Source organism: Schistocerca gregaria, chromosome 5, assembly GCF_023897955.1.
Source record: "Schistocerca gregaria isolate iqSchGreg1 chromosome 5, iqSchGreg1.2, whole genome shotgun sequence".
In the NCBI taxonomy this organism is placed as follows: domain Eukaryota; kingdom Metazoa; phylum Arthropoda; class Insecta; order Orthoptera; family Acrididae; genus Schistocerca; species Schistocerca gregaria.
Window position 1 is genome coordinate 572,043,495 of NC_064924.1, and position 576,716 is coordinate 572,620,210.

General features: G+C 42.1%; 2 protein-coding genes across 6 annotated transcripts in view; both read left to right on the forward strand.

Moving 5' to 3' along the window:
• The first annotated feature begins 49,522 nt into the window (after positions 1 to 49,522).
• LOC126272171 (GPI ethanolamine phosphate transferase 1) lies at positions 49,523 to 341,908 on the forward strand. The gene is made up of 15 exons (XM_049974812.1): positions 49,523 to 50,126; positions 85,854 to 85,974; positions 124,678 to 124,777; positions 181,864 to 182,098; positions 200,427 to 200,557; positions 202,376 to 202,566; positions 212,843 to 213,070; positions 239,836 to 240,142; positions 267,599 to 267,774; positions 267,858 to 268,045; positions 293,017 to 293,228; positions 309,429 to 309,619; positions 325,868 to 325,957; positions 341,179 to 341,370; positions 341,464 to 341,908. The coding sequence occupies exons 1-15, from the start codon at positions 49,915 to 49,917 to the stop codon at positions 341,794 to 341,796; spliced, it is 2,907 nt and encodes a 968-aa protein (XP_049830769.1). The 5' UTR covers positions 49,523 to 49,914; the 3' UTR covers positions 341,797 to 341,908.
• A 76,710-nt stretch (positions 341,909 to 418,618) lies between these two features.
• Positions 418,619 to 576,716, forward strand: part of LOC126272373 (G1/S-specific cyclin-E) — a 172,265-nt gene continuing 14,167 nt past the window's right edge. The window contains exons 1-8 of one of the 5 annotated variants that reach the window (XM_049975186.1): positions 418,619 to 418,714; positions 554,192 to 554,263; positions 559,102 to 559,162; positions 559,244 to 559,294; positions 560,569 to 560,690; positions 563,012 to 563,213; positions 563,347 to 563,458; positions 575,749 to 575,879. In XM_049975186.1, coding sequence (XP_049831143.1) covers positions 554,259 to 554,263; positions 559,102 to 559,162; positions 559,244 to 559,294; positions 560,569 to 560,690; positions 563,012 to 563,213; positions 563,347 to 563,458; positions 575,749 to 575,879 — 684 coding nt within the window. In that variant the 5' untranslated portion in view covers positions 418,619 to 418,714; positions 554,192 to 554,258. Of the gene's footprint in view, positions 418,715 to 455,053; positions 455,231 to 548,705; positions 549,180 to 549,408; positions 549,907 to 554,191; positions 554,264 to 559,101; positions 559,163 to 559,243; positions 559,295 to 560,568; positions 560,691 to 563,011; positions 563,214 to 563,346; positions 563,459 to 575,748; positions 575,880 to 576,716 lie in introns of those variants that run through there. The other 4 variants (XM_049975184.1, XM_049975185.1, XM_049975183.1 and 1 more) reach the window with 4 other exon arrangements.

A 576,716-nucleotide genomic window follows, 5' to 3' on the forward strand; every position in this document is an offset into this window, starting at 1 on the left:
GATGACCCCACCACAACAGACTGGCTACCATGCCGTATGTTGGGCTTGGAGGAATCCAATACTGTCATGGAGGCAAAAGAGGACAGGATACAACGGAAGAAGATGACATACCCCAGAAAGTGTCTTCGCCCAAATAGTTGAATTGCAGGTGGAGATGCAAAGCCATGACAAGAGGTTCAGGAGATAGAATCTAAGGGCACTATGGATAACTCTTGCACCACGTAAGGCGTCCTTCCCCATATGGTCTGCACTTCTGTAGAATTTGGAAAGAGGTGGGTCAAACCATAAAATGGGACCTGAACTTACAGGGCCGAAGAGTAAGAGACTTCTTTTAGTAGCCTCTTACGACAGGCAGGGGTATCTTGGGCCTATTCCAACCCCGGTCCTGCTGGGGGGGGGGGGGGGGGGGAGGGGGGGGTGCAAGACAGAGTGCACATAACGTATTGAAAAGCACTAAACCACAGTCCTAGAAGCAGTCACGACTAGGTGAAGCAGTCACGACTAGGTGGGCTGTAGGTACATTAAGTTAGGGTGCCGTGGGATCTGTGGTGGTAATTGAAAGCATCGAGACAACAGCGAACTTCACGAAACCTACTGCGGCCCACCTACATCTCTTCATGCTTGAAGACATCACACACGGCCGAGACATTTTCCAGCAGGATAACTGTCCGCATTGCAAGGTCAGAGTCGAGCTGCAGTGCTCTAAGGGGCAGCCCATTCACCTCCCAGGTGTCTACACGCAGTGCACCAGGCCAGAGGTCGCGTATCGCTAGTTGATTCTTTCTGATCACACGCATACACACACACACACACACACACACACACACACACACACACACACGTGATCTTGAAGCTTGCATCATCCAACGACTTCTGGACAGTTGCACCCACGCACGCTGGGAGAGACCTGCACCCATGGCGGCCATGCCGACAGGTGTACTCCCATCCCCCTCCATCCACATGCCTGAATTCTCAGAGGTCGGTGAGACTGTCGCCAAGCAGTCAAGCAATCAATTTACATGGAGAGAGTAGTCGTAAAGGGAAAACACCCATCATATTGAATCTTCTCATGCAACACCCACATCTGCTTCTATCGCCGCTCTGGCAGCATATTGGCTAGTTCACTATTCAGCTATCGAGAGGTCGCCGCAAGGGCTGCTGCCAGGACGTGTTCCCACGGCTGTGGGCAACAGTCAACAACTACCTGGCCAGCAGGAACTTTTCTTTGTACCTGCCACTCATGACAGTCTTAAGCCAGAAATGCCCATTCATTCCAGTCACCAGCTACCTCTGCCATGCACCCGGATGGCAGGCACAGTCGTCCTAAAAAACCAACCACATATTAGCATTGTAATTACATTTAAATATTATGATTGCAGCCCAAATATGATGACATTCGACAATGAGCGAAGTATTGGAAATACCTCCTTCTGACGGCTGTAGCTCTGGAAATTTCATTGCCCATGTAAATCTGTTTCCTTCTCATGACTTCATATAATTTTTCATCTAAAATCTTTCATCGTCCTTATCGCTATCGATGCACTGAAATCGCAATTTTACACTCAATTCCATACATCCCTTATGACCAGACGTAGTCATTTTCTTTTCATGTGTCGTAACACGGACCACAGTTAGTTTTCAGCCCAACACATACTTTATAATCCTGCTGATCACAGCGAATCTATCACACATCCCCTAGTAAGTATAATGCTTCTCCAATAACTGAATGTCGGAAGCACCAAACAATACTGAGCGAAAATCCTGGGATGTGTGAACATGCTCCATGTGTTTCTCTTGCGAGTGGTAGCAGAGTTTTTGTTAGGAAGAGATACGTAATCGTCTTATAAGCGACCAGATATTAAAAACACGATCGCAACGACTATTTTACTGTCACCCTGCATAGAAATCTGTTTTAGTTCTACAGGTACACACAAGTATCACTAACGATATCCATGTTAAAAACTATACATGCTTTATAAATTGAGGCATTGCTTCTGAATGAAGTGGTTCAAAAATGGTTCAAATGGCTCTGAACACTATGGGACTTAACTTCTTAGGTCATCAGTCCCCTAGAACCTAGAATTACTTAAAACTAACTAACCTAAGGACATCACACACATCCATGTCCGAGGCAGGATTCGAACCTGCGACAATAGCGGTCGCGCAGTTCCAGACTGAAACGCCTAGAACCGCTCGGCCGCAACGGCTGGCTGAATGAAATGGTCTTCCACATAAATACAGCGACACTGAATATAGACAGTGATCGCTGGGGTGTGTACTAACAGACCGAAAGTGCGGATGTTCGTCGCCAGCGGTGTAAGCTCGTACAGATTGTATACGCGGACAAGGAAAAACAAATCTCCGGGTTTCTCAGAAAAGATGCTTTTTCCCAGGTGAAATTACACTTTTTCCCTGTTATGTAGCAGTATACTTTCCCCCGAAACTGTCAAACTTATCAATCCTTCGAATAGTTACGATTTTATACACCGGCGTGTAGAACTTCTCATGTCAGCACTTTAGTAAACCCAGAAAAAAAGTTTTGGAAAGATCTTCGATCTGCAGCAACATGTAGGCTGCATATTTTCATATTACCAAAGTATATATTCGAATGCCACCACACACAGCGCGTTAGTTTCCCAATATTTGAAATCGAGATTGCGATGAAGTGACATCGCCAGCTGATGACAGCAGATATTCTAAGCATAGGACACGTGGTATAGTCCGTCAATAGTAGCATCACTTCCAAGTAGCGCGAAAACACAGAGGAAAAGTTTATGGTTTACGTTAATATACATAGTATAACTACAAAATATACATACCTTACCTACAAGAGAGGCTAAGCTTTCACATACAATATTGATCTCAAAGAGATGCTACCAGAGAAGCTAAGGTTTCAAATGTAATAGTGATATTTTTTGCATGTGTTACACTTTAAGATACATCCCACAAATTTGCGAATAAAATTTAAAATAATGATATAAATGTCTGGTCTTCTGGGCTTGAAATTCATCTGAGTAGCTGATCCTCAAAGTGTTAAGTTTTAATCAAGAGTCAAACGCTCTGTGATTTAAGAAATTCATTGCACATTGATGCACGTAACATAATTCACCTTATGCAAAAGGAAACATACTTTGAAAGTAACGCTTTTCAAACCACCATTCACAATACTTTCCTAAGACCTATCAAAAATAGGTTGTTTTTAGCAGTTGCTAGATAGCGCCAGGGAACAGACGTAACTGCACGAGCACATCTTCGATGATGTAGGAAGTCCGTATATTCGTATTTATAGAGCATTACGAGATCTTATGTTACATCAGGAAAGAAACAGGACACCAGATGATACTCCAGGAGCATCAGAATTTCGTAAACCATACGAAAAGGCATAACTCGGCTTGAAGTGAAGATTCGTATGTCCAGATTCACAATGAAGTAGACTCCAACCTGATATTATGCTTTTCACTATGGTTTTTGGCATGTAAATTTTCTAGGCGTACCATTACCATATTATTGAATGTTTGGTTCACTGTTATGGCATTACACCAGACATGGCAGAAAGTGAAAACATGCACTTGAATCTCAGCGAACAGTTGCAACAAGTAACGCACTGTCTCATCTTTGGTTCTTTATTGTGGCATAATGCCCTACATGCCAGAAGATGAAAAAGTGCACTTGAAATTCAGCGAACAATCGGAACTAGCCAGTACTGTGGAATTAAAGACTTCATTGCCAATAAATTGATTGCCTCAGGGGAAAAGATTAATAAAAGCCAATTTCTCTAGCAAACCAACAAAAATAGCTTCAATGTTCAGCAAGGCAATTAATGCTTGGCTATAACAGCCACACTTCAAGTAGCCAGAAGTGGGAGAAGGTACTGCTCATACACACTCAACTGCGCGTGCACTTGTGCATGAAATAGCTGGCAATTGCTCAAACGAGCCTAATGTTATTGTTGTTGTCGGGTAAGTAGGGCTTCCCGTGGGGTAGACCGCTCGCCGGGTGCAAGTCTTTCAATTTGATGCCACTTCGGCGACTTGAGCGTCGATGGGGATGAGATGATGATAACAAGGGCAACACAACACCCAGTCCGTGAGCGGAGAAAATCTCCGACCCAGTCGGGAATCGAACCCGGGCCCTTAGGATTGACATTCTGTCGCACTGAACACTCAGCTACAACGAGCCTAATGTAAACAGTTGTCATGCACATCAAAAGCAGTTTGTTGTTACGATGTGTTGCATAGTCTTCATCCTAAAGCGTCTGACACATTTTGTTGTTGGCAGATGCTTGTGTGTGCATGGTGTTTAGTTGTTGTAAATGGCGGATTTCCTTTGCAACTGAAGTTTTATTTTTTTTTTTCTCATTTGTTTTATTGTTGCAGTATTATTCTACAGTAGTGGGATACGGTAATATTCTTTGTTAGAGTACCATTTCTTATCAGCCAAACTTACGAAAATGTAGCTGAAAACTAAAACAGTGAAAAATTTACGGAATTTCGAACAATTTCCGGGTTCTTCCCGATTTTCTCCCGAATGAAAAAATACCCGGGTTTTTCCCGGATTGCCCAGTTGTCGCGAGGTGTATGCATCCTGTCGTAATAAAATCACCCTTCTCACCGAATTTAGAAAGTGGTTCCGCTAGGGAACGTACTATTAAGTTGATATTTGCTGCTCCCTCTTGCAGCTGCTAGATATTTCTCAAGCCACAGAAAGTATTTGTAATGCATTATTTCTCAGTGGCATGTGGACTGTGTCACAGGGGTTCTGTGATACATCCACAGGGTTATACGCGAGGGAGGATGATGGGTGATTGAGAATGATATCGTACAGCAGATGGTATGCTGCGTGATGAATACAATGCTAGATTGAAGTCATAAAAAAATGTACAAAATCCTATGACTGATACACTGATTTTTCAGATCTACAGTGTTACGCTTTATGTTTTTGGTAGAAATGCTGTCTGTGATTTGGTATCAAGTCTGTCCATTCAACCACACATTCGTATTGGTTTCTATGGAGATATCTTTTAATAATTACAGCCACTGGTGAATAATATTTATCGCATTCTCATATCTCAAAACGAGTCACCTTTCTCCAAACCTATCTGCTACTAAGAGCCCCATATGGCATGGTTTTAGAAAGTCTCTATGCATCTTGTAACTGTTTCTCAGTCTCTGACCTACCATTCCTGTAGCTTTGCCCATGTGATCGTTCCAATTTAAGTCAGAACTGAGTTGAATGTTATATCTGCCACTGTCTGCATCCCGTGGAGAAACAGGATGAGCTGAGTTTAATGCGACAGGACTGTGTTTTAACCATTCAGTGGAAATGTGAAAATATTGTTTTATCTCCACCAGACATGTGCAGTGTGTAAAGCCAGCACCATTGTAAAGTGGCCAGGCTTCAGCACATACTGCGACGAAGAGCTGACACGCTCCGTCAAAGAGACGTTACGTTGGAACTGCACATCAGTATGCCATGGCTATGTGTTTTTGTGCAGGTGGAAGTACAGAGATAGTCGGGCATTGCTCGGTCAGGGGTCTGCAGAAACGCACCACTCCTGGCCGGTGTGGGGACAACAGCTTGCAGATCATTCACGATTGACACCTTGTGGGAGAAGGGCTGGCAGCACAACAGTCTTCTCCTCATCCGTGATGTCCAGGTATTCAGCAATGGCAGCCCACGACTGTGGCTTGGAGCAAGTTGGCTGTGTCACGGCTTTTGGAGAAGGTGGATGATGCCACGGCGTTTGAAGTCAGCAAGCGTGTAGTTAGCAGTTCCTCACTGATCAGCTTGTTGCGGATTCACTGAAAATCAACAGACCAGCATTCTCTCAGGTTCTGGCGATGCGGATAGAGTGGCGGATGGCTGAATGTGTCTTTGAGCAGCAAAAGCCCCATTATTTGAATAGCCGAGCCTATGCCTATGACACGGTAGCTCAGAGAGCATGAACGAATTTGTCCTCGTTCACTGGTCTCGTCAGCATTCCTTGCCTTCTGTGGTGGTTCAGTATTCGATTCCCGGCGGGGTCAGGGATTTTCTCTGCCTCGTGATGACTGGGTGTTGTGTGATGTCCTTAGGTTAGTCAGGTTTAAGTAGTTCTAAGTTCTAGGGGACTGATGACCATAGATGTTAAGTCCCATAGTGCTCAGAGCCATTGGTTCAGTACTTCTCCTGGATCGCCGAGGTCGGATCTTTCGGCAACGTTTGACTATTGCAGTTGCACTCTGGCATTTGAAGTTACGAAATGTTACTTTATACTGTCCTGTTACGTTGTATTGTAGTTGCTGTTTTTGCTTCATTGCTCTTTTTGCTTCACTCATTCAGAGGTTGTGCGCCTGATACTCTGTCTTTCGCTACATGGGAGGTACGCTATATTGATGTGCTAATTGGCACACAGGTCCCGGACTGGTGTCCTTAGCCCTGAGCTCGCGGGGTAAAACTTGGAAAAATTGTGGTACACCCGAATTATTCTGTGGCGCAACAACATGTTAACATCCAACATAAGTGTGTCAGGAAGTTTTCTTGACAAAATTTGTATGGAGCGTATTGTTATCTATAAGTGAAACGTGGATGGTTAACAGTATAGACAAATAGAGAACAGAGCCTTTTTAAATGTGTTGCTACGGATGAATACTGAATATAAGATGGATTAATTGTGCAAATAATGGAGAAGTACTGAATCGAATGGGGGGCCGGGCGACACATTGTAATGTAATTCCATTCAACTCGCCATGCTTTTCATAAATCCAAGAACGATTGCGACCATTCAGCCTATTACAAATCTACTGCTTCAATGAAAACTCCTTTGTTCGTCATCACCCAAATTCTAAGCAATAAAAACTGTCTCTGATGTAAATTACAGACACTTCCGCCAAGTAGACGACATTGCTAGAATTTATCTGTCCCTTTTCATTTTGATCCTTTTGCTTACTTTTGCTTCATCAGCTTTCTTCATGTGGTTAAAATTTTCATATTTGGCTTCTCTTTTACATATTATCCCTAGTTTTACTAATATGTATTGACAGTCAGAACCATTTCTTACTCGCAGTGATATAATATTTTTTGTGGGGGATCGCTTCCATCAACTAACCCTGCAAAGCCTTATATGAGAACACTGTCCATCTACATCTTAACGCCTTTTTAGAAAGAGTTTTGAAACAATGACTATATTTCAATCGAAGTAGGTCAAAATACCCCGGTTCTGGCGACTAATTTCACTTCAAAGACGATTATTTAATTAATATTTATTAATTAAAACATCGATAAACACATATCAATAACTTTCATATATTTTGTCCAAACGAAATGCAAATACAGTTTTGTAACTGTCTGATCAAATGGAATCATTTTGTTTACATCATGACAACACGCCGTTAAATTTTTATTTTGTCATTTTTTAGTTATTTTCGTTTTTATATGGTCTCGCCCTTTCCATCAAGTTGGAAATGGTTCAATAAAAATATTATAACACAATTTGCATGTGACCAGAACAGGCAATTCACTACTTCATCTCTCAAATCTAGTCATTCCTCTTCTAATGTATTCCTTTCCCCTGCTCTAGTAAATCGCTGTCTAATGGTCCCTCTGAAACCTTCAATACTTCTCGTTCTTTCAACTTTCCCAGATCCTCTCTCCTTAATTTCCTTTCTTTTTGTACTTTCTTTAGTTTTAATCTACAATTATAACCAATAAATTGTAACCAGAATCCACATCTGTCCCTGGAAGGGCTTTATGCCTGTCTTGGCTACGATGTTGTGTTCACTGTGCTGTCCCCAGTAGGTAACCTCCATTCTTATTTTCTTATTGTTTATTAAGCGTACACCTGCATTACCTCTATTTGATTCTGTTTTTATAATCCTGTATTTACCTTCTAATAATTTCCGGGTATGCAGCCGGATCCCGTCGACATTCTGCCACGATATTTCGGCCCAGAGACGTCCGGCCATCATCAGGTGAGTACACAACTACTGAAGAGCCCAGGTGCAGTGGCGGTATTTATGCCGAATCTCGAGCATGCGAAATGTACTGGCATCCTACAGCGCATGCGTCACGTGTTGACACGCGCGGCGTTGCCGAGTTGTACGTGCTACCCTCGGTGGTGAAAGTAAAAGATCATCTAGTCATTGAGTATCGAATGACGCTGTCTATTCCGCTGTGAATGTATAATTTTAATAACAGGATTCCAATTTTTATCCAGTTGAAAGCCGTTGTCACGATTTATAAGATTATCGGCAAGACGCATTTCCACTGATTCCTTGATTACGGAATCCCAAAATCAGGAAACCGGAGCTAAAATTTTTGTTCCATTGTATTCCATTGAATGTCCCAATGAAATACAGTGCTCTGCTACTGCCGATTTTGACGGTTGCCGCAGACGGGTGTATCTTTCATGTTCTGTACATCGTTCATGGACAGTTCTTGTCGTCTGGCCAATATGTGCAGAGCCACATTCACAGGGAATTTTGTAGACGCCTGCTTTCTTCAGTTGTAAATCGTCTTTAACGGATCCAACCAGGGCCCGGTTCTTTGCTGCTGGACGGAAGATAACCTTGATTTTATTCCTGTTATTAAAATTATACATTCACAGCGGAATAGACAGCGTCATTCGATACTCAATGACTAGATGATCTTTTACTTTCACCACCGAGGGCAGCACGTACAACTCGGCTATGGCGCGCATGTCAACACGTGACGCATGCGCTGTAGGATGCCAGTACATTTCGCATGCGCGAGATTCGGCATAAATACCGAGACTGCACCTGGGCTCTTCCATACATTCTCCGGCGGTATTCCATAAGGTTAACGCCCTTCGATTGTGCAGTCCCCGCACTAATCGCAACGCTACGGTTTCAGGTGCCAGCCAGCCAGCCAGCCAGCCAGCCCGACCTCCAGCAGCAGCAGCAGACCCGGCCCTGTCCGCGGCAGCAGCGCCAGCTGCGGCATTCCTGCCAGTCGGCGCCAGCTTCAGCTTCCGCGCCAGCAGCGTGGGACTCTGGTCGTCGTCCGTCTTCATCCGTCTTCGTCTTCGTCCTTCTTCGTCTTCGTCCGTCCCCAGTTTTCTTCTTCTTCTTCCCCTTTCTATTTTGTCCTGTGTACTTTTCTATATCCTTGTCATCATGTCAGCTCCCACCACCACTACGACCACTACCACCACATCCATAGTCTACACGTCCCCCTCTGCCACCACCACCACCATTACATGGTGTGCCCAGTCACACCCCCCTCTTTCCATCCCTCCTCTTCTCACTCTCCCTTCGCCTTCGCTCTTTGTCGCCCCCTCTCCAGCTTCTTCCTCCCACTCCTCTCCCTCTGATCCTTTCCCCCCACTCCCCCAGCCTGTTACTGCAGCTCCATCCCCCATCCACCAACCCGCAACCCCAACCCCCGCGTCGCCCGCCGACCTTCACCGCTGTGATCACTCGGTTCAGTCCGACGATCACAGAGGAGGAGGTGTTGGCGGAGCTCAAGGCGTATCCCACACTGGAGGTGCGGGTGGTCCGCCGCATTTTCAACTCGTCCGGCCCCACCCGCCTTATGCGGGTTGTCTCCTAGGATGCCCCCTCCTCTTCCACCAGCGCTATAAGGTCGACCCCTCCTGTTCTCCTCCTCAATCCCTGCGCTGCCAGAGGTGTCTGCATTGTAACGCACACCCAACAGCTGAGTGCCGCGAGGCCTCCACCTGCCCACATTGTAAACAAACCTACTTCCTCCGGCAGTGCCCTAACCTACAATCCCCTCCCTCCTGCAATACCTGCAATCTCCCCCATACCACCTACTCCCAAAAGTGTAAAGCCCAGCCCCCTCCGACCACTCCTGAACTCACTGTACCTGTCCGTCCTCTGGACGCTCCCACCCCTCCTGGCAATTCCCTTCGTCCCCCCCCCCCCCACCACAGAGGACATCATCAGGTTCCTAACCATTGTCTTACAAAACGTCCACCCTTTCCAGCGCCCTCACACCCTTCAACATGTCTTCCTCGCCGCCCGTTCCATTTTCCACTTGAAAATGTATGCCACCTACTCCAACAACCAGGCCCATTTCATCTTCTCCCGTCTTGACACCCTTGTCTAAATCCCTGTAATGGCGCGACAGCACCGTATCCTTTTCAACAACATCTGCTCCCTTCCCGCCAACAAGAACCTCTTCCTGCACACCCTTGCCACCCACCGCGTGGATGTCTTCCTCCTCAATGAAACTTTCCTCCAACCCCACCACACCGTCCAAACGTCGCCCTACCTCCTTCACCGCTCCGATAATCCCCTCCCGATTTTGCGTGGCGGAGTTGCCATTGGTCACCACCGCCAGATCCCAGTACGGCTCCAACCTCTCCTTCCCGACCCCACCGAACACCTGATCCTTAGTCTCTTCTTCCCTGGCCTTACCGTCACCTGCGCCACCATCTATGTCCGTCCTAACATCCCTATTCCCTTTGACTTCCTCTCCCACATTTACCGTACCTTCTCCTCCTACGTGATCACCGCCAACCTCAACATCCATAGTCGTTCCGCCGCCCAGTTACGGCGGTGGCAACGGTTCCTCTCCTCCCTTCAAGGGGACCTCATCCCCATCCCACAGCACACCCGTCCCGAATCCAACTCCACACCTGATGTTATCCATTCCTCCCCTAACCTCCTTGGTCACATAACGGTGGATGTCCTGGAACCTATTGGTAGCGACCATCTCCCTGTCCTCCTGACCGTTTCCGATGGTCGTCACCCCCGCCCCAACCCTCATAATGACCCTCCCCCAAAGTATATCCATGACTATTCCCATGCCAAGTGGAATACCTACAGGGATACCCTCTCCACCCAGGTCGATAGCCACCCCTTCACCTACCGCCACCCTGACGATGTAACCCATGCCAGCTCCTTTCTCCAGCACACCTTGTCTGAGGCCGTGGAGGCCCACGTCCCTACTGTCGCCATCCACCCTAACCTTCCCCCCACAGGCCGACCTCCTCCTCCGTGAATCCTGTCGTCTGTACCGTGCCTTCCTCCACACGCGTGACCCGGACACACTCCGACGCCACCGGCGACTCCAGCAACACATTCGTAATTTTCTCGCGGCCAAGAAGCGCCGGGACTGGCGACAGACATGCACCCGTTTGAATGCTACCCTACCTATCAACTCGTCCAAGTTCTGGTCAGCCTTCCGTCGCCTTACCGGAACTAAACACTCCCCCTACTATCCTCTCCTCCATGATGATCACCCATTCCCTGACACCCTTAGTAAGGCCAATCACTTTGCCGCCTACCTCTCTGATGTCTTTTCCATCCCCGACGATCCCCACTTCGATTACTCCCTCTTCCTGGATGTCCGCGATCGAACTGACACCTCTGTCCCTCCCCTAGCGCCTGGTTTCCAGTACTTGGACAACATTGCACACACAGAACTCAATGCCACTATCACTACACGGGATCTCATTGCTACACTCCGCACCAAACGCAACACCGCTCCTGGTCACGAACGTGTCACCTACCGTCGCATTCGTGAAGCACCTGTCTCTTTCCTCTCCACCCTGGCCAGGCTCTACAATGTAGTCTTGTCCACCGGTTACTACCCCGACCTGTGGAAAACCTCACGTATCCTGATGTTCCTTAAATCTGGTAAACCGCCATTCGCCGTCTCCTCCTACCGTCCCATCAGCCTTACCTCAGTCTTCAGCAAGGTCCTGGAATCTATCCTCACCCGCCGCATCCACCAGCATCTCCGCCAGCACCGCCTCCTTCCCATCACCCAGTGTGGCTTTCGGCCATCCTTCTCTTCCGATGACCTTCCCCTTCACCTCACTCATCTCCTTTCTGAACAGCTTAATTACCGTCGCTCTGCAATCTTCCTCTCCTTGGACCTCGAACGTGCTTATGACCGCGTATGGCATTCCGGTCTCCTCTTCAAGCTCCAAACCTTCGCCCTTCCCATTAATTACGTCCTTCTGATCGGCTCCTTTCTCTCCCGCCGTCCTTCCTACGTCACCATCCATGACACAGATTCCTACACCTTTTTTCCCTCCGCCGGTGTGCCCCAAGGCTCCGTCCTCTCCCCCCTTCTATACCTTTTGTATGCGGCTGACATGCCGCCGCCGTCACCCCCGTCCACCTTCTCCAGTTTGCCGATGACACCGCCTTCCTTGCCCTTGCCCCCACCCTGCAGCACTCCCAACACCTTCTCCAATCCCATCTTGACCGGTTCACCACTTGGTGCAACCAGTGGTTGCTCAAGGTCAATCCCTCCAAAACCCAGGCGATCATTGTAGGCAAAACCACCCCTTCCTTCGGCCTCCTTGATTTCTATCTCACCATTTATGGCCGTCCTATCGCCCTCACTCCCACCCTCAAGTACCTTGGCGTCACCCTCGACCGTCGCCTCTCCTGGACCCCCCATCTCCGGACAATCCAAGCCAAGGCACACTCCCGACTCCACCTCCTCAATCTCCTTTCAGGCTGTACGTGGGGTCTGGACCCCTCCACCCTCCTCGACACCTATAAATCCCTCATCCGCCCTATCCTCTGCTACGTCCATCAGGCCTGGATCTTCGCTCCCCTTTCCTTTTATAAATCCCTTCAAATCCTTGAACGCCATGCTCTCTGCCTCGCCTATCGCATCCGTCTCCCCTCCCCCACGCGGATCCTGTACGATCTCATTCCTTTTCCCCACCTTCTCCTTTTCCTTGAAAGGATACGGATCCTGTACACCTCCCGCAAACTCGACCCTCCTCACCCGCTTGTCTCGCCCATCCTCTCCCAACCCCGCCCGCTGCCGCGCCTGTATTCCCATGTCCCACCCGGTCTCCATCTCTCCACCCTCCTTACCCTCTCCCAAGGTGGCTTCCGGCAGCTCCCCCTCCCTGATAATGTCGTCCTCCCCTCCATCTACCCCTCCTATCAACTTTGATCCTCTCTCCCTCTTCCTCTCTCTGTTCCTTTGGGCACCCTCCCTCCCTCCTCCGCCGGTCGCGGTGGTCTCGCGGTTCTAGGCGCGCAGTCCGGAACCGTGCGACTGCTACGGTCGCAGGTTCGAATCCTGCCTCGGGCATGGATGTGTGTGATGTCCTTAGGTTAGTTAGGTTTAAGTAGTTCTAAGTTCTAGGGGACTAATGACCACAGCAGTTGAGTCCCATAGTGCTCAGAGCCATTTGAACCATTTGAACCTCCCTCCTCCCTTTCTCCCCACCCCTCCCCCGGGCTTCCCCTCCCCTGTCCCTCTCCCCCTCCTCCCATCTCCTCAGCCATTGGCATCTTTGTTCTCCCCTCTCCACCCCCCTCCCCACCCTCTCCCCCCCTCACCTTTGTTCCCCTCTTGGCAGGTCTCCGGACTCGCACACACTACGTGGACTTTCGCGCGCCGGAGATCATCACCATCTGTGTCTCGTGTGTGTGTGACGTCGTTTTGTGTTTTTAGTGTCCGCCGTCATGCTTCTACGTTCACTTGTGCCATCGGATTCATCAGTGTTCCGTGTGCCGTGTCAACGTGTTTTCGGTGTCGTTATCGTCGAGTGTGAACGGCTCCATGTTTTTTTGTGTATCTGTGACCACTATTTTTTAGCCTGTCACTATGTTTATTCTGTTTCTCCAACCTGTGTTCTGTCATTGTCAACACTATGGCTGAAGAGCAGCGTAGCATGCCGCTGACAGCGTACCTGTTTGTATAGGTATTAAAATAACAATAAAGGAAAAAAAAACTGGGCTCTTCAGTAGTTGTGTACTCACCTGATGATGGCCGGACGTCTCTGGGACGAAATATCGTGGCAGAATGTCGACGGGATGGCTGCATACCCGGAAATTATTAGAAGAATAAATACGCCGAGAAAATTTCAGAAGTCACTGTATTTACCTGCCCAGAAGTTCTGTTCCTCCTGTCACCAAATATCACTACCTTCCACTATCTCTAACTTAAACCCTTCCATTTCCCTTTTCAAATTTTCTAAACTACCTGCCCGATGAAGGAATCTAACATTCCACACTCCGACCAGTAGAATGTCAGTTTTGTTTCTCCTGATAATGACGTCCTCCTGTGTTGTCCCTACCTGGAGATCCCAATGGGGGACTATTTCACCTTCGGAATATTTTATCCAAAAAGATGCCATCTACAATTAACCGTAGAGTAGAGCTGCAGGCCCCCAGGGAAAATTATGGATTTAGTTTCCCCTTGCTTTCAGCCTTTTTCAGTACCAGCACAGCAGGGCCATTTTGATTGATGTTACAAGGCCAGATCAGTTAAGTATCCAGCTCCTACAACTACTGAATAGTTTCTGTCCTCTCAACGCATACCCCTCCATTGTGGTTGCGCCTGTGGTATGGCTATCCTTATCGCTGAGGCATGCAAATCACTCCACCTGGGAGAAGAACCCAGGTTCATTGGAGGGTCCCTTCATCTAGAAACAATAAAAGACAGAATCCTAAAACTAGTAGAAAATGTAAAAAATAACAAAAAAATTATATCAAATCATCTCCTTATATTTAGCTGTGTCTTGGCGAAAGTAAGATGTAACTAAATCTGGCCGTTTAGCTGTCTTTGCTCGATATTGTGCTGTAAATGACATCAAAGAATAATTAATTGCGATAATATGGTTGCCAGCAACTCCAAGCGCACAGACACTTATGTGGCTCTTAAAAATTCGCTTACTGAAAAAAGAGATTTAAGCAAAGTTGTTTCGATAACGACTGGTGATACGTCAATACGGTGGAAAAAAAAGTGTTATTGGTTTATTCCAAGCGCACATTGGACATTCAGTTCTTGAATTCCTCTGCATCATACAGCAAGTCTTGTGTGCAAAGGGTCGTTTCGCTTCCCTTGACAATATAGTGACCATTGTCGTAAAAATGGTGAACCTTACATCGTCGAAAGCTTCTAATAAAAGAAAGTTCGAATTGTTGCTAGATGAAGTCACCTCGGATACAATAGATTTCTGATGTGTGGAAGTGCTCGCCCGTTGAGTCACGGCAACGTACTTCAAAGATTTTTAGATCGTTTGAAAGGAATCAAGCTGTTTCTAGCAAAATTAGGGGAAAACTGTGCAACATTCACAGTTAATGAATGTTATGTAGCTTCCAAAATTGATGTTTTTTACCGAAATGTGACAGAATTCGAGTCATTTGAATGTGAAGCTTCAAGTCACAAACAAAACAGTTATTGTTACGATAAATCTTACTCTCGCTTTTGATGCTAAACTGCTTGTATTTAATAACGTTATAGTTTCGAGAAAGCCGCGCGGGGTAGCCATGCGGTCAGGGACGTCTTGCAAAAGTTCACGCGGCTCCTCCCGTCAGAGGTACGAGTCCTCTCTCGGGCAGGGGTGTGTGTGTTGTCCTTAGCATAAGTTTATTAAAGTTAGATTAAGTAGTGCATAAGCCTAGGGACTGATGACCTCAGTAGTTTGGCCCCACAGTCCTTACCATAAACTTCCAAATTTTGTTTGGAGAAACTGCAAGTATTTCCCAAATTTGAAAAAATTACCAAAGAGTTGTCGGAAACACTAAATTTTATTATGTATCACAGGATACAATAAATTTCTCTAAATCTGATTGCTTGGAAATTAAAGAAATTGAAATGCAGTTGGTGGCTTTCAGTTTAGTTCAACATGGTTCGAAAAAACAAAAGAACTGGAAGTAAACTAATTAGAAAGACTATAAGCCAATATAAGCAAAAATACAGACATTAAAATTGTGGCTGCCAACAGGCTTGTCAAGAGGCCAGAGGAATGGACAGAGGTTCAGGGCACTCTCTTGCTCTTGGCGTGGGAAACTGCCCTAAAAGGCGGAAGAATCAAGGATAATCATCCGCATGAGAACGTAGAAGTCAGTGAAAAGCACTGCATTAAAGACACATAATATGTCCGAGTGGGAAGACCCGCCAGTCCACGACAAGATTCCGCCCAAGGGATTAGTGTTGCTGCCCGGTGTGCTGGCTAGCCTGTGGATGGTTTTTAAGGCGGTTTTCCATCTGCCTCGGCGAATGCGGGCTGGTTCACCTTATTGAGCCTCACACTATGTCGGCGATTGCTGTGCGGACACTGTCTCCACGTACGCGTATCCCTTAATTACTCTACCACGCAAACATTGGGGTTACACTCGTCTGGAATGAGACGTTCCCAGAGGGGTCCAGTGAGGACTGAACCACACAATAACCCTGGATTCGGCGTGGGGCGGCGGTAAGCTGACTGGACTGCTGTAGCCTGTTGTGGGGTTGTCAACCACTGAGGACTATGGCGGTGACGAAGCCTCTCCATCGTTTCTAGGTCCCCAGTTCAATACATAAATACATAGGGTAACACCAACTGCAGCAGAAAATGGTATAACAAGAGCAGGATCCGTTATCAATATCAAGGTAGGGCAGAGAGTGTATTACATCAAACAGTTCAATGAGAGAGTTGTTCTCCTCAGAATCGACAGCAAACTGACAACTATAGTTCAGGGAAGCACACCGACATTACAAGCAGAAGATGAAGAGACAGGGAAAGTATATGAGAACATCGAGCAGGTAATTTAGTACATACAGAAAGACGAAAATCTTATAGCCATGGAGAGTATTGGGGCAGATGCCAGTGCGGCCTCTAATTACCGTTATCCACGATTGCGGCGATGACGTCACTCAACCCCAAGGCGGGTGCAGCCCCAAAGTACTGTTCTACAAGATGGCGGCGATGATGTATGGCGTCCGTGACGTTAGTTGAAGACGTCATCCAAGATAGCGACTGTGACGTTATCCAAGATGACGGGAAAGTGCCAGCCCGCCAGCCACGCCCCTCTTGGCGGGAAGTTCGAATTGCATCAAGACCATGCAACCTCTACCAACCTAAGAAAATGGCGGGAAAGAAAGGTTACTTGAGCTACCTTCACTAACCTATGTCATCTGATAGTCACCTCATCCTATGAACTGGCGCCAAGTTTCAATTTGGCGGGACGATAGGTCAATTGCGCTATCTCCACTAACCTAAGAAAATGCGTGAAAGAAAGGTCACTTGGGCCACATCCACTAACCTAGGTCAGCCAACCACCACCTCTTCCTAGTAAGGATTCGCAGAAAAAGGACTCGATCTGTGTTGGACATAAGTTTTTATTATTTTGCATGCACTATTTATTTTAAAAATATGATGCAGTACTCCCATCCAGTGTGTTCACCACGAGGTCCAGTTCACCACGAGGTCCAGACTCCAATTGACTTAGTACACAGTACCATCACCAGAGAGCGCTATCATCCCTCTCATCTGTTCGTCCGCTTTCTCTCTCCTGCGATTCTAACGGTACTCGTGTCACGTCTGTAGCCCGCGCGCACAGCATATAGCCCGCATGGGTATACAGATATCACAGATCGTACAATAGAAATCTGCTCGCGATTCTGACAGAACACATCCAACGTGTAGTTGACGCATCGAGCATCTAACAAAGTTCGCAATCGCTAGCGCAACACAGTTCCTAAGATATAGACTGGAAATTAGTTCTCTACAAACCCGAAACTTTAGCTAGGTGGGGCGTATTGTAAACTACTAACTAGACTCTTGTCACGTCCGCGAAGACATTTACTCGACAACTCGAAACAAATAGAGGAAACTGATATTTCCACTCTCGAATACCGATGTCAGTGATGTAGTAGATTCCAAATCATTCCCATAATTTACAAGGTCAACTAAAGTGTTTCTCATGTCTAGAGAACTGGCAAACGTGTGTTTCATACGCTAGACGCACACACCACAATCGATCTTCTCGCAACTAAATAAAGGCGCTAAATGTGCAGAAGCAGTCAACCGAAGAAATTACGTGGGCAAGGAATAACGATCCCGCGCAAACACACCTCCATATTGAATCTTCTCAAATTTCCACGTAATCACAAAAGATATCCAACACATACTACGTATTAGCTCGCTATTTGGTCGTCTAGAGGACAACACAGTTAATTCATCTACATTCCTACACTCCAACAGGCATCTCCTGTCTGACAGCTCCTACCGTTAACGGGAAAAGTGAATCACCCCTCACAGGTCACCGGCGCTCCAGGCCGAGCACGTACAGGTAGAATTTTTATGCTAAGAAATCGGTCACATATATATTTTATCCCTGTACTTACAACTAACTGTTACGATCGCGGTCTCAGTTGAACGACATTCGGCAATGAGCGAAGTATCGGAAATACACTCTGTTGATGGCTGTGGCTAGCCGGCCAGAGTGGCCGTGCGGTTCTAGGCGCTACAGTCTGGAACAGAGCGACCGCTACGGTCGCAGGTTCGAATCCTGCCTCGGGCATGGATATGTGTGATGTCCTTAGGTTAGTTAGATTTAATTAGTTCTAAGTTCTAGGCGGCTGATGACCTCAGAAGTTAAGTCGCATAGTGCTCAGCTCCATTTTGGCTGTGGCTCTGGGAATAGAAATATCAGTACCATTAAAAAACTCGAACCCAACTACTACTGTATGTTACTGGCACAAGCGGTCAATGTTCTACAGGTCCACACAAGTATCCATGTTAAAGCTATGATGGCTTTATAAATCGAGGTACGACATTACCTCTGAATGAGGTGGTTTTTCTATCCAGACAAATACCGAGACGGTGATAGCTGGAGTGTATATTATCAGACCAGCACTCCAGTTACACTAGCCCACGATGCTACCTCGTTATAAAATCGCTGAATTTTGAAAGTGATTCGGCTAAGGGATGAGGTATGTAAGCGGTATTTTCGACTCCCTCGCCGCCCCCCCCCCCCCCACCCCACCCCCTCCCCCAGCTAGATATTTCTATAGTGCTTGTAACGTATTCTGATTCGATACCATGTCAGAGGTTCTGCGAGATATCCACTGAGTTATAGGCGATGACTGATTGAGAAGGAACACGCAGCTTAGCGCATGTGATCGTTCCAATTTAAGTGGAACTGAGCAGAAGTCAGGGAAAGACATATCCACCACCTTCTGCAACCCATGTAGAAACAAAACGGCCTGAGTTAGTGCAACAGGAGAGGCGATCAATTTTTTTCCGTCGAGGTAGCATTATACTGAATGTCTATTGAGGCACCAGTGATACAAGCGAGTTGACTACTGTAGTTGATGTTGTTCAGTAAGACATAGAACGATTCACCTCTAAACTAGTGGTTGTATGTGATGGAGACACTTAATATTTATAATGTTATCACTCTTGAACGCCTGTGTGCTACTTAAGACAATTTTGTAAGGCATGCGTGTTATAGACAACCATTAATATTACCGTTGTTTGCCTTGATGTTGTAACCTGTATGTGTCCTAAGATCCGATGATGGCAGCTTTAGTTTCGCCGAAACCAATAATCATGGAATGAAAAGAATTCCTGCGATCTTGGTTACCAGTTTATTGTTTTACAAGCATCTAGATCACTCCCACATGAGCACAATGTGCTCCCTGCATAAAAAAAGGAATATTTGGGATTCAGTTACAGGCATACATAGCTGTCTAAAGAAGCTGTCTTTTGCTATGGTGATAATATTTTCATCTACCTATTGAAATGCACCAAGCCTTTTGCGCTCCGATTCCATCAATTGTTTGATTATATTTATTATTCTGAGGCTGACTCTATTTATTGGACTCGAGACAGAGTGACAGCAAACGCTTAGGCAAACAGGTCGGTGGGCGTGGGATTGCAGGAAGTGAGGACGGGCAAAACCCTCAGGGACGCAATGATGATTGCTGGCAGCTAAGGTCCGAACACGGGCAGCATGGCACCGCATGTAGGAGTCGGGGGCGCTTCTCTATGTATCCTGACTTCTTTTGAAGTCTCTCGTAGAAAGAGCAGACCAACGGAAACAAACTAGCCTCGCAGCGGCCTCTTTGAATTTCCAGTGCTTTTTTGTGTTAGGGGAGAGTTTTCATGTTGTCAAAGGAGGCTGGAAACGACGCGCTGTTTTTCGCGGGATTCTCTGTTGGAGGGAATCCTCGTGGTCGGGCAGCATAGTTCGTAATTTTGCTACTGGCGACTGATACCCTTTTGGCGGCATGGAACACACAGGACATAAGTGAGCGCCGCATGAGACGTACTTGCCTGTAGGACGCGAAGATGTCCGCATCTGAGGACCTCTTGCGGGTAAGATGCGAAACTCGGCCGTCGGGAGGTGGGGTTTTGGTTTCGCTAAATTGGTCAGGAGTCCATTACAAACAGTACGCGGCTGCACGAGTAGCGGGGGCTTTGTTTCGTGGACTGGGCGGATTTTTAGATAAGAGGCTCTCTGGAAAACACAAAAAGAGCTTCAGTCTCAAAGTATATAGACTGAACACAAGAAGAACGCAGATCTAGCAGACATCGGTATAACACTGGCAAACTGCCGTAGCTGTGTTGGGAGAGTACCAGAGCGCCATGCGCTAATAGAAAACAGTGATGCTCAGACCGTTAAAGTCACTGAAAGCTGGCTATACCCGGAGATATGTTCAGCCGAAATTTTTGAGAAGGACTTTTCAGAAAGGATAGGCTAAACGCAGTTGGCGGTGGCGTATTCGTTGCTTTTGGATGAAGTTTATCTTGTAGCGAAATTGGAGTAGTTTCTGTAAGATAGTATGGGTAGTGGTCATTCTAGGCAACCGGAATAAAATAATAACTGGAGTCTTTTACCGACCTCTCAACTCAGAGGATACAATTACTGAAAGCTTCAAAGAAAACTCGAATCTAATTTCAAAGACGTATCCGACTCATACAGTTATAGTTGGTGGTGTCTGATTGTTGGCGAAAACACATGTGTAAATCCGTACGTACGCATAAAACATCGTCCGAAATTGTGCTATTTGCATTCACTGAAAATTATTTCGAGCAGCCCACTCGTATAGTAGGCGACTGTGAAATCACACTTGACCTCTTAGCAACAAATAATCGTGAGCTAATAACGAACATCAAAACGGTTACAGGGGTTGGTGAACACAGAGTAGTCGTGGCGGGAGTAAATACCGTAGCTCCCAAATCCACTAAAAATAAATGAAAAATATATCTATTGAAAAAAAGCAGATAAAATTCGCACGAGGCTCTCCTGATAGACACTCTCCGCTCCTTCTGAATTAACAATGTAAGTAGAGACCAAAATGTGGCTTGAATTCAGAGGAATATTATCCACGGCAATTGAAAGATTTATACCAAAATAAATTAACAAACGACGGAGCAGATCTCCCTTGGTACACAAAACAGGTCTGAATACTGTTGCAGAAACAACGAAAAAAGCACGCCAAATTTAAACGAACGCAAAATCTCCAAGATTGGCGATCATTTACATAAACACGAAATTTCGTGCGGACTTCAATGCGGGATGTTTATAATAGTTTCCACAATGGAATTTTGTCTCGAAACCTTGCACAAAATCCAGAGAGATTCTAGCCGTATGCTAGCGGCAAGACACAATCAATGCCTTCTCTGCGCGGTACTATTGCGGCGGTGCTCTGCTAAAGCACAGTTACAAAACACAGCCTTCTGAAACTCCTTCACCGAAGAAGACGAAGTAAATATTCCAGAATTCGAATAAAAAAAACGGATGCCAACATGAGTAACTTACAAGCAGATATCCTCGGAGTAGTGAAGCAACTTAAATCACGTAATGAAAGCAAGCAAGTTTTTCGGTCCAGACTATATCAACTAGATTCTTTTCAGAGTATTCCGATGCAATGGATCCGAAAGATCCGTATCCAAAGAGCGGAAAGTTGCACAAGTCACACCAAAATTCAAGAAAGGCAATAAGAGAAAGGCACTAAGTCAGAGACCCATATCGTTAACGTCGATGTGCAGTAAGATTTTGGAACATGGATTGTGCTCGAACATAATGTATTATCTCGAAGAGAACGGTCTAATGACACGTAGTCAACACGGATTTAGAAAACATCGTTCTCAACTAGCTCTTTACTCACACGAAGTGCTGAGTGCTGTCAACAAGAGGTTTCAAATTGATACCGTATTTCTAGATTTCCAGAAGGCTTTTGACGCATTACCTCAGAAACGGCTTGTAATCAAATTGCGTGCTTATGGAATATCGTCCAGTTATGCGACTAGATTCTTTATTTCCTGTCAGAGAGGTCACAGTTCGTAGTTACTGATGGAAAGTCATCGAGTAAAACAGAGGCGATATCTGGCGTTCCCGAAGATAATGTTATAGGCCTTCTGCAGTTCCTTATCTGTATAAACGATTTAGGAGACAATCTGAGCAGCATTCTTAGGTTGTTTGCAAGTGACGCTGTCGTTTACCGCGTAGTAAGGTAATCAGACAATAAAAAAATTGCAAAACAATTTAGAAATGATATCTTTATGGTGCGGAAATTGGCAATTGTCCCTAAATAAGGAAAAGCGTGAGGCCATCAACATAAGTGCTGCCAGGAATCCGTTGAACTTCGGTTACTCGATTAATCAGTCAATCTAAAGGCCGTAAAGTCTACTAAATACCTAGGAATTAAAATTACGAACAACTTAAATTCGAAAAAAACTCACCCGAAAATGTTGTGGGAAAGGCGAACCAAAGACTGCGTTTTATTGGCAGAACACTTGGAAGATGCAATGATAGCCTGTCTCATCTCCTTTACACTGATAATAAATGAGTGGTCATCTGAATTTTAGTCACCAATTTCCAGTCACTGTTCCAATCAAGCATTGTGGGATTTAATAGTCGTCGTGAACACTGAACAACGGGAGACAGTAAATTCTTAGGAGGGCAAGAAGTATTCACTGATAGGGAAGCAACACTGCTTTCCGTATAATCGTTATATAAATTTCGATAGAGCTTATTACCACAGGTTTTGATTGTGCATTAATATACTTACTTCACAAATTTGTTAATGAATAAACGTAAATATTGAGTGTAGTCATTGTTTATATTCGACACTTTCACATCCATTAAGTTATAGGCCTCTAATTTACTGTCTGGAAGATATTAGCAATCAGCTTAAAGTCACCACCAACATATTACTCCAGAATGAGATACTGCAAATTCCATACTTTAAGAGCTACGTCTAGGGTCATAATTTTCTTGTTTTCGATTTAACTTTGTGCACAAATATTTAGAGCTTAGTTCTTAATGAGGTGGCCTGCCTGTCAGTAATTGTGGAGGGTTAAGGAAAAATTCATCATCACGAGGTTTTGCACAAATATGGCGTATCAGTGCTAGGATCGAGTTTATGTTCCACTAGAAAACAGTCAGTGACATTAATTATAAAGTTCACGTAATTGGGTGAGGCGGTACGTAATATTGAACCTCAATTCTCAGGAAAATGTTCAGCTTCATGAATCTGAGTGGTACCATAATTTGCAGGCACTCAGAATTTTAGTTATATACATTTTATACATATGTTGGCGACTAAACGAAGAGACAACAGATCGTAGTGTGTTTATTGTAGTCCAAGCTGGCGCCATTTACTAATTCGTATTTCCTTTCCTTTAGGTTCTAATAAGAGTTTTGTGGGTTCTGTTCCACATCTGACAGGCATTGCAAACCAACTTTGAAATTTTAGAGGGGAATTGTGATGCTGAGGACAGTTGAGCAGATGTGAGGGGCAGATTTTATTTGTCTTCTTTTCTTACTTGATAAGGAGTGTTAACAAATGTATCGGGAGTTTAGGCTTATTAAATGTAAATGTTAACAAGCAGCAAGGAACAATAGAGGAAAAATACCCCCTCCCCCCCCCCTCAAAAATGAAAACAACTGAAAGGCGTTTACTGAACGCAGGCGGAAACGACAGAAGCGACAGTATTCCCCTCATTTACACGCTCGCACGGCCATAGTCTGCAGAGCTTTCATAGTCGTAGTACTATGTGAAATACCGATAAACGTGAATACACAATACGATTTTATATTGCGTAAATTATGACATTATCAAAGTTGTGAGAATTTGTTGCTGCCACTGTTCATAAAATTACTCCATGGCACATATATTTCTCAAATTTTCAGACGAGTGTTTCTTACAATGTATCGGAGAGCATATATGCAACTAGACCTGCAGCAAACTAATTTGGACTCAGCCCTTTCGTTTATAACACAAAATCTGATAGCTTCGAGGCGAACTACAAGTACAATTACTGGGCAACAACGGAAATAACCAGTAAACATAAAAGAGGTAATAAAATCAGCATAAATGGAACAAAATAATCTTACAAATTAGATTTTATTCTTAAGATACTAAGTGTGCACTTTTTGGTAGCCAGTTTTAGAGGGGATGTGAGGGTGTTACAGGTAGAGGAGGAAGGAAGTTTCGCTATGACACTCATTTTAAAACAATGACAATCAGCAGCGATGAGTAGCCACTACAGGGTCATTCCCTGTGAAAGGGCCCTTCATAATAAACAATAAAGTTTAAAAGATCTTAAAATGTGGCATATCCTTCTGTAGCCAAAAGGTCAAGGAAGCAGAAACTAATCCCAGTTTTCATTATATCTTGGCCTGAAAGGTGTAAAACAGTTACAAACTTACTCTTGGTGTCAGGAAAAAAATTGTAGAATTTAATGTGAAATGTTGGCAGCCCTACAGACTAGTGTCTTCGAAGTTGAATGCCCATGTGTTGTGCATATACTCTCTGGATAATTGTGAAGCTGTAACTGTGATTTTAGATTTATAATACAGTAAATAAGCTCTGAATAGTAATAAAAAAAAGGAATTTCTGCCACACCCGCAACACAGAAATAGACGTTATTTGTCTATCAGTTTAGTTTCATGTTATGTAAAGTTGAAAGTTTGTAAAAGTGAGGTTAGTTACGTGGGCTACAACTTTGAATTATAATATTTTTTTTTTTTTTTTGTAGGAACACACTATCATGTCAAGAAAAGCGTTACGGGTGTGACATGCCAAAGTGTTAGAGCTGTTACCATGATACCAGAACTTCGTAACAAGGAAATTTTACTGTAACAACAGACACAGTTATTGTTGATATTATTCTTGTGATTGTTATTATTATCAACCAGCTGAAAGTACTATTCTTGTAATTTATTATAGGACAAGCATGTCATCCACTGAAAGGTGCCGCAAGTTTAGGGAAAAACTGAAGCAATCTACAATTCAGTATCAGACAATGTTAGAAAAGGAACGCAAAAGAGATACGTTACGGAGAGAAAAGAATAAAGCTGCCTTGCAAGATGATCAAAAGAAACTTAAACGTATGCAAGGTAGGAAAAGACAAAGGAGGCATCGAGAAAAGAATAAAATTTCTGTTCCAACTCCCACTTCATCTTGCATTTTGTCGCTCTTAAATCATATAGTTCCAAAAGATCACTAGGGAAGGCGGTAAACAAGGTGAAGAAAAGCTTACCATGCAGCCCAAGGAAACGAAATGATGTAGTGGCTGAGCTGCCTGAAGTTGCAAATAAACTTAAAAAATATATGTAGAAGAAAGGGAGTAAGCTTCTCAGTGCAGATACAGAAAATAAAATTAATAACTTCTACCTTCGTGACGAGATAAGCCGAAAAGAACCAGCAAGAAATGATGTGGTTAGTGTCAAGAACCCTGAAACTGGAGAACGAGAACAGAAAAAGAAGTGCTATATGATAATAACAATATCTGAAGCATATGGAAAATTTATTCTTGAATATCCAGAGCGTCAGATAAAAAAAATCAAAATTCTTCTCTCTTCATCCATCTTTTGTATACCATGTATCATTTATGCCACATAATGTGTGTATTTGTCGATACCACGCAAACATACAGTATTTGGTTGAAAGCATTTCAAGAGAAACCAATACATTTCCAAGTAGAGGGCAAGATTTAGTTACCATTCTTGTTTGTGACACAGAAAATAAGTGTATGTCCAGTGCCCGCGAAAAGTGTAACACTTTAAATGCGAAGAGCCTTGTTGATGAAGAAATACTGAACAATGAGCTTGAATGGACTCAATGGGAAGATGTTGAAGGTCGCCCCCAGTGTATAGAAACAGTTGGGACAGTTTTGAATGCCATTAAAGAAACAGAAAAACAGCTTCTGGGGTCCAAACAGCACTGTTATGTTAAGAAGGAGCAAACAAAGTACTTTAAGGACGCAAAACTGAATTTCAGTAATCACGATTTGGTTTTGCAGGTTGACTATGCTGAAAATTATACTTTTGTTCGTCAGGATGAGGTCCAGAGTGCTCACTGGCACCAACAGCACACAACTGTATTTACAGCTGTTGCCTGGATTAAAGATGGCACCGGACGTAGCTATGCCATTGTTAGCGATGACTTGTCCCACAATAAATATTCAGTTTGGACAATGCTTAAGCTGCTTTTTCAGGACCTGAAGAGAGAATTTCCTTATCTTCAAAGTCAAGATTTTCTCCGATGGTTGCGAAGCGCAATTCAAGAATCGCTTCACATTATTAAATGTTACATATTTACAAGCTGACTTTGGCATTACTGGTGACTGGAATCTTTTTGCCAGTTCTCACGGTAAAGGTGCAGTTGATGGCATTGGTGGTACCGTGAAAAGAACAGCGTCGAGAACTGTAAAATCACGGAGGGTTACTATTAACACTCATGATTTTTAAAGTGTGCCAAGGAGAAACTGAAAGGTATTACAACCCTCTACTTATCATCTGAAGAAACTAATTCAGCAATGGCTATGTTGGATAATCGTTGGAAAGGCGTGCTGCCTATTCCAGGATTGCACAAACTCATTGCATTATAGCAGTTACAGAGGGAGTTAAGGGTTTTTGCTACATCTGCCCAAGAGATTACAACAGTGATATCACTTCATAACCATGTAAATGCAAACAATTCGATGTGTAGTGTTGATAGTGAAGAATCCTTGAAACGTTCTATAGGAGACTTTGTACTGTCAGAGTTGACTGTCACTGGAAAGTCCTGTTTGAAGAGGAAATACTTTGTAAAAGTTCTTCAAGTTGATGAACAAGCTGAGCAGATCTTGCTGAAGTATATGCAACCCAGTGGGAAATGCTGGATTTGGCCCACAGAAGAAGACATATTTTGGGAAAATATTTCAGTAATCTCCCAGAAAGTAAATCCACCCAAGCTGTTGAATAACAGGGAACAATTTCCAGAGTGAGATTTTCACTCTGTAGCGGAGTGTGCGCTGATATGAAACTTCCTGGCAGATTAAAACTGTGTGCCCGACCGAGACTCGAACTCGGGACCTTTGCCTTTCGCGGGCAAGTGCTCTACCAACTGAGCTACCGAAGCACGACTCACGCCCGGTACTCACAGCTTTACTTCTGCCAGTATCCGTCTCCTACCTTCCAAACTTTACAGAAGCTCTTCTGCGAAACATGCAGAACTAGCACTCCTGAAAGAAAGGATACTGTGGAGACATGGCTTAGCCACAGCCTGGGGGATGTTTCCAGAATGAGATTTTCACTCTGCAGCGGAGTGTGCGCTGATATGAAACTTCCTGGCAGATTAAAACTGTGTGCCCGACCGAGACTCGAACTCGGGACCTTTGCCTTTCGCGGGCAAGTGCTCTACCAACTGAGCTACCGAAGCACGACTCACGCCCGGTACTCACAGCTTTACTTCTGCCAGTATCCAGAAGAGCTTCTGTAAAGTTTGGAAGGTAGGAGACGGATACTGGCAGAAGTAAAGCTGTGAGTACCGGGCGTGAGACGTGCTTAGGTAGCTCAGTTGGTAGAGCACTTGCCCGCGAAAGGCAAAGGTCCCGAGTTCGAGTCTCGGTCGGGCACACAGTTTTAATCTGCCAGGAAGTTTCATATCAGCGCACACTCCGCTGCAGAGTGAAAATCTCATTCTGGAAACATCCCCCAGGCTGTGGCTAAGCCATGTCTCCACAGTATCCTTTCTTTCAGGAGTGCTAGTTCTGCATGTTTCGCAGAAGAGCTTCTGTAAAGTTTGGAAGGTAGGAGACGGATACTGGCAGAAGTAAAGCTGTGAGTACCGGCCGTGAGTCGTGCTTCGGTAGCTCAGTTGGTAGAGCACTTGCCTGCGAAAGGCAAATGTCCCGAGTTCGAGTCTCGGTCGGGCACACAGTTTTAATCTGCCAGGAAGTTTCAGGGAACAATTTGTTTTTCAGTAGTATTGAAATAGTCCTAGTTCTCTCTTGTTTACGTTTTTATCATTTTAACATAGTAATTATTTTCTTGATGTTAAGTTTTAAATTTCACTCAATAATATTGATGTATCTGGGTGTCACACCCGCAACATGAAGGAAAAAAATATGTTGTCTTTTGGACAGTGAAGCGGGAGGCGTGTTTATAGCGATAAGAAGTGCAATAGTATCGAAGGAAATTGACGGAGATTCGAATTGTGAAATGATTTGGGTGAAGGTCACGGTTAAAGCAGGCTCAGACATGGTAATTGGATGTATCTATAGGCCCCCGGGCTCAGCAGCTGTTGTGGCTCAGCACCTGAAGAATAATTTGGAAAATATTTCGAGTAGATTTCCCCACCATGTTATAGTTCTGGGTGGAGATTTTAATTTGCCGGATATAGACTGGGAGACTCAAACGTTCATAACGGGTGGCAGGGACAAAGAATCCAGTGAAATATTTTTAAGTGCTTTATCTGAAAACTACCTTGAGCAGTTAAACAGAGAACAGACTCGTGGCGATAACATATTAGACCTTCTGGTGACAAACAGACCCGAACTATTTGAATCAGTTAATGCAGAACAGGGAATCAGCGATCATAAAGCGGTTACTGCATCGATGATTTCAGCCGTAAATAGAAATATTAAAAAAGGTAGGAGGATTTTTCTGTTTAGCAAAAGTGACAAAAAGCAGATTACAGAGTACCTGACGACTCAACATAAAAGTTTTGTCTCAAGCACAGATAGTGTTGAGGATCAGTGGACAAAGTTCAAAACCATCGTACAATATGCGTTAGATGAGTATGTGCCAAGCAAGATCGTAAGAGATGGGAAAGAGCCACCGTGGTACAACAACCGAGTTAGAAAACTGCTGCGGAAGCAAAGGGAACTTCACATCAAACATAAACATAGCCAAAGCCTTGCAGATAAACAAAAAATACGCGAAGCGAAATGTAGTGTGAGGAGGGCTATGCGAGAGGCTTTCAATGAATTCGAAAGTAAAGTTCTATGTACTGACTTGGCAGAAAATCCTAAGAAATTTTGGTCCTATGTCAAAGCGGTATGTGGATCAAAACAAAATGTCCAGACACTCTGTGACCAAAATGCTACTGAAACAGAGGATGACAGACTAAAGGCCGATATACTAAATGTCTTCTTCCAAAGCTGTTTCACAGAGGAAGACTGCAGTGTGCTTCCTTCTCCAGATTGTCGCACAGTTGACAAAATGGTAGATATCGAAATAGACGACAGAGGGATAGAGAAACAATTAAAATCGCTCAAAAGAGGAAAGGCCGCTGGACCTGATGGGATACCAGTTCGATTTTACACAGAGTACGCGAAGGAACTTGCCCCCCTTCTTGCAGCGGTGTACCGTAGGTCTCTAGAAGAGCGAAGCGTTCCAAAGGATTGGAAAAGGGCACAGGTCATCCCCGTTCTCAAGAAGGGACGTCCAACAGATGTGCAGAACTATAGAACTATATCACTAACGTCGATCAGTTGTAGAATTTTGGAACACGTATTATGTTCGAGTATAATGTCTTTTCTGGAGACTAGAAATCTACTCTGTATGAATCAGCATGGGTTTCGAAAAAGACGATCGTGCGAAACCCAGCTCGCGCTATTCGTCCACGAGACTCAGAGGGCCTTAGACACGGGTTCACAGGTAGATGCCGTGTTTCTTGACTTCCGCAAGGCGTTTGACACAGTTCCCCACAGTCGTTTAATGAACGAAGTAAGAGCATACGGACTATCAGATCAATTGTGTGATTGGATTGAAGAGTTCCTAGATAACAGAACGCAGCATGTCATTCTCAATGGAGAGAAGTCTTCCGAGGTAAGAGTGATTTCAGGTGTGCCGCAGGGGAGTGTCATAGGACCGTTGCTATTCACAATATACATAAATGACCTGGTGGATGACATCGGAAGTTCACTGAGGCTTTTTGCAGATGATGCTGTGGTGTATCGTGAGGTTGCAACAATGGAAAATTGTACTGAAATGCAGGTGGATCTGCAGCGAATTGACGCATGGTGCACGAAATGGCAATTGAATCTCAATGTAGACAAGTGTAATGTGATGCGAATACACAGAAAGATAGGTCCCTTATCATTTAGCTACAAAATAGCAGGTCAGCAGCTGGAAGCAGTTAATTCCATAAATTATCTGGGAGTACGCATTAGGAGTGATTTAAAATGGAATGAACATAAAAAGTTGATCGTCGGTAAAGCAGATGCCAGACTGAGATTCATTGGAAGAATCTCTAAGAAAATGCAATCCGACAACAAAGGAAGTAGGTTACACTACGCTTGTGCGCCCACTGCTTGAATACTGCTCAGCAGTGTGGGATCCGCACCAGATAGGGTTGATAGAAGAGATAGAGAAGATCCAACGGAGAGCAGCGCGCTTCGTTACAGGATCATTTAGTAATCGCGAAAGCGTTACGGAGATGACAGATAAACTCCAGTGGAAGACTCTGCAGGAGAGACGCTCAGTAGCTCGGTACGGGCTTTTGTTAATGTTTCGAGAACATATCTTCACCGAAGAATCAAGCAGTATATTGCTCCCTCCTACGTATATCTCGCGAAGAGACCATGAGGATAAAATCAGAGAGATTAGAGCCCACACAGAAGCATACCGACAATCCTTCTTTCCACGTACAATACGAGACTGGAATACAAGGGAGAACCGATAGAGGTACTCAGGGTACCCTCCGCCACACACTGTCAGGTGGCTTGCGGAGTATGGGTGTGGATGTAGATGTAGATGTAGAACTGTCTGTGAATAAAAGTTATCATATCTTGTATTTTATTACTCTTTTCTTTCACTATGTAAAAAATTATCAACCATCCTGATTCAGAAGTAGAAGACGAAGTAACTAAAGAACACGGCTATGTGCAAATGAAGGGTAAAGTTTTGTCACACCCGCAACACTTCTTCGCGATTCTTTTTAGCGGGTTGAGTGTAAAATTAAGAGCTAAAATTTTTACAGGAACTTAATTACATGTTTTTCTGTTAGCCTTACTCTGACACCTGAAGTACAAATAAATATAACTTCACGCGTGAAAAATGTGACAAAATGTCACACCTGAAACCGTGGAATGACCCTCTATGAGTCCATGTGATTTGTATAACCCGAACAAAGGACAGCGAAAGGAAACTATGAATAACACGATGAACAAAACTCCTTATGAGCCAGAAATATTTTAGTTTCACTGCTGTAAAGACTTGGGCTCTTTTCTCGCATGTAATTGATCTATCTGGTTACTTACGCGTAATTTCCTGTAGGGCCTAGGCTATGTGAACTGACGCATTGCCAGAGTACAAACAATAGGGACATTGCGTTCTCACCAGAACTTACCATAGTGCAGCAATCACCAAAAGCTGTTAAACAAAGTAATGTTTGTTCGCTGGGAATGAAAAAGATCTGACATAAGGCATTAACAGCCCCTACTCCGACCTCTACTGATACAAAACTGGTGAGCAGACTCGACGTAAATTATTTGTAGAGACACCAAGAACAGTGTAGCTATGCATTTCAACTTAGTCAACTTCTCCCACGGGTACATTTTAGGGTGATGTTAGACACGCCATGTTTACACATTCCCATACCGAATGGTAATCGGAGACATGAAAACACCGTCTGCTGCACGACCAGCCTCACAAACCGTGCACTTCATACAAAAAAGTACGGTATCAAAATATGTTACGTAAGTAGATACACTCCTGGAAATGGAAAAAAGAACACATTGACACCGGTGTGTCAGACCCACCATACTTGCTCCGGACACTGCGAGAGGGCTGTACAAGCAATGATCACACGCACGGCACAGCGGACACACCAGGAACCGCGGTGTTGGCCGTCGAATGGCGCTAGCTGCGCTGCCGTCAGTATCAGCCAGTTTGACGTGGCATACGGAGCTCCATCGCAATCTTTAACACTGGTAGCATGCCGCGACAGCGTGGACGTGAACCGTATGTGCAGTTGACGGACTTTGAGCGAGGACGTATAGTGGGCATGCGGGAGGCCGGGTGGACGTACCGCCGAATTGCTCAACACGTGGGGCGTGGAGGTCTCCACAGTACATCGATGTTGTCGCCAGTGGTCGGCGGAAGGTGCACGTGCCCGTCGACCTGGGACCGGACTGCAGCGACGCACGGATGCACGCCAAGACCGTAGGATCCTACGCAGTGCCGTAGGGGACCGCACCGCCACTTCCCAGCAAATTAGGGACACTGTTGCTCCTGGGGTATCGGCGAGGACCATTCGCAACCGTCTCCATGAAGCTGGGCTACGGTCCCGCACACCGTTAGGCCGTCTTCCGCTCACGCCCCAACATCGTGCAGCCCGCCTCCAGTGGTGTCGCGACAGGCGTGAATGGAGGGACAAATGGAGACGTGTCGTCTTCAGCGATGAGAGTCGCTTCTGCCTTGGTGCCAATGATGGTCGTATGCGTGTTTGGCGCCGTGCAGGTGAGCGCCACAATCAGGACTGCATACGACCGAGGCACACAGGGCCAACACCCGGCATCATGGTGTGGGGAGCGATCTCCTACACTGGCCGTACACCTCTGGTGATCGTCGAGGGGACACTGAATAGTGCACGGTACATCCAAACCGTCATCGAACCCATCGTTCTACCATTCCTAGACCGGCAAGGGGACTTGCTGTTCCAACAGGACAATGCACGTCCGCATGTATCCCGTGCCACCCAACGTGCTCTGGAAGGTGTAAGTCAACTACCCTGGCCAGCAAGATCTCCGGATCTGTCCCCCATTGAGCATGTTTGGGACTGGATGAAGCGTCGTCTCACGCGGTCTGCACGTCCAGCACGAACGCTGGTCCAACTGAGGCGCCAGGTGGAAATGGCATGGCAAGCCGTTCCACAGGACTACATCCAGCATCTCTACGATCGTCTCCATGGGAGAATAGCAGCGTGCATTGCTGCGAAAGGTGGATATACACTGTACTAGTGCCGACATTGTGCATGCTCTGTTGCCTGTGTCTATGTGCCTGTGGTTCTGTCAGTGTGATCATGTGATGTATCTGACCCCAGGAATGTGTCAATAAAGTTTCCCCTTCCTGGGACAATGAATTCACGGTGTTCTTATTTCAATTTCCAGGAGTGTAGACGTGATATTCCAAATAAATGATTTACTTCCGATTCGGAACAACAACATCGCGCCGATGACATCATATCCACACCCTAACAGCAAAAAAACAGAATGGCTAGTAATACTCCTCTTACAAGGAGGCAGTCGTATTAATTAAGGAAAATAAGCCCCGTTCCTCTTTACATCTGTTCACAGCACTTAACTTTCTTGTGCTTTTATTGGAACTTGAAAATTGAAATCTTCGCGTTATTTTCAGGTGGACAAAACACAGTTTTTTGTGTCTGATGAAATAGGGTCTGCCTGAAACCAATTAAAGATAAATGAAAGTACATGTATAAAAAAGGACAGTTTTCTCGATCTGCACCTCAAAGTTCAGGGTTGGATCTATTTTGTCGCAGAGCCGAGCCGTCGGTTTACTGCTTCAACACTGAAGTGATTTATCCCACGGGGAAGCCGTTTTGCAAAATTTGGATGCAGGCCGCGACATTTCCTTTTGTGTCTACCCAGATTTTTTTCTGAGTAGCGTTACGACTGCTAAATTATGTGGGAATATTAAAGATCTCAACAGTTATATTGATGTTTTTCTCATTGCAACAAATGAAAACGTTAGAGCAGAATATGCCGTTGGACAGTACGGACGTTATCATGGATGCTCTTTACAAAGGATCATAGTTTGTAAACACAATAAAATAAAATAAAATCGAAATTTCCAAAATTATACACTTATGAATAAGTGTCTTATATCACCGGAGAGTCTTTCGTCGTTTGTGCAAGGCAACTCGGAAACGTACACGCGTTTGGTGCAATTCATACCACTAACTAGAGTTCTATTGACAAAATTAAAATGGTGACTTACCGCATAGTAGAGATGACCAAACTGAAACACGTAACTGTTTCGAAACAAATGAAACAGTACAATTTAATGTTTCGATACGCTGTTTCGAAACAGTGAAACAGTTGGTGTTTTGTAATCTAATAAACCTACACATTTTATCATCTTGAATGTCTACTGTAAAGTATGTCCATATAAACACAAATGAGGTGCGAGAGCGCTAATCGTATTGCAGAAAGTATGAAACTATCACTTAGGCGTATTGGCAGATTCGTATTTCCTGCACCAAATGCACTGCTTTCGTGTCGTGTGACTTCAATTGGCTGAGGACAGCCATAGCTGAAGACAGAAAAACCACCACGAATGGAACTGGAGGTGGGAGCAAACTGCAGAAACTACGGATATGCTACTGGGATTCCCACATTCCGTTAGTATGGATAATACACCCATCCTGCTAATATCTATGCACACAAAGGGAATCATCGTGGATAGTAGACTATAGATTCACAAATAACGCCAAATAAATCGAATAAATAACAAAATATAACAGAAAAACATGTTGTCTTTCAAGGTGTTTCGAACCGTTACTATAAATTCATAATGCTCCCCAGCCCTTCCCGTTCACCATTACACTATGAGTCATATGTCAAACAGATTGCTTACAATTATACCTACATCAAATTTATGTATATGTCTAATAACTGTCACTCTACGCCTTTTTTTTATTCAAAATGTTGTAGGCTTACTTGCGTTTCTTAATATGATTACTGAAATCAACAGAGAAGCGTATGTTATAAAAAAAGTGTAATTTAACTGAATGATTTTCACATATTTATTATTTTGAATGTGAATAGTATGCGTTGTTTTATTGTTTGTTTAGCTTTTATAAAGCACATGTTACGCCATTTCGGAATAGGACAGTCAGCTAGTAACGAAGCTTTATTTTCGGATATCTTAAGCTTCATGCTATTGCCTGTCAAAAAGATTTCGACACTCTTGAAAGTGTTTCATGAAGTGGTATGTTGTGTTTCAGACAGAGCGGAATGAAACGTCACTGTTTCAATACAATTAGTCCGTTCCAAGCATAGGTGGACTGAAACAGCTTTATTTTGAAACAACGATACAGTTTCTGTGTCTGGCTCGAGATCGAATCTGGTTCGGTTATCTGAGACAGGGCCGGAATGAAACACCACTGTTTCGAAACAGTGAACCACAGCCGTTCCGAAACACTGAAACAGTTCCACGTATCGATACACTTATCGAAACATAGAAACAGTGGCCAAGTCTACAGTGTAGTAGTTGATGTTTTGTCAGACAAACTGCAATAGTTTTTTCTCATAACAGTGGTATTATTGCTGCAGTACTGTGAAACGCAATGCCGAAACGTGCCTGCAAGTTCAGTGGCTGTTATTCCAAGGAATGGAATTTCATTAAGAAAGGTCGTTTTGATTACGAAGCAGAGTGTTCCGTATGTAACTGTTTTATTAGTATAATTCATGGTGGACGTTCCGACATAGTTGATACATCAGGTCAAAGAAACACATTAACAGATACAGTGCACCGAGCTGCAGTAAAACTCTACAAAATTATTTTCTGAAACATCAGTCAAGTGAAGAGACGAAAGTTTGAGCAGCCGAGCTTACACTAGCCTACCACACGGTAAAACATCACCATACTTATAGATCTAGTGATTGTACTAATAAGCTTAACAGCATTATGTTTGCTGATTCTTCCATTGCAAAAAAGTTTAGTTTAGCAAGAACTAAAGTGTCAGCCAAAAAGACAAGGCAAATGCAACGTATTTACCAAATTAAAGGCAACATTGCATGAAAACATTGAAGGCATAGGGTACCCTACACATGTTTTACACAATAGCGTGCAGACGTCTGCTGACAGTTTAAGCTGTGATATTGAAACTATCGTCATGAAGGTATACTCACACTCTTACATATATACTTGTAGAACAGAGAGCCTTAAGGAGTTCTGTGATTATGTGGGAACTGAATATATGAATGTAATGTGTCACTCGACAACTCGCTGGTTATCACTGTTTCCAGCAGTTGAAAGAGTAATCCGCCTGTTTGAACCGTTGAAAGATTTTTTCCTAAATGAAGAGAAAGCCCCGAAAACATTGGTTCAGTTTTTCAGTAACCCTTTAAGTGAATCCTACTTATGGTTCATTCACAGTCAGTTTAACACTTTGCAGCATGGGATAAAGGAAATTGAGGGAAGCACGAAAAGTGTAATAGAGGTAAATGATGTTTTGAAAAATACTCTGGAAACTGTTACTAAGAGGAGAGAACAGCAGTTCATTTCTCTTAATGCTAAATCTGTCCTTAAAAGAGCAGAAGTATCAGAAGCAGCGGAAAAGAGTTTTAGAGAAGAAGTTAACAAGTATTATGAAACTTGTGTAGAAGATCTCAGCAAGTGGAGCGCTTCGTATTTACCCTCATCGCCGGTGTTTGATTGGATGTTACTGAAGAGAGTGCCAAAATGGGAAAGTGTTGAAGAGACAGTTTCTTATTTGAAGAGTAAAGAGATTGAAATCGATGATTCCCTTCTCTTTGATCAGTTCGGCGTACTGACAAATTTTGTCGAAGAAAGTTTTCACAAGTGGAATGATGAAAAAAACACCATTGGAATGTCATAAGTGGGTGAGTTTTCTTAAAAGCTGTGACTGTCTTCATCTTTACTCTGAGTTGGTATTAATTGCAAGGTATTTATTTGCAATCCCAGCCCATAATGCCAATGTGGAAAGAATATTTTCGTTCATGAATATCCAGTGGACTGATGAAAGAAACAGAATGGAGATGGACTGTCTTGAAGCAATCCTGCAGATCCTGAACAACTACAAAATAGATTGTGCCTTGTTTTATCGCTGTGTCTCAAAGAACAGAGACATGATCAAGAAGGCTGGAGGCAGTGAAAAATACCCTTTTCTCCAAGGGCAATCAATTCCATCTACAATTGCTCAGTAATATTAAAGCTCATGTTTATATTAATTGATTAAAAGTTGAATGGCTGTAAAATTTTGTAAAATCGTAATACATTTCTTTATTACTGTATACGTTTATTAAATGTCATTAATTATACAAATAATCCAGATTATATCAATCTTTTGTACCCTCTTATTAGTTATAATAATCGGTTTAACAAAATGTATCAACAAAACATTAATATTTAAAATTAAGAAACCTGGGTACATGTGGAATGAGGTGTCCATTGGCACTCGGGTGAATGTGTCCCGGTTTTCACCGAAAATAATTTGGTCACCCTAAACTAGGGCCAAGAATTGTTAAGGTTTGCAGCGAAAAATAAGGGCCGCAAAGAATTTCCGTTTCGTGCATGTTAGATTATATGTTGATTCGTATGATATGTAGAAAACATACTGAATTATTCTTTAAACATGAGGTGATGTGTCTGTAGTCTCGAGGAAATGGAATGTATGAAAACCACTCCGCTATGAAAGCACGCGCCAGCGAAAGAACCGGGAAGAAATAGTTATAAATCGCACGTAACTAATAAACTGCTGACGCTGTCGGAACAAGATTCTTGACGAATGATAACACACAAAAAAGCAGAGTATTTTGCCATGATTATTGTGTGGAACTTTTAAATCCACTGCGATAATCAAGCAACTACAGATTTTTTTCAGTGCAATAATGTAATTGTTAAGGACCTTCCATATCGGGTGAAAAGAGAATTACTTGGGTTTTGTGACAATGTAAGTCAAGAAGTTGGGCGTTTATTTTATTCGGAGAATGGATTGTTTCATAAACTGTTGACCTGACTTGCCCTCAGTTACTAGTTTTAATAACACACTGTTTCATGATTGTGTTGCAATTTCAACGGCATTAGAATGTTAGTGAGATGAACAATTTTAAACGATCCTGTGTGTTGACAAAAGAAGCAGATTTTGACATGGCAACAAGAGATGTTACGTATTACTCAAAACAAGTCATAGGCCTTTGTGGATCCAACTACCTACTTGGTATGGCTGACAACTCGAGACGTGTCGTGTGGTGTAACATTTTCAATGGCTTCTTCTTTCAGCATTTTAGCCTCATTGAGCATATTCTCAGTCGCATTTAAAGTAGCGTGATACGGATGAAGGATGATTAAACTATGTCCTTTGCCGTCAGCTAGATTGTCAACCTGGTACCGTGGGGCGTTTTGCTCGTACAGCATTTCAAGCTCCATTAACTTCACCTTATACATGCTACATTCAACTTTATCCAGTCGAACATTTCTTTGTACCTGGAACCAAATATCCAGTTTCATCCAATGCGTAGTTGTAGCTTTATCCTTGAGAAAAGAGTGGTATGGTGCAATGTCCATTATTATTGTTGAATTTCGAGACATATTTGACAGCAGAACAGTATCTTCACAGCCAGTGAATGTGTTCCTGATATCCATTTTTATTGTGAATATAGTGTTCTCAGACGTACTGCACTGTTATCATAAACATAGCACCAACCCAAAACACTCATTCACAATACCTGACGACTACAGAACACGTCAACGCCAGAAGATATCACTTTACAACGAGAGCTAATGAAAACTGGTGCCTCTGATGCGCGACACCGCTTCGTACTGTTTACCCTCGGTGTGGCAACAGGGGCGCTTTACCAACCGAATTGCTGGAGGCGTGGTAGGGAAAGACGGCTCGCCTTAGCTGCTACCTGGGCGACGGCGTCTCGTCCCCACCGCTGAGCCAAACGTCAGAAGTCGCAGCTAATTTTAAACGCACTATAGTCTAACCTCTTCTGATGATTACATGCATCTTCCATTAACGTGTGCAGTAAAACGTTACGCTCACGTGGACGGCGCAGCTGCCCTATCAATTATTAAAGTAATCTCCACCCATCCAAACAACGCCCGAGCAAAGCCCAGTACTGCACCATAATCTATAAAACCGTAGAAGTCAACAAACATCGCTGCAATGGACGCATCAATCGTTTAAAGAAACTCCACACCTCCAAACTAAAGAGCAACGGCTAGAGTTGCACGATCGTTCATAAAACTATCGATGCTAGCAAACGTGGTTGATTTTAAGAGGCCTACATCCACTTTTGAAATATCAGAAAAAGCAGATCCAAATGTTTTTTTTAAAGTATCTCAGTAGAAAAATATATGTTTTGTGTGGTCAGAGATAATTTAAAATACGAACAAGCGGAAACAGTTACCTATCTCTTCACAAATCTACCCAACTTTGTAACGTTAAGCTACTCTTGGCGCAATGATACCTACCGATGTGATGATCAAGTAAATCAGGTATCGAAACTAAATAAAATGAATCTGGCAAAGAAAATTAATTTTTTGTCATCAAAGCTATTTCTTTGTATTGAACTATTTTAGTACAGAATTTAGGAAAAGAAGCTTGGATTATCTACTCCCTAGAAATCTGAGTCTTCCCTAACCTCCGACAACAAACAGAACATCTGTAAAGGAGACAACATATAAGGCGCTGCTCTGACCTATTCTTGAGTAAGGCTCGAGTGTGGGGGTAACGCAACAGATCAGATTAACGGAAGACATCGAAAGAAGTCACATCCGGGCTATTAGGTTTGTTACAGGTAGATTCGAAAAACACGTAAGGTTACGGAGATGCTTCAGGAAGTCAAATTGGAATACGTGGAAGGAAGGTGACGTTCTTTTCGAGAAAAATTATTGGAAAAATTTAGAGAACTGGGATTTGAAGCTGGCTGCCGAATCGTTTTACTGCCGCCAACATACATCGCAGTGGGAGGGGGGAGAGGGGAAGGAAGGAGGCGGGGAGGCACGAAGATGAGACAGGAGAAATTAGGGCTTATACGGGGGTACGTATGTAGACAGTTGTTTTCCCCCTCTCTGTTTGCGAGTGAAGCAGGAAACGAAATGACTAGCAGTGGTATAGGGTGCCCTTCCAAATCGCCCTAAGTGGCTTGCGGAGGATCTATATCTGCGTGATTGCTACTCACATTAAAGTGCTTGGCAGAGGGTTCAATGAACCACCTTCAAGTTGCCTCTCTACCATTCCACTCTCCAACGACATGCAGCCAAAACTAGCTCTTAAATTTTCTCTGCGAGCTTGATTTATTTTATCGTGATGATCATTTCTCCTTACGTAGATGGGTGCCAACAGAATGTTTTCGCGATCGGAGTAGAAATCAAATGGTTCTAATGGCTCTGAGCACTATGGGACTTAACATGTAACGTCATCAGTTCCCTAGAACTGAGAACTACTTAAACCTAACTAATCTAAGGACATCACACACATCCATGCCCGAAGCAGGATCCGTAGCGGTTGAGCGGTTCCAGACTGAAGGACCTAGAACCGCTCGGCCACACCTGTCGGCTCGGAGTAGAAAGCTAATGACTTGAAATTTCACAAGAAGATCCTGTCGCAACGAAAAACGCTTTTGTTTTAATGATTCTCACTCCACTTCACGTATAATGTCTGTCGCACTATCTCCTCTACTTCGCGATAATACAATACGAGCTGCCCTTGTATGAGCTCTTCGATGTCGTCTGTCAGTCCCACCTGATGCGGATCCCACAGCACACAGCAATACTCAAGAATATGGCGGACAAGCGTGGTGTAAGCAATCTATTTAGCAGACCTGTTGCTGCTCCTAAGTGATCTGTCAATGAATCTCAGTCTTCTGTTTGCTCGACACACAACATTATCTATGAAATCGTTCCAGTTTAGGTTGTTTGTAATTGTAATCCCTAAGTACTTAGTCGAATTTACAGCGTTCAGATTTGCGTGACTTATCGTGTAGTCGAAATTTAGTGGATTTCTTTTAGTTCTCGTGTGAATAACTCCATACTTTTATAGAATGAAATTTTCACTCTAGAGCGGAGTGTGCGCTCATATGAAACTTCCTGGCAGATTAAAACTATGTGCCGGACTGAAACTCTAACTCGGGATCTTTGCCTTTCGCGGGCAAGTGCTCTACGGACTGAGCTACCTAAGCACGACTCACGTCCCGTCCTCACAGCCATAATTCCGCCAGTACCTCGTCTCCTACCTTCCAAACTTCGCAGAAGCTCTCCTGCGAACCTTGCAGAACTAGCACTCCTGGAAGAAATTATATAGCGAATACATGGCTTAGCCACAGCCTGGGGGATGTTTCTAGAATTAAATTTTCACTCTATCGTGGAGTGTGCGCTGATATGGAACTTCCTGGCAGATTAAAACTGTGTGCCAGACCGAGACTCGAACTCGGGACCTTTGCCTTTCAAGGCAAGTGCTCTACCGAGTTCGAGTCTCGGTCCGGCACACAGTTTTAATCTGCTGGGAAGTTTCACACTTTTCTTTATTCAGGGTCAATTTCCATTTTCCGCACCATACAGATATCTTATCCAATTCGTTTTGGTCCTCTGATGACTTTACAAGTCGGTAAATAACAGCACCATTTGCAAACAATCTAATAGGGTTACTCAGATTGTCTTCTATGTCGTTAATATAGATCAGGAACAACAGAGGCCCTATAACATATCTTTCGGGAATGACGGATATTACTTCTGTTTTACTCGATGACTTTCCATCTATTACTACGAACTGTGGCTTTCCTGACAGGAAATCAAGAAACCGGTCGTACAACTGAGGGGATATTCCATAGGCACACAGTTGCATTAGAAGACGCTTGTGAGGAATGGTATCTAAAGCCTTCTGGAAATTAAAAACAAAAAAAAACAATGTGGAATTAATTTGACATCCCCTGTCGATAGCATTGATTACTTCATGAGTATAAGGAGCTACTTGCGTTTCGCAAGAACGACATTTTCTGAATCCGTGCTCACTATGTGTCAATCAATCGTTTTCTTCTAGGTAATTCATAACATTCGAAGGCAGTATATATTCCAAAATCCTACTGCAAATCGACGTTAAAAATCCTACTGCAAATCGACATTAGTGATATGGGCCTGTAATTCAGCGTATTGTTCCTATTCCCCTTTTTGGGTGTTGGTGTGATTTGTGGGAGTTTTCCAGTCTTTAGGTACGCAGCTTTCTGTGAACGAGCGATTGTATCGGCATACTCTGAAAGGAACCTGAGTGGTATACAATCTGGACTGGAGGTCTTGCCTTTATTAAATGATTTGAGGTGCTTTGCTACATCGATCAGGCAACAATAATGGAGTGGATAACGACCACGTAGGCCTCTGTCCAAAAGAGACCACAAGGACACAATAATACTGAGGTGACCTAACTCAGGAAATATCGTGTCAGGCGCTCTTTTGCCTGAGTTAGTGTAGCATCTCGACGAGGCACGGACTCAAAAATTCATTGTAAGACCCATGCAGAAGTACTGAGTCATGCTCCCGCCACAGCCGTCCACAATTGTGAAACTGTTGATGCTGCATTACTTTGTCAACGAACGGACCTTTCAATTATGTCCAATAAATGTTCGATTGTATTCATTTCGGGCGATCTGGGTGGTCAAATCAAGTGTTCGAATGGTCCAGATGTTCTTCGTACCAGACGCTAACAATTGTGTATCAGTGAGATGCCGCATTGTCATCCATACAAATTCCATCGTTGTTTGGGAACAAGAGGTCCACGAATGGCTGCAGATGGTCTCCAACTTGCCGACCATAACCATTTCAGTCAGTGGTGGGTTCAGCTGTAACAGAGGGCCCAGCCCATTCCATGTAAACACAGCCCACACCATTATGGAGGCGCCAACAGTGTGCACAGTGTTTTGTTGACAACCTGGACGTATAGTTTCGTGGTGTCTGAGCCACAATCGAACCCTACCATCAGCTCTTACCAACTGAAATCTTGATTTATTTGAACACGATATTCGAGTCGTGTAGGACCCAGATACGGTCAGGAGCCCCGCAGAGGCGGTGCAGGCGATGTCGTGCTGTTAGCAAAGGCACTCGCGTCTGCTGCCACAGCCCATTAACGCCAAATTTCGCCGCGGTGTCCTAACTGATATGTTTGTCTAAGTCCCACATAAATTTCTGCAGTTATTTCGCGATGTGTTGCTTGTCTGTTAGTTCTGACAACTCTACGCAAACGCTGCTGCTCTCAGTTGTTAAGTGAAGGCTGTCGGCCAGTGCATTGTCCACAGTTAGAGGTAATGCCTGAAATCTGGTAATCTCGGCATACTCTTAACACTGTAGATTTTGTAATATTCTATTCGGTAACCATTTCCGGAATGGAATGGCCCATCACCTGAGTACAAATGAGAACTACACCAGTGCACTGCCCTTTTACACCTCGTGTGCGAGTTGTTACTGCCATCTGTGTATGGGCAGGTCGGTGCCAACAATTTCTGTTGCCTCAGTAGATTGCGGTCTGGTGACTGTTGTGGCCAGGTTAAGTGCGACATTTCATCCCCTTGTTCACAAAACCCGTCCTAGACAACGCGAGGGTAGTGGCAGTGCTTCGCTGGGCATACCTGGAAGAAGCTGGAGAATTTCCTGTCAGTGTAGTTTCCAGCTACAATTTTTTTTCATATTGTTAGGACTTAACGAACACGACAATGCTTGGCAGTTGCTAAATATGTGTAGGAATCTTCCCCCAGTGTCTCCATCCACCTCTCTATGTCCATCCCCACCTCTCACTCTCTCTGTCAATATTTCCTTCCATCTCTCTTTGATCTTGAGCCTTTTTTGACGTTATCGCAAATTCAGGTTCCTTAATAGTATTCTAATCATATGCCGATAATACATAAAAGTAAAACCGACTGCGAGGAAGAACACAATAGAGCAAATTGTCTTGTGACAATTTTTGGTTCAAAATATGCATAATAATAAAGTGTGTGAATCAACGTTGTCTAATGGTTTAACTGCCCTACTGTCGTAGTTACGACAGACCACGCGAAAAAAACCCGCGCTTTTGCAGAGGAAAGGACACCACAACATTTCTTTCTCGGAAGTTTCTGGTAAGTTCTATGGCACCAAACTGCTGAGGTCATCGGTCCCTAAGCTTACTCGCTACTTAATCTAACTTAAACTAACTTATGATAAGGACAAAACACACACACACACACACACACACACACACACACACACACACACATGCCCAAAGGAGGGCTCGAACCTCCGACGGGGGAAGCCGCACGAACCGTGACATGGCGCCCAAGACCTCACGGCTACCCCGCGCGGCTTTCTTTCTCACAGTCGGATCTAGCAGAGAACCCGTATATTATTGTTTAAAGAACTGTTGCAGTCAATGGCGGTTAGAATGTTTGTACGATTAATCTGAAGGAATATCAAAGAATTTGATCATAAACCTTTTTGAGGTAGTTACTGACAACGGTTTTTTACTTATAGTTTGTAGGTTCCATTGTTAGTTAAAGTGTTGTGCAAAGATTTGAAGTAAATCGGCGAAAAGCAATTCGAAAATAATTATTAATAATGATTCCCTTATAATTTGTATTACATAAACTTGTTATTATATTTATTTACTATATATGGCGCTCTTGTAGGCATGTTGTTAAAGTAAACTCTTTTATTAACGTATTCAAAGAAATGTTTTTTGTTAAATTATTAATCAACATCATATATGAGCATTATGATTAGTTTATCTGTTTTTTATTTCGAGTCACAGCACTCGCACTTTTATTCTTAGGTGTTTTTAGAATCTGTTTGGTCATGTGTCTTCCTGTGTAAACAATGCCTCCAGATTCAGAAATAAATGTAAACATTTGAAAACCAAACTCACCGCTTTTTGTCAGCACTGATCATTATTGAGAATAAATAAGTATTTTTTTTTCAACAAAATACAATTGGTTATGGGTCCCAGTTACGTGTGTAAAAAAGTGTGCAAAAAGTGACAGATACAGTTTTCTTCTGATTCTTATCTGAGAGTGTGTTTTTGGTTAACGAAATAGTGTAGGAATGGTTTGCAAGTACGCAGGCAAAAAACTTCCCTTTATCTGGACCCATGTTACGGAGTGAGGCTCAAAGTCGCCAAAGAGCTGAAAAATACGAAGTTTAAGACATCCAGAAGATGGCTGGACAGTTTCAAAGCTAAGCACAACATTGTGTGGAGCGAAGTGTGTGGGTAAGCTAAGCTTGTGCGGGAAATTGTAGCAAGAGAATGGAAGACAACACTGTCCAACTGAATTGTGAATTATGATCCGAAAGACGCGTTCAGTGCCGATGAAACGGAACTGTTTTATCGCGCGCTGCCTTCAAAATAGCTAGCAATTCGAGGTGAAAAGTAAACCGGCGGAAAAATGTCAAAGGAAAGGCTCACTGTACTGCTGTGTGGAAACATGTTAGGTGAAATGGAGAGGTCACTGGTGATTGGAAAGGCGGCAAAACCGCGTTGTCTCGAAAATATAGACATGAGTAAGCTTCCAGTGACATGGCGAAACAATAAAATGGCGTGGATGATGAGTGGTTTTATCGAAGGATGACTGGGCTCTTTCAATGTCAAACTGATAAAAGGAAAACGCCAAATTATGCTTTTCGTACGCAGTGCAACCTGCCACCCGAAAGTAGCGTTACCAAACATGAAATTGGCTTGTTTCCCTCCACGTTCAACCAACCCCACCACAACCCATGGACCAGGGGGTTATTTAACAGTGGGTAGTCATTATAGGCGATTACAAAGGCAATCTCATATTCTTGTTGAAGAAGCTGAAAGTGTGTTTACTCTAGCACGGTCAGTTTCTGTCCTGGATGTAGTAAATTGGATTGGCTTGGCAGTAATGGAAGTCAAACCCGAAACTGTTACCAAGTGCTTCAACGAAGCATGGTTGGGGGGGTCAAGAACAAAAAGCTTCCGTGGGCATCGAAGTTCAAGAAAATGCAGCAGTAATTGCTGAATTAATGACAATTCGAAACGTTTGATGTAGTGGAGATAATTACATCCGCAGTGTTGACTTTCTGTCAGCTCACTCCAGTTTCACTTCAGCAACAGATTTAAGGTGAATCCGCAGCGCAGAGGATGTTCAAGAAGAAACAAAGAAGAGGAGGAGCAAATATTGTGAACAGACACCATCCTGTCGCTGGGTGTGTTTCTTAACTCTTGCAAACAGAAACAAGACTGTCACCATGTTTTTTTTTCTAATTGTGCCTGTCTAATTACTGTGTGTTTTTAATCACCATCACCAAACCCTTGTTTTTATATTTTAACTTCCGCAACTTTTCGCCCTGTTACAGTTTGTTCTCTATTCATTATGTTTTTAAACTCTTCTGTAGGCCGTAGAGTGCCAACCCACCCGCGCACTCTGTTACTCTGTTTGTGTTTGTGTGTGTGTGGGGGGGGGGGGGGGGGGGGGGTGGCGGAAATACAATACAGCAAAAAAAAAAAAAAGAAGCACACACTACCAAAAACCGGCGAAATATTCATTTCCACAATAAGTCTATAATCTTCTCAAAATACCCTTCAAAAAGACTTAGAACTGCTTTGAACACATTTGAGTTCTGTCCACATAGCAGACTAGTTCTCATATCTTACGTGTGAGCCCACATCATCACCCTCTTGAGGTAATCTCTCTCGTGGCTCACTACTCGAATGATATTCGGATACTATTCGAATACTACTAAAATGCTAAAAGTACAAGCTAAGAATCGTTCTCTACGAACAAACAAACCACTCTAATTCTTTCTTTAACAATAAATGTGTTGTCATCCCTGCCACACGCTGCGATCTAGCAATCGGCTGGGCATTGCAAGCTCGCTGACTTGACAGGACGTAGCTTTTCTCGACCATCAAGTGTCACATATCGAACACGTTTTAACACAAAAAGCTATATTAACAACATAATACCTTCATTTTTCTAGCACATACAATTGGATAATAAGTTAAGGCGAAACAAAAAAGTGGTGCAACTTTTTCGGGCTAGAAACGGTTTGGCGCATTACAACCTGTCACTTCCATTAAAAAGCTGAATTACCTACACTGGTGAGAAAAGATATTGAGGGGAGAGGAAACGTTAGGCGTTCTGTGTTCTTTTCCTAATTGTAGTTTGAATTCCGCAGAAAGAGGGCGGCTTAGTAGCGGATAAAAACCGCACTTCAGCCAAAGGTCGCATTTAAAAGATATTTAAAATACATACAAAGGTGACGATAACAGAAGATTTTTGTAAAAACCACATTGGTGAAACTTACGGTTTGGGGGGGGGGGGGGGGCGGGGGAGTGACGGCTGCATGAAGTACTTCATAAATGAGAGTAATTAAAGATGACGGAGATGTTTCTTCGATGCACATGCTTAACGAACGGGAAGCGTGTTTCTTCTCAGATAGTGCGATGTTTGCAGGCAAGGCAGCGTTGGCACTCGCAATGTCAGATCACAGCTCTGTCTGTAAGTAAGAAAGAATTGTGCACCCACCCGCTCTGTCCACAGAACTGCACTCCCGACTCGGCGCTGCGGTCTGACGCCGAAATAACTCCCATTCCCGCCGCTGAGCGGCGTTGCTGGTAGCTCAGTATTATAACTCGGCACATCGGTCTGACGCCGAAATAAATCCATTTTCCGGCGCTGTGCGGCGCCACTTTTAGCTCAGTCTTACAACGCCGTATATAGAATTTAAAAACGGAGAAAGTGCAAATAATTGCTGAATGTAAGACAGGAAATCATAATTGCTATATATATTGCTAACTGCATTTACTATTACGAAAACATATACCGGTGCTGAAGAACCAGAAAAACATCTAAGGCATAGAGCCAACCGTGTTAGTAAAGCAATTTTTGCAAGGCACATGCGCCTCACTAATGATTCAATTACAATTAAGTATCCCCTGATATGCAACATAATGTATGCAAATATACCATCAAGTAATGTTATGAGAGTTAAGAACAACAACAACTTAATATATAAGAGATAAATTAAATGTAGGTCAATTTTTTGGCTTTAAGTTTGGAGTCGTTGTGATATTTCCAACGACGGTAGGGTGACGTCCCTGAAAATCGGGATTGTCCCGGTTTTGTTTCGGTACGCTCAAAAGTCCCGGAATTCAGTTTTTAAATACATTTCGTGAAGCTTTCTCAAATTTATGAGCCTTTGCTATATTAAAGGAAATACAACACAAGAAATTAATACACCTTAGCTTATTTGTCTAAAATCTCCATTGTCCCATACTAGTAATCACAGTATCAGTATTGATACACTCTGGCAATAATTTACTTTGGCCAACAAGTAGTAAGTTGTATTATTGTAACAGAGCTATGAAACCGTTCGATTGTCGCGCCACTTACTCACACACTCATTGTCAGAACAGTGTAGTAGAGATGGGCAAACTGAAACACATAACTGTTCCGAAACAAATGAAACAGTACAATGTAATGTTTCGATACGCTGTTTCGAAACAGTGAAACAGTTGGTGTTTTGTAATCTAATAAACCTACACATTTTATCATCTTGAATGTCTACTGTAAAGTATGTCCATATAAACACAAATGAGGTGCGAGAGCGCTAATCATATCGCAGAAAGTATGAAACTATCACTTAGGCGTATTGGCAGATTCGTATTTCCTGCAGCAAATGCGCTCCTTTCGTATCGTGTGACTTTCATACTTTTCAATTGGCTGAGGACAGCCATAGGTGAAGACAGAAGAACCACCACGAACGGAACTTGAGGTGGGAGCAAACTGCAAAAACTACGGATATGCTACTGGGATTCCCACATTCCGTTAGTATGGATAATATACCCATCCTGCTAATATCTATGCACACAAAGGGAATCATCGTGGATAATAGACACATTGACTATAGATTCACAAATAACGCCAAATAAATCGAATAAATAACATAATATAACAGAAAGAAAACTTGTCTTTCAAGGTGTTTCGAACAGTTGCTATAAATTCACAATGCTCCTCAGCCCTTCCCGTTCACCATTACACTATGAGCGATATGTCAAACAGAATGCTTGCAATTATACCTACATCAAATTTATGTGTATGTCTAATAAGTCACTCTACGCCTTTTTTTTATCCAAAATGTTGTAGGCTTACTTGCGTTTCTTAATATGATTACTGTAAATGAACAGAGAAGCGTACGTTATAAAAAAGTGTAATTTAACTGAATGATTTTCACATATTTATTATTTTGAATGTGAATAGTATGCGTTGTTTTATTGTTTGTTTAGTGTTTATAAAGCAGATGTTACGCCATTTCGGAATAGGACAGTCAACTAGTAACGAAGCTTTATTTTCGGATATCTTAAGCTTCATGCTATTCCTGTCAAAAAGATTTCGACACTCTTGAAAGTGTTTCATGAAGTGGTATGTTGTGTTTCAGACAGAGCGGAATGAAACATCACTGTTTCAATACAATTAGTCCGTTCCAAGTATAGGTGGACTGAAACAGCTTTATTTTGAAACAACGATACAGTTTCTGTGTCTGGCTCGAGATCGAATCTGGTCCGGTTATTCGAGACAGGGCCGGAATGAAACACCACTGTTTCGAAACAGTGAACCACAGCCGTTCCGAAACACTGAAACAGTTCCACGTATCGATACACTGTATCGAAACATAGAAACAGTGGCCAAGTCTACCGCATAGCATCTTCCCCATTTTGCTGCAAAAGAAATATTTCACAGAAAAGAACCACAGAGCTCCCGTGTCGTCTGCTCAACAAATCGCAAATCCTCAGCGATTGATACCTCTATTCAAAAAGCCCTCAAAATCGTTTATTCGTTTGTTTTATACAGAGCAGACAATGCAATGTCATAAAGGCACAAAATATAGTGGTACATCTCGTACATCTAGTGCAATTACACGTCTGGTTAGTACATTTAAATAAGCACCAGTAACATTTATTTCAAATTGTACATTTTTTAAAATATCAATAACTAATATTCAGATCTTCTATAGACAGTATGTTATAATAGAAATGGCTGGCATTATTTTGTTGGCGGCCCTTCACTGTTCACAGCTTCTAACATGCTGGATGCTGTAACATGTAATGTCTATGGATTGTTGTGATAATGTTCAAAGGCGTGTTGCTTTGGTGTGCAGTGTAAATAAATACTGGTTGTGGTGTGGATTGTCATGGTCACCATTTGAGACATGAATGCAGAGTGTCCAGTACTGCGGTTCGATATCTGCTTTGCAATAAATCAAGTAGTGTTACTGAGTGATTACCAAAACGATGAACGTAATACTTCAAGCTTTACTTGTTCACGTTGTGTTTCTTGCATCAATTTTTGACATTTATTTTAAATCGCCTATAGTGAGAGGAATTGAACCAAATGCTACTACACGCTATGCTCCAGCAAAGAGGCTGGTCCTTTTTGTCGCTGATGGTCTTCGATCAGAAGCTTTCTACAAGGCTTGTGAAAATCTTGATTCTCCTTTTCTAAAGTAAGTCTGAAACATTTTATTCGTAAATGTAAACGAGATAGAATTTTATTAATTTCTGTTGCTGAAAACCGGACGACTGGCAAACAGATATTTTTGCTAACTTTTTTGAACGGTCTATTTGAGTAATAATGTCATAACTGATTCTGGATGCTTGGTACCAACGATAAATATTTTTCGAACATTGAATGGTCCTTTTTTTTTATCTTTCATGGATTATGTGCATGGCGTCTTTCTAGGGTATGGAAGTGCAAGCTATTACATTAAAATAAAATATTTTCATAGACTATTACACAATGACTATTCACTTCAGTGATTTTAGTGCTTAATCTATGTTTATAGTGGGTGTCCATTACCTGCTTTAATTTATTGTTGTTTTGGTTGCATACAGATGCATAATTTTGCTCCTGTTTGTGCCATTGCAGGGATCATCATGGTTGTTGAAGATAACCCTTGTTCCTAGTATTATATTCTTGAAAGCTTTCATTGTTGGTTGTTCATCACCATAACATCAAAAGAAACTAAATCATTTTTAGGCTGTCATTAGAATTCTAGAGCAAATGTAAAGAATAAATTGCTGAATTGAAGCAAGAAATACTGTCTGATATAATATATGATTTTAGTCCATGTTGCTGTCAATGTGAATACAAAACAATCTTGAGCACTAGGTTCTGTGTAGTGCATATTGCCTTGTCCCCAAATTTTACTGTTACAGTCAAAATTACATTATATATTCAAGCCTATAACAGTTCATTAGTGTAAAATTCGAAAAGAAAACACTGTGGTTTGAAATTTGCAAAAAAAGACAGGGTTTATGTATCACAGTTTATCAATATTTCCTGCAGTGCTTTCGCAATTCCTTGTTGTACTGCATCAATTTAGTGCAACTTCTATTCATTTTATCATAGAAAGAAAAAGTTCTTTTATTTATTTAGTTGAAATAATTATTTAGTGAACTGTAATTTTTGTTTTTTATCCTATAGCTAGTTTATTAGATTATATACAGAACATGGACAGAAAAATTCTGTTGTCGTTTTTTCCTCTATTGTTCTGTCCCTCTCTGTCTTTCATTGTTAAGTTTAAATACCATTACAGTATTTGTTGTGACAGTCACAGCTTACCAAAGATCTTGGAGGAAGTCATTGTGTGACTGGAATATCATTTGAATATAATTTGACAAGACAACTGAGAGAAATTTTTCCAGTGCTCCATAAATTAACATATAATACCTTGTTGTTGTAATTTTGGCTGTATACTGCGCCCCTCCAAGCACCACCTAAAAAACCATTACTCTGTATTTCTCTTCCCAGCTAGACAGATTGTAGTTCCTAAATTTTTAGCATGTTATGCCTCTGATCAATGTTAAGGTATAGTAATGAATAGTATGGTTAACGTTTCCTTTTGATATTAAATACGAGGGTGTAACATATGTTTCTAAAGTGTAAATTGTTCTTGACGACACACTTAATAAGGGTGTAAATTAGTTGTCAGCCAGATATCAGTATGCCTAGGAAGCTAAAGAATTGTCTGATAATATGTGTAGCGTGCCATCTGTATTCAAAATTTCTGCTTGGTGACATTTCACTTCTTGGGTGAAACATTGCCCTAGAATACTACACATACAGCTGTCAATAAAAGTGTGTTGTGGGGTAACTCCTTATCAAAAATTAATCTGGTTGATCCTCATATGTGTTATTAACTGGGGAAAAGAATGGAAAAAACAGTCCATGTATGCAAGGGTGAGGTGGAAGTTTTGAGGGGGTGACATGTCAAAATAATCAATTGCCAATTCCATATTTTTTGATCTCACTAGCATGGTTGGTGATAGATCTCATTACATTTCATAATCAGGCTTAGGAGTTGGGGTCTGAGTGTGAAAGGGGTGGCTTGTGACAACAATTGGAAACAGGTGCTATTAGTGTTGAATCTACGATTTTTTTGGGTTACGATACTGATGGATGGTAGTCCCAGTGCCATTTAAGTGTTAATTTAATTACATAGAAACTTGTTGATTGCAGTGGAAACTTTTAGATGCATTTAACCTTGTCTTTATGTTCCCAGAAATCATTCATCTTTCAAAACTTAAACAGTCACACTCAAACCCCCATTTGCAATAGAGATTGGAGCCAGTTATAATCAGGTGCCATAGTTAGTTAGTTGCTCCAGAAACTACAGAGTTATGCTAGAACATACACCTATACATATATCAAATTTATTTGCCCAAAAATTTATTCAGGTTATTTCCTTGTGGGAAAGCTAAATGTTGCTAATCATAAAGTTTTGTGTCACGTTAGTATTAAAATATGTAAAAAATACTTTAATGTATATTGTTTTGTACTCTTGAAATCAGTGTCAAGTGGATGGCAGAACGTAACCTCATTATTATTGTATTATGTTTTAAGATTTCTTCACATTCTATTGTTTTGTAAAATGCAGGAAAAATGACCGCGTTAATTTCTTTGTGCAAACTGTAATTAGTGTGAAGTGTCCTTGCAGTCACTACAGAAGCAATACGTTTAGGACAGTAGTATGTGACTTACAAGTATATCTCTTCTCAAAACCATACCCAAAAATCTGAATAACTTCATCCTACTCCTGCCTTAGTATAAAGGAGTTCAGGTCTTACATATTTCAAAATTGAGTTGACTATGTTTGATGCAAGATCATTGACATTATTTTTGAGGGGAAATAATTCATGATTTTCAAGAAAATGTAACACACATTCTATTGTATTGTAAAATATTTTAAGGTCATGAATGTGTGCTAGCTCTGTCAACAAAGACATACATTTTGGATTCTTTGAATAGATGATAAATTTATTTCATCAAGCATTCAACTTCTAAATAAAACTCTGCTCCCGATTTCTCCATGCATTGCTTTCTATAGCTATACACATCTGTGTTGCCCCGACATGTTTCCTAATGAAATGTATCCATCTTCTATTAGTTCTCACCACAATATTTTCTGCTCTGTTGGACTGCAGCAAATAAAATCATTGGACCACCTACTAACCATCAATTTGCCTAACTACACGTCTGGCCTCAGATTAATTTGTTTGTCTCCCTGTCTCTCCTAGCGATTCCCGAAATATATTTCTTCACTCCTCACTGAGGAGCCTTTAGCTTTGTGTTTTGCGTTATGTTTCACTGCCATAAATCAAACCAGGCAATACACACTGATTATAAAATATTCGTTTGGCTCAAGTGAAGCTTAGTTTTGAAAATTATATTTATTTTATTGGACACACTCCTGACCAATTTAACTCCTTGGTTTATTTATTTTGCTGTCCATCTAGTCATTGTGGTAAAAGTTTGGGTACGGTGTCATCGGCTTTTGCGTTGCATGCTGCAGTTGATAGCTTTATGTAGCGATTAATGGGAATGTAAACACGAAGATGATTACACAAGGTAATGGAACCAATGAGGAAACGGAGTTATGTAAACATTCTCGTTGTGTGGCGAGTACAAAATTACATGGTGGTGTAATGCAATATATAGTGCAGAATGTTGCATATAAAATAGAATATTATGTCAAATTTAAACTGTAGTCTAGAAATCCTTCATAAGCACTATGTCTGAAATCAAAACATTTCAAAAATACGAAACGAAATTTTTGGACTAACAGTTGTGCTACACTACAGATCAGTCCATCACCACAGCCTGTTTTCCACCAGTCGCAACTAGACTGCAACATTTCAACCTGACCTATATCTCTGGCTGCACTACATATCAGTCAGTCACCATGATCAGTTATCTTACATTTGCATCTGTTGGCTTTATCAACTCACAACCAAACTATGACGCTTGAATTCAAAACAAGCTCCCAAGAAATCCTGTCATATTCTGAGAAACAGCAATACAATAACCAATAAGTAGTTTCATAATCCATTATAGTCAGGTCAGTAATAGTCAGTCTCACTCTTTCCATGTTGAAAGCAAAAGTGCCAATACTTCTGCTGAAACAAGTCACTAGATTCAGTGATTCTCATTGGCTATTGCATACTATCACCTGATTGGTTGTGACCAATGGAAGTGGATTGCCAACAGCAGTGTGTGGTGGAAGAGCCACCAAGATAGAAGTACACCTTTACAGCCATTGTCATCTTGTTCAAGATACAAAAACTCATCAGTTGGTTCTATGACTTCATTGTAATTTAACCCTATTTTGTTAACAGATTCTTCTGCTACTGCTTGGTAGAACAACTTCATGATAATAAATGAAAAGAGCAAAATTGTGAATGTCCTACACTATCAGTTTATACACCGAAGAGTCAAAAAGACTGGTATACTGCCTAATATCATGTAGGGCCCCAGCGAGGAAGCAAAAGTGCTGCAACAAGACTTGGCATGGACTCTACTAATGTCTGAAGTAGTGCTGGAGGGAACTGGTACCATGAATCCTGCAAAGCTGTCCATAAATCTGTAAGAGTACATGGGAGTGGAGATCTCTTCTGAACAGCATGTTGCAAGGCATCCCAGATATGCTTAGTAATGTTCATGTCTAGGGAGTTTGATGGTCAGCAGAAGTGTTTGAATTCAGAAGAGTGTTCTTGGAGCCACTCTGTAGCAATTCTGGGTGTTGTGTGATGTCACATTGTTCTGTGATGTCACATTATTCTGTTGGAATTGCCCAAGTGTCCAGTCTTCAACAGTCCAATGTCAGTGTTGATGGGCCCAGGCGAGGCATAAAGATTACCGTCGTGCGGTTATCAATGGTACACGAGTGGGCCTTTTGCTCTGAAAGTACATATCGATGATGTTTTGTTGAATGGTTCGCACGCTGACACTTGTTGATGGCCCATAATTGAAATCTGCAGCAATTTAAGGAAGGGTTGCACTTCTGTCACATTGAATGATTCTCGTTAGTCGTTGTTGGTTCCATTCTTGCAGGATCTTTTCCTGGCCTCAGTGAAGTCAAAAGATTTGATGTTTTACCAGATTCCCGATATTTACACTATAGCGCTTTGGGCATACTACGTTGGGGTGCAATGGGATAGCCACTTGTGGTAAATGTGGTCAGCCTGCCCATGACGGAGCCGATTGTTCATCGCCTGTGAAGTGCGTGAATTGCTCTGGGAGTCATCCTGTCTGGAGCCGGATCTGCCCCATCTATCTCGAAGAACGGAAGGTACAGGAGATTAAAACATCTAAGCGCATCCCCTATGGTGAGACCAAGAAGCTCTTTAAGGCCATGCAACCTCCTGTGTTTTCAACATCTTTCGCTTCCGCTCTCAAAAACCGGTACAACTGGCCACTGTTGCTACACAAACAGAGGTTGCTAGTGTTAGCACTAAAACCTGCGCTTGCCAGTGCACTTGTGCTGCTGCGGTTGTTTTGCAATCTGCGGCTCTCCCCGCTACGTCGGACAAGGCCGTGGTTGCTGACATTGAGGTACTTCCAGCCTCCCCCCATATGGCGCCTTCTGCCCAGGCGAGTCAACCTCCAACTGTTGACAAGGCTCTGCATTCCAAGCCCCCCAAGACAAAGCCTCAGAAGATGAAGGTTCTGCCACCTGAGGAGACTAGTCAGCGTCGGTCCGATGACGAGGCCATCGTACTGTCTGACATCTCCCGTGGGTCGTCATCGGAGCTTATGGACATTGATGTCGACCGGGGGCGATCTTCTCGCCCCAGGAATAAATCTCCGGCCAGTACGGTCTCTCCTCCAAAGCACAGAGGCAGGGTGAAAGTTCAGCCACCCTGATCACTGGCTCCCATATTACAGTGGAACCTGAATGGGTTCGGGACGCATGTGGCCGAATTACAACTCCTTATACGAGAGTGCCCCTTGTGCTTATGTCTCCAAGAGACACTTTTTCGGGCCACTGATTCTCCTTCTTTACGCGGCTATACCGTATATCGAAAAGATGATCTGACGGGGCAAAGGGCCAAGGGTGGTGTTGCGGTTTTTGTCCGTGACATGCACCCATCATCTGAGCTCCCTCTCGTCACCGACTTGCAAGCAGTTGCAGTAGACATTCTTGTGGGTCGGAGGCTCACAGTCTGTTCTGTTTATTTACCACCTCCGGATGCGATAGACTCTGAGGCTCTCACGGACCTTATTAGCCAACTCCCCCGCCCATTTCTTCTTCTGGGGGACTTCAACGCTCATAATGTCTTATGGGGCTCTCGGACTACTTGCCCCAGGGGTCGCATTCTGGAAAGCGTCATGATGTCTGAAGAACTGTGCCTCCTCAACTCTGGTGCTCCCACTCATTTCTGTACTGCTTCCGGATCGTCATTGGCTATTGACCTTTCCTTTTGCTCTCCAGCACTCGCGGATTCTGCTCTGTGGGAGGCTGCAGCTGACCTCCATTCTAGTGACCATTTCCCCCTCTGGATTCGCCTCCTGGATGAGGCTGTGGCATTACCAGTGCCGCCCCGGTGGCACCTTTGCAGAGCTGACTGGACACTTTTCAGCCAACTGGCTGTTTTGGAACACCGTGCCAGCGTCCACGAATGGGTAGACCATGTTGCAGCCGTGATCTCACATGCTGCTGCATTGTCAATCCCACGGTCATCCGGTCATCCCAAGAGGCGTCCTGTCCCTTGGTGGACCACTGAGTGCCACTCAGCCATCCGCGCCCGCCGTGCAGCACTGCGCCGCTTCAAGTGCCGTCCCTCAGCTGACAATCTTGCGGCCTTTCGGGTGGCAAGGGCCAGAGCGCGGCGAGTGATTAAAGAGAGCAAACGACGGTCATGGCAATCGTTCTTGAATTCCATCTCTCGCTCCACTAGTTCTACGAAAGTATGGGAAGCCATCAGGAGGATTTCCGGGAAACTCAGCCAGCTACCTGTCACGGCATTGCTGCATAAGGGATGTCTCCTCACGGCGCCGAGAGACATTGCCCAGACACTGGCCATGCATTTTGCGGAATCTACCGCCACTATTAACTGTGATCCAGATTTCTGCCGCTACCGCACTGCCATCGAAAGGGGTCACTTGGACTTCCGGTCTCTAAATTCTGAACCCTATAACTGCCCCTTCACAATGTGGGAACTGGATTCTGCGCTGTCTGTGGCTCATGATACTGCGTCTGGTCATGATCAAATCCAGTACAGCATGCTGCGGCACCTGTTGCTGCCATCCAAGGAAGTTCTCCTGAACTGTTTCAATATGATATGGTTATCTGGCACGTACCCTGACTCGTGGAGGGAGGCAATTTTGATTCCCCTCCTCAAACCAGGGAAGGACCGAACGCATCCCAGTAGTTATCGGAGTATTGCTTTGACGAGCTGTGTTGGGAAGACGTTGGAACGCATGGTCAACCGCCGCCTGGTTTGGCTGCTCGAGACCAGGCAGCTCCTTAGCCCCTCTCAGTGTGGCTTTAGGAGATGTCGTTCCACTATAGACAACTTGACCCTGCTTGAGGCCGCCATCCAGCAGGCCTTTCTACGTAACCAGCATTGTCTAGGGGTCTTCTTTGACATTAATAAGGCGTATGACACTACTTGGCGCCGCCTTATCCTCAATCAACTCCATGAGTGGGGCTTTCGTGGCCGTCTCCCCATCTTCATTCGGTCCTTTCTTCTTCACCGCCTCTTTCGGTATCAGGTTGGTAATGTGCTATCGGATTTGTACGTGCAGGAGAATGGTGTTCCTCAGGGCAGCGTTTTAAGTGTCACCCTCTTTGCCGTTGCTATTAACAGTATCACGTCCACTATCCAGAGTCCTGCCCAATGCTCCTTGTTTGTGGACGATTTTGCTGTTTTCTGTTCTTCCTCCAGTCTTGTCAGTGCTAGTCGGCAGTTACAGCTTACGATAAAGCGCTTAGAGGCATGGACTGCAAAGACTGGTTTTACCTTTTCTGCAGACAAATCTGTGTTTGTTCATTTTAATCGTTCTCGGCGTCTTTTTACCTCCCCTGAATTGCGTCTGAGGGACACCGTTCTTCCTTTTAGAGACATTGTGAGGTTCCTGGGCCTCACTTTTGATTCTAGGTTGTCGTGGTTGCCTCACCTTAAAGACCTCAAGGTGCGGGCCCTGAAGGCACTGAATATTTTGAAGTGTCTGAGCCATCGGTCCTGGGGAGCAGATCGGGCGCGTCTGCTGCAGTTTTATAGGGCTTTCGTCCGATCGCGTCTTGACTATGCTTGCACTGTGTATGGGTCAGCAAGGCCTTCGTATCTGAAGATCCTTGACGCAGTACACCATGAGGGTATCAGGCTGGCCACTGGTGCCTTCCGTACCAGTCCCATCCCCAGCCTGTGTGCTGAGGCAGGGGAACCGCCGCTCGCCATCCGGCGGAAACTCCTCATGGTGCGACGGATGTGTCATTTCCTTGCCTGTCCTACCTCCCCAGCGTACCCTACCGTTGCCCGACCGCCTATGGAACGTCTCTTTTCCAGTCGTCCCAGGGCAACAAAACCATTTGGGATTCGTGCCAAGCATTTGCTTGAGTCCCTTGGTGTGGAGCGTGTGGCCCCCCCAACGACAAGGTTTTACTCGCCTGCCTCCCTGGTTGCTCCAGAGGCCAAGCATCCTTCTAGACTTGTCGGAGTACCGGAGGAACTGCACTCCGGCGTTTGTTTTTACCTCCTTGTTTTACGATATTTTAAACCAGCATCCGGACCATGTACCTGTATTCACAGATGGCTCTAAACAGGGGGACTCTGTTGGTTGTGCTGTTGTTTTCCCTGATCGAGTCATCAAGTTACGGCCTCCTGCGGCGTTTACCATCCTCGATGCCGAATTGTTTGCAATCTTGCGGGCATTGGAGCAGATGAGATGTGTTACCAGTCTTAAGTTCCTCGTCTTTTCTGACTCCCTGAGTGCCCTTCAGACCATGCAACACTTGTACCCAGCGGATACGGTCGTCCAGAACATCCATGATGCCCTACTCCACCTGCAACGGCAGGGGAAGGAGGTTTCTTTCTGCTGGGTGCCGGGGCACGTGGGTATTAGGGGAAACGAACTGGCGGATGTGGCTGCCAAAGATGCATGTTCCCTCCCCCACGTTGTTGAATGTGCCCTCCCCCTCCATGCTGTAACCTCCCTTTTGCGTTTTCGTGTTCTGCATCAATGGGAAGAGGAGTGGTTGGCAGTTTCTGACAATAAGCTGCGTCTGGTAAAGGCCACTACGCGACCATGGCGTACGTCCTACCAGTCATACAGGCGGGATGAGGTTCTCCTCACTCGCCTCCGCATTGGACACAGTCCCTTCACGCATGGTTTTTTACTCCGGCGGGAGGACCCCCCAATCTGCAGTGCTTGTGGCGTCCAGATTACTGTCCGCCACGTTTTACTTGACTGTCTTTTATTCTCTGACCAGAGGGCGGTGGTTTCCTTGCCACCGGATTTGCCCTCTATTTTGCAAGACGACGCAGCGACTGTGGTTAAGGTCTTACGGTTTTGTGTCCTGTCCAATCTGTTGCCTCGGATTTTAGGGAGAAGGTTTTAATGTGCTGCTGGGTGACTGTCTCACCCAGGTTTTAGGTAAGAGGTCCGCCAGTCACGATTACCTCCTTGTTTCCCTTCGGTATCTGTTCTCTTTTCCTTGTGTTTCCTTTCCTTTTTTAGTGCGTTTCTTATCCTCTTGTTTTGCCTCTGTATGTGCGCATTTGGAACTGCGTCAGGCCTGTGTCTTTTAGCCGTTCTCCTTGTTCGGCGTCCGTCTTCGTCCCTTCACCGCTTGTGATCCTGTTTCTATGCGTTTGGGCGCTGATGACCACGCTGTTTAGCGCCCGTAAACCTCAAACACACACACACACACACACACACACACACACACACACACACACACATTTACGCTATACTCATGAAATGGCCGTATGGGAAAATCCCCACTTCATCACTAACTTGAGATGCTGTGTCCGATTGCTTGTGCACCAACTGTACCACGTTCAAACTCACTTAAATGTTGATAACTGGCCACTGTAGCAGCAGTAACTGATCTAGCAACTGCACCAGGTGCTTGTAGTCTTATATAGGCGTTGCCGACCAGAGCACCATATTCTGCCTGTTTGCCTATCCCTCTATTTGTATATGCATGCCTGTACCAGTTTCTTTGGCAATTCAGTGTATTGTAACTGGTTTTATGCTTAAAAAGCCATAATGAGACTAACAGACTGGTTAGTTATATAGTATCAAAAGGAAAGTCAAGCGAGAAAACAAATGAGTTATTAGACAGAGCTGCTGACCATCAGGGGGTGAAAAGTGTAGGACTGTTGATAGACATCTACATATAGATGGTACTATACATTTTGCCTACAAAAGGTAAGTATTGGCTAGCAGTTCTGTCTCATAATTAGTCAGTTAAAATGTAGAAATTGATAGTTTGGTACTTTTCATTTATAATTAATACTATTTCCTTTTAAGCCCAACTTTTAAATTTGCTTTTTAAGGTTCTTTCATTAAAATGTCTGCTTTCTTCGTTTTCCTTTCTTAAGAAACGTGAAAATTTTTCTCTAGTGCCAATGAAAATAGTTTGGACAATGAATATCTTTTCTTGACTCATCTTTCAGTTTGGAATGGTGCATGCCTAACTGAAGCTGTGGCATTGGTGTAGATAATTTCAAAATATGAATATGATTTGAATCAATATCTTTGTTTCTCTAGAGGCCACCATTCCCACTATTAAGTATCTGTGTTGCTAACTCATTTCTTTAAGCATAAACACATTTAAAGACACTTTTCCATTGTCGTATATGTAATCTTGATGTTAGTTACTGTACAATATTCCATCTTAACTGTTAAAATATGGTGTCTTGCCAGAATATGTTTCTGCAATTTCTTCTTTATACTTTCCTGGTTTTGACTGTTTCTCTTGCCAGATTTTCATTTCAGAGATATACATGAATAGATTTTTTTAATTCAGCACATTTTGGTATGTTTTTGTTATCATTTGGTTACCTTGTTCCATTTGAGACTTTCTTTTGTTTTGCTGTTTGCTTGTGTAAAGATAGAGCTATTCTCAACCTGAAAATTAGACTGAATAGCACAATGCTTTACTGTAGTCTGTGTGCCAAAAGAAGAGCCCTGACCTCTCACACCACTGTCGGCAGCTTCAATTGCTAGGTGCAAAAGGCTGCCGTCAGTACTGCCTGAAAGCCATAGTCTCCAGCAGTGTTGTAACTCAGTAAACCCTATCATTCAAGATAAATTTAACAGTGTTAAATGTAATGACTGACATTAGAATTACAACCATGAGGAATATAGAGAAATGAGACAGGGCTACCAGCTGGTGCACAAGATACTATTAATCACTCTTGCTTGATAATTCCCAAGTTGCAACAGATAATATATGTAATGCTTCATTAGCCCAGGGAATTTTTCTGCACCCGTTAACATGTGTCATTTAACCATCTTATAAGGAAAGTGACAGAAAAAATCTAAATTATCATCATCCAATTTCTGCACTGATATGTTTTTTCTAAAATATTTGAGAAATTGATGTGCTTAGGACTCATGTCACACTGAAACACAAACAATACATCGAGGGTATGCAGGTTGGAAAGTAGAAGGTACTGACAGAGTTGAGGCTATGAGGATGGTCCATGAATCAAGTCTCGGTAGCATGATATTGACTACAACATAGCAAAATATTGTCAGATGATCTTTCTAAAAACCCAAAGAAATTTTGGTCACATGTGGAGGCCATTTGTGGCACCAAAGTTAGTGTCCAGTCACTTATGGATGAGACAGGAACTGAAATCAAGGGTAGCAAAGCAAAATCAGAAATGCTTATCTCCAATTCTAAAAGTTAATTTACAAAGGGAAGCCCAGGAGAATTGCCCCAATTTAATACCTCGTATCACTGAAAACATGAGTAAAATAAATATTAATTTCAGCAGTAATGAGAAACAATTGAATTCATTAAAACTGAACAAAGCTCCAGGGCCCAGTGGAGTCCCTATCAGATTCTACACTGAATTTGTGGCTGAGTTAGCCCATCTTTATACTAGAACCTATTATAAATCCGTTGACCGAACAACTGTTCCCGGTAGTTGGAAAAGAACACAGTTTACACCAGTCTACAAGAAGGGTAGCAGAAGTGATCCACAAAAGCATACCTATTTGTTGCAGAATCTTCATATTCTGAGCTTGTCAATCATAATATTGAGTTATCTTGAACAGAATGACCTCCATGCTAACCAGCATGGATGCTGAAAAACATTGATCTTGTGAAACCCAACTCGAACTTTTCTCACACGACATACTGAAAGCTATAGGTCAAAGCAGTCAGGCAGATACAGTATTTATTGATTTCCAAAAAGCATTTGACTCAGTATCAAATCTATTTGTATCAGAAGTGTAATTGTGTGGGGTATCAAGAGAGATGTGTTACTGGATTGTTGATTTTTTTTAGTAGAAAGGACATAGCAAGGTGTAGAAGTAACACCAAGTATGCCCCAGGGAAGTGGAATGGGACCCATGCTGTTGTATATTAATGACCTTGTTGACAATATTAATAGTATCATCAGATTTCTCATAGATGATGCTGTTATCTGTAATGAATCACTGTCCGAAAGAAGCTGCACATATATTCAATCAGATGTCAAAATGGTGCAAAGATTGACAGCTTGTTTTAACTATAATATCAGTGAGTCACAGTTGGAACCAGTCAGTCAGCTCATACAAATACCTGGGTTTAACAGCTTGTGGAAATGCAATCAGTCTACAAAGGAGATTGGTTACAAATCACTTGTGCGACCCATCCTAGAATATTGCTCAGTATTGTGGGGATGTACCAATTAAACTAACGGGTGATACTGAACCTATACAGAGACGAACAGCACAAATGGTCACACATTTGTTTGACTTGTGAGAGAATGTCACACAGATGGTGAAGAAACTGAACTGTCACACCGTTGAAGATAGGCCTAAACTGGGAAAATCTGCTTAAAAACTTTTGAGAATGGCCTTCAAATCATTATTCTAGGAATATACTACAACACCTTCCATATCGCTCATATAGTGATTGTGAGGACAAGTTTAGATTAAATATACTAGCATGGAGGCATCTAAATAATCATTCTTCCTGTGCTCTGTATGTGAATAGAATGTGATAAAGCCATCATAACTGGTACAATGGAATGTACCCCATGCTAAGCACTTCACAGTGGTTTGCAGAGTGTAGCTGTAGATGCAGATACACTACATGATCAAAAGTATTCGGACACCTGACTGAAAATTACTTAAAAGTTTGCGGTGCCCTCCATCGGTAATGCTGGAATTTAATATTTTGTTGGCCTGCCCTTAGGCTTGATGACAGCTTCCACTCTCGCAGACATATGTTCAGTCAGGTGCTGGAAGGTTTCTTGGGAAATGGTAACCCATTCTTCGCGGAGTGCTGCACTGAGGAGAGGTATCGATGATGGTCAGTGAGGCCTTGCACGAAGTTACCATTCTAAAACATCCCAAAGGTGCCCTATAGGTTTCAGGTCAGGACTCCATGCAGGCCAGTCCATTACGGGGACGTTATTGGCATGTAACCACTCTGCAACAGGCCGTGCATTATGAACAGATGCTCAGTCATGTTGAAAAATGCAATCACCATCCCCGAATTGCTCTTCAACAGTGGGAAGCAAGAAGGTGCTTAAAACATCAATGTAAGCCTGTGCTGTGATAGTGCCATGCAAAACAATAAGGGGTGCAACCCCCCTCCATGAAAAAAAATGACCAAGCCTTAACACCACCACCTCCGAATTTCACTGTTGGCCCTACATATATTGGCACATAACGTTCACTGGGCGTTCACCATACTCACACCCTGCCATCAGATTGCCACATTGTGTACCATGATTCGTCACTCGACACGTTTTTCCACTGTTCAATCATCTAATGTTTATGCTCCTTACACCATGCAAAGTGTGGTTTGTCATTTACTGGTGTGATGTGTGGCTTATGAGCAGCCGCTTGACCATGAAATCCAACTTTTCTCATCTCCCGCCTAAATGTCATAGTACTTACTTGCAGTGGATCTTGATACAGTTTGGAATTCCTGTGTGATTGTCGGGATAGATGTCTGCCTATTACACATTATGACCCTTTTCCCCCCTGCAGGTCCAGAGGTTAGAATAGGCCCGAGGTATTCCTGCCTGCCGTACGAGGTGAGTAGGAGTTTCACGCATTTCGGCCTTTAAGTGATGGTCCTCTGTAGGGTTAGACCTCCATTCTTCAAAATTTTCCTTAAGAGCGAGCCAGTTGGGGAAGGGCGCTCTACAAGGTGCATCGTGTCCATTGTGCATTGAGATCTTTAAGCCCACTTTCTCGTCGTCGCATTGCAGTCCTGCCCATTCCCTTATGTGATGGTCCCCACTTGGGTTTGACCTGCCATTTTCAAAATTTCCGTTGTTAGTGCGTGCCGTTTGGGGAAGGATGCCTTACGTGGTGTTTTTCTATTGGTCCATCGTGCGCCTCCATCTTGCATGCTATCTATTGTCGTGTGGAGGGATTTACACCCCATGTCTTCTGGGTTGCCTCCTCGTCTTGTGCGCAATCCCCTTCTTAACGCCCACGACAACTGTGGACCCTTTCAACACCTAAAATCCAGCACGGTAGCCAGTCCGTTGTGGTGGGGTCGTCGTGTACCCTCTTGGTGGTAGCCCCCTGACCACGCAGGGATCGCACTACAGATGCCAGAGCTGTTTCCTCCCCATGCATGCCAAGGAGTATGTGCCCATCTAGTCTGGGGCACGGGGACTCCGGGCAATGGGATATCGGCCAGGTACCCGTTGCTTTGGCTGGGTGGCGCCCTTGGGGAGAGCCCTCGTTCGGAGTAGGTGGCATCTGGGCGGATGTGGCGCAATGAAGCGCAATAAATCTCACCAAGCTGGTGGTCGCACTGCCACCAGCGTCTCTAAGCGAGGCAGAATTGAATTCGATGCTGCACAATATGATCCTCAGTCGTTCCCCCCGTTGGCTGCGCCATGGGAGGGACGCAGATCTAGTGCCAAGCAGGAGCCTTATGTACCACAATACCTTGTCTGCAGCAGGACTGATGGTGACTCCTTTCTTTCGACAAAGCCTATGTTTTTTGTGGAACACCTGGAGGATAAGTTTGGGGAAGGGTTGTCTAAAATGAGGAATGGGTCCATCCTCCTCAAGACGTCCTTCCCAGCCCAGTCACGGGCGTTGCTCTTGTGTGATAAGCTGGGAGACATCCCTGTTACCGTCACTCCCCACAGTAGCTTAAATATGGTCCAGGGGATTATTTACCATCGCGACCTCTTGTTACAGTCCGATGACGAGCTGAGAGCTGACTTGGAACGACGTGGTGTGCATTTTGTCCGTCGTGTGCACAGAGGACCCAAGACCAACAGGGTGGCCACCGGTGCCTTTATCTTGGCCTTCGAGGGTGCTGTATTGCCTGAGAAGGTCAAGGTAATGGTTTACCGTTGTGACGTCAAGCCATACATCCCTCCCCCGATGCGGTGCTTCCAGTGCTGGAAGTTTGGGCATATGTCCTCCCGTTGCCCATCCAGCGCCACATGTCGAGATTGCGGACGCCCCTCTCATCCCAATTCTCCATGTGCGCCCCTGCCTGTCTGTGTCAACTGTGGGGAACACCACTCTCCATGCTCGCCGGACTGCCCCGTTCTTCATAAGGAGCGGAAGATTATGGAATTTAAGACCCTGGACCGGCTTACTTATCGCGAGGCAAAACCGAAATTTGAAAGGTTGCATCCTGTCCCTCTTCAAACTTCTTATGCTGCAGCCACGTTATTGTCGCCCTCACGGGCGGCAGTTGTCGCCTCCTCTGTGCCGCCTTCAGTGGGCCCTCAGGGATGTACATCTCTGTCTGCCCCCCTCGTGTCTGGGAGCAAGCGTTCCTCTGTTGCCCCCTTAGCAGTTGGGGGCAAACCCACTTCTGTCACTCCCCCCGCACATGCTTCGGGAGTGACATCTGCTCCAAAACCAGGGGGGTCGATCCCTCCCCCTCCTTCTCCGACGGCGTCGTCTCTGCCGGCTCCTCTCTCGCGGAAGGGGTCCCTTGGGGCCCTCCCTTCTTCCGTTTCTTCTGCTACCCCACCGGATGTCAGCCAGTGGCTGAAGGTTCCTCCACCTGCTGGTCGTAGGGCTTCTGCGTCGTCGTCAGCCTCCGATGCTCCTTCAGAGAAACTTTCCCAGCCCTCTAAGCCAAAGGACAGACGTGAGAAGAAAGAACGGAACGTGTCCAAGAAGAAGGACACTCCGGTAGTTTCAGAACCGCCTGCTGTCAATAGTTCTGGCTCTGGGGATGCGGTGGAGATCCTCGCCTCTGCCACGGATCTCGCCCTCACGGAACCCTCGGGGGCCTCTCCTATGGACACAGCTGATTCTCGCCCAGTGGCGGCCGTTGACTCTGCGGCACCGTCTGCCTCTTAGTCGCCTTAACGCCCTCCCAGTCCCTTCCTGCTTCCATTCTCCAGTGGAATTGCGGCGGTTATTTCCCGATGCTTCTGCGTGTTTCCCCTGTTCTCTGCATTGCTCTTCAGGAAACTTGGTTTCCAGTGATGCGGACCCCTGCCCTTCGCGGTTATCGGGGATACTATAAGAACCGCGCTGACTGTCAACGAGCTTCAGGTGGAGTTTGCCTCTTCGTTCACCACTCTGTCTGTAGCTCGCCAGTACCCCTTCTGACGCCTTTAGAGGCAGTCGCTGTCAGGATTGAGCTCTCGCCGGCTATTACTGTTTGCTCTGTTTACGTTCCTCTGTATGGGCAGCTCCCCCGACATGTCTTGGCTGCGCTGCTGGCTCAACTCCCGCCGCCATTGCTGCTTCTGGGCGATTTCAGTGCCCACAACCCTCTATGGGGTGGGACTGTCTCCGATGACTGCAGTCGCGCTGTGGAGCATGTGTTGGCTCAGCTCGACCTTAGCCTCTTGAACACCAGTGCTCCCACACATTTCAGTGTGGCCCATGGCTCGTTCTCGGCCATCGATCTCTCTCTTTGCAGCCCCGGACTTGTCCCATCCCTTCACTGGAGAGTGCATCCTGACCTGTGTGGTAGTGACCATTTTCCCATCTATTTGTCACTGCCCCAGTGTCATTCTTCTGGGCGCCTGCCCTGCTGGGCTCTCAACAGGGCTGACTGGCCGGCTTTTACTTCCGCTGCTACCATTGCTTCTCCCCCACAGGGTGACATTGACGAGGTGGTCCGTGTCTTGACCTCGTCAATTATTTCTGCGGCCGAGACTGCCATCCCCCGCTCCTCTGGACTCCCTCAGAGGAAGGCTGTCCCCTGGTGGTCGCCGGAGATTGCTGAGGCTATTCGCGACCGTAGGTGGGCTCTCCAGCGTCATAAGCGGCACCCGTCTCTGGAGACCTTCATCGCCTTTAAGAAGCTCCGTGCCTTGGCCCGTCGTCTTATTGCACGGCGTAAGCAGGAGTGCTGGGAGAGGTACATTTCATCCTTGGGCTCCTGTGTCTCCCCGTCGCTCGTGTGGTCCCGCATCCGGCGGATTTATGGATACCAGACCCCTATGGGTGTCCCTGGAATCTCCCTGGACGGCGCTACCTGCACGGACGCTGCCACCATTGCTGACCACCTTGCCACGCACTTTGCTACGAGTGCTGCGACTGCAACTTACCCTCCTGTCTTTCGCTCTCTAAAGGAGCGCGCCGAGCGGACGCCGTTATCATTCCACACACGTCGTTCTGCAAAATACAATGCTCCTTTCAGCGAGAGGGAATTCCTCGCTGCCCTCGCCGATTGCCCTGATACAGCGCCAGGACCGGACTGCATCCACACGCAGATGCTGAAGCATCTCTCCGGGGACTGCCAGAGACACATCCTCACCATCTTTAACCGCATTTGGAGCGAGGGCGTGTTCCCGTCGCAATGGCGAGAGGGTGTTATCGTCCCCATCTTGAAGCCCGGTGCGGACCCTCTGGCGGTGGACAGCTATCGTCCCATTACCCTCACCAACGTTTAGTGCAAATTGCTCGAACGTATGGTGGGGCGGCGTTTGTGTTGGGTCCTTGAGTCGCGCGGTCTCCTCGCTCCATCCCAGGGTGGCTTCCGTCAGGGCCGGTCTGCTGCGGACAATTTGGTGCGGCTGGAATCTGCTATCCGTACGGCCTTTTCCCGCCGTCAGCATCTCGTTGCTGTATTTTTTGATCTGCGGAAGGCATGTGACACAACATGGAGGCACCACATCCTTGCTACGTTGTGCGAGTGGGGCCTTCGTGGTCAGCTCCCAGCTTTTCTTCAAAACTTTTTATTACGCCGCTCTTTCCGGGTGCAAGTCGGTGCTGCCTCTAGTTCATCTTATATACAGGAAAATGGGGTCCCGTAGGGCTCGGTGTTGAGCGTTTCCTTATTTCTAGTAGCCATTAATGGTCTGGCTGCAGCCGTGGGGTCGTCGGTGTCTCCTTCTTTGTATGTCGACGACTTCTGCATCTCATTCAGCTCATCGACTACAGGAGTCGCCGAACGCAGGCTGCAAGCAGCCATTCGCAAGGCGGCATCATGGGCTCTGACTCATGGATTTCAGTGCTCTGCGGCCAAGACTCGAGTTATGCACTTCTGCAAGCGTCGGACGGTCCACCCTCATCCGGAACTTTACCTCGACGGTCACCTACTTGAAGTGGTGGACACTAGCCGCTTCTTAGGACTCGTCTTTGATGCCCGGCTCACATGAGTTCCTCATATTACTCAGCTGAAGCAAAAGTGCTGGCGGCACCTAGACGCCCTCCGCTGCCTGTGCCATGCGTCTTGGGGTGCAGATCGCAGCACGCTGTTGCGATTGTACAAAGCCCTTGTGCAGTCCAGGCTTGATTACGGGAGCCTGGCCTATGGGTCTGCATCACCCTCAGTGTTGACGTTGTTGGACCCCATACACCACTGTGGGGTTCGGCTTGCAACTGGCGCTTTCCGTACGAGCCCCGTGGATAGTCTGCTGGCGGAGGCCGGGGTTCCCCCGCTGCGGATTCGCCGCCACCGACTGCTCGCCGACTATGCTGTCCACGTGCATTGCTCTCCGGGCCATCCCAATCATCGCCGGCTTTACCCTGCCAGGGTCCTCCCTCTGCCCGACCGGCGACCTAGGTCTGGGCTTTCCATTGCTGTCCGCGTCCAGTCCCTGCTGTCGGAACTGGGGTCGTTCCCTCTTCTGCCGCCCTTCCGGGCCTGTGCATCCACGCCTCCCTGGTGTATGACCCGTCCGTCCGTCCGCCTGGACTTGGCACGGGAACCCAAGGACTCGGTTCCACATGTGGCCCTCCGTCACCGTTTTCTTGCGCTCGTCGCCTCATTTTCAGGCTGTGAACCTGTCTACACTGATGGTTCCCTGGTGGATGGTCGTCCTGCCTACGCTTTTGCTCACGCTGCCCATGTTGAACAGCACTCCTTGCCGGCTGGCTGCAGTATTTTTACTGCAGAGCTGGTGGCCATATTGCGCGCTCTTGAGCATATGCGTTACTGCTCAGGTACGTCCATTGTCATCTGCAGTGACTCCCTGAGCAGCCTCCAGGCTATCGACCGCTGCTATACCTCTTCTCCTCTGGTATCCTTTATTCAGGAGTCTGTTTTTGCCATTACCCGCTCTGGTCGTTCGGTGGTCTTTGTTTGGACGCCAGGTCACGTTGGCATCCCGGGGAATGAACGTGTCGACAGGCTGGCCAAAGGGGCGGTCGACGCCCCCACTTTGGCGATCGGCCTCCCGGCTTGTGATTTGCAGCTGGCGTTGCGCCGTAAGGTGCTTCAGATATGGCATGACGAGTGGCGTAGCCTGACTTCTCCGAATAAACTGCGGGCTGTTAAGGAGACGACTGATGTGTGGCGGTCCTCCCTGCGGGCTTCTCGCAGGGACTCTGTCATCCTGTGTCGGCTCCGCATCGGCCATACCTACCTGCCGCACGGACATCTTTTGCGTCAGGAGGATCCCCCCCTGTGTCAGTGTGGGTCCCGGTTGACAGTCGCCCACATTTTGTTGGAGTGTCCCCGCCTGCGCACCCTCCGCCAGACTTTTAATCTCCCGGGCACGTTGCCTTTTGTTTTATGCGACGATGCCTCCATGGCTGACGACGTTTTATATTTTATCCGTGGTAGTCCTTTTTATGGTTCCATTTAGGGGGGGGACCTGTCCCTTTCCCTTTCTGTGTATCTTGTCCTCGAGTGTCTCATTGGTTGCAGATTTTAATGTTTGTATTTGGATGGTTGACTCTTTCCAAATTTTTGTTCCCATGGTCAGTCAACCAGTCTCCGGCCCTCTTCTTTTCTTCCGTTTCTTTCTGTCCAGTGTTCGTCTGTACTCTTCTTATCTCTAGTGTTCGCTGCCACATTGGTGTTCTTTCAGTGACTGGGGGGAGGGGCGTCTCCTCCCCCCTTGGGGTTTTACTTGTTCTGTAAATTTTGTTTCGCCTGTTTTTGGAATGGGGGACTGATGACCTTAGCTGTTTAGTCCCCCTTAAACATCCCAACAACAACAACAACCTGCCCATTCTCCATCTCTTGGGCGAGGACACCTTCCTGGTTGCGTTTTCCACCGTGCACTATGCAGTGTTGATTTGTGCGTCGACGATGACCATGGACTTCTTTGCACCTGATATACAATACGGTAGCCAGTCCGTTGTGGTGGAGCCGCCATGTACCCTGTTGGTTGTAGCCCCCTGAGCACACAGGGATCACTCTGGTGATGCCTGTGCCATTACCTCCCAAGGGGTAGATGCCCAGCCACGTGCGGCATCGGTACTCCCGGCAATGGCCATCCTGCCAGGTGGCCTTTGCTGAGGCTGGGTGACGCCTGTGGGGAGGGCCCCTGGTCGGAGTGGGTGGCATCAGGGCAGATGACACGCGATGAAGCATAGTCCATCATCACTTGCTGGAGTGTAGTCCGTCATCTCTTGCTGGTGGTGAAACACGAGCAATCTCTAAGCGACCACTAGCTCAATTCAACGCACAGAAGTGTGACCCCAAATCGTTCCCCGTCCCTGGTCACACCATGGGAGGAACGTCAGGCTAAGAATGGCAGTGGATCTTATTCGCCACGGTACCTTGTATGTTCGCGAGCTGATGGGGAATCTTTCATGACGATGAAACCTCAGTTTTTTGTTGATCATTTAGAGGACAAGTTCAGGGAGGTGGAGGGCTTGTCCAAAATGAGATCTGGGTCAGTCTTGATCAAAACAGCATCCTCTGCCCAGTCACGGGAGTTACTCACTTGTGACAAGCTGGGGGATGTTTCTGTAACTCTCAAGCCCCAGAAGAGTTTAAATATGGTCCAGGGTATCATATATCACAGAGATCTTCTTTTGCAGTGTGATGATGAGTGGCACGCCAATTTAGAGTGGGGAGGTGTACATTGTGTCCAACATGAACTCCACCGACCCAGTTCACCTCTCAGAGCTGGAAGACTACATGTGCCCCCTTAGACTGCTGCGGTGGCCCGGTGTAATGTTAAATGTTTTCGTGGACTTACTTGTTGAAGAATGCTGGTTCTGCTTTCTTTCAGCGCCAATATCTTCTACTAGCATCAGATGCTTCTCTGAAGATTTCACTGCTAGGAAGGGGAAATTATCTCTCTCTCTCTCTCTCTCTCTCTCTCTCTCTCTCTCTCTCTCTCTCTCTCTCTCTCTTCTTATTTAAAAAATACGGTACTCTTGGAATATCATCAATGCACCAGAACATATTTATTTCCACTTTGTACAAAAAAAAAAAAAAAAAAAAAAAAAAAAAAAAAAAAAAAAAAAAAAAAAAAAAAACTACTAAACTTTATGATGTCAGCCCACACATTACTGGGCCCCCAGAATCAGATAATTACACATTTTTGAACACAGTTAATACATAACCTTTTATCATGGCTGACTATCCACGTCCAGTCCACGTACTCTCAACAGCAGTTCAACGTCTAAAAAAACTCCATTTGTTTTTCAGCAATACAAAGTTACATTACTCTTTGCAGCTGGCCACGGAGCTTCTGGGCCGTATTTAATTATTCTTGGCAGGTCGCGCTGAACACTTGCCAGCGCTGACGAATTATCTCCTTCCAGTTTAGCCTGCACAGGCAATAAATGGGTGCAGTATCCGATGCTCATCCTTACACCCTGCTTTAAAATAATGTGTGTTCGAAACGGCTGGAACACAAGTGTCTCCAGACTTTCGTAAAAATTCTGGGGGCTCTACATATCCCTCCCCTTAGCTCGAACACTCGTTATTTTGCACACAACATGTATTTTAATAATTTTTTTTTCATTTATCTTGTTACTTTGTACTACATAAAAACATCAGGTACAAAAACACTCCTCCATCTCCGATATTTCATTAAGCTGTTGGTAACATCTTTCATAGACATAGTAGAATGATAAACTAATAGTACAACAAGTATTAACTATTTCCAATAGATTTATTTACTCTTGCTTCCAGGATTGAGCCAATATAAATCCCTCCCCTTAGCCAGTTTCAAAGTTCAGGCGTTATTCTGAGTAGAGTCTTTACTTTTATTTTTTAGAAGCTGTTGCAATGATAACCACTGGTTTTCCGGGTCCAGGAAAAATTAGTTATACTGGGGGTTTTCTCTTTTTTCTATCTCCACGCGCAGGACTCGTCTTTTCTATTTAAAAATATTCAGAATTAAAATTTACCAGGAGAAACTTTCCACTACTATCTCAGGTCCCTATACCACCCTTTCCCTTTGGGTTCCAATCTACGCAAGGGTTGATACTATGAGAACATCTTCTTCCTCATCCTTGGATAGGTACGCCCCTTCCATTAATACTAAACTATGGTACAGATCAATTCCGTTTTCGGTGCCCCTGCCCGCACAGTATAGGTCAGCCTCCTCTGGGTCTGCCTACCTGCCTCTGTTTCTCTCATTTCCTCTACATCGGATGTGCCCTCCCTATCTTCTCCAACAATGATTCATAGTCTTGCCTCTTTCATACTCCTCTGCACACTATTTTATTTAAAATTTCCTGGTAAAATTTCTATCTACCTCTCCTTTTCTCCTCCTGAGTCCTTCATCCTACCTGCATAAATTCTTCACTTGTTCATTGCTTACAGCTCACTTATATAGCCTTAATAACTAAATATGTTTCGTCCATGGTTGTAACTTTATTTCTTTTATCGGGCTATTTGGTCTGCACAATCCTATTATTCATCAGGAGCTTATTTGACTCAATACCTCTGGCTTAATATCTATTTCTTTTTATCTCCATTCATATTACTTTGTACTACTATATCTATGAACACAGGTGGATATACACTTCTTCCTCCCTTGTTTCTTTAGCTTAAGCTTATTATACCATTTCACTTGAGATGTGTAACCTTCATTACTTAGCACATGTGCTCGAGCCCTTCCTGAGCACTACCTCCCCCCTTATCTGTGACAGTTGTTACATCTCCCTGTGTATTACTTGTCTGTGTCTTTGTATTTAATTGTTTGAGTGTGGGAGTGTGATCGTGTGTACTGATTCTTCGGCCCACTAAGGTTCTTAGTTGAAGATTTTTAGAAATCACGGAAAAGAGAAGGACTTCAGCGATAGAAGTATATGAATGTGGACAGAGGGAAAGATAGATTGGTACTCTTAAGAGAAGTAAGAGAGGAAATAAAAGAATTGGTTGCTAAGACCGAAGAAAGAAAGAAGACAGCCCCAAAGACAAGAAACCCTTCCCATCCCCCTTCCCCAGGATCCCCACTTCGCCGGTACTTAAGTGAGAAACTGGAACAGGTATGATGTTCGATGTCTCCTGCAGAATGGACATTCTCACCATCACCTTTGAAGTCCCCAAAGAAAAGATCTTAGCAACTCCTCTGGAATGGCCTGCAAGGTTTGTATGAAGGGCGTGGTGTGTAGGTCGTATCTGTGCCTATGCTACCCACCCCTTTCAAAATTAGATATAAACCCTCCTCAATCACATCACACTTTACAAAAAATATAAAACATTCTATAAAAATAGAAATCATATACACTATAATCAAACAGTTATTCAGTTAGTCACTTCACTTTATATTTCATATACATGTTCAGTGTATGCCATCTAGGTATCATTCTTCCTAAACAGTACCACCATATTATAGCTCCTGTTAGAATGTTACCCTGTTAGTTTTATCTCATGCTTAGAGGTTACTTTTTATTGTGACTCCTTAAATTAGTCATAATCGTGTAGTCATAATTGGTCTCTTTGAATACTAATATGATAGGATAGCTTAAGGGCTCTAAATAGATTACAGGATAGTCGAAGATTTGAAGAGAGTTCGGTGTAAGAAAACTAATGTGTAAGTAATACCGAACCCAACTCGGGAACCGGCGGATGTCACTCCGTCCGTTGACACAGAACGTCAATGTCCCTGGGGTTTTTGTACATATTGTTTTATATCCTAAACATTATTGGCTAGGTTAAACTGTTTTAAGAAATGGGTGGGGTGTACCTCCCCATCTGGTTTGAATTTAGGAAACTGTCTCAACAAGCCTGAATTTGATCCCCATTGCAAATCAGTTATCATGTCCTTATTTACTATAATGTTTTGGGAAACTGTATCTTTCTCTAGTTTCTGCTGCATAAGCTTGAATTCTTTCTTCAACATTTCTAAGTCTTTCTTGGTGTTACCTAAATTGGAAGTTACTATTGGCGAAGAGATATCAACACTTAGTTTCTCTTCAACCTTTCGTTCTATTAATTCCTCTACTTGTTCTTCTAAGCCATTCAAATTTATAAGCTATGCAGTCATTAACCTTTCTTTGAAGTTCTGTTCTGTGGTTTCCATTTGTGATTTGACCCCTGGAATTTGGGCTTGTACTAGGGGGAGCAACTCGTCTTGTTTCTGGACATTGGTTTTTAGCGTAGTTAATTCTTGTTCGACCACATCAAATGTAACATTACATACATTTTGGCATATTTTTCATTAAATTGTGTTTCCAAATTACTACATTTGCAGTCTACATCACACTGTAATTCTTGAACTAACCCTTCAGTTTAGTTTCATTTCTTTGTTCTAAATCCTTAAATAAAATATTTGTCTGTTCACTCAGGGAATCGGACAATTCTTTTTTCCATTCTTGCATTTGATTACTTAGGGTATTAACTTGAGTCTCTAGTTTTGTGTTTTGTGATTCAAACTGCGCTTTGATAAACCTCATTAATTCGCCTAAATCTGGCCCGTGTTTTTCAATCCCCATAGCCCCAATAGACTCTACGGATTGTGGTTCGTCTTCCATTGTGTTTTGTTTTGCCTATAATCTAGTTATCATTAAAAGTACATTCGCTTATTTCCACAACACCCCACACTTCATAAACAATCAAAGGTTAGTAGTAGCTCACCCGGCATCAGTGGAAGGCGATGTTGGCGTAGGTGGACGACGGCGTCGGCTTTTGTGGACGACCGCGTCAGTGTTAGTGTGATGCGATGTCGGCGTTGGTGTATGTCGGCGGCGGCGGCGTTTGTAGACAGCGGTATCGGCAATTTGAGACTAACTGCAGTGTTGTGCGATTTTCTTGATTCCCTTAAATCATTTCACCATTTATCAACACGATATATCTGGATAAGTATCGTGGAATCACTCTTCAGTCTCTCTGTTATCGGTTGCTATGGCAACTCCCAACTTTTTTTTCTTTCTTTTCTTTTTCTTATAACTTCTTAATTTTTACTCTCTCGCTCTCTCTCTTCTTATTTAAAAAATACGATACTCTTGGAATATCATTCAATGCACCAGAACATATTTGTTTCCACTTTGTACAAAAAAACAACAAAACTTTATTACGTAAGCCCATACATTACCAGGCACACAGAATCTGTTAATTACAGATTTTTCTACATCTCTCTAAATCTACACCCATACTCCGCAAGCCACCTGATGGTGTGTGACGGAGGGTACCCTGAGTACTTCTATCGGTTCTCCCTTCTATTCCAGTCTCATATTGTTCGTGGAAAGAAGGATTGTCGGTATGCTTCTGTGTGGGCTCTAATCTCTCAGATTTTATCGTCATGGTCTCTTTGCGAGATATACGTAGGAGGGAGCAATATACTGCTTGACTCTTCGGTGAAGGTATGTTCATGAAACTTTAACAAAAGCCCGTACCGAGCTACTGAGCATCTCTCCTGCAGAGTCTTCCATTGGAGTTTATCTATCATCTCCGTAATGCTTTCGCGATTACTAAATGATCCTGTAACGAAGCGCGCTGCTCTCCGTTGGATCTTCTCTATCTCTTCTATCAATCCTATCTGGTACGGATCCCACACTGCTGAGCAGTATTCAAGCAGTGGGCGAACAAGCGTACTGTAACATACTTCCTTTGTTTTCAGATTGCATTTCCTTAGGATTCTTCCAATGAATCTCAGTCTGGCATCTGCTTTACCGACGACCAACTTTATATGATCATTCCATTTTAAATCACTCCTAATGTGTACTCCGAGAGATCCATTGTTACAACCTCTCGATACACCACAGCATCATCCACAAAAAGCCTCAGTGAACTTCTGATGTCATCCACCAGGTCATTTATGTATATTGTGAATAGCAACGGTCCTGTGACACTCCCCTGCAGCACACCTGAAATCACTCTTACTTCGGAAGACTTCTCTCCATTGATAATGACATGCTGCGTTCTGTTATCTAGGAACTCCTCAATCCAATCACACAACTGGTCTGATAGTCCATATGCTCTTACTTTGTTCATTAAACGACTGTGGGGAACTGTATCGGACGCCTTGCGGAAGTCAAGAAACACGGCATCTACCTGTGAACCCGTGTGTACGGCCCTCTGAGTCTCGTGGAGCTGGGTTTCACACGACCGTCTTTTTCGAAACCCATGCTGATCCCAACAGAGTAGATTTCTAGTCTCAATAAAAGTCATAATACTCGAACATAATACGTGTTCTACAATTACAACTGATCGACGTTAGAGATATAGGTCTATAGTTCTGCACATCTGTTCGACGTCGCTTCTTGAAAATGGGGATGACCTGTGCCCTTTTCCAATCCTTTGGAACGCTACGCTCTTCTAGAGACCTACGGTACACCGCTGCAAGAAGGGGGGCAAGTTCCTTCGCGTACTCTGTGTAAAATCGAAGTGGTATCCCATCAGGTCCAGCGGCCTTTCCTCTTTTGAGCGATTTTAATTGTTTCTCTATACCTCTGTCGTCTATTTCAATATCTACCATTTTGTCATCTGTACAACAGTCTAGAGAAGGAACTACAGTGCAGTCTTCCTCTGTGAAACAGCTTTGGAAAAACACATTTAGTATTTCAGCCTTTAGTCTGTCATCCTCTGTTTCAATACCATTTTGGTCGCAGAGTGTTTGGACATTTTGTTTTCATCCACCTACCGCTTTGACATAAGACCAAAATTTTTTAGGATTTTCTGCCAAGTCAGCACATAGAACTTTACTTTCGAATTCATTGAACGCCTCTCGCATAGCCCTCCTCACACTACATTTCGCTTCGCATAATTTTTGTTTGTCTGCAAGGCTGTGGCTATGTTTATGTTTGCTGTGGAGTTGCCTTTGCTTCCGCAGCAGTTTTCTAACTCGGTTGTTGTACCACGGTGGCTCTTTTCCATCTCTTACGATCTTGCTTGGCACATACTCATCTAACGCATATTGTACGATGGTTTTGAACTTTGTCCACTGATCCTCAACACTATCTGTACTTGAGACAAAACTTTTGTGTTGAGCCATCAGGTACTCTGTAATCTGTTTTTTGTCACTTTTGCTAAACAGAAAAATGCTCCTACCTTTTTTAATATTTCTATTTACGGCTGAAATCATCGATGCAGTAACCGCTTTATGATCGCTGATTCCCTGTTCTGCATTAACTGTTTCAAATAGTTCGGGTCTGTTTGTCACCAGAAGGTCTAGTATGTTATCACCACAAGTCGGTTCTCTGTTTAACTGCTCAAGGTAGTTTTCAGATAATGCACTTGAAAAAATTTCACTGGATTCTTTGTCCCTGCCACCCGGTACGAATGTTTGAGTGTCTCAGTCTATATCCGGCAAATTAAAATCTCCACCCAGAACTATGACGTGGTGGGGAAATCTACTCGAAATATTTTCCAAATTATCCTTCAGGTGCTCAGCCACAACAGCTGCTGAGCCCAAGGGCCTATAGAGACATACAGTTACCATGTCTGAGCCTCCTTTAACCATGACCTTCACCCAAATCATTTCACATTTCGGACCTCCGTCAATTTCCTTCAATACTATTGCACTTTTTATCGCTATAAACACGCCTCCCCCTTTACTGTCCAGCCTGTCTCTGCGGTATACATTCTAATCCGAGTTTAGGATTACATTACTGTTTACGTCTGGTTTCAGCCAACTTTCTGTCTCTAGTACTATATGGGTGTTTTGACCGTTTATTAACGAGAGCAGTTCAGGGACCTTTCTATAGACGCTCCTGCAGTTTACTATTAGCACATTAATATTGTTATTCCCTGTTGCATTTTGCCTACTCCTATCTTGCCGCGTCTCCGGAGGCGTCTTGTCGGTCCTAGGGAGGGAATTCTCTAACCTAAAACACCCCCATGTGCACTCCACACGTACTCCGCTACCCTTTTAGCTGCTTCCGGCGTGTAGTGCACGCCTGACCTATTCAGGGGGACCCTATATCAGCCTTCCGCACACTCAAACAGCGGCTGGAAGGGAATGTCCTCTCATTCACTACACGCTGCAGTGAATCCTGTAACACCCCATTTACAGAGTGAGAGCTCCTCAGTGCCTTTGCACATTGCCCCGACACAGTTCCTGGGCCTGATACCAACCACAGCCAGATGATTAAACACCTCTCATCTGACTACAAGTGACATCTTCTCGTCATCTTCAACTGGATCTGGTGTGATAGCGTCTTTCTGTCGCGATGTTGGGAGAGCACCATCATTCCGGTGCTCAAACCCAGTAAAAACTCGCTTGATGTGGATAGCTATCGGCCCATCAGCCTCACCTATGTTCTTTGTAAGCTGCTGGAACGAATGGTAAGTCGGCGGTTGGGTTGGGTCCTGGAGTCATATGGCTTGCTGGCTCCATGTCAGTGTGGCTTCCGCCAGGGTCACTCTACCACTGATAATTTTGTGTCCGTCAAGTCTGCCATTCGAACAGCCTTTTCTAGATGGCAACCCATGATTGCTGTCTTTTTTGACTTATGTAAAGCATACGACACGACTTGGTGTCATCATATCCTTGCCACATTGGATGAGTGGGGTCTCTGTACTTTCCGTGTCCAAGTTGGTGACTACCATAGTTCTATCCATATCCAAGAGAATTGAATCCCACAGGGCTCCGTATTAAGTGTGTCTCCATTTTTAGTGGCTATTAATGGTCTAGCAGCAGCTGTCGAGCCCTCCGTCTCATGTTCTCTGTATTCAGACACGTTCTGCATTTCGTACTGCTGCTCCAGTACTGTTGTTGCTGAGTGGCACCTCCAGGGAGCTGTCCACAAGGTGCCGTCATGGGCTCTAGCCCACGGCTTCCAGTTTTCGGCCGCAAAGTCGTGTGTCGTGCACTTCTGTCAGCCGTTCATCCATAACCTGCACTTTACCTTAATGGTGATCCACTCACTGTAGTGGAGACATATCAGTTCCTAGGACTGGTTTTTGACACCCGATTGACTTGGCTCCCTCATCTTCGTCAGCTTAAGCAGCTCCTCAATGTCCTCCGTTGCCTGAGCAACACCAATTGGGGTGCAGATTGCTGTACGCTGCTGCAGCTCTACAGAGCCCTTATCCAATCCCGAATTGACTATGGGAGTGTGGTTTATGCTTCAACAGCACCTTCAGCATTGCATTTACTCGACACTGTGCACCACTGTGGGGTTCGATTAGCGACGGGAGCTTGTAGGACAAGTTCAGTGACCAGCGTACCGATGGAGGCTGGTGTCCCTCCACAGCAGATCAGACGTGCGCAACTGCTCGCCACTTATGCAGCACACATTCATAATTCCCCTGAGCATCCAAATTACTGTCTCCTTTTCCTGCTTGTGGCATTCCATCTGCCGTGTCGGCATCCCATCTGCCGCGTCGGCATCCCAGATCGAGGCTAATGATTGCGGTTCGCATGTGGTGCCTTCCCTCTGAACTGAAGTCCTTCCCTTTACCACCTCTACTTGCTGTCTGTTCGCGTATGCCTCCATGGTGTACGCCTCGGCCGCAGCTTTGTCTGGACCTTTTGCATGGCCCCAAGGCTCTTGAGTACATATGCTCATGCCCTGGCGAGCCATTTCTCACTGAGCAGCCTACAAACTATCGACCAGTGCTATCCTCACCACCCTCTGGTAGCGTCCATTCAGGAGTCAACCTATGCCCTGTAACAGTCCTGCCATTCCGTGGTGTTTGTGTGGACCCCAGGACATGTCTGAATCCACGGCAAAGAACTTTCCGACAGGCTGGGCAAACAGGCGACACAGAAACCGCTTCTGGATTTAGGCATCTCCGAAGCTGACCTGCGTTCCATCTTCACCGCAGGGTTTTGCGGCTTTGAGGGACGGAATGGCATAACTGCATGCACAAAAAACTGTTTGTCATTAAGGAGACTATGAATGTGTGGAAGTGTTCCATGCAGGCCTCTCGCAGGGAATCAGTTGTCCTCTGCCGGCTCTTCATTGGCCACACATGGCTAACGCATGGTTACCTACTCCATCGCGAGGACCCACCTCAGTGTCGCTGTGGCTCCCAAATGACAGTTGTCCACCCCTTGCTTGATTGCCCACTTTTGGCCGCTCTACAGTAGACTTTTAACTTTCCCAGCACCCTACCTTCGGTGTTGGGCAACAATGCCTCTACAGCAGCTCTAGTTTTACGTTTCACTCATGAGAGTGGGTTTTATAGTTCTCTGTAGGTTTTAGCACATGTCCTTTGTCCGTCCCCCTGCGTCCTCCACACTAGCGTTTTTAGGGTGGAGGTTTTAATGTGTTGCAGAGTGGCAGGCTTTCCCTTTTTATTCTCGTGGTTGGCCAGCCACTATATTCAGCTTTCATGTTTTACTCTCTTCTGTTTCTAGCATCTCTCTGTTGTTTTCTTGTCCTCTTTTATTCCTTTTAGTGTTCGTTGCCTTCCCTTCATTCTTGTGGCTTTTCCTTTCTTTCTGTTTTGTGTTATATGCTTTGTCCTTTTTATTCTCACACTTGTGGCATTGTTTTATTAGGAACAAGGGACTGATGACCTCGTAGTTTGGGTCCTTTTCCTGCCTTTAAACCAACCAATGACCCTCATCAACTGTCAGCGGTCTCTGTGAGTCAACAGAAGAAGTCGGCCTCTACACTTTTGTGCTGTACATGTCCCTTCACATTTCCACTTCACTATCACATCAGAAACAGTGGACTTAGGGGTGTTTAGGAGGGTGGATATCTTGTATACAAACGTATGACAAGAGTGATACCCAGTCACCTGACCACGTTCGAAGTCCGTGATTTCCGTGGAGCGCCCCATTCTGCTCTCTCACAGTGTCTAATGACTACTGAGGTTATTGCTATCTAGTACTTGGCAGTAGGTGGCAGCACGATGCACCTAATATGAAAAACGTATGTTTCTGGGGTGTCCGGATACTTTTGATCACATACTGTAGCTCAGTCAGTAAGAATAACACCTGTGAAAATGAAGGTCCTTGGCTAAAGTCTGAGTCTGGCACACAGTCTTCAAAACAGCACATATTCTGCTCCAGATTTTGATGTTCACTGCAGCACATGTTGTTCATCATTTAGCCAAACATCGTGTATTAATGTGCAATGTGCAGGTACAGAACACAGAAGCTCGGGACACCCACCAGTCACTAGGACCTCTGACAAAACCTACTCATAGAACACAACCACGCTTGGGCTTGGATGGTGATTCATAAAACTTTCAGTCAATAGTATTGCACTCATTGTCCCACAAAGCTGTTTGCAGAGTGGTTTTGTTAGCAGCCCATTCATATTTATTCCCAACACAACTATCTTTGAAGATGCTTACCTTAAGGACACTAATAGCTACATAGTGTAAACAACTGGGTTGGATATTCAAATGTACCCTGATCAGGTTCCTCATTGTTACTAAGATGTAGTTAGAGGTAATTATATAAAGCAGAAGTTGATCCGTTACTGATCTGTGTGTTATAGTCACAGCATTTATTACTCCACTCTGAAGGCAATGGCTCGGTATATCCCCTCTAGCTTTTTAACCGGGTGTCTTCTAATTTAAAACATAAATAAAAAAAACCTGTTTCTGTTACTCATGTAAAATGTAAACCATCTGCAAGGTACATCACCAATACTGCAATACCTAAGCTTCTCTAAAAGAACAGTGTCAGCTGTAAAGTCATACACATTGTCGCAGGTGCCGATTCCATGGGGCCTGAGTGCATGCGAGGCCCCTCAAAAATTCCTTTTTTTGGGGGGGGGGTGCTAGAGGACCCCCCCCCCCCCCCCCCAATAATTTAAGAAAATTATTAGTTATATTATGCTTTGTAAAATCACAAAATTATTTTGGAATTTTTTATTTTCCTTGTTTGATGATAGTTACCTTTTAAAATACCTTCAGTAATGAGTTAAAACAAATAATTATTATGGTAGTAAGCAGGTTAACTGAAAAAGAGTGATGTGAATCATGATAGTGTTACGGTGCTGCGGGCACACTTAAAATTTGTCCTGGCTTGTGAACCTTCGGGTAAGCCCGGCGCAGGCGACATCAAAAGGACTGGAGCAGAAGTGCCTGGAACCCTCTGTCTTGCATCACCTTTATGCTTCGAGACATTACGATGCCACGCTCTATATAAACCCCACCCAGCTGTCGCAGTCATTTAGTGTGGATAGTTTCGTTCAGTGCATGCTGCAGACATGTTTAGTGTTCGACTTTAGTGCCTAGTGGACTATTTTATATTGACTTTAGTCTCTTAGTATTGTGAATTAAGTTTGCAATGGATAAATTTGTTACCAAAAAGCCGCACTTGGAAGTTGATGATACTGCAAGTCAGCCTCCAACAATTACTGTGTCATCAATTGCTTTGTCATCTTCAGGCGAGAACTGTTCACAGCCGAAACGTGGAAAATCCAGTAAGGGAAAATCGTCTCAGCAGTCTTGGTGGATCAAATATACATGGCTAGAATATGAAGCACCTACCAAAAAAGTTTTCTGCAAAACCTGCAAAGAGGCAGATGCTAAAGATCTATTACAATTTTCTTCAAAAAAAGAAGACTTTATTGGCTTATACGAGGCCCCCAACACTGAATCACAAACTCTGTTTAGTATTTTAAAAGAAATTTTTGCTCGTCTTCGTTTGTCAATGGATAACTTAAGAGAACAGTTCTATGAGGGTACCTCGAATATAAGAGGTAAGTTCAAAGGATTAAAAAAGTTGGTTTGGGATCTACAACCAAAAGCATGTTATGTGCACTGCACTGCTCACTGTTTAGATTTTACGTCTATGAGGGATATTATGGCTTTAGCCAAGAACTTAATAAACACTGTAAGGGAGTCCAACAAAGGGATGGGACTTTTTACTTTTCAGAAGCATACGCTGTGAGAGTGCCAATGATCAAGCTGGTGTACGACCCCTTTGCCCGACTCGATGGAATATGCGAGCTTGTAGTATCTTGAGAATATTAAAAATCTTTGAAGAACTTCTAGAGTTTTTTGTAACATTTTCTGTAGAGGACAAAACAGTGGCAGGTTACAAATGTGCAGGTTACCATGAGTCAGTGTTAGAATTGAAGACTTATTTCTTTTTACGTCTTTGTTGCCATGCGATGAGCCCAGTAGAGGATGTCAGTGAAAAAATTCAATGTCCTTGTCTATATGTTGTTGATCTAGAAAAATATATGAGGGCTTGATTTGTAAATTGAAGGGAAGGCATGATAATTTTGAACACTTTTGGGAATTGTGTTTAAAACAAAAACCTTCATAAGTTGATGATTTTTCACTTCCTCGGAATCAAAGTATTCCAAAGAAGTATGAAAACAACGAAGCCAGCTCATCGCACACTTTCAAAACCCCAAAGGAATGCTACAAAGCTATTTACATTGATGTGTGTGAAATAGTGCAATCTTGCATTACTGAGCGGTTTGCTTCAACTGGACTAACACAGGTCATTGCAGTTGAATAAGAGTGCTTCCTTTTAGTAAACAGAAGTAAAACTAATTTGGAAAAATCAACTGAGTTTTTCAAAAATGACCTAGACATTGAGAAACTGCACCTACACTTGAATATGTTAGCCGATATCGCTAATAAAAAAACAACTAGTCTTAAAAAACATGCATGATTTAGGAAAGTACATTACACAAGAGCCTGCAGTTGGAGAAATGTTATGTGAAGTAGTGAACTGCATTAAGCTTCTGCAAGTAGTTCCAATCACGACAGCAACAGCAGAATAGTCATTTAGCACCTGTAGACGTCTAAAGTTATGTATCCTATCAACAATGGGACAGAAGCGATTGAACAACTTGGCTGTTCTTCATGCCCATTGAGATGTTTTGGAGGAATTGGATATGTGACAAGTCATCAATGACTTCATATTCAGTGATCCAGTCAGATGGTCAACATTTACACCTTTCTAAAGACACTCTAGCCCTAATAATGGCATTTAGAGCAACATTAAAAATCTTAATAAAATAGAGAATTAAATACATACATAATGTTAAATTTTCAGTTTCAAAATATTAGTACTAGTTTAGTACTGTATTACTATAATACTGTATTAGTTATTTTCAAATACTTAAATATTTTTAGGGTGTAAGACCCAATTAAAACCTGCTATTTACATACTTTTTGACTGAAAGTATTAGACATACTGCACTAACTTTATTAACTGTATTAAAGCATTAACTTTGAGATATTGTTTTTATTTAATGAACCGTGAGCCTTATTCAGAGTAAGCTTAAATTAACTGATTAATAAGTGAAATAAAGTGCTATTACTGTGTAGCAGCAATATTTTATGTTTTATTCTTTTAATGATAGTTTAGGATTTGTTTAAATATAATTTCAGTCTCTTCGGAGCTATTTATTCACTGCTCTGTAATAGTCTATGAGCATGATTATTACTGTAAATTAAATTAGCTTTTTACAAAAATAACATGGGTTTTGTTTTGTTTCTTTTTTCAAAGCCAAAAAATGTGTCAGGCTTGTCGAGTTTCCGGGACTGTTGAGTTATTGAGAGTCCAGTTTGGATCTAGCGCTCTCTCTCTCTCTCTCTCTCTCTCTCTCTCTGTCTCTCTCTCTCTCTCTCTCTCTCTCTCTCTCTCTCTCTCTCTCTCTCTCACACACACACACACACACACACACACACACACACACATTGGTCTATGCTTAATTTGGTGTAGTTTCTTTATTGTGTCACGTGTGTAGTCTCTCTCTGTGATGTGGAATGTGCCAATTACTAATATAAATAATCATTTCCCATGCTACTTTTTGATTCTGAATCAGATATTTATTTTGTAAGCCAGATTGCATAATCCACATAAATATAAAAAAAATCTGTAATCACTTCATATTTTGTCTAATCAAAGATTATTCTTCTAAAATGAAACATGAATTTAAAATTGTTCAATATATTATTACTATGATTTGCAACTAAATAACATGCACTTTTCTGCCTGCTGTTCAGTGCCATTGTCATGGCTAAATGTGATGTTATGTGCATATAACAGGTTTTCATGTGGGTTTGGTATTGCACTCCATTTCTGCAGATGAAGGACGAACATTAACTGAAATGGAGACTAGATTTTTGTTTCCTTATTATGTGATGCTCTTTATCTTCTATGTAACATTAATCTCTATTATGTACAAATAAGGGAATCTGAAGTGTATTTTTAAGTAAGATAGAGGATTTTTTGTACTCTGTGGTACAGTTTGTTAATTGTTCTGTTAAAAACATATTGATTATCTCCTTTCTCTCTCCCTCTATCTTTAGGTTTATTGTGGAAGCAAGAGGAACTTGGGGTATTTCACATACTAGAGTACCAACAGAGACTAGACCAGGTCATGTTGCAATTATTGCTGGACTGTATGAAGATCCTTCTGCAGTAGCAAGGGTAAGAAAAATATTTCGTCACTAATGCTTAAGAATAACTCCAAAAACAGTGAGGTGACAAAAGTTTTGGGATAGTGATATGCACATATATAGACGGCAGTAATATCACATACACAAGGTACAAAAGGGGGCTGCATTGACGGAGCTGTCATTTGTACAGGTGATTCATGTGTAAAGGTTTTCAATGTGATTGTGGCCACATGATGGGACCTGAAAGACTTTGTGCAATTAGTGGTAGTTGGAGTTAGATGCATGGGACATTCCATTTAAGAAATCCTTAAGGAATTCAATATTCTGAGGTCTACGTTGTCAAGAGTATACGAAATTTCAGTCATTATCTCTTACCGCAGACAACAAGATATGGCCAACATTCCCATCACCTAATGACTGAGGGCAGCAGCATTTCTGTAGAGTTATCAGTGCTAACACGCAAGCAACACTATGTGAAATAATCACAGAAATCAGTAGGAAATGTGTGATGAACATATCCGTTAGGAAAGTCTGGTGAAATTTGGCGTTAATGGTCTATGGCTTCAGACAACAGATGCATATGTCTCTACTAACAGAACAACATCACTTGCAGTGCCTCTCCTGGGCTCATGATGATATAGGTTGGACCCTAGATGACTGGGGAACAGTGGCCTCGTCAGATGAGTCCCAATTTTAGTTTGTAAGAGCTGAAGGTAGGTTTCAAGTATGGCACAGACCACACAAAGCTATCTAACCAAGTTGTCCACAATGCACTATGGGAGCTGGTTGTGGCTCCATATTGTTATGGACTGGGTCCTCCAGTCCAACTGAATGTATCATTGGCTGGAGATTGTTACATTTGGATGCTTGGAGACTGTTTGCAGCCATTCATGGATTTCATGTTCCCAAACAACGATGGATTTTTATGGATGACAATGCGTCATGTCGCTGGTCCGCAAATATTCGCAGCTGATTTGAATAATATTCTGGACAATATGAGCGAATGATTTGGCCAATCAGATTCCTGACATGAATCCCATCGATTATTTATGGGATGTAATCGAGAGGTCAGTACTTGCACAGGAATCCTGCACTGACAACATGTTGACAACTATGGATAGCTATAGAGGCAGCATTGTGCAGTGTTTCTGCAGGAACTTACATTGACTTGTTGTGTGCATGCCATGTCGAGTTGCTGCACTACGCCAGACAAAAGGAGGCCTGACAAAATTGGGAGGTATCCAATGACTTTTGTCCCCTCGGTGTATAATCATCCTACAAAAGCAAAGAACGGCCATGATTCCAAGAGTTCACAAGATATTCAGCATAACAGTAACTACAGTTCTGTGGTTCTAGACATCGAGCTGAATCTGAAAGGTAAATTCATAACTATGTACTATTGATATCCCACCATGAACCATGGATCTTGCCATGGTGAGATGGCTTGCGTATCTTTATGATGCAGATTGCCAAACTGTTGATGCAGTCACACTGAAAAGGGGGGGAGGGGGGGGCAGTTATCTGTGGAGTCACCTGACTAAACATATGTTCTTTGAAAAGGGGCAGCAGCCTTTTCAAAAGGGGGAAACAGTGTGGATGATTCACTGATCTGACCATGTAACATTAACCAACATGGTTTTGCTATTTTATTACTGTGAACAGTTGAAAGTATGGGGAAATTACGGCTATTATATTTCCTGGGGACACGCAGCTGTATAATGTATGATTTTATGATTATGTCCTTCCCTTGGGTAAAATATTCCTAAAGTAGAACAGTTCCCCACTTACATTGGAAATGCAGCTCTGCTACGTGATATTATGATGATGGCATCCCTTTGGATAAAAGATTCCTAGAGTTGAATAGTTCCGTACTCAAACCTCCAGGTGAGAACTACTTAGTAGGTTGTTGGCGTTAGGAGAAACAAATCAAGCATTGTGGGGATTGGAGTGTATGAAGTTCTCATACAGTTTTAAAAAAATATGAACTGTTAAATATTTGATTGTTTGTCACGATAGGTTGAGTAAAAGCTTGACTTGTACAGAACACATTTATCAAAACACGTCAACCAGTCTCTCACTATACAAACATGTTACCCTCATAGCCGGTAACAACTGAATGTTTGCTTCTTGCTGTCAGATTCCCTTCTTTACCCCTCACCTGATGTCAGACTACAGAGGGTGCATTCACTACACAAATACAATGAAAAACATATCTCTGATAACGTATGTAATTATTTATTGTATTTAAATGGAGGCTGTGACTCGCATTGTAACAGCCATGCAGTGTTAGATCCCTTGATCAGGTAGGTAGGCTGATTAGAGAAATTATGAAGAGAAATGGGTGGATTGAAATTAGATATAGTAGTGAAGGAAGTGCAGTGGGAGGAAGAGCATAACTACTGGTCGGGTGAGTACAAGATTACTGGCAGTAGGTCAAGTACGGGCATTGCAGGAGAAGGGCTAGTAATGAATAAGAAAATAGGAGTGTAGTATAGCTACTGCAAACAGCATGCTGAATGGCTTATGATTATTAAGCTAGACGAAAAGAAAACCTCCACTACATAGGAAAAGTTTTATTTCCATGAGAGCTCTGCAGACAAAGAGATTGGAAGAATGTGTAATGAGTATTGAAATAGTTAAGGGAGGTAGAAATTTAATTTGATAGTAGGAAAAATGATAGGAGGACCAGAGCCGTACCAAGGTGATCCTGTGTTTCTTAAAATGAGCTATAAAGTTCAATCGATACGGGTAGCCATACCATAGATGCAACCACAACAAAGGAGTGTCTGTGAAGAAGCCAGGCCTTTTCAGAAGTTTATTGATTGATCTACCCTTGTTTTTAGTAGTTGGATTGATCTGCCCTTGTAACAGCAACCACCATGGCCTTGCTGTGCTGAGCTATGGCTTTTTTCTTCCAAGGGAATGCTGGTGCACTGAATGGGAAGGATCCCTGGATGGTGACTACTTAGGAGGATTTCATCATCAGGAGAAATAAAATTGTTTTTCTGTGGGTTGGAGCATGGCATGGTAGATATCTGTCAGGTAGGCAGATTAGAGAATTTAAAAAGAGAAATGGATAGGTTGAAGTTAGATATAGTGGGAGTTAGTGAAGTCCAGTAAGAGGAAAAACATAACTTGTGGTCATGTCAGTACAAGGTTATCAACACAAAATCAGACTGAGATAATGCAAGAGTAGGTCTAATAATGAATTAAGACAATAGGAATGTGGGTAAGCTACTATGAACATCATTATGAATACTTCATTGTAGCAAAGATACACACAAAGCTAATGGCCATACAACTTTATATATGCCTACTATTTCCATAGATGATCAAGAGATTGACAGAATGCATGACAAGATAAAGGAAATTGTTCATATATAATTGTGATGGGTAGCTGGAATTCAGTAGTGTGAAAAAAAAGAGAAAAATAATAGCACAACGTGTGCTGGGGGAGAGGAATGAAAAGATGAAGCCACTAGGTAGAATTTTGCACAGAGCATAATTGAATCGTCGTCGGTATTTGATTTAAGAATCGTGTAAAATGGTGGTATATGTAGAAGCTACCTATGGACACTGGAATGTTTCAGAGTGATTATGTAATGGTAAGACAGAGATATCAGAACTAGATTTCAATGGGTAAGACATCTTCAGGGGCAGATGTGAGCTTGGACAATTTATTGATCATCAGCTGCAGGACAGAACTAAAAAAAAAAAAGTAGGAAATTAAGATAATGATGACACTAGGATAAATTGAAAGAACCAGGGGTTTTTGAGAGTTTCGCAAGGAGCATTAACAACATTCAGTTGAAACTGGGGAAAGGAATGCAATAGAAAATGAATCAATAGCTCTGAGAGGTGAAATGGTGAGACAGCAGAGGTTTGCATAGGTAAAAAGACAATACTTAGTAGAAATCCTTGAATATCACAGGAGATATTGAATTTATGTTGATGAAAGGAATAAGTATAGAAATGAAGCCGGTGAAAGGCAATACAGATGTCTAAAAATGAAATTGTCAAAAGATTAAGCAGGAGGGGGTAGGCCAGTGTGGTATAAAGAAGGGAAAGCTGAAAGGTGGAGGGTTATGGTCCCTACAAGGGAAATGAACTTGAAGAAAATAATATAAGAGGATTCTTGTTAAACAGAACTGCGGCAGATGTTGAATATTCCTTGTTTAACAAGAATGCATTCTCACACTCTTGGTTATCCACAATATAAAGTGTGTTGATTATAGCAGGGGAAGAGGAAGTAGGTGAAGTTGAGCTGGAAGACTTGCTGATGCGAGAAGAATTTGACACAGCACTGAAAGATGTAAGTGGAAACGAGTCCCCTGAAATAAGGACGTTCCCTCAGAATCCTTGGGAGAGCTAACCATGAGAAAACTATTCCACTCAGTGTGCAAGACATATGACACAGGTGAAATATACTCAGATTTCAGGAAGCATATAATAATTTCAGTTCCAAAGAACCCAGGTGTAGGCAGGGGAGGAACGGTTTGAGTTGTACAGAAATGTAGAAACGCGTGAGGCAGTACTGACCCTACGACTTGTCCAAGAAGAAAGGTTGAACAAAGACAAACTTATGTTTACAGCATTTGTAAATTTAGAAAAAGCTTTTGACAGTATGGACTGGATTTTAATCATTGAAATTTTAAAGATAGCTGGGATATGATACAATGACTGAAAGGTAATTTACAACTTCTAGAGAAACCACATGGCAATTATAAAACTGGAAGGAATTGAAAGAGAAGCAGTTGTTGAGAGTGGAGTGAGACACGTGCATCCTATCGTTGATGTTATTCAGCAAACTATGAAGGAAACTGAAAGGAAATTTTGAAAGGGAATTAATATTTAGGAAGAAGACACGAGGACTTTGCAATTTGCATAATTCTGTTAGCGATGGCTGAGGTCTTGAAAGAGCAGTGAAATTGATTGGATAGTGTCTTCAAAATAGATTGTGAGATGAGCATCAGTAAAAGTAAAACAATGGTGATGGAATGAAGTCGTCATGGTAATAGATTTAGATTATGAAACCAGCCAGTGAAAGTAGTAGGCTGCTGATGGCCAAAGTACAGAAGAAATAAAATGCATACTGGCAATAGTATGGAAAGCTGTTCTGAAAACATGGAGTTTGTTAACTTTTAATATAATCAGAAGTCATAGGAAATCTCTTCTGAAGGTATTTGTTTGGAATATAACATTGTATGTAAATGAAATGTGGATGAAGGGCAATTCTGACAGAGAATAGAAGCTTTTGCAATGTCGCACTGCAGAATAATGAATGCTGAAGCTTAGATTGGCAAATGGAATAACAAATAAAAATGGGGGGGGGGGGGGGGGGGAGGGAGAAATTTAGGTACAACTAGACTGAAAGAAGGAATCAGTGGGTAGGACATATACTGAAACATCAAGGGATTACCAATTTGGTAATTGGGGGAAGAGGGGGGTTGGGGAACTTAGGGGGAACCCAAGATATGAATACAGTAAGCAGGTTCAAATTGACGCAGGTTGCAGCAGTTATACAGAGGTTGTTAGGCTCGCACAGAATAGGCTAAAGTAAATAGTTGTATCAAAACAGTCTTTGGGCTGAAGGTAACAACAGCAGCAGATTAAAAATACTGCAGAGAACTAATTAAATTCATCGTTGTTGTAAATTAATGACAAATTGTATAAACTTTCTAAACAGTGACGTATCTCTTATATTTTTATATCGGCTACTGCACGCTGATTTTAATATGATGTAGAACAAATAACCAATTTTATTTGTTCCTCGTAAATTATTAATAGTGCATAAATCATTAATTGGAAATAAAAGAGAAAGGGCTATAAACAAGTATTGAGGACATATTCTTTTCGAAAAAATATTTTTCATTTTAGTTTCTATTTCTTTTTGTTGTATTTGACAACAAAATCTACTGCAAGTATTTCAGTATAAAATAAAGAGCATCTCCTTTGAATGGTTGCTAACAGAAAATTAAAGTAAAATGAAGTAGTTTGTTATATTTAAGAACTGTTTGCCATTTTACTTATTATTCTGTTAAAATAATTTTAAGCATCCCAAAGAGTTTCACTTCAGTCCTCAGTTTCACTTCAGTCCTCACTTGGCAGAAATCTGCAAAAATCAGAAGCCTTTAGTCACATAGCGTATCTGCTTCATTGCCCACTTGCCAACCTTTAAAATCCGACAATACCACAGCAGATTTGCAGCAAATACTCCAGTGCTTAACATGAGCTTGCTGTACAGTCAGCAGCTGTATGAAGTAAGTGTACTATTCAGGACCGGTTCGAGAACATTTTTCAACACAAGTAACTTATCATTTGGCACCTCTCCTCTCCTGCTTTTTCCATTGTATTCTTCCCCCCCATGTAATTTTTTGTTGTGGTACACACTGTTTACAAATCTTGCACTTGGCACCTGGCTGTCCTCTCATTGTGGCACCCCGAGTGGCCACTACTAATTGCAATACATCCTGTGTAGAAAATTTACAGTGTGCGTCTCCTGGTACTCCTTTTGCCTTGGTGCCCCAAGTCTGTTTGGTAGTAGTTACTTCTTTATGATGTTACTTGGAAGAACTGACACTGTGACAACAATGTGCGTTTATAGCCCGGGTGAGGGAAAGACACCATTTTGCCGGCAGGGCGATTGAAATCATTTACTGCTCTTTCCCTACCCTCTCTGTGTGTGTGCACCATTCACAGAGGCCAATCTTGCCAAGGCCTCAATACATTTCTGAGGAGGACATGGGCTGGGGTAAAAGACTGGAAGGGGAAGCCATCTGGTATAAATTTTCACAGAGCAGAATTTAATTATTCCAGACACTATATTTAACAACCATTGAGTCCGGACTTGGCTGCAAGAGACAGTGATAATATCTTGTGCAAGCTACGTTTGCGTGAATGTGTTTATGTTGTCTATTTCAGAAGAAGACCTTCTGGCTGAAAGCTAATGTGCCTAGTAATCTTTTTGCTGTGCCCGTCTGTGACGTCTCCCCTGTAGCGTGAGGGGATGTATCCTTATCGTAATGTCTTCATTGAAAAAGGTTGTATATGTGGAAGGGACATATAAACACCACAATATTTTAGATCAGTTGTGTAATGTGGAGACAGATTTTGAAACCAGATTTTAAACTGCTACTGAGTCTCCTTGTCTAATTTTTATGCTGCACTTTTGTGACAAAGCAACATGCGTAAACCGTTTTTCAGTGAGCAGTAATAATCACACATAAGCTTGTCAGAGCACTAGAATCTAGAGAAAATATGACAGTACTATGGATGTATGGAAAAAATCAAATTTTTCTGAAGGAAAATGTGTTGGCCAAGGTGTCCACTTAAGACCATTGCAATGAAGTAGAAGTTTGTTATCTATTTGGGGCTGTCGTTGCAAACGTTGCAGTTGAAATTAAGCCATTTATTTCACAGGTAAATGGATGAAAGTGTAAAGCCAAGAATAAATATTATATTTTTATATTAAAATAGTCTGAATTGTTCTGGTTTCTGGCTGCGTGCAGTGTTTAGCGCAATAATTGCTATTTATTTTTAGTGACATCATTTTAATTGGAAAACAGAAGAGCTTTGAATATAATTACCTGGATCATCTTAAAATCAATTAAACATATTTTTTCCACTTTCACCAGAGATATTTTTATTTTATTTTATTTTATTAATTTAATTTTTTTTAAGGGAACACCAAATATGACAACAATTAGCTGTTAAAGTTGAGAGGGTTATGTCAAAAATAGCTCCGCAAATTAATGCGTTTTCTTTTTTGGGGTCATAAAAATTTGCTTATATTCTGTAAAGTTGCTGAAACAGATCATTTAAGCAAAAGTAAAAATTCTGATTAATTTCAGTAATTTAAGCAAGAGGTAGAAATGATGAGTGACCAAAAGTATTTAGGCTTATAGTTAGTACCAGTGAGAGAAATTCATTGCAACTATGGTCTATGTAAAACACTTACTTTTTCTCTTTGAACATTAGATCAATATTTTCTGTTGTCTTTTAGTTACAAATGACACCAAGATTTTCTTATTCGTTGAAAATGACTAAACACCTGCACCCTGCTTCTAGCTGTGGAAAATAGTGAAAAACAAAACTAAAATAAAGTTTGACTATTTTCCACTGCTCTTAATTAATATTTACTGTTCAAAAAGAAGGAAATAAGTCCTACTTCTGGCATTTACATTAACTAATCTATATTACCACTAATGTTGTTTCATCAATAAACTTTCAGCTCCGTAGAAACTTTCTGTGACTCTGGCAGTAGGAAAACTTTTTCAGCTTTCCCTACTCACAGATTATTAAGACTGTGTTTTATGACCTCTGCCCAATTCAAGTAAAATGTGTTTGCTCCATAGTGACTCTAAATAGGAACTGGGACAAACTAGAAGCATTCTTTACTACCACCAAAATTATAACAAGGCCTTCAACTATGCTGTCACATTGGAGTGTTCTTAGCAATTATTGTTATCTGGAACCAGACACAGATCTTGCTGGCAGTTTCAACTTTGTTGATGCTGGACACTCTCGGTGTACTTGCTTTTTAACGTCTCCAACCCTGGCTAAGGTACAATAATATGTGTATATCTATACAAATAATAAAACTGCAAAACCATATCATCTATACATTGAAAATGGTTGCCAACAACTGATTGTGGGTGATGTAGGGAATGTAACAATATAATAAGACTACTCTTAAAAAGTTGGACTGTCTGTCTCAACATGCTAATCTACAAAACTGCTAGTTGAGCTGTCAAGGGGTTGTCACAGGTAACTTGTGACAGCATACAGACTGTATTTCATGAATGTCACATTATCGGAAAATTTTTTAGCCTAATTTAAAAATTTAGCAGTGTGCTCAGATTAGTAGTTTGGATGCTGACCTACTTCAATGACATGATCATCACGGCATAGTGTACCAAAGACCCATTAGATGTTGGTGTTACTCCCCGCTCCCCCCCCCCCCCCCCCCCCTTAGTGACAGAATTATTTTCAGTGTTTTTTTAAGTTTACATCAGTGACAGAACTAAGTGCCACGATCTTATCTTTATGAATACAGACTAACATGTGGTTCATCCAAACAATGCCAGATGTTCTACTTGTGCTTGTTTTTACAAACAAGGAGCGGACCTACTCCTCCTGCTGATATACAGACAATTATCAGAATATCCCCCTCATCAAGATACTTGCTGAGAACGCCACTTACTTGATGATAACAAGCACTGAGATGACACTCTGGCTGAAGTAGGTGTTAAGGACAATCTGCATTGATTGCATCATTTCTTTGCCATTTCGCTGGTATTTTGTGCCCTTCCTGACACTGCACTGTTTTGGCAAAAACACCAGGCTAAGATGGCTGAAGACTTTTATAGGAATTTTGGACTAAATATTGTAAGGAAACATAACTGTAGATTGTGTGACTGTGCTCTTAATGCTTGGTGGCTATTCAAATTTTGGTTACGTCTGTAGGAAGAAATCGTCTCCCTCAGCTCGGTTGCCAGCACCTTTAGTAGAAGATGAATTCATCGACAGAGAGAATACAGTGGAAATAAGTTACAATCCAGCAGAACATGTGGAAAACTTGCAAAATGGATCCAGAACCTAATGGAAGAACGGCGCACAATATTCAGATGCATTTATCGGTGTGTTGAAAGTAATATGGGAGAAATTTTTTTTCTGGTTGCATCTTGTGGGACAGGGAAAATGTTCCTCACTAAAACCATATTGGCACAATTACGAGCCCAAGGACAATTAGCTGTTGCTTTATTGGGAATCGCAGTCGCTTTGTTACCTGATGGTACAACTGCTCTTACAATGTTTAAACTCCTGATAGATTTGGATATCAGGGAACACAGTTTGTGACACCTCTAGGGACAATGACAAAGTCAGGGTTCTATGTGAGTACTGCTCAATAATATTGGATGAGTACTTCCCTGCTGCTGTTGGATGATGCAGGAATCCACTTGTTCTGACTTCTGAAGCCCTATTCCCGCATGCAGATGCCCGCCCAGAATTGCGGAGACAGCACTGCAGATGGCCCCACAGGTGTTGGTAGCATGGGATGGAGGAGAGTATGGGGCTTATGCCCATTGAGGAGTTCCGCGAGACACTTTTCCCTGTCGGCTTTGACCTGTAGGAAAAAAGTGTTAATGCTTCACTGTAGGAGCAGCTGCCACATATTCCTTCATTTGTGTTTTAAAAATTTGGACAAGTCTTTCAACCTCACCATTTTTGGGGGTGGAAAGACAGAGACAGCAGGTGTTAAATGCTATTTCTGTAGCAGAACTCACCAAAAACCAGGTAACCAAAAAGTGCCATTGTCCAACAGTATGAGAATAAGTCCTACAGTAGTGAAAATTGTGCTGCACCCTCTGACCTTAGCCCAGCATGTATGGACTGACAGTTGACCACTTGTGGAAAGTTGGCGTATGCGTTGAGGACAATCAGCCACGTAGTATCCAGGAAGGGACCCGCCAAGTCAAGATGAACCCTTTCCCAGGGGCGTGAGGGTATTGGCAGGGGGTAGAGAGTGTTTGACAATGTGCTAATTGCTATGGTTCACACTGATGACATTTGTGAACAAGATGTTCGGCTTGCCAGCCAACGCCCAGCCAGTACACATGGCATCAGGTGAGCGGTTTAGTTCCCAAGATTCCCTAACAACTATGGGTGCACGAGCCATAAGAATGTCAGGCGCAGAGGTTCCAGTGGAACTGCCATGAAAGACCCTTGATGTTTGGTTTGTAAGATCACTCTGTCGACCAGTATTAGCAGGTGTCACAAGTGGATGTAATGCCGCAACGGATTGGGGTCCAGACCTGTAATGTTGTCGGGCCAGCCCTGTTGTATGTACTGCCATGTCAGTTGTACGAGTATGTCCCTGGTTGTGGCCGCAACCACAAGGTCCTTCATGCTGTCAAAAGTGCCCACTGCCTGTTGAGCCTCTTTGCCCAGCAGGAAGCACAAGATCTCATCTTAGTCAAACTACAGGTCAGGGGATGGAATGGCATGTCTGCATAGGCATGTTGAGTGGTATTGCAGAAGTGAATTTCGTAATTGTACCTGCTGAGAAAGAATGTCCAGTGCTGGAGGTGGTGGGTACTCCTCTCAGGTATTATATGCACAAACTAAGTTGACACTCAGCTCGATGGCTTATGGGATTGACTGTAAATGGGAAATGTCTTTACGGACACTCCCATTGGCTGGCGCGCTGATTGTCGGCTTAGTCATTGTGCATGTAGAAGTTTCCTACAGGACTTAAAATGGATATCATGGTCTTATAATCCTTAATGAGGTGAAACTTTGTTCTGTATAGGAATCCGTGGAATTCCTTCAGCGCAAAGATGATCATGAAGGACTCTTTCTTGATTGCCTCTGCTGTATGGCATTGAGCATCTTCAAAGCAAATGCAGTCGGATATTCAGAGCCATCCTCATCTCTCTGTGCCAGGACAGCCCGCAAGCCCCGTTCAGAGGCGTCTGCTTCTACCACTACCTGGTTGCCCTTCTGAAATGTGGTGAAACATGGTGCTGGCAGGAGGGCCTGCTTCAGGGTTTTGAATACCTGTTCTCATACCTCCAACAATACAAAAGGCACACCCTTCTCCTGCAGGTTGTTGAGTGGGTGCACGATCAATGGCACACCTGGGATAAATTTTCCATAATTAGATTTTTTCCCAGATAGAATAGACCTCCTTTGAATTTGTGGGGTGAGGAAGGGCAATGGTGGGTTCGACCAGTTTCTGTTTGGGCATAATACCTTCGCAGAACCAGTGTTCGGAAAAAAAAAAAGACAGAGAGAGAGAGAGAGAGAGAGAGAGAGAGAGAGAGAGAGAGAGAGAGAGAGATAGTGTGTGAGATTGCATTTAAGGCCTGTGGACTGGAGTGTGCAGAACAGCTACCACATGTTTCCTAAGTGTTCTTCCGTAGTGATCTCAGTCACCACAGTGTCATCTAGATAATTTATACAGCCTGAACCTTCCTGCAACAGCTGCTCGGAAATCTTTGAAAGGTTGCTGGTGCACTGGCCACCCGAAAACTAAGCATCTGAAATGATGTAATCCATGCGGCCTGTTGACTACCAAGACATCCTGTGATTCCCCATTGAGGGGTAGCTGTAAGCAAGTTTAGGAGAGATCGATCTTTGTAAACTACTGGCTTCTGAAAGTGCAGAGAGAAGCTCATCTGGGATACATATCAATCTCTGACTGGGAATTGACATAACCTTAAAATCTCCACACAGGTACAGTTTTCGTGATGTATTTTTCACAATAACAAAAGATGTTGCCCTCTCGCTTGCAAACATGGATTCAGTGATGTCAAGGTCTGTCAATCTATTGAGCTTATTCTTGATACTGTCCCTCAATGCCACAGGCATGGTTGTTCACAGAAGAAGCAAGGGTGTGCCAACATATTGATATATTGTACACTGTAAAGTTCTCCGCTTCTCATAGACTGTCAGAGAAATTTCAGCGTACTCATTATGGAAGGTTTTCAATCCATGAAATGATATGTTTAAAAGTTTAACAGGGATGCAGAGGCCCTGGTGTCAACATATAGTTGAAATTGTTTATTGCGCAAAGTGAGTATGGTCAACAGTTTCCTGGTGACACAACTGTGATGTGGGACTCTGACAAAATCACATTAGTGTCCATTAGTTCCTGTCAAGGTGAGTGTGTTTTGCCCAAATCATGGCAGACAGACACGAGATGTCCTTACACTGTGCTTACCTTTCGGAGCAGTCCTCTCTGACATGTGTTCAAACACAGTGCGGTCACAAAGGAAACAAGTTCAGGTCAGGGGAGTGAGACTACTTTCCTTGTTTATGAGACAGAGTCAGAGTGTTGTGATGTTTGCGCTCTACTGTAGATGCATTTGTTGTGTTGGAAAAATTGGAACACTTTTCTTGGTTTGACATGACATCCACCACCTTGACCAAGAATTCTAATTGATTGCCTGTAGTCTGTAAAACTTCAAAGGATTGGCCCTGTTTTAAAATATCCTTCAAAGTAGGGTCCTTAGTTTGTAGAGCTTTCTGATGCACCTAAAATTCAGAGCCACTCAAATGATCATGTCCCTAATCACTTCTGCGTACGATTCCTTATTTACTGCAGTCATAAAACAGCATTTCCTGCTGAGTTTCTACAGTTCAGTCACCCATGCATGGTATGACTGATTAGGCTGTTTATGACACTGATAAAATTCCACTTAGGATGCAATGACATGCCAGAGTCAGTGAAATTAGGTAGATAATAGAGCACACATTTTGTCAAAGGTCAAATGTGCCAGTTTGCACAAAATCTGGTTCATATTGGGTACAATCCACAGTAGGAAAACTGACTTTACAATGGCTGGATCCATTAACTGAAATGCGATAAAGTGTTGCTGGGGGCACTTTGCTTAAGCTTCCCACTCTTCCATCATCTTTCTGTAAGATGGGAATCGTGGCGGATTTGTAGCTGACTGCTAGGAGGACAACAAGGCTTCCCGACTTTTTTGTCCCCCTAATTGCTGTACCACAACTTCTATTGACACATCCAGGAAAGTAGCCTGTTGCGCAGGAACTATTGTGGTGTTAACAGACATGGAAAAATGTACCTAGTCAGTACCAGTTATGTTGTAAATCAGAACATAAAAAACACAAGATAACACTTCCAGAACAAATATATCCAATGATCTCAGAGGACAATAGTTCACAACAGATACAATATATGGCATAGCCACTTGGCAGGACAGGTGCAGTACAATTATAGCTAATGTAAATAGCGTGATGAGCATGAGCAGACTGAGGGGATCGCAGGGGCAGCAGTCGCATACATAGACGGCGTGGCACAAGCGGAGCTGGAAAGTCCCCACGCAGCCATCATGCTCAGTCGCTTGGCCACTTTGTGTCTCCCTGATGGCCACACTTCACAGTAGTGGACACAGAGTGACTGTTATGTCATACTTGCCAGTTGTGTGATGACAGCTGGTGTAGCCCATTGGGTATGGTACAAGGCTTAAAGTTACTTCCCTCCAACATAACATCATAGAAGCAGAAATTTTGATGAAAAGTGGTGCAGTCAAGTGAGATTTTATACCCCAATCTGCTTATTCCTAAAGATTTCCCATTTCACTTTAAGTTTTTACAATTCCTAGGGAGCTTACATTATGCCTTGACCATGAACAAAGCTTGAGTCCAGACACTGTGAGTTGCAGGCATGGACCATAGTGTCAGTTGCTTTTTGCACTGCCAGCTCTATGTGGCTCACTCCCACGTTACTGAAGCAAACAAGCTCTCAAGCTCTTTGTCCACACCCCAGTCATACTACTACAAACATTGTGCACAAAGAAGCTTTATAAGACAAAAAAAAAAATATTTCCACACATACAAATTCTCAGGCATAGCTATAAATAAATGCCCAGACAGTGCTGCCTTTCTAAGCAGGTATAAAAATAAATATTTGAACTAATTCATAAGTAAGGGGTAAATATACCATAACCTTTTAGGCTCTAATACTTGTTTTTGATAACTTATACCCAATTGTATCTGTACACTATAAACCATTTCCATTGGCAGATGTGAACCATTATTTATTGTTTATGAACTGAAGAATCTGCAGAATGCTATGACATTCAGTTTTTTCACGTTTCTACTCCAGAAATAATCACTTGTTGAGCATTCCAAAATCAGCATTAGGCAACAACTGACTTGTTGTTGTTGTCGTCTTCAGTCCTGAGACTGGTTTGATGCAGCTCTCCATGCTACTCTATCCTGTACAAGCTTCTTCATCTCCCAGTACTTACTGCAACCTACATCCTTCTGAATCTGCTTAGTGTATTCATCTCTTGGTCTCCCTCTACGATTTTTACCCTCCACGATGACCTTCAATGCTAAATTTGTGATCCCTTGATGCCTCAGAACATGTCCTACCAACCGGTCCCTTCTTCTTGTCAAGTTGTGCCACAAACTCCTCTTCTCCCCTATTCTATTTAATACCTCATCATTAGTTATGTGATCTACCCGTCTAATCTTCAGCATTCTTCTGTAGCACCACATTTCGAAAGCTTTTATTCTCTTCTTGTGTAAACTATTTATTGTCCATGTTTCACTTCCATACATGGCTACACTCCATACAAATACTTTCAGAAACAACTTCCTGACACTTAAACCTATACTCGATTTTAACAAATTTCTCTTCTTCAGAAATGCTTTCCTTGCCATTGCCAGTCTACATTTTATATCCTCCCTACTTCGACCATCATCAGTTATTTTGCTTCCCAAATAGCAAAACTCATCTACTACTTTAAGTGTCTCATTTCCTAATCTAATTCCCTCAGCATCACCCGACTTAATTCGACTACATTCCATTATCCTCGTTTTGCTTTTGTTGATGTTCATCTTATATCCTCCTTTCAAGACACTGCCCACTCCGTTCAACAGCTCTTCCAAGTCTTTGACAGAATTACAATGTCATCGGCGAACCTCAAAGTTTCTATTTCTTCTCCATGGACTTACTCTGAATTTTTCTTTTGTTTCCTTTACTGCTTGCTCAATATACAGATTGAATAACATCGGGGAGAGACTACAACCCTGTCTCACTCCCTTCCCAACCACTGCTTCCCTTTCATGTCCCTCGAGTTTTATAATTGCCATCTGGTTTCTGTACAAATTGTAAATAGCTTTTCGCTCCCTGTATTTTACCCCTGTCACCTTTAGAATTTGAAAGAGAGTATTCCAGTCAACATTGTCAAAAGCTTTCTCTTAAGTCTACAAATGCTAGAAATGTAGGTTTGCCTTTCCTTAATCTATTTTCTAAGATAAGTCGTAGGGTCAGTATTGCCTCACGTGTTCCAACATTTCTGCGGAATCCAAACTGATCTTCGCCGAGGTCGGCTTCTACCAGTTTTTCCATTTGTCTATAAAGAATTCACGTTAGTATTTTGCAACTGTGACTTATTAAACTGATAGTTCGGTACTTTTCACATCTGTCAACACCTATTTTCTTTGGGATTGGAATTATTATATTCTTCTTGAAGTCTGAGGGTATTTCGCCTGTCTCATACATCTTGCTCACCAGATGGTAGAGTTTTGTCAGGACTGGCTCTCCCAAGGCAGTCAGTAGTTCTAATGGAATGTTGTCTACTCCTGGAGCCTTGTTTCGACTCAGGTCTGTCAGTGCTCTGTCAAACTCTTCACGCAGTATCGTATCTCACATTTCATCTTCATCTACATCCTCTTCCATTTCCATAATACTGTCCTCAAGTAAATCGCCCTTGTATAGACCCTCTATATACTCCTTCCATCTTTCTGCTTTCCCTTCTTTGCTTAGAGCTGGGTTTCCATCTGAGCTCTTGATATTCATGCAAGTGGTTCTCTTTTCTCCAAAGGTCTCTTTAATTTTCCTGTAGGCAGTATCTATCTTACCCCTACTGGGATAAGCCTCTACATCCTTACATTTGTCCTCTAGCCATCCCTGCTTAGCCATTTTGCACTTCCTGTCGATCTCATTTTTGAGACGTTTGTTTCCTTTTTGCCTGCTTCATTTACTGCATTTTTATATTTTCTTCTTTCATCAATTAAATTCAATATTTCTTCTGTTACCTAAGCATTTATACTAGCCCTCGTCTTTTTACCTACTTGATCCTCTGCTGCCTTCACTACTTCATCCCTCAGAGCTACCCATTCTTCTTCTAGTGTATTTCTTTCCTTCATTCCTGTCAATTGTTTCCTTATGCTCTCCCTGAATCTCTGTACAACCTCTGAATCTTTCAGTTTATCCAGGTCCCATCTCATTAAATTCCCACCTTTTTTCAGTTTCTTCAGTTTTAATCTACAGTCCATAACCAATAGATTGTGGTCAGAGTCCACATCTGCCCCTGGAAATGTCTTACAATTTAAAACCTGGTTCCTAAATCACTGTATTACCATTATATAATCTATCTGACTTAAACAAGACAAATCAAAACAACGAAGAAATGAATGAAGAGTTTTCAGAGGTGAAATTGTAAAGGCAGCAGGAAACCAAGTGAGGAAAAAAAAAAAAAAAAAAAAAAGGCTCACTTGAAAACTTTGCATAAGAAATGATATATTCACTTTATTTGAGGAAAGGATAAAACACAAAAATGCAGTAAATGAAGTGAACAAAATGAAGTCCTTCAAAAAATGTGATTGACAGGAAGTGTGAAATGGTACAGCAGGCATGAGTAGAGAAGAAATGGAAAGATGGCTATGAGAAAGATTGGTGATGTCTATAGGAAAATTAAAGAAACCTTTAAAGAAAACAGAAGCAGCTGTATGAAAATCAAGAGAGGACTGATAGGTGGAAGGAACATGTAAAAGACCTGTACAAAGGAAAAGAAAGCTCCTCAGTAAGCTTTAATCCTAGAGGACACGTCCACTGGTGGCGGATATGGGAATGCTCATAAGCAGCAATTGCAGCTGAAAGGTGGGGGCAAAATAAAATGCCACCTGTGGACCAACAAGGCTGTAGAGAAATCTTTGATATCAAGCCTACCACCGGAGCTTCTTTGAGACCCAAGGCTGTGATGAGCACTTAGGTCAGAGTGACACTCAGAACCAGTGGTGTAAGAATTGAATTGAATTGACCATAATAGCAAGTCTTCCAGGAAGATACTGACCTTGGTGTCACGTGGCAACCAACCATAAAATATTTAAGCAAAAAACTGATGCAATTATGTGGCACACACAATCGAAAGAGTAGTATAATGTTAAGATGACCCCCTCAAGTGATAAAAATATGAGGGTGTTTCCCACAAGTGATAGAACATCTAAATAATTGTTCATTGTGCAAAGGTCAGAATTGTGCATTTCTGTTTGGAACATCATCACTAGGACAGGACACAATGCTGAATTAAGTGCTGTATAGAAAGACGCTGTATCAAAAAAATTGAAGGGGACAAGATGATGACAGATAGGGAGAGGATATAAACTTCTGTATATAATGGTACAGAGAATACCAGAAATGTAGTTGGGATAATGTTAGATTAGTATGTGGACCAAAATGTAATTGAAATATATAGACGAAGTGATTATAATATCTCAATACTATCTCGACAAAACTAGGTAGGGAGTGCCTATGTGCAGCAAGTGTGATGTTCCAAAATGAAGAAAGAAGAATTATGGGGAAGAAGCGTATCCTTTGCTAACTGCTCATGCTGCATATATATTGATGTAATGTTTGTATCAAGCAGTCTACTTGACAGAAAGCCTGAAGGTGTAATGAAATAGCACTTCTATATTTTTTTTAAATATAATTTACTCTAATCAGATAGCTGTTCAGAAAAGAAGGTTTGTTTATTGGCTACATGAACCCTAAAACAGTTAAGTTTGTTTGTAGATGGTACAATAATTTATGTTAGTGATGATCCTCGAGAAAGAAACATGGCTTACCAGCATTGCTGAAAAACAACACTAATGTTGTTCAGTGCGCTGCTACATTTTTGCCTCGCAGAATTTCTCACAGCAAACGGAATACAAACAGAATAACTCTAAACAGGTGTTGTAATTTGGCATTTCAACATAAACTCACAACTATTCCATCCATTTAATGAGGACCCATGGTGTATGGCTCCAAACAATTTAACTATTTAATAATTTGAAACACTTTTATGAATCCAAAGTATTGTTAAGGCTAGACACATTTTCTGTGTCAAATATGTCTAAAACAGTTCATACTGAAAAAACTTCTCAATGAATACTATCAACAAACTACTTAGCTCAAAACTTCAAACAGCAGACTAATGCTCCCAATGTATATAACACCATCTTTTTGTGACCAAAAACTACCTTCTCATGCCTTTGTAGTGATTTGGATAGGCTATTAAAGATAGATGATCCAGTGGCCTATTACTCAAGCTGACCCAAACTAGCTCTCAGCTACATATGTGGGGAATCTCCACTACAGACTGTTAACAAAGATACACACATTCAGAATAGGTTCCCAGGTATGTGAGTCACTCGAAGACTTAAGTAAGAGAACATGGTACATTGTCCTGAGCACCGAGTGTACATGATAGGGTGGGCTTCAATGTGCAACGGTTTTTTTTATGACACTGTAGTGTACAGGAAAGTCCCTTCGTTTAGTGACTGTAGGACAGTATACGGTGACTTAGAATTTCAATTGGGTTGATGAATAGCAGATCGTTGTAATTGTAGAACAATACAAGTTAATGCAGGTTTTAACGGACCTCTTCCTAGGATTTCCACAGTCTATAAGTTGTCCTACTCCTTTGTCCACCTGGTGACTTCAGGCACTAAAGGAGATTCAAATTTATAGGCCGAGGTCGTTAACAAGTACGAACAGTTTGGTACTTAACTCATATCGATGGCTGCGTTGTTGTCTTCGTGAAGTCTTAGAGGTGAATCCACTGCGATGTTCCCGCAGTTTTCTTTGTGTTTGGATGAGACTAACTGGTTTGTAGGGCGCCTTGGTATTTTGGATTTAGAGAGCAAACGTTACATTATTTTTGCACATCACTATTTAATTCATTTATTCACATTTAACACTTCTACAATAATATGAAATAAGACATTGTTTTACACCACATCTGTATCGCCACCTCCTCCAACCCACACTCCCGATCCAAAGACCTGCAACCACCTCCTTCCAAGCTCGACCTCCTTCCCCCTTGACCAAAGATAACCGTCTCTTAGTTGTTACACTTGCAGTCAAAGGCTATATTTACATAAAACATTACATGTAAAGAAATTACTGACATACATGATTTTACATTCTGTTATAATACCCCCCCCCCCCACACACACACAAGTCCATGCATGGTATTGTGTGTCACTATGGAATACAATAATCTAATACACACATAATGATAAAATTTCCAGTTCCGAAAGTTAGTAATAAAATTGGTTTCCCAAGTGATCTTAGTTATATATATATTTGAAGGTTAACATTGGCCGTATTGAGTAATAAGTGTAATGAGTTTATAACTAACAATAAAATATGGCACCTTAAATTTAATTGATCATGGTAGCTGCAGTGCCGTGTTAAGATGGGTACATAATTAGATAGTATATGTATAAACTCAAGTTTACTTCAATACTGACTTAATGCATCTTAGTTAAACTCACTCTTCTAATAGCAGGAAACATTATCAGTGGTTTCTTTAGAATGTATTAAGTGAACTATGAAATGATGCACCTCTCACAATCTTTTAATATTAGTGCTTCAATAAAATACCTTATGGCATGGCTTGTGCCCAAAACAACCATTAAATCTAAAGAAATCATTATTCTAAAATAAACAGGTTCTTTTAACCAAATACATAAAATAGACATAGTTCATAATATTGTAATACTTATACACAATGTTAAATGGTTAACTCTTAGGGAAAATTCATGTATATGTGATGGATATAATCACATGGTGGATCCAGTGCAAATTCGATTATGTGTGATCAGCACTGTATTTTCAGAGTCATATTGGTTTACATATTTATGATTTAATGTTCCTTTATAATGAGGTAGCTGAGACATCCCATATATGATTGTGACTATCATTGCAGTATCCTCACATTGTACATCTATGTCAGCTTTATAGGTAAAACTATGACAAACTCTACACTTAAATTGTGGAAGATTGTTAGTATTTATACCTTAACTTTACATCATTATTAAACAGTGTTTCATTTTTATTTACTCTCTTGTGCTCAAATAGCATATTGCCATGAATAGAAATTATTTCAAATTGTGTAACAGCTCTTCATTCACCTTAGCATTAAACTATTACAAAATATTCTCCCACAATATAAACTTCAAAATTAGTATCACATAATCTTCAACCCATCACAGGGGTTTCAAAAGTAACACACAAACATCTGTCTCCATAATGCTCTAAACCTCAATATATTCTTAATTTGCATAATTAAATTTCATGACAATCCACTAAATTTTTAACACACTATAATATGCCTGGTCTTTCAATGCACACTCTCATAATATGACAAGTACCTCCAGTTTGCTTTATCCATTAAATAATCTTCCATCTGACATAGCTTACAAATGACAAGGTTTTGTCTTCTTACACACAATCATTATTCATATCTTATTACTTTAAAAGTGTCCACATCATTAACTTTGGTTTCTGTTAAGAGACATTACTATGACACTGTAGACTGGTTCATAGTCTGACACACTGATCTCATACCAAATTTAATGAATGGGTATATTAGAGAACAAAGAGACATTAGTACAGACATAATTCACATACACAAAATCTACTTCATACTTTTAGTTGACATAGTCCCACACTTTGACATGACGTTTTCCTTGAATGATAAAGCAATAAAGTGATATAGTTGGGCCAGTCAACTAGTTCTTTCCGAGCAGCATTTTACTTATTAATGACTATTTTATGGGTCATGTTTGTAGAGTTTTAACTCTGTAACATTGCGCAGTCCAAATAACTTCTTGGATTTTGGGTAGATTAGCCTATAGGTATTAGGGTGTGAGTTTTCCTTGATTTCAAAGGGACCTATATAGATGTAGAAAAATTTCTTTATTTCAGAACTCATCAATTTAGATTTTTCCTGTGTTTTTACTAAAACCAGATCCCCCGTCCTGAACTGTACTCCTTTACTTGCATCATGTCTCCGTTTTCTTACCTCTCCCAGCCTTTTCATAGTATTCCTAACAGCTGTCTCTATTTCCTGGGGTGTCATAGTTTGACAAGGTGGGAAATCAACATTCTCAGAAATCAAATTTGCAGGTTGTCTATTAAACATTACTTTATAAGGTGAAAAACCAGTGGATGAATGCTGTAGGCTGTTCATTATATTCTCGAAGTCAGTAACATTTTCAATCCAATTAACATGACTTTTACTACAGTATGTTCTGCAGAGCCTTCCAATTTCCCTCGTGTACCTTTCTGCTGGGTTACTTGATGGGTGACAAACCGAAATCAAAATATGTTTTATTCCTGTATCTTCAATAAAATTTTTCCATAATTTAGATGTAAACTGTGACCCATTATCAGACATGATGGCCTGGGGTATACCAACATTTGTGAAATAATGATTCTTCAGCTTGATGATAATTTGTTTACTGGTTGCTCTCTTTAATGTATACAATTTTATAAATTTAGAGAAAACATCAACTATAATGAAGATGTAACTGTACCCTCCCCTTGATCTTGGTAGTGGTCCATATAGATCAATAGCTGTCAATTCAAGGTTTTTATTTGGTAAAATGTTTCGCATCAATCCTTTAGAAGTCTGGTTACTCACTTTTACCCTCTGACAACGATCACAGGTTTCAAGTTTTTTCTTCACTTTCCTACTGATATTACAGAAGTATACATTTTCCTGTATCTTCTGTATACATTTTGTTGCTCCGCAGTGTCCGAAGCTTTCATGTATGTACCTGATTAACGTGTCAGTACATTGCTCAGGCCAGCATAGTTTCCAATTGTCTAAGTCAGGTCTAGGTCTCCTAAACAAAATCCCTTTTTGTACTTTTCTCCTCCCTTTTTCCCTATATAACTTTTAACCAACTTCCAATTTTCATCATAGTTTTGGTTTCTATGAATATCATTACAGATTTTCAGTATTTCAGCTTCATCTTTTACACCCTTTAAGTGCATAAGTTTGAACTCTTTCTCCTCTTTTCCATAAGTATTTTCAACATCTGCAATGGCATTATGTTTACCCTGAATAAATTTGATCTCATAGTCAAACTATTGAAGGAATAAAACCCACCTTGTTATACGGTCATGATAGAGTCTGCACTCCTGAATGTAAGATAGAGCTTTATGGCCAGAGAAAACAATTACCTTGTGCCCTAACAGATAACTTTTAAACTTATTAAATGCCCAGTGGATGGCAAGTAGTTCCTTCTCTGTGATTGTATATGATTTTTCATACTTTTGTAAAACCCGGCTAGCAAAAGCAATAGAATGGTGTTATAATTTTCCTTCTACTTCTATGTTTGAAACAAGTGTGCCCCTACAGCTGTCTAACTACTATCTGTCATTATACAGAATTGTAACGACATAACAAGTCTATACAACATCTGACTTTGAGACAGTTGTTGTTTTATTTCCACAAATGCATCCTGACATGCTTGTGTCCAATCCCAAACAGTATTCTTTTTTTAGTAAGTTACATAAGCAGTTTGCATTCAATGCTTGGGTACTAAGAAATTTTCTATAGAATCCAGTGAGACCAAAAAAGGACTTAAGTTGTTTTTTGTTCTTGGGGTTAGGGAAGTTTACAATGGCCTCAAGTTTATCCTTATCAGGTAAGATTCCCTTTTCTGAAATATTATGCCCCAAAAATTTCAGTTCGTTAACTCCAAAACAACATTTTTCCAATTTTACAGTCATTCCCCCTTCCCTCAATTTTGAACAGACTTGTCTCAGAAGATTTAGATGAACTTCCCAGGTTTTTCCAGTTACAAGAATGTCATCTACATATACTATTAATTTTGAGGACAATTCATCACCTAATACAAAATCCAGTGCTCTGATAAATTTAGCCACAGATACATTCAATCCAAAAGGGACAACACAATATTGGTAACTTTTGCCACCATACAAAAAGGCAGTATACTTCCTAGAATCAAGTTCAAGTGGTATTTGGTGAAAATCAGATGTCAAGTCTAGGCTACTCATAAATTTTACATTATCAAATTTGTGCAGAAGTTCATCCATATTGTCAGGATGGTCATTTTCTCTAATCAAGAACTTATTAAGGTGCCTAGAGTCAAGCACAAGTCTAACCCCACCATTTCTCTTAGACACAACTACTAATGGGTTGTTGTAAGCACTTCTACTTCTTTCTATAATTCCCCAAGTTTCCGTTTTTTGGATTTCCCTTTCTACATCTTTTTTCCTGGAGAATGGAATGCCATATGGTTTTAAGAAGAAAGGATGATGATCTCTGAGTTGAAGTCTGCACTGATAGTCTTTTGCCTTCCCTGGTCTCTCACTAAATGTATCCTGAAATTCCCACAACACTTCTCTTAACTGATTTTTCTGACTTTCACTTAGATTTACAGCTTCCTTCAATTTGACTTCGACTAATTCTTCGAAATTTTGTTCATTTATAAGGTCAAAGAGTGTGTTATCACTTATGGGTTGATTATCTACCTCGCTTAAAACAGCTTTGATAAGGTTGCAAGAATTACTACAGTTAAGGATGAACATTTCTGTTTTCGGAATACTATTTTTCTCAGGTTCAGTAATTATAACACTCTTATCTTCCCAAGAGAAGCTTACACCCACTTTTAAGACCCAATCCATGCCAAAAATGATATTTTCTTCTAACCTTGGGACCACAAGGCAACCCTGCTCAAACTCCACATTTTCAATTTCAGACGTTAACAATACTTGACTCTTAACTACCTTACTTTGCCTACCAGTGGCACCTCTGATTTTTACCCCTACAACCGGCACTTCTACAAAGTTCTTACTATCTCTAATTTTATCTCTAAATTTTTCTGATATTGCACATATGGGGCTTCCTATATCAATAAGACAGTGTCCTTCCCATTGATTGTCTCTTATTTTAATGTATGGACAGCCTAATTCCTTTTCATCTGCCGTCGGGACTTCATATAATAAATCTTTTTCAATTTCTTTATAATTTCCATCTACTTCCTCCCTTTCAGTCTTCATCAGGTTTACCTGAGTTTCAGATTCTAAGTTACTAGTGTCAAGTTTACACTTTGGCTGCACACAAAATATCTCCCTACTGTTTATGTACCTTTCACTCAGACTCTTTCTTTTACTCTCCCACCAGCGTGGGCATAAAACTCTACTAATTATACTTAGATGATACCAAAACACTTTGCTACTACAACTCTCATTATACTGGTTCCACAGGATTTCTAAAAATTGGCTTCCTTTACTTTCAATAATATCACGCAAATCTAATTCTTTCACAATATTTTCACTTTTGTTATCACCACTTTGATTAACCATGAAATCATCAGGACAGGCATGTAGCAATTGATTTTCAGTCGTCACTTCATTATTCGTGTCATATTTCTTTGATTCATCACCACAACTATCATCAAGTTTCAACACTTCATTATTTATTTCAATAAAAACATTGTACTCACCTTCTGGTTTGCTTACCATACTTTTCACATCAATAATACTAACATCATCACTACTATGGTATACTTTACTGCCAGTTTCATCTATTTCTCTCTGTTTCTCACTTTCTATGGTTGATTCTTTTTCCCATTGCTTAAGTGTATCGTCAGCTGATTCACTATTACCTTCTTGTGTGAACAACCCCCCCCCCCCCCCCAATTCTGAACTAAAACATTTATTACTCTCTTCATCAGTAGCTTGCTCTCCCCTTTTTAACATCTCCTCATCCAGAATTGACTCAGAACTTTGATCTATCCTATGTTTATTTTGTGGTGGTCTACTGTGCCACATAGCATCCCAAAATTTTTTATCAAAATTTATATAATTCACTTGATATTCCTGGTTTTTAACCTGTTTGTTAATGGTACAGTTATTTACACTATTGGGTTTTGTGTGAACTTTAGTGGTCCTATTATGTTTAAATCTGTTCGCCCCAAAGCTGTGGGCCCTCATTGAGGCGGACCGGAGTTTTCCGGATGTCTACCTCTGTTGTCACTCCTCCAATTTGTATTCATTCTGTTGTTACCTTCCCATCTGTTGTTCTCCCCCTGCGGGTTCGGGAGTTAGAATAGGCCCGCGGTATTCCGGCCTGTCGTAAGAGGCGACTAAAAGGAGTCTCAAACTTTTCAGCTTTATATGATGGTCCCTGTTGGGTTTGACCTCTATCTCTCAAAATTTTCCGAAGAGCGAGGCGATTGGGGAAGGGCGCCTTACTTGGTGCATTGTGTCCATCTTGCGATCAGACCTTTCGCCAGCTTATACACTGTTGAACTGCAGTCCTGTCCACTCTCCATCTCTTGGGCATGACTCTGTTTCTGCGTGCAGATTACACCTTGCACTGTGCAGTGCCTCTTTCTGCACCGACGGCGACCATGGACCACATGTTACCTAACATCCAGCACGGTAGCCAGTCCGTTGTGGTGGGGCCGCCATGTACCCTGTTGGTTGTAGCCCCCTGACAACACAGGGATCACTCTACTGATGCCTGTGCCGTTAACTCCCCACGTATGCCAAGGAGTAGATGCCTATCCTCCTGGGGTATCGGGACTCCCGGCAACGGCCATCCTGCCAGGTGGCTCTTGCCGTGGCTGGGTGGCGCCCGTGGGGAGGGCCCTTGGTCGGAGTAGGTGGCATCAGGGCGGATGACCCGCAATGAAGCGTGGTACATCGTCTCTCGCTGGTGGCCAGCCGCCAGCAGTCTCTAAGCGTTCTCGGGCTCAGTTTAATGCTCAGATGTACGATCCGAAAACGTTCCCCTCCCTGGCCACACCGTGGGAGGAGTGTAAGTCTCAGGATGGCAGTAGCAGTTATTCGCCCCGCTTCTTAGTTTGTACGAGGGCTGATGGGGAGTCTTTTCTCTCCACAAAGTCTCAGTTCTTCGTCGAGCATTTAGAGGACAAGTTTGGGGAGGTGGAGGGCTTGTCAAAAATGCGCTCTGGGTCAGTCCTGATACAAACGGCATCCTCTGCCCAGTCACGACGGTTACTCGCTTGTGACAAGTTGGGGGATGTTGCCGTTACGATCACACCCCATAAGAGTTTAAATATGGTCCAGGGAGTTATTTACCATAGGGATCTTCTTTTGCAGTCTGATGAAGAGCTGCGCGCCAATTTAGAGCGCCAAGGTGTACATTTCGTCCGGCGCGTTCATCGGGGTCCGAAGGAAAATCAGATTGCTACCGGTGCCTTCATCTTGGCCTTTGAAGGGGATACATTACCGGAAAAGGTCAAGGTGATGGTCTACCGATGTGACATTAAGCCCTATATCCCTCCCTCGATGCGGTGCTTTAAGTGCTGGAAGTTCGGCCATATGTCTTCTCGCTGCACTTACAGCCTCACACGTCGAGATTGCGGACCCCCATCACATCCCAATACTCCATGTGCCCCGCCTCCCATCTGTGTCAACTGCAGGGAGCACCATTCATCTTGCTCGCCAGACTGCCGAATTTTCCAGAAAGAGCGTAAAATCATGGAATACAAGACCCTGGACCGACTAACCTATACTGAGGCCAAAAGGAAATACGACCGACTCCATCCTGTGAGAATGATATCTTCCTACGCTGCTGCTACAACACCTGTGCTAGCCCCGTCTGTTTCTCCAGTTGTGGCCGGATCGATGAGTAGTACAACTCCTCTTGCCCCCACCGGGTTGCTCCTGCGCCACCTACCTCAGGAGCAACACCATCCCACCCATCGGGGACGTCCGTCCCCACTTCTAAGCCGGAGAAGAGTCCAACTTCTTCGGCTTCTCACGCTCGCAAGGGGTCCCTTGGGTCCCTCCCTTCCCAGGTTTCTGCCAGCGAGAAGCCTGACGACCGACAATGGCATAAGTGCCCGAAATCAGCTGGTCGTAGGGCTTCACGATCCTCCTCCGTCCCGGAGACTGAATCGGTTAAGCCCTCCCAGTTGGTGCGACCCAAGGAATGGCGTGAGAAACCCAAGAAGAGATCTCAGCCCAAGGAACACGCGGTGGCAGCCATCCCACCGCAACCTTCCAGCTCTGCGTCTGAGGATGCGGTGGAGATTCTGGCGTCCGCTGAGGACCTCGATCTCGCCGGTCCATCAAACGCCATGGAAAGCACTATCACAGGTGCTAAACCGGAGGCAGCAGGTGACCCAGCGGCGTAATCTCCCTTCCCAGTCCCGTCACGCCTTTCTCAGCCATGGACAACACCATCCTCCAGTGGAACTGCAGCGGTTTCTTCCACCATCTAGCTGAGCTCCGCCAACTTATCAGCCTTCACCCTTTCCTCTGCATTGCTTTGCAGGAAACTTGGTTTCTGGCAATGCGAACCCCCGCCCTCCATGGCTATCGGGGTTATAAGAACCGGGCAGCTTATGAAAGGGTGTCTGGTGGCGTCTGCATATATGTCCTGAACTCTCTTCACAGCGAGTCTGTACCTCTCCAAACAACTTTAGAGGCTGTCGCTGTTCGGGTGTGGACGCCACAGGCTGTTACCGTCTGCAGTCTTTACCTTCCACCGGATGGTGATGTCACGCAGCATTTCCTGGCTGCTCTGATAGCCCAATTGCTGCCACCTTTCTTGTTACAGGGCGACTTTAACGCCCATAACCATCTGTGGGGTGGGTCGGTGGCAACAGGTCGAGGCGCCATCGTTGAGCATTTATTGGCGCAGCTCGTCTCTCGATATTAAATGATGGTGCCTTCACGCACTTCAGTGTGGCGCATGGCACATACTCCGCCATTGACCTTTCGATCTGTAGCCCTAGCCTCTTTCCGTCTGTCCAATGGAGAGTGTATGACGACCTTTGTGGTAGTGACCACTTTCTGACCTTTCTGCCACTACCACAGCGTCAGTCTTCTGGGCATCCTAGCAGATGGGCTATGAATAAGGCTGACTGGGACGTGTTCTCCTCCACTGCTGCTATTGAGCCTCTCTCTAACGATGACATTGATGCAGTGGTTCAATCGGTCACCACTGGCATCATTACTGCCACCGAATCTGCCATTCCCCGTTCTTCTGGGTCCCCTCGGCGGCGGACTGTGCCTTGGTGGTCGCCTGAGATCGCTGAAGCGATTAAAGCTCGCCGGCAGGTGCTCCAGCGTTACAAGCGACATCCCTCAATCTAACACCTTATCGCCTTCAAACGGCTGCGTGCGCGAGCCCGCCGCATTATCCGCCAACGCAAGCAGGAGTGCTGGGAGCGGTATGTGTCCACCATTGGCCTCCATGTCACTCCATCGCAGGTCTGGGCCAAGATTCGCCGCCTCTATGGCTATCGGACTCCTGTCAGCATCCCTGCGCTCTCACTGAATGGAGCAGTTTGTATTGACTCCGACGTCATTGCAAACCCCTTGGGAGAGCACTTTGCTCTGAATTCCGCTTCTGCCAACTACCCCTTGGGCTTCCGCTCCATTAAAGAGCGGATAGAACGTCGGAGTCTTTCTTTTCGCACCCACCATCCTGAATTGTACAATGTTCCATTCAGTGAGTGGGAAATCCGCAGTGCCCTCGCCGCTTGTCCTGATACCGCTCCTGGCCCAGATAGCATCCACTCTCAGATACTGAAACACCTTTCAGTGGACTGCCAGCGACGCCTCCTCAACCTTTACAACCGCATTTGGGTCGAGGGTGAGTTTCCGTCGCAATGGCGGTAAAGTCTTGTTGTCCCCATTCTGAAACCGGGGAAGAGCCCTTTGGAGGTGGACAGCTACCTTCCCATTAGCCTCACCAACGTTCCTTGCAAATTGCTTGAATGGATGGTGAGCCGGCGCTTGAATTGGGTACTGGAGTCTCGGGGCCTTCTGGCTCCGTCTCGGGGTGGGTTCCGTAAAGGCCGCTCCGCCGCCGACAATCTGGTGAGCCTGGAGTCGGCCATCTGTACTGCCTTTGCCCGCCGTCAGCATCTGGTCGCTGTCTTTTTCGACACGCGGAAGGCGTATGATATGACATGGCGTCATCACATCCTTTCTACGCTTCATGGATGGGGCCTTCGGGGCCCTCTGCCGATCTATATTCGCAATTTTCTGTCGTATCGTATCTTCCGCGTGCACGTCGCGCCCTCATATAGTTCCTACCAAGTCCAGGAGAACGGTGTGCCACAGGCTTCTGTTCTAAGTTCTGTCTCTGCTTCCCTGTATGCTGACAACTTCTGCCTTTACTACAGCTCTATTGGCATTGCAGCTGCTGAACGTCAGCTACAGGGCGCAATCCGCAAGGCGCAGTCTTGGGCTGTAGCCCATGGTTTTCAGTTTTCGGCAGCCAAGAGCTGCGTTATGCATTTCTGCCGGCGATGCACTGTTCACCCGGAGCCAAGGCTTTATCTTGACGGCGAGCTTCTTACAGTGGTGGAGTTTCATAGGTTTTTGGGGGTGGTTTTTGATGCCCGGTTGACTTGGCTGCCTCATATTCGGCAGCTTAAACAGGCGTGTTGGCGGCATCTAAATGCTCTGCGATGCCTGAGTCACACCACGTGGGCCGCTGACCGAACCACTCTCCTACGGCTTTACCAGGCGTTAATCCAGTCCCGTCTGGACTACGGGAGTCTGGCTTATGGCTCAGCATCTCCATCTGCATTGCGGGTGCTGGACCCAATCCTCCACAGCGGGATACGCCTTGCCACTGGTGCCTTCCGAACCAGCCCTGTGGACAGCATACTTGTGGAGGCAGGTGTCCCTCCACTGCGGTTACAACGCCAACAATTACTGGCTGCTTATTCTGCCCATGTTTTTAGCTTGCCCGGGCATCCAAATTATCATGTCCTGTTCCCGCAGTCAGTCGTCCATCTGCCAGAACGTCGGCCCTGGTCGGGTTGTCCGATCGCCATACGCGTCAAACAGCTTCTCTACGGGCTTGGGTGTTTCTCTGTACCACCTCCTTTCCGGGCCTCTCTGCGTACACCCCCCATGGTGTGTGCCTCGCCCTTGCCTTCGGCTCAACTTGGCACAGGGCCCAAAGGACTCAGTCCCTCCGGTGGCCTTCCGACGCCGCTTTTATTCCATCCTGGCCACGTATCAGGGCTCTGGCGTTGTCTATACCGACGGTTCGATGGTTGCTGGTCTAGTCGGTTATGCACTAACTCTAGGGGACCATTCTGAACAACGTTCGTTGCCGGCTGACTGCAGTGTTTACACTGCTGAGCTTGTCGCCATCTTTCGTGCCTTAGAGTATATCCGCTCCTGCTCAGGTGAGTCTTTCGTTATCTGTTGCGATTCCCTGAGCGGTTTACGAGCTCTCGACCAGTGTTTCCTTCGTTCTCGTCTGGTGATGGCTATCCAGGTGTCCCTGCATACTCTTGCCCGTTGCGGCAGATCTGTGGTCTTTGTTTGGACCCCGGGCCATGTTGGGATACCCGGAAATGAAACTGTTGACCGCCTGGCGAAAGAGGCCACTAGTGCACCATCTCTAGAGATTGGCCTCCCGGCGACTGATTTGCGGGCACTATTACGCCACAAAGTTTTCGATTTGTGGGACACTGTTTGGCGCAACCTGCCCATGCCAAACAAACTCCGCCGTATCAAGGAGACGACTACTATGTGGTGGTCATCCATGCGAGCCAACCGCAGGGAATCAGTCGTCCTTTGTTGGCTCCGCATTGGCCACACCCGACTCACACAGTTATTTACTGTGTCGTGAGGATCCCCCTCTTTGTCGTTGTGGGGCGTCCTTGACGGTGGTCCATATTCTGTTGGAGTGCGCCCTTTTAACTGTGCTCAGGCAGACTTTTGCGCTGCCTGATACGCTCTCTGCACTTTTATCTGACGACTCTTCCATAGCGGACATAGTTCTGCGTTTTATTCGGGCAGGGGGATTTTATCGCTTAATGTAAGTGTGTGAGTTTTTGTGTTGATTCTGGCCTATGGCCTACGATTTGTCTTATTATTATTATTATTATTATTATTATTATTATTTTTTATTCCCCCCCCATGTGTTTCTCGGTGGTTGGCTTTTCCCTTTTTGTTTGTATGGTCGGCCAACCGCCGTCACACTCTGTGTGATTTTAGTTCGTCTTGTCTGGTCTTTGTCTACGTTTCTCTTGTTCTGTGTCGTCTGTCTTATCGTCTGTTGATCGTTTTTATTCTCTGTGGGTGTTTTTAGTATTTGGAAAACGGGACCAATGACCGTAGCAGTCTGGTCCCTTTAACCCCCACAAACCAACCAACCATCTGTTGTTCCTAGTTACACCACTGTTTTCCCAGTTACACCCTCTCCCATTAGCATTGTACTCTCTTGTTCTATCATATTGGTGTTCATTCCGAAAATCTCTAGCGTCCCTTCTAGTGTTCTCCCCACGGTAATCAGAATTCCACCTCCCACTGTAATGGTTTCCATTACTAAACTGTTGCACATTTCTCTCCATTGCCCTGTCTAATTTGTCTATATATTTTAGAAACTGGTCTAAACAGTCATCAGGTCCATGCACTAATTCCCACTGTATTCTTTCAGGTAACCTCCTTTTAAGGGCATCAATTTGCGTCATTTAGTCGAAGGGTTTATCTAGATGCACCAATTTCTTAAGTTGATCCCTGCAAAAGTCTTTCATTGAGTGGTTTCTGCCCCTGAAACTTGGCCCATTTAAAAATTCACTTTTTTCTACCCTGTTCAGTCTCAGACCAAAACTTATTTGAGAAACTCTTCTTAAAATCATCAAACGTTTTCCACTCATCAAAATGTTGGTTTGCCCAAGACAAAGCTTCTCCCTCAAGGAATTTTTTTACAAACTTAATCTTTATATTATCAGACATGCCAGGAACAAGGTTGTCAGAGCAGTGTTGTAAAAAGTCTACAGGGTGTAAATTATTACAAGGATAACTTTTTACAGGTGAATTACTCCACACACTCCCACCATTCATACATAAATTTCTAGACACAAAATTATCTTGCATTTCAGTGAATCTCTTGTCTATTAACTTAAGATACAAGAGTTTGTAACATGTAATTTATTTAATTCAGCATTTAAGGTGTTAATTTTTGATTCTGTATCCAGACTTAATTTGTCTACTCTCTCCTCCACAGTTCTTTGAGCTGCAGTTAACCTTTCAATCTCTTTTCCTTGACTACTGTGGCCAATTTATTTTCTAAGGTCACAAACTTATTTTCTATAGCCTCAATTTTGGAGTTCACGCCCTTCAAACTTTCTCCTAATTGAAGTTTTAAATTTGAGATCTCTTCTTTCAGGACATCACCATTGCTTTTCATTTTTGCTTCCAGTGATTCACTAGTTAAGTTTAATTTCGCTTCTAGCGACTCAATGGATGCATTTATTTTTGATTCTAGGAATTCACTATTTGAATTCATTGCCATTGTTAATTCGGACTGCATTTGTCCCATTCTGGCAAAGAGTAAACTTACCCAGTCCTGAAACTTCCTGGCAGATTAAAACTGTGTGCCCGACCGAGACTCGAACTCGGGACCTTAGGCTTCCGCGGGCAAGTGCTCTACCATCTGAGCTACCGAAGCACGACTCATGCCCGGTACTCACAGCCTTACTTCTGCCAGTACCTCGTCTCCTACCTTCCAAACTTTCCAGAAGCTCTCCTGCGAACCTTGCAGAACTAGCACTCCTGAAAGAAAGGATATTGCGGAGACATGGCTTAGCCACAGCCTGGGGGACGTTTCCAGAATGAGATTTTCTCTCTGCAGCGGAGTGTGCGCTGATATGAAACTTCCTGGCAGATTAAAACTGTGTGCCCGACCGGGACTCGAACTCGGGACCTTTGCCTTTCGCGGGCAAGTGCTTTACCATCTGAGCTACCGAAGCACGACTCACGCCCGGTACTCACAGCCTTACTTCTGCCAGTACCTCGTCTCCTACCTTCCAAACTTTCCAGAAGCTCTCCTGCGAACCTTGCAGAACTAGCACTCCTGAAAGAAAGGATATTGCGGAGACATGGCTTAGCCACAGCCTGGGGGACGTTTCCAGAATGAGATTTTCTCTCTGCAGCGGAGTGTGCGCTGATATGAAACTTCCTGGCAGATTAAAACTGTGTGCCCAACCGGGACTCGAACTCGGGACCTTTGCCTTTCGCGGGCAAGTGCTCTACCATCTGAGCTACCGAAGCACGACTCACGCCCGGTACTCACCGGGCGTGAGTCGTGCTTCAGTACCTCAGATGGTAGAGCATTTGCCCGCGAAAGGCAAAGGTCCCGAGGTCGAGTCCCGGTCGGGCACACAGTTTTAATCTGCCCGGAAGTTTCATATCAGCGCACACTCCGCTGCAGAGTGAAAATCTCGTTCTTACCCAGTCCTGTTGATCCAGTTTTCTTTCGTTTCTTGATTCATCTAAGTCGTCACTTACACCACACACGTTCGAGTCTAACATTTCTCCCACTTCCTTTTTAATTTCTTCTGGTAGCGTCATGATGGCACCATGTGTTTGGACACAGTTTTGACTAAAAGTTTAAAACAAAGCAGAATTGTACTTATCTTTTCGCACCACAACGTGGATCATAGGTCCACCTCTCCGATAAGCCAGCACTTTCTTGGTTCTCACACTACTTTTTCTGGTCCAGGAAACATGTACAATGTTATTCATGTTTTACGAATTATAAAATTTATAATGTTTCGCAAAAGAAGCACAATTAGTCTCATCGCATTTAACTGTAATATCTCGGATGAGCCCCCAAGTTTAACGGACCTCTTCCTAGGATTTCCACAGTCTATAAATTGTCCCACTCCTTTGTCCACATGGTGATTTCAGGCACTAAAGGAAATTCAAATTTATAGGCCGAGGTCGTTAACAAGTACAAACAGTTTGGTACTTAACTCATATCGATGGCTGCGTTGTTGTCTTCGTGAAGTCTAGAGGTGATTCCACTGCGATGCTCCCGCAGTTTTTTTGTGTTTGGATGAGACTAACTGGTTTGTAGGGCGACGTGGTATTTTGGTTTTTAGAGAGCAAATGTTACATTATTTTTGCACATCACTATTTAATTCATTTATTCACATTTAACACTTCTACAATAATATGAAATAAGACATTGTTTTACACCACATCTGTATCGCCACCTCCTCCAACCCACGTTCCCAATCCAAAGACACTCAACCACCTCCTTCCAAGCTCAACCTCCTTCCCCCATGACCAAAGATAACTGTCTCTTAGTTGTTACACGCAGTCAAAGGCTATATTTACATAAAACATTACATGTAAAGAAATTACTGACATACATGATTTTACGTTCTGTTATAAGATGAGTAGGTAAAACAATTGGGTAATGTTCGAATACAGTATTAGTAGTATGCTGCTCAACACAGCCACATTTGTTACATATCTATATGCCTTTGTACAAGCCTTAATTTTTCTTATCTTGTCTTTGTGGTCCATACCCAAAATGTATGTTTGCTGCAGTCAGCTGCAAATGCCGATTCTCCAAATTTTCTCAGTGGTGGCTTGTGAAATGGTCATCATCTTACCTCCAGGGATTGATATCTGATTTCATTATGCATCTTCATAATGTGTTCCTAAACCTACCAGCAATAAATCTAGCAGCACATGTATATTGTTTTGATGTCTTCCTTTAATCCAACTTGGAATTGAATGGCTATTAATCTCACTATTTTCAATATTTAGCTCCCCGTCAGACTGGGAAATACAGTACCCTCAGTTACTTAATCTGATGCAGTAACTCCGCCAACCCTTCTTCCTCCCTGAGGCTTTTAATGTGCATAACACCTTTCGGGCAGTCCCAGGCAATCTGCTAGGAGTCTCCTCACTGAATTGTTGGTTGATGATTTTAATCATGTTTTCCCAATGACAGATTCCCTGCCCCCTTCAGTGCAGCACACAGTTCATCCTTGGCCATCAGTCTTACACTTTCCTTAACTAATGTAGTCACATTATTACAATGGGCCATACATAATTATCTCTGTTACATTTACCCCTTTCCAGTGGTCCTGTTGATAATTCCAGAGGACAAACTGGTTGACCATCTGGACTGCTTGATGATATTCTTAGAGATGTAACAACTACAGTTATTGATGCCACTGAGGTAGCAATCCTATACTCCAAGGACCATTGACACAGATGGAGGGCTGGGGAAATTGGGGAGAGAATGCAAGGCCATCAGCGAGCTCATGAATGACTCAAATGACATTTCGTGATGGTCAATTTCATAATCTTCAAATAGCTGCAAAAACAAAGAATGCTGGGAATAATTTACATCCTCCCTGGAAATGCATACCCCCTCTGCTCAGGTGGGGGTGAAACACTGTGGGTTATTTGACCACCAATGCCCAATGACTATTCCCAGCCTTCACCTTTATGGTATTTCCACTGATCCCTGTGACTTCTTGGAGCATTTTGTGATCAACTTTGCAGGCACATCAATGGTTTACTCGTACCGCCCTTCTTTCCAGGCACGAAACAATGGATGAAGGACATTTTTTCTGTCTTTTACTGTACACTGTTCAGAACCATACAATGAACTATTCACAGAGAGGGAACTACTTGTTGGCCTTGACTCACAACATGACGTAGCACTAGGTCCCGACTTGCTCCATAATGAACTGCTCCAAAACTTTAATGTATATCAGAAAAAATAATTTCTCAGAGTTTTTAATTGTATCTGCCTCAGAGGTGAATATCTCACACAGTGGTGAAATAGTATCATTATCCAAATCCTTAAACCAGGAAAGGACCCATCCTCCATTGACAGCTACTGACCAGGCACCATTACTTGTATGCTGTTTAAATCACTTGACTGGATGGTGATCCTTGGATTGTGCTGGTCCCTCAAGTCATGTGGCCTTTTGCCCACCTACCAGCATAGTTTCTGGAAGAAACAACCAACCACTTGGTCAGATTAGAAACAGCAACATCACTTCACTTACCTTTTACTAAATACCACCATCTTATTGAAGTTTCCTTTGACTTGCATGAAGTGCATCACACTGCCTTATACTATCATATGTTGATCATACTCTATGGCTAGGGTTTTTGTTGCACTTTACCAATATTTATTTACAACCTCTTGTCCTATTGATCATTCAGGGTTAGTTGATAAACACCTCAACTGGCCCCACAGTTGCAGGAGAAAGAGATATTTCAGGCCTCTGTCCTCAGTGTTGCCTTTTCCCTTGTAGCCATCAGTGGAATAATTGACTCTGTGGGACTGACCATTACTCCTACCCTCTATGCAGATGGCTTTTATATTTAGTGTAGCTTTCAGTCCATGGCTCTCACTGAGTGTCAATGCCAAGAAGCCGTATGAAGGACCTCTCTTTGGGCCACAAGCGTGACCTTGCTTTCTATCCCACCAAAATGCAGATCATGGGCTTTTGTCATTGCATCATCATCCGTCGAGATACAGAACTTTTCCAAGTAATCCAACACCTCAAAGAGGTTGTAAAAGCCTACTTCCTAGGGCTGCTCTGATAATAAATGGACGTGGCTTCCCCATATCCATTAAGTTGTGTACAGAAACTGAATGATGCCGATTTGTCTGTCATACCTTTTAGGGCGCTGACTACTTTACTCTGTTGGTGTTCATTAGGACTGTAGTTGTATCACATATAAGCTATGGATTCCAGGTATAAGATTAAACAACACTGCCATTGTTGCAGCAGAGGCCAGGTTTGTCACCAGGGCTTTCCAAAAGAAATCACTAGACAGTTGTTGGCTGAGTCTTGGGATCCTACTGCTGCAATTTTGGCTTCACCGACCATTACTTTACTATGCCTTCTTTGTCTCTCAATTCTTTAACTATCCCAACTATCAGATCCTTTTACTCAGCCAGGAATTCTGATAGTTGACACATGGCAGGACTCCAGATTGGAATTGAATGGGAAAACCTTCATAAAGATCTGTCTCTCCCTCAATTGGCTGTATCCATCAGGTCACCTCATGCAACCTCCTAGTTTATACCTAAACCACACATTCCGCTTGGAGTGTAATGACAATGGTTGGTTGGTTATGGTGTGGCACACTCCATTTATGATCTGTCACCCTGATGCATGTGTGTCAGCTTTACCTCCTAAATAACTTCCAGTTACTATTCTTGAAGTGGTTCCTTTTGTGGTCCTGATATGCTGTTCCATGAGACCGTGACGTATGACTTCTTCACCGTCTGGAGTGAGGTGGATGCTGGAAGAGCTTCAGTCAGTTTCAAGCTACTAAATTACATAAACCAGTTTTTACAACTCTTATTTCTTGTACCAGCAATGGTTTTCATGTACATTTCAAATTACAATGATGGGTAGACTGATCTCTCTTACTTCATAGCTAATGAAAGATTAAAACACCTATACTTGTACCCCAGCACATAGCCGACTGACAGTTGTCATAATGAAACTTTGTTTGTTGCATCGTCTACATACTTGGCAGCACCCCTTTGCTTCTTTATCTCCAGGCCACTGACAAGCCGTGACATCTAAGCATTAGAGGATCTCCACAGCAGGTGGAAATAAACATTTCTCATCATGCGTTGCCAGTGTGCCAAGGTAACTCCTTTTTTTCATCTATCTACACATATGTAAAATAAGTGCAAGCACAGTGGGGTGTTCTACTCTTAACAACTACCTAAACTATGAACATCTTTCATCGGCCTAAGAGGATGAAAGCGGAACTTGTTATTCCATGTAATCCCATGTTTAGAATTATGATGGAAACCATTGCAACTGTATAAATGAAGATTTGTATTCACAGTTGTAATGTATGTATCTGATCGATACTGTTTTCCTGGTGCAGTGGATCTGTTACGCAGTTTGGTGCGGTGGATCTGTTACACAGTTTACTTGCATCAATGTTATTGCTGTGCCTACTAGTAAGTGCTGAGCTTTCCTGAAGCAGTCTACACCATTTGACTTCACTTATGAAAATACAAGCATACAACCACCTCTGTGGATTCACTCATACCTCCCGAAACACAGTGCGTACAAATTCTAAGTGTCCCAGTAGCAACTGCATGTTAACACATACAGTTTAAGCTATCAAGCAGCATAGAAAAAAATGAGCAACTTTGACTTAATCTAGTGTCTTGTCGATGTAGTTGCTGTTGGGTAAACTGTTTTGTGAGAGTCTTTTATATGTTTTCTAGCAGTTGTACTTCAGATGTGGCAAATTTTCTTGGCTAATTGTAAGTCACCCATTTGTGCTACATGTCCATAACATTTCAAATGTGTTTTTGTGCAACGGAACTTCTCAATCAGCTATGCATTTCGTTTTCAGGGATGGAAAGAAAATCCTGTTGAGTTTGATACTGTGTTCAATCAGAGCCGCTTCACATGGTCCTGGGGAAGTCCTGACATTCTACCTATGTTTGCAAAAGGTATGTATACTCATTAATCATTAGATTAGCTACATTGTTAAATAACTACAGACAGTATTTTCATACAGAGTGTACAAAGAGAAAACACCAAAGACATGTTGTATGTTATGATCATTTTTTAAGAAGGAACCCAGTGTGGAAATGCATAGTTTCGGCACTGTGGGCCATCAGAGTTTGATAATGATAGTGTTGAAGCTTCTTTGGATTGTGTTTGGTATCTTCCCTAGTTATGCATCCCCATTAGCTATCAGATTGAAGTGGACACTTATGACACCACAAACAGCTCTCCAATGGATTACACTGAATACAAACCCTGACTGGGGTGACAAATCCTTTCCACCTGTGACCAGATGCAGTATGCTTACTTCTTACAGGGTATTGATAATTATTGGTAATGATCCGTCTAATCATGTTACAAAAATTGAATTTTAAAATCCTTTTGGCTCACGCAGTAAATATAGAAAAACATTACCACAGACTAGTACATAAAGTAATATGCTGTAACTTCCAGTGTTATGCGTGCACCGTTTCATAGTTCGTGCATGAAGTTTGTGCTTGATTTGGCCTCTAGAGGACACCCAGCCTGCTAATAAGACAGCAGATGCATGTGCAACCTGCAAGCTGCATCACCTATTGTAACTAATTTCTTTATAGGTCGGAGCACAAAGCTCCACTGGGCACTTGTGTATCACTCATTGTTTGTTACTCTGCTTTCCATATATGTGAACAGTTTGAGCAATAAAATACAGTGTACTTTGGGTCAGAACACTTTTCGCAGATGAATACGGTATTTGTCTCCACATGTCCCACTTCAGTCATTAGTCCTTTGAGTTTAATTTCCATGGAAGCAGTGTTTAAATCTCTTCTTGATCAGCAGCAGGCACTGGCAGTTGCTATTCCCAGTTTAATGACTACATTGGCACAACGTGCAACGCTGTCAACAACATATCCACCACAATCTGCTGCATATGATGGTGCAGCAGAAGAATGGTATACTAATGAGAAATGCCTTCAGCAACATTCCAGGCATTTGAGGTAACAGAAGTAAACTTGCGGAAGGGCCTGCTTTTATCGTGAATTTTGCCCCAGTTGTTGTGTGAGCTCGCTCCCTTACAGGAACCTCCAACTTGGCCAAAAGTTATCAAAATGGTCATACAAGGCCTGGGCACCAGAACTATGTGAACTTAGCCATCGTTGTAATTTTGTGACAAATGTTCATAAGGAGTCCTACACCAATCTTGCGGTTCGTGATGCAATTGTATGTTTTGCTTCTGATACGGAAGTTAGTGAGCAAACTCTGCAGTGTGAAAATCCTACACTTACAGAAGTTTCAAATGTAGCTCATTTGAAGTTTCATGAGCTGCAGGTAGTCAGACAGAAGCCTGGTTCGGCATTTCAGAAATCAGTTCCTCTCACCCCTCTCAGTCATCGGTTCATTCGCAAGGGAATTTGGGAATTTAGACACTACAGCAGCAGTCCAGCTAGTGTCTCAGTGTATAGGTAACCATTGTTTATGACAACAACAGTCCACATCACAACAGCGACAGCCTCATGCTCCGCCGCCTTCATGCTCATACTGCTTCATTCAAAACAAATGGACTGCATGTATCAAGTGCTGGGCTTTGTGTAATAGGTGCCATAAGAAAGGACACATTGTTTCTGTGTGTAACTCCTTTCCAAACCTGAGTGAGGATTAAATGAACATGGATGTGACTATTGTGTCAGCAGTGACGGTGTCTCAAGGTAAGTTGTATATGAAGTGTGTGTGTTTAACAAACCATTGAGAATGCTGGTGGACAAAGATGCAGCAGAAAAGTTGGTGAATTCTCAGACTAGTGTGGATTTGGATTCTTTCCTTTTGACTCCAGTGTACCAGAGGCTGGTGAGTTATAACAAACAACATATTCCCATTCTTGGACAGTTTTCTGCACCTACTGTGGTCTGTTCATTAACATTCCTAGTAGAAGACAATGCTTACACTGCAAACCTGCTTGGTTTGGACACTTTCAAACCGTTTGAATTCTCCATTGATGCTGAAGTGCGTTTGGTTTCTAATCAAGTTCTCTATCAACAGTGGCAGGCTCTGTGTGCTGGATTTCATATCTATTTTCTCCAGGACTTAGTTGTGCAACTGAATTTCAGGCTCATATTATGATGAAACAGTCTGCCTGCCCCTGTTTTTCTCTGTCCCAACTGTTACTGGTACCCTCTCAGGATGAAGTAAATGTAGAATTTGATCATCTTCAATACCTTCATGTTAGTTCTCTTTCTTCTAGTGAATGGTCAAGTCCACTGGTGATATCCAAAAAAACTACCGGTAAAATACACCTCTTTGGTGATTTTAAAATGCCTATTATGCACAATCAATCATTGATACCTACACTTTGCTGTGCTGTAACAAACTGTTCACAAAATTATCAGGAAGCCATTATTTTTCAAAGACAGACTTGGCAGAGGCATACTTACAGTGGCCGCTCGGCGAGGAACCTATGTCTTCTAGTTATCAGTACCCCATTTGTGCTTTATCAGTACCATCATTTACCTTATGGTGGGGAAACACACCATTATTTTTCAGTGCTTTCTAAAGCCTCTTATTGTATCACTTCCAGGCTGCATCAGCTATTTAGATGACATTGCAGTGTGTGGTGCCTCTATAGAGAAACATTTGCAGAATGTTCACGCACCATGTCCTGTTTTACAGCCTGCAGCATTAAAGTGCAACTTGGATAAGACCCAGTTTTTTCAACCATACAGTATTTATTTCGGTTTTGAAGTGTCGCATGCTGGCATTAAACCATTGAGGCAGCATATTGATGATATTGTTGCGTTCCACACCTCCTGTACATCAATGAATTAAAGGCATTTGTAGGCAAAACTGTGTACTACCACAAATTCATACCAGATGCTTCTACTGTGTCACAACCATTCTATGCATTATTATGTAAAGTTGTTCCCTTGCGCTGGTTCCCGCTTGTGACTGAGCGTTTAAGTTGCTGTAATCTGACCTCCAGGCGATGCTCCTGATCCTTTGAGAAATTATTTTGTATTACAAAATTGTCTTTCTGTTTGGGTTGGCATGCTGCTATTAGCTGCAGATGACACCACTCCACCGTCTGTAAATCCCATCCACCCTTCAGTGTGAGATTATGCGTTTATTACATGTGGACCACTGCATTGTGTCACATACAAAAGCAGACATGTTTTTTGGTGAGGCTTTGATTGGGAAATGTGTGAATTGTTGCAGCCTGCCCACAGTGCGCCACCCATCAGGCAGTTCTCCTTGCTTCTTTGTCACTATGGCCAGATCCATAGCAGCCTTGGAAATGAATTCACATCGATTACTTTTTTGAAATTTCCACTAGCTTGTAATTGATGTTTATTCTAAGTTTCTGTACAGGGGTGCATTGTCTGTCTACTACTGCAGTGGCAACAATTTCAGCTTTGTCCAAAATTTTTGGAATGGAAGTTGTATACTTTAGTTACAGGCAACCGTGTCTAGTTCATATCTCAGGAATTTGAAGATATTTGTAATCTGCCCTCAATCAAATGGAGAAACAGAATGACTAATATGAATAAGACTCTGATGGAAAAAAAAATCTATTTTGGATATATCGCCAGAAGTAACTCTTGACCGATACCTCAGTTCTTGTAAGTTCAGTCCTTTTGACGATAAGAATCCAGTAGAGTTGTTGCATGGTCGTCAGCCACAGACTCTGCTACATCAGCTTCAGCCAACCCCATGCCATCCATCAGCACTGGTGCTACAACCTTCTGGCCTGGCATGGCTGTTTGGGCTCATAGGTATGGCCGCTTGCCAAAATGGGTGTCGGCGGTAATTGAGAGTATCTGTGGCTGACACCTGTGTGTTGTCTACATGACTGAGGGGGGCATCATTACACATTGACCAGCTACACTGAAGCGCCAAAGAAACTGGTATAGGCATACGTATTCAAATACGGAGATATGTAGACAGGCAGAATACAGCCTATACAGACAACTAGTGTCCGGCGCAGTTGTTAGATCGTATTCTGGTGCTACAATGCCAGGTTATCAAGATTTAATTGAGGTCGAACCTGGTGTTATAGTTGGCACATGAGCGATAGGACACAGCATCTCTGAGGTAGCGATGCAGTGGGGATTTTCCTGTACTATCATTTCATCAATGTACCGTGATTATCAGGAATCCAGTAAAACATCAAATCTTCAACATTTCTACAGCCAGAAAAGGATCCTGCATGGACAGGACCAATAATGGCTGAAGAGAATCATTCAGTGTGACAGAACTGCAACCCTTCCACAAATTGTTGCATATTTCAATGCCGGGCCATCAACAAGTGGGCTTTTGGAGCCAGAGGCCCACTTGTGTACCCTTGATGACAGCATGACACAAAGCTTTACACCTCACCTGGAACCGTCAATGCCGATATTGGACTGTTGGTGATTGGAAACGTGTTGCCTGGTCAGAGAAGTCTCATTTCAAATTGTATGAAGCAGATTGATGTGTACAGATATGGAGACAACCTCATGAATCCATGGACCCTGCATGTCAAAAGGGGACTGTTCAAGCTGGTGGAGGCTCTGTAGTGGGGTGGGGTGTGTGCAGTGGGAGTGATATGGGATATGTCTAGATACGACTCTGACAGGTGACATGAACATAAGCATCCTGTCTGATCACCTGCATCCGTTTGTGTCCATTGTGCATTCTGAGAGACGTGGGCAATTCCAGCAGGAAAATGTGACATCCCACACGTCCAGACTTGTTACAGAGTGGCTTCAGGAACACTCTTCTGAGTTCAAACACATCCGCTGTGACCCAGGCTCTCCTTCCTCTGGTGCATCGCCAGAGGGGTTCATTGTGCAATCGCTGGCGGCTTTCAGAGAGAGAGGATGTACTAGCGTATGGGCAGTTTGTGGTAGGTGGCCTGCATGGATGGCTGCGTTTTGTAAGCGGGATTTTATTGTACGGTGAGCTGTTTTGAGGTGGGAAGCCACGCCCAGACTTGTTACAGAGTGGCTTCAGGAACACTCTTCTGAGTTCAAACACATCCGCTGTGACCCAGGCTCTCCTTCCTCTGGTGCATCGCCAGAGGGGTTCATTGTGCAATCGCTGGCGGCTTTCAGAGAGAGAGGATGTACTAGCGTATGGGCAGTTTGTGGTAGGTGGCCTGCATGGATGGCTGCGTTTTGTAAGCGGGATTTTATTGTACGGTGAGCTGTTTTGAGGTGGGAAGCCACGCCCCGTCGCAGTTTGTGTTGCGACTCATCCAGAAAGGAAGTGAGGCGATGTGCCTGGAGGTGTGATGTTGTGCCGTGTGTATTATCAAGTTCCTGGCTTCTTGTGGTAAGATTGCTCTTCCTTATGCATTGTACCCTCCCTTAAAGGGGAGCCTTTCGACAGAGCGACATTGAGTGTTCAATGAGCATACAGTTGAAATTACTGTTATTACCAAATATGGCATTGCTCTGTGATTATTAATAACTTGTCAAGATTACTGCCTTTCGACAGTGTGCCGTCGATATTTCCTGTTGTTATTAACAAGCGCAGTTGAATCACAATTTGTTTAATGGCAAGCCACAAGAAGAGCCTTTCGACAGAGCGCCGTTAAGTGCTCATTCAGCGTACAGTTGAAAATACTGTTATTACCAAATGTTTTACAGCCACTAGCAGTTGTACTCTGGGCTTGTGACTTGGTTGATTACATAGTGTTTTTTTAAAAGCCCCTTTAATGTATGTGTATGTTGGGTCACAGCAGGTCTGGTGACTGATTATTAGCGTTGTCAGTAAGATAACATAGTTCTAGTTTTTTTATATATTGTTGTTTAAACTTTCTTATTTTTAATGTATGTATATGCCGGGTTGCAGCAGGTCTGGCGATTAAGTATTACTGTTGTTAGTAACACCTGCTACTTGTTGCTCGAACAATTATTTTGTTGTAGTCCTTACCTATGTCTGTTAATATTTAAAAGGTAAAATAATTCTGGCCGTTTAATAGTCTTATCCGCAGCAGGTTTACCTGGTAGCTTACGGCCATCAGCTGTAGTATTCTGGGGTTGTTCCTTGGTTGATTACATTTTTCTGACTAATGACCTCAGTAATTCAGTCGCATAGTGCTCAGAACCATTACATTTTTCTAGTTTTATGTACATATGTACTGTTTAAATAGTGTGTGTGTGTGTGTGTGTGTGTGTGTGTGTGGTCACAACAGGTCTGGGAATTAACCTATCATTATTGAGAAATGTGCCCCGGTTGTTGGTTTGATTGCGTAGTGACAATAATTTTGGTATATCATTTTATATACATTCTTCCAACTTGAGGTTTGGGAAGGCAAGAAACGTCTGTATTTACGGTCATTGCAGGATCAACATTGGTTTTTGATGTTCCGCTCCCAACTGTGATCCTGTACCCTGTACCTTGGGCACATATTTGGGTTGAGAGAGTTGCCTATTCTGAGGCATGCCACTTGCTATATCTGTCGGAGCCTGTATTGCTCGATCTCCCAGAACTTGGTCTAGCCCTCCCATTCCCATTCCTATTTAACGATAAATCCAGACTTGAGTAAGACCATATCATGCTGACAACCAAACTCCCCAGACATGAATATTATTGAGCATATCTGGGATGCCTTGCAAAGTGCTGTTCAGAAGAGATCTCCACCCTCTCATACTCTTATAGATTTATGGACAGCCCTGCAGGATTCATGGTGTCAGTTCCCTCCAGCACTACTTCAGACATTAGTCGAGTCCCTGCCACGTCATGTTATGGCACTTCTGTGTGCTCATGGGGGCCCTACACAATATTAGGCAGATGTGCCAGTTTATTTGGCTCCTCAGTGTATGACCCCGCACGGATGGCTGTGCACCGGGTGTGCCTCTGACTCCCCCCCCCTCCCCCTTCCCCCCTCCCCCATCCTCCATCTGCCTGGCTGTCTCCTGCATCGCAGTAGGCACCCTCGCTTTCTCTGCCACTGCTGCTGACATCTTTACCGCTGTGTCCTCTGCAGTAGATCTCCCCTTCAGCTGTCGGGAGCCACAGCAGGACCCAGGTCCCGCACTGTCGCAGCCAGCGCCTCCACTGCTGCCACCTCCATCGCAGCCAGTCCCACCTGTTGTGCTGTCTTCACTGCCGCTTCCTTCCCTAGGGTCTGATTTGGACATGGAAATGGAGGCTGCACCAGTGTTGCCTGCCCTCCTGTAAGACCTTTCATGGGGTGTGGGTGCTGCACCTGTCTGTGCTCAGACCATTTCTCACCTGGTGGCAGCACATCTCATGACTCGACAGCCTCCGTCAACCACAGAAGAAATGGATGTGAGCACAGTGGTCACTACTTTGCAAAGGAAGAAGAGTGCTGTAACTACCGATGTTTTGTCTGCAGCGCTTCATAGTTCACGTTTGAAGTTTGTGCTTGAGTCAGCCACTGGAGGCTACCAAGCGTGCTAATGTGACAGCAGTTGTGTGTCCAGCTTATTTGCTGCACTGCCTGTTGGCTCTAATTACTGTATAGGGTGGAGCCCAAGACTCCATCGAGAACTTATGTATCGTTCATTGTACTGCACTTGCCTTCCATGTGTGTGAACAATTCAAGCAGTGAATTACACTTCTTTGCGTTATATCAGAATAAACATTGCATCCTTGTTAATATAAATACAGCAGTAATTGTGATTATGAGCATTTAAAACTCAGTTCATACTAAAAGACATCTGTACAAATTAAATACATGTTCCCAAAACATCTTTATAAGTTGTGTTTACTAAACTGAACATAATTTCACTGGTTCATGTACTACACAATACGACAAGATTTACCTGGATTTTCAGGGACATCACTTGTGGTATGATGAAATGTGGCCAAATCTCATTGGACAGAAAAATGAGAATAACTTCTCAGCCCCTTTTTAGATTATTTCTTGTTGCAGATAATTCATTTAATGGAATGTGACATAAAAAAAGACTGGGTGTCATCAATATTGGAAAAAGAATGCAATTTCAGGCAATAAACATAAAAGTTCAGTTACATGCAGTGAACAATTTATTATTAAAATGTAATCAGTTCTTTGGTAGAGAAAGCCATTCTCATCTGAACTTTCACATTGGTGCAATTTGATTATTTCTTTATTATTCAGGCCAACACTGTAACCATCTCAGTCTTCATCAAGAAGAGTTCTTTATTCTTTTCCCTTTTTTCCTCTTTTTAAAAGTTTGCAGAGTGGCATAATAATACAAGAGGTAACCTTTGGTTTGTAGTCTTGGTTCAAATGGCTCTGAGCACTATAGTCATCAGTCCCCTAGAACTTAGAACTACTTAAACGTAACCAAGCTAAGGACATCACATAACACCCAGTCATCACGAGGCAGAGAAAATCCCTGACCCCGCCGAGAATCGAACCTGGGAACCTGGGTGCGGGAAGTGAGAACGCTACTGCACGACCACGAGCTGAGGACTTTGTAGTCTTCTTTGTGTACACCATCATTCAGTTTGTCCTATATTCCTGTTTAAACTCCCCATATCATTGGTATATTTTGGGGTCTTGATTTCATTAGTCATATGTATTACCACCATTACTTTCTTTTTTTCATATCAGCAACCACACCACATCTCATCATCCACTTCTCCACAATATATACATTATTTTTATCAATAATTATTTTGGCTTCCACACCAGTATACAAAGGCGAAATTTTTTACAGTATTTTTACAGATCAGAAATAGCTCTTTAAATATTTTAATATCCAAAACATATATGTAAAAATAGTGTATTGTACTAAATAATAATTATAATAATTTATTTAAGTCAATAAGACTCTTCGATACATATTGCTATCAATACAACCCTTACACATCCATGTTTCCCTCACAACCAATCCACTGTGCCTGTGGAATGCTCAGTATGTTGAGTAGCAAGACAAAAGTGTCAAAGTGGAGCCAATGACTGTGCTTTCCGTAGTTTCTCATAGTGCATTACAGACACCCTAGTGTCTTCTGCTAACTTTAGTTTAGCTACACCTAATAAATGCTCATTACTCCAATTTTCCAACATGGGAGCTGTAGCCAAATTTTCAAAAAAACACAAAGACATCTTCCCCCAGTTTCCCGCAAAGTGGAGTGACTGACGAAGTGGTGTTAATATTGAGGATAGATACGCTAGGGTGTGACAATTCCGTCCTTTCCTCCCATTGTTGTCCTAATTCTGTCTGCAACTGAGCTACTTATTCTGTTCGATGCTGAATCGCCTTGTGAACCGAAATTTGTTTATCCATATTGCCTACTTATTACCAAATCAAGTATACAATATACTCAAATGATAAGGCAAAAAAAGGACTAGTGAAACGGCCTACAGGCCCCAAAAAGCTCTAAAATAGGGACTTACTTATACAGATGCATAGGAAATCCGTGCTGCGAAAACACACAATTGGCACTTGTGTTGCACTTGATGCCCGTCTTCATATTTTGTAGTGGCACCAAATATAATGGTGTAGTAGAAGACATACTTCTGATACCAATTATAATGGGATCTCTGGGATGGCTGGGCGTGGCCGCAATTATCTGCTGAAGATGGGTGCAGGTGCAGCAGAATAAGGCAGTGAGTGTGGTTTCAGTTGCCTGAGACTGCAGTCCTGTGTGTGTGTGTGTGTGTGTGTGTGTGTGTGTGTGTGTGTGTGTGTGTGTGTGGTGTTGTTGTTGTTGTTGTTGTTGCCATTGGCCGAAAGCTTTAAGTGTGAAACACTTTTTGTTGTGCCTGTCTGCGACTCAGCGTCTACGCTATATGGTTGAGTAGCAACTTTCCTTCTCATAATATTGTTACATTCCATCCTGGATTTTCCATAGTTTGGGAATAAAGCAGTATGTAGATACAAGACCCTCATTATTGCTGTTGGTTTACATTCATTATACTTCGATTCTGCTGGTGTTTATGGTGAGCAAGTCAAATACTCCTTCATGGCTTCTCCAATGCACAGACTTCCTGCCCATAGTCAACACTAGAATGGACTGAGTGCCACTGTGGCAGCTGTTGTGTCAAGGGAAGTCTCGGATTAGATGACCTGTAGCTGTTGGCTGACATCCCTTGCTGCGGCCGCGAATGCGGCAGACTGCTTCTCACCCCAGCCTCACAGAGTAAAGGAGTTCCCTGTTTGAGCCTCGGCAGATGCAGGGATGGCTGGACACCAGCTTTGTAGTTCTGTGAATGCCCAAACACTCAGGCAGGGGACAGAGGTTCAAGGCTTGATGACAGTAATTGTGGCAGTGGCATCTGCATGCTGCCTACAGGCAGAGCCTGTACATCATATTAGTGCCCAGCTGTTCACTGATGATGTGCTGGTACAGTGGGGTTTAATGCAGCTGCTCCAGGCTAACTTTGTGTAAGAGACCGCATTTGCATATCACACGGAAATGTGTTGAACAGAGTTGGTGACCAAAGTCTGGCTGTTGTCGTGAGACTGTCGATCAAACCACAGAAGCTTGTTTTGGCTATCCCACTCACTGGCCACTGACATGTGAAAGCTGGCCGCGGTGGTCTAGCGGTTCCAGGCGCTCAGTCCGGAAACGTGCGACAGCTACGGTTGCAGGTTCGAATCCTGCCTCGGGCATGGATGCGTGTGATGTCCTTAGGTTAGTTAGGTTTAATTAGTTCTAAGTTCTAGGGGACTGATGACCACAGCAGTTAAGTCCCATAGTGCTCAGAGCCATTTGAACCATTTTTTGACATGTGAAAGTCTGACGACATGGGAAGGGCAGCTTCTGCTGGGGTGCTGACCGTGCAGGTTGACAGCCAGTGGTGACCAGTGTCCAGTCCCTAGTGGTCTGCTCTTCCACTCAAAGCACTACTGTAGTTTATACCAGTACACCTCCTTGCTTCATCTTTGATATTTTATTTTGCTTCCAGGGTAGCAGAATTCCTTAACTTCGTCTACTTGTGGTCACCAATTTTGATGTTAAGTTCATTACTACTCTTATTTCTGTTACTCCTCATCTTTCCTCAGTTTACACTTAATTCATATTCTATGTGCACTAGACTGTTCATTCCATTCAGTATGTCTTGTAATTCTTCTTCGCTTCCACTGAGGATAGGAGCATCATCATTGGTATCCTCTCACCCTGATTATTAATCCCCTTTTGCATTTCCATCATTACTTCTTTGATGTATAGATTGAATAGCAGAGGCAAAAGACTGCTTCTCTGCCCTAAATCCTTTTTAATTTGAGCACTGTACTCTTGGATTTCTGTTCTTATCGCCCTTCTTGGTTCTCATATGTGTGATATATTGCCGTTCTTTCCACTTAGCTTACTTCTACTTTTCTCAGAATTTCAGAAATGTTGCATCAATTATATTGTCAAATGCTTTTTTTTAGCTCAACAAATATAAAGACTTTACTTGTTCGAGAGCCAGACAGATTTAATCTAACACGTCCTCAGTTTTCTTTTACATTCTTCTGTATTTTCATCTAAACCTCCTGGTGTATTTGATAATAAGTCTTCTGAAGCTCTTTTAAAATCTTTTGATTAATACAGGATCCATATGTTTCCCAGGCTGACTAATTTCTTCTTCTATCACATTATCAGACAGTTTATTCCCCTCATAAAGGCCTTTAGTGCTATCTGCTCTGTGTTTAAAAGTGGAAGTTCTCGTTACACTGTCAACAGAGGTTAACACTATTTTAATTTAATCGAAGCTTGTTTACTTCTCTTTATTCTGAATCAGTCTTTCCAGGCACCATTTCTTTTTCAATTTCTTCACACTTTTCCTGTAACAATTTCACCTTGGCTTCCCTCCAATTCATATTTATTTCATTCCAAAGTTACTTTTATTGCTGTATTCCTGTCTTTTCCTGAACATTTTTGTACTCCTCCTTCAGTCAACAAGTTGAATGCATTCACTATTACTGGCTGAAATTAACTGCAGATTCAGTTACTCTGTCTCCTCCTTCTGCCAGCCCATATTCTCCCATAATTCGGTCTTCTATTCCTTTCCCTAATACCGCATTCCAATCTCCAATTATTATTAGATTATCATCTTCATTTGCATCCTGAATTACGCTTTCAGTATCTTCATATACTTTCTGTATTTCTTCTTCTTCTTCTTCTTCTTCTTCTTCTTCTGATGTTGGCATTTATACCTGAACTATTGTTTTTGGTGGCAGTTTGCTTTTGAGTGTGATGAAACCAACTCTATCAATGAACTGTTAACAGTAATTCACTTTCTGTCCTACCTTCCTATTCATGAAGCATCCTACCCCAGTTATACCATTTACTGCTGCTGCTGCTGATGTTTCCTTGTATTCATCTCACCAGGAATCCTTATCTTCTTTCCATTACACTTTACTGACCCCCACTAAACCTAGATTGAATCTTTGAATTTTTCTTTTCAGGTTTTGTTTCTTCTGTGTCACATTCAGACTTCAGACATTGCACACTCTGACCCAAAGGATTTTACCCTTTCATCAGGTATTCACTCTACTTCTTTTAGAACCTCCCCCTTGGCAGTCCCCTCCTGAAGAGCCAAATGGGGAACTAATTTGGAATCTGTGAGGAATGGAGAGATCATTATTACACTTTTTCAGTTACATGCCACATACCCTGAGGATACATATTGTGTGTCTTTAATGCAGTGGTTTCCATTGCCTTCTTCATCCTCACGTCGTTGATCATTTGCTGACTCTTCTACCTTTTAGGAACAGTTTCCCATCTCAAGGGCAAAATGTTGCGCTGGAATTTTGTCCTCTTCTCTGCCCTCGTTGACAAGGCCATTGGCAGAGCAGGTGTGGTCCCTTGTATCAGAAATCTTCAGCCAGCATTACTGATGATTTTGATTTAAAAATTTAATCAGACTGAACACAGGACATTTTTATTAGTAACCAAAGATGCTATTCCTTGACTACCTTCTTAGTCACAAATAGTGTACGGGGAAAATAACCTTTGGTAAGCCCCAGTCTGAGTAAGAGTCCGAAAATGGCCCTGTAAGCCAAAAACTGGTTCACTTAATAAATTAATACTGCAAATCAAGTATTGTATGTGTTTTTTTATTCATAAGTATGAAGTTTTCGTATCAAGCAGCTGTGGAACAATCCTTTATGTTGTTCATGGCTGGACTATGTTTCCAATGGTGTTTCTCCCCCCCCCCCCCCCTCCCCCCTCCTGCCCCTCAAGTAATCCAGATTGTCACCTGACTTTCCTAGAATTAGTTCAATATGGTTATTCCTCTGTAGATCAATCTGTATGCATACTCCTGGGTATGTGCCTGCTTTCAGTCAATGTTTGATAATTGTGTAATAAAAAATATATAAGATCTTTCTGTCAGCCTATGAACAAACACAACACATGTTTATGTCAAGGATCAACTTCCAATCTTTGCATCAAGTGTTGACCCTCTGCAGATTTCCCTACATATTGCTGCAATTTTCTGAAATTGCACATACCATATATATATATATATATATATATATATATATATATATATATATATATATATATAAAACAAAGATTCCAAGACTTACCAAGCGGGAAAGCGCCGGCAGACAGGCACATGAACAAAACACACAAACACACACACAGAATTACGAGCTTTCGCAACTGGCAGTTGCTTCGTCAGGAAGGAAGGAAGGAGAGGGAAAAATGAAAGGGTGTGGGTTTTAAGGGAGAGGGTAAGGAGTCATTCCAATCCCGGGAGCGGAAAGACTTCCCTTAGGGGAAAAAAAGGACAGGTGTACACTCTCACACACACACACACACACACACACACATATCCATCCGCACATACACAGACACAAGCAGACATATTTAAAGGCCAATATATATATATATATATATATATATATATATATATATATATATATATATATATATATATATAAAATAGCATAATCTACTGACAGCCTCATGGAGCCTCTTTTGTTATTCACTCGATCGTTTATGTATGTTGTGGATAGTAATGGTCCAGAAACACACCCTTGTAGTACACCAAAAGATATTTGCTTTATCAGAAGATTTATCTTTGCTATGATGAACATGCTGTGTTCAATTTGATAGTAACTCTTCAATCCAATAATGGAGCTGGTCTGATATTCCATACGCTCTTAAGTTCTGGTCCAGTGAACATTGCATTGATCTGGGTGCATGTATCTACTACTTTCTGGGTCTCATGGATAAACAAAGTGAACTGTGGTTAACAAGATCATTGTCTGCACAATCTATGTTAATAGCTACAGAGAAGATTTGGTCACCAGAGGTGTCATAATATGTGAGCATAAGATGTGTTCCAAAATTTTATGACAGATCATTGTCACTGACATAGACCTAGAGTTGTGATTGTCTTTTCAGTGACACTTCCTGAAAATGAGAATAAACTGCACATTTTTCCAGTCACTAGGGAAGCTTGTTCCTCCAACTATCTATGATAGACACCCGCTAGACGAGGACTAATTTATTTCACATATTTAATGCAAAATTGCATAGGTATCCCACCAGGTTAAGAACTACTATAAGTACAGGAAAGTGCAAAAAGCACAGAAAATACGTTTTGCTGTACATACATACATACAAACTACAATTTTGGAAGAACTGCATATGGAAAGTATAGTACCTCCATGCAACTAATCAATCTCCCATAGCCTTCTCTCAGGTGCTGCAAACGCTGAGTGGTGTAGAATATTTCTTTTACAAAACCCTTCTGCCTACAATTGTGCATCATGTCTGTCATTGTCATCAATTTTCCCATATGCAAGTAGCATGTCGCTCATTTCATTTATTGTGTACAGACACATATTGTAATACTATTAGCCACAGTCCTTGAATCAATGTACACAGATGGCTAGTGCATTGATACCACCATTCTCAAACTTCGCTGTCCATAGTGCTCAAACTATGTATTTTCAGACCAGGATTCCCTTTTGGAAAATAATCTCTTTGGCCATCCCATTCAGTCCACACCCTGATACACCCTATAGACTATTGCAATTGAACTACAAAATTAGTGCTGGTTTAATTAATCTGGTGTTGTTTATAGTAAAATTCTGTCAAGCAGGTAACTTACCTAAAAAGATTCTGTCACATTGATGTGAAACAGGACAGCATCTAATAATGTAAAGATTTTTTTTTAAATATTTGTTTTGAGAAAACAAAATACCAGTTAATGCCACTTCTAACACAGTGGCAAGTAATGTGAGTGATGATCATATTGTTGTACAGATGCTTGATAAATTCTGATAGAGTGACAGCTGCTACAATTGCCATTCCACTTCTCCAGTTTCAGTACATTTTCAGAAGGTATCTCCTCAAATGGTCCCAGTAACATTAGAGGCCTAAAGAATATAAAGCCTCTAGGCCTAAGAAGTGTATAGTTTCAAAGGCAATTGAGAAATACCTGTGGTGTAAAAGAAATAAATTTATATTGTTGGGTTATTGATGTCTATAGTAGTTTTAGAAAGGAAGAACATGGAATTGTAAAATTTTATGTGCATTCTATTCTGCTGCCAATTTTTCAGGGCCGCAAACAGTGGAGATCAGGTGTTGTTAGCAGTATCACTTCACACCATGACACTACCAATTGTAACAGGAGACTATTCCACAGAGAACCTTGTGTGTGCATTCCAGGCCATGTCTTCATATCTCAAGTACCTGTGGACACTAAACATAGGCTAAATTATATGTCAATGTCACATTGTTTAAAACATGACTGCTTACTTATGACATTAAATATATCTAAATCATGGTCAGTGATCAGTTATGTGGCTGTCAAATCATGAGACACATGTTCATTTTGTAGTATTCTCAACTATCAAATTTTTATCTGATTTAATGGCCAAAATCAATAATTTATGCCTGGTTGATGATGCTTGGCTCAGAGGTAGCTGGAGCAAATCATGGAAACATCAGAAAATTTCAGCAGTATTTGGTCAGCAAGGGGAGGAGAGGTCATTGTGTAAGATTTCTGATCACTAGATTTTGCACCACTATCCTGGATTAAATTCCAAACTTCTCTGCAGCACCTCCTGGTGTCAGAGTATGTGGTACAGTCGATGATGAAATTGTTGCTTGTGCTCCACCCCATCAGATGGGAACATGATACTTCGTGCTATTTGAAAGGAATTGGCTATGTGCTGGTATTGGATTTCATCCTCCATCCTCACCTTTCTCTCAACATCATACATCCATTGTAGCCAGCTACACTTCGATGTATGTACGTAAGCACGATTCCCACACAATATGAGGTAAGGGGCTATTGTGTATAGGGGAGAAAGCACTTCCCAATTAGATGGCTCCATAAAATTCCCATTGTGGCAGAACTGTATAAAACAAGCAATTACCATCTTTTAAATGATATCCCTAAGTCTAATGACACAGTGAAAAATGAAGCCACCTGACAAGCAGACGGATGAAACTAATTCATTGAACATTCTAGATGTTTACTTCTCTCATCTGGCAGGGATGTGGATTTCCATGATGGCTCTTCAACACTTGTACATGTAAATACACTGAAGTACAATTTTGCAGTTTGCCTCATTTTTGCCACTCTTTCAGAAAACAAAAATGTTGTTATGGATACCACTCAGGCATATATAAGATCAGGTAATAATTAGCTTTCAAACTTGGCAAACAGATGGGGCTGAGGGTGAATAGGAGTGTTTGGTAAGGGCTAGTGATAATGGGTGATGGAGTGGGTGGAGACTGGCAGATCTCAGTGACAGAGTTGAAAGTGGAATGTTGGATGGTTCTAAGACAGGGGTAGGTCCCCCCCCTCCCCCCCTACCAACACCCAAAGATGTTCATGAGAAGTGGAACCATAGTTTAGGTAGTTGTTAAGTGTCGGCTATCCCAGTGTGCATGCCATCATTTTATGTATGTGGAGATGAAGTGGGAGTCATATCAGCTCCGGACATCAGCGAGACATGATGGTTGATAAGCCTCTCCACCTGCTGTGGCAGAGCATTTGTCTTTTGGACATCATGGCTTGGCAGTGCCTTGGAGGTCAAGGAGCAAAAAGATGCACACAAGAATGTAAATGATAGTAAACAATTGATGAATTGTTATGAAAAGTGTCATCTTCAATTGCTAATGTCAAAGCAATACATATGTACAGGGCTATTACAAATGATTGAAGCGATTTCATAAATTCACTGTAGCTCCATTCATTGACATATGGTCACGACACACTACAGATATGTAGAAAAACTCATAAAGTTTTGTTCGGCTGAAGCCGCACTTCAGGTTTCTGCCGCCAGAGCGCTCGAGAGCACAGTGAGACAAAATGGCGACAGGAATCGAGAAAGCGTATGTCATGCTTGAAATGCACTCACATCAGTCAGTCATAACAGTGCAATGACACTTCAGGACAAAGTTCAACAAAGATCCACCACTCGGCGATGGTATGCGCAGTTGTAAGCTTCTGGATGCCTATGTAAGGGGAAATCATCGGGTTGGCCTGCAGTGAGCGAAGAAATGGTTGAACGCGTGCGGGCAAGTTTCACGCGTAGCGCGCGGAAGTCGACGAATAAAGCAAGCAGGGAGCTAAACGTACCACAGCCGACGGTTTGGAAAATCTAACGGAAAAGGCTAAAGCAGAAGCCTTACAGTTTACAATTGCTAAAAGCCTTGACACCCGATGACAAGTCAAACGCTTTGAATTTTCGGCGCGGTTGCAACAGCTCATGGAAGAGGATGCGTTCAGTGCGAAACTTGTTTTCAGTGATGAAGCAACATTTTTTCTTAATGGTGAAGTGAACAGACACAATGTGCGAATCTTGGCGGTAGAGAATCCTCACACATTCGTGCAGCAAATTCGCAATTCACCAAAAGTTAACGTGTTTTGTGCAATCTCACGGTTTAAAGTGTACGGCCTCTTTTTCTTCTGCGAAAAAAACGTTACAGAACACACGTATCTGGACATGCTGGAAAATTGGCTCATGCCACAACTGGAGACCGACAGCGCCGACTTCATCTTTCAACAGGATGGTGCTCCACCGCACTTCCATCATGATGTTCGGCATTTCTTAAACAGGAGATTGGAAAACCGATCAATCGGTTGTGGTGGTGATCATGATCAGCAATTCATGTCATGGCCTCCACGCTCTCCCGACTTAACCTCATGCGATTTCTTTCTGTGGGGTTATGTGAAAGATTCAGTGTTTAAACCTCCTCTACCAAGAAACGTGCCAGAACTGCGAGCACGCATCAACGATGCTTTCGAACTCATTGATGGGGACATGCTGTGCCGAGTGTGGGAGGAACTTGATTATCGGCTTGATGTTTGCCGAATCACTAAAGGGGCACATATCGAACATTTGTAAAAGCCTAAAAAAACATTTTGAGTTTTTGTATGTGAGTGCAAAGCATTGTGAAAATATCTAAAATAATAAAGTTATTGTATAGTTGTGAAATTGCTCCAATCATTTGTAATAACCCTGTATATTGTAACCTGTCATGAGCTATGAAGTAAGATAGATTTGTTCATGCTTTATTGTAACTGAAGCAGTGTGAGAAAAACATTTTGTGTAAAGTACAGAAGAGTTGATGCAAAACCAGTTTATGTAACATTAGTAGTTCATCACTGTCTCACTTTCTGTCAATGCCCAAACCTAACAGAGGAGATAACACAGCATTTTGGCCCCTAAGTGGAGGACATGAATAAAAGGTGCTGAAGAAGAGAGCTGTTGCAGAAATAAGAATAATGTTCAATAAATACCAGAAGATAATAAAACATTACACAGAACAACAGAAGTAGACACTTTAGAAGACATAAGTTGGCACATGCTTTAATGTCAGCCAAAGTAATAATTTTCATTTGGTTAAAATTGAAGTAATTTGAATTGTCACAAAAAATTGAATAAAGAAGATTAGTTGACCTTAGCAACTAGGTCAACTGCAACTAACCTTTGGCATGTGAGTGAAGAAAAATGTTAACAGCACAGAAGAATTTTGTGTGATGATTTCGAGGCCACAGGTGTAGCAGTGAGTTTTGACTGCATCTCTCGAGCAGCCAACCATCATAATGGAATCGTAGCTTCGATTCGTAGTGCAGCGGCTGGTCAGCTGACTACATGACAACTGCAGAGCGACACATTGCTGCGTTAAAAACATAAAATGCATCTATTTTCCCAACTTGGGATGAAGTTGAAGTGATTAATGTTGCAAACATCATTGATCATTAGTGATGTTATGTCTTTCACACTATTTGGTACAAGACAGTATGAACTTGGTTTGTTTTGTAAGAGTTTATAATTATTATATTATATTAAATTTCAGCTTCCAGTTGCATAAGCAAACAAACTTTATCAAGGTTTTGGCTATAATAATGTAGCCTCCTTAAGAAATGTCACAATATAAAATTAAAACATGCCAGATAGTGGACTTAATCAAACATAAAATGTTAGTCCTACAGTACATACTCATAAGAATGTGTCACTTCTACTAATGTTTTGCCGATGGGCCACACAAACAGGCCAGACAGGTGGGCCATGGGTGCTGAGTCTTAACTGGGCGACGGGGGCAGCAACGCAGCGAGCTCAGCTGGTGGTTGTGCGCATGCACTTGCTGAATAATACTGACTTAAAACCAGAAAATGTTAACTGAGATTATTATGGAACATAGTTTATTACAATAGTTCAGACTATTAGTGGCATTAAAACCATAAGTCACTGAAATTACCATTCCATAAAAGGCAAAAGATATAACAAGTGTACTGTACATAAGTAAGAATAAACATTAATTGATAACATTATTTGTTACAACAGCTAAAAATGTTACTGGCAAATAAACCATAATAACTGATGGTACAAGTCTATGAGAGGCTGTAGGGAAGCAGCCTAGTCGCGCCATATACGATTCATATGCTTTCCATTGTGTGCCAGTCTAGTCCGCTGTAACTAGCTATGACGTCAGGAATGTTGCACAATACCTTAAAAGTAAAGTAAATAATCTGAGTGATGCTAAAATGATAATGTGTTACGTTTCAGTTTAATAACTTTAACATTTTATTGAAATTTGGACTGTTACGTAAAAATCATCGGCGCAACAGGAAGGAGCTAGAAACTTCCAAATCTATATTTGGATACCTTTTTCATTGTAATTTAATGGAAACAGCATGCTAAATCTCACAAAGTCATATTTTGGTTGAAATCCATGATTTTCAGCTTTTGTGTCCTAAAAGTACAGAAGCAAGATAGTTTAAATAAGTGATGAGATAAAGTTAGGATGTTTAGATTTAGGTAGAATGGAGAAACGCTATAATAACAAAGATGTGAGAAGCTTTCAAAAGGTAGCTATAAAACTACAGCTGTAGCGTCTCTCCAAAGGGAAAGTTCAGAACTCATCTATTGCGTGCAGTGCAACTAAAATAATTCCCTCGCCAAAAGTATTTAACCTAGCCACATCAGAATTTTATTATAGATACTTACCTGTGTGCTGATTGCACGATTAAATTGAGAGCTTCATCGGCCTTCAGCAAATGAAGCAATTAATTATTTAGTAACTTGAAGTGGTGCTCTACTAGCCACAGCGACTAATCAGGAAGGCAAATTTTGTCGGCTGCGCTTTCGGCAGTCCGCACCGCAGCTATATAAATAAGAGCGCTGCGAGCTGGATTTAGGCCCCAATTCTCTTCTAGATTCATATCAGCATGCACTCCGTGTCAGAAGCCACGTTGTGTCTGTGCAGTTGCAAGGAACAGCCTTGGATGCAGTATTACGTAATTCGGTATGCATGTAACAATGAGTTCGTATTGGGGTAAAGTGTTAATTGCGGAATGACTTCAGTGACTTGTTCGTAGTTTGCATGTGTCGTATTTTCATGTGTCGCTGCAGGAGAGACCTTCTGTTTGATGAGTATTAACATCAAATTTTGGTGAGCATTCAGTTTGAACATTTACATTGACAATGATTATTGAGCAGTTTTGTTATCTGGGGATAATAGGATGAGCGCAATAGACTCTGAACAGCTCTGATAGTACAAGAGCTGATAGTAGCATTGCTTGAGTAAACTTTTGTCTGGAACTTTATGCTTTATCATTTTCAGAATATAGTGAAAATTGTTATATTAAACTGCATTTTCTATGAATCCCAGACATCATCCTAAATCCTCTGCATAATGAACTTCAGTGATCAATAATTTTATTTCTCCATCAGAGTGGGCACAGTGAACTTTAATTACAAAAACCATGTTTTTGCTAATCACTTCCTGGTTGCCATCATTGTAGTTACAGAGCCTGTGTTGAGAACGGCAACAATAAAAAAAAAATTTTCCTCTTGTCGCCCCATAAGGCAATGACACTATATAACGTAAAGGAACCTTTTTACTAAGAAAATTCCATAAGTTAAGGTTAACAGTGCCTGAAATATGTGGAACTTAGCTAAGAATTAACACCTGTAAATAATAATGACAATTGTCCCATACATCTTAGGGCTTTGATATACAATATGTAATCAGCAATTAATACATAATGAACCAGTAGGCTGTAAGTCATAGCCAGATACTGACGTTGGTAGAAGATCATATAAAGTAATGGATTTATTGGATAATAGGTGCGTGCAACGCCACAAAACATTACGAGGACAGTATATCCAGTGGATTTATACGCAAACTTTATGAATCTCTTAAATACACTCCTGGAAATGGAAAAAAGAACACATGGACTCCAGTGTGTCAAACCCACCATACTTGCTCGGGACACTGCGAGAGGGCTGTACAAGCAATGATCACACGCACGGCACAGCAGACACAACAGGAACTGCGGTGTTGGCCGTCGAATGACGCTAGCTGCGCAGCATTTGTGCACCGCCGACGTCAGTGTCAGCCAGTTTGCCGTGGCATACGGAGCTCCATCGCAGTCTTTAACACTGGTAGCATGCCGCGACAGCGTGGACGTGAACCGTATGTACAGTTGACGGACTTTGAGCGAGGGCGTATAGTGGGCATACGGGAGGCCGGGTGGACGTACCGCCGAGTTGCTCAACACGTGGGGCGTGAGGTCTCCACAGTACATCGATGTTGTCGCCAGTGGTCGGCGGAAGGTGCACGTGCCCGTCGACCTGGGACCGGAGTGCAGCGACGCACGGATGCACACCAAGACCGTAGGATCCTACGCAGTGCCGTAGGGGACCGCACCGCCACTTCCCAGCAAATTAGGGACACTGTTGCTCCTGGGATATCGGCGAGGACCATTCGCAAACGTCTCCATGAAGCTGGGCTACGGTCCCGCACACCGTTAGGCCGTCTTCCGCTCACGCCCCAACATCGTGCAGCCCGCCTCCAGTGGTGTCGCGACAGGCGTGAATGGAGGGACGAATGGAGATGTGTCGTCTTCAGCGATGAGAGTCGCTTCTGCCTTGGTGCCAATGATGGTCGTATGCGTGTTTGGCGCCGTGCAGGTGAGCGCCACAATCAGGACTGCATACGACTGAGGCACACAGGGCCAACACCCGGCATCATGGTGTGGAGAGCGATCTCCTACACTGGCCGTACACCTCTGGTGATCGTCGAGGGGACACTGAATAGTGCACGGTACATCCAAACCGTCATCGAACCCATCGTTCTACCATTCCTAGACCGGCAAGGGAACTTGCTGTTCCAACAGGACAATGCACGTCCGCATGTATCCCGTGCCACCCAACGTGCTCTAGAAGGTGTAAGTCAATTACCCTGGCCAGCAAGATCTCCGGATCTGTCCCCCATTGAGCATGTTTGGGACTGGATGAAGCGTCGTCTCACGCGGTCTGCATGTCCAGCACGAACGCTGGTCCAACTGAGGCGCCAGGTGGAAATGGCATGGAAAGCCGTTCCACAGGACTACATCCAGCATCTCTACGATCGTCTCCATGGGAGAATAGCAGCCTGCATTGCTGCGAAAGGTGGATATACACTGTACTAGTGCCGACATTGTGCATGCTCTGTTGCCTGTGTCTATGTGCCTGTGGTTCTGTCACTGTGATCATGTGATGTATCTGACCCCAGGAATGTGTCAATAAAGTTTCCCCTTCCTGGGACAATGAATTCACGGTGTTCTTATTTCTATTTCCAGGAGTGTATAAATACACAATTTGGTGTGTAACAAATTGTGAATCAGCATGGAACATAGGTTAGTGTATTAAATATGCAGTGTACAATCTTGGAATACCCCAAGCTACTAATAAGGACAAAAAAAGCTCTATGTCGTAGCCAGATATTGGTGTGGGTAATAAGCAGTATACGGTATTAGATTTAACAGGTTAATAAGTAGTATGTAGGGGCATACCACGCCACAAGTTATTATAAAAGCAGTTATAAGAAGTCGTATATGCAAACTTTACGAAGTTCATAATTAGAGATACACCATTTGACGTGTATCAATTATGAAAAAGCTTTAAACTTATAGAAAATAACAAAGATTGCATGAAATGCGTATGTAAACATAAAGATAAGATGGCACCGGCATCTGGTGCTGTAGAAAGTCCCGCATCATCATGGTAGACGAAGCAAGGACTGAAATCCTTTGAAGAAGTTCTTATTTTTCAACTGCAATTGGTCATTAAGCAAGTTGTCTTTATCGTAAAGGAGGTGTTTGAAAATTTGCATTTCTTCGAGTGTATCTAGCCTGGATCCTTTAGCTTCTTGGTTTAAGAGCTCTGTGTTTGTAAGTGGCTTATGGGCATGGGCCATTTGGATTAGATGTTCTGCAGATGTCGAGCCACGGGTGCCATCTCCACTTTTTGTGGGTAAATGCTCTTTTGTATCTAGCCGATAAAGGTCTTCCTGTCTGACCTATGTAATAACTTGGGCAATCGCTACAGGTAATTATGACCGTTTATCATTAGTGTTACTTAGAGAGTCATTAATCCGTCTTCAATAATGGATCATTTTTGTAAAAATGAAAATTGGCTTCTAATATATCCAAGGTGTGGTCTACTGGAAGGTTTGTGTATAAATTTGTGATATTGAAAGACACGAGTTTAGACAAATCAGAACAGGTTAAAATTTTCAATTTAGCTAAGTCCAGGGAGTTTTTAACTGTGTAATTTTCCTTAAACACAAAATTCTGTTTTATTTTATGGTGTAAGAACCTGGGTAATTTGCGATATGCACTGTTGGTACTATCCACAACAGAACGGATGGGGTGATGAATCTTGTGAACCTTAAATTGACTCCTCAAAACAGGCGGTTTATGGTTCATATTTATAAGCCTTTTTTTTTACGAAATTCACCCTTTAGTTTTTTAGTGTTGTGGAGTCCTGATCTAATCTCTTTTTGCAGTGCGGATGTGGGGATTATCTCGATCGGGACGATGCCATTGTCCTCAAAAAATTGCAGTTTTCTCCACATATTCAGTTTTACTAACAATAGTTAGAGTTGCCCTTGTCAGCTTTTGATATAAGGGTGTCACTATTTTTCAATTTATGATAAATGCTCTTTAAAGTTTGACATATATGTGAAATTGTATGTATAGTAGAACATTTTTTTTTCTATAATTTTGCAGGTGTCATAAGCTACTCTAGTTTGAACATTCTTGGCAGTTTTAGTACAATCAAGGTCCACTTTAAGATCAACAACTAACTTCTCTATAACGCTAACCTTAGGTTCTACGTTAAACTTACACCTTTACACAACAGTTCATTTTCAGAAACACCAAAATTAATATCTGTCTTATTCATTACTCTCTTGTAGAATTGAGAAGCGTTCTTAGAATTATTACAAGAGCTCTGCGCAATACAGGTGTTAACACAATTTGAAAATTTGGAACGTTTTTTTATCATGTCTCTTAACAGTTTCGTCTTTTTGGCTAGCTAACCAAAGGGTAACCTGAGCCCAAAATAAATCTATTTGGTAGTTGAAAGCATTCTTCACTGTTCCAGAAATCTCAAGGTGAAGCCTGTGGGCTACTTCATTAAGGCTATCTTTCTTTGCTTATAAATCAGCAGTTCTACTGTTTAAAATCTGACATGCCAACTTTTTCAAATTCGGTGACTTATTACAGAGCTTACCGATATAACCACTTACAAAGTTGGGAATAACATTGAATTGCTTGCACTGATTAATATAAGAGATTGCCATACTTATTTTAAGAATTTTATATGAAGTGTATACATACTTATGAGCTGCTTTAGTCACCTGGCCAGGTACAAATTTGAATATTTTTAGCATGGTGCAGCAGAATCAGCAACTGTAAAATGTAATTATATCAAATTTCAGCCTCCAGTTGAATAAGCAAAGAAACTTTACCTAGGTTTCACCTATAAGAGTGTAGCCTTCTTCAGAAATGTCAATATAAAATTAAAACATGCTAGATATTGGTCTTATCAAACTTAAAATGTTAGTACTACAGTACATAGTCATAAGACAGCGTCACTTTACTAATGTTTTGCCAATAGTCCAAACAAACGGGCCAAACAGTTGGACCGCAGGCACTGAATTGTAACTGGACACCGCGGGCAGCAATGCAGAGAGCTCAGCTGGTGGTCGCATGCATGCATGTGTGGAATAATACTGACTTAAAATCAAAAAAATGTTAACTGAGATTATTATGGAACATAGTTTACAATAGTTTGGACTATCAATGGCATTAAAACCATAAGTAACTGAAATTACCATTCCATAAAACGCAAAAGACATATAACAAGTGTATTGTACATAAGTAAGACTAAACATTAATTGATAGTATTATTTGTTACAACAGCTAAAAATGTTACTGGCAAATAAACCATAATAAGTGAAGGTACAGTTCTATGAGAGGCAATGACATCATATAGCATAGAGGAACCTTTTAATAAGAAAAGGCCATAAGTCATGGTTAACAGTGCCTGAAATATGTGGAACTTAGCTAAGAATTAACGCCTGTAAATGATAATAAGGACAATTGTCTCATACAGCTTAGCAGTTAGATATACAATATGTGATCAGCAATTAATACATAAGAAACCAGTAAGATGTATGTCATAGCCAGCTACTGACATTGATAGATCATATAAAGTAATGGATTTATCAGATAATAGGTGCATGCAACACCACAAAACATTATGAGAACAGTATATCCAGTGGAGTTATATGGAAACTTTATGAATCTTTTAAATATAAATGCACCATTTGATATGAAACAAATTGTGAAACAGCATTGAACATAGGTTACCGGTAGTGTATTAAATATGCAGTGTATAATTGGGGAATACCCAAAGCTACTAATAAGAACAATAAGGCTATATGTCCTAGCCAGGTATTGGCGTGGGTAATAAGTAGTATACAGTAATTGATTTAACAGGTTAATAAGTAGTATGTAGGGGCGTACCGCTTATAAAGATCACTCCATTAATACTATTTCTATCCCATTTATAGGCAAAGCATCTTACACAGTAGGGTGCATCTTAAAGAGTCAGGACTTTAAAGTCACCTATTCCACTAATAATAGCCTTAAAAAGAACCTAATCCACTTTCTAAGTAACACTAATGATAAACTGTCATGATCAGGTGTTTACAAAAATTACCTGTAGCGATTGCCCTAGTTATTACATAGGTCAGACAGGAAGAATTTTATGGGCTAGATATAAAGAGCATTTACCCACAAAAAGTGGAGATGGCACCCGTGGCTCGACATCTGCAGAACATCTAATCCAAATGGCCCATGCCCCTAAGCCACTTATAAAAACAGAGCTCTTAAATCAAGAAGCTAAGGGATGCAGGCTAGATACACTCGAAGAAATGCAAATTTTCAAACGCCTTCTTTATGATGAAGACAGCTTGCTTAATGATCAATTGCAGTTGAAAAATAAGAACTTCTTTGAAGGATTTCAGCCCTTGCTTCATCTACCATGATGATGCGGGACTTTCTATGTTGCACGATGCCAGTGCCCTCTTATGTTTACATACGCATTTCACGCAGTCTTTGTTATTTTCTATAAGAGTAAGCCTTTTTCATAACTGATACACATCAGATGGTATATCTCTAATTTTGATCTTCATAAAGTTTGCATACATGACTTCTTATAACTGCTTTTATAGTAACTTGTGGTGTGGTACGCCCCTACACACTACTTATTAGCTCATTAACTCTAATACTGTATACTGCTTGTTAATGTTCAATACTGTTTCACAATTTGTTGCACATAAAATTGTGTATTTATATTTAAGAGATTCATAAAGTCGGCGTATAACTCCACTGGATATACTGTCCTCATAATGTTTTGTGGCATTGCACTCACCTATTATCCAATAAATCCATTACTGGTTTCTTATGCATTAATTGCTGATCACATATTGTGAGCTGAGAGAGAAGTTCTACTTGGTCGTAAAACTGCGAAGGATGATCGCGGGGACTGACACGTACAAGAATAGAGCAGAATGCATGGAGGACCATGTGAAACTCATGCAGCTCTGGGAAACCCTGAAGTGGAACTGCTTCACACAGAGCACTGAAGCAGCTGAAGTTCGTCTTTCGCCACCTGCCGCTAAAGATGGAAACGGCATTCCTACGGCAACAGCTGGAGGAAATTGGCTTCCAGACCAACCACGTTGGCCTGATGAGGTCACCCAGGACCCACAGGGACATGCCCGTGTTCCTAGTGGTATTGGTTTACAACGTTGACAACTGGAAAATTTTTCAGGTTGAGAACATTGCCGACTTCGACGTAAAAGTCGAACCACTCCGTGCGAAAGGCAGGCGAGCCCAGTGCTTGAACTGCCAGTGCGTGGATGATGTGGCAAAATATTGCAGGATGCCTGACTGCTGCTGCAAGTGCACCGAGGAGCACTAGTCATGGTGCTGCCCGAAGAAGAAAGAAGACCAGCCGAAGTGCTGCAACTGCAATGGGGACCATGTCGCATGTTATCGAGGATGCGACGCATTCAAGTACGGGAAGCGCACCAGCCGTGTAAACCTGAGTCGCAGCTTCATGGATGTCGCTAAGGGGAAGTTGGCCGTCTCCTCTGAGAGGCCAGAGTTGCTCACAGGGGAGTCCACACTGGCACCACAGCCGTGACGGCTGCCTTCGCCAGCGGTACCGCCTGCAGTCGATGGGGCCGGCTTGCCGGCACCCCTGGCTGCGAGGAGGGTTGCCGCCCACGCACGGCGTTCCCAGCACACTGCTCCGCTGCTGACTACGGGAAATGTTGCAGTGGAGTCAAACCTTCCCAAAACAGTGAAGGAAGACACCACCGAGCTGGCTGCACTTCCGCGGTCGCTCAACCAGCTGATGGCTCAGCTCCCGGTGCTCGTGGGAGCAGTGACAACGTCCCTCCAGGCCACTGCTGGGAGAAGCCAGCCTTAAAATGGATAACAACCATATTTATGGGTTAACTATTTGCACGTTCAGCGCTAGGTGCCTCCACCCCCAGCAGGGCGAATTTCGCCAATTCCTATGGGACGAGGTAGTCAACACCTGTCTTGAGCAGGAGACCTTCCTCAAACCCGGAGTTGACGTGTGAGCAGCAAATTTTTGCTGCTACCGAGATGACAGGCGCGGACGGCACTGCCATCTACGTGAAGAAGTCACTGTGCCACCACCAGCTCCAACTGCTGGCGCTTAAGGCGCTGGAGGCCACAGGAGTGAGCGTCAACACCACCGCCGGAAAGATTCTTTTTATGTCGGTGTATTGACAGTCTGACAGACCACTAGACGAAACCAACTTTGATGCCCTGCTGTCGTTCGAGGGCCAGCTTTCATTGCCGGGGATTTCAATGCGAAACGCACCGAATGGAACTCGCAAACTGTCAACCACAGTGGGTGCTGCCTCTCCCGTGCTGTTCACCATAACACCATGATCACCATGGGGCCATTTGACCCCACGATCTTCCTTGTATGGGGACAACCGGACGTGCTTGATATTGCTCTTCTCAAGGGCATCGGGCTATTCGCAACTGCCAGGACGCAAAACGTCCTGTCCTCTGACCACGTACCAGTAATTTTTGGCCTTGGCGTGGTTGGAGTTTCTCTTCCAGAGAGCCGTCCAAGCTATCGCAGGCTGGATGCCGAGCACTTTTGGACGAAAGCACTTGAACTGCTTGAGGATACGCTATACCCCACAGAGGTAGGGGGCAGACGCCACCCTAGCATTCTTCACCCGAAGAATACTCTGAGAAACAGATGAAGCCACGCCGAGACATTGGCTAAGGGCCATGAGACTTCTCGCGACAGCTACTGTGCCCTATACTGGACGTGATCACCGAGAAGCACTGACTGTTTCGTGAATGGCAGCTTACTCGCCAACCGGACACGAAGTGCCGCTTAAACCGCAAGAGACAGGAAATTAAGGCAGCAGTCGAGCAACATCAGAACCAGGAATGGGCAGACCTTGTGTGTACCCGTAATCCTGAGGATGGTAGTGTATGGAGGGTGAATAAATACTATCAAGAGAATAAATACTATCAAGACAACATACAGAAGTGAGTTACTAAAAGTTACCTCATCTAAAAGAAGTGGAGCTGGGGCTGATGATGTTTATATGCCGAAGCTATCTTGGTTCTAAACAGCTGACACGTTTCTAAACCATCATTGTAATTCGAGACTCTCAATCAAATTTGGTAAGTTAACGTATTCTATTCTATGGCTTGAAAATTACTAAATATAGAAATAGCTGAAATTGCCTTTTTAGAATTCTTAATAATGTTTAATCGTATTTTCCAATGTAAGTAAACAATTTAAATGGCAAAATGAAAATTTTTTTTAATAACATGAAAACTAATTTTTATTATTTACAAAAAAAGTATTACAAGCTTCTGAACTGTTTATTAGAGATTGTTAAAATTCTAATTTTGTAAGAGTAGAAAAGCTAAATCGTTGAACAAAAGTAGATACAATCTGAAGTTTGATTTAGTGATCGTCTTGCACCATATTTATATTCCGATGGCATTCATATGCCAAGGAACTTGTCCTTCATTGTTGAAGTAAGCAGCCATATTATTCCTCATTTCTGATGCTTGCTTTTAGTAGGCGTTTACTGTACAAACGCTACTTATGGATGGTAGATCACTTTCAGCTGTGCGCCATAGCCCTGGATGCAGCACTCCTCTTTCTTTGTCTTCATAATCAGCCCATCTACTTTCAAAGTACGTACCTGGCAATACTGTACGTAACCAGTTGTGAATTGTACACACAGCTTGCACTATTACATCAACTGTGGATAAATTAACTTCAGTCTCTTTTCGAAATCTCTAAATCTAGCTGCTAATATGCCGAAAGCATTCTCAGCAACTTTTCATTCTCTTGATTACCATTAGTTGAACATACATTCTTCAAAGGACAAGTTTCTTCTTGAGAATAGTTTCATTAAATTTTTAGTCAGGGGAAATGCGTCATCTGCCACAATAATGTAATCCGAAGCAAATTCAGGATGTTGTTGTCAATGGCTGTTTAGTAGCCAGCCGAAACATACTTCCATGGTTAGCCCTTCCATTTGTACCAACATCTACATAAATGAATTTACAGTCGGCGTCAACCAAAGACAAATGTATTATGCTGTAACCCCCTTTGTAGTTGTAAAATTCTGCACAACTTCCATGTTGCCATTTGATGGAAGTATGCTTACCATCCAATGCATCACAACAGGATGGAAATTCCATTTGATCTCAAAACTATTTTGCATAATTTATTGATTGTTAGTCTATATAAAGACCAAACAATGTACTATTCAAATAGGCAAAGCGCTGCAAAATTTCCATAATGTCCCATTTGTATCTTTCAGAAAAGTCCCACTGAAGAATATGATGATGGACAACAGGAAGCCATTAGTCTCCTTACTGAAGATAATACTCAAGACATGAATGATGACAGCGCAAGAGAACCAATTTGAGACGCCAGTTTCAAAGAAAAGATGCATTTCAAAACTTTCCAAAGTTGAATGTGCAATTAATAAATTACAAAAAATTGCTATGGAGAGACCATCATATACATAAAAAGTTGTGAACGAGTATGACCTGTTTGGCCAACACATTTCTGGCCAATTGTGAACACTTCCTACCAGAAACTCTGCAATCTTGCAAGAAAAGTTCCAAAACCTTATCACCAAATAAAAGCTAAACTACTTGCCGCCATATTCACCAGTTACTTCCGCATCACCATACGGAAGTACATCTCATGTGGCAGAAGAAGAAGAAGAAGAAGAAGAAGACCTTACCAGTTTGAACTCAGACGTATTCACAGTTGGTGAATAATTACTGAGTTAATGTTTGTATAATGTTTATATAAAGTACTGTTTCATTTGTAGAAAACTTTGGGTCAATTATAATACATGAGAAAAAAAGAGATGAACTTTTTATTTGCCTTGTCAAAGTTTCATAATGAAATGATCGTGTGGCATTTTATTGCCTAGTGCAAGTCTCTTTAGTTGAAGCCACTTCGGTGACTTGCAAGTCAATGATGAAGAAATGATGATAGCAAACACACAACACCCAGTCCCCTGCCGGGATTTGATCCTGGGCCCCCTGCCTGGTAGTCAGCAACACTGTCGACTGAGCTACAGAGTTGGACAAAGTTTTGTAATAGTAGGTTATGGATGAAGATTTTTTGTTTCTAAATAACAGTGATAAAATAATCAGTTAAATATTTACATAATTAACAGAAGGTATGTCTAGATGACTGTCTAAACATCTACTTTTATCAAATTACACAATAATCAACTAGTAAAACTCACCATTAAGTAGTGCCGCAGTCCACTTATGATTTCTTGGAAAACTTCAGGAATGAACCTTGAAATTGTGGTGGCTGGTATGCGAAATAATAATTCCAGAGACTGAAAACTATCACCACTTGCTAAATACTGCAGCATAACCTCTAGTTTCTGTTTGGGAGTTATTGCCGTTCTCATAACAGTATCTCTCTTGGCTATCTGTGGCTCAATTATGCTCAAAAGCTCATTAAATTCTTCAACAGTCATTCTCAACTGTCTCTTATATTCTAAAGGATCTTCCACTGACAGTTCACAGAACAAAGTGGACGATACTCCAAGGGTTTCTCTTCTACCTACCAAGTCTTTTACCCCCACTCTATGTTGATTTAAAATGGTTCTCAGCTCCTCACTTAAAGTTACAACAATTTCACCCACCACTTTGTCAAAAGCCGCCTCAAACTCTCTGTCACTGTCACATGCCATATTTTTCACGAAGGAACACGTAACAGTGTATACTTCACCACCTCTAATGACACACTGGCAGCCACAAATGAGAAAATTTTGAAAGCCATTATTGGCTTCGTGTATAGGCTTACTGACTGGTAAAACTGGTGGCGTCCACTTCTGACCGCCACAACTGGCTACTAATGCCCCATGTACAGCGGCATTTACGACTCAGTGCCTGTGGCTCACCTGAGTGGCCTGTTTGTGTGGCCTATCAGCAAAACATTAGTAGAAGTGATGCAGTGTTATGACTTTGTACAGTAGTACCAACATTTTAAGTTTGATAAGACCGATATCTGGCATGTTTTAATTTTAATTTTATATTGTGACATTTCTGAAGAAGGCTACATTATTATAGCCAGAACATAAGTAAAGTTCCTTTGCTTATGCAACTGGAGGCTGAAATTTAATATAATTACATTTTACAGTTGCTGTCTCTGCTGCACCATGCTAAAAATATTCAAGTTTATAATTATGTTTGGTTATGTTTATTATTTTATTATCTTAGTGATTAAATTTACCACTTACCTGAGGCTCTATAGCCTTATTACTTAATTATGTAATGCTTGATCAAAGCGGAATGAGTTTTTTTTAAATGACATGATGAATGAAGTAAGGATCTTCAATTGATAAGTCAGATGTTAACTGAAGCTGCAAGCTTAATGCATGAATACTGTGTAATTTCCAGACTGTATTGATTATATCACATTTTCATAATCTAAATATGAAGAAAGAGATTAGTAAAACTTTGTTTTCTAAAATACTGTGGACCATTTAAAATAGTGTGTATTCCATGTTCAAAAGTAATGTTTTTAGTAGACTATAAAACAATTGCAAAAAATTGAAAGGGGTAGTTTAGAGGAAGAGTGGAACCGATTTAAGACATCAATAGTTAACAGTGCTGTGCAGATATGTGGCAAAACAAAGGGTAAAGTGAAAGACAAAGAAAACAGTTGGTGGAATGATAGAGTAAAAGACAATTAAAAAATGTAATATGACAAAGAAAAACATGGAGTTTGAAAAAAGAAATCAGAACCAGAGACTGGTGCCAAAAGATGAACACAAAGCGACAACACTGGAGAAGGAATACTGACAAAAGAAACTCCAAGTAAAGAGAATTATGAGAGAAGAAAAGGAGAAGAATTGGGAAATATTTACCCAGAAACTAGAGCAGGATAGCAAAGGGAACCAAAAACTGCTTATATGGGTTACTGAAAAGTAAAAGATCTGATAGAGAAGACATAAAAGCAATTGAAACAGAGGATGGGGATATTATCAGGGACATGGAAGGTATCAGAGAAGAGATGAAGAATTATTTTGAAATCTTACTGAATGGGGAAGGTGAACAAGAAAGTGACACCAAAGTCCTTGAATTAGAGGAGGAGCAGGATCCAATCTCTGGGTTAGAAACTGAGAATTCTCTGAAGTGGGAAGGCGGCTGGAGTAGATGAGCTGACAGTGGATATGATTAAAACCACAGGAATTTATGGAATACAGCAGTTAGACTGGGTGCTGGGGGTGATATGGAAAGAAAGCAAAGTGCCATATGAATGGAAAAAAGGAATTATAATACCATTGTTCTAGAAAAGTAGTAGAAAGAAATGCACCGACTACTGAGGAATCTTACTGTTATCACACTGTCTTAAGATAATGGAAAGGTCATAGAAAAAATATTACGGAAAATTCTAGAACCCCAATTAGGGATTCAGAAGTAATAGGGGAACAATAGATCTCATTTTATCTCTTTACCAGGTAATGGAGAAGTATTAAGAAAAAGGTAAGGACTTGAAAGTAGTATTAGTGGATTTGGGGAAAGCATATGACAGTCTACCAAGGGATAAAACATGGGGATGCTTGAGAATACATAATGTTCCCGATTCAGTAATTAAAAATATGCTGTACGATGGTTGTGAGAGCAATGTACAAGTCGGAGGTGGAAGATTGAAATTGTTTAAGACAAAGAGAGGTGTTCAGCAAGGCAGTTTGCTCTCCCCTCTACTCTTCATTATACTTATGGACACAATCATGAAAGAAATCAATTAAGAAGAAAATGAAGATATCAATGCTGTTGTTTTTGCGGATGACATTGCCATTGGGGGAGAGATGGAAATGGAGGTTCAGAGGAGACTAGATTACTGGAACGTAAAATTTAAAAAATTCAAGTTAACTGTGAATACAAATAAGACAGTGGCAATGAAGATGAGCAGGACACCCACACCTTGTAACATCATACTGGAGGGGGAGAAGGTTGAATGTGTGAAAAGCTTTAGTTATCTGGGTAACATCATATCACGTGATGGAAGTTCCCAACTGGAAGTCTTAAAACAGAATAACAAAACGATCTAGCTTCTTCCACCAAGTACAAAATCTAATCAGGAACAAGGAAGTCCCTCTAAGAGCCAAACAGACCATGTATAAAACTTGTCTCCTGCCATTAATGATGTATAGTCTAGAGAGAAGAGAGAAGTTAGTCAAATACAAGCATGTGAAATGAAGTTCCTTAGGTCAGCTCTACGAAAAACTAGGAGAGACAGAGTCAGGAGTGATTATGTAAGGAGAGACCTGCAGGTGACATTGGCTACAGAGGAGAGGAAGAGAGACTGAAGTGGTTCGGTCATGTGAAGCGAATGCAAATGCCAGTATTTGGAGGTGGAGGTACCAGGAAGAAGACCATTGGGCAGCCTAGAAAGAGATGGACAGACCAGGTTAAGGAAGATCTCAAGAGGAGAGGGGGATGTAGCGGAGAGGGGAAAGCTATACCTGGACAGAAATCAATGGAGGCATATCGTTCACCAAGTTTCTACCTGGCTCGCTGGAAGGAAATTCTGATGATGATGATGTAAAACAGGACAAGATAAAGAATTATATAATATTGGTATCTTAAAGAAATTCAAATCCTCAGGAGAATCTGCGGGTTTTGCATAATCGGCAGGTTGACACCCATTGGGTGCTGGAGTTAACTGTTTCAGTATTTCACATTTCGTTTTCTCTGAAGCAGTGACCTTTAATCTTGCTATCATGTTCTTTAACTTGAATGGATCTGTACTGTTCTATCCTAATTTTAATTGTTGAGTGACATGTCACAGAGAGACCTGACATAATTCTCTCATAAGTATAAGAAATAAGAAACAGATATAATAATACAGAAACCATTACAGTTATTGTGTATTACATGGCAGAATCACTGTATACATTATGTGTAATGATGTAAGAAGAATTGTTTACTTTTCTTCTACTATGACATATTATTGTTGGGTCTCTCTCTCTCTCTCTCTCTCTCTCTTTCTCTCTCTCTCTCTCTCTCTAGCGAGGTTATCTACCAAAAGCTAGCAATGTAGGGAGACAGAGACAATAAACAGACTTAATTGTAATAATGGCTGCTTGATTAATTATGAATGTTTGTTGTTAGTGCAAACCATCATGCTTACATTGGGTTGGTGGAGAACTCATCAGGGAGGGGATCCTGGGTGGGCTGGGGGGGGGGGGGGGGGGGGGGGTGGCATGTGGTTCTGACTGTGGGGGTTCTATCTTCTTTATTCCTCTGATACTAACAAATTAATTCTCAATTTCCTTTTCCTTACTTCTCCATCTGGATAGTCTGTTATATCATCGCTCTTTCCACATTCGTATGTTTCCATTGCTGAAACCTGTCTTTTACACAGACCACATTTTGGTAATTACAGCCCACTAAAGTGGGATAGCATGGGGCAGTAACACATGTACAATCATAAGACACACATACAGTTTACTGACATAAACACTATTATTGGTAGTAATGCACATGTTAGCCCTGTCACGAAAATGGGGGAATCATGATAACAGGAACCATTTCCTGTAGGCATGATGGAGTAATGTATAAGCAGTGTGCGATTTGCAGGGTGGGATGGGGGGGATCCCCCCCCCCCCCCTCCTCTTCATCAGACCATCCCCTCCTCTGGTTTTATTTTATGCATCCCAACCTGGGATGTTTATTTCCCACGCACTGGAGTAAAACTTTACATATAATTTAAATTTGTGGAGCCGAACACTGAAAGTTTTTAATAAGTCTTAGTATTAATACTATTAATATGTTTCAGTTTTCTATCATCAGAATAAGTACAACTTTTCACAAATGTGCCTCTACTTTTTGAATTCCCCTCGTATATCTGTACCCGTACGTTGATGAATAGGCTTTACCTATAATGTACTTTTAAAGATATAACAAGGGATGGCTTTTCTGATAGTGCATACGCGCCAATAGTGAGTTTCGGCAATAACATCTATTTATAAATAGCTGTTTAACCATGCGTAACGCCACGGTCCAAGCTAGTAACATATATAATTCTACTAACCCCCTAAGACTTCCCCCCCCCCCCCCCCCCCCCCCCCCACTGGTAAAAGGACAAATCGCACCCTGTGTATAAGTAAAGGTAAAGCAGCACTTCAGAAAGAAAATTGAGGACAAAACAGAAAGAAAATTATCTGATGGACATATTTGACCATGTAACTATCTCTGGAGAAAGAGCATTAATGAATTGAGTAACAGATTAGCAGCGAATAGATATAGGAGACTCAAGTTACCTCAGAAGAGAGAGTGCTAGTATGTAGATGATTTCAATCAATGCAATAAAAAGGGGAATAGTTATTAATATGTTACCTGTTTTAACATGAAATTGATGAATTGACAAGATATTAAGTAGATGTGTCATACTTTATAAATATGGAGAAGAGTAAATACAGTGTAAGAGCAAACTTAAATTTATTTTCAGTAGGACTCGAGAAGACGTTTCAATATATAGTGCCAGTATGCTTCTCAAGAAGTGAAGCATATATTATTTTATCATTAAACTGCCCTCTTGCAGGACCTTGTTTTTTAGTGTGAGCAGAATGTGACTGCTGTGGTAATAGAGAAAGATAAATCATGTAATTTAGTAGTCATGAATAGATCCTGGGAGATCAGTAATTAACAATTGGTATCTATGCATAAGTAATTTATAACACTGCAAGGAGAATAGGTCAGAGTTGTAGAAAAAAAGTTGGGAAGCACACATTTGGAATAACTGGGTAGTGTCAATATATTATGGAGATACTTCATCACTCAGATGTATAAAGAATAGGAGTCAGAGACTGTGTATACTGTTAAATGTTTAAAATGGGATGTGCCTGATTTTGGGTAGGTATTGGAGATTAAAGAGTAGGCAAATCCATGGAAGGGATGGCCTATGCCTTGGCCTGGTAAATCCATAGAAGACCTGTGCAGTTTCTTTTATGTAGAGGGGTGAGGAGAGGAACACTCACATTGAAGAAATTAAAAATATTTGCACATTATCTCTCCATAGAGAGAGTGTGAGTGCAGCTCCTACAGAAGTATGAAGCTATACAGTGTTGCTTAGCCACACAATCAAAGTGTTCTCCAAATCGGCTAAAGTATAATAGATGTACATGGGCACTGATGATTCTGTGTATTCACATTTCCACATGGGTTGACTTATCACAAATCTGAGATCTGAAGATTTAAAGAGGGTGTAGTTTAAAATGTCAACATGTAACTCCTTACGGTATAGGTGAAACTAATCTTTCTCTTTTCTACCTCAATAAATTTGTGAAACCTAACACTCTTAAGGTTAATTATGTAAAACCAAAAAAGGACAGTAACATGTGAGGAATGAAGCTAAGAGGTGAAAACAATTTTCAAATTTTGTGTCGTATTGGCACACATTTTGTGATGTATTTTTGCGTTTTCAGCTGTTTTGGATGTTTAGTTTACTGTTGACAGTTGAAAAGGTTATACATGTTAGTGTGTGATCAGTTTTAGTTTTGAAAAAGAGGCTCAAATAGTTTGCATTAAATTTTGCTTAAAAAATGGAATAAAATGCTCATCACATTTGAAATGTTGACTGTGGCTTGTGGTGAACCTACCATGAGTAAGACAAGAGTTTACGAGTGGTATAAATGATTCAAAAAGGGTTGAGAAGATGTTGAGGGCAATGACAGCTCTGGGCACCTTAGTTGCAGACGGCGATGTAAAATAAAAAAATAAATAAAAATAATATAAATTTTAAAAGGGGGGGGGGCAAGAAATTTTTTTTTCGTGGTTTGGGCATGAAACTTGTAGCAGCAGAGTTTGTACCAAAATTGCTGAATTTTGATGAAAACCAACATTGCATAGACATCACTCAGGAATTGCTGAATGAACTCAACGACAGTCCAGAACTTCTAAAAAAAAAAAGGTTGCAACTCCTGATGAAACATCGATATATGAGTATGCCATCAGAAGCAAGGTCAAAGTGTCCCAATGGAAACTGAAGAGGTAAGACCGAAAAAAATTCAAGAAGATGGACCACAGGTGAAGGTTCTTCTGTTTTCTTTGATTACAATGGGAGAGTGTATCATGTGTCCCTTCCTTATTGTTGTATGGATGATGAGGAGTACTACCTATAAGTTGTGCACCATTTGCGTGAAACAATCCAAAGAAAAGACTAGACTTGTGGCTAAACCACTCATGGAAATTGTGTCAAGATAACGCTCCCACTCACCCCTGCAACTTCTTTCTATTGCCGAGGCTGAATAGAACCGTGAAAGGACACCTTGTTGCCTCCAGTGATGAGATAAAAACAGAATAACTGAAGCAGTTGAACACCATAATGAAAAGCAATTCCAGAAGTGCTTCCAAGTTTGGAAAAGGTGCTGGCACAAGTGTATTGCATCTGATGGGAATTACTTTGAAGGGGTACAAATTTGCTGTTGATGAATAAACAAAGATTCTTCAAGAAAAATGAAATTTCCCATTACTTTCTGATCACACTGCATGTAGTCTGGATAAGCAGACCTACTGTTTCTCCTATTCTTTGCTACAAAATGGGAACAATGTACGTGTAAATCCTGTATGAAGAGAGCAATAAAATACAAATGTTATTTACTGGAATATAGGATGTGATGGAAAAAAGGAATGTTCGATTGAACATGCTTCATAGATATTCCCAATTGAATAAATTAGGCATGACTTGATCCTTTATCTGACCAAATTTGATTAATTGATAGGGATTCGTCAAAAATATAAATGGATTATATTTTAAAAGATAAAGTGCAGAATATCATGATAATAGAAATAAAAATAAACCTGTTATTATTTAAAGAAAATTTTGTCATTATGAGGTGTTGTAATTGAGTATGTTGAGTTACACAACGTCTTTTGTCTGAGTTGGGGAAGCAGGGCGATGGGGGAGGGCTGGATCTGTGGTGTAACATGGGATTCTTAGCAATAACATGTTGCACTTTTTTCCTCTTTGGCTGACAAAACGTGTTCATGAGAAGTGAAAATATAGCTTAGGTAGTTGTTAAGTGTAGAACATCCCACTGTGCGCACTCTCATTATATGTATGTGCAAATACAGCATATGTCATGTCACCTACGAGTATCAGCAAGGTGTGATGAAGAGTAAACTGCTCAGCCAGTTGTGGAGGAGCACTTGTTCTTCGGACCTGATGACTTGGCAGTGCCTTGGAGGTCAGGAAGCAAAAAGATGCACAGAAGAATGCAAGCAATCATAAACAGTTGAAGAATTGTTATAAAAACTGTCACTCTCTTGATTGCTAATGTCAAAGGAGTACACATACATGTTGTAATCTGTCATTAGCTATGAAGTAAGATAGATCTGTTCACCTGTTATTGTAATTGAAGCTGTACAAGAAAAACATTACATGTAAAATACAGAAGAGATGTCACAGAACTGTTTACGTCATTAAGTAGCTTGGTAGGATTGGAGCTCTCTTCCAGCACCTGCACATCGCAAAAAGGCAAAGAAGTCTAATGATATAGCTCCATGGCACGACATAGCATGACTATGAAAGGGATTACATCCAAGAACATTTACTGGAAATTATTTACGAGTTTAAGTTGATGTATACGCATCAGTGTGACAGATTGCACGTGAAGTACAGTTCAAAAACCATGTAACCCCACAGAGTATACATCCTTGCAATTCTAGACTCTTTGTAGGGGAGTTTGACTTGTTTAGTATCCGTGTTTTCCATAAATTTATTTCCTGGGTTACGCATTGTTATTAATATGATGTTGCACAAAATTTTTTGACAATTTGCATATGCTTAGGCATGGTTCTGGTGTTCTATGTGTGAAGTATGCAGGGATGACGAAACATATAGATCACTTGGTTTGAAAGGAATTAATTAAAGTGATGGTTTAAAACTGTGACTAAGTCATTCTGTTACAGAGACATCAGTGAAAATAATTGTGAGTTGCAGAAAGTAATACATTCATAAACACACATGTGGGAGAGACTGATGTACAGGCTATAAAGTGTTCAACATTGTTACTGCCATGAGATTGGCACTAAAACCTGAGTGAAATATCATTTTGACACAAAGGAGTTACATATATTGGCTGTGAATGGACATTGATTGGAGTCAATGGGGAAAGTTGAAAATTAGTGCCAGACCAGGTTCTAAATCTGGGTCTCATGCTTGCTAGACAGATACTCTCACCACTAAGCCATCTGGACACAGCAGTCATCACAACTGCCAACACTCCACTAGCACACAGTGGAAAATTGTAGATGGAATAACAATTTGAAATAAAATAGAATGCTGTTCTTTACCTACAAGAGGTGTTTAAGCAGCAGACAGATACGTTTGAAATTAGAATGTGGGGTAAGCTATCGGACTGAAGGCCTTTGTAAGATGTATATTGCACGCGCTATCGCCCACACACACACACACACACACACACACACACACACACACACACACACACACACTGGTGCCTTTCCTTTCTTCATATTTCTAGTGATTTTGTACGTAGATATTACTTCAGGAATGTCATTGTTTGCATTATTACCTATCTGAGTTTCTTATTCATCTCTTGAAATACACAGAAATTAAAGAAGTCTTTGAATGTCTGTACAATTTCCCCCCAATGGCTAGCTGCAGTTCTGCCTGCCATCTCAAATCATGCAATGGGATGTCTACCCATATAAGTTTCCATTTTGTGTTGTTCATATTTTTATTGTTTCCAGTTGTTTCTTTTATCAACATACAATTGTGCCTGCTCTGCTCTGAGACATGAGATGTCTGTACACCATTGTATGACATTCTGTATTGTTATCTGGGATTTCAAAGTATTATTTTTTCCCCTACTTGTATGTGGAAATGAGGAGTGTTGTGACAGACATGTGCTGTGCTTACCCCGAATGCACATGATCTGTTGCTTTGCAAACCCAATCTGTTATCATGATACAGCTTCCGGCTATATAAGTCTCTTTAGTTTCTATTTTTGAGTCATTTGCATAATAAATATATCAGAGGCATAATACATAGTCTTTGTTAATAAATGTTTGTTGTGCTCATATGTATTCACTGTGTCAATCATTCACTTATAAATTCATTCACTCATTAATTCATTCTTTCATTCATTGTGTTCCATAGATGGCATAAAAGAGCAAAACATCAAAGAAAATGAATCAAACAAGATAAACATTAACAAATGAGTGGCAACTCTTAGGAACTTTACCTGTACTCTGTATTAATAACAAACAGTCACTATAATGCATAGTGCTATCTGTGCTTACACCAGCTAGTTGTAACTTTCTAGAACTTAGAAGCAAGCTGTTGCTATCGAAAGAACTGAAGCTTCCTCAGTTCTATGAAATATCTGCTATTTGACATAAAGAACTGAGAAGTAATACAAATGTAGACTTAATGAACTACGTAAAATGCTGTAAGACTGTATTTAGAAGATTGGTGAAGCCAGCAAAAGAAATAGCACTCAAAAAATTCTTTCTGGAACGAGCTAGTAAAGCAAACGCAGTCTGGTCACTTATAAAATCTGAACTTGGTATTATGGCTGGAAGTTTTTAGAACATGATCAGACAAGGTGTACTTCCATGGCTCATACAGAACAGTGAAAATTAACATGCCTTCCAGCAACTGTGTTCACAGTAACATCCAGAGGGGGAAAAAAATTGACATCTGAAATTTCATGAAAACATCTCCCTCTTTATTTCACAATAACACAAAATGAATTGCCCTTCTTTGATCTTTATCACTGTTCTCCATCAATCCTATCTGGTAAAGATCCTATACTGCAGAGCAGTATTCCAGAAGAAGATGGACAAGTTTATTGTTGCCAGTCTCTTCAGTAGGTTTGCTGCATCTTCTAAATATTCTACTGTGCAAAGTGGCATAGTGGTTAGCACAGTGGACTCACATTTGGGAGGATGAAAGTTCAGGTCCTGTTCCGACAATCCTGGTTTAGGTTTCTGTGACTTCCCAAAATTGCTTCAGGCAAATGCCAGACGGTTCCTTTTAAAGGCCACAGCCAACTTCCTTTCCCATTCTTCCCTAACCTCGTGGAACTGAAGACCTCACTGTTTGTTCCCCTCCTCCCCAAATCAACCAACCAACCAACCAACCAACCAAGCTAAGTGTTCTGCCAAATAAAACATAGTCTTTGGGTCACCTTCCGTACAACATTTTCTATGTGACCATTCCAGTTTCAATTGTTTGTAATTAAGTTACTCTTGTTGGCAGCATTCGTAATTTGAAATCTGGGATATTACTTCATCTTCTTTGGTGAGGGATGTTCAGAAACCATATTTAGTATCTCCACTTCAGTGACATTACAATTGCTGTCATGCAGTCAAAGCATTGATTGTATCTTGCCACTGATGTATTTTACATACAACTAGAATCTCTCGTAGTTTTCTCCATTTCATTAGGTATCAGATTCCAAATTTCCATTGCAAGCAGTTCCCTTTGTAATACTCTCTTCTAACTGACTGAGACGGACCTGTATTCTCTGGCAGAACCAATTCCTGCCAGGTTTGAAACCAGTTGTCTTGACAGGGCATGACACTCATCTTTGTTGGTTAGAAGTTTTTTATGACCATTGTTTGGACACCACATTACATGGCTGCAAGTGATCACCATTTGTTGCAGACATGTTACACAGTCCACATTGATACCCCAACAAATAGGCATGGTGTTTTGCCACAACTTACATCTGTGGTGGAGGGTCATGTGACCACCTGGTACCACTTCTGCACCATCAATAGCACTCCTAAGCAACCAGCATGGTGTTTTAAGAAAATGACTGATGTTTTGACCAATGAAGCTTAGGTTAGATTCATTAACTGTTGCAGCAAACAGAAAGTAAAGTTATTCAAATAAAACCGGGAATGGGGGTGGGAGAGGGGAGAGGAGTTGGAGGGGGATTGTTAGAACCTCAACATATTGAATCACCCGTTGTGTACCAGAGAAAGTATACTGAAACTCTGAAATAGAACAATGTATGTTTGCAAACAGACAAGACATTATCATGTAACCAGAAAGGTCAAATGAAGACACACACTATGTGATCAAAAGTATCCAGACACCTGGCTGAAAAAACTTACTTAAAAACTTACAAACTTACTTACAAACTTAAGGTTTGTGGCGCCCTCCATCGGTAATGCTGGAATTCAATATGGTGTTTGCTCACCCTTAGCCTTGATGACAGCTTCCACTCTCACAGGCATACATTCATTCAGGTGCGGGAAAGTTTCTTCACGAATGGCAACCCATTCCGCACAGAGTGCTGCACTGAGGAGAGGTATCGATGCTGGTTGGTAAGCCCTGACACGAAATCAGTGTTCCAAAACATCCCAAAGATGTTCTATATGATACAAGTGCAGGTGCAGGGCAGTCCATTGCAGGAATGTTATTGCCGTGTAACCACTCTGCCATAGGCCGTGCATTATCAACAAGTGCTCGATTGTGTTGAAAGATGCAATTGCCATCCCTGAATCGCTCTCCAACAGTGGGAAACAAGAAGGTGCTTAAAACATCAATGTAAGCCTGTGCTGTGATAGTTCCAGACAAAATACCTAGAGATGTAAGCCCCCTCCATGAAAAACAGAACCACACCATAACACCATCGCCTCCGAATTTCACTGTTGGCACTACACACACTGGCAGATAACGTTCACTGGGCATTCACCATACCCACACCCTGCCATCGAACCGCCACAATGTGTAGTGTGATTCGTCACACCCCACAACCTTTTTCCACTGTTCAGTAGTCCAATACTTACACTCCTTACACCAAGCGAGTTTCGTTTAGCATTTACTGGTGTGATTTGTGGCTTATGAGCAGCTGCTCGACCATCAAATCCAAGTTTTCTCACCTCCTGCCTAGCTGTCGTAGTATTGCAGTGGATCTTGAAGCAGTTTGGAATTCCTGTGTGATGGTCTGGATAGGTGTCTGCCTATTACACGTTACGACCCTCTTCAACTGACGGCGGTCTCCGTCAGTCAACAGACGAGGTCAGCCTGTACGTTTTTGTGCTGTATGTGTACCTTTACATTTCCACTTCACTATCACATTGGAAACAGTGGACCTAGGGATGTTTAGGAGCATGGAAATCTCACATACAGATGTATGACACAAGTGACACCCAATCACCTGAGCACGTTTGAAGTCTGTGAGTTCCGTGGAGCACCACATTCTGCTCTCTCATGGTGTCTAATGAGTACTGAGGTCGCTAATATGGGATACCTGGCAGTAGGTGGCAGCACAATGCACCTAATATGAAAAACATATGTTTTTGGGGGTGTCCGGATACTTTTGATCACATAGTGTACGGTGCAAACTAACTTTTACTTCAAAACTTTCCTCTCATTAAAGTAAGGATTAGGAGAACTTTAACGAGGGTAGACATTTCTGTAAATACGAAATTCAAAATTTTTGTTTGAATAGCCAATTGGTAAGGTCTTCATGTGTCTGCTAAGACTTTTCACTTCTCGACGCCTTTAGTTCATTATGCCTAGTAAGCAAACACTTGCATCTAATACGAAATAGTCTGAATGAAGGTAACTATCAAAGATATATTGATTATTGTTGGTGCATGCATTGATTAAAATCGTGGGACAGATTTATGAGCATTGTTAATTACACTATGTGATCAAAAGTATCCGGACACCCCCAAAAACATAAGTTTTTCATATTAGGTGCTTTGTGCTGCCACTTACTACTAGGTACTCCATATCAACAACATCAGTTGTGATTAGACATTGTGAGAGAGCAGAATGGGGCACTCCGCAGATCTCATGGACTTCAAATGCGGTCAGGTGATTGGGTGTCACTTGTGTATACGAGATTTCCACACTCCTAAACATCCCTAAGTCCACTGTTTCTGATGTGATAGTGAAGTGGATATGTGAAGGGACACATACAGCACTAAAGCGTACAGGTCGACCTTGTCTGTTGACTGACAGAGACCACTGACAGTTGAAGAGGGTCGTAATATGTATTAGGCAGACATCTATCCTGACAATTACACAAGAATTCCAAACTGCATCAGGATCCACTGCAAGTACTATGACAGTTAGGTGGGAGGTGAGAAAACTTGGTTTTTAGGGTCGAGCGGCTGCTCATAAGCCACAAATCACACCAGTAAATGCCAAACGACACATCGCTTGGTGTAAGGAGTGTAAATATTGGACTATTGAACAGTGGAAAAATGTTGTGGGGTGTGACGAATCACAGTACACATTGTAGTGGTTCGATGGCAGGGTGTGGGTATGGCGAAACCCTGGTGAACGTCATCTGCCAGTGTGTGTAGTGCCTACAGTAAAATTTGGAGGCAGTGGTGTTATGGTGTGGTTGTGTTTTTCATGGAGGGTGCTTACATCTCGAGGTGTTCTGTGTGGAACTATCACAGCACAGGCTTACATTGATGTTTTAAGAACCTTCCTGTTTCCCACTGTCGGAGAGTGATTCGGGAATGGCGATTGCATGTTTCAACACGATCGAGCACCTTTTGATAATGCACAGCCTGTGGCACAGTGGTTACACAACAATAACATTCCTGCAATGGACTGACCTGCACTGAGTCCTGACCTGAATCCTATAGAACATCTTTGGGATGTTTTGGAACACTGATTTCGTGTCAGGCCTTACCGACCAGCATCAATACCTCTCCTCAGTGCAGCACTCTGTGAGGAATGGGTTGCCATTCGTGAAGAATCTTTCCAGCACCTGAATGAATGTATGCCTGCGAGAGTGGGAAGCTGTCATCAAGGCAAAGGGTGGGCAAACACCATATTGAATTCCAGCATTGCCGATGTAGGGCGCCATGAACTTATAAGTCTTTTTCTCCCAGGTGTCCGCATACTTTTGATCACATAGTGTAGCAGTTCAGTATTCCACGGATCATATTTATGATAAATGTTATAATAATATGGAATGTGTCGGTTGAACAAAAGATTGCAAAGACTATTGGCGTGTGCTCGTGCGCCCACGCGCCGTGCTTGCATGCAGGTGTGTGGGAGTAATTTACTGATTTGTAATTGACTAATATTATTTATAAGATTTTCTCAAAGTGATTGATGATTTCATTTTATGCACAATTTGTTTGCAGTCCACGTAACATATACAACACAACTCAGAGCATTGAAGAAGACAACCGAGTGGCTCGTCAAAATATTATGCATAAAATGGAATCAAGAACTGAGCTGAACATGCCAAAAGCACACATTTAATTTCAGTGGGCAGATTATCAGTTTTATAGCTAAGTATTATATTGCTTTCTGTGTGAGAGTTAGATTCGCTGAGGAAGGTGCAGAATCATTTTTCCATCTAGTATTTTATTGGTGAATCTCTCTCTTATTCTCAAACTGAAATGGATCTGTAGATAGGCTTTGTACACCATGTAAAATGGCATACACAGCATTTAACAGTACGGAATTACTGTTTTTTAATCAATGCACAAAGACACATTTGTAAACAACCCAGGATAACTGGAAATAAAGAGTAACTAGAGAGAGAAATTATGCTACAGTTGATTACTGGATGGATTATTTCCAAATAGCCATCCCCGTCCTCTTCTCCATTTATTATTATTATTATTATTATTATTATTATTATTATTATTATTTTCTTTTTTTAAATGAAGAGGTTTAGCCCCTCCATGCCCACATCGGTATGATGGCCAACACAAAAGGTCTGCTGCCATCTCTGCATAATGGTTAGTTTTCACTAAACTAAGGTCTCACAGGATTTGCGTAATGCGATGTTTGCATGCATCTGGTTAAGTTTAACCATTAATATGCACTCATCTGGAGATAGATTGGGTCAAAAGTTGAATGAAGGGTATTGGTTTGAAGGACAGAGGAAAAAAAGTACCCAGGCAAGAGCCAAGGGAAAAAAAACATCAGTGATAGTTGGATCGGGTTGTAAGAACAGTAGCAATTTTCTTGCTGCGACAGATCATGAAAGTGTAAGCTTTGTTAGTGGTGGATATCATGCAGATCAATAACTTTGTCGTTGTTCTGTGGTGTTACTCTGCGGCTGCCGCTGGATGCCGGTGTTGATTTCTAGGTCAGTCTCAGCATACCCATAACAGTTAGGTTCATCATCGTTTTGGGTACGATACGCCATATATCAGATTTACAATGTAGTGTAATGTTGGCGGTTTGTCTATGCATCAGTGTACGAGCTTGTCTGTTTCCCTGCTGTAGCCTGTTGGTTGCCTTTAATAGCAGCTGACATATCCATTTAACATTGCTGTTATGCAGGGGCTTGCAGATGTTGTTGCTTACGGGTGTATCTTAGCATGCCATAGATGGTTATGCCCTAGCTAGTAGAGTGTTTGCTCACTTTTGCTTCCACCTATGGTTGTGATCATAGTTTCCCTGAGTAAGGATAAGAGGATTGTTCGAGTATCTCGAGTTCCTGTATAGTCATATGGCGTGTTTTGTGAATACTTCCTTGAGGGTTTCAACGTGGTATTCACTGTAAAGATCCACGGTGCATGTGTAGTGTGGAGTGTTGCTAATTATGTGTTGCACTTTGATCTGTATGATCTGTAGGCGGTGCTGGCGTGTAGGAGCTGCATATCCCCAGACGGGAGTTTGCATGTCATCAGACGTCTACTCAGTGTCATGTATATGGACCACGATGCCCTCCTATTCTATTTACTTTCCCTGCTGAGCATTTGGTAGAGTTGGTTGAGCCTTGCATGCACTCTGTTGGCAATGTATTCGATGTGGTGCCCCCGTGTAAGTTTCCGGTCCAACCAGACACCGAGATGTCTGACTTTCTCTCTTAAACATATTGGGCATGCATCAAGTGTTACCTATCGACAGTGTTGATGTTTACACAGTAGCTTCAGTCTGTGTGTGAACAGAACTGCTTCACACCTGTTGACATTTACTTTAATACACCATCGTTCCAACCAAGGCTCGGAAGTTCTGAGTGCTGTCTGTATTCGTGAATTTATGTTTGATGGTTTCCAATCTTGCCCAAGGATGGCTGTATCATCTGCATAGATGACTAACGTAATGTTTTGTGTTGCTGGGAAGTCTTTAATGTACAAGTTGAACAAGATGGTCCCCAATATGCTTCCCTGAGATACTCCAGCTTGGCTACCATGTTATGTGTCTCGAACCTTAGGTTAGTTAGGTTTAAGTAGTTCTAAGTTCTAGGGGACTGATGACCACATTAGTCCCATAGTGCTCAGAGCCATCACTACCATGTTGTGTCAATTGTTTGCCCTGCACATAAAACAATTGGTCGTGAGATATGAGTGTTTGAGATGTACGAGTCTGTCGGCGAAACCAGTATCATTTAGTCTGTGTATAAGGCTGTTGTGCCAAAGATGATCAAAAGCTTTTTCAATGTCCAGGAACACGGCCCCTGTGGCATTGTTCATGTTGTAGTCATGTGTTAGATTTTTCGACTACGCAGAGGAGTTGTGTTGTTGAATGGTGATTCCTAAAGTCAAATTGCTCCGGTCTTCAGGTGTCACTCTGGGAGAGCGGTGTGCTGACCACACTCCCCTCCTATCCTCATCCTCAGTGAGGATGACACGGCAGTTGGATGGTCCTGATGGGCCACTTGTGACCTGAAGATGGAGTGCTTAGGGTGTCATTGATGATGCAGTGCTTGGTGATGCGTTTATGTATTACCTTCCCAACAATCTTGCTGAGCGAGCACAGCAGACTAATGGGTCAGTAATTTTGTAGGAGCAAGTGGCCTTTCCCTGGCTTCCTGAACATCAGGCCCTTGGCTGCCTTCCAAAATTCAGGGAAGTGTTGGTGTTTTAAGATGGCATTCATTATGTGTACTAGGTATTCCAGTACTCTGTGCGTGAACTCCTGGAGGACACGATTTTGAATGCCATCAGGTCTAGGGGCTTTCCTAGCATTGGTATGCTTGATAGCCCAAGTAATTTTGTTCATGCTATTATGTCTGATTTCATTGTGCAAGGGCTGGCCTACAAGTCATGTAACTTTCTGGTCCATTTCAAGTGTGAATACTAGATATGAAGGAGCCAGATATGGCATGAAAGACATTGCAAGTGTTGTGAACATAAGCACTGCCTTCTGCTTCGCGGCGTAGGCTGGGCCGTCTGGTCCCTGTAGTGTGGGAATGTAATGTTTCTCTCTGGCTAGCTTCCACATGCCAGGACATGTGATATCTAGCACTGAGAGTTTCTGCCCCCATTGCCCATTTCGAAATGTTTATAGTTTATCCGGTATTATACTTGGGTATCTGTTGACGCGCAGTTTATAGAATGGGCACTTGGTATGCAGCCAGTATCTCCTGTGGCAGTTCCTCATTGAGATAAGGCCAAAGATTTCCTGGGGCGGGGCCATCGAGTATTATTTTGGTGTTGTACATGAAGTGGCGTCAGTCATCGCGTCTTGGACTGCAGTAGTAAGAGCCTCCACTGCCTCATCTATTTGTTGCATGTTGTTAATTTAGTGGATGTCTGGAATACAACTATCAAGCATTTCATTGAACAGAGTCCAATTCGTGCATTAGTAGTTCAATATTCTGTGTCCTGCAGTGTTTGTTTCGTGCTTGGTATTACAGGCATGTGGTCTGAGGCCAAATCGTTTTCAACCGTAAGGTTGAGTGTGCATGTGATGCCCTTGATGAGGGCTATGTCTGACATGTCGGTCCTGTGCAGGCACATATGTGGGAATGCGTAGCCTAAGTATAATGTAGTTTCAGCCTAGTTCATATTCGTATAGTTTCTTCCCATTGGAGCTACATAGTCGTGAATTCCAGTCCGGGTGATTTGCATTTAGACCTCCAGCGGCAATTACCCACCGTGCTATGTTGAGAACTGTGCTGATATCACGTGTTACTATGTTTTTAGGAGGGTTGTACAGCAGCAACAGTGGATTGTTGACTCCATTGAACTTGATCCTGATAGCTGTGGCTTCAAGTCTCTCAAGCACTGGAAGCTTGATGTTCGTGTTTTCTATGTCTTTGTGTCTTATGATCATTGCCCCCCCCCCCCTCCCCTCCCCTTCTGCCGTCCGCTCAGTCTGTACTATAAGTGCAATAACCTGGGATGTTTAGCTGTTTGTGTGGCATAAGTAGTGTTTCATTCACCAGAGTGATTCGGATATCCTTTCACTCCATGAACGCAACCATATTGGCTGTTTTGTTTGCAATCCCATTGGCATTCCAAAACAGGGTCTGTCAGTTTGTGTCAGTGTTTGCATTTTGGGGCTGGTGTGGTGTGTTATCCATGTGTAGGTGTAAACAGTGATGTGATGATAGTTTCTATGCTAGTCCAGTTGAGCGAGTCTGATCTGAACTGTGTAAAGAGTTGTGCGACACACCCCGTAATCTTCATGACTGCATTGGTGGTCAAGAGTCCGCGGAATACTGTCTCCATTATTCTTCAGAGTGTTGAGTTTATGTTGGGAGTGTCAGGCTGTGGATTGTTGGTTGTGTCGGCGGCCTCTTCTCCAGTACACTGCAGAGTACCTGAAATGTAAGGAAGTTTAAAATTTATTATTTGCCGACCAGCTCCTGTGTGGACTGCTTGCCATGGCATTGGTTCAGCTGCGAGCTGTGATGACGATGTAAGTGCTATCAGATGGAGGAGGATGGTAACTGCAGTTAAGGTCTCCTCAGGAGTTTCCAGGAGTGGTAAGGCTTGCAACATTGACCTGGGGTATGCTGAAGATTGTGGTGTGACTTGCTCGGTAGGGACTGCAGTTTTGCAAACTCTCCATGGTGGGGTATTCTCATCACAAATACGGAAGGGGGTCCACTGCACAGTGGTTGGAGCAGCAGTCTAATGAGACCTATGTGGAGCATGATGTAAGTACAATTGTCCAAAGCTTTATGGATGGATGTGAAGTGGCAATTAAGTCTATGAGCTGGTGTCACCTAAGATAGGTTCAGCAGTGTTGGCAACTACAAATGTCCATGTGAAGGGGGTGGTGAGGTGTACATCAATAGTCAGTACTTTGTGGCCATAGGTGGAGACTGCTGATTTGTTTACTGCTTACAGGCACAAATGTTCTTCTGGCTTGTTGTTATGTACCACATGACAGCATTCCACTTATTGATTATTTTGGATCCATGGCTGGCCAAGCTTTTTGTTCTACTTGCAATTGTCATTTGGGTAGACTCATGCTTTTGTGCATTTTAAAGTTTGTCAGCCAAAATACCAGCAGCCATTACTCAAGTTGCCACAAGGTTATGGGTATCTTAGGGTTGTGAAACTGTATTTATTGGAAGCACATTAATATTCCAGATTACTTCATACAGATGTCTGCAATATATGGTGCCAATTCCAAAAATAATACTAAATGATTAATGGAAAATCTCATATAAAGATGTGAAACAAATACTAACAAAGAGATAGAGGAGCTGGCCAGTACTTAGCTCAGTACAGCCGATAGATACACAGAAAACAACCAAAAATATATGTTCCTAGCTTTCGGAATAAATGTTCCTTTCCCTGTTGCTTCATAACCTGGGTTGAGAGTAACTAAATCCACTTTCCCTTGTTCCCTCTCTTTCCCCTCTCTCCTCCCTGATGAAGGAACATTTATCCCGAAAGCTAGGAACGTATATTTTCAGTTGTTTTTTGTGTATCTATCGGCTGTACTGAGCTGAGGTAAGTACTGGCCAGCCCCTCTATCTCTTTGTTAAAAATAATACTAATTAATTTATTTTGTGCAATGAACACTTTTTGCCTAAGTAATGAGTTATCCCAGAATATTGGTTCATAGGACATCAGTGAATAAAAATATGCAAAATATGTCCAGAAAGTTGTCAGTTATTCTCATGGCAAAAAAAGCTGGTTCTAAACATTTTAGCAGGTCTTCTGTATTGTTTTTTCAATTTAAGTTTTCATGAATATGCACACTGAAGAATTTACCCAGTTTATTAAGTTTTCTTGATAAACTACATTCATTATAGGTGGGGTATCTTGACTGTACAAAACTAGAAGAGTTGGGAGTTTTTTGTTTACTTATTTTTTCAAAGTATAAATCTTGTCCATTTGTGCAAAACCAGTTAATAACTTAAATAAAAACAACATTTACTATTTTCTCTGTCAATGCTACTTTGATTGGCTTGGCAATAATGCTTGTATTGTCTAAAAAAAAGGACTAATTCTGCCTTCTGTTCAAATAAATTGGTAGTTCATTTACATAGTGAAAACAATAATGGGCCTGTGATCAAATCTGGCAGAATGTCTGTTGTGATTTCTCCCCACGAAGATGTAAGTCACTGTTTGTATTATTCTAACATTTCAGTATAAATGTCTACATTCTGTTTCTTAAACATGAAATGTGCTGAATGGTTTCCAGACTTCCCAATTATTGACAGTGTGTGCTGCAGGGGGGTAGAGATGTCCATAAAACTGTGCTGAGTGCATTGTTATGAGATTGTCTCAAAAAGCTTATTAAACAGTTGACTCAAAATATCAGCGTGAGGGATGTACTGATTGCTGAGTTACTCAACATCACTGACACAATTTGGGTATGTGTGGGGAATAGTGACCACAGAAACAATGTTACCTAGCTAATTATTTATGTTTAAAATGTAGATGAAGGAAAGTGTGTATGTGTAAATAATCTGGTTAATGGAAAATTACAAATTGCTTGTGTACTTAATTACGAATATTTAATCCTGAGGAAGAAATAGCAGATGATCTCTGCTGTAAGTTAATAACATTATTAGACCCTTGTTGAGTGAGTATTTGCAAGCAAGTTAGAGGAATGTAGTTAAGTTGTACCATGATATGATAATAGCATCAGGGATTTATAAGGAAGTAGAGAGAGCAGCACCACAAATTCAGGAGGACTCAGAATATTGTGGACATACAAAATTGAAATGTAATGAAAAGAGTTGTCAGGAAGACTTTGTGAGGAGCATTTTACAAACTCGAAAAAAAAGTCTTTTCACAGAACTGTCAAGAAATTCCAAGAAGTAGTGCACATATATGAAGTCAGTCAACAGAATGAAATTTGTGTCTGCTTCCTTATTCATGATAACGAAACAAAGGCTGCCTTTTTGGAATCTGTAACTGAATAGGGCTGTTTTACAATTCGATGGACCTGAAAACAACATAAAGGTATAGATACAAGTGAGGCACCAAAATCCAATTAATTTCCTGTCAATTGTAGTACCTGATATGGACCAAAGCTGTCCCCACTTGAAGCAAATGTTTACAGAAGAATGCTCTGTGTGGTTGGAAAATAGCTCTACAGAACAAACAAGTGAGCTATAAATATATCATCACATTTAGAGATCAGCTCTGCAACATCCTGAAATAACTAGTTTTACCATAGACAGATCACTAACATACAAAATCCATTTCCGGAATGTGGCAGCCAAAATTAAGACTTGGAACAACAAAATCCAGAAGCTAATGGAAATCACATGGGTCATGGCAACACTCCTCAGATCATTAGCCTTAACTATTTCATACTCAGTCACTGAATATGCTGTTCAACCTGACTAAGTTCTGCTCACACTAAAATAATCAACACACAGTCGAGGAATGAGCCATGACACAGGGTGCATCACTTCCTCAAACACACACTGGTTACTCATTCTTTGTAATACTCTACCACCATTCACAAGAAAACCACAGTCATCACTGAATATGTGAACAAGAATATAAAAAACAATCCAGAATTACCGATACATTCAGAATTTTCATTATCAGAGTCCCAGTGATTGAGATCAGGAATACCTTGCTGGCACCCAAGAATCATTCCACAGAATAGTCATTTCAACATGTAAGATGCTTGGAGCAGTCAGTGGTAGGAGCAAAATCCCTTGATGTATCACCAAGTAATTAAAACTCCCTCAATGATACTGTTGCATGATGAATCGAATCAGAACTGATGCGGACAGACCTAGAATATTGCTACAGCAAAGGGGATGGAATTCCATTCATCAGTGTGACTGTGGCAAAGAGAAGCGAATTGCATATTATATAACATTTGAATGTTCCCTCAGAGCATTCAAAGGAACAATGGAAGACATTCAGAATTTGTCCACAGAAGCTTCTGACTGGGTTTCAAACCTGGACTTAGGGCTATCAACACATTGTGAACTTGATATTGTGTGTATCTACGTAGAAATATAACAGTATGAAAATGATAGGTTTGCTATTCAATACATAGTGAAGTCATTGACACCCAGGCAGGCACAATGAAAATGACTGCAGTCAGGCTTCATCACCCAGTGACAGTGCTCATGTGCATGAGCTGTGCTTGTGTGAATGTGCTTGTGTTTTCTTCTATTTCAAAAGAAGGATTTTTTCTGTAAGCTTAATATTTAAGGAGTCTTTTTCATTGTGCCCGTGTGCAACTCAATACCTTCCCTCTGTGATGAGTACCAATTTGCTCTTTTCATATCATTATCATCCCATGCACGACTTTCCATGGTTTGTATAGAAATGTATATATTTATTGCAAATATTTGTCTAGTATTTTTTTCTCTTGCCATCATATAATAAATAAAATAACTGCTGTTTTAAAGTTGGGTAGTTAGTCTGATTGAAAGAAATGCATGGTGTGTCATAGAAGGCTGTTTGCGTAGTATTTTGAGAAACACTTATTGGTTGGGTGTAGTGAGTTTCTTGATTTTAATCAGGTCTGTCATCAGTATTTAACTGGATTTTGCAAGCACTCATTTCTGAAATCCTATTAATCTATAATGGAAAGCGTTAAAGTAACTCCTTGCCATATACACTGCTGGAAAAAACACAATACCCTCAAGGATGAGGTCAACTCGTCTGGCAGCAGTACAGACATGAATTCTCTCATGCAAACTGTCGTTAGGTGCTGAATGGCATCCTGCAATGGATTGTCTCAAACCTCTTCTGCATTTTGTTGCATTTCAGCAACGGTTCTTACAGGCTCTGGAGAAGTAGTAAGTTCTGACTTCATCATGTCCCATATGCATTCAGGTGGCAAGACATCTAGTGATCTTGCTAGCTAGGGCAGTTGTTGTATACCATGAAGAGCATGTTGTGTTAAATGTGGATGTGCATTGTCCTGCCTGACAAAGCATATCACCTCCCTGTCAAAAAAATGCAGTAGCACAGGGATAACACATTGTGCTATGTGACCACAAGTTGTGTAACTGATGGGCCCCCATACCGTGAAGTGTGGGATGGGATCTGTGTGTCGTGGGTGAATGCACTGAGTAACAGGCAGCTCACCAGGAGTACACCATACACTTGTATCTTAATCACTTGCATACAGACAGAACCTATTCCCATCACTGAAGGCAACACATGCCACTCCATTCTCCAGTCAACTCTTTCATGCTTTCATGACACCAGAGGAGCTGTGCTTGATGGTGTTGTGCTGTCAGTGGTAGCTTGGCCAGATTACACATAATTTTAATCCTGCTGCAAGTATATGGCTCCCAATGGTCTATGATTACGCAGCTGGTGCAATGTGTTACTGGACTTCATTCCTGGATTATGTCCTGTCGGCTATTGCTGCTCTCACAATGCGTCAGTTTGGATGCGTATCTGTGTTATGTGGATGTCCAGAAACTGATCTACAGGTGCGGGATCATTTCTGAGACCACTGTTGAAAGAAGTCACACGCCACCAATACAGTGGGTCCATTTTTCCAATAAGTTAATCCACCTTCCCACAGGCCCACAATGCAACCCTCTTCAAATAACTGACCCTGTTTGAAGGGAATACATACTCTTCAGTGGGGCATGGTTGTACCCTAGAATGCACTTGCAAACACAGTTCATCTCTAAACTTAATTGAGTTACTGCCAGTAGAGTCCAAACAGAGGGTGCACAGTAACAGTCAGTGAGTGTTATCTAATAGCTGATCACCGTGACAAATTAATCACTAACTGTAAAACCCCTCAGTGTGCATATATTATACCCTGGTGTCACTGTACACAGTCCTTGAGGGTGTTTCATTTTTTATTTCCGACAGTGTAGTTGATGTGTTGAGCAGTGAATAAATACATACACAAGTTTGAAAATACACAAACATATGTACATGCTTTCCTGCATTGTCTTAGCTGACTACATTGTCCTCGTACTGCAGATGCATTCACTGCCATGCGTTAACTAAAAGAGTTCTCTTTGTTGTGACTTATTTGCTGATTTCTCTCCCTTACTGCCATGAAATCGCTGGCTTTTCCACCTCACATTTTTGTGTTCTGTGAAGCAGAAAAACCTGATGGATGAAGTCATAAGTAAGACAAAGTTGACTAGGGTAAAGTTTGATGCTGTGGGAATAAGTGTAGTAAAATAAAAAGATTATTTGTGAACAGACAGCAAAAGAGTAGCAATGAATATTGCTTTGAGAATTCTTGTGCTCACTGAGAAGTAAAGATAATTTCTGTGAATAGCACAATTCACTTAGTTCATTGTCTTCCTGCTGTTGTGTTGCACAGTTACGCGAAATTGCTGTCTTGTGTTACATGTATTACTTCCTTGTGTTCCCAAAGCACATTTCATGAAAACCCACATGATCTGTGAAACACTAAAATGAAAGTCATGAAATAATGATGTCTGCAAAACAAATTAAAATATTAACACTTGATACAATTCTTATTTTTAAAGTATATTAATGTTTGTACTACAGCAATATAAAAAAAATGACTGTAGGTTTACAATTAGTTGTTAAAACAGTTGTATGATGTTAGGCATGTATGATTTTGTCTATTATATACAGCTTACATTGGAGAATTGTTGGCCTAGACTGTAGTTGTCATGAGACTTAACATTGGCTATATTGTAATTGCAGGTGCTAGTGGTGACCATGTTTTCATGGACATGTATGGCTCAGAACTTGAAGACTTCTCAGGAATGGAGAGCACTATTCATTTGGACACATGGGTGTTTAATAAAGTTTCTAATTTTATAAAATCAGCACAAAACAATCCGGAACTATTAAAGAAACTTCACAGTGATAAAATTATTTTCTTTCTGCACTTGTTGGGCCTTGACACTGCAGGGCATACTCATAAACCAGGGTCAAAGTAAGTAGGTTTTAAATACTTTTAATTGCAGTGTGTTCAATCTTAATGCAAATGATGACCTTTGCCATGATTGTTTAGATTCTGCTGAGGTTCTGGATAAATTCTTTTGATTATATTCCTGATGTGTGTGCAATTTTCTGTGTGAATGTACGTAACTAGTCAATTTTAGTTTGTTTCATGTCTTATCTTGAGGTAATATTAAATTTGCCAACCCAGAAACTGCTCATATCTGCTTTGAGTAAGATTTTAATCCTCTTATTTAGGTAGTCCTGTACATCTGTGGTTTCTGTTAACTCGTCATCATATTGTTATGGACATATTTGTAGCAAGTTAATGAACTGGGAAGACACTGGATACACATTGTGGAGGACAGTCATTCAGAACCCTGTCTGAGCACCCAGGTGTAGGTTTTTTTTTTGTATTATCCCTAAATTCCCTAAATCATTTAAGGCAAAGGATGGAATGAAAAGGAATGGCCTGTTTCCTTCCCCAATCTGAGCTCATGCTAAATCTCTCATGACCTCATTGTTAACGGTATATTAATGCCAAATCTTACCTCCTTCCTTCCTACAGTCATTTCTTGTGTACCCTAACTTATTGTAATACAGAGTAGAGTATTCACATTACCTGCACCATCTTAGATGGCATAGCAGTGGTAGAAGTTTGGTGTGTGACTGCTGACATGTGATTTGAGGTATCCCCACAAACAAAAGTGGTCAAGGGCTATGATGTCACAAAAATGTCAAATGGCTACTCCTGGAAAATTGGTAATGAGATCCATTGACAATAATGCACTGCTTGGGGTTGTATCATCCTTTTGTAAAGAAAGATTTTGGAGTAGAGTAGATGTAATCAGGCAGTTGAGAAACTGAGGAAGTCTTGAGCATATGGCTGTAATGTTCAGCAGTATCTGTCACAGTATCATTTTAATCCTAACAAACTATGGGATTATGATGGTAAAACTGCAAATAGCACACCACAGTGTTACGCTTTTTGAATGGAGATGTTTTTTTTTTTTTTTTTATTTTAATAATGATTCTCATTGACGCAATAGGCAAAAGTCTGTTTACTGATTTTTCCACTCAAATGAAAACAAGCTTCCATTATGCTTTCTGTTCATAATCTAATGTCTTAAGATGTTGAACAATATACATCATGTATGTATAAAATTTTTAATCATTTCTCAAAATTATGTGTACTAACTTATGACTTAACCTTAGATCAAACAATGGCAAATCCAAGATGGAATAATGACAGTATTATGAACAGGATAGATTGCTACTCCTCCCCACGAACCATGGACCTTGCCGTTGGTGGGGAGGCTTGCGTGCCTCAGCGATACAGATAGCCGTACCATAGGTGCAACCGCAACGGAGAGGTATCTGCTGAGATGCCAGACAAACATGTGGTTCCTGAAGAGGAGCAGCAGCCTCTTCAGTAGTTGCAGGGGCAACAGTCTGGATGATTGCCTGATCTAGCCTTATAGCACTAACCAAAACGGCCTTGCTGTGCTGGTACTGCGAACGGCTGAAAGCAAGGGGAAACTATGGCCGTAATTTTTCCCGACGGCATGCAGCTTTACTGTATGATTAAATGATGATGGCGTCCTCTTGGGTAAAATATTCCGGAGGTAAAATAGTTCCCCATTCGGATCTCCGGGCGGGGACTACTCAGGAGGACGCCGTTATCAGGAGAAAGAAAACTGCCGTTCTGCGGATCGGAGTGTGGAATGTCAGATCCCTTAATCGGGCAGGTAGGTTAGAAAATTTAAAAAGGGAAATGGATAGGTTAAAGTTAGATATAGTGGGAATTAGTGAAGTTCGGTGGCAGGAGGAACAAAACTCCTGGTCAGGTGAATACAGGGTTATAAACACAAAATCAAATAGAGATAATGCAGGAGTAGGTTTAATAATGAGTAAAAAAATAGGAATGCAGGTAAGCTACTACAAACAGCATATTGAACGCATTATTGTGGCCAAGATAGACACGAAACCCATGCCTACCACAGTAGTACAAGTTTATATGCCAACTAGCTCTGCAGATGACGAAGAAATTGAAGAAATGTATGATGAAATAAAAGAAACTACTCAGGTAGTGAAGGGAGACGAAAATTTAATAGTCATGGGTGACTGGAATTCAAGAGTAGGAAAAGGGAGAGAAGGAAACATAGGTGAATATGGATTGGGGGGAAGAAATGAAAGTGGAAGCCGCCTGGTAGAATTTTGCACAGAGCACAACTTAATCATAGCTAACACTTGGTTCAAGAATCATAAAAGAAGGTTGTATACATGGAAGAATCCTGGAGATACTGACAGGTTTCAGACAGATTATATAATAGTAAGACAGAGATTTAGGAACCAGGTTTTAAATTGTAATACATTTCCAGGGGCAGATGTGGACTCTGACCACAATCTATTGGTTATGAACTGTAGATTAAAACTGAAGAAACTGCTAAAAGGGGGGAATTTAAGGAGATAGGATCCGAATAAACTGAAAGAACCAAAGGTTATACAGAGTTTCAAGGAGAGCATAAGGGAACAATTGACAGGAATGGGGGAAAGAAATACAGTAGAAGAAGAATGGGTAGCTTTGAGGGGTGAAGTAGTGAAGGCAGCAGAGGATAAAGTAGGTAAAAAGACGAGGGCTGCTTGAAATCCTTGGGTAACAGAAGAAATATTGAACTTAATTGATGAAAGGAGAAAATATAAAAATGCAGTAAATGAAGCAGGCAAAAAGGAATACAAATGTCTCAAAAATGAGTTCGACAGGAAGTGCAAAATGGCTAAGCAGAGATGGCTAGAGGACAAATGTAAGGATGTAGAGGCTTGTCTCACCAGGGGTGAGATAGATACTGCCTACAGATAAATTAAAGAGACCTTTGGAGAAAAGAGAACCACTTGTATGAATATCAAGAGCTTAGATGGAAACCCAGCTCTAAGCAAAGAAGGGAAAGCAGAAAGGTGGAAGGAGTATATAGAGGGTCTATACAATGGCATTGTACTTGAGGACAATATTATAGAAATGGAAGAGGATGTAGATGAAGATGAAGTGGGAGATATCATACTGCATGAAGAGCTTGACAGAGCACTGAAAGACCCAAGTCGAAACAAGGCCCCAGGAGTAGATAACATTCCATTAGAACTACTGACAGCCTTGGGAGAGCCAGTCCTGACAAAACTCTACCGTCTGGTGAGCAAGATATATGAGACAGGGGAAATACCCTCAGACTTCAAGAAGAATATAATAATTCCAATCCCAATGAAAGCAGGTGTTGACAGATGCGAAAATTACCGAACTATCAGTTTAATCAGTCACGGCTGCAAAATACTAACGTGAATTCTTTATAGACGAATGGAAAAACTGGTGGAATCCGACCTTGGGGAAGATCAGTTTGGATTCCGTAGCAGTATTGGAACACATGAGGCAATACTGACCCTATGACTTACCTTAGAAGGAAGATTAAGGAAAGGCAAACCTATGTTTCTAGCATTTGTAGACTTAGAGAAAGCTTTTGACAATGTTGACTGGAACACTCTCTTTCAAATTCTGAAGGTGGCAGGGGTAAAATACAGGGAGCGAAAGGCTGTTTACAATTTGTACCGAAACCAGATGGCAGTTATAAGAGTAGCGGGACACAAAAGGGAAGCAGTGGTTGGGAAGGGAGTGAGACAGGGTTGTAACCTCTCCCCAATGTTATTCAATCTGTGTATTGAGCAAACAGTAAAGGAAACAAAAGAAAAATTCGGAGTAGGTATTAAAATCCATGGAGAAGAAATAAAAACTTTGAGGTTTGCCGATGACTTTATAATTCTGTCAGAGACAGCAAAGGACTTGGAAGAGCAGTTGAATGGAATGGACAGTGTCTTGAAAGGAGGGTATAAGATGAACATCAACAAAAGCAAAATGAGGATAATGGAATGTAGTCGCATTAAGTCGGGTGATGCTGAGGGAATTAGATTAGTAAATGAGACACTTAAAGTAGTAAAGGAGTTTTGCTATTTTGGGGAGCAAAATAACTGATGATGGTCGAAGTAGAGAGGATATAAAAAGTAGACTGGCAATGGCAAGGAAAGCGTTTCTGAAGAAGAGAAATTTGTTAAGATTTAGTATAGATTTAAGTGTCAGGAAGTTGTTTCTGAAAGTATTTGTGTGGAGTGTAGCCATGTATGGAATTGAAACATGGACGATAAATAGTTTGGACATGAAGAGAATAGAAGCTTTTGAAATGTGGTGCTACAGAAGAATGCTGAAGATTAGATGGGTAGATCACATAAGTAATGAGGTATTGAATATGATTGGGGAGAAGAGAAATTTGAGACACAACTTGACCAGAAGAAGGGATCGGTTGGTAGGACATGTTCTGAGGCATCAAGGGATCACCAGTTTAGTATTGGAGGACAGCGTGGAGGGTAAAAATCGTAGAGGGAGACCAAGAGATGAATACACTAAGCAGATTCAGAAGGATGTAGGTTGCAGTAGGTACTGGGAGATGAAGAAGCTTGCACAGGATAGAGTAGCATGGAGAGCTGCATCAAACCAGTCTCAGGATTGAAGACCACAACAACAACAACAACAGATTGCTACTGAACATTTAGCAGAAATGCTGTGTCACAGATAGACGCAACAAAAAGACTGTCAAACAAGTAAGCTTTTGGCCAAAAACACCTTCATTGGTTTGGACAAAAAACACACACACGTGACCACAGTCTCTGGCTGATGATGCCAGACTGTGAGCAGCAGTGGATGATGGGAGAAGCAATCTGGGTAGTGGGGGTATGGAGGAGGCTGGGGCAGGGAAGGGGAGGGATTGCAGTGTAAGGTTGAGTGATGGAAAACAGTCACTTCTTTGAGCATACAATGACAAGGCGGAGACTGGGAGCATACAGGGACAATGTGGAGGGAAGGCAGGGCAGCTAGGTGTAGTTGGGAGGTCAGATGGAGGGTGCGTGTGGGGCAGGGATGCAGTGGAAAAGGAGAGAGGTAAAAAGACTATGGCTCCTTCTACCAGTGCCTTTTTGTTGTAACTATCTGTGACTCAACGTCTCCGCTATAGGGTGAATAGCAGTGTATTCTTTTCATAATAATGCCACCTTAATTCACGTACTTGATGCTATGCAGACTGTTCTGGTCTCCAAATTGGCACTTGACTTAACCTCTCAGAGTTTTCCAAAGCCCATACCATCTTGAAGACACATGTCATCCCTTGGCATGATTCTTCACATGAAAATAGAATAACAAATGTGCAAAATATTTGTGTTCCTCTCTACAATAAATTATTTTATGGTTTTCATTCTTAAGTATAATTCGTCGGTAAGATGATGTAATGATACACATCACTCCTCAGTAGTGGTATGGCTGGGCTTCCCATTCTGGCTGATTACGGAGTTCCCAATGAGAAAATCTTCAACAATGCCATTTTCAGTACTTGGCCGCAGTTTGACTTAGTAAATTAAGGCTGCAGACCACTTGTTCTCACTGTAATGAACCACTAATGATGCATCACTTTCTAACCCAATATCAGTTTTTAACCCCTTACATTTCAATTTGTGTTTGTCGTCCAGTCTATCTGCATTTGCATAGTTCATATCACATTACCATCAAACACTCTGCTTATCCCTGTCAGTGCCACCTCACTATGTACCAGTGTCTCGCATGCTCATGACCATACTGCAATGGAATATTACCTGTCTTGTGACATCAAACTTACGATGCTGGACTCAACAGTAAATTATCTTCCAATGATACAAGCATTGATGGGGTGTAATAGAAACATATGATAGATAAACAATACAATTAAGTCTGTCATACGCATTGTGATTGCCCATGTACCACCAGGTAGTGCAACAGATCCAGAAATGCCTTCACTTGCTCACTGTGTCATTCAAAAGAGTTCCTGGATATGTTACATCGTGAGAGAACAAGACTGATGATGCTGCTGCCAATGCTGCAACTTTGCTACCCATACCTTTTATCAGTTCTGTCGCCTCAATCAGTCTCCTCATTGTTACTGTACATAGACGTTTTATCACTCTAGCACGAGCACTGGTCATCTCTCTATGGTAACAAACTATTGGAGATTAAACCCTTCCCTACAGCACAGTCAAATTCCTCTTGTCCATCTCGTTACAAGGAGATAATTTTAGCTAGACTGCACATTGAGCACTGTCTTTTTACCCATTGTCACCTGTTACATGGTAAACCCACACCACTTTGTTCTCACTGTAATGAACCACTAATGATGCATCACTTTCTAACCCAATATCAGTTTTTAACCCCTTACATTTCAATTTGTGTTTGTCGTCTAGTCTATCTGAGGTTTTAGCAGATGCAGCAAATGCTGTCGAACACAATCTACTCTTTATGTACCATAGCAACACGGCAAAGGACATTTAATATTTGACCAAAGTTGTAGGAACTCGTACTGGCTGGCCTCTTAAAAAGAGGTTCATTGTCATTGTTTATTTTACCTTTCCACTTTGTGTGTTACTTGTTAACTGTCATTCCTGGTTCACTGGCAATATTCATTATAATATAGACTCCTATGTGTCATCTAACTCCCAGAAGTATAGAGTGTTTTCTGTTGGAAACTGCCCATATTAAGTCATCATTTGGGCACTTAGTGATCTGAAATTTTGCACGCACTTGTGTGTTTGGGGGGCAGGAGGGGGGAGAGGGCAGACACACCTTTCTAACTTAGGTATAGTTTGTTCCCACTTTTAAATACGTCTATCAGTGTTTCTTGCTATTTCACGTGCTGCAGGTAAGTGCTGACTACTCATTTTGTCTCCCTATAATACAGCAAGTAAGAAGTTTGAGACAGTGAAATTTACATTCTGGCAATGACAAATACACTGCCTACTAAAATGGTACAAATCATTGCCTTCTAGAAATGTGTTGAGCTATGATGCAGAGCTACACATTGTTACTAAAAAAACTCACCAGTGCACAGTATTATGTGTAAGATCGAGGACTTAGCATATCATATTTTACTTTAGTGCATTGTGTTTACAAGATGAATTTGATACAGGTGCTAAATTTTATTTTCTTGTGAAATTCATTTGTGAACTGGCAAATAGGCAAATGTGATTCTTTTTTTCCAAATTTATTTATTTTTTGTATGTGGATGTACTTTTATTAAATTAGTTATGGATGTGTGTAAATTGTAATAATCCTCCAATCACTGCACGTACTGCCCACAGCGGATGGAAGTCAGTGCACTATGCCAAGTGTAGTGTGTGCCAGTATTCAAACAGCACACCTGCAACTACTCAAGATGACTGCCAGGGGCAGCCCAATTACCAGCTGCCTCACCAGGTCTGTCGTGCAATGTGCACACAACAACAGCGACACCTGACATGGGTAGCATCTTTATAAGAGCACGCACAGGCCCCTAAGCACTCCAGTGTTAATTGTGTTCGTGGCACGTAAACTACTTCCCTTGTATTCTTGTGTATGTCAATCTGTGACCCAGTAAATTGTATCTCTTTTACAGCTGTGTGTTTCCTTCTGTTCATAGTTAGAACACAAGCGACAACAACAAAGTTTGAATTTTTGTGTGTTTGGACTCTGTCTTTTCTACCATTTGGCTCTCCATAGAGGCTTTACTCCAGTCACTTCTGCAACAACAGCAGGTGCATACAGCCATGTTGGAAGGGTTGTTTGATATGTTAACCTCTGTTCAACCACCAGATGTTGACCCACCACCATTCCCTGCCTATGATGAATCCGGTGAATGCTGTATGATGAATCCACAGAATGTTGGGATGCTTACGAGAAGTGGCTGTTCAAGCATTTGATGGTGGTCAACATAGAGGCCTGTAAGCCTCTTTTCTTAGCTTGTATACCCTCTTACACGTATCACTTACTGTGCTAGGTAGCTCCTCTATAAGAACCAGCATTACTTCCTTTTGGTGATATGTCTCGTTTGCTGTCCTCCTATTACCAAAAGTGAAACCATATGGTTGCTGTTCAAGTTGAATTGTACTACTGTCACAAACACCCACAGAAGTCATATTGAGCTTGGGCCACTGAGATTCGCAGCCTCAGTCATAAGTGTCAGCTTGTCATGGAGTCTACATCTACATCTACATCTACATGGTTACTCTGCAATTCACACTGAAGTGCGAGGCAGAGAGTTCATCAAACCGTTTTCATACTACTTCTCTACCAATCCACTCTCGAATGGTATGTGGGAAAAAAGAGCACCTAAATCTTTCCGTTGAAGATCTGATTTCTCTTATTTTATTATGATGATCATTCCTCCCTATGTAGGTGAGTGTCAACCAAATATTTTCGCATTTGGAAGAGAAAGTTGGTGATTGAAATTTCGTAAATAGATCTCGCCGCAAAGAAAACTGCCTTTGTTTCAGAAAGTAACACCCCAACTCGCATATCATATCACTGACACTCTCACCCCTATTGCGTGCCCTTCGTTGCACTTTTCCAATGTCCTTCACCAATCCTACCTGGTAAGGATCCCACACCGTGCAGCAATTTTCTCTTTAGTGGGTTTGTCGCATCTACTAAGTGATCTGCCAAAAAAGCACAGTCTTTGTTTTGCCTTCCCCACAATATCATATGTGTGGTCTTTCCAATTTAAGTAGCTCGTAATTGTAATTCCTGGGTATTTAGTTAAATTGACAGCCCTTAGATTTGTGCACTTTATCGTATACCCAAAATTTATCAGATTTCTTTTAGTGCCCATGTGGATGACCTCGCACTTTTCTTTGTTTAGTGCCAACTGCCACTTTTCGAACTATACAGAAATTCTCTCTAGATCATTTTGTAATTGGAATTGATCATCTGATGATTTTACTAGATGGTAAATTACAGCGTCATCTGCAAACAATCTAATGGGACTGCTCAGATTATCACCTAGATCATTAGTGTAAATCAAGAACAGCAGAGGGCCTATGACACTACCTTGTGGAACGGCAGATATCACTTCTGTTCTACTCAATGATTTACTGTCTATCACTACGAACTGTGACCTCTCTGAGAGGCAATCACGAATCCAGTCACATAACTGAGACAATACCCCATATGCACACAATTTGATTAATAGTCGGTTGTGAGGAACGGTATCAAAAGCCTTCTGGAAATCTAGGGATATGGAATCGATCTGAGATCCCTTGTTGACAGTACTTATTACTTCATGGGAATAAAGAGTTAGCTGTGTCGCACAAGAACAATATTTTCTGAATTTGTGTTGGTTATGTATCAATAAGCCATTTTCTTCAAGGTGATTCATAATGTTCGAGTACAGTATATGCTCCAAAATCCTAGTGCAAATTGAGGTCAGTGATATGGGTCTGTAATTCAATGGGTTACTCTTATTTTCCTTCTTGAATATTGGTGTGGCCTGTGCTACTCTCCAGTCTTTAGGAACAGACCTTTCATCTTGGGTTGATGTCCACACAAAATTTTGAGCTTCTGTGAAACTTAGCCAGTCTCGGGGATTTTGTGTTCTTCTGAATTTGGCATGCTTTTTTCGTTGCTTCTGCAATGGCGTTCTGACGTGTTTTGTGTACTATGGTGGATCAGTCCTGTGTCTAATTAACTTATGTGGTATTAATCTATCTATTGCTGTCGATACTTTATATTGGAATTTGAGCCATATTTGGTCTACACTTAAATAATTCACTTGGAAGGAATGGAGACTCTCTCTTAGAAAGGCATCAAGCGAATTTTTATCTGCTGTTTTAAATAGATATAGTTTGTGTTTATTTTTAGTGATTTTGGTTGATATGGTTTTGAGCCTCACTACAATGACCTTGTGTTCACTGAACCCTGTATCCGTCATAACGCTCTCTATTAGATCAGGATTATTTGCGGCTAAGAGGCCAAGTGTGTTTTCACAACTATTTACAATTCATGTGGGTTCATGAACTAATTGTTCAAAGTAATTCTCAGAGAAAGCATTTAGTACAATTTCAGAAGATATTTTCTGTCTACCACTGGCTTTGAACATGTACTTTCGCCAACAAATCGAGGGTAGATTGAAATCTCCACCAATTATAACTGTATGAGTGGGTTACTTATTTGTAATGAGATTCAAGTTTTCTTTGAACCGTTCAGCTATTATATAATTTGAGTTGGGGGGGTCGGTAGAAGGAACCAATTATTATTTTGGTACAGCTTTTGAGTATAACCTCTACCCATAGTAATTTGCAGGAACTATCTATTTCAACTTCACTACAAGATAAACTACTACCAACAGATAGAAACACACCACCACCTACTTTATTTAATCTATCCTTACTGTGTCTTATGCAGAGACTGTGGTCAGAGACACATATGGTAGAGGAGGTTTTGAATATTGCACAGTCATTTCAGGTGTCCCATGCCACTGGCTGCCAATTAGAGGCTGTTGTTGACAGCGTACAGCCCTGGTGCGTGAAGCCTAGCATGCTGTGGGAAGAGGTGGTCACCACAGTCAGAGAGCTATCAAAAAGTGTGCAACCCTATATTTTATTGTTGAAACCAACAACGATATAGGGGTGCACATGCTTTGTGTTTGTATGCATACGTAGTGCGCATGTCAGATTTTTTTTTTTCCATGACTACAGAAACAACTAGTTGCTGGCTACACATGTAAGTGCTAATCATCAGATTTTGTGTTGTGGGCAAAATTAAATAAAAAGTGGAACAACAGTTTTGCATCAAATTTTGTTTGAAGATTGGTGATTCTCAAGTTGAAACATTCCACAAGATTTGACAAGTGTTTGGGGATGAGGCAGTGGGTACCACACAAATAAAGAAGTGGTACAAGTGCTTCAAAGATGGCCAATCTTCAGTCATGTGTGAAGCACCTTCAGATAGGATCTCAGCATGTGCAAGTGAGGTTGTTATTGACCACTTAAGGACCCTGATGTCATTAAATAGATGAATCATGATCAGAGAACTTGCAGATGAAGATAAAATTAGTATTTAATCCATTCATTTCATTTTAATGGAAGATTGGGACCCTGGAAAAGTCTCAGCAAAATTTATGCCAAAGTTGCTAACAACTGAGCAGAAACAACTTCGTTTGCAGAGCATGCAGGATACTGTGAACATTAATCCCAGCTTTCTTAACACAGTTATCTCTGGTGATGGGTCCTGGGGTTACTGGTATGACCCAGAAACAAAGCTCCAATCATTGGAATGGAAGCATTCATCATCCCTGAGACCTAAAAAGGTGAGGCAGGTCCACAGCAGTGTAAAAGTCATGCTGATGGTCTTTTTTGACTCCAGTGATGTGATCCATCACGAGTATGATCCTGAATGTACTAATGTCCATGAGTGTTACCAAAAGTTTCTGCGTTACAATGGTGAAGCAGTGAGATGCATATGGCCAGACTTGTAGGTAATGGGCAGTTGGCATCTTTACCATGATAATGCTCCCATTCATCGTTCTCAATTAGATCTGAGTTTTACGTCAAACACAACACAGCTGTGGTGTGTCAGCCTCCATGTTTCCCTGATGTAGCACTGAGTGACTTCTGGCTTTTTCCTAAAGTGAAAGAGGCTCTGAAAGGGACCAGATTTTAGAAGAGGGAAGACATTATGCAGAAATCAATGGAGCAGCTGCATACCACACCAAGAGAGGCTTCCCAGTGATGCTTCCAGAAGTAGTAGCAGCTTTCAGTAATGCGTGTTGAAGTGTAGGAGGACTGCTTTGAAGGTGACTAGTGTTAAGTTATTGTATCAGAATAAAGATTGACTTTATAAATAAAAGTTTGGATACTTTTTGAACAGCCCTCATACAAACAAACCAACTCAGCTGATGCAAACATGTCATCAGCAGCAAGAACAGTGAACACCACTTCCTTCATGCCTCTTTTGTTTCATACAGTGTGAACTGGTAATCTCCTGCCACAAATGTAAAAACAAAGATCACATAGGAGTAGTATGTCTTATCTCTATCCCCCCTTCCCCAGGAGTCATTGAGGAATTGGTGGATACTGCTATTCATACTGTTTCATCATTGTGTTTGCTGTTGACTGCAGGCCAGAACAAACTTTTCATTTAAGTGCAGGTAATGGATAAGCTATTAAAGCTACATGCCACGGCTGCCATGCCCCTACTCAACTCACAGACGTATGCCAGGCTAGGGTCCAACCATTGTCATGCATCAAGCATTGTTTTGTAAACTATTACAGACAGTAGATTTCTGTTTTCTGCCAATTCATGGCAGTTTTCCAATCAGTTATGTACTTGGTGGTCATGATGCAAGCATTGAAAATTTATTTGGGTTAGATGCCTGTACTATCTTTGGTTTTTCTATTCCAGATGTGGTGCATCGGGTGTCAGACCAAGTGCCTTATCATGGATCGGATTCCTTGTGTTCTGAGTTTATGGATCTGTTTGCCCCAGAGTTAGATTTTGCAACAGTTTCACAGCACACCTGTCCTCACATCCTTCAAGAGTGGCCAGTGCCAATAGCTTTATATGACCAGGTTAGGACTGAGCTGGATCACTTAACATCATTGGGATTGATTAGACCAATTGTTTCGAGTGAATGGGCTAGTGATTGTAGAGAAGCCGTCTGCAGCTCTGTGGTGACTTCAAGCTTACTATTAATGCACAGTCAACCCCCTCCCTTGCCTGGGGTAGTTGCTTACAAAGTTGACTGGGAGTCAATTCTTTTCAAAAATCGACTTGGCCGTAGCATACCTACAGATTCCATTGAACAAAGCATTACAACAGTTGTTTCTGGTTAATATGCTGTTCAGCATCTATCAGGATTAATGGCTTATGTTTGGGGTTGCTTGCTAGTGCAATTGCCACCTTTCAACATTTTTGGAACATATTACGATGATTGTCTCTCATTGCATTAACTATCTTGATGATAATGTCATAGCAGGTGCTACCACAGAGCATCACCTATATGACATCCGTTCTTTTTTACTGTTCTACAGGCTGTGGATCTCACATGTAATCTCACTAAATCTCAGTTTTCCAACTTTCCAATGTTTATTTGGGTCATAAAAATTCCCGACATGGCATGTGCTCCATGGAACAACTTGTTGATGCTGTTAAGGCCTTGCCCTATTTGTCTGATCTATGAAAACTTCGAGCATTCCATGGTAAAGTGGCATACTATCATAAGTTTATTCCCCATCATCTACTATCACCCACCCGTTTCATCTGTTGCTTCAGGAAGGTGCCCCTTGTGTTTTGTCTGAAGCCTCTGAGCGTACTTTTATGCAGCTTAAGGACAGTCTTCGCTCCACGCCACATCTTGCAACATTTCAGCCCGGCAAGCATCTGGTCCTGGCCACGTACGCATCCCAGTACTATGTGAGTGCAGTCCTTGCCCATAGTCATTCAGATGGCTCTGAACACTGTATTACCTTTACTTCAGAAACACTCAGCTTGGCTCAGCAACTTTATTCTCAGATGGAAAGAAAGACTTGCTTGGAAAAACAGAGCTCTCTCTATTATCTACACCTTAAAAATTTTCATGTGTTCTTGTATGGTGCAAAATTTTATTTAATTACTGACCATAATCCCATAGTTTCCCTGTTTAGCCTGTCAGCTGCCACTCATCATCTTCAGCATTGTGCTCTGTTCTGGTACAGTTATAAGATCCAAATTTCATCCCATGGCGCAACATGCGAACATGGATGCACTGTCCTATCTCCGCAAGGGCCCTGACCTCTCTTTCGACCATGAGGAGCTACTTTGTTTTCAACTGAATATGGAGACACATCATTGATGGCTTTCCCATCACCAGTTCTTGTATTGCCTCTGCTGTGGTGACGGATCCTATGTTCCGGCAGGTCATAAGCGTGATATAATGTGGGTGGCACAACCGTCCACCAGGTCAGGCATCAGACCTGCTTTGGAATTTGTATACGTTTTGCCATTGCCTCTCTCTCTCTCTTGGCATTATTACCCTGTCAATGGAAGGGCTTAGATCCTATGTCATGTTTCCAGCATCTATGCAGTGGGATGTCCTCTGTTTATCAGGGTAATTGGGGGATCTCTCACACAAAATTTATGGCATGCCACCATGTATTTTGGCCAGGCATAAATCGGAAGATGAAAACCTTGTTGTGACGTGCTGCATATGTTTATGTCAGTGTACAGTGCTGTGCACTGCTTTTTTGCTGTGTCGAGCCATAGAAAAATGTCCACATTGATAATGCTGGTAGTTTTTTTAATAAACTTTCTGGTTATTGGGAATTGATGATTTTCTTATCATCCCTATACCATTCATTGTCAGTCTGCAATGCAGACACAACTGTCAAGGCCTTGTCAAAGATATCCTCCATAGAAGGCTTTCCTTGCATCCTGATTTCAAACAGTGGTCCTCAGTTCATGGTGCAATCTTTCAAGGACTTTTGTACACACAATGGCATTTGACGTGCCACAGTGCCTCCCTTCCATCCAATTTTGGACAGTGAGATGGAGTACCTTGTCAAAATGTTTAAGACAGTGATGTACAAGTACTTAGAAGATTTCCTGGCCTAGGAGGCTCTCAATTTTGTAAAATTCTTACAGAGAGATGCCAATTGGGGCCAAGAGCCCCATCGAGCTTGTGCATGGCCATCACATATGGACACTGCTCAGTCTCCTGCTGGCGGTCAGGCACACATCAGCAGTGTAGGTTTTATTGATGATCGCACCCGACACATCCTTCTGGGCCTGGACGTTTCGACACGGATACCACAGGATTGCAGCCACCATTCACAGCCAGCATGATCACCACGTCTTCATGGTTCACACTGAAGATCAACTCGAGGCATGCCACCAGAACCAGTTGCAACCAGAAGGTTGGGTGCAGACTCCTGTGGTCCATGGGCTCAATACCACATTTTTCGTCAGTCCTGGCCACTCCAGGGGTTGAGCAGGGGTGGTTGTGCCAGCTTCTCCTGGCAGTCGCAGCTTTGTCAGTACTGATAGTGGCTTTGATTCCGTGACTGGTGCCAGGCCTCCCACTATGCTGAGTAGGTGCCATTATCAACAGCCTCCATCGCCAGAGCATCTCCTCCCCAGTCCACCATTGTCACTGCCCGTGCCACTGTTGCTTGTCATGAACTCAAAACGTCCTGATGGCTCCCACCCCCTCTCCCCTCCGGTCGCCAGTCCTTCCCAGCAGTCATTGCACGGTCCGTCGATGGCTGTGTTGCCATTGTCCACTCTCTTTTGCCCGTAAGCACAGGTCTGGGCAGATTGGAAACTTCTTGCACCTTTTGATGTCATCCCCGGCACCATCACAGATGCCGTGGACATCTCTTCAGCTAAAGTATTATGGGTGATAATACTCAGTCTTTCTCCCCGCAAGGAAAGAGAAGTGTAGTAACATGCTGGCTACTGTACCTACTGCCTGCAGCAGATGTAATTCAGGTCACTATGGCAAGTGTAGTGCACTCAAACTTTCTCACAGCATGTCAGTAACTACCCCTAGGCAGCCATCATGTGCAGCCTGGCCACCGACTTCTGTCACCAGGTCCACTGTGCCTGCAACACTATAGTAGCAACACTTGATGTGGATAGTGTCTTTATAAGGATATACACGGGTCTCCAGGCCCTCTGTTGTTAATTGTGTGCGAGACTTGTAAACTACTTCCATTGTGTTCTCATTTATGCCAGTCTGTGACTCAGCTAATTGTATCTCTTTTATGGTTGTGTGTTTCCTAGTGTTCATAGTTAGAACACAAATATGTATCTCATTTTTTCACAGCTGTGTTGTTATTTTTCACAGTGTGTGGAAAAGAATCAGTTTATCCACCACATTTATTAGTTAAAGTAATACCAATACAGGTTTCTGACTGAGCATTTTAGTCCAGTGGTTTAGAAAAAATGTAATTTGTAGCAACGTTTTTTAATTATACCAATGAACTTGGATGTATTGTTGTTTGTAAACATGATAGTAATGTGGAAGTCAACACGTGTTACTGCCTCTTTTATATTTTTTTATTGAACTTTTCAAGCAAATACCGAAATTTAGTCAGAAAATTGTAAGTTGTTGCTTTCTCTAGAACTTAGTAGATCACATTTTCTTAAACTTTTAGGTCCCTTCCACTAGAGCTTTCAAATATACACTTTTCATTCAAATATTTCAAATCATCTTTTCTGCTAAAGCACTCAAACATACACTTTTCATTTAAATAGTTAAAGTACTCCTCACCGCATGATTTCTAGACTGCAGAAATGCACACACTTTATTTCACCTCAACAACTTATAGTAATTTGGATTTTTTTTTATTTCATTAAGCATTAATATTAATGTCAACAAGCCAGAGCCAGAATTCATTGAAAAATTTAGTACTTTTTTCATTCGAAAAGTTATTTGCAATTTATCAACTCTGTAACTTTTGTCTTTTAAGTCAGCACTCACAGCATTAATATTATAGTGTGCTTTTTCTCAGATAGCATGTAGGTCTTACAATTTTTGATACCATACATTGTTTACCATCACAGTCATTCCGTGTTAGTTTCACTCTTACTTGGAATTTTATAGGTATCAGCAGAATTTTTGTTAAGAATTTTGCCTCTTCTCGTGAAATGTAATCCATTTTTACCCAACACCTATTGGTCGAGCTTTTTTGCTATTATAAACACTGCTCCTATTCTGTTACAGTTGTCGTGTATGTCACTGTTGTACAACAGCTCTCTTGATGAAAGGTCTGTTCCTAAAGACTGGAAAGTAGCACAGGTCACACCAATATTCAAGAAAGGAAATAGGAGTAACCCACTGAATTACAGACCCATATCACTGACCTCAATTTGCAGTAGGATTTTGGAGCATATCCTGTACTCGAAAATTATGAATCATGTGAAGAAGATGGATTATTGATACATCACCAACACGGATTCAGAAAGTGTTGTTCTTGAGCACACAGCTAACTCTTTACTCCCATGAAGTAATGAGTGCTGTCGCAAGGGATCTCAGATTGATTCCATATTCCTAGATTTCCAGAAGGCTTTTGATACCATTTCTCACAACTGACTATTAATCAAATTGTGTGTACACAGAGTATTGTCACAGTTGTGTGACTGGATTCGTGATTTCCTCTCAGAGAGGTCACAGTTCATAGTGATAGTAAATCATTGAGTAGAACAGAAGGGATATCTGGCGTTCCGCAAGGTAGTGTCATAGGCCCTCTGCTGTTCCTGATTTACACAAATGATCTAGGTGATAATATGAGCAGCCCCCTTAGATTGTTTGCAGATGATGCTGTAATCTACCGTGTAGTAAAATCATTAGACGATCAATTCCAATTACAAAATGATCTAGAGAGAATTTCTGTATGGTGCAAAAAGTGGCAATTGGCACTAAACATGGGTACTAAAAGAAATTTGATAAATTTTGGGTATATGATAAAGTGCACAAATCTAAGGGCTGTCAATTTGACTAAATACCTAGAAATTACAATTACAGGCAACTTAAATTGGAAAGACCACATAGATAATAATGTGGGGCAGGCAAAACAAAGACTGTGCTGTGTTAGCAGAACACTTAGAAGATGCAACAAACCCACTAAAGAGACAGTCTACATTACACTTGTCCGTCCTCTGCTGGAATATTGCTGTGCGATGTGGGATCCTTATCAGGTAGGATTGACCGAGAACGTCGAAAAAGTGCAAAGAAGGGCATCTCGTTTTGTGTTATCGTGCAATAGGGGTGAGAGTGTCACTGATATGATACACAAGTTGGGGTGGCACTCACTGAAACAAAGGCAGTTTTCTTTGCAGCGAGATCTATTTACGAAATTTCAATCACCAACTTTCTCTTCTGAATGCGAAAATATTTTGTTGACACCCACCTACATAGGGAGAAATGATCATCATATAAAATAAGAGAAATCAGAGCTCGAACAGAAAGATTTATGTGTTCCTTTGTCCCACATGCCATTCAAGAGTGGAATGGTAGAGAAGTAGTATGAAAATGGTTCAGTGAACCTTCTGCCAGGCACTTAAGTGTGAATTGCAGATTAACCATGTAGATGTAGATGTAGATGTTGCAAAAAACATAAGGAACAGATTTTTGCCTCCTAGAGTATAGACAGGCCTTTATCCTATCTACATTGCAGCCATTGTATTGTGACCCTAATAATTATTATGTTTTCAGAAGAGATGTAATGATGAGCAGTAGACATAATGCGTCCCATATAGTAATTGCTCTGTTTTTGTACATGTAGATCTTTTCTCCACTCTTTTCTTCTTTTGACTTGAAAAAAATGTTTTACTATTTACTGACCGTGTTTTTAGGTATTAATGCAATCGTTTGTTAAGTAATGCTGAGAAATTCAATTGACAACCTCATTGTTTTATGTGTGATGTTTTGCTATTAATTAAAAGTATTAAATGTATTAGTATGGTTCTTTTGTTATAGAGAATATAAAGAGAATATTAAGGCTGTTGATGAAGGAGTGAAAAAAATGGAAGAACTCTTTGAATCATTTTACAATCATGATGGGAAAACATCATACATCTTTACAGCTGATCATGGGATGACAGACTGGGGTAAGTGTATAAGATTATTTGCCTTATGCTAATAACAATTTAACTGAAATCAAAATGTTGTTTACTCTGTGCAGAAGTGGAATCATAGTTTACATTATATACATAAGTTTTGTGCAATGCTAGGATTGACACCAACAGAAGTTAAAAGAGAGTGTAACTGCCAAAACATCCCCTATAAAAAGGCAGAAAACCCACAGTCTTTAAGTGTTACATGTATTGTATCATATAATACAGATGCTGATGCAGATGAGAAATCGGATGTCATAGAGCTGTACAAGTTGACAGCACTTGATTCTCTCTGTACACAGCACTTACACCAGGTCAGGTTATCATATAGTGTCTGTGGGTAATGCCCATAATAACCCAAATGCACAGCCGGACAGATATTATCCAGTTTTGTAAGAAGCTCTACGTCACACATCTTTCCGTATCTTGGAACAGACCCTGCTGTGTTTCATTGGTTTCCTTTGGACTTGCTCTTTAGATATTCTACATTTGCCTGACAATGGCTTATGCTTTGTTCTGGTTTCCAATTCATGTGTTACTGCCTTTCATAAATGAAGACATCATTCTCACATCTTCTTGTGATAGTCATAAGCAGTCATAAGCTTGATGGAAACCACAGTGCCCTGAACTTCCCTGTTTATAAGGTGGCACTGCCCCCCCCCCCCCCCCCCTCCCCAGTGCTCAATCTGCTCACAACCACGCTACTGCCATTACTGACCACTTCCATGTGGTATTATCTTGCCAGATACTATAATGTGACCCACCTCCTAGTTCATACATTTTTCTTTGTTCCAGTGTCATGGCTTGTGTCTCGGTTTCACTGATTCAGCTCCAGAGTGTTCGAAGTCAGAAAAAATAGACTTATCCACATTGTCTCACTAGAAAACAAGCCTGTATTTCCATAGCAGTAAATCTTATCATCTTAGAAAATAGCACATGTTATACTGTTGAAACAGGTTCCCTGTCACATTACAAGGCAGCATATTTTCAGAAATCAGTTCTCCTGATTTAAATATTCTCAGTATCCAAATATTTCAGGATTTAACATGTAAGGGATTATGGTGTTTTTTAAAAAAGCATATGCCTCTTCTTATCATCAAATCACTGCTTGGGTTGGAATTAATAGGCACATTATTTCTTCTTTGTCAGTGAATCTCAGTTCCAGTGGGAATATGTATAAAGAGAAATCTTATGATGGGCCGTAGTTATGTATTTCTTCAACTTCTTTGTACAAATATTTTGTTCAACGAAACCAGTTTCTTTTAAATATAGTCTATCTTTTGCGTTCTACTTTTTCTTTCCTTCTCTCTCTCTCTCTCTCTCTCTCTCTCTCTCTCTCTCTCTCTCTCTCTCTCTCTCTCTCTCTCTCTTGTGTATTCATTCCATTTCTGTCTGCCCCCGGTAGCTGAATGGTCAGCCTGAGAGATTGTCAATCCTCTGGGCCCAGGTTTGATTCCCATCTGGGTCGGGGAATTTTCTCTGTCTCATCATCATCCTCATCAACTGCAGATCACCGAAGTGGCGTCAAATTGAAAGACCGGCACCCAGCAAACGGCCTGCCCGATGGGGGGCCCTAGCCATAAGATTAAATAAATAAATTCCATTTCTGTTTCTTCGTAACAGTATACAAAACTTCTTTTAGAGCCAGACACTTGTTGCCAGGGGGGGAACAGGTACACAGTTGATTCCATAGTTTTGTTATATTGCCAGATGCACTTTGTAACCACATTTTTCAGAATAATGATAGTAAACTTCAGTCTTTGTTGTTAACTAATGACTCTGGGATAACCAAATGTTTGTGTATATTTCAAGGCTCTCATGGCGCTGGGGACCCATCTGAAACAGAAACACCACTCATTGCTTGGGGTGCCGGGATAAATACTCCACAGTTAGTAACAGGAACTGAGAATAAATTGGACACATTACGCAAAGATGTTCACCAGGCTGATATTGCTCCACTTATGGCTACCCTTATTGGAATTTCCCTGCCTGTTAATTCTGTGGTGAGTAAATGATGATTATTTTTTATGCTTGTAGTACAGCCAGTAGATTTTCTACTTGAGTCTTACGCACATACTACTGTAGTGGAGGCTACAGCACCATGAAGAAAACATGCAGATACTTTAAAAGTACATGACTTTCTTTTCTGTGCTACTCTGCATAGGTAAAACACCATTTCCAATAACTCGCACTGCTGAGTAGAGACCAGGAGAACAAAACAGTGTGAAGGTTAATGATAGTGGAGTTGTAACCAAAACAAGTCTACAGCATAGCAAAGTCATCTTAAGTGTATACAATGATCCAGAGAGCAATCCAAATCACAAACGTAGATCAGGCAAGGTCAAGACTCGAATACTATTCAGTGTCAAATAACTGAAGGCTTCAAAAACTAGTAAGAGACTGGATAGCAAGAGGTGGGCCATGGTATTTAGAGGTAAACACTTGTCAGAGGTTGGTGCCATCTCACGTGCTTGCTGCACTGCTGCAGCTCACAAGGGCCTAAGCTGCTGTTCCAATCTGTAGCCCTACTATCTCTGACATCTTCTCACTGTCGATGTCGATACTCAAAACTGCGTGGGGAATCTAAATCACCATCTAAATTTCCAGGTAGGATATTTGATGTAATTAGAATTGCAGAGCAGTTAGGCATTTGTATATTAGTCATTGCTGTCTTTAGAGCAAGGGCCATAAGTTGAAAAAAAGTCACCTGTAGTAGATAATGTTCCCTTTGAATTATTGAAATACTTGCAAGAACTAACCATGATAAAACTGCTCCACCTGGTACACAAGATATACTCTCAGACTTCGAGAAGGATATAGCAATCCCAACTCCAAATAAAGTTTAGGTGCAAACAGGAATGAATATTACCAAACAGTCATTTCAGCAAGTTATGGTTGAAAAACACTGGCAGAAATAATTTACAGAAAAATGTAAATCAGTAAAAGCTGACCATGGATACAATTGGTTTGTGTCTTGGAGAAATGTAGAAACACATGTGTAGATAGATTAGAGGGAAAATATTGCACAATCAGAATGAGGAAGGAAATTGGATGTGCCATTTCAAAGGAGCCATTTCGGCATTCAGTTTAAGAAATTTAGGGAAACCACAGAAAACCCAAATCAGCATACCTGGACAGGGATTTGAATTGCTGTGCTCCAGAATAGAAGCCTAGTGTCTTACCGCTGAGACACCTCTTTCAGCTGCAGGAGAACACGAAGCAATACTGACACTGTGACTTGTCTTAGAAGATAGGCTAAACAAAGGCAAACCTAAGTTTACAATACAAAATTGTTAAAGCTTTCTCGGCCACTTGTCGACAAACTGCCTTGTGGCTTATATCTCAGGTTCTTCAGCTGATGTTTGTCTAATGATTTTTCTGATGTTTCACCAGCACGAGTGGCTGGCATTTTCAAAGCTTCACACTCCATTGCTGCTCATGAACTAGAGGTGAGCTTGCATCTGCAGACTATATGTACCTGGCAAGCCAACAGTCAAGGGCTTCTCTGCAGTCATTTCAGGTGTAATCCTCCTCTTGCTATCTGCAGTGGTCATTCATTGCAGCCTGGGAATCCAGGATCCATTTACCTTGAGGCTTTCTTCTTTCTTGTCAAAGCTATTCTTGTTTTTGTGCAGTTCTACAGCTCTTCTCTACGGTGAGAACTTCCATGTCGGCAAATTTTACTATTTGGTCAGCCCCACACAATGTGAGTTCTGCCACAGGTGATTTCCCCAACTGCTCCAACAATCAACACCATGATCACAGAACATAAGCGACATTGCAGGTGGGAGGGGCAGGTGGAGAAGAGCTATCACACTCACTTGTTCAGAAAAGCAATAGAAATACACAAACATGAGAATAGATTCAACAGGAAAGAAGAAAGCCTCAGGGTAAATGGATCTTGGATTCCCTTGCTGTAGCAAATGACCATTGCAGGTAGCAACAGGGGAACTGCACCAGAAATGACTGTGGAGAAGCCCTTGGACATTGGAGCACCTAGTACGTATAATCTGCAGCTGTGTGCTCGGCTCCAGTCCACCACCAACAATGGAGGATGAAGCTTTGACAATGCCAACCATTCATGTTATCAAAATGTGAAAATAAAAGGTCATGAGACAAGTGTTGACTGAAGAACCCAAGAGGGAAGCCAACAGGCTATGTTTATAGCATTCATACATTTAGAGAAAACTCTTGACAGTGTTGACATGAATATAATCTTTGAATTTCTCAAGTAAAGCAAGGATAAAAAATGGGGAGAAAGAAGGTGTCTGTAACTGTTACAGAAACCAGACAGCAATTATATGACTCAAATGTCAGGAAAGGGAGGCTGTAGTTTACAATTGTGTGACACAGTTGTTGCCTATCCTCCCATGTTAAACAATATATACATTGAGCAATCAGAAAGGAAACAAAAGTGAAATATTAAAAAGGAATTGAAGTTTATGGAGAAGCAATTAAAACTTGAATGTTTGTCCATGACTTTGTAATTCTGTCAGAGATGATGGAGGACTTGGGAGATCAGTTGAATGGAATGCTTAATGCATTGAAAAGAGGTTATTATATCAACATCAACAAAAGGAAAATTTTCTCGATAAAACAACAAAATTATGAGACAGGATTGCTGACCAGTACTCCCTCCATGAGCCACAGACCTTGCCATTGATGAGAAGGCTAGTGTGCCTCAACGATGCAGATAGCTGTACCATAGGTGCAACCACAATGGAGGGTTATCTGTTCAGAGGCCAGACAAACATGTGGTTCCTGAAGAGGAGCGGTAGATGCAGGGGCAGTAGGCTGGACGATTGACTAAACTGGCCTTGTGACATCAACCAATACACCATTGCTGTGCTGTTACTATGAATGGTTAAAGCAAGGGGAAACCACAGCTGTAATTTTTCACGAGGGCATGCAGCTTTTACTGTATGGTTAAATGATGATGGCATCCTCTTGGATAAAATATTCCGGAGGTAAAATATTCCCCCATTCGGATCTCTGGGCAGGGGACTACCCAGGAAGACGTCGTTATCAGGAGAAACAAAACTGGCGTACTACGGAACAAAGCACGGTATGTCAGATCCCTTAATCGGGCAGGTAGGTTAGAAAATTTAAAAAAGGAAATGGATAGATTAAAGTTAGATATAGTGGTAATTAGTGAAGTTCAGTGGCAGGAGGAACAAGACTCCTGGTCAGGTGAATACAGGGTTCCAAACACAAAATCGGATAGGAGTAATGCTGGAGTAGGTTTAATAATGAATAAAAGAGATAGGAATGCAGGTAAGCTACTGTGAATAACATAATGAATGCATTATTGCAGGCAAGATAGACAAGAAGCCCAGAATACCACAGTAGTAAAAGTTCATATGCTAACTAGCGCCACAGATGATGAAGAGATTGAAGAAATGTATAATTAGATAGAAGAAATTATTTAGATAGTTAAGGGAGACAAATATTTAATTGTCATGGGGGACTGGAATTTGATAGTAGGAAAAGGAAGAGAAGGAAAAGTAGTAGGTGAATGTGGACTGGGGGTAAGGAATGAAAGAAGGAGCTTTTTGGTAGAATTTTGCACAGAGCATAACTTAATCATCATTAACACTTGGTTTAAGAATCTTGAAAGAAGATTGTATACATGGAAGAGACCTGGAGACACAGGAAGGTTTCAGGTTGATTATATAATGGTTAGACAAATTTAGGAACCAGGCTTAAATTGTAAACCATTTCCAGGGGCAGTTGTGGACTCCGAACACAATTTATTGGTTATGAACTGCAGGTTAAAACTGAAGAAATTGGAGAAAGTTAGGAATTTAAGGAAATGGGACCTGGATAAACTAAAATAACTAGAGGTTTTAGAGAATTTCAGCGGGAACAGGGAAAAGTAATACAGTAGAAGAAGAAGGGGTAGCTTTGAGAGATGAAATAGTGAAGGCAGCTGATGGTCAAGCAGGTAAAAAGATGAGGGCTAGTAGAAATCCTTGGGTAACACCAGAGAAAATATAAAAATGCACTAAATGAAGCAGGCAAAAAGGAATACAAATGTCTCAAAAATTAGATCGATAGGAAGTGCAAAACAGATAAGCAGGAATGGCTGGAGGACGAATGTAAGGATGTAGAAGCATATATCACTGGGTGTAAGATAGATGCCACCTACAGAAAAATTAAAGAGACCTTTGGAGAAAAGAGAACCACCTTATGAATATCAAGAGTTCAGATGGTTAACCAGTCCTAAGCAAAGAAGAGAACATGGAAGAGGATGTAGATGAAGATGAGATGAGAGATATGACAGTGCATGGAGAATTTGACAGAGCACTGAAAGACCTAAGTAGAAACAAGGTCCCAAGAGTAGACAACATTCTGTTAGAACTACTGATAGCCTTGGGAGAGCCAGCCATGACCAAACTCTTCCATCCGGCAGGCAAGATGTATGACACATGTGAAATACCCTCAGACTTAAAGAAGAATAAAATAAATTCATTTCCAAAGAGCACAGATGGTGACATGTGTGAAAATTACTGAACTATCAATTTAATACGTCATGGTTGCAAATTACTAGCACAGATTCTTTAGACATATGGTAAAACTGGTAGAAGTCAACCTCAGGGAAAATCAGTTTGGATTCCATAGAAATGTAGAAACATGCCAGGCAATACTGACCCTATGATTTACCTTAGAAGCCAGGTTAAGAAAACGCAAACCTACATTTATACCATTTGTAGACTTCAGAGAAATGTTTTGACAAAGGGTTTGAGAATGTTGACGAATACTCTCATTCAAATTTTGAAGGTGGCAGGGGTAAAACACAGGGGAGCGAAAGCCTGCATACAATTTGCGGAGACCAGATGGCAGTTACAAGAATTGAGGAGCATGGAAGGGAAGCAGTAAGTGAGACAGGGTTGAAGCCTATACCTGTTGTTATTCAATCTGTACATTGAACTAGCAGTAAAGGGAACCAAAGAAAAATTTGGAGTAGGAATTAAAATCCAAGGAGAAGAAATAAAAATCTTGAAGTTTGCTGATGACACTATAATTCTGTCAGTGACAGCAAACGACCTGGAAGAGCAGTTGAATGGAATGGGCAGTATCTTGAAAGGTGGATATAAGATGAACATCAACAACAGCAGAACGAGAATAACGGAATGTAGTCGAATTATTTGTAAATCAGGTGATGCTGGAGGAATTAGGTTAGGAAATGAGACACTTAAAGTAGTAGATGAATTTTGTTATTTGGACAGCAAAATAACTGATGATGGTTGAAGTGGAGAGGATATAAAATGTAGATTGGTGATGGCAAGGTAAGCATTTCTGAAGAAGAGAGATTTGTTAACATCAAGTATAGATTTAAGTGTCAGGGATTCTTTTCTGGAAGTATGTGTATGAAGTGTGGCCATGTATGGATGTGGGACATGGATGATAAATGGTTTCGACAAGAAGAGAATAGAAGCTTTTGAAATGTGGTGCTATAGAAGAATGCTGAAGATTACATGGGTAGATCACATAACTAATGAGGAGGTACTGAGTAGAAATGGGGAGAAGAGGAATTTGTGGCACAGTTTGACTAGAAGGGATCAGTTGGTAAGACACATTCTGAGGCATCAGTGGATCACTGGAGGGAAGTGTGGAGGGTACAAATCATAGAGCGAGACCGAGAGATGAATACACTAAGCAGATTCAGAAGAATGTAGGTTGCAGTAGTTACTTGTAGATGAAGAGGTTTGCACAGAATAGAGTAACATGGAGAGCTGCATCAGACCAATCTTTGGACTGAAGACCACAACAACAACACTTACCATCAGCAGAAATGTTGTCTGTAGACACACGTAAGGGTACATACACCACTGTAACATTTGGAACTAATTGTTCCTTCCTTAGGGAGGAGAGAGGGGCAGACTGGTGAATGTTAAAAAGGAGAGGCCGATCAGTCACACCCCAGGATGACAGGAGGCCACTTGTTGTGAGGATGAAAGGAGACAAGGGTGCTGCTTCTCTGAGCTATCGTATTTTGTGCCAGCTCCCATACTCTACTGAAACAGCACACAGTGACTTCTGCCTTTTTTCTCACAGGAGGAAACAGTTGCATGGTAGATATTTACAGAATAACAAGATGGTTTTAAAGGTGGAAGGTTTCCAGAATGTCAAAATGCATACTTCTACAATAAAGGTTTCCACCAAGATGTCCATCCTTGAGGAAAATGTGTTGCATTGTAGCATGAATGTGTAGAGAAAAACTTGAACCATCACCAAGTTTCACGGTCATAGCTAGATTTCTTTCTTTCTTTCTTCTTCTTCTTCTTCTTCTTCTTCTTCTTCTTCTTTTTAAATAACAAAAGATTACGACTATCGCTTTTAAGTGTCAACTGAGGAAGACAGACTTTTGCTGATGCCCATGTAATGTACAAGAGCACTGCTTGCTGCCAGCCAACTTGTGGACTGGAGCCCTCTGCAGCTCCAGTAACTCCAAAATGCATCTACAATGTGCTCTGTCCATTACACAAACAAATGGAAATATCATGCACTTTACTTGAGAAATGTTATTTTGTGTTATAGCCAGGAAAGAAGCCGAATTATCATTTAAAAAGGAACTGAATTTATAGGAAGTGTATTGACTTCATGAAGCATACTAATCACAACCATATCAGCATAAGCTCTGATAAAAATACAGTCACAAAGCATGATTGAGAGGTGCTGCCAATAGCTGTTATGCATTTTCATTTTTAACACTCAAGAGCAGTGTTACATAATTGCTGTGTTTTTGTGAAGGTGGCAACAATGTATAGGCTGCTTTTGCCATAATACTGTGTGTCAAATGAACACAAAATACTGTTCTTGCCTCAAGAAACCTGTCACTCTAATAATACAGATTTTGTCACATTATTATTAGCAAAAGCTCGAAACATTCATGTCTTTCATACATACAAACTTCTGCCATGTATTCTGCCACAATACCTTTTATCTGAGATGGGGGTGACATCCCTGTAATCCCTTCCATGAATAACACCTCTTGGCCAGTTGCTTTTAATTTTAAAAATGTATCACTATAATTTAAGACAGTTCATCTGAGTACATTGTCACCCATCTTGTTAGTTTTTTCCTCTTGCTTGGCTAAATAGACAGTCCCATTCCTGTGCCCAAGGGGTGTCCTTGCAGCTCAGTTATGAGTAACTAAACAGTTCACCTCAAGTATGAATGCACTGATGTGCTAGACCTTCTGAGACTGAAAATCAAAACTGCAACTGATGCCACACTTACCACAGAAAGCAGAGCTCAAACTGATGCCTTCCCTGCTGTATCAGCCAAGAATTTTGCACAATACATATTTCCAGCAAGAAGCAGCATATGGTGGCAACTTTTCCTCTCCATATGTTAATGCTATGTTCACACCTTTGTGCCCAGGTCATAAAAAAGACAAATGAATTAACAAGAACAGCTTCATTAATGTAGCATAATATTTTTATAATTCTATTTAGTAGTTAAGCTTTTACACAATAAATTTGTATTAAAATGAAATGGAATGAAGTGGACTATGAACTTGTGGCCAGTGCCATGCTACAAATGTCATTGTTAATTCACACTGTTTTCCTTTTGATAGATTGATTATACATTGTGTGTTTTGTTAAGTTCTTGTATTCGTTGCCAAAGGTGAATTATCTCGTGGTGCAGCCCTTCTGGAAGGACCCATGCCTTCACATCTTACCACACTGTTGTTCTGAGTCCATTTCATTACTACTCCTGCAGCTGACTGTGCACGGCTGACTGTGTGATCTGTCCCCGTGTCCTTCATGTCAATAATTTAATCTTTGTTCATGTCATCTGGGTGTGTTGTGTTGTGCTTTCCATCTGAAAAGTTTCTTTAACATTAGAAACATGAAGTAGCCATTTATACTCAAACCATGTTTCATCAGTAAGAATGTCTTTTCTACATGACTGGCTCCAGGGATTTTGCCACCCAGGCACAATTTTCAAGTTGAGTCCACTCTCATTATTGCCAACAACAATAGAGCACAGAAAGACGGCAGTATTTACACCTATGATTATAAATTGTGCCTGTGCTTGTTAATAAAGGCTTGAATTCAAATTCGTGCATTGTAGATCTTCTTCATGCTTGAATTTCGGAACTTTTTTTCAGTTCTTGCTAGCTATTTTAGGGTGACCATAATGTGTCAGTTATTTTCCTTTTCATACTTACATTCCAGATTTCAAGAAGAATATAATAATTCCAATCCCAGAGAAAGCAGGTTTTGACAGGTGTGAAAATTACCGAACTATCAGTTTAATAAGTCACACCTGCACGATACTGACACAAATTCTTTACAGACAAATGGAAAAATTGGTACGAGCCGACCTTGGGGAAGATCAGTTCGAATTTTCTAGGAATGTAGGAACATGTGAGGCGATACCGACCCTTCGACTTATCCTAAAAAATAGAGCAAGGAAAGACAAACCTATATTTCTAGCATTTGTAGACTTAGAGAAAGCTTTAGACAATGTTGACTCGAATACTCTCTTTCATATTCTGAAGGTAGCAGGGTTCAAATACAGGAAGCGAAAGGCTATTTACAATTTGTACAGAAACCAGATGGCAGTTATAAGAGTCGAGGGGTATGAAAGGAAAGCAGTGGTTGGGAAGGGAGTTAGACAGGGTTGTGGCCTATCCCTGATGTTATTCAGTCTATACATTGAGCAAGCAGTAAAGGAAACAAAAGAAAAATTTGGAGTAGGCATTAGAATCCGTGGAGAAAAAATAAAAACTTAGAGGTTTGTCGATCACATCGTAATTCTGTCAGAGACAGCAAAGTACCTGGAAGAGCAGTTGAACAGAATGGATAGCCTCTTGAAAGGAGGATATAAGATGAATATCCGCAAAAGCAAAACGAAGGTAATGATATATAGTCTAATTAAATCAGGTGATGCTGAGGGAATTAAATTAGGAACTGAGATGCCTAAAGTAGTAGATGAGTTTTGCTATTTGAGGAGCAAAATAACTGATGATGGTTGAAGTAGGGAGAATATAAAATGTAGACTGGCAATGGCAACAAAAGTGTTTCTGAAGAAGAGAAATTTTTTAACATTGAGTATAGATATAAGTGTCAAGAAGTCTTTTCTCAAAGTGTTGCCATGAATAGATGTGAAACATGGATGATAAATAGTTTAGGCAAGAAGAGAATAGAAGTGTTTGAAATGTCGTGCTGAAGTAGTAGTAGAGGGGTTTTGGGCACACGACAGCAAGGTCTTCAGTGCCTGTCGTGCTAAAGAAGAATGCTGAAGAGTACATGGATAGATCACATAACTTATGAGGAGGTACTGAATAGAATTGGGGAGAAGAGGAATTTGTGGCAGAACTTGTCTAGAAGAAAGGATCGGTTGGTAGGAAATGTTCTGAGGCATCAAGGGATAACCAATTTAGTATTGGAGGGCAATGTTGGGGGCAAAAATTGTAGAGGGAGACCAAGAGATGAATACACTAAGCAGATTGAGGAGGATGCAGGGTGCAGCAGTTACTTGGAGATGAAGAAGCTTGTGCAGGATAGAGTAGCATGAAGAGCTGCATCAAATCAGTCTCTGGACTGAAGACCACAACAAAAACAACAGCAGTGACAACAACGATGACTTATATTCATTAATGCCGCAGGAAATAATATTGTTGAACAGCAGTACACTTTCATACAAAGTATTTAATGCACGAAGCTGCACAATAGAGGTTGTATGTAATGTACATCCAAAGCCACCATTTAAGCATCTAAATAAAAGAATTGCAGTATCACACTGTATTTATTTCTTTATGCTATCTCTCATTAACTAGTGGTTGCAATTTGAATCTGTCATTAGTATCCACAGTTAAAACACTAGGAATGAAACTGTCACCCACTGTTCATTACTTAACCTGCTTCTGGCACAGAAAAGGACAAACATACAAACTTTAATTGTGGAATAAAACATAAATGACGAAAAGGGATTATAAATTTTTTTCTGGCCAGCTTTTTCTCTATAGAGAAATTTTTATACATATTATTTATATGTTTTTTTTGTGTGTGTGTGTGTGTGTGTGTGTGTGTGTGTGTGTGTGTGTGTGTGTGTAATTCACATAAACAATCACTGTAAAGCCATACATTCAATGAGAAAATGTATGACTTTCATAAATAAGGTGACACAGTCCACATTATTGTGAGATATCATTAACATGATGTAATCAATATGAAAATTACTAACTGCATGTGGGTCATCAGTATATATAAGGGCACTGAGTTTTATGATAGCAGAAGCCCTCAACCATATTTATTATTTCAGGGTTTAATTCCAAAAGAGTACCTCAACTTCAGTAGCTCTGATTTATCTCAAGCAATGTTTGCCAATGCACAGCAAATGTTGGCTCAATACAAGATGAAACGTCAGTCAGTAGAGACAGGAACACTTTCTTTCCTGTACCGTCCATTTGCACCTCTTACAAAGGATAAAGAAAATGAGTTACTGGATGAGATCAACAAAAATATAGTGGAAAAAAATTTTGAAAATGTGGTAAGTACAATTCTTTTCTACAATCAGGACATTTAGAAGCAAAAGCAAAAACCATAGTGTTTTAATGCACAAATTTTTTCCTCAAATAGTAATCCTTTTATTTTTTAAGTATGTGTGTTATTAGACTTCGTGTGTATACATTTTTATTCTGTGCTTGTAAGCAGTTAAATGTTATTTATCAAAAAAATGGAAAATCCAGGATGATTGTAACAATATAATGAAAAGGATAGTTCAACTCACCATATAGCAGAGATGCTGATTTGCAGATAGGTGCAGCAAAAAGATTGTCAGAAAGTGAACTTTGAGTCAACTAGGCCTCCATCTCACACTCACTCACACACACACACACACACACACACACATATGAAGTCAACTAGGCCTCCATCTCACACACACACACACACACACACACACACACACACACACACACACACGACCGCAGTCTCTAGGAGTCTGAGTCTGGCTTCAGAGTCTGGTTTCAGCAGCCAGAGACTGTGTGTGAGTTGCATTTGCACATGCACCTGTGTGTGTGTGTGTGTGTGTGTGTGTGTGTGTGTGTGTGTGTGTGTGTGTGTGAGAGAGAGAGAGAGAGAGAGAGGGGGGGGGGGGGAGGGATGGATGCTGGTGGTGGTGTGTGGGTGTGTGTGCGCGCGCACGCACGTACGTGCCTGTGGGGGTGTGTTGGATATTTCCGATGAAGGCCTAGTTGGCTGAAAGCTCTCCTTCTGACAGTCTTTTTGTTGGTGTTGCACTGAAACATCAGTTACAAAATTATTTTAATGAAAGTATGACATATTAGTGTGCCATACCCTTAACAGTTAGGTAACTTGAGATACATCTTATAAATCAGAGCAATTGTCTACATGTATTAATTTAAGAAGAAGTCCCTGGAGCTGTCAGTATTGAAATACTTGTCCCTTAAGGTATGATGAAAATATATTGATACATTTCCTGCATGACTGAATAGATTTAATTAATTTTCAGTTCTATAACTCTTGATAAAAACCCTAGATATACGGAAACTTCCCAAAATTTGCTTTCAAACAATGGAAATGTTGGATTGGAATATCAGTAATATTGGGTAAAGGATAAATAGCTACTCACCCTAAAGATGACACATTGAGTTGCAGACAGGTACAACAAAAACACTCTTACACATTTAGCTTTAGGCCAAAATCTTCTTCAGAAAAGAAGAAACACTCACATTCATACAAGCAAGCCCACCTCATGACACATGACCACCATCTCCATCAGCTCATACCAGAATGCAGCCATCATGTAGAATGAAAGGAGCAGGCTGGAGTGAGGTAGGGAAGGAGGAGGGATAGGCAGGGTATGGGAGAGAAGAGTATTCTCTGGCAGAGCCTGCTGGTACGAGATAGAGGCATGACAAGACTGCCAGGCATAGCATTCGGAGGCTGTGATGTGAGTAGTGGGAGAGGGGTGGAGCAAAAAATGTAGAGGAGAGGAGAAGGGAAGGGGAAAGACGGCTGGGTGCATTGACAGTGGGCTACACACAATAAGAGTGAAGGGATGTGAATAGGGAGGGGGTGATAAGACATGGAGCGGCGGGAGGGGGGATTGTTGGTTAGAGGGTGTGGGGACATTGGTTGGAAGTCATGCCAATGTAAAAATTTATGTGGTGATTACAGCAGGGCTGGTATATGGCACGGCTGCTTTCACAGGTGGCCTGGCCTCTGTTGGGGTAGGCTATGCCTGTGACAGATCTGGAATAGGAAATGCTGCATTGGACAGCTCTTGCACTTTTGTCTTCCTCAAGGATGTTATCTGTGTGGCAAAGGTTTGGGATTGGGGGTGGCATAGGGATGGACTAGGATGTTGTGAAGGTTGGGTGAGTGACGGAGCACCCCTTGAGGAGGGATGGGAAGGAACTTGGATAGGGCATGAGGATAGATAATCAAAGCTTTGACGAAGGATGTGGTTGAGATCTTCCACTTTGGGGTGGTGATGGGTGATGAAGGGTGAACTGCTTTGTACCTGGTTCTTGGGGTTGGTGAGAGGATTGGGGGTGTGTGGGGGAAATGGCAGGGAGGATATCTGTTCGTTGATTAGGTCTGGGGGATAGTGTCTGTGTGTGAAAGTGTTGGTGAGTCCATCAGCATACTTTGGGTGTCCCTGCAGAAATGCCATCCCCAGGTGACCAGGCTGTATGGGAGTGATTATTTGGTGTGGTAGGGATGGCAGCTGTTGAAATGCAGGTTCTGTTAGTGGGTTTAAAGTTGACAAAGGTGTGGATGGAGCCTTTGGGGAGGAGGAGGAGGTCAGTGTCCAGGAATGTGCCATGATGGATTGAGGAGGACCAGGTGAAGTGGTTGGGAGAGAAGGTATTGAGGTTTTGAAGGCATGAGGATAGGGTGTCTTGGCCCCGACTCCAGATCATGAAGGTATCATCAGTGAACCTGAACCAGATCTGGGATCTGGGATTTGGGAGGCTAGGAAGGTTTCCCCTAATATCTCAAATGGGTTGGCTTAGGAGGGTGGCATGTGGGTGCCTATAGCTGTGCTGCAGATTTATATGCATATCTTCCCTCCAAAGAAGAAGTAGTTGTGTGTTAGGATTAAGTTGGTAAGGTGAACGTGGAATGAGGTGGTGGGTTTGGAGTCTGAAGGACATTGGGAAAGGTAGTGTTCAGTAGTGGCAATACCATAGACATGAGGGATGTTGGTGTATAGGGAAGTGGCATAAACAGCGATGGGTAGTGATCTACTGCGTAAAGGGACGGGGATGTTGAAGAGTTGATGAAGGAAGTTGTTGGTATCCTCATTGTGGGAGGCTAGATTTTGGACAATTGCTTGGAGATGGTGGTCAACTAAGGCCAAATTTTTTGAAGTGGGAGTGCAATAAACAGCTACAATGGGGCATCCAGGATTGTTGGGGATGTGGATTTTTGGGAGCATGTAGAAGGTGGGTGTGGGGTGTCAAAGGGGTAAGGAGGGAAATGTATTCAGGGAGAGGTTCTGGAAAGGACCAAAAGTAGGCTTTAAGTAGAGATTGGAGGTTATGTTGGGGGTCGGGATCACTCTGGCAGAGTTTATAGAAGGCACAGTCAGATAATTGGCAGAGGCCTTCTGTCAGGTAATCACTGCAGTTTGTAATAACACTGGTGGAACCTTTGTCTGCAGGTAGGATGATAAGGTTGGGATTTGTTTTGAGGTTGTGCATAGCTTCATTTTTTCTGCTTAAGGGTTAGTGTTCTTAGGAAGAGATCTGGGGAACGGTGGTGAGGCCAAGTTGGAGATAAGGATTTCCTGGAAGGTGATTGGGGGATGGGTAGGCAGGTGGGGTAGGAGCATGGTTGGATGATGGTATGAATTGGGAGAGGCAGGGTTCTGTGTTGTGATTAGGTTGACTTCGGTTGGAGGGATTGGTGGTAAAGAAGGATTTCCATTGCAGGGATCGGGACAAAGAGACTGGGACCATGACAACTCCAGCATGGTTAAATTTGGGTGCAGGGATGAATGTGTGGCCTTTGGATACGAGTGAAACTTCTGTGCAGCTGAGAATTTTGGTAGATAGGTTAAACAGTGTTCTGGGATTGTTTCAGCTCCAGATTTAGTGGAGTGTTAATAGGAAGTTTTGGGGGATGTGGCAAGTTGAAAGGTCAGCTAGGCATGACCTGGGTGGCATGAGGGGTTGATGAGGAGAAACACTGGGGATAGAATAGGGGTTGTATAGGGGTGCCTCAAGGTGGCAGTAGGATGTCAGCAGGTTGGATAACTTATGGAGATGTGGTCTGGAATGTTCCTCCAGGTGCTAGAGAGGTAGGAATTCAATTTCAGATGTATGATGTATGTAGGTGGAATTGTACAGTAGCAGTATCTTGCAGAAGGAATAGGTGTGGTTCTAGGATGCCTATGCCATTGAGATGTGTTTTTGCAGTACCAGGTATGTGAGGGGCAAGGGTTTGCTGGATCTAAAAAAGCAAAAGTAATTGTGAAAGGACGAGAGGGATCCACAGAAAGGAATTTTTATGGTTAGGCCATTTGGGATGGGGAACATTACATGGTTTAGGCAGCATTTAAGGAAGAGAATAAGGGACTGAGTTTTAGCAAGAAAAAGGGATACTTTTCTAAACTGGTGCAAAAAGATGGAACAGAGGTCATTTGTAGAGTTGGGAAAATAAGAATGACACCAAAATGGACAAATGAAGGTGTTAGGTGATGAGGAGGGGAGCTGGATAACAGAAAAGAGGTTTATATTAAAAACAAAGATTCCAAGACTTACCAAGCGGGAAAGCGCCGGCAGACAGGCACATGAACAAAACACACAAACACACACACACAGAATTACTAGCTTTCGCAACCGATGATTGCTTCTTCAGGAAGGAGAGGGAAAGACGAAAGGATGTGGGTTTTAAGGGAGAGGGTAAGGAGTCATTCCAATCCCGGAAGCGGAAAGACTTCCCTTAGGGGAAAAAAAAAGGACAGGTGTACACTCGCGCACACACACACACACACACACACACACACACACACACACACACACACACACACACACACACACATCCATCCGCACATACACAGACACAAGCAGACATATTTAAAGGCAAAGAGTTTGACTACCTACTCCTTTTCGAAATTCTCAAATGGTTTCACCATTATGTGCCCATCACAGCCTATTCAACCCATATATATCGATTCATTTGAGAAATGTGTTAGAATACTATTCACAACAATCATTAATTCCATCCATACGGATGGATATGTGTGTGTGTGTGTGTGTGTGTGTGTGTGTGTGTGTGTGTGTGTGTGTGTGTGTGTGTGTGTGCGCGTGCGCGCGCGAGTGTACACCTGTCCTTTTTTTTCCCCTAAGGGAAGTCTTTCCGCTCCCGGGATTGGAATGACTCCTTACCCTCTCCCTTGAAAACCCACATCCTTTCGTCTTTCCCTCTCCTTCCTGAAGAAGCAACCATCGGTTGCGAAAGCTAGTAATTCTGTGTGTGTGTTTGTGTGTTTTGTTCATGTGCCTGTCTGCCGGCACTTTCCCGCTTGGTAAGTCTTGGAATCTTTGTTTTTAATATATTTTTCCCATGTGGAAGTTTCTTTCTATTTTATTTACATCATCAGAAAAGAGGTTTAAAAATATGTGCAGGTGCCTAAAAACAAAAATTGCAAAAACATTTAAAAATATGCACAAGTACATAAAAATATGCAGAAACATTTATACAATGTAAAAATTTGCAGAAAAAAACACAGATACTACGTTAGAAATATGTGAAAATGGGGGATGAAAAGGAACTGATGAGGTATTGGGAGTATGAGCGCATTGGGATAAGAGAAGATAGGAGGAAGGGGGATTGGTGAGGTTTACAAGTTCATGTGGCACCGGTAGGTGTGGAAAATAAAATATGAAAATACGTGAGAATGAGGAAGGAAATATGGACAACAGGTATAATTATAATTGTCAGCGGGAAGAATTTGAGGCATGAAATACTGTACCAACTTCATGTATGGTCATGTGTTATGCACAGATGAGATTGTCGATACAGTTTGGCTCAGAAATCAGTGTGTATGGTTTGGAAGGCATAAAAACCACAGGAAAGAAGACACAGAGAATGGACACTGAAAAAAGCAATGTTGTAGGGAATAGTAACAAAGGAAAACATCACAAAGTTGTGGAGTAGAACAAAGCCATTAGGCAAATCACACAATGGAAACTCCATTAGGAAGAGGATAAATTGCTACTCACCATAAAGATGACACACTGAGCTACAGACAGACACAATGAACAACTGTTACACACTTAGCTATTGGCCAAAGATTTCTTCACACACACACACACACACACACACACACACCTCATACACACATGACTGACAAGTCAGGCTGGAATGCTACTGTCATATAGAATGAAGTAAGCACTCTGCTACAGAATCTGGTGTACATGAAGCTAAATATGAACCCAACACCAAAAGTGACAAGAAAAAGAACAGCTGTGCTTCACAAGTCTGCTCTAGTGAAAGAGGGTATGAAATGCCTGTATTCAAAGACTCCAGCACCACCATGCTTTTGCGGACTGCCTAGAATTCAGAAATAAGATGTACCATAGTGGGCATTAGCCAACTCCATTATGCACTCATTTATGGAATGACATCTGGCCTCTCTCCTGAAACCCACTGTAGGACACTGCAGTCACCATATAAAGAACATTGTGGATTTTGTGACCATGCTGAAAGGGATGTTGCTGCAGAAGGATGTCCTGCATGTGAGTGTAGACATAACTTCCTGTTGTAATTAGGTATCAGTACAACACAACAAGTAGACTGAGCACAATATTCAGCAGGAAGCAATTACGCACACAAAGACCTGTAGCAATACACATGGAGAACTGAGGCCTAGTGTAGCTTGGCTTACCTTAAATAGATGGGACCCGTGGTGGGCTCTGACATTGATTTCTCTCTCTCTCTCTCTCTCTCTCTCTCTCTCTCTCTCTCTCGGATTCCTGAAACATTCATACTCTCCTCCTCATATGCTGGGCTCTGAATAAGGTGACATGCTGCATCGGGAGTGTATGGTCTGAAGTGCTTTGAGTGCGCACACATTCTGAGCTCACCTTCCTGTGTCAAACCATAAGGCTACACCATTGTTATCGGAACTGTTTCCGTGTCAACCTCGGGCATTGGCTCTGGTGACAGTAGTCACAGTGCTGACGATATTGGTATATGTGGTTGCTCAGGAGTGGGTGACAGAATCCCAGATGATGGTGTCGGAAGCAGTAGAGGAATTGCTGGTTTGGCCACCAAGGATGGAGGCTCTCGCCCATGTGGGAGTGGAGACATGGCAGCAGCAAGTGATGTGATGCCCATTGTGAACAGGCTCAAAGGTGGTGTGACATCAGGAAGTGCCCAGCCCTCCACACAAAGGCAGAGGCCATCCCCCATGTGGATATTGCAGAGATGCCATCCCCCAGGAATCTGTCAATGACAGCTGAAATCCATTTAGGTCGATATCCGAAACCACATGTCTGGACAGCCAAAGCCAGCTGGAAGAGGCATAGTGGCTGCATGGGTTGATGTCCAGGTGGAGGACACAGGAGGTTTAGTGGTGTCGTCTACTTGTGCTGTGGAGTAGTTCTGCCAGGCTCTTCTCTCTGAACAGCATGAAACAGCACGAGGAGAGAAATCAGTCTAAAGCATCTTCTGACAAAGAGTTGGTAACATTCTTTTTCATTTGGTTTTTGAACATTCACACTAGGTGTTATGCATCATCATTAAATTGTGGATGGAATGGCATGGTGAGAATGTGACAGATACCATGGTAATTGCAAAATGTTGCCGGCCAGAGTGGCCGAGCGGTTCTGGGCTCTACAGTCTGGAACCGCGCGACCGCTACAGTCGCAGGTTCGAATCCTGCCTCGGGCAAGGATGTGTGTGATGTCCTTAGGTTAGTTAGATTTAAGTAGTTCTAAGTTCTCGGGGACTGATGACCTCAGCAGTTGAGTCCCATAGTGTTCAGAGCCATTTTGCAAAATGCTGCAAAGTCTTGCAATGAAAATTGTGGACCATTATGAGACACTACCATCATTAGCAAGCCACTGAGTGAAAAATTTTTAGACAAGGTTGCGACGTTGGCAGTTATGGATGTGAAAACACAATGAATGACATACAGAAAACAAGTATATGTGTCAACTACCAACAGTCAATAAGCATTGAGGGAGGGGCCAGTGAAATCCACATGTATATGGTCCCATGTGTGTGATGTGGTCAGTCAAGGAGCCGATGACATCTGAGGAGTTGCATGGTGTGTCACACACTGTGAACAGGAGCCAAGCAGGTGGGTAACATCACCGTCTAAGCCAGACCAAAACACATGTCAACGGCCAAGGCTTTTGTTCAGTCTACACCCCAATGATCTGCATTCAGTAAACAGAGAACCTGCAAATAAAGCAGTGAGGGGATCACTACGCTAGCGGCTGGGTCTAATAGCAGAACACCATCCACAATGGAGAATCGAAAGATGTAATAATTACGAATGGGGTCAGACACACAAGAAGTCGGTGAATCCAGGCAACCATGCTGTATGAATGGTATGACTTGCCGCAAAAAGGAATCCGAAGCTACAGCCTTCACAATCCTAGTGCTAGTTATAGGAAAACCATCAACTGTCCACTGTGCAGTGACTTCAGTGTGGAAAGAAAGCAATTACTCCTCATCAAATCCTGGGTCCGGGATAGCTGGCGGGCGGAACAAAGCATCAGCATTTGCGTATTGATTCATAGGGCAGAAATGAATATTATAGTTGTAATGCAAAAGGAAAGAGCCCAGTATTAAATTTCATGTGCTGCTCTATCTGATAATGACACAGAAAGATGGAATTACCAAATATGCAGCAACCAGTCGCAAAATCATGTTTTATTTATTCACTTTTGCAAATCGATATTGGTTGAAAGCACTGATGATGGCTCTTAATCAGTTGAAATCGATTTGCAAAACTGAATAAATAAAACATGATTTTGCGACTGGTTGCTGCATATTTGGTAATTTTATGGTTTACGGTCGCTGCATGACTTAGGAACCACATGGAGCTCATCATTCACAGAAAGATGGAACAAAGAAACCAATGGTTCGTGATCAACGACCAGGTGGAATTTGGTACCATAGAGAAAAGTGTGGAATTCCTTCATAGGATTTACAGTGGTCAAAGCTTCCTTTTCTATCTGAGAGTACCTAGTTGGAGCAGCACTCAGCATTTTTGAGACAAAAGCAATAGGCCACTTGGAGCCATAAGGATAGAGCCAGTACCTCCCCCAAACCATACTGTGAAGTTGTGGCAGGTTGGGTTGCACTCTCACTATCCTTTAACCCTGCGGCAGGCGTGCTTAAGATTGTTGCGTCAGGGGGCGCTTGCGGCACTCAGTGCCGCCTACATTTAATTACATAAAAAAGCAGTTTTTTTTAATATTTTGGTGGAATTAATTATTTATTGTCTATAACATCATTCTTAACATCAACTTTTAATATGATCTGTATACATATATCCAAGGTGCATGGGATAATTAAAATTGTTACAGAATATCTGACATACAGTTCCAGGGTATTTCCTAAGCGCTACTTTAATAACAAATTCTAATTAAATTACAACCACAGATATGATTTGATAGTTTACAATTGTTAAAGCAAATTTTACAAAAACATGTAATATGTATAAAAACTTTGTAGTAATAATAAAGAACAAGGCAGTCAGTAAAAACATATCAAGAATCACACACTTTCTTCCTCCAGAGAAGCTCTGCAATCATTAATATGGTTCAAATGGCTCTGAGCACTATGCGACTTAACTTCTGAGATCATCAGTCGCCTGGACCTTAGAACTAATTAAACCTAACTAACCTAAGGACATCACACACATCCATGACCGAGGCTGGATTCGAACCTGTGACCGTAGCGGTCACTCGGTTCCAGACTGAAGCGCCTAGAACCCCACAGCCACACCGGCCGGCCAATCATTACATGTGACAACATTGTGGCAATGTTGCTTGCAAATGAATCTTTTGCAGCTATTGCAAGTGACAGTAGTTTTATTATTATTATTATTATTATTATTATTATTATTATTATTATTATTTTTACAAAGATGGCAACTCTCACACCTTCTTACAGTCTCATCGTGATTAGTGGGAATTGATTGATGAGGTGACATATATCCTTGAATATCTCGTGGTAGAGTAGAGAGCTGAGCCCTTTCTTTCAAATGGCAGTCCATCAGAGCCAAGGCCAGGTTTGTGTTTGCAACGACATAATCAATTATCTCAGGTTCAAACAATTTGAGAAATTTTTCAATTATGTTTTAGCTTCTCTACCAATGCATTTCGGGCCAGATAGGACTTTGATTATATTCTTATGTTTTGGTTTCCCTGGTAGTGCTAACGGATTATTTATCCACAAAGTTTCTTGGTCCTTACCAATATAAAAATGGCTGTCATCATGTGGCTTTCCTTTCACTCCATTCCCGTCATTGCATGAGTGCTCAGATTCACTGGAATGATCTGCAGTTTCAATTATTTCTGTTTCCTCATCGCTGTCAGAGAAATCTGCGTAGTTTTCTTCAACAGGTGATTGCAGAAGAAGACACTCAATTTCTTCTGGTGTTAGTCCTTTCCTTTGTGCGGACCTGGGAGACAATAAAATAATTCTAATACCAAAGCAATATTAATAACTAAATTATCATTCACCCACAGAGTTGTAAAACAAAGCTTCTAATAATCAAAACATTCAACAGTGGTATGGCTTCATGTGCGTACTTAAATTACCGGTCGCGTGCAGTACGCAGTGCCGCCTCGGTGCAATCGTCCACTTCACAGGTGAGTCACAGCTGTTATGGTGGGTATAATGACAGCTCAGCAATGCAGTTTGGTGCGTGACTAAACAATCGAAGCATATCTGGCACCACTATTGTGTGGTTGGCGAGCTGACATAATTATTGAAGGAAAACAAAATTGGCGGCACTGTATGCCGCCACGCGCCTGCTGCAGGGTTAAACAGTCAGTCCACCAACCTGAAAATTCAATTAAATACCTACCACACAAAGGCCACGTAACTCCAGTCCATGGGTAGTACCTGAAAGTTAATTAAATTATTGAGTGTTCAGGACTCTTCCATAGCTCATTTGAAAACATGTTTAAAATTTCCTTTAAGTTGGTTTATTGTCTTTAAAACAGAGAAAATAGCCTTCAAGCTGTATATAATATCTCAATATCAATTATGCAATGTTACTGACTGTCTCTGTTACAAGTTCACACCTGAAAGCAGCCAGAAGCTGTTTAATCCTATCCAATATTTTGAATGTCCTGAACAGTTATGACCCACGACTACTTGCGAGTTAACAGATTCAGTTTTTCAGTAAGCTCCTTCTAAAGAAGTGCTTGCCACAATGTTTTGTTATCTGCAAAAAAATTAATTTAATACTCAATGCCCCTTCTGGATGCCTTACTGCACAACTTTCTCATGCATACATTTACATAGTTTTAATAAAGTGTCACATTCTCAATATGCATATGTCCTCCATTTGCTCTCTCGGTCTCTCCAAAACACCTTTGCAACAAAAAACATGATGAAATAATAATTTTCCAAAGTTATCTTAATTATCTCGGAAATCAGTGGTAATGAAACTAAAGGAAATTCCAGAAAATTACATTATGTGAACATATCCTCTTGGTTGGAGCTTCAGTTGATAGTATAGATGAATATAATACTGTCACTAACTCGGTTTCACATTGATAGCACAGCTATGATGTGTTTTAGGTAAAAATCTATATCTCCAAAAGTATTAAAGTTATTGATTTGAAATTTTAACTGTATGACTGTGTTAGCCATAGAATTTGGTATGTTAAGTATGAAAAAGAATGATTAATATTTAATAGTACTTCTTCAGATCCATACAGGGACATGTAATGTATTGCACACAGCATTAGTCAAGCAAATGCTCTCCTCCCAGTTCCACAGCAAGCTATGCTTTCACTTCAAGACAACAACTCATAATAATTTACTATGTTGCAAAGTGTCTGTCGCAAGGACCAAGTGGAGTTCTGGTTGGTACGTCACTAAGAAGGGCGCAGACTGAAATGCGGTCTTAAGGGTGGAAAATGCTGTTTCACAAGCCAGTGACCACGAAACTGACTCCCTTTGCATAGCAACACTAGTAACAGGTGCACAGTTGTCTCAGCCCCAGAGAAAAATTTATGGTAGTAGGTGACTTGGCCTAGTAAAACCCTATATTCATTGACTGGCTTAGTGTGTGGAAGTGACACAAGAGCTGAGACACGTTGATACAGGGGTTTGAGACCCTCGCAAAAAACTTCAAACCGAAGATAAATGATAGAAGGTTGAAAAAATTGCCATTTTCTAAATTAGACTTCAACTCAGCTGCTTGGAGCACAGAAAAAAAAGAGTACAGAGATTGGGTAGATGTTCTTCAGTGGAAGCACCGGAAATTACAGTGTCACCCAGGTAGTTTGCACAACCCAGCACAAGCACTGTAAGTTGTTCCAAAAAATAGTGAAAAACAGTGAGAGTGCTGGTGACGCCAAAAGGCAACTGCAAGTATTGGTGCAGTCCAAAGAGGGTATTTGCAACTAATATACATAGTGACTCTGTATCTAGAGGGAGCTGTAAATCGGCATCCAACAGTTCAATTTGTGAGGAATATTGATCATCTGATAACTTTTCAAAGAGTTCTCCCAAGCACAGTATTGTATCCACTATAGATTATGCACTCATGGAAACTTTAAAGTCGCAGTATAGGGTAACCGGCATGACGGTTTCCTTACATTAACTAAGGGGGTAGGCCATTCACTTGATACAATAGGCCGAAATGTGCGGGATTCCATGAGGTGCTCTAATTCATCATTGACTTGTTCCCTGAGTGCCACTGGAACCAGAAGGGCTTGGCGAGAGAACAAAGAGAAAAACTCAGAACATAATGCACATAACTGTGTGTACGGCACTTGTTCAGACACTAAATTCACTTCTCTGAATTGGTAAAACCAAACAACTTAAAGGTTTAGAAGACTCTCCATATGCGCTTTATCTACAACAAGAAGTGTAAGTGACCAAACTACTGACTGACAGGTCACTGGGGCAGAGTGTTTGGTAAGAATAGGAATGTTTGTTGTAATTTACTAACTTTTGTGACAGGGAGAAGCAGAGGGGAGCCCAAAACTATAAAGTTTGTTAGTTTAACAAGGTTAATGCAGCTCCTGTTTCCATTTGCATGTGTAGTATTTTTCAAAAAAGCATAACATCAATGAAAAGCTTGTTTGGCGCAACAGAAATAGCCGATACAATGTTTATGACCATATCCACATGAGGATCATTCGGAGATAGATGGGTTTGCACACTAGAAGGCATGCTCTCACACCTCATGATCTGGAACTAAACAAATTATAGCATCTCTCACGGTCTGATCAACATATGGTTCTTTATGAGCAGAGGGCACGAAATCACAATGATAACGTAACTCATGGGGTTCAGCTGCCCATACTTGATGTGATTGAAGTGGTTGCTTCCTACAGCGGTAAAACTCAGCCTGGGATCGCAATAGCACGGGTGCGCTTAAGGTGGTATTTTGAAAGAAGTTCACACATTTGGTCAAACATTAAAGAAGACAGAACCTGCAAAGGGGTGGATTGACATAGGACGTGATACATTCCTGGCAATATCCATCAAAGAAACAAGGCACAACATAAAATAGCATAAGTAATCCCAAAACCTTGAAAGTGTTGTCGCAGACATTTCTCATATGCGTCCTATTCCTCAGTGGCCCCATCGTGTAGAAATGGGAGGCGGATGAGCCATAGGGGCCATGGAGGGCAAAACAGCATGCGACACAGGCTGAGGAACATGCTTACTAGACAAAACAGAAGAAAATGATTTAAGTACAAGAGTTTGATTATCCAGCACCTGTGATTGGTGATGCTACACTGTGGGGAATGATTCTTGCTCTTCAACCGACTGACTTAAAATGTCCTCTGTAGCACCATCAACCATCATGAGAATAAATGGAGGACCAACCAGAGTAGAAATTTGCATAGAGAACAGGACCACACTCGTTGCTAGTTGTGTTGTAATTAGGTATAAGAGCAACACGACCAATGGACTGAACACAATTTCATTCCATCGAAGCATTAACAACTTGAACGCATTATTTAAGTAACATTCAGTGGGAACTAATTACGTACACTGTAGTAGTCTGTGGAGAACTGAGGCCGAGCATACCTCATAGCTCGGCTAGACTCAAATAGACTTCGGCCCGTGGTGGGCTCTGACAGTCTGTGTATGACATAGCACTGTTGCAAGTGCAGCCCTTTTGAAAGTACGCCCACACGTCACTGCAGTATCAGTTCAGCGTACCATGGTACTCTTAGCAAATCTTTTTGAGCCCCAAACATTGAAACTGTTAGAACATTTACTCACCACAACCTATTTAAAATGTGATGAGGAGTTCTATGAAGAAGCTGATGGAATAGCCACGGGCTCATTATTTGGCCCTGGGATTGCCAGTCTCTGTACAGAACACTTTGAAGAGATGGTACTAAAAACTGCATGGCTCAAACCAAAAATGTTTCTTCTGTTATGTGGATGACACCTTCATTGTCTGGGAACATGGCAGAGGGGCCATGAATGAGTTCCTGGACCACCTGAACAGCATCCATCAAAACATACTGTTCACAAAGGGGCAAGAACAGAATGGATGTGTTCAATTTTTAGGCATTCTAATAAGAAGAAATTCACTGCTAAAACCATCAGAAATCTCAAGAAGAAATATTTGAAAGAAAGTTTAACTCAAATAGAAGAAGACTTCCAGAAAAACAACATGTGAGACTTCTATAGAACATTCAAGACCAACTTAAGTAGATATAATCTGCTAAACCTCAGCTTTAAGAATAAAGAAGGAAAGACAGTGTCTGGAGATGTCAGATCATGGTGGAATACTTTGAAGGCCTCCTGAATTGTGAAGTGCCATCCAAGACATTCAACCACAGTGAGAAAGAACCAAACCCTGACTCAGAACTGCCAACCATAGGATAGGTTAAGAACATAATAAGAACCTTGAAAAATAACAAAGCACTTGGAGAAGACAGGATCATTGCAGAATTCTTAAAGTATGCAGACGAGAATGTGATCATAGAACTAACACAAATTATATGAAAAATCTGGGAAGAAGAGCAGCTTCCAGAAGGTTGGACATCACCACTAATACATCCTATACACAAGAAAGGCCATAAGACAGAACCTGGGAATTACAGGAGAATTTCTTTAATACCTCTGACCTATAAGGTATTCTCTCAAGAGCACTGCTAAATAGAGTGGAAGAACAACTAAATCCACAAACTGATGAGTACCAAGGAGGCTTCAGAAAGGAAAGATCATGCGCAGAACAGATCCTGAATCTAAAACTGATGATCGCTTATCAAAAACAGAGAAGCAAAAAGTTCATGCCTACATTTATAGACTTCAAGAAAGCCTATGATTCCGTAGACAGACACACACTGTTCCAAACTTTAGGGGAGATGAGTTTGGATAGAAAATACAGCAACGTGGTTAAACAGACTCTAACTAACACAACATCCACAACATACAAGGTCAAGTTCAGAGGAGAGCTGTTGGAGAATACGACTGGGGTGTAAGAATAAAGGAATACGGATAGATTGTCCAGCATTCACAGATGACATTGTGCTCTTGTCCAAATCACTGGAAGAGGTGATTAACCAAACCACAGAACTGCAGAGACAGGCAGCTAAAGCAGGCCTACAGATCTCTATCGAGAAGGCACAAAATATGACAAACACCACAACAGCTCCTAGATGGATGACAATAGGAAAAAGGAAAATTCAGAAGGTGGAGAGATTCAAATACCTTGGACAATGGATAGACATATAAACTAACTATTGACACCTATAATAAGAAAAATGTTTGATAAATGCGAAATTGAAACATTACCAAACAGTGATCCACCCTGAATCTCTATATGCAGCAGAAACTCTCAGCTTAGCAAGAACCAGAGTGATCAAGAGACTTAGAATTGATAAAATGAAAGATTCTCAGGAGAATATTAGGACATCAAAGAACATAGATGGTCAATTTAGAAACCGAGCCAACTGGGAACTGTATACCAAGAGAGAAAAAATTTTTGACGTCATCGGGAAAAGAAGGAGCGTGCTCTTCGGGCACATCCTCAGAATGGAGCAGGGGAGGTTAACACAGTGAATCACACAATTTCTAATGAACAAGAAAACCAAAGTACGATGGATCCAAGAGATACAAAGACGTCTGGAAGAAATAAGAATACAGGAACCATAGATATAGAACAGGGTGATTTTTAAATAAAAAGTTCTGGCCTTCGAAGCTTTCAAGGATAGAAAGAGACTCAGAACAAAATCATCTATGACAGAAGAACAAAGAAGGTTGCAAAGTAGGAAAATGAAAGAATATTGGGAAAGAAGAAAGACCAGAAGAAATGAAGCTGAAGCAAATTAACATGGTCGTAAGATGGCCAGAAAGAAAGAAGAAAAGGAAAATCAGAAGGAATCCAAGGACACACAATCTACAGATAGAAGCTCCTCACAGGCAATGAGCTGTCATCATCCGGTGCAGTGGTCCACTGTTCCAACAGCTCTAGTTCACAGGGACATGCCATTTGTGACAAAGACTGCCTCCCAACTTAGAGGCAACACCTTAAAGATGTGTTTCCCCAATATGGATAGAGCAAAACACAGATTAGATGTGTGTTGAACAAAATAAGTGATACAGTCATGTGCAAAGTAGGTGTAGAGAAAGAGAGACTTGACTTATCCCTCATATTTGAGCTTCCTTCAGCCAAAACTGTGAGAATCCTTGGAAAAAACCATCATCAAAGCCATAGTTTGACCACGACAAAAATTGAAAGGCATGCTTGGCTCACTAAAGGACATGCTGCAACAGTAAATACCTGTTATATATAGCATCCCTTGTGAGTGTGGCCTCTGGTACATCGGGTAAACACATTCTGGGATCTCAAATGCTGCAAGGAATACATTACACGCATGTGTTTGGCGCATAAAGGTAAATCACCAGTGATAGAACACAGCCTCAGTGAAGGACATACATTTAAATTTGAGAAAATAAAAATGTGCTGAGCTAATGGGTTTTGGAACTGCGTTATTAAAGAATCCACTTGGATAAGGCTCCATGACAGACTCATGAACAAGGTCATCGCTACAGCTTTCAGCATGGCACTGTGTGAAACTTCCTGGCAGATTAAAACTGTGTGCCTGACCGAGACTCGAACTCGAGACCTTTTCCTTTCGCGGGCAAGTGCTCTACCATCTGAGCTACTGAAGCATGACTCACGCCCGGTACTCACAGCTTTACTTCTGACAGTGTCTCGTCTCCTACCTTCCAAACTTCATATCAGCGCACACTCTGCTGCAGAGTGAAAATCTCATTCTGGGAGGCACCGAGTGTTAGCACATATACGCCAAGACTGCACCCATCAGTTGACACTTTACAATTCTGGATAAGACAGAATGTACTGAGAGTTGAGGGGTGGTCCATGTCCCTACCCCCACCTCAGGATGGTGACTGTGCTAGGGTGGCACCGGTCAGGTATGTACATGGGATGCGCTCGTAATCTCAACATTTTTCCGGCAGGTTATGAGAGTGACATACACTGAAACATAGTGGAATTTCAATATAGCCACCCTTACGGAAGACCAAGAAGATTTTGCCATGAATCTCTTTTACAATTTAGACAATAGTTGTACTTTCTTTTTTGGAATAGGACACAGATGATCATGTTATTGAATTTATAAGCAACCAAACAAAGGTGAAGGATGGGGAAGGAGAAAGAGGACAGAAGGAGACAAGGAAGGAACCCATGGATAATGGCAGCTCCCACAGTTGCAGATTGTATCCCAGAGACATCCTATCCCATTATAGTTACAGCCACTTGCTTAAACAGTCATGTCATATATCAGCTGTTCACCCACATGACCAGCCATCACTCAATAGTGGCAGAGAGAGAGTGAAACCAGCCAGTTGAGGAGCATGCTCCACAGTACTGTATGGTAATATAGTAAAGCTGAATGACTGTTCCTCAGATTATGCCCTCTGGTCTTCACTATCAACACCATTGTTTCTAAATTGTCTATGTGGAAGCAGATCCTTCAAAATATCCTCAGCACCACAACTCCAGTTACCCTGCCCCAGCTCCATCCTGCAGCCACATTCCAATACAGCTATCAGCAACCATCCAATCTGTTACTGACTTTTCCCCCTATCCCCCACCTATGCTGACCACCCATTTTCTTACTCTTCATCCCTTCTATATCAGTACATACATTTACATCCATACTCCACAACCCACCAATATTGCATAGTAGAAGGTATCTTGTACCACTGATATTTATTCCATTTCGTGCTCTATGGAGTGAGGGAAAAATGACTGTCAAGCTATATGTCTCATTATGAGTACTATTTTTTTCTTATCTTGTCTTTGTGGTCCTTATGCAAGATGTATGTTAGTGGCAGTCGAATCATTGTGCAGTTAGTTGCAAATGCCTATTCTCTAAAATTTTCCAATAGTGTTTCACAAAAAGAATGTTGTCTTCCCTCCAAGGGTCATTTGAGATCACAGAGCATTTCTGTTACACTCACTTGTTAATTGAATCTACTGGTAAGAAATCTAGCAACAAACCTCTGGAATGCTTCAATGTCTTCCTTTAATCTGACCTGGTAGTGATGCAAACATTCAAGCAGTATTCAAGAATGGATCACACAAGTGTTCGATACACGGTCTCCTTTCTAGATGAGCTACACTGTACTAGAATTCTCCCAATAAACCAGAGTTGGCCATGCCTTTCCTAGTACCGACCTTATGTGCTTGCTCCATTTCATACTGCTTTTCAACATTGCACCTAGATATTTAACTGATGTGACAGTGTCAAGCAGCATGCCACTAATACTGTATTTGAACGTTATAGTATTGTTTTTCTTACTCATCTTCATTAGCGTTTTTTTTTTACATTTGCAGCAAGCTGCCACTCATCACACCAAATAGAAATTCTGTCCTGTTCAACCTTTGTCCTCCGACAGTCACTCAAAGATGACACTTTGCTACACAATCCAGAAAATGGTCACAGATAGCTGCTCACCATAACTATCAGATTATTTGTTTGTATAGAGAACAAGAACAGCTCCATCAGTTTTCCCTGGGTCACTCATAATATTACCCTTGTCTCTGATGACCACTTCCAATTCAGGACAATGTACTGGGTTCTATTACTTAAAAACTCTTTGAGCCATTCATACATCGGAGACTCTTTTATGCATACTCAGGCTTTCATTAACATGCTGCAGTAGAACACAGTATCAATTGCTTTTTGGAAATCTAGGAATGTGGAAGCTGCTTGTTGTCCTTCACCAATGGTTCACTGGATATCTTGTGAAAAAAAGAGTAAGCTGAGTGCACATGGACAAGGATTTCTAAATTCGTCCTAATTTATGGACAGAAGCTTTTTTGTTTCAAGGAAATTTATTATAGTCACATTTACAATGTGCCCAAGAATTCCGCAACAAAGTGACGGAAAGGGTATTGTCTGTAATTTTGCAGGGGCATTCTTTTATCCTTCTTAATATACAGGTGTCACCTGTGCTTTTTTCCAGCTGCTTGGCACTTTGTGCTAGGTGAGAGATTTGCAATAAATGCTAGCTAGGTAAGGAGGCAGTGCTGAAGAGTACTCCCTCTCTCTCCAGATCTGGTGACTTGTTTTCAACTCTTTAGGTTGTTTGTCGGTACCAGCAGTATTTCTTTCTATGCCTGCCATAGGGACGTCTGTTTTACAGTCAAACAGTGGTATGTCTATATGGTCCTCTCATGTGAAAGTTGTTGTTTTTTTTTTTTTTTTTTTTTTTTTTTTTTTTTTTTTTTTTTTTTTTTTAAAAAAAGAGGTTGAATAAATAATACTTCAGCTTTCCTTTTGCTGTCTTCTGTCGCCACGCCAACCTGGTTGACAAGTGACTGAATAAAAGCCATCGACCCATTTAGCAATTTTATGAAGGACCAGAATTTTTTCAAGTTATCGGCAAGGTCCTTTGTTAATGTAGGACAATGTATGTTGCTGTTTGCTGTTGCATCAATCTTTTTATAGACACAATGTAATGTAAATGGAGAGATAAAAAAATCTGCTCACCAAGTGGTGGCAGGGGAACACACACTCAAAAGGATGGAAATTCCTCAAGCTTTCAGAGCCAGTGGCTCCTTCTTCTGCCAGACGAGTTGAAGGGGAAGGAAGAGGGGTGAAGGAAAAGGTCTGGAGAGGTTTAAGGAAAGGGGTACAGTTTAGGAAAGTCACCCAGAACTTCGGGTCAGGGGAGATGTACCAGATGGGATGAGAAGGCAAGACTGGTTGTTGTGCTTCTGTGATTTGGAGCTGAGTGGAGCATCTCAACCAAAGGCATGTCAATTCTGTGATGGTCTTGGCTCCAGATTTATGGACCTGCATTATGGGGTGAAGATATGTAGGATTCTCAGTGATATATCAGGGTTGCAACACACAGAAGAAGCAGCTACTTTGGTAGCAGAGTACTTACAGAGTGCACATAGGGGTATTTTTTAGGCTGAGTGATAGTTTGAGGTCCTCTGACGAACGCTCACCCACTGATATGCAGAGACTGAATCCAGGTACAAAGTATGGAAAGTTTGTCAATATTTTAACAGTAAATTGCCAAGTCCCTGAATTTACTGCCCTCTAGCAAAACTGTCATGCTCTAATTGTACTTGGAACTGAAAACTGAATAAAACCTGAAGCAGAAAGTTCTGAATTATGTAATGTGGTGTGGAACATATATCAAAAGGACAGATTGGACACTACAGGAAGGGGAGTATTCATTGCAATTGATCAAATTATTGTGTCTATTAAGGTCAAAATTGCACCTGATTGTGAAGTAGATGCGAGTAACTGGCCTACATGAACTCAAGTTAATCATCAGATGTTCCTACCGGCCACCCAATTCCACTGTAACAATTGTAGCATCAATCAAAGAAATCTAGACACAGTAACATGGAAACACTCCATTAATGCAAAGTTTGTTGTAGGTGAAGTAGCTTGCCGATGTTAGAAGGGGAACTGTGGATTCATTGCAGAAGATGTGAACAGACAACCTTGTGAAGTAATTTTGTATACATTTTATGAAAACTGTCTTGCGCAGCTAGGTCAACAACCCATATGCAATGGAAATATTTTAGACCTTGTAGCTAAAAACAAGCCTGATCTCGTCAACAGTGCACTTACAGAGACAGGAAGTGATGATTAGGATTTTATCATAGTTATGATGGTTACCTACATGTACATGTACATCTACATCTGCATGGATACTCTGCAAATCATATTTAAGTGCCTGGCAGAGGATTCGTCAAACCACCTTCACAATAATTTTCTATTATTCCACTCTCAAACAATGTATGGAAAAAACAACATGTATATCTTTCCGTATGAGCTCTGATTTCCCTTATTTTATTATGTTGATCATTTCTCCCTATGTAGGTTGACATTTTTTAAAATATTTTCCCATTTGGAGGAGAAAGTTGGTGACTGAAATTTCTTGAGGAGATTCTGCCACAACGAAAAACATCTTTGTTTTAATAGTGTCCAGGCCAAATCCTGTATCATTTCTGTGACACAGTCTCCCTTATTTCACGATAGTACAAAATGTGTTGCTCGTCTTTGAATTTTCTCGAAGTTTAGTCGGTGGTGCGGGTCTTCTGCATTGTCCCCTACTCTCCTCTGAGTATGGGACCTAATCATCATCACTCTATTAATCCTGTCTGGTAAGGATCCCAAAAGATGATGGGCAAGCATAGTGTAGGCAGTCTCTTAAGTAGATCTGTTATATTTTCTAATTGATCTGCTATTGAAACACAGTCTTTGCTTTTGCCTTCCCCACAACATTTTCTTTCCAATTTAAATTGTTTGTAATTGTAATTTCTAGGTATTTAATTGAATTTACAGCCATTAGATTAGACTGATTTATCATGTAACTGAAGTTTAAGAGATTCCTTTTAGCAAAATTTTCATTATTTAGGATGAGTTACCAATTTTCGCACCATTCAGATAGCTTTTCTAAATCATTTTGCAATTTGTTTTGATCTTCTGATGAGTTTGACAATAAATGACAGCAGCATCTGCAAATACCCTAAGATGGCTGCTCAGATTGTCTCCTAAATCATTTGTACAGATAAGGAACAGCAGAGAACCTGTAACACTACCTTTGGGAATGCCAGAAATCACTTCTGTGTTACTCGATGACTTTCCATCAGTTACTACGATCTGTGACCTCTCTGACAGTAATCACAAATCCAGTCACATAACTGAAATGATATTCCATAAGCATACAATTTCACTATGAGCTGCTTGTGAGGTACAGTGTCAAATGCCTTCTGGAAATCTAGAAATAGGGAATACATTTGAAATACCTTTTCAATAGTATTCAACAGTTTGTTTGTGTAAAGACCTAGTTGCATTTCACAAGAACAATATTTTGTAAATCCATGTTGACTGTGTGTCAATAGGTAAGGTAATTCACAATGTTAGAATATGTATCTGTTCCAAAATCCTGTTGCGTATTGACGTTAATGATATGGGCCTATAATTTAGTGGATTACTCCTGCTACCTTTCTTGAATGTCGGTGTGACCTGTGCAGCTTTCAAATCTTTGGATACAGATCTTTCGTCATGTGAGCAGTTTTATATGATTGTTAAGTACGGAGCTATTGCATCAGCAAATTGTGAAAGGAACCTGATTGACATACAATCTGGTTCAGAAGAGTTGCTTTTATTAAGTGATTTAGGTTTCTTCACTACTCCGGGGATATCTACTTGTGAGTTACTCATGTTGGCAGCTGCTCTTGATTCGAATTCTGGAATATTTACTTCATCTTCTTTCGTGAAGGAATTTCAAAAGGCTGTGTTTACTAACTACGCTTTTGCAGCAATGTAGGTAATATTATTTCCTTTGCTATCATGCGGAGAAGGCATTGGCTGTGTCTTGTCACTAGCGTACCTTAAGTATGACCAGAATATCTTCGGATTTTCTGCCAGGTTTTGAAACAAAGTTTCGTTGTGGAAACTATTATAAGCATCTCGCATTGATGTCTACTTTAAATTTCAAGCTTCTGTAAAAGATTGCCAATTTTGGAGATTTTGCATTCATTCAAATTTGGCATCATTTTTCCTTTGTTTTTGCAACAGTATTCTGATCTGTTTTGTGTAACAAGGGGGATCAGCTTCATTGTTCGTTAATTTATGTGGTATAAATTTCTCAATTGCTGTCGATACTATTTATTTGAATTCAAACCACATCTGGTCTATACTTTCATTGTTAATTTGGAAGGAGTAGAGATTGTCTCTCAGGAAGGTGTCAAGTGAATTTTTATCTGCTTTTTGAATAGGTATATTTATTGTTTATTTTTGGAGGATTTGGGGGTTCTCAGGCTTATTTGTTGCTAAGGGGTCAAGTGTGTTTTCACAATTATTTACTATTCAGTTGAACCCATGAACTAACTGGTCCAAATAATCTTTAGAGAATGTTTGGATGATGTTTTATGCATACCTCCGGATCTAAACATGTATTTTCACCAACATGTCGAGAGTAATTTAAAGTCATCTCCAATTATAATTGTACAAGTTGGGTATGTATTTGAAATTAAACTCAAGTTCTCTTTGAACCTTTCAGCAGTTGTATCATCTGAGTTGGGAGGTCGGTAAAAGGATCCAATTATTATTTTGTTCTGGTTGCCAAGAATGACCTCTGCCCATATTAACTCACAGGAAGTATGTGCTTCAATTTTGCTACAAGATATTAACAGCAACAAACAAGGGCGTACCCAGGATCTGAACTGGGGGGAGGGGGAGGCAGGTCATACTTGTCTCAGGAAATAAGGAGTCGAGACAACATACAGTACTTCTTACTAAATAAAACAGTGAACCAGTGAAATCTGCTTTTAATAAACGTTTTAAATACAAGAATGCACTTGTACAATCCAAGAAAACATGCAGCATTTCTTATTAAATAAAACAGTAAACTAGTGAAAAACTGCAAATATCTCCGGGAGGGGGGGGGGGGGGGGGGGGGGAGTGTCTTTCGGAACACCGTTAGGTTCTTCACAACAATTTTGGCTGAACTTATCTCCCGCTCTAGCCAGCTTTCAGTGCCTATAACAATTTGAGCACCAGTGCTTTCTATTAGCGCTTGGAGTTGTGATACTTTTCGAACACAGCTATGTTAATTTAAAACTGTTATACCAATAACAGTAGTTAATCAGTTCATCAATAAGGCAGGAGAGTTTTCCTGTTGGAAAGAGCAGATAGCCAATTGTTAGTGTCCTACTTAGACAATAAACGGACACCATTTAGTTTAGATATGATGATCATGGAGGAATTACGGGCAGAGTTCAAACTAACTGTAAATCACACTCTTCAGAAAAATATGTGCAGAGTAAGTGGAAAAGGCCTGCCATTAGATTAGATTAGTACTTGTTCCATAGATCATGAATACGGCACTTCGTAATGATGTGGAACGTGTCAGGTTAATAAAAGGTGTCTACACAAGATATTACATTACACAAAATATTACGTGACACTAAGAAACATTCCACGTGGGAAAAATATGTCTAAAAACAAAGTTGATGTGACTTACCAAACAAAAGTGCTGGCAGGTCGATAAATACACAAACAAACACAAACATACACACAAAATTTAAGCTTTTGCAACCAACGGTTGCTTCTTCAGGAAAGAGGGAAGGAGAGGGAAAGACGAAAGGATGTGGGTTTTAAGGGAGAGGGTAAGGAGACATTCCAATCCCGGGAGCGGCACACACACCAAGTGTGTGTGTGTGTGGGAGTATATACCTATCCTTTTTTCCCATTAAGGTAAGTCTTTCCGCTCCCGGGATTGGAATGTCTCCTTACTCTCTCCCTTAAAACCCACATCCTTTCGTCTTTCCCTCTCCTTCCCTCTTTCCTGAAGAAGCAACCATTGGTTGCGAAAGCTTGAATTTTGTGTGTATGTTTGTGTTTGTTTGTGTATCTATTGACCTGCCAGCACTTTTGTTTGGTAAGTCACATCATAGAAAGAAACTTCCACATGGGAAAAATATATTAAAAACAAAGATTCCAAGACTTACCAAGCGTGAAAGTGCCGGTAGATAGGCACAATAAATAAAACACACAAACACACACACAGAATTTCGAGCTTTCGCAACCGGCGGCTGCTTCGTCAGGAAAGAGGGAAGGAAAAGGAAAGATGAAAGGATGTGGGTTTTGAGGGAGAGGGTAAGGAGTCATTCCAATCCTGGGAGCGGAAAGACTTACCTTAGGGGGAAAAAAGGATAGGTATATACTCGCGCGCGCCCACTCACACACACACACACACACACACACACACACACGTCCATCCATACATATACAGACACAAGCAGACATCACGAAATGTTTGTAAACTTGGAACAGTGGATTTTATAGCAGCGGTTATGTTGAAAGCGTTAAAAATGTTTAGGTTATAGTTTGGAAGTAAATTACGTATTATTGAATATAATTAGGCAGGATAAAATGTATGGTAGATTACGGAAAAAGGGAAGATGAATACAAAGTGAAACTACTTGTACAAACAAAAAGAGAAAGTAAGATGATAGAGAAGATTTCGAAATGCAACAGAGACAATAACAAACGTAATTGTTGGGTTCAAATTAATGATGATGTAAATAAAATAGAAAGAAACTTCCACATGGGAAAAATATATTAAAAACAAAGATTCCAAGACTTACCAAGCGTGAAAGTGCCGGTAGATAGGCACAATGAATAAAACACACAAACATTGTGCCTATCTACCGGCACTTTCCCGCTTGGTAAGTCTTGCAATCTTTGTTTTTAATATATATATTATTTTTGTTGGGGGGGGGGGGGGGGGGGGTATTACCCACTTACTACATCCAAAAATTCATCTAATGAGTAGAAGGAGTTGCCATTAAGAAATTCTTTTAATATCCTTTTAAATGCTATATGGCTATCTGTCAGATTTTTGATGCTATTAGCTATGGATTAATAACAAACTTCAGAAGATGCTCAGGAAACATAGATTGTTGCACTCTCAGCTTTTAAAATTTTAAAAGATCACTGAAATGCTGACAGGCAGAAGTTAGTAGAAATTCATGCATATATCAAATGTCCACTATCATATGTTAGCAAAAATTCAAGAATCTTTTGGTCCTACCTAAAATTGCTAAGCAGGTACAAGAACAGACCCACAAAATTACCGACCAGTATCCTTAGCTCAGTTTGCTGTAGAATTCTTGAGTATATTCTGACTTTGAGTGTTATAAATTTCTGTGGGACAAATAAGCTTCTGTCCACAAATCAGTACAGATTTAGAAAGCATAGCTTGTGCAAAACTCAGCTTGCGTTTTTCTCACATGATATCCTGCAAACCATGGATGAAGGGAAACAGGCAGATTCAATATTCGTAGATTTTTGGATAGCTCCAGGAAGGTTAAAAGGGAATGGCAGGTTACTCAGGATGCCAGGATGAGAGACAACTGCATTTGTCTCCCCTCATCATCACAACGTCTTCTTCTCATTTTTCCTTCTCTCTTATTTGCACTGTTCTTTCCGCTTCTCTTTTTTCTTCCTCTCAATTCATTTTTACTTCTCGTTCTGTCATTCTATCATTTGTGGAACAAAGTTGGCACATTGCTTACCAGTGTGCTGTCTTTGACTTCCTACCGTCTCTGACATGAATTTAATCTTTCTCTCTCATGTCACCACAGCAGGTGAGTTGCTCTCAATTGAGGTCTGTGTCACCCTTTCCCTCCTTCCCAAAATTCCAAAAAGTCCTCTTTCCTCCCTGTGGAAGGAACCATAGTTGCAAAAGCTAGGAGCTCTGCAGTTGGAAAGTAAATAATGGCCAGCCATCTGTCTCGTTGTAATTTTAAGTTTTTAAAAGAGTGAATTCTCTTTTTTATTAAATTATAATATGATTGGATTATTCTTTCCACATATATGAGCTAAACTAAATATTTTTTTAATCTACTGGAAATTGAGACAAATTCTACTTCATTAATGGGTGTGCTTCACTTTATTCAGTGTTTGCATACTTCTGTAAGTTTATAAGACCAAGCATGCTTTTGGTCTTTTTGTTTATTTGTTTGTTGTACTTAATAAGTTACAAAGTGTGATACCAGAACAATTATGATACCATGTTTTCCTTCCTTTTCAGATATTGCTCAGTGAAAATTTGGTTGCCTTAAGTTTGTCTGGTCTTGACTATTACCAGAATTACTACCAGATCCTTCTGTTAATGTTTATGACATTAGCTTACCTAGGATGGATCGCAAAGCTTCTGTGTGCATTAGTTGGAGAAAGTAAATTTCTCAACAACAAATTGCCTAATGCTCCAAGGATTAAGACGTCATACAAGAAAACTGCTTTATTCACAGGAGTAAGAAACTGGTTCTTCAAAGGCAGCCCAAAAGTGAACAGCATATTTATACTTTTAATTAGCTTGACTTTGGTGCTGATCCAAGGTGTGTTCAGATAAAGTACTTGCATTAAATTTGATCAAAGTCTTTGCTGGCATATTATGTACTTGTGTTATTTTCAGATCATGTGACACAAAAATTCATAGAAATTACACTAGTTATCATCAAGTGATCTGACACCTGATAATGTAGGACACATATGAATGTATATATGTGCTCACTTATTCAAATCACTGGTCCTCTGGACCTGCAATGTAAATGTGTTCATCTGATCACAACAAAGAGGTCGTAGAGTTTAAATCTGCTAGGCCTCTATGGCTATCACTCAGCTTTGAAGCACAGCTAACATTAGCTTTCACTACTCAGTTAGTATTCTCTGTGTTCATTTATCAGGGTATTGCAATGTAGGTTTACAGTCTCTTTTGTACTGTATTGCTGTAGTAAGTAGCAGCCAGGTAAACAACTTTGTACCTCTTTGTGTGTATCTAAGAAAAACATTGTTTTTCAGTAGTGGATTTACTGGCTTGTAAGAACTGTTTGTGATACAGGTGCTCCTTGAAATGTTCTTTGCCTCTGTGGATTGTCATTGTATTGTGAAGGAATTTTTTAAACCCAGTTGGTTTGTAAAAATCCAAGACAGCCTTGATTGTGCATAGCAAGAATAAGGCCTTATTAGATGGCAGATGGCACATAAATACTCTCTCTCTCTCTCTCTCTCTCTCTCTCACACACACACACACACACACACACACACACACACACACACACACACACACACACAGGTATTTCAGAGTGAATGCTGAAAGCTGCATCTTGAATGTTCACAAGTTCCAATCAAGGCTTTTCATTATGGACTGGTAAAGCATTTGCACCTGCAGGACTTTATGCTGTTAAGCAAGGAGAAAAAGATCTCTTAGTAAAAACATAACTAATGAGGAAGTATTGAATAGGATTGGAGAGAAGAGAAGTTTGTGGCACAACTTGACTAGAAGAAGGGATCGGTTGGTAGGACATGTGTTGAGGCATCAAGGGATCACCAATTTAGTATTGGAGGGCAGCGTGGAGGGTAAAAATCGTAGAGGGAGACCAAGAGATGAATACACTAAGCAGATTCAGAAGGATGTAGGTTGCAGTAGGTACTGGGAGATGAAGAAGCTTGCACAGGGTAGAGTAGCATGGAGAGCTGCATCAAACCAGTTTGCTGTTAAAGCTACACTGTGGGAATAAGTGTAGCACAAAGTTCGAACACCGTAAAGGAAGTCCACAGCTGGTATCTAATTGTTAGCGTTGCTGTCTCTAGATCGCTGGGTCCCAGAGATTGATCCTCAGCCAGGTTAGATATTTTCTTCACCTGTGAACCGGGTGTTTGTGTAGCCCTAATCATTTTCTCTCATGTTCTTCATTCCGCAAGTTGTCATAGCGGCGTTGCACCAGTGGCCAAACAATTCCAGGCGGAGTCTTCCGGTCAATAAGGTTATACACCAATTTCATTTTTACTATGAAGGAAGTAATAGCGAATTCAATTTTTGTAAGATTCATATATATTATAGTGCTGTAGCTTGCTTCTCACTAAAACTCATATGTCTTTTCCATTTGAGAATACAATGTCTCTCAGTTGTGTCTGATCCATTACATAATGAAAAGCCATAATTGAAACTTTTAAACATTCTTTAGCACCTGACAGTAATTCTGATTCCTTGTCCAGCTTAAGTATCTATACGGAGAAAAGGTCAGAGATATTCGGTCTTCATACCACAGCTGCAGTTTTTCATGCAGAGGCCATAATGTCACCGTGCCCTTTTATGTGAGCTGCGGACCCATCCATTAAAGTAACAGTTTCTGTAAATATCACTGCCCCACATGTGTGCAGGAGTTGTCATTATTCTCTGAAGCCTTCAATATGTTTCATTTATAGTAGAGCGATTGACTTTTCCTATGTTTATGTTTTATGATTTGGATTGCTCCCTAGTCATTTTATTCATGCTTATGACAACTTTCACAACTGTGTGGACTTTGTTTCTGGCTAGCTCTTCACTTCATGAACTGCATTGCCATCAACCACAGGAAGTGTCTGTCTCTTTCATCAGTCTCAACATCGCTGCCAGTCTGCATCATCATAAAGTGTGTTCTATCTAGGCAGAGTAGGATGGAAAAGTGATGATGAGTACTTTCTTACCATGCATCTGTTCACTGTGAAGCATTAGTCCTGAGTTTCTAAAGTTGTGGCAGCTGCAGCTGCAACAGTAGCAACACCAAGAAAAGTAGTGAAAATTCCAACAGCAACAGCAGGAATTGCTATTACAGCTACTGCAAACCCATCAACAGTCTGCAGCTGCAGCATCATTGACTCCCTCCTGAACCATTCACTTGCTTTGATGAGTCAAACAACAATTGGGAGGTCTGTTTTGTCATTTTAAAACAGTGTGTTTGATGTAACACTGAGTGAAGTGCTAAAAATTGCCAAAGCTCATGAGGTAACAGTGTCAGTGCAAGCTATGTCTCATGATACTTCAAGTGTTTACTTTCTTAGTACTAGCAGTAGTTGCTCTTGATTTTACGATTAACTGATGACAACCAACCAACAACATCATCCAATTTGCTGAGGATCCAATCATCCAGTAGTCTGGCAAAGGAGGATTCAGTAGTCAGAGTAGTAGTTAGCCGTCCACCACCCTCATTGTTGGTCAACACATACAAAGTGAAGCATTTTGTTCACTGTAGGCATGTCTCAAAGTGAGTTGAGGTTCATACAAAAGTTTCCTACCAGTTGTTGTCAAAGAGTTTCAGGAAAGTTAGTACAATCAAATTGTATCCAGTTTTCAACCCCAGACATGGCTGGCATTATTGCCCATTTGGTGATGTCATTTTTTTGCATACCACAGACTGGGGCCTCTAGCAGATGTCTGCTCTGGCCAGCAGGCAACAGCCTCTAACTTGCCTGTGGCAATAGCAGCAGCAGATGGGTTGCATACACTGATGCTGCAGCTGGAAATTAATGGAGTAGTTGCAGAATTCAAATTTGACAGAGGCGTGGCCATCTCTCTTATTAATGTACACATGTACTGGCGCATCGACTCTGCACTACTGAGGTATCCCCAACACAGATTGGTGATGAACAATGGACAGTTGATCCGCAGGGTCAGATTGTAGTCTAAGCTAAGTACAATAATGTAGCTTGGCAACTAACTCTGCTGGTAGTAAACTCTTGTAAAACTTCTAAAATTTTTGGCTTAGATGCTTTTGTGGTGTTTGGTTTCCAAATTCAAGACTGAGTGAATCTAGTTTCAAATGTAGTTCTATTCAAGGAACTTGATGCATTATGTGCACAGTATGGGCAACTGTTTGAACCTACATTGTATTGTGCAACACGAAGTTTCTAAGTTTTGTAGAGCATGCGTGATCAAATTAAAGAGGAATTGCATAGATTCCAAAGTATGGAAGTAAAATACCAAGCCATAGGGCAATTCCTATGTTAGTTTTTACAAAGCCAAGTGAATCACTTAGAACTTGTGGCAGTTCAAAGTCTACCATTAACGTTCAAGCTGACGTACATCTGTACCTAAATTCTAGGCTAGAGGAATTGGTAAAATTGGCTAGGAACCATATTTTTTCTAAAATAGATCTTGCTGATGCCTATTTTCAGTTCTACAATTACACTTTAAAAAATGACCAGTTAAAAAAGTTTCTAGTCATTAATAGGTCATTCAGCATGTATCATTGATAATAGATTATCATTTGGGGTCAAAAGTGCTCCCACAGTGTTTCAGAAGTACCTTGATCAACTCATCCGAGGTATCCCCAGTACTGATAGATTATTTAGGTGACTTGCTTACTTTGAGGGCCACGTGGGAGCAGAACCTGCAAAATCAACAGATGTTGACTGAGTAGCTTCAGGACCATGATCTGTTTTGTTGGCTCACAAATGTAGTTTCCTTGAGCCAAGTGTAAAGTACTTTGGACACATGTCAGGTAAAGAAAGGCTCACAACCACACAGGAACATGTGGACCCAATCATTACCTTACTGGCTCCAAAGAACCATGAAGAGTGACATTCATTCCTGGGTAGAGTCAATTATTGTATGAAATTTATTCCCAGTTCAGCTCAGATTTCCCACCTGCTTAATCATTTGTGGAAGAAAGGTGTTAAATTTGATGGTCAGAGTTGTGCCAGAAAGCTTTCATACAACACAAAAAAGGCCTTAAGTTAGCCCCTTGTTTAGCTACATTCAATTTGAGAGCAAATGCTTAATACTAGCCACTAATGGTTCAAATTGTGGCATTGGTGCAGTTCTGTCTCATAAATACACCAATGGCACAGAACAGCCCATTGATGGTGCATCTAAAACTTAAAATGTGACACTGCAAAATTTCTCCCAAATACAGAAAGAGTTATTGGCTGTAGTACAAATATGGCCTCATTTTGATATTCTGTCCCCATTCAAAACTTCCCAATAAAACAGACCAGTAGTTGCAGTGGTGGATGCTTTAACTGTAACTACAAAATCCATTATATTCCAGTCATGCAGTACTCAAAAATGGATGAACTTTAGCACTTGCCACACAGTGCAAAAACAGGGTTTGTCAGTCACAAAATGCTGTGCTTTGCCTTAGACACCAATCAGTGCCACAGCTTCTAAAAGTTCCCAGTTACAGTGCGTAAAGTAGCAACAGAAGCCGACTGTGATCCACTGCATCACAGGGTGTTGTTGCTGTACAATGGGGTTGGCTGGAACACCTGCCTAATGGTGCCGGCCTGGCATGGCAACATGTTTTTCATTATGATGCCAGCTTAACGCAACTGATAGTGTGTTATTGTTAGCCATGGACATGTCTGAATGGCAAGTGGTAATCCCAACCACACTTCAACCCCACATGCTGTAGTTCCTCCACACTACACATTGGGAAACGTGCAGATGAAAGAAATAGCATGGTGTCATTTGCAATGACCCAATGTTGAGATGTTGACACTGCCATAAAATATATGGTCTAGAACTGACAGGCTTCTGCCTACAGTCAACGAACCCCAACAAAGTGTTTCATCCCTTGGCCACAGCCTAACTGTCGCAGACAAAGAGCACATGTTGATTTAGCTGGGCTGTTCCAAGGAGTAATATGATTGCTACTTTTTGACACACCTCTCTAACTTTCCATTTGTGGCACAGATGGCTACCAATACCACGGCAGCTAGCATCCATGCCATCTCCATCATGTTTGCAATTGAAGGGACAAGGGGCACCTTCCATTCAGTTTCTGAGAGTGACTCTCTGTTACAGGGTCTGCATTTCAGGGTCTTTGTAATTGCAATAGTATTGAGCATGTGACCTCTATCTCTTTCAATACAGTGGGCAATTAGAAAGTGACCTGATGGTCAAGACCTTCAAAATGTAGGTGCAATAGATAGTGATGACAGATGACAGTGCAGCCTACCAGTCAACCCCTGTAATTAAGCATAGTCCGGCCAAAATTTTATAAGAGCACAAATCCCACACCCTCTTCAACCTGTTGTGCCTGACTCATCAGGCCCGCTGCCCATGCACACAGCCTTACTACTGCATGGGCTCCCATGTATGGGTTTGCACATTTGTCCAGAACCCTGGGTTTTGTTATTGACAATAAGGGCTGGTAGCAGATGTAGACTGGGCATTGCCCATGCAACCTTGCCCAGGACAAGCCTACCCAACAGCCTGCCTGCCACATCTACAACTTTTGCCTTCATTTCAGGCAGCAGCAGTTGTGACCGGAGGTGGGAGCCAATAGAGGTGGAACCACTTCCACCCTGTAAGTCACTTCCGGCTCCCACGAATGCCAGAGACCCCCAGAAGAAACAATCGTCATAGGTTGAGCATCCTCAGACTGGAGTGCCCTTGAAGTCCGAACCCTTGTTCCTATCTTAAGTACAGCCAGCACCCACTCTGCTGCAGGCATGACAAATCAGCACCCTAGAAACTGTCAGTTTGTTGGCAATTTAACAGGCAGTGCCAACATTTGACCCAGCCATCATGATGAGGGATACTGTGGACACTTTTGGTGGGGATTCAAGCACCACTCTTTCCCATTCCTTGACAAAGTTGGCCCAGCCCAGTCCGTCTGTGGCCCTATGCACTGATTAAAGTGGGTGGGCTTTAGTATCTGACAGTGATACAGATTGCCCACATAGCCCAAGTATTGACAGGAGGATAGGTCAGAGTTATTCAAGCTTCAGACCATAGCCACAGTTTTGTCCCACGGAAAGTGCCACCACTGTCGACTTGTCACATGGACCCATTGTCTGATGCAATAGTGCCTGTAAATAATGTGGCCCAACAATTGTCTAGCAGTTCTAGATATTCTCTAAAACCTTTGATGCACACGTGTTGATAATAGAGTGAGTGATCATATCTGTTCTATTTCAGATTGTTACCTGGGCTGTTTGCTCTTACTTACAATGATTTTTGTTACTCTTTAGACTTTGTTTCTGCCTAGCCATTCACTTTGTGTACTCTGCCGTCTTCGACCATAGGAACTATGTAGTTCCCAGAATGACGTTTGAAAGGTATGAGATGAGGTACTGGCAGAATTGAAGCTGTGGGGGACAGGTTGTGAGTCATGCATGGGTAGCTCAGTCAGTAGAGCAATTACCTTCGAAATGCAAAAGTCCCGAGTTTGAGTCTCGAGTCTTGCACACAGTTTTAGTCTTCCAGGAATTTTCAACTATGTTTTTGTTCTGACAGTCTCTGCATGACCACACACAGCAGCATCATTAGCTAAGAATATCAGATTCCTGCCAATCCAATGAAATAGGTCATTTATGTTCATGGGAATAGAAGTGTTTCTTTCATATTTTCCTGGGGCATTCCTGATCTTACCTCTGTCTCTGATGAACACTCACCACCCAGAATTATGTACTATGATAATACAGTCATGAGACTGCCAACTCTGTGCCTCTAGACCAGCATACATTTTTCTTTTGTTGATGTAACTCCTTAGCCCCTGAGTAGTCAACTTGTCAACAGGACACTTATTTGTGGTTCATCTGGACACTCTTTGACTGGTTCGTCTGCTAAAGCTTCTCTGGCTTGATGGTCTTGCACAATACTCATCAACAGGGTAACAGGACTTAGGACAACCCAGAAAGTAGGAGCAAGAACAGTTCTTCCCTTAATAAATTTGGAAAGGGACTTCACCCAACCAATTATTTGAAAGACTAAGAAGAAGACAATCTAAGAAACCTGGCCAGTATATTATCAGTTGAGGAACACGTAGCAACCTACATTAGGCCTTCTAGAAGTCCAGCTCTTGGAACAAGCAAACGGGTTCCATTTAGAGCCACACATGTGCATGGTGTAGCTGCATAGTGAGACTTCTTCCACACCACTGGCTTACCATGTGGTTCAGCTTCTCTTAGCCAGTAGTTCCCTCAGTCTCCTGCATGCAAATGAGCTCTCACTGATTATGAGACAACAGGAACATGGCTCTTCCGCTTGGCTGAGAAAACATTGTTTCAAGTTATGTTACAATGCATTGTGGTATGTAGTGGCAAGTAAAGGAAACCCATCTAGCTAAGCATTCTACAATTTTACAACATATGCTCAGGCATGCACAGCTTAGAGTGACACATGGTTGTACTCACCAAGCAAATGATTGTGCAATTTGGGAAGGTTGTATTATACACTTTCAGCAACTTACACTGAGCTATATGAAGTTGATTTGCCCCCCTCTCTTGCCCCACAGCCAAGTGAAGACCACGTGGATCAGCAACATGCTTGCTGTGCTTTAGTGCCAAGGGTAGAGGAAGTGGAAATTTTACCCCAACACCTTTGTAATATGACCAACTGGCTCATATGTGTAACTTGTCTGATCACATAATGAATGGAGGTGATCATAGACAAGCCCTTTGATGAACCAAGTTCGAATGTATCAGACCATCTGGTAATGATGACAAGATTTTATGCAAAAATATCATGTGATTACAATATTTATGCATGCGCACCATCCAAGAACCACTCAAATGCTTCCTTTAAATTTTTGTGTCCATTGCCTTTAAATTTCCAGTGATTTGCAAGGAAGATACTGAAATTATATTGCACTTTCAAAAATTGTTTTGTTCTTCGTATTCACAGAACATCATAAAGTATCTACTCACGAGACAGTTTTAGAAATTTTCCATTTCATTTGGTAGGAAGGTGCTCCTCAACCCACATTAAAATATTGTCCGCAGTTTTGGGAATCAAAGCTTATACTTGAACTCCAAAAATATAATCTACCTAGAAGCCTCATAGAGGTTCTTTGACATGTTTGTTTGTTAGTGAATCAATCACTGAAAGCATTTCAATACAGTCAATTCAGACATACTTGCTAATATGGTTGTTATGTCTACAAGGATAGTGGATGTGAGCCACAAAACTACCATTTAATTTGATTGACATTCTTCTGAATCCTAGGAAATATTTTAGCACAAACACACTTACATGAATATTGAAAACATCAGTCTTGCAAAACCCAATTCACGTCTATCTCACGTAACATTCAGAAAGCCATTGATCGAAATAATCAGGTGGATGTGGTATTTCTTGCCTTTCAAAAAGCATTTGACTCAGTACCACACCAATGTTTATTAACAAAAGTATGATAAGAGTTATCAGATTAAATTTGTGGCTGGCAAATTTCTGGGTAGTCTGCAATTCCCAATTTACATCTCAAAAGTCATTTATGGAATTGTGGAATACACTGACATACAAAATAGTTTATAAGAATGACTGATCTTGTGCATTTTCCAGGACTACCAATTAAAGCAATTAGCAGTAGCACAATTTGAATTTCAGTGGTAGAAACCACTTGTAAGCAAGGCTGTGATTAGTCACTTAGCTGAGTGATTCCACAGTTTACTTTACTACACTGGACTCGCATTTGGGAGGGCGACAGTTCAATCCTGTCTCCAGCCATCCTGATTTAGGTTTTCCGTGATTTCCCTACATCGTTTCAGGCAAATGCCGGGATGGTTCCTCTGAAACGGCACAGCCGATTTCCTTCCCAATCCTTCCTCGTTGTCGACGGGACGTTAAACACTAACCACCACCACCACCACCATAGTTTACTGAAGTATTAGTTAATAGTGATAGGTGGACAGCACTGTAATAAGATTCCAAGCAGGTCCAGAGTTGTCATCAGGGTGTTAGTTGGCCATAGAGAGAGAGACACCTTTTCTAGCAGTCAGAAGCGAGCATGGTCTTACATCAACTGGCTGATGGCCCATCTTGACCTGACTTGAACAGGCTTTGTTGTTCACCACTCACAGCAACTCCACTCAATGTAGGTGTAGTGAGTCATATCGATGTGGCATCATCAGTCATTATCTCCTGTGGGATTACAAGACCCTTCCCTCCTTGAATCAGTGTTTGGAACCAAAAACATCTGGCTGATGGGGGAAGGACAGTGTGGCGGCAGTGAGCTGATGCCAGATGAGGTCCTGGGTGGCACTTATGGGGCATCAATGCTCTGGTCTGGAAGACAAGTTAAGAAAACGGGTGCGGCTGCTCAGGTTAGGGTAACAGAAGCACTGATAACTCCACTGGCAAGAAAACAGAGTCCATGGGGGTCTCCAGCAGCTGCGATGAATAAGACGGAAGGACCAAACATCCAGTGTCTCTAGTGAGATGCTGGAGATCATGGTTCAGAGGTGGCTACTGTTGCAATGACCCCTCAAATAATGTAGATCTGTGGTCAGGATGCCCAATCACAGTTGATTCAACCAAGTTAGGTGGCTCAGTGTTGGCCCATTGGAGTCACATTCAGGAGGATAGTGGTTCAAGTGTGTCTCTGACTGTCCAGATTTAGGTTTTCTGTTATTTCCCTTAAGTACTCCAGGCCAATCTCAGGGTGGCTCCTTTGAAAGGGCACAGCAATTTCTTTCCCCATCCATGAAACATTCTGAGCTTGCACCTTATCTCTAATGACCTCAGTGTCAATGAGATATTAAATCCTAATCTTCTTTCTCTCTTCCTTCCAAAGTTGATTCCAAAGCCTGCAGAGCAACCTCCTCGCAGTCACAACCAGACTACTTGATGGCCTTAATTTTTGCTGCTGTGAGACCATTACTAAGTCTGATTAATACAGGGCAGAGAGAAAACTAAAAGGAGGAGCCAAACAGTTGTTCATGAATTTGTTTAGTGCATTACAGAGTAGCAGTGAGAGAGACAACAAAAAGGGCATTATTTATCAAGGCACTATTACCCTGGAAATAAAAATTAAAACTAGAAAAATTTGAGTTGTACCCCCTCACCCCTTACAAAATTATTTTGGTTACTGTGTACCCTTCACCCCAACATCTAATCACGTATTACAGTAGCACTAACACCGTGCAGATCGACTAAATCCTCATGAGATGCCGTGATCTCAAAGATGTGTTTGATGCAAAGGGCACACTATGAAACAGTCATGACACAACACTGTCCATTCATCTGTAAGCTACAAATCAAGTTGCCAACAGACAAGCACATAGATCGCACAGGACCTGCGAGAATCATATGGTGGAAATTTAAGGATAAGGAAGCCGACATCATAGCCTGAATTACTTTGCCACTAATTACCACAATTGAAAAAAGCTGGGAGAAACTGAAAGTGTCTGCTCATGAAGCTGCACATGCAATTCTTGGGACAACAAAACCAGGACAACCGAGGATAGATGTAGATACTTGGCTTTGGAATGGCACCATCAAAGACATGGTACACACAAAGAAACGATTGTATCATGAGTTTCTTGCTGATAAACCACCGGAGCAATGGAATGCATACATAACAGCCCGAAGATATGCAAAACAGGCTATTGCAGCAACCAAATCCTCACCTTATGCTGATCTCTATGCAAAACTTGACACACGTGAAGGAGAGCAGGATTTATATTGACACGCTAAAGCAAGACATCGCAATTCACAAGATGTTCATCAGTTCTACGGAGTCAGTAATGAGACTGGTAATCTGTTAGTTGACTGGAAGAAGGCAAGAGAATGATGACACAGCTACTTCAAGAAGATCTCAACAGAAGAGTTCCCCCATCCACCAATACCCACCGGCCATGCTGTTGAAGGGCCCATAAGAGAAATTTCAGTTGAAGAGGTCAAGACTGCTTTGAGGAAAATGAAGCCTGGGAAAGCCACCGGCCCAGATGACCTTCCAGCAGAGTGTTCCCATCATTGGAAGGCAGCCGAATGGTTAACGGAACTATTCAACAAGATCATTGATGACGGACAAACACCAACTGATTAGTAGCAGGGCATCACTGTGCTGATCTTTAAGAAGAAGGGGAATCCCACTGAGCGCACCAACTACCATCCAATTCGACTTCTGTGCCACGCCATGAAAATCTTTGAGTGTGTTCCGGACCAAAGGATCCATGAGATCACACAGATTTCCAGAAACCAAGCTGGATTTGTGAAGAACTGTGGCACAACTGATGCAATTCATGCTGCAATACTCTTAGTCGAGAAACATCATGAGAAAGCCAAGCTGCTGCATGTAGCATTCCTGAATCTCGAAAAGGCCTTTGATCGGGTGCCACATAGTCTCATCTGGCTAGCACTTTGACAGCATGATGTGCCAGAGCAGCTTATTAACTATGTGCAGTTACTTTATGCACAGCCAAGAAGTTATGTCTGTACAGCCTCAGGACTATCCAAGGACTTCCCCGTCACAGTCGGCGTCCATCAGGGTTCTGCATTATCACAATTTCTGCTCATTCTCGTAATGGACACCATGACAGCTGACCAGCACCTGCCATTATCATGGAGCCTACTTTATGCTGACAGGATGATGCTGGCAGCAGAATACAAGCTTGATCTGCAGAGCTTAACTCAAGAATGGAGTGACTGGTTGGCGCAAAATGGATTGTGCCTTAATTTGAAGAAAACAGAGTACATGATATCAGACAGACATGAAATGGGAACCATCATGATTAATGGTGAAGATCTGACTCATGTAAGTTTAAGTATCTTGGTTCCACGATCACCATTCACAGCCGACTCACCAAAGAGGTCAACACCAGAACTCAGGCAGCCTGGATGAAGTGGCGAACAACAACCAGAGTCACTTTCGACCGCAGGATGAAAGATAATTTAAAATCAAAAATCTATCACACTGTCATCCGACCAGTTGCCTTGTATGATTGTGAGTGCTGGCCGACTACAGTTGAGACAGAACACTGCCTAAGTATAATGGAAACAAAGATGCTAAGGTGGACAGCAGGCCTCACGAAGTTAGATCACTTTTCTAATGACTGCATTAGGAAACAGTTTGGTGTACCGATCCAAGACAAAACGTGTGAGAGTTGTCTTCGATGGTCTGGGCATGTATTACGGGCCAATGATGACTCTATTGCCAAGGCAGGTTACATACTTGAAGTTTTCGACATTAGACCTAAGGGATAACCTAAGCAATGTAAGGCTGATACGATTCATAAAGACCTTAAATAGGTGAACATCCACCCAGATGCAGCCCGTGATAGAGTGAAACGGAGACAACGGACCCATGTAGTGAACCCCGCAGACACGAAAGGGAGCTGCCTAGTTGGATTCTCAGCAGGGTGAACAGAATGCTGTGGTATATCTGCTGACAACATCCATTACTGCAGTAGAAGGCACCCAACATCACATTATAAATATAAGCTTCCATAACAGAAATATCCCAGTTACCTCTATATAATAGGAATTAAAGACTCCCCAAATTTAAAAAAAAACACGCATCATTAGAAGATCAAATCATATATTCTTTTTGTGTGAGTAGCACTGCAATCAGCAAGTAGATTTGTTTGAGAGATTAAACAAATTGAAACAGTTACCCATTAATGTCATCACTATCATCATTTCAGAAAATGCAACAACTTGCAGAATCATCATGAACGTTTTAAGAGACTGTAATGTGCTTGTACAATTGAGTATCTGTTTCCACAGAGATTTTCTGTGCCATAACATATAGTGCCTGTCAGGCAATATTGGCATATTTATACCCTGTCAGTCCAAAAAGTTTTGAGACTGCATTAATAAAAAATAGAGAAAAGTTAAGTTGGTGGTTTTCATGTTTCAGGTGTCATACATAGTCTCTCCCCACTCAAGTAAAATGCATGTAATATTCATACAGCCATGTGAAACTGTCAGAAACTCCCCTGGGTTGTAGTTCAACTCACTCATGATTTTGACTTGAATGTCAATCAAATCGTAGACACTTCATGTGAATCTCTGCAATTCATCATTTTATATTTGTATTGATAATATCAAGTCTCATCACCCCTGACAATTTTTCCATAAAAGAATTGTCCATGTTTTGCATTTCAGTCAACTCATAGGAAGAGTTTATGCTTCATTGTTTTTGTTCTGAAACCAGCCTGCACAGGACAAACTTTGCACATGCTTTTCTCTTCTTCAGGCCATTCTGGAGAATGTCTTGAACACTTGATTTAGGGATGTTCTTCCATTGTAATTTGGCACTCAACAATGTTGACAAACTATGGCTGCACGTCCACTGCTTAACAGTGCCTGCTCACAACTGACTGGCCAAATGCACATATGTTGCTTACAGTCATTAGTTCAAGTTGTCAACATAGTTACCGCACTAAACATCCTTATATGTGAGGAATAAAATCAATCTCAGAACTTTTTGATGGTTGGTATATATTGATTAATATTTACCTTGTAGAGGCCAGCATATCACAAAAAGATAATTTTATGATATTACTTCAAAACAATTTAATTTATTTGTACTCTCCTATATCATATTATTAATTAATACTGTAATAATTCATTGTTGAGTATCCACATTTTGCATTTTTTTAATTTTTAAGAGATATCCATTGTCTCTTACCATGATGGTAAATGTTCTCAATATGTACTTACACCAAGGAAAGTTTTCATCAACTAGAGTTTAGTTTGAACATGACAGTGTTTTACTAGGCATGGTCCTATTGTACACACCTCCCTCCAATCTCTAAACTAATTTAACCCAGGTATACATAGGGAAAACTTAAGTTTAATGTGGTTGCAAAGCATGATGCAACTTGGCAAAAATTGTTTTAATCATCAGATGAACCCCTTACAAGACACGGAGGGGTTGTGTGGTGTTTACACCAAACATCAATAAATAAATGAAAGAGTTTAATAACCGCAGTACAAGGAGTATAGCTTCAGCGGTGTGATCTGCCAAAGTCTAAAAAAAAAAATGTTTGTGCCAAAATCATCCTGTCTTTAGTTTTGAAGGCAGTTTTGTCCCATGGCAGTACAAGGACTGTGTTCTCAGGTACAAGGTAGGAATAATTTCAAAGGCTTAAATATCAATTGGCAAAGGTAAATCTTGGAATCATTTGTGTCACACAATAAACACTACCAAGAGTAGTTAGTGAAAAGACTGAGGTTACAACAACAGTTCTTGAATTGAAATAATCACTCCAGATCAACTATCACAGCATGTAAGTACGTCTGCCAGTGGCATATCAATGCCAGTTCTTGCTCTGTTGAATGCAGGAGCTCTACTGACATCCCCTGTGGATGTAGCATGGGAAATGTTGATTTACTTTCATGAAATAGCATCTGAAGATGTACAGGAGCCCATATTTCAGAGTGATAATGAGAGTACGGAAGGGAGATGTAGGATTTTAGTTACAACAATCAAGAGCCATACAATTACGCCTTCCGCATTCAGGAGTTACAATTTAGCTTGCCAGTGGCTTGCAACGCAGCTCCAGTGCCAGACAACTTTCAGTACAGTGTTGTTTTCAACATCTACATGTAATTTCTGAATAGTTTCTTCTGCAGCTTTTTAAGAAAATTTGTTCTAAGGAGGAACAACTAGAATTGTTGCAGATAATAAATACTTTAGGTGTACACACGCATGCGCACGTGCGCACACACACACACACACACACACACACACACACACACACACACACACACACACACACACGGCTATGCCCCTATATGGCACCGGGTGGGCACACAATGCCAGTGCTGCAGTTTGGCATGTGGACTAGGTTGAGGTGAGAGTTGCTTCAGATAGTGTTGGAGGAGTAGGGGGGGGGGGGGGGGGAGGCATTAGGGAGGAAGAGGGATTGTGGAGGCTTGCAGCTCAGAGAGCTAGTCATGAGTGGTGGGTGGTCTTCTTTACTTGTAAAGTATTTACATTCTACCAGAACTTTCCTACTTATGCAAATAGACTATACTCATTCCTGTCCTAAAACTAGTACAGATCTCTCCAGCTAAGAGTAGGTCCTAGTGTGTTGCATTGATGAGCTTATGGAGTAAACATTTGACTGAATGTTGAGCAGTCATCTGATACAAATCCTTGAAACCAGGCGAGATAGGTGAGGTTCTCTTCTACTCTCAGCCATCTTATCCAGTTGTCCTAAAACTAGTACAGATCTCTCCAGCTAAGAGTAGGTCCTAGTGTGTTGCATTGATGAGCTTATGGAGTAAACATTTGACTGAATGTTGAGCAGTCATCTGATACAAATCCTTGAAACCAGGCGAGATAGGTGAGGTTCTCTTCTACTCTCAGCCATCTTATCCAGTTGAACATGATCATACGCTAAGCTTTCTGCATGAACAGCGCCTCATATTAATTTTTTCCAACATGGAGGGAACCTGTGCCACTATCTTGAAGCATAAAATTCTGAGGCAACTTCACAGCTACAGTTAGCATTGGAAACTGCCAGTATTTCTACCTTTCCTGCTTGAATGTTTCTCCTGATACATTGTAAGTTATCTCTCAGACGTTATGTTCAGAAAAATTGCATTTCGTAGGGAATTATATTGAGTGAACTCTTTCACTATTGCAGTAAATATTATAACATGCACCATAAAGAGCACTGTCAGTTGCACAGCATTTGGGGATGCCTTTCTGTCTGCAGTATTGCCTCCAGCTTGGCTATGATGTGACGCCAGTTTCAATTAACTTATTATTGCAAAAAATGTTTGCTTTAAGTACATTTCTCTTCATTAACAATTTAACTGACTGTAGTTCTCTTCAGACACTGCTCTTCATTTTTACATATTGGCATGTTCCATGTGTCTCTTACTTGTGCTTCTGATAAGTTCACACAGTTGCCGCACTTAACCACACTTGAAAAACCTTATATCAAAGACTTTTAGTGCATTAAAGCTTTTCAAATGCCTAAATAATATGACAAGGGAGGAAAGTCCTGCAGGCGATAGTTTTGCAAAGTTTGTGGTTGGTAACACACAGAGTATGGTCATAAAAAGTGTAGATGCTACTCACCACATAGCAGAGATACTGAGTCTCAGGTAAGCACAAGAAACAGACTATCACAAAATAAGCTTTCGGCCAACAAGGCCTCTGTCAAAAACAGACGGCAGACACACACACACACACACACACACACACACACACACACACACACACACAATGCCCTTCTCCCCAACCCTCCATCTAATCTCCCAGCTGCACCAGGTAGCTCTGCTTCTGATGTGATAGATGATGCTTGTGACTGGACTGAAGTAGGTGGTGGTGGGAGGATGTATTGGACAGGTCTTGCACTAGGTCTATTATAGGAATATGAGCCATGAGGTAAGGGGTCGGGAGCAGGGGTTGTGCAGGGGTGGATGAGCATATTGTGTAAGTTCAGTGGACAGCAGGATACTACGGTGTGATGGGTGGGAAGGATAGTGGGCAGAACATTTCTCATTTCAGGGCACGATGAGAGGTAGTCAAATCTCTGGAGGAGAATGTAATTCAGTTGCTCCAGTCCCGGGCGGTACTGAGTTACTAGGGAAATGCTCCTTTGTGACCAGATTGTGAGGCTTTATGAAGTGGTGGCTGACTGGAATGATACAGCATGGGAGATTCGTTTTTGTACAAGACTGGGAGAATAATTATGGGCTGTAAAGGCCTCAGTGAGACATTCGGTATATTTCGAGAGGGGCTGCTCGTTACTGCAGATGTGAGGGCCACGGGTGGCGAGGTTGTATAGAAGGGACTTCTGGGTGTGGAATGGGTGGCAGATTTGATATGGACAGAGGTACTCATGTAGCCATCTTTGATGTGGTGGTGAATGTCTAAGATGGTGGCTTGTTGGGTTGAGTTGGGTCAGGTGAAGCAAATGGGGGAGAAGGTGTTGAGATTCTGGAGGAATGTGGATACGGTACCCTCACCATCGATACAGATCGCAATGATGTCATCAGTGACACTGAACCAGGTGGGTGGTTTAGGATTCTGGCTGTTTAGGAAGGATCCCTCTAGATGGCCCATGAATACTTTGGCATAGGATGGTGTCATGCAGGTGCCCATAGTCATACCCATTATTGTTTTATTGTTTGTAGGTAAGGCCTTCAAAAGAGAAGTAATTATGGGAGAGGATCTAGTTGGTCGTGGTGAGTAGGAAGGTGGTTGTTGGTTTGAAATCTATCGGGCATTGGTAAAGGTAGCGTTCAACTGTGGCAACGCCATAGGCATTATGCATTTGGGAGGGTAGGTTACGCGTAATAGGATGAAAGCTGAAGGTGTCAGTCTACGAGAACAATGACTACCACGGAAATGAGAAATGTCCTGCCCACTATCCTTCCCACCCATCACACAATTGTATTCTGTTGTCCAGCAAACTTACACAATATGCTTGTCCATCTCTACACAACCACTGCTCCCAGCCCTTATCTCATGGCTCATACCCCTGTAATAGACATAGATGCAAGATCTGTTCCATAAATCCTCCCACCACCACAGACTCCGGTCTAGTCACAAGCATCATCTGTCACGTGAGACTCAGGGCTACCTGTGAAACCAGTCATTTGTTTTACAAGCTAAGCAGCAACCATTGTGCTGCTTTCTATGTGGGCATGACAAGTAACAAGCTGTCAGTAACTGGCCAGAATGGGACTTCCTGGATGGTTGGGTTTATGGAGTTTAGGAAGCTTGTAGAAGGCAGGAAAGTAGGGATTGGTAGGAGTGACTAGAGATTTGGACTGCAGCCAGGGGTTCCGGGATGGGCCTAAGGATTTGAGAAGAGACTAGAGATCCTGCTGGATTTCTGGAATGGGATCATTGTGACAAGGATTGTAGGTGAATGTATCTGATAGCTGGGGAAGTCCTTCTGGCAGGTAATCCTTGCAGTTCAAAACAACAGTAGTAGATCCTTTGTCTGCAGGTAGGATTATAAGGTCAGGATCAGTGTTTAGGCGGTGGACTGCGGTTCTTTCTGTGGATGTAAGATTAGCTTGCATGTTGAGGGATTTGGAGAATGATGGTAAGGCAAGGTTTGAGGTTAAGAAATCCTGGAAATTTAACAGGGGGTGATTTGGGGGCATTGGGGGTGGATTATGGCTGGATGGAGGAGTGAACTGAGTCAGGCAGGGTTCAACATTGGTCTTTGGTTGAGTCTGATTGCTACGGTTCATGGCAAAAAAAGTTTTTCCACTGTAGGGATCGGGAGAAGGAGAGCAGGTCTTTAACAGGGTTCTTAACAAGGTTAAGAAATACTGGAAATTTAATAGGGGGTGATTTGGGGGCATTGGGGGTGGATTATGGCTGGATGGAGGAGTGAACTGAGTCAGGCAGGGTTCAACATTGGTCTTTGGTTGAGTCTGATTGCTACAGTTCATGGCAAAAAAAGTTTTTCCACTGTAGGGATCGGGAGAAGGAGAGCAGGTCTTTAACAAGCCCTCATCATCATCATCTTCTTCTTTTTCTTCTTCTTCTTGAACAGTTTCCAGCCTCTGGCCAGGTCTGTATGGAACATAGGCCTCTCCATCGTCGTCTGGCTTGCTACCATCTCTCCGTCTTTGTCTTAGTCCAGTCTTCTCCTTTCTTCTGGACACTTTCCTCTACTCCTTTCAGCCATCTGTCTCTTAGGCTTCCTCTTGGTCTCTTTCCTTTCAGTTTCATCTCCAGGGTATCCTTTTCTCCTCCATTCTCTTAATGTGTCCATACCATTGCAGCGTTTGGTTTCTCTATCTCCTCCTGTAATGGTTCCACCTTCATTAACTCTTTGATCCTCTCATTTCTTAACCTGTCTATCTTTGTCAATCCAATACTGCTTCTCAAGAATTTCATTTTACTAGATAGTACTTTGCTTTTCTCTCTTTCTTTCATAACCCTGGTTTCTTATACATATGTTATTATTGGGACATAGTATGAACTGTATATAACCTTTTTACTGATTTGGGGTACATCCTTGTTCCATATCAGGCTTCTGACACTCTTCCAAAATGCTTTTGATTTTCTGCCCCACTCATTTATTTCTGTCATCTTTTCCATCTTCCTGTGTCAGGCTTCCTAGGTACCTGAAGCTCTCCACTCTCCTCAATCGTTCCCCACCAATTGTTATTCCAGTTGTTCCTCTCTCCTTCTTTCTTGTTGTGATAATCATCTCACTCTTTCTTATACTAAATTTCATCCCATATTCTTGTACTGTTCATTCCCGTACGTCCAACTGCTCTTGTATTTCCTCCTCCTTATTCCTCCAAATCATTAGATCATCTGCAAACCCCATAGCTTTCATCTTCCTTTCACGTTACTTGTGCTACTGTACTCATTATAGGATCCATCACTACAATGAAGAGTAATGGTGAAAGTGCACTTTCCTGCCTCAAGCCATTCTTCTATTCAATCCAACCTGATCTCTCTCCTCCCAGTTTCACGCACCTCACACTTCCATGGTATATTTCTCTTATTCTCCAAATAACCTTTTTTGCTACTTTTCCTTTCTCTAGGGCTTTCCACATGTTGCTTCTATGTACACTATCATACGCTTTTTCAATGCCCAGGAAGGTCATTACTAGTTCTATTCCATATTCATAGTACTATTCCTGCAGTTGTTGTACACCAAAAATTAGATCCACCGTGGACCTTCCTGTTCTGAAGTCATGTTGCTCTTCTCACATTCTTCCTTCTAATTTTGCCCGAATTCGTGCTTCCAAAATTTTCTCAAAAATCTTTGCACACTGACTCATCAGTGTTATCCCCCAATAGTTCTTGCACTCTTTTCTATTTCCCTTCATAAAGATCAGGACAATTATTCCCTTCTTCCAGTCTTCTGGGATCATCATCTGCCTCCACACAATTTTCATTACTCAATATAACCATTCTATTCCCACCTCTCCTGCTGCTCTCACCATCACTACATCCAGAACTGGTGATTTCCCTCCCTTCATCTTGCCCAATGCCTCTTCCAATTCCCCACATGTAAGGTCTTTTTCTATTTGCTGTTCCTCCTCTTTTTTTCTCCTCAGCTTGTTCCTCCTCATTCACATCTCCATTCGGGCTCAGGAGTTCTTCAAAATACTCCTTCCACATTTTCTTGAGTTCCTCCTTATTTGCTACATCTTGTCCACTTTTGTTCGCCGGCCAGTGTGGCCGAGTGGTTCTAGGCGCTATAGTCTGGAACCGCGCAACCGCTATGGTCACAGGTTCGGATCCTGCCTCGGGCATGGATGTGTGTGATGTCCTTAGGTTAGTTAAGTTTAAGTAGTTCTAAGTTCTAGGGGACTGATGACCTCAGCAGTTAAGTCCCATAGTTCTCAGAGCCATTTGAACCATTTTTTGTTCACCATTCAAGCATAATGTTTATCAAGTCCTGCATGACTCAATTTGGAAGTGGAGCAAAGGGTGAGGCCTGTAAGCGAAAGCCGAAGGGCGGGAGGGGGGGTTATAGTACAGTCTGCGTTGGCTTATTCCTACCCACTCACCTCGTAAATCCAATTGTCATTTGTTCTTCCCTTGCAGTCTAGGAGCAGCAGCCTGAGTATTGCTGTAATAGATGATAACCAACAAGAGAAATAAAGAAGTGCCAATTACCAAAATTTAAGTTTCACCCTAGTGTAATCCATTGATTTATTTTTTTAACACTTGCACTACACAGTGCTGAACTGTTATATGCTTCACAAAGTAACAAATATGTTGATACACTCATACATACACTAACACTACACCACAATACATCATCCCACACTGCAATCCAGATGCAACATTCGTGGCAATATAGGTAATCCAAGTTTCATTTACCAGCGTGGATGAAATCCTTGCATGCACCTAATCATGTTCTCGCAATTGCTCTTGTGGTTTTTGACTTGGCGAACTGTGGATTACGTGTCATGAGGTACACAAATGATGGCACAGCATCAAACACCTTTATAGTCACAAAATTTACTTGTCCTCTTAGCTTGATTCCTTAACATCTTCACACCCAGCACACAGTTAAACACTTCCATGTAACTCCCTTGCTCATTCTGACAGGAAAAAAAAAGGAGTGACCATAGTCCTGTCATCATAATCAATATCATCGCTACTCGATAATTGCTTAAATTTCGGCACAAAAATTGTTTCTAATTTCTAATGGAATTTACAAAAATAAGCATTAATGGGGGGGGGTCCATCAGAAGAAAGATAAAGGGAAAAATATACATTGTCATGCCTGAACCTACCTCAAAGAACCTGAGAGTAAGTTCGACTTACTTTGAACACAAGAGAATACATAAGGGAACATGGTGTTCACCGGATGGAAGAACCACCAACCAAAATAGATCACATCTTGGTGGACCAGTGCTATAGCCAGTAGAGATGGGGGATCCGCTCCTGAACAATGAGAAGGTAGTGAAGAAGAAATGAAGATTGCAGTCGAAGGACTCAGAAACAACAAAGCCCCAGGAGAGGACAGAATAACATCAGAATTAATCAAGGAGGGAGGTGAAAGCTTACACTTAGAGATATATAAACTGATCCATTTGATATGGGAGAAGGAGAAACTGCCAGAAGAATGAAAATTGGCTATAATATGCCCAATATACAATAAGGGAAGCAAAATGGAATGTGATAACTACAGAGGAATCAGCTTGTTGAATGTAACATATAAGGTGCTGTCCATTATTATCCTCAGAAAATTGCAACCACTCATAGAGAACAACATACAGGAGTACCAAGCTGGCTTTCGACCAGACCAGTTGACAGTAGATCACATTTTCACACTAAGACAATTGTTTGAAAAACACTGGGAATATGATAAAGATATCTACAGCCTGTTCGTCGATTTTGAACTTGCATATGACAGCAACCGCAGGAATAGCTTATACAATGCAATGCGTGACTTCAGAATTCCTGAGAAGCTAGTGATAATGGTGCAAGCTTGTATGGAAGTGTCAAAGGTAGCAATACGTTTCCGAGGAGCCACATCAGAAACATTCGAGACTGAGACTGGCCTCAGAAAAGGCGATGCTCTCTCATGTGTTCTGCTCAATGTCATTTTAGAGAAAGTAATAAAAGAGTATAGGCACAGGAGTGTGCTGGAGTAGAGGTGTACAGTAAATTCGATTGTCTCGCATATGCAGATGACATAGTACTACTAAGTGAATCAAAGCACTAGTTGAAAGAAATGTACCAGAAAATGGACAATTATGCACAGAAGGTAGGGCTAAAAGTGAATCGAGAGAAAACAGAGTTCATGCAATTAGGAAGAAGACAAGAGCAGGAAGAATTTCTTGAGACAGTTAGCAAAAGGTTCAAGAGAGTACACCAGTTCAAATACTTGGGATCTTGGTTTACCACGGACAACAACATAAAAATGGACATCAAGGAAAGAATAGATGTGGGAAGGAGATGCATGCCTTCTCTCAGAGAGACGCTCGACTCTAAATAGATCTCAGTGAACATTAGGATGAAAATCTACAACGCAGTGATATTCCCAGCAGCAATGTGCGGTTCAGAAACATGGAGCATGACTAAGCAAGAAAGGGAAAAGCTATTAATATTTGAAAGAAGAGTAATGAAGAAGATATGGGGACCAGTTTTAGATAACGGAGAATAGAGGAGGAGGAAAAACGAGTAAGTCTACCTTCTGATGCGACAACCAAATATCCTACAGAAGATAAGGAGCAAAAGAATACAATGGGTGGACCATGTAGCCCATATGCCAGATGGAAGACAGGCGAAGATGGCACTAGTGGGGAAACCAAACACCAAACGCCCCATTGGACGACCAAATCAGCGCTGAATGGATGACCTGACGAAGGACCTAGCAGCCCTGAGAATTGAAGACACCTGGAGGAACCGGGCACAAAACAGGAAGGAATGGAGGCAGTTTGTGGAAGCAGCACGTGGTCTGCAGGGCATGTAATCACTGCATATCAATCTATCTTTCTATCTATCTATACCTTAACCTACAGTGTAGCCAAAGTACAAAACACGTAATCAAACAAGAGAACATAAGAAACATGTACGGAAAAAATAATTACAAATAGGAAGTAATATAGCTCAAAAAAGCAAAATAATGTAGACAAAATGAAATGCACTCAACGATAACACCACATTACCAAATGTTGTCAGAACACAGATAAAAGAAAATGATGAGAGAAAAAAATATCTACCTAACTGCCCAAAGCAGTATAAACATACCAGAAACACAGAATATTGAACTCACTACACTACATAGTTTAAATACCAATGTGGGTAGAACTAACACATCACAATGCTATCATATGCAGTTTATATGATTACAAATTTAGAGAAAGGGAAAAAAGCAACATATGGGCCTAACATTTATCAAGTATTGTCGCACGCAGCACACTGTGCTCGTGAACGCACATTTAATGATGAATATTAACTGTAACTCACTTAACACTGCCTGGAAATGGGGAGGTCACTGCTCCAGGATGGCAATTGTAAGGGAGAGATTGGGCAGCTATTGGCAGCATCATGTGTGACGTCCATTGCTGTAGAAAATATCTGCTAACTTCATATTGTACAGCAACATTAAGCTCCCTCAGGCTATGAAACAAACAGTGAGTGCCCCATGGTAATTCCGCCTACTTATATCTTAAGGTAAAGTTAAAAGGGAGATAGCTGTGGCCACCCTTACATGAATGTGACATACAAACTTTTGACATAATTTTATGAGACCCAATCAGCAAAAATTTATCCTTAAATCAACGTGGTGTGTCAATATGTGGTAAATAATGAGTAAGAGAACACAGAAAGGGCTGATATTTCTGTGGTGCTAAGGTGTTAGGAGGAAAGGTTCATGACTGGGTTTCAGGTCTGTTTGAGTTCTGGATTCAGTGTGGTGGTGGTGGAAGTGAGTTATGGAGGGTTGGGTAAATGAAGTGGGTCTGTGAGAAAGGATTTGTCAGCTTTGAGGGGACGTGGGGGATGTCTGGAGGTTGTTGTAGAGGTGGTGAACAGTGCTGCCCCAAGGCAGGAGTAGGAAGTGAGCTGTGTATAGACCTTTCTGAGGCAGCGTTGTGGATGTTGCTCTAGTTCCTGGAGGGCAAGAGTTTCAGTGTGTATTGTAGGTTCCAGGAACTAGGGATTGCATAGCAGGAGAATATTACAAATATAGACAAGGTATAGCAAGGAGCTTTGAGCTTGATTGGCATGGTTTTGCAGGACTAATTTGGTGAGGGATAAAGATTGGCGGAACCTGAACAGATGGAGGTCATTGTGGAGAAGTGTAGCAGCTGAAGATGGGTAATTTGATGGTAACGCCATGTAGGGGATACATCTTTCTGCAAGCCTTGCCACAGTGACCACATTCCGGAGATCCAGTAGGATCTCCAGTCTCTCCTCAAACCCTTAGGCTCATCCCAGAACCTCTGCCCCAGAGTCCATATCTCTCCTCACTCCTACAAGTCCCTGCACTCCTACCTTCTACATGCTTCCTAAACTCAGTAAACCCAACCACCAAGGACGACCCATTGTGGCCAGTTACTGTGCTTCCACCGAGAGAATTTTTGTTCATAGATCAATGCCTTCAGCACATTACTCAACACCTACCCTCCTACATAAAAGATACCAACCCTTTCTTCCATCAACTCTCCACCTTTCCTATTCCTTCACCACATGATGCCCTGCTCATCACTATTGATGCCGCCTCTTTTTGCAGTAACATCCCTAATGTCCATGGCCTTACTGCTATTGAATGTTACCTTTCTCAATGCCCTACGCATTCCAAACCAACAACCTCCGCCCTAGTCACCACGATCAAGTGTATCCTCACCCGCAATTACTTTTCCTTTGAAGACATTACCTACAAACAAATCCAGGGTACGGCTATGGGTACCCGCATAGCCCCATCCTATTCCAATGTATTCATGTAGCATCTAGAGGAATCCTTCCTTAACAACCAGAATCCTAAACCCCTCACCTGGTTCAGATTCATTGATGACATCTTTTTGATATGGATCGAGAGTGAGGACACCCTAACACCCTATCCACATTCCTCCAGAAGCTCAATACCTTCTTCCCCATTCGCTTCACCTGTTCCTCCTCAAACCAACAAGCCAACTTCCTAGGTGTTGACCTCCACCATAAAGATACCGAGGCCTTTGCAGACCGTAATTATCCTCCCAACCTTGTACAAAAATAATCTCCCTTGCCTTCTCTTTCCAGCCACCCACCACTCCCCAAAATCTCACTGTCCAGCCACAGAGGAGCATTTCCCTAGTAACTCAGGGCCACGAAACAACTGGACCACCCTGTTGCTCAGCATGCCACCCAACAAAACATTCTTCATTTCAGTGACTGCTTCACAGCCTGTGCCATATGCCTCCTTCCCACCAACACCAGCTTTCCTGAATTGAGCAGGTGGGAACTCCCATTGTCCCAGTATTGCAGCTCGACTGGAGTTAGCGATTCTGTGAAGGAGGTTGGATGAGAGGAGCAAGGAGAAGGAGAAGGGGAGGTGGGGGTGAAGAAAGGGGAGGAAGACATCTGGGAAGGAGAGGCAGTGAAGCGGCAGGATAGAAATGTGCGACTGGAGAGCTCATCCTGCCACAGGCAAGGGAAATAGCGTATGGCACATGATGAACTGGAGATGTGGATTTGGAGGGAAGAGGGACTATGAATAGATCATATGGAGGGGAGCAGTTAGGATCCAACTGGCACATATTGTGAAGTAGGCATTGAAGTAGAGCATGTTGTGCCAGCAGAGTGTTGTTCCACTGGATGACCAAAGTCCATATGAAGGACATTGTCCAAAAGCCTAGCATTGATATTTGCCTCATTTGTATGCCTGTTGGCTGATCAGTACCTCAACTGTACAGTGAGTGATTATGTTTACGCCTTTCGTTATTTAAGTACTCCTGTCTCAGAACACCCCACTCCATTAAAAAAGTTACAGAAGAAGTCAAGCAAAGCAATGGAAAAATCTGGGATGGAACAATGACAGTGTTATGAAAAGGATAGATCGCTACTCACCGTATAGCGAAGATGTTGAGTCTCAGATAGGTGTAACAAAAATACTGCGAAACAAGTAAGCTTTCAACCAAAAAGGACTTCAGTGGTATTCTTCTGCCCACCGAACATATACAATATCCTCATCTATACCTACACAGCCCCTGTTCCCAACACCTTGCCTCATGGCTCTTATTACGATAACAGACCTAGCTGCGAGGCCTGTCTCAGCCATCCTTCCACTGCCGCCTACTCGAATCCGGTCAATCATCATCTGTCCCATCAGAAGCAGGGCTACCTGTGAAACCAGCCATGTGATCTACAAGCTAAGCTGCAACTACTGTGTTGCATTGTACGTGGGCATGACAATCATCAAGCTGTCTGTCCACATGAATGGTCACCAAGAAACTGTGGCGAAGATTCACCTGGATCACCCGGTTGCTGAGCACACTGACCAACAAAATGTTCATCATTTTAATGACTGCTTCACAGCCCATGTTATCTGGATCCTTCCTACCAAGACCACCTTTTCTGAATTGCGCAGTGGGAACTTCCCCTACAATATACACTATGTTCCTGTAAGCCTTCTGGCCTCAACCTTTGTTAGTCATTGTCCAGCACACACCTTTTTCCCTTACTCGTTCCCACTCCAGCACTACACAGCTCTCTGTTCCACCAACACACCCACAGTCTTTGTACTTCTCACCTCTCCCGATACTTCGTCTAGCCCCCTCCCCATCTAACCTCCTGACTGTATCTAGCTGCTCTACTGTCTTTCCATTTCATCCCTATATGCTCCCACAACCAGCATTGTGCTGTCCCCTACTCCTATTCTGTGTGTGTGTAATTTCAATGAAGGCCTTTTTGGCTAAAAGCGTACTTGTTTGACAGTCTTATGTCTGCAACTCAATGACTCCACTAAATGGTGAGTATCAGTCTATCCTTTTCATAATATTGTCATTAGAGAAAGCAGTGTCATTCTGATGAGCACTTAGGTACATAGGAATGCATGGGGATGAGGAAGCTGATATAGTAACCAGAAAAGCATTTAATGGCTAACTGATTTAAAATGAGTTATGCCAATGGATGCAATGGAGTGGCTATCAGAGTCAAAGCTTCCATATGTTTGGCAAGTGTAGTTGCTTTGAGGTGCAGTATGACAACTTGAGACTTCTTAAATCAGTTATTTGGCAATGATGAATAATCTTACGCCCAGTCCCAGAGGTGGAAAGAAATGATTTTCATTATTTTGCTAAACTGAGAAGCCTTACATAACAGCATTTTTATCATGTATATTAAAGCATACTGGCTTATTGTTATGTACCACGCTAATTATTTTGTTGTTATTTATAATATGATTTTGTATGTTTTCAGTGCAATCTTTACCATCTCAATTCTACGTTTACTGCTGCTTACCACAAATTCTTTGGTGGGATGTCTTTCAAGACATTGATATTCTGGTTAATGTATTTAACCATGCCAAGCAGTACTGTGATGCAAAATATGGAATACTTCTGGTTTTTGCATACATAATTGGCATTGAAATCCTTGTAAGTATCTGTCTCGAATATGGTTCAAGTATAGATACATACAAACTTGTTGAACATCAACTCATTTTAATATTAATTGTCAGGTACTCTCATTTTTTCATAGATTTGTACTAAGTTTTGGAATGTTGGGCATACTGTGCTGGCCCCTTTACATAAAAGGACAAAACAATCGTAATCGAGGACTAATAATGGTCTGGTGTGTGTCAAGTATATTTCTTGCCGTGTTTCCTATGCTCCCTGTCATAGGAAGTCAGCCACAGAATGAGATACTGTAAGTTTTACTTTACAATTACTTACTAGATAACGCATTACAATAATTATTTGTTACATGTCTGACCCATTTCTGACAAATTTCCTTTCCTTATAATGAGTCCCGTATATGTACACAGGTTTTCTCTCCTGGCATTGCATTTCTCTGTCTTAGTAACTTGCTTAATCAAAGCACAGATATAACAAAATGCTGAATAAATCTTTCATTCTACAACAGTGTGTACTCTCATTTGACACCTCCTGATAGAATAAAATTTCATGCCAGACTCGAACTCGAATTCTGGATCTTACTTTTGTGTGCAATTTTCTTACCAACTGAGCTATGAGCACACAACAAATGATCTACCATCAAAGCTACTCTGAAGAGCCAAAGAAACTGGTACACCTGCCTAATATCATGTAGGCCCCCCGCGAGCACACAGAACTGCCGCAACATGATGTGGCATGGACTGGTCTGAAGTAGTGCTGGAGGGAGCTGACACCATGATTCCTGTCCATAAATCCATAAGAGTATGAGGGTGTAGAGATCTCTTCTGAAAAGCACATTACAAGGCATCCCAGATAAGCCCAATAATGTTCATGTCTGAGGACTCTGATGTCCAGCGGAAGTGTTTAAACTCGGAATAGTGTTCCTGTAGCCACTCTGTAGCAATTCTGGATGTATGGGGTGTCGCATTGTCCCTCAAGTCCGTCGGAATGCACAGTGGACATGAATAGATGCAGGTGATCATACGGTACCCTTACTTACATGTCACCTGTCAGGGTTGTACCTAGGCATATCAGTGATCCCATATCACTCCAACTGCACACGCCCCACACCATTACAGAACCTCCAATAGCTCAAACAGTTCCCTGCTGACGTGCAGGGTCCATGGTCTCATGAGGTTGTTTCCATACCTGTACACATCAATCTGCTGGATTCAATTTGAAATGAGACTCATCCGCCCAGGCAACATGTTTCCAGTCATCAACAGTCCAATGTCAATGTTGACAGGCTCAGGCAAGGTGTAAAGCTTTGTGTTGTGCAGATGTTGATGGTGTTTGTTGAATGGTTCACACACTGACACTTTTTGATAGCCCAGCATTGAAATCTGCGGCAGTTTGCAGGAGGGTTGCTCTTCTGCCACACTGAATGATTCTCTTCAATCATCATTGGCCCGTTCGTGCAGAATCCTTTTCCGGCTGCAGCAATGTTGGAGATTTGATGTTTCACTGGATTCCTGATATTCATGGTACACTCGTGAAATGGTCGTACTGGAAAATCCTCTCTTCATCGCTACTTCAGAGATGCTGTCCTATTTCTCATGCGCTGACTGTAACACCATGTTCAAACTCACTTAAATCTTGATAACCTGCCATTGTAGCAGCAGTAATCGATCTAACAACTGTGTCTGACACTTATTGTCTTATGTAGGTGTTGCTAACTGCAGCGCCACATTCTGCCTATACCAGTTTCTTTGGCACTTCAGTGTAGTATGCGAGAGGTGCGGGAAGAATTGAAGCTATGAGGGCAGTATGTCAGGTGTGCCTGCATAGCTCACTCTTTTAGACCATTACCTGTCCAGTGCTAAAATAATATTTGCTTTGATCAGTTTTATTTCTACATTCCTGCTGAAGTGTCATAATGATTAACACACTGGACTCTAATCAGTATAATAAAAGTAAGTGTACAATGTGCACACCGTTAACAATCAGAAACGAGTCCCAGTACAATTAAGGGAGTTATATGGTGTAGTACCTTCTCTCCTCCATCCACGAAGAAGATTCCCATTTTTATCTGAAGGGTGTGCTTTTGAAGATATAAGGGTTGGGAAGTTTCATCCTCTAGAAATTTCTAGAACATTTCAGAACATTCGAGAGCATTCCACAACTTTCCAGAATGTTCCACCATGACCTGATATGTTCTGGAAGATGCAGGAATAGTTGGCAACTTTGAGGAAGATTTCAGAATGCTCGGGAGCATCGCAGAACATCCCAAAACAGTCTTGAATTTTGTGGAATGTGTTGGAACATTATGGACCATTCAAAGCATTTTTGGTACATTCTGGAATTCACCACTGGTGGGTCTATCGCTTGGTATGGGTATATGAAGCAAGACCCATCATGGACTTGAACATCAGTTTCTTATCAGTGACGAAGGGAGGAACTGGAAAAGTAATGCAGTGAGTGAATAAAAACAAACAGTGAATGTGAGTAGTAAAAGTTATACAGTGATTGAATATAAATTGAAAATAAAGTGTGTAAAGTGTCTTAGTGCATTTGTTAATAATAGTTTGATGTGGTTAATTTTTTAGACACTGCCCAAATGTAAAAGAGGAGCAGATGTTGCCAGTTCTAAAGCAAAATGACGAAAACAAAAAAGAACAGCAAAAAAGTGAAAGCGATGAAGAGATCGAAACACGTCTAAGTTTCCAACGATCAACAGTGAGCAATGTGAGAAGCGGAGAAACTGAAGAACAACAAAATGAATGGATTGAAGAATCAGAATTTGTGACCCAGTCTTACAATAAAAGATAGCTAACTCAAGCCAGCCATGAAAATTCCTACAAGAAGCGCAAATGAGGAAAAGTAAACAGTACAATCTAATAAATGAAAGCAATCCACTACAGGCTGACAAAAGAATATAACAAACAGAAACTTAATGTAGTAAGAAATAATGGATAACATCTGCCGATTCTGCAATTAAAAAAAATTCTGTATAGCATGAATGGAAAAATTGAATTAGTACCACTGGAAGCATCTCCGCAGGTATTTTTACACTACATGACCGGGGAAACTCAAGAGTCAAAACACTTTCTTCAAAAAATAAAAGCATACACTGCCTGCTTCCAAATGACTTCTTTTGGTGTCACTTCAGTCAACACTAACAGAGACGATATTGATTATGTTTTTTCAATCGAAGGACTTATCTGTCACAACATGGGCTCATTACTACAACTGCCCAATGAAGAAACAGAAATTCATCAAGAAAGCACAAATATCAGTGGATTGAGATGAGTAGTCCAAGATGTACAGAGGATCTTACGTAGATACATTCAACTGATTCATATATTCAAAACAGCACCTTAGATAGATGAAGTTGCCATCATAATTGTGTGTGTGTGTGTGTGGGGGGGGGGGGGGGGGGGGGGGCAGTGACACAGTGACACAGTTACACAGTTTTACAATGAAGAGAAGAACTGAAATGCATTGCAGAGACACACTGCTCATACGATAACCTCCAATATCCATTAATAGTTCTGCATGGAGAGGATGACTATCATTTTAATGTCAAACAAATCCAGCCTGAAACAGCCATAGAAGTAAATAAAAAAAGTCACTCCCAAGGAGTTCTACGCTTGCTGCTTAATGATCAGAGACAATAAAGCATACAATCATATTCTCAATACTCGCCGTTTATTCCAACAATTCCTGGTAGATATGTATGCAAAAATAGAAGCGGAATGGGTGCTTTAGATAAGACAATCAGAAGAAAGTAGTCACTGTAGAATACATTCACTTTTGAGATGCTGAAGATGACTGAAGAATACATTCACTTTTGAGACGCAATCATAGATGACTGAAGAATACATTGAATTTTGAGACACAGTCATAGATGACAGAATGGTTGATGACATTAGAATGATGGCGATCTTACCCTCATCATACATAGGAAGTTCAAGACACAGGCACAGGTACATTCAAGATGCTTTGACATACGGATGATCTGACCTCTTCTTAACATTCACATGCAACTCGTGGCTAGAAATCAAAGAACAACTCAGGTACGGACAAGCTCCATACAGCGACTCGACATAATGGCGCGAGTTTCCTGACAAAAACAACTGAGATTTATTGAAGTCATCACAAAATACCACATCTTTGGAACTTTTAGATGCTAGGTGCACACAATCGAGTGGCAAAAATGATCTCATATGGCTACACAGCAGACTTCATCCCTTGGATATTGATAAAATCATCCAAGCTGAATTTCCCAATGCACAAGAAGATCCAGAATAGTATGGCACAGCAGCAGAAAACATAATTCATAGACCATGCAGGCCATCAAACCCCAATGCGTCATGCATAATTGATGGAAAACACACACACACACACACACACACACACACACACACACACACACACACACACACACACACAAAAACTGTACTTGGATGACGCGCAAACTTGAGTTGATGGCTATCCTGAATACAGATGATGATCACCCAAAAGTGGTGGCTTCACAGCAAAAATACGAATACAAGACAGTGACAAACTGGAAATAAATATTCAGTGGGTAGTATTGTATAACAAACTACTTTACAAAATGTTCTAAGTCCACAGAAATGTAGAATAGTCCAATTCTGTGAAATTCATCAATATATCTGTAAGTATCTGAACAAAAGCAGTGATGTGGCAGTATTTCAAATGGCCAAAGATAGCAAACAATAAAATGGAAACAACGAGACTCTCATGTATCAAATGGGAAGATACAGTAACATTGTCATGTACCAAATGGGAAGACACATCAACATAATGAAGCAGTGTGTTTTTCCATGCACAAATGTCAGCCAACTGTGCAAATCTAGCAGTATGTTTGAAAAATGGATAGAGAGTTTACTTCACAAAAGACACTGCAGAAAAGTTACAGCTCTTTACCAGCTGTGCTAAACAGATCCGTTCACAAAAACATTACTGTGTGTTGACGTCTCTACCTGTTATATGCAGAGCAAAACAAGAAAAATCTTTCAATGATGAGAACTAGGAAATGCAGTAGAAGATCATTCAGGAATAATGAAAACTGGTGCACTAGGCTGAGTATATACCATGCATCCAAACAATGCCGAATGTTTCTATCTCTGAATGTTGCTACACAAAATATGAGAACCAGAAAGTTTCACAGGTCTCCAGACTGTTGACGGTTGGCTGTGCCAGACATACAGAGAAGCATCCAACACTTAGGACTACTGGAAAACAACAGCGAGTGAGAATTAACAGTACAAGAAGCCTCACTAACAGCCTCTGCTGAACAAATGAGAGATTTATTTGCCATAATTCTAACAACATGTAAGCCATCAAATGCAAAACAGCTATGGGACTCCTTCAAAGAGAGGATGAGTGACAACCTACTATACCAAATCCAACAAGTTCATCCTGAATTCACTGTCGAATTCAATGATGACATCTTCAATGAAAAACTCATTTGCCCAGAATATAGATATTTAGTAATAAACAACCAGACGTTAGTACAACTTGGGATGCAAGCACCATGAAAAGATGCTATCAGTGTGCTAAACTTTGACAATTTCAGTACATTGCTCACAACAAACCGTCCTCAATAAAAATGAAAAGGAAATTTACAGCTTTATCATGGACTGGATCGACAACAACACTGGCAGAATTATTTAGCTGGATGCGCCAGGCGACATCAGGAAAACGTTTCTAATAAATCTAATGTTGGCAGAAATATGTGCTAAACAACACATCACACTTGCTCTGGCATCATCCGGCATTGCAGCCGCACTTACACAAGGAGGACAAACTCGTCATTCCACCCTACAACTTCCATTGAATATAGCCGAAGAACAATTCACGGTATGTAAAATCTCAAGAGCATCTCGATGGGATAAACATGTAAACCAAGCTAAAATTATCTTCTGAGATGAAAGCACAATGGCACACACAAAGTCACTCAAAGTCACAGACAGAACATTACAAGGTTTGTGAGGAAACTCTGAAGTAATGGGAGGAGCTCTACTCATATGCTCAGGAGATTTTTGACAAACACTTCCAGTTATCCCCAATTCAGCATCAGCAGATGAGATCATTGGATGCTTAAAGAAATCACATCTCTGGCCACCCATACAAATTCTGCGACTAACAATAAAATGTGAGAGTTGAACTATTGAAAGACGCAACAACAGCACATTTGGCTCAACAGCTTTTACAAATAGGTGAAGGCACATATCCTACTGACCAGATGACTGGCCTCACTAAACTCAAATGATTTCTACAACATAGCCACTGCTGAAAATGAACTCCTCGACCAAATTTAACCAAACATTGTTCACTACTATACCAGTCTGGACTGCCTATTTGAAAGGGCAGTTTTGGCAACTAAAAGAATATTATCGGCGACATCAGCTTTAATATTCAAGAGAAAGTTTCTGGTGAAAAGAGAATATACAAACCGATTGACACAATGGTAAATGCTGAAAAAAGTGTGAACTTCCCTGCAGAATTTCTAAACTCTTTGCAAGTGCCAGGAATACATTACACTGTTTTCAACTTAATATTGGCCCGTCCCCGGTAGCTGAATGGTCAGCGTGATGGATTGTCAATCCTCTGGGCCCAGGTTCGATTCCCAGCTGCGTCGGGGAATTTTCTCCGTCCAGGGACTAGGTGTTGTGCTGCCCTCATCATCATCCTATCATCCTCATGGAGTGCAGGTCGCTGAAGTGGCGTCAAATTGGAAGACCGGCATCCGACGAAAGACCTGCTCGACGGGGGGTCCTAGCCATACGATTAAATAAATAAACTTGAAATTGGATCTCCGATCATGCTACCCAGAAATCTCAACTCACCAAAACTATGTAATGGAACAAGGATGATTGTCAAGCAGCTATCGAATAACATCATCAGAGCCAAATTTATGACTGGAAAATACTAAGAACACATGCAGTTTATCCCCAGACTACCACTGGTTCCAATTTAAAAGACTACAGTTTTTGATCAAATTAGCCTACATTTTTACAATTAACAAACTGCAAGGACAAACTTCAAAATATCGCAGCATCAGCCTCAAAGACACTTGCTTCTCTAATGGTGAACTATATGTAGCTTGCTCTCGAGTAGGAAATTAGAAAAATTTGTGCTTATAAGATAACAAAATGAAAAATGTTGTTTATAATCAAATATTGTGAATAGTTAGAATATGTTTCCAATAATTTTTTTCACCACGTATACATTAAAGTTTATCCTTTTATTCCAACTACCACACAATCTCATATCACTTCCGTGAGGTACCAGGTACCCCAGCTAATTCAGAATAATATTAATAATACTTAGCACACTGACAACAGCCTCATAGTACATTTACTCTCTTATGAAGTTTGTCATCAGCCGTCAGTAACAGTTTGAAAACAACAGTAAGATTCACAAATATCATAGTAGGAAGAGAACTGTTTTACACTTTCCATCACTCAGGCTTAGCGTGACGCTGAAAAGACTGAGGTATTCAGCTATAAAAATCTTTGACTAAGTACTCAGTTATGTTTTTGTTGTAGCTTTCAGTCCGAAGACTGGTTTTATGCAGCTCACTATGCCAATCTTATATTGTGCAAGCTTTTTCATCTCTGAATAACTACTGCAACCTATATCTGTTTGAGCCCTCTCTTGATATGCTGGATATGCTTGCTGAGGGCACCCTCTACAATTTTTACTCTCCATTACCAAATTCACCGTTCCTCTATGTCTCAGACTGGTCCTACCAACTCATCCCTTCTTTTAGTCCCACTGTGCCATATATTTCTGTTCTCCCAAATGTGATCCAGAACTTCCTTATTAGTTATTTGATCTACCCATATAATCTCCAGCTTTCTTCTATCACAACACATTTCGAAAGCTTCTGTTCTTTTCTTGTCTGAACTGCTTATTGCCCATATTTCACTTGTGTTTAAGGATACACTCCAGACAAATAGCTTTAGGAAAGAGTTTGTAGCACTTAAATTAATATTTGACATTAAAAAATATCTCCTTTTTTCAATGACTTTTTCTTGCTCTTCCCAGTGTGCTTTTTATATCCTTTCTACTTTGGCCATCATCAGTTATTTTACTGCCCAAATAGCAAAACTGATCTACTACTCTCAGTGTCTCATTTCCTAATCTAATTCTCTCAATGTCATCTAATTCAGTTCCAGTTCACTCCATTACTCTTGTTTTACTTTTGTTGATGCTCATGTTGTGTTCTATCTTGAAGACACTGCTCAGTCCATTCAGCTGCCCTTTGAAGTCCTTTACTGTCTCTGACAGAATTACAACATTGTCAGCAGACTTCAATGTTTGTATTCATTTTCCCTGAAATTTATTTTATTAATTTATCTTTGCTTTCCTTTAGCTTGCTCAGTGTACAGACTGAATGACATTGGGGACAGTCTACAACCCTGCCTTACGAGGATGGTTTGAAAGTTTCTCATAATCACCACGAAAGGTTCACGTGATATTCATTGGACTGTTGCCTGTAAACACGTGCCACATCAGTGGAACTCTGCTTCTTCATATTCAACTGTTGCCAAGTGGACAAATGAATTTAAATTTGATCAAGAAAACTTAGATGATGATTGGCACAGTGGTCGGCCAAGATGTGTCGCTGCTCTGGAAATCATTGCAAAAGTGTGCAAAATGGTCATGGAGGATCGCCAGTTGAAAATGCGTGAAATTGCTCATGCTTACCAGATGTCATCTGATAGGGTATATCACATTTTAACTGAAGAATTAGAAATGAAAAAATTATCTAAAAGACGGGTGCCGCGACTCTGCCCATACACATGTGCCATCGCTATGGCAAAATTACACGAACTAAGATATGAATTGTTGCCACACCTGCCTTATCCACCTGATCTGGCTCCTTGAGACTTCCATCTCTTCCCAAAACTGAAAATTGTTCTTGTAGGTGAAGATTCACTCCAAACAAAGAACTGATAGCTGGAGTTGACAAATATTTTGCAAGCCTGTAGGAAACTTCATTTTCGAGATGGGATCAGGGCACTGGAACATTGTTGGACCAGGTGCATTAATCTACAAGGAGACTGCATTGAAAAATACAAAAAACTTTCAGTGATGTAAGAACTTTTTTTCTACTCTGCTCCAAGAACTTTTCAAACCACCCTTGTACTTCCTTCTCAACTACTACTTGTCCTTCATGCCCTTAAACTATTGTACAAATTGCAACTAATCCTTCACTTCCTGTATTTTATCCCAGCTACCTTCAAAATTTCAGAGTGCATTTCTGAGTGCTTTCCACTCAGCATTTTCAAAAGTTTTCTCTAAATCTACAAATGCTATAAATGTAGCTTTGGCTTTCTTCCATCTATCTTCTAAGATGTAGGATCATTATTGCCTCATGTGTTCTGGAACCCAGCTGATCTTCCCTGAGGTCAGCTTCTACAACTTTTTGATTCTTCTGTAAATAATTCTTGGCAATATTTTACTACCATTCTCACCTGCCTTCTTTGGAGCCTTCTTTGGAATTGCAATTATTAAACTCTTCCTGAAGTCTTACAGTACTTCACATATGTCATATACCTTGCACACCAGATGGAATGATTTTTCCACTGCTGGTTTTCTCCTAGGATCTGATTAATTCTGAGGGGAAATCATATTCTCTAGAGGTCTTGTGTGCAATTAGGTCTTTATGTGCTCCATCAATTTCTTTTCACAGTGTCATATTTCCCACCTCATCTGCATTTACTTCCTCTTCTTTGTTACAATACTGTCCTCAATTTGACTTCCTTTATGTAGACCATCTTTATATTCCTTCCACCTTTCAGCTTTCTGTTCTTTGCTTAGTACTGGATTGCCATAAGAGCTTTTGATATTCATACAGTTACTTCTCTTTTCTCCAAAGGTCTCTCTAATTTTCCCATTGTTGCCCTGTTTCTAATAGTTATGCTTGCTTCTACAGCCTTGCATTGTCCTCTTGCCATTCCTGCCGGGTTATTTTGCACTTACAGTCAATCTCATTTGTAGAAGTCTGTAATCCCTTTTGCATGCTTCATTTTTACATTTTCTCCTGTGCAGTTAAATTTATCTGCTATATTGTCAAAGGATTTCTATGAGGCCTTTACTTTTTACCTCTGTGATCCTCTGCTGCATACACTATTTCATCTCTCAGAGTTACCGATGCATCTTCTATTATGTTCCTGTCCTCTGCCCAAGTGCATCATTGCCTAATGCTACCTTTGAAACTTTCAATGGCCTTTGGTTCTTTCAATTTATTAAGGTCCCATCTCCTTGATTTCCTACCTTTCTGCAGTTTCTTCAGTTTTAATCTACATTTCATTTCATGACCACATCTGCCCCTGGAAATGTCTTCCAGTTTAAAATCTGATTTTTATTCTTTGTCTTACCATCATATAACCAACCTGAAACCATCCAGTGTCCCAGGTGTCTTCCACATATGCAACCCTCTTTCAAAACTCTTAAACTAAATCCTAGCAATGATTAAATCACTTGATAAATTCTGTTACCTCATTGTAATTTCTTTCAATCCTTTTTTCATCTGCAGAGCTAGTTGGCATATACATTTACATGAATATTGTGTTTGTTGACTTCATGTCCATCTCAGTTACAACAATTTGTTCACAGCTTATCCGTGTTCCTGTTTTCTGATTCGTTATTAGGCATACTCTTATGTTATACCTATCTGACTTTGTGTTGAACCATATACTGACCTGACCGGAAGCCATGTTCTTCCTGCCACTGCACTTTACTAATTCCTACTAAATGTAACTGAAAGCTATCCATTTCCCTCTGTAAATTATCTAACCTATCTATCTGATTAAGGACTGTAACATTCCACCCTCTGCCCCATAGAATGCCAGTTTTGTTTCACCTGCTGACGATATCTTCCTTTGTGGTCCCCTATCAGCAGTCTACTGTGGGCCTATTTTATCTCAAGGATATTTTACCCAAGAGGATGCCATCATCATTAAGCCAGATAATATAGCTACATAAAATAATGGTGCAGTTCCTCATTGCTTACAGCCATTTGTAGTACCAACACAAAAAGGCCGTGTTGGCAGAATTACTTCGCCAGATCAGACGATCATCCAGACTGTTGTCCTTGCAGATTTAGAAAGCACTGGTGCATCTCTTCTGGAATCATATGACATTATGACCTCTCCATGGACGCCCTTCCAATGGGATTGTGTGCACTGTGCTGTATTTATATTGTAGAGGAAATTTATTTGCAGTTGGAAAAATGAACCACTTTCACCTGTGCATTAGAATGACTACAATGAAAATTTGTGCCAGACTGGGACTCGAATCCAGATTTCTTGCTTTATGTGAGCAGTCACCTTAAAAGCTTCAGCTATAAATAATGGCCAGACACAAACTTCCATATGTCGTCAGCCTTGTGTCAAACCTGCTCTCAAATGGTATGTATATTCCTGTCCAGGAGTGACATATTGGGGCCTGGTATTGGTGAATAAATACAATATAGCAGTTCCTCTGTTATTAAGAAGTACAATGCAGTGTTCCTTTGGACATGCATGCATTTTGCCATTTCGTATAGGCAAGCAAGGCCCTAATTCCTCAAGGATCATGATTTACGGAGGAAGAGGGATCACTCAGTGAAACATAATATGAGAAGTCCAGGAGGCAGCAGTCTTGCTGCTAACAAGATAAAGAGATGTCCAACGACACTGCATCCAGTTGAGTCAAAAGCTAATCATTCTCCAAATCAGACCGTATTTGTTAAAAGGCCTCAATGTTTAAATAATTTTGGGAGTTGCTTGAGCTATCAAATTTGAGGACTCAGCCATCAATCCTCCTGGTTGTAGGAGTAACTTGTGGCCCATCTGGGTGGGAGAAATTGTTTCAAAGTGTTACTGGTTTCTGGTGTCTAGTTAGTGATTCACAGTGACTGGTAAGCTTATTGTTGTACTACAGAAGATGACAAGAATTTGCTGATATGTTGCAATGCACAAGTGTGGTTTTCTGTCCAGTTTTTCGAGGTTTTCTGCATGAATGTTGTAGCTCAATGGGTGCACATATTATCATAGGTAGAGGCCTCGTATTAGACTGAAGCTTTTAGGTAGTTGCAGAGGTCTTAAAAGTGTATTGACTGATTTACGTAACTGGACCTTGGAATCTTTCTCAAGGCAATTTGATTCATTCTAGTGTGGGATTAGTGCCAGTTTTTATCCTGGGACCTCTGCCTTTCACAGGCAAGTCCTCTACTGACTGAACTATCCAAGAATGACTTATGACCAACCCTCACAGCTTTACTACCCCAAGCAGTGGCATATGTTTAAAAATGTATGGATTATTGCAGGGGTCTATGTGAGAAGATGGTTGGTTCATACATGTAATACGTAGCAGACCACAGTATGATATCAGGTCCATAGTCTTGACAACTTGTTGTGTTATTCCAAGTTCTGTAAGGCCAGTCGTCATCAAATTTGAAACAATAATGTTCATGAAGACTGAACAGTCTGGTCACATATCAGTGTTGGCATGCTGCTTTATGGATTTATAGTGAATTATGTAGTGGCAGGAACATAGTAATAATGCCAAAATGTGCAATCTCTGTGCTTCTTTGCATAGTAAACAGGAGGAGGTGCCAACAATATTGTGAAAAGGAAAGTTGATACTCACCATATGAGCTGCAGATAGGCACAACAAAAAGACTGTCACAAATATAGCTTTCGGCCCATAAGGCCTTCATAAGAATTAGACAGGAAACACACACATACAAACTCACACACACACACGACTGCAGTCTCAGGCAACTGTGACCAACAGCGAGCAGTATCACTGGTGCAGGGAGGGGAGGGATAGTAGGGTAGGCGTAGCAGACAGTGACTTGCTGTTAGGGAGCACAGAGGGACGAAGTGGAAAGAGGGTAGGGCAGCTATGTGCAGCTGGGAGATTAGACAGAGGGGGCAGAGTGGTGGGGAAGGAGGATAGCGGAAAATGAAAGAAGTTAAAAGACTGGGTGCAATGAAGGAATGAGGGCTGTGTAGTGCTGGAATGGGAACAGAGAAGGGGCTGGATGGGAGAGGACAATTACTAATGAAGGTTGAGGCTGGGAGGGTTATGGGAACATAGGATATACTGCAGGGAAATTACCCACCTGTACAATTCAGAAAAGCTGGTGTTGGTTGGAAGGATCCATATGGCACAGCTGTGAAGCAGTCATTGAAATGAAGGATGTCATGTTTGGCAGCATGCTCATCAACAAGGCGGTCCACTTGTTTCTTGACCATAGTTTGTCAGTGGAAATTCATGTGGACAGACAGCTTTGTTTGTTGTCAAGCCCACATAGTATGCAGCACAGTGGTTGCAGCTTAGCTTGTAGATCACATGACTGGTTTCACAGGTAGTTCTTCCTTTGATGGGATAGGTGATGTTTGTGACTGGACTGGAGTAGGTGGTGGTGGGAGTATGTGTAGGACAGATTTGTGAAAGCTTCAATGAGACCCTCAGTATATTTCAAGAGGGACCACTTGTCACTGCAGATGAGTTGGGGGTCAACATCTAGGAATGTTTCTTGTTGGGTTGAGTAGGAAAAGGTGAAGCAAACGGAGGAGAATTTGAGGTTCTGGGGCAAAGTGGATAGGGCGTCCTCTCCCTCAGTCGAAATCACAAAGATGTCATCAATCAATCTAAACCAGGTGAGGGGTTTAGGATTCTGGCTGTTTAGGAAGGATCTCTCTAGATGGCCCAGGAATACATTGGCATAGGATTGTGCCATGCAGATGTCCATAGTCATACCCCTGTTTGTTTGTAAGTAATGCTTTCAAAGGAGAAGTAATTTTGGGTGAGGATATAGTTGGTCATAGTGACTAGGAAGGAGGTAGTTGGTTAGGAATCTGTCGGGCTTTAGGAAAGGTAATGTTCTGTAATGTTAAGGCAATGAGCATTTGGGATTTTAGTGTAAAGGGAGGTGGCATCAGTAGTGATGATCAGGGCAACATGTGTTAAGGGGACAGGAACTTTAGAGAGTCAGTAGAGGAAATGTTTGGTAACTTTTATATAGGAGGGTAAGTTCTGGGTAATAGGTTCAAGGTTTTGGTCTACTAGGGTAGAGATTCTCTCAGTGTGGGCACAGTAACCGGCCACAATGGGGTATCCCAGGTGTTTGGGTTTATGGATTTTAGGAAGGATGTAGAAGGTGGGAGTGTGGAGAGTGGAAGAGATGAGTAGAGAGATGGACTCTGGGGAGAGGTTCTTTCTCAGTTCTATCCCAGTTTGGACCCACTAATTCCACCTCATCCAGTTACATCTGCCATACCCCTTCTTCATACTTATCCATCCCACTACCCACAGTAAAATATATTTGTATATTACTTATATCGCTTTTCATCTCATTGGGACTTCTCACCAATTTTAGTGAGTATTCACCTGTTACTATTGTCGACTCCCACAGATTTCAAATTGTTGCCTCCGTTTCATCCTTCTCATGATTTTTCACATGTACTTGGGTGTCTTTTTGGGTATTTTTTCGGGCATAATTCTGTGTTACTCACATATTTTTTCACATTTTTTCCACCACCATAGATCCTTGCTCCTTCCATCTGAATCAATACAGAAAAGTTTCCTTATCCCTAGACAGAACCCAGTCCCACATACTGTTCCTGCATTGTTGCTTGACTCATGGAATCCCCCCCCCCTCCCCCAAATGGCTTTACCATCAAATTACCCATTTCCGGTCGTCATCCCTCCTTCCACAATGACCTCTATCTGTTTGGATTCCATCAGTCTTTAACCCTCACAAACATAGTCCTGCACAACCTTATCAACCAACCCCAAACCACCTTGCAGTATCTTCTCTCCATCTGCAAAATTCTCCTGCAATGCAATCCCAAATTCCTGGAACCAATAACACAATTTGGAACTCTTGCCCTCTATGGACTAGAGCAACATGCACAAAGACACCTCAAAAAGCTCTCCATCCTGCTCACTTCTTACTCCCACCTTCAAGTACCTCTGACCACCCCCTCTACAACAACCTCCAAACCTCCTCCACGTCCCCTCATAGCTGACAAACCCCGTCTCGCAGACCTAGTACATTTACCCCACCCTCCAAAACTCCCTCCCACCACCACACACAATCTAGAACCTAAACAGATCCAAAACATAGTCTTTAACCTTTCTTCCAAAAGCCTTGGCCCCACAGAAATATCGGTCCTTTCCAAAGGCCTCACTTTTTGCCCCACTCCCAAATTCAGTCATGCAGGACTTGTTAAAGACCTTCTCTCCTTCTCCTGGTCCCTACGGCGGAAACACTTTTTTGCCACCAACCCTACCAATCAGACTTGACCAAAGACCAATGTTGAACCATGCCTAACTCAGTTCGCTCCTCCATCCAACCATCATCCACCCCCACTGCACCCAAATCACCCGCTCTTAACCTTCCAGAATTTCTTAACCTCGAATATCGCCTCACCATCATTCGCCAAACCTTTCAATGTGCAGACTAACCTTACAACCGCAGAAAGAACCACAGTCCGCTATCTTAAAACTGGTCCTGATCATATAACCCTACCTGTGGATAGAGCCTCCACCACTATTGTTTTGAACCGCAAGGACTATCTGCAGAAGGACTCTGTCATCTGTCAGATACATCCACCTACAAATCTTGCCACAGTGAACCCATTCCAGAAATCCAGCAGGATCTTCAGTCAGTCCTCAAATCCTTAGCCCCTTCCCAGAACCTCTCCCAGGAGTCCCCCTCTCTACTCACCACTTCTCACACTCCCACCTTCTACATGCTTCCTATAATCCATAAACCCAACTGCCCAGGATGCCCCATTGTGGCCGGTTACTGTGCCCCCACTGAGAGAATCTCTGCTCTCGTAGACCAATACCAAGAACCTAATACCTGGAACTTACCCTCCATATAAAAGATAACAACCATTTCTTCCAACAACTCTCCACAGTTGCTGTCCATTTACCACACGGTGCCCTGCTCATCACTATTGATGGCACTTCCCTTTACACTAAGATCCCTAATGCCCAGAGCTTTTCCGCTATTGAACACTAGCTTTCCCAATGCCCAACAGATTCCAAGCCAACTACCTCCTTCCTATTTGCTATGACCAACTATATCCTCACCCACAGTACTTCTCCTATGAAGGCATTACCTACAAACAATCAGGGGTATGAGTATGGGCACCTGCATGGCACAATCCCATGCCAATGTATTCATGAGCCATCTAGAGGGATCCTTCCTAAACAGCCAGAATCCTAAACCCCTCACCTGGTTCAGTTTCATTGACGACATCTTTGCATTTTCGATTGAGGGTGAGGGCACCCTACCACATTGCCCCAGAACCTCAACTTCTCCTCCATTTGCTTCACCTGTTCCTACTCAACCCAACAAGAAACCTTCCTAGATGTTGACCTCCACCTCATTTGCATTGACGAGTGGTCCCTCTTGAAATATACTGAGGGTCTCATTGAAGCCTTCACAAACTGTAATTATCCTCCCAACCTTGTACAAAAAACAGATCTCCCGTGCCTTGTCTTTCCAATCTCCCACCAATCTTCCACCATCTTGCCACAGAGAAGCATTCCCCTCATGACCCAGTACCACCCAGGACTGGAGCAGCTGAATTACATTCTCTGCCAGGATTTCGACTATCTCTTGTCATACCCTGAAATGAGAAATGTCCTGCCCACTATCCTTCCCATCCCTCCCACAGTGGTATTTCAATGTCCACTGAACCTACACAATATACTCATCCATCCCTACACAACCCCTGCTCCCAGCCTGTTACTCATGGCTCATCCCACTGTAATAGACATAGATGGAAGACCTGTCCTATACATGATCCCACCACCACCAGTCACAAACATCACCTATCCCATCTAAGGCAGGGCTATCTGTAAAACTAGTCATGTGATCTACAAGCTAAACTGCAACCACTGTGCTGCATTCTATGTGTGCTTGACAACCAACAAACTGTCTGTCCACATGAATGACCACCGAAAACTGTGGCCAAGAAACAAGTGGACCACCCTGTTGCTGAGCATGCTGCCAAACATGACATCCTTCATTTCAGTGACTGCTTCACAGCCTGTGCCATGTGTATATTTACTACCAACACCAGTTTTTCTGAACTGCACAGGTAGGAACTTTTCCTGCAATATGTCTTACGTTCCGGAAACCCTCCTGGCCACAACCTTTGTTAGTCATTGTCCTCTCCCATCTAGCCTCTTCTCTGTTCCCGTTCCAGCACTACACAGCCCTCATTCCTCCATTGCACCCAGTCTTTTTACTTCTCTCATTTTCCACTGTCCCCCTCCCCATGTCTCCACTCCCTCTGTCTAACCTCCGGACTACACATAGCTGCTGTACTCTCTTTCCACGTTCGTCCCTCCATGCTCCCCAACAGCACATCACTGTCCGCCATGCCTACCCTACTATCCCTTCCCCTCCACACCCCAGCCTCCTCCTTACCCCCACCCAGTCACCACTCCCATCATGCACCAGTTTTGGTGCTTGCAGTGTGGCCTCAGTTGCCTGAGATTGCAGTCATGTGTGCGTGAGATGCGTTTGCATAAGTGCGTATGTGTGTGTGTTTGCCATCTAAATCTGACGAAGGCCTTACGGGCTGAAAGCTAGATTTGTGACAGTCTTTTTGTTGCGCCTATCTGCAACTCTGCTTCTCTTCTATATGGTGAGTAGCAACTTTTCTTTTCACAATATTGTTACATTCCATCCTGGATTTTCCATTGCTTGAAGTAGGAGTCAAGTAATGTAAGGAATAGTGATTAAGTGAAATTTCAAATCAAAGAGATGAATATTCATCTTTTTACAGCAAACTACTCTGCAGTATTCTTCCGAATTTGGATACAAATATATTGTGTAGGGGATAGCATCTTAGACACAAACTAACAGATATCTCACATTTTGCAAGCCACTTGTGCCTCTTGGATCATTCTTAATGGCAAGTACCTGGAGTAGCTCAATCTTAATGGCTGAATCTGAATCTAGTTTTGGTAAACACAGAGCTCATGAGGTGGAGGCTGATCAGCACTACCAGTCCTCCATAAGCTATAGTGTTTCATTTGCATTAGCTGTGGATTACCTCATACAGATTTATAATACAATAAGGATAGATAAGGAGCCAGTGGCGCCTTCTTCTGGCAGAAGGATTGAAAGGAAAGAAAGAAGGATGAAGGAAAAGGACTGGTAAGGTTTAAGGAATGGGGAGAGTTATGGGTAAGTTCCCCAGAACCCTGGATCAGGGGAGACTTATTGGATGGGATGAAGAGGAAAAAGTGATTGTTGGTGCCTGTACTGAGCAAGATATGAAAACCTGAGAACTTGAAGATGGAAGAAAGGATAATAAGCAAGACAGAAATTACTGTAAAAACTTTGTGCCTGATTCAATAAGAATGGACAGTTAATTGTGTTATACATGGGGAAAAATAGACAGGTCGAAAATAAAAAATATAGAGAAGGAATAGTTATGGAGAAGAAATGCTGAGACCACAGAAATTAATGTAAATTTAGGCCAGGTGGATGGCAAGAACCAAGCACATATTTTAATGTCAGTTCCCACCTATGGAATTCTGATGAACTGGTGTCAGGAGGGAAAATCCAGATGGCACATGTGGTGGTACAGGCACTGAGGTCACAACTGTCATGTTTCAGAATATGCCTTACAACGGGAAATTGTGTGTTGCCAGTATACACCCTCTGTCTATGTCCATTCATCTTAACTAATACTTTTGTGGTAGTCACACCAATACACCAATGTAGAAGGCTGAACAGTGTTTACATAATAGCTAGAGTATGACAATAGTCATTTCACAGGTGACTCTCCCTTTGATGGTATAAGTTTAGTTAGTTACAGGGGCTGTATAGGTGGTGGTAAGAGACTGCATTGGACAAGTCCTACAGAGGGGATGGTCACAGGGGTAGGAGCCATAGGGTAGGGAAATGGGTGCAGAAGGAGCACAGAGTCTGACCAGGATATTGCAGAGATAGGGGGCTTATGCAAAGCTATTCTAGGTATGTGGGCAGAATGTCAGACAGAATGAGCATGATTTTAGGGAGTCATAGCGTTGTTGAAGTAGCTGATTTATACATTCAAGACCAGGCTGGCAGTGAGTGACAAGAGTTGTACACCTAAGCTGTGTTGTGAAGGGATCAACACTACCAGGATTGGATGCGATAGCCCGGGAATTCTGCTTTCAGTGTTGGCTAGTGGGATAATTTTGTAGAGAAACTCTCAGGTGAGAATGGTGGTGTGCTGCTGTAAAGAGTCTGCATCTGAACAAATATGTTTATCTCAAGTTCCTCAGGCTGTATGGGAGGGAACATTTGACATGAAAGGAATTCCAGCTGTCAAAATGTAAGTGTTGTTGTTGTTGTCTTCAGCCCTGAGACTGATTTGATGCAGGCCTCCTAGCTACTTTACTATCCTGTGCAAGCTTCTTCATCTCCCAGTACCTACTGCAACCTACATCCTTCTGAATCTGCTTAGTGTATTCATCTCTTGGTCTCCCTCTACAATTTTTACCTTCCACGCTGCCCTCCAATACTAAATTGGTGATCCCTCGATGTCTCAGAACATGTCCTACCAACCAATCCCTTCTTCTAGTCAAGTTGTGCCACAAGCTCCTCTTCTCCCCAATTCTATTCAATACCTCCTCATTAGTTATGTGGTCAACCCATCTAATCTTCAGCATTCTTCTGTAGCACCACATTTTGAAAGCTTCTACTCTCTTCTTGTCTAAGCTATTTATCATCCACGTTTCACTTCCATACATGGCTACACTCCATACAAATACTTTGAGAAACGACTTCCTGACACTTAAATCAATACCTAATGTTTACAAATTTCTCTTCTTAAGAAATGCTTTCCTTGCCATTGCCAGTCTACATTTTATATCCTCTCTACTTTGACCATCATCAGTTATTTTGCTCCCCAAATAGCAAAACTCCTTTACTACTTTAAGTGTGTCATTTCCTAATCTAATTCCCTCAGCATCACCCGACTCAATTAGACTACATTCCATTATCCTCGTTTTGCTTTTGTTGATACCCTTCTTTCTAGACACTGTCCATTCCATTCAACTGCTCTTCCAAGTCCTTTGCTGTCTCTAACAGAATTACAATGTCATCGGTGAACCTCAAAGTTTTTATTTCTTCTCCATGAATTTTATTACCTACTCCAAATTTTTCTTTTGTTTCCTTTACTGCTTGCTCAATATACAGATTGAATAACATCGGAGATAGGCTACAACCCTGTCTCACTCCCTTCCCAACCACTGCCTCCCTTTCATGCCCCTCGACTCTTATAACTGCCATCTGCTTTCTGTACAAATTGTAAGTAGCCTTTTGATCTCTGTATTTTACCCCTGCCACCTTCAGAATTTGAAAGAGAGTATTCCAATCAACATTGTCAAAAGCTTTCTCTAAGTCTACAAATGCTAGAAATGTATGTTTGCCATTCCTTAATCTTTCTTCTAAGGTAAGTCGTAGGGTCATGTATTCCAACATTTCTACGGAATCCAAACTGATCTTCCCCGAGGTCAGCTTCTATCAGTTTTTCCATTCGTCTGTAAAGAATTCGCGTTAGTATTTTGCAGCTGTGACTTATTAAACTGATAGTTCGGTAATTTTCACATCTGTCAACACCTGCTTTTTTTTGGGATTGTGATTATTATATTCTTCTTGAAGTCTGAGGGTATTTCGCCTGTCTCATACCTCTTGCTCACCAGATGGTAGAGTTTTGTCAAGACTGGTTCTTCCAAGGTTGTCAGTAGTTCTAATGGAATGTTGTCTACTCCGGGGACCTTCTTTCGACTCAGTTCTTTCAGTGCTCTGTCAAACTCTTCATGCAGTATCGTATCTGCCATTTCATCTTCATTTACATCCTCTTCCATTTCCATAATATTGTCCTTAAGTACATCGCCCTTGTATAGGCTCTCTATATACTCCTTCCACCTTCCTGCTTTCCCTTCTTTGCTTAGAACTGGGTTTCCATCTGAGCTCTTGATATTCATGCAAGTGGTTCTCCTTTCTCCAAAGGTCTCTTTAATTTTCCTGTAGGCAGTATCTATCTTACCCCTAGTGGGATAAGCCTCTACATCCTTACATTTGTCCTCTAGCCATCCCTGTTTAGCCATTTTGCACTTCCTGTCGATATCATTTTTGAGACGTTCGTATTTCTTTTTGCCTGCTTCATTTACTGCATTTTTATATTTTCTCCTTTCATCAATTAAATTCAATATTTCTTCTGTTACCCAAGGGTTTCTACTAGCCCTCATCTTTTTACCTATTTGATCTCGTCTTTTTACCTATGTGATCCTCTGCTGCCTTCACTATTTCATCCCTCAAAACTATCCATTCTTCTTCTACTGTATTTCTTTCCCCCATTCCTGTCAATTGTTCCCTTATGCTCTCCCTGAAACTCTGTACAACCTCTGGTTCTTTCAGTTTATCCTGGTCCCATCTCCTTAAATTCCTACCTTTTTGCAGTTTCTTCAGTTTTATTCTACAGTTCATAACCAATAGATTGTGGTCAGTGTCCACATCTGCCCCTGGAAATGTCGTACAATTTAAAACCTGGTTCCTAAATCTCTGTCTTACCATTATATAATCTATCTGATACCTTTTAGTATCTCCAAGTTTCTTCCATGTATACAACCTTCTTTCATGATTCTTAAACCAAGTATTAGCTATGATTAATTTATGCTCTGCGCAAAATTCTACCAGGCGGCTTCCTCTTTCATTTCTTAGCCCCAATCCATAGTCACCTACTATGTTTCCTTCCCTTGCTTTTCCTACTGACGAATTCCAGTCACCCATGACTATTAAATTTTCGTCTCCCTTCACTACCTGAATAATTTCTTTTATCTCATCATACATTTCATCAATTTCTTCGTCATCTGCAGAGCTAGTTGGCATATAAATTTGTACTACTGTAGCACGCGTGGGCTTCGTGTCTATCTTGGCCACAATAATGCATTCACTATGCTGTTTGTAGTAGCTTACCCGTACACCTATTTTTTTATTCATTATTAAACCTACTCCTGCATTACCCCTATTTGATTTTGTATTTATAACCCTGTATTTACCTGACCAGAAGTCTTGTTCGCCCTGCCACTGCAATTCACTAATTCCCACTATATCTAACTTTAACCTATCCATCTCTCCTTTTAAATTTTCTAACCTACCTGCCCGATTAAGGAATCTGACATTCCACACTCTGATCCATAGAACGCCAGTTACCTTTCTCCTGATAACGACGTAAATGTCGTAAATGTAAGTACTGTTGTTTATTCATCGGTTTAATGTGAAACAAATTTTGCAGCTGAACCTCAGTGAGGATGAGGTCAATGTCAGGGAAAGTGGTATGAGATTCAGAATGGGATCATGTGAAATTTCATTGGGAGAATGTGTTTAGAGATTCCAAAAATTTCAATGGGTCAGCCTTACCCTGAGTCCATATGGCAAGGATGTTATCAATGTATCTAAACCAGTCCAGAAGCTGAAGGTATATGGATCCCTGGAAAACCCATGAAAGGTTGGTGTAAGAAGGAGCCATCATGGTTCCCAAGGCTGTACCCCGGATCTGTTTGTATGCCTGCCCCTCAAAGGTAAAACATTTGGTCGGAAGTATAGTGTTGATTAAAGTGAACAGGAAGGATGTCATAGGTTTGGAATTAGGTGGACACTGGCTGAAGTAATGTTTAGCAGTAGGCAGGGCATGTGCATTGGTAATATTGATATACAAGGAGGTGTCATCAGTAAGGAGGTGACATCAGTAGTGACAGGCGAAGCATGTTGTGGGAGTGGGACAGGCGCAACCCTTTATTTTTAAAAGAAATAATTGAAGACAATGTTGTTAGGTACATACTAATGGGGTGATTTGAAACTTTCTAGCAGATTAATACCGTGTGTGGGCAAGTGCTCTACGGGCAGAACTAACAAAGCACAGTTCATAACCCACCCTTGCAGACCAACTGTGCCAGTACTCTACCTGCTACCTTCCAAATGTCCTTTTTCTGGAAACGCTAGTGTTGCAAGGTATGTTGGATAATTCAGTCAGTAGAGCAATTGTCCATGAAAGGCAAAGTTCCCAAGTATGAGTCCTGGTCTGGCACCCAATCTTAATCTGTTGGAAAGCTTCGTATGGGCTGCCTGTCACGTTTTATTTATTTCATGTTTCCTCATATAAGCTTGAATTTTCTTGAATCAACCTAGGTGCTCATGAAATGAGAATAATTTCCAGTTCTTCTCCCAAAAACACTGTAAGTAGGATGGATGTATCATTGTGGAGCAGTAACACCTGCCCAATGCAAAAGGGCTTCAGGGACCCCATCATAAGCCTGTAAGTCTCCTGACTCCCACTCCAACTACTCCTTTTTTCGAGATAGGGGGTACGGTGAATAAGAAGTTCATTAACAGGGTCAGTCTTTGCGACTAACAGTTGGTTTTATTGTTCATGTATCTTGTTCTTCTTTATAAGCAAACAAGTTGCACATTTCTGTATACCATAACATTTAAATAAATTTCCAATCTCATCAGTCCTTCTGCTTTCTCAGATCACAAATTGTAAGCCATTTTTTCAGTCATGAAATGAATGTTCACTTCCATATTAGCATGGATGACTCAGCACACCTACATATCTTAAGTTCAGTCCATGGTTGCTACCAGAAACAAATTCTCATTTATTTGGCCGCTTAAAGATTACTGACACAGCATTCATTGTTGAGTCCAAAGAGGCAGTTTTTTTTTTTTTTTTTTTTTTTTGCAAAGAGGCTCAAATGTGTACATTGATAGCCATGAAAGCTGCAACAACAATAACCTTACAACCTTCAGCTCAGAAAATAATTCCTATAAGTGAGAGGAACAAGAAACAAATTCCATACTATCTGATCCCTTATGCTAAGGAGCCTGTCACCAGATAGATAATCTATACCACTCTCCACTTTGCCCTGACCCTCCCTCATCCCAGCCCCCCCCCCACCCCACCCCCCCCCCCCCCCCCCCACCCCACACGCTGCTGTCAGTGAACCAGTTTACCAAGAGGCTCTCACTGATCTCATCATGTTGTTCTGTCACCCGTTCCTGCTCTGTGGGGAATTTGATAGACATTATGTGCTTTGGGCTCTGCAATACCTGCCCCAGGTTTCAGCTGTTGAGGGCCTCTTGACTGTAGAAAATACTTTTCTTCTGAGCAGGATACAGAGCACACCCTTTAGTGTGACTATAAGATCATCCTCTGCTGTTGATCTTTCATTGTGGTCTCCATCCTGCCCACATACTTCTCAGTGGGAAATCATCAGTGATCTACAATTCAGTGACCATTTCATAATCTGGATACCATTGCCATAAAGAACAGTACCTGAAAAAAATCCAGCCAGATGGATGCTCATGTAGGGAAACTGGATGTTGTCCAGTCAACTGGCCATGTTTGAACGTGTTTGAATCTTGTGGAATTGGTGAATAATATCACCAGCATGACTCAAAATTGTGCTGATGGGTCATTGCCAAAACTGTAGTTTTAAGTTACATCTGGTAAGTTATTTGAGGTAATAAAAAGACTATAAATAATTAGCTTCTCTCTTTCATACTCTGCTGAAATAACTCCCATGGGCTAATGAAACCACAAATACATGTGTTCATAAGCTGAAGTAGCTGTCTAAGATAATATTTCGATTTGTCAAGACATTTCACATTAGGGTGAAATCCAAGCTGTGGCAGTGGTAATGTATTAATTTATTTTGTTTTAAAGGGGTAAAATAGTTACTTGCCAGATTCTGTTTTACAGTTTGTGTTGTAGTAAGTAGCATTGTGGGTTGGTACCTTGCTGTTGTCTTGGTAATACTAGAAATTTATTGTTCTTTATTAAAAAATACAATAATTGCCATACATTAAATTGTATGAGGCAGTCACATCCTCTATAGTTATTTTAATTTTCTTCTTGTATTATCCCTGTTCTTTTGCAAAAAAAATTCTTAAAACGTTTGACCAAATTTACAGTATCTTACAGGTTGTGTTACACTATGAATGTGTGGGTGAGTAAGATAAGTTGACTGTTACAATTTTAAACAAGAATTTATTTTCCCGTTTTTTAATGTTTTAGAACTGTTGACCAAATATCTAATTATTTTACTATTACTATTATTTTGCTAAGGGCCATGAAACCTCAAAGACAGACAAATTCTTCAGAATATATTCTGTAGCTTAATGCTCTTCACAATTCAGTAACAATTTTCTTTGAGATTCATTTGTTTCAGGCTTTTGTCTGGTGTCTTGTGGGTGCTGTTTGGTGTATGCAGCATATTTTATTTCAAATCTCACAGTGAGAAGTCTACCAGGAACTTTGTTTATTTGTTCCTCCTGTTGCTTTTGACTGCAACTGTATGGAATATCCACCACATATCATCTAGCCTTGGAGAAAAAACTGGTTTACCAATTTTTAATCAAGCTATATCATGGCTATTGTTCAGTAAGTAAAGATTATAGTTTTTAAATGTGTTTCTGTTGTTAGTTGTAACGGAACCTGTCAAAAGATTCTCAAAAATATAATGGTGTGTTGAAAATCAGTAGTAAACATTATGTTGTGCAGAAGTCATTGACATCTTTTGTCTATGCCTGTAATGAATATGAGGTAATTTTTGAAGTTTTTATGTATTTTTATTGTGTTGGAGCAAGTCAGCTGCAAGGAAAGAGAAATAAATAATGGGTTTCATGCTTAAGGGGTTATCTCTGAAATGTTGATTCAGACCAATGGTGGTCAAATACTCCCAACAACTATTAGCACTCTAAAAAGTCAGATTTAGAAGGCAAGCTCTTATGAAGTAGTGCAATTTGCATTGTCAGGCTGTATTTGTGAGAGTTGAAGTCATCTCCACAGAAGACTAGTGGCATCACCATGGCCACAGTAATTTGTAGGTTGAAGTGCTTCTTGATAAGATCTAGAGGGCAGGAGAGGTGAGGCTATGTGATATGAGATCTATTGCCATTATGCACTGTTACATCGTAAGTGGTGTGTTTGCAAATGACTTGTTAATGGACAATCTTGGTTTTAAAAAGAGTGTAATTTGACTTAGTAATACATTTTAAAAAGTGAGAATAATTCCTTTTGTTCTGGAATTTTATTTTATTTTCCTTATAAGTTTGTTTATCATCAGGCAGAAATACACTTTAAAAATTATATCCATGTTACTGTGTGATGTTCTGTAATTTATGTGAATGAGTCACTGAGGGTGAGATAGCATACACTATTCACAGTAGCCAACTGAAACGATGAGTAAAGCAGTGTTGAAGAATCAAACTATTGGTTGGAACAGTATTGACAAGAATTCCACGACTTGATTTCAAACATATTGTGCATACTTCCATCCATTACTTCAGCATCAATTAATCTTCCCAGGAAATGTGAGTCCCCAGTAAAATATTTAGGGCATACAAAATGCTAACAGGATTATTTGTAGCTTAAAGAAGCTTGAATAATGTAGACCACACCTACATCAGCTGATAATAATGGGTCTGCACAACCTTTACCTTTATGAGTCAATCCTGTTTGCAAGTGAGTGTCTTTAAAACAGGACTAGGGAATTGTGACAGAATAAACATGTCTATAGTCACAATACAAGGAACACCAGTTATATCTACATAACTCAGTCCTGAAAAGTATTGTATCATAGAAGGGTTTCACACATTGCACTTAACTCATTCAACAACCTAAATACTTGATTGCTCTTATAACAGCTGCGAAAAAAAAATCCTTTAAAAATATGCCTTATTCATTTCCCATGGGACATTGTTTTACGCCGGCCAGAGTGGCTGTGCGGTTCTAGGCGCTACAGTCTGGAGCCGAGCGACCGCTACGGTTGCAGGTTCGAATCCTGCCTCGGGCATGGATGTGTGTGATGTCCTTAGGTTAGTTAGGTTTAATTGGTTCTAAGTTCTAGGCGACTGATGACCTCAGAAGTTAAGTCGCATAGTGCTCAGAGCCGTTGTTTTACTCAAAAAAATAATTCTTGAATTAAAAAACACAGCATCTGAATGTTGAGATTCTAGTTATTGGTATTTTTTACTTTTTAAATTAGATCGTTTGTTATTTGTAATTCCAAACTGAAATTTCTGAATGATGACGACCATAACCGTAATAACACTAATCACCATCATCATAAATGCATCATGGAAATGTGCTAAAGATGATTGGAGCAAGAGTAGTTGCTTTCACTTTTGGACTAGCAAATTGTTGCAGTACCTCTAACGAAAAGAAAACTTAATAAATGGTAACAGCACGACCATATTATATTTAAAAATTTAGAGTGATTATACTTCAAGATAAAATGCCTTATTTAGTTGATTTATGGTTTATGGTGTTGCTAGGCCACCCAGCTTATTTGTGTTCAAATAAAACGCCGCAGTATTGCTGGAATAACTTAATTTTTTGGGGAGTGTAGTAGTCTGCCAAAAGCCCAAAAATCCTCCAGAATATGTTTTGTGAATGAAGCCATCAAACAGAATGACCAAATGACCAGCATTATCTGAACCAAAGCAAACAGACCTGCACTTCAGGCCATTGAGTTTTCATTATCCAGCCCATTAAAGAATAATTTTAAACACTATGGTACCTACAGCCAACACATTGCCCAATAATGATCATCAAAATTAGACATTTGAAGATAACTTTTTAGAATGTAATGGTTATTTTAAATCTTAATACATCAATGTTTTCAAAAAATGGTGGCACTGTAATTGTTTAAGCAACAAAAAATTAACCACTTGTGTAGCTCCTTTTCTGTGGAACTGTAGGCACAATAATCATTTGCAGGGAATGGATTAAACCTATTTTCCACCTCCTGATAAGCCTAAAGAATACTGTGCTGGAATTTCTTGAGAGTATGGCAGTGACCATTTTTTACAATCTGTATATACACTTTAGGTGTGCTGTGAGGAAGACAAACAGTACACTAACTATAGCAATTTAGAACCATCAGAAGTGACAGAGAATAGACTTACACAAAGCATAAAATTATGTTTGATGACACAAGGAAAGCTGTATGTGGGACAGTTATACCCTTAGCAGATTTTCTCTTTTGTCAGTACATACCACCACATATTCAGCATCACTAAAGGACCTCCTTCTTGAAGGGATTTGCTGAATATAATGAATGCATCAGAGAGGCAATTTGTTGTGACAAAATTACAATGAAAGATGTTAAGTTGTCTGCATTCCTTAGAAAGCATTGATGCTACTGGAATCCCCTCTCACCTGCTCTACTACATTAACTTTTACATCCAGACTTGCCAAACCATTATGAAATCCATGGCAGAGGGTACCTCCCATTGCAAAACATATTAATTCCTGTTCCATTCACATATGGAGCCCAGGAATGATGACTGTTTAAAATCACCCCTGTGAGCTGTAAGTTGTTTAAATTTGTGTTCTCAGTCCCTGAGAAAGCAGTATCCATCACAGATATAACTAGTTTCTAATGCCAGTAGCTTGTTTACTCCCTTCATTCTCTATGGTTACTAAATGATAAATTGATATTAATTTGCTGATTGCCAATTCTTTGACATCAGCTTTTTTAGATATAGATGTACTCCTTTTAGAGACACATGAAAATTTGTTCCAGACTGGGACTCAAACCTGGATTTCCCTCTAATGATTACCTTATTCCTTTTAAGCCTATACCATTGTAACTGAAACCTTGATGAATGATTAATAAAATAAGTAGCCAATATAATTTGATTTGAGTCTCACCAGTGATCTTTTATGTAACTCCTTCCTCTTGATATTTCATTTCCATTCAAGTCAAATGTCAGGGATAAGACGTTAGATTGCCCATCAACAACTTCCTTCACAACTTATCTGTAATGGTAAATACAAGATCAAAAATTCACTTTCACAATACTTGATACCAAAGAATGACTAGTGCATAGAGCACAAATTACAGTTACAATATGATACTCTTATAATCGTTGCCCAAACAGGGTACACTCCCAACACACAATTACCATGGTTAATAACAATATCATGAAAAGGGTAGATTGATGTTCACCATATAGAGGATATGTTGATGTGTTGTGCATTGACAAGAAGATTGATACAGTGTGATTCATAAGTCAGAGTGTGTGGTGCAGTTTGGAAGGCAACAGATAAAACGCAGGAAAGAAGGGAAAGGCAGGAAAGAAGGGAAAGGAAATGACAGACACTGACTAAAGTAATGTGTTAGAAAATAATAACAAAGAAAAACAGCACTGGGTTTCAGGATGGAAGAAAAGTTAGTAGACAAAATCAAGCAGTAGAAAATCCAGGATGGAATAATGACAATATTATGAAAAGGATAGATTGCTGCACACCATATAGAGGAGAGTGAGTAGCAGTCTATGCTTTTCATAAAACTTTCATTATTTCATCCTGGGTTTACCATGGTCAATAATTTTACATAGACATACTGAACTGTTGGATCACGCAAAAAAGTGATACTGTGTATGGAACTATTTTCTTATACTTTAGCGGAGGCTCGAAATTTTGATGTGAATAAAATGAATAGCAAAATCTTTAAACAGATGGCTGCGGACCATATTATAAGTAATGTAGAAACAACAGATAAAGTAAAATTATCAGTAGTGTTCTGAGAGAACCAGTTGATATTTATAATACCAATAATAACAATATAATAATAAGAATCATATGCTGAAAACACTTAACTAAAAACTATTTGAATGATTTTTTTTTATTTTTTGGAAAAAGAAATAACATTTCTGAATTCCTTAAGTGTGTTAAAGAAAGGGTAAAACAGAGAGAAAACTCATGTGTTGCTTAGTTTTTTTAAGAAAGCACATTTCCTAGATGTTGCATGTATGCAATATCACATGCAAACATCACTTGCCCATCACTAAGCCACTCTATATTAAATGAGGAAACATAAGTTCTTTTATTTTTGTTCCTAATATTTTTATTAAAATCAACTTACATACTTACTTTGTCATCATTCTGACTTTTTGTGAATGTTTAATTAACACGTCTGAATTCTGATCAATATTGTAGTAAGAGTAACTGCACTAAAAGTAATTTTTCAGCCACAGATGGAAATTGGTGTGGCAGTTGGTCTACCCCCCTTTTGTCCAGATCATCTTATGTTACAAAGACATTGCTCCACCATAGCCCGGAACGTTGCTTTGATGCTTTTAGGTTCACTATTCTTGATTCTTGGGTGATAGCTTGTGGGCACAGCCAATGGCTTTGCTATAATCATAGTTGATTAGTGGCTTAAAGCAATGAGAAACATTTCCACTCTCAGTTCTTTGTGAGGTACTTGCAGACAAATGTGATAACTCAGCTGTTTCTGTTTCATCTTGTTCTAAGAGATCAGTTTTAGAACTGTTAGAAGCAAGTAATTCATTCAGATTTGCTGTAGGATCATCATCACTGCAGCCGTGAAAGTCACTTTTCTCATCATCACTTCCGGAAGGTAAAGCTAGTAACTGTCTTACATCTTCTGCAGCAGCAACTTTCTTCAAAACACTACTGTGGTTAAATAATCAATCCATAACTACCATAGTCACTGTACCACCCCATGAAGTAACAGCCAACACAAAAAACTGTCCACTGTATGAGAATATTTCACCAAAAATGTGATAAGATTAAATCACCTCACTAATGCTGTGTGTTAGTATCCACGCAATGTTGCACATATGCAACATACAAAAATTGACATGTAAAACCTGAAGTTGAATGATTTTCCACAGTGTTTGTTGTTGAATATGGTTCTACATATCTACTTTGGTTTTCGTCTGTTGTTCTCCTTCGTAAATTTGTTTTTAATAAGGCTAACACAACATGAAACTAAAGAAAATCCACACTCGACCATTTTCTCTGCATTCTGCCAATGAGATTACCAGAAATGTGCAGTCCAGTCAACTACTGCATACCTAGTCCCATAGGCACTCTCTAAGAACTTCATTGCATCAGTGAAACTGGGGTTAGCACTCACTAAAGCCCCACCAGAGGAGCACAAAATAATTTGTCAATCCATGTTGCTGATGTGCAACAGTATTCATATAACGGTTAAAGTAAGAAAGTAAAATTTCATTTCATATCTGTCTACAAAGTGTTCATGAAAGGCTAGTATTAGTTTCATATTAATAGTTTTAGTTTATGACTTTAATGAATGCTGTCCAAAAAAGCTAACATTTAAAGACACTTGGTGATGAAAAAGGCTTCCAAATTCAATTTTAAGAGGGAAAAAAAGGAGAGATATTGCAATGGTACCAAATGGTTACTGCTAAGTGTAGTTGCTCTTCCAAACATCATCCCATTTGAACAAACCAGTTTGATCTTTACTTCTTGTGGTTACACATACTTTTGGTATGTGACTATTCACAGCTGTGTTTAAAAAGAATAGCTCTGTGTAGTCATAGGGTCGAACCGTGCATGTTGCTTTCATGCCCTGCAGCTAAATTACTGGAAATAACCTATAGCTGTGATCCTGCAGATAAATAGTATATGCATTGGCTAGAATTACAGTTACCAAATTACACAGAATTACAGAATAAAAGTTAAATTAATAATTTAATAACCACGTCAGAGAATTGTGTTGAATAATGTTTATTCAAGAAAGGACATCCCAAATAAGTGAGTAGTAGTCTTATGACATTCAGTTAAAGTAGACAGAAGTTACATTGAGAGAATTATGAAAATGGTAACAAAATCTCCAAACTAAATTGTAATCAAAGATATGTGCAAAATTAAGTCCATTTGATAATCACAATACACAGATATAGACCTGCTCAAAACTGTTCCGAGTTCAACATGATGATTTACAAGTTATCATACATGATACAAAGAATGGTAACACATACTCAATCTCAGTACCATAATATGAGTGGAAAAAGTTCAGAGTCCTACTCCGGAACACATCAAACCTCTCGAAATATAAAGTCCCTTCAGAAGTTAAAGTAGAGTAGCAGCCATTCACCACCCAGAATCAGTCACCCACATGATCAAATACCACTCAGTACCACAGGCGGGTCTGCCTCCTTCCAGAAATCACATCACAGTGCCCAGAACTGTTCCCTTGAGCCCTTCACTTGAAAAAGTATTCGTCTCCACATGACTCCCATACTGTTCCACTACTGTCTGCTTTTCCATTGGCTAAAGGCTGTCCCCACCAAAAATACACCATTCTTAAGTTCTACAGACATCATTTACCTCAACTTGGCCATTTCCTAGACTAAACTATTATATCACAACAGTATTTGAATAAAGAAATGCTATAAACATTTGGTCACACAATAAATATAAAGAAAGGTTTGTCCATAAATAAATAAGCCAGTATTCTTGCACAAGTGCTCTCATGATGAATGACAGCAAATTGTTATTAAATATTGTGTAAACAGCTATTTAGGCCTACTTGTCAGAAGTGTCTTATGGCATTCTTTTACGTATACGGTGTGAGTGACTACTTCTTAAATTACCATGATTTTGTATTGTCAGTAGTAATTAGTACTTAAATAAAGTTACTCGAAAAATAGTAAACTGTTCATTAAATAAGTATGCAACTATGACAAAAGGTATGATGTATTCATGCTGTGTTTGTTCACTGTGTAATTGTAGAGTATATGATGTTTTGGCAAACATTTGCATAATGGGAAGATATAAAAAAACATAATAAATAAAGAAATAAAATAGTTACAATTACATAGCTTTCGGATATGATAGCTATAGTGCAATGTTATCATGTGCGATATCATGTGCTGAAATTGCATGAAGTATTTAAAATTTATTAATTCGGAGGTTCTTTGTGAAAATCTTTATTCCCTGTGAATATTAACTTCTTTAGTTTTAAAGATACTCTAATATTGTTTTCCCATTTGATGCACCTCATTTTTCCGAGATCACAGCAGTATTTGGATTTTCTTTAATACTTGACTGTGAATTATTATAGATTCTTAAAGAGCTTAAGAAGCTTTCTTTCAGCTTGTCTGCCACATTGCCATTTTTGGAGCATCTTCTTCACAAAGTCCATGCTACATTCAAATTCCCAGCTTTGGGATGTACCCATTTCTGGTGAGCTGCTTGTCCTTGTGCCTGGGCTCACCCATGCCAGTTGCCTATCTGGACCTACCACTCTACACTCTGAGCCGTGGGTCCACTAACATTCAGCCATACAACAATTTTACTTCCCTCCTTACTACTTCCAGGCGATCAAATCGCTCACCTACATACGCCGTATCATTACAAGTTCTATGGAAAATGATACCACATTGTTCCTTGCATTTTCAGTTGTGTGCCAAAAAAACCGATTCCGTCTCAAACAAATAAATTTTTCAAGGAACATTCTGGTTGAAGCAAAAAGTTCCTAAGAGGAACACATATTTCAGTCACAACAGAAATCCACAATTCAGTGTAAATGTTCATGGAATCACTTTCACCACACTCACTTAACACATTCTTCAGTTCTTGGTCTTACTGTCATAACTGTTTTTTGTCTTGCTACACAGTAGTGGGACTGAAGCTCCTCTGATACCTCTAGTGCTCTGGCTCAGCACAGCTTGTATTTTCTGGATATAAAAATGGGTCCAAATTAGCATCCAGTCCACTACTCACTCATTCGTCCTGTTCATCTGTCACATTCAGTCTAACATGAAATTGAAAAGAGAGTGCCTAGTTCAGATAAACAATTGTAAAGAAATATTAAAAACTGCAAAAACATTACAGTATAACTACATCGTTAAACTGAATGCTCAACTGAGTACCTAAGTTCAGGAATTCATAAAATAAGGGATAGACAACAAATCACCTATAGTGGATTGTTGCATGGAGCACAGCAACATATAACAGAAAACAGCATTCCCACCAGCTTTCAAGCACTAGCTCTTTTACTACCAAAACTACACACACAAACACACACAAACACCCATCCACACATTCCTGTCACCTCAGGAGTATCAATAATTAATTCTACTGTGGCCACAGCAGAATGTGTTTTGGTGCCTGTGTGGCTGAGTGTGTGAATGTGTACTTTTGCTAGAAAAAGAGCCATTGCTCAATAGATGTTTTTCATTAAGTGTTTCTGTGTTCCATGCATTGAACTGCTATTGGTGAGAGGTTGACATCTCCTTATTTTACCTGACCAATGTAAATAAATATATTTTAAGTAAAATCAGCACTTGCTAAAAAGGGCCTTCTACTCATTACTATAGCCAGAATTACTCAAGTGATAACCCCCCCCCTCTCCATATAACTAATAATAATGCCTATTCTACATGGTAGGAAACAAATTTTATATCTACACGATCACTACAAATAGTACCACCCACCCCATAACCCCATCAGCCATTTCATGGAACCCTTCTTTTATTCTCATTTTCCAATAATCAACAATAAAATTGTGAAAAAAAATAAATGCTACCCCCAAAATTCCCAAATGTTGCAAAACAGTATCACTTAATAAAATTTAAGTCAGGCTAATGCACACACATGAAAAACACAATACTGAGAATCATAATTTATACACAATCCATCCATATTTACCTTTTATATATCTTCAAAATTCTGGAACTTCAGTTAACACTCAACAACTCAGAGTTGTCTCCTCTGTTCTTCATTTATCCCCTCAATTGTTTTAATCTTCTCATTAACTGCACATACTACCCTTTTCTTACATAACTCAGGGTGGTCCCATTACCCGTAGTTATCAGTAGACTCGTGGCAAGTTGGAGTCAAGTTACATCATCTTCAGTGAATAAAATCTTGTTAAATGGAACTGTAAAACTGTTATCTCCTACTGTAAATTCAAACAGATGCTTGCTGCAGTTAATCATGGGACCTGCTTTTGCCATCTGTTCCATGTATAGTATAAAATTAACACTAATATCTGCAATCACTAAACAGGCCTGATTAAATTCATCATTGTCTTTTCTGAAAGTTAGGAAAATATGCTTACATTACTTTGCACCTGAAATAACTGTGTTTCCAAATTACCCTTAAAAAAATTATTATATAAGTAATTTTCCAAAAAATATTTGCCTTACATTACATAACAGCTCCCTTGCAAACTTGAGTTTATTGATTTCCCAATAAATTACATGTCTGATGGCACAGAAAACTCTTCCCACTCACTCAAAATATAAGTATTTCTGAATTTATAAAACAAGCTGTTATCCTTTACAGCATCACACCCTTCCTGTAGCAGAACAACATTGAAGTCTCCCATATCCTAAAATTTTTCAGCATCACCAGTCTTGCGTGCTATATATATGCTACCATTTTCTGTTACTATGCTGCTGTTTGATATAAATACCCTTGGTTTCACAATATCATTTTCATTTTTCCAGCTGTTGCATCTGATCTCACTACTAAATGACTTCAGTCCCATCAACATTTTTTAAATTATAATCAGCTATATCTTTACCTGAATTGCTACCAACTTCACCATTAACAACTTCATTAACATCCACTTCATCATTAACATGAATAAAATCATCAGCAGCATCAACACAAAAATCAGGGTGACATTTTAAAGAAATAGTTACAGAATTTTGATCTGCATCAACATATACATTATCTCTCACATAAATTCAAATTATTTGGCTGGTGTAAATATTCACCATTACTTTGCTCTAACTTGAAACATTCAGATCCTGACTTGTTATCAATCCTGTTGATCTTACCCCTCACCTCACCATTCAGTCTTACACATTCACTCAAGTTACTTTTTATGTCTAACTTCAGCTTGTTTTCAGTATAAGTTTCTCCTTGACATAAAATATTTTCCAAAATGTTTTTAGTGTCAGCTGTATTGAGTATAGCTGTACTATATGGCAGTGACTTATGAAAATTCCTGCTTCAAAGACTCATACCTAGATTTCCCACTTATATTGAGTGGTCACCTTACCAGTTTTAGACTGAGCAGCTTTAGACTGAGCATGCTCCCTGAGCCAAACTTCCATATGTCATGCTGTCTACATCCTTGTGTCATAGTCTAATGTGTTCATACCTTTGTGCTTGCAACTTTACATGTATTCCCACACAAGGATGAATGAAACTATGAGGAATTGAGACTTTGTTATCATTATTGTGAATGCCCTGACTAAGGCTTGTAATACATTCTTACACCACTAATCACCTTGCAATAAGCGGGAAGTCTTGGTTTGAGTCTCAGTTCGGCACTAATTTTCACACATCACTAATCGACAGTACAGCTATACCCAATACAGATGATGCTAAAAGAATTTTCAATTCAGTGAATATATTCCAAAAGAAATATTTTGATGGCTGTAGGATCACCAAATAAAAACATTTTTGAAAAGTTGTATTTTCCATTGAATGGATGCTTTTCTTAATGTCACTTGTTTAATCTTCTGTATTCTGTTTAATTTCAACTAATTAATTGGTCATTCATTTTTACCAGGGCTTGCATTTTTAAATTTACAGGATCCATTTTCGTTTCAGAGATATTTCAGTGCTCCATCTCTGATTTACAGTCCCTGGCGCGCCACTTGCTGTCATTCCCGCTGTGTGGCATGGATTGCTACTGCTGCTAGGTGGCACCCCATGGCTGTGATGGTGAATTACCTTTGCCAAACCCAACCTGGCTCCCGACGTCACTTCCTAAGTCATTTGGCTTTCAAAGTGTCTCTCTTGAATTTCTCACCATCTGCATACCCTTTGGATTTCATTTGTTACACAATTGTGACTTTGGATTTATCTCTGATTTTGTCAGGTAGATCCTGGACAGGCCCTCATATTATTATGTTCACTTACAGTTTTAAAAAATAAGAACTGTTAAATACTTGAGTAATAGTTGTGGCTGGTTGAAATAAAAGTTCCACATTCACTGAACACGTTTATTGAATTCATAGGTTATGATCATATACAAGAGATGTTGCTCTCATGGCCACCAAACACAGTGTGTCTGTTTCTAGCTTTTGGGGGCCCTTCCTGTACCCCTTACTGATGTCACATCCCCCAGCTACCAAAGGGCGCGTTCACTACCCAAATACAGTGTATAGTATATCTCTGATTATGTTATTATATTTTAGTGAAGACTGTGATTTTTTCTGCCACACCCTCCTCATGGGTGATTTCAATGCCCACAACACTGTGTGGGGTGGTGTTACAACACCTCACAGAGTCAGTTGAATGAAGCAAGTGATCACAGATCTGTATTGAACGGTAGCACCCCCACATATATTAGTGTGGTTCATGGAAAACATGCAGCCATTGATCTCTTGATTGGTAGCTCCAGGTATCTTCTCTCAATCTGATTGAGGGTAGACAAGAGCCTTTGTGACAGAAATTCCTGATAGTCATTACCCATTCGTACAGACAACTGACCGAGTGCCTACTATGATGCACCCTCCAGAAAGACAATCTATTTCGATCTCTGGACTCTGAAAGCCACCATTATTGTATGTGGTATATGTTGTCTCTGGTACCACTGTAATTTCCCTCCTCTGTTCCATTGCCAAAAGGTACCCGCGAAAAATAAAACGCTGTATGAGTTCTAATTTCTGTTATGTTCTTATTGTGGTTATTTTGTGAGATATATGTTAGAGGATGTAATATGTTGACCAACTCTTTTTGGAAAACACTCTCAAAATTTCAACACTAAACCTCTTCACAATACCCTATATGTCTCTTTGTGCACCTGCCACAGGAGTTTGTTGATTATCTCTATAATTCTTCCTCACTTAATAACTGATTCCATGACAAAATGTACCACTCTTTGTTGGATCTTCATCTTCTCTCTCTCTCCCTCCCTTCCTCCCTCCCTCCCTCCCTCCCTCCCTCCCTCCCACTATTAGTTAAGCCTGGTTTGGGTCCCAAATTAATGAGTAATACTCAAGAATCAGTCTTACAGGTGTTTTATAAGCCTCTTCATTATCCATGAGTTGCATTTCCCTAAGGTTGTTCCAACAGATCTCATTCTGACATCTGCTCTTCCAACAATTACTTTCCTATGGTCTTTCCATTTTAGGCCACTCCAGATGATTAGTCTTAAGTACTTTTATGATTGCTTGCATTGTCAGTGATTTTTCACCAGTGGCGTAATTGGACACTAATGGATGTTTATTCCATCATATTTTAGACATGGATCCAGGACAATAGTATTTCTTCTTCCAGTATTTCGAATGATTACTGTACACCCATCTTCGAGGTTGGTTGGTGACAGAATTAAGACCACTTGACACAGTACTCCACAGTACTGTACCAAGTGGCTTTAATTCTGTCGCCATCTAACCTTAAAGATGGCTGTTTAATTATCAACCCAAATAACGGAAGAAGAAAACCTACTGTCCCAGGTGCACTCCTGAAGGGCAGAATATTCTGTCTGCTGAGAAAAGTCAAGAAGCGGTAATGGGTATCTTCACCTATGTATGCTCAGTATGTTACAATTATTTACATTTAGGGTCAACTGCATATCCCTGTGCCAATGATTGATCCTCCACAGACCTTCCTGCATTTTGCTACTTTCCGTCTCCCAAAATTTTTTGTATGCATTTCTGCCAATACGGAACTGTTCGTCCACATCCAGAACATTACCTTTATAATGAACGGTTCATTGTGGTGAAGTTGTACTACTTTTTGAGATGTTTTATTTGATGTCTGGCTGACAGTGCTGTCACATATTCATCTGCTTAAAAAGAATTGCCAGTTTAAACTTGATTGCTGGCCGGTGTGGCCGAGCAGTTCTAGGCGCTACAGTCTGGAACCGCGTGACCACTACGGTCGCAGGTTTGAATCCTGCCTCGGGCATGGATGTGTGTGATGTCCTTAGGTTAGTTAGGTTTAAGTAGTTCTAAGTTCTATGGGACTGATGACCTCAGAAGTTAAGTCCCATAGTGCTCAGAGCCATTTTTTAAACTTGATTGCCTCCACTGCCCCAGTCTCACCTCACGGGTGCATATTCAAACCTTTAAAAAGCCAGGCATCCAGTGCACCATTAAGGGATCAATCTGACTTTCAGCTGGCACCTTTTGAACAAGTCCTGTGGACAAGCCTCCTGGCAGAGGATAGGATTCCTCTGCTACGGATCAGACAGTCAGTTACTACTGAATTATGCAATATGTGTTTGCAATTACCCTGAACACTTGAACTACTCTATCCTTTTCTCACCAGCTTGGGTTTCATGTCCCACAATCATGAACAGATCTGGTGTCCCAATAGCAGTTCATCTAGCGTCTCTTCACTCTGATCCCCACATTCCCTCCTGGAACCCTACAGTTGGCACATTTTTGCATATCCGCGCACGCTGTGCTCCTCACCCAATGATTTCTCTTGACCTATCCTTCAGACCAAAGGAAACACTAGACCCCTCTGTGGTTCAGCATTTGTCCCTCTCAGTTCTTGGCTAATTTCCTGTTTCGAAAGTTATCTATGCTGATGGCTCAATCATTGACCACATCAGCTTTACCTTCATACTTTTGAGGATCGCGAGCGACATTCTCTACAATAAGGGTGCAGCATTTTCAAAGTACAATTGCTGATCACTATCCAAGCTCTTTATTGTACTCTCACCAAAAATCACAAGAATTTCCTTATATACAGTGACAAGGCAGTAACCATTGCCATCTTAGGAAACCTTTGTTTTGAACTTTACACAATCTTATTATTGACCTCCAAAGTGCCGGAAACTTGATTGTATTCCCTTGGACCCCCGATCATGTTGGTATTTTGGAGAATGAGCTTGCTCATCAGTTGGCAAGAATGCCAATGAATATGAAAGCCTTGGAGATGGTGATATCAGTACCCAACCTGTGATCAACAATGTCTCTTCAGATTTTGATGACTTGTTGCAGTGATGGCTATTACAAACAAGCTAAAAGCAATAAAATGGTTCACACGTACATTCCAAAAGATAATCTACTTGACATTGGTGGCTCCATAACTGCCACACTTGATTGTTTCATGGTCACTTCCTTAGGCATGAGGACCCACCCTAGTGTCATTGTATGATCTTCTGTCAGTGACCCAAGAAGACTGGCAGCTAGTAGGTATTCCTGTGCAGGGAAGTAAGTCATGGGTGTTGGCGCATGTTTAAGGAATTGCTGTGGCCATCAGTGAGGCCCACATGATAAACTTAGAGTGCCATGAGTTTCTCTGCAATTGTGTGCAGGGGTATGACATCTCCTGAAGTCAGGTGATTTTCATAAGTTATTCATCTGAATCAACAGTTATTGATAGCACACTGTTAGTAATTTCCATTTTACACTTTTTCAGGGTAAATCATTTAACATCCTCTTCATAGTATGCAGAATATATGTCAGTGAAAGAAATTGACACAGTAAAGTGTTTTTGAAATAAAAAAATGAAAACAAATCTTCATCAGGAACATGTCAGTTTTAGGTACCAGTACAATGACTTTTTATATTAAATGTACCATATTTCAATTACTCCATCCCTTTTATGTCCTTCGACTCTTATAACTGCAATATGGTTTCTGTACAAGCTGTAGATAATGTTTTTCATCCTTTTATTGTATTCCATTTTGTGTCCAAGAAGGTTCTTAATATGATGATAAAATACAATATCCAACATTACAACTTGATAAGCTACATGGTGATACAAGAAAACAGTTTATTATCACTCTGAAGGCAAATTACAGCAAGAGGTAAACTTGGGTTAAATGTAGAGCTTCTACATGGTTTCTTAGGCATTATAATTTTATTATTAGATGAGTTTCATACAAGTAAACATAGTTTGCTGACATTGTGCAACTTTGTCAGAGTTTTGAGGCAAAGTTTTAGGACCTGGGTTGCACAGAAAATTGATTGTAGCTATTTAGCACTTTATATTTGTAATGTACCAGATATTGTACCTTGAGAACTGCCATTGGAAGTAATTGATATACAAAATTGCACTCACCTAAAGGACAGGTATTACAGCAACATGAACTTGTTATTGTAGTATGCTCGAGTGCAAATGGAAGTTTCCCGAGCCACATATAAATGTGTCTAAGGTCGTGTCTATGTTTGAATCAATTTTTTATTGTGAACACCATATTTCTATTACAAAAACAATAAAACCAACAGTGTGAAGTCCCAACTTTAGGAACCAACACTTAGAGCATTCTGTGTTACGCATCATCTCAGGGCTTTACACAAAATATTTCATCAAAGTAAATATAAATAAACACCATGTTCCATAAATGTAGTGTAATATTGTTATTGTCTTTTATTTTGATTTAATTTTGTGTTAAACATGCCCTATTGCAATTGCATTTGTGTAATCACAATCTCTTTACTAGCTGCTACTGTTGTGTGTTCAGTGGTGACTGACCACAGTAACTAGACCTGTACCTGACTGGTCTAGACAGAGAACCCTGCTACTTATTTCTTGTCTCAGTAGACTCAACAGATGATACTGTTATTGACTATAATTTTAAGCTCAGATGTGTAGTGTTCCACAAAATGTAACTTTTCCCTTAATTGTATTGTTTTCCTTATGGAACCAGGCAGTCAAACTAAGAAATAAGGGATGTAAATGCATATTGCATTAATTATGAGATTTCTGGAAACGGTAACAAACTGAAGATTTTTAAGGTTTCGAAACCTCGTAGCCATATGGTATTTATTTTCTTGTTTAATCTAGTTGCATATTATGAAAATTTTAGTATGTTCCTGGGATTTTTAGCTGAAGTAGATAACTTTGACACCTCACATTTGCTTGTTGCAGGTGTGTCCATGTTTCAGCCTCTGCTTAGTTCGCAAAATGTTGTGCCACGTATTGTGAGCATAATGTTGGGACTAGCCGTCCCTTTCCTGTTACTGTCAGCCAGTCATGAAGGGCTCTTCCTGTTGACGCTTTCAGTAAATATGCTCTGTTGGCTCTGTCTTGAGAATGCTGTATCACATCAAAAAGAGCAGGTAGAGTAATTTGTTGTGTTATTACTTTCCTACTTGAGACAACACTCTAATTAACAATTTTGAAGATGTAAATGATAATTATTTTGTAAATCTTTGTTTGTTCAACTCTTGGCACATTTCTGTCTTTCCTGGTGTCCTTTTCTTCTTTCAACATACGCTACAGTCAGTGTAACTACTCCATCACCACCACCATCACCTATACCAGAATTGGTGTTTTACTTCATGTTGCTACTATCTTCCACTCTTAATCCCACGTAACTTATACTCCCAGCTGTCTACTTCAGAAACAGCTATTCATTTTACTTTCTGTTTTAAATCTGCTTATTTTTTAGCATTCCTCTGCAGCACCAGAGCCCAAAATTTTCAGCCTCCTTTCCAGTTACAAAATTGTTATTTTAATACGTACACATCATCCAATCAGAAAACTTCTGCTTAATTAAGCTATATTGAACTACTCACTATCTTGTCTGATTTTATTTTTCAGTAGAACAGGTCAGTTTTAGCAGATTATTAGGTGCCCATAAATGTATGTCAATAATTCAAAGCTCTCAAATATATTGTTAAAATTTCTTAAAACTTAAATGCTATTAATGTCTGTGGTCCTCTTTGATTTATCTGGATGTTCCTCAGTATAAGTTACCAGAAGCAAAAATCATCACTGACATCTAACACATTTTTAAATATACAAAAGTAATCAGTTTTACAAAAATAATTTGTCTAAAAAAAAAATCTACTCACCAAGCAGTGTCAGGAGAATACACATATAAAGGTACTTCAGTTTGCAAGCTTTTGGAGCCAGTGGCTCATTCTTCTGGCAGAAGGCTTTAAGGGGAACAATGAGGGATGGAGGAAAGTACTGGTGAGGTGTAGGAAATGTGAAGAGTTCTGGAAAGTTGCCCAGAAACCCAGGTCATGGGAGGCTTATTGGACGCAGTGAGAAGGAAAGGCCGATTGCTGGGGACTGCACCAGCTGAGATTTGAAAACCTGAGACCTTAAAAGAGGAAGGTAATGTAATTTGAAAGACACAGGTTACTGCCTAAGCATTGTGCATGGGTTAATAAGAGCAGAAATCTAAGTGCATTGTGGGTGATAGAGGTGGGAGGGAGGGGGAGGAGAGGCAGGAAAAAATAGATCAGAAAATGAAAGACATAGAAAACTAAAAGGGAGTGAAGAAAGGAATAATTACTGTGAAGAAATGCTGAGTCCAAATAAATTAATGTCAGTTAAGGCCAGATGGGTGGCAAGAACCAAAGACAGTTCCCACATGTGGAGTCCTGAAAACTGGTATCAGGAGGAAGAATCTAGATGGCATGTATGGTGAAATAGGCACCAGCATCATAACTGTCATTTTACAGAGAATGCTATGCAACAGGATATTGTGTGTTTCCAATATACACTCTCTGCCTCTGCCCATTCATCCTAACTGATAACTTGGTGGCAGTCATGCTAATGTAAAAGGCCAAACAGTGTTTACATAACAGCTGGTATATGATTCGTATCATTTCACATGTGGCTCTCCTGTTGATGGTATATGTTTTCCCAGTTACAGGGCTTACAGCAAGTCTTGCAGCAGACACAGCCACAGGGGTAGGAGCTATAGATTAGGGAAATAGGTGCATCATGAGCATGAAGTCCAATGTCATCCTCACCGAGGATCAGCTACACACTTCTGTTCACATTAAACCTACTAACAAGCAACAATACTTAAATTTTGACAGTTGGCTTCCTTTCCATGTCAGACACTCCCTCCCATACAACCTTGTCATTTAAGGCAAACATATTTGTTCAGATATAGCCTCTTTACAGCAGTACACCACCGTTCTCACCGCAGCCTTCACTGGATGTAATTACCCCAACAGCCTAGTTCAAAAGCAGATTTCCCAGACCATCAAATAAAATACTGGCACTGCAAATCCCTCCAAAAAAAAAAAAAATTAGAAGTATACCTCTTGTCACTCAGTATTATCCTGGTCTTGAATATATTAATTGGCTACTTCGACAAGGCTGTGACTTCCTAAAATCATGTCCTGAAATGAGATTCATTCTGTACAACACTTTGCCAATCTCACCTAGAACACCTCATTGTTGCCATCCAATCTCTTCAGTATCCTTGTCAAACTCCATGCTCCTGCTGCACCAATTTCCCTACCCTCTGGCTCGTATCTCTGTGACTGTACCTGCTGTAAGACTTACCCTATGAAACTGCTGCCAGTCCTTTAACTGGAAAAAATATACTATAAAAGGGAGAGCCACAAGTGAAATGATACATGTCATATACCATCTGTTATGTAAACAACATTGGGCCTTTTACATTAGCATGACTACCACCAAGTTACCAATTAGGAAGTGTTGGCATAGGGCAGAGGTTGTATACTGGAACCACACTATATCCTGTTGCAGAGCACTCTGTGCAACATGACAATCATGACCTTGGTGCCTGTTTCACTGTACGTTCCATCTAGATTCTTTCTCCTGATACCTGTTTCTCAGAACTCCACAGGTAGAAACTGACATTGCAACATGTCCTTTGTTCTTGTCACCTACCTGGCCTGATTTTTTTGTTCATTTCTTTGGTCTCAGCATCTCTTCACAGCATTTATTCCTTTTTTCACTCCATTTTATTTTTCTATATCTTTTATTTCCTGGCTGGTCTATTTCCCCCACCGCCCTCTCTCCCACCTCTATCACATACAATGTACTTAGCTTCCTGCTCTTGTTAACTCATGCAGAATGATTTGCCATTAATCTGTGTTTCACATATTACCCTGTCTCCCTCCTTTAAGCCCTCAGGTTTTCAGATCTCATCTGCTGAAATCCCCACCAATCAGTCTTTTCGTCTCACACCATCCAGCAAGTTTCCCCTGACTTGGGGTGTCTTAAATGGGGTGAGACATTATGTCAAGTTGATCAGGTACAATTAACAACGAAGAGGGGGTGAAGACCAAGAAGACAAGGCACTGTAAGGGAAGAGGAAATGAGTCCAGCATCAGAGGAAGACTACTCTGCTGCAGTGTTAGAGTGCTGTGTGTGCTATGCTCCTATTCTTTGGTTAGGATGCAATAGCCAGCGATTCTGACATTCTGCTACCTTTGGTATGCTACATGCCTTTTTTCAATGGTGGGAGTATTGTAGAGTCTTCTCATTGTTTCTGTGTAACAAGTGGGTGTGTGAGGAGGTCAGGCTCTGGACCTAGAAATGTTAGATCATTAAGATGGAAATAATAATTATATACAGTGTTGAGAGGAAGAGTATATTAAGAAGTCAAATGGTTATTGATTAATAATTGTATGTATCAATGTTAAGTGAAAGGCATTAGTTTTTTTCTAGTGGGAGTAGGGCGAAAGTTACCAAGGAGAATTTATCTGAATTAATGCCCTATAGGAGACTGTAGTAACTGGTACTGACTAAAGAATGAAATTCAGTTAAGTAATGACTTCTCCAAAATGGCAATTTAAAGTGTGAATTAAGAATAAGAATCTTTATTAGCCGTTCAGTATTTTCTTATACAATGGGCTTCGTCAATAAGTTCAATTACAGTATAAAGATTGTTATATTCTCATAACAATGTATAAATAAGTCATATGAAATTTAGTTGCAAAAGTGTGGGTTTGGAAGGCATAGTTAGGGACTTCCATAGCTGGATACTTTTAAACCAAGTTTATATACACAGTGTTGGGTTTTATAGCAGATGCTGCTCATTTGTAATTACCGAGTCAGTGGCTATTAATTACAGGCACTTCACAAACCTATAGATACATGACTTACTTCAATGTCAGACGTGATCTGTTGTAAGGCATCTCCCATAAATATCCGATCATCAGGCAACAGGCACATGGTAATTTAACTCAGATTTCAAAGGGAAAGCTTACAGCAGGCATGGGTAGTAAAGTTTATGTCTTTATTTGCACCTGTACACCGCAGGCCACCTCACTGCATGTGGCAGAGAGCACTTCTGGTACCAATACCATTTCCCTCTTTCCCTGCTTCATTCGTGAGTAGTGCATATGAATAATGACTGTCTGTAGACATCTGTAATTTCACTAAATCTCTGTGGACATTTTGCTAGATGTATGTGGGAGGGAGATAATGTTTCCAGACTCTTCTTGCAAAGATCGTATTCCTCAGATGGAAAATGCACCTCTTGTAGTATCTGCCACTAGAATTTGAAAACATCTTTGTGATATTCTTGTGCTTACTGTATAAACCCTTAATGAAATACACTGCTCTTTTTGCATCAGTCAACAACAGTTTTGCAAGTCACTTCTTTTGTATGTGTATTGTGTGCCTTAGGATTTTTTAAATGTATCTCAGTCTGGCACATACTTTTTGTACAACGAGCTTCACATGTTCTTTATACATAAGGTCACTCCATATGCATATTCCTAGATATTTTATGGTTATTACTGTTTCTCTTGATCTATCATGAATTGAATAAAAATGGAATTTTCTGTCACCTTAGACACAATATGTTAAATTTGTTTATAATGAGGGTCAACTGTAAGTTTCTGAACCAATTGTCAATCATCTGCAGATCTTTGTGCATTTTGCTACAGCTTTCTAGTGTTGCATGCTGTGTGAGTGAAGACAGGATAGGAGTCCAGGAAGTTTAGACTTACTGACCCATTAAACGGTGTTTTTAACTGAGACTGGAACTCATAACCTTGCCTCTCATAGGTAATGCTATTACCAGTTGAGAAAACAGTCATGAATTACAACCTACTGTCTCACAGCATAAGCTCTGAGAGTATCTTTCTGCCTAAGTCTGGAAGAGTTATTCTCGAAGCTAAACCTAATCTGTGGTTAATATATCAAAGAAAGTAATCAGTTTTTTAAAATGTAATGTAACAGTATAGGTAAAAAATCTACTCACCAAGTGGCAGCATTCTGGGTAACATTTCTGAACACTCACCATTTTCTAAACCTCACCAGTCCTTTTCTCTCACCCCTCTTCCTTTTCTTCAGCCGCTCTGCCAGAAGAAGGAGCCACTGGCTCCAGAAGCTTTCAAATTTAAATACTTCTATATGTGTGTTCTCCTGCTGCAGCTCAGTGAGAAGATTTTTTAATATATCCAGTTACATTATCATTTGCGGTTAAGCTATTTCTCTGATAACATCTTTTCTTCAGAGACTGCTACAGCAGTCAGGTATGCAGAGATGCTTCTCTGAGACTTGAAATGTCAGAGAGAGGTTCTGGCAGAACAGAGCTATGGTTAAGGGTGCTGAATTGTATCTGAATAACTGACTAAGTTCCATGTTTAGGTTCTGGTCCAGTACATAGTTTTCACGGCATTGTAGACACAGCTCCAGAGTGAAAGATTACCTGTACAACATACAGTGTTAAGTCCCTTTTCATCATAAATTACCTGATAAAAAGATGAAGCACCCAGAAGGCATGACTGGATGTCAATGTAACTTTGTAGCCGTACCCACCATCAATGGTTATGTGAATGGTTAGAATTCCAATTTCTCTGTGACATGTAGGATAGCCATCAGAATGTATTACTGTGATTAATGGTTAGTGTTGTTAGCAGTCCTGGTAGAGTATGTAATGGGCGTGGACAATGACCGAAGTCTAGTGGTAACTGTGAAGCACATGGAGATGCTGTGTACTTTTATGAGACAGCGTTATCAGCACCTGACAGAGTGTTAAAAAGGCCTCCAGTTGAATTGTACAGATTTATAGAACATTTGGATGTGACAGTGGCCCGACATTGGACTGCACAGGAATGTGAGAGCAGGCATACTCATCATCAACATTTGGTCGATCTCGTCGGACCACCACAAGGGAGGATTGACATAGTGTGCACCAAGCACATTATAACACCTGCGCATCTCTGCCTGCCACCCAACCAACAAGTAATGGGCTTCATGCATCATTCTTTGTTGTCCAACACCATTGTTTGGAGACTAGCAACAGCCCAACTATGGAATTACCACCCCAGTTGTAGGCTGCAGTAAACACAACAACACAAACAGCTGCATTTGGAGTGGAACCATGAAGGGGAAAACTGCTGATGAATGGCACCACACTGTGTTCAGTGATGAATCATGGTTGTGCACTATCCTAGATGAACATTGTTGGTGGGTATAGTGGCCAATTAGGGAGAGGTCCCACTCTTTATATTTTTTGGAAAGGAGTGATGTTACTCCTGGTGTCATGGTGTGGGGAGCCGTTAGATATGACTTCAGGCCACAGCTGGGAGTGATTGAGGGAACTCTGATGGCACTTTGGTACATCAAGGATATCCTGGGTCCTCATATTTTACCTCTCGTGCAACAGTATCATGTGCCATTTTTCAACAGGACTATGCTCATCTGTGTGTCACTTGTCTCTAAGAACTGTCGGTACTCCTATAGCCATCGAAATCCTAAGATTTGTTCCCACTAGAACATGGTGTTGGATCACTCGGATGCCAACTCTGACCCTATGCCAGTATCCAGAATATCAAGGACCTGTTGCAATAGTTGTAGGCCAGCTGCCTTGGGAGACTATACAACAGTTTTATGACACACTTCCCAACCACATCAGTGCCTTCATCCAGTCCAGATGTGTTAAGTGGGCTCATCTGTCATGTTCCCTGTAAATTTGGCTTGATATTGTCATCACTGAAATTACATCACATACCCTCACCACCCATTAAGTTTCCTCCTCCCCTTTTGTGTGCTTCAATTTTTTTGTCTGGCAGTGTGTTATCAGCTTGTTGACAACATGAATTAGTTAAAAGTAAGTAATACAATGCATAGTGTCTCAGCATTGTATTTTGTGGTACATGGATATGTAATTATTGAGAAAGAATTGGGATCACCTCACTGTCACAATAGCAATCAAAAACACACAACAGCGGATAGTGAAAAGGATAGAATACTACTCACCATATAGAGGAGATGCTGAATCTCAGATAGGCACAACAAAATGACTTTCAAAGATTGTGTGCCTACCTGCAACTCAGCATCTCTGTTATATGCTGAGCAGTAATCTATCCTTTTCATAATATTGCATTATTCCATCCTGGATTTTCCATTGTTTGATAACACCTGATTGATAATCCATCTCATTAATAAATATATAAATATATTTGGAGGAATCTGACTAATACATTTCGTTCTGAACTGGTAATGGCAATGAGCATTAATATTACTTTAACATTTCGTCAGTTTAATGATTGGTAGCTGTTTGGTAATTTATCTTACCGTACAGCCACAGTATTGTTAAAGTGTCAGGATTGGCAAGGAAGGGAAAGCAGTGGGCACCTGTTGAGGTGAAAAATCAAAATTTTAAATGCATGGATGTTTAAAGCCATAAAAAGGAAAGGCAGGCCTAGAGAAGCCGCCGAAACTGAATGGGCTGGACGGTTAAAGCTCTGATAACCTCTTCAGAGAGGGAGGCTAGGGCAACACCTCAGTTATCATAGCATGGGAGCATAAAATACATATTGTATGGGTAGAATGTTCATTTGCAAAGGACAGTAATAAGGTGGTTGCTTAAGCCTTGTTACTTTTTCTTTTGCTTGATATAACTGGGAGTCTCTTAAGTACGAAGCAGTACCTTAGTGTTTAGTCCCTGGATCTAAGGGCATATGGGTGTTTAAATCTCAGAGCGTATCTTGGGCGAGCTATGGGTGATGGAACTTTCCGTTTTCTCTGCTTTACAGGGGGAACAGAAAGAACCTGCTGAAGGTCCAGCTCTTGTCTCAGAAGGTGATGGGAGAGGCATAGTTCCTGAATAGCTTTTAGCCTATCAAAATGGACAATAACTTTGCGGTTGGGCAGCTGTAATTCTGCATTGACAGGGGAAGTGAGCCGAATGACTGAATATGGTCCATCATATGGGGGTGGGGGGTGTAAGTTTCTTCACTCTTCCTTTCTTTACTCTAGGATTTTTTTAGCAAAACCAAATCACAAGGTTTATAGGGGGAATGGCATTTTTATTTCTTCTTTCCATTTGCTTCCTTGTTTCCTTGCAGTTGTTCCCATGTACCTTCTTCCAAGTGGCCTTAAGACGACGGGCTAGATACTTAACAGCTGTGTTATCGATTCCCAGAGGTAATTTGTGGATTTCAAAGGGAGATTCCATAGGGCAGTCAAACATAACTCATAAGGGGTATATTCTGTGGCTTCGTGGAAACGCCTATTGTAAGCACTTGCCACACACAGAATGTATCTTTGCCGATCACTGTGGGCTGAGTTGATGTAATAGGAAAGCATTAGTTTCACAGTGCAATGGACACGTTCAATGCGGCCATTTGCCTGGGGGTGAAAAGGGGTGGTTCTCCATTTTTTAATTCTCAGCAATTTTTCAAACTTGGACAGATAAGGTGGACATAAAATTGGTTCCTTGATCGGTTATGATGGCTTCAGGGCTTCTGAAAGGAAGGACAAGATTATCTATAAAAGCTCGTGCTACTGTTTCAGCTGACATGTCAGTGATGGGTACCAAAATAATATATCAGGAGAAGTGGTCAATAATGGATAGAATATATTTATGTCCTTGTGTATTTTACAGGAAGAGGCCCGACTACTTCCAAAGCTACAAACTGAAAGGGTTTTGATGTCTCAGGAAGAGATTGTAAGAGAATTTTGATTCGTAGGGGTGGTGCTCTTTGGGTGCATGGTAGGTAATTTTTTTATATACTTGGCAACATCTGGCTATCTTTTGTCCCACCAATACTTCGTGGCAATGCAGGCGTTTGTGGCTCCTCGTCCACTATGGCAAGCTTGAATGCTGTTATGGCACTGGGCAATAATTCTGGATTGTAAGTCTTTAGGTATTACTATACGTTTACCCAGGGGGGTCTTGTGGTATAGAATTTCATCCTCTGTAACAAAATCCCGATGGGAGCTATACTGGCAGCATTTTGCATCATTTTCCTGTGAGTCTTTTAATTCATCAATTAGCACATTGCCTGTTTGAGCTACTCTCACTTTTCTGCTAATGGCGTCAGCATTCTGGTGCAATCTTCCAGCTTTGTGTTGCACTTGGTAATCATACTCACTGAGTTTCAGGGCCGAGCGGGTGAGACAGCTGCTGGGGTCTTTTAAACTTAATAGCCACTGAAGTGCTGCATGATCTGTTGCTATTGTAAATTTTATCCTGTAAAGATAGCATCTAAAGTAGTTGACTCCAAACTTTAATGCCAGTAATTATTTCTCTTATAGTACTGTAATTAATTTCTGCCTGGTTCAGCTGAAGGGATGCGTAACCAATTGGTCTTTCCTCACCATCAATAATTTGACTCAGAATAGGCCCCACTGCAAAATCTGACATGTCACAGGAGAGAATGAATGGTTTTTCGAAATCAGGATAGATCAATAAGGGGGAACTAGTCAGAGCATCTCTGATATGCTGCACAGCAGCTTCACACTCGAGGGCCCATTGATAGGGAATATCTTTTTTCAACAGGTGGGTAAGGGGTTTAGCTATTGTGACAAAGTCCTAGACAAAACGCCTATAATAGTTGCTGAGGCCCAGAAAGCTTTGCAATTCCTTTACATTCTTAGGGGAAGTGAATGTTCTAACTGCTTCAATCAGGCGGGGGTCTGGCTTTACTCCATCAGCACTAATAAAATTTTCAGACTTAAATTGGCACTTCTCAGTCTAGACAAGACATTTATTAACTTAGTAACATGGTCATCTATGGTTCTGGATGTTGTGGTTGGCAGGAGAGCCAACCGGTGTTACTAAAGGAGGCTGAAATGCACGCGTTTTAGCTCATGCAGGCTGGCGTGAGGTCTGGAACATGACAAGGGAATTAGAATTGAGAAAAACGGACGTAGCTGATGGAATACTTAACTTTAATCCATTAATGATGCACGTCGCTCGTGACAGTACATGATTCGCAATATCAATGGTAACTGATAATCGCGCGTTGCTAGGTCGTAGCAAAAAACGTAGCTGAAGGCTATACTAACTATCGTCTCGGCAAATGAGAGCGTAGAAGTCAGTGAACCATCGCTAGCAAAGTCGGCTGTACAACTGGGCTGAGTGCTAGGAAGTATCTCTAGACCTGCCGTGTGGCGGCACTCGGTCTGCAATCACTGATAGTGGCGCTCGGTCTGCAATAGTGGCGACACATGGATCTACCGGACCGCGGCCGATTTAAAGGCTACCATCTAGCAAGTGTGGTGTCTGGCAGTGACACCACACTGGAAAAGACAATGATATCATCTAGATAAACTAAACACATTGTGGATTTCAGTCGTCATAGCAGTAAGTTGGCAAAGTGTTGGAAAGTGGCTGGCACATTGCGCAGCCTGAATGGCTTTCTCAGAAATTCATATAGACCGGAGGGAACAACAAATGCTGTTTTTGGCCTGTCCTGTGGTGCAATTGGTATTTGGTGGTACCCACTCTTCATATCAAGGATAACAAAGTATTTGCAATTTCCTAACCTGTACAGTGTTTCATCGATACAGGGGAGAGGGTAAGCATCAGGGGTGGTTACCTTATTTACTGCTCCGATATCGACGCAAAGATGGTAGCTCTTCTCTCCATTGATTGATTTCTTTGGGACCACGATGATCGGGGACAACCAGGGACTGGCGGAGGGTTGTATAATCCCTGCCTCTAGCTGTGTTGGATAGTTTCCTCCAAACAGTTGTAGTGCCCCAGAATTTTACAAAATTCTGGAGACACTTATGTTCCAGCCGTTTCAAACGCGCATTATTTTAAAGCAGGGCGTAAGGTTGAGCATGGGATACTGCACCCATTTATTGTTTGTGCAGGCGAAACTGGAAGGGAGATAATTCGTCGGCGCTGGCAAGTGTTCAGCGCGACATGCCAAGAATAATTAAATACAGCCCAGAAGCTCCATGGCTGGCTGCAAACAGTAATGTAGCTTTGTATTATTGAAAAACAAATGGAGTTTTTTAGACGGTGAACTGCTGTTAAGAGTATGTGGACTGGACATGGATAGTCAGCCACGATAAAAGGTTATATATTAATTGTGTTCAAAAATGTGTAATTAACTGATCCTGGGTGTCCGGTAATGTGTGGGCTTACGTCATAAAGTTTAGTTGTTTTTTTTTTTGTACAAAGTGGAAATAAATATGTTCTGGTGCATTGAATGATATTCCAAGAGTAGCGTATTAATTAAATAAGAAGAGAGAGAGAGTGTGAGAGAAAGAAAATTTCCCCTTCCTAGCAGTGAAATCTTCGGAGAAGCGTCCGGTGCTAGCAGAAGACATCGGCACTGCCAGAAAGCAGAACCAGCATTCTTCAACAAGTAAGTCCACAAAAACGCTTAACATTACACCGGGCCACCACACAGGCTGGAGGTGATATGGTATTCTACACGGTTTCTGCGCAATGGGCCTTTCACCTCCGGTGGGAATTTCATGGTAAACAAGGTCAGTAGCTGGCAAATAACACCTTTCCTCGAATAAGTAGGAGTGTTCTTTCAAGTCGGAGTACAATTTGTTTTGGTCAGCCGCAGGCAGATGAGCTAACTTATCTTTGAATTTGTCTCTGAGCACGGGAGCAATATGACATATGCTGCGTTTTGGAAGCCATTGTTTTCAGTTAGGTTTTGGCTTCTCTTGTACTGGGTGGTTTTCTTCAATCTCGGCCACTAACTGTAATGGTGCTCCTAGGAATTTCTACCTCCTTCGTTCCAAAATTGTCCAAACAGATGGAAACATAAAATTTCCTTCCCTGCACTTCCGCTGTCATTAAGCCACATTTAACATGTACCTGTAATCTGTCAAGGACACCGTTTTGACGGAGAGGGTCCACTAATACGGCTGTTTTTGGCAGTTTGCAGTGTTTGACCCCAAGCCAGAGAAAATGCAACTCATGCCACCACTGTTTCTGACAGAGGTAGTTGTTCGTAATGCCCATGTTTGCGTGGGAGGAACCTGTGGAAGCGGCTGTGTTTCACAAGTACCTTGTGACGGAACGACGTGAGGGCCACCATAGCGGTGGGTTTCCTCACCGAGATGGGCAGTTTGCTTTCTGTAATCTACTACACTCTGTTTGTGGTGGAGAAAATCAGTCCCCAGGATGACTTCAAAATCTTGCCTTCGTTTTCAAATTACGTCTATGTCAAAAGGATAGTGACTAGCTCCGATTTTCATTTGAACTTGGCAGTACCCAGCAGGTATGATGATCTTGTCGCTCAGACCGTTAATGTGGTGACGGGGTGGTTTTAACACTCATCTGTCCCCATGTCCTACAAATAATACGCTGGTTGGTACTCGCGTGTTGACAAGCACTCTTACATTCTTTCCCCGAACTTTGCTGTTGAGGAGGATATTCACTGCCTCATTTACGACACCGTGCTGGAGTGGATGCATGAATTTTCCATGGGGCACGGACTGGCAGCATCATGACTTGCCCCCTGACCGTTTCGCGGCTGATTTTGGGGTCATGGTGGATTGTTGGTGAATGGTTCCCTCTGCTGGTTGTGCGAGGGGTCCCTGTTTCCCAGGTTCTGTGGGCAGATTTTACTCATATGCCCTATGGTTCCATACCAAGAACAATAAGGTGCATGGCACTGTGCATCAGCATGGCCTGCCTTTTGGCAGCGTTGGCATGCCTGTTCGTATTCAAAAATTGGACACGGTTGTTTGTTTGGACGAACCGAACTGCCAATAAAATGCGCTGCCTCCTCTCGCAACATCTCAAATCATGTGGCATCATGCAATGAGGTGGGTGATGTTATCTTTACCTCTCCTCCAACATACAGATTGCTTCCAAATATAAATATGTCATTTGAGCGGGCTTCTACCTGCTCAATTAACATCTCGTTACGGATGGGGTCCGAACCCAGCATGTAAATGCGGCAAGCCACAGTGCAGATTTGGTCAGCAAATGCCTCTACATCTTCCCCTTGCTTCTCATAGAGGGTGGACAACTTGTCACTGTAATAGCAGGTGTCAAGCCTGTCCGAATATCTCTATTTCAACCCAACTTCTAACGTGGCAAAAGAGGTGGTGTTAACTGATTTTATATAGGTATGGCTGTTGCCTGACAGTTTAAGATGGAGTACAATTAATAAGAAATTGTTTGGCCAAGTGCAAGTGCAGCCTACATCTCGGACAGTTTGTAGAAAGGAATTTATTTGCTCAATAGGTTTTCTGGAAAACGTTGGAATGAAATCAACTGCAGGGAAACTGTTAGCCAAAGTTGCAATGTATGGCTGGGGTACTGTGATACTGTGATACTGGAGGTACTTGCAGCCATCATTTGTGGCACAGCACGGTATGTTTCTAACATACTTAGATCGGCAGACTTGGTTTTAGTCCATTTTTGGCATTCTTCTGTTAATTCTATCTTCCTTAACATTAATCTACCATTTTTTGCTCGAAGGGCAGCTACTGAATCTGGCTTTTCCGTGGGTAGGGAGTTCCGTTAGCCAGTGGTGGTACTAAGGGTTTGGGGCATGGTTACAATGTCAGGACACCTAGTGCTTGCTGAAAACTTTACAATTAGATAACCAAAACAAGGGCCGACACTCGACAGCAAGGAGGCGGCTGCAAAGAAAAACTGAACAATGAACTTACTGGAGACGTAGTTGCGGCAATTGTAGCTCATCGATGGCTGCATCTTGTTAGATGACAGTGGCAGAAAAAAACAGCGAAGATTATGTCGGCGGTGTCGATGGCTGTGTGACGTGCCTCAGCTAGTCAGTCGGAACATGCGTGTTTCCTGTGTGGCGCCGCGTGGCCGGAACATGTGACCATGCTACATCGGAACAGCGTAGAAGGCGGCTACCCGCGGTGTGGCGTACCACCGGACTGCCTGGGAATGGCAGTGTGACGCGGTGAAGTGCTTGGCATTCGCTGTGGCAGATGTTAGGAATGCCGAAACAGCAGAAGGCTGTGTGGCGAATCACAAATGTGTGCGCTTCTTATTGCGCATCGCATCTGGCACGTCATGCACAAAGTACTACTGGCAGCTTCATCGGGTATGCAGTTAGGTCAATAAGACGGGCCTAACGATGAGCGACCCCACATCTGACATCAGATGTTAATGTGTCAGTATTGGCAAGGAAGGGAAAGCAGTGGGCACCCGTTGAGGTGAAAAACCAAATATATTTGAAATGCATGGATGTTTAATCCCATAAAAAGAAAAAGCAGGCCTAGAGAAGTCGCCGAAACTGAATGGGATGCTGCCCAAGAGGGCAGGAGAGGAGAGCATCTGGCTGGGTTGGAAGCTGCCAGCAGAAGAGAGCAGATGGCTTGTCTGCTCCCGGCAGCTGGCCACAGTTCCACCCCCACGTGACCGCCTCCAACCCTCCCTATTGGACAGCCACATTGGTTGTAGACACGCAGTTCGGTAGCGTTACCTCATCAGCAACACATGAGTCTAGCTGCTGATGGTTCAACATGTGGGTTTCTTATTTGCACATTCCAAAAACCCTTCACAGACTGTGAGGCGAAGGTCTTTCTGGTTTCAACTCTTGAGCCGTGGGATGAACTTGGTGGCAACATGATGCATTCCAAGATGCTGTGTCAGGATATTATGACATGATCCAACTGAAGTGTTACATTCGTCTGCAGTCTCTTGGACAGGCAGTCTTAAATTGGCATGCACAATTTCATTGACGTTCCTGACATGAGCATCATCTTTAACTTCCATCTGGCCATTTTTAAATTGTATGAACCATTTATAACATCGAGTACAGCTTAAGCACTCATCACTGCACGCTTCCTGCATCACGTGGTGTGCCTCGGTAAACATTTTCTTGAGTTTCATGCAAAATTTAATGCAGACGTGTTACACGAAATTCTCAAACTGTGCAACACAACATTTTTCTCAATATAACACTGAACATTAATTAACAGATATACAGCAATTAAACTTCTGGCAACTACACATTAAACACCGGTGTGTGCAGGGATGTCAAAAGCGTTTTGCTCCAACACACCACTGGCGCGAATTTACGCATGTTCCGCCCCCACCGGTATTGCGAGGGTTAAAGTTCTATATTATTACACCACAGCATCTGTGTGAAAACCAAACACAATAATCAGATTAGTATAATTAAGTTACAAAGTGTGAAGTGGCCATCCAAATGTATTTATTACATATAAACAGCATTAAAAAAAAATAGAACATAACTGTTCAGAGATTTAGAATAAATAAAATTAAGAATGTGTGTGATATACCACAATGATTTAACAAGAGACTATCTCTGAAATAAACAACAGTTTTGATGCATTGAGATCAGGAAATCAATGTTATTCTTTACTGAGAATGGACCAACACGTGAAGCACAGAAACATGTAACAAGAAACGGTGTTCACACTAGCTTTCAAGCACTTGCTTTTTCTCTAGCAAAAGTACACACATTCACACACAGAACCATACAGACACAGTACACAGTCCCATGGCCATGGCCACTACAGATGAGTAATTGCCTTTTCCTTATTTTAGATATTACCCAATCCAGGAATTCCCACTACTGAGCTAGATTAATTCCTTCATAAGTAATCAAGAGAAGGTTTACCAGTATGGGTGTGTATGTTTTCTTACAGCTGACCTGATTCTTATTGTAGTGTGTTCCCCCAAACCCCCTCCCATATATAACTTGTGGACAGATGTGGAGCCCGTGTCACTGCCACTACTTATGCTGCTGAACAGAACAGCACAAGCTTGATTACTTGTGCTTGCTTTTGAATTCCAGACTTGAGACCTGGCTTCATTTTTCTGCACACACACACACACACACACACACACACACACACACACACACACACACACATATATATGGGCTTCTTAGATTTTGTTCCATTTAGTGTTTGTTTTAATAATTGCAGTAGTTTTGGAGTCCAGAAATTGGTCGTTCAGATTATGAAACAGAGACTTACAGTCCAGTTGCTAATAAGCTTATTAAACATCTATGAAAGTAGAAACTGCTTTTAAGATTGAAAAAACTAACAAATTCCATTTATGTTCTATTGCTAATTGTTTATTTCAAACCGATTTACTGTTTATTGGCTCATCATTGGGAAACAACTAGCATTCACAAGATACAATAGTGTGTAGAAGACAAAGATTAGAATCAAAGATACTGTCAACATGTACAGAAACTTTGGTTTTGACATTGGGAGAGAAATGTCAAACCGAGCACTCATCACTCATGCTAAGCACCAAGTGTGTTAAATTACAATTTAGAAGATTTTTTAGTTTGATGCGTCTAGTAATTTGTAATTTAACACTGTATTGTTTGTATTCTTCTGTAATTTTCATATGGAATGCCATAATTTCTTTGTGTTCTTATCTTATGTTTTCCATTCCTTTTCAGCTTCTCCAGTGCACATTTCTAGATTATTCTGTGAACAGAAAAAATTCCGCAGCAGTTTCATCAGGTGACTTCCGCCGAGCATTTATTTTTGTATCCTTTTTTATAAATAATTAATCCCCATAATGGAGACAGCAAAAAAATTGTAAACAGGCAACTCTCACTTGCAGATAAACAATGGTCAGTCTAGAAATACCACTGCGATGCAAAATTCACGTTAGCTTTCATGTTCCAGTTTTGTGTGTGTGTGTGTTTGGGGGGGGGGGGGGGGGGGGGGGGCTTGGCGCACGCGTGCTTGCTTGGGTGTTTGCATGTTCATGCACACGCACTATTCCATTTAGAAAAAGACATATGGCTCCATGAGGAAAGTTAATTAGTTAGTTAGTTACATGTTCCATTGATCAATAGTACGGAAAACTGTTATGATGTGGAACGTGTCAAAAGCACAAGAAAAGTGCACAGGAAACAAGTTTTTTTTTTGTTTACATTTTGGTAGTATACCTAAATATTTCTATTATCACTCACATCAGTTTTTTGTTTACATTATAGTGTTATACCTAAATATTTCTATTATGACTCACATCAGTAACTCATTCAGTACATTGAGCAAAGTGGCGCTGAGGTAAGACACTAGATTCTTCTTTGATAGGATAGCAGCTCAGATCTCTGTTTTGTCTTTGAGATTTAGGTTTTCCATGGTTTCCCTACATTGCTTTAGATTAGTGCCAAGATGTTTGCTTTGAGGAGGACAGAACTGATTTCCTTCCCCATACTTTCGCAACCTGAGCTTCGTAGTCTGTCTATAATGGCCTTGCCATCGAAGGGATGTTAAACCTCGAATCTTTCTTCCTCCTCTGGTTGATACAAGAGGTAATAATGTTAACTGCCTAAAACAAATGTGTGCCACACTATACGTATTTTGCTGAAAATCTCACTTTGATATTGTCAACTGACCTGTAACTTAAGGGGTTTTATATGTGCTATATCTCCTGTGGGGAGATGCGTGATAAGAATTAATCAGACACAGATGAGCAAGAACAAAGGTTTATTTCAACCAAAGTAGAGAGACTTAACAAACAAAAGAAAACACTTCTCAATAAAAAATAATACAACTACTCAGACACTAATAGGTACATGCCTGGAACACACAGTGAATAGATGTAGTGGGACATGAAGACTTTGCCACTGATAATCCCTAATGACAGAGGTTGAGCATTCGGCATAGTTAGCTGACAGGTGTGTCTCATGAAATCACTGGAAAGTCGTAGGTACCACTGTGGTGGCTTCCAACCGGGCTCTGACTGACAGACTTCTAAGAGTCGGCACATGAATTGACCTGTTCTTAGGTGTATGAAACTGCTTGTGCCAACCTGTATAGCGGGGGCGTGGTGGAATTCGTATCGATCCAGTTCTGCACACATGACACGGTGGAGGAAATAGGCCCCTGGCACGCAGGACCTCTGGTGACGCTTGTCCTGCCATCTGTTGATATTGTCGTGATTGACGCAGTCTGAGGAGGCAATGCATTGTACTTATGCAGACCCGTAATGCTTCAGTATTTGAGGGGTTGCCGATCCCTTTAGGTGAATAGGTACTGGGCAGTTTCGGCTATCAGGCACCCTGTAAATCCACAAACTACTGTAGAATATCTGGCAAAATGTACTACATGCTAATATTAGCCAGTCTGTTTCTAATCGTGTGTCTGTGGAATGACACATTATGCAATCTGTTACTGGTATCTTGTTCTCATGATCGCTAAATGAGACATACAATGTAAGTAGAAGAATTGTTGAATGTTATACCTCAAATACTAGGTCTTTAAGCTTGCCCTTTTTTTCAGCAATTTGCTTTTAGATTCTCTGAGTTTTTTAGTGAGGATGTTGAACAGAAGCAAAAGGAAGGAGGAGGATTAGAAGAAGGAGATTAGTGTTTAACGTCCCATCGACATTGTGGTCATTAGAGGTGGAGCACAAGCTTGGATTAGCAAAGGAAGGGGATGGAAATTGGCCATACTCTTTCAAAGGAACTGTCCAAACATTTTCCTGAAGTGATTTGGGGAAATCACAGAAATATAAACTAGGATGGCCGGATGCAGGTTTCAATTGTTGTCCTCCCAAATATGAGTCCACTGCACCACCTCACTCGGTAAAAGCAAAAGAGCAGGCCGGGTGAATAGAGTGTGCTTAAAAGATATATAATGCTGGGTAGGAAAAAGGAAGAAAAATCGTAGTTTCATGTCTCATCAATGGTGAGATCGTCAATGTGGCCCTATCAGCATTTGCATTAAATTGTTTAGAGAATCAACAGAAAACCCTTAACATGGATAGCTGGACAGGAGTTTCGAGCTTCCTCCTTCTGAAGGCAAGGTCAGTGTCATAACGATGCAGCCACAGTGCTTGATACTGAAATGGAAAATAAATGAAAATAAGAAACAAGAAATTAATATCCACTGAACTAGTTGAGAAAATAAATAAATATGATTTCTGAGGTGTTTTTGGGCATGATTCATTGATGATATGTCGCTATGCCGGTCTGATCTGTGGGGAAATTGGTTAATTCATGTGGAAACTCAGCATAAAATGCATTTCACTCCAACCAATGAAGATAAAATGTCTGCTTTGTAGTGTTAAAAGTGATCTAGGCGCCTAAATACCAGGTGAATACTACAGTCAACAGTCTTATTCGAGACAACAGACAATTACAAGACTAGATTACAGATGCCAGAGACATCAGTGACACACCCAGTAGAAACAGTCAAGCAGTCAGCTGTCACAGAACAATTCTTGGAGCAGAATTACAAAACAAGATTCAGATTCAGATTCTTTATTGCCATTGACCACATACAGTAGAATAGGCTTTTACAACGATAGTAAGGTACAAATATTGATCACATTACATGTAAAAATTAAATATCTTATATACCACTACAATCTTAATTATTAATATCAATATTGTCAATATCATAGAACTCTTTTATATGATAACATGGGTTTTTTGCTAGCCAGGCATATAATTTTGTTTTGAACGTTTTAAAAGGCAAGGATCGAGCGGCAAGAGGAAATTTGTGGACCATATAGCAGCCTTTGAGTTCCTGGAACAACAAAGTTAACAAGCCTGGCAAGAAAGTATTACAGAAAATCTTACAAACATGGATGGACGTTTCAATGAAAGCGAGGCTTAGAGTTCAATACTCAATTTATTAAGATCTCACTGAGTCATCCAATAGAGCCAGTAACCAATGATGAGATGTACATTTAATGTATCATTCCAGGTGTATGATTTGCTTGATAAACTTTTACCTAATGGAACTCATATTTTGTACTATAAGTTGAGTGTACGACAGAAATTAAATTAACACTGGAAGTGTCCCAAGGAAGCATAATAAATTCTTTAATGTTGTCAATATATTTAAACAATGTACTAAATAGAATCGGGAACACTATCAAATTGTTTACTGATGATTTTACTGTCTACAGAAATTATTCTGTTGGGCAATTATACAGAAATGCAAAAAGGCGTGGTGATAATTTCCACTTGGTGTAATAAATTGCAGCCCCCTTTGAATGTGGAAAAAACCTGCAGCAAATGGAAAGAACCTAGTAGTAGCCATTTATAAGATTACTGCTTAACATTTGGAGCACCTCACATCATTAAAATATTTAGGAAAACCAATAATAGTAGGAAGCAGTATGAAATGGGATGATTACTTAAAATCTGTAGGAGGGGTGGTGAATGGATTACTTGGATCTGTTGGCAGAGCTATGGGAATGTGCTGTGCATCCGTAAAGGTGTAAAATGCTAGTGTAATCAATTCTGGAGTATTGCTGCTTCTGGTGTTTGGAGCCCTTATGAAATATATATACGACAGCAGACACAAAATGAATACAGAGACATACTGCTAGGATCATTCCAGGTCAGCACAGCATATACAAAAGTGTAGATAAATTCTCAGAGAACTGAAATCTGAACTCTTGGAAAAATAGTGACATTGTTCTTGCAAAATTCTGTTCAGTAAATATGGAGAATTGGCGTTTGAGGAAGACTGTGTGACTGTTATGCTGCCACCAGCATACATCTTGAGTAAGGATCATGAGAATAAGATAAGAGAGGTTAAGTCACATGTAGAGGAGTACAGACAGATCGTTTTGTCTCACTCAGTATGTGCACGGAACAGGGCAGAAAATCTAAAATACTGGTACAAAGTGTCCTCTACAATTATTTTGTGGATTATGAAATATGTGTGTGATGTGTTGAGAAACAGCATAGACATTGGAAAACAAATGTCCATGAGGGCTCCAGGAGACAAAGTAGCCAGGGAAACCTTCCCTCCAAGGCCAGCCAGCTCTTATATTGTTCAACAGTTCCAGAATCCTATAACACCCAGTCCTGCACACAGGCATAGATTGAGAAACACAAAATATAGAATAAAAAGTGTGTCTGGGTCATGGGCAGCGAAAGCACCACTCTGGGCAAGTGTAGAAGGAAACTATGTCAGTCATCAAAATACAACTCTACATCTACATCTACATGGATGCTCTGCAAATCACATTTAAGTGCCTGGCAGAGGGTTCATTGAACCACCTTCACAATTCTGTATTATCGTGGTGATCATTCCTCCCTATGTAGATTAGTGTCAACAAAATATTTTCGCATTTGAAGGAGAAAGTTGGTGATTGGAATTTACGAATTTCAACCCCTCTGACAGAAAATCACAAATCCAGTCACATAACTGAGATGATATTCCATAAGCACACAATTTCACTTCGATCCGCTTGTGTGGTACAGTGTCAAAAGCCTTCCGGAAATCCAGAATCGATCTGAAATCCCTTGTCAGTAGCACTCAACACTTCATGTGAATAAAGAGCTAGTCGTGTTTCACAGGAACGATGTTTTCTAAACCCATGTTGACTGTGTGTCAATAGACAGTTTTCTTCGAGGTAATTCATAATGTTCAAACATAATATATCTTCTGAAAACCTGCTACATATCAACATTAACGAAATGGGCCTGTAATTTAGTGGATTACTCATACTACCTTTTTTTTAATATTGGTGTGACCTCTGCAACTTTCCAGTCTTTGGGTACAGATATTTCGTCGAGCGAATGGTGTATATGATTGTTAAGTATGGAGTTAATGCATCAGCATACTCCGAAAGGAACCTAATTGGTATACAGTCTGGACCAGAAGACTTGCTTTTATTAAGTTGCTTCACTACTCCAGGGATATTTACTTCTACGTTACTCATGTTGGCAGCTGTTCTTGATTCGAATTCTGGAGTATTTACTTCGTCTTCTTTTGTGAAGGCGTTTTGGAAGACTGTGTTTAGTAACTGTGCTTTGGCAGCACTGTCTTTGATAATATCTCCATTGCTATCGTACAGAGAAGGTATTGATTATTTCTTGCCGCCAACATACTTCACATACGACCAGACTCTCTTTGGATTTTCTGCCAGGTTCGAGACAACGTTTCATGTGAAACTGTTATAGGCATCTCGCATTGAAGTCCGCCCTAAATTTTGAGCTTCTGTAAAAAATCGCCAATCTTGGGGATTTTGTGTCTGTTTAAATTTGGTATGTTTGTTTCGTTGTTTCCGCAACAGTGTTCTAACACTTTTTGTATACCAAGGAGGATCAGCTCTATCGTTTGTTAATTTATTTGGTATAAATCTCTTGATTGCTGCCGATACTATTTCTTTGAATTTAAGCCAGATCTTATATTATAATTTGGAATGAGTGGAGATTGTCTCTAAGTAAGGCATCAAGTGAATTTTTATACGCTTTTTTGAATAGGTATATTTTTTGCTTATTTCTCAGGGATTTGGGGATTACAATACTCAGTCTTGCTACGACAACCCTGTGTTCACTAATCCCTGAATCGGTTTTGATGCTCGTTATTAACTCAGGACTATTTGTTGCTAAGAGGTCAAGTGCGTTTTCACAACCATTTACTATTCGCGTGGGCTCATGAACTAACTGCTCAAAATAATTTTCAGAGAATGCATTTAGCACAATTTCGGATGATATTTTATGCATACCTCCAGAATTAAACATATATTTTCGCCAACATATTGAGGGTACATTAAAGTCACCACCAACTATTATCGTATGAGTCCGGTACGTGTTTGAAATCAAACTCAAGTTTTCTTTGAACCTTTCAGCAACTGTATCATCTGAATTTGGAGGTCAGTAAAAGGATCCAATTATTGTTTTATTCGAGTTGCCAACAATGACCTCAGCCCATACTAACTCACAGGCAGTATATACTTCAATTTCAAGATAAGTTAAGCTACTTCTGACAGCAGCAAACACGCCTCCGCCAACAGTGTTTAGCCCATCCTTTCGGAACACCGTTAGGTTGTTTGAAAAAATTTCAGCTCAGCTTATATCCGGCTTTAGCCAGCTTTCAGTGCCTATAACAATTTGAGCATCAGTGCTTTCTATTAGGGCTTGGAGCTCTGGTACTTTCCCAACACAGCTACGAAAATTTACAACTGTTATACCAATGGTTCTTGTATCTACATTCTTCCTGTGTTGAGCCTGCTCTCTTTGTGACTGAAGCCCTTCTTGTGTTTTCCCGAGACCCTCTAACCCAAAAAACTGTCCAGTCCACGCCACACAGCCCCTGCTATCCGTGTAGCCGCCTCCTGTGTATAGTGGACACCTGACCTATTCAGCGGAACCCGAAACCCAACCACCCTTTGGTGCAAGTCGAGGAATCTGCAGCCTACATGGTCGCAGAACCTACTGAGCCTCTGATTCGGACCCTCCACTCAGCTCAGTACCAGAGGTCCGCAATCGGTCCTGTCCACTATGCTGCAAATGGTCAGCTCTGCTTTCATCTTGCAAGCAAGACTGGCAGCCTTTACCACTTCTGTTAGCTGCCCGAAACCAGAGAGAATCTCTTCAGATCCAAAGTGACACACATCATTGGTACCGACGTGAGCAACCAACTACAGTTGGCTTCTGCACCCTGTGCTCTTCATGCCATCTGGGAGGACCCTTTCCACAACTGGAATGATTCCACCCGATATGCACACGGAATGCACATTGGTTTTCTTACCCTTCTTGTCAGCCAAGTCCCTAAGGGGCCCCATAACGTGCCTAACGTTGGAGCTCCCAACTACCAATAATCCCACCCTCTCTGATTGCCCGGATCTTGCAGGCTGAGTGGTTTCCTCTGAAACAGGACAGGCGACAGCATCTGGCTCAGCGATAGTGTCAGCCACAGGCAGCACCTGGAACCTGTTTGTCAGACAAACCGGCGAGGCCTTACATACAGCCGCCTGGAAAGTGTTTCGCCACCTGCTTCGCACCGGGGTGACCTCCCACTCGACCACAGGTGGAGGGTCAGCTCAGTGTGAGCAGTATCTGGATTGGCCACCAGTGAGGACTGATCAGAGGACTCTGACGTGCTGGACGTCTGTTGGATCTACACGGCCGGCCCACAACAGTGGTGCCCTTCCACTGCAGCCTCAAGCTGTGTAACCAAAGCCATCACAGGCTGAATCTGAGAGCGAAGTGTCACCAACTCGGCTCGCATCCGCACACAACAATCGCAGTCCCTGTTCATACTGAAGACCGTGGAAAACTAAACTATGCAGATAAACGGACTATGAGCACGTGCTGTGAAACTCTACTGTAGACCCTGTCGAAAACGCACGAACTGTGTCTAGTAATACACAGATATTCAAAAACCTAACTACCGAAGCACTCAGGTGAAACTAAATAATTTGCCCCTGATAAGGAACTTGTAATATGTCACAAAATCGGTTTACTTTCTGACACAAACGAAAACATGAGAGCTGTGGCTATTAGATTTTAAATTTACACGCAGAAACTCAAGAAACTATTAAAGCACACAGATGATATAAAATTCGCTCCTGGTTAGGAACAGGTAAATGTCACAAAAGCGGTTTACTTATCTGTTGCTGCGTCTGTCTTGACTGGAAACACTAAAACTTGCTATTAAATAATAAAATGTGGAGAGACATTGAAGGAACCTGTGAGGAGGTTGGACTGAACCTGAATATCCATGATGCCACAAAATTTAAAACCTAAACATGGGAAAGGCTCCCCCTGCGGGTTCGGGGGTTAGAATAGGCCCGCGGTATTCCTGCCTGTCGTAAGAGGCGACAAAAAGGAGTCTCAAACTTTTCGGCCTTTTAATGATGGTCCCCTGTTGGGTTTGACCTCCATCTCTCAAAATTTTCCGAAGAGTGACCCGATTGGGGAAGGGCGCCTTACTTGGTGCATTGTGTCCATCTTGTGATCAGACCTTTCGCCAGCTTACACACCGTTGAACTGCAGTCCTGTCCGCTCTCCATCTCTTGGGCATGACTCTTGTTCTGCGTGCAGATAACACCTTGCACTGTGCAGTGCCTCTTTCTGCACCGACGGCAACCATGGACCACATGTTACCTAACATCCAGCACGGGAGCCAGTCCGTTGTGGTGGGGCCGCCATGTACCCTGTTGGTTGTAGCCCCCTGACAACACAGGGATCGCTCTACTGATGCCTGCGCCGTTAACTCCCCACGTATGCCAAGGAGTTGATGCCTATCCTCCTGGGGTATCGGGACTCCCGGCAACGGCCATCCTGCCAGGTGGCTCTTGCCGTGGCTGGGTGTCGCCCGTGGGGAGGACCCTTGGTCGGAGTAGTTGACATCAGGGCGGATGACCCGCAATGAAGCGTGGTACATTGTCTCTCGCTGGTGGCCAGCCGCCAGCAGTCTCTAAGCGTTCTCGGGATCAGTTTAACGCTCAGAAGTACGATCCGAAAACGTTCCCCTCCCTGGCCACACCGTAGGAGGAACGTAAGTCTCAGGATGGAAGTAGCAGTTATTCGCCCCGCTTCTTAGTTTGTACGAGGGTTGATGGGGAGTCTTTTCTCTCAACAAACCCTCAGTTCTTCGTCGAGCATTTAGAGGACAAGTTTGGGGAGGTGGAGGGCTTGTCAAAAATGCGCTCTGGGTCAGTCCTGATACAAACGGCATCCTCTGTCCAGTCACGAAGGTTACTCGCTTGTGACAAGTTGGGGGATGTTGCCGTTACGATCACACCCCATAAGAGTTTAAATATGGTCCAGGGAGTTATTTACCATAGGCATCTTCTTTTGCAGTCTGATGAAGAGCTGCGCGCCAATTTAGAGCGCCGAGGTGTACATTTCGTCCGGCGCGTAGGTGTACATTTCGTCCGGCGCGTTCATCGGGGTCCGAAGGAAAATCAGATTGCTACCGGTGCCTTCATCTTGGCCTTCGAAGGGGATACATTACCGGAAAAAGTCAAGGTGATGGTCTACCAATGTGACGTTAAGCCCTATATCCCTCCCCCGATGCGGTGCTTTAAGTGCTGGAAGTTCGGCCATATGTCTTCTCACTGCACTTCCAGCCTCACATGTCGAGATTGCGGACGCCCATCACATCCCAATACACCATGTGCCCCGCCTCCCCATCTGTGTCAACTGCAGGGAGCACCATTCACCTTGCTCGCCAGACTGCCGAATTTTCCAGAAAGTGCGTAAAATCATGGAATACAAGACCCTGGACAGACTAACTTATACTGAGGCCAAGAGGAAATACGACAGACTCCATCCTGTGAGAATGACATCTTCCTACGCTGCTGCTACAACACCTGTGCTAGCCCCGTCTGTTTCTCCAATTGTGGCAGGATCGACGAGTAGTAAAACTCCTCCTGCCCCCTCGCCAGTGGGGGGCTCTACCCACCGGGTTGCTCCTGCGCCACCTACCTCAGGAGCAACACCATCCCACCCATCGGGGACGTCCGTCCCCACTTCTAAGCCGGAAAAGTGTCCAACTTCTTCGGCTTCTCACACTCGCAAGGGGTCCCTTGGGTCCCTCCCTTCCCAGGTTTCCGCCAGCGAGAAGCCTGAACCGACAATGGCGTAAGTGCCCGCAATCAGCTGGTCGTAGGGCTTCACGATCCTCCTCCGTCCCGGAGACTGAATCGGTTAAGCCCTCCCAGCCGGTGCGACCCAAGGAACAGCGTGAGAAACCCAAGAAGAGCTCTCAGCCCAAGGAACTCGCGGTGGCAGCCATCCCACCGCAACCTTCCAGCTCTGCGTCTGAGGATGCGGTGGAGATTCTGGCGTCCGCTGAGGACCTAAATCTCACCAGTCCATCAGACGCCATGGAAAGCACTATCACAGGTGCTAAATCGGAGGCAGCAGGTGACCCAGCGGCGTAATCTCCCTTCCCAGTCCCGTCAAGCCTTTCTCAGCCATGGACAACAGCATCCTCCAGTGGAACTGCAGCGGTTTCTTCCACCATCTAGCTGAGCTCCGCCAAATTATCAGCCTTCACCCTTTCCTCTGCATTGCTCTGCACGAAACTTGGTTTCCGGCAATGCGGACCCCCGCACTCCGTGGCTATCGGGGTTATTATAAGAACCGGGCAGCTTATGAAAGGGTGTCTGGTGGCGTCTGCATCTATGTCCTCAACTCTCTTCACAGCGAGTCTGTACCTCTTCACACACCTTTAGAGGCTGTCGCTGTTCGGGTGTCGACGCCACAGGCTGTTACCGTCTGCAGTCTTTACCCTCCACCGGATGGTGATGTCGCGCAGCATGTCCTGGCTGCTCTGATAGCTCAATTGCCTCCACCTTTCCTGTTACTGGGCGACTTCATCTGTGGGGTGGGTCGGTGGCAACAGGTCGAGGCGCCATTGTTGAGCATTTATTTGCGCAGCTCGATCTCTCGATCTTAAATGATGGTGCCTTCACACACTTCAGTGTGGCGCATGGCACATACTCCGCCATTGACCTTTCCATCTGTAGCCCTAGCCTCTTACCGTCTGTCCAATGGAGAGTGCATGACGACCTTTGTGGTAGTGACCACTTTCCGATCTTTCTGTCACTGCCACAGCGTCAGTCTTCTGGGCGCCCTAGCAGATGGGCTATGAATCAGGCTGACTGGGACTTGTTCTCCTCCACTGCCGCTATTGAGCCTCTCTCTTAACGATGCCATTGATGCAGTGGTTCAATCGGTCACCACCGGCATCGTTACTGCCGCCGAATCTGTCATTGCCCGTTCTTCTGGGTCCCTTCGGTGGCAGACTGTGCCTTGGTGGTTGCCTGAGATCGCTGAAGCGATTAAAGCTCGCCGGAGGCCGCTCCAGCGTCACAAGCAACATCCCTCAATCGACCACCTTATCGCCTTCAAATGGCTGCGTGCGCGAGCCCGCTGCATTATCCGCCAACGCAAGCAGGAGTGCTGGGAGCGGTGTGTGTCCACCATTGGCCTCCATGTCACTCCATCGCAGGTCTGGGCCAAGATTTGCCGCCTCTATGGCTATCGGACCCCTGTCAGTGTCCCTGCGCTCTCACTGAATGGAGCAGTTTGTACTGACTCCGACATCATTGCAAACCGCTTGGCAGAGCAGTTTGCTATGAATTCCGCTTCTGCCAACTACTCCTTGGGCTTCCGCTCCGTTAAGGAGCGGATAGAACGTCGGAGTCTTTTTTTTCGCACTCACCATCCTGAATTGTACAATGTTCCATTCAGTGAGTGGGAATTTCGAAGTGCCCTCGCCGCTTGTCCTGATACCGCTCCTGGGCCAGATAGCATCCACTCTCAGATGCTGAAACACCTTTCAGTGGACTGCCAGCGACACCTCCTTGATCTTTACAACCGCATTTGGGTCGAGGGTGAGTTTCCGTCGCAATGGTGGGAAAGTCTTGTTGTCCCCATTCTGAAACCAGGGAAGAACCCTTTGGAGGTGGACAGCTACCGTCCCATTAGCCTCACCAACATTCCTTTCAAGTTGCTTGAACGGATGGTGAGCCGGCACTTGAATTGGGTACTGGAGTCTCGAGGCCTTCTGGCTCCGTCTCAGGGTGGGTTCCGTAAAGGCCGCTCCGCCGCCGACAATCTGGTGAGCCTGGAGTCGGCCATCCGTACTGCCTTTGCCCGCCGTCAGCATTTGGTTGCTGTCTTTTTCGACTTGCGGAAGGCGTATGATACGACATGGCGTCATCACATCCTTTCTACGCTTCATGGATGGGGTCTTCGGGGCCCTCTGCCGATCTATATCCGCAATTTTCTGTCGTATCGTACCTTCCGCATGCAATTCGCGGCCTCATATAGTTCCTCCCAAGTCCAGGAGAACGGTGTGCCACAGGGTTCTGTTCTCAGTGTGTGTCTGTTTTTAATAGCTATTAACGGGCTCGCTGCGGCCGTGGGAAATACTGTCTCCGCTTCCCTGTATGCTGACGACTTCTGCCTTTACTACAGCTCTATTGGCATTGCAGCTGCTGAACGTCAGCTACAGGGCGCAATCTGCAAGGCGCAGTCTTGGGCTGTAGCGCATGGTTTTCAGTTTTCCACAGCCAAGACCTGCGTTATGCATTTCTGCCGGCGACGCACTGTTCACCCGGAGCCGCGGCTTTATCTTGACGGCGAGCTTCTTAAAGTGGGTGGAGTCACATAGGTTTTTGGGGATGGTTTTTGATGTGCGGTTGACTTGGCTGCCTCATATGTGGCAGCTTAAACAGGCGTGTTGGCGGCATCTAAATGCTATGCGATACCTGAGCCACACCAGGTGGGGCGCCGACCGATCTACTCTCCTACGGCTTTACCAGGCGTTAATCCAGTCCCATCTGGACTACGGGAGTCTGGCTTATGGCTCAGCATCTCCATCTGCGTTGCGGGTGCTGGACCCAATCCTCCACAGCGGGATACGCCTTGCCACTGGTGCCTTCCGAACCAGCCCTGTGGACAGCATACTTGTGGAGGCAGGTGTCCCTCCACTGCGGTTACGACGCCAACATTTACTGGCTGCTTATGCTGCCCATGTTTTTAGCTTGCCCAGGCATCCAAATTATCGTGTCCTCTTCCCGCAGTCAGTCGTTCATCTGCCAGAATGTCGGCCCCGGTTGGGTTGTCCGATCGCCGTACGTGTCAAACAGCTTCTTTCCTGGCTTGGGTGTTTCCCTGTTCCACCTCCTTTCCAGGCCCCTCTGCGTACACCCCCGTGGTGTGTGCCTCGCCCTTGCCTTCGGCTCGATTTGGCACATGGCCCGAAGGACACAGTCCCTCCGGAGGCCTTCCGACGCCGCTTTTATTCCATCCTGGCCACGTATCAGGGCTCTGGCGTTGTCTACACCGATGTTTCGATGGTTGCTGGTCTAGTCGGTTATGCACTAACTCTAGGGGAACATTCTGAACAACGTTCGTTGCCGGCTGGCTGCAGTGTTTACACTGCTGAGCTGGTCGCCATCTTTCGTGCCCTAGAGTATATCCGCTCCTGCTCAGGTGAGTCCTTCGTTATCTGTAGCGATTCCCTGAGCAGTTTACGAGCTCTCAACCAGTGTTTCCCTCCGTTCTCGTCTGGTGATGGCTATCCAGGAGTCCCTGCATACTCTCGCCTGTAGCGGCAGGTCTGTGGTCTTTGTTTGGACCCCAGGCCATGTTGGTATACCCGGCAATGAAACTGTTGACCGCCTGGCGAAAGAGGCCACCAGTGCGCCATCTCTGGAGATTGGCCTCCTGGCGGCTGATTTGCGGGCAGTCTTACGCCACAAAGTTCTCTCATTTTGGGATGCTGAATGGCGCAGTCTGACCACCCCTAACAAACTCCGTGCCGTCAAGGACACGACGACTGTGTGGCGGTCATCCATGTGAGCCAACCGCAGGGACTCAGTCATCCTTTGTCGGCTCCGCATTGGCCACACCCGACTCACGCACAGTTATTTACTGTGTCGTGAGGATCCCCCTCTTTGTCGTTGTGGGGCGTCCTTGACGGTGGTCCATATTCTGTCGGAGTGCGCCCTTTTAACCGTGCTCAGGCAGACTTTTGCAATGCCTGACACGCTCTCTGCTCTTTTATCAGATGACTCTACCATGGTGGACTTGGTTTTGTGTTTTATTCGGGCAGGGGGTTTTTATCCTTTAATCTGAGTGGTTTTTTTTTATTTTTTTATTTTATTTTTTAGTGTTGATTCTGGCTTTTAGCCTCTGATTTTAAACTGAGTTTTTAAAGTGTTCTTGGTGGTTGGCTTTTTCTCTACGGTCGGCCAACCACCGTCACACTGTGTGTTTTAATTTGTTTTGTCTGGTCTCTGTCAGAGTATTTCATGTCCTGTTTCGTCTGCTGTCTTTCCTGTTGTTCGTTTTTTATTCTCTTCGGGTGGTTTTAGTTTTTATGGAACAAGGGACCGATGACCAAAGTAGTCTGGTCCCTTTAATACCACAAACCAACCAACCATGGGAAAGGCACACTACACCTACAAAGGAAAGACAGTGGTAACAAGGATTTTGAGCTTTGCATGACCCAAAAGTGTTTTGTTCCCATATAATAATATCAAAGTGCTTTACTATTCACAGATTTAAAAGGTCATTTCTGAAGAGGAACAGAATCATTGAGTTGTCAATAGGCACACACACAAGAAGGAAAACTTCCTAGCTTCTGGGATTGCCCTTTGATGTGCTTGAGCACACGCGCGCACACGCGCGCACACACACACACACACACACACACACACACACACACACACACACACACACACACACACACATTCCTAGCCCCAAGACTAGCTGGCACCATGTAGTGGCCTAGGCATGTGTGTGCTTGTGTGTGTGTTTTTGTGTATTTTACTCGCACTCATCAAAGAACAACCCCAAAAGCCAGCAGGTTTTCCTTCTTTTGTGTGTGCCTGTCAACAACTCAACACTTCCTTTGGTGAGTGGTCTCCTTTATTCCTAAAGTATTTACATTCAACCGGAACTTTCCTACAACATTTCTGAAGAGACTATGGGCAGTATTAGTGTTTTATCTGTGTGTTGAATAAAGGTGCTAGAGGAAGTTTTGTGTAGGGTGAAAAGTGTAAAATGGCAGTCAGATATCACCAAACTACATACAGTAGAGTGCCCCTATAATTTACTGATTGTGATGAAGAATGCAGGTCTCACTGGTTATTACAGTATTTTAAAATTAAAAGGTAGATGCATTAGTTTGAGATTATTATTATTGTTATTATTATTGCACCCACCTCCAGCCGGCCGGAGTGGCTGAGCGGTTCTAGGAGCTACAGTCTGGAACCGCGATACCACTACAGTCGTATGTTCGAATCCTGCCTCAGGCGTGGATGTGTGTGATGTCCTTAGGTTAGTTAGGTTTACGTAGTTCTAAGTTCTAGGGAACTGATGACCTCAGAAGTTGAGTCCCATAGTGCTCAGAGCCACAGCACCCACCTCCTTTCCTGATAAGGTTTCATCTGCCCTACCTTAGGACCACACCACTCTCTAGTAGTGCACATCACATTTAACATGGCTGGTATGATTGTTTCCTTAACATTTCTCAGTTATTCTACATAGTACTGTCATTTTTTGGCACAGGAAATATAGCCAGTTTAAATTCATTTGATCCAACCTGGGTCAGGTGTTTTGTAACTGTTTTTTCTCCCTTTCTGATGACTGCCCTGATCCTGTGGAAGACTGTCATACCTTTTCTGACTGTTGCCTGTACATTCCGTGCTATTAATGTAGTACTCAGGGTAAGTGATGCTCTCAGATTATAAAAAAATTAGTTTCTATCTAATGAACAAACATTTGTTCTGCCCTTTGATAAATATTCTTCCTTTTTACAGGTGTCAACAGAAAAGTTATTCTTCATAGTGATGATTTTTTCTGATGCCATGGGCATGCATTTCCTGCACCTAGTCACCAATCAAGGCAGTTGGCTGGAGATCGGGACATCCATTTCTCATTTTGTGATTGTGGAAACAATGACACTGCTCGTGGTGGTGCTCTACGGAGCTGCACAATGGCTGACACGAACTTCACTTTGGCAGTTACTGTGGCAAGACACTGCATCACCAGTGAAGCCCAGCTATTCCCTGGAGTCTGGAGTCCTCCCCATACACAAAGTTGATACCAGAAAGATGCATTCTCTGTTTCAGGTGAAAAAACATGCTGAGTAAAATATGGGAAACGCAAGTTTAAGGAAAGGCATATTTCTAGTAGTAAATAAGAAACTGATGGTTTTTATTTATCGGTCAGTATTAATAAATGCCAAATTCTGTTCTTTACAAGCTTCTGTATATTCTTTATTTCTGTCTGCACTTTCCCTTTCTAATTCCTCCAGGCTCATTAACACCTTTTAAAATACACTGATGGCCATTAGAATCACAACACCAGGAAGGATTGCAAATAACGAAATAATTTTTATTTTGCATATACACTGTAGTAGGAAAAATATATTTGTGGGTAATTTGTAGGTATACAGGATACAAAATTTAATACACAGAGCTGGCATCTGTCTTAGCAACAGCACTCTAATTCTGCTTAACTTTGAGTCGAACTGAGCTTGAAAAACACCACAGAGACCTCAAAGATAGGACCTTTAACATATCGCATATTGAATCACCGGCTGTCTGAAGCAAAGGTAACCACGTTATGTACACAATAGGACTCGATGCCATCACGCTGGGTGCTTATATTGTATAATAATGACTAATGCACTCTTACAATGTTTGTTCTCCTATGAGCCTTGTCATGTGAATACATCCATTGTGATGCTGTACACAGAACCAGGAATGATTTGAAAAACAACATAATGCTACTCATGTTGGGCACACAACCATTGGCATGCCTCTCTCACCTGTTGCGTCAAGAGAAGTCACAACAACAATCACGGTGCTGACAATCCATGATGCTCCAGACATTGTTGCACTGTCAATATGGATGATTGTCATTCCCAAAGAAGCCCATTTCCTGAATAAAGCAAAAAAATGTCTCTGCCATATCAGGCAAAAGCCTTTTGGGCTACCAATATGCTGAGTGCCATCAAGAATGGCCCACCTGAACCCCTCAATTGCACATTCACGTGGCAGTTGTGGGACCCTGTCCAGTACAAGCAGCATCATCACTGAACAATAAACCTCAGTCTTGATAAGCCATGATACCAATGCTGTCAAATTCTGACTTGGTTGGCGTAAGAGCTTGTGATTTCCCATGATGGCTAATATCCTCTTCAGAGTGACTAAATTTCTTGATGCCCAGCGTCCAGCAGTTTAGTCACCCTGAAGAGGATTGCTGAAGAGATGGTCGAAACATCTGCGGTACAGTTGTTTTACCATTTCATAATGATGCACCCTAATAACCAAAGTGACCCAAAACCTTTTGTCTCTTACAGGGTGCTTAAAGGATGCTACTTTCTCGGATAACTATACAAGAATTCAAGCAAATCACAGTAATGGTTTTTATTACAATAAAGTAGATTGACAATACTTAACTTTGGATTTACAATGAGTTGTCGCAAGCGATGGGTGACAGGCAAATAATCAGTGCCCTTCACTGTATACAATGTCCATGTAAGCAACTGATAAAAGGCACAAGTCTCAATATAACAAATAGGATGACGGGTCTTCTACTCTGGGTCTGCTCGGCTAGTGCCGGGCTACCACTATCTGGCCAATGCTGGCAGGAGCGGCGCTTATATTCTCTCCTTGTAAAGCCCGTTTCGGTCGTGGTGATGTCCTAATCAGTGTGCTATTGGCTGATGTCATCTCACAGCCTTCTCTGCTCTTGTGTTCTTCATCTTCAGGCCGGCGATTGTCATTAAGCCGGAACATTCCCCCTCCCACCCCCCCACCCCCCAAAATGTAGGGAGTGCAAACACAGCGGGGGAGGCAGTAGTGTGAGTGAATTGTGGGACCAGAAGCTGTGGTTGCAGGGACGTCGAGCTTCCAGTCTTACCTCACTGTCTGGCCCTCGCTCTGGTGGAAACATACCCCGGAAATGACCAGAAGGGTCCTGATGCCATTAACCAGATGAAAAAGGCAGTGACAGCTGTGGTGTGGGTAGGTTCAGCTCCCTTGGTAGAATGAGAGAAGGCAAAGGCTCCGTCTCCATGGGGTCATCCAACAATGTCGTGATGACACCCTCTGGCAGTTTCTGTGGCCACACTGTCTTGTGGGTCCATGAATCTGGAGGAAGAGACACCAAAAGATCATCATGCACATGACAGAAGCAAAGTTGATTTTGATGTTGCCTATGCAATAAGATACATGCGAGTGCCAAGTTGACAGACGATCTCAGCTCACGCCCACCACCTGTTGCCACTACAAACCCTATAACAGACAACATCAGGCAGCACGAAGCAATACTTGCGGCGCTGGTTGGAGCAGTGTCTGATGGTGGCGGCCGTGAAACAATTCTGCCGGCGATGGTCCATCTCTTGGGTGCAACAGGTAGGAGGTGAGAAACAGTTGCAATGCTTCATCCCTGATGTGTGCAGAGTGAAGTTTGGCCATCCGCTGCTTGAAGGTTCTGACAAAACCTTCTGCTTCACCGTTTGACTGTAGATGGAACAGTGCACTAGTTAAATGCTGTTTGACATCGCGTTCACAGAATGTTTCAAATTCATTTTATGTGAACTGAGGTCCACTGTCTGACACTATTACTTCAGGTAAACCTTTGAGGCAAAAACTAGAGTACAACACCTGAATTGCACTACGTGACATTGCCGAGTTCATGGGCACAGCAAAAGAAAACGTGCTATATGAATCAACCACAATCAACCAACAAGTGTTGCAAAAAGGTCCCGCAAAGTGTATATGCACACTTTACTATGGCAATTGCAACTTAGGTCAAATGGAGAATTTTTGTGACAGACCGGACTGATTTTCCACACATGCATGACACTGTGATGTTATCTGTTCTATTTGGATGTCCATACCCTGCCAAGTAAAGTGTTGCCACACTAACTGTTTCGTACAAACAATCCCCTATTGTCCCTAGTGAAGTAACTGTAGCACGTCCTTTTGCAAACTTTAGGGATCAACACACCTGACTGTCCACTGTCATTTTGAACAATAATTACACCTTTCTGTTCAGTGAGGCTATGCCGATGGGCAAAGTATCGGCGCACTACAGAGTTCTTTATGTTATGCAAGGAATGAGGCCAAGATCTGTGAATGTATGTTAGCTAAATATTCAAAAGTGAATCAGCTTCTGTGGCCTGTACAATTTTCCTATAGTTCATCTGAAGAGATTCAAGCAATTCAGAATCCTGAACATTAACATGACAACAAGATATAGCAGAAGCCTCAAAGTCTGTATCCGAAAACGTGAAAGTGCGTCCGCATTACCATGTTGAGTCGTCAGATGATACACAATCTGGTACTGGTATTGAGGCAACAACAAAGACCATCATTGTAATTTTTGGACAGTTCATACAGGAACCGGTTTTGTCGGATGAAACGGGGACTGCAAATGCCTGTCATCCATTTCTAAGTAAAATTTTCTGCCATACAAATAGTGGTGGAATTTGGTGACACCATACACAATAGCCAAAGCCTCTCTCTCGGTTTGTGAATAGTTACACTGAGCTTTGGACAACACTTTTGCTGTGAATGCAATTGGTCTGTCTTTATCATCAATTCTGTGTAAAAGTACTGCACCGATTCCATAAGAGGAAGTGTCAATTTGCAAGACAACTGGTTTGGCAGGATCAAAGTGAACTAAGCATCGACCACTGAGCAACGCATCTTTAAGTTTTTGAAAAGCTACTTGGCACTCATCTGTCCAAACAAAGGGGACATTCTTGTGATGCAAGTAATGCAATAGAGCTGCAATTTGCACAGCATTCAGTATGAGCCGACTATAATAGTTCATTTTCCCTAAGACTGACTGCAATTTTGTGACATTGCAAGGAACTGGCTAATCTCATATGGCTAAGAAATACGACTGAAGAGGATGTACACCTTGACTGTTTATGACATGACCAAGATACTGCAACTGAGGTTTAAAAAATCACACTTGTCCAGTCAACACTTTACTACAGCATCAGACAACACGCAAAACAAAAGCTGTAAATTTGCAATATGTCCTTCAGGTGTATGACTTGCTACTACAATATTGTCTAATTAGTTTGAACAGTTTGGCACTTGTGCTGTCAGCTGTTCCAAACATCATTGGAAAATGGTGGATGCGGAAGCACTGCCAAAAGGCAAACCCAAATATTTAAACAAGCCCAAATGAGTATTTACTGCACACACTTTTTGAGATTTAAAGTCAACACAGAAGCATATGCAACCTAAAGGTTTGGGGAGCAAAACCATTGGACTTGCCCATTGACTAGCTGATATGAGCACAATAACTCTGCATCTTGCAAATCTGTAAGTTCAACCATGACTTTTTCCCGTAATGCAATGGGAACAGTTCTGGCCTGGCAAAATTTTGGATGAGCATTGTCCTTCAGAGTAATATGTGCAATGAAATTGTTAGCCTTTCCCAAACTTTCAAAAAAGAGTTCCAGGAATTGTTTTAGCAAGCTAGCAGTAGGTGGTGCTTGTTCCGTCGGGTGCACAGTGTTGGCCAGTAGCTGCTGCACCGTGTTGAGTAGTGCAGATATCTGCCTGTGCCTGGAACTAAAACATCTGCATTAGCTGTGTTGCATGTAACGCTTGTGACTGTGGCACCTGAGAAGGGGGCGGTATAGGTAGTGTGGGCATTTTGGAAGAGGCAAATCCAACAAACAGACAAGGCAAACAAGAAAATTATGCACAAAAGCAAAGAAAATTTCTGCAATGCCCCACCTAAAAACACTGATTAGCAAAAACTACAAGAAATTGTTAAAGCAAGTGAATGTCCCTGCAAGGTAAAGACAAGAAAGGATTAAGGTGCCAGCAAAGTACAAAATATTCCGTGGCAGTCAGGTGCAGGGTTGGTTTGTAACTCCTCGTTGCCAATGTGGGGTCCTGCCCACTCGTCTTGCATCATCCTAATGAGAAGGAATTGGCAAAACATTCGAATCTTTATGAAAGATTTGGAGAATAGGTTCATTAGCCAATACCCAGGGCTTAAGGAAAAAATGGCCTCCTATTTTATATATATTGATGATACAGTCATCTTGTGGGATACTAATGAAAAGTTGAATGCGTTTCACCTAAAAAAACAGATTCACAATACAAATTGAGAAAAATCACAGCTTCAGTTTCTTAGATCTTAACACACGAAAACAAGGTAGTAATAAGAGTTTCACTGTCTACCATAAACTGATTTTTGCAAATGCTCTCATTAATTAGAAGTCAATGAATCCTTCCGCTGTGCAGGTAGGCTTATTTCCAATCTATGATACACACTACATTGTCTAATTAGGATGAGTACAGCCATGAGCTCGATGTACCAGTAGCTGTGAATAATGGTTATAAAGTGAAGGACATAATTAATTTGCATAAGAAATTAATTAAGAAGTGGGCGAGCAGTGTAGATGCTAAATTTGAAATGCACAAAAAAGTCATCATATTAATTTATAGAAAAACTGTTTCAATAGTGTGTTCATTCTTTCTTCAAAAATAAAACCAGACTTAACTTACTGACTATCAATGTAAGACTACAGCAGAAACGAGTAATTCATAATAAATGCCTAATCAGATGAGTATGAGATGAAATGTGGCATCTGTCCAGAATTTTACACAGACAACGGGCACGTCTTTCAATGTTTATTGCAAAAAACATTGTAAAGTAGTTGGTGATATAGCTGTTTTTGGTTGTCATTAAAAAAATGCAGTCATAAAATTGGATGTGTAGGTAAACATCTTGATATGTGTGTGTCATTATTATCCTAAAGCAGGGGTGTCCAACATTTTAGCTTACCTGGGCCACACTGGGAGAAGTTGAGTGTTTTTGGACCACACATAATACATTTTACACTTAAATTAATTTGACATTTTATGTATGTGATTTCATTAATGATTTTATATATAAATAATTACAAATTGTAGAACTGATGCAACATTTGACTTTGAAATTGGAAAACAAATGTATGATTAGCAGGTTCAGTCATAGTGGTTTCAATGTCAAAGTGTTCATCTGAGATTTTGGTTATATTACAAGTAGTACTCTTGAATTTTAACCGTTAACTAATGTAAGTGCTTCCGAACCAAGATAACATATACATCGCATGACTTTGCAGCAAGGGATATTTGTCTCTGGGCGGGTATGATTTGTAAAATTCTGACAAAGGTACATGATCAGATTTTTCTTTCAGCGTACTGTCAGACTGCAACTCTATGGGTCCCATCTAAAAATCTTCTGATGACGTATCTATATTGTTTGTAAACGGTGTCACGTAAATACAACAATTTTGATTATTTTTTTGAAAAACCTGAAATCTATTTTCTAATTCTTGTATCAAATTGAAAACTGTGGCTGCATATTTCATTCTCACTTTAGGATTATGTTTCAGTTTATCATGACTTTACATAAATGGTATATTATGGATTTTTTTGAACCAATTGTGTGATAAATGCTCACTTTTGAGGCCACATACAGCGTGCAGGCTGGAGGGTGGACACCCCTGTCCTAAAGGATGTTATTTGAATATCTTGAAAATGTTAAAACTTTTTTAAAAAGTTGTTACAGCAGATGAACAAAGCAATTTCTGTAACAAAATCTTTTTCAAAGCATTTTCTGATTTGTTATCATGTATCTTCTACTGGTTTTTTGCCTTGTTGTTTGTTGAGGTTTCTTCCTCTACGAGTTCACACTCATATAACAATACTTCAATTTAACAATAGTTTTATTCTGGCCGTTCAGTGTACACTTGCAACGTAGTTTGACACTCATGGATCACGGCTGCAGGTAGGCGCTGTCTATCCTACTGCTAGTGCACTTCTAGCTTACCTACACCTTTTAGTAATTAAGTGTTTTTTTTACTAATTTTTGTTTTGGAAGTCTTTCTCTCACTGCTGATTTTATATTGTGAATATTTTTAATTGTATATTTGTTAGTTTAGAGTTACTGACTTCACACTGTTACATAGTTAACTGCAGCCTTCGGTTCCAACAGTCAGAGTATGGATATATTTGTGCTGTAATCGCCTTTTGGGACTTGTGTAGCTGACTAATAACTGTGGACCCGATGGGCTGGCTGTTAGGTGCTACATTGATGGTACTGAGAAGCATCTGTTCCCTGGAATTAGTGTATCTTAGATTGGAGCATGCTGCAAGACTGGAAAAAATTGCAGTTAGTCCCAACAAGGGATATAAGACTAATGCAAATAACTGTAACTCTTTCTCAATGACGTCGCCTTCTAGCAGAATTGTGCAACAAATCTTATGATCATGTGTTATGATTCTGGAGAACCACTCCTCTGTAAGAAAGAGATGAAATTGACAAAAGTAACAATAACTTCTGTAATACCCCAGAGCAGTATTACAGGGCCATTACTGTTTGCAATATGTGTAAATGATCTAGTAGATAAGGTGAAGCTCTATGAGGCTTTTTGTAAATGATGTTGTCTGTAGAAAGGCTGCAATGCCAGAAGACTGTAATAAAATGCAGAAAGACTTGCACAGTATCAAACAGTGGTGCAGGGTCTGGCAGTTGACTGTGGACGTAAATAAATGTAGTATATTCTGCATGAATAGGCAAGGGGATCCACTACTGTTAGATCACACAATCGGTGAAAAACACTAGAAACAATAACAATCATAAAATACCTAGGAGTAATCTTCCAGAGAGACTTAAAGGTGAATAACCACATAAAACAAATTGTGTGAAAAGCAGACACCACGCAGAGATTCTTTGGAAGAATTATAATGAAATGTAATTCATCCACGAAAGAAGTGACACACAAAGTACTTGTTCAACAGATTCTTGAATATTGTTCATTGGCATGGTGCCCTTACCAAACACAATTAGCAACAGAGATAGAGAAAACGCAACATAGAGCGGCAAGTTTTGTTGTATGATCATTTAGTAAGTCCTTACAGAGATGGCCAACAAACTACAGTGTCAGTTTACAGCAGAGGCCCCATGGCCCCATGACTCATGAAGATGATTATGATGAAATTCCACGGGTGTGCATTCTTTAAGAAGAGTTAGACAACACATTACTGCTTCTCGCACATTGCTGGTGAAATGATCATGACGAGAAAATCAGATAAATTTGAGCTCATGCAGAAATTTGGCGACAGTCATTCTTTCCTGGCACCATTCACGAACAGAACAGAGAGAGGGGAAACTAGCAGTGTTGCCAATGGTACCCTACACCACACACTGTAAGGTGGCTTGTAGAATGTAGAGGCAGATATGTCTAGGTTCTACAAGCACTGCAGTATATTACACTGTTCAGACTTATGAATTTTTTGTCTTCCAGAAAGCTTTAAACTACATGTATACAGAGTGTCTGAGCAGAGAATGTGATTGGATTAAAGTTTTCTGAGTGAATAGAAGTACAAGATGTGTTCCAAAAATTAATGGGAATTGTGTAATTTCTCTTCTTGTATTAATCTGATTCGCATGACTTTTTATATGTACAATGTTATCTACCCTGATCAGCCAGAATATTATGACATCTGAACCACTGTCGATATAAACCCGTCCAGGCGATATCAGTGTCAGCTGGTGAGGAATGACTGCTACTCAGGCACACATAGCCAATGGCCTTGCCGCAGTGGTAACACAGGTTCCCGTCAGATCACCAAAGTTAAGTGCTGTCAGGTTGGGCTAGCATTCGGATGGATGACCATCCGGTCTGCCGGGCACTGTTGGCCAGCGGGGTGCACTCAGCGCTTGTGAGGCAAACTGAGGAGCTACTTGATTGGGAAGTAGCAGCTCCAGTGTGTATAGTGGCTGGTCGGGGTGGCCGAGTGGTTCTAGGCACTACCGTCTGGAACCGCACGACAGCTATGGTCGCAAGTTCGAATCCTGCCTCGGGCATGGATGTTTGTGTTGTCCTTAGGTTAGTTAGGTTTAAGTAGTTCTAAGTTCTAGGGGACTGATGAACTCAGAAGTTAAGTACCATAGTGCTCAGAGCCATTTGACACCTATGGGTTGATGATGACACGGCGGCCGGTCGGTACCATTGGGCCTTCGTGACCTGTTTGGGAGGAGTTTAGTTTAGTTCAGACACACATATGGTGTGTGTAGTATCAGTGAGCGTTCCATCCGTGTGTAGAATGGGGAAGGCAGACGATCTATCTGAGTTTTACCGAGGACAGAGTGTGATAGGCTGGAGGCTCGGCACAAGCATTTCAGAAACTGTATGACTTGCTGGGAATTCGAGGCTTGCTGTGGTGAGTGTCTTCAGCACGTGGCGAAACGTCATCATGGGGTTCAGAGGCCACACTTCGTTACAGATGTTGGTTTAATAGTCTGGGCAGACTGGTAAAAAAGGACAGTAGATTGTGGCAGAACTAACATCAGACTTTAATGCTGACCAGAGTACAAGTGTGTCTGAACACATAGTGCACCAAACACTCCAAATAATAGGCCTCCGCACCCAACGATGCGTGCACGTGCCAATGTTAACATTGCAACATTGGCAACTACGGAATGAAATGAACAAGTGACCATTTGCACTGAACATTGTGCAGTGGCAGTGTGTTGTACGGTTTGATGAATGCCGATACCTTTTTCATTGTGCCGACAGGAGGGCACAAATCCATTTTTCTTTCAGTGGAACAGCTCCCTGAGACCTGCAGTGCAAGACAGGGATAAGCTGGTGGCAGCTCCATTATGCTCTGAAGAACATTCAGTTGGGCATCCACGGATCCTGTGGAGCTTGTACAAGACGCCATGATGTCCAGGGAGTATTGTACACTGGTTGCAGACAACATACACTCTTTCATGACAATCATGTTTCCCGACAGCAGTGAAATTTTTCAACAAGGCAATATGCCTGTCACAAGGCCAGGAGTGTGATGGAGTGGTTTAAGGAACACTGTGACGAGTTCCAGTTGATGTGCTGGCCCCCCAACTCGCCAGACCTGAACTTGATTGAACACATCTGGGATGTTATTGAATGTGGCATCAGAGACCATTGTCCCCCCTCCACATCAGAGACCATTGTCCCCCCTCCACAGAATTTATGAGAATTAGGTGACCTGTGTGTGCAGATGTGGTGCCAACTCCCTCCAGCGACCTACCGAGGCCTCACTGCTTCCAAGCCATGAAGCGTCGCCACTGCTGCCCGTGCCAAAGGTGGACATCCCGGCTATTAGGTAGGTGGCCACAGTGCTCTGGCTGATCAGTGTGTATCAGATTTATTTTAGTCTGTGTCAGCTGATGAAGAGGTTCCATGTGTTTTGGTTACTTATTTTGTATGAAAGAGTATCAGGGAAGTTGTATTAAAGTTTGCTATAAAAAATGGAATAAAGTCTGCTATGAGTAAAACATGGGTTTACAAAGTGGTATAAATGCTTTGAAAAAAACTGTGAAGACAAAACGACAAGTGCCACGGACATCCCAGAAATATTAACAGTCTATGAAATAATGGTAAAAGAGGAGAAATGATTATGAACAATCACCGAATCGCAGTCACGGAAGATACCAATCGTGTGGGAACATCAAGTGGCTCGTGTCATGAAATTTTCCCCATGTTCTGGGTATGAAACGTTCGACGAAATTTTTTTTCGCCATCATCTGCCTATTACTGGAAAAGAATGACCCCCTCGTATGTGAAAATTATAGGGGAATATCTCTGCTAGATGTCAGCTGTAAAGTACTATCTCTATGCCTCCTAAATAGGATACTACCACTTGCTGAAGGAGCTGTAGGAGACTACCAGTGTGGGTTTAGACACAACAGATCAACAGTTGACCACCTACTTACCTTACGTCAAACAACAGAGAAATGCTGGGAATATAATACAGACATGCACATGCTCTTCAGTGACTTCTAACAAGCCTATGACAACATACACAGGGTAATATAATCAGAGTTCTAAAGGAATTTCAGTTTCCATCTAAAATAGAATGGGCTGATGATAACACGGCGGCCGGTCGGTACCATTGGGCCTTCGTGATCTGTTCGGGAGAAGTTTAGTTTAGTTCAGACACACATATGGTGTGTGTAGTATCAGTGAGCAATGTGGCAATGTGCCTAGAACAAACACTCTGTAAAATGCAGACAAGTACCGGTCTATCAGAACAGTTTGAAGTTCAAACTGGCCTCAGACAGGGCTATGCCCTCTCCCCTATATTATTCAACCTTGTGCTAGAAAAAACAGACTGGGAATTTATGAAAACTGACCCCATTGCAATATCCCTAGACAACATCTCAATTACTCGACTGGCAAATGTGGCTGATGTAACCCTAATCAGCTGTAGTAGAGAAGAGCTCAGAAGAATGCCAGGCTCGTACTGTAAGATTGCCAGTAGGGCAGGCCTGCAAGTCAGTGAAGATAAGACAGAATACATGGCATTGGCAAGGAAAGCGTTTCTGAAGAAGAGAAATTTGTTAACATCTAGTATAGATTTAAGTGTCAGGAAGTCAATTCTGAAAGTATTTGTATGGAGTGTAGCCATGTATGGAAGTGAAACATGGACGATAAATAGTTTGGACAAGAAGAGAATAGAAGCTTTCGAAATGTGGTGCTACAGGAGAATGCTGAAGGTTAGATGGGCAGGTCACATAACTAATGAGGAGGTATTGAACAGAATTGGGGAGAAGAGGAGTTTGTGGCGCCACTTGACAAGAAGAAGGGACCGGTTGGTAGGACATGTTCTGAGGCATCAAGGGGTCACAAATTTAGCATTGGAGGGCAGCGTGGAGGGTAAAAATCGTAGAGGGAGACCAAGAGATGAATACACTAAGCAGATTCAGAAGGATGTAGGTTGCAGTAAGTACTGGGAGATGAAGCAGCTTGCACAGGATAGAGTAGCATGGAGAGCTACATCAAAGCAGTCTCAGGACTGAGGACCACAACAACAACAACAACATGGTCCTGAGCAAGTCAGTGAGAGCTGGGGACCGACTCAAGGTGGACAGTCTCTGATTCAAAAGGTCAAATACTTTCAAATACCTTGGTAGTCTTTGCGGTGATCACACCCACTGTGAAATTGAAATAAATGCAAGAATTGTCAGAGGCAACAGAGCATACTTCAACCTTCAGAATGTGCTGAAGGAAAGATCCCTGTTAAGAAGTTTTAAGATCATGCTGTACCAAAGTATGATTATGCCAGTGGTCATGTACGGTTGTAAAAGCCTCTTCTTTAGTAGAACAGATTTAAGGAAAATACTTTTTTTTCGAACGAAAAATCCTCCGAAAAATATGTGGTCCTGTGATAGATTCACAAACAGGGGAATGAAGAATTCAAAAAAAAAAAAAAGAGAATTAAAAGAGCTTTATGCACAGCCTGACATTATAAAAAGAATAAGAAGAACAAATTTGATCTGGACTGGACATGTAGCAAGGATGAATGAAGGGAGGATACCCCGTGATGTGTTTCTGGGAACTGTAGCTGGAAGGCGGTACCCGGGATGATAGTGTACAAGATGGAAGGACATTATTGACAAGAACACTAAGAACATGGGACTAGGAGTGGGCTAGTGGTGCCAGGAGGCTCGCAACCGGGAATGATGGGGGAGGAGTGTGGAGCGGGCATATGGTCACTAAGGCCCAAACCACAGATAAGTAAGTAAGTAAGTAATGACACATACCCATTTTCAACTATAATTGAAGTGGGTATGATGCTGACTTCCTAGCCAAGCCCTTGGCTGATTACAGTGTGAGCAAATATCGGGTTAGTGTGCGGCCCAAGAGCACAGAGAAATGTATTTGGTTTTCGAAAAGAATCACCAAGATTTACTATGTGTTGCCTGGACTCCTTGAGTTCCAAGCAGGCACCACTATAGTAACTTGCTGAATTGATGCATGAGGAGGATTTATGTCTGACATGAGCTACATTTCCTGATGATGCTAAGTTTCACCAGGTAACAAACAAATGGGTTCTCCCATACTAATATCTGGATCCGAGAGGGAAACTCAATGAACCACATTGCCTGACATAACTGTGTATACCAACAATCTTTCAGTCACTGTCGTATCAGATGTGGAATATGGGCATGCGGTGAGTGTATGGCAGAAGTTCAATATCTGAAATTTGAGAGAGTAGGCAAAGTCTTATATGGATGCAGGTGTGCACTTAAAGACATTTTTGAATGATTTTGAGGTGTATGCATGGACACATACAATCTGGATCCTGCCTAATACTACACTGCACCAGGACTTTTGTGACACGCCATGTTGAAAAGAACACTTGTCAATATTGAATGCTTGACCAATGTTGACACACTGCTGTTTATTGAATGAGGGATTCTCAGTAGTATTACCAATGTGTCTATAGGCATGTCAAGCGAAATAATCCACAAAAGCATAAACAGTTCATTGTTTCTGGCGATTTAACTTGCATCATGCATTTGTATGTAACCAATTTATACAGTCATACCAGGCAACGGTTTTTATCTGTTGAAGGGTTTCAGCGGCTATGTGATAAGGAATTTGCCAAGCTGGGTAAATTAGGTGATGTGTTGGATTTTGAAACACAATATATTTTATAGGCAGTCCATGTAATACGGACAGTGATTTGCTGCTATGTACAGAGTACTGATTTCCATGAAATGATTCCCACCCGAAGAAGTTGACAACACTGGAGAGAAAAATGTGATACTTAGTATATTATCATAATCTCTAGAAATATCTCCAGTTAGGGTTGCTAATGGAAGAGTTATCCTCCCTATTTCTTCCAAGCAGCATTCCTGGTTGAAGATATATATTGATTTAAATATCGAAAATAGGGCTTCCAAGACACGTACATTTGAGAAAGATTTTTGCAAACTTATGAATAATGCAGTTTTCGACAAAATTATGGAAAATCTTAGAGAACATCACAAAATTTACTTAGTGACCCATTAATAAGGGCATTATGGTGCAGCAGATTACACTTGATCCAATCACATTAGTGTGGCCACCTGTTAAAAACCTGAATAATCACCTTTTGCAGCATGTTCATATAGGATCAGAGTCAATGAAGTTCCAGAGGATACCAACAGAGATGTAGAGCAATGCCCACTCCAGTGTCATGGCCATCTGCTCTAGGTTTCATGGTTGAGATGGAGCAAACAGCGTGATTGAAGTGGGTTGAAGTATGCCTACAGATTCTCGGTTGGGTTTAAATCTGGTTGGCGGGGGGGGGGGGGGGGGTGCTTGTGACAGGGGACTGTTGTAAACTAATCGTAGCGCTATTCAAACCACACACATGCTCTGCAAGTTGTTAGACATGTTACATTGCCTTCTGGTACTTGGCATCAAGCCGAGGAAAATCAAATTGCTTGTAGGGGTGGATGCGATCCCCAAGGATAGATGCATACTTGTGTTCATCCCTTGTGCCTTCCAGAGATCACTCAGGGAATGCTACCAAAACGTTCTGCAGATTCTGATGGAGCATAAAGTATGATTCATACAAAAGGTCACCTGTCACTGCACAGTGCATGTCCAGTTGCAGTATTGGCGACAAATTCCAGCCTTCGTCACTGAGGAACAACAGTCAGCATGGCTGCTTGAACCAATAGGCTGCTGCAGAGGCCCATATGCAGCAACATTCGCTGGGCGATTGTTGAGGAGACTTTGTTGGTAGCCCCTTGGTTCTTCTGGATGTTCAGTTGATCAATATTTGCATGTCTGTTCACTCATGCATAACTCTGCAGCCATCATTCACCCCTGTCATCTATGGTATGTTGTGCGCCACAGTCTTGGTGCCAGTTTTGGATAGCTCCATTTTCCCCATCATGGTATACTGGAACCATGGCGGCATGTGAACAGTTTGTGAATTTGGCCATTTCGATTATGCTTCCACTGTTGGTCCAAAAGTCAATGATTATACTCTTTGGATGCAAGCCAAATTGCTGCATTTCTCCATTATGATGACTGCACTGTATTCCACATCCCCTGTCTGTGAGAGATTATTGCCTGCTGGCATCGAATGTAGTTGGTGGTCACATAAATGTGTCTCACCAGGCCAGATTTAAAATGGGCCACAATCTTCAACAAAAGTTTTGTTGATCTGGATATGGCTAAGGTATCGGCAGAGTTTATGAAATCAGTGTGTGCGGGTACGTGTATATTAGATCTATCTAATCTCCTCGTCCACCAATTCCATTATGAGTTTGCGAATAATCATTTCACAGAGCCAAAGTTGCTTTATATGGATATTCACAGTTTCATCTAGTTGATAAAGGGCTGTGATCCATATTAAGTAAGGATGTGCCACCCTAGATGCATTTTACATTTTTAGATATGCAACTGATAATGCTTATGGCATAAAGCTGCTAAAAATACCGTAAGGATATCGGCTTGATGAAAGATGAGACGAATGGCTTGCTGACTGTGGAGTTTGTAAGTCTCTGCTCAGATATGTACCCATACATTACAGACACAAGTGCTGCACAGAGAAGGGCTAGAGTGTGTGTCATGCGGCCTCAAAAGCTCTCACAGTTGTAGACTACTTGAAATGCCTTTGCTGTAAAATTGGTGTTGTTTCATTTCCCCTTCTGCATATGGTGCAACAAGTCAGTGTCCAGTCATGAAGACATGATATGCACACTGTATCACAACTGAGAATCAGTCTGTCACGACATGATAACAGGTGAGTTATTTGAGCTGCCGAGATCAGAACCCTGATATATGAGACTATTCATTTGAGTGATAGTGTGTATACATGTGTGTTGCATATATGGTGAAAATGTGTGTGTTTATGGATTAGTATGATCTGCTTATCATAGTGTGTGTATATAGGTGTATATAAGAAATAGAAAGAAACTTCCACATGGGGAAAATATATTAAAAACAAAGATTCCAAGACTTACCAAGCGAGAAAGCGCCGGTAGACAGGCACAATAAAATAACACACAAACACATACACAAAATTTCTAGCTTTCGCAACCAATGGTTGCTTCTTCAGGAAAGAGGGAAGGAGAGGGAAAGACGAAAGAATGTGGGTTTTAAGGGAGAGGGTAAGGAGTCATTCCAATCCCAGGAGCGGAAAGACTTACCTTAGGGGGAAAAAAGGATAGGTATATACTCGCGCACACATACACACACACACACACACACACACACACACACACACACACACACACACACACACACACACACACACACACACATGTCCATCCATACATATACAGACTCAAGCAGACATATTTACAGGCAAAGAAACTTTTCGCCTGTAAATATGTCTGCTTGTGTCTGTATATGTATGGATGGATATGTGTGTGTGTGTGTGTGTGTGTGTGTGTGTGTGTGTGTGTGTGCGCGAGTATATACCTATCCTGTTTTCCCCCTAAGGTAAGTCTTTCCGCTCCTGGGATTGAAACTCTTTGCCTGTAAATATGTCTGCTTGTGTCTGTATATGTATGGATGGATATGTGTGTGTGTGTGTGTGTGTGTGTGTGTGTGTGTGTGTGTGTGTGTGTGTGTGTGTGTGTGTGTGCGCGTGAGTATATACCTATCCTTTTTTTCCCCCAAGGTAAGTCTTTCCGCTTCCAGGATTGGAATGTCTCCTTACCCTCTCCCTTAAAACCCACATCGTTTCATCTTTCCCTCTCCTTCCCTCTTTCCTGAAGAAGAAACCGTTGGTTGCGAAAGCTAGAAATTTTGTGTGTGTGTTATTTTATTGTGTCTGTCTACCGGCGCTTTCCCGCTTGGTAAGTCTTGGAATCTTTGTTTTTAATAGGTGTATATATATGTATATATGAGTGCATGTGCATGTGATTGCACACTGTGTATGCGAGTTGGTTTGTTTTGCACACTACGAGTGTGAGCTGTGTTGTTTTGTGCACCATGTGAAAGTGACTGAGTACTTTGTATGCATGTGTGCATTGTGTATACTGTCTGCAAATTAGGTTACATTTCATAGCTGTTTACCATACTAAGGGAGACCAAATTTAGTTTAGTATTATGTCTCCCAGGGAACCGTAAATATTCTATGTCAAGTGTGGTTAAAGTGCATCAACTCTATTAAAAAATGTTATGTCCATCCACTGTCCTACAACATCAGAAATTGTGCTATTACTATTCTAAGCTATTTGAAGAAAAAAAAATTATGAGTGCATCAACTCTAAAAAAGAATCTACTAAACAGAGAGACATATTTTATTTGCACTTCATTAAAAATATAATGAAATATGATCACACTTTAATACTGGGCAGACAGATATACGTAGTGGTAGCCCTGCATCCAGCCCATTGGCAGCTGCGTGGCCCTGCTCTCTTGCCTGCATGCGGCAGGAGTTCTGCACTCACTCCAGCATGCTACATGGCTTTATGTGGCTTCCTGCAACTGCAGAATAGGGGCTGACCCCGTGTGGTGTTTGTTTGAATAAAGACATAAATGTTTATATGCTTTCCCAGCAGTGGTGGCATTTGTTTAAGCAGAGCATGAGTGCATTTATACACTCCTGGAAATGGAAAAAAGAACACATTGACACCGGTGTGTCAGACCCACCATACTTGCTCCAGACACTGCGAGAGGGCCGTACAAGCAATGATCACACGCACGGCACAGCGGACACACCAGGAACCGCGGTGTTGGCCGTCGAATGGCGCTAGCTGCGCAGCATTTGTGCACCGCCGCCGTCAGTGTCAGCCAGTTTGCCGTGGCATACGGAGCTCCATCGCAGTCTTTAACACTGGTAGCATGCCGCGACAACGTGGACGTGAACCGTATGTGCAGTTGACGGACTTTGAGCGTGGGCGTATAGTGGTCATGCGGGAGCCCGGGTGGACGTACCGCCGAATTGCTCAACACGTGAGGCGTGAGGTCTCCACAGTACATCGATGTTGTCGCCAGTGGTCGGCGGAAAGTGCACATGCCTGTCGACCTGGGACCGGACCGCAGCGATGCACGGATGCACGCCAAGACCGTAGGATCCTACGCAGTACCATAGGGGACCGCACTGCCACTTCCCAGCAAATTAGGGACACTGTTGCTCCTGGGGTATCGGCAAGGACCATTCGCAACCGTCTCCATGAAGCTGGGCTACGGTCCCGCACACCGTTAGGCCGTCTTCCGCTCACGCCCCAACATCGTGCAGCCCGCCTCCAGTGGTGTCGCGACAGGCGTGAGTGGAGGCACGAATGGAGACGTGTCGTCTTCAGCGATGAGAGTCGCTTCTGCCTTGGTGCCAATGATGGTCGTATGCGTGTTTGGCGCTGTGTAGGTGAGCGCCACAATCAGGACTGCATACGACCGAGGCACACAGGGCCAACACCCGGCATCATGGTGTGGGGAGCGATCTCCTACACTGGCCGTACACCTCTGGTGATCGTCAAGGGGACACTGAATAGTGCACGGTACATCCAAACCATCATCGAACCCATCGTTCTACCATTCCTAGACCGGCAAGAGAACTTGCTGTTCCAACAGGACAATGCACGTCCGCATGTATCCTGTGCTACCCAACGTGCTCTAGAAGGTGTAAGTCAACTACCCTGGCCAGCAAGATCTCCGGATCTGTCCCCCATTGAGCATGTTTGGGACTGGATGAAGCGTCGTCTCACGCGGTCTGCACGTCCAGTACGAACGCTGGTCCAACTGAGGCGCCATGTGGAAATGGCATGGCAAGCCATTCCACAGGACTACATCCAGCATCTCTACGATCGTCTCCATGGGAGAATAGCAGCCTGCATTGCTGCGAAAGGTGGATATACACTGTACTAGTGCCGACATTGTGCATGCTCTGTTGCCTGTGTCTATGTGCCTGTGGTTCTGTCAGTGTGATCATGTGATGTATCTGACCCCAGGAATGTGTCAATAAAGTTTCCCCTTCCTGGAACAATGAATTCACGGTGTTCTTATTTCAATTTCCAGGAGTGTATTTAGAGCAAGTCAGATCCAAACTTACAGTGACACTTTGTTAAACTGTAACATGAGAGGGAAAGGGTGGGGGATTTTTTTAAATATAAGACAACTGGAATTTAAGTTAGTGCAATTGAATTGTATCGTCATAGGAAAACAAATTATTTTTGAGTTTCCAATCATTTTAAACTTAGGAACCGACTCTGTAGTTAGCACAAGTGATCTGGCAAGCATGCAGGCTGCACCAGTATCGTAAGTCAGCCATCTCGGATCATTATTCTGGATTCCGACATCATAGAGTCTGTCCATGAATTTCAAGCGAACAGAACAATGCACCATCTTAAATTTCCTGCCAGTTCATACTCGGGACAGCAGCCCTCATTGCCCAATGGCATCAGAGGATTGGGAGAAAACCCTAGAGCACAGCTGGGCTACTTTGAATTTCCCTCCATTTTATATGTATGGCAACTAGTATATCAGAGGGGGAGAGACTGACAATAATTTATGATGTCGGGGGAGAGACTGACAATAATTTATGATGTCATAAGGGAGGTTAAGGCGGAGGGGGTCGTGAAATCTAGCAATAATGCAGAGTGTTCCAGAACACATTTGGCTGTGCTATTCATGTGGCTCTATGAGCTGTCTGCATGATGTCGGGATATTTCCTGTGACATGGGATGCCCCCAGACTTATCCCAAATGTAATTTTATGGGAACTGTGCCACTATTAGGGATACTGATGACCAGTTACAGCAGTTGTGGGCCAGCTTGCCTCAGGAGAGGGTACAACTGAACTACTGCATGCAGCCAGGCTAGAGGGGGTGCATTGTTATACTGGTAAGTGGAACCATACTGTGAAGTTCTTTGTAAATTTCACTCAGTTGTGTAATAAATGAAATGACATCACATACTCTCTGAACTAGTGACATTTCATTTCGTTTCCTCCTAGCTTTCTGGGCGCTTCACTTTTTTGTCAGGCAGTGTAGAACCAGTATTAAAGATCCAGTTATAGTAGCAGCATTTATTAATATCCAATCCAAAATATATGGTGGATATTCTTGACAAAGATGCTGTGTATGATCTGGAATAATAGTGTCAAGCGGCGACTGTAAAAGTTACACATACATTATGTGATCAAAAGTCTCCAGACACGTAGCTGAAAATGACTTACAAGATCGTGGCACACCCTCCATCGATAATGCTGGAATTCAGTATGGTGTTGGCCCACCCTTAACCTTGACGACAGCTTCCACTCTTTCAGGCATACGTTCAGTCAGGTGCTGGAAGGTTTCTTGGGGATTGGCAGCGCGTTCTTCAAGGAGTTTTCCACTGAGAAGAGGAATCGATGTCGATCAGTGAGGCCTGGCATGAAGTCGGCGTTCCAAAACATCCCAAAGGTGTTCTACAGTATTCAGGTCAGATCTCTGTGCAGGTCAGTCCATTACAAGGATGTTATTGTCGTGTAACCACTCCGCCACAGGCCGTGCATTATGAACAGGTGCTCGAGCATGCTGAAAGATTGAATTGCCATCCCTGAATTGCTCTTCAACAGTGGGAAGCAAGAAGGTGCTTAAAAAATCAATGTAGGCCTGTTCTGTGATAGTGCCACGCGAAACAACAAGGGGTGCAAACCCCCACCATGAAAAACACAACCACATGATCACAACCGCGCCTGCGAATTTTACTTTTGGCACTATACACAAAAAAAAGGTTCAAATGGCTCTGAGCACTATGAGACTTAACTTCTGAGGTCATCAGTCCCCTAGAACTTAGAACTACTTAAACCTAACTAACCTAACGACATCACACACATCCATGTCCGAGGCAGGATTCCAACCTGCAACAGTAGCGGTCGCGCGGTTCCAGACTGTCGTGCCTAGAACCGCTCGGCCACTTTGGCCGGCCACTATACACACTGGCAGATGACATTCAGCAGGCATTCGCCGTACCAACACCCTGCCATCGGATCGCCACATTACCGATGGAGGACGCCACGCACCTGGAAGTCATTTTCAGCCAAGTGTCCGGATACTTTTGACCACATAGTGTATATTAGATTCCTTCATTTCAAGAACTAGCGGTTGTTCAGCGGTTCTGTTCGAATTTTGGAGCACCAGACGTTATTCACGAGCTACCATTTCTTCGTGGGCTTTGTCGAATTTCGTATCTTGTGGATAATCGTGAATTTTTATTACCTGTTGTGAAACAGTTCTGGACTGGGACTGTGTGGATTTAGCGCTAACCCTTTTGACTACCTCGCCCATGTTCGCGACTTTGTCTTCTTATTAGGTCATTGAGTCTGTTCCACATTCTTACCGGAGTTTTCTCTTTAATTTTATTTATTATGTACTAGATGTTACCTGTGGCTGTGGTCGTATAGCAATAGTTTCGTTATGATGAGCGATGATGACTAAGTAAGCAATTGTACGTACGATAACGTAATCTGTCCTCAGTGTGTTCCTTTTCGGGTAAGCGTAGCTCGGGGCGTGCGCCCTCCGCCTCCCCCCCCCCCCCCCCCCCCCCCCCCTCGCGCAACGACACGGCATGCAGGCAGCGTTGCTACCAAGTAATGCATGCGGACGAGCGTAGGAAGGTGTGCACATTTATGCATCGTGCTACTGAAATAGCTACTCATTACACAACGTGTACATTGTTGTTGTTGTTGTTGTGGTCTTCAGTCCTGAGACTGGTTTGATGCAGCTCTCCATGCTACTCTAGCTGTGCAAGCTTCTTCATCTCCCAGTACCTACTGCAACCTACATCCTTTGAATCTGCTTGGTGTATTCATCTCTTGGTCTCCCTCTACGATTTTTACCCTCCACGCTACCCTCCAATATTAAATTGGTGATCCCTTGATGCCTCAGAACATGTCCTACCAACCGATCCCTTCTTCTCGTCAAGTTATGCCACAAACTTCTCTTCTCCCCAATTTTATTCAACATCCCCTCATTAGTTATGTGATCTACCCATCTAATCTTCAGCATTCTTCTGTAGCACCACAGCTTCTATTGTCTTCTTGTCTAAACTATTTATCGACCATGTTTCACTTCCATGCATGGCTACATTCCATACAAATACTTTCAGAAACGACTTCCTAACACTTAAATCTATACTCGATGTTAACAAATTTCTCTTCTTCAGAAACGCTTTCCTTCCCATTGCCAGTCTACATTTTATATCCCCTCTACTTCGACCATCATCAGCTATTTTGCTCCCCAAATAGCAAAACTCCTTTACTACTTTAAGTGTCTCATTTCCTAATTTAATGCCCTCAGCATCACCCGACTTAATTCGACTACATTCCATTATCCTCGTTTTGATCTTGTTGATGTTCATCTTACACCCTCCTTTCAAGACACTGCCCATTCTGTTCAACTGCTCTTCCAAGTCCTTTGCTGTCTCTGAGAGAATTACAATGTCATCGGCGAACCTCAAAGTTTTTATTTATTCTCCATGGATTTTAATACCTACTCCGAATTTTTCTTTTGTTTCCTTCACTGCCTGCTCAATATACAGATTGAATAACATCTAGGAAAGGCTGCAACCCTGTCTCACTCCCTTCCCAACCACTGCTTCCCTTTCATGTCCCTTGACTCTTATAACTGCCATCTGGTTTCTGTACAAATTGTAAATAGCCTTTCGCTCCCTGTATTTTACCCCTGCCACCTTCAGAATTTGAAAGAGAGTATTCCAGTGAACATTGTCAAAAGCTTTCTCTAAGTCTACAAATGCTAGAAACGTAGGTTTGCCTTTCCTTAATCTAGCTTCTAAGAGAAGTCGTAGGGTCAGTATTGCCTCACGTGTTCCAATATTTCTACGGAATCCGAACTGATCTCCCCCGAGGTCGGCTTCTACTAGTTTTTCCATTCGTCTGTAAAGAATTCGCGTTAGTATTTTGCAGCCGTGACTTATTAAACCGATAGTTCGGTAATTTTCACATCTGTCAACACCTGCTTTCTTTGGGATTGGAATCATTATATTCTTCTTGAAGTCTGAGGGTATTTCGCCTGTCTCATACATCTTTCTCAGCAGATGGTGTACATTATGCAACAAATGTAATAGTTTTTTGCGCGGTTTATGTTCACTGACGTTAAAAAAGGTGTTCCTACCCCAACAACACTTTTAGGTTCCTGCTTTTCTTTTTGTTTTATTTTGCTAACGTAGACCATCTTCTTCTTCAGGGTTTAAGCCATCTCCATACCAAGTTTCGATGAAATTGGTTCAGCAGTTCAATCGAGCAAACGTAACCGAGTTAGTTTCGCAAGTAATATGTACTGAGTTGACAAAAGTCGGGGCGTAGCGATGTGCACACATACAGTTGGCAATGGTGCCGCGTACACCAGGTATGAAAGGGCAGTGCCCAAGCATTTGTACTCAGGTGATTCACGTGAAAAGGTTTCAAAGGCGATTATGGCCTCACAACAGGAATTACCAGACGTGGAACGCAAAATGTTAGTTGAAGCTAGACATTCCATTCCGGAAATCGTTAGCGTGTTCAGTATTCCGAAATCCACAGTGTTAAGGTTGTGCCGAGAGTATCACATTTCAGGCATTACCTCTCACCACAGCCAACACAGTGGCCAATAGCCTTGAATTAACGACTGAGAGCAGTGCCGTTTGCGTAGACTCATCAGTGCTAACAGACAAGCAGCACTAAGTGAAATAATTGCAGAAATCAATGTGGCACGTGCGGCTAATGTATCTGTCGGACAGTGCGGCGAAATTGAGTGTTAATGAGCTGGGGCGCAGGCGACCAGCGCGAGTGTCTTCTAACGGAACGACATCGCCTGCAGCGCCTCTCCCGACTGTACCATAGGCGACTGGAGGACCGTGGCCTGGTCGTATGTGTCCCAGCTTCAGTTGGTAAGAGCTGATGGTGGGGTTCGAGTGTGGTTCAGACCCACGAAACCACGAACCCAGGCTGTAAACATGAAGCGATCATTGACTGGAAATAGTTGTGTTCGGCTACTTGAAGACCTTTTGCAGCCACTCATGGACTTCATGTTCCCAAGTATGTGAGTGGCTCGAAGACGTCTTAAGTAATAGAACCCAGTACGTTGTCCTCAATGGTGAGTGTTCATTGGCGGTGAGGGTATCGTCTGGAGTGCCCCAGGGAAGTGTGGAAGGTCCGCTGTTGTTTTCTACCTACATAAATGAACTTTTGGATAGGGTGGATAGCAATGTGCGGCTGTTTGTTGATGATGCTGTGGTGTACGGGAAGGTGTCGTCGTTGAGTGGCTGTAGGAGGATACAAGATGACTTGGACAGGATTTGTGATTGGTGTAAAGAATGGCAGCTAACTCTAAATATAGATAACTGTAAATTAATGCAGATGAATAGGAAAAAGAATTCTGTAATGTTTGAATACTCCATTAGTAGTGTAGCACTTGACACAGTCACGTCGATTAAATATTTGGACGTAACATTTCGGAGCGATATGAAGTGGGACAAGCAGGTAATGGCAGTTGTGGGGAAGGCGGATAGTCGTCTTCGGTTCATTGTTAGAATTTTGCGAAGATGTGGTTCATCTGTAAAGGAGACCGCTTATAAAACACTAATACGACCTATTCTTGAGTACTGTTCGAGCGCTTGGGATCCCTATCAGGTCGGATTGAGGGAGAACATAGAAGCAATTCAGAGGCGGGCTGCTAGATTTGTTATTGGTAGGGTTGATCAACACGCGAGTGTTACCGAAATGCTTCAGGAACTCGGGTGGGAGTCTCTAGAGGAAAGGAGGCGTTCTTTTCGTGAATCGCTACTGAAGAAATTTAGCGAACCAGCATTTGAGGCTGACTGCAGTAACATTTTACCGCCGCCAACTTAAATTTCGCGGAAAGACCACAAAGATAAGATAAGAGAGATTAGGGCTCGTACAGAGGCATATAGGCTGTCATTTTTCCCTCGTTCTGTTTGGGAGTGGAACAGGGAGCGAAGATGCTAGTTGTGGTACGAGGTACCCTCCGCCACGTACCGTATGGTGGATTGCGCAGTATGTATGTAGATGTAGATGTAGAATTTTTGTGGATGGTAATCCGCCATATCAGCCGGCCACAATTGTTCGCAATTGATTTGAAGAAGATTCTGGACAATTCGAGCGAATGATTTGGCCACCTACATCTCCCAACATGAATCCCATCGAATATTAATGCGACACAATCGAGAGGTCAGTTGATCTACGTGTACATTGACACTCCGCAAGCCACCTAACGGTGTGTCGTGGAGGGCACCCTACGTGCCACTGTCATTACCTCCCTTTCCTGTTCCAGTCGCGTATGGTTGGCGGGAAGAACGACACACGGAAAGCCTCGGTGCGCGCTCGAATCTCTCTAATTTTACATTTGTGATCTCCTCTGGAGGTATAAGTAGGGGGAAGCAATATATTCGATATCTCATCCAGAAACGCACCCTCTTGAAACCTGGAAAGCAAGCTACACCGCGATGCAGAGCGCCTCTCTTGCAGAGCCTGCCACTTGAGTTTGCTAAACATCTCCGTAACGCTATCACTAGAGGTCTGCGCGGATGCGGATATCCGCGATATTTGTTACTTGGCGGATAAAATCGCGACCGGCGCGGATATCCGCGGGTCATCTGCGGATAATGAGCAAGGCATCTGCCCAGTACGTGTGTTGCAATGGTAGTTGAAAACTTCAAGTCTGTTGACATTCTTGGAATCTTGCAGGGCCCGGGTAGAGCGGATGTCTGTTGTCTTCAGCCCCTGGCTACGACCGACATAGCTGTACCCAAGAGACCTGCGCCTAATCCGTTTCCGCGACCGTGTCTTTTGTGTGGCCTGTGAAGTGCTCTCTGGGTGGCAAACCTGCCCACTTTCTACCATCAGATGGATAGAGCGTCTGCCATGTAAGCAGGAAATCCCGGGTCGGGGCACACATTTTCATCTGTGCTCGTTGGCGTATGTCAACGCCTGTAAGCAACTAAGGGTGTTCATTTCATTGTAATTTCATTCTAACGAGCTGGTCACCGATGGTATCTGTTCTTTCGGACATGTCCGAATGAACAGATACCATCTTAGTATATATAAAAAGTAGTTAAGTTGCCGCAGAAATGGCACCCTAACAATAACTATGTCATTACATATGATAATTCTAAGTACTACTGTCTATTACTATTAATTACTCATTCAAAACTTAAATATATGCGGATGCGGATTGCACTTTTCTTATCCGCGCAGACGTCTACCTATCACGCTTACCAAATAACCCTGTAACGAAACGCGCCGCTCTTCTTTGGATCTTCTCTGTCTCCTCTGTCAACTCGACCTGGTACGGATCCCACACTGGTGAGCAATACTCAAGTGTAGGTCAAACGAGTGTTTTGTAAGCCACCTCCTTTGTTGACGGACTACATTTTCTAAGGACTCTCCCAATGAACCTCAACCTAGCACCCGCCTTACCAACAATTAATTTTATATGATCATTCCGCTTCAAATCATTCCGTACGCATACTCCCAGATATTTTACAGAAGTAACTACTACCAGTGTCTGTTCCGCTATCATATAATCATACAATAAAGGATCCTTCTTTCTATGTATTCGCAATACATTACATTTGTCTATGTTAAGGGTCAGTTGCCACTCCCTGCACCAAGTGCCTATCCACTGCAGATCTTCCTGCATTTCGCTGTAATTTTCTAATGCTGCAACTTCTCTGTATACTACAGCATCATCCGCGAAAAGCCGCATGCAATTTCCGACACTATGTACTAGGTAATAATAATAATAATAATAATAATAATAATAATAATAATAATAATAATAATGGCGTGTGACGAGGGCCTCCCGTTGGGTAGACCGGTCACCTGGTGCAAGTCTTTCGAGTTGTCGCCACTTCGGCGACTTGCGTGTCGATGGGGATGAAATGTTGATGATAAGGACAACACAACACCCAGTCCCTGAGCTGAGATAAATCTCCGACCCATCCGGCAATCGAACCCGGGCCCTTAGGATTGACAGTCTGTCGCGCTGATCACTCAGCTACCGGGGGCGGACATTTACTAGGAGGTCCCCAACGACTTTTGTCTCCTCGGTATAGTATAGTGTATGGAAGTATGAAATAAACATGTTGAGGATTGTATAAGCATTGTATTCATTATGTTGAATGGTAGTATGTTGAATATATCAATCAATAAAAGCATTTTCACGAATGTGATAAAGAAGAAAAGTTAAAGAATAAATAGGTTTTTCAAACAGTAAATATTTCCTCTAATTCGTCCAATATTCTGCAAAGCAATAAACATACTGTACTACACACTATCTAAAGTAGCCTATGTTCTTCTCAGCGTTAAAGTTATATCCAAACCAAATTGCATCAAAATCCATTCAGCGATTTGATTGCGAAAAGGTAACAGATAAACACACCTACGAATTTATAAATATTTAAATCATGTTATCTTTTTTGGCATGATCCAATGCTGAAATAAAAACTGCCTGTTGCCCAAAGCTACAGTCAAATTACCTGTGGGAACTCCATGAAAATTCGTCTAGTAGTTTTGGAGAGGAGTGTGTTCAAACAGACGAGCAAACACGACGGGTTTAGACTGCACTTTAAATCACGATATCTTTTTTTCCGTTATCCCGTTTTGAAATAAAGCCTGTATGTTGCTCCAAGCTACACTCAAGTTACCTGTGTAAACCCCATGAAAATTCGTCATGTAGTTTTTGAAATTACCGTGTTCACGTAGTTAAGAACATTAATTTTTCTGCCTGTGCCTCTGGTTTCTGCAATGACAATTTTTTTGTTATTAAACGTTCAAGGAATTCCACTATAGCATTGACAAACGGTTAGTGGTAATATCTTTTTCATGCTTGAATGTAAAGACTAATTCATTATTGTTATTATTATCCCCAACTCGTGAGGGTCGGACGGGCTGTTGGTAGAACTTCGTTCTTTTAAGCCGAATATTCCAACAGGCTGGGAGTGGGGCAGAGGGAATACTAACTGTGAATGTCTGGGAGGAGGGGGGGGGGGGACTTGACCCGATAACCGAGGGAAACCTCCGAGAAACCGTAGACGGAACCAGGAGAATGGGGCTATTTTATTTCTGCGACAGTGTTACCAATGGTCCCAGATGGTAATTGTTAACCGAGGGAAACCTCCGAGAAACCGTAGACGGAACCAGGAGAATGGGGCTATTTTATTTCTGCGACAGTGTTACCAATGGTCCCAGATGGTAATTGTGAAACATCCCCTTAGAAAAATTAATTAATTACTGTGCTGGTAAACCCCTTACGTTATTTGATTTTCAAACAGCTGAGCAGAACTGAACGTACTCAGACATTTCGCTCTTCTCCTATTCTGATCAACACTAAACTGACACACAATATTTTTAGCGCAACGCAATCTTTCAGTAATCCCTACCAAAGAATGGCCCTGACTAACAATAACCTATACCTTTCATGAATCACTTACCTCACAGAAATCTTCGATACTCGAACTACTGCAATACAGCGAGCGCCAATGCTGCCAGCTAAATAAAAGATTCTAACTACGGAAGTCACTAACTACTGATAGACATAGTTAGCAAATGAAAGATTTTGATAGAGAACAAACAATGTATTTACCTTAATAGTCTTCATTCAACAATGCCAACCAGCCACATACTGCACACAGCACAGTCGGTGATTTTCAGCGCTACGTGGTGTTACCAACATAAAAACCTCAACAGCCTATTTACAATTGAAACTTAGTGAATGTTTTCGTTGCGTGTGTTGTGTGGTTACGTATGCGTCAGTGTGGATATGTGAATGACTGTGTGATGACGCCCTGGTGGGAAGGCATGTCGTGATACACAGGGCTACTACAACTGATACATTCGTTTTCAAAGCTCTGCATTTTCCAAAGTACACTGCTTGACAGTTGCTAAGGAAGAATGACACTTGCTAAGGAACAACTGTCAACTGCTGCGGAACAAGAGACCGGTGATAGTAGGAGACCTAGAGGGCGGGACGTGTTAACTACAGCGAAGCCTATGCACGAACCTTCTGTCCGCAGCTCTTGGTCGTGCGGTAGCGTTCTCGCTTCCCACGCCCGGGTTCCCGGGTTCGATTCTTGGCGGGTTCAGGGATTTTCTCGTGTTGCGTGATGTCCTTAGGTTAGTTAGGTTTAAGTAGTTCTAAGTTGTAGGGGACTGATGACCATAGATGTTAAGTCCCATAGTGCTCAGTACTATTTTAACGAACCTTCTATGTGCATTCGACAGTTCATCCAGTGCTGTGTTTGACGAGGGTTATTGCGGAACTGATTAGTGCGTTATTCCGAGTGGTACGGAAACGTCTCCGCAAGACATCATTCGAGTGCTTACGATCGCGGACGAGCAGTTGGACGGCTCGAAGCCGGTCGGTCGAGTGTCACTACTGCGGCCGCAGTAATGAGTGTGACCAAACGTGTATCTAGACATTAAAAGGGCCGCTGAAGGCGAAAATGCTATGCGAAAGCATGCCGGTGGTCGTAGGATCGAGATGTAGTCCTAGTGTCGAAATGGAACCGGCATCTCATTCCTAACCTGAATGCTACAGACCTTGCAATCGCTACCAGTACAAGTGTCTTCATCAGAGTCATTTCGCGGTCATTAAATCAGGGTGGTTTGTATGATCGGAACCCTTTTAAATCCAACCCACTTCAGCCACGTCATCATCGAGAAAGATTTCGTTGGTGTAGGGAACATGTTTCTTGCGGTCCAGAGTGATGTTTTGAAGCGAACCCCGCTTCACTGTGGCAAGTGATTCTGGCGACCATTTAGTGTGGAGAGAGAGGGAAACACGTTACGTACCACAGAATGTTCATGAATGTATATTATCCCTTTCTTTCTGTGGTTATTAATTATTATTATTAGTAAGTGAAACACAAGATATATGTGGCCAAAGATAAATTTTAAATTATGTTTCAAATGAGCGCCAGGCTCCCTACAAATTATTTCAAATGCTTTCGGCGAAATGTAATGCAGGCTAATTTCACTGACCTAGAATAAATCGTATCTTTGAAAGTGTGCATTTTTTGACGAAATAAAATTCACTTTATTTAGTCAATAACTTGAAATGATTCTTTCTGCTCCAGCTGTGGTGATACGTTACACAAAAAAAAAAAAATTAATGCGCCGCGTAATGGCGGTAAATTGTTGCCAGTCAAAGATCACCGCTGCTCGCTTCGCAGAGACTGAAAAAATGCTAAATAACTTCTTGCAATTATTAATTCAGGAAGAATTGTTTGCATGGTTTCTTTAAGTAACACAATGCTCTCACTTTTTGTAAATATATTTCCACTAAGCACAGAATACACACTTGAATTATTCGCTGCGTACAAAACAAATAGAACTTAAGCTGCCGCTTTACAACAGCAAGCGTACCTTACATACAGCAGAAGGAATGATCTGACTCGAAGTGATTTTAAATATCTTTTTTCTCTTATATATAATGACAAAGATAATGATGTTAGTTTCGAGAACTTTATGCACTACGATCTCATCTAATATAAATGTCTTTTTATTACATTGCAATCCATATAGTCTTTCTTTGAAGTTAATTTAATACATTTTCATAATTAATTTGTCTTTTATGTCCATATAATATTATTCAGAGTCCTTTTATTACTTACTTCAAATATGTCGGCTTGAATATTTCAAAAGGTGCACTATAAAAGCCATCAGTAGAGCCTAGGCGTTATGGTACGGTCAGGCATTGCGCACAATGGCGGAACACCGCTGTATATCTTTGTGCGCGGTACCGTTGTGTACTTGACTATGTCAGTCTGTTGACGGGTGCATAAGTCCTGACATTCTGTTTACAGACGACAATGCCCGCCCACACAGGACCGCTGAGGTTTCGGACACACTAGAAAGCGAAGACTGAACGTACGGGATAGCCTGCGAAATCCCCAATCCAAACCCTAGAGAGCATGCCTGGGATGCTCCTGGTAGATGTTTTTCTCAATGAACACTCCCTCCCCGAACCGTGCAAGGCCTGAAACCGTCTCGAGAGAGGAGTGGGGCAATATCCCCAAGGACTCCTGAGCAGTTTGGTAGCCAGCACGAATAACAGGTCCAATTGTGCATTTGTGCCTAGGAGGACGTATTCCTTACTGAGAGACCAATGTCGACATTTATGTTGGGAGTCTAACCTGACTCAAACATGAACGTTTTTTTATGCCTGTTACCTTGATTTCCCATGTGGTGAAATCTGTACCATCTTTCGTTATAAATATACTACTCCACCTCTATTGCGTATGTACTCTGTTTCATGTCGTCCATCATTGCCTGTCCAACAATGCCCCCGTTTCGTAGCAGCTGTCAAGCAATGTTTTACATATAGAAATATGACTGGTGCATGAACAGAGCCGTAAACTCGTCAACTTTGCATGTGTCCACCAGTTACCGTTACGATTGCAGACGCTTGACAAAAAGGCGAGAAAGCAAGAAAAGAGTTCTATTATTTATCTGTTACAACAGTGCACATGCATTCAAAAGATGCAAGAAGCAGTTGAGGACGAATATTTCACCTCCAAGCTGATATTCAGTGAGGAAGCAACATCCAGTTTACCTGGAAAGGTTAATCGCCACAACGCGAGAATGTGGTGCGCTGAACATTGTCATTCAATTGTGGCGCCGAAGGTTAATGTTTTCTGTGCAGTGTCACAGATGAAGCTATATGGACCGTTTATTCTTCTGTGTGGAGACGGTGTCGGGCAATTCTCACCTTTGATGTTTCGCAGTTGTGGTTGTTTCCACGACTGACTGCTAATTCGGGAAAATTTCATCTTCCAACCACACGGGGCACTCCCTCATCCGAACACCGATGATCGTCGATACCTACACGATGAATATCCCAAGAATCGCTGGATGGGATATAAAGGTGAAGATGATGTGGCTCTGTTCCATTGGCCACGCAGGTCCTTTGGCCTTAGGCCTTGCGAGTTTTTCCTTTGGTGGTACATTAAGGGCCGTGTTGACGTACTCTCACTGCCAAGAATACTGGTACAACTCAGAGAGGGCATCTATACTGCTGTGATGGCCATTGACAGAAAGTTGCTACAGAAGTTATGAAGCGAACTTGTCTACCGATTGGATGTGTGTCGTGTGACTGGAGCAGGGTTGTCAGACTGAAGAATGGAAATGCCGGCATAAGCGTTACATTTAGCCTGGCATTTTGGCCTAAAAGGCAGACTAACGATTTCAAATAGGAGTAGAATCAGTTGGAGTTTTCTGTAGTTACAGCGCCGGCTGTGGTGGCCGAGCGGTTCTAGGCGCTACAGTCTGGAACCGCGCGACCCCGCTACGGTCGCAAGTTCGAATCCTGCCCCGAGCATGGGTGTGTGTGATGTCCTTAGGTTAGTTAGGTTTAAGTAGTTCTAAGTTCTAGAGGACTGATGTCCTTTTAAGTTACAGCCAGTGTTTGCGGCATAAGCTTTGGCTGCCCTTAAACGAAAAAAGAAATAAAGAATCAGTAAACAGCTTTATAATTTGGCAGTTATGGCAGCAAGTAAGTGCTCAGTTCTCTTACTAAGAAAATCTTATGCCAAAAGAAACTAAAAGTTCCTAAACAAAATAAGCAGTTATCTAGCCTTAACTTCGATAATTTAGTTACACTTACAAAGAAATGACAATAATCTGTAGTTAAACATTAATATTACTCACTCAAACCAATTTTATTAAGAACGTACTTTTCTTGGAAATCATTTCGCGGAACTTTTGACAGTCTAATTTAAAAAGAACATCGTCATCTTTGCGATTGTGTCGGTTCGCCATTTACTGCGTCCCTTTATCTATTGCGCGTTTATGAAAGAGAGCATCCTTTGGAAGTTGGCGTTATGGTCTGGAATTACAAAGTAATAGTCTGTTATTTTCAATAATTCCGAATAAAATCTCCACTGAGCTGTGATTTGAAATAAGCTGTCCATTTTTTGTGTGCCAAAAGCTTTTTAAAGGTAGGCTCATCTTTTTATGTTATATAAATTTCGCGAAATTTTGACACTGGTCAAAGAATTTACAGCGATCCAACTTCACATTTTTTTTTGTAGACGAAATGTCTATAGCTTCTGGTTCAAATGGGACTTAACATCTGAGGTCATCGGTCCCCTAGAACTTAGAACTACTTAAACCTAACTAATCTAAGGACAACACACACAACCATGCCCGAGGCAGGATTCGAACCTGCGACAGTAGCAGCAGCGCGGTTCCGGACTGAAGCGTCTAGAACCGTTCGGTCTCAGAAGCCGACTCTGTAGCTTCTGCTGCTTGTTCTCGGGTAATTACATAAAGCTAATGTCCTTCAAAGAAAGCACTTTGATTGGGTGCTAAATTCACATGGCCTTGATCTGAAACAGTCTTTGGCAATTATGTACATATAAGTCGCGTTTGCTCTAAATTTTTTCCACTTGGTTTGGTATTGGTTGATGGGCATATTCTCATTTGCGTCGCTCGCTGTGCGGACAGCGTGACTGACACATTGTGTTACGGCTCGTTTGTCCTACGAAGAAAAACATAGGACGCATATACTGAGGTGACAGAAGTCATGAGATAGCGATGAGCACGTATACAGATGAAAACACGACATGGAACACGAAATGGCAACTGAAGTTAGACATTCCATCTCGGAAATCCTTACGGAATTTAATATTCCGAGATCGACAGGGTCAAGAGTGTGCCGATAATACCAAATTTCGGGCATTACCTCTCACAGAGACCAACACGGCGACCAACAGCTTTCACTTGACGACCGAGAGCAGCGGCGTTTGCGTTATCAGTGCTAACAGACAAACAACACTGCGTGAAATAACCGCATAAATCAATGTGGGACGTGCGACTAACGTGTCCGTTAGGATAGTGCGGTGAAATGTGGCTTTAATGAGCTGTGGCAGGAGGCGACTAAAGGAAGTGTCTTCTAATGGCACGACATCACCTGCAGCGCCTCTCCTGGGCTCGTGGCCATATCGATTGGACCCTAGGCGAGTGGAAAACAGTGGCCTGGTGAGATGAGTCCCGATTTCAGTTAACAAGAGCCGATGGTAGGGTTCGTGTGTGGCCCAGACCCAACGTAGCTACGAACCCATGACGCCAACAACGTCTTGTGCGGAATGGTGGCGGCTCCATGATGATGTGGGCTGTGTTTGTATGGAATGGGCTGGTTCTCTGGTTGTGTTCGGCTATTTGGAGAACATGTGCGGCCACTCGTGGATTTCCCATTCCCAAACAACGATGGAACTTTTATGGATGATAATGTGTCACGTCACCAGGCCACAATTGATCGCGATTGGTTTGAAGAACATTCTGGACTATTCGAGCGGATGGATTGGCCACCCAGATCGCCCGATTTGAGTCCCGTCGAACATTTGTGAGAGAGGCCAGTTCGTGCACAAAATCCCGCACCAGCAACACTTTCACAGTTATGGGCGGCTACAGAGGTAACGTGTCTCAATATTTCTGTAGAGCCTTGCGACGACTTGTTGAGTCCATGCCACGTCGAGGTGGTGCAACACTCTGAGCAAAAGGAGGTGCGACACGATATTAGGAGGTTTCCCATGACTTTGTCATCCCAGTGTACATAACGATAGCTTTGGTTGGCATATCTATATATCCTTGTGGCATATCTCTTTACTCTTACTCCTCACACTTACGTTTAGAATCGAACAGGCAGGAGCTGTGAGTTTTCTGCTTCATCGCTAAAAAGCCTAACAAAAGCCGAGCAGACCAGACTTGTAGACAGGGTGGTCCATTGATAGTGACCGGGCCAAATATCTCACGAAATAAGCATCAAACGAAAAAAGTACAAAGAACGAAACTCGTCTAGCTTGAAGGGGGAAACCAGATGGCGCTATGGTTGGCCCGCTAGATGGCGCTTCCATAGGTCAAACAGATATCAAATGCGTTTTTTTTTTAATAGGAACCCCCATTTTTATTACATATTCGTGTAGTACGTAAAGAAAAATGAATGTTTTAGATGGACCACTTTTTTCGCTTTGTGATAGATGACGCTGTTATAGCCGCAAACGAATAAGTACGAGGTATCAATTAACATTCTGTCAGTGCGGACGGTATTTGCTTCGTGATACATTACCCTTGTTAAAATGGACCGTTTACCAATTGCGGAAAAGGTCGATATCGTGTTGATGTATGGCTGTTGTGAGCAAAATGCCTAACGGGCGTGTGCCATGTATGCTGCTCGGTATCCTGGACGACATCATCCAAGCATCCGAACCTTTCGCCGGATAGTTACGTTATTTTAGTAAACAGGAAGTGTTCAGCCACATGTGAAACGTCAACCACGACCTGCAACAAATGCTAATGCCCAAGTAGGTGTTTTAGCTGCTGTCGCGGCTAATCTGCACATCAGTAGCAGACAAATTGTGCGAGAATCGTGAATCTCAAAAACGTCGGTATTGAGAATGCTACATCAACATCCATTGCACCCGTACCATATTTCTATGCACCAGGAATTGCATGAAGACGACTTTGAACGTCGTGTACAGTTCTGCCACTGGGCACAAGAGAAATTACGGGACGATGACAGATTTTTTGGACGCGTTCTACTTAGCGACGAAGGGTCATTCACCAACAGCGGTAACGTAAACCGGCATAATATGCACTATTGGGCAACGGAAAATCCACGATGGCTGCGACAAGTGGAAAAACAGCGATCTTGGCGGGTTAATGTATGGTGCGCCATTATGGGAGGAAGGGTAATTGGCCCCCATTTTATCGATGGCAATCTAAATGGTGCAATCTACCCTGATTTCCTACGTAATGTTCTACCGATGTTACTACAAGATGTTTCACTGCATGACAAAATGGCGATGTACTTCCAACACAATGGATGTCCGGCACATAGAGATCACGTGCGGTTGAAGCGGTACTGAATAGTATATTTCATGACGAGTGGATTCGTCGTCGAAGCACATTTCCATGGCCCGCACGTTGACCGGGTCTGACGTCCCCGGATTTCTTCCTGTGGGGAAAGTTGAAGGATATTTGCTATCGTGATCCACCGACAACGTCTAGCAACATGCATCAGCGCATTGTCAATGCATGTGCGAACATTACGGGTGGCGAACTACCCGCTGTTGAGAGGAATGTCGTTACACGTATTGCCAAAGGCATTGAGGGTGACGGACATCATTTTGAGCATTTATTGCATTAGAGTGGTATTTACAGGTAATCACGCTCTAACAGCATGCGTTCTCAGAAACGATAAGTTCACAAAAGTGCATGTATCACATTGGAACAACCTAAGTAAAATGTTCAAACGTACCTACGATCTGTATTTTAATTTAAGAAACCTACCTGTTACCAACTGTTTGTCTAAAATTGTGAGCCATATGTTTGCGTCTATCTATCACAAAGCGAAAAAAGTGGCCCATCTAAAACATTCATATTTCTTTACGTACTACACGAACATGTAATAAAAAATGGGGGTTCCTATTTTAATAAACGCTGTTGATATCCGTTTGGCCTATGACAGCGACATCTAGTCGGCCAACCTTAGCGCCATCTGGTTTCCCCCTTCAAGCTAGACAAGTTTCGTTCTTTGTAGTTTTTTCGTGAGATATTTGGCCCGGTCACGATCAATGGACCACCCTGTATATATGTCCGGACACGACCGCAAAAAGCTGGACATATCCGGGTAAAGTTGGATACCTGGCAACCCTAGACCAGGGAGGCACGCTTATAGAACATTTGTAGAGCGCAATATGCAAGCGTGGTTAGTTTACAATCGTTTTAATCGATCAATGACGTTTGCGCGTATAATACCGTGGAAAGTACAGAGCTTTCAAAATCTGTGAACCATTTGTAGCAGACCCGTACTCACAGCCGTCCACGAGAGTTGAGAAGAGGCGCGTTTAAAGCCCCGGCCCCGCCACAGCCGGTGGCAGTTAGAGGGAAGGTCGCAAGCGCGGCCTGCGCAGGTGTGGCTTTGCGCGCAGCGGCGCTGGCTGCAAGTTGCCCCTGCCCGCCTCGCCGCGCCGCTCTTGTTTCCTTCCTTCCTTCCTTCCTTCCTTCCCTGCCTCCTTCCCCCGGCGACAAGCTGCAGCCCCGTTAACTGACGCTGCGCTCCTCAGGCTGGGGGGTTGGTGGGGTGGGGTGGGGTGGCGCGAAGGCCACCCCTCCGATCCGGCAGTTGGTCGCGCGTTGCACAGAGATCAGACTCTTGCTCGGTACACCTGAGTCCCGCCAAAACTGGCCACCTGGCGCCAGCCTCCTCACGAACGCCAGTGTTGCCTGTGCAAGCCGTGTCCTGTTTTTATTCGTTCATTCATTTATCCGCCAACTGATATCATCATCTTTGAAATTAATTATAAGAGACAAGGTGACAGGTTTCGATCATCACACGGTCATCTTCAGACCTACAGCCATATTGATGGATAATGGCTGTGCACGGAGCAGGAACCGCCGAATGAAGATAGTCAACTGCTCCACTCAGCAAGCAAATCAAGTGTAGTCTTCGAAAGATCGGCTAATAAAATATTTGTGGACATTAATCACTGGTTCCTAGCCAATTCTTTGTCACTAAACTTTGAAAAAACACACTGGATGCAGTTTAGAAGTTGTAAGGGGTGTCCCATGAGTACATGCCTAACATATGATGACAAACATATACAAGAAGTGGACAGTGTTAAATTCTTGGGATTACAGCTTGATAATAAATTCAACTGGGAGAAGCAAACCACAGAACTGCTGAAGCGTCTTAACAAATCTCTATTTGCAATGCGAATTGTGTCAGACATACGGGATATAAAAATGAAAAAGCTGGTATACTATGTTTTCATTCCATAATGTCAAATGGGATTATTTTTTGGGGTAATTCATCAAGCCAACTAAAGCTTTCTGGGCATAAAACCGTGTAGTAAGAATTATATGTGGTGTAAACTCAAGAGATTCTGCAGAGGCCTATTTAGGGAACTAGCGATACTAACTACTGCTTCCCAATATATTTATTCCTTAATGAAATTTGTCATTAAAATATATCACTTTCAAACCAACATCTCAATTCATGGAATCAATACTAGAAATAAGAATAATCTTCACAAGGATTTAAAGTCACTTAGTCATGTACAAAAAGGTGTGCATTATTCAGGAACACACATTTTCAATAACTTGCCAGCAGCCATAAAAAGCTTAACAACCAATGAAATTCAGTTTAAGAGGAGCCTAAAGGATTTATTGGTGGCCAACTCCTTCTACTCCATTGATGAATTTCTCAGTAGAACCATATATAAAACTTTGCACAATTTCAGTGCAGTAATGTGTTCATTGTAAATAAGTGTGTGTGTGTGTGTGTGTGTGTGTGTGTGTGTAAGTACAATTTAACTTCTGCACCATCTCAGTGCAGTAATGAGTTCATTGTAAATAAGGTAACAAACGTGTAATGCAACTACTATAATACTTATTTACAATGAACACATTGTTGTTGTGGTCTCAGGACTGAAGACCACAACAACAACAACAACAATGAGTTCATTGTAAATAAGTATTATAGTAGTTGCATTACACGTTTATTACCTTATAAATATAATTTTAAAAAATTATTTTTAGTTCAGTGCATTAGTATTTGTAAAATGATTCTTTCATACAGTGTTCATTAAAAAAAATCCCTTGGGACCTGCGGAATGGTACGTTAGCTTATTTGTTTGAGTTGTAAATCTTTGTCATGTTATTGTTTTTCTGACATGTTCTATATCCTGGAGGACCTCCTCACTACGGACCAATTGGAATGAAAGTAAACATAATCTAATCTAAAAAAATCCTGCTCCATACACAGCCATTGTTCATCTATATGGCTGTAGGTCTGAAGATGATCAGGTGACGATCGAAACCAGTCAGGATTTAATAAACGTGGCTTGCGATTTAGACTGTTATAATTAATTTCAAAGATTATATTTTGATCGTCGATATCTAATTGACATCATCATCTATTCTGGGAAGCTCCCACTTCACTCATGGATTTGTCTTTTGGGACAGCGCTTAAAATAAATAAAGTATTTAGCCATCAAAAGAGAGTAATTTGAACATGTGTAACGTAGTTAGCTGTGTGCCTTACAGAGACCTATAAGGATCTTACAATTCTCACACTCCCTGCGAAACCCTACATTTCAGTACGATAATGTACGACCGCATGTTCCTGTACGGGCCTTTCTGGATACAGAAAATGTTCGACTGCTGCCCTGGCCTGCACATTCTCCAGATCTCTTACCAATTGAAAACGTCTGGTCAATGGTGGCCGGGCAACTGGCTGGTCACAATACGCCAGTCACTACTCTTGCTGAACTGTGGTATCGTGTCGAAGCTGCATGGGCAGCTGCACCTGTACACGCCATCCAAGCTCTGTTTGACTCAATGCCCAGGCGTATCAAGGCCGTTATTATAGCCAGATGTGGTTGTTCTGTGCACTGATTTCTCAAGATCTATGCACCCAAATTGCGTGAATATGTAATCACATGTCAGTTCTAGTATAATATATTTGTCCATTGAATACCCGTTTATCATCTGCATCTCTTCTTGGTGTAACAATTTTAACGGCCGGTAGTGTATGTCACGTATTAAGATCTATGGTCCCTTGGGGATGTAAAAACGTAAAGCCTGTAAGTCAATGGAGCCAAAAGATAAGGCCATGTATGATACACACAGTCTTCCATAACAATGTATACACACTTTAACAAACGAAAAGTATTGCTTATGTGTTTATTTTACATTTAATTATTGATCACATATGTTGTACAACCTTCAGTTTAGCACATGGTTACTTTAAATGCTCAAAATGTTCACCGTTGGCTGCTTTGCACGTAATAGAACGATGAGCGGTCGCCGCAACTACGTCAGTCCATGTTACAGTGGAGACCGTGCACATGTCACTGTAATCTCCTAGCGAAGTTCCTCCCGCGTGCTTGGCTTACGTCGATAGACGTTATCTCTCACAGTTCCCCACAAGTAAAAGTCCATAGGTTTCAGATCTGGCGACCGTGGAGGGAACTCAACGGCCCCTCTTCGTCCAATCGAATGCCCCAGAAAATTGTTATCGACGAAAGCTCGTACGGCTAGGTGGTAGTGTGGTGGTGCCCCGTCCTTTTGGTAGAAGGCCTCTTCATCAGCTCCATGAAGCGCGCGTGTACCAGGTAAAATTGATGTGTGTAACATTTCAGGTGCACTTCTCCAGTGACAGAAGCATCAGAGCAAAAGGGTCCTAATAAGCACCTAGACGAAAGTCCACACCACACATGAACCCCTGGCAGATTGACAGCTTTATCCACACAAACACGCAGTTTTTCTGGTGCCGAGTACACACTGTTATGCCGATTCACGGTCCCATAAAGTTTAAATCTTGCCTCGTCACTCCACACTACCTTCATCACAAATTGTTCGTCATCAGTTACCATTTGCTGATACCATTTGCAAAACTGCATTCGGCGATCAGGATCGTCATTAGTAATCGCGTGTAGTAATCGTGGAATGTAAACTTTCCACTTTGCAGCTTTCAGAATTCTTCGTACACTTGTATTGCTAATCCCTACTTCACGTTCACATTGTGTAGCAGACCTCTGTGGAGAATTAACAAACGTTTCCAACACGAGAGCCGACGAAGCAAGACTTGTAGCTGTACACTGTCTTCCTGGTCTTCCTTTGTGAATATTACAAATCGTTATATGCAATTCAAACTTTCAATGATACGTTTAATTGTAAGGCGGGTTGGCGGTTCTGTTTCAAGCTCCTGCCGTCTTGTTTTCACAATACCGAGATGAAAGTACTAACATACTGCAACACACTCGTAACTCAAATCGAAACAATATCGATATGTCGATACAGCCTGACAATGAGTGTATACATTTTTCTGGTGGACTCTGTATTTTGATGCTTGCAAACTCGCTCATTAAAACCTATAGCGTACTTTCCGTTGACTGTTGGAAGAAGCAAGGTTTCACAGTATGAGTAAAGGAAAAAATCATAAATTTCTTATTTGTTAATTACATCAAGCGGAAAAAATATTTTTTGTCATTTTTTTATCCGACTTAAAACTTACACGCTCTTGAAACTCTTGGAATTCCTGGAACCGATCGATATCTTGCCAGTATCAATATCGATAACAGGAAAATTTTTTTGGATTCCCGATTCTTGGGATGAATGACCTGCCTATACCTACTTAAGTTTGTAACGGAACACTCAGAGCGTGAGTCCTGCCCGCACCTGGCCAACCTCTTTTAATGTTTTCATTATGCTATGGTGTTATTAGTCTAATATTTCTGATTAAAAAGTAACTTCTTCCTAAGTAGTAACTTTATTTCTAATTTACTAGGTTAAATATAGCTGGTGTAATCGTGAACAGCATTACACGGTATAATGTAATTTATTACTAATACAGCATACGGATTAAGATTCTGTAATTTGCTTGTCTTTTGTCCGCAAATCGACCTGTTCGAAATCCCTCAAGGTTTTCCTTCTTTGCGGGATCTACAAACCACGATGAGCGAACTGAATGAATTAATGAATGAATGAAGCGTTGTAATAAAGAGTATGCTCAATCTACCTGGACACATTCGTTACGCAAGGATGAAGAAAGTGTCTTATTTAGATGTGGATCCACAAACACTTTATTCCCGTGCTAGAGCTCATTTTCTACAATCGTTGATAGTGACACCACGCTGCTGCTACGGTCGCAGGTTTGAATCCTGCCTCGGGCATGGATGTGTATGATATCCTTAGATTAGTTAGGTTTAAGTGTTCCTATGTCTAGGGGACTGATGACCTCAGATGTTAAGTCTCATAATGCTTAGAACCATTTGAACCATTTGAAGTGACACCAACTAAGGGAAATTCACAGGAACACCACGTGCCAGTATAACACAGGAACTCTTTCTTATATGAAACGTTCAAGATGCCCTCCGGTAGTAGCGATAGAAGCATCAGCGGTGCGTTCGTCGAGTATTGTACATGGGGTCGTAGCCTTCCATCGTATGGGCTCGTAGAATCTCTCCATCTTGTACTACGTTTCTATACACAAGATATTTCAAACGTCCCCACAAGTAAAAGCCTAGTCTCTTCATGTCAGGAGAACGTGAATCCCATGGAATGACTCGCCTCTTCCTATGTGGTGGAATCTGTTATAGAAGCCGACAGGCATCGAAACTGAGCTGTAGAGCACCTGTAGCGAGTTTATGATTCATCGCACTGGTAACGGCTCATCTTCTACGAGGTGGGGTAGAGTACTCTCTAAGAAAGCACTGTAAGTTCGTACCTTGAGCCTGGACGGAAGAACAGGAGGCCTTAATAATCGTCACCAATAATGGCAGCCCAGCAGTAACCAGACATAAACAAAAGGGTGTTTTGAACATTTAATGTAAGAAAGATTTTGAATTGGTATGCTGGTACGTTGTATTCCTGTGTGTTTCCAATGATCAACGTAATACGAGCAGCCGTAGAGATGACTTTTAACATGGCAATAAAGCGTTCCGTACCCATGTCTATATATTAGACTACACGGGGGAGGTGGCATGCACCCCGCACCAAAGTCGGGGTTGGGGGAGGAAGGCGACGAGATGCGTTTACGACCCCTTCTCCCGCCACCTCCTACTCCCCCCATCCCACCCCCACCACCACCGGCCCGTAGTCACATAATTTGATGGCGGAATCAGTCACATAGAAATCATGCTATATTCAGGAAATTTGGGATAAGTATTTTGGTTGACAGCAATTTTTGCTCATGACCAAATGAAACTATCGCATTCTTGAAGCTGTTATCTGTTCTCTGTAATGACTGCCCTAAATCCATCCATATAGTAAGAAATAGAAGATCACAGGAAGAAACGACTTGTCTCAAAGAAGATTTAAGTAACTGGAAAAATGATATAGAAAAGCTGAAAATACACAAAGAGAGATTTTTACCACCAACAGTCAGTGGCAATTATTCGGCGATGTGAAAACAGCACACCTGTGACTGGCAAACTTAGAAAAGTTAGAACCGACTTGATAGTGATTATCAGTTCACTCAGGGCGCTGTGTCGAACAGGCAGCGCACTGAGAGATCATGGCGCATCTCGGTGAGAACAAGAACGATGCACATCTACATCTACATCCATATTCCGCAAGCCACCTGACGGTGTGTGGCGGAGGGTACCTTGAGTACCTCTATCGGTTCTCCCTTCTATTCCAGCCTCGTATTGTTCGTGGAAAGAAGGATTGTCGGTATGCCTCTGTGTGGGCTCTAATCTCTCTGATTTTATCCTCATGGTCTCTTAGCGAGATATACGTAGGAGGGAGCAATATACTGCTTGACTCCTCGGTGAAGGTATGTTCTCGAAACTTTAACAAAAGCCCGTACCGAGCTACTGAGCGTCTCTCCTGCAGAGTCTTCCACTGGAGTTTATCTGTCATCTCCGTAACGCTTTCGCGATTACTAAATGATCCTGTAACGAAACGCGCTGCTCTCCGTTGGATCTTCTCTATCTCTTCTATCAACCCTATCTGGTACGGATCCCACACTGCTGAGCAATATTCAAGCAGTGGGCGAATAAGCGTACTGTGACCTACTTCCTTTGTTTTCGGATTGCATTTCCTTAGGATTCTTCCAATGAATCTCAGTCTGGCATCTGCTTTACCGACGATCAGCTTTATATGATCATTCCATTTTAAATCACTCCTAATGCGTTGTTGTTGTTGTTGTTGTTGTTGTTGTTGTTGTGGTCTTCAGTCCTGAGACTGGTTTGATGCAACTCTCCATGCTACACTATCCTGTGCAAGCTTCTTCATCTTCCAGTACTTACTCCAACCTACATCCTTCCGAATCTGCTTAGTGTATACATCTCTTGGTCTCCCTCTAGGATATTTACCCTCCACGCTGCCCTCCAATGCTAAATTTGTGATCCCTTGATGCCTCAAAACATGTCCTACAACCGGTCCCTTCTTTTTGTCAAGTTATGCCACAAACTCCCCTTCTCCCCAATTCTATTCAATACTTCCTCATTAGTTATGTGATCTACCCATCTAATCTTCAGCATTCTTCTGTAGCACCACATTTCGAAAGCTTCTATTCTCTTCTTGTCCAAACTATTTATCATCCATGTTTCACTTCCATACATGGCTACACTCCATACAAATACTTTCAGAAACGACTTCTTGACACTTAAATCTATACTCGATGTTAACAAATTTCTCTTCTTCAAAAACGCTTTCCTTGCCGTTGCCAGTCTACATTTTATATCCTCTCTACTTCGACCATCATCAGTTATATTGCTCCCCAAAATAGAAAACTCCTTTACTACTTTAAGTGTCTCATTTCCTAATCTAATTCCCGCAGCATCACCCGACTTAATTGACTACATTCCATTATCCTCGTTTTGCTTTTGTTGATGTTCAGCTTATACTCTCCTTTCAAGACACGGTCCATTCCGTTCAACTGCTCTACCAGCTCCTTTGCTGTCTCTGACAGAATTACAAAGTCATTGGCGAACCTCAAAGTTTTTATTTTTTCTCCATGGATTTTAATACCTACTCCGAACTTTTATTTCGTTTCCTTTACTGCTTGCTCAATATACAGATTGAATAACATCGGGGAGAGGCTACAACCCTGTCTCACTCCCTTCCCAACCACTGATTCCCTTTCATACCCCTCGAGTCTTATAACTGTCATCTGCTTATTGCACAAATTGTAAATAGCCTTTCGCTCCCTGTATTTTACCCCTGCTACCTTCAGAATTTGAAAGAGAGTATTCCAATCAACATTGTCAAAAGCTTTCTCTAAGTCTACAAATGCTAGAAATGTAGGTTTGCCTTTTCTTAATCTTTCTTCTAACATAAGTCGTAAGGTTAGTATTGCCTCACGTGTTCCAACATTACTGCGGAATCCAAACTGATGTTCCCTAAGATCCGCTTCTACTAGTTCTTCCATTCGTCTGTAAATAATTCGCATTAGTATTTTGCTGCTGTGACTTATTAAACTGATAGTTCGGTAATTTTCACATCTGTCAATACCTGCTTTCTTTGGGATTGGAATTATTATATTCTTCTTGAAGTCTGAGGGTATTTCGCCTGTCTCATACATCTTGCTCACCAGATGGTAGAGTTTTGTCAGGACTGGCTCTCCCAAGGCCGTCAGTAGTTCTAATGGAATGTTGTCTACTCCCGGGGCCTTGTTTCGACTCAGGTCTTTCATTGCTCTGTCAAACTCTTCACGCAGTATCATATCTCCCATTTCGTCTTCATCTACATCCTCTTCCATTTCCATAATATTGTCCTCAAGTACATCGTCCTTGTATAAACCTTCTATATACTCCTTCCACCTTTCCGCTTTCCCTTCTTTGCTTAGAACTGGGTTTCCATCTAAGCTCTTGATATTCATGCAAGTGGTTCTCCTTTCTCCAAAGGTCTCTTTAATTTTCCTGTAGGCAGTATCTATCTTACCCCTAGTGAGATAAGGCTCTACATCCTTACATTTGTCCTGTAGCCATCTCTGCTTAGCCATTTTGCACTTCCTGTCGATCTCATTTTTGAGACATTTGTATTCCTTTTTGCCTGCTTCATTTACTGCATTTTTATATTTTCTCGTTTCATCAATTAAATTCAATATCTCTTCTGTTACCCAAAGATTTCTATTAGCCCTCGTCTTTTTACCTACTTGATCTTCTGCTGCCTTCACTACTTCTTCACTCAGAGCTACCCATTCTCCTTCTAGTGTATTTCTTTCCTCCATTCCTGTCAATTGTTCCCTTATGCTCTCCCTGAAACTCTCTACAACCTCTGGTTCTTTCAGTTTATCCAGGTCCCATCTCCTTAAATTAGCACCTTTTTTGTAGTTTCTTCAGTTTTAATCTACAGTTCATAACCAATAGATTGTGGTCAGAGTCCACATCTGCCCCTGGAAATGTCTTACAATTTAAAACCTGATTCCTAAATCTTTGTCTTACCATCATATAATCTATCTGATACCTTTTAGTATCTCCAGGATTCTTCCATGTATATAACCTTCTTTTATGATTCTTGAACCAAGTATTAGCTATGATTAAGTTATGCTCTGTGCAAAATTCTACCAGACGGCTTCCTCTTTCATTTGTTCCCCCCAATCCATATTCACCTACTGTGTTTCCTTCTCTCCCTTTTGCTACTGACGAATTCCAGTCACCCATGACTATTAAATTTTCATCTCCTTTCACTACCTGAATAATTTCTTTTATCTCATCATACATTTCCTCAATTTCTTCATCATCTGCAGAGCTAGTTGGCATGCAAACTTGTACTACTGTAGTAGGCGTGGGTTTTATGTCTATCTTGTACTCCCAGATAATATGTGGAATTAACTGCTTCCAGTTGCTGACCTGCTATATTGTAGCTCAATGATAAAGGATCTTTCTTTCTACGTATTCGCAGCACATTACACTTGTCTACATTGAGATTCAATTGCCATTACCTGGATCATGCGTCAATTCGCTGCAGATCCTCCTTCATTTCACTACAATTTTCCATTGGTACAACCTCTCGATATACCACAGCATCATCCGCAAAAAGCCTCAGTGAACTTCCGATGTCATCCACAAGGTCATTTGTGTATATTGTGAATAGCAACGGTCCTACGACGCTCCTCTGCAGCACACCTGAAATCACTCTTACTTCGGAAGACTTCTCTCCATTGAGAATGACATGCTGCGTTCTGTTATCTAGGAACTCTTCAGTCTAATCACACAATTGGTCTGATAGTCCAAATGCTCTTACTTTGTTCATTAAACGACTGTGGGGAACTGTATGAACGCCTTGCGGAAGTCAAGAAACACGGCATCTACCTGGGAACCCGTGTCTATGGCCCTCTGTGTCTCGTGGGCGAAGAACTGAAGATATGGTCGAAGCGCCGCGCTACTTGGTTGACTCTGGCGGTACAAATACTGGAAATTAAGGCGCACGAGATCCAATGAGATTTTGTGCAACAATTTAAAAATCTTTATTTTCCGGAATTAAGGCTGACTCAGCGACGGACGTGGCTGGGCAGGAGCAATTCATTTCTTGCGAACGTTGCGTCGACCGTGAGACGCTCGAAGTAAAATAACTTTTTCTGAGTTCATACAATCCGGTGTACTCCGGGGTACGAACACTGCCAATACCATTGAAGTCACCCTTATAAGATTCTCACTAGGTATGGTGTTTTTGTGCATCTATTAATTTGATGGTGCAGCTAATATGTATGGGCGGAACAAGGCTGTGAAAGAAATTCTTCAAGACTAGCCAAAGAACTTTTACATCCACTGCAGTAATCATTCTTCTGATCTTGCACTACAGGGAGTTTCAAGAAGCTGTGATCCATTCTCCGCTGTCTTGATGACAGCGAAAGACATCTCAAAACTAGCTCTGGAATTCGCGAAAGGAAAAACGTGTATGCAGATGTTGTGCTACTATTTCGTTACGACAAAACGGAGTTAAATTCGAAAATTCAACGGCTGATACCAATGTATACGCCTCAGTGGACTCTAAGGGTAAAATTAAAGTACTGGATAACTAACCGTCTTTCGCCTCAATTAGAGACGTAAGACGGCCAGTCCTATGGAGCTACACGAAGCGTTTCCAACCATCTGAGACTATTTTTTATATGACAGTCACTATAAAACTGTTTGGACTGTACGAGGAACTGGCCAGATCTCTACAGAGTCCATATTTTATGCCGTCTGGGTGAAACATTGCGTAGACGTTCTAAAAGAGGTTCTTGTGATTTTGAGGTCTACGGAAGTATTTGATACGCTGTTGGAGAAAGTAAAAGATTCTTCTAAGAACCTAAATCTGTCTCATGAACGATGATTTAAGGAGGACAGTTTGAAATTATTGATCTTTTTTTGAATGAGATTAGTCGAAGGTTCAACCGAAAGGATCAAATGCGACTCTCCCATCTTGAATAGATATTTGTTATGTCATCTCAAACAAATTCTTCATCTACACGACAACTGGAAGAGCTGTTCGGAGTACACACAACAGACTTTAACCTGTAGATTCCCCACGCACAGCCTGAAATGCTGCAAACTATACGATTGGCATATACGATGGGCTATCCACAAAGTACATTACGTTTTGGAATTAAAAATAAATAAAGTATTGGAAATTTTTTTATTATATACAGATGAAAGCCACACTTAAATACTACTTTTATACATAGTTGCCATTTAAATTAAGGCACTTATCGTAGCGATGGACGATCTTGGAAATTCCTTCGTCGTAAAATTCGGCCGCCTGCGCCTTCAACCACGTAGTTACCTCTTCTTGAAGCTGTGCGTCGTCATCAAAACGCTGCATAGCCAACCACTTCTTCATTGCTGGGAATAAGTGGAAGTCGCTCGGTGCCAGGTCGGGACTGTACGGCGGATGAGGAAACAACTCCCACTTAAAAGATTCGAGAACTTCACGAGTGGCATTTGCCGTGTGGGCCCGGGCGTTGTCGTGAATCGGCAAGATCTTTGAGCCCAACTTTCTACTGCGCTTGTTTTGTATTGCTCTTCTGAGGTTGTGCAGAGTTTGGCAATACCTTTGAGAGTTTATTGTAGTGCCTCTTTCCAGGAAATACACAAAAATCACACCTTTTCTGTCCCAAAAGAAGAGGTAACCACGTGGTTGAAGGCGCAGGCGGCCGAATTTTACGACGAAGGAATTTCCAAGCTCGTCCATCGCTACGATAAGTGCCTTAATTTAAATGGCAACTATGTAGAAAAGTAGTATTTAAGTGTGGCTTTTATCTGTATATAATAAAAAAAAATTTCCAATACTTTATTTATTTTTAATTCCACAACGTAATGTACTTTGTGGATAGCCCTCGTAGCTATGTCTTGTACATGCTATTTAAAGGCTGCTTTTGATGAACGTATAGGATTAAAAATCTGTTTCGGGAAGTTATCCGCGTGATCATTCTGATTATGACAGTTTTAGCGTCGGCAGCATCCTCTGAGAGGTCAGTCATCGCATTACTACGACTAATCATATCAACAATGACGCAGTGGAGACCTACGATCTACTGTTTTTCATTACATTTATCAAGACGGGGCTGGGGAAAAGTAACTTATGGATGTCATTATAGAATTTGTTTCCCGACGTGTGGAAGGGCAAACTGCGATCTAAACGTGTAAGTAAAATTTTTGACTTTTATAGAGTAATGAATATTCATAACTTTTAATAATAATGCATTGTATTTGTTTGTAGAACAACATAGCATTGACTGTCTAACTCACCTTCCCACACTGTTGGTATACACGCGTTAATTAACAGTTTTGCTGAAAGACAAGTGTATGTCTAATTATTTCAGGGCAAAAACAGTATTGGTTGCAAAATTATTTATTGTCAATGACATTAAGTAATTTCAACAAAGACTGTATTGGTAGCAGAATTATTTAATGTCAATGACATTAAGTAATTTCAACAAAGACTGTTTTTGTTTTGAAATAATTCCAAACTGATGGCTGTAGCAACCTGCCACAGTGGAATGGAATAATTTTGTGTGTCCAGTCCACATTAGACAACATCAGTGAGTTGGTTTTGACGTCTAAGGGACAAGTTTGATTCGTGTACGCTGCAGAAATTTCGCTTGGAAACCTTTACGCCTTACATATTCTCCAAACAGACCCGATCCCTCCCCATGCGACTTCCGTATTTTCGGAGCTCTTAAGAAAGACATTCGTGGCCACCGTGGTTCGGACGAAGAGGTCCTTGCCTGGGTACGATTATGGTTCCATAGGCAAACGCAACGATTTTTTCCTGAAGGCATTCACCGGCTTGTCTCACAACGGCATAAATATATTAACAGATATGACGATTACTTTTGAAATAATAAAGAGTTTACTTATTTTTTTCCACCCGGCTCGTTGTCATTTGTCTGCTCCTTATCCATCTGTCCGGCTTTTTCCTTCGAGTGAGTTACATTTTCCTCATTTGAGGCTAGTTCGGTGGTGGGGTTGCCACCTTAACGTACCCTGACCCGCGTGATTTTTCTGTCGGGGTTTTGTCCCTTAACCGAAAAGTCCCAGTTAAGGCTCTGGGCACTCGCCTTTCAACCTCTCTCGTCTGCTACACTCCCGATGAGAGCGTTGCCCAACGATTACGCAGTTTTCACCATCGTGGACGTGAGTGTAGGATTTACTGGCGGAGATGCTAAGTCATCTCAGAAACATTACCTGAAGTTTTAGTGTCACAGCCTATGAAAACAGAAGATAGAAAAGAGAAGAGAATTCAACAATCCAATATTTCTCCTCTTCCTAGACTATGAGAAGGTTTACGGTAGGACAGGTAGGATAAAATTATGAGAAATGCTCTCTTACTATAGTGTACCCCGAAAGTTGTTGAATGCCATCGCTAAAATCAGTATAAACGGCGAGTTATTGCCTGTAAAACAGGAACTAAAAGAAGTTTGTGCTCTCTTACTAATTCTTTTTGATTGTTTTTATAAAGTTATAGAAGAATGGAATTTGAAAAATCGCGTGAAGATGGATCTAGGAAGGAACAAATTTATTAACACTATTTTATTTGCAGGTGACCCAAGTTCTCCTACACACAGTGAAAATGCTTCACAAGAAATTGTGTTTAAATTGACTAATATTTCACAAACTTATCAAATGGTTGTATCTGTATACGAATCATGAGTAATGGCAATTCAAGGGAAACACATAAGAAGAGCAAAAATAGCGATAAACATTTAAGTAAAACGAAATGAATGACTGGGGTACCCAAAACAATAGAACAGGTAAATTCGTTTAACTATCTCGGCATAGAAAATCAATACATCATAAATTTGGCTGTAAAACATTATTTATTATTATATATTTTGCCAACAACGCGGTTAGTCTTGTTTAAGGCGTTTTCAGAATAGCCTTCAACAAACCGCTACTACAATACTAAAGAGTTTTCTAAGAAAAGTTTGTATTTTTCCTTGTAGGCCAATCTGAAGATGCTTGAAACAATGCAAAACAGTTATTCGCAAAATATAAAATAATGAAGCCTTTTTTGTAGCCAAGACTGTTCATCTCTTCAAAACATTTATCACCAGTTCCTGTACCATACCGCCATGAATTGTAAAAAGTTACAACATATTATAAAATTAATTCATATGTAGTTCAAAATATGCAGAAGTATAATGTTATAGATGGTTTTGGAAGGAGGTATCGTGGTACACCTATGACGAAAGCGATAACATTAAGACTACATAATCTGGTAGCTAAGCCAGCTCCTATTTATAATAGGCAAAACTGCATCCTAAGAAAAAGAGATGAACGAGATAATGAAGCAGCTGAGATGAGGTTTCTGAGGTCACTTCTTGGACTAACGCTAAGACATAGAGTGTGTGTGGAGTGAAGATACAAGACAGTTACTAGGTGTAAAAACAACAATGACGAAAGAGATTATACACTACAAAAAAAGTGGAATGAACACATAATCTGAACGCCTGCCTTAGAGACAACAGTTTTTTTTTTTTATATTCCTTTGGCTTCAGAACGGGCCAACATCCGCTTCTTCAACGGAAGAAGAAGATGAGATGATCCAGATTTAGATTTTCTGACGAATGATTTTCCAACAGACACGCCTTCGCAGGGAAAAGCCGGCTTGTATCATTGACATACGTAGATCTGGATTCCTTTGCGGGCACTGGTGTTCCTTGGTGCGAGAACTGGAACCGCGCTAAAAGGAGAGAAAACGTTAGTGACTGGGAGGGAAAAAAGAACGCGAAAGTAGTTCGCCAGGATTAAATTTTTGGTCCACTCCTATTTCTTATAAATGTGAAAGACCTTGTATTTAACACTTATCAAACGGAGTTGGTACTTTTTGCAGGCGGCAAAGCTCATTAGGGAAAGTAATATAAGAAAGACAGAAAACAACAGAAGAAATTGTTAATAATGTTTTTAAAAGAATTTTTAAATGGTGCTCTGGAAGTGACCTATCTCTGAATTCTGAGAAAATAAACTATATTCAATTTGAGCAGCCATCAACAAACAGGGCAGAATAGTCCAAAGTTTTGGGTATACATATACGCAGTATACATATTCACTAATGAACCCGTCATAAATGATTCACCACGATTTGAGAAGAATAGTAATGTCCACAACTACAAACAAAAGAAAAAAATTACGTTTGGTACCATAATTAAAGAAGTTAGCGGCTCATAAAAGAGTTCATTTTGCATCAACAACAGTTTTTGATCATTTGTCCGACAACATAAAATGTCTGACATGTAGCAATGCATGTCTTAATGCTAACCTCAAATCATTTCTCCTGGACGACTTTCGTTCCATAGATGAGTTTTTATTTACAATCTGTTGGGAGTACAAAGAACAGTAGTTTTTAAGGTTAGTTACTTGAATAGGGGGGAAGCTTTACATACGGAATGTTTTACAAAGAGGTCCATCTCACGAATACATCCATGGAAGGAGAGGAGTTTGTACAGGGAGTCGGAGAGTGGAGTGTATAAGATTTGCAGACTACATGGTTGTGATGGCAGAGAGTGCAAGAGAGATGGAACAAATGTTAGATGATCTAAACACAAAATTAGAAGCATATGAAATGAAGATTAAAAAGAAGAAAACGAAAAGCATGGAAATTGGAGGAAAGGGGAGAAAATGCCATATGAAAATAGGGGGAGAGGACATAGAGCAAGTGAAAAACTTCAATTACTTGGGAAGTGTAATAATGGGTGATATGTATTGCTCAACAGAAATTAGGAAAAGAATTGCGATGGCAAAATAAGGATTCAAGAGGAAACAGAAATTACTTTGCGGACCACTAAACAAAGATCTGAGGAAAAGACTTTCCAAGTGTTACATCTGAAGCGTTGCACTGTATGGTGCGGAGACCCGTACATTGAGGAAGAAAAATGAAAGATGGTTCAAATGGCTCTGAGCACTATGGGACTTAACTTCTGAGGTCATCAGTCCCCTAGAACTTGGAAAAGGGCACAGGTCATCCCCGTTTTCAAGAAGGGACGTCGAACAGATGTGCAGAACTATAGACCTACATCTCTAACGTCGCTCAGTTGCAGAATTTTTGAACACGTATTATGTTCGAGTATAATGACTTTTCTGGAGACTAGAAATCTACTCTTTAGGAATCAGCTTGGGTATCGGAAAAGACGGTCGTGTGAAACCCAGCTCGCGCTATTCGTCCACGAGACTCAGAGGGCCATAGACACGGGTTCACAGGATGATGTCTGTTTCTTGACTTCCGCAAGGCGTTCATACAGTTTCCCACAGTCGTTTAATGAACAAAGTAAGAGCATACGGACTATCAGACCAATTGTGTGATTGGATTGGGGAGTTCCTAGATAACAGAACGCAGCATGTCATTCTCAGTGGAGAAAAGTCTTCCGAAGTAAGAGTGATTTCAGGTGTGCCGCAGGGGAGTGTCATAGGACCGTTGTTATTCACAATATACATAAATGACCTGGTTGATGACATCGGAAGTTCACTGAGGCTTTTTGCAGATGATGCTGTGGTGTATCGAGAGGTTGCAACAATGAAAAATTGTACTGAAATGCAGAAGGATCTGCAGCGAATTGACGCATGGTGCAGGGAATGGCACTTGAATCTCAATGTAGACAAGTGTAATGTGCTGCGAATACATAGAAAGATAGATCCCTTATCATTTAGCTACAAAATAGCAGGTCAGCAACTGGAAGCAGTTAATTACATAAATTATCTGGGAGTACGCATTAGGAGTGATTTAAAATGGAATGATCATATAAAGTTGATTGTCGGTAAAGCAGATGCCAGACTGAGGTTCATTGGAAGAATCCTAAGGAAATGCAATCTGAAAACAAAGGAAGTAGGTTACAGTACGCTTGTTCGCCCACTGCTTGAATACTGCTCAGCAGTGTGGGATCCCTACCAGATAGGGTTGATAGAAGAGATAGAGAAGATCCAACGGAGAGCAGCGCGCTTCGTTACAGGATCATTTAGTAATCGCGAAATCGTTACGGAGATGATAAACTCCAGTGGAAGACTGCAGGAGAGATGCTCAGTAGCTCGGTACGGGCTTTTGTTAAAGTTTCGAGAACATACCTTCATCGAAGAGTCAAGCAGTATATTGCTCCCTCCTACGTATATCTCGCTAAGAGACCATGAGGATAAAATCAGAGAGATTAGAGCCCACACAGAATCATACCGACAATCCTTCTTTCCACGAACAATACGAGACTGGAATAGAAGGAAGAACCGATAGAGGTACTCAGGGTACCCTCCGCCACACACCGTCAGGTGGCTTGCGGAGTATGGATGTAGATGTAGAAACCTAACTAACCTAAGGACATCACACACATCCATGCCCGAGGCAGGATTCGAACCTGCGACCGTAGCGGTTGCGCGGTTCCAGACTGTAGCGCCTAGAACCGCTTGGCCACCCCGGCCGGCTACTCACCTTGTATACAACTCAAGCAGCTTAGCCGTAAGAAATTACACGGAACCGTTATCCCGCTCACCTATACCGGTTGAAAATCATCTTCTGGACATTGTGATCAGGACACAACGGCGGTGGCGGATCTGAGCCATGTCATATTGTCGTGTAGCAAGTACTCGACAGCGCACGCGGCCTCGTACAAAAAATGTGTTGCAGGAGGCTAGCCCTATCCTACAAGTGTAACTGCTTTACTTCACCGGTTTGATGTGTATATTATTTGCTTGCGAATTGTTTCAAAGACGCCGATATACAGCATTAACTTGTAAGCTGTGTGGATCTTGTCCTCGCATAGAACCAGCCCGGTCCGAAAACTGGTACGTTCGTTCGAGATTTTACTTTGCATTACGAACTTATCTTTGTAAACGAAGCAGTTGTCCACTTTCCAATTATAACTTGCTGTGGACAGCGTTCTCCTCTGGAACCGGCCCGGTTCGAACCCTGGGGCGTAATTGGTGTTCTTGTTTTTTAATTCATATAACGAACTTACCTTTGTACTTCACATTCTTATGACTGTACTGAGTGAATATTGCACTAACGTTATCTCTGCACCGTTGTAACTATTGCTGGCTGTCTGGTGTTCGTCTTTTACTGTTTTTATGTTAGATTAATAACGTCTGCACATCGGATTTTTATTGTTCTACTGTTGAAATATTAATTATGTTAATATGGCACTTTTGTAACTACTGTTAGTTGTGTTGTCTTTGCTGACCAACGCCAAAAATAAATAAATAATAAAAAATCTACGGAAACGAAGTTGTCGGCGAGGGCTGACAGGAACAGCACAGCACATCCGCTGTTGGTGAATGGCTGGCGTACACAGACCCCAGTATGTTGTCCTAGACAGCGAGTGTTCATCAGAGACAAGAGTATCGTCAGGAGTGCCCCCAGGGAAGTGTGACAGGACCGCTGTCATCCTGTATACAGGGTGTTACAAAAAGGTACGGCCAAACTTTCAGGAAACATTCCTCACACACAAAGAAATAAAATATGTTATGTGGGCATGTGTCCGGAAACGCTTAATTTCCATGTTAGAGCTCATTTTAGTTTCGTCAGTATGTACGTATTTCCTCAATTCACCGCCAGTTGGCCCAATTGAAGGAAGGTAATGTTGACTTCGGTGCTTGTGTTGACATGCGACTCATTGCTCTACAGTACTAGCATCAAGCACATCAGTACGTAGCATCAACAGGTTAGTGTTCATCACGAACATGGTTTTGCAGTCAGTGCAATGTTTACAAATGCGGAGTTGGCAGATGCCCGTTTGATGTATGGATTAGCACGGGGCAATAGCCGTGGCGCGGTACGTTTGTATCGAGACAGATTTCCAGAACGAAAGTGTCCTGACAGGAAGACGTTCGAAGCAATTGATCGGCATCTTAGGGAGCTCGGAACATTCCAGCCTATGACTCGCGACTGGGGAAGACCTAGAACGACGAGGACACCTGCAATGGACGAGGCAATTCTTCGTGCAGTTGACGATAACCCTAATGTCAGCGTCAGAGAATTTGCTGCTGTACAAGGCAACGTTGACCACGTCACTGTATGGAGAGTGCTACGGGAGAACCAGTTGTTTCCGTACCATGTACAGCGTGTGCAGGCACTATCAGCAGCTGATTGGCCTCCATGGATACACTTCTGCGAATGGTTCATCCAACAATGTGTCAATCCTCATTTCAGTGCAAATGTTCTCTTTGCGGATGAGGCTTCTTTCCAACGTGATCAAATTGCAAATTTTCAAAATCAGCATGTGTGGGCTGACGAGAATCCGCACGCAATTGTGCAATCACGTCATCAACACAGATTTTCTGTGAACGTTTGGGCAGGCATTGTTGGTGATGTCTCGATTGGGCCCCATGTTCCTCCACCTACGCTCAATGGAGCATGTTATCATGATTTCATACGGGATACTCTACCTGTGCTGCTAGAACATGTGCCTTTACAAGTACGACACAACATGTGGTTCATGCACGATGGAGCTCCTGCCCATTTCAGTCGAAATGTTCGTACTCTTCTCAACAACAGATTCGGTGACCTGTGGATTGGTAGAGGCGGACCAATTCCATGGCCTCCACCCTCTCGTGACCTCAACCCTCTTGACTTTCATTTATGGGGGCATTTGGAAGCTCTTGTCTACGCAACCCTGGTACCAAATGTAGAGACTCTTCGTGCTCGTATTGTGGACGGCTGTGATACAATACGCCATTCTCCAGGACTGCATCAGCACATCAGGGATTCCATGCGACTGACGGTGGATGCATGTATCCTCGCTAACAGGACATTTTGAACATTTCCTGTAACAAAGTGTTTGAAGTCACACTGGTACGTTTGGAAGTAGGCTGTTTATTTTTCTTATTGGTAACGCCACGTAGCGCTCTATAAGAGAATCACTGACTGTGCTGTGTGCAGACAGTGGCTGGTTGGCATTGTTGTAGTACTCGCCATTGTAGTGTTGGACTGTTGGCTGTTAACAGCGCGTAGCGTTGCACAGTTGGAGGTGAGCCGCCAGCAGTGGTGGATGTGGGGAGAGAAATGGCGAAGTTTTGAAATTTGTAAGACTGGATGTCATGAACTGCTATATATATTATTGCTTTTGAATACTATTAAGGTAAATACATTGTTTGTTCTCTATCAAAATCTTTCATTTGCTAACTATGTCTATCAGTAGTTAGTGCCTTCAGTAGTTTGAATCTTTTATTTAGCTGGCAGTAGCGGTGCTCGCTGTATTGCAGTAGTTCGAGTAACAAAGATTTTTGGTGAGGTAAGTGATTTGTGTAAGGTATAGGTTAATGTTAGTCAGGGCCATTCTATTGCAGGGATTTTTGGAAGTCATATTGCGTTGCGCTAAAAATACTGTGTGTCAGTTTAAGCACAGTCATGTATAATTGTTAAAAGGGGATGTTTCATATGGCGACCCTGCCAGGATACCTCACTGAAATCTTCTGATTTTTTCTTGTAGTTTGTGTAATTAGTGCAGCATTTGTTTATTGCTAGTGTATAATTGTAGAGAGAATTTCCTTTGTAGTTGTAGTTTTTCATTCTTGTACAGTGAAACAGTTGTGGCATGCATGTATATTTGCACCAAGTATTTCGCAGCTGCGCTTGCAACTAACGAGATATTATTTTCAATGTTATGTTAATGTGTTTTCTTGTTTTGCTCTTCAAATTGTGTTTTTCAGTGTTTTCGTGTGAAATATTGTGACAATAATGGCGTGTGAAAAACGTAATACTAGGCTCCAAAGTAAATTGAGAAATGACAGTGAAGACGAAAGCAGTGTGTTAGCGCTGCCGAGTAATGAATTAACTAATGTTCAAAGTAGTAATTTGGTAATTGTGCATAGGGAAATGGAGCGGGCTGCAAATAATGGTGTAGGCAGTGAAACAATTAGTGAACAGGGAAGCATTATCGATCATATCGGTCGGCAAAAGCTTGCCTCAGGAATCTGAAATGACAGGACACAATCTTGCAAATACTGTAGATTCAGGTTTTGCGTCCTCCCTGTTTTCTCAAATAAGTCAAGACACATTTTCTGCTTTTAAAATGCGAATATTGCCGGTTCAAACGCATTACCGAATAGCACTGAGGAACATGTTTCAGACACCAGTGCATTGTTATTACAATTAATGCAACAAATGGGACAAAAGCTTCAAACGTTAGACACAATGGAACAAAAGCTTCAAAAGTTAGACTCAGTGGAACATATGCTTGAACAAATATATGAAGATTTAACTACTGAGTTACATAAAATCGAATCGAAATGTCAAAAAGTCTGTAATGACGTAAAAACACAAATTTGTGAGCATTTCCAACCTATTTTTTCGCGGCATGAAAATACATTACAGAATCACGAAGCAGCCATTAAAGAACTGCAAACTATTGTTCATGAAAATCATGAGACCTTGCTAGCTAAAAGTGACTCAGTTGCATCTACCAATTCGGTTACGCAACTTGCAAAAACTCAGGAAAACTTAAAAGACACAATAGATACGATTTCAATACAAATGGACACTCTGAAATTTGGTTCAGAAAAACACACTGAGGAAATAAGTACACTACCGGATCAGTTCAAATGGTTCAAATGGCTCTGAGCACTATGGGACTTAACATCTGTGGTCATCAGTCCCCTAGAACTTAGAACTACTTAAACCTAAGGACATCACACACATCCATGCCCGAGGCAGGATTCGAACCTGCGACCGTAGCAGTCCCGCGGTTACGGACTGAGCGCCTGAACTTTTCGGATCAGTTCACTAACTTATCTGCAAAGGTAGATGATGATGTGAATGACACAGAAGAGTGCGAACAAATTAGGAAATTCAAACAAAATCAGAATCAAATTAATATGCAACACCAGAGAAATCCGGGAAGTACAAGATCAGTTGGCAGAAGTAATACAAATATTACATATTTCAGGGGAGACTCGCGCTCCAACACGGGAAGAGGGACTTAGGAATACGGAAAAGCCACAAAATAATAACACAAGGCATTTCGGAAATTATGAAAGAAATTGGCAAGGTGCACCGAATTTTGAGATGGAACCGCCGACACGACGTAACAATGACCGATATGCTACTCGCCGACATGATGATTTTGACTATAAGCTGTTCATTACTACACGTAAATTCAAAACATTTAAGAATTCTGGCTACGACATTCATCCACAAGCGGGGCTCCATCAATTCTCTCATTGTTTTCTTCCCAACTGGCCATTAGAGCACAGATTAGAATTTATGTGTGGCTATTTAGAGAATGAACCAGCTGTAAGAATGCGATCGGTCATTCACGATTGCCACAGTGAAGGAGAATTTTATCATACCTTCCTCTCAGCATACTGGTCTCAAGCTACACAAGACCGAGTAAAACACAGCATCATAATGATGAAACATTTCGAACAATTTGAATTCTCCAGTCTTGTGAAATATTTTGAAGACATGTTGCACAAGAATCAGTACCTGTCAAACCCATACAGCCCCTCAGAACTCATCCGCATTTGCTTAATCAAATTGCCTGCACATTTACGACATATTATTTTGGCAGGACGTTGTAAAGATGACGTTGAAGCTTTTCAGGGATTGTTACAAGATTTGGAAATTGACACTGACAATCGCGGAACGCGGAAACAGGAACACAACAATTACAGGTCACATCCGTCGCAATTCCGCGATGAAAGAAATAATAACTGGACACGACAAGGCTATTCTCACAACACAAATCGTGACCAAAACAGACACCACCCATATAACAGCCGTTGGCACAGTAGTAAGAGTTACGGAGAAAGATCGCATTTCCGTAGTAATGAATATGACAGAGACAATCATAGAAACAGACAATACGGCAACCAGAACTATTATTATCACGGGAGACAGATTAACTTCAGACGCAACGGTCCACCGTGCAGTGATAATTCAGGGAGAAATTCTCCACCACTTAACCGACAAGAAAGAAACTACAGGAACTACCGACATGACGACAGACGATATAACCGTAACGACGGACTTGAATTGCATCAGAACTGGCGAGATTCAAACAGAGCAGGGCACTCTCGACAAGGTGAATTTGTAGAAGTTACGTCTCCTAATCCCAATAACGACGCGCGCCAACAAAGAGACAGGCAATGACTCGCACCGCAGGCAGCCACGTGCGCCGGCTGGCTCAGCGAAAAATAACATAGATGCTAACCTTGAGAAAAATTTTAGCATTCCTTACCGACGTATACAACATGATAATTGCTTTGAGTTTAAACCCTGTCCACTGGGAAGAGTAAATGTTTACACCACATTTCACATGTAAAACCGTTTATTGAAAGATAATCTGCTTTATAACTTAGTCTTTGCCATAATTTTTTTCACTTCACGTTACTAGTATGCTTTGTCAGACTTAGAAACTGTTAACATGCAACAATGTTTTGAAGTTCACTATCCAGTCTAGAACCTAGGGAACATATTTAAACAGAAATTTACGAATGCATTGCTATAGTGAACAGACGACACAGTGTTGTTATTTGTACATTCTTGCTTGTTAGTTGCACGTTTACGTAACGACTATCAGGCTTACATACTTAGAACGTATACTGGTACTGCTAATGAGATTTTAATGCAACATTTTGGTTTACTTGAAAATACATTTTGGATTTAAAGTACTTTCTGCAAGATACCAGATGACACAGTGGTTAGTTTATTTGACAGCTACACGATTATATCACGACGCTACTAATGCGTGACAATTTATATTATTGCTTTTGCGCTGTATCTGTTTTGTATCCGCACAGTTTTTCTGTATTATTCTGGAAAGTAAAACATGTTTTAGTAGTAACTTTGTGGTATAGCTACAATGAGACAGCCTTTTCTGTAGCACAACAATACGTTACAGCACAGTACTTTCTTCATCACGGCAATAAGCGTAATAACTAAGATATCTATACGCAAAGCATTTCACTTTTGTTTACATGAGGTAAGTACATTGACTTCTGCAGAACTTAGCTTTCGGAGGACCATAATTACGACACTTCCACAGAGATTATCTTACAACAAGACGCACTGTTTAGCGCTACAGTACACGTATTTGAGTGATTAATTTTATATTTAAAACATTTATTTTTTAAGATATTTGAAGTACAATGATACAAACGTTTTCCGTGATACATTTTATTTCATTGCTGTAATCTGTAACACCTGAGGGTATAATTACACATCCTCAGGGTGGTACACGCTTACTTTGTGTACCATGTGTTTGGCAAGCACAAGGAGCCCTAGCTAATATGGTATTCGCTTATACAACTTTACACATCGACACCATATTTCTCTAACACAGAATTACACAGCTAACTGATTATTTGACAGAGAAACAAACATCTTTTTACTACGTCAGTGACACATGTTTACGCAGTTACGCAGGTGGATAACTTCACACTTATGAAATTGTATTTTGTCTGTATTTTGTGAACTGTTCATATTTTTTTGGAACCATTGTGATACTATGAGAGCTTTGAATGATGTATTTGGTATGGGAACATGATTTTTAAAGTACGTTTGAGGTAGACGACACTATTGAAAATAGCAGAGAATTCTTTTTAGGTTTTGAAATTATTGCAGGAAGCTACGACGATTTTGACATTTGACTGAGGTGTTATGATATTATTACGACGACGATGTGTATTATGCTGTTGAGGTATGTTTACGATCAATAAGCTGATGTTATGTGAGGAATTTGATTATGCTACGTATCTGTTATGATGAAATATTGAAGAAGTGTCGACGAATATGTATATGTGTAATAAGGTAAGGAATAATGAGTAGTGGTTAGGGACTCTGGTTTGTGAAAAAGGATGTTGGAAACGAAGAATAATACTTTAAGAGTTATGAAATGTGTGTAAATGCATGAATGTATCACAATGCCGCCAAAACTTTTTTGCACACTGTTATATTTATAGGATTTTGTTTCTACACATTTGTAATGCAAATTTTCGACCTGTGAAAATTTTTATACGAGACTGTCACTGTAGTGGAAACTGCTGTCGTAAATATTTCAGTAAGAAAGGTAAGTAACCTTGACGTAATGCGTTTTGGGCGCCCAGCTGAGAGATAGTTGTCTGACAACAGAAAGCCACAAGGTGGACAAAAAAAAAAAAAAAAAAAGAAAGACCGTTGTCCTCGCTATTGACATTTCTTTGTAGAAAGCGTCGAAAATACGACATGCTCAAACTTGAAAACATATGATTAGACTTTGAAGCTCTTAATTTATGATATTTACTAAAATGCCTAATGAAATGATGAGAAACATTTTACATCTATTGTCTTTCTAGTTGAGAGCTTGCTGATTTTGTTTAATATCTAGTTTCTAGCTGCACTGCAGCATTGGTTAAAATAAATTTTAATAGGTGTACTAATATAGATATTTTATGCCTACAGATCCAGTAAATAATAATTTTATTATTACTTCCAAAAAACTGAGGGAGCACAAAAAGACATTTCCACTTCACAGGAATTGCATACATAATTTTTGTCAGTGACTTGGTAACTTATTTGCTAGCGTAAATTCTCGTGATGCCTCACCCTAGTGTTAAGATGTGACATAGGTATTAAACATGACCATTTTTACTGTAATATTTTTTCTGCTTGAGCTTTGTCATGTTTAGATATAAGTTATTGCATTTGCTGCTGCTGTCTGCCAGGCATAGTGCTACTAAATTTCACTTTGTATTACTCTGTTAAGCCAGTTTTACTGCTGGTTTATTTTTCTTGTTGCTGCACATTGGCTCATGCTAGTTGTAATGTTGCATTTGCTTGGTAATTTAGATTTACTGTAGCTTGCTTTGCCACTTTGCATTTTTTTGTCATTGCTGTTTGTGTTAATTATTTTGTGCTGTTGCATTGCCTTGTCCCTTATTTTAGCATCAGAGCTCAGTAGATTTAAGTTAGCTTAAGAGGGGGTAGACTATATAAGAGAATGAGTTGCGATGAATTGGAAGAAATGCATTGAGAAGTTATACAAAAAAAGTACAGAAAGCAGTTATAGATAGGAGTTTTTGGACATAATGAAGAACGAAGGGAGATCTCCAAGAAGTAAAGAAAGTTTTGTTTGCAAAATACTGCAGTAAAATACACCCTGTCCTTTCCTTGTGTTATCCCACTATGTGTTTGTGTACTCTTGTATATTTGTGTTTTTCCTGTCTTAATTTGTTTAGCTAATACAATTTATGTTGTAGAATTTTTCTAGTACTAAGGTACATTCACTATGATGAGGAATACTGTTATCCTCAAATATAATTTGCATTAATAATATGTTATTTTCTTTGTAAAGATGTTTATAGACATTATTAATTCTGTTCTGTTTTAATGCTCACGTGTGAAATTAATGTTAAGAAAACTATTCTCATTATTTTATATACACTCCTGGAAATTGAAATAAGAACACCGTGAATTCATTGTCTCAGGAAGGGGAAACTTTATTGACACATTCCTGGAGTCACATACATCACATGATCACACTGACAGAACCACAGGCACATAGACACAGGCAACAGAGCATGCACAATGTCGGCACTAGTACAGTGTATATCCACCTTTCGCAGCAATACAGGGTGCTATTCTCCCATGGAGACGATCGTAGAGACGCTGGATGTAGTCCTGTGGAACGGCTTGCCATGCCATTTCCACCTGGCGCCTCAGTTGGACCAGCGTTCGTGCTGGACGTGCAGACCGCGTGAGACGACGCTTCATCCAGTCCCAAACATGCTCAATGGGGGACAGATCCGGAGATCTTGCTGGCCAGGGTAGTTGACTTACAACTTCTAGAGCACGTTGGGTGGCACGGGATACATGCGGACGTGCATTGTCCTGTTGGAACAGCAAGTTCCCTTTCCGTTCTAGGAATGGTAGAACGATGGGTTCGATGACGGTTTGGATGTACCGTGCACTACTCAGTGCCCCTCGACGATCACCAGAGGTGTACAGCCAGTGTAGGACATCGCTCCCCACACCATGATGCCGGGTGTTGGCCCTGTGTGCCTCGGTCGTATGCAGTCCTGATTGTGGCGCTCACCTGCACGGCGCCAAACACGCATACGATCATCATTGGCACCAAGGCAGAAGCGACTCTCATCGCTGAAGACGACACGTCTCCATTCGTCCCTCCATTCACGCCTGTTGCGACACCACTAGAGGCTGGCTGCACGATGTTGGGGCGTGAGCGGAAGACGGCCTAACGGTGTGCGGGACCGTAGCCCAGCTTCATGGAGACGGTTGCGAATGGTCCTCGCCGATACCCCAGGAGCAACAGTGTCCCTAATTTGCTGGGAAGTGGCGGTGCGGTCCCCTACGGCACTGTGTAGGATCCTACGGTCTTGGCTTGCATCCGTGTGTCGCTGCGGTCCGGTCCCAGGTCGACGGGCACGTTCACCTTCTGTCGACCACTGGCGACAACATCGATGTACTGTGGCGACCTCACGCCCCACGTGTTGAGCAATTCGGCGGTACGTCCACCCGGCCTCCCGCATGCCCACTATACGCCCTCGCTCAAAGTCCGTCAACTGCACATAAGGTTCACGTCCACGCTGTCGCGGCATGCTACCAGTGTTAAAGACTGCGATGGAGCTCCGTATGTCACGGCAAACTGGCTGACACTGACGGCGGCGGTGCACAAATGCTGCGCAGCTAGCGCCATTCGACGGCCAACACCGCGGTTCCTGGTGTGTCGGCTGTGCCGTGCGTGTGATCATTGCTTGTACAGCCCTCTCGCAGCGTCCGGAGCAAGTATGGTGGGTCTGACACACCGGTGTCAATGTGTTCTTTTTTCCATTTCCAGGAGTGTATGTACTTATGTCATAATTCTTGTAACATTGATGTACATGTTTATTCCTATTCTTTTGTAAAGCCCCTATTACTACAAATGTTATCTGTATTATTATGTTTTTAATGATGTATTTTGTACCTTTGTTATTGTATTCTTATGTTATAAATTGTAATTGACACCAGTTCATCGAATTAAGTAACTTGTAAGTTACATTTCACTGCACACGTTTCTGTTGGTCATAGTATATGGACAATATGTGAGAAGTAGGGACTGCACGTGTGTTAATAATTCAGCAAGGGGCTGGTTAACAGCATTGCTGGTTCTAAGGACAATTAAAAAAAAACTTTGTGAGTGCACAAGTGGTGGTTTATGGACTTGCTATATTCTCTGCAAGACTCTTCGATGGTGATTGTGCACCTGCACAGTCGCAATAGATGGCTGATAGCCGTCTCTCCAAGGACTATAATGGGTCTGCATCTTTGATGTCCCACCAATACCATTATCTCTACAACTACTACAGTGGGTCTGCATCTTTGATGGCCCACCAATACCGTACTCTCTACCAGGACTGCAGTGGGTCTGCTCTGTGATGACCTACCTACCAATATTCTTCAAAACTTCGACTGACTCTGCGATGGGTTTGCTTTGTTGTGGCCCATTACCTGTCTGCATGTCAAGAGTCAGCACTGTCTTTCTGTTGGAAGGACAACACTACTTCTTCAAGACTGCATGGAAATCCGCTACTTCTGTGTGCATTTTCTTTTACTGCTCAGACTTTGAGAAAAAAAAAACACTGCAAATTTACTGTGATGAATGATCAGTCTGTCTTTATGGACTGTGAGAGCATTTTAGCTTTTGACCAACATTGTATCGATAAGTGTGAGCATTTCATTTCTTTGTTATTGTAATTATGAAAACTTTTTTCAAATCTGTATTGGCCACTGCCCAAAACAATTTGTGAAATTTTTGTGGGGAGCATGGTGGCTATGTAAGTTGGCTGTTTATTTTTCTTATTGGTAACGCCACGTAGCGCTCTATATGAAAATCACTGACTGTGTTAAGTCCCATAGTGCTCAGAGCCATTTGAGCCACTGACTGTGCTGTGTGCAGTCAGTGGCTGTTTGGCATTGTTGTAATACTCGCCATTGCAGTGTTGGGCTTTTGGCTGTTAACGGCGCGTAGCGTTGCGCAGTTGGAGGTGAGCCGCCAGCAGTGGTGGATGTGGGGAGAGAAATGGCGAAGTTTTGAAATTTGTAAGATTGGATGTCATGAACTGCTATATATATTATTACTTTTGAACACTATTAAGGTAAATACATTGTTTGTTCTCTATCAAAATCTTTCATTTGCTAACTATGCCTATCAGTAGTTAGTGCCTTCAGTACTTTGAATCTTTTATTTAGCTGGCAGTAGTGGCGCTCGCTGTATTGCAGTAGTTCGAGTAACGAAGATTTTTGGTGAGGTAAGTGATTTGTGCAAGATATAGGTTAATGTTCGTCAGGACCATTCTATTGTAGAGATTTTTGAAAGTCAGATTGCGTTGCGCTAAAAATACTGTGTGTCAGTTTAAGCACAGTCATGTATAATTGTTCAAAGGGGACGTTTCACGTTCTGTTGCTGTGTGTTTCCATTCCATAATTAATGTGATTTGAAGAGAAGTAAAAAAATGAGCTCTAACATGGAAAGTAAGCGTTTCCGGACACATGTCCACATAACATATTTTCTTTCTTTGTGTGTGAGGAATGTTTGCTGAAAGTTTGGCCGTACCTTTTTGTAACACCCCGTATACATAAATGATGTGGAGGACAGGGTGGGCAGCAATCGGCGATTATTTGCTGCTGATACCGTGGTGTACGGTAAGGTATCGAAGTTGAGTGACTGTAGGAAAATACAAGTCGACTTAGACAAAATTTCCAGTGGTGTGATGAATGGCAGCTACCTCTAATTGGTTCAAATGGCTCTGAGCACTATGGGACTTCACTGCTGAGGTCATCAGTCCCCTAGAACTTAGAACTACTTAAACCTAACTAACCTAAGGACATCACACACATCCATGCCAGAGGCAGGATTCGAACCTGAGACCGTAGTGGTCGCGCGGTTCCAAACCTGTAGCGCCTAGAACCGCTCGGCCACCCCTGCCGGCACCAATATTGTGGAAAGATGTCAGTTAACGCGGGTTAGGAAGACCATCTCCGTAATGTTCGGATACAGCATTAATAGTGTCCTGTTTGACACAGTCAAGTCGTTAAATATCCCGGCGTAACGTTGCAAAGCGATATGAAATCGAACGAACATTGTGGGAAAAGCGAATGGTCGACTTCCATTTATTGGAAGAAATGTAGCAAAGCGTGGTTCATCTGTAACGGAGACAACATAAGGACACTAGTCCGACCTATTATTGAGTGCTGCTTGAGTGTTTCGGATCTGAACCAAGTCGGATTAAAGGAAAACATCGAAGCAGTGCATAGGCGGCTGCCATATTTGTTACAGATGGGTTCGAACAACACGTAAGTGTGACGGGGATGCGCCGGGAACTAAAATGGGAATCCCTGCAGGGAAGGCGAAGTTCTTGTCGAGAAACACTATTGAGAAAATTTAGAGAATCGGCATTTGAAGTGACTGCCGAACGATTCCACTGCTGCGAACATATATCGCGCGTAGGGGCCACGAGTGCAAGATACGAGAAATTAGGGCTAATTGGGAGGCATATAGGTAGCCGTTTTGCCCTCGCTATATTTGCGAGTAGAATAGGAATGGAAATGACATCTACTGGTAGAGGGTACCCTCCGCCATGCACCGTACGGTCGCTTGGAGAGTATCTACGTAGATGTAGATGTAAATGAGCAGTGGGGGAGGCTCTGCACGGAAAATCTACGATGCAAAACTCGTTGGTCGGTAGCCCCGTGGCACCTACAGATGGGACGGAAACAAGCTCACCTAGCCAGACCCGCACTCTAAATGGGGACCTTTGCCTTTTGCAGGCAACAGCTCTAGCGACTGAGCTACCCGAAAATGATCCACAGTCCGATCTCACAGCTCACTGCCCGCCAGTGCATCTTCTCCTGCGTTCCGAACTCCACAGAAGTTCTCCTGGCTATCTAGCTTGATCATCACTTCTGGAATAAAGTATACTGTGGAGAAATGGCTGAAAGTGGCTAATGTTTCTTGTTGTATGGTAATGTATAGTTATATTTACTGGTATTTTGTCTGCGTGGTAATGTGAAGTTGAACTCCCGATTAGAGAAACAGTTCGTATTTAAGTTCGAAAGTCATCTCGTAATTCTTGAAAACTGATCAGCAATGCAAAAGTTAATCATAAATGCAACGTTAAACTATGTACTGCAACGCTCGTTGCTAGAGTACAGTCTGTTCTGTCAAATTTAAGAAAACTGACCTATTAGCAATAATACAACCACTCTCACTATGAGGAAAATGTAAAATATAAATAACTACCAAAAATGCCTTGTCTGGAAAGTACGTCACTGTTGAAATGTTAATTATATCACGAGTAAATTACAAATGGCCTACCTGTTCCCGCAACGAATAAATGCTGTGCTGCTGCTATCTCCAACTACTGCGGCTGCTGCTGTGCTAGTTACAAAATAAAAATTTAAACTACTAGCAACATCGTGTGCAATGCGTCTTTTAGACTACAGACACGTCCACAAAACTTATGTGTTAATAAATTTCATTATTGCAATGATCACTGTCGATTAAAGTTCTGTAACTAAGAAACTCAGGTAAGCAAAAATTATGTAGGCGAAACTTGAAATAAAGAGACAAATGCTGATTGATGGAAAAACAATAAAGTAACTGTATTAACAATACTTAACATCACTAGGGCAAAACATTTTAACACCTGAAATATTAAATATTCGCTTTACATTAATAGTGGGAAAACTTGAACAAACTCTCTTTACTGTCTTATAAACACGTATACTATCCATCTTCGAAGAAAAATCAGTTACACATTGTTATCACAAAACTCTCCAATTCAAAATTCCTTACGAAATTAATTACTACGCTTGGATATCTGGGCAAATGCGCTATTACAGTACCTTTTGAAGTCTTCTGAATGAATTTACAAAATATCTCTCCATAAATGAAAAATAACAAAGGAAAATTATTGCCGGTATACAACATGGCCTAATCACTTCTCAGTCCATCACAAGATGAAACTTGACTCTCTCTCTCTCTGCAAGATTCTACTCCACTCACAAGCCCGCTATTAATCAAATGCTATTGAAACTTTACTTTCCTACGTGAAATACAAAATATTACCAAAATTACAAATTACTGTACAAAACAAAACCCTTACGTGGCCTAGCCACAGGCTAGCGGATTGTTTACAGGATGAATTTCCACGTTGCAGCGGAGAATGCGCTGCTTTGAAACTTCCTAGCAGATTAAAACTGTTTTCAGGACCGGGACTCGAACCTTTTCGATAGCTCAGTCCGTAGGGAATTTGGCCACGAAGATCGCGGATTCTAGTCTCGGTCCGATCCACAGTTTTAGTCTGTCAGGAAGTTTCGCATCGCCGCATACTCCGCTACAGAGTAGAAATTCGTTGTAGAAACAGTACCCTAGGCTGTGGGCAAGTCGTTTATCAGTAACATTCATTCTTTCAGCACTGTTGGCCCCACTAGGCAAGCAGGAGAACTTCTGCAAAGTTTAAAAGGTAGGAGGATAGGTGCTGGTGGAGGTGAAGATGGAAGTGTGGGCGGTAAGTCGTGCTTTCATGCTCAGTCGGCAGAGTATCTATCCACGGTAGCAAACTTTGGAGCTTCGAGTGACCATCCCGTACACAGATTTAATCTACCAGGAGGTTTGAAATCAGTGCACACTTCGTTGCTAAGTAACAATTCATTCTGACGTTATATACTCTTATTTGAAAGCAAAATAGCTTTTTCAGCTCTTTACTCAATCTTAGCAGATCGAAGGAGTGTGAAGCGCGCAGCCGTACAAATTTTTGACATCTATCCCACGCTTTATATTCTAGAGGGCCAAACGACAATGAAACTAATTTTAAAAATTAAGTTTATATATACTTGTGCTCTTCGTAATCAGTACAATAATTTCTTCATCAGTGATACCACGAATATTTGTGTGTGTGTTCATGTATGCGGGAGTGTGTTTCTCTATACATGTTATGAAATGAATAGCTTTAAGGTTTACTGCAAGAGAGGCCAACTAAATAAAATATTGAGGCCATTCGTAATTCCGCTTCCACGGGGTCTAAAGCCGGGTATCAAGTTAACTTCTACAAGTTGCTTCCAGAAGCTACTTCTGTAAGTTCTTTGCCGTGCAAACTCCCCCAGTAAGTCGGCTTCCATAAGTTTTGTTAACTCGCAGAAGTTATGAAGTTACAGTTTCTTATTACCATCTGCAAGTACTTGCTGAACTTGCCAGTTTCCGGAAGTTTTTTTCAAACTCGCAGAATTTTTTTGTGTTCGATGCCAGTACGAAAATGTCAGTCTCGAAAAGGAAGAAGGGCGCAAAGACAGACGGGCCGAAAGAAATGTACCATTCGAAACTCTCGACATATGTAACTGGCCACCGCCAACCAAGGAAGTGCGAAATGAATTTAGTGATTACTTTGTTTTACCGGAAGGGGAAATAAAATGGCAGTACAAACATCTTTAAATTTTATCTAATTTTATGCTGTTAGTGTAAACATACGTACAATATCGTTTGTAATAAAAATAATAGTGACACGCGGTACAGCCGCCTGGTCTTGGGCGCCTTGCCACGGTTCGCGCGGCTCCCGCCCGTCGGAGGTTCGAGTCCTCCCTCGGACATGAGTGTGTGTGTTGTCCTTAGTGTAAGTTAGTTTAAGCTAGATTAAGCAGTGTATAAGCCTAGGGACCGATGACCTCAGCAGTTTGCTCCCACAGGAACTTACTACAAATTTCCAAACTTCCAAAAATAATAAATACTGCTTGTAAAACTCTAAGAGCAATTAAAAGCTGATATCTTGGTGATACAGCTTGCCATATTTGTGTATCCTGCTATCGACTCTTTGACTGGAAGCCTAAAATGGACAAGAAAGTTTCGAGTCTTGCATACGACACTGTCATAAAGCTTTTGATGTGAGCTAAGCCATCTGATTTTAGTTGATTCAGCATTGTCTCTTCATAAATCGAATGTAGGGTTAGACAAAAATATGGAAAAAAGGCGAGACATGCACGCTTCAATGTAAATGTAGATGCCAGCCATGCCTGCAGATCGCGCTGTTGTATTTCATAAGGAGCGGCACCCGTCCGGTTTCCTGAATGTGTTGCAAGTGTCACTCGTGTGTCACAACAGTGTTCCATCTACACTACTGGCCATTAAAATTGCTACACCAAGAAGAAATGCAGATGCTAAACGGGTATTCATTGGACAAATATATTATACTAGAACTGAAATGTGATTACATTTTCACGCAATTTGGGTGCATAGATCCTGAGAAATCAGTACCCAGAACAACCACCACTGGCCGCAATAACGGCCTTAATAAGCCTGGGCGTTGATTCAAACAGAGCTTGAATGGCGTGTACGGGTACAGCTGCCCATGCAGCTTCAACACGATACCACAGTTCATCAAGAGTAGTGACTGGCGTATTGTGACGAGTCACTTGCTCGGCCACCATTCGCCAGACGATTTCAGTTGGTGAGAGATCTGGAGAATGAGCTGACCACGGCAGCAGTCGAACATTTCCTGTATCTAGAAAGGCCCGTACAGGACCTGGAATATGCGGTCGTGCATTAGCCTGCTGAAATGAAGGGTTACGCAGGGATCGAATGAAGGGTAGAGCCACGGATCGTAACACATCTGAAATGCGTCGTCCACTGTTCAAAGTGCCGTCAATGCGAACAAGAGGTGACCGAGACGTTTAACCACACCATCACGCCGGGTGATACGCCAGTATGGCGATGACGAATACGCGCTTCCATTGTGCGTTCACCGCGATGTCGCCAAACACGGATGCGACCATCACGATGCTGTAAACAGAACCTGGATTCACACGAAAAAATGACGTTTTGCCATTCGTGCACCTAGGTTCGTCGTAAAGTACACCATCGCAGGCGCTCCTGCCTGTGATGCAGCGTAAAGGGTAACCACAGCCACGGTCTCCGAGCTGATAGTCCATGCTACTGCAAACGTCGTCGAACAGTTCGTGCACATGGTTGTCTTGCAAAGGTCCCCATCTGTTGACTCAGGGATAGAGACGTGGCTGCACGATCCGTCAGAGTTATGCGCATCAGATGCCTCTCATCTCGACTGCTAGTGTACGAGGCCGTTGGGATCCAGCACTGCGTTCCGTATTACCCTCCTGAACCCACCGATTCCATATTCTGCTAACAGTCATTGGATCTCGACCAACGCGAGCAGAAATGTCCCGATACGATAAACCACAATCGCGATAGGCTACGATCCGACCTTTATCAAAGTCGGAAACGTGATGGTACGCATTTCTCCTCCTTACACGAGGCGTCACAACAACGTTTCACCAGGCAACGCCGGTCAACTGCTGTTTGTGTATGAGAAATCGGTTGGAAACTTTCCTCATGTCAGCACCGGCTCCAACCTTGTGTGAATGATCTTAAAAGCTAATCATTTGCATAGCAGTGCATCTTCTTACTGTCGGTTAAATTTCGCATCTGTAGCACGTCATCTTCGTGGTGTAGCAATTTTATGGGCCAGTAATGTAGTTATGAGGGCATTATGTCGGAGCTAAGTGAATTCGAGAGTGTGCAAATCGTCTGTGCCCACACGATGGGCGCTTCCGTAGCCGAGGGAGCCGGAGTGTACAGTTTTTCAAGAGGCGCCATTTCAATGATTTATACCGCGTTTAAGGAGAGCGGAAAAACAGCATCGTCAAGTCACAATGCAGAGTAAAGTGTGCATTGAGTGAACGTGACGGATGGTCATTGAAGTGCATTCGAGTCGGACGTTTTACCTACTCGGCCACAACAACAATGGAACAAGGCGGGGGTTAGATGATAATATGGGCACCCGTATCGTGGTGCTGCATGGACTCTTGGTTACTCTGTAAGATCGCATTACTGCCAAGAACTACGTGACCATTTCGACTGATGTGGTCCGCCCCATGGTACAATATTTGTTCTCTGATAATAATGCTGTGTTCAAACACTACAGGGTGTAACGCCCCAACGACCACCTTAAAGTCAATTAAGAAAGAACATGAAGTAGGGAAAGTTATCTTGTCAGTTACGACATCTTTGCCGATGAGCTAACACGAAAGACTTTTGTCAACAACTACATTGTGCACCACTGAGCATATTTGTTAGCGAAAGAGAAAGAAGAAACATCGTATTTCAGCAATGGACAAATATCCATGTGATATCAAAGTAATGTCATCAGAGATAACTTTTATGTGGAAGAGAGTTGTAAGTGCAACGAAGAACTTCAATGCGCCTGCAATGCTCTCCCACAGAAGAAGTCGCTTGCTAGAACTCGTCCAGTGCAGACGTACAAGAGCAGTTCGGATCTGAATTATTGAGATAGCGAATTGTGACGAGACTGTTTTCGAGTTTAGAAGTGTTTGTTGCGTGACAGGATTCACGGCTTAAGAAACTGATTTTATGAACTGAGACAGGAACAGACAGACTCATTTAACCGTGCACTACGGGTTAATTAAAATCTAATAACGGAATTAGTGAACATTGGACTTGACTTTAAATTAGTTGGACCTTAAGGAGAAGTGATCACTCTATTAAAGAACACACGCAATTAGTCTTGAGTAAGACCCAAGTACACAACATCTTGAAGATAAAACAATTACGCTAAAGTGTTGAGTTGTGGTAATTGCCAAGAAACTATACTCAATCGAACTGACTTAACTAAACTATTCCTATTTAGTGACAAAATAACAATAAACTGTTCGGTACCAGTTAAATACCCGGTGTGGACTACATCATTAAATAGTTTGATAAATGACTAAATCGACGACTACGCATGAAAGACTATTTCATTGAACTGCAAATATCCACGTCATTAGTTGAGAAGTGAACTTTAAAATATTTTCGTATTACGACGCAATCTTACAAAGACTGAATCAAAGAGTATATCTGTATCTCGCTGCATACCAGCACAACAATTCCATAGCAACGGAGACAACAGCGTAAGAAAAAACTGTTAACTAAAAAATATTTCCTCGCAATCAGTGGTGTGTGCTATGCGAACGAGAGAAGAATTAATAACTACTGCAAATCTGGGCAATTAACAATACAATATGAATAATAAAAAGCATCAATTATACGAGTTCGCGTAAGTGCAAACGCTGCGGACTTGTAATTGAGATACAACGACTACGCGAGGAACGCCTTTCGGAAGTTTTTCAGGTTTTTTCTCCCGTTAACCTACGGGGACTGACGTTATATGGCATCGTGTCTCTACTATGACGCGAGAGCTGTGGCAGTAGCAGCTCCACGGCGCCGACTACATCAGCTCGCGGTTGGAGTCCGGGGACACGCGCCACAAGGGCTACTCTTCACACAGATCGCACCGTCCGGGGATCGTTATACGAGCACGAGAACGAATTATCGAACTGCCTCTGGCCACCACAGTAGCCAGATCTCAACGTTATTGAGCCTTGGAGGGAGGGTTGTGTGATCGCTGTTCACCATCGAACATCGTCACCTGAACTTCCCACAATTTTGCAGGATGAATGGCTTCAGATTCCCTTGAAATCTGCGCACGACCTAAGTTTATCCATTCCGAGAAGCATGGAAGCTGTTTAGAATGGCAGTTGATTTCCTAAACCGTATTAGGCGTCGTAATGCGTTGCATTTTTTGTGTTTCCTTAATTTTGTCAACTCCCTGTATGTACAATGTAACTTTTAATCCGTCTTGATTCCAAAGTGTTTATTCATATGACCGGTTTCAGTTCCTTCAGAACCATCTTCAGATCTGATATTTCGGTTACAGGAGTAACCCGACCAAATACAGCAACTTTCACATGCTGCCAACTTTTCTAATCAGACAATATCGTAGGAGAGCTGTAACTAATGGTGAAAACTAAGTTTCATTTCGCTGTGCTGTGTTGAAACTGTTTATGCAAGTACGAATGACAGACTAATTGCTAGTCCAGCTCGGTTACTGCCTATGACACCTGAATGGAAAAAATGCTCAACGAAAAGCAAAATTTGACTTGTGGCTGCACTTTGTGAGGAAGGTAAAGCTTGCTCCCTTTGTACCACTCCTCTGACCACAGACTGGCACTTGCTTCCTCTGCTCTCAGCCTATCTAAAGATAAGCCAAGAAAATATACTCGTGCTGTACATAGTTTGGCACTTTTCAGACATAACCGATCAATTGTGTCTAACAAGCCAGAAAATCATGCAGCTGATAAATACTAAATTGGGAACACATTAATTTTTCCTGACATGTGGAAGTTGCTGTATTTGGACGGGTTATCCTGTAACCGAAATATCAGATCTGAAGATGGTTTCTAAAGGAACCGAAACCGATCATATGAATAAACACTTTGCAATCAAGACGGATTAAAAGTTGCATTGCAAAATCACTGATGGCGGCTATCCTATCAGACATTACGTCTCTTTTTGCAAACCCTGTATGTACGCCTCTGTACACACTTCTTCACCCAAACATTTATTTTTTCTTAACTTTTTGCTTTTCGTCACGATTTTTATTCAATAACTATGACGGAGGCGGCTATTCTACTTTTTAGTCATGTGACGGTACGTCACATAAATATTGATATTTTCAGCCGTTGTAAATCGTAGCTTAAGTATTTTATGAATATAATTAGTCTAAAAGATATAGTTAATGTTCTTGAAACGACTGATATGCAGCGATAGCATATTTATTTAATGTCTATGAAAATAAAAAAGGATCGAAAGAGACGCGATTACACGGCCGGGAAGGAAGGACGTATTTTGTGATAGACACACTGTTTTGTTTCGTTATAAGGAAGCGGCTACACATATTTTATGTAAGTTATTCGTATGTCTGCTTAAATAAACTTGTTATTATTATTACAAAACGAATTTCATTGTAATAGTTGTCACCTCAAATGCTCGCAGCGGCTAATTATTTTTAATAAGCATTTTTCAGTAATTTGCGCTGCGAGCTCATCTTCCGATGCAGCCTCTGGGCGGCCATTACGCGCCGAACTATTAATTTATTTATCAAAGTGTTGTGGTTCGAATGGCTCTGAGCACTGTGGGACTTAACATCTACGGTCATCAGTCCCCTAGAACGTAGAACTACTTTAACCTAAGTAACCTAAGGACATCACACAACACCCAGCCATCACGAGGCAGAGAAAATCTCTGAACCCGCCGGGAATCGAACCCGGGAACCCGTGCGTGGCGAGCGAGAACGCTACTGCACGACCACGAGATGCGACCATCAAAGTGTTAACAGTAAATGTAAATGCGAGAGATTTCGTTGTACGAACCTTTTAAAATTGCAACAGATAATTAATTTACGTTAAGTTTATGTTTTTAAACTATACAGATTCCATGAGTTCAGTAAGTTTTATCTTGGCCGCTCCAAGGCAACAATCGAAATTCTCTCAAGCCTTGCTTTGCAATCAATAAATAGAAATTAACAAAATTACATTCAATTCAGTTAACGGCAACTATATTTTAGTCATCACGTTCAAAATCTAAAGTTGGTACATGAATAACTGAGGCCCTTCAAGAACCCGTTTCATATTTACTTATTCACGTAAGTAAAAGTGATAAGAGAAGATAATATCCCTGAGAAAAAGAATCATGCTCATAAATTAAAAAATAAAAATATATAAAATATACATATATGTAATTTCCTTTGAATATAACGAATAACAAAGACGTCACAGTCTGTTTTTGCAAACCCTGTATGTACGTCTCTGTACATACTACTTCACCCAAACATTTACTTTTTCTTAACTTTTTGCTTTTCGTCACGATTTTTCTTCAATAACTATGACGGTGGCGGCTGTTATACTTTTTAGGCACAATTATGAAAACATTTCGTTGCCTATCTCACGAGGCGATTCTAGTGGAAATGCTTCTGCAAGTAACTGCAGCAAGTTGCTGAAATTAATTTGGCCAGGCGATGTGCAGAAATAAAGTTTTGTTCTCGTGTAAACATCTCGGCAAGTGCTTGCACAAGCTACCCGCGGAAGTTAGTAGCTAGTGGACAGGCGCATGAAGTTAGACGTCGCAGAAGCCCTCGGCCGGCAGCGAGGTCTCTCGTGACGGGAGCCGAGTATTCCCGCGAGGGGGAAAGTGTGGTTCTGCTGGTAAGGAGCAATACCTGCGGTCCTTTTGTGCTCGCTTCACCTTTCTGCGGGGCACGGGTCCAAGACCCCCGGTGTTACGTCAGAGCGCCACGCACGCGCGCCTTCCCTTCTCCACACTCACACACACACACACACATATACGTTCATACACGTACCGGCTGGGGAAGCGTGCGTGTGGACGGGTGGCAGAGCACCTGGTAGGGCCAGTCGGAAGGAGTGGCGCGCGCAGATCTGAGCGTAGCTGAGCTTCCGCGAGCAGAGCCTGCCATGATCGTGGTCGCCGCGTCTCCACCGACACTGACTCTTTGCCTCAAGTTGCCTCTGTGAGTACCGCAGCACTGCGATGGCGTCCCACCTGCCTGCCACGCGTCTCGCAAGCGCCACGTGAGGACAACCGTCCTCCATTTTCGGCAGCGCTTCCGATTCTCGCAGGCGTCCGTATCAGCCGGTCGCCTTTTTGTTAACGAAGTGTCTGCGTGGAGCCATTGAGTGCGTGCAATCATTACCGTGTTCGAAACTTTCAACGAAGCAGCAACGGAATGGAAATTCGATTGAAGAGATTACCTGACATCATTGCTCTCAGGTTTCCTCGGCGTGATTGATCAATGGTGTGCTTCCGGGTGCTCTGCCGAGTTCCATTTTATGCACAATATTTCATCGACCGATCCAGCCGTCTTCTTTGCGTGCAGCAAGTTTTCGCTGTTGCGTGTACTCTCTGCCTGGATTTGAATTAGACTCTCGACTATTATTGTTGGTGTCGCGCCGCTGTTACTGGCCGGTTTTATTCACTCTTGTAAATGTTACAAGAAAAAGATGCTCTCGAAAACTCGTTGCTAGTTACAGAAGTTGCTTACAAGGGAACCTCCCCATTGCACCCCCCTGAGATTTAGTTATAAGTTGGCACAGTGGATAGGCCTTGATAAACTGAACACAGATCAATCGAGAAAACAGGAAGAAGTTGTGTGGAACTATGAAAAAAATAAGCAAAATATACAAACTGAGTAGTCCATGCGCAAGATAGGCAACATTCAGGATAGTGTGAGCTGAGGAGTGCCGTGGTCCCGTGGTTAGCGTGAGCAGCTGCGGAACGAGAGGTCCTTGGTTCAATAATTCCCTCGAGTGAAAAGTTTAATTTTTTATTTTCAGACAATTATCAAAGTTCAGGCACCCACACATATCAACTTCGCTCTTCAAAATTCCAGGACATGTTCAGATTTGCTTGGACATATGCAGGATTTGACGGTCTACACACGGAAATATTTGAAAACGTTAAAAACAGATGTTTTGACAGAGCACAGGGAAAACTGTGTGACTGTGAAACTGTTGCATTCATTTGTTGCAGTTTATGTGACAAACTCTTATGTTTTCATCACTTTTTTGGGAGTGATTATCACATCCACAAGAAAACCTAAATCAGTCAAGGTAGAAGAATATTTTTACCCATTCGCCAAGTGTGCAAGTTAGGTGGGTCGACAACATATTCCTGTCATGTGACGCACATGCCGTCACCAGTGTCGTATAGAATATATCAGACGCGTTTTCCTGTGGAGGAATCGGTTGACCTATGGCCTTGCGATCAAATGTTTTTGGTTCCCATTGGAGAGGCACATCCTTTGGTCTACTACTCGCACGGTTTTGCGGTGCGGTCGCAAAACACAGACACTAAACTTATTACAGTGAACAGAGACGTCAATGAACGAACAGACAGATCATAACTTCGCGAAAATAAAGAAAGTAAACTTTTCACTCGAGGGAAGACTTGATCCAAAGACCTCTCGTTCCGCAGCTGCTCATGCTAACCACGGCGCTCCTGAGCTCATATCGTCCTTGATGTTGCCTATGTTGCGCATGCACTACTCAGTTTGTATATTTTGCTTATTTTTTTCATAGTTCCACACAACTTCTTCCTGTTTTCTCGAATGATCTGTGTTCAGTTTTTCAAGGCCTATCCACTGTGCCAACTTATAACTAAATCTGAGGGGCGTGTGATGGGGAGGTTCCCTTTTTAGAACTAACAAATTTAACATAATGTTAGGAACTAAACGTAACTGGAAAACAGTTTACAAACGTAAACGTAGGATGAAAAAGAGGAACAAAGCTGGTATTGAGCCTGTTAGGACACGCCAAGGCTCAGCGCCACACACAGGCACTTCCGGCAATCTACACCACGCCGACTGTGTTCTTCAACCAATAGAGATAGTGCAGAGGTTAGTACACCGAACTCGCAATTGGTAGGACTGCGGTTCAAGCCCGCGTCAGCCATCCAAGTTTAGATTTTCCGTAATTGCCCTAAATCGCTTGAGGCAAATGCCGTGATGGCTCCCTTAGAAGAGCATAGCTGATTTCCTTCCCCATCGTTCCCTAATGCGAGCTTGTGCTCCGTCTCTAATTACCTCGATGTCGACGGGACATGAAACACTAATCTCCTTCGTACCTCTGGTAGTCATATCCTGGAAAATCCTGAACCCGAGTTCGATTTCCAAATCCCACTATGCCCTTCAAATGGTTCTAAGCACTATGCAACTTAACTTCTGAGGTCATCAGTCACCTAGAACTTAGAACTAATTAAACCTAACTAACCTAAGGGCATCACACACATCCATGCCCGAGGCAGGAATCGAACCTGCGACCGTAGCGGTCGCTCGGCTACAGACTGTAGTGCCTAGAACCGCACGGCCACTCCGGCCGACAACTACGCCTTTCGATCCTCTTTTTTTTTCACGAGTCCGCACTGATAGTTCGTGAAACGCAAATTCTCTCAGCATTTCCTAGCTCTGGCGGATTTAACGGTCAGCGTGATTTTAATAAACTGAGTGCTGAATTCCAAGCCTTGTTAAAATTCGTACTTTCGTCCTTGTTTATTAGGCTTTCTATCGTCTTTATTTCCACAGACTCTTTAATCATGCTGTTCCAGGAATTTTGCTTTTGCACTACGCTACTGCTCTCGACGTATTTCATTTCATGATTATATTCGTGGCACTCTGATGTTGAAGACGATCTAATTCTCTGAACGCCGAGTGTGTATTGCGTTCCATGTAAACATGGTATATTTCTTACCTGTTGCAGACCATTGGAACAATCTAGGAGAGACGTAAGGAGCATCAGTGACACACTCAACTAAAACAACCGAGCAAATCAGCCGTCGTCGAGCACTGCCTCGAACGTAATCACGAAATGAAATATGGTGAATCCATTGTCGTGGTGTGCAAATGCCAAATTCTTGGGACAACACAATTTAGAAGTCTATCGAAATAAATGTGTCAGGAAACCCAATAAGAAGGAGTGAACGTTTCAATTTAAATTACGCTCGGGTTGCGACAGTCAGTATATTCCGGCCGTAACATTCACCAGAGCTGGGAAAACACACACACACACACACACACACACACACACACACACACACACACACACACAGAATATACGTTTCACGGATATCTTTGCCAACTCTAAAAACAAAGGACCATCAAAGGGTGCAATGTGCTTCGGGAATCGAACAGCGGCGCGAAGTCAACAATAGTTCACAGTCTGGATAGGAAGTGTAGGCAGTGTGTACATACAACGGCAAAACTCTCAGCACCTGAAGAAGACCACTGGGTCGACGTCGCAATGTTGTACAGAAAATGGAGACAATAACTTGGCAGAACACCCGGAAGCACAGCAGTGACTCCGTTTCGTTCTGTCTGCTCGGAGGTGCGCACATGTTCGCTGTGACGAATTGGCGACAATGTGCGTTGGCCTATAACGGACAGCTGGCAAATTAACTGCTTGCGCGTGTATAACTAAATGAGCTATGTTACGTGCATTCGACGTAAGCCACCTTGCGAAATGTGGCACAGGTCACTCTGCTATGCTATTATAATTTTCCTGCTTTCCTGCTTGAATCGCGAATGATGTGTGGGAAGAAGGACTGTCGGCGAGACGGATTGCTGATGAATAATTCATGCGTCCGTTCTGACCGGTTGTTTGGCGATCGTTCTTTTGGGCGACCGAACATCATGCAGTTGTAGTTAAGACACAGCACTCGTTTCCAGGAAAAATTGAGTTCATGTCCGGTCTGTCCTTCCAGATATAGGTTTTACCATTCTCTCCTAAACCACACAAAGTGGGGACAAGTTTTATAACTGCTCGCTGTTCAGAATGCAGTAATGCTCTGTAATTGTTATACATTATTAGAGCTTAAGACGAAATGAATAGCAGGCACCAAATGACAATCTAACAAACATGACCTAAAACCATAAGTACATTCGTAGTTACTGTCTAATTACAATATGCTAAATCTTAATAGTTAGTAAATAGAACACAACACTTGCTTAGGTAACTACACATAGCTTTCAGTATTCAGTTATTCATCCCATTATACTTCTGCATCCTTTTAAGTTTAAGAGGTTATAAAATTCCGAAGAACTATATTTCAGATTAACTTTCACCATCATTATTTCTTTCTAAGTGTCTACTTTTATTTCAGTTTTGATGCCCGTAACTTGTTCGTCAAAGAAAATTCACTCTTGACCGCTGTATTTGTAACAGGAATACGTAACACAAACTCCACAATGTTAGAAATATTTTCATAAGATATATGTCTGACTGTGGAGTTCCGGAACACTTGTAGCCAGTGCATATCAGTGTCAGTTTTTTCTGTGATCTATTTCTCTATTTACTGAGATGTGAGAAACTGCTGCATATTAACGCGCTCTCTGAGCAAATCTTTATCATTAATTTTGCAGTTTGGTAACACATTTTAAGAGACTCGTAGCATTTTTGTACCTAATCCCATGTACGTACATAGCGCAAAAGAAATCATATGTAGTCTGAAAAAACATTAAATGATTCTTACAGCGTTCGATGTATTGTGCACTGCCATCGTAAAAATCACACACGGTTTCAGTGAACTTAATAACGTCTATACTCTCTAAGATTCAACTTTGCTTAAAGCACTTCATGTAACATGTGGAATGAATCTAGTTTTTCGTTTTTCTGTCATGTTCATTCTCAAATCATGAAGTGCTTCTCCGACCTCTAAAATTGAAACATGCTGTCCATCTACCTTCAATACTGCTGCATAAAAGGCCTTCACTACTCACGCAAAAGAAATACACGCATAAACATCAGAATTACCGCTAAGCAAATCCAGCTCAGTAACATCAACTTCACCTCGTATACACACATCGAAATAGTTTTGCATCATCTCGGTTCCGAGAGTTCCGGAACCTGTACATCATTTCCGCCGTTTCTATTGCTCATGAAAACTACACATTGCATATTGCACCACCATACAGCGAGACCTTCAGAGGTAGTGGTCCAGATTGCTGTACACACCAATGCCTCTGATACCCAGCAGCAATCCTGTATTCGTCGTGGCATACTACCCACAAGTTCATCAAGGCACTGTTGGTCCAGATTGTCCCCTCCTTAACGGCGATTAGGCGTAGATCCCTCGGAGTGATTGGTGGGTTACGTCGTCCATAAGCAGCCCTTTTCAATCTAACCCAGGCATGTTCGATAGGGTTCATGTCTGGAGAACATGCTCTCTAGTCGAGCGATGTCGTTATCCTGAAGGAAATCGTTCACAAGATGTACACGATGGGGGCGCGAATTGCCTCGACAATATGCTGTCGATATGGTTCACTATCGGTCGGAGGATGGCATTCACGTATCGTACAGCCGTTACGGCGCCTTCCATGACCATCAGCGGCGTACGTCGGCATCACATAAAGCCACCCCCAAACAGCAGTGAACCTCCACCTCGCTGCACTCGCTGGGCAGTGTGCCTAAGGCGTTCAGCCTGGCCAGGATGCCTCCAAACACGTCTCCGACGATCATTTGGTTGAAGGCATATGCGACACTCATCGGTGAACAGAACGTGATGCCAATCCTGAGCGGTCCATTCGGCATGTTGTTGGACCCATCTGCACCGCGCTGCATGGTATCATGTTTGCAAAGATGGACCTCGCCATGGACGTCGGGAGTGAAGTTACGCATCATGCATACGCAAGCTAAAGCCAACATGGTTCTGGTCGACTTCCGTCGCCAAGCTTCTTCAATGTGAACTTGTCCTCCGTTTCCATTGTCGCCATCGTGGACAACAGTTTAAAAGCTAATCTTCCTTTTTCCGCCGCATTGGACATTCTATATATCGCTTTCCAGGCACAATGGAAAATTTTGTAGCCGTATGCCGCATTTAAACGATTAGTATAGTACTGATCCTGCAGCCTTGCTGATTTTTATATTTATTTACTTTAACAGCACCTCTAGCTCCCCGGGTGTTTAACCAGCTATATTGTTATTTAATACTTTTATGAAGTTTACAATTATTTGTTATGGGTAGATTGAGTTTCCCTTATGTCGCTCTCGTCGTAAGTCGTAATTACAAATTTCGGCCTGTTGTGCTTCGTCCGTCGTGATGTGGTGCTTCAACGCTCGCTGACGATTTGCAGGTAACTGGCTAGATTCTCGTTTCCTGCAGTTGATTTTCACTAGTAGGTCTACAAAGTTCTTAAACATACAGTACAAACTGAGTCTTTTTCTCCCAAGATTTAATTACACTAATTGTTACATCAGATTTTATATCCAAAAAGACTAAAATTATCGACTATTAAACGCATTTAAAGGAGTAGAATCACAGCAGCATCAGTAATCAATGTATTTAGGGGGCGGCTTCAATCTCTAGCCGTGTAAGGCATGCATCAAAGTGATTTTTCTGTGGTAGTGTTATTATGTACTATATATAATCCGCAATTTTCCATGCAGATCGTGATCCTTATTTTTAAGTTCAAAATTTGTTAGTGTTAATTGTTCAAATCGCTTGAACAGAGCTAACATATTTTTGATATATACACCATTTAGAATTGGTTCTAGTGCCTGAATGTGATTTAAAAATACGTCATTACTTACGAGTGGCTCAGAAAGTAGTACACTAGACGTTTGATACACCACATGGGTGTCAACCGCCCCAAAGCACAATTCCTGGAGTTAAGGTAATATTCGAGTTCTGTTAATCATTCTGTATATGAAAAATGTTTTTTCGTCTTCGTGCAGCACTATGCATATGGAACTTTGTCTATGCCATTACTTCTGATAGAGACGAGTAATTTTCAGGAACAACCCATGTTCCAAATATCTGTTTTTCCACTGTTGCTTATCTGAGCTTGGACGACATCCAGCATCACGTTTACGATAATTTCACTGGTACCCGTTATTAACTTCTATAAAATACGGCAGTCCCAAATGCCACGTGCTATATACGAATAGGACTGCTACTTTTGTTGAGGGTGTTCATGACTGCCAGCCTTGTGTTACTCTTAAGTCTTTATGGGGTTCATCATTACAGGTAAATAGCTTACAGAAACTAGCGATTAACGCTGTGAATACAGCTAACCAGTTAACGATTAAATTACTCCGCAAGTTAAACGTTCCCAAATGCTTCTCTTTTTCTTCTTTTGGAATCAGTTGACCAATGTGCTTGAAGTCAAGCAATTAACTAGGTGCTGTGGACAGGGTTTCCCCATCGGAATTTACAATTTTTTAAAAATATTTTTGGATTTTGGTCTAGATTTTCGGCTGTCGAACAAGGTTCGTGACACTTTAGGGTCGCGGAATTCTTTCGGAGCTGTGCCTTCTGGCTAACATAACGTGAATAGCACAGCATTATGTGGTTTAGATCTGCCGGTTCTGAAAGGAGATGTATGCTGTATGGAGAGTTAAAAATTTTGATTCTTTATAGATGTACTGGGTTACTCTTGTGCTGATTTTGCGTTCTTGTTGTTGGAGTTATTTTATGTCGGAGATGTTTGAACTCTTAACTACCGCGTTATTTTAGTAATGAGCGCCTTAATGACTGAAAATTACCGTCCTCTCGTGATGATACCATTTACTAAGTCAAAAACAATGCAGCAATTGTGAGGGTACAGGTATCTTTTTTGAGTCATGGACGAGCATTTGAATACCGTTTGTACCCTCCATTTCGAACTAGGTTTTACCAAAATATAGTTGTTGTTCGTTAGTTAAAATATTAGTGTAGTGCTGGTTTTGTTCGGTGTTAATTTCATGTTCGAGGTACTGCTGGGACGTCGTGCGGTAACGCGAGATCTGTATTCCTTTCCCCTATTTAAGTTAAACGTTGCCGAATGCTCTCTCTGTTACTTTCAACAACCTCTGAATCCTTTAATTTATCCAATCCCATCTTCATAATTTGTTATATTTTTGCAATTCCTTCAGTTTTAATCTACATTTCATAACTAATGAATTATGTTCAGAGTCTACATCTGTCCCTGGAAATGTCTTACAGTTTAAACTCTGGTTTCAATATCTCTGCTTTACCATTATATTAGCAACAGGAAATCTTCCAGTGGTTCCATGTGCCTTCCACGTATACACCCTAGTTACATGCCTGTTTAACCAAATGTTAGCATTGATTGAATTATGTGCTTTAAAAAATTTCTCTTTCATTCTTTTTCCCCAGTTCATGTTCACACAGTAGTTTTCCTTCTCTTTCCTTTTTTACCATCGAATTCCAGTGACATCTCACAACTAACTTTGCTCCTTAACTATCTGAATAATTTCTTGTATCTCATCACACTTTCTTTCAATCTCTTCATTATCTGAGAAACTAGTTCGCACGTAAATTTGTACTACTGCGCCACGATAATGATATTACTATTCTGTTGATAGCAGCTTATCACACATTATCAGACCTACTCCTGCATTACCGCTGTTCAGTCTTCTATTTATAACCCAGCACTCACTTGATGAGAAGTCCTTTTCATCCTGCCACCGAACTTCATTAATCCCCGCCAATCTAACATTAACCTATCTATTTCCGTTTTAAATTCTCAAATCTACTTACCCGATTATGAGATCTAACAATCAACGCCCCGACCCGTACAATTCCCGTTCTCCTTCTCCTGATGTCGACGTCCTCTTGAGTAGTGCCCACCAGGAGATCTGAATGGGTTACTACTTTACCTCTGGAATTCCTTACCAAGGGAAGGCCTCAGTTGTATGGTTACATGATAGAGCTGCATGTCCTTGGGATAAATAACGACTGTAGTTTTCCCTTGCTTTCGCAATGCCAGCACAGCAGAGCCATGTTGGCTGATATTACGAGGCAAGATCAGCCAGTCATCCAAACTGTAGCCCCTCCAACCAAAGAAAAGGCTCTGGTTTGGGAACCACATGTTACTCTGACCTTTCCACAAATACCTCTCACCAGTGGTTGCATCTACGGTGCACCTTTCTGTATCGTTGGAGTACGCAAGCCACACCAACCCAACAAGGTCAACTGTTCATAGAGAGGGGAGGGGGGAGTGCTGAAGTTTCTCAACATGCCTATTAAAGTCTCCTGTAGCACCACTCTTGACAAAAACTCAGTATTCAGCTTCCTCTATAGTCTAAACCTGATGTGAATCTCAAAGACTGTGGCAAGATTACGCACAAAAACTTTATAATCAGTCTATCCAGACACAAAATTGCGCTTCCCAATATTATATCAATGACTCTAATTATAACGCTACCTTTCCCAATTACAGAAGCAGTGTAATCGTTCACATCCTTAGCTGATGGTTCTCACTACCAGATATTTCTGACTCATTAATATTGAAGTGACACGAAGTAAAAAGATTCTATTCTCGTTCTTGCGCAATTATAGTCAGTTGCCTCTTTCTGTCCCAGGATAAGCTTGAAAAATGTCTGTTTGGGTATTCTTTCAATTCAGTTAAATATATTTTTTATGATAAACAGCGATATCATCTTCTAGCAGTAATTGTATGTAACTACACTGTTTAACAACGAACGATGTATAGCTTACCTTGGCTTCCAAGGACTCGTCATCTAGGTTTACGTATTGTTATTCTGTCTTTCCTTTGGAACAAAATACATTTCTGATTCTGCGTATCAGGGATCCGACAGTTTGTTGGAAGGTTTGTGGATGTATGTGGCGTTAGACGTCTACTCACAGGTCACGTTATTCGCATAAATAACGGGCCGCTGATGTACGTACGCGGTGATGGCGCCCGATAGTGGCCCACATGGGTTCCACAGTGTTTACATCAGGCGAATTAGGTCGCCTAGACATGCCATCTATCCTACTTTACAGAGCAAATAAGTCCAGAAACCCTACGTTCTGTGAAGAGTCTTAGACATCCAACCACAATCGCCTAGCTGTAGTTTCGCTGTTCTGCCTCTCTCCGTAGATGCTCACGACAGTATCACGTGAATATTCGACCATGATCGCTGTTCGTAGGCTGTGTGTAATAATAATCTGCCGTATGTCAAAGTCGCTTGTCTCAATGGATTCCACTATTTGCAGCCCATATCTTCCCTAGCCTCCCCCCCCCCCCCCCCCCATAAGCCATGGAACTTGCCGTTGGTGGGGAGGCTTGCGTGACTCAGTGATACAGATAGCCATGTACCGTAGGTGCAACCACAACGGAGGGGTATGTGTTGAGAGGCTAGACAAACGTATGGTTCCTGAAGAGGGGCAGTAGCCTTTTCAGTAGTTGCAGGGGCTACAGTCTGGATGATTGACTGATCTGGCCTTTTAACACTAACCAAATCGACCTTGCTGTGCTGGTACTGCGAACGGCTGAAAGCAAGGGGAAACTAAAACCATAATTTTTCCCGAGAGCATGCAAAGGGATCGCTTGGTAGTATATATTCTGAGGCATCAAGGGATCACCAATTTAGTATTGGAGGGCAGCGTGGAGGGTAAAAATCGCAGAGAGAGACCAAGAGATGAATATACTAAACAGATTCAGAAGGATGTAGGTTGTAGTAGGTACTGGGAGATGAAGAAGCTTGGACAAGATAGAGTAGCATGGAGAGCTGCATCAAACCAGTCTCTGGACTGCAGACCACAACAACATCATCTTCCCTAGGGTAATCCCCCGTCCGTGTCTGCTCCACTCACATACTTTTCTTACCGCGTCACGTGCCCGTAACGCCACCACGCGACATCCACCACGTCGCTATGGACAGTGGTCATAGTGTTTTGCCTTATCAGTGTATAACATCAACGTATTTGCTTCATTAATATTAAATTGTCTAAACGACGTGAGAGTGGATCGACATATCGGTATCTCGCACAAAATCATGTAGGGAAATGAGGAAACTAGTTCGTTTATGAATAGCTTGAAACTCAATAATAACATGTTTCATTTTTAGTGTAGTGAAAAACATGTGCGATTCTTACATCAGAGTACTTTCCAGCTGACTGCACCACACGTATTAATGCTGTGGCTAACTTAGTTTCTTATTGCCAGTACAAAACCCAACACGTTTCAATCTCTTGTCGGGTAGCCATTCTATTGTATCCATTCTTTCAAACGCTGCAGCATGTTACAAAGACCTTTTTTAAATAGTCAGTACATAGACCGTCCCAATCTTCTTTTAATCGATGCTTCAAAGGTACTTTGGAAGATTTGGTGTTTTTCCAGTTCTCAGTAGGGTAAATGTGTGGTGGGTAAGGTGGTGCCAGTAAGACTTTCAGGAGATTGTGCAGTAAATATTCCTGCACAAAGCGAGATTTATGTTCCGGGTCATTGCTCTGGTAAAACTAGAAAGTGTTTGATATCCCTATTTTTCAGCACTTTTTTAAATATGTGCAGATGACCTATTTGCCCATAATCCTGTCGATGAACACTAATTCCCCCGATTCAAATGTGGATATACAGCCCCAGACGAGAACACTCCCACCTCTATGATCAACAGCAGGCTTAGCATTTGTGACTTTAAATTCTTCATTCTCCTTCCACCACACCATCCTTCCTCCATCCGATTCAAAAATATTAAATTTACTTTCGTCAGTAAATAAACTCTTTAGAAAAGTCCAATCTCTCCTTTCGGTTCTGTTAATTCACACACGGTTTCACCCTAGCCACTCTTCCATTGTAACCATTATCTTACAACACTGTGAATAGTTTGAGGATGTACCTTCTTTCGACTTGCTAATTTGGGTGCGCTGAGTTTAGGATCTTTCTTTATTTCTCTCATTGGGTTCCTCTCGTCCCGTGCACACAACTTCTTTGATTGGCCCTTTTGAAATGTCGTTTATATGGTCATTTTTGAATCGTCTAACGATATCTGCCACAGTACTCGTACTAATATTGAGCAACTAAGGACTTTGGCTACATGATTTCGCCTTGTGAAAAATCACAAGTTGTCGTATATCAAAATTGTTATTAGTTTTGCGTGGCATTGCACCGCCAGGACAGCCGGCCGCACTTGTAAAATAAATAAATAAATAAATAAAAATTTAAAAAATCGAACAGTGTTTTATTTAAATCGTATTACGTACCAACTGCTGTAAGTTGTGTAAGAAACGTTCATGCTGTTAAGTACTGGACATCTACACTGAAGGGCCAAATAAACTGGTGCACCTGTCTAATACCTTATAGGGCCTCCGCGAACACGCGAAACTGCCGCAACACGACGTGGCATGGACTCGACTAATGTCTGAAGTAGTGCTGGAGGGAACTGACACCATGAATCCTAGTGCTGTCCATAAATCCTTAACAGTGGGAGGGGGTGGAGATCTGTTCCGAAAAGCACGTTGCAAGGCATCTCAGATATGCTCAATAAGGTCCATGTCTGCGAGTTTGGTGGCCAGTGGAAGTGTTTAATCTCAGAAGAGTGTTCCTGAAGCCACCCTGTAGCAGTTCTGGACGTGTGGGGTGTCGAGTTGTACAGCTGCCCAAGTCCGCCGGAATGCACAATGGACATAAATGGATTTAGGTGATCAGACAGGATGTTTACGCAAGTGTCACCTGTCAGAGACGTATCAGGGGTGCCATATCACTCCAACTGCACACGCCCCACACAATTACAGAGCCTGCACCAGCTTGTACAGTCTCTGCTGAGATGCAGGGTCCATGCATTCATGAGGTTGTCTCCATACCCGTACACGTCCATGCGCTCGATACAATTTGAAACGAGACTCAATCCGACCAGGCAACATGTTTCCAATCATGAACAGTCAAATGTCGGCGTTGACGGGCCCAAGTGAGGCGTAAAGCTTTGTGTCGTGCAGTCATCAAGGGTACACGAGTGGGCCTTCGGCTCCGAAAGCCCATATCGATGATGTTTCGTTGAAGGGTTCGCACGCTGACACTTATTTGTGGCCCAGCATTGAAATATGCAGCAGTTCGCACTTCTGTCATGTTGAACGGTTCTCTTCACTCGTCGTTGGTCCCGTTCTTGCAGGATTTTTTTGCCTGCTACAGCGATGTCGGAGATTTGATGTCTTACCGGACTCCTGATATTCACGATACAATCGTACGGGAAAATCCCCAGATCATCGCTACCTCGGACGTGCTGTGTCGCATATTCGTGCGCCGACTTTAACGGCACGTTCAAACTCACTTAAACCTAGATAACCTGCCATTGTAGCAACAGTAACCGATATAACAACCGAGCCAGACACTTGTCTTATATAGGCCTTGCCGACAGCAGCGTCGTACTGTGCCTATTTACATATCTCTTGTATTTGATTACGCATGCCTATGCCAGTTTCTTTGGCGCTTTAGTGTACCTTAATATAATACTTGATTTTAATTTTGCTTTGTTAAGAATGAATTTCTGATGTTACGAAGCAAATATCTCATAGTGATAAACAAAGCAAGAGCCTACGGAATATCAGACCAGCTGTGTGGCTGGATTGAAGAGTTTTTAGCAAACAGAACACAGCATGTTGTTCTCAATGGAGAGACGTCTACAGTCGTTAAAGTAACCTCTGGCGTGCCACAGGGGAGTGTTATGGGACCATTGCTTTTCACAATATAAGTAAATGACCTAGTTGATAGTTCCAGAAGTTCCATGCGGCTTTTCGCAGATGATGCTGTAGTATACAGAGAAATTGCAGTATTAGAAAATTGCAGCGAAATGCAGGAAGATCTGCTGCGGATAGGCACTTGGTGCAGGGAGTGGCAACTCAGCTTTAACATAGACAAATGTAATGTATTGCGAATACACAAAAAGAAGGATCCTTTATTGTATGATTATATGATAGCGGGACAAACACTGGAAGGAGGTACTTCTGTAAAATATATGGGAGTATGCGTACGGAACGATTTGAAGTGGAATGATCATATAAAATTAATTGTTGGTAAGGTGGGTGCCAAGTTGAGATTCATTGGGAGAGTCCTTAGAAAATGTAGTCCGTCAACAAAGGAGGTGGCTTACAAAACACTCGTTCGACCTACACTTGAGTATTGCTCACCAGTGTGGGATCCGTATCAGGTCGGGTTAACAGAGGAGATAGAGAAGGTCCAAAGAAGAGCGGCGCATTTCGTCGCAGGGTTATTTGGTAAGCATGATAGCGTTACGGAGATGTTTAGCAAACTCAAGTGGCAGACTCTGCAAGAGAGGTGCTCAGCATCGCGGTGTAGCTTGCTGTCCAGGTTTCGAGAGGGTGCGTTTCTGGATGAGGTATCGAATATTGCTTCCCCCTACTTATACCTCCCGAGGAGATCACGAATGTGAAATTAGAGATATTCGAGCGCACATGGAGGCTTTCCGGCAGTCGTTCTTCCCGCGAACCATACGCGCCTGGAACAGGAAAGGGGGGCAATGACAGTGGCACGTAAAGTGCCCTCCGCACACACGCCGTTAGGTGGCTTGTGGAGTATAAATGTAGATGTAGAGTCCGAATATTAACGCTGTATTGTATTGTATGTTAACCGGGGACCTAGAAACGACGGAGAGGCTCCGTCCCCGCCGCAGCCGCAGTGGTCCACAACCCCACAACGACTACCGCAGTCCACTTCGCCCCTCTCCGCCGCCCCACACCAACCCAGGGTTATTGTGCGGTTCGGCCCCCGGTGGACCCCCCCCCCCCCCCCCCCCCCCCAACGTCTCACACCAGACGAGTGTAACCCCTATGTTTGCGTGGTAGAGTATTGGTGGTGTACGCGTACGTGGAGAACTTGTTTGAGCAGGAATCGCCGACATAGTGTAACTGAGGCGGAATAAGGGGAACCAGCCCGAATTCGCCGAGGCAGATGGAAAACCTCCTAAAAACCATCCACAGACTGGCCGGTCCACCGGACGTCGACATAAGTCCGTCGGACGGATTCGTGCCGGGGACCAGGCGCTCCTTTCTGCCGGGAAAGCCGTGCGTTAGACCACTCGGCTAACCGGGCGGGCCAATATTAACGTTACTCACTGTATGTATAGTCCCAGTTCGAGCGAGCTATGCTACTTGGCCGTGATACACCAAACGAAAGTTACTTTGAACTACAAGTTTTGCACACGCCTGTATTAGGAACACATCTGTTCGCTGACCAGATCTGATTTTACTATAGTTTGTAAATCGGACAACTGCGTCGTTTGTGAAGAGTCGTGCACTGGTGGCTTGCCAAGAACCCTGCGTGTCGAAGCGCAACCCCGCGACCGCAGCCAGCAGCAAACCTGCCCGTATGGTTTTTTGTCGTTGCAGCTTCCGCTGCTGCAAAAGCGCTTCCCGCGGTAACCTCCCCCTGGCCGTGGGAAGTCCGGGGAGGCGCCCCTTCCGCTGAGAAACCAGCCCAGCCTGCCGCTTAGGCCGGGCCACGGCACCGCCTGCTACTGGGTTCCCAGACACCCCTCATACATATGTAGCGCCGCGACTCTTTACCTGCCGACATGCCGGTCACTCGCAAAGTTTTTACTTTCTCCGTCCTGTGTGTCGGTCGTTATCTTTTATTCACGTGCAGTTCTAACTTATCCCGAGCTGTTAGAAGAGTGAAGAAAGAAAGGAAGAAGTGTGTCTAATTTCCCGTTGGCGTCGTCGAAGACGGCGTTATTAGAGACGGTGAACGAGCGCTGGTTGGGGACGGATGGGGAAGCAGAAAGGCCGTACCTTTGACGAATTCCCGTCAAGCGATTAAGGGAAAATGTAGGGAACCTGAATCCCGATGGCCAAAAGGCACCTCCCCAATGAGAGTCCAGTGTTGAACGTAGTCAATTTGTTTTTCAAATGGTTCAAATGGCTCTGAGCACTATGGGACTTAACATCTGTGGTCATGAGTCCCCTAGAACTTAGAACTACTTAAACCTAACTAACCTAGGGACATCACACACATCCATGCCCGGGACAGGAATCGAACCTGCGGCCGTAGCGATCACGCGGTTCCAGACTGAAGCGCCGAGAACCGCACGGCCACACCGGCCGGCTAATTTGTTTTTGTTGTATGGTAATGTGTAGTTATATTTATTGGTATTTTGTCTGAGTGGTAATGTGAAGTTGAGCTTGTGATTAGATAAACAGTGAAGTTCATATTTAAGTTCGTATGTTATCTCGTAATTCTTGAAAAGTGATGAGCAATGCAAAACTTAATCAGAAATGCAACATAAAACTGTGCACTGCAACTCTCTGTGCGAGAGTACAGTCTGTTCTATTGAATTTAAGAAAACTGTTCTAATGGTTCAAATGGCTCCGATCACTATGTGGACTTAACATCTGAGATCATCAGTCCCCTAGAACGTAGAACTACTTAAATCTAACTAACCTAAAGGCATCACACACATCCATGCCTGAGTCAGGACTCGAACCTGCGACCCTAGCAGTTGCGCGGTTGCGGACTGAAGCATCTAGAACCGCTCGGCCACTGCGGCCGGCAAGAAAACTGTCCTGTTAGCAATACTACAAGCAATCTGACTGAGAAAATAATATGAAATATAAAATGATTGAAATTGCTCTGAGCACTATGGGACTTCACTGCTGAGGTAATCAGTCCCCTAGAACTTAGAACTACTTAAACCTAACTAATCTAAGGACATCACACACATCCATGCCCGAGGCAGGATTGGAACCTGCGACTGTAGCGGTCACGCGGTTCCAGACTGTAGCGCCTAGAACCGCTCGGCCACCCCGGCCGGCATATGAAATATAAATAACTACCAGAAATTCCCTGTCTGAAAAGTATGTCATTGTTGAAATGTTAATTGTATCACAAGTAAATTATAAATGGTCTACTGTTTGTGCAACGAATAAATGCTGTGCTGCTGCTACCTCCAAACTACTACTGCAGCAGCTGCTGCTATGCTAGTCACAAAATAAAAATTCAAACTAGTGGCAATACGTGCTTTAAACTATAGTGACATCCACAAAACTTCTGTACTAATAAATCTCGTAACTGCAGTGATCACTGTCAATTAAAGTTCTGTTACTGAGAAACTCTGGAAAGCAAAATTATATGTGTGAAACTTGAAATAAAGAGACGAATGCTGATTGATGCAAAAACAATGAAGTAAATGAATTAACAAAACTTTTCATCACTAAGACAAAATATTTTAACATTTGAAATGTTAAAAATTCACTTTTTCATTAATAGTGGAAAAACCTGAACAGATTCTCCTTACTTTCTTACAAACGGGTATGCTATCCACCTTTAAAAAAAATCAGTTAATCACACATTGTTACGTTATCACAAAAATCTTCTATTCTAAATCCCTGACTAAATTAATTAATGCCCCTGGATGTCTCGGCAAACGCGCTATTCACAAAGTATCTCACCATAAATAAAAAAAATACTATAAGAAAATTTATGCTGGCACATAGCACGGGCTAAACAATCTTACTCCATCACAAGATACAACTCCTCTCTCTCTCTCTCTCTCTCTCTCTCTCTCTCTCTCTCTCTCTCTCTCTCTCTCTGCAAGACTGCACTCGACTCACAAGCAAAGGTTCTACTAACTTTACTTTTCCGCGTGTCATCCAGAATATTACCAAATTTATAATTTTCTGTATAAGACAAAACCCCTACAATGTCATAACCACCCTAGCTTGGTGCTTGGAGTTGGATGATGGAACTACGCCAATTAGTCCCATAACTTCATTTCCCAAGAAAATAGGTTACATGTTTTATAGTTGTAACAAGTAATCATGTGTCTGTATTTTCTTATTAGCAATTAACTCCCTAGAGACTAACAGCGAAACTGTTTCGTCTTCTGCTCGTCAACCCATTATCAATTCCGGCTAAGAGCGATATCAGACTACATTCACCGCTAGTTATTCTTCGTTTGTTGTGAAAATGTCTGTTCGCTGGATGGTCGAACATTCTTGTGTGACAAAATTCCTTCAGGTTTCAATCGCCAATAACTACAAAACTAACAATGCTTAAACAGTGGTTGACTCGACAACGGATAGATCATGATTGTTCATTTCATTCGCGCAGTGTCTGTTTTCCCTGTAATGTCATCTTACCAGTGTATGCGCATTCGCGTCTTTGGTTAAGTCGTGTCTTTGCGTTAACTTAAAAATCGGTGTAGCGTGGAAACGCATTTATAGTTGCTCGGCCTAAGTTGCTCCCCGACAGCTGCAGTGGGCTGGGCGCGACGTTTTCGCGGGCCAGCCTCAACCAATAATGTAACGCGATTTTGTAAACGTCTTTATGGTAACGCCTCAGTGATATCGCAGCTCTGTGAACGGCTGCTACTTTTGTTGTCTGCAGCCGTTAGCGCTGGGAGCTGTCAGCGATCTAGTTCCGATGTCTCGACCACAGCTGGAACACTGCTTCGAATATCGTTGTGAAGAGTTTGTAGAGCTCTGCTAGGACCCCAATAATAATATCCGCCGGTATGTAACTGAAATTAAATTGAAAACTGCAAAATAATAAAAAAAATCGACTTACACTGGTCAGCCAGAACATTATGACCACCGACCTGCTATCGATATAAACTTGTCCAGGCGACAGCACTGTCACCTGGCGAGGAATGACTGCAAGTCCGGCACACGCACCGTGTGTGTAGTGTGTGCGTGCTATACGCGTGTCGAATGGGGAAGGCGAGCGATCCATCTGCGTTTGACCGAAGGCAGACTGTGATGCCCCCGAGGCTCGGCACGAACGTTTAGGAAACTCACGACTTGTCCGGTGTTCGAGGACACTGAATGAAATTGCACTGAATGCTTTCTCAGAAAATTATTTTGAACAATTAGTTCATGAGCCCACTCGAAGCGTAAATGGTTGCGAAAGCATACTTGACCTTTTAGCAACAAATAATCCTGGACAAATAGTGTTGTGACGAATACAGGGATTAGCGGCCACAAGGCAGTTGCTGCTAGGCTGGATACCGTAACACCTACAACCATCAAAAAGAAACGCAAATTATATCTATCTAAAAAAATCTGATAGAAATGCCCTTTTTAAGAGACAGTGGAATGTTTCCAAAGAGATAGTATCGACAGCAATTGAGAGATATATACCACATAAATTAATAAGTGATGGTACTGATCCCTCGTGGTCAGATCGCTGTTGCAGAATCAGCGAAAAAAACACGCCAAATTTAAAACAACGCAAAATCCCCAAGATTGGCAAAGTTGCACAGAAGTTCGAAATTGGCGCGTACTTCAATGCGAGATGCTTTTAATAATATCCACAACGAAATTGTGTCTCGAAATCTGCTAGAAAACCCAAAGACATTCTGGTCATACATAAAGCACACCAGTGGCAAGACGCAATCAATACCTTCACTGCGCGATAACAACGGTTAAGTCACTGATGAGAATGCCACTGTAGCAGAGTTATTAAACGTGGTTTTCCGAAACTCCTTCACCAAAGAAGACCAAGTAAATATTCCTGAACTGCAATCAAGAACAACTGCCAAGATGAGAAACATAGAAGTAGATGTCCTCGGGGTAACAAAGCAGCTTAAATCACTTAATAAAGGCAAGACCTCCGGTCGAGATTGTATACTAGTCAGGTTCCTCTCAGAGTATGCTGATACAATAGCTCCATATGTAGCAATTATATACAACCACTCGCTCACAGAAAGATCCGTACCTAAAGACTGGAAAATTGCTCAAGTCACACCAATACCCAGAAAGGGAAGTAGGAGTAATCCGATGAATTACAAGCCTATATTACTAACATCGATTTGCAGTGGGGTTTCGGAACATACACTGTATTCGAACATTGTGAAGTACCTCGAAGAAAACGATTTTTTGACACGTAGTTAGTACGGATTCAGAAAATATCGCTCTTGTGAAACACAACTAGGTCTTTATACTCGTGTAGTAATAAGTGCTATCGACAGGGGATGTCAAATTGATTCCATATTTTTAGATTTCCAGAAGACTTCGACACCGTTCCTCACAAGCGTCTTCTAACCAAACTGCGTGCCTACGGAGTATCGCCTCAGTTGTGCGACTGGATTCGTGATATCCTGCCAGAAAAGATCGTATTAATAGACGGAAAGTCATCGAGTACAACAGAAGTAATATCCGGTGTTCCCGAAGGAAGTGTTACAGGCCCTCTTTTGTTCCTGATCTATATTACCGACTAGGAGACAATCTCAGTAGCCGTCTTAGATTGTCTGCAGGTGACGCTGTCATTTACCGTCTTGTAAAGCCATCAGATGATCGAAACAACTTGCAAAATGATTTAGATAAGATATCTGTATGGTGCGAAAACTGGCAATTGATCCTGAATAAGGAAAAATGTGAAGTTATTCACATGAGTACTAAAAGAAATCAGATAAATTTCGATTAAGCGATAAGTCACACAAATCTGAAGGCTGTAAATTCGACTAAACACTTAGGGATTACAATTACAAATAACCTACATTGGAACGATCACACAGATAATATTGTGGGTAGAGCAAACCAAAGACTGCGACTCATTGGCAGAACACTTAGAAGGCGCAACAGGTCTACTAAAGAGACTACGCTTGTCCGCCCTATTCTGGAGTACTGCTGTGCGGTGTGGGATCCGCATCAGATGGGATTGACGGATGACAACGAAAAAGTACTAACAAGGGGCAGCTCGTTTAGCATTATCGCGAAATAGAGAGATAGTGTCAGAGACATGATACGTGAACTGGAGTGGCAATCATTAAAACAAAGGCGTTTTTCGTTGCGACGGGATATTCTCATGAAATTTCAATCACCAGTTTTCTCCTCCGATTGCGAAGACATTCTGTTGGCACCCACCTACGTAGGGAGAAATGAGCACCACGATAAAATAAGAGAAATCAGGGCTCGCACAGAAAAATTTAAGTGCTCATTTTTCTCGCGCGCCGTTCGAGAGTGGAACGATTGACAGACAGCTTGAAGGTGGTTAAAAAAAAAAATGGTGCAAATGGCTCTGAGCACTATGGGACTGAGGTCATCAGTCCCCTAGAACTTAGAACTACATGAACCTAACCAACCTAAGGACATCACACACATTCATGACCGAGACAGGATTCGAACCTGCGACCGTAGCGGTCGCTCGGCCCCAGACTGTAGCGCCTAGAATCGCTCGGCCACCTCGGCCGGCGAAGGTGGTTTATTGAGGCCTCTGCCAGGCACTTTATTGTGAATAGCAGAGTAATCATGTAGATGTAGATGTAGGTGTAGGTGTGGTGAGTATCTTCAACACGTGGCGAAACCAAGGTGAAACCACCTCCAGAATTCGTGGGGTTGGGCGTTCACTACTCATAACAGAAGTCAGACGTCGCAGGCCGGGCAGACCGGTAACACAGAACAAGCAGCGAACTGTGGCGGAATTAACATCAGACTGTAATGCTGGGCAAAGCCCATGTGTGTCTGAACACACGGTGCACCGAACACTCCTAACGATGTGGCTCCGCAGCCGACGACCAATGCATGTGCCAACGTTGACACCACGACATCGACAACTTCGACTGAAACGGGCTCGTGATCATCGTCATTGGCCGCCGGCGTAGTGGCAGAGCGTTGCATGGTCTGGCGAATCCCGATACCTTCTTCATCATTCCGATGAGACGGCGCGAATTCAGCGTCTTCCAGGGGAACAGCTCCTTGACACCTGCGCTGAGGGTCAGAGAAAAGCCGCCGCCGACTCCGTTATGCTCTGGGCAACATTCACGTGGGCATCCAAGGAGCCACTGGAGCTCGTGCAAGGCACCATGACGACCAAGGAGTGTCGTACACAGGTTGCGGACCACGTGCACACCTTCATGACGATCATGTTTCCCGACGGCAGTGGCATTTTTCAACACGATAATGCGCCATTTCACAAGGCCAGGTGTGTGGTGGAGTGGTTAGAGGATCACAGTGGCGAGTTCCAATCGATATGCTGCACCCCCCCCCCCCTCCCCAACTCTCCTGATCTGAACCCGATCGAACTCGTCTGGGATGTGATTGAACGCGGCGTCAGCGCTCATCGCCCTCTCCCTGGAATTTATGGGAATTACGTGACTTGTGTGTGCAGATGTGCTGCCAACTCCCTCCACCGACCTACCAAGGCCCGACTCCTTCCATGATACGACGCGCCGCCACTGTTATCCGCAGCAAAGGTCGACATATAGGCTACTAGGAAACTGGTCATAATGTTCTGACTTATCGGTGGATATAGCTCGCACATAATCCAGGGATTGAAGAAACCGCAAGTGAGAGGAAATTTCACATCGAAAGGAATCAAATGGCTCTGAGCACTATGCGACTTAACTTCTGAGGTCATCAGTCGCCTAGAACTTAGAACTAATTAAACATAACTAATCCAAGGACAGCACGTACATCCATTCCCGAGGCAGGATTCGAACCTGGGACCGTAGCGGTCGCTCGGTTCCAAGCTGTAGCGTTCGACAGCCAGACTATAGAAAATAAGTTTTAAATGAAACAAAAAGCAACAATGCACACAAATATACACAATTACAACATAAAAATGGACTTTTGTAGTCAATCTTTGGCGTTGCCTGTAAGTATGTGGATTTCGTTAATTTCGTTACGACATTCATCAGGAAAACCGTACACATCATAACTTAAACTATGGTCCATGGTCTGCTCCGTTCCATACTCACAATTGGGATCTTCGAAAATACCCCATTTGACCATTTAATTGTCTGCATCATCCAAATCCGTTTCGCAGTCTGTTCAGTGCAGTACAATGCCTCCGTGGCAGGTCAAATCCCGGGTTCTTCACGGCTATCCGCTGCCACCCTTCTCTCCATACCGTTTTCGAATCCTTGGGTATTACTTCATCCGTCTTAAACGGTTTTCCAAATTTGAGAAAATATTGGTAGGGTATGATTGTCTCCGACTCATATAGATACCCGATGAGGTGCTATTTGTCATCGGATACTTTGAGGTTTAATACGTGCTAGAACTGGAAGCCAAGGAATGGTGCTTGTACTAGTGTTCCCGAGATTATCCCCATGGTTTCATGGAACTGGATGTCAACCTTTTTTGTGTCGATATGCCTGGCACTCACTAGGGTACAGTACTCACCAAAACTATGTACAAGAGCCAACGCTGAACTTTAAACGTCCCCTTTTGAAAATTATAAATGACTATGTTGGTAAACCCCTTATGTTATTTGATTTTCAAACTGCTGACCAAAACTGAACGTGCTCAGACATTTCTCTCTTTACTTATTCTGATCATCACTAAACTGGCACACAATATTTTTAGCGCAACGCAGTCTGACTTTCAATAATCCCTACAAAAGAATGGCCCTGACTAACAGTAACCTCTAACTTTCATGAACCACTTACCTCACCTAAATCTTCGTTACTCGAACTACTGCAATAGAGCGAGCGCCAATACTGCCAGCTAAATAAAAGATTCTAACTGCTGAAGGCACTAACTACTGATAGGCATAGTTATCAAATGAAAGATTTTGCTAAGAACAAACAATGTATTTACCTTAATAGTGTTCAAAAGTCATAATATATATATATGAGTTCATTATATCCAGTATTACAAATTTACTGTCTCTGATGGACACACGTCCAGATCATGCGTTCTCAAAACTCCGCCATCTCTCTCCCCACATCCACCACTGCAGGCGGCTCACCTCCAACTGCGGAACGCTACGCGCTGTTCACATCCAACTGCCCAGCACTACAATGGCAAAAATTCCAATTCCAACCAGCCATACATCGCATACAGCACAGTCAGTGATTTTCATACAGAGCGCTACGTGGCATTACCAACATAAAAACCTAAACAGCCTACTTACAAACTGCTTAACGTACCCGCTGAGCTGCTCCAGGTTGTTCCTGCTAGTTTTTTATTATATTATTTCTTGTTTTCATTTTCTGGGCTACGGCTTCCAAGAGGCAGGGCTCTGCCGTGTCTCATTGCTTAGACCATTCCATTTATATTTAGTTCTCTGTTTGCTTTCCTTTCGTTTAGGTGCATTACTCTAATTACAGTTTTTGTTGGGTTGATGATTAAATGCCACTCACTGTAGTATTTTGCAAGAGGTTCCACAACAGGGTTTCTGCATCAGCGTTAAGTAATTCTTCTAATTTCTCGAAAGACTTTGCTTGTACTGCTGTTTCGTCGTATGCAAATATCTGTGAATTTCAAACTATGATGTCAGATACATAGAGGCTGAACAGAGCTGGTGGCAAAACTGACCCTTGTGGTATTCCGTTTTCCAAAACCTTGTGTTTGCTCGCTCTCCCATTTACTTCTACTGTAAATTTCTGTTCTCTTATTCCATGTTACTTTATACACACCTATTTTTACGCACGTTGCTCTATCCTGTGCAGACGTCTTCTTGCAATCTACATCCATTTGAACCATAACATTCAAGTATAGGTCTCCCTTCACAATTATTTGTCAGACACACACTGCCTTCCATTACTGAACTGACGATTCCTTGACGCCTCACGACGTGTCCTATCAACCGATTCCTTCTTTTAGCTCAGGTTGGCCCTTAAATTCCTTTTTTCCCTGTTCGATTCAGTATCTACTCACTAGTTGTTCGATCTCTCCATCTAATCTTAACTATTATTCTGTAGCACCACATTTCAAAAGTTTCTATTTTCTTCCTCGCCTGAACTGTTTATCGTACACCTTTCCCTTCCGTACAAGCCTACATTCCAGAGACATACCTTTTAAAAAGAACTGCGTTGTCAGCCAGTCGGCACACAGTTGCCGATTTAGCTTGCCTGCCCGTTGCATTTGTTTTCAGCCGTTCTGTGTGAAGACGTCCGACACTTTAGCCCCTACCCGTGGTCCCAGAGGCCTTCAACTAATTTCCATGTATGAGTAGGCACTAAGATGTTGGATGTCAAGCCTCATCGCAGAAAGTGGATGTTGGAGACTTGCCCGCTCTGCAAAGGAGGACAGAACGTGATCTATGCCATATGGAGGACCGAGTACAATGATAGTGCAGGCGCAAGTCTTTTAAAGCACGTCGTTCAGTACACACTGTGGAACATAAGGCTCTGCAACAGACGAAGAACGTCTGTACAGAGGGGACTGAAGAGAAACGCAACGTGCGGCTATTCCGTGCACGGCGCAGCTCTGAAATGAGAAACTGCAGGTGCCGTGTGCCAACTTGGATGAAAGAAAATATGGTTGTTCACACCGGAGTATCTTTTGGTTACACTCCGAGGAAGATGTGGTCCTCCACTAATAAACACGAATAACAAACGAAGAAAATTCTTGATTCATCAGTTCATCCAAAGAAACATAAACTGAAGGAGATGTAACAGACAGAGTCGAAATTCATAACTTTTTATCGAATGACTGAGCGCTGCTACAGCAATTTGGCACACTTGATATTCTCCGCTATAGCAAGAATTTACTTCTACACAGCTCAGCAAAAATTTGAAATACTATCGTAAAATGTAGTCTACGATACCAGAGGCCTCAGTGATCTAGGCACTTCATGCAATCATCCAGCTAGAGCCCATAAACTGGACGGTGTTTACTACTGATATGATGGGAGTAGACAACATCCCATTAGAACTAATGATAGCCTTGGGAGAGCCAGGCCTAACAAAACTCTACCTGTAACAGGCGAAACACCCTCAGACTTAAAGAAGAATATAATGATTCCAATCCCAAAGAAAGCAGGTGTTGAGAGATGTGAAAATTACCGAACTATCATTTTAGTAAGCCACGGCTGCAAAATACTAACACGAATTCTTTACAGACGAATGGGAAGACTGGTAGAATCCGACCTCGGGGATGATCAGTTTGGATTCCGTAGAAATACTGGAACACGTGAGGCAATACTGACCTTACGAATTATCTTAGAAGAAAGGTTAAGGAAAGGCAAACCTACTTTTCTAGCATTTGTATACTTAGAGAAAGCTTTTGACAATGTTGACTGGAAGATTCTCTTTCAAATTCTGAAGGTGTCAGGGATAAAATACAGGGAGCGAAAGGCTATTTACAATTTGTACAGAAACCAGATGGCAGTTATTAGAGTCGAGGGGCATGAAAGGGCAGCAGTGATTGGGAAGGGAGTGAGACAGGGTTGTAACCTATCCCCGATGTTATTCAATCTGTATATTGAGCAAGCAGTGAAGGAAACAAAAGAGAAATTCGAAGTAGGAATTAAAATCCATGGAGCAGAAATAAAAACTTTGAGCTTCGCCGACGACACTGTAATTCTGTCAGAGACAGCAAAGGACCTGGAAGAGCAGTTGAACGGAATGGACAGTATCTTGAAAGGAGGATATAAGATGAACATCAACAACAGCGAAACGAGGATAATGGAATGTAGTCGAACTAAATCACGTGACGCTGCCGGAAATGGATTAGGAAATGAGGCACTTAAAGTAGTAAAGGAGTTATGCTATTTTGGGGAGCAAAATAACTGATGGTGGTCGAAGTAGAGAGGGTATAAAAAGTAGACTGGCAATGGCAAGGAAAGCGTTTCTGAAGAAGAGAAATTTGATAACATTGAGTATAGATTTAAGTGTCAGGAAGTTGTTTCTGAAAGTATTTGTGTAGAATGTAGCCTTGTATGGAACTGAAACATGGACGATAAATAGTTCGGACATGAAGAGAATAGAAGCTTTTGAAATGTTGTGCTACAGAAGAATGCTGAAGATGGTAGATCACATAAGTAATGAGGAGGTATTGAATAGAATTGGAGAGAAGAAAAATTTGTGGCACAACTTGACTAGAAGAAGGGGTCGGCTGGTAGGGCATATTCTGAAGCATCAAGGGATCACCAGTTTAGTACTGGAGGGTAGCGTGGAGGGTAAAAATCGTTGAGGGAGACCAAGAGATGAATACACTAAACAGATTCAGAAGAATGTAGGTTGCAGTAGTTACTGGGAGATGAAGAAGCTTGCACAGGATAGAGTGACATGGAGAGCTGCATCAAACCAGTCTCCGGGCTGAAGACCACAACTACAACATGCTTGTGGCCGTTTCCCAGTCATATAAACATACTGCTGCCGCAGCAACAAACGGAGAGCAGTCTAGTATCAAAAAACAGCATTATTTAGTTTGTGTTCACGACTGCAGTAGCATGCCACGTAGAGGCATGCAACACTTCGATAGAGTCAAGATAGCGGCTTTACTTTCAGCAGGCCATACAGAGCAAAGTGCAGCCCATCGGTTAGATGTCACTCAAAGCGGTGTATTTAAGGTGTGAAGAAAGTACAGAGAGGTGGGAAATGTGAACGACAGACCTCACAGTGGTCGTCCTCGTATGACAACACTATTGCAGGATCGTTTCCTCCAATTGTCGGCTCGCAGGCGCCCAACATCAACAGCCAAAAATATTGGAAATGACTTGTCCCGGGCAACAGTGCGTTGAAGATTTCATCAGTGTGGACTTCATTCCAGAAGACCAGTGAACATTGGACCACAGCAAAATGGAGTAATTTCATGTTTGCTGACGAGACAACGATTGGTCTGCTGCCGGACACAAGACATGTTAGGATTTGGAGAAGTCCTAGACGACACAGGAACGCCGATACGATCAGGAAGTCCACCCCTTTGCAGGCTGGAGTATAATGTTCTGGGTGGAAATAATGGTGAGACGACAGACCCCTCTAATTCCCATGTACTGCAATTTGACTGGTCCACGATACATCCAAGATGTCCTCGAAGCGATTGTATGGCCCTACAGACGTGAAATCGAAGACAACTTGATCCTAGTCGATGGCAATGCGAGGTCTCGGTATCTTCAAAGAAGCAACATCAACCGAATGCATTGGCCTGCACAGTCCCCAGCCATGACTGCAATTGAGCATACATGGGACCTATTGAAGGTGGTCATTGCAGAGCGTCCGAATCCACCTGAGAACCTTCAGGACCTCAATGAAGCTGCCATTGAGGAGTGGGACCCCATAGCTCAAGATACAGTTGATGGCCTCATCCAGAACATGCCTTCCACTGAACTCACCCGTGAGTAAGGAGGACATACTCACCACTATAGACTGGTAATCGTCATCATGAGATAAAGATTTTTACTGATTTTGTTTCTCTAGATGTACACTTAGGAGAGAGGCTGCTTTGTTTTGTAATGATTTTTTGTAGCTAACTAAAATCTTCCTTCTTCTCGGAGGGAATTATGTTTATTTTGTTAATAAGGTACCGTACAAACCTCAATGGATGTGCTATAAGAAGTCATTGTAGTAAACTGTATGTTATTTCAAAATGGTTCAAATGGCTCTAAGCCCTACGAGACTTAACATCTGAGGTCATCAGTCCCCTAGACTTAGAACTACTTAAACCTAACTAATCTAAGGACATCACACAAAACCATGCCAGAGGCAGGATTCGAACCTGCGACCGTAGCAGCAGCGCGGTTCAGGACTGAAGCGCTTAGAACCGCTCGGCTACAGCGGCCGGCTACGTTATTTCAAACTTTTGTTGTATATTTTAAAGAACCAAATATCTTGAGACTTATATACACGGAAGTGGGCTGATGCTTTGTGCACGTTAAATCATTTGTATGTCAGACCGATTGTGCTTACAGGTACTGGAGATCTGAGCCTTTTCTGTTGCTATTCGGCTATTTCCACTGCTCGTATTAACAATGTTAATTTTACAGAACGACATACGCTGCTAGTCGCGCAAAAGAATACTCCAAGAATTATTTATATTTTTTATACGTTTGCTTTCATTTTATTTTGAACAGTAGATGTACAATACACTACATACGCGTCGCCCGCCCGGTTAGCCGAGCGGTCTAACGCACGGCTTTCTGGAGCGGGAAGGAGCGCCTGGTCCCCGGCACGAATCCGTCCGACGGACTTGTGTCGAGGTCCGGCGAGCCTGCCAGTCTGTGGATGGTTTTTAGGCGGTTTTCCATCTGCCTCGGCGAATGCGGGCTGGTTCCCCTTATACCCCCTCAGCTACACTACGTCGGCGATTGCTGCGCAAACAAGTTCTCCACGTACGCGTACACCACCATTACTCTACCACGCAAACATAGGAGTAACACTAGTCTGGTGTGAGACGTTCCCTGGGGGTGTCCACCGGGGGCCGAACCGCACAATAACCCTGGGTTCGGTGTGGGGCGACGGAGGGGTGAAGTGGACTGCGGTAGTCGTCATGGGGTTGTGGACAACTGCGGCTGCGGCGGGGATGGAGTCTCTCCGTCGTTTCTAGGTCCCCAGTTAACATACAACAACATACGTGTCATATGAAATTCATTTCCCACTTCACACCACACTTTCTTTGTCAAATATCTCCTGCATTAGCCTCGGAACTCGCAGTTGTGTAAAGTGGGACATTTGTCCACTTCCAGCGCAAAGCTAATGCTCACAACCTGCTCGTTCATCTTCGAATCAAATAAAACACAGCTGTGCTCGAAGACTCGAGGCACCTCAGATCGCTTGGCAACGCGGACTCAAGAGTCGCTGTCAGCTGGTTGGCAACGCGTCGCAAGCGATTTAACTGGTGAGTCACCATGCATTCGCGCCGTTGGCGGGTACCTGTTTAACTACACGGGAAAAGATTCGCAGTGGGCCGCTTAGCAACTCGCATCGGCTATGTTTTTCATTTGAGTCGCTCCGTTTGCGGAGAGCCTAAAATTACCATATTGACCCACCTATATCGTCAGTTATGGTTGCCTTGGGCATGGAATCATCGACGTTGAACCGTAGACCAATGGAAAGTGGCGCCTGGTGAATCACGTTTATCGTTACACCGTTTCGATGGTCGTGTTAGGATACATCGTCACCCAGGAGAACGGCTGCTCCATACACCCTCCACTCCACGCACGCAGGGTGGCGAGTGCAGTGTTATGTTATGGTGGATATACAACTGTGCACCACGGGAGCTGTGGTAGTGATTGAAGTCACTATCTCTGTTGTGGATTGCGTGAACATTACCGCGGACCACTTGCATCTTGATGTCTGCGATGGCATCTTCCAGCAGGCTAATTGTCCGTGTCATAGGCCAGAATCGTGCGACAATGGTTTGAGGAACATGACAGACAATTTATGTTTTTGTCTTGGCAAGCAAATTCGCCTGATCTAAATCCAGGGAAGAGATCTGGGACAACATGTGGTGCCAGCTTCGTACCCACGAGCCACCGGTCCATAATTTGGAGTGATTGCATGAACTGCGGGTACACAACTGGTGCCAAGTAGCTCCAACAACCAACAACGACTTGCGGAATTGGTGCCACGCAAAATCGCTGCTCTACTGCGTTCGAGAAGTGTACTAACACGAACTTGGGCTCATCCATGTACTAAATGGGCACTTTACATCCTAAATACATGCAGAATACAGGAAAAAAGAAAGAAAAGCAACATCTATGTGATTACTCTGCTATTCACAATAAAGAGCCTGGCAGAGGGTTCAATGAACCACCCTCATGCTGTCTCTCTACCGTTCCACTCTCGAACGGCTCGCGAGAAAAACGAGCATTTAAATTTTTCCGTGCGAGCCCTGATTTCTATTACTTCATCGTGATGATCATTTATCCCTATGTAGGTGAGTTCTCGCTATCGGAGAAGAAAACTGGTAATTGAAATTTCGTGAGATCCCGTCGCAACGAAAAACGCCTTTGTTTTAATTTTTGCCACTCCAATTCACGTATCATATCTGTAGCACTATCTCTCCTATTTCGAGATAATACAAAACGAGCTGCCCTTCTTTGAACTTTTTCGAAGTCATCCGCCAGTCGTACCTGATGCGGATGCCACACCGCACCGCAATACTCCAGAATAGGGCGGACAAGCGTGGTGTAAGCAGTCTCTTTAGTAGACCTGTTGCACCTTCTAAGTGTTCTGCCAATGAATCGCAGTCTTAGGTTTGCTCTACCCTCAACATTATCTATGCGATCGTTCCAGTTTAAGTTATCATCAACTAGAAGTGAAACATGTGGCCTCCAGATATCATTCTTATAAACTTTGTACTTTACAGTGCCATATGTCGACCGCCTTACGGTGGTGCTCTTTTCCAAGTGAATCTTGACGACTTAATGGCATTTTGGCTTAATGCTGTTGATTTAAAAAAAATGGTTCAAATGGCTCCGAGCACTATGGAACTTAACATCTGAGGTCATCAGTCCCCTAGAACTTAGAACTACTTAAATCTAACTAACCTAAGGACATCACACACATCCATGCCCGGGGCAGGATTCGAACCTGCGACCGTAGCGGTCGCGCGGTTTCAGACTGAAGCGCCTAGAACCGCTCGGCCACATCGGCCGGCCTGTTGATTAAATAGTCGAGCTCTACCCATTATAAATCACAGAAAAATGCGTTCAACAAAATCAGCCGTGGATAGGAATTTAAAGTTTGATTCTCTTTGACGATTTAGACTGAACAATTAAACTGAGTTAATTTGAACATTTATGTATTAGTTGGCGGAAGCTGGATTAAATGCACATTTGTAACGCCGTTATGTGACTGTAAGCGAAATACGGATTCACCGTCGCACCCTGGTGACAAAACTACAGCCACAGAGGCAAACGAAAAGAACATTTAGATTCCAAGCTTGCAATGGACCAACATTCCATTTATCTGGTAACGTTAATCGCCACAACGTGAAAACTTGGGGCACTGAACGTCGTCATTAAATTGTGGCGCATGAACGCGATTCACCGAGGTTAATGTTTTCTGTGCAGTGGAACAGAAGAGGCTGTATAGGTCGTTTTTCTCCTATAACTGGTACCTCCTGTCTTAATATGTTCCAGATGCGGTTGTTTTCACAACGGATTGCTGATTACGAGACTTTCATCTTCCTTCAAGACAGGCCACACCCTCACTGGAGTATCGATTTTAAAAAAATAATATTTATTGGCATTCAGGACGTTTCCATACAGCCTTATCAACTGTGGAATGTCAGTTATGACGATAGGAACGTAAGGACGACACAACACCCAGTCCGCGAGAGGTGAAAATCTCCGACGCGATCGGGGGTCAAACCCGGAACCCTTCGGCAGGCAATCCAGTGCGCTGACCGCGCAGCTACCGAGGCGAACTAGCATCGATGTTCGTCGCTACCTAAACGACGAACTTCCGCATCACTGGATTGGGCGTAACGGTGACGATGATGTGACTCTAATTCCTTCTCCGCCCAGGTCGTCCGACCTAACGTATTGTGACTTTTCCCTTCAGTGGTACATTAAGGACTGTGATCGTGTATCCCCACTGCTGTGAGCACTGGAGCACGTCAGAGAAACTGCTAACAAGACGGAAAACCCGGTAAAGTGAGTAACCGAATTGTGATAACAGGATTGTTAAGAGGACATTGTGCATTTCTCAGTGGAGTGCGTAATATGTGACAAAGAGCAAAACACGGAAGGAAATTCTTGATCACTCTCCCAGTGGTTAGTTCTAAGTTCTTTGAACAATAGATGGTGGCGCTACTGCTAGCTCAAAATAGTAACCATGCGGCTAGAGTGAGTGTTCACGTGAAGGAGAGAATGGGAATAATTTCAGGAGAATGGAGGCCCACACAGTGGGTACGACTTCATGACCAGACAACGAACTCCCCAGATTTAGAAAATAATGCATAAAACCTAGGTGAACAATAAGATCAAGAACAAATGCGAACTTACCATACGTCCAGATCTCATAGGCATTAACCGCATGAAATTCATATCCCCATTAAGCCAAACAAGCGAATCACTAAGGACTCTGGACTAAGAAGAAGATCTAAGTACAGGAAGACGTACGAATCGTTGTCTTGCGACGACCTAACTTGCAGGACGTGAGGCTTGAGTCTTACGATTACTGTAGGTAGCATGAAGATATGAGGACAGGAGTGGGCACACGTGTAGCATCTACATCTGCATCTGCATACATGCTCCACAAGCTATCATACGGCGCATGACGGAAGGTTCCTTGTACCACTACTAATTGTTCCCTTTCCTGTGCCGCTGTGGACGAGTCCGGAACCGCGCTGCTACTATGGTCACTGGTTCGAATCCTGCCTCGGGCATGAATGTGTGTGATGTCTTTAGGTTAGTTAGGTTTAAGTAGTTCTAAGTCTAGGGGACTGATGACCTAAGATGTTAAGTCCCATAGTGCTCAGAGCCATTTGAACCCCTTCCTGTCTCACTCGCAAACGGAGAGAGGAAAATACGACTGCTTATACTCCTCCGTACGAGCTCTAATTTCTCTTGTCTTGTCTAAGCGGTCCTTAAGCAAAATGTCGGCAGTTTCTAATTTCCTTGACAGTATTTCGCGATAAGAACGTCTTCTTCCTTCCAGGGCTCCCCACCTAAGTTCACGGAACATTCCTGTAATACTCACTTGTTGATCAAATCTACCGGTAACAAATCTAGCAGCCCGGCTTCGATGTCTTCCTTTAATCCGACCCGCTGGGGATCCCAAACACTCGAGCAGTACTGGAGTGTGAGTCGCACAAGTGTTCTATGCGCAGACTCCTTTATAGATGGGTTACTCTTTCCTAAAACTCTCCCAAGAAAGGGAATTCGACAATTTGCCTTCCCTACAACCGACCTTATGAGCTCCTAACTTTTCTAAACGCTTTGCCACTATTCGAACATTACAGGGCTGTTTTCCCATTCAGCTGCTTTAATTTACATTATCTCATATTTGGAGCATGCTGCCACTCAGCACACCAAATAGAAATTGTATTCAAATCATCCTGTACCCTCCTATAGTTACCCAAAGATGACACTTTGCCATAAGCTACGGCATCACCAGCAACCAGTCGCAGGTAGTTGCTCATCCCACGCGGGAGACCTTTTATGTACAAGGTCTGTTTAAAAAATTCCGGAACATTTGTAATTTCGCACCAAAGATGTGTTGGAGCGAGACGCGGTTGACATCCCTGCACACGCCTGTGTTTAATGTGTAACTGCCGGAAGTTTCATTGTTGTATGTCTGTTAGCTATCGTTCAGTTCTGTATTGAGCAGAACGTTGTGTCGCAACAGTTTGCAACTTTCGAGAGAGTCAGAGGAGCAACGGGTCTGCATTAAATTTTGTGTGAATCTCAAGAAAACCTTTACAGTGACACACCAAATGATGCAGGAAACCTACGGTGATGAGCGTTTAAACCGTTCAATCTTCATAATACGTCAGGAAAGGTTCACCAAGACGAAAAAAAAAAATCCTTCAGGTCAGGTCAGGTAAAAAGACAAGGCCTTCCTGATAGTCTTCTTTGACTTCGAAGGATTAGTTCATCATGAATTCGTGCCACAGAGACAAACTTAATCGATGGTACTGTCGGGACGTGTTGTGACGCCTGCGAGAAAATGTGAGAAGGAAACGGCCTGAAATGTGGCGAGAACAATTCGCGGATCTTGCTTCATGATAACGCACCACGAACATTAATCCCTACTGGTGCGTGACTATTGAACTGAAAACAAAATCACTGTGTTTCCTCATCCTCCATACCCTCCAGATCTGGAGTGGTTTCCAAAGCTGGAAACCCACTGAAGAAACGAAGATTTCCAACCATAGAGGAGATAAAAGATAATTCGCGGACGGTGCTTCGCACGATCCAGCAAGAAGCATACCTAAACTGCTTCCGGAAGTGGAAACGGCTTTGGGAGCGTTGAAGCAATTGTGGAGACCATTTCGAAGGAGGCCATACGCAATAAGTAAAAGGTAAGCGTAGAAAAAGTGTCGGAATTTTCCGAATAGACCTCCGATACAGAGAATTACAGCGGTACTATCGCACTTCCTTGGGCCACTCCTGACAATACCCCTATGTCTGATGAACAGTCGACCTCCAACACGATCTACTAGGTTCTATTGAAATGGAAATGAAGTCCCATGCTTCTTTACAGAACGTAGGGGAACGATGCGGGAGACACGCACCGCTTTACTAGGCAACGTCCTAGTGGAGGTTGTTTGCCGTTGCCTTCCTCCGACCGTAATGGGGATGAATGATGATGAAGACGACACAACAACACCCAGTTGTCTCGAGGCAGGAAAAATCCCTGACCCCGCCGGAGATGGAACCTTTTTTTTTGTAACCATATATATTTATTTAAATATATTAACAACGATACATTAAAAAAGACATTTTATTCTATTTACCTATTATATTCCTAGTGTTGGTTAATATTACTGTCATTTTATATATTTTCGTTTTTCTCTTATTGTTGTTCCTTAAACCCTTTTACATGGCCATTTGTCGTCTCTCTTTTTTTTTGGGGGGGGGGGGGGGGGGGTAGACATTGCAGGACAGGCATAACAGGTTTCTATTTGGCATCGATGCATTGATTTTGAGTTTATGTTTCTGTATGTGATGCACTTGTGATGCCACAGGCACAGTGTGTATTCTGGTTTAATTTCTTCCTCTAGTTACACTGTTAGTGGGACAGTATGAGGGAAACGTCACCATGATAGGTGGAGCAGAAGTGGAAGAAACTTTTTTACACATACTACAGAATATACCTAAATTGAAGAAGAGAGAAAATTTTGTCATATTACTTAAGAGAAGCAGAAAGGAGAGTGTGAGTAATCAATAGAATTTTATAGACACAAAGTAAAGGAAATCATTAAAAAAATATATAATAATAATAATGAGTAGTTGGCACTTTCCACTAAGTAATGCTTGTTTCCTAGTCAGTATAGTACAAGTAATGGAAGAAAAGTTAATTAAAAAAAAAACTGGTAGTACTACTGTGCATACATTTGACACTGTTTTGGCTGCGAGCATGACAGATGTTTGGTGAGAAGCACTTTGTGTCACTGATTTCACTAAGAAGAAACACTTTATACTACTGTACTTCACTATTGATGCGAGAAGAGAAAGCACTTTATCTTTTGTGTGGCACTTGTTCACTATCACTGCACACGTTCGTCTTGTGGTGAGTGAACCCGGGACCCCGTGCTCGGGAAGCGAGAACGCTACCGCGGGACCACGAGCAGCGGACACTAGGTTCTGTTACAGGTACTTAAAAATCCTCGAGCCACTCATATAGCGCAGACTCTATTCCGTATACTGGAGGCTTTGTTAACAGTCTGCAGTGCTGCATTGTGGCAAAATGCTTTCCGGAAATATATGAATATGGAATCTGCTTGTTGTTCTTCATTGCATAATTTGCACGGTATCGTCCAAAAGGACAAAAGCTTTTCAGTTGAAGGAAGTGTACTACATTCGAACTTCGAATATGCCCAAGAATTTTGCATAAAATCGACGTTAACCGAATTGGGTGGAAAAAATTAGAGCAATAGTATAGAACTAGAGGGTCTTTGTTTCACCGTTCTGTCGATAATGATGTACTGCATGCTTTGTGAGATACATGTATGCCACTGTGACGTTGGATGGGTGTACAGCCTCGATGGCTTTTCCTGTGCTTTACGGTGCCAGCTATGCAGTATTTGTTTTCTCATCTATGAGTCACACAAATGTACTTCCTTCGAACGGAAGCAAGGAAGAAAGGCTGCAGCATAGACGATTCGCCTAGTCAAACTTACCCTTTGAGTTCCGGCTTATCGTTGCAGTTATTCACTCTGTTGTGAGGTCCTTCTGGTGTGTGCACAGTAGCTAGGAGAGGAGGCCTTAGCGGTTTTCTTGTCGCGGACCTCTGCGATAAGAACCGAGCGCTGATATTCGAGCGGACGAGCTGGAAGACGACGGGCTAAAAGTTCCTGCTTCGTTCTCGCTACACTGCTACAGCAGCGCTTCAGCGCTAAGCTGGCGCCTCATGAAAACACTCCACTATGTGCTGTACCTGAGATCATACGTGGACGCAGCACACTCCTCGTTTCATAGGATGTTCTCCTTGCGACTGGAAAGCATCTCCAGTGCATCATCCAGGTACGTAGTCAAAGCGCTTGTTTTGTCCTGAGGCGTTTGCCTCAACGAATCATCTGACGGCGGTCGAGAGCGATAATTCGAGATATTCCAGCAATTTCATACTTCCCAGTTTGGTCTCTGTGTAAATGTTCAACTAGAAGTGAAGAAAACGTGATGAACCGTAATGAAACCCTCCTATTACTTCCGAAGATCATGACCAGAGGTTCTCCCACAGTGAGTGTGGTAACAGCGCGACTGGGGGAATAGATTATGTGGGGATGATATGATAAAACTGGTTTGAAATACCGAGTCGGTAATTTACGGAAATAATCGGCAACCAGATGACAAAAAAATTATTTCCCTAACCAGTTTCAGGCATTTAGTGCTCTTCTTCAGAAGACTACACAGAGAAGTATACCACAAATAAGTAGAAGTTAGGTAAGAATATTAAATTCTAAACATTTAAAGATAAAAAATTGTATATACTTATAACCATCACATTATATGCGAGAGTCATAAATAAGATGCATGGAATATACTGCTGTGGTCCTAAGAAAAGTACAAGAACCACACGTAATACAATAATGAATCAATTAATACAAATAGAGCTCGTAAATGATGACAAAAAAATTATTTCCCTAACCAGTTTCAGGCATTTAGTGCTCTTCTTCAGAAGACTACACAGAGAAGTATACCACAAATAAGTAGAAGTTAGGTAAGAATATTAAATTCTAAACATTTAAAGATAAAAAATTGTATATACTTATAACCATCACATTATATGCGAGAGTCATAAATAAGATGCATGGAATATACTGCTGTGGTCCTAAGAAAAGTACAAGAACCACACGTAATACAATAATGAATCAATTAATACAAATAGAGCTCGTAAATGCTTTCATGTGGTCCATAGTGCCTGTACAAAAATGGTATAAGGAAGCCAAAGTACAAGTACAGACATCGTGCCAGAATTAACAAGGTTAGTCTCCTGATGGGAGTAGAAGTACGATAAAATAGTAAAACAAAACCTTACACAACCATCGCTGTCATAGAGCATAAACAAGAATGTAACGGCGCATAAGCAACATAATAAGTAATACATTACAACCTAATGATGAATAAAATAATGATGTCTGCGTTTGTTGTTTGGCTTCCTTGTACCACTTTTGTTCAGACACTATGAACCACGCGTAATCATTTACGAACTCTTTTTGTATTAATGGATTCATTACTGTATTTCATGTAGTGCTTGTATTTTTCAAGGGCCACAGCAACACACAGCATGTATATTATTTTTGACACTCGCAAATAATGCTATAGTTACAAGTGTGTACCATTTTTTGTTCTTTTTTTAAATTTAAATATTTCGTTCCTAAGTTTTAATATTCTTGTCTAACTTCTACTTATTTGAGGTATATTTTTCTGTACAGCCTTCTGAAGAAGGGCTCTAAGTACCTGAAACCGGTTAAGGAAATAAAATTTCTTTTGTGCAACTGGTTGTTGATTATTTCAATGAATACAACCAAAGTTACGGAAGATGGATAAAATACTGAACCTGTAGTGTAACGAACATTTAGTAACAAATGAAAACTTGCGCCAGACTCCATTCACTTCATTAAAATTAATTTAATCCAATCATAAATTGTATCTGTCGATCTTTGTCCTCTCTCTTTATTGCGTTTTCTGTTTGAGTAATTCATTTGAACAGTATATTATATGTCATAAATTCTGTAGGTCTACTTATCTAGCTATCTAGAGAAGTGGCACAGTGGGGTGGTCTACTACGGTTCATATCTCCGTCCGGTCATCAGGATTAAAATTTACCATAGTTTCCCCAAATTATTTTAGGCCGATGACGGGACTACTCTTTTCTTATCCTTCATCAGTCCGAGCGTAAGCTCCGTCTCAACTCGCCTGGTCGTCGAAGAGACGTTAGAATTTAATCTTCTTTTCCGAACGTTATCGTGGAGTGTTCGCGATATTACATTCACATTCAAGATCACATGGAGTTTAAATCCACTTAGCCGTACAGATTTTTTTCTTTTCTTGTAGCCTTCTTAATTGCCTAACTTCCTATTAAGCTCCTATGACCTGGTCGCTGGCCTGACGTTAAACCGTAATTTCCTTCTTTCCTTTCGAAATCCAGTACAGAGCTTCAGATGCAGTATGCAGTATGGACCTTAGTCATAATTACGAAATTGTTTTACGAAAATAATTATTATACCGGTTCATACAAACATTTTCCGCTCTTGGCTCCAAGGTTCTTATGTACAATACTTCTGTATTCCGCAAAACACTTACAAGCATTTTCTGGAGGTTGTGAAATTTTATGCAAAGAAACATTCGAATTACTGTCCTCTTACACGCAACATTATAGTGGAGAAAGTGCAAATATGGGGTACTTATTTGGTTTCTGACTCAGAGACACTTTATTTCGGAAAAATTCTAGCGTTTTGACTTTCATTAAAAACTATAACAAGTTTACAAAAGATACGAGGAAAAACGATAATTAATATCAATTATTTATATTTGAAAAAGAAGTTTCGCAAACAACTCGCAAAATAGCATTAAAAGAATGCTGTGCAAATGTGGATCCTTCCCAAAAAGTCACAAAAATCTTTTCAAATGTGTTGATAAAACTGGATAAAGCGACAAAAACGGTATACTAATTTACAAAGAACGTCAATTCAAAAAATTATTTACAGAAACTTCAAAAGTAAACTGCTATTTCAGCCCCGGTGCAATCGTTGGTGTTCTCACACACTTAACCTGAATTCCTCCGCATCTTGAGAGAGTTTTTCGTCACAAAACATGTTGTCTGGTGTGTCTACATCACTGGTATCCAGGTCATTATTACTGGCTACAAGAGGAGAGTCGTGGAAGACTGATGAAGAATCTTATCGTTCCGTGGGTTGTATTTTTCTTTTTTATGAAGGCCTTTGATCTTCCCAATCCTGCCCCTAGCGGGCCTCCAACCACGGAAAGACTCATGCATCGGTTGAAGCCTCTTTGACTGCGCTTTTGTCAAGCGGCTTGTTCAACTTAAAGCATTCCAGTGATGAGGTTCCCACTCGCTGCTTTGGATCCTCGAGTGGTGTTTCTCTTCTTAATATTAGGGACAGGAGAAACGTGGAATGGAGAAACTGCATCTGAAATCCCCAGGGAATACTGCGCTGTTTAAATAGTGGCCACTATTTACACCAACCCCACCTAAGCAAGATGACTACCGTCACATGTAACATAATTAAGTCCGTGACTGAAGACGTGTTTCTAAAAGTAACTTAGGATTCTGCTTTCCTGGTATGACTATGTAATTACTTTAAATGAACACAATGGAAAGAAGACGATTTCAGATACCAGCCAAAGGTTATCAGCCGAGAACAAACACCGTTTCGCATTATAACCGAAACTGCATCCACACTACTTGAAAGAAAGATGCCAACTGCTCCTGGACGCCAGCCAACGCCATCTCCCACGCAACCCTGGGGACGGCTGTCCCACATGTAAAGCTGTGTCCGTTTGTGCACCCTCTCTCTAATAATTGATATGTATATATACAGGGTGAGGCACTAACTATTGCCACATAGAATAACTCCGAAAGTATGATAATAGCTGAAAAGTTTGTGGGACAAAAGTTGCTTGGGACAACGGGGGCCATATCATGACGTTGGTTTTTTGTTGCTAGGTGGGGTAGCGTCACAGATATGAAGGTCAACTTTTTTTTAATGGAATTCTGTAGTTTGGTAATTATTTTCTGATAGCTGCTATCGTGACGAATCCAATGATGTGTAACAGTAAGGTCTTTGAAGGTTAACCAAGATCAAAAAGGTGGCACGAACGTTCATTTACAGAAGGTGTTCGAAGTGATGATCACTGGTGTCAATGCTGTCCTGCAATCTTCTTATCATGCATTGAGTGGTATTCCTTATCACTTCGGCACTTATCTAAGCAGATGCTCTGACAATTCTCTCTCGTATGTCGTGCAAATACTAAATATGCATCGAATTCCTTCGAAGAACAAGTCGATTTGCTTCTCATTTACGGAAAATGCCGACGAAATTCAGTGAGAGCTAGAGGCTAATACGCTGAAGGATACCATCAACGTACTCAAACTACACGTCGTACATTTAATTATGTGTACGATAAATTGAAAACAACTAGATCTTTAACGCATCGGAAACATATCCGGCAAAGGAACGTTACTAACGAGGAAACGGAAATTTGTACTCTACCCACTGTGGCTCGCGATCCTTGTGTTACCTCGCGTCAAATCGCAAGAGAATCTGGCATTCCTCAGAATAGTGTTGTTCTGCATCGCCATTTAATATCATCCTTACCATATCAGTCTCCACTGGTACGGATTGTATGCGTCGCATTGAATTGTGCCGATCGGCTCAACATCAGATTGAGAGGGATGACACATTTATTGATTTGATGTGATTTACTGACGAAGCTACATTCACGAACCATGGAAATGTTAATTTGCATATCATGCATTATTGGGAAACTGAAAATGCATGTTGGCTGGGGCAAGTTGCACACCAAAAATTGTGGCCGGTGAATGTATGGTGTGGGATTCTGGAGGACAGAATTATAGGCCCCTAATTCATCGAAGGAAATCTTAATGGTAGGAAGTACACCACATTCCTGCAACAAACTTTAGGTCTGTTATTGGAAGAAATACCTTTAGGAACAATGAACAGAATGTGGTATCAACGAGATGGGTGTCTGGCACCTATTTCGCTGACGGTTAGAAATGAGTTGCAGAGACAATTCCCAAATCGTTGGATTGGACGCGGAGATGTGACATGGTCGACTCATACGCCTGACTTGACGCCTCTGGATATTTTCTTGTGGGGATTCGCAAAACACATTGTTTATAAAGACCTTCCAACTACATCTGAAAATGAGCGAGAGAGAATCGTCAGAGCATGTGCTTCGATAAGTGCCGATGTGGTAAGGAATGCCACTCAATCTATGAGAAGAAGATTGCAGCACTGCATTTATACCAATGGCCATCACTTAGAACACCTTCTGAGGATGTACGTTCTTGCCACCTTTTTGACCTCCGTTAGCCTTCAAAGACCTTAGAGTTACACATCGTTGGATTCGTCTCGATAGCCTCTATTATATACGAATATTCGAAAATTGATTGATTCTGGTAACTTTACATGGTAGTTCGTATGTAACTAACAATCATTATCAGCAGTTTCATGTAGGAAAAACAGAAGTCAGTTTGTTGTACTAACTTTCTGCAACGTTAAGAAAGGATATCAGTGAGTTCGACTCTTGTTATTTATTATTGTTATATTACTATCTAAGCCGGCAATGCTTCGCAAGCTAAATACGTATGGGAATTGGATATAAGTCCCAATCTCCTTCTCGCTTCTCTCTCTCCCCATCTCCGCATCCTCCTCCTCTCTGTTCATCTCCTCATCCTACCCCTCTCTCATTCCATCTCGTCCTTCCCTCTCCCTCTCTCCATCTCCCCCTTCCCCATATCTACGTCCACCCCATCTTCATCCATCTCCTATCCCCCCCCCCCCCCCCCCCCCCTCTTTCTGAACTTGGCCCCTTGTCTACAGTCATTGCGAACGAAACCTTGATTGCTAATCTAAGTCGCATGGAATGAATGCTTAAATCGGTTGGGATCGTTGGTTGCAGGGTATGAGAGAGAGCTCTCCACCTGCTGGATCTGTGAGGATAGTGGCTTCAATGACATTTTTCGCATAGTTTTAATCTGCGAAGGCGTAGAATTACAAACTTTCGGACGATCCAGATTCCATAGTAATAGCATTGTAATTAAATCTCAGCAATCCCTAAATACAACGTTTCCGTATTCTGTTAAAACCGAATGCCAGGAGGAAAATAAAACACCACGTTCTTATGTGTACCATTTTTGTTTAAAATTATGTATAAGAAAAACAAATAGACACGTTTAAACGACCTGCTGTCAAGATGAAAACTGCGGAAATGAAAACGAAAACGCTCATTTTCACAGCACAGAATTTTCCTTCTCTCAGTTGGTTTTAACAGAAATCCTGTACATTTTTGCTCAAAAATGTATGGTCTGTGTCAGTCTGACTGTTTATTAGAGTATCGTGTAAAAATTTGAAGTAAATCGTTCAAAAACTTTTCAAGCTTTAGTTTATGTCAGCCCGGGTGTTTATTAGAGCACCGTGTATGTATCTGAAGTAAGCCAGGTAGGAACATTTTCGAGATTTTTGCTAACAATGTTTCCCTGTTATATATACATTATATACGTCCAACAGACGGCGCACCAGTAGGTATATAAAAACACGTGCGTATTCTAATGGAATATTGTGTCAAAATGTCAACGCAATCGGTGAAAGCCGGCCGGAGTGGCCGTGCGGTTCTAGGCACTACAGTCTGGAATCGCGAGACAGCTACGGTCGCAGGTTCGAATCCTGCCTCGGGCACGGATGTGTGTGATGTTCTTAGGTTAGTTAGGTTTAAGTAGTTCTAAGTTCTAGGGGACTGATGACCACAGCAGTTAAGTCCCATAGTGCTCAGAGCCATTTGAACCAATCGGTGAAGAGCTTTGAAGATTTAAGATTTTCAACAAACGTTTGAATTTTTATTTATAGACTGTAGGATTACGAGCTGTATATTAACAACTAAGAACTGGCGGGTAATAATTATAATCTCTTCTTGTTAAATGTTTGCCTTCCTTACGGGTGGCCTCTCGTCGACAAATGGGGCACGAGGACGTAGGTCAGTTTTGGCTGCAGACTTCCGCATTGCTTTCGTGACTGAGGACACACGAAGGAAAGACGAAGCAAGATCTCAGGACCCACTTCAGCGATTGTTTAATATTCCGTTTTATGTACTAACTCTGATGTGCTTATCTTATTGATACATATAACATACATGAAAGATTTAGCAATGATTCGTATCAACACATTAAACATCTATAGGATAGAAGGATTTGTCAACAAACAAAACCAATTCAGTTCTCTTAAATAAATTTTGTATTTATCACATATCTGCTTATCTTCAAAAGTGACACGATATCAGGAATAAATAATAATAGTTCGTAGCAAGTTCAGCAGTACATTCGTGCCAGTTTTGTTCTGATTTTCGTGTACCGCAAAACGCTACTTACGAACACTTCATGAGTTTTGTATCTGACATCAGAAATCTCAACGATTAGTAAGCGTATATATTTCTTTTTTTTTCTTGTTGAGAGGAGGAGGGAGAGACAGAAGACCAATTAGTAATTTAATTCAATTAAATAAGTGTCGTCTCTCGTGTGACATGTGTCTGTAAAAGAGGGACAATGGAATTTGAATTAGATGCCCAATTTCTTTCTCCAGATCACAGCCTCTTTCGCTCAAATGAATCAGTATGCGGGCGCGTTAAGATATCGACCTATCATTAAGTTTCCATCTCCTCAGACAGATCCCAGAGAACTGGGATTGGGGCACGAAGGGTCTCACGTGGAAATATCTGGCAGAGGTTTTCAATTTGCGATAACCTGCCGTACAACAAAGGGAAACTTTCTGAAAATCTTATGCGGAATTGGGGGACTGGAGCGATTTTTTGTCTAATAAAAGGGGTGTGGGCAGCTTAAAGTTTTAACGGAGTGCTTTATACGTCTGAAAGTATGAAGTTGATGATATGGTCGACATGTACGGAACTGCTCTTGCGAGTGGCTGTTGTTGAGGTTCGTACATGACAACTCCATCCGCACTGAAGCGGACTGCAAGAGAACTAGTCACGTGCCACATATGAGAGAAAGAAATGTTCAGTACGAAAGTGACTGGATAAATTAAACTTAATCATGAAAGACAACCATTATGTTTCTTCAGGTACTATCATAGGAACATTGGAAGACTATTCCTCAAGTGAACAAATAGAAGTAGTGTTTGTCTGACAACAGCATATGCGAGGTGGACCATTCTGCTTGCTCTGGAGATTCCTGTCTGTGTCTTTCCATGCCTTGCGAGAAGTGCCGCGTGTAGATGCGATTCGAAATACAGCCTGTGACCACCGGAAGACAGCGCCACAGGTTGGCCAATAAACCATGCTCATGGAATGAACAACTGTACTACGTTATTTTTTATTTTCTTCATGAATCCGCCAGATTCCGCGGGCCCATGCGAACCATAATTACTTACTTGATTATGAAATCACTAATATTTTACAGAAAGCTAATTATAAAATTCATAAAGAGCAAAATTAAAGTATTAATGAAACAGAAAAGAAGTGTGAGAGAGTATATGAACAAATAACACATTACAGGGAAAAATTCTTATCTGCTACGACGAACTACTTAAGAGAATAGGAGTTTGCCACAATGAAACATTTTAGCTTCGATTTAAATAGTTGTGGTTTAACAATCACTTTTTAAGTTCTTTTGGAAGGCTATTCAAAGTTAAAATCTGCTGAAGAGTTCCTACTTTTCTTATAATGCTTAAGTAAGTGTTATACAAGTGCGAATGGTATTTCCGCCTCGTGTTTACAATAAATGATGCAATTTGTTCCGAAACTATTAATATTTGAAAGAAGAGTAATGAGGAAGATATGGGGACCAGTTTTAGATAACGGAGAATGGAGGAGGAGGAAAAACGATGAAATCTACCTTCTGATGCGACAACCAGCTATCCTACAGAAGATAAAGAGCAAAAGAATACAATGGGTGGGCCATGTAGCCCGTATGCCAGATGGAAGACAGGCGAAGATAGCACTGGAAGGGAAGCCAAACACCAAACGACCCATTGGACGACCAAGAGAGTGCTGGATGGACGACCTAGCGAAAGACCTAGCAGCCCTGGGAATTGAAGACATCTGGAGGAACAGGGCAAAAAACAGGAAGGAATGGAGGCAGTTTGTGGAAGCAGCGCGTGGTCTGCAGGGCCTGTGATCGCTAGATATCTATCTATTTGTTCTGAATGACTTATATTTATCGATTTATGTTGTAGGACCATTTGTCTGGAACACAATGGCTAGTTCCGATTTTTGTATATTTCTACTGATTTCCACCCACATTATGGTAGAAATGTTTCAGAATGCCATTGTGATTTGTTGCCATGCAGTTTGATAACTAGGATTCATTTGAACGGTCAGAGTGTAGTGACAAAATTTGAGTTATATCTGCTTGCAAGTTTTGAAAGAAGTCATAAGACAGAAAGGAGTTACCATTTTGTCCGCGAATTATAAATTTTGAGAAAGCTTTTGGCTCAATTTCAACGAAGTCTGTACTGACAGCCCACGGGAGACAAGGCACTGATTCAACCTGTGTTCATACACCAAAAAATACTTACGTTAATGTTATAGCTTCAGTTATCAAACGGGACAGGCAGGGAACAATCTTGCCGCCAAAACTATTCTCATTAGTCCTCAAGAAGGATCTTTGACCTTAAACTGCAAAACGGAGAGAGAGAAAACGTATTAATGAAACATGCTTGTACCACCCACGTTTTGCTATTCACGTTGTTTGCTAAACCCTAGAGCAGATCAACTCGAACAACGACTTAAGAGTTGATAGAGCAAGACTGAAAAGAGTCCTGAAATCAATTATAATAAGACTACAATAGTGTACCTTAACTTATCAGAAAAGAAAACAGCACAAATTAACAAAGAAGTAAGAGAATCGGGAGGTAGAGTTTTTGCATTTAGGGCACCTGAAAGCAATGAGTATATGAGTAGGAAATGAAATAAACGGAAGAGTAAATATGGCTGAGTAGTTTCGGTAAAACAAATACGATTTTCAAAATTAAGCTGCCAATGTATATGAAAAAGAAAGGATATAATCGCTAAGTTCAAATGGTTCAAATGGCTCTGAGCACTATGGGACTTAACATCTGTGGTCATCAGTCCCCTAGAACTTAGAACTACTTAACCCTAACTAATCTAAGGACATCACACACATCCATGCCCGAGGCAGGATTCGAACCTGCGACCGTAGCTGTCTCGCGGTTCCAGACTGTAGCGCCTAGAACCGCACGGCCACTCCGGCCGGCAGCGGAAGAGCGTGAAAGGGTTAATAACGATGATTTATTTGTATTAGGCTAGATCATTCATGCAGTGGTCGATGGTAGCGCACCTGGCAGCAATTCGCGTATCGCCCGAACATCCAGAATTCTGTGGTAACGGCGCAGGAGGGCGAGGGAGGACCAAGGAGCCCCGGCGGCTGTGTAGCGGGCGAAGGGAAAGTCGCCTGTCCGGTTTGTCCCGTACCCGGGTCCCTCTACGCCTACCTGCTTCGGATTCTGCACTGCCAGCAAATGATGCGCGCCTCCCACCTATTTCTGCTACAGACACACACCAAGGCTGACGTATATCGACCTGAGAAATCTCGGCTACAATTGTTTGGTGAAACAATTTCCGTGTAAAAATTCTGATTTTAAAACTTTCTGGCAGATTAAAACTGGGTGCCGATCTGGGATTCGAACCCGGATTCGTGGTCAAATGCCAGTCCAGCTTTGTACCAAGTTTCAGGCCGGCCATGGTGGCCGTGCGGTACTAGGCGCTTCAGTCCGGACCCGCGGGACTGCTACGGTCGCAGGTTCGAATCCTGCCTCGGCATGGATGTGTATGATGTCCTTAGGTTAGTTAGGTTTAAGTAGTTCTAAGTTCTAGGGGACTGATGACCTCAGATGTTGAGTCCCATAGTGCTCAGAGCCATTTGAACCATTTGAATCAAGTTTCAAAACAGTGTGCACTCCGTTTCAGGGTGGGAGACTCATTCTGAAAAATTCTGATATACAGGGTTAGTTAGTTAGTTACGTGTTCCATTGATCAATAGCACGGAAAACCGTTATGATGTGGAACGTGTCAAATGCACTAGAAATGCGCACAGGAAACAAGTATTTTTCTTTTTTACATTATAGTCACTGCTGCAAAATACTAACGCGAATTCTTTACAGACCAATGGAAAAACTAGTAGAAGCCGACCTCGGGGAAGATCAGTTTGGATTCCGTAGAAATATTGGAACACGTGAGGCAATACTGATGCTACAACTTATCTTAGAAGCTAGATTAAGGAAAGGCAAACCTACGTTTCTAGCATTTGCATACTTAGAGAAAGCTTTTGACAATGTTGACTGGAATACTCTCTTTCAAATTCTGAAGGTGGCAGGAGTAAAATACAGGGATCGAAAGGCTATTTACAATTTGTACAGACCCCATATGGCAGATATAAGAGACGAGGGACATGAAAGGGAAGCAGTGGTTGGGAAGGGAGTGAGACAGGGTTGTTATTCAATCTGTATACTGAGCAAGCAGTAAGCAGTATAGGAAACAGAAGAAATATTCGAGGTAGGTATTAAAATCCACGGAGAAGAAATAAAAACTTTGAGGTTCGCCGATGACATTGTAATTCTGTCAGAGACAGGAAAGGACTTGGAAGAGCAGTAGAATGGAATGGATACCGTCTTGAAAGGAGGATATAAGATGAACATCAAGAAAAGAAAAACGAGGATAATGGAATGTAGTCGAATTAAGTCGGGTGATGCCGAGGGAATTAGATTAGGAAATGAGACACTTAAAGTAGTAAAGGAGTTTTAATATTTGGGGAGCAAAATAACTGATGGTGGTCGAAGTAGAGAGGATATAAAATGTAGACTGGCAATGGCAAGGAAAGCGTTTCTGAAGAAGAGAAATTTGTTAACATCGAGTATAGATTTAAGAGTCAGGAAGTCTTTTTTGAAAGTATTTGTATGGAGTGTAGCCATGTATGGAAGTGAAACATGGACGATAAATAGTTTGGACAAGAAGAGAATAGAAGCCTTCGAAATGTGGTGCTACAGAAGAATGCTGTAGATTAGATAGGTAGATCACATAACTAATGAGGAAGTACTGAATAGGATTGGGGAGAAGAGAAGTTTGTGGCACAACTTGACCAGAAGAAGGGATCTTTTGGTAGGACATGTTCTGAGGCATCAAAGGATCACCAATTTAGTATTGGAGGGCAGCGTTGAGGGTAAAAATCGTAGAGGGAGACCAAAAGATGAATACACTAAGCAGATTCAGAAGGATGTAGGTTGCAGTAGGTACTGGGAGACGAAGAAGCTTGCACGGGATAGAGTAGCATGGAGAGCTGCATCAAAACAGTCTCAGGACTGAAGACCACAGCAACAACAATCATGAATGTCGCTGTTGATTTTAAACTGGTCCAGTTGGAGAGAAAAAATTTCATTACTGAGTAAATGTACTGTGAAACAGTTGTAAGAATTCCTAACCTTTTAAACAGATGCCTACAAGATGTGCGGCTATGAACCCCACACATTATTCTAACTACTTTCTTTTGAGCAGTGAATACCTTTTGACTAAGTGTTGACTTGTCCCAGAATATTATTCCGTATGACATCAGAGAGTGGCAGTATGCAAAGTATGTTAGCTTACTAATTTCTACATCCTCAAAATTGGCAATTATTCTGATTGGAAAAGTTGCTGGACCTAGTCGCTTTACGAAATCCAAAATATGAATTTTCCAATTAAGATTCTCATCTATATGTACACCCAAAAACTTAGTATGCTCTACCCTGGCTACTGGCTTCTTTTGATGTGTTATGTTTATTGAAGGAATTATACTTTTCTCAGCAGAAAATTGGATGTACTGTGTTTTTTCAAAGTTCAGAACAAGCCCATTTGCAGAAAACCAATTAATGACTTTTCCAAAGACATTATATGTATGATTTTCAATTGGACTTTCTTTCACTGGATTAATAATGATGCTTGTACCATCAGCAAACAGTGTCAGTTCAGATTCCTGTTTCAGATAGGAAGGGAGGTCGTTCACATATATCAAGAACAGAACCCTGTGGAACACCTAATGTAATTTCACCCCAGTTAGATGAAGGGGCAAACATTTAAATCACTTGACCCATATAAGGAAACTTTTTGCTTCCTGTTCTGTAGGTATGAGTTAAACCACTCATATGCTATTCCATTTGTACCATAGAACTGTATGTCATGGTTCACACAATCAAATGCTCTGGACAAGTCACAGAATATTCCTACTGGTGACATTTTACTATTTAAAGACTCTATTATGTGGACAGTGAAATTGTATATTGTTGCCTCAGTGGAACAGCATTCCTGAAATCCGAACTGTGATTTACTAAGTATCCCCTTACTGTTCAGATGGCTATCCACTCTTGAGTACATTACTTTTTCAAACATTTTTGAAAACGCCGTAAGCAAGGATACTGGCCGGTAATTATTGACATCTGTTGTTTCCCCTCTTTTTCGTAGAGAGGCATGACATGGCATACTTTAACCTGTCTGGAAAAATACCCTGAGTCAGTGAAGCATTACATGTGTGACTCAAAACATCAGCAATTATTAATTATAATTAAAGTTAAACTTTCAAACCGCTATACAAATAACACCAGTGGTCAGAATGACATCAGAGTGCAACGGAGTATTATAGGAGAAGGGGGAAAACGTATGACAGAAAAAAGTAGTTACAAAATGTAGCAATAGATGGCGTTGTAGGCGTCATAAATTAATAGTGGTCGACTACAAATGACAAATGAATAATAGAACAATGCCTAAGGTGTACGTTTGACGTTAAACAAACTGTACTACACAGTATGCGTGGGTGTACAGGTGTGATACTGTTAGTTACGTAAGCCCATCCACCACGACAAGGTCATATGATGTCGGATGGGAAAATCGGCGAGACGAAAAAACGCGTAAAATCCATCTCTCAGGTCGATGTTTAACTGTCCTGAGGCCAAATCCGCATAAAAAGCATAAGTCACATCGGATTTTAATTGTCCCGAGGCCAAAAACAGCATAAAAAGCGTTGATCAAAATCAAATCGGATTATTAATTTTCAGGTGACTGGCGCAAAACATGTTTAATATTCTGTCCATCGTTTTTTGCAACAAGTTGAAATCGAGGAACAGCATGTTCCACAACTGATCGAAGTGTTTCCGGGATCACGTTCAGAAAGTGTTCCGCAATTCGTGCCTTCAATACAGCTAAGTTTGCAGTCGGAACAGTGAACACAACATCTTTCAAATAGCCCCACAGCCAGAAGTCACACGGGTGAAGGTCAGGTGATCGGGACGGCCAGGCTGTACGGAAATGGCGCTTCAACAGCTGCTTAATTGGATTTGCCATGTACTGAGGTGCGCCACCTTGCACAGAAATGATCCCATCCACACATCCACGCTGTTGGAGAGCTGGAATGACGTGGTTGCTCAAAAGACACTCATAGCGCTTACCAGTGACGGTACAGGTAACAGGACCGGAAGCACCTGTCTCTTCGAAAAAATATGGCCCTATGATAAATGATGCCGTAAACCCGCACCACAGTGGTGGTACTGGTTGATTTGCGTGAGGATTTTCCGTTGCCCATATGCGACAGTTCTGTGTATTGACTTATGCTGTTAGATGGAAGTGGACTTCGTCTGCACACAAAATCTTCCACGGCCAATCAGTGTCCACTTCCACGCGAGCAAGAAATTCTAAAGCAAAGGTCTCTCTTGCTGGCAGGTCAACAGGAAGCAAGTCATGCACATGGCTAATTTTGAATGGATATCAAAGAAGGATATTTCGTAGGATTTTACGCACCGTGCTCGCACGTATGTCCAGTGTTTGGGCAATTCTCCGTGCACTACACGTTTGCACACCACCACTCGTCTCCTCCTGCACTGCTGTGGCCACTTCTTCCACTGACGTCGAATCAATTCGTTTCCTCCCTCTACCAGGTTGCACATCAAAAGAACCCGTCTTTTCGAATTTCCGAATCATTTTCTCCAGACCCACAGCAGTCATCGGACCAAAGCCTTTTTTTCAAAGCCTTCAGTCTCCGGAACTTCTGCAAAGTGACGTGTGCACTGTCATCATTATTGTAATACAACTTTACCGAGGGCGATCCTGTATTGAGACAGTCATGGCGAACGTCGCAGACGCGAAAGGAGGGAAAGCCGCGTACTCGGCGCGTTTATACCAACTTCAATGGATTGTACGCATGACGAGTGTTTTCATTTGCGTATTCTGACACATACAGCGCCATCTGTTGATCAATTTTCACACTGTTTTTTCTTCTGCCATACGTTTTCCCCCCCTCTCCGATAATATGCCGTTGAAATTTGACGTCATTCTGAGCAGTGGTGTTATTTCTACATCGTTTTGAAAGTTTACCTTTAATTACAATTAACCGGTATATCGACCTTAGTTGTTTCGGGTACAACTGTTTGTTGAAACAATTCCGGTACAAAAAATCTGATTTGAAAACTTTCTGGCAGATTAAAATTGTGTGGCGATTTGGGATTCGAACCCGGGTTCGTGCTGGAGCCCCAGACCACTGCACAGTACTGATCTGCCAGGAATCTTCAAAGCAGTGCGCACATCGCTACAGAGTGACAGGTTCAGTCTGAAAAAATCTGATATTGCTAGAGGAAGGTTTGTAGCGGAAGCTCTTGCAGCTAGGAACTAGATCAAGTGAGAAAGAATATTTAATTATTAAAAAAAAAAAACAGTAGAACAGTTGTGGAGTGTAGGAAGTGCAATAAGCAATAGAATTCTCTTGAATTCAACGCCACTGTCAAATAAATGATAGTGAATAAACTGCTTGGCTGACAACAGAAGCAATTGAATCGATTATCTCTCAATATGGAGTTTCCATACGAAAAATTTTATGGCACAACTGAACTGGAGTCACTGAATGAAATTAATGGATCGAGGGGGGTGGGGGGGGGAGGGGGGGGAGGTTGAATCAGTGAAGGCCCAGTGACATAAATGATTTCGTTGAAAATCGTTTGGAAATGTTCAACGCGCTACGCAATGAATATGTCTCGAATACAGCGTGACAAATGCAAATTAGTTACAGATTTCACTCCAACTAACTTCATTTTACACTCATAATCAGAAAAAACAGAATACCTTGAACGACTAGACGTAGCACGGTCATATTCACAGGACGTGTACATTAGAAGGTTGTGCAGAAAGGATTAGGATTACAGTTACCTCAGTTCAGCGTGTATCCTGTTACCTAGTACGCTCAGGGTCGGCCATGGGCCCTGAGAACTTGTTCCATGCGTGATGGCATCGTCGCAAATGAGACGCGAAAGGTGTACTGCTGCATTCGCCTGGCTCCAAAGCTCATCTGTGTTGGGTGGCATTGGATCACAGCGCTGCACCTGTCGTTTTACCACATCCCACACATTTTCGACTGCCGACAAGTCTGGTGATCTAGCAGGCCAGGCCAAAAGGCTGGCATCCTGTGAGAACAGCAACATGTGGTCGCGCAGTCTCTTCCTGAAAAATGGCGACTGGGGTGTTGTGCAGAAAGGGTATGGCTACGTGTCGCAGGACGTCAATCACGTAGGTCACGCTGGCAACAGTGTTCTGTTCACGCACCAGTTGTGATTTGTACCTAATAGCACCCCACGCCATAGGAACTTGAGTTGCCCTGTATGTGTTGTGCGAATGCAGTCACTGTTATGTCTCTCTCTCATTCTTTGCGGCGAACCAAAACGCGACCATCATTATCAAACAAACGGAACCTGCATCCGTCCGAAAACGCTGATGGCATTCCTGTCCCCGCCGATGACATTCCATACACCATTACCGTCAAGCATATTTCTGCACATTCGTCAAAGGTAGACGGAGAAGTGGGCAATGCTCTTGTAACACTACCTTAAAAAACAGCGACGTACTGTCATTCCTGATAGCGGAAGATGTGTTATACTGTACCACTGTTGCGCCAGAGCCGAGGAGGACGCAGATCTGCCCTGCAATGCCATTCAGATGACGTGTCCATCTTCTCGAGGGGTGGTCTGGGTGGTGCGACGTGACCCATCTCGCCCTGTTCTACGGCCTTCCGAGAAACCTTTCTGCATACACCCGTTGCACTGCCACAACACTGCGTCCCACACGAGCAGCAATTTCCCGGTTGGATGCGTCACATTCTCTCATGCCAATAATGCTCCCTCTTTCAAACACATTGATTCGAAGGTACGGTTAGTGCATCCTGCACGTCTACTCAAGTCACACTGCCCCATTAACTTTGGTTTAAAGCGCCATTGAGAACTGCAGGCTCGCGTTACCGGTAGGTGGTGTTGTGCCGCGATATCGATGTTGACCCTGAATCCGCCGGCCGACGTAGTTCAAATGCTAATCATTTCTTTAGAACATACTAATGTCCATGTCCTGTGAATAGGAACGGAATATCTCTAGTCGTCCAAGGTTTTCGTTTTTTTTCTGTGTATCCCAACATTAGGGGAAGCAATAGTCATCCACAAAATCTGATCTCCCAGTACTGCTAACCCTACCTACGCCGTGGGAGAAGCTCTGACTACGCGGGCCGCGGTGCCCGAGCGGTTCTAGGCGCTACAGTCTGGCACCGCGTGACCGCTACGGTCGCAGGTTCGAATCCTGCCTCGGGCATGGGTGTGTGTGATGTCCTTAGGTTAGTTAGGTTTAAGTAGTTCTACGTGCTAGGGGGCTGATGATCTCAGAAGTTAAGTCCCATAGTTCTCAGAGCCATTTCAACCATTTGAAGCTCTCACTGCAGTGTTCAGATAACACAAGAGGATACGTCAGTAAAAATCAAAGTCTGAGTCAGGCCTGAAGGCATACATGGTTAAGGCTACTGGTCTCGATCAGCAGGGAGCCAGGTTCTAATCCCAGTCTGGCACCAATTTTTCACTGTCACGGCATTTTCAGTACAATTTTACAGTTGCCTTACTTCGGGAATAATACAGGGAGGTCCATTGATCGTGACCGGGGCAAATATCTCACGATATAAGTGTCAAACGAAAAAACTACAAAGAACGAAACTTGTCTAGCTTGAAGGGGGAAACCAGATGATGCTATGGTTGGCCCGCTAGATGGCGCTGCCATAGGTCAAACGGATATCAACTGCGTTTTCTTAAATAGGAATCCCCATTTTTTATTACATATTCGTCTAGAACGTAAGGAAATATGAATGTTTTAGTTGGACCACTTCTTTCGCTTTGTGATACATGGCGCTGTAATAGTCGCAAACATACGGCTCACAATTTTAGACGAACAGTTGGTAACCCGTAGGTTTTTTTTAAATTAAAGTACAGAACGTAGGTACGTTTGAACATTTTATTTCGATTGTTCCAATGTGATACATGTAACTTTGTGAACTTATTATTTCTGAGAACGCATGCTGGTACAGCGTGATTACCTGTAAATACCACATTAATGCAACAAATGCTCAAAATGATATCCGTCAACCTCAATGCATTTGGCAATACATGTAACGACATTCCTCTCAACAGCGAGTAGTTCGCCTTCCGTAATGTTAGCACATGCATTGACAATGCGATGACGCATGTTGTCAGGCGTTGTTGGTGGATCACGATAGCAAATATCCTTCAACTTTCCCTACAGAAAGAAATCCGGGGACGTCAGATCCGGTGAGCGTGCTGGCCATGGTATGGTGCTTCGACGACCAGTCCACCTGCCATGAAATATAATATTCAATGCCGCTTCAACCACACGCGAGCCATGTGCCGCACATCAAAAAATGGCTCAAATGACTCTGAGCACTATGCGACTTAACTTCTGAGGTCATCAGTCGCCTGGAACTTAGAACTAATTAAACCTAACTAACCTAAGAACATCACAAGCACCCATGCCCGAGGCAGGATTCGAACCTTCGACGAAGCGGTCGCTCGGCTCCAAACTGTAGCGCCTAGAACCACACGGCCTCTCCAGCCGGCTGTGCCGGAGATCCATCATGTTAGAAGTACATCACCATTCTGTCATGCAGTGAAACATCTTGTAGTAACATTGGTAGAACATGACGTAGGAAATCAGCATATATATTGCACCATTTAGATTGCCATCGATAAAATGGGGGCCAATTATCTTTCATCCCATAATGCCGTACCATACATTAACCCGTCAAGATCGCTGATGTTCCACTTGTCGCAGCCATAGTGGATTTTCCGTTGCCCAATAGTGCATATTATGCCGGTTTACGTTACCGCTGTTGGTGAATGACGCTTCGTCACTAAATAGAACGCGTCCCGTAATTTCTCTTGTGCCCAGTGGCAGAACTGTAAACGACGTTCAAAGTCGTCGCCATGCGATTCCTGGTACATAGAAATATGGTACGGGTGCTATCGATTATGATGTAGCATTCTCAACACCGACGTTTTTTAGATTCCCGATTCTCGCGAAATTTGTCTGCTACTGATGTGCGGATTAGCCGCGACAGCAGCTAAAACACCTACTTGGGTATCATCATTTGTTGCAGGTCGTGGTTGACGTTTCACATGTAGCTGAACTCTTCCTGTTTCCATAAACAACCTAACTATCCGGCGAACGGTCCGTTCACTTGGATGATGTCGTCCAGGATACCGAGCAGCACACACAGCACATGACCGTTGGGCATTTTGATCACCCAATAGCCATACATCAACACGATATCGACCTTTTCCGCAACTGGTAAACGGTCCATTTTAACACGGGTAATGTATGTATATATGGAGGAATCCTGGAGATACTAAAAGGTATCAGATAGATTATATAATGGTAAGACAGAGATTTAGGAATCAAGTTTTAAATTGTAGGACATTTCCAGGGGCAGATGCGGACTCTGACCACAATCTATTGGTTATGACCTGTAGGTTAAAACTGAAGAAACTGCAAAAAGGTGGGAATTTGAGGACATGGGATCTGGATAAGCTGAAAGAACCAGAAGTTGTACAAAGTTTAAAGGACAGCATAAGGGAACAATTGACAGGAATGAGGGAAAGAAATACAGTAGAAGAAGAATGGGTAGCTCTGAGGGATGAAGTAGTGAAGGCAGCAGAGGATAAAGTAGGTAAAATACGAGGGCTGCTAGAAATCCTTGGGTAACAGAAGAAATATTGAATTTAATTGATGAAAGGAGAAAATAGAAAAATGCAGTAAATGAAGCAGGCAAAAAGGAATACAAACGTCTCAAAAATGAGATCGACAGGAAGTGCAAAATGGCTAAGCAGGTATGGCTAGAGGACAAATGTAAGGATGTAGAAACTTATCTCACTAGGGGTAAGATAGATACTGCCTACAGGAAAATTAAAGAGACCTTTGGAGAGAAAAGAGCCACGTGTATGAATATCAAGATCTCAGATGGCAGCCCAGTTCTAAGCAAAGTGGGAAGGCAGAAAGGTGGAAGGAGTATATAGAGGGTTTATACAAGGGCGATGTACTTGAGGACAATATTACGGAAATGGAAGAGGATGTAGATGAAGACGAAATGGGAGATAAGATACTGCGTGAAGAGTTTGACAGAGCACTGAAAGACCAAGTTGAAACAAGGCCCCCGGAGTAGACAACATTCCATTAGAACTACTGACGGCCTTGGGAGAGCCAGTCATGACAAAACTCTATCAGCTGGTGAGCAAGATGTATGAGACAGGAGAAATACCCTCAGACTTCAAGAAGAATATAATAATTCAAATCCCAAAGATAGCAGGTGCTGACAGATGTGAAAATTACCGAACTATCAGTTTAATAAGTCACAGCTGCAAAATACGAACGCGAATTCTTTACAGACGAATGGAAAAACTGGTAGATGCGGACCTCGGGGAGGATCAGTTTGGATTCCGTAGAAATGTTGGAATACGTGAGGCAATACTGGCCTTACGACTTATCTTAGAAGAAAGATTAAGAAAAGGCCAACCAACGTTTCTAGCATTTGTAAACTTAGAGAAAGCTTTTGACAATGTTGACTGGAATACTCTCTTTCGAATTCTGAAGGTGGCAGGGGTAAAATACAGGGAGCGAAAGGCTATTTACAATTTGTACAGAAACCAGATGGCAGTCATAAGAGTCGAGGGGTATGAAAGGGAAGCAGTGGTTGGGAAAGGAGTGAGACAGGGTTGTAGCCTCTCCCCGATGTTATTCAATCTGTATATTGAGCAAGCAGTAAAGGAAACAAAAGAAAAATTTGGAGTAGGTATTAAAATTCATGGAGAAGAAGTAAAAACTTTGAGGTTCGCCGATGACATTGCAATTCTGTCAGAGACAGCAAAGGACTTGGAAGAGCAGTTGAACAGAATGGACAGTGTCTTGAAAGGAGGATATAAGATGAACATCAACAAAAGCAAAACGAGGATAATGGAATATAGTCAAATTAAATCGGGTGTTGCTGAGGGATTTAGATTAGGAAATGAGACACTTAAAGTAGTAAAGGAGTTTTACTATTTAGGAAGTAAAATAACTGATGATGGTCGAAGTAGAGGGGATATAAAATGTGGACTGCCAATGGGAAGGAAAGCGTTTCTGAAGAAGAGAAATTTGTTAACATCGAATATAGATTTATGTATCAGGTAGTCGTTTCTGAAAATATTTGTATGGAGTGTAGCCATGTATGGAAGTGGAACATGGACAATAACTAGTTTGGACAAGAAGAGAATAGAAGCTTTCGAAATGTTGCGCTACAGAAGAATGCTGGAGATAAGGTGGATGGATCACGTAACTAATGAAGAGGTATTGAATAGGACTGGGGAGAAGAGAAGTTTGTGACACAACTTGACTAGAAGAAGGGATCGGTTGGTAGGACATGTTTTGAGGCATCAAGGGATCACAAATTTAGCATTGGAGGGCAGCGTGGAGGGCAAAAATCGTAGAGGGAGACCAAGAGATGTATACACTAAGCAGATTCGGAAGGATGTAGGTTGAGAAACTTACACAGGATAGAGTAGCATGGAGAGCTGCATCAAACCAGTCTCAGGACTGAAGACAACAACAACAACAACAACAACAACAACAACAATGTATCACGAAGCAAATACCTTCTGCACTGTCGGAACGTTACGTGTTACCACGTACGTATACGTTTGATACTATTACAGCGCCATCTATCATAAAGCGAAAAAAGTGGTCCAACTAAAACATTCATATTTCTTTACGTGCTACACGAATATGTAATGAAAAATGGGGGTTCCTATTTTTAAAAAACGGAGTTGATATCCGTTTGACCTGCGGCAGCGCCATCTAGCGGACCAACCATAGCTCCATTTGGTTTTCTCCTTCAAGCTAGCTGAGTTTCGTTCTTTGTAGTTTTTTCGTTTGACGTTTATTTCGTGAGATATTTGGCCCGGTCAAGATCAATGGCCCACCTTGTATATCCCTACATTAGGGGAAAATCTGATCTCGGAGTGATGCTAATCCTACCTACAGATTATATTAGTTTATTCGTTCCATAGATCCGTGTTGAGATCCTCGTAGATGTGGAACATGTCACTTTTTTTTCCACACCGTGGAAGAAGATCTGACTGCAGCGTTCAGATAACATAGGAAGATATGTCAGTGAATATAAAAGTCTGAGTGAGGCCCGAAGGCATACATGGTTAAGGCAAGGAGTAGGGCACCAATTTTTCACTGTCACGACATTTTCAGTACAATATTACAGTTGCCTTACTTCTGGATTTACATATGAACAAGAGATCTGCCCCAACTTCGCACGGGTCGCACCACTTTTTACAGCCAGACGACTTGTCTGGCGTACCGTTAGTGAATTATGCATGGTGAACATTAATAATACTGACAAACTGCAGGGACAGAGTCCTGCCTGGAATTGGAGGTCCGGAACCGTGCGACTGCTACGGTCGCAGGTTCGAATCCTGCCTCGGGCATGGATGTGTGTGATGTCCTTAAGTTAGTTAGGTTTAAGTAGTTCTAAGTTCTAGGGGACTAATGACCACAGCAGTTGAGTCCCATAGTGTTCAGAGCCATTTGAACCATTTTGGAATTAGAGGAAAAAAAAGGTCCTACGGTTATCTGTCCGGAAATGGACGGCGTGCGTGCAACTACAAAAAATCGTGCCAGAACACAGTACCGAGCTGCATCGCATCCACGTCACAACAGATGTCCGAAGCGGCCCCTGTGGACAGGGACTGGCAGCTGTCACGCAGCAGCACACCACGTTGGTGGCCACTTGCCTGGAGCTTGTATTAGGATTCGGCTCACTATCCTGTAGTAGCCGGTCCCCCAATTCTGGTGTACGCACAGTCAGCCGCCTCCCTATACGTTCGCCTGTCTGAAAGGACCCATGATCGCACAGACGCCCAAAAAGGGCTTGAAATGTTGTGCGATGTAGTTGGTGTCTGTCAGGACACTTGTTTTGGTACAGCCGTGCTGCCTCTCGACCGTTTCCATCTACTTGGGCGCGCACACATACACCATCCCGGCTTGTTCCCGACTTGAGTACCGGACCATTCTGCTGATCACAGGTGCAGTGTCAATCACACAGTCTGCAACACACAAGGGACACACGGCACATGTACAGAGGAACTTCCATTTGTCAGCCCTATTTACCGTGGTACGTGTTTCTGGACACGTCTTCCTACGACCTTTTTTCCCCCCACTTCCAGTCATGAGTCCGTCCCTGCAGTTTGTCGTTTTCATTAATGTTCACCCTGTAAACACAAACCTTCCTTCTACATCTACATCTACATCCATACTCCACAAGTCACCTGACGGTGTCTGGCGGAGGGTACCTTGAGTACCTCTATCGGTTCTCCCTTCTATTCCAGTCTCGTATTGTTCGTGGAAAGAAGGATTGACGGTATGCCTCTGTGTGGGCTCTAATCTCTCTGATTTTATCCTCATGGTCTCTTCGCGAGATATACGTAGGAGGGAGCAATATACTGCTTGACTCTTCGGTGAAGGTATGTTCTCGAAACTTTAACAAAAGCCCGTACCGAGCTGCTGAGCGTCTTTCCTGGAGAGTCTTCCACTGGAGTTTATCTATCATCTCCGCAACGCTTTCGCGATTACTAAATGATCCTGTAACGAAGCACGCTGCTCTCCGTTGGATCTTCTCTATCTCTTTTATCAGCCCTATCTGGTACGGATCCCACACTGCTGACCAGTATTCAAGCAGTGCGCGAACAAGCGTACTGTAACCTACTTCCTTTGTTTTCGGGTTGCATTTCCTTAGGATTCTTCCAATGAGCCGACGATTAACTTTATATCATCATTTCATTTTAAAACACTCCTAATGCGTACTCCCAGATAATTTATGGAATTAACTACTTCCACTTGCTGACCTGCTATGTATCTATCTATATCCGAATCCCGCTCCAGCTACTGCCGGGTCTGGGTGCTGACGAGTCCTCTCCATTTGGCTCGGTCCTCCCACCACTTTTCTTCCTCCACTTGCTGCCAGGTCACACCTCTCCTTTCAACAGATATTCTCACTCCCATTTTCCACCGTGTTCTTGGGCGCCCTCTAGGTCTTTTCCCATCCATCTTTAGTTCTTCCATAATTTAGGGGGAGTCTCTGCCCATGCATCCTCTTAACATGCCCATACCATCTTAATCTCTTTCTTTCAATTTCTTCTCTCATACTTTCTTGTTTGAGGTCCTTTCTAATCTCTACATTCCTTACTCTGTCCATTCTTGTTTTTCCCTTAACTGCTCTGAGAAATTTCATTTCCCCTGCTTGCATTCTGCTCCAGTCCCTTTCTGTCATTGTCCATGTTTGTCCACCATAGGTGACAATTGGGAAGTAATAATTCTTATACATAAGGAGTTTTGCTTTTTCTGAAACTTCCTTATTCCAAATCATGTGTTTTATGGTTTGGTAGAAATTTCCTCCCTTCTATAACCTCCTATTAATTTCGTTAGTTATTCTTCCATCCCTAGATATTTCACTCCCTAAATAAGTGAAACTTTCTACCACTTTGAGGGGTTCTCCATTCAAGGTAATATTTACGTTGATCCCTTTCTCTCTTCCAAATACCACTACTTCACTCTTATCTTTATTTATTATTAATCCACACCTTTCCATTATTTTCTTCCATGCATCATGTTATAACTGTACATCTACCACTTTATCACCCCATATTATCATAACCTATTCAAAAATCATATTTTTGTCTTTTTCTTTTACTATATGTTAAACTGCCCTATTCATTCCCTCCATCACAACATTAAAAAGTGCACGAGACAGAATACTTCCTTGCTTAAGTACTTGTCTTATTTCGAAGTATTTCCCCAATGGTGCTCTAATTCTACTATTGTGCCCTCTGTACATTGTCTTTATAACATTAATGTATCCGTCTTCTATATCTATCTTCTTCAGTTCTTCCCAGAGTCTTTTTCTGTCAACTGAGTCATATGCCTTTTCTATGTCTATAAAAACCATTATCACCCTTTTGTTAGACTCCCAACTTTTTTCTATCAGTTGACGGATGGAAAATATCAGGTCGATCGTGCTCCTTCCTTTCCTAAACCCATGCTGTTCTTCACTCAGCTCCTTTTATATCTTTTCATTATTCGATTTAGTAAAATTCTTTCAAAAATCTTGGCTGTATGACTCATGAGGGTTATTCCTCTGTAGATTTTACAAAGTCTTTTATTGCCTTTCTTGAAGATGGGAACAACGTCTCCCTGTAACACAAAGTAACTTTTAGGTTAGTTACAAAATAACTAAAAATATTAAAGATTTAAACTAAAGATATTCTAAAAACTAAGATTACTCTTAACACAAATTACTATAGAGAAGACTATTCGCAAACACAGAGACTTGAGAAAAACTATGAATGAACATCTGCAAAAGTTTTAAGATGGTCGAAATTGAGTTTGTATCGACTGCAATCGCAAGCGACAATGAACTGGCGTACTGGATTTACAGAATAACTGGCGGAACCTGAAGTGCTGTTTTACAGTGTTTCCGCTGGGATGCAAAACCTCTCAGTACGGCATGCCTAGTTAGCCCAAATTTAGGGCCTATCCGAAATTTGGACCACTTTCTCTAATATCCTAAGTGAAATAACTACAGAGGACCTGAAACGGGTTAATCCAGCGAGGTGGCGCACTGGTAAGGCATTCGTCTCCCCTTCGAAAGGTCATCAGTTCAAATCTCCTTTTGATCATCCAGCTTTAGGCTTTTTTTTCGTATCCTTAAATCGCTTAAACGCCAATGCCCGGATAATACCGTTGAAAATGACATTGCCGAGCGGGATTAGCCGAGCGGTCTCAGGCGCTGCAGTCATGGGCTGTGCGGCTGGTCCCGGCGGAGGTTCGAGTCCTCCCTCGGGCATGGGTGTGTGTATTTGTCCTTAGGACAAGCTTAGGGACTGATGACCTTAGCAGTTAAGTTCCATAAGATTTCACACCCATTTATTTTGAAAATGACATTTCCGATTTCCTTCCATATTTCTTCGCCCATTCCGAGTTTGTGCTTTGTTCTTTATGATCTCGTCGACAGCTCCACCCTTCGTTCTTCAAAAGGTACACTATTATTGAAACGTCGAATGAAATGCGATGCGAGATTTATAAGAATTTAATTTATTCAAGTGAAAGTTAGCTAAGTGTTAACAAGTACATTCGAGAATGAGTCATTCGTGCCTTTTTATTTTCTGAATGTTATTTGTGAACTAACGACCAAGGAAACCCGGCGTTGTCCAGGATTTATTTATATACGTGTCTCCACACAGCGTTTGGTCTTGTGTTTAATGTTTATGACCCCATTTTTCCTGACCTATGTGCTTACAGAGATATAATTTTGCGAGTGTACTCAGTGCCATATGTGGATACTGTCTGCAAAATTTCTTGCGAATGGAGTCAGTAGCAAAGAAGTAATAAATTTAAATCCCATGCATGATGCAGCAGTTTTTCACTCATCTCAGTGTTTACGACGTCATATCTACAGAACTATCTGTCGTACAATGATATAATGTTGTAGGAACATTCAGCGGCGTATGTGGATACTGTACGCGAAATTTTTTGCGAATAGGTAGCAAAGGAATAATAAATTTTACTGACATGCATGACGTGGCAGTCACTCAGGCATCTCATTGTTTATAATGTCATATCTTCTGAACAATGTGTCTTAAAATGATAACGTCGTGCAACACGCGGTGCTTTTACTGCAGGAACAGTGGAAAAGTAGTAAGCGATAAACCTTTCGTCATTTTGTAGGGGTTGTCGGTCAGAAAAAAAGGCATAAAGGTTTGAGATTGTGTGTAAAATTTGTTGCAAGACGAGAAGTGCTCTCATTCTTGAATAGTGGATGATTAAAGTCTCTGAATTCAGCTTCGCGGGGCTACAAACTTTTCCACTCCAACCTCAACCCCTTTCATAGGTAGATGGTTCTTACCCCCACATCGATTGTGGCCTGACATAAAGTATATGTGTACCAAGTTTGATTGATATCGGGCCAGTGGTTAAGGAGGAGATGTGGAACACACACACACACACACACACACACACACACACACACACACACACACACACATCCATTTTTATAATGCGTGCGGATTTATTAGAAGTGCGTAATTGTAAGAACGCCACTAGAGAGCGTTACCAATTTTACCACATGCTCAAATGTCGTCTCTTTGTGCTGGAACACGTTGTGTACTGAGTTAGGTTGTGGATGGAAAGTACAACATCACAGCGGTCCTTTTCTGCAAACTAATCGCTTGTGTCAACAGGCGAGAGCGCTGCTAAGCCAGCGAAATGCGTCCCTTGTCAATGGGGAAAATCCCAACATTAGATGTAAAGAATGAAAACCAGACAGCCTCCCTAATGTCCTGTCGGCGGGATCTGTGAGGTTAACTGGTGGATTGGGCCGTTAGGCCTTAGGCCGGCTCCCTGGAAACCTGGCTGGGAAATCCTGACAAACAAGACAACTATTCGCACCACGTGAATGCAGTATTTCTTGATTTCAGAAAAAGCATTTGGCAAGGTGCCACACAAACATTTATTAAGAAAGCTACGTTGATGCAAGGAATAAAACAAAATCTGTAACTAGGTTCTAGGTGCAATATGTTACGTTGAATGATGAATCATCGGCAAATGTAGCAGTAACTTTAGACGGGTCCCAGAGAAGAGTACTGGGATCCCTGCTGTTCATGTTGTATATTAATAACCTTGCAAACAGTATTAATAGTAACCTCGGACTTTCCGTAGGTGATGCTTTTATTATAGCGTCTGAAAAAAGAAATGCGCAAATATCAGACTTTTATAAAATTTTATAATGTAGTGCAATGATTGGCTACTTGCTTTAAATTTTCAGATATTTAGAACTACACACATCATAAAAATAAAAAAAACTTGGTATGCTATGGCTACAATATCAGTGAGTCACAATTAGAATCAGTCAACTCATCATAAATACCTGTTGTAACATGTTGTATTTAGTGGGTTGGTGCATAAGTCCGTAGTTTCTTTCCATAAGTTTAATAAACACAAAAGATTCACATAACAGAGACTTTAGTCATGAAAAATATATTCTTCTTCACTATTTACTACAGTGTACCAACGCTGGGGTGGTTTTGAGGCGAAGAACTCGTCGAGCCATGTTAGAACGGAAGTTCCTTGAAGGTTGCTCGATAAAGAACGAAAAAGGTGGAAATTTGAGGGCGCGAGATCAGGTGAATAAGGTGGGTGAGGAATGACTTCCCAACCCAAGTCCTGTATAGCGTTTTTTGTGAGTCTAGCAGAATGCAGGCGCGTGTTAGCGTGTAGTAGCATCACGGGTCGTTGTTCTTGGACTGTGTGTGCAAGACGTCTCAGTTGTTGACAGCAAATGTCAGCAGTGATGGCTACATATCGGGGAAGCACTTCATAGCACATTACATCGTCGCTGTTCTACCAGATACATAACCTTATCTTTTGTGGATGCACGCAGGTTTTCGTACGGGAAGTTGCTGCTCTGTTTGGGCTCAGGCATTCCTTTCTTTTCCTTATGTTAACATAAAGACACCATTTCTCGACACCAGTAACGATTCAGGATAGAAATGGTCGGTGTCATTCACGAGCCAATTGATGACGAGCAAACAGAGCTGCACATATGGTTACCAGCTGATATTTGTGATTTTGGCTTACAGATACAGCATCAATACATCCGAGTTTTGAATCTGCCCCATTGGATGCAAATTTCGCACGATGGTGGAATGATCACAGTTCATTACATTTGCCAGTGCTCGAGTACACCGACGTCGATCGTTGTAGGTTAATGTGTTTAAACGATCTTCATCAAATCCCGAAAATCTCTCTGAACGTGGAGAGTCACTAGTATCAAAATGACCCTCCTTAGAACGAGGAAACTATTTTCTTGTCGTTCTCTGTCCAATGACATTATCCTCACACACGGCGCAAATGCTTCAGGCTGCCTCCGCTCCTGTCACCCCTCTATTGAGATCAAACACAAGAATATCTCGGAAATGTACCGATTTCTCCACTTGGCACGCCATTTTCTGGCATCCACAGCTCTACTCTCCAAATGACAAATGACAATAGGTGAACTCAGATAGCAACAATGAACTACAGGTAAAAAACGATAATAGATCAATACACCCGTAGCAGCCAGAATACCAACAATGCAAAACAAAAACGCTACGAACTTACGCACCAGCCTAATAAGGAAAGCGGAATATTCGCGTAGGTTCACTCGTAGATGAAACAGGTGACAGAATTCGGTTCAGTGGCAGGATACTGGGAAAATGTAATCAATCTATAAAGGAGACTGCTTGCCCATCACTTGTGTGTCCCATCTTAGAATATTACTCAGATGTGTGGGACTAATACGAGAAAGGAGTAACGTGGCGTATGAAAAGAATACAATGAAGGGCGGTACGAATGGTCGCACATTTATTTCGCTCGCGGTATAGCGTCACTGCGCTTATGGAAAACTTGAATTTGCAGATGCTGGAAGATGTATGCCAATTATCCGGCAACAGCCTACTTACAGTGTTTCAAGAACGAGTATCACTCGAAGAATCTAGAAATATACTTCATCCTGCTACGTATCGCTTGTGTAGGAACCGCGGAAACAAGCACCCATGGTATATTTAAGCAGTCATTCTTACTGCGCTCCATGTGTGATGGGAACCGAAAGAAACCCTGATATATGATACAATTCTGAAAACCCTTTGCCATTCATTTGAAAGTGATTTGCAGAGTATGTTTGTAGGCGCAAAACAAGAAATTTGTTCGATTAATTTGCGGATTAATCACAGCTATGTCTTCCCAACTTGTCGAAAACTACTGCATCTGACACATTTGGAAAATATACGTCTGTTCGAATATGTTTCACAACAGCTATCAACAAGTCAGAAAATATTGTCAACTCAACAGTGGCGAAAAGACTGTTCAGTATTAATCCCAATTACAAAGAAAGGGATTTCGAAAGATTGTTCGAATCACCTTAAAGTCGCACTTATATACATGTCATGCTTAAAATCTTACAAAATAGTATTCGCCACCTCACAGGCCGAGAGCTATGCGAAGAACAAGCTGGATTTCGTAAATCAAGAGGGCCCAGAGACCAAACTGGGAACATACGATAGATTATGGAGGTGGCAAGAGAATTCCAGAAAGATATATATCTCTTCCTTACTGATTATATCTGTGGTCCAAATACAACCGTATCTTGCAATAAACTTGGGTGATTTTAACAGCCACCACGAACAGTCAAAATACCAAGACTGTCGTGCTGATGGGGAATCTTGGATAAAACGGGCAGAAGATGAAAATCTTAATCTTATCTTCGATGCTAAAGATCGCTGTACTTTCAAATCCACTTTATGGAGGTGTTTATATAATCCTGATCTATGCTTTAACTCAAGTGATAACAAAAGACGACCGTTGCAAGCCACCCTAAAAATTCTTTGCGACTTTCGACTTTCCTCACAACTAGGGTGACCATATTTTCTTCGGGCAAAAGTGGGACTTTCATACATTTTCTTGGGCAAAAAGTGGGACAATTTTTATTTCTCGTTAAAATCACTTTTAATGCTAACATTTCTTCTTCCTCTGCAAATACAGCCTTCACTGATATGTGTGTGTGTCTGTGTGTGTGTGTGTGTGTGTGTGTGTGTGTGTGTGTGTGTGTGTGTACAAAACCAAACAAAGAATGGAAAGACTGGAAAGAAGTACATTTCAAGTTTTCAGAAATTTACTTATTAAGAAATGCAACATTTATAACACAGAATGTAGAAATACATACAGTAACAATCACTACAAAAAAGTTCTTAGAGAACACAATGAATTTATGGTTTTGTGGATTCCACACTGCAATCATATTTCCTCGAAGATGAAATTTCATTCAGCAACTCAGATTTGCCTAATAGGTATGAATAGAAGTCAGTGCAACTGTATTTACTGAAGTTTAAACAGGTCAGTAAAATACACTTAACGCTCCTCACCGTAAATCTATTCCTCTCATCTGTCCACTGTGACGATAGTAAGCTGAAAACTCTTTCAACATTTGCACTGTGGGCAGGGAGTGAAAAGAAGTACTACGCTATATTAAGCGATTCTCTGAACTGTTCATTACACTGGCAAGATCTGAAAAACCTACACCATTTTTCATGTGCCATCAACGGATTCCATTGTTCACTGTCTGTTTCCACTTGTTGTTTTACAAATAACTGTATATGAACTCTTTCATCAAATAAGAGGCTGTCATTTACTAGAATGCCCTTTTCATTTAGTCATATTAAAGTATTTTCAACTACTGACCATTCTGGTAGTTCTGTGAGCATCATCCATGAGAATACAGAAAACTCAGCTATTCCCTGTAACCATGAGGATAAATAGTTTACTAAAGCATCATAAAACGTTGATACTGCTATGTCAAATTTCTTAACAGACTGGTCATCACAATCATTCAGAAGTTTTTTTTTTTTTACACTTAGTGGTACAAAATGTTCATGTTTCCTTGAATTTAGACTTGTCAAAGCTTTATTTAAGACTGCTTATACTTCACGTAAGGAATTATTCTGTTTCTCAATGCTCAGAATGGATTGTTGGAAAACACTCATTTGTGAATGTACAAAAAGTAAATAACATTCATTTGTAGGATCACTGAAAAAACTCTTTAAGATTGCAGGGCACTTTGAGTTAGACTGTGACAAAAAGTACGATTTCAAAGGTTCATACATTTTCAAGATCCCTTCTATGGCTGGCAACAATGAAAGCCACCTTGTTTTGAAAAAAGGAAAGTAAATTTTTGTGACACCGACAAATTCACAGAATTCAGTGAGTTAGGCAACACGAATAGAAAAAAATATGAAAATGGTTGTACAACTTCATGACAATGCAGTCAATGTCAACAGGTAAAACATCACAAGCACTTTGAAGTGTGTTATGAACAACATGTGCTGAACAACCTATGCCAACAATGTTAGAGTTTTTTATTTTTTCTTTCAGATGTGTGAAAACATTATTACACTCTTTCTTCATTACTTACAGTCAGTATTGTCTGCACAAAATGCAACACACTTTGAGATGATACTGAATGACTGTATAACATGAGAAAGATAATTGGAAATTGTTTCGGACTTTTCGTTCTGCAATTCTTCAAGATCAAGCAATTTCGTCTGCAGTCCACCCTCACTTACGGAAAAATACTGAACTATCACAGGAAAAATTTTCTGATGCTCATGGCTGTAAATATTGAATTTTGCACTGTTTACAGCAGCTATTGCCTGTTTCTGGGAATGCTGAGCTATAACATTGTTGATAATTGCTTCACACTTTGTTCTTCCACACGAAACATTTTCTGCAATATTAGAATCAGGATTTTTTTTTTGTTTAGTTGAACTCTGCAGTCATTAGAACGATAGCTTTGGTGGTGTTTTAACAACATGGAATGACAGGGTTCCTTCTGCTGCAGCTACGTTTTTCTGTTCCTGTGTATTGGAATATCTCGTCATTTTTTGCGAGGAACCTGCAGATCGAAGACTCTTCCTGTGTTTCTCTGATTCCATATGATGCTTGATATCTGCAGCACCACCATGAGACACGGATACAGCACAGTTACATACGTTGCATTTTGCTGAACAGTCATTGTCTGTAGCAGTGAAGCAAGGAAATTTCCTCTGAAGTTCTTCCGAAAACTTTGATTTTCGTTTCGGCATCGCCAAGACGTGCTAGCACTTCACGAACTGATACTGAGTGCTGACAACAATGGCAAGCAAAAGCAAAGAAAATAAGAGTACGCAACAATTATAGTGCTTAAGCTGTACATTATCGACGTACGGGATGTCAGTTACAACTGATAGTTTATAAAATCGACACTCAGAAAATATTTTAACCACATTGCAAATGTCTGAAAATAATCCTTGAAAATCCGGACAATTTTTTTGTTTTTTAAAAAAGGTCGGAACAAATTTTTGAGCCTCAAAAAACGGGACGTTTGGTCAACCTACTCACAACCGTCCTGTTATTATAGAGACAGGTAGCCGAATTCCACTTGTGTCGTATATACCTCGCCCTACGTGGAATTTCAAAAAGGAAAACTGGGAGAAGTTCTCTAGAGATCTTGACAAATGCCAACATTGGATAGCAGCAATCAGCAAACACTAATGTAGATTTCTCGAAGCAGTTACAAGTACCGCTAAGAACTGCATTCCCAGAGGATACCGAAGGGAATGTATGCCAGGGTGGTCCGAAATAGTGAAAGTTACCAAAGTTCCTTGAGTCTGGTGATCAATAAGTGGCAGACAAGCTTCTCCACAGCCTTGATGCTGCGAGACAACAGAAATTACTGGAAGCGGTGGAATGTCTGAACTTGCAGACATTAAGCCGTCAGGCACGGGGACTTTGCTAAGAAAATTAGGAACCGGAACACCTGCTCAACGGCAAAAACCAAACATCTCTCAAAATACCATAGCCTCCCACATAGTAGCAAAGTCCAGAACACCAAGAGACAAAGCACACACAGTAGAAATAAAACGTCAACTCAGAAATATGTGGAATCAGGCGACGGAGACTGAACATACTCGCCCTTTCACACTTGAAGAAATCGAGTCAGGGCTCAAGAATTTCACACCGGGGAAAGCACCAGGATTTGACGAAATCGACCCCGAATTCCTGATAAACTGTGGAAAACACGCAAAGCTCTGGCTGGTCAGACTCTTCACCGACATCATCCAAACTGATAATCTACCCAGAGAGTTCAGTGTGTGTGTGTGTGTGTTTGAGGTTTACGGGCGCTAAACAGCGTGGTCATCAGCGCCCAAGCGCATAGAAACAGGAACACAGGCGGTGAAGGGACGAAGACGGACGCCGAACAAGGAGAACGGCTAAAAGACACAGGCCTGACGCAGTTCCAAATGCGCACATACAGAGGCAAAACAAGAGGAGAAGAAACACACTAAAAAAGGAAAGGAAACACAAGGAAAAGAGAACAGATACCGAAGTGAAAGAAGGAGGTAATCGTGACTGGCGGACCTCTTACCTAAAAACTGGGTGAGCCAGTCACCCAGCAGCACATTAAAACCTTCTCCCTAAAATCCGAGGCAACAGATTGGACAGGACACAAAACCGTAAAACCTTAACGACAGTCGCTGCGTCGTCTTGCAAAATAGAGGGCAAATCCGGTGGCAAGGAAACCACCGCCCTCTGGTCAGAGAATAAAAGACAGTCAAGTAAAATGTGGCGGACAGTAATCTGGACGCCACAAGCACTGCAGATTGGGGGGTCCTCCCGCCGGAGTAAAAAACCATGCGTGAAGGGACTGTGTCCAATGCGGAGGCGAGTGAGGAGAACCTCATCCCGCCTGTATGACTGGTAGGACGTACGCCATGGTCGCGTAGTGGCCTTTACCAGACGCAGCTTATTGTCAGAAACTGCCAACCACTCCTCTTCCCATTGGTGCATAACACGAAAACGCAAAAGGGAGGTTACAGCATGGAGGGGGACGGCACATTCAACAACGTGAGGGAGGGAACATGCATCTTTGGCAGCCACATCCGCCAGTTCGTTTCCCCTAATACCCACGTGCCCCGGCACCCAGCAGAAAGAAACCTCCTTCCCCTGCCGTTGCAGGTGGAGTAGAGCATCATGGATGTTCTGGACGACCGTATCCGCTGGGTACAAGTGTTGAATGGTCTGAAGGGCACTCAGGGAGTCAGAACAGATGAGGAACTTAATACTGGGAACACATCTCATCTGCTCCAATGCCCGCAGTATTGCAAACAATTCGGCATCGAGGATGGTAAACACCGCAGGAAGCCGTAACTTGACGACTCGATCAGGGAAAACAACAGCACAACCAACAGTGTCCCCCTGTTTAGAGCCATCTGTGAATACAGGTACATGGTCCGGATGCTGGTTTAAAATATCGTAAAATAAGGAGGTAAAAACAAACGCCGGAGTGCAGTTCCTCCGGTTCTCCGACAAGTCTAAGAGGACGCTGGGCCTCTGGAGCAACCAGGGAGGCAGGCGAGTAAAACCTTGTCGTTGGGGGGCCACACGCTCCACACCAAGGGACTCAAGCAAATGCTTGGCACGAATCCCAAATGGTTTTGTTGCCCTGGGACGACTGGAAAAGAGACGTTCCATAGGCGGTCGGGCAACGGTAGGGTACGCAGGGGAGGTAGGACAGGCAAGGAAATGACACACCCGTCGCACCATGAGGAGTTTCCGCCGGATGGCGAGCGGCGGTTCCCCTGCCTCAGCACACAGGCTGGGGATGGGACTGGTACGGAAGGCACCAGTGGCCAGCCTGATACCCTCATGGTGTACTGCGTCAAGGATCTTCAGATACGAAGGCCTTGCTGACCCATACACGGTGCAAGCATAGTCAAGACGCGATCGGACGAAAGCCCTATAAAACTGCAGCAGACGCGCCCGATCTGCTCCCCAGGACCGATGGCTCAGACACTTCAAAATATTCAGTGCCTTCAGGGCCCGCACCTTGAGGTCTTTAAGGTGAGGCAACCACGACAACTTGGAATCAAAAGTGAGGCCCAGGAACCTCACAGTGTCTCTAAAAGGAAGAACGGTGTCCCTCAGACGCAATTCAGGGGAGGTAAAAAGACGCCGAGAACGATTAAAATGAACACACACAGATTTGTCTGCAGAAAAAGTAAAACCCGTCTTTGCAGTCCATGCCTCTAAGCGCTTTATCGTAAGCTGTAACTGCCGACTAGCACTGACAAGACTGGAGGAAGAACAGAAAACAGCAAAATCGTCCACAAACAAGGAGCATTGGGCAGGACTCCGGATAGTGGACGTGATACTGTTAATAGCAACGGCAAAGAGGGTGACACTTAAAACGCTGCCCTGAGGAACACCATTCTCCTGCACGTACAAATCCGATAGCACATTACCAACCCGATACCGAAAGAGGCGGTGAGAAAGAAAGGACCGAATGAAGATGGGGAGACGGCCACGAAAGCCCCACTCATGGAGTTGATTGAGGATAAGGCGGCGCCAAGTAGTGTCATACGCCTTATTAATGTCAAAGAAGACCCCTAGACAATGCTGGTTACGTAGAAAGGCCTGCTGGATGGCGGCCTCAAGCAGGGTCAAGTTGTCTATAGTGGAACGACATCTCCGAAAGCCACACTGAGAGGGGCTAAGGAGCTGCCTGGTCTCGAGCAGCCAAACCAGGCGGCGGTTGACCATGCGTTCCAACGTCTTCCCAACACAGCTCGTCAAGGCAATACTCCGATAACTACTGGGATGCGTTCGGTCCTTCCCTGGTTTGAGGAGGGGAATCAAAATTGCCTCCCTCCACGAGTCAGGGTACGTGCCAGATAACCATATCATATTGAAACAGTTCAGGAGAACTTCCTTGGATGGCAGCGACAGGTGCCGCAGCATGCTGTACCGGATTTGATCATGACCAGGCGCAGTATCATGAGCCACAGACAGCGCAGAATCCAGTTCCCACATTGTGAAGGGGCAGTTATAGGGTTCAGAATTTAGAGACCGGAAGTCCAAATGACCCCTTTCGACGGCAGTGCGGTAGCGGCAGAAATCTGGATCACAGTTAATAGTGGCGGTAGATTCCGCAAAATGCATGGCCAGTGTCTGGGCAATGTCTCTCGGCGCCGTGAGGAGACATCCCTGATGCAGCAATGCCGTGACAGGTAGCTGGCTGAGTTTCCCGGAAATCCTCCTGATGGCTTCCCATACTTTCGTAGAACTAGTGGAGCGAGAGATGGAATTCAAGAACGATTGCCATGACCGTCGTTTGCTCTCTTTAATCACCCGCCGCGCTCTGGCCCTTGCCACTCGAAAGGCCGCAAGATTGTCAGCTGAGGGACGGCACTTGAAGCGGCGCAGTGCTGCACGGCGGGCGCGGATGGCTGAGTGGCACTCAGTGGTCCACCAAGGGACAGGACGCCTCTTGAGATGACCGGATGACCGTGGGATGGACAATTCAGCAGCATGAGAGATCACGGCTGCAACATGGTCTACCCATTCGTGGACGCTGGTACGGTGTTCCAAAACAGCCAGTTGGCTGAAAAGTGTCCAGTCAGCTCTGCAAAGGTGCCACCGGGGCGGCACTGGTAATGCCACAGCCTCATCCAGGAGGCGAATCCAGAGGGGGAAGTGGTCACTAGAATGGAGGTCAGCTGCAGCCTCCCACAGAGCAGAATCCGCGAGTGCTGGAGAGCAAAAGGAAAGGTCAATAGCCGATGACGATCCGGAAGCAGTACAGAAATGAGTGGGAGCACCAGAGTTGAGGAGGCACAGTTCTTCAGACATCATGACGCTTTCCAGAATGCGACCCCTGGGGCAAGTAGTCGGAGAGCCCCATAAGACATTATGAGCGTTGAAGTCCCCCAGAAGAAGAAACGGGCGAGGGAGTTGGCTAATAAGGGCCATGAGAGCCTCAGTGTCTACCGCATCCGGAGGTGGTAAATAAACAGAACAGACTGTGAGCCTCCGACCCACAAGAATGTCAACTGCAACTGCTTGCAAGTCGGTGACGAGAGGGAGCTCAGATGAGGGGTGCACATCACGGACAAAAACTGCAACACCACCCTTTGCCCTTTGCCCCGTCAGATCATCTTTTCGATATGCGGTATAGCCGCGTAAAGAAGGAGAATCAGTGGCCCGAAAATGTGTCTCTTGGAGACACAAGCACAAGGGGCACTCTCGTATGAGGAGTTGTAATTCGGCCACATGCGTCCTGAAACCATTCAGGTTCCACTGTAATATGGGAGCCAGTGATCAGGGTGGTTGAACTTTCACCCTGCCTCTGTGCTTTGGAGGAGAGACCGTACTGGCCGGAGATTTATTCCTGGGGCGAGAAGATCGCCCCCGGTCGACATCAATGTCCATAAGATCCGATGACGACCCACGGGAGATGTCAGACAGCACGATGGCATCATCATCGGACCGACGCTGACTAGTCTCCTCAGGTGGCAGAACCTTCATCTTCTGAGGCTTTGTCTTGGGGGGCTTGGAATGCAGAGCCTTGTCAACAGTTGGAGGTTGACTCGCCTGGGCAGAAGGCGCCATATGGGGGGAGGCTGGAAGTACCTCAATGTCAGCAACCACGGCCTTGTCCGATGTAGCGGGGAGAGCCGCAGATTGCAAAACAACCGCAGCAGCACAAGTGCACTGGCAAGTGCAGGTTTTAGTGCTAACACTAGCAACCTCCGTTTGTGTAGCAACAGTGGCCAGTTGTACCGGTTTTTTGAGAGCGGAAGCGAAAGATGTGGAAAACACAGGAGGTTGCATGGCCTTAAAGATCTTCTTGGCCTCACCATAGGGGATGCGCTTAGATGTTTTAATCTCCTGTACCTTCCGCTCTTCGAGATAGATGGGGCAGATCCGGCTCCAGACAGGGTGACTCCCAGAGCAATTCACGCACTTCACAGGCGATGAACAATCGGCTCCGTCATGGGCAGGCTGACCACATTTACCACACGTGGCTATTCCATTGCACCCCAACGTAGTATGCCCAAAGCGCTGACATTTAAAACAGCGCATTGGGTTGGGGAAATATGGCCGTACTGACAAACGTAAGAACCCCGCTTTAACATGCTCCGGCAGTCTCGGGCAACTGAATGTGAGAATAAACGAGTCAGATTTGACGAGGTCCCCATTGACTCGTTTCATAATGTGCTGCACGTCAACAATTCCTTCGTCAGCCCACTCAGATTTTAGCACGTCTATGGGGATATCCACCAAGTCCCTACACGTCACAACACCCTTACTATAGTTCAAAGTGGAGTGGAGCTCGGTCTCGACAGCGTACTCTCCTAGACAATTTGCTTTCCGAAGGGCAGCGACTTGACGGGAACTAGAAGTTTCAACTAACAGAGTCCCATTGCGCAGTCGCTTTACAGATTTCAGCGTTCCTGCAATTCCCTCAAGACCCTTGTGGATGTAAAAGGGAGAAACCCTCTCAAAGCTACCCTCCTTCCTTTTAATAATCAAAAACACATTCTGATTATCAGCATGTGCTCCGTTACTACATTCTGTTAATTCTCTAGCAACACCAGGCGCTGGAGGACTCGCAGCGCGTAGCCGCTTTTTCGATTGGGTGTGTTTTCCTACCAGCGGCCCACCCAAGCCACTGGTAGGGGGAAATGTAGAGGTCGAAGGGTCCATTGTGGTCCCACGAGCAGCTAGGGAACTAAAAGTCCGCTCAGACAGAGCCCCGCGTGCCTGAGTAAGCCTTATACAACTGGGGTGCGGCAGGTGCCCCAGAGGTTGCCCGCTTGCGACTGTTCCACCCCAACAGCCATGCATCTTCTAGGCGCGGAGCACACCGAAAGATTGAGGGGTTTTTATAGAGGTTGGCCTTCCTCGCAATCCAGGCGGTCAAGCCAAGATTACCATTCCCCGCAGCACACAACATTTCACCGCCGCGCCGTACGGTGGTCGCTGAAGCATGTCCGGGGGTTACGGTGACAGGACACTGGCGGCGCAGACCAGTCCCCAGCTCAGGACCCCGGGGTCGCCAAGCCCGTACTCAGCAAGTGAATGCTGAGCCCCTGGGGGGCAGAGAGTTCAACCGAACAAAGAGAATAGGCATCATAAAACCAGGGAAAGCAGCAAACTTACCTGAGAGCTACAGCATTATCAGTAACATACAAGTTACTTGAAAGGCTCATCTACTACAGAATTTCTCAGAAAATATTTGAGGTAATACCAATCGAACAGGCAGTTTACAGACCAAAAGCTGTGTTGACAGACTAAAGCTGTGTTGACAGACCAAAAGCTGTGTTGACAGACCAAAAGCTGTGTTGACTAATTTCTCTCGTTTACAACTTATATTGATGCGGGATTTCAAAGAAAGCTGAAAACCTCTGCTGCATTCATTGATTTATACCTACGACACTGTCTGGCGGGAGGGCATGATCTATAAATTACTAAGTGTGATCCGATGCAAACCAGGAGCTCGTTTGCTAACTGGCGTGCTCAGTGACAGAGCATTTCAGTTACCATGGGGTCCAACGGAAGCTCACAACGAAAACTCGAGACTGCCACAAGGATCGGTACTTGCATCAGTCCTATTCAGCCTACATATCGCATACATTTATGTAGCTCATTTGAAGAATCGGAGGAGGTCTTTATAGCCACCAGGAGAAGTTGGGAAGGTACTTCTGAAAATGACACCTTCAACCAAACGCCAGCAAATCAGCTTTAGATACGTAATATTTGTAATGTGCACTTCTGCACAATCAACACTTCTTACCTTCGGTACATTTCCCCGGAGGATTGTGAAATAAGACACTATCGACACTATCGAAAGAAAGTAAACAAAGTGTACTAGAAACGCAGTAGGTAAATGCACTGAGAGATTTGGAAGCACGGGAGTTACTCAAAGTAATGAACGATCGGTCGTGAAATGGAAACTACAGTGACAATCCGATGAAGCTTTGTAGAGATGTGTTGGACAGTGTCTCTAGTACTCCCGTAGATAGCGTCAGGTCTTTCTTCTCAGTTCTGAGCGCACAGTGAACGACGCATAAAGATGCCTAGAAAATAGTGTCTCCCGCCAAGTATGGGAGATTTCGCCTGATTTCATGCAACTCTACATAACGTAAATGTCATGCAATTCCTTCGTCATGGCAGTTCTCGCCCTTACACTGCAGGGGTAATGAGGACGCAACTGCAGTGGTTTTGACACGAAGTATTTTATCACTCATCATAGAGTCCCAACCTGGCTCCCTCTGATTTTCATTTCTGCTCAAATGAACCGCTGCCTATGAAGGCAATATTTGGCACAGAGAACGAATGGAAATCCAGCGTAGAAAATTGTCGAAAAGCACAGAAGCTTGCCTTGTATGATGAGGGTAACGGAAAATCCGTACAAGGCTACCAAAGATGTTTAAGTCGGGCAGCGACTACGTGGAGTATTAGTTGGACGGTGTAACTAACTGTTGCAAATACACTGAGGCGCCAAAGAAACTGGTATAGGCATGCGTATTCAAATACAGAGATAAGTAAACAGGTATAATACGGCGCTGCGGTCGGCAACGCCTATGTAAGACGAAACATGTATGGTGCACTTGTTAGATCGTGACAGATGTGCAACCCTTCCGTAAATTGCTGCAGATTTCAGTGCTGGACCACCAACAAGTGTCAGTGTGCGAACCATTCACCGAAACATCATCGATATGGGCTTTCGGAGCCGAAGGCTCACCCATGTACCCTTGATGACTGCCGTCACAAAGGTTTATGCCTCGCCTGGGCCCGTCAACACCGACATTGGACTGTTGATGACTGGAAACAAGTTGGCCGGTCGGAGGAGTCTCGTTTCAAATTGTACCGAGCGGATGGACGCGTACGGGTATGGAGACAACCTTATGAATCCATGAACCCTGCATGCCAGCAGGGGATTGTTCAAGCTGGTGGAGGCGCTCTGTAATGGGGCTTGCGCATAGGAATGATATAGGACCCCTGATGCATCTAGATACGACTCTGACAGGTGACACATACGTGAGCATCCTGTCTGATCACCTGCATTCATCCATGTCCATTGTGCATTCCGACGTACTTGGGCAATTTCAGCAGGACAATGCGACACCCCACACGTCCGGAATTGCTACAGAGTGGCTCCAGGAACACTCTTCGCAGTTTAAACACTTCCGCCGGCCACCAAACTCCCCAGGTATGTACATTACTGAGCATATCCGGGATGCATTGCAACGTGCTGTTCAGAAGAGATCTCCACCCCCTCGTACTCTTACGGCTTTATGGACAGCCCTGCAGGATTCATGGTGTCAGTTCAGAGATTAGTCGAGTGCATGCCACGACATGTTGCGGCTCTTCTGCGTGCTCGCGGGGGACATTGCACGATATCTACTTATCTACGTATATACTCCGCTAGCCACCAAGCGGTGTGTGGCGGAGGGCACTATTAGAAGCAAAGTCACATTCCTCCCCCCTCCCCCCCTGTTCCATTCGCGGATCGCGCGAAAAAAGTCGACTGTCTGAACGCCTGAGTACGAGCTCTAATTTCCCTTATCTCTGAATGGTGACCATTGCGCGATTTGAAAGTTGGTAGTGATAATATATGCTCTACATCCACGGTGAAGATCGGATTTCGGAATTTAGTGAGTAGCCCCTTCCGTTTTGCGCGCCGATCTGCAAGTGTGTCCAAAAAAATCAAATCGCTCTGAGCACTGTGGGACTTAACATCTGAAGTCATCAGTCCCCTAGAACTTAGAACTACATAAACCTAACTAACCAAAGGACATCATCACACACAGCCATGCCCGAGGCAGGATTCGAACCTGCGACCGTATCGGTCGCACGGTTCCAGACTGAAGTACCTAGAACCTCTCGGTCACAGAGGCCGGCAAATGCGTCCCACTTCAAACTTTCTATGAGATTTGTAACGCTCTCGCGATGGCTAAATGTACAAGTCACGAATCTTGCCGCTCTTCTTTGGACCTTTTCAATCTCGTGAATGAGACTCAACAGGTAAGGGTCCCATACAGACGAACAATGCTCTAAGACTCCAACGAACTAACGCACTGTAAGCTATTTCCTTTGTTGGAGGACTGCATCGCTTCAGGATTCTACCACTAAACCGCAATCTAGAGATCGCCTTACCCGTTACTTGTATAATCTGATCATTTAATTTGAGATCATTTCAAATAGTCAATAGATCATTTCAAATAGTCACACCCAGATACTTGACGGATGTTACCGCTTCCAAAGACTGGGTATTTATTTTGTACTCGTACATTAATGAGGATTTTTGCCTTGATATACGCAATAAGTTACACTTACTAATATTGAGAGATAACTGCCAGTCATTACACCACGCATTTATTTTCTCCAAATCCTATTTGATTTGTTCACAACTTTCGTGTGATACTACTTTCCTGTAGAGTACAGCATCATCAGCAAACAGTCTAATGCCGCTGTCAATACCATCAACCAGATCGTTTACGTAATTGGTAAAAAGCAGCGGGCCTATTACGCTGCCCTGGGACACACCTGAAGTTACGCTTGTTTCTGTTGAATTCACCCCGTTCAGGACGACATACTGCTCCCTGTCTGTTATAAAACTTTCTATCCAACCGTATATGTCAAAGGGTAGCCCGTAAGCGCGCACTTTTTGGAGCAATCGACAGTGCGGAACTGAGTCAAACGCCTTTCGAAAGTCGAGAAATATGGCATCAACCTGGGATCCGGTATCTAAAGCCTGTTGTATATCATGCACAAAGAGAGCCAACTGTGTCTCGCATGATCGCTGTTTCCTAAAACTGTGCTGGTTTCTGCTGATGAGGTTCTCAGAGTCTAGAAAGGTGATTATGTCGAAACACAAAATATGTTCCATGATTCTACAACAAATAGATGTCAGTGAAATTTTCTACTCTTTTTATAGATTGCTTTGACCTGGGCCTTCTAGTCCCGTGGAACTTTCGGCTGTTGCAATGATCTCTGACAGATGATGGATAAGAATGGTGCTATATTTGTAGCATAGTCAACATAAAATCTTACGGGGATACCGTCTGGGCCAGATGTCTTCCTGGCGTCTAAGGATCTTGTCTGTTTTACAATCCCAGGTACACAAAACACTATGTCAGCCATCCTTGCCTTTGTTCGATAATTGAAAGGAGGAATGGTGCTGCAGTCCTCAACCGTAAACGAGTTTTTGGAACCTAGGTTTAGAATTTCGGCCTTCAGTTTACCATCATCAGTTATATTACCCATACTGTCAGCAAGAGAAGGTATTGAATTATTTGTAGCATTCATAGATTTTACGTACGACCAAATTTTTTTGGCATTATTTTTAGAATCTGCACATAAAATATTGCTTTAAATTCGTTAAAAGAATCTGTCATTGTCCTTCTGACAGCGGCTTTGATTTTGCATCATTTCTGTTTGTCAGCGGGGCTGTGACTACGTTTAAAACGACTGTGCAAAATTCTCTGCTTTCTCAGCTACTTCTTAATATGTTTGATGTACCAAGGTGGATCCTTTCCCTCCCCTACATTTTTGCTAGGCACATATTTCTCTAGCACATGGTGGACTATTTAAATTCCGACCAAAGATGATCAATATCTTTGTGTCCCGCGGTGTTTCAGTTTCTTTGGCTCTTCAGTGTAAAACAGTTTCGATTTTCAGTGTTGTTTCCATTTCGCGACCGATCGTTGCTTACTATTCGTATAGACCTCGTACAAAGCAGGCAGGACTGAGTTTTTTGGTAATTTATCCAGGCGCTGGTGCCATCTCAGTTTGTTATCCATTGGGATGCCTAGAAATTTCACACATGGAGTTTCATTTACGACTGTTCTGATTTTAAGACAGTCGGCTCTATCATCAAGAGGGGAAAGTATCACAGAGGAGACGCGCCCTTGCTCGGTTATCTGTAACGGGATCTGTCGCAGCTCAGCATCCCTCTCCAGTGTGAAGAAGGGACTTGCAACACGTAGAGTCGCAGTGAGTCAGGCCTTTAACACGCTGCCTGCGACGACCGTTAAATGTCCGTACATGTCACGCTAATGACCTGAGAAGTCCGCACCACCACCAACACGTGGGGGGTTGCTGTAACGAGCATGGCTGCGGAGGCTGTGGGCGAATTTTGAAACCCAAGTTTCAACTGGTGACTGGTGCTTTATCATTTGCTCTGATCACTGATCACCCACTTGGCTGCAGTGTGCTCGTGTGCCCTTGCGACCGGCGATTGAAAAACTTTTATTTTCTTTAAATTGTAATTTTTCTGTTATCCAGTACTTAGTATTTCCAAGAATACGCCGTACAGCAGAAGAGCTGGCTATATGGCACGCAGACGAATATTACGTTGTTGTACACCTACTGCCAGAAAACCGCCGTTCCCTATGACCCATGCAGAGAAGAAAAGCGATTGGTTACCTAATCGTGATTACCTTATCCAGACTCGTGTACCAATTAATTTAGTATGCTGCGATTGAGTCCTGGATGCATTTAGCTACTGTGAAAAGGGGGCTTCCTTAGGCCTCATTATCTGTTTCTGAAGCGTAAACTACAGTAATTGACAGAATCGATTTTGGGCAAGTTATGACTGCTGTCTCTATAACAATGCATTGTACCAAACAAATTAGAATGTTGTCTCTGCTTATCTTAAGTACACTTAGTACGCCACCGTAGCTCCGTATGGGTACATTTGGAGCGATGTTAATTATATGTAATTATCTATGGATTTCGCTGACTAGCCATGATTCTACTGTCTGCTACGAGACAAAATCTTCGCGAAATTAAAACTCTTTCACAATCCGTGGACCATCTTGGCAGTATAAATACTGCTACTCCCTAAGGACGCCTGCCTAAATGCTGACTGTTTACGTGAGTTTCTGTAAGCTATATTCACATAGTACTCCAGTATATTATAGTGGTTAAGTTAAACACACCCACACACAACGTAACATATCCAAAAAATATTGTTCAGGATAATACGAGGGGGAGGGGGTTGGTAAGTTTGTAAAAAAGCAAGAACATATTTATATTTCGTAAACAACTCACCTTACTTCTCGACATCGCGTCCTTAGAGTGATACATGTTTGGTCCAGCAATCATCCTGCTTTTTCATCCCATCGGAAAAATAGGTTCTGTCAAACTCTGCAAAATGTGCTTTCAGCGCACTTGCCATTTTATTTGGTGAAAATTTCTTCCTAGCAAGGCAAAGTTTCAAGTTCGGGAACAGGTAAATGTCCCTTAGACCAAGTCTGGTGAATTGGATAGATGAGGAACCAATTCAAAGCCCAATTCATGCACTTTTGCCATTGTTGTCGCCGATGTTTGGGATGGTGCATTATCCTGGTGGAATAGCACTTTTCTGCGTGTCAACCTTGATCATTTTTCAGCCAATGGAAGTTTCAAACGTCCCAACAATGAATCATAATAAAGTCCAGTTACGGTACTGCCTTTATCCAAGTAATCGATGAGCAGGGGCTGTAAAAAGGGGGATGGCGTCATGGGGGCTATAGCCCCCCCCTCCCCCCCAATGGAGCATCATATTACACTTAAGAAATGAGAGAATATATTACTCCAACAGATTCATTCATTTTTTATAACTATGTTGCAGTATAGGTTGCAATGTATTTCAAGCACATTTTAACAAAAGAGTAAGAGCAGCAAACAGCTTACTATCTAAACCAACAAATATCATTTAACTTAAAATGGGTGTCTTATTATTTATTAATACACATTTTTTACCCTGAACTTTAAAACAGTTACAAGAAACTACTTTAAGCAAAACCAAATTTTACCAATTTGTCGGTGGATGACCCCAAACTCCCCTTTTTTTAGCGATATTCCATTCCCCCAAACTCCCTTTCCCCCAGACTTCTAGAATCGCCCCTGTCTATGAGGATTATTCCTTGGGAATCCCAAAAAAAAGTGACCATCACCTTACCAACTGACAAAATGGTCTGTCTTCTTCGGTGCATGTTCCAACAGTCTTCGTCCGTTGTTTTGACTGAAATATTGACTCTGGTGGGTAACTATGGAGCCAGGTATCATCAACAATCACAAATCCATGTTGAAAGACTTGCGGATTGCAATTAAACATTGCCAGACATTATATTGAAATATTGTGCCGAATGCACTTTTGGTCGACTGTGAGCAATTGCGCCACTCATCTCGCACACAGCTTTTTCATACCCAATTCTCTGTGCAGGACATTGTGCAATCGCTCAGTTGAGATGCATACAGTGTCAGCAATCTCACGACATTTTATTCAACGATCTTGCATCGATTTTGTCAACTGGACGGCCCGAGCGCGCTTCGACTTCGGTGCTTGTCCGACCACATTTAAATTCATTAATAAAAAAATCATCTTCAACGATGATGCAGACTTCGCGTGAAATTCATCCAATCCCGTTTTGGCATGTGCGGCGCTTCAACCCTTGAAATGAGAGCAGCACGGAACTCGGTTTTCTCCATTTCAATCGCAGTCCACACTGCCAACTTTAAGACGGCTGCCAACAATGATATGTACGCCGTACACTGTTGAAATTCTTTGTACGATTCTTAGAATAATGAAGCTTACCAACCACGAAGGCACAATAAAAATCTTCCACTCTTTCATGGAAATTTACCTGACTTATCAAACCACCTTCTTATGTATCAAGGAACAATTACTGTAACATTTTTAAACTTTCTATTACTGTTTGTAAAAAGACTTTAATTCATTAATAAGGGGTCATATATTTGTATGACTGTACGATGTGACCCTTTCTATGTGAGATACATTGATTCACGATAAACTGGGGTAATTTCTATTCCGAACTTTGTACTTATTAAGTGTGTTCTAGTTCTCATATTCTGTCTTGTTGGTAACGGCTAACTTTATAAGAATGTAAATGTGTTGCGAAGTTGCCGTCACTACGCCTATTTGCTTTAATAGATGTATACATGAGGGTTAATGATCCGTAGGATACCTAGCTTTGCCGGCCGGTGTGGCCGAGCGGTTCTAGGCGCTTCAGTCTGGAACAGCGTGACCGCTACGGTCGCAGATTCGAATCCTGCCTCGGGCTCGGATGTGTGTGATGTCCTTAGGTTAGTTAGGTTTAAGTAGTTCTAAGTTCTAGGGGCTGATGGTCACAGATGTTAAGTCCCATTGTGCTCAGAGCCATTTGAACCATTTTTGATACCTAGCATTATTAGAGGCCCGCCCCAGCTTCGGAGGGTAGTACTAAGTACGAGCGCCCGACTTGTCTGGAGTAGCGGTAGTACATTATATACATAATCCTTCCTCGTGAATAGGTCTGTCAGTGATAACCGTATCACAGTCCCTACAGCAGTTCCTGATATCATCCCTCACATACAGACAGAAAAAAAAAACGCGACGTTGGACTTAATTTACTGAATACAGTTCAGTCAATTTGCATGAAATATTTGTAGTAGACTAAGTATGGAAGAAAAAGATATGTATAGATTGTTGTAATAATAATTTCGTGTGGTTCAGTGACCTGCTGCAAGACTTTCAATTAGGTGCCACTTCAGTGACTTGCGTGTCTTAACCTACCCCCGTTACACGACCGGGGAAAGGGGACTCGCACCGTAACAGGGGGTTCCGAAACACGTACTGTTTCTCTCCATTGAGAGGTGAGTCCGATCGGTACGTGACACTCCGACGCTTCGATTTCCAAGCACGCGCTTTACTGCAAAGCCTACGTTTTATCCTTTCTCTTTCGTCCTATCTCTCTACTTCTTGGTCATTTCTCGTCATCAGTTCTCTACACCTGTGGCATGAGACCCTAACAAATACTATCAATACAAACTTCACTCTGTTTTTTTAATTACTTATTATTTATTACAAAGGGTGGCCAGACCCCTGAGCTACCGTGCAACCTGTCCACCAGACTCGACGAAGATAATGAACAAGCTTTGCTGCCCTCTGGAGTTGGCGGCAGCGGTTTGCTTACTTTACTGCTTTTCACTCCAGATATCGCCTCCTATGTAGCTGACCAGCTCACTGCTACGAAATGTCACACCAAACGCCCATTAAATATGGAATATGTAACGATACATCTATTATACACTGATAGTTACTTAGCTATAATAAAGTACCGGGTGATCAAAAAGTCAGTATAAATTTTAAAACTTAATAAACCACGGAATAGTGTAGATAGAGAGGTAAAAATTGACACACATGCTTGGAATGACATGGGATTTTATTAGAACAAAAAAAAATGTGGATAGAGAGGTAAAAATTGACACACATGCTTGGAATGACATGGGGTTTTATTAGAACAAAAAAAAAAGAAGGTATTGCTAGACGCGTGAAAGATCTCTTGCGCGCGTCGTTTGGTGGTGATCGTGTGCTCAGCCGCCACTTTCGTCATGCTTGGCCTCCCAGGTCCCCAGACCTCAGTCCGTGCAATTATTGGCTTTGGGGTTACCTGAAGTCGGCAAGTGTACCGTGATCGACCGACATCTCTAGGGATGCTGAAAGACAACAACCGACGCCAATGCCGCACCATAACTCCTGACATGCTTTACAGTGCTGTTCACAACATTGTTCCTCGACTACAGCTATTGTTGAGGAATAATGGTGGACATATTGAGCATTTCCTGTAAAGAACATCACCTTTGCTTTGTCTTACTTTGTTATGCTAATTATTGCTATTCTGGTCAGATGAAGCGCCATCTGTCTGACATTTTTTGAACGTTTGTATTTTTTTGGTTCTAATAAAACCCCTTGTCATTCCAAGCATGTGTGTCAATTTGTATCTCTCTATCATTATTCCGTGATTTACTCAGTTTTGAAATTTATACTGAGTTTTTGATCACCCGATATATACATAAGTCTTCCTGGCGACTAGTATATCTAATAATGAAAACCGAAATAAAATATCTACATTAACGTTAACGTACAGACAGAAATAGAGGCTGATGACTTTAACACTTTGAAGACGGAGGCACGATGTTTTCATTTGTTAATTCTTTACTACTCGCTCTATTAGCGCCAAGATGTGCAGACAGTATACACATATAACACTGAATGTACCTGCAAAATTATATCATTGTGCGACGCATAGTTCAGGAGATATGAGTGAGGCTCGAGCCCGTCCCGAAAGTGTTACTTTTATAATACGTGTAGGTGTCCAATGAATATCTTTGTATAAACGCAGAACTTCTGCGGAATATTATTCAGCGTAACGTTCGTGAATGAGACTATTCAAAGCAAACTGTGTATCCACAGAAATGACAAGAAGTCTTAAGAGTTAATAACAGAGGAAAGCTTCACGAGCATAACAATGGAAAAGTTACCACAGCAGAACAGGCTTACAAAAAGTGTCACATGCTCGACGTCACGCGGAAGGAATCTTTCCAACCGGTGGTACAGAGGGATGTCAGCCACGCGTAAGAAATAACACTGTAAACCGTAAATATTATTCAAAGCAAGAGTAAAAGGGGGATGAGGGTGACTATCTGAAAAAGGAAGGGACACATTACGTCATGAAGAGTCTATAGCAGGTCCAGGACACGAATTTACAACAGATGCCTCCCTCCACCCACTCGGCTTCTGAAAAAAGGATGCAAAACTAGAGCCAAAGAGATAACAAGAGTCCTTCAACATTATGCCAAGTCAGAGACAGGCGGGGGCGAAGGATAAATTGATTAAAACTTGGGTGCAGGCGCTCCGAAGAGAGAGTGAAGAGAGTCATGGCAGTTAGCGTCGACAGGAGCAGAGGACAGATAGAACAGGGAGGTTCTAGTAGAAGTGGAAAGATAGTAGTATTGGCAGAAAGAGCCGAAGTTACTAGCCGAGCAGGGCTGTGCAAAGTTATCTGCAGTAGTTCAGAACAGTAGATGGATTTCTAGCTGGTTAGCTGAGGTCTCCTGCTTGTTGTGTCGTAGGTGCAGACACGATTAGTATTGACAGGTTCTTTTACTAGACGAAACGGTTCTCTGTGCAAAGACTCGTTTAGAACAGGTGTATACTACGTTGAGTGTGTTCTCTGAATGAAGTCGTAAGCTGTAAAATACTCCGTGTTCGTCATTCAGTACTAATTCCAATCCTTACCTATCGTAATAAGGAAATTTTAAGAAAATAGTGAGGTCAAAACTCTCTCGCTAAGGCCAACCGAGTATCTCCCATTCTTCCCGATCCCTGTCGCCTAATCCCAAGGATCACTCACGTTTGGGACGCGACAAAATCAGGACATTTTAATCATCAAAATGAGCAACGCCAAGCAGAGCTTAAGTTGCTGAACTTAAGCGTGTACATTTTAGCTGCAACGCTGTTACTTCAACATCGGAGTCTTCCGCGGCATTAGCCAGTCTGCCCTTATCGAAATGACGTCGCTTGAATACCGAGAAGGTTTTATTCTGCACGTTCCTTTCTCGTGCGAAGCAGCAATGAGTTGAAACTATTTAAACACATTATTTCAAATAAAATAAAACTCGATGCAGACCAGTTTTTGATGCGCAACAATGATTCGGACAATTAGATTTATAACGGTGGCGTTTCCGGTCCTTTTGTTAGTGCTGTGACACTTTCAAGCAACCAGTTTTGCACAGTGGTATTTCCGACTAGATCTTCCCCCAGTGTTGAGGCTTCCTTTTACGGTAGGAAGAGCCACGGCTAAAATATTTGTGGACAAAAACACCACACTGACGTCACGGATCACAAAGTACACTGTCGGAAAGCCCACGACTTTGTGGTACATGTGGACAACTTAGCAGTGTTAACGCAGATCTGATATATTTGACAATTCACAGGTGTGGTAGCACAGTGGCTTCCGGCATTAGAGGATGTGTGGAGAATCCTCCGCCGCACACCGTAAGATGGCTTGCAGACTGCAAATGTTTAGATTAGATACACTGCTCTTTGCAGTGCATTTCACATTTATAAATTAATGAATTTTTATAAAAATATATTTGACTGTGGCAGACCCTCCAGGCTCCTCTTAAAACGTACATTGTTAGTAGGCAACTGTTTACGATTTCTGGCAAGCTGTTGAAAACGATTGTTCTTGAGAAATACACACCTTTCTGGACCAAAGTGATTGACCCTAAGTCTGCACCTAGATTGTTTTTGATCCTGGTTTGAGCCCTTTAACTGAGCTGTTGGTTCGAAAGACTGATATATTTCTTACCACAAAACTAGTTACGAAAAAAAGGTACTGAGAAACGATAGTTGTTATACAGATTATACCCAGAAAACCTTAGCCTAGCTTAATTTGTTATCGAAACTATTTCAGACATGAATTTTTTCTGCACGAAGGAAAATTTTTCTTTATATTGTAATGCTCTTATGTGATTTTTTAATGATTCTAGTTGCAAGATTTATACAGAAATGAGTACCCGTTTTCAGAATATACTTTTTACAAGTGGCTTCTTTTTAAAGATTAAAATAACCAATTTTGAACCATTTGCTGTTGAAATAAATACACTGATCATTCAGTGTTTAATAAGCAAAGTAACAGTTATAATATTAAGCTGTACAGTGGAATGTAACTAACCAGCTGCTTCCGTGTATTCTGGCGGTCACAAGATGCTGCGCATTGCTACATTGACTACTCGATAATTTTATAATGATGTCCAATTATTGGCAGCACTTGTGCATGATGAAAAGGTTGAACATTCAGAAATGTGTACATGAGGTTTCCACTGGGGAAAAATGTTTCTATTGCAGATAAGACACAGTAAACATTAATGTACACGATTGTAGCCCGTGCATCTGAAACGGTTAATATACCGTCTGACGTTATGGAATGTATACCTTACGGAATCGTCTTCTAAACGTCCCCCTAAGCCGAAGTATACGCGTTGCCACACGCCTTTTACACTCCCTTGCCGCGGGTAAATTCTGTATTAAATCTTTCTGAGAGTCGTACAGCAGCATTTAGGGTGGCGTCTCACAATCGATAAAAACGGAGCCCTTGTAGGATCACTTTGTTGGTTGTCTGCCTACCTGTATGTTAAGACTCCTTTTTCCAGGAACGGGCAGAGGTATCAAGCTGAAATTTACGAGTACATCAAATACTAAGGTGTAAATACTTGGCGATGTAATAATTTAAGCTTCAAATTCAATGCAGTCAAAAGATACAGCCGTATAACGTCACATATATTCGTACTCGCAAGTTAACTCGTCAAAACTTTCAGATAAACTGTTTTTTTTTTATTTTTTATTTCTTAATGCTGGGCTTGGTGGCCTAGCGGTGAAGCACGTTGCGGGATAGAATCTTGGTCAAACCATGGATTATCTATTCTTCGTTCTAACCTGGCCTTCACCTCTCACCTATGTGAGGAGTCGCCGGAAACACCACGTGGCTCGGATTCCACGTTAAACCGTAGCTCCCTTTTACCCGGTTGGGTGAGTCAGGTTAGGGACATGCTAGTCGCAGAAATGGTGCTAAATAAAAAGACTTGCATCAGGCCATTGAACCACATGAAATTATATTATTATCTACGAGTACATGTTCGTACAGAGCTCTTAAAGAGTGCGACTGTTGTTTCTTTTTAATATATTTACGTACGTATGTACACGTACAACTTTAATGTTGTTCCGGTTACAATACAATATTGGGGAAGAACTGAGAGAGTAAAACGAGGAACATGGCCGCCGTGTGTGTGGAGTGGAGCGCAGCATTCCGGTGGCGGGAAGACTGGGAGGGTAGGGTGTTTTCGCGCGCGTCCAACCAGCCTTGCGGCTCTGTGCGCGCCAAAGCTGCTATGTAACGGCGTGGCGCGCGGGAAGTAGCAGCAGCCACTGCCCTGCCCTGCCCGCGTCGACGCCTTTTGGCGGGCTCTGGTCTGCTGGCGCCGTACATCGGGCGTCGACTCCTGAGAGACTGAGCAATACCTTCAAACTTTTCTAGGGACTATAGGCATCCTCAAGGGAGGTGCAGGATTCTCACATAGGCAGCTAAACGGATAATAATAATGGAATTTCCCGCGCTTGCTGAAAACAATAATGAATTAAATGCAAGAAGACAGACCCTTCAAATTTATTATTGAACTAGCTTAGTGCCCGCTGTTACGCTCGCGAAAATCTATGCCTACATAAATTTTTTTGTTTTTCTCTAATCGAATCTTTGTGTTGTTCACAAATTGCAACACCTTCTAACCTTTTAATATAAGCATGGTCTCTTCCGAATGTACTTCTGACCAACACGCGATTACGATAGTTGGATTTCAAAGTTTTTTTTTTTTAAGCGTGCCTTTTTGCGTTTTTGGGAGATATTTCCACAGAAACTTTTATCCTCTAACAGACATTTCTTTAGCTCCAACCGAGAAGTGAAATACCTGTTGTCATAGATTTAGTTTAAAATTAATTTTTAATGAAACGTAATTTTCCTTAAAAATTTTCATCTCCTATTTCATCCCCTCAGCGGTTGAACTTCCATAAACACTGAAACAGATTTTTTAAGAACAAAATTTTAACTGAGAAGTCAAATACCAGTTTTCGTAGATGTAGCTTCAAAAATGCTTTAATGGTTTTTTAATAGTGATTTATTTTCAAAAATATTTCCCACCTACTATTTTGCCCCCATAGTTGCTGGATTTCCAAAAATGCTCACTGAAGAAATCAAATATCAGTTTTCTTAATTCTAGCTACAAAATTGTGTTAATAGCGACGTACTTTCAAAAAGCTTTTCATCCCCTTAGGAGTGGAATTTCGGACGATCCATTCTTAAGCCAGATCTACAGCCTCTCAAAATTTCAAGTTTATATCCATGGCGGTTTGGGCTGTGCCATAATGAGTCAGTGAGTGATGATGGTATTTGGTTTGTGGAGCGCTCAACCGCATCGTTATCAGCGCCGGTATAAAGTCCCAATCTTTTCACTGTCCAGTCTCGCAACTTTCCCGAATGATGATGAAATGATGGCGGCAACATAAACACACAGTCAGTGTGAGTCAGTCTGTCGGGACATTGCCTTTTACATATATATACAGATAACACTGAACAGTTGAATGGTATGGTCTTTTGTTGATACAGTTGTTATTCTGCACCTCATCCGTTGCTGCTGTTTTTGTTATTGTACTTGATGGTGGTGGTAGTAGTAGTAGTCGTCGTTTTTGTTGTCATGCTCTTCAGTCCGAAGAATGGTTTCATGCATTTCTCCAGGCTAGTCTATCCTCTACAAGCCTTTCGTTTCTTTATTAGTGCTGCAACCTACCAGAAGATCCATTTGACCGTGCTTATAAACCTCACCCCCCCCCCCCCCCGCACCCACACACAAACGCACTTTCCTTCATTAACAAACTGACAATTCTTTGATGCGCCAGGAAGTGTCCTAGCAACTGATCCCTTCTTTTTAAGCAAATTGTGCTGTAATTTTTTTTTCTCTAATTAGATTCAGTATCTCTTCAGAAATAATCCAATCTATCCAACAAATTTCCAGAATTCTTCTGTAGTACCATATTTCAGAAGCTTCAATTCCTTTTTATTCATCTAGACGAGTATTGTATTTGTTTGGCCTCTAGCTAGCCGACTCTGTAGCCAATGACATTGTTATTTAAAGCACTGTCGATATTCATTTGTTGCTTTAACAGTAAAGTTTCGATACATCTCACTACTTCTTAATTACATATACGAGTATACAAATATAACACGGCAATATAAAGATCGTTTTTCTTAGCCTGAGAATGTTAATAATCTGCAATCAAATTTCACTCGAACATGTTTTATGGAGTTGATCATTGGAAATACGTAACTCATCGGGCAATCCATCAACACTATAAACAAATGACCAATTATGAAACTACTGCAGATGACTTCTTCTTGTTCTTGTATCAAATTGCTGGTATACACCTGCGAAATCAAACAAGTATTGCCGACCGGATTGGCTGAACGGTTCTAGGCGCTACAGTCAGGAACCGCGCGACAGCTGCGGTCGCAGGTTCGAATCCTGCCTCAGGCATGGATGTGTGTGATGACCTTAGGTTAGTTAGGTTTAAGTAGTTCTAAGTTCTAGGGGACTGATGACCTCAAAAGTTAAGTCCCATAGCGCTCAGAGCCATTTGAACCAAACAAGTATTGAGGGTACTGTGAACTGTTGTCTCTTGAAAGTATGTTGCAGTACTTACATAGATTCTTAGCTGTCGGATTAAGCTGGTGGCTTGGGTAATTCCCAGTCCGACGACTGCCCTAAAGCGGTTCACCTGCTGATGCGTAGTGGGAAAAGATGAATAACGTGATTTGGATCTCCCGGTTCTCACATGTGTTCTTCGCGATATGGAGAGATTAGAACACTGATTCTGTAGATCACAGTTTCAACCTCTCCGTACTTCTGAAATCACAACTCAGAACTGCCTGATTTAAATCACCTATTCCTTGGCTGTTTGAGCTGGACAGGGCAATCGTCAAACTGGGAATTCTATTCTCGTCCTTTCTGAACTGTTTATCGTCCACTTTTCACCTTCGTACAGGGTAAACTTCAGAAAACACATCTTAACAGCTGCAGCAGTACTTAATAACAAATTCCTCTTCTTCAGAAAGGTTTTTATTGCTATTGACAGTTTGCATTTTATGGTCTCGAGCAGCGTCAGTTACTTGCCGCTCAAGTAGCAAAACTCTTCAACTGCTCTTAACATATAAGCTATTCTTCTGATGCGTGTTTGCAGAAAAACAACGTGGGATTTATGGCTTAGCTTTGATGCAAACTCTTTGTTGGTTATCCCTGAACAACTTGCAGCGGAAGTTCGCCATCATTACATTTACATTCCCTGTACATAGCTACGTTAATAACATGCGTTTACTGATAAAACATTTCGTGTGTTGGCGTAAATTTGCGAGGTAAACTCACATTAGTTTCGTGTAAGGGGCAACTGTGAAGGAAAGGAAGCAAAATTTTCCACAGGATAAACTCAAGCTTATTGAAAACCTGAGTTTGCTAATCCTGAACCACTGTATAATGTTATAGGTAACTACCACCTGCATTGTACTTAACTGAAGCAGTGTTTTTTGTATGAGACGTGTATCATTTCTTCCGTCAGACAGGTAGCGCTCAGACACTTACGAATACTTAATATATTCACTTAATATATAGACTGATAATACGAGAAAAAACAAAAATCTTGTATCGAAAGCAGAGAGCTACTGAAAGCTATTGGGACGCATAAGCATCTGGCATTTCAGTTGTAAAGATATGGGCGAACGGTCAAACAGGTTATTCATTTAGCGACAAATGGTTCTGGGTACACTTGCTACTACTTAAAATCAGTTACGCGCTCTTGCTTTCTCCAAATTTTTTTGAATTTTGTTCTTGTGCGGGTCCACAACCACAATATGTTTTAAGACAGGAGACATGGCCCGAGCAGTTGCAGCATATTTATTGTCTGAGCTATTAACTAATTTCGCCCGTCGAACATTTTCAAGCCGGCCAGAGTGGCCGAGCGGTTCTATGCGCTACAAAAATCGCTCTGAGAACCATGGGACTTAACTTCTGAGGTCATCAGTCCCCTAGCACTTAGAACTACTTAAACCCAACTAACCTAAGGACATCACACACATCCATGCCCGAGGCAGGATTCGAACCTGCGACCGTAGCGGTCTCGCGGTTCCAGACTGAAGCGCCTAGAACCGCACGGCCACTGCGGCCGGCTAGGCGCTACAGTCTGGAACCGCGCGACAGATACGGTCGCAGGTTCGAGTGCTCAGAGCCATTTGACATTTTCAAACACCTCAAATACATCCACAAAAATTACGATATAACGTATGTCACCATTTTTTTTTTTTTTAATTTATACGAGGTGCTTGAAGCTGACCGACGGTCGAACTTAGCTAACAGCAAAGACACTAAATAGATAACAGCCTGCTTGGATCACGTTTTCGATTCTTCTCCATAGTGAATTGATAACGTCTGTCTGTGGCGCAGAGCCGGATGGAAGTTCCATCTGCAAAGATCCTACCGTTAGTATTTTCCTATACTAGGCGGCAGTTGCCATTACCCAGTCTCACGCTGCCCTTGCCAGTGTCATCACATTCTGACCCGTTCCCCACATCTGTGCGGAGCACCACATGGCTATTAATACAAGCACTAATGTTTTTTATGTAATTTTGGTAACGGGGGCGTGTAGTTTGTTAATTCTTGACGCTTAGAACTGCCCGTAACTTTTATTGTTGTTTTATATTCTGCCCCTTTTAAATGTTCTATGGGGCAAAATGAGGTAGTCGCAAAATAACTGAAATGTTTCTCTGAAAGAACAAGTCTGACGCAGAATTACGTGGATAGATCATACTAGCATTCTCTTTCACAAATCTATAAATCGTAGAATGATGTTTATGGGTATTTGAACAAAATGTAGCACAGAGGAGGATGGGATGCCTGGGACGTGTTTTTCGCAAGAATTTCAAGATTTTACAGTTCGCCAGCCGGTGTGGCCGAGCGGTTCTAGGCGCTACAGTCTGGAACCGCGCGACCGCTACGGTCGCAGATTCGAATCCTGCCTCGGACATGGATGTGTGTGATGTCCTTAGGTTAGTTAGGTTTAAGTAGTTCTAAGTTCTAGGGGACTGATGACCTCAGAAGTTAAGTTTCATAGAGCTAATAGCCATTTGAGTCATTTTTACAGTTCGTAGAATATCTTGCAGAAGGATGCAGGTAGAAAATCAAGAGAGCAAGAAGTTAAAGGAGTTGTCGAAGGAACCAGTACTTCAGATTTTCTTTCCGATAGTTCTTCCAAAAAGGATTTTCGCTAGTTGGTAACAGAGAGTGTGACAACGACGCTGCACTCCGTTTGCAGCACTTCCCCCTTACTACCGGTTACGGCGACCGCAGGGGGGCATGGCTCTCGTCTAATGTCCATGACGCCAGCAGGGACGGGGTGCCGTTATGTAAAGTCCGTAGCGGTGTGTGAGTCCCCCGTTGGCGATTCTCTTGAACCTTTCTGACCGATGTGGAGCAATCGATATGCTACGCTCAAGAAAGTAGTCTAAAACTAACCACTTCGTTGTTATGATTCGTGTCGGGTTACTAGGCGCTGAATCGCATGGAGTGCTTTATCGTTTTTGCCTAACGCACGCAGTTAGTCTCATAGGGAATATCTTCCTACGAGCCGATGAAGACCGACGTTTTTTGAATTTTCAGAGACATTCGTTCATCCACAATCGTGTTCGCTAAGTCCCTTCATGAAGGAGAGGCTTCAGAAATGTCGAACGAGTTATAGATGAACTGGCCGAAGGACCCATGGCAAGCTAACAGTTTAAGGTAGTCAAAACAAATTTCACTAAGTCCAGTCCACACAAAACTGGCGTGGCGCGGATGTATGTGTCGGACGTTGCACTGTATCGCGCCAACCTCCGTATTAACAAAAGAAGCAATTCACTCAGAAATGGCATGGCGAGAACGCGTCGCTTCGACTTTCGCGCCACGTCCGTTTATCGACACGAGTTGCGCGCGAAAGGAACGCGTGGCAGAGGCGTCCAAGTTGCACTCTGCTGTGTTCAATAATTTGAAGTTACCGAATGTGCCTTAAAAAAAAATGTACTGAATGACTTCCCAACGCAACTCCTGTATAGTGTTTTTTATCAGTCTAGCAGAATGCGGGCGGGCGTTATCATGTATTACCATCACTTCACGAAATCTTCCTGCTCGTTATTATTGGATTCGTAGTACACTACATCGTCGCTGTTCCACCAGATGCATAACCTTATCTTTTGTGGATGTGCGCAGATGCTTGTAAGGGGCGTTACTGCTTTGTTGGGCTCAACCACTCCTTTTTTTTTCGTTACTTAGCATAAAGACACCATTTCTCGTCACCAGTAACGACATGGGATAGGAATGGCCGGTGTTGTTCACGAGCCAATTGATGACGAGCAAGAAAAGATGCACATTCGGCCACCCGCTGATATTTGTGATTTTGGTTTAGAGCATGCGGTAGCCACACACCCGATTGTTGAACCTGTCCTCATTTCATGCAAATGTCACACGATGGTGATCACAGTTTATCACATTTGCCAGTTCTCGAGTACACGGACTTCGATCATTGTGGATTAAACGATCTGCATCAAACCGCGAAGGCCTTCCTGAACGTGGAGAGTCAATAATGTCATAACGATCCTCCTTAAACCGAGAAAAGCTTTTTCTTACAGTGCTCTGTCCAGTGGCATTATCCCCATACAGGGCGCAAATGTTTCGGCTACCTCTGCAGCTATCACCCTTCTTTTGAACTCGGACAGAAGATTATGGGGGAGAGAGTGTGGCAGATACGATACACGAGTTGGGATGGAAGTCATTACAGCATAGACGTTTTTCGTCGCGGCGAGACCTTTTTACGAAATTTCAGTCACCAACTTTTTCTTCCGAATGCGAAAATATTTTGTTGAGCCCAACCTACATAGGTAGGAATGATCATCAAAATAAAATAAGAGAAATCAGAGCTCGAACAGAAAGGTTTAGGTGTTCGTTTTTCCCGCTCGCTGTTCGGGAGTGGAATAGTAGAGAGATAGTATGATTGTGGTTCGATGAACCCTCTGCCAAGCACTTAAATGTGAATTGCAGAGTAGTCATGTAGATGTAGATGTAGAAATGTTCCGGTTTCTCCACTTGGTACTCCATTTTCTAGCATCCACAGCTCCACTCACTACCTATAAATGGCAAAATGACAATATCTAACCTGAAATAGCAACAGTGAACTACAAGTACAAAAATGAGAATCGATAAATAAACCCATAGCAGCCAGAATACCAATATCCAAAACAAAAACGGCGAGAGGTAACGCACCAACCTAATATATGCTTGCCTATTTTATGCTTACATATTTGGGCTTTCTTGACGCAGACAGTGTGTATGAGGTGAAACGCCATTTGCATATTTTGTAGCAGTTACTACACAATTACTTATGTTATCTTCGAAAAAATTACACTACCTTTTTTTTCTTTTCCTATGTGAACAATGTTCAGTTGGTGCAGTCACAACGATGTGTTACTTATTAAAGAAATAGAAACCTTATTTTTAGAAAGTGTAACATAGATTAAAATACATAATGTTTACCGCAGTTCAAATCTGCACAAGCACCATCAGAAGATACTATAAATGTAATACCATTCGTGTTGCAATTACGCTAATCATGTACAGTAAGCATTACATTTTTTGTCTTCAAACAGTGGGTTCTGCCAGATAAACGTGCATATCCACTATTACTGATAGAAATACAATTTTTCAGGTGGGATATTCTGTCACATGTCAAGTAAGGTGTTCTTATTAGCACTTTTTACTGGCAGAATTTTATCACACAAGACGGAGAATACTGTAATGTTACGTAGCGGAGGATTTCTTTTCCCAGCACCTCTCGGCTTCTTTACAATGCTTTGAAAAATCCATCGTTATGGCTGTTATGACTTTTCTTTCCCCTTATTGTAGTAGGGTTGTCGGACGAAATGTGTGCCAGACACACTCAGTTACTTTGAATGAGCCTCTGTGTAAGCTGTGGTCTAGGTCGCTGAGGTCCCTGAAATCCTCTGGTTCCATCTTGCACACAAGGAATCTGCTGTCCTTGGCATTGGCAATGACTGGAATCGATTTTCCTGGGTGAAAGGATATTTTGTTCCTCCCTATAAGGGCAAAATCTCCATCACGTGGTAGGAACCCATGCCCTGTAACGAGGCATTTCTGGTCTAAAGCAGTAAAATAATCACGGATGATGAGATTTTGGAAAAGTATCGTAAATGTTTTGAACAGCTCTCACAAAATCAGTCATTTTTAGGCTTACGTTCATATGGAAATCATATGAGAAATAGGAATTGGGATCAAAACATTCCAGTTTCGTTGCTTTTCTCTGAATGCTTTCTTTCACTTTCTCTAACGCAACAGACATCTACATGTACATGGATATTTGGCAGATAACACGTAAGTGCGTGGCAGAGAGTTGGTCGAACCACCTTCACAATAATTCTCTATTGTTTCACTCTGGAACAGCGCGTCCGAGCTCTGATTTACCTTCTTTATTGAGATGATCGCTTCTCTCTATGTAGGTCGGCGCATTCGGAGGAGAAAGTTGGTGAATGAAATTTCATGACAAGATGCCGTCGCAACGAAAAACGTCTTTCTTTTAATGATGTCAACCCCAAACATAAAATCATGTCAGTGACACTCTGTCCTCTATTTCGCAATAATGCAATACGTTCTGCAGTTCTTTGAGCTTTCTCGATGTACTTCGTTAATCCTATTTGGTAAGAATGCCACACCGCACAGCAATGCTCCAAAACAGGACGGACAAGCGTAGTGTAGGAACTTTCCTTAGTAGGTCTGTACCATTTTCTAAGTGTCCTGGCAATACAACGCAGTCTCTGGTTTGCCTTCCCCGCAACATTTTCTCTGTGTTCTTTCCAGTTTAAGTTGTTCCTAATTGTAATTCCCAGGTATTTAGTTGAATTGATGGCCTTTAGATTTGACTGATTTATCGTGTAACCGAAGTTCAATGGATTCCTTTTAACACTCGTGCGGATTACCTCACACTTTTCATTATTAAATGTCAATTGCCAAAATACAGATATCGTTTCCAAATCGTTTTGCAAGAAATACTTTTGAAATATTCTGCCAAAATGCTGGAAACTTAGGGGATACATTTTGAGTTCTTTCATTATACCTCAAATGTGCCCCATTTCTTCCCTTTCTTCTACCCTTCGCTGCTCAACATTTACGAGTTACAAAAAGTGGTTCAAATGTCTCTGAGCACTATGGGACTTAACTTCTGAGGCCTCCAGTCCCCTAGAACATAGAACTACTTAAACCAAACTAACCTAAGAACATCACACACATCCATGCCCGAGGCAGGATTCGAATCTGCTACCGTAGCGGTCGCGCGGTTCCAGACTGCAGCGCTTAGAACCGCTCGGCCACCCAAGCCGGCTACGAGTTACAAAAGATGCAATTTATGAGTATCTTCGTCTGACGAAGACAACGTATTCAGATACTTTCGTAGCACGACCGTCCCGCGTCTCTGAGAGCGCCACTTCAGCCTGAACGAGCTGCAAACGTCCCGTCCGTGCCACGTCTCTTGACTCGCCGCCGCCAGGCGTCCGTTCCACGCCGTTTCTGTGTGAACTGGGTCTACGAGAAACCCTCTCCGCATGCTTACCTGGGTGGTAACGTGCTCGCCTCCCGTGCAAGCGGGCCCGGGTTCGATTCCCGGGCGGCTTGCAAATTTTCTCCGCTCGTGGACTGGGTGTTGTCATCGTTTCATCCTCGTCACCGACGCGCAAGTCGCTTAATGTGGCGTCGAATCAAATGAGACTTGCACTTGGCGGCCGAACTTCCCCGAATGGGGCCTCACGGCCAACGATGCCATACGCTCATTTCCATTTTACGAGGAAACCCTGAAGGAGAAACATCAGCACGAAAAAATAACAGACTATGCCACGAAGGTCTTTATCAGAGTGGATCACTTAACGGACGAGATACCCCAGCTCCGACTAATAGGAACCATTCAACCCCGGCGCTGGCATAAGTACGAAGTACCACGAGCCTTGGTCCGCTGGCACCCACGATAACTTTGTGCTCAAATGGTTCAAAGGGCTCTGAGCACAAAGGGACTAAACATCTGATGTCATCAGTCCCCTAGATTTAGAACTACTTAAACCTAACTAACCTAAGGACATCACACACAGCGGAAGCCGAGGCAGGATTCGAAGCTGCGACCATAGCAGCAGCGCGGTTCCGGACTGGAGCGCCTAGAACCGCTCGGCGACAGCGGCCGGCTGCGAGTGCCCCAGCTCGTGGAACGAATTAAAGAAAGGTCCTTACAATACCCAATATCCACATAGCAAGAAAAATGTTACCTAACTAGAGGAACGAAGTAGCCAATGAGCTCCCAGATACCTCACGAATAGATAATAAATTGGTAAATAAAGAGAGATAAAATGTGTGTACCTTTCACCCACCAAGAATAAACTACCAAAGGGGGGAACTCTTGTGGCCCCACTACCAGCAAAGAAAGAAAGAAAGAAGAAAAGGAATGAGGAAAACGGCGAGCCCTGGAGGAAGAGAGGCTCGCGGTGATACCCTGTGAAATTTTCCCGCGGAGATGTGAGCGACGCGCGGGCCGCCGTGTGCGGTCGGTATAGAGGCCGTCGATACCACAGGTTAAATTCTTCGTGTGCAGTACTTTTCTTTAAGTCTATGAAAGATACACTTTGAAGAATAGAGAAAGAGACAAAATTGAAGTATTCGAGATGTGGGTTTGTAGGAGAATAGAGAAAATAGTATGGGTGGATAAAGTGGAGAACAGTGAAGTACCGGAATCGGTAAAGGGACAAAGAACTCGCATAACCTAGTAAACAAAAAAAAGACGGGCTGGCTGAGATACACTGCTGGCCATTAAAATTGCTACACCACGAAGATGAGTGCTACAGACGCGAAATTTAACCGACAGGAAGAAGATGCTGTGATATGCAAATGATTAGCTTTTCAGTGCATTCACACAAGGTTGGCGCAGGTGGCGACACCTACAACATCTGACATGAGAAAAGTTTCCAACAGATTTCTCATACACAAACAGCAGTTGACCGCCGTTGCCTTGTGAAACGTTGTTGTGATGCCTCGTGTAAGGAGGAGAAATGCGTACCATCACATTTCCGACTTTGATAAAGGTCGGATTGTAGCCTATCGCGAATGCGGTTTATCGTATCGCGACATTGCTGCTCGCGTTGGTCGAGATCCAATGACTATTAGCAGAATATGGAATCGGTGGGTTCAGGACGCCAATATGGAACGTCGTGCTGGATCCCAAAGGCCACGTATCACTAGCAGTCGAGATGACAACCATATTATCAGCGTGGCTGTAACGGATCGTGCAGCCACGTCTAGATCCCTGAGTCAACAGGTGGGGACGTTTGCAAGACAACAAGCATCTGCACGAACAGTTCGACGACGTTTGCAGCAGCACGGACTATCAGCTCAGAGACCATGGCTGCGGTTACCCTTGACGCTGCATCACAGACAGGTGCGCCTGCAATGGCGTACTCAACGACGAACCTGGGTGCACGAATGGCAAAACGTCATTTTTTCGGATGAATTCAGGTTCCGTTTACAGCATCATGATGGTCGCATCCGTGTTTGGCGACATCGCGGTGAACGCACACTGGAAGCGTGTATTTGCCATCACCCGGCGTGATGGTATGGGGTGCCATTGGTTACACATCTCGGTCACCTCTTGTTCGCATTGACGGAACTTTGAACAGTACATTTCAGATGTGTTGCGACCCGTGGTTCTACCCTTCATTCGATCCCTGTGAAACCCTACATTTCAGCAGAATAATGCACGACCTCATGTTGCAGGTCCTGTACGGGCCTTTCTGGGTACAGAAAATGTTCGACTGTTGCCCTGGCCAGCACATTCTCCAGATCTCTCACCAATTGAAAATGTCTGATCAATGGTGGCCGAGCAACTGGCTCGTCACAATACGCCAGTCACTACTCTTGATAAACTGTGGTGTCCTGTTGAAGCTGCATGGGCAGCTGTACCTGTACACGTCATCCAAGCTCTGTTTGACTCAATGCCCAAGCGTATCAAGGCCGTTATTACGGCCAGAGGTGGTTGTTCTAGGTACTGATTTCTCAGGATCTGCGCGCATCCAAATTGCGTGAAAATGTAATCACATGTCAGTTCCAGTATAATATATTTGTCCAATGAATACCCGTTTACCATCTGCATCTCCTCTTGATGTAGCAATTTTAATGGTCAGTAGTGTACTTACTGCGAGGAAAAGGAATTCTGACGACAGCTATCGAAGGTACACTGGAAGGGCAGAAGAAAATAGGGAAGGAAGAATAAAAATCCTGAATGAAGTGGATAGAGGAAGATGTCAGACTATGAAGCAGTTGGCTTGCAATAGGAGCAGATTGAGTCAGCATAGGTGCCAAGAAACTGCCAATGGGCACAACATGTACTGATAATGAGTATGAAAAAAGTAGCTACTCTGAAACCAGTAACTACCGTTCCTCTCACACTGTCCAGTTGCTGTTTTTATATATTACTCCATTTCAGCCTAAGTTTTTATGCGTCTTTTTCTGATTTCAGTGGCCTCTACTATCTATCAGTATTCTGCACAGTTAAAAATCCATATTGTGAGAACATCAATGTTAACTAGTATTTACGAGGAGCGTTCAATAACTAGTGCAACACTTCTTTTCTGAACTTTTTAGGTTTTATTCGGGATTCCAACGCACCGAATTATTCTCCACTCTTTTGGTTACAAAAGTCTATTTTTAAGTGCAATGAAGTTTTGAGAGCTCCTCTCGCATGTGCAGACTTGTGTGAGTCCTTGCGTTGGAGAAGGAGAAGTTCGTTTGCATTTTTGTGACGGTGAACACACTGAACTCGATTTTTCAGTTTCCTGAGAGTAACACAGGAAAGCTGATCGTTGCACCATGGCGGAGTACATCATACATAGTAACTTTAGAGTCGCACAAAACCGTCGCCAAGACTTTAGCGGCTGTGGGTGCGGCTTTGCCGAGCCTCTCCATGGATTGCCGTTTTGTTTCAGGTGATGAGCCCACGTTTCATCGTCTGTGGCGACATTCGACGCTCTGTCTTGTAGCGCGCAACCAGTTCCTCACGGATGACCCTTCCTTGCTCTTTATGGCATTGTCAGGCGGCGAGGAAACCAGACGGCACACGCCTTTGTCTACCCCTCTGGATGACGAGTGTCGGCATACTTCCTGTCTATGCTGAAATACACCCAACTCTTCGCAGAAAGAGTGTTGTTGTTATAAGTCCCGTTTACAAAATATCATTAGACGTGGATGTTTAACTAATTCGCCATTAATATAAAAAAAATCGATCCAGTTATTTAGGTTCTATACACTAACTGAGCCTTTTGCGTAAACTTCTTGATATATTGGCCAGAGGTATACGTTCTGGGTTTTTTGCTGACGCGTGTTCGATTGGTTGTCTGACGTTTCGCCAACACGAGTGGGTGGCGAAGCGTTAATTCACCAATATGTCAGCCTTTGGCCGAAGATGGTGGATTTCTTTGCAACTAAAATTCAGTACCCCTCAAAAAGGGTAGCGCAGTAAATATTAATATGTGCCAGTGGCGCTTTCAGGTTGTAGGGTTAGCAGCAATGGTGATTTGAAGGCATTTGTGTCGCCAGGAGTGCCCAATGGAAGTGTGGCAGGATCGGTATTATTCTCTGTATGCATAAATAGTCTGACGGTCCGCCCCTGGTAGCTGAGTGGTCAGCGCGACGGAATGTCATATCTAACGGCCCGGGTTCGATTCCCGGCTGGGTCGGAGATTTTCTCCGCTCAGGGACTGGGTGTTGTGTTGTAATTATCATCATCGTTTTCATCCCCATCGACACGCAAGTCGCCGAAGTGGTGTCAACTCGAAAGACTTACACCAGGCGAACGGTCTACCCGACGGGAGGCCCTAACCACACGGCATTTCCATTTCCAATAGTCTGACGGACATTTGGGGCGGTTTGTTGATGACGCTGAGGTGTACGGGAAGAAGTTGTCGTTGATTGACTGCAGGAGGATAGTAGATGACTTAACCAAGTTTCTAGTTGGGTTGGCGTGATGAAAGGCAGCTAGCTCTAAACGTAGAAAAATGTTAATAGTGTGCTGCTTGACACAGTCATGTCGTTTGAATATCTCGACGTTGAAAAACGATATAAAATGGAACGAACATGGAACGACCATAATAAGAAAGGTGAATGGCCGGCTTCGGTTTAGTGGGAGAATTTTAGGAAAGTGATGTTCATCTATGATGGAGGCTGCATATAGAATACTAGTGCGACCCATTCTTGAGTACTGTTGGAGTGTTTGATTGAAATTCTCCCCCCCCCCCCCCCCACCCCCCCACCCCAGAAGATTAAACAAAGAAATAGAATCAATTCAGAGGCGTGCTGCAAGATTTGTTACCGACAGGATCGATCGACACGCGAGTATTATTTATTCTACTGAGAAAACTTCGAAAACTGGCATTTGAAGCTGACTGCAGGATTATTCTACTGCCGCCAACGTACATTTTATGTAAGCACCACGGAAACAAGATAAGAGAAATTAGGGTTCCTATGGAGGCAGTCGTTTCTCCCTAGCTATATTTGCAGATGGAACAGGAAAGGGAATGACTAGAAGGTAGCCTCTGCCATGCACCGTGCGACGACTTGTGGGGCATACAGGGTGTTTCCCTAAGAGCATGCAAAAATTTAACAGGACCTAGAGGACGCTCCACTAACAATTTGAGGCAGGAAACCTGGGGTCAGAGAAGCCACCTTAAGAGGATAACAGGAATAAAACCACGTTACTGTGTACTTTTTTACATAAATTAATTACAGTTAACTGCAAATACTATCACAGACACAATGAACGTACGATTTGTACTGTGTCTTACAGAATGTGCTGAAACTGACGGCCATCAACCTCAATGCAAGCAAAAAGTCGGCGAACAAGATTCTGACGCATCCTAACAAATATCCCTGGTGTGTTTCGAATCACTTCACAGACACCTACAATTCTCGCTACTAATTCCATCTCCATATCCACTGGGGTCTCATACAGAAGTGACCCTAGATAACCCCATAGGAAATAATCAAGGGGATTCGATTCAGATCAGGTGATCTCCCCTTCCGCCAGCCGGTGTGGCCGTACGGTTCTAGGCGCTTCAGTCTGGAACCGCGTGACCGCTACGGTCGCAGGTTCGAATCCTGCCTCGGGCATCGATGTGTGTGATGTCCTTAGGTTAGTTAGGTTTAAGTAGTTCTAAGTTCTAGGGGACTAAAGAACACAGATGTTAGGTCCCATAGTGCTCAGAGCCATTTGAACCTCCCATTCCGATCCAACGACCAGGAAGTACAGCACTCAGATGGTTACGGACATTCACACTGAAGTGAGGCGGTGCACCGTAATGTTGTACCCACATCCTCTCACGAACAGCCAAGGATGCGTTCTCCACCAACTCAGGTGGAACTCTTTGCACTTGCACGAACCTCAGAAGTACAGGCGGTCATAAGACGACCAGTTAGAAGATATGGCCCAATGAGATTGCCGCCTATAGTGCCGCCCCACATCTTCACAACAATATGTATTTGATTGTGTGACTCTCCTACAGCTTGAGGGTTTTCCTGGTCCCACATATGGCTATTCCTTCTGTTCACGATCAAATGACGCCTCGTCAGTGAACAGCACGATTTGGAGGAAATCTGGTCGATCAGTCCATTGTTGGAGCAACCACTGAAACAATGTGACCGTTGGTGCAAAGTCAGTCACAAGCACTGCATGGACTCGTTGTGGACAATAAGGGTGTAATTGTGGTTCGTGGAGTACTCGCCTCACGCTAGTTATGTGCAGTACGACGAATGCTTGTAACGGGGTCCGCTTCAACGTTCCAGCACCTCCTCTTCAAAACCGGGTGTGCGACTGGTCCTCATGTTGCCACGTCCCTCGTTTCTCCTTTCCAATGAACCAGTCTCCCGCATTCGTCGATCGTTAGGAATAAACACACGCCGTGACGGATAATGCCTGATGGGAAATCGTTCCCCGTACAGTTTTTCAGCAGCGAGAGCGCTGCAACGCACGTCAGTGAGTTCTGCGAAACTGTATCCGGCACTACTCTACCGAATTGTACCGTACGTTCCTGAATAACACTAGGTAATGAATGGATCTATCGTTGGTTCGTAGCACGTTCTGTCGTGGGACAATGTAAATACGACGCAAGAGAGCCACCTCATGGACAAGTAAAATAAACAAGTAAACGGATTTAAAGCTGCGTGGACGAGGCGTGAGTCGTGCTTGGGTAACTCTGTTGGTAGCGCACTTACCCGCGAAAGCAAAGGTCCCGAGGTCGAGTCTCCGTCCGGCACACAGTTTTAATCTGTCAGGAAGTTTAAAAGTAAACAAAACCTGGATCATGACTTCCTAGTAATCACGCTCGTCGTCCTCGTTTCATTGCAAGAAATAAAGAATGTCCATGTAAATAAACAGCACAAAACCTGTAAACTTGAACGCATGTTAGTTGTAAATAAGCTGGAAAACAAGAACGCTAGACAAAGCGGTAGACAAGTTTACTCCCACATCTCCTCCAGCTGGTTTCTGAGAGCCCAGGTTCCCTACCTGAAATTGTTCAGTGGAGCATTCTCTATGTCCTGTTACATTTTTGCACGCTCTTGCGGAAACTACCTGTATACAATACGTAGATGTGGATGTGTATTTTTGAACATAGATGACCCATGCTGTCCGCTTCAGTATTTGAGAGGTCAGCGCGTCTGACTGTTGTGTGAAGGAGGCGGGATCAGTTCGCGGTACAGCCACGGATTTCTCCTCGGTGAGAAGTCTGGAACAGGGTGTACGTATCCTCGTGAGGCCAGTTGAGGAGATACTTGAGTCAAAAGCACGTGATCCAAGCCGGGCAGGCTGACAATAGTCGGGAGAGCGTGGTCACGGACCCCAGCATTCCACATCCAAATGACGTCATGTAGCAGAGGATGGCACGGAGGCATTGCTTGCTCCTCTAGGCCTCACCGTTGAGTCATTTGTATACGGTTAGCCTCCGTAGCGTAGCGGTAGCGTTTCCGCCTACTATGCAGGGGGAAGAGCTCAAACCAGTTTGCACAGTGTTCCTGTGGTATCACATACACACACATGACATACACAAATTTAAACTCAAAATCAGTGTGTCCATGCTACATACAAATTATTACGCTTGTCCTGCAATGTTTTACCCTCCCCCACCCAAAAAAGACGACAAATAGCCATGTAAAAGGGTTCAAGGAACAACAATAAGAGAATAACGAGAAAGAAAAGAAGATACAAATGAAAACCTATAAAACGACAGTTATGTTAACCAATTCTAAGAATATAGTAGATTAACAGAAAGAAAAGTTTTTTAAAAAATGTATTGTTGTTAATAATTTAAATAAATTTATATGGTTACAAAAAAAGGTTCGATTACCGGCAGGGGACTGAGTGTTGTGTGTCCATCATTTTCATCATCATTGACCTGCAAGTCACCGATGTGGCGCCAGCTAAAAAGAACTTGCAATACGGCGCCCGAACTCCATCGCCTGGGGCCTCCCGGCCAACAATGCCATACGCTCATTTCATTTTTTTTTTTTAATATGGTCCGTATTATACTGTAACATATCTCTAGTAAAGATGTTAAGTTGGTGCGTAAGTTCGTGGCGTTTATGTTTTGCATGCTGGTATTCGCTCGCTATGGGTTTATTTGCCGATTGTAATTTTTTATTTGTAGTTCACGTCCCCCCCCCCCCCCCCTTATTAACCATGGACCTTGCCGTTGGTGGGCAGAAAACGTCTTCCGAGATTGTCCTAAATGCATTCTCCGAAAATTATTTCGAGCAGTTAGTCCACGAACCCACGCGAATTGTAAATGGTTGCGAAAACACACTTGACCTCTTGGCCACAAACAATCCAGAGCTGATAGAGAGTATCATGACTGATACAGGGATTAGTGATCACAAGGTCATTGTAGCTAGGCTCAATACCATTTCTTCCAAATCCATCAGAAACAAACGCAAAATAATTTTATTTAAAAAAGCGGATAAAGTGCCACTAGAAGCCTTCCTAAAAGACAATTTCCATTCCTTCCGAACTGACTATGCGAATGTAGACGAGATGTGGCTCAAATTCAAAGATATAGTAGCAACAGCAATTGAGATATTCATACCTCATAAATTGGTAAGAGATGGAACGGATCCCCCGTGGTACACAAAAAAGGTCCGAACGCTGTTGCAGAGGCAACGGAAAAAGCATGCGAAGTTCAGAAGAATGCGAAATCCTGAAGATGGGCTAAAATTTACAGACGCGCAAAATTTGGCACGTACTTCGATGCGAGATGCCTTTAATAGGTTCCACAACGAAACATTGTCTCGAAATTTGGTAGAAAATCCGAAGAAATTCTGGTTGTATGTAAAGTACACAAGCGGCAAGACGCAGTCAATACCTACGCTGCGCAGTGCCGATGGTACTGTTATCGACGACTGTGCCGCTAAAGCGGAGTTATTGAACGCAGTTTTCCGAAATTCCTTCACCAGGGAAGACGAATGGAATATTCCAGAATTTGAAACACGAACATCTGCTAGCATGAGTTTCTTAGAAGTAGATACCTTAGGGGTTGCGAAGCAACTCAAATCGCTTGATACGGGCAAGTCTTCAGGTCCAGATTGTATACCGATTAGGTTCCTTTCAGATTACGCTGATACTATAGCTCCCTACTTAGCACTCATATACAACCGCTCGCTCACCGATAGATCTGTACCTACAGATTGGAAAATTGCGCAGGTCGCACCAGTGTTCAAGAAGGGTAGTAGGAGTAATCCATTTAACTACAGACCTATATCATTGACGTCGGTTTGCAGTAGGGTTTTGGAGCATATACTGTATTCAAACATTATGAATCACCTCGAAGAGAACGATCTATTGACACGTAATCAGCATGGCTTCAGAAAACATCGCTCTTGTGCAACGCAGCTAGCTCTTTATTCACACGAAGTAATGGCCGCTATCGACAGGGGATCTCAAGTTGATTCCGTATTTCTAGATTTCCGGAAAGCTTTTGACACCGTTCCTCACAAGCGACTTCTAATCAAGCTGCGGAGCTATGGGGTATCGTCTCAGTTGTGCGACTGGATTCGTGATTTCCTGTCAGGAAGGTCGCAGTTCGTAGTAATAGACGGCAAATCATCGAGTAAAACTGAAGTGATATCAGGTGTTCCCCAGGGAAGCGTCCTGGGACCTCTACTGTTCCTGATCTATATAAATGACCTGGGTGACAATCTGAGCAGTTCTCTTAGGTTGTTCGCAGATGGTGCTGTAATTTACCGTCTAGTAAGGTCATCCGAAGACCAGTATCAGCTGCAAAGCGATTTAGAAAAGATTGCTGTATGGTGTGTCAGGTGGCAGTTGACGCTAAATAACGAAAAGTGTGAGATGATCCACATGAGTTCCAAAAGAACTCCGTTGGAATTCGATTACTCGATAAATAGTACAATTCTCAAGGCTGTCAATTCAACTAAGTACCTGGGTGTTAAAATTACGAACAACTTCAGTTGGAAGGACCACAAGATAATATTGTCGGGAAGGCGAGCCAAAGGTTGCGTTTCATTGGCAGGACACTTAGAAGATGCAACAAGTCCACTAAAGAGACATCTTACACTACACTCGTTCGTCCTCTGTTAGAATATTGCTGCGCGGTGTGGGATCCTTACCAGGTGGGATTGACGGAGGACATCGAGAGGGTGCAAAGAAGGGCAGCTCGTTTTGTATTATCGCGTTATAGAGGAGAGAGTGTGGCAGATATGATACACGAGTTGGGATGGAAGTCATTACAGCATAGACGTTTTTCGTCGCGGCGAGAGCTTTTTACGAAATTTCAGTCACCAACTTTCTCTTCCGAATGCGAAAATATTTTGTTGAGCGCAACCTACATAGGTAGGAATGATCATCAAAATAAAATAAGAGAAATCAGAGCTCGAACAGAAAGGTTTAGGTGTTCGTTTTTCCCGCTCGCTGTTCGGGAGTGGAATAGTAGAGAGATAGTATGATTGTGGTTCGATGAACCCTCTGCCAAGCACTTAAATGTGAATTGCAGAGTAGTCATGTAGATGTAGAGGCTTGCGTGCCTCAACGATACAGATAGCCGTACCGTAGGTGCAACCACAACAGAGGGGTATCTGTTGAGAGGCCAGGTAAACGTGTGGTTCCTGAAGAGGGGCAGCAGCCTTTTCAGTAGTTGCAGGGGTAACAGTCTGGATGATTGACTGATCTGGCCTTGTAACACTAACCAAAACGGCCTTGCTGTGCTGGTACTGCGAACGGCTGAAAGCAAGGGGAAACTACAGCCGTAATTTTTCCCGAGGGCACGCAGCTTTATTGTATGGCTAAATGATGATGGCGTCCTCTTGCGTAAAATATTCCGGAGGTAAAATAGTCGCCCATTCGGATCTCCGGGCGGGGACTACTCAAGAGGACATCGTTATCAGGAGAAAGCGTTATCGGAGCGTGGAATGTCAGATCCCTTAATCGGGCAGGTAGGTTAGAAAATTTAAAAAGGGAATTCAGAAGGATGTACGCAGCAGTAGGTACTGGGAGATCAAGAAGCTTGCACAGGATAGAGTAGCATGGAGAACTGCATCAAACCAGTCTCAGGACTGAAAACCACAACAACAACAACAACAACAACAATAGTTCACTGTTGCTGATTGAGTTTACATACTGTCATTTTGTCATCTGAAGATACAGATTGGAGCTGTCGACTCTAGAAAATGAAGTACCAAGTGGAGAAATCGGTACATTTTCGACATATTCTTTGAGTTAAGCAGAGGAGTGACAGCATCGGAGGCAGCGAGAAGCATTTGCGGCGTTTACGGGGGATAATACCACTGGAAAGAGCACGGCAAGAAAATAGTCTTCGCGTTTTAAGGAGGACTGTTTTGACAATTGTGACTCTCCACGTTCAGGAATACCATCGCGTTTGAAGAAGATCGTTTAGACGCATTAATCCGCGATGATCCACGTCAGTGTATCCGAAAACTGGCAAATGTCATGAAATGTGATCATCCCACCATCGTGAAACATTTCCATGCAGTGAGAAAGGTTCGAAAGTCGGGTGTATGTGTACCGCATGCTCTACGCCAAAATCACAGTAATCTGTGGGTGGCCATTCCTATACTGTATCGCTAGTGGTTTCCACGATTTCCCTAAATCTCTTAAGGCAAATGCCGGGATTATTCCTTCGAAAGGGCAGCATTGCCCCTTCTCCATCTTCCCTAATTCGAACTTGTTCTCCGTCTCTAATGAGCTCGTTGCCGACGGGACGATAAACGCTAATCTCCTACGCCTCCTCCTCCTTCCTGGTGACGAGAAATGGTGTCTTTGTTCTAATATAAGGAAAAGAAAGGAATAGCTGACCCCAAACAAAGCAGCAACTCCCTGTAGAAGGACCAGCACGCATTCCCCAAAAGATAATGTTACGCATCTGGTAGAACAGCTATGGTGTGTTGTCGTACGAATTGCTTCCCCGAGGCGTAACCATCACTGCTGACATCTTCAGTCAACAACTGACACGTCTTGCAGATGAAATGCAAGAATGACAACCAGGAAGAGTGCGTGAAGTGATGCCACTCCATGGTAACGCCCACCCGCATTGTGCTAGACTGACAAAAAACGTTATACTGAAGTTGGGTTATTCATCTCATCTTGTGCCCTCTTCTTTTCGACTTTTTCGCTCTCTATCGAACAACCTCCAAAGAACTTCCTTTCCGGATAAATATACGCTCAGGACACGGCTCGACGAGTTCTTCGCCTCAAAAGCATGTTACTTCTACAGTCGCGGAATCTAAAAGTTACTCCCGCGTTGACACACTCTTGTAAATAGAGGAGGAGGATATAATATTGATGAATTAAGTCTCTGTTATGTGTATCTGTTGTGTTTATTAAATTTACGGGAAAACGCTACGAACTTATGTACCAAAACAGTATTCACGAGAGTGAGTCAAATGAAAACCTTAAATTTGTAACAACAAATCGAAATTTCGCGCCGTTATCCTGTAAGTTGGTAAGCGTGCTACAAACAGTGCGCAGGATGGCCTGTACGTGGCAGCATAGTGCAGATGAACACATACCGTCGCAGTATCAGTATAAAGATGGCGGCCCCCCTTGCGACTTGCACCAGGGAAGAACAGCGTTCTGTTATTCGGTTTTCGCGTACTGAAGGTGTGAAACCTATTGAAATTCATCAACGAATGAAGGTTCGGTACGGTGATGCATGTTTGTCACAGCAGCAGGTCTACGAATGGAGTAGGAATTTCGCAAATGGTGTGACTTCAGTGGAAGATGCTCCTCGTCCAGGTCAGACACAACGAGTTGTGACTCCACAGAACATTCCAGCTGTTGAAGCCATAGTGAAGGAAAACCGCAGTGTGACACTGAATGACATTCCAGCATGTTTACAGATTATTCATGGGTCAGCACACCGCATTGTGCATGATGTGCCCCAGGTTCACAAAGTGTCTGCAAGATGGGTGGCACAGCAGCTGACTCCTGAAATGAGAGAATGCTTGTGAAGAACTTCTTCGGCGCTTTGAACGAGAAGGTGATGGCTTCCTTGCAAGAATCGTTACTGGGGACGAAACTTGGGTTCACTTCCACCAACTGGAAACGAAGAGAGCGAGCAAGGAATGGCGCCATTCCTCATCAACAAAAACCAAAGAAGTTTCGAACAGAACCATCAGCAGGGAAAGTTAAGCTGACTCTCTTTTGGAGCATTAGATGCCTAGAGAGACCACTGTCACCAGTGCGTCATACACAGATCTCATAAAAAATCATCTGCGGCCTGCAATCAACTCAGAGCGACGTGGATTGCTGTCAGAAGGTGTCCTTTTGCAACATGACAATGCAAGGCCTCACACTGCCCGTACAACAGTTGCATCAATCACAGACCTGCATTTTTAGTGTCTTCCTCATCCACCATACACACCAGACCTTGCCCCAAGTGATTTCCACATGTTTGGACCACTCAAAGACGCAATGGGAGGAAAGAAGTCCCGTTCTGATGAAGAGGTACGCCACGCGACGCATGAGTGATTGCGCGGACTACCAAAAGAATTTTTTTCTAAACGAATTTATGCAGTTTGTAAGCGCAGGAGGACTTGCATTGAGCGTGGGGGAGATTATGTTGAAAAGTGATACAGCTTTGCACCACTTCTGCACAATAAATAATATTTTAAAAGAATTTAAGGTTTTCATTTGACTCACCCTCGTACGAGGACATTTGATAAAATGTTTGAAGCATACTGTACTATCAGGACATGTTTTATGGAAGGTGTAGCGTGCTCGTTACCTTAAATAAAGTTGGGCAAAGGTCTTTGACTGTGTAATTAGGGGATAAGAAAATACCAGGAAATCTAGATTGCTAAATAAATATCGCTATTGGTTTGGTAAGCGGCGTGTGGCTGAGAAAAATGTAAAAAATGGTGTAGGTAATAAAAATAAGTTCGACTATTGAACTGTCAGGACTAAGTACCTGGCACTATGTTGCCATCAGAATTCCATATTCGGGTGCGGGCATTCCCATTCGATTTCTCCCAAAACAGTTTCCAGCGCTGACGCTGCTTCTCGAGGGTGGACAATTAAATGATCGACGGGCTTGTGGGGTAAAAAAAAAAAAACCGGGTCCTGATGGTGTAGAAAAAACTGACCGGGTATGAGTACGACTGACTCACGACTGGTTCCACACAAACTTAATGTAAATGAAAACGTGCGTGTGACTGGAGCCTCTTGACAGGTAGAGGTATCGCCTGGTACAAGTCTTTTTAGATGACGCCATTTCGGCGACTTGCGTGTCGATGAGGATTAAAATGATGATGAAGACAACACAGCACCCAGTCCACGAGACGAGAAAAATCTCCGATTCGGCCGGGAATCGAAAACGGTCCCGTCAAGTGGAATTATGCCGCGCTATCACACAACCATGGAGGCGGACTGCAAATTTAATTATGTATGTAGACAGTTTATCTCTTCCGGTAATCGAGGAGAATGACGACTTTTGCCTGTTTTCGACGCTGATATGGTCCTAGGGATTTCAAGATTTTCGAGATTGTTTTAATTTCAAGTCTCGAGTCGGACAATAAATGACAAAAGAAATATTTGTTTCGCATGAGACAATTACAAATTAAAAATTTTCGGATCTTTTCCCCTCACTTGTACAGCACCTTTCTTCTTGCCGAATTTCTTGATTCTAGGTCAACGGGAAGCATACTACAGGTTTTGATGAGTGAGTTTTCGAGTATCAAAATATGTATCATAAATGACAGTATCTTTATACTGCTCTGACTTAGACGCTTAAAATTTTATACACTGCCAGGGGACCATAGACCTTTTTATGTGACATACGTTTGAACTTATTACGCCAAACTGTTACCGAGAGCCGGCCCGCGGTGGCCGAGCGGTTCTAGGCGCTTCAGTCCGGAACCGCGCGACTGCTACGGTAGCAGGTTCGTATCCTGCCTCGGGCATGGATGTGTGTGATGTCCTTAGGTTAGTTTGGTTTAAGTAGTTCTAAGTTCTAGGGGACTGATGACCTCAGATGTTAAGTCCCATAGTGCTCAGAGCCATTTGAACCATTTGTTCCCGAGAAAAAGGGTCAAAACACCGGACAGAAAAACAGACAGATGGATAAAAAACGACCAAAAAATATTTTTTCGTATTGTACAATTACAAAATAAGAATTTTCGGATTTTCTTCCTTTACGTTTACAGTGAAACCTTTCTTCTCGCCAAACTTCGTGATTATGGGACAACAACAAGTACACTACAGGTTTTGATGAATGAGTTTTCGAGTATCAAAATATGTGTCATACATGGCCGTTTGTTTTGACTGCGTTAACTTGGAAGCTTAACATTCTTACATCGCCAACGGACCAAATATTTTAACACAAATTTGAACTCGATAATCTACTCGTTCCTGAGAAAAAGAGTTTTTAAACTGTCGTACAGACAGGCAGAAAGACAAAAAGACGGACAAAAAAGGGAACCTGTAAGGGTTCCGCTTTTACAAACTCAGCCACGGAACTCTAGAAAGGAATGAAAGTTGGGGTTCAACCGCCCGTCGGCGCCAGAGAAACACAGCCTCGCCTGGAACACGATGGACAAAGAAAATTGCCGTCACTAGGTTGAATTATGGCGTTCGACGTAAGTGTTCGCGAGGTTGTCACCTGTAAACCTAATTAAAGTTAGTCCAGCTCTTTCCATCAACTCCTGCCTGCCTCTACTCGATAACAAACCATCCTTAACGGCCAGCGCAACTGCGGGGGGAACCTAAGCGAGCAATGTATGTTGCTATTCTCGACGCATACAAAGTGATGCGGTCCATGATGTCCGAATCGCCGGGATCCTGTCTGCGGATGATGCTGTTGTGCATAGCGAGGTAGCAACGCTAGAAAAGGCATCGAAATGCATCAAGACCTGCCCTGGGTCGGAGATCGATTGCAGGGTAGGGCATCATCAACGTCTAATGCGAATAATTTGGCGGGACGATCGATACTCTTCGATCCCCACTACTTGCGATAAGTCAATGGAAACATAGCAACCGTAAAATATCTAGGGGTATTCATTAGGAGCGCTCTAAAGTGAAACGACTACGTAAAACTAGTGGTGGGGAAGGCCAAGCTGATATCCTAAGGAAATGAAACTCGTTCACGATACAAGTGCCTCACAAAACTCTTGTTAGGGCGACTTCTGAGTGTCAGTCTGGGGTCGTACCAAAATTTGGATTAATAGAGGAAACAGAGAAGAGCTAAAGAAGAGTGGATGGAGCGTTTTAAGAAGGGTTCCTTTCGTAAGCGCGAGTGCGTTGTGAGTTGTGAGTTGTTCGTCACCTTTCTGTAGCAGACGCTACAAAAGAGGTACAGTGCATCATGGAGAGGATTTCGCGTCATACCCTGCAGCAACTATATCTGACTTGAGAATGGGGTTGGTAATGTTCGCCCATATACGCTTCCATGTTTTATCCGGGTGTTTCTTTCCGATAGGATTTCGTTGCTGTCTCTTTATCAGTTCAAAATAAAGTGTAGAGGTACTAAAATGTTGACTCACCTATCAGAGAACTTCACATTCATAGTTGATAGACACGGTTTTCATGCTCTCCCTGGTTCTGGTGTTACTTTTAATTGCCGTTTACGCATGTTCTACTGAACGACAGCTCACAGCACGAACTAAATCGGTGTTTTGGTTGATACTCAATCGACACACAACGTTTGGTACCGATCTGAGTGTCTAGCGTCTGGAGGTTTGGATGTAAGATTTTAGAATAGGCAACAGCCAGAGGTATAGTGCATCATGGAGAGGATTACCGCTAAACCGATAGCCAACGCTGCAAGACGAGTCCGGGAACTTATTATTCCTATCCATATACACTACTGGCCATTAAAATTGCTACACCAAGAAGAAATGCAGATGATAAACGGGTATTCATTGGACAAATATATTATACTGGAACTGGCATGTGATTACATTTTCATGCAATTTGGGTGCACAGATCCTGAGAAATCAGTATCCAGAACGACCACCTCTGCACGTAATAACGGCCTTGATACGCCTGGGCATTGAGTCAAACAGAGCTTGGATGGTATCTACAGGACAGCTGCCCATGCAGCTTCAACACGATACCACAGTTCATCAAGAGTAGTGCCTGGCGTATTGTGACGAGCCAGTTGCTCGGCCGCCATTGACCAGACCTCTTCAATTGGTGAGAGATCTGGAGAATGTGCTGGCCACGGCAACAGTCGAACATTTTCTGTATCCAGAAAGGCCCGTACAGGACATGCAACATGCGGTCGAGCATTATCCTGCTGAAATGTAGGGTTTCCCAGGAATCGAGTGAAAGGTAGAGCCACGGGTCGTACCACATCTGAAATGTAACGTCCACTGTTCAAAGTTCTGTCAATGCGAACAAGAGGTGACCGAGACGTGTAACCAATGGCAACCCATACCATCACGTCGGGTGATACGCCAGTACGGCGATGACGAATACATGCTTCCAGTGTGCGTTCACCGCGATGTCGCCAAACACGGATGCGAACATCATGATGCAGCAAACAGAACCTGGATTCATCCGAAAAAATGACGTTTTGCCATTCGTGCACCCAGGTTCGTCGTTGAGTACGCCATTGCAGGCGCTCCTGTCTGTGATGCAGCGTCAAGGGTAACCGCAGCCATGGTCTCTGAGCTGATAGTCAATGCTGCTGCAAACGTCGTCGAACTGTTCGTGCAGATGTTTGTTGTCTTGCAAACATCCCCGTCTGTTGACTCAGGGATGGAGACGTGGCTGCACGATCCGTTACAGCCATGCGGATAAGATGCCTGTCATCTCGACTGCTAGTGATACGAGACCGTTGGGATCCAGCACGGCGTTCCGTATTACCCTCCTGAACCCACCGATTCCATATTCTTCTAACAGTCATTGGACCTCGACCAACACGAACAGCAATGTCGCGATACGATAAACCGCAATCGCGATAGGCTACACTCGGAAACGTGATGGTATGCATTTCGCCTACTTACACGAGGCATCCCTACAACGTTTTACCAGGCAACGCCGATCAACTGCTGTTTGTGTCTGAGAAATCGGTTGGAAACTTTCCTCATGTCACCACGTTGTAGGTGTCGCCACTGGCGCCAACCTTGTGTGAATGCTCTGAAAAGCTAATCATTTGCGTATCACAGCATCTTCTTCCTGTCGGTTAAATTTCGCGTCTGTAACACGTCATCTTCGTGGTGTAGCAATTTTAATGGCAGTAGTGTAGATTCCGCGAAATGAGGGCGAGGAAAAAAAATTAGGTACACTAGAACTCACGAAAACTTAATCGACAGTCGATCTTCCCGCGAACGGTTCGAGAGTGAGGCATGTAAGGTGGAAACGGGGAGGGGGGGGGGGGGGCGTTCCAGAAACACCTTCCGTCGCACACACCTCACAGTAGCTTACAGAATATAGGGTGTTTGGAAATTCCGGTTGAAACTTCGAAGACTTGTAGAGGGGAGTGAGATCATAATATTTTGAATAGGTATCCCGTCCGTAAACGTCATCAAATGATGCTACAGAGCGTCATAGTAATAGGCGCAGGCGGTGATTCCGTTATAATGTTACAAACTTTCTAGGATGACGGAGAAGGATAAGTGTATAAATTTGAGGTGAAGTTCCCTGTACCGGAAACGAACCAGTAGAAAGTTGTCAGCGGAAACCGTTCTGGTACCTCTGACAGTGGAATACATGTACTAACACTGTTGTTGCTAAGATGGTAGAATAGGCAACTTTCAGAGGTGGTAGTATGGACCAAAAGAAGGGAAAAATGTCCAGTAAACATGAGCTCTAACATGTGAACACTTATTCATCTTCGCTAGTGTGAAACACGTCACCTCTATTGAACAAGTGCTCATAGCTCTCAAAGTATGCATTTTAGAGCCCATGTTTACCGGACATATTTTTTCTTACTTTGCTCCATACCCGTTTATCATCTGCATTTCTTCTTGGTGTAGCAATTTTAATGGCCAGTAGTGTATATGGATAGGAATAATAAGTTCCCGGACTCGTCTTGCAGCGTTGGCTATCGGTTTAGCGGTAATCCTCTCCATGATGCACTATACCTCTGGCTGTTGCCTATTCTAAAATCTTACATCCAAACCTCCAGATGCTAGACACTCAGATCGGTACCAAACGTTGTGTGTCGATTGAGTATCAACCAAAACACCGATTTAGTTCGTGCTGTGAGCTGTCGTTCAGTAGAACATGCGTAAACGGCAATTAAAAGTAACACCAGAACCAGGGAGAGCATGAAAACCGTGTCTATCAACTATGAATGTGAAGTTCTCTGATAGGTGAGTCAACATTTTAGTACCTCTACACTTTATTTTGAACTGATAAAGAGACAGCAACGAAATCCTATCGGAAAGAAACACCCGGATAAAACATGGAAGCGTATATGGGCGAACATTACCAACCCCATTCTCAAGTCAGATATAGTTGCTGCAGGGTACGACGCGAAAAGATGCATAAAATTAAACTACGCCCTGTAACCAATGCCACCTTACAGACCCACCGGCTCACGCATTCTTTTGTAGAGAGAACATCGTGATATGGAACTGCACGAGGAAAAAGCGATCGATTATTAACAGGAGGACAGAGAATGCGATCACTGTGGGCTATGTGTTACACCCGCACTCGCACTTGTTTTCTCCTGCGAAGAACAACAGTTATACCTGGCCCCTCGGACAATGTGCGTACTTCATTGTCACGTAACAATATGCAGACCTCAAAGCACTCATTTTGTATATTCACGAACATCATAATTTGAAAGAAAAAAAACCATCTTAAGTGTAAAATAGATTAAGGAAATCAAACCTACATTTCTAGCATTTGTAGACTCAGAGAAGGCTTTTCACAATGTTGACTGGAATACTCTCTTTCAAATTCTGAAGGTGGCAGAGGTAAAATACAGGGAGCGAAAGGCTATTTACAATTTGTACAGAAACCGGATGGCAGTTATAAGATTCGAGGGGCATGAAAGGGAAGCAGTGATTGGTTAGGGAATGAGACAGGGTTGTAGCCTATCCCCGATGTTATTCACTGTGAATAATGAGCAAACAGTAAAGGAAACAATATGTAGGAATTAAAATTAAGAAATAAAAACTTTGAGGTTCGCCGATGATATTGTAATTCTATCAGAGACAACAAAGGACCTGGACGAGCAACTGAACGCAATGGTCAGTGTCTTAAAAGGAGGATATAAGATGAACATCAACAAAAGCAAAACGAGGTTAATGGAATGTAGTCGAATTAAATCGGGTGATGCCGAGGGAATTAGATTAGGAAATCAGACGCTTAAAGTAGTAAATGAGTTTTGCTATTTGGGGAGCAAAATAACTGATGATGGTCGAAGTCGAGAGGATATTAAATGTAGACTGCCAATGGCAAGGAAAGCGTTTCTGAAGAAGAGAAATTTGTTAACATCGATTATAGATTTAAGTGTCAGGAGGTCGTTTCTGAAAGTATTTGTATCGAGTGTAGCCACGTATGGAAGTGAAACATGGACAATAAATAGTTTAGACAAGAAGAGAATAGAAGATTTCGAAATGTAGTGCTACAGAAGAACGCTGAAGATTAGATGGGTAGACCACATAACTAATGAGGAAATATTGAATAGAATTGGTGAGAAGAGAAATTTGTGGCACAACTTGACTAGAGGAAGGGATCGGTTGATAGGACATATTGTGAGGTATCAACGGATCACCAGTTTAGTATTGCAGGGCAGCGTGGAGGTTAAAAATCGTAGAGGGAGACCAAGAGATGAATACACGAAACAGATTTAGAAGGATGAAGGTTGCAGTAGGTACTGGAAGATGAAGAAGCTTGCACAGGATAGAGTAGCACGGAGAACTGCGTCAAACCAGTCTGTGGACTGAAGAGTACAACAACAACAACAACAACAACAACAACAAGCGTCAACAGTCGTTCCAAAACTTTCTTATTTGCACTTTACCTCAATATTGAGAGTCATTCCACATTGTATCACTTCATGTTCGGAAAAGCAACTTACATATAGTTGAGGAGCACAAGCTTGACAAAGCCACATGTACACACCGCAGCCAAGAAAACTGTGAATAGTCAAAGGAAAAATGTTATCTAATTTGTTGGAGAAATCTTTTCTTTGCTTTTATTTTAACTGACGACTACGTATTGCTGCGAAGTATATTTGATTTCCAAATGGTGAGAAGCTACCACCACAGAAGAAGCAACTTTCCTTCCTTTTTTTCCTTTATCTTTCGCGAATGGCATCCACGCGCAACATTCATTTGGATATTAAAAGAAGAAACCCACTTCATGAATGTGATATCCTCCGCATACTATGATGCACTCAAGCCGGGACAAACGATCTTTCGCAGCGTGACGCTGATAGTTCAGTGAAGATAAACAGAGAAACCCAAACTCGGGAGACAAGAGTGTGGATACATATCTGAGACGAAACGAAAAACCAAGAAGGTGTCCTTCGCGGAAACCAACTTGAAGCTGGGATTTCTCATGCAGCAAAGGCGAGCGTAGGCGGCTGCGGCTACACCCCATGCGGGAACAATACCCACCTGATCGACGGCTGTCCCCCGTAAGAAGAAGCCTGGAGATGTACATCTCCTGCAGCGATTACGATCTTACAATTAAATAATAGAATAATGGGATGAATAAGAAAATCATATACGTCTTTAAAAGTGTAGTCAGTCTGCTGTTGACCACTCTAGAACGTCTGACTTTCACTTGAATGGTATGAGTTGTAACATTTTTAACGTGGTCAAGCTCTGTGATAGCGTTGGTGTGAATAAACCAACTTCTATATAAGGTGGTAGAGTGCCAAATTGTCGTGCTAAAGGGCGGCCGGCGTGGCAGAGCGGTTCTAGGCGCTACAGTCTGGAACCGCGCGACCGCTACGGTCGCAGAATCGAATCCTGCCTCGGGCATGGATGTGTGTGATTTCCTTAGGTTAGTTAGGTTTAATTAGTTCTAAGTTTTAGGGGACTGATGACCTCAGATGTTAAGTCCCAAAGTGCTCAGAGCCATTTGACCGGTTCTTTTTTTTTTTTTTTTTTTTGTCGTGCTAAAGATCCTGAGTTTGAAACCCACTGATAGTGATTTTTTTTAAACATATTACAAGCGAAATTGTTACATGGAAGGACATTTTTCTGCCATGTAAAGGGACGTTTCGGAGTTTGTAGCAATGTTCTTTTCGCAGCCTGCTTTCGCTTCGTTAGCTGAAAGTAGCAAACCTATAGCGTACATTTGTACATATAACCCCGCACCTATCTATACAACTGTACTCTATAGGAGCTCACAAAGATGGTTATACGCTACTTCATAGCTTCTGGTGTTACTTTTAATTATCGTTTACGCATCTCCTATTGTACGACAGCACACAGCACGAACTAAATCGGTGTTGTATGGACACACAACGTTTAGTACCGATCTGGTGGTTTGGGTGTTAGCAACAACTGTACCAGTACGTATATTCCACCGTCAGAGGTATCGGAAAGGTTTGTGCTTATAACTTTCGACTCGTTCGTTTCCGTCACAGGGACCCTTACCTTAAATTTATACATTTATTCTCCTCCATCACCCTAGAAAGTCTGTTGCATAATCACGGGATCACTCTGTATATACACAACTTTTACAGGGCGGCGGCAGTAATTTTGAAGCTCTGTAGCGTCGTTGGACGACGTTTCGGGCATGGGCTTCTATTCAAAATATCATGTACTCACTCCCCTCTACAATTCCTACAAGTTTGTAACGGGAATTTCCGAACACCCTGTACACTGTAGATATAGATGAAATAGGCAGAACTGAAACGCGGAGTGGCAGCATATCGCCCGACTGTTAGGCAACCCTGCACAGTACAGTACACCGCACATCAATTGTGACTACCCGTATCTGAGATTTACTTGTTGACCGCTACAGAAATAGGTTTGGGTCTGTGTCGAGCACTATGCCTACATTAGGGTACTTTTTCGCCATATTTATTTATTGCACCGGCGCACAATAGATGTCAGCGAGTACTGTAATTAGCGGCACCCCGTCTTTCCTCCAGCGACAGCAGTAACGAGTATTGTGTACGTGGTTGGAAACTCCACGGTCGTCACAGTCAGTGACACTGGATATCCTGGAGCAGACGGTTGAAGGGGCAGGAGGGAGGATGGGTGGGAGAGCGGGCGCCGGCGGAACCAGACAGACGTCGTCGTCCGGGCCAAATGAATGAACTCTAAATTTACCGCCGCGCCGCGCTGCCGTTGACGCAGTCTGCAGGAGGCAGACAGCCGAGCACGCGCATGCGCACAAAAAACGGGAGCCGCCAGGCCCTGGAATGCTGCCGTTGGCTGGGCGCCGCGCCTCTGCTACGCACGTGCCAGGCGTCGGACCCACCTGACCGCGCGGGAGTGACGTGACGTGGGGCTGACGTCGTCGTGACGGCGCTGCTGTATCGCTGTTGCACTTAGCAAGATGCAGACCGCTCGCACTTCCTTCGCTTGTGTTTGAGCGCGGTGTGTCACACCTCCGCGCTCACCCTTGGGGCTACATTTACTTGCGACGCAACTTTCGGGTGGTTAAACTCCAATTTCGCCAAGCGATATTCGCTCTCGTATTTACAAGTTGAATCGATTTTCCCAACAATGTCACATATCGGTTTTCCGAACGTCAGTTGTTTTACACGAAGGCTGTGTCTAAATTACATTCGTACTTGGTCAGCACGGTGAAGTGAGGTTATCAGTTACTTCTCATTTTTGTTTTATTTAATAAAGTGAGACTTAATTGCGCGCGAAACTACTTTGTTAGTCTCGCGTAGACCACTGACATTGTAGGAAAATGTGAGAATAACCGCTGATCGTACCCTAAACATATTGGAGACTAGCAGTGGGTAGAAAACTTCCGAATGAGTGGAGACACACACCATCTACACAGAATTAGCAAATGTTTTGTCAGCAGCCGTTGATTGTGTGCGAGAGCCTCGGCCACTAAAAAAGAAGGGCTTAAAAAAAAAAAAAAAAAAAAAAAAAACGGTTCAAATGGCTCTGAGCACTATGGGACTTAACATCTATGGACACCAGTCCCCTAGAACTTAGAACTACTTAAACCTAACTAACCTAAGGACAACACACAACACCCAGCCATCACGAGGCAGAGAAAATCCCTGATCCCGCCGGGAATCGAACCCGGGAACCCGGGCGTGGGAAGCGAGAACGCTACCGCGCGACCACGAGATGCAGGCTGAATGGCTTTACAAATACAGGTATGAGGCGCCAAATTATACAGATGGCACATCTCGCAATGCTTGACAAAAAGTCTAGTAACATGTTTGCGTATTTTCTACGGTTGCCCCAGAAAAAAAAAAAAAAAAAAAACAGTTCGTGTCAGGGGTAATGGTTTTGGAAAAGTAGATACTTGGCCGTGCACGTACGTAAGCAATCGGTTCCTGTTATTGCCCGTGCGCGTATTGACATCGCGATCGTAAATCGTAAACACATGGCAACTGCGACCTGAGTGGCTGCGTCATTGTAATACACCGAGCAACGACAGTAGGCGAGTAACCTGTGCAGATGTTATTGCAACTCTGGTAATTGTTAAGATGGAAAGGAGATTTACTATAGCTGAACTATGCGATATGCACTTAATTTATGACGAGGCAAAAGGTGTTGCGAGGGCAGCTGTACGAATTTATCGAGAACGCTTCCCACAACGACGACTTCCTGCACGAAAGACATTTGCTGCTGTGCACCAAAGGTTTGTGTCATTGTAATTCTCTACTTGTATGCGATTATTATGCATTTACATCTTAATAAAGTACAGTAGTTATCTGCATCCTTGTAAATTTTCGTCCGTATGCGAAACGTATCTTCTGTTCTGATATGCTTTCCGTTTTTGTTACATCATGACAGAATACAACTGACGAGTACGTATTTAATTTCCTTAGATCGAGAGATACTGGCTCTTTACTGCCCCGCGCAGAACGCAAGAGTCCCACAATGCGCCGATCGTACATTGCAAGCTGAAGAAAGCATTCTGGACCGCATCAAGGAGGATCCTTCTCAGAGTACTAGAAGCATCGCCCTCCACGTGGGTATACCGCACACTGTCGTTCATCGCACTTTGCAAGAGGAGCGTCTGCGGCCTTAACACATTCAACGCGTACAAGCATTGGAAGAACAAAATTTCCCTCCACGACGTGAATTCTCAGAGTGATTTTTATTACACATTTTGTCAACAAAATACCGTCACACATGAAGCGTGATTCACTCGCGACGGAATAACTAATTTCCATAAAATGCACACGTGGAGTGTACACAATCGTCGCCACGTAGTGGCAACACATTTTCAGCGACGATTTTCCGTAAATGTGTTGGCGGGTATGCTCGATAATTACATTATTGGGCCCTATGTTTTACCTGCACGTTTGACTGGTAACTATTACCGAACGTTTCTAGAGGAAACGTAGTTACCAACGTTGTTAGAAGACATTTCGTTAGGCATACGTCATAACATGTGGTTCCTCCACCCCACATTGGTCACAGAGTACGCAGATTTTTGGATAGTCGATTTCCAGGACGATAGATCGGGCGTTCGGGTCCACGTCGATGGCCAGCACGCAGCCCTGATTTAAATCCACTGGATTTTTACTTTTGGGGCCATGTGAAGGAACTTGTTTATGCTGAGCCAGTAAATAATGTGGACGAATTGACGCAGAAGATTTTAGATGCTGCCAATACCATAAAGGCCAATGTGCATGTGTGTGAACGAGTGCGACGAAACTGGGTTCACCGTAATGAAGCATGTGTAGATGCGAATGGTGGTCATTTCGAACATTTATTGTAGTATTGGTGTAAGAGGAAACGAAGTAATGGGTTTTCTTTTCGTTACGATGTTGTTGTACAGAAGGAAAATGATGTGAATTTAGTATTCGTTATGGCGTTGCCGTAAAAAGGTGAAACAGTTGATTGAATCTGTACTAATGGAAATACATTGTGTTTGATATTACCTTGTCATTACTACTACGACCTTCGTTATCGACTTGTTGAGAAACAGACTGGTTGTATTCAATTCACGTAAAGTGAATTACACATTCTTGACAACCCAAAAACCGTTTACATTCCTTTTTTTCGGTACCACCTGATTATCACACCACGTCGTTGTACACATCTAATGATTTCAATCCCCTGGTCGGCTCGTTGCCTTTCTCTGGCCGCCCCGTCATTGTAGGCAATAAGCTCGGTACGCCGTGTACTGTCGGTTGACGTAAACAGAAATGCGTATACTACCTATCCTACGAACATTAGGTTTTAACAATACAAAAATAATGTAGAAGATACAAGAAAATGTAATTAGACTTTTTTGTAGAGCACACCGAGATGTACCATCTGTATAATTTTGGCCCTGTATAAGGTTCTTGCCAAGCTGTTCAAGTGAGCTAATTCGGTAATTATGCCTTAGCAAAAGAACTAGCAGAGAAACTGAGAACATTTTGGTACTATGTAAAATCGCTAAGTGGGTCTAAGTCTTCCATCCAGTCACTTGTTAACCAGTCTGGTGTAGCAGTTGAAGGTAGCAAAACGAAAGCCAAAGTTTTAAAATTCACGTTCGCGACATCGTTTACGCAGGAAATCGTACAAAAATTCCGTAGCTTGGCCATCGACCGGACTATCGTATGGACGACGTAGTAATAAGCATACCTGGCGTAGAGAAACATCTGGAGTTGAAAACAAGTAAATCACAGATCCGGATGGAATCCCAATTCGGTTTTTCAAAAAGCACTCTACAGCATTGGCCCCTTACTTAGCTGGTATTTATCGCGAATGTGTCGCCCAGTGCTAAGCCCCAAGCGACGGGAAAAAAGGGTAGGTGACTTCTGTATATAAGAAGGGCAAAAGAACCGACCCGCAAAATTACAGACCAATGTCCCTAACATCGGTTTGCTACAGAATCCTTGAATATATTCTCATTTCGAATACAATAAATTTTCTTGAGACCGAGAAGCTTATGTCCACGAATCAGCAAAGTTTTAGAAGGCATCGCTCCTGTGAAAAACAGCTTGCTTTTCACGCACATGATATACTGCGAACAATGAATGAAGGGCAACTGGCAGATTCCAGATTTCCGGAAAGCGGTGACTCATTGCAGGTTATTAAAGAAGATACGAGCATATGGAATAGGTTTACAGATATGTGAGTGGCTCGAAGGCTTAAGTTATAGAGCCCAGTAGGTTGTCCTCGACGCGCGAGTGTTCATCAGACACAAGGGTATCGTCAGAAGTGCCCCAGCGAAGGGCGATAGTACCGCTGTTACCCTCCGTTTACATAAATGATTTGGCAAACAGGATGGGCAGCAATCTGTGGTTGTTCTCTGATGATGTGGTGGTGTACGGTAAGGTGTCGCAGTTGGCTCACTTTAGGAGGATACAAGATGGCTTACACAAAATTTATAGTTGGTATCATGAACGGCAGCAAGCTCTATAGTAAAATGTAAATTAATGCGAATGAGTAGCAAAAAAACCGTAATATTCGAATATAGCATTAATAGTGTCATGCTTGACAAGAGTCACGTCGTTTAAATATCTGGAAGTAACGTTTCAAAGCGATATGAAATGGAAAGAGCATATTACTATAGGAAAGGCGAATGGTCGACTTCTGTTTATTGGAAGAATTCTAATGAAGTGTGGTTCATATGTAAAGGAGACAACATACAGGATGTTAGTGCGACCTATTCTTGATTACTGCTCCATTGTTTGGGATCCGCACCAGGTCGCATTAAAGGGAAACATCGAGGCAATTCAGAGGCGGGCTGCCCGTTTTGTTACTTGGTGCCGGCCGTAGTGGCCGAGCGTTTCTAGGCGCTTCAGTCTGGAACCGCGCGACCGCTGCGGTCGCAGGTGCGAATCCTGCCTCAGACATCGATGTGTGTGATGTCCTTAGGTTAGTTAGGTTTAAGTAGTTCTAAGTTCTAGGGGACTGATGAGCTCCCATAGTGCTAAGAGCCATTTGAACCTTATTTTTTTCGTTACTTGGTGGGTTCAAACAACAGTAAGTACTACGGAGATTCTTCGGGAACTCAAATGGGAGTCCTTGCAGGGAAGGAGACGTTGCTTTCGAAGAACACCATTGGGAAAGTTTAGGAAAACCGGCATTTGCAGCTGACTGCAGAACGATTCTGTTGCCTCCAACACACATTGCGATAAAGATTCGAGAAATTAGGCCTCATACGGGGGCATAAAGACAGTCTTTTTCCCTCGTTCTATTTACGAGAGGAACAGGAAAGGAAATGATTAGAAGCGGTACGGTATACCCCCCGCCACGCGCCGCAAGGTAGATTGCAGAGTATCGATGCAGATGTAGATTAACAACATAATATACAATATGTTTCTCCTCAGCTGGATAAAGGAAGCGAATAACTTCCTGGTCAGAGCAATAGTCTTATTTTCCTCCCAGTCCATACACATTCACTTCCGCCATATAACCAAAATTTTAAAAATCAAGTAGTATGCTGACACAGCTCAATAAAAACTGAAACGCAGCAGATCGTTTACAAGGGAGCGAAAATCAATTGTGGGATCTGAAACTATATTTGGAGAATTGATTATCCAATGTTTATATTGTCAACCAGAAGCGGTTTTCAGAAATCGATTTACGGAAAACCTGATTTTACAGTCAATCTAAACATAGTATCAGACACTGTAGCGAACTTTGCCTTTGCTAGGAATAACGGTGTATGTGTGTCCAGTGGGACAGGGTGGGGAGTAAGGAGTCGTTTCAGCTACCTCCTCGTGACTCATCTGAACGTGCTTCTGAGTAATGTCTGTACTTTTCACCATCTGCATGTTATTTTTCCCAGGTGGAGACGAGAAATCACCCAGCCACAATGAAAGAGACTGGTAAACAAGACGTAGCAGTCTAGCGGTTGTAGAATATGATTACGTGAAGGTAGGGACGAGGGGACTGGTGTCCGAAAATGCCAGCGGGGACGTACGAGCTGATAAAGATGTGTTAGCTCGCTCAAAGACAACATATATAAACCTTGAGACCTATTTTTGAGCTTCGCCGGAACAAGTGGGTGCGTAACACTATCAGAGCGAAAAAAAAAAAAAAAAATACCGAAAAGGGTTTAATGTGATTCACGACGGTGTCGCCGCTTTCCTACGGTCTGCTGATTCGAGCGGTTTACCCTAGAAGGAAGCTGTGAAATTTCTCGCGAAAAAATGCTTCAAATCCTGGTGGACTCAGCTGCAATAAATAGTTTTGAAATGATGCTGTTCCATCGTTGGTGAATGTAGCCATAACTGATGCGTAATGTACGTGACAATATTATAAGAATTTGGGAGCAGAAACTGTATCCTTACTAATTGTTGCCAATCGTATATTTCGAAATAACTTTGGACATTATTTTCACTTTCCCGTAACAGACGAGATACGCCAGAAAAGCATGAGAAGTAACGATGAAGACTCCGGACACAGCCTGCTCACAAGACTTGTGAGATGGACAGGTTTACAGTACATGACTAAAATTCCAGTTTTCGACAAAAATAAAGAAAAATCGCGGAATGTTTTATGAAAGAGTGGAGAATCTCGTTCCTACTGGTGGAGGAAGCCAATTATGATCTATAATCTCGAATTTTACAGGAGCTGGGGTACGAACGTACGGAGGTTGTGCTAGCGCCATAAGTGCGTCGGAAAAATTGTTGAGTTTAAATTGACAAAACAGTTATTCCACTGAAACAAGCACTGCTAATAACTGAAAATAGCTCTGTGGTCTTATTCATCTTTTGAAATGCTCAGTCTTGGGTCACTGTACATCTATTCTGCTTATGCAAAACAATAAACATAAATATATGTCGATAAAGAAAATGCTCTGTCATGACACGGAATTGTAGTAACACATAGGTGTCCAATATTCGGATAAAAAACGTATGCCATTAACACAGAAGATAGATGCAAATTTAAAAATAAGTTAAATGTATTAGTTATTAGGCTCTTTTTCTACGTGTCATCTGAGTTTCTGCTGTCACAAATGACTGTTCATAACGTATGCGAGAAAAAGGGATAAGAAACAAAGACGCTGTAGCAAGGATTGAGCAGGGCAAAATGGCTTTCTATAAAAATAAACCGCTACTAACCTCCAAAAATATAAACCTTGATACCAGAGAAACATTCATGAAAACCTATGTTTGGAGCTCAGCTAAAAACTTTAATTCAAGGGATGATGGAATGGATAATACAGAGGTAGGCCTAGATGAGACCGCTACGGTCGCAGGTTCGAATCCTGCCTCGGGCATGGATGTATGTGATGTCCTTAGGTTAGTTAGGCTTAAGTAATTCTAAGTTCTAGGGGACTGATGACCTCAGATGTTTAAGTCCCATAGTGCTCAGAGCCATTTGAACCTCCGTAACTGTATCGCGGATGTCGTTGGTTGGGAAGCATTATATTCGCAATGAGTTATTTGCTCTCTTTCATTCGTTGTTTATTTTTGGGTATGTATCTATTCCCTTTCGATAGAAGTGCACAACAGAACATAACTTAATAAAGAAAAAAATATAATCTAACAAGTTCCCAGATATTTGTCTCATTCTGTGCTCCACGTTTTACTTCATACAGATCCAGCGGATGTTCATAAAAAGTGAAGAGATCTGTGTCATTTTGAACGAACTAGGAAGAAATCCAGGGAGTACAACAAAGTACAGAACATATGAAATGCAAATAAATTATAAATAAACGTCTAATTCTGCTTACAAGAGTGGAACGATGTAAATGGCTGCAGCGATTTCGTTCGGGCAAAACTCCGTGAGTATCCAGAGACGAGTTATCATTTCGCGCGTTAAGCTGAAGCAGAGACTCATTTTATGCGTTTTATCGCAGAATTCACTGTCTAGCCTAGGCGTAACATTCTACCGATGAACTTCTAACATTGTCCCGGCTCATTTCTTTTGTCATTTAGGATCAGTAATTTTATTCGTTCCAAAATTTAATGGAAAGCTTTATCCCGCTGTTAACGTTTGTCGGCCAGTAGCAGACTTTCCCGCCTGAGCTTAAAAACAAATGCGAACGATCAGCTGAGCGCCAGCTGACGAACTTACGCCGCGCTACGTTTCCACCAATCAGATACTACACAGCTTCAAAATACATCCCCGTCTCTTTCTCTCCCCACCACAGCACTCGCCAGTGCCATAGCATTCTAACACAGCGCTGGTACGGCGTGGAGGTGAGGAGTGTGCTTGTATTTTCGTGTATGTTTGGTTGGGGGTAAGGTTTTGTACCTTTTTTATTCAAATGTGGCTCAGTAAATAACACGACGGAAGTAAGTCTAACTACTTTATTAAAAATGGGATTATACTTTCATCGTTTGCATCATTACAAAAGTTACTAACGGTCGGCGTCTGCCGTGTAAGTATTTGTTTGGGAAATTATTAACACATTATTTTTCTGTTATGCTTACGATGAGGTAGTTGGCTATAAACTAAGATTTTTTTTGTAAATGTTATATTTAAGAGTGCTTCTGCATATTAGTTCGTTTGACCCTTAATGCTTTCGTTGACTGTGTGTTTCTTCGTTGACAGTATTCAGGTTATTCATTAACACAGATAATCCTTCATGTAAGTTTCCAACCATAATTGGACATTCTTTGTAAAATTAAGCAGCAGAACACTATTCATGGGTGTGAACATGTATAGTGTTTTCGCGCGCGATCCACGTATGGAGGGAAGACTTCCATTCTATCTGTGGTGCAATTTACAGGCTAATTAAGCTTTGAAATACTTCATAGTTGGAATGGTTGTTATTTCAAGAACTTAATTTCTTTACGTATTGGGGAATATGTGATTTAACTGCAAAAGTGGCTAAAATTGCTGAACTTCGTCACGACAAATGGCGTTGAGCACTTGGCGCCAGAATGTGGAATGTTTATGTTAAAATTTGCTGTATGTTGAGAAGGTTGATGGGTTTTGCCATATAATTCGTTAGTAAAGACAACGTATTTCTAGATGTATCGTTAATGAATGTACAAACGAATTTGTAAGCACATTTTGGCGCCCATTTTTACGGTTCGCTACTTGGGGAATTCGTGGAGGAGAAGGATCGGTTTTTGTAGCGGTAATTGCGCCTAAATAAACAAGTAAGCATTTATTCCGACACGATTGTTTTTTTAGAGGTATACGCTTTAGTTTGTACTAATACGGAAATAAAACCAGACAGTAATACGCTGTAAAAGCACGCCGATAGGTAGGTGCTGCCTTAGTCGTTACAAATTGCTTTATTGGCGGCTTGATTCGTATCAATGTGTACAAATGCATGGTATCTAGCCAGTAAGAAGAGTGCATTTTAGACCTATAATGTCAAATATCTGCTTTGTTAATGATAGTGATATTTGTTCTGGTTCATTCCATTCAGAAGGAACATAACACCAGTTCTCACCCAAAATCCTTAAGGCACTTTTTCTTATTCTTTCAAGCTTTAAGAAACAACGTACGAGAATATGTTATTGTTACAATATGTGGTGGTGGTGTATAAACTGTTGAAGACAGAATTGTATGAATTCTGTACTGACAAATCTCAAAGCAGAATTTTTTCTCAAAAATTGATTTACATACTGGTTTGTTAAAGACAGTTGTGTAAACTGGTTTGTATTATGCCTATGCCCAGCACTTAGAATAGGAAAACTCACTTCTTCATATTTTATGGACTAAATTGCAGGATAGTGGAAGCCAAATCTGTCCAGCTGCATCAATGAAATTGTGTTTGTTCTAAGATTAGATGGTCTGTTCTGTTGCCCAACTTACTGGTGGCTCAATCCCATATGATTGTGAAAGTGTAGCTTGTAATGTGGTTTGTATGTAGGATGATTCACGAACTTCATGGTTCAAGAAAGATGGAGAAAGTAATGCTTTTGTTCTATAATGTAATAAATTTCAGTATGTTGTGGGTGTTTTTAAGTAGTGATCCACTATATGTTCCTGAAAGATTTTAAAGTTTGTAAATGACACTAGTCATAATGACAAAATTTTGTAAGTATGAGAGGAAATAGTAAATTTCCACTATCTACAAGACTAATTAACTTTACTAAGATTCCTCAGTGTGTAATGAAGTTTACCATCAATAAATTGCTTGTCAGTAGTAAATTGTGCATTCTGTCTATGAATTGACTCTTAAAATATTTTTAGTTTTTTGATAGTTGTCTTATTCATCGCCTTTCACTGCTGGAAACTCTGAATCTGTAAGAAATTTGTCCTTTCTCAAAGGGTCTTAATATGATTAAGAGGCTGTAAACCAATGAAATCAGGGCTGTATAGGATGCCAGAGAACCATAAGTCTACTGCAGTTACTGCAAAATTTTCAGTGAAATACTGAACTCTTATAATAAGAAGAAACTCATTCTTTTTTATGGTTATATGATTTGGAAATATGAAATTAGTTTTAGACTAATAGTACTGTGCAAACCAGTACAGTATCTTTTTATTAATACCAGAACCACACCTAAAAACCTTGTGATGAAGACAGACCAGAACTTTACATCAGTAACATATGAATGAATTGGCAAAAGTACGTGGTAACCCTCAGTTTTGTGAGGTTGTTTGATTTCACAGTCTGTTGGTGAGAGCATTACATGCTAGTTTGTAGCAATCCGTTAGATTTGTGCCACCGATGAAAACTACCAACAGTACAAATTTATCTTATTGCAGCTATGTTCTTGTCTTTGAAATTAAGCAAATACAATGTGCAGTAACTCAAACTGCTGTTGTGGGTTAGGACTTAGTCTTCATATATAGGGTGTGGGCAAAAATTTGGAAACACGAAAGACAACACATTACCATGCTTAATATGATGGAGGAAAAGCATTGATGTTAGTTTCCACATAAATACATGCTCTGTATGGCTTTCAAATGTATCTTATACCATTCTTCCTGCAAAATAGTTGCAATTTTAAGTAACAATAATAGAAGTGGAAAGCGGTCACCCACCCTTCTCTGCATAGACCACAAAGACTCAATAATAGTGAGGTCTGATGAGTGGTGGTAAGGGAAGATGCAAAAATTCATCCTTGTGCTTATGAAGTCTGTCCTGGAGGATGCAAGCTGTGTGAACAGGGGGCATTTTTACAACAAACAGTTTACAACCATGGTGCCCCCTAGAATACCGTGATCTTGCTGCCTAAATCATCACCGAACCCTCGCCATGTTTCATTCATGGGGCATAAACTCAGCCAGGAGTTGAAAACAGTATGAAACATGACTCATCCAACCAAATGAGTCTTCCCTTGCTCCCTTAGTCCAGGTCTTATGGCTTCAGACCAATGTTTTTGGGCATTTGCATCACTGATTAGTGGGTTTGGAATTCCAGTGTCTCGTGCAACTTCCTGCTTAGGGGGCTTCCTTTTTGTTACCTTGGTGCTGACAGGATTTGCAAGTGAGCCATTCAGTTTTGCAGTGACTTTTCCAGCTGACTTCTTACTTATCACAATCCTCTTCAATGACTGTCCTTCATGGCCACTCAACACACGCTTCCACGCTATCCTTGTTTGTGTGGAAGGTTCTTGCCTCTTCACTATATGATTAATTTCTTGGTTTGTTTACCCCTTGTTTCAAAAATATCAACAGGCTCAAGCCTGTGATGCACTGTCATTCACTTAAGTAATTTTATCTATTTTTTTCTGTAATAATGAAAACAACTTTTTTCTTGTTGCCGTCTTCAGTCTGCTTCGATGGAGCTCACCGCATTACTCATCCTGTGCAAGTCTCTTAATGTCTGCATAACTTCCAAACTTAAGACCATTTGAACCTGCTTGCTGTTTCTGCCTTCTACAGTTTCTGCCCCCCCCCCCCCCCCCCTCCCCTTCCCCACACTTCTCTCCATAACAAATATCCAGTCTTTGATGTCTCATGATTTGAAGATACTACCCCCTCCGCCGAGTAGCCTCTGCGTGGAGATCCAAAGAAGGGACTATTTTACCTCTGGAATGTTTTTCCAGCAAGGATGCTGTCATTAAGCCATACTGTAGAACTATGTCCTTGCAAAATGTAAGAGCTGTGTATAAGCTCACTTCAGACACTGCGGTAGTACCCATACTGTGAGGCCCTGTTGACTGATGTTGCAAGACCAGATAAGTCGTCCAGACTTGACACTCTATAGAGTTTCACCAAAAGATGCTGCTGCTTTTTTTTGTACCATAATATGTTAATCTGGCCTCACAGGTATCCCTCGGATGTGGTGGGGTCAATGGAACTTTCAGATACCAGGCATCAGTTTCGACCTGTTGTGTAATTATTTATTTGAATGTAGGTTCTGATGACAGATTAATCTGTAATGTACTGAGAGTTCTGTGTTGGGTTGAACAGTGACACCTTGTGAATTACAATGTGATTGCACCTATGGTGTGATTTTCTGTAATCTTGTGCAAGCTGTACTGCTGTCATAAGGCTCATGGTTATTTCACTTATAATTAACGTGGAATTGAAATATGGTGGGAATGACAGTTTCCTCACTTTTTTCGACCCGTTTAAGAGTGATTGTGTAAATTTCAGTATTCTTAGCTTTAGTGGAGATGCTTTCTTATAAAATGCTGTTGATAATAATCCGTAATAGGTACAGGGAGAAGTACCAAGAATGCAGACGAGACAATATTGAGTAATAATACTTTATTACGACAGAGCAGAATACAGCACACCTGCGTTACATGAGATCCTAGACCAAACTATGTGGTGTCACTTGCAGGTTCTTCTCTCCTGCAGAGCCTTGGTAGTCAGCGATATCGCTAATGCTGATGTCTCCAGAAATATGTCTGTATTTTCTTTATAAGGCTAATCTTAAAATTTGTTGTATTGTGCGTAATAGCTTATTAATACAAAACAGAACTAGAATATGAATTCGTAATTCATAAGTAAAATTATCTCTGGTATTTGAAATTATTATAGTTAGCTTTCTGTGTCCATGATAGAGAAGTTTAATTTCGCATTTTAGAGTTTATTCTTTGATTTCATTACTTAGTTTAGCAGAGGCATTCAACACTTATGTTGTCCTTGCAATAACAGAGGTTTCCCTTTTTTTCTTCAGACCAAAAATAGAGTACTAACGAAGCTTTATTGCATGCATTCACATGTTCAGTTTTGCCTGTACGTGTTTTTTATATTTCTGGCGGCCTCATAATAAATATGCTGTCTTATGCAGTGCAATTATAAGAGCACATACTCCATTGTGCCCTTTGATCTGTTTTCAAATAAGAGATTTGATATGTTGGTTTTTGATTTCACAAAGTATCAGCATGCTCTTGCAGTTTAGTTTGTGCCTAATTATCATTTTAACTGCTGAAAAAAGTTAGAGGCTGCTTATATTAGTTTTAAATGTGTCATTGTGGTGTTGTGTTGCACATAAATTTCTAATTTATGATTTTGAATTTTTTATTTCAGGAATGCTCGACTGTCCATGATAGTTCCTTTTGTAGGACCATAAAAAATAGCATCAGACTAATCCAGAATGAGGTATGTGATAACTACATTCTGTGAAACATGCTACAATTGACAGAACTACTTTGATGGAAATTGGTAATGAAGGGGACAATGATAATCACCTGTTTTACATGTGGAAGTGCAAAAAAAGTTGCTAATTTGTATTTAAGTGTAGTTGAAATGGGACAAAAACCCAATGCAGTGACAGTTATATATATTCCTTAGATAGTCTCAAGCAAACTTCTCTGCTACTTGCCACAGTTCATCCAGTTGATAACTTGATGCTTTCTCAGTTACCATATCATAAATTTTGCTTTTGCAGTTAACCTGTACAGGCTTCAGGTGCCCTAAGATGTGTACCATTAGATCAAAATTAAACACGCCCTTTTTATGTAAGTCATAAATAATACCTCAGTTATTCACCTACTACTTATTTAAAATGAAAGGTGAAACATTAGAATTATTAGCCAGGAATTCAAATTCGCAAACCAGAACTGTCCAAACAAAATGCAAAAAAAGTGTAATGTTAGTTCCTCGAGCGTAGTTTCTGTGAAGCATTATAGGTATGTTTGTCAAAACAGAACTAGCATTCTGTTTACTGTGGTATAATCTTTAACACAAGGAAAGAAGTATAAGTAAAATATTGGTTATAACTTGACCAATGTGTTATATTTAATTCTTGACTTGTATTATAAATTTTTCTGATGTAGTTTATTGCAGCCTTCTGTTCTGTTGTCATACTTTTCTCCCACCTCTAGGGTGTGTTATTAAAATCAGTCCAGATGATGTGTCTGTCCAACACAATTGATGTGATTTATTTTTCTGTTGAGCACATTTGTTTTACAAAGTCGGTAATGAAACTTCGCAGAAAAGTGATTGAGACTGTGTGATATTGCAAATTGTACTCAATACCATGTGTCACTGAAAGAGTACGAACATTCAATGCTCACCATTGAAACTGAAACACCATGAAGGTGTCGTGCAAAAAAGTCAAATTAGTATAATGTGCACTACATGTTTGGATATACAAATGATTGACATTTTAGTGCAGTTAGGCAAAGCAGGTAGGATTAGCTCCATATGAATTCTGTGTATGAAGAAATATTGAATAGCGGGTTCCTAATTCAGAAATTACATTTGCATGTTTGTTGTCTGTGAGATCATGTTTGCGAATATGTTGTCGAAGTGTCCAGGAGGGCTTGTGTGACCAGTGCCCAAAACAACAGCTGTTGTACACTCAGCTGAACAGTATTGTATGGCCATAACAAATACTTTGAGTCAGGAAATGGGATTGTCTGTAGCAAGATAAGTATCTGCATGAACAGTGTGGTGATATGTGCAGCACTGTGCACTGCAACCATTGTTGTGGCATCATGATATCTTTTAGCACAGTTTCACTTCTCCAGTCACATGACTGTATCCTCGTGTGGGGACTGAAAGACCGAAAGTTTCCAGATTTTGTCTGTTGTAAGAGCTCTACACTGAGCATAATGCTGTGGGGTGCCACTGGGTGTAAAGTAAAACCACCTCTATCGTAACCTGTAATTTGGCCAACGAATGTTAAAATTCTGATTTGTGAAGGATGGTGGTTGTTCACTGTTTCAGAATTCTCTGTGCCATAATGTGTCTAAAAGATTGCATGTTGCCCTACCTTGATACAGATGATGTTAGTGTAGGTGTGGCCAGCAAGTTCTCAGTCTCTCACCAATTGAAAACACCCGCTTGTAGGTTGCCGAGAAAGGGACATGCCACCAGTTGTCAACCACAACAATTAGTCATGTGCCAGAGTTTAAGCAGCATGGAATGTCATTCAGATTCAATTAGACTTGGTTAGTCAGAGTTGGCAGCTCTGTGTGCTAAATTTCCCATCTTTTGTATCCTCAAGTAGCATACAAGTTGACTCGTATAGTCTTTCTACTACACTGTGTGTGTGGAAAGCAAAACTTTGTCGCTTGCTGTCTTTCCCATTGTTGCAGTTACAATGGTCTACAGTGTGTTTAATATGTAATTGTACAGCTGTTGCTGCAACGACTGTGCTGCGTGCAAGGTAATGATGCAACACTGTTGCTTCCTTCCATGCTGGACTGTCATTCACTTTATTCTGAATCGGGTATAGTGTAGAAAATCTGGTGGCAGTATGCCAACTTGAACTTTGATAAGAGACAGTGAATATATTGGTCAGAGGCACTTTGAAGTGATTCTGTTTAAGTGTGTGCATGTACAGAGGACAGATTACCTGATGCTCTCTGGGGATATTCATTTTTGAGAATCTAGATAGTTGTTAATCTGTTAAAGACAAATACCAAATATTTTGAACTCTAAATTATTGATCATTCCATACTTAACTGTAAATTACTGGTTACTTATTGGATTTTGAGCTAGTCTTGTGCAGTGGAAACAAATCTTAATGTTCAGTGCAGGCTTGTGGTTATTATGCACAGGAAAGAGGTTCTTCTGTTTCCTTTATCATTAATGTTCTAATGTTCAGGATATCATTGGAGTAAATTTGTTTACTTAGCTTATATCCTGAGAAGAATTCATCAATAAGTGTTATTCTGTACTTGAGAAAGTATTAAGGAATTGTTACATGGTTTCCTACTTGTGATGATGGTTTATAATTTGCAGAAGTTGAGATTGTGGGTGTTGATAAAACTGTGAATATAGTGTGTGTGTGCGCCATACATAATGAAATAGCATTTCTGTAAATGAGTGACTCCCTTGAAAACATTTCCCACTGGCAATTAAGCTCTAGATGTGTCCTAGTATGATAGGGCAAGCTGCAAAAAAAAAAATGTTTCCTGGGCTAGTTCATTATAAAAGGCAATGCTTACTTGTTTATACTTTTTAATATTGTGATGTGTTGTTTTTACAAAGCACAGCAACCACTGCAAATGAAAGATGATAGAAAGTCAGTTTTTGGAATCAGGTATTCTTACACTTGATGAAAGAACATTGTTATAGATAATGAGTCTCACTTCATTATGTTTACTAATCATATCTTGAAGCTGAGAAAGGTATCAGAGCTTGATGAAAGCAATAAGTGCTTGTTTGACTGTCTTCTTTCTTAATGGTATTCTGTGTGATTACACATAATCAGATTTTGTACTTTTGGTTTCATGGATGATAAGAGCTTATTAAAACATAGGTCCTAATTATTGCCACAATTCTTAATTGATGCTCAGTTTACAATTAAGATACATGCTTCTTCCTATTTACTAAGATTGTATTAGGTTATATATTTGACATCTTCTTGGTTTTGCCATTCCTCTCACTAATGAAATTGTGAAAGTGGATGTGCATGTGGAGGTAAGTTAACTAGTTTTTGGGTAATAGACTGGGGTATACTACACTCCTGGAAATGGAAAAAAGAACACATTGACACCGGTGTGTCAGACGCACCATACTTGCTCCGGACACTGCGAGAGGGCTGTACAAGCAATGATCACACGCACGGCACAGCGGACACACCAGGAACCGCGGTGTTGGCCGTCGAATGGCGCTAGCTGCGCAGCATTTGTGCACCGCCGCCGTCAGTGTCAGCCAGTTTGCCATGGCATACCGAGCTCCATCGCAGTCTTCAACACTGGTAGCATGCCGCGACAGCGTGGACGTGAACCGTATGTGCAGTTGACGGACTTTTGAGCGAGGGCGTATAGTGGGCATGCGGGAGGCCGGCTGGACGTACCGCTGAATTGCTCAACACGTGGGGCGTGAGGTCTCCACAGTACATCGATGTTGTCGCCAGTGGTCGGCGGAAGGTGCACGTGCCCGTCGACCTGGGACCGGACCGCAGCAACGCACGGATGCACGCCACGACCGTAGGATCCTACGCAGTGCCGTAGGGGATCGCACCGCCACTTCTCAGCAAAGTAGGGACACTGTTGCTCCTGGGGTATCGGCGAGGACCATTCGCAACCGTCTCCATGAAGCTGGGCTACGGTCCCGCACACCGTTAGGCCGTCTTCCGCTCACGCCTCAACATCGTGCAGCCCGCCTCCAGTGGTGTCGCGACAGGCGTGAATGGAGGGACGAATGGAGACATGTCGTCTTCAGTGATGAGTCGTTTCTGCCTTGATGCCAATGATGGTCGTATGCGTGTTTGGCGCCGTGCAGGTGAGCGCCACAATCAGGACTGCATACGACCGAGGCACACAGGGCCAACACGCGGCATCAGGGTGTGGGGAGCGATCTCCTACACTGGCCGTACACCTCTGGTGATCGTCGAGGGGACACTGAATAGTGCACGGTACATCCAAACCGTCATCGAACCCATCGTTCTACCATTCCTAGACCGGCAAGGGAACTTGCTGTTCCAACAGGGCAATGCACGTCTGCATGTATCCCGTGCCACCCAACGTGCTCTAGAAGGTGTAAGTCAACTACCCTGGCCAGCAAGATCTCCGGATCTGTCCTCCATTGAGCATGTTTGGGACTGGATGAAGCGTCGTCTCACGCGGTCTGTACGTCCAGCACGAACGCTGGTCCAACTGAGGCGCCAGGTGGAAATGGCATGGCAAGCCATTCCACAGTACTACATCCAGCATCTCTACGATCGTCTGCATGGGAGAATAGCAGCCTGCATTGCTGCGAAAGGTGGATATACACTGTACTAGTGCCAACATTGTGCATGCTCTGTTGCCTGTGTCTATGTGCCTGTGGTTCTGTCAGTGTGATCATGTGATGTATCTGACCCCAGGAATGTGTCAATAAAGTTTCCCCTTCATGGGACAGTGAATTCACGGTGTTCTTATTTAAATTTCCAGGAGTGTATATTTAGGCAGGTGACTGAAATTGCAGAGAAGTCGAAATATTAGGTTTTGTAATACATTAATGTAGTTAAGCAACTGTAGAAATGTCAAATTGTTTTGCAGCTGCCACTCCACGCGTCGCCCATCTTTACTGAAACGGAAGAGGACTCGTTCAGAAGATGAGGTAAATTTCTGGTATATATTTCCTGCCAGTAACAAATTGAATTGACTTCTTATGAACATTGTATTTCTCTTCTTTTCCCAGGATGTGGATAATGCAAAACCACTTTCATCAAGAACTAGTTTGGTGGAAGAGGTAAATACGTAATCTCTCTTCAGGCATAATACGTATTAAGTTAACAAAGAATGTAGAATGCTCTTTATAGCAAGTAGAGTACAAAATAGGCAAAGTTCTTTAAAATAAATTTTTTGAAAGTGAAAAGGTTCTTATTTTGAAGGCAGAGGAGTGTGAAGGGAAGAGTCTGAAAACTGATAAGGGTGTTATTCTTTATTCTTAGTGATATTTTTCCCCCTGTGGTGAAAGTATTAACAGTCAAAACATTTTCATGATACATACCGACCAAAATTGCATTCATTAAAATGATAAGTTATCCTTTACAATACCAAGGTTACATGATCTCAGATCCAATAAATGGTTATAATACTATGTTTAAGTATGAGACACAATAACTTCAGTGCTTCCTTGAAAAAGTTCTGTGGTGATTACCTTTATCACAAAAGTAACACTTCAATTTAGTGAAGTGCTTCGCTGTATGAAGGCACTGTACTCAGATGTGTGCAACTGCATTAACATTGTGCCAGTAACAATTATTAATGACCTCAAATATATATGTTGCGAAATAGTGCAAGTGAATTTATACATCTGAGAACCAAAACAAGTATTAGGGAAAAAAAATAAGGTGCTGGTTGAAATGAGCTAACGAAATTGGAATGTTGTCAGTAACAGAAAGTATTGACATTTGAGGCAGAATTTTATCCTTTACTGTATGTTGTGATTTATGCAGATCCTATTTTGTGAATTTTATGTAAATTTTAAAAGCATAATAGTCCATTAATATTTCACTTCAGAGACTGGAATAAACAACCTGTTAGATTTTGAGCACGGCCTGAACCATTGATTCGAATAGTTTGATAAAGTTTATCGTCAAGAGTAAGAAATTTTAAACATTTTTAAATTCTCTTGTTACCTTAACAAATAAGAGTTCACTCTTGTCAAGTGTGTTAATGTCAACTAGGTTTTGAGTTAGCCTAAGATTTGATAAAAGCTGCATATCACAGTGATTTATACAGATTTGGGTGTTGTGTAGTTCTAGTGTACACTTTCTGTGCACTTTATTAAAACTCCTTCATATTGCTTCCATGATTATGCTATAGTTAGTAATGAAGTGGTGTTAGATTTTATGGGGAATGTTGGGAAACTGTTCTGAATTTGTGGAAAACATAGCTGTACTCCTTTTGGCCTGCAGATGTAATTTGTGAATTATTAGTTAGAGTTCATTCTTTCCCATATAAATAAAATTTATTATTGAAATCATACACATAGAATTAAATGCTACATTCTTTCCACAGAAATGTAAGACGCCAGAAGAGAACTACTTACTAAGCCCCGAGAGTATTGATACATGCCCTGGATCAGTGCTGAGCAATCAACGTACGCCCTTAAGTGGTCATGAAACAGATCCAGAGCATAAGTGAGTACTTATGGATTTATGTAAACAATTTAAATGTTATCCATGTATGAATTCATCATATTTATGTATTTTGTGCATGATAATGATCAGTTGTTAGGAAAGGAAATTTGGCAACTTCACGTGTAATTCGACATTCTTGTTTTTAAATATTTTCGCATTACTTTGAGAGATTCTGTGCTTGCTTTTTCACTATTCATGCTTGAAACCTTTTGAGGTCTCTGGAGGCATACATGTTAATATGTTTAAGATTGTATTACTGTGTGAGTGAGAGTTTGAGTGTGTGTGATACATGCCATTACACACTTGACCTTTTTTATAGCAGCTTACAACATTTTACTGTTTGCCATGCTAGCTGTTATAGAACATACTTCATCATAAAACCATGAATATATCTGTAATAAACTGACAGAATAGTCTTATAATTAAGATATGTCAGGCTGGCCGCAGTGGCTGTGTGGTTCTAGGTGCTTTAGTCTGGAACCGCGAGACTGCTATGGTTGCAGGTTCGAATCCTGCCTCGGGCATAGATGTGTGGAATGTCCTTAGGTTAGTTAGGTTTTGGTAGTTGTAAGTTCTAGGGGACTGATGACCATAGATAAAGTCCCATAGTGCTCAGAGCCATTTGAACCATTTTTTAGAGATATGTTATATTGTGGGAGTGTCACAGTTAATGTGTGAAAGGACAACTGAATAATGCTTAATAAAGTAAAGCTGCTCACTATAAGCTGACAGAACAGAGAGTAGAGAGGAGGCTGGTTAAATTTTAGTGATCGTACTCTGATCGTTTTCAACATTTTCTCTGAATCTCTCTAGTTATTAACTGTAGCATGTTAAATTGCCTGTGACATGGTCCTTGTCATGGTGAGTTAGTGAACGAATGCCCTGAACCCTTTAAGCATAACTTTAAGCTACAACAGTCAAGATTTGAATTTTGCATGTTATTTTACTATAACAGAATTTGGAGAATTTTGATAGTATTTAGTAGTCGTAATAGTTGATGGTATGTTACACTGCCTGTCTTAGCTGAACATGTTTGTCCTTAACTGACTTGAGAATCTTTCTCTCTTCAACTTTTTGTTTATTGGATTGTGGAAAAGTGTTTGAACAACTCCCTCAAATATCTAAACTGTGGCGAACAAAAAGTTTTATTGAGGTAATGTGCAGAACATTTATCACATCAATATGACGCAAATGGCTGGACTGTACACATTTCGTACTAAATACATCCATTAAGAATGAGCTTGCGTACTGACAAGATGTGGTCTCCCTCTTAAATATTCTCCTCCCTCCCCACGTCATTACCAAGTTGACTATTCTCTGATGATGGCTCAGGATGTGATCTCTTCTGGTAAAGGAAAAATTTTCTTTTTGTCCAGTATGACTCAGTAAGGCCTAACCAGAGTCTTTTGCATCCTTCTATAGCACTACATTCCCAAAGCTTCTATTCTCATCTTATCTGAAATGCTTGTTGTCCATGTGTTAGTTCTGCACTGAGTATGCACTGCAGACAACTCTTTCAGAAAAGAGTTTAGAAGACTTAAATTTGACTCACATGTTTTTCTTTTTTCCCCCTCAAAGAAAGTTTTCCTCAATGTTTCAAGTGGGTGTTGGCTGCTCTCTTTACTTCTACATGTACATGGATACTCTGCAATTCACATTAAAGTGACTGGCAGATGTTATCAGTTATTTTGCCCTCCTCACTATCTTCCCTTCAACTCTTATACTACTTTCAGTTTGTAGTTATGTAATCTAATACCTTAACCACCGCCTGATTGTACTACATTCCATTCCAGTACCATGTATGTACGTATTGAAGTGGGGACCTAGAAGCGGCGGAGAGGCTTTGTCCCCACTGTAACCCTCAGCAGTACACCACCACACAACAGGTTACAGCAGTCCACTCAACTCCACTGCCACTTCATACCGAACCAAGGATTACTGTGCAATTTGACCCCAATGTACACATACATGGAGACAGTTTTTGCGTAGCAATTGCCGACATAGTATAACTGAGGTTGGAATAAGGGGAACCAGCCTGCATTCGCCGAGGCAGATGGAAAACTGCCTTAAATTTCTGAATCTATAGCTTGTTTTCAGGTTGTCAGTAAAAGAAATAGTTTGGGAAGTAGGTGAGGGGTTGGGGGATGCGTTGTAAGAGGAACACGGATTGAAATGGATGTGAGTTGCATGGAGGAAGGGATGTTAGGAGTTATCTGCGTCTGAGATAAATGTTAAAAGTTAAGATACAAGGCTACATTTTTAGTGTGCTGCTAATGTACGTCTAGTTTACTTGTATTTAAACATTATATACTACTTTTCAGTTATGAAGCATCTTTCCTGTCACCTATATCAGAAAGACTCACACCTTTGCCAATGTTAAGTTGGGCTGACCATAAAGTAGTTTGGGACCTCCTCTGCCACAAAGATGTGGCTTCTAAAAGTGATCGGGATGCGGAAATGTTTTCAAGGCACCCATGTCTCCAGTCAAGAATGAGATCAATTCTTCTAGATTGGTTAATAGAGGTTGGTATTTGATAGTTTCATGTTTCAGGTGTTACATGTAACAGATATAAATAATACAAGTATGTTAATTATGCAGGTTACAAAATGATTTAACAGTGTTAAAATTTTATTGTGGTTTATCCATATTTTTCAGGTCTGTGAAGTCTATAATTTGCATAGAGAAACGTACCATCTGACAATGGATTTCATTGACCGATACTTGTCGATCCAGAGCAATATCCCCAAACAACAGTTACAGTTAATAGGTGAGTTGAGAATCTTGAGGTAATATTATTAAAATGCGTTAAAGTTTTTAATGCATTTTATTATTTCTGCATTGCAAATATGGCAGTTTGTTTGGGAATTGTCGAGAGTTTGTTGAAAAGTGGTTGCTCTGTTATCTCTTGTTTTCAGTTTTTCTCCCTTCTATTTCCCCATAAATGTGGTACTTCATTCCCAGAAAACTGTTTTATCATTTCAAAGACATTGTATTTCTACTAGACTTGTTGCCTCAAATATTTATATTTTATGCATTAACTTCAACCCATTTAAGTCTGCTTGCATTTTGTGTCAAGTCTGATGTAGGGTTTATTATTCCAAGGCTTTATCTTCCCTCACTTGTCTAGTTAAGTTTTTTCCCCTTTGAAGCATTGTTGGTGTGGTTATTGAAAAAGCTTTCACTAATGTAAGAAGTATTTATCTAAAAGAATATAACTTGTTGACTGAGAGAGAAGAAACAATGTCAGACTTAAGAATTGCTCGAAAAGTGGCGGATAATGGGACTTCGGAAAAGAGGCATTAGTTGTAGCTGTCAATGAATTGTTAATATTATTATTTTAAAGATATTATGTGAAACAAAGTGAAAGAAAACTAGAAAAATTAATCTTAGCTTGGGCTGTAGATCTTTCAGGTCTGCAAATGCCTATAATGGAGGGAAGGAACCTGATAGTGGTAGATTGTAAGAACAGTGGAATTTCTGGAACATGTTTCATTGTTCTGGGAAACAGATGTACATCTGGAAAGGAAACTGTTAGACTAATTTGGCCAATTCTAGAGTTCTACTCCATATCGTTATCAAGTAGGCATAATGGATATTAAAAGAATTGAAAACAATGTGCTAGAATTGTAAACATATTGTTACAGTCCATATGAAATTGTAAGAGAAATAATTGTTGATGTGGGATACTTTGGAAGAGACAGTTCCAGTGACACCCTGTTTGATGGGATGTAGAGAATTAGTATCAAAGATGGATATAAATTACTGCTGCTTCCATCACACATTATTGTTTGAAGATAATGACAGTAAGGTGAGGATTAGGATGTGTTCAGATAATATAGACAGTAATTCCATGTTTCTAAGAACATAATAGCACAGTATAACTAAAATTTGTAGGAGTACCCTTTGCCTTCACCCATACAGTGGCTTGGAGAATATATGCAGATTTAGTTGTAAATACCAGGTGTACCGGTATGAAATGAGCATTAAGATACAAATGTGTCTGTAGGGAACATTTGTTGTGAACAAGCCTAAAGTTTTTTCTTTTCTTTGGTTGGTATGACATCTGTCGAAGATATTTAGCATACATAAAGTCGTGGAACAAACATATGTTTTCATCGTGTTAACAATGTCGAATTTTGTACCAGAAAGTGATTTGCGGAAAGCATTAATTTTTTGTTTTCATTTGAAAAAAAGTGCTGCAGAGTGGCAACGAATGCTTGTCGAGGCATATGGTGATCATGCTCTTATCAGAAGCAACATGCAAAAGATGGTTTCAATGGTTCAGAAATAATGATTTTCGTGTAAGAAATGAACCTGGAAAACCACCAAAAGAGTTCAAAGACACCGAATTGCAAGCAATATTGGATTAAGATGATACTTTGAGTATGCTAAATGTTCCACAACAATCAATCTCTGACTGTTTGAAAGCTATGGGAAAGATCCAAAAGTTTGGAAAATGGGTGCCACATGAATTGAATGAAAGACAGATGGAAAACCGAAAAACTATTTGTAAAATTTTGCTTCAAAGACATGAAAGAAAATCGATTTAGGATCGAATTGTTCCTGGCGATGAAAAAGGATTTATCTTAAGAATCCTAAATGGGAAAAATCATGGGTTAATCAAGGGACAACCATCAGCATCGACTGCGAAAACCAGATCAATTCGGTAAGAAGACAATGCTCTGTGTTCCGTGGGATCAGAAAGGTGTGGTCTATCATGAGCTTCTAAAACCTGGTGAAACTGTGAATACTAATCGCTCCAGACAACAAATCATCTATTTGAACTATGCATTGATCGAAAAAAGACCAGAATGGGCCAGAAGACATGGCAAAGTAATTATTTTATGCGACAATGCACCTGTGCACAAAGCAAAACTGGTTTAGGATACAATCAAAACACTTAGCTGGGAGGTGCTACCCCACCCGCCGTATTCACCAGACTTGGCCCTTTCAGACTACCATTTGTTTTCATAATGGGACACACATTGGCTGAGGAACACTTCGATTCATACGAAGAAGTCTAAAATGGTTGTCTGATTAGACGAACATTTCTATTGGCGTTTTCCACAAATTGCTAGAAAGGTGGTCAAAATGTATAGAAAGCAATGGTCAGTACTTTGAATAAAATGTTTTACTTTTCAATTCAAAATTAGTGCTTCATTTTCACAACAAGAAAAGCTCATTTCATACCGGTACACCTGGTATAAGAAACAAAGTAGGATTGAAGACTACAGTAGGAATTATATTCCACAAATATATTGTAGTGGTGCCATGTTTGTGTCGACCACTGCAGACACAAGGATAGACATTTTTGCCCCCAGAATGGCATGTGTCTGAAGCTGTGAGTATGTGATTATCCAGTACTGCAGTGAGTGTGGAGCAAAATCTGCTGACTTGTTAAGTTTTTATTATTGAATGGTTCTCATACAGGGGGTTGATGGCTGTGTCACAGATGCTGACTGGTTGGTGGTACTGAGTTTAGTGAGACAGTGGAATGCTGAGATACTGCAAGAACAAACTGGTGATTACAGACTGTTAATGCATTCGGTTTCACTTATCTTGGAGTCGACTACCTTGATGTTATGAAGTAATGTGCTGAAAACTGACCTTAAAAAGAATAGTGCCAAATTACACGTGCCACACAGTAGTTAAAAGTTAGTGGTAGTGGTTCTTTCGCACTTTATTTGCACTATGAAGAATGATGGCCATTTCCAGTTGTACAGTATGCCACCGTGCTACAACAACAGAGTTAGAAAACTGCTGCGAAGCAAAGGGAACTTCACAGCAAACATAAACATAGCAAAAGCCTTGCAGACAAACAAAAAATACGCGAAGCGAAATGTAGTGTGAGAGGCTTTCAATGAATTCGAAAGTAAAGTTCTATGTACTGACTTGGCAGAAAATCCTAAGAAATTGTGGTCCTATGTCAAAGCGGTAGGCGGATCAAAACAAAATGTCCAGATACACTGTGACCAAAATGGTACTGAAACAGAGGATGACAGACTAAAGGCCGAAATACTAAATGTCTTCTTCCAAAGCTGTTTCACAGAGGAAGACTGCACTGTGCTTCCTTCTCTAGATTGTCGCACAGTTGACAAAATGGTAGATATCGAAACAGACGACAGTGGGAAAGAGAAACAATTAAAATCGCTCAATAGAGGAAAGGCCGCTGGTCCTGATGGGATACCAGTTCGATTTTACACAGAGTACGCGAAGGAACTTGCCCCCCTTCTTGCAGCGGTGTACCGTAGGTCTCTAGAAGAGCGAAGCGTTCCAAAGGATTGGAAAAGGGCACAGGTCATCCCCGTTTTCAAGAAGGGACGTCGGACAGATGTGCAGAACTATAGACCTATATCTCTAACGTCGATCAGTTGTAGAATTTTGGAACACGTATTATGTTCGAGTATAATGTCTTTTCTGGAGACTAGAAACCTACTCTGTGGGAATCAGCATGGGTTTCGAAAAAGACGGTCGTGTGAAACCCAGCTCGCACTATTCGTCCACGAGACTCAGAGGGCCTTAGACACGAGTTCACAGGTAGATGGCGTGTTTCTTGACTTCCGCAAGGCGTTTGACACAGTTCCCCACAGTCGTTTAATGAACAAAGTAAGAGCATACGGACTATCAGATCAATTGTGTGATTGGATTGAGGAGTTCCTAGATAACAGAACGCAGTATGTCATTCTCAATGGAGAGAAGTCTTCCGAAGTAAGAGTGATTTCAGGGGTGCCGCAGGGGAGTGTCATTGCTATTCACAATATACATAAATGATCTGGTGGATGACATCGGAAGTTCACTGAGGCTTTTTGCAAAAAAAATGCTGTGGTGTATCAAGAGGTTGTAACAATGGAAAATTGTACTGAAATGCAGGACGATCTGCAACGAATTGACGCATGGTGCAGGGAATGGGCATTGAATCTCAATTTAGACAAGTGTAATGTGCTGCAAATACATAGAAAGATAGATCCCTTATCATTTAGCTACAAAATAGCAGGTCAGCAACTGGAAGCAGTTAATTCCATAAATTATCTGAGAGTATGCATTAGGAGTGATTTAAAATGGAATGATCATATAAAGTTGATCGTTGGTAAAGCAGATGCCAGACTGAGATTCATTGGAAGAATCCTAAGAAATGCAATCTGAAAACAAAGTAAGTAGGTTACAGTACGCTTGTTCGCCCACTGCTTGAATACTACTCAGCAGTGTGGGATCCGTACCAGATAGTGTCGGTAGAAGAGATAGAGAAGATCCAACGGAGAGCAGCGCGCTTCGTTGCAGGATCATTTAGTAATCGCGAAATCGTTACGGAGATGATAAACTCCAGTGGAAGACTCTGCAGGAGAGATGCTCAGTAGCTCGGTACGGGCTTTTGTTGAAGTTTCGAGAACATACCTTCATCGAAGAGTCAAGCAGTATATTGCTCCCTCCTACGTATATCTCGCGAAGAGACCATGAGGGTAAAATCAGAGATTAGAGCCCCCACAGGAGCATACCGACAATCCTTCTTTCCACGAACAATACGAGACTGGAATAGAAGGGAGAACCGATAGAGGTACTCAGGGTACCCTCCGCCACACACCGTCAGGTGGCTTGCAGAGTATGGTTGTAGATGTAAATGTAGATTTACAGGTAAAGTGTTTAAACTCTCCTTCTATAATGTTGTCCACACTATAACTCAGTTATAATGCAACAGAAGTGTTCGTTGAACATTACATTGGGAACTTGACACAGTGGCAATACATCATCATAAACACAGTGCACACGTTATTGTCATGTAGGAAGTTAACAATATAATAAAAACATCCAATAAGTAGGTTTCATGAAAATCAAACTTAGATATTGCATGTTTACTATTGTGGCCAAGATTTTAAGATACATATATGTTTATACAGTTACTCTGACTTTTGCAAGTGAGTGAAACAAAGATGTTAAGTGGTAGGTATCATGGCCCAGACTTTTGCAGGTGTCTTAATATGACAAATGGACCCTGCAGGCTTTTCTCATACAGACACAGTTGTATGTTGTATGAATGCTGGCAGATGATAGGTGATTTTGGGGTGTAGTGAGCCATTAAGACTGGCTACAGATATTTATTTTCATTTTAATGACATAAGTGGCCTGTATGGCAGGTTCTTAAACTGCTCCTACTTGGACTTGGTCATTACTGTTTGTGTGACCTTGGAGATGTGTAAATGTGTTATCTTAAAGAAGAATCACTCCCTCTGCGAGTATCCCAGACAGTTTGCTCGTGATGTGGATAGTCAGCCCTTTTTACCTACTGCCCACTTTTGCATTTCTGTTAGTAATATTTTCAATTTGCTCACCGGTTACACAGTATTGCTGATTTATGACGTAGGGAAACAACTTCATAAAACTTATACAGCAGAGTACCAGCAAATTAGAACATCTAAAAATAATTAATAGCTATACCCTTTGTCAAAATTTTATGAGAACCTAATGCAAATATTTTTAAACTCGCATCAGCCGCCATGCCTGCTGGAACACCTACTGGTGGATGGTAGGACCAGGTAGGCTACCATTGCTCTTGATTGACTTGTATAGACTAAGACTTGTCGCACAGTACACATAACTGATAATGGTTTTTTCACGCCCGAGAAACTGCGTATCTGTCCTTCGGCATTGAAAAAGAAAGTGATTGTCGCCTTGCTTACTGAAGGCACAGCTTTGAATTTTTTACGTGGAGGTGACGACACTAGATTTCCGCCCCTAGATGTCACTCTGTTATTCCAAAGTGGCATATGCAAAATTCAGCCAGTCCGATTGTTACAATGTTTTGTACCTTTTCATTTGAACACTGTTTATAATTTTACATTATGAAAAATTATCCACAATCTTAATTAGTAGCCTAATTAAGTAGTGAGGGTGTCATTATTTGGAGAATTAACTACAAAAGTAATGTTAAAGTTTAAAATCTAGGCAGAATCTGGTGTGGAAGGTGCAGCTGCTTTCAGACTTAATATTAATTATCTTGGGTGCTAATTAGTTTCATGCAAAATAAGTTTACTGTTAAGTTGTGGTATCAGTGTTTATAACAGTGCCATGTTATCGAAATATTCTAATTAGGTCAGAGTTTCCCTGTTGTGTATTATAGTATGGCTTTGTTGGCACACAATTTTGTCTGCCATAACTTTAATTAATTGAGTGTGTAGTAAAATTAATTGCATTGCTGAAATCATTTCATTCAGTGCAATCACTGGATTGTAAATTTAAACAGGACATTGTCTAAACAACATTTTGTACTGTTAGTGTACTTGTTTCATATTCCCTGCCAAAGTTTATTGAAAACAGTGAAAAGATGGGAAAAATATTTGATTATTGATGGGAGCAGAGGACACACCACATAGCAAGTTTCCAACACGCTATGTCTCGGGTGGCCTCGCTGACTTGACATGGGTGATTGCACCGCACAATACCCCAGCACAGTGAGGAGACTGCTGGAGTGGCGTATTTTACCTCTAGACTAAGGTGGTCGGCAGGGGCACAGTTATGTTTGAACCTGCAATTGTCTAAGGCTGGCCAAAGTGTCAGATGGTGGCAGTTGGAGTGCTCACTTTGGCAGTTCCTGTTTCTGGCCAGCAGATTAGCCTAATCAGGGCTGCTGCTTGACAGTGCTGTCCAGCTGCCTCTCTGACAGACATGTGGCATGAAGAGTGTGCTGGACAAATGTGTGGTACTGATAGAATGAAGCTACCAACTGAGAACGCATATACTGGTCCTGGCTGGGTGTGTTGACAGATTTTGGTTCTTGTTACATAGATGGCTGTGGAACATTGCTTTACGCTGCAGAATATAGAAACCCAGCCCACTGCTTTTGTACACTGCTGCATTGCAGAATGAAGAACAAGCATTTGTGCAATGCCCAGTTTCAAAAAGTATGCAGGTGGCTGGTCCTTGTATCCTTCGCATGGCTGCTGTATTCTGCCAGACGCTGATGGTGCAACAACATAGGATGATTCCAAAAAGGTTTACAGTATGACATGGCAGTTCGGGCATACAAGTATCAATAATCGCCTAGAAACGAGGCTCGCAAACATCACAAGAGGGTGCTATAGTCACAAGAGGGTGTCACTATACAAACATGGGTGGAGCAAGTGGAGACAGTTGCCATTAAGGCAGTGGAAGCATAGCAAATAACATGGCAAGCTACACATACCACCAAATGACTAGGTGCATTCGCTTTGTCGCAGCTAACTGCAGTGAATGAGAAGCTGTAAGATTGTATTGTGGGAAATATCCGGATAGAAAGGTGTTGTCACTTGGTATTTGCCATCCTGCATCGCCAAATGTACGAAACTGGCATGTTCTGTGTACACCAACCAGTTATTGGCCACCGACTAATGACATGGACAGTTTTGGTGGAAGAAAGCATTCTCGGAAGGACATAGTGCACGCTGTGAGTGAATGAGTAAAGGTGTAGTATCGCTCACCACTGGTATCCCCCGAACCTCTACCTGGCACTTAACACTCAATGAAGGGCGGCATCCCTTTCATTTCTTTTGCTTCTGGGCACCAGAACTAGAGGATCACAACAAGTTTATGGGATTTGTATGGTGGTTTCTCCAGAAATTTGCTGCAGGCCAAAGCTTCACAGTGAGTGCCTTCATTGGTGAGGCTGCGTTCTCACTAGTGAGATGAACATTCACAACCTGCATATGTGGGTGGATGTGAACCTACAAGCTACATATCCAAATGCTAGACAACACAAATATACCCTTAGCATGTGGGCCAGCATGTCGGAGGCTGTTTCATTGGACTGTACATTCTCTCGGGCGCACTTGGTCGTGCGTATCTTGTATTCCTGCAAGAGGTTTGTTGTCCATCCTTATTCGTCACTAAATCAGATTGCAGTAAGATGGAGCCCCTGTGCATTGCAGCAGACCCTGTCAGTTCCCAATATATGTTTTCCTGTGAGGGTATCTGAAGTGTCTTGTGTATGAAGCCAGAGGACCCAGCGGGCAAAATTTTTGCGATAGCAGGATATTTTAAGAGATACACCAGTTATCTTTGAGAGAGTATGCTGTTAACTGTGCCTTAGATGTTGGGCATATCTTGATGCAGCTGGACAAAACTTGAGAATCTCCTGTGTCGGCATCTATTTGTAGCATGTGACTAAATAACTGCAACACCATTTAACCTTTGCGGTCCCAAATTCTTGTGTGATTACTGATTCTTGTTGCAGGCCTGACGTGCTGTGTCGGATAGTAAACACTTCTTTAAAAATTATATAGTTGCTTATCGAGTTCTCGATCTTAAGAACTGATGACGGTTCTGTTTTTAGTTCTTGCTTTACCAGAAAATTGTTGACACGTACGTTTATACTCCTACTGCTGGCACAATCACTAGTAAAGTGACATTAGCTACATTTTGATCAATATAGTGAAGCTGATATTTGTATCCAGAGTGGCTGCATAATATGGAGTATTAAAGCATATTTGTGGCTTACTGAAATCTGAGGGTTAAAATCCTGTCAAGTACTTAAAAATTGGTTTATTCTCTCTTCATTGAAGTGACTTCGATCATTATTTTTATTCAGTTACATGGTTATGTTTTTTAAATTCTGAGTATTTTACTGCCTCATTTTAATCACCAATTTAACTTTTGTTTCTTCTCATTCTTTTTTCATTTGGAATTTCTGTGCGAATGATGACAAGTATTTTTATATATTAACTTAGTTTCAGTTTCTTCTGTATTTTCATCCATTTTATAGCATTCTTTATTTTGGTTGCTCATTTTCAGGGTTGCCACAGGATCTGGAAATAGGGGAATATCAGGGAATTTCAAACATGTTAGGGAAATATCAGGGAAATTTGAAAAAAACTATTTTTCCAGTTTTTTCTTTCAGTAGATAAAATGGTTTGTCTATAGATAAAATGGTTTGTCTACTGAGGTGTTGTGCATAAACACTGGCTAAGTGCAGCTGAGTGTGTGTGCACTGTTTCCCTACTCCCTCATTCCTACTGCTTCTTCCCTTCCTACTACTCCCCTCAATTTGCAGTCAGTGCTGTCACCACTTTTTGTCACTAGCCTAGCAGCTGCAGCTCCGACCAGAGGCAGGGAGACATGAGGAATTTTTTATTTGGATATGATTTCAGATGGTGGTCATGTGTGCAGAAGTTGTTTCTGAGTACTGTGTGTGTGTGTGTGTGTGTGTGTGTGTGTGTGTGTGTGTGTGTGTGTGTGAGCTCTGTCATTTTCTGCCAAAAGCTATGTCTGAAAAGTTAGTCGAGAGAATGTGATTGCCTTTAGTATGTGCCTGTCTCTGCAGTTCAGCCATAATCTTTATGTTGAGTAGCTGCCTATCTTCATTATTATTGATTCTCAGAGTAATTGAACAAATTATGTTGCATGGATTGATCACTGTGGTCTCATTTCATCAACATGCTGTCTGTGGCTTGAGAGTAGCTGGCCACACGAGTGGATTTCTGTGATGGGCTAGAAGCGGAGGCTGTTTCTGAGGCTATCTTTAATGGATCAGGCCTGCCGATCTGAAGCCATTCAATTCCCACTAATATCCAGGCCCTGTCCATCAGATCTAGTCTCGCTGATCTGCACGCAGGGCAGGTGTGCTTGTGTGTGGCGTAAATGGGCGATGGATTTTACGAATTGTGACTCTCACCACAAGTACATTGTACAGTGTGACATTTTATAGGTGTTCTTTGTTCTAGTATTTTTTGGCACTTCAAAAGTAGTTTATATGTTAGAAAGTAGGGATAATAAGAAGGAAATTCAGTCGCTGGCAGTTGTACGCTACATACTCGTATATTTCTTGAAAGAAAAATCGCACACAACCTGTAAAATAATAGATGTAACACAGTGGATAATAACCAGCAATAACAAACATAGTAAAACCAACATTTTATTGGTGGTCACCTACAGTGTAGGTTTACACAATTCTTCCTTGCCGAGTAAACTTCTTTCGAGAGGCCTACTTTTAACTGAGGTTATTTCTGAAATCAGTGAAGGTATTTTAAATCTGTCTTGTGACTCCAAGGAAATGCGTATTTTTGTCACGAAATGTTTCATTTTAATGAAATAAAATAACATCTGTGGTCTTAACGAAACACTTATATCATTTGGCTTGCTTTCTGCATCTAAAAACAGTTCATTACAAAATATGTTTATGTTAGTTCTTGAGATTTTTGCTCACATCAGGAGATGCTATGTGCTTGCAAGCTTTTTTTAGATATTTCCTTGTTTGCACTATTGTTTCTTGTGCCATAGCTAAAAAGCCAGATTAGTCAACTTACATCTTAACTAATCTTTGAGATCTCAAAATTTGCCAGGGAAAATTGCTAAAATTTGTCTGGAAATAGGGGAATTTCACTTGGGAAACTTAAGGCAACCCTGAATTTGCTTATTTTGGTAAGTCTTCATCTGCATTACATTGTACTTAGTGCAATAAGAATTTGTGTTAAATGTTTGACTACCACCATCCAGAAGTTCTCGATTAAGTTTCTTCATTTGTTAAACAAATTTGATTGTTGCATTGAAATATGTAATAAAACATAACATATATTTGCCGAATCAGTCATAGAATTATAGAATGAAGTGCTCCCATTAACTTTCGAAAATGGTTGTGAGAATGGAATTGGGGTAAAAATTTTGCAGGCAAGTTGTGATGAAAGTAATAAAGTTGTTTAAGGACTAATTATATAGGAAGTGGCAACAATCTCTGTGGGTGCCCTGAAAATACACACAAAACTGCTGGGAAATGTCACGATGGTTGGGGCGCTGTCTGTCCAGGTGCCAAAATAGTCAGCTGTGTCGAACTGTGTAGTTTCTGGATAGTGTCAGCAACTCGTGTAGTGGAAGTCGTGGTTAGAGTACAGCTTGGGTTTATATTTGAATATGTAACATTGCTGAGCATATTATCTGCATGGATCAGATGATGGTGTCAGCTGTCAGATTTCTGGATATGCGTTTTTGCAAATGAGAACCATTTCAGACGTGTATTGTGGAACATTTCAATAATGGGCAAATTCAAATGAATCTTTGGAAGTACATTTCTGTGTATCTCTGGTGGGCTTGCAGTAGTTATAACCAACCTTTATACCATGAGAACAGAAGTGCTAAGATTGCCCTCAGTGTGAGGATGGCTTTGGGAAAAGGCTGATACGTATTGAAAACATATTAATGTCACCTCCATAATTTTCATGGTCTCTAGTCTGATAAAATGCCAGAGTTTAGTAGAAATATTTAGAAAACAACAGTATTCTTTACAATCTTCTATAAGGAATTAAAATGCAAGACTTTTTTATCCCCTTATGTTCTGGCACACTTCGTAATTTTGTTGATGAAGCTGCAGTAATTGCAGTACAAATACACAATTTTTCAACATAAAATATACACTGCCAATAAGTTACACATCATTTTAACTTTATGTGCATGTTGTGATGAAAGTGAGTGGATTACTAAAACAGTTGGAGAGGGGTAGACTTCACATTTCTTGTGTTGTTAGATTCCTTGAAGTTCTTGGTTGTGCCCATTTCTATTCCATAGGACACTGTACTTTTTCTCCAGTGTTTCCTAGGAAATACAAAAAGGGATAAAATGAGGAACAGAGAAACAGGTGATGCTAGTGTCTGTGAGTAGCCTGCTGCAGATCCTTCAAGTAAAATTGTTATGGAACAAGATGAACTTGAAGGTGCGAAAACATAGATTTTAAAGGACCCCAAACTATAATTCCAACTTCTTGGATGTGTGGACAAGATCTGTGGGTGCACGAAACAACACATTTTTCATATAATAAACTTGAGCTTTTGCTATTGAAATTCTGGGACGAGGGTAGTGCAGTCTTAGTATAACATGTTTGTTTACTTATACTGAATTTGAATCTGGGTTGTTTGAGTCTGTTTTCCAATATTATCCCAACTATCTTAGGGAATTATCATTTCTTTATATCTGGCTTTAAAATCTACAGTGCTCTCAACATCTCAAATTAGACAAAAAGTCCTATGCATTCCCAGGTTAAATTTCACCTTTCTGTAGTTTATTTGTCATGCAAAAAAGGAATTGACACATTTTGTACTCTTACAGGTATCACCTGCTTATTTATTGCTGCAAAAGTTGAGGAAATATATCCTCCAAAACTTACAGAATTCGCATATGTCACTGATGGGGCCTGTACAGAATCAGAGATTCTGGAAAAAGAACTGGCTATTTTGAAGGTATGTTCTGTAAAACATAGTTCAGGTTTCTTCTTGTGTTTGCTGTGTTACATCCTGCTAACATATTGGGGAAGTACTTGTGATGTAGAAATAGAGCATTAAGTACTGTTAAATAATATTTACAGACACTTTCCCAGGGTAATGTGGACTTTTGATATTTCATAAATACTTTAAGGGGAAATATTGAACATGTTGATATACCCAGTGTGCTGCTTAATTGTTGTCATCAAAATGGTGGAAATATATTAGTCACTGAATCAAATATGTGTAAAATGTTTACCACAATAAGAACTCTGGGTACTGTCTTGATACCACATTACTTAACTTCACAAATGCAACTTAATTCTTTTTCCAAGCTAACATTGACCTCAGGTTATGCCAAAGTCGTTCTAATGTAAGTCAAAAATATAGGAACAAAATATATATTGCCAGCGTTCGTTCTATGTATGTTTGCGCAATAGTCATTAAATCACTGGGATCAGAGCTGATATCCAGTATCAGTAAGTAAAACTTGCTGATTTCTTGTATGAGTACACTGTTTCCAAGAAATTACAGTGTGGTGGATAGTACTTGCTTCAACATCTTAGTAGATAAGAAAGGTATTTTCATATAGAATTACAGTGTTATTAATGGTAAAACTGAAAAAAAGGAATACATTGGTAAAAAATTATTCAGTGTTTCAGAAATGTTTTTCTCAAAAATCGGCAGATAAAACCTAAGTGAAGGCAGTGTATGTCATACCACCACTGTCCTAGGTTTCTGTGTGGAAATGTGCACCTGTATTTGTGCATGGTTTGAGCACTGATAATACATACATTTGTTCAGTGGCTCTCACAC

Excerpts from the sequence above, each read along its gene's own strand:
- LOC126272171 (XM_049974812.1), top strand. The coding sequence starts at position 49,915 with ATGAACGTAATACTTCAAGCTTTACTTGTTCACGTTGTGTTTCTTGCA. Across the intron at positions 267,775-267,857 it reads TAATTGGCATTGAAATCCTT|GTACTCTCATTTTTTCATAG; the intron begins GTAAGTATCTGT and ends ATTAATTGTCAG. Across the intron at positions 325,958-341,178 it reads TCCGCCGAGCATTTATTTTT|TTATTCTACATAGTACTGTC; the intron begins GTATCCTTTTTT and ends AACATTTCTCAG.